The 576716-nt window shown below is 46.2% G+C and overlaps 1 protein-coding gene across 5 annotated transcripts; it reads right to left on the bottom strand.

The window, feature by feature from the left end:
* Nucleotides 1-23425: 23425 nt before the first annotated feature.
* STAT3 (signal transducer and activator of transcription 3) lies at nucleotides 23426-431664 on the bottom strand. 5 transcript variants are annotated; one of them, XM_069237699.1, is made up of 24 exons: nucleotides 431533-431664; nucleotides 248909-249058; nucleotides 247950-248094; nucleotides 240731-240829; nucleotides 239861-239953; nucleotides 223923-224004; nucleotides 213595-213686; nucleotides 205023-205174; nucleotides 198436-198594; nucleotides 185771-185863; nucleotides 185294-185353; nucleotides 185121-185150; nucleotides 147234-147327; nucleotides 146404-146451; nucleotides 119337-119420; nucleotides 117585-117683; nucleotides 117152-117287; nucleotides 100713-100765; nucleotides 100509-100603; nucleotides 69722-69861; nucleotides 68880-69095; nucleotides 55137-55179; nucleotides 36431-36546; nucleotides 23426-29661 (listed from the first exon to the last, which is right to left on the bottom strand). In XM_069237699.1, exons 2-24 carry the CDS (start codon nucleotides 249034-249036, stop codon nucleotides 29606-29608), a joined length of 2313 nt encoding a protein of 770 aa, XP_069093800.1. In that variant the 5' UTR covers nucleotides 249037-249058; nucleotides 431533-431664; the 3' UTR covers nucleotides 23426-29605. The 5 variants fall into 5 exon arrangements, with proteins under 5 accessions (XP_069093800.1, XP_069093799.1, XP_069093801.1 ...); XM_069237698.1 differs by lacking the exon at nucleotides 431533-431664 and adding an exon at nucleotides 369830-370305; XM_069237700.1 differs by lacking the exon at nucleotides 431533-431664 and adding an exon at nucleotides 370101-370287.
* Between the last annotated feature and the right edge of the window lie 145052 nt (nucleotides 431665-576716).

Below are 576716 nucleotides of genomic sequence, written 5' to 3' on the forward strand. Positions count from 1 at the left end.
GCTGCGCTCCCTCCTTTGTAGATGGGGTAAATTATTGAGCCTCTCCCGGTTGCCGGGACAATTCCTGTTAGGAGCACACAGTTGAACTTCTCAGCCAGGAAATTGGCCCACCTTTCTGTTCTCTGTTTAAACAGTGCCTGTGGTAAAGCATTAGGCCCTGGGGCGCAATCAGTTCGCAACTTCCCAATGATATTTATTAATTCCGATGTGGAGATCTTTAGGCTTCCTGCAACCTCAGATTCTTGGCTCTCCAAGAACCCCTGAGTTTGCGGAACGACTTCAGTGTCCAATTTAGATGCGACTTTAGGTGATGTACCCATGCTTCCTCTGAAATATTTGCGTTATTAGCTGCCACTGGTCCCTTGTCCATTGTGTTGATGATTTTCCAGAATCTTTTAGGGTCTGATGATTTAGATGCAAAGTGTAGTTTGGCCCAGAGCGTCTCCTGCTGCAGTTTTTTAAAAGACCATCATTTGCTTTTTAAAAGTTTCCTCTGCTCTCGCAGAGCAGCCAGTAAAGGTCTGTTGTCTGGGAGTTTTCGCATTTGCCTTATAATTTTGGCTATAATTGCTTTCCTTCTGCGTATAGGTTGTGGAAGATATAAACGCTTTTGGTGGCTCAGTTGCGCTCCCTTTATTGTGTTTCCTACGTCGACTGCGTTAATAAGGTTGGTGGCGAAGTTCTCCCAGACCATTGTCAAATTTGCCCCACCCGTGGCCATTGATTCTAGCCTTAGTAGAGCCCCTTCTGCTTGGGTTACAATGGTATCGGATGACCATTGAAGTCGTTTTAGGTTTTCGGTGCCAAAAGCCCCTTTCAGGGCTACCGCATTTTCCGGTTTGAGTGGTGATGAGCAGATCCCTATCACCTGGGGCTTGTGATCACTTTCCACTCAGTCCACAATGCCGAAGTTACTCACTAATGTGTACAGGGCGGGGGTTACCAGTGTATAGTCTAGGTGGGAGACTAATTTCCCAGAGGATCTTGTCCATGCTGGAGGGATGTCGGGCAGCTTTCGACCATTTAGAGCGAAGAGGCCTATACCTTCACAGGTGCGTATGAAACTCTCACCTAATTTGTATTTCCTGATTTTAGATGGGAGAGATTGAGCGGGCACTATTGCCACTGTTTGGATGTGATTTTCGCCAGACGTGTGGAATAGATTGAGGTTAAAATCGCCTGATGGTACGAGAAGAGCTGATGGTACCCATTCCCTTCCAAGGTGGGGTCTCTGAAATTGGACCAGTCTTTTCCTGCCTTCTTGCTTCCAAAACTGGACTTACAACGGGGATTTGGGGAGCCTTTTCTCGATAATGGTTTCTGCAGGGCCTCTGACGACTGGGGTGGCTGCACGTGTACCATGCAAGACGGACCGCATGCCTTTTGGCGTTTCCAGAAGTCACAACATTGGACCAGCATAGCTCAACTTCCATGCTTTTGGAAGCATACTGCGGCAAGAGCCCGCCCCATGCACCATAAACAAAGGAGGTAACATAGCACTGCACCTGTAATTTTACTGTGTGAAGAGAACTCATGACCCTCATGAGAAAGCAAACTCTAGATAGAAAAAGGGAACTGACATTGTTGCACTGGGACAGGTGCTATATGGCTTTAGTAAAGTCACCTGATGCAACTTCTGATGTTATGAAGCCAGCGCTCCTACCGGTGACAGGAGAGCTTTGGAGTTTCTGGATCCAGTTTGACTCCTGGGGTTGTTCTACAGGTGAATCTGCAGGTAGAAGTATCCAACAGAAAAGGAGACTGTACGTTTGCCAGGCTTCTGTGGTGCAGAAGGTTAATTTCAACACCTCTATTGCTTTTCATGCCCCTGAAGTGAATGAAGAGACTTCCTCCGAAACAGGCACACAGAGGTATGGTATATCTATGCATCCAGACCACTTGTGTTTTTCTAAGATCAGGAACAGACCAGCAACTGTGTTGTAAGAAGGTAGGAGTTATCAGCCTAAATGTCATCATCCTGCTGTGTAAGGCCATAATCTTCATAAGGCATGACAAAAGAGTTAGTGTCTGATCCAAAAGGGTGCTGCATATCGGAAAATCTCTGTGACCTAGGGAATGCTGTGCTAAAAGTTTCTCCACAAACCAGCCCACACGTTTTCTTATGCTACTCTGATGTCAGCCATCTTGGAAGGTTTTGGAGCTGGTGCTGAAATCTGCTCCAAGACAGATGCCAGTATTGTAGGTTGGCAGAGCGCATGGGTGTGAGAGTCTTCGAGAGCTTCATCTTTTTCAACAACGAGGACGAATCAGACGTCAAGACTCTGAATGGTACCAGGAGCTGGTCATTTCCCCAAGGTCGATTTCACCCTCATAAAGGGGAACCTGAAAAGAAAATGGATTGTGTTGTTGTATTCCAAAAATAGCTTGACTTCGCGCATATGATGGCCTACAGGTGCATAAATGACACGAGTCTCTGGCTGAAGGGTTATGTCCTGTTCATAAACACCACAGCTATGTGGATCTGACAAGGAAATCTTATAGCATCTTCAACAGAGTTTACACCACAAAATCATAGGAGGAGAGTCACAGTTGGTGAAGCAAGGACAAAAGTTCTGGATCTGGATCGACAAGGCACGGAAAAATAGTAACCAACACCAGTACAACTTATGTATAATCAAACAAGTTATTTACCTTCGGTAACAATTTATCTGGTAGAGACATATTCTAGTTGCAGATTCCTTACCTTAGAATTTCCCCCAGGTATTAGACTGGATCCAGAGATTTTTCTTTAACCAGTACCCTTGTGTGCCGTCAGGTGGCATCGGTTGACTCTGCATCCGTCGTTGGTGTCGTCACCATGATGACGTTGGGTCGTTTATAGGCGCCACCTCGGTGTAGTGACGCCAATTTCTTTTCACGACCTTCCACACCAAAGCACGGAGTCACGAAGAACACTGAGAATGGTACAGCAAAACTAAGGCCCTGAAAGGTTAATGCCTGTCTGTAGAAGTCAGTGTGCACGTGGGGAGGATGGGTGGCGGTCAGTAAGGAATGTGAAACTAGAATATGTCTCTACCAGATAAATCGTTACAGAAGCTAAGTAACATATTCATCTCATAGAGACTTCTAGTTGCAGATTCCTTACTTTAGAATAGATACCCAAGCAATACCATCCTCGGTGGTGGGCTGCGAACCAAGATCATACTAGAAAGTCCTGCAGGACCGAATGACCAAAGTAGCCGTCTCTGTGGACCTGACTGTCCAGGCAATAATGCTTTGTAAACGTGTGCAGAGAAGCTCACGTTGCTGCCTGACAGATATCCAGGACAGCAACTCCGAGTGCTAACGCTCTGGAAGCAGCAATTGCCCTGGTGGAGTGAGCATGCAAGCCCTAAGGAGGTTGCTTCTTAGCCAAAGCGTAGCACATTTTGAGGCAAAAGAAGCACCCATTGTGAGATGGTATGCTTCTGCACCGCCTTCCCTTTTTTCGCATCCACATATCCAACAAAGAGTTGATCGTCCACCTGGAAATCATTGGTACGATTGAGGTAGAACGCCAACGTTCTTTTAGGATCCATACGTGGAGTCCCTCCTCTTCATGAGAAGGATGTGGAAGTGCGTAAAAAGTAGGCAAAATGATGGATTGCCTGGATGAAAGAGTGTGACCACTTTGGGAAGGAAGGAGGCCCTCATATGGTGCACCACCTTGTCAGGGAAAACAGACAAGAATGGGGGTTTAGAAGAAAGAGTCTGAAGCTCACTCACCCTGCAAGCAGAGGTGATGGCAACAAGAAATGCAGTTTTAGGAGTAAGGAGCTGCAAGGGACAGTTGTGTAACGGCTCAAAGGGAGCACACATCCAATAAGTAAGAAAAAGATTAAGGTCCCACTGAGGCATGATAAATGGAGTGTGAGGAAACAAATGGGTAAGACCCTTAATGAATCTACCCACAAAAGGAGACTTAAAAAGAGAAGGTTGGTCCGGCAATTTTAGGAAGCTGAGATAGCCAACAAGTAACCTTTAAGAGTGCCCAATGGGGAGTCTTGCTGGGCTAAAGATAGGATGAACAGAAGAACCTCAGAGAGAGGAGCAGAGAGGGGATCAAGAGATTCTTTTGTACACTATGCCACAAATTTATGCCAACAACATGCGTATAACGTTTTGGTGGAGGGACGCCTGGCTGCCAAGATAACCTCACAGGCTTTGGGCGTCGGTTGACTCTGCGTCCATCGATGGCGTCGTGCTCGCTGTGATGACGTGTTGTATATAGGCACCCCCTCAGCGTAGTGACGTCAGTTCTTTTCTTACCGCGCCACGTGCTGATCTGGAAAAGTGCTACCCTGGTCCTTTTTGGACCAAAATCACAATTTTGTTGCATTTTTGTGGTGACCCTTGGTGCGTCTAGGATTTCCCCGAAGACCAGGTTCAAGCCTTGCGAGGCCTGTCACCGTATAATGTCGGTGACAGATCCGCATCGGGTCTGTTTGTGGTGTCTGGAGCGTGACCACGACCCAAAGTTGTGTGCTGAGTGCCGGGCCATGCACTCAAAGGCTTTGAGGGAGTGGTCCCTAAATATCATGGTGGCCCGGCGCTCGACTCCGAATCATTCATTGTCTCTCTCGAGAGGAAGGTCTCGAGACCATTCACGGAGTCACCACCACTCGTCATGAAAATTTTTGGGTCATTCGGGTAAGAAAAAAAGAAGAAGACTAAGGAGGCCAGGCATTCTTCGACTTCACTGTGCTGCTTGGACGATGCGTGCTCCGACCCACGCAGACAGTCAGCCAGCCCTCTAATGGGCACAGCCAGCCTCTGGCAAGGCCCTGTACCCAACTCCCCACAAGTGGGAACCCCCTGAAACAAACAGCCTTCAGCCATGCCCAGCGGGGGTTTGGTCTCAAAGGACATCATTGATGGCATCACAAATCACCTCACTGATGACATCATTCAACTGATATGTCAGTTTGCTATGAGCTTTTCATATTTGAAGCTATACAGCAAGGTACAAGTAGACCTAATATTCCATAACTTATCTTTTAGTAACGCCCTTTCTGGTAGAGATTCTATGTAGCCGCAGATACCTCACCTTTAGAATATTCCCCAGACCTCAGACTGGATCTGGAAACTTTTCAGCTGTTAGGGGCGCCAGACGCTCAGCACTGACATCATTCTGCTCCAGAAATGACGTGTGGAGCCTATATAGATGCTACTTCCATATGCTTAAGTCAGTTGCTTTCAAGAATGTTGGGGTGATGATATTACAGACATGGAATGGCATTACAACTTTCTGTAGGAAGGATGCCAAAGTCCCCAGAACCAGTTTGTCTAGGAGGGAGAAAGTGTATGGTGGATTGAAACAAAGAGCCTGAAGCACACTATGCTGAGGTGATGGCAGTGAGGAACACCATCTAGACAGTAAGGAGCCATATAGAACAGCTGTGAAGCAAAGGGCAAATCAGATATGTCAGGACCAGACTGAGGTCCAACTGGGGCATGACGAAGGAAGAAGGGGGAAACGTGTTGTAGCCCTCTCAAAAATCGTATTACAACATATGACTTTAACAAAAAGGGCTGATCTGTCAACCGTAAGAAGGCTGAAAGGGCCATAAGATAGCCCTTAACTTTGACTAAAGGAAAGCCTTGTTAGTTAAGAGACAGAACAAATGCCATCAGATAACCTGGTCGTGAGGGGGTCAATCTGGGGTGTGCTGCTCCAAGCCACACATCTATCCTAACAACAGGTGTATATAATTTCCATTAAAGGACGCCAGGCTGCCAAGATGACATCAACCAGTTCTGGAGGGAAGTCAAGGGTGCCACCGCTCAAACTACAACCATGAAGAAGGAGACTGAGAAGGCCCGGGTGCAGAACCTTGTCCTATTGTTGCGACAGGAGGTTCTACCAGAGAGGCAGCCTGATCAGAGGAGTTCTGTATACCATGCACTCCATGCCCAATCCAGAGCTACTAGTATGACTTAGGCCCAGTCCGCCCTGATCTTGAGAACTCTGGGTAGGAATGGTATTGATGGAAAGGCATACAGGAGTCCCAAGTTCCACTCGAGACAGATCGTGTCTCAGAGCGAGGGAAACTAACACACACAACCGCTGACACAGTGTTCTTGTGGTGGTGAACCGATCAAGCCAAAGTTCTCCCTTTTAGCGGAAGGGCCCTCGCATGACATCTGGGCATAACGGCCACTCATGATCCTCCAGGAGTTGACAGCTGAGCTTGTCCTCCCTGGCATTCAAAGATTCTGCCAACTGGCTCACCACCAGGAATATTCCACGGAGATCAAGCTACTATCTGAGGATCAAGGCCTCCTGGCACAGGGTCAATGACACCACCCTGCCCAGTTTGTTGTAGTACCACATGTTGGTAGTGTAGTCTGTGAGCTTCTGGACCAGCCTCTCCTCAGACGGAAGGAAGGCTTTTAGTGCCAAGAGGCAGGGCCTGGGCTCCAGGAGGTTGATGTGAAGCAGGGACTCTGCCGGAGACCATAGGCCTCAGATACCCGCCTCTGTAAGATGCTGCCTCAATCCAGCAGCTATGCATCGATCACCACTGTCAGCTGTGAGTGAAAATGGAGAAGGGTCTGCCACCGACACAGTTGTGATCCAGCAACCACCAACTGCAGATCTGTTACAGACTGTCAAAATCTGAATGTGGTCGGAGAGGCACCCACGATGCTGGGCTAACTGGGACTTCAGATCCCACTGCAGAGCCTGCATATGCCTCCTGGTGTGCCTGGTCTGCAGGATGGAGGAGGCCATCAGTCACAGCAGCCTCCAGGTTGACCTCACTGAAATCCAGGACCAAGGCTGAAAGGTCTGGATCATAACTTGAATGTCCTGGACTCTTTACCGGGGGACCGCACAAACCTAACTGTGTCCAGAATGGTTCAGATGAAGTGGAGAGTCTGAGGAGTTGTCAGGTGTGACTTTAGTATGACGATGGTGAACCCCAAAGATGAGAGGAGGTTCACTGTAGTCTGGAGGTGTTGGAGGACTGCCTGGGGCGAGCCTGCTTTCAACAGCCATTCGTTTAGATAAATGAAGACAAGCACTGCTGACCTCCCAAGGAGTGCTCCCCCAACCGCTATCGCTTTTGTGAGGGGCACTGGTGAGACCAAAGGTAATCACAGCAAACTAAAACTGCTACTGTCCTACCACGAACACAGGTAGTGCCAATGGGCCAGTAGGCAGAGAATATGAATATAGTAGTCCTGCAAGTCCAACACCACCATCTAGTCCCAGAGTCAAGGGCAGCCAAGACCTGGGAAAGGGTGAGCTTTCTGAATTATTCCTTCTGGAGGAAGGCATTTAGAAGGCAAAGGCCAAGAAAAGGCCAAAGACCTCCGCCCTTCTTGGTCACCACAAAGTAGCGGGAATAACAACCACGTCCTACTTCTGGCATCAGCAATCTCTTCAGAACTCCTTTGGCCAAAAGGACTTGCACTTCCTGGCGCAAAACATAAAGATAGTCCTCCGTTAGCTGTGTGTGTGGGGGGAGAGGAAGGAGGAGAGGGTGGTGGGGGAATGGTGGAAGGTACGGCGGAGAAGTTAGAAAGGGTAAAGCATAGACCTGCAAACTATTTATAGTGCCCACGTGACTGCTTGCTAACTCCATAAGAATCAGTGGATTCTGCCTCCCACTAGGTGGCTGTGTCCTTGCAAGGGCACGATAAAGAGATTTAGAAGGTGGGGCGGTAGGCTGGGCTGAACGCTGACCTTGGCCCCCAGGGCAGGTGGGCACCACGGTCTCTGCCACAAAACTGCTGGGTTACCTTGAGGGCTGGACAGGTTTGCAGTAAGGAACGCCTCAGCCAAAGATTTGAAAGAAGTGATGGAACTGTTGTGGTTGGCGAAGTGAGGCAGAAAAGCCCAGAGAGTGAGCAGGAGACCTGCTCTCCTTAAAGCGATCAGGAGCAGAATCAGCTTTTTCATTGAACAGGGGTGTCCCATCAAGAGCATGTCTATTAGGGAGGGCTGGAAATAACCAGAGAACAGAATTGATCGTAGCCATGCATGGCGGTGAATGGCTACGCTGATGACCGTTACCCAGTGGAATCAGTGGTGTCCAAGCCACAATGAATTGTGAACTTGGCCTCATCACATCCTTCTTGAATTGCTTGGGAGAGCCTGGGGCAAATGTCTTTGGGCACAACAGGGAGGACTTGTGATACAAAATCTCAAAGGGCATGTGAGTAGCATCCCAACAAGTAGCTGGTGTTAATGCATCTGAGGGCCATGCTGGTAAAAGAAAAGCCATGTGTTCTGATTGTTCCCACTGGCTTAGATTCCCTTTTGGGGGGCTGGAAGCAAATGTGTTGGGATAAGAAACGCTGGTAGATGCCTGCACCACTAGCCTTTCTGATGAGGGGTGCTGCAAAAGAAAAGACAGGTCACCAAGAGCAGGGCAATGGCGCCTGGCAATTTGTCAACTGACTTCACGCCCAGAACAAGGGTTGGCCCAAGCCCCCAACAAGGTATCCAGCAGCGCCTCATTTAGTGGAAGAAGGGGCTCAGAGGATGTTTGTCCTGGTTGGATGACTTCTGTCAAGACGTTGGTCTTAACCTCCAAAGTGGGGAGCTGGAGGTCAAGTACTTCAGCTGCCCTAGGCATAACCATTTTGTTTTCTCTAAACAGATTTTATTAGAAAAGTTTTATAAAATCATGGTGCAGTTGCAATTTGGTACAGGCATCTTTGTAGCTTCATTTTGCATCATGTTGTACAGTAGAAATTAGCATATTATGCACACATACCTGTCATATCATATCTCCCCTCGTCCCTCCCAATCCCTTTAAGTCGCATCTACCATATCTGTGAAGGATTCATGTTTCTGGTTGGCTAACCTGTGTACCTTGCAAAAAATAAGGAGTAGTGATGTGTGTGCAGGGTAGGCAATGCTGGCTTGAGGAGGGGGGGTTGTTGTGCCTCAGTTGCCCTGTTTCGGGGTCTCCTATGTCCCGCATTCCCTCGGTTTGCTACAGTTAGGGGGTCAAAGCTGGAGAAGGATCCATTGATGACCCTCAGGACTGCACTTATGGTTCTTTCAAGCTCTCCACCAATGCATCCCAAGCATGCGCTATTTCTAATGGTTGCAGCCCTTTTCGTGCACTTCTCCTTCGTATGTGGCCTATCTCTCGAGTTCTTTCTGCCATACAATTATGTGAGGGCCCCCCGGCACCTTCCAGTGATGTGCGAGTTCTCTCTTTGACAGAACATATGCAAAGTCCTGGAATCTACTGGTTACTTTTTCTTGGAGGGGTGGGGGAACCATCCCAGGGCACAATGCCCCAACTTACATGGGACCTCTCTGTCAATAACTGCTGCCACTGCTCTCGTGACGTCTGCTCAGTATGTCTCAAACTGTGGCCATTCCCAAAACAGGAGCTTAATCTCAGCCCTACGCATCATCATGGCGTAGGATGCGGATCCCCGAGTAGTTGGTCCAAAAAAAAAAAAAAAAAAAAAGACGTCTCCGAGGAGCCGTTGATACCACTAGCCTCCTGTAAGTCCTGGTAGGGCTGTGCAAACTTATCACCCGGGTCACAGTCATTATCCAAATCAGTGCAAAAAAGGGAATGCAGAGTTTGTTGTCAACCTTGTAGGAATTCAAGTGGGGTAAGCAGCACCTGGGATGGATTTGGCAAAACGCTGATTGAGGTTGAACCGGTGTCAACTTGGCGCTTGACAGAAAAATCAGGGCTACTTCCTCAAGTGGTGAAGTCGGTACTGGCATTAATGTGCTCAGGCCGGCATAGGTCTGGGAGTCACAAGCAGTCTTGTAACAAGAGCTGAATGCAAGTTAGGCTCAGAGGAACCCGCCAGCAGTATTCCAGGTGAAAGGCCTCTCAGCTCTTTGGGGCCCAAGGGCACGGTAAAAGGAGTTGTCAAGAATCCAAAGAGCCAGAGCACAGCTATGCAAAACTCTTGGATCTGATGTGCTGTTGCGGAATGCCCCGAAAACAGGTTGTGCCGGAACCAGCTGCTGGATTGGCTACAACATTGGCCGACTCCAGGAGAAAGACTGGATAGGGTGGCGCTGCCCCCATTGCATCCAGAAGAATAGACTAGTGGCATGAGGGAGCGGAATCCTGCTATCATTTCTTGTGCTTCTTATGCTTACAGGATGACTCCAAACTTGACCAAGATCCACCACTAGAGTAGCTACATCATTTCTATCAACAGGAATAGGACGAGATTGAATTTAGGATGGAGATTGTGATTTGGAACGACCCTGGGGTGGAGTCTTGGCAGCGTAAAGTTTCACCACGTATTCTTGTCAAAGCCTTCAGGATCATCAACTTGTAGTTGCTGCAGGTCGCAGAGTTGAGGCTCAGTCTGAGGCACCACAGGCACACCTGATCGGGATCAGTCACAGAAATCTGTTTGCAACAGTCCCTACAGGGCTTGACACCTGCTATTTTAGTGGATGACATCCCTTGCACGCTGATGAATGTTTGCTGAAAAATCTCATAAGTGTCTGAGAGAAGAGAGTGAGTTTAAGATTCCCCATCTGGAGGTGCGAAAGAAAATAATTGACACTAGGAAACAAGAGTGGCCCCTATATGGGTTCCACACGTCATTTCCAGAGTTGAACGGTGTCAGTGTGGAGCCACATAGCGCCACATACCCGCGTGCAGAGGTACTGCTGAAAAGTTTTCAGAGCCAGTCCTTTGCCTGGGAAATATTTAAAAAGTGAGGTATCTGTGGCTTGAAGCCTCTATCAGAAATCTGTAGAGCTAGTGGGCGTATATGTTCTAAAAAAGCAGTGCAAGCAGACTATAAAGCATATTATGAAATCACCCACATTCCGTATATGTTATACTATTATTTTTACTGGTACTGAGATGCATAATAAATATAATGGCTCTGTGGATATTAATAACATCACCAACTTAATAAACCTTTAATACGATTGTATGATGGAACCCCGCATGCACAAATTCTGTTGTAAAAGCATGCCTAGTAAAGGCATGTATGGAAACAGCATGCAAAATGGCAAGCGTGGCTCTATCATAAAACCTCCCCACCTGCCCTAAGGCCCAAAACAACCCCCACCCCTAACACCTAAACTACCCTACCCTCCCACCCGGAGCCTTAAAAAAAAAAAAAAAAAAAAAAAAAGAAGAAGAAAATACTATCCTAACCCTCCACCCCGTCCTTAGAAACTAAAGTACCCTGGCCCACCACCCACCCTCAACCCTAATAAAAAAAAACTACCCTGAACCCTACCCCTGACCCATAAAACAAAACTACCCTGACAACACCCACCCACCCAGAGTCCTAAAATCTTCCCCACCTAAGTAAATTACCCGACCTCCCACCTGCCCTGAGCCCTAAAATCATCACCCCCAAGTAAACTACCCCGAGCCACCACCCACCCTAAATTCACCCCACCCCTAAACACTAACCCCCACCCCAACCCACTTACCTCAAGGCATCTTCTCCTATCTTTCCTCCTATTCTCTCCTTCCTCCTTTCACCCTTCCTTAAACTTTCCGCCACCCCTGCTCCTAAAAAATAAAATAGCCGACCCCCCATTCTAAGCCCTAAAAAACAAAATACCCAAACCCCCACCCCGCCCCTTAAAAAAAAAAGCCCGACCCCTCACCCACCTCAAGCCCTTAATCCACTCCCATACCTAATAACAACCCCCACCCCTGCCCCAGCCCCACTTACCTCACTGCGTCCTTTCCCAATCCACTCTGCCTTTTTCTGTGTCTTAACTGCGCAAATGCGTAGTTCAGCACATGCGTGGTTAAGGCACAGAAAAAAGCAGACTTCCGGCAAGCGTGGTTACGCTTGCATGGGAAACGTGTTTACAACTCATTGTTCAGGACTTTTCCCCTTAAATACCATTTAAAATCAGAGTTTAGTTTTTACCGTAATGAGATGTGTCTGTTAAATAAGTAATCTGACTTTGAATTTTAAATCAACAGCCTCACCTCTATATACTAGCCCATTATAAGACATGTAATATCCAGACCTATGGACAAACCAGGCCCTGCAGGCAACCGTCCACGAGTTCCCCCAGCTTCATGTGTAGAACACAGCAAAAAAAAATTCACCAGCTGGAAGATTGTTTGTTGGTCTGCAGTTTTATCCATGATAGGTTTTGATTGAATTTACTGCAACCTGTCTCTGATAAACACCAATCCAATAATGGTGGTTAGCAAAATTATTTGAGGTTGTTTCTAAAGGGTGTGTATTTTTTTTTTTTTTTTTGTTAAGTAGTGTCCCACGACTGGTCAATCCGATGGCTGCTTTTTTTTTAATTTTGTGTTACAAAGTACACCAGTGGGAGCCATAGAACCAATGAGAGGGTCCCACTGGAATACTGCGTGGAAGTACTTCCATTTATGGTCCTTCAGGAGTACAGCGAGACCCAGAACTTCAGAATAAAAAGGAGATGCATTTACTATGAAGGGGAACTTGTACTTAAAGTCTGAGTCTAGACGTTTCCTCACAGGCCCAAATAAGAAAGGAGTCCTAAAGGTATTAGTGCAATTTCAGCATTTTAGGTATTGCAGAACCATGGTAACTAAAATAGTACAACAGTACGTATAACAGAGAAAACACCACCTCTTTGACTAATTTCATAAGTATGACATATAGACAGGATGTTTCCACCCACTGACAACAGTGGCAGTTCACACTACACTCACCTATGCAGTGTTTTCTGCCCTTTATATGATTTTTGGAAAATGTGGATTTTGACAAGCCATTTGGAAGACCCAGAGCACCATTCGGGTGATGTTGGGGAGCAACAGGAGCAACCAGAGAACACCTCACAATCAACTGTGGGAATTTTTTACCATAACAGTAGCAACAAAGGGATCTGCTAAAATAGTAACATGCACCCTCTGTGACAAGCAGATTTCCCGAGGTACTAGGAAGACATTTTCTTTTGGTACCTCCTGAATTCAAAAGCACCTGAGAACATGGAACACCACACAGCTGAATGCTGCTAAGAAGAGGGAAGGAAACGCCAGACCCTCAACCGCTCCACACCACCCTGTCCAGCCTGCCAATAGTTCTTGTCCTAAAGCTGTCGCCACCATTCAGCAGAACAGAAACTGCCTGTACAACCACATCGCTCTGTTCTGTATGGACTATTGTGATTTTTCTTATGTTATGAGTTTTATTTGTTTCTTTTATGAGATTTTAGACCGGATGTTTACGTAATGTTTTAGATATGGTACTATTTTATTCTTCTATCTATTTACTGTAACGTAATTATTGTGTGGTATTTGTGTTTTTGTCTGTACTTTTATGGCATTTGCCGAATAAAGTTTCGTGACTGACTGACTGTATGGACTGTGCTAAACTTATCAGTAGGAGAATTAAGTAGCCAGGGACCAAATCTTCACTGTACACAAGCAAAAGTAAAAAGGAACATTTTTAGACCGCCACAGGGTAACATACAAAAATACACATCTATTTATCTATAAATAATACTCACAAACTTACATGAGAAATAAAGGCGCGTCAGGTAAAAAAAAAAAAAAACTTTTACCTTCAGTTATGCTCTTTATGGTGGATACTTCTAACTACAGATTCCCCACACTGTGAATATCCCCTAAAGCCAGACTGGATATGGAAGAGTTTTCAGCATAGCCAGTTTAGCCAGTAGGTGGTGGTGTGTGGCTCCACATCAACTCCGTTCTGCCCCCGATGTGAACGTCGGAGCTGCATACAAGTGTCTTCCCTACTCACTGGTCTCAGTTTCTTGACACTGTCCACACCCTCGGATGCAGAGCCCAACAATCAATCAGATGTGTCAGTGTGCGGATCTCTAATTTGGGGCCTGTTTAATGGAAACAATTATATTCAACAGAGTGGGGAAGTCGTTTAAATGGATAGAAAACATTATTCCACAGACGAGGAGGCCAAAGGGCAGTGAGGAACCTATGGTAAAAGAGAGTTGGTTAAATAGAATAGAATATCCACCCGAACAAACATTACCAAAGGCAAATAACTTGCTCATCTGATGGATACTTCCATCTATAGATTCCCCACCATATGAATAGATTATCAAAGAAGTACTTTCCAGGGTGGTGGGCTTGTGGACTGGTTCAGATCAAAAAGTTCAGCAACTTTTGCACTTTGGCAGTGTCCTTTCCGTTGAACCTGGCTATTGAGGTAGTAGTGGTTTGTGAACATATGCACTTATGCCCATGTTGCAGCCTGAAACATATCCAGAACAAGTACTCGAAATGACAAAGCAGTAGTAGCAGCCTCGACTCCACTGGAATGAGTCCTCTGTCCTTCTCCCAATGTATAGTCGATCTTAATACAATGGAAGATCCCCCCATCCAGATCAGACTGCCACTTCAGGTCTTTCCGAAGCAGCAACCTGATCAGAGGGCAGATGCTTTTATCCAGACATTCTGGGTACCAAATTCTCCTGGCCCATACCGGAGTCACTAACATTAGTTGGACCTGGCCATTCCTGATCACCTTCATAACTTGAGGCAGGAGAGGCAGAGGCTGGAACAGGCACAGGAGTTGTATGAACCACTTTAGACATGAAGTATCTTCTTGGGAACTCCAGCTCACAAAAGTGCTGAGACTGCATGTTCTCAGCGATGATGAAAAGATTGAGCCAGTGTACTCCCCATTGCTGGAAGACACCGTGCACCAGCTACAGGTACATGTGATCCACTAGGTGTCACCCAGCAAGTGTTTTTGTCCGCTTTGGCATTTAAAGATCCTGCCTGGTGTACAGAACCAGGGAAATGCCCTAAAGATTCAGCTATTTCCAGAGGCACACAGCCTCCTTACACAGGACCCAAGATCCCGCATTGATTGTTGTAATGCCACATAGTGGTGGTCTTTGGTGGTGTTGCCTGTGAGAACCTGAACCAGACTCTTTTTGGTGGATGGAAGGAAGGCTTTCAAAGCCAAGGGAATGACCTGCAGCACCAACAGGCTGATGTGGAGTCAGGTTTTTGCCATACACCAGAATCCTCTAATCTCCACCTCTCCTAGATAATCTCCCCAACCCAAGCGATGCATTTGTCACCACCATCAATCGGCTCTGGGCAGGGTAGGAAGAGCGATCTGCTGCGGATTCAATTACAGTCGAGCAGCAGCACTGCAGATCTTTTGCATTTTCCTCCTAAACCTGGATAGAATAGATCCCACTAAAAAGTCCACACATGCCATCAGGCATGGTCAACACCTAAAATACAGGAAACCAATGGGCCAAGAAGCCTCAGAGCTTCTCTCACGGAGACCCAGGTCTGAGTATGATACTTCAGGATCAAAGTCTGAATGTCCTGGACTCCATCTTGAAGGATGGCTCGAAACAGCATTCTATCGAGAATGGCTCAGATGAACTGAAGCCTTTCTGAAGGAGTCACCTGGAGCAGGCCTGTAATGTTGGGGTACCTCCCTAGTCACTGTTGCGCAAGAGCAAGACTTAGCCCAGGTACCCATTAGGGTGGCAGTCGGGGGTTTGTTGAATGGAAACAAGATCTTGTAGGAAGCCTGCTCAGGTTGCAAAACATCAGTGAGGACACTGATTTTACTTCAGTGTAGGTAACTCATGTCAAAGATGTTAGACGTTTGGCTGTAATCTGGAGGTTGTCCATGACTGACTGTGGTGAGCATTTCACTTCCATGAACACTTAAAAGGTGCTGTCCAAAGGGGAGCAAGGAGAACCAAAAATGCTCCGGGTCCATTTTGAACAGCAGGTAATTCCTATGGGGCTGCAAGATGGGAATGTGAAAATAGGCATCCTGAAGGTCCAGCGCTACCATGCAGTCTTCTGGATCCAGGGCAGCTGGCATTTGGGCCAATGTGAGTATCTTGAATTTGTCCTTTCTTGGGAAGAAATTGAGAGGGTGAAGATCTAAATCACGGTGATGGCCTCCATACTTCATCAGTACCACAAAATAATGTGAGTAACATCCAACGCCTATTTTCAATGCCAGGACATTTGTTCAAAAGAGCCTGGAGCTGCTGTCAAAAAACGGATAAATGTAGGTGTAATATGCAGCAGATCTGAGAGGTTTTATACTTGTAGGACTATCTGGAGCACCATTTGACGGATGTAATGCTGTGCTACCGATGAAAGTAACACCTTATCCTGCCTCCAACTGAATGGTAATACCTTATCCTGCCGGTAAGGTCATGTGCCATCATGGACAAACTAAAGTGGTTTGATTGTGGGAGGGGGATTGAGAAGTGCATGGCCCCGGGGACCTGGACATTGTCAGCCGGATCCCTGACCCTAGCCTCCAAAGAACTGGGAGTAGGGAAGAGTTTGCTGTGGAGGTGGGCCTTGGTGTCATCTTTCAGCCAAGCCCCTTCCGAAACCTCAAAGGGGGTGAAACTGTTGGGGATACTGCTGCACAAGCACATACAGGTGGAATCTGCCTTCTTTCTGAAGTGCTAGGTGCCATCAAGTGGCATGTCCATTATGGACTCCTGGATGTCATCCGAGAAGGCCATGGTTCTCACCCATGCATGGTACAGAAGCAACACACAGCACCAACTACCCTGCATTGTGGTGTATATCCCAGCAAATGATGTAATTTGCTGCTTCTTGAATCGTCTGAGCCAAAATGGTCCTGAACTCTTCTGGGACAGTGGGAAAAATCGGAGGTACAAAATCCTGCAAAAGCATGGGAGAAGCATCCCAGTAAGCAGCTGGCATTGACAGACTCAAAGATAAGGCTGTTAAAGAAAACATCCTCTTCTGAAATGCCTCCATCCTTTTAGACTCCCTATGTGGCAGAGCCATAGAAAAGGAATTGGAATTGACTCTCCAGGCAGAGGCCTAGCCTCCCTGAAGTAGGATGCTGCGTAAAGAATGCAAAGTCACGAGGAACTGGCCTATTGTAACATGACTCAGCAGGCAGAGGCCTAGGCTCCCTGGAGTATGATGCTGTGTAAAGAATGCAAAGTCACGAGGAGCCGGCCTGTTGTAACATGCCAATTGTCTAATTACTGTCAGGCATATAAAACATTTTGCCCAAGTGTTCATGAGGGTGTCAATAAGTGCCTCGATAAATGGTAACAAAGGCTTCAAGGACAATTGTCCAGGTTGTAGGACCTCTGTGAGCACATTAGTCATCCAGCTGAAGTTAGTTGCAGATCGAGGACTTTAGTTCCCTTTTGAACTTCTGATTACCATGGCGGACTCTTCTGTAGGACTTGGGGGTGGGAGCACAAACCCTGTGCCAGGCGACATGTCTATCCCACTAGCCTCTTGTAGGTCCACATATTGTATTGTGGGGAAAAATTAACCCCATCATCACCAAACACAAGTTGGCTCTGATTACAGCCCGACCCCCAGTTGTTGCAGTACTAGAGAGCAACCTCTGGGTAAGGGATGTGTGGCAGGCGCATGGGAACTTATCTTGTGCAAAACGTCCTTTGAGGTTGGGATGGATTTGGTTCAGAGGCAGACAGAACTATAGACGTGACATCATCCTCCAGCACTGAGGATGTGGCAGGAACCCGCGTAAATGGGCTTTGGAGTCAGAGCTGAATCTGAATAGGGTTCACGAGACACAGCTGGTGCAGAGGGAGGTTTCGCTGACAGTAACCTGAGTGGAGGCCTCTGCAGATCCATGGGGTCCGAAAGCGTGACAGAAGGGACTAGTAAGGTACTAAAGATGCAAAGCATGGTATCCTTTAACATCTCAATTAGCTGCAGCACCAATTACCTGGAAACTCGGTAGGCATCGGAATCAGCCGCAGAATCAGCTCCATGTCAGGGACCTAAAAGAGAGACAGCAGGGCACTTGGATATCTTTATGGCTTTGCAGAATGAGAGTGGCAAGGCTGAGCTTGAACTTTTTTTATTTTCAATTTGGATCTACCATAAGAATTATTGCGACAAAGATGTTGTTGGACTGGCCCGAGAATGGGAACAGGTCTAAGTCCTTGACTTAGAGAGGGAAGCAGACTTTATGCAATTTCTGATGGTGCTCGGCCAGGTACAGCTTGGTTTTGTAGTCCTAAATTACCTTCAGATTCATCAGGGCTCACTCCTCACATGGCTTTAGAGTTGTGGCCTGACCCTAAATATCAGAGGAACACTATCATAGACATTTGTTTGTGACAATCCCTACACACTTTTAAGCATGAGGTGTTAGGAGATGACATTTCCCTTGCACATAGAAAAACTTCTGAAGGAAAAAAAAAAAATCAGCAACTGACAAGGAAAAGAAGGAGCTAGCTTTGAATCATGTTCGAAGGTGCAGAAAGAAAGGAAGTGACTTCAGTTTACAGGGGGGGGGGAATAATATGTGGCCACAATCGAGTAGGGCGTGACAGACACAGAGCTGCATGATGCTTGCTGGTGCACAGAAACAAAATTATCTATCTGTTGTTAGAAGCATCCATCAGACTGCCTTGTGGGCATAGAGAGGCCCCCGGGGCGTTCTGTGGCTCTGATTTCTTTAAAGCACTCCAATGCGGAATTAGCCTTTTCGGGCAACAGACAAGACCCATCAAAAGACATGCCCATAATTGAAACCTAAATGTCACCAGAGAAACGTGGATATCATAAATGTGTGGCGCCTGAGTATCACGCTAGTCCTGTTTGCTCTGCCTATGAATCGGAGGTGTCCAGACCGAATCTCATGACATTTTGTTGCATCCTGGTCATCCTGAATAGTTTGCGCCAGGCTGGCACAGAATTCCTTGGTAACTGCCAGCAAGAACTCAGCTATTATGCCCCATAAAGCATGGAAATATCTACCAGCTGGCATCCACTAACCCACGGGGTAGGCTGCCAAATGAGAACATTTGTTTCTCGAATGCCTCAGTTCCTTTCGACCCTGTCTGTGCGTGTAGTAAAAAGGAGTTGGGATTCGGTCTGTTGATAAGACACTTGAACTATGAGGCTCTTAGGTTTAGGGTGCTGGGTTAGGAAAGCAGGATCACAAAGAGCAGGCCAGTGCCTAGTCAATGCTGAGTAAGGCTCTGTCCAGTTATCCATTAGGGTATCAGGGCTTTGGTGAATGCCAACAAGGATTTGGAAGAAGCTTGCCCAGGTTGCAAAACTTCAGTGAAGACATTGATTTTACTTTAATAGTAGGTAACTTTAAGTCTAAGACTTTGTCGCGTAGGCTCTCATTATTCTAATGAGACTACTGGATTTTGAGCAGCAAGATCGTCCACGGTGTGGGAGACCGAGTCTGACCCACTGTGGGTGACACCTGTCGCTCTAAATCCGGGTTTTGCTCCAGCTAACTAGCAGTGCCTCATCTCCACCAGAAGATAAGGATGATTGGGCAGCCAAGCGCATGACATATTAGGCTTCTCAGGGAAGTCGTGGTCACTCAGGTAGCATCCGGTTCTCTCATTCACAATTCGGTCTCATATATAAATGACAATAAGAAGCAGTATAAGTTTTAATGACTGGTTTAATAAAACAACTGCATTTTAGATAGCAAAGCGTGAGCTGCAATAACCAGGACGACACAACATGACAATATTAAAATGGTGACGAAAAGAGTGAAGTATAAGAATAACGCTATCATACTGTCACTATGATTTATGGACTATTTCCTATCTGAGTCATAATCTGAGCACAGCAAGTTAAGCTCTAATTCTGCCTTTCAGGTTCCCCCGGGAGGACATCAACCCTCATACCTGAGCAAAGGCCTGTAGTCTGCGCTAGCATCTGCAGCGAAGCATTCAGCAATCAGCCTACAGTCGTGGTTCCCTGGCTGGAATCTCCCTCTTAATGTGTAATGGGACTAGGAAGTATTTTGATAATAACACAGCTGATGTTCTAAAAAAATGTCTCTACGTAAGGATGTGTATTTTCTACGAATGTTGGAGACTAAACTTATACCACGTTCACCTGCAATGTACCAAACTGTAGCCTTGACTGAAGCACAAAGTGATCAAGAATGTCTTGTATGAGAACACAGTGCTGGGCTAAGCAAAAACAGTTAGATAGATGAAAATAAAACAAGACCGTAAAACTGGTTATTGTAAAAATAATAATGCGAAGCCGAATAAAATATATGTAGGCCAGAGTGCACAGCGGCCTAGTGTGTTAAACTAACGTGCATGGAGCTATAACTAAAATGGCTACCCAACAACTTAACCTGTGTGTTTGATGACCACAGTAAATAATGTTTTCTCTTCTGTTGACGGGCCCCTCTTGTAGGGTCAACTAGAAGCTATTATCTCCATCGCTACTGAAAAGTGGTTGACTTTGGTCAAGAGTCTGATCCAAAAAGCTGTAGCGCTTTATGCAGGTCTTAGGTAAATGTAATGTTTTGTCTTAGTCAGAATAATCTTGGACCAGGAGCATCAGAACTGATCTGCGACACAACCTCAGCTGAGGGCGAGACAAATTCATTTCGGAATCGTAAAGAACAATAGGAACAATGTCCTCCTCTGGTGTCAGCGGAACCGACATCAATGTTGTAGGAAACAGTGTGCATCCTGGTGCTGGATTTGAAGTCAGCTCCAGAGCTGCAACTAAACCTGCAAGTGACTCAGGATGGTGAGGACAATCCGTTGATAGCAATCAGAATGGAGGAGTTTGTGGGGCCCCAAGGTGCACTTCCAGGAGTCACAGGTTCCAAGGATTGGCAACATGGCGCCTCTGAAAGCCTTAATATGTTGAACGTCGCTTATGGCCCCAGGGTGCATCAGGATCAACTGCGGAATCTGCTTCTCTGCAGGGGAACCAGGAGCAAGACCGTGAGGCAGCTCAAAGCCATTGCAACTTCTCAGGCTGAAAGTGGTCAGACCTGCTCAGCCTTCTTGTGCTTCCTCTTTAACTTTGACGTACCTGAAGACCTGGCGCTGTTGTGGGAATGGCCCAGAGAGCACAAACAGATTCATGCCCTCAACTTTGAGCCAGAGCAGGACTTTTAAGACTTCAGTGTACAACTTAGCTTCACCTTCCCAGCCTGACTTTGGATTAATACAGGCACGCTAGTGCACATGACGGAGTCACAGCCCGAACCCAAACACCAGAGACATCTAGTGGAGAGCTGTCACAGACATCTGATTGTGACAGCCTGTACAAGGTAAAAATCCTGCAGTTTTACAGTTTTAGGAGGACAAGTTCTGTTTCATGCTGGAACATAATTTTTTTTTATTTTAGAAAAAAAAAGAATCTACTCATGAGAAAAAATTTGGGAGCGTGCTCTGGATCCAAGTGTGAAAAGAAAAGAAATGACTCCAGAGCCCAAGGGTTGCACTTACAAGAAGCTCCAACTGTCACTTCGATGGCTGAATGATGCAGACTTGGACCCTGCACAATGCCACAATGCCACATACAGGCACCCAGGGGCAATGCTGCAAAAATCTTCTGTATCAAGGTTGGTGCCAGGGGATATGCACATAGTGAACAATATGCAGTTAGAGGTTTCCATCAGAAATACTATGCAAAGGTACCCCTGATGTACTTGCCTTAATGCAATATCTCCTGAGGTAAAGGTTGATGAAGTAACAACTGACAGGACCGTGGGCATTAATGTAGAGAGGGATAAGCAAACGAACTTCAAGAAAGCCTCTACATGCACATCTGCCCAGCCCCTAAATCATAACGTTAGGGATTAGAACGAAAAAACACCGTTCTGTCAAGGAGAAAGTTAAAGTTGAAAATGGAGAGCGAAGGGTGAGATCACTACAGCAATGCATTCCACCTGACTGCCCTCCTCCTCTCCGTCTGTTGCAGGGCCGGCTCCTCCCCTCTGGATTGCCCAAAAAGGAAAAATAAAATGATAATAATGTACACTACGTTATTAATCATTTTATTTTTCATACTAGTGCGGGGCTGTGCTATCCTGGATGGAGGGGCCCGGAGGAGGACTATGTGCACACAAAGCGCGCATGTCTGTTTGGCCGGCCATGTTGGGCTGGCTAAAAAGAAATGGGCACTTTGCATGTTCAGGATCCCATTTCCAGTCTGAGCAGCAAAGCAGGCCAGAGCCGGTGCAGCCGGGAAGAGACGGAGGGGAGACTAACGCATCTTCCCTCGAATGTGTTTTTTTTTTTTTTTTTTAAATGTATTATATAGAGACCAAGTGCCAGGACAACTGCTATAAATATCAGGTGTTACTGTTACCCATTTTAATGGTGCTCTATTTATCCACAACGGAAGGATGGAAGGCTGAGCAGGCCTTATCCGAATTTTGCTTTGTGTCCTGCAGATGATAGACTTTACAGCAAAGGTCCGCATACTTTAAGGTACAGCTGCTGCCTACGTGCCCAGGTTACTTTCATTTATGTTATGTTTTTCTTGAGAAGAAAGGGAAACATAACTTGTAATAGGCGCACATAGGTAGATATACATTCTAAAAAATACATTCTGAAGAACCAAGATACCAAACAAGGGTGCGACTATTCAGCGTTTATGATTCAATTAAAGATTCTGAAAAAGGTGATACTCAACCAGTTGGGATACTGCATGGAAAAGAACAGGAGCTGTTGTGGAAAATAAATCGCAGTGAGGATCCTTAGGTGTATTGTATACAAACAACATACAGACTTGACCAACCTTTCACGGAGCTACGCCTGGAAAGATAATTTGGCTTGGACGTTCCCATCAAGAGGCTCTAATTTTGATGACCTTTTAATAACAGTTGTGCAGGGGTGTTGGGGGGGGGGGGGGGGTTGGAAGGTGTTTCCACTTAACTTGGTCTTAAGAGTCCTTCAGTGTTACCTCATGCAGTAATACTATACAGGTTTTCGAGGAACCAAGCCTCCAGGGCAAATCTCGTTTTGTCCCCGAAAAAAAAGGCTGGGATTGTAGGAAACCAGTGCAGTAGCATGGACTTTACACAGGGGCCGTTCCTCTGTTAGGGACGAGGAGCGTCCTCCCAACCCCCAGAGAAGAAGCATGCAAAACTTTCACTACGAGGATAAACTATGTTTATTATCCCTTGTTGTGAAAGGGGCGGAGCATCTGGGGTGAGGAGCTGTGAGGGGGACTGCTCATCACACCTCCTCACTGCGCATGCATGTTTGGCCAGCCGGCTCGGGTCGGCCAAACACACATGCGCGATAGGCTCTCTCCAGCCCGGCGGGAGCCTGCACATCCTCCCAGTCTGCCTGGGAGGGCCTAGCCAGGGCACTCCCAGCCAATCCTGATGCTGCTTTGAGAAGCGTCAGGATTGGCCGCAGGGCAGGCTGGGAGCCTGTGCCTGCTTGCAGCCAGCAGGGAAGAAGAGCGCGGCACGGGGTCCGTGCCGAAAAGGTGTTTTTTATTCAAATTTAATTTTAGGTGACCCCCCTCCTTTCGCGCAAAGCAGGCTGCAACTGACTTTACATGAAATTTACCATTCCATATTTCCCTATCTAGTATTAATACGTAATTCTCAGTACTACCACAAATTGGAATTACCAATACTACCCTCTCGATAACAGTGGCTGTCCTACTAGTTATACCACATTGCAAATACAGGATGTCTTGTAATAGAGGCCGGACTAAATGAAAACCGCCAACATTAAGACAGATTCACATTTTGTTTTAGAATTCTTTATTTAAAGAAATCACAGAAATAAAATGTACAAAAACACATCTTTACAATGTAACTTATTCCAAAGCATGCTGAATTACAAACACAAGGCAAATAAGCATGGCTACTCTTGCAGGTTTTAAAGCAACAGTTAAGTTTGTAAATGACAACATGGAAACCATAGCAAATACATGGCAGTATGGCCTAACTCTCGCTCCTTCATCGAAAACTGACAACATACATAGCGCCTCGACACCAACTACCCAAGATTAATGTCAGAAACTAGAGACAGAACATACATCTAGGTGTACTACAGCTACCTCGGAGAGAGGCAAACATCTGTGCCAGCTGGTGATAGGATAACAAAAGGTACACTGAAAAACGTACAATGGAACAAAGAAACTTTAAATCAAACACCCACCCACCTGTTTCTGTGTACTTAAAATATTGCAAAACGGTTTCACATTGCATCTGCAAATAACTGTGTAATTGGTTATAGTTTCCATTTTTCTGTTCATGCAACAACAGCATGAAGATACTTTCACAATCAGGCCTTCTACCTTTAAATCATTCACTGCAATGGAACTGCATTGAAAACGCAACAAAGTGCTCCACTATATGCACTACAAAGTGTAGAAAATGTTATTCTCTATGGATGAAAACATTGGAAGGAGCAAATGCTTACAGTAAAAAAACTGGCAAAAAAACAAAATCAGTAATAACTTTGTCCCTCCTCTGATCACAAATCTACATTCCGAAAGATCTGAGCTTTAAGAGGCATGAGATTTTAGAAATTAACCATGTATTTAAGATAAAGATAGGGTGTGATATTTATATGCAGCTTTGTAATACAATATGCAATGGACAATCTGCTACAATTTCCCAGGCAGAGACCGAAGTCATGTTACTCCAGTTAGTTACAACGAACGAATAGGAATTAAAAAATTTGGAGGAATTATTTACAGTAACATTACTGCCAATTCGGATCCACGTATCTATTAGCAAATTTAGAGACAGATAAGTTAGTTCTTTATTCTATAATGTTTTTTTTTCTGGCAATCTAATCGTGCACCTGTACAGACAATTTTGAACCTGTGGTGTCTTAAGACAAAAACTATCCACTTGTTCTAAAGCTTTTTAAAAGCGAAACCATTCATTCGACCTCATTTCAAGCGGTATTAGCTTTGTTAAAACTCCGACCTCACTACTTTTATATACCCCAGGCATGTATTACAATGAAATCACAAAAGCTTGAACATCACGTGGGCTGCAAATGCTGAGGTGCATACCATAAAAGGCTGTTGCCTATGGAACATATTTTGTACCCACGTGGGCTGCACATAACTTTTTTGCCAAAACCATGCATTTTAATGGGTTATTCAAAGTGCTCAGCATTTACTTTATTAAGTAAAGTCATATGGTCTCCATCTTTTTATCTACAAATATATAGGTATATTTAGTTACACTATGAGGGAAATAACATTTCCATCTTTCTTTCTGAAAAATGGGCCACTGCATTTTTCCTAAGTCTTAAAGCCCAAGACTATCATTAGCTGTTGTACATCGACCAACTAACTGGAGGGCACAAAAATAAAAAAATAAAAAAAATCTACAACCCTTACCTGCGACGCATTTTGACAACGTGTGTGTGGGTTGCTGAATCTACATAATTGCTTGGAACAAAAGCCATCACCACAAATTGGCTGATCTGCTGCATCTGGTACTACAGATAGCAGACACAGTAACTACTAGGTGCAGGACTACCACCCGATTCAGAGCTAAAAGGTCAGAATTAGTATAACCACAACAATCTGGGTTTTATACATTATTTCAGCACATTCCTCCGCAGAGCATTTTCTTCCTCCGGATAAATTCAGGGTTAACTATGCCTGAGGACAATCTTGACTGCATAGGTTTTCTCCCAAACTAATAATCACAATTCAACTGCAAGCTCCCACTTGTGAGTGAAAGAGAATTGTCAGGAAACTTGTAATGAGGCCCTATGTGAATGAAAGCGCCCTAAACTGTGGCCAATTTAAATATGAATCATGGCAGAGAGATAGAGGGGCGTGTGGGGAGGTTTTTACACAGCACATATTAGTCTAGAGGAATCAGCATGGGTTCATGCAATGTTTTTATACATATATACAGTATACATTTATTCTAAACTGTCTCTGAAATGAGTCTGCTAATAAACCCTCAATCATACAGAAATAATATATACAAAAGCAATTGTCAGAATAATACTATGTAATTTTAATTAGCAAACTGTAACTGCTTATAACAGAATTTAGATAAGGCACAGAAATGTTGTATTTGAAAAAAAATATTGTGTTGAGTTGTGGGCCAAAAGAATCTTACTATATTGTTATTTCACTGGCAGTCATGGCAAGGTAGTCAAGCTAATAAAGAGACCATATGACATTATAACTGGTGTTCTGAGAAACCATCTGTGTGTCAGCTGCTATAAAACAATCCATAGAAGGGATTTATGGAATTATAAATCCTAAAGTACGCACAATAGAGAATTTTTGATTTAATGAATTGCTATAAACACGTCATTTGCAACTTTGCATTTTGTTTGGGCCTCATCATCCAAGGTTTTTTATCACTTATAAAAGGCATACTTCATTTCTCCACGTTATCCATCCTTTGGCCTTTTCTTGGGGAAATCAAGTACACACCATTTACATCTGAATGCTCTACTCTTAGCACTACTGTTTGGGAAATTATAATTTCTCCTAGAAACAGAAATCTGCATTTTTTAGGTTTATCTCTAAAATCAACTTGCTTTATTTAGCTGTGTGGTTAACAAAAGAGGTATCTGGTAGCATTCAGCAAAAACTATTACATTTGTTTGAACGTTGTCAAAAAAAATAATCCTTAGATTATTCCCTAAGGTCACGTGCACTGAGGAAGTCTCAAGAGAAGTAACAACTTTTCATAATATGGGGGTACCGGTATGTCCCTGGTGCATGTTAGTGATGATGGTGAAATCAAAAGCTTTTATTTTTTTAAGCAGTTGGGGCCAGATGTATGTAGCCTTTTTTGCTGCAAACCTCCCGATTCGCAGAATCGGGCCTCGACAAGAAAAAAGCACTTTGGTATGTACAATCCCTATTTTGCGATTCGGTAATCTATTGACTGAATCGCAAAATAGGTTTGCGAGTCGCAGTTAGGAAGGGGTGTTCCCCTTCATTATTGCGAGTCGCAGTGCGATGTATGATTGTTTTGTGCCCGTGAATGCGGTCACAAAACAATTGCAGTTAGCACTAATTTCAAATTGGTACTAACCCATTCGCAAACGTGAAGGGGTCCCCATGGGACCCCGTCCCCATTGTATATGGTAGCAAAAATACTTTTTCAAGGCAGGCAGTGGTTCCATGGACCACTGCCTGCTCTGATAAAATGAAAAGAAAACTTTTCATTTTTTTTTATTTATTTTTTTAAACGCATCCAGTTTTCTTTTAAGGAAAACGTGCTGCATTTCAAAATTAAAAAAAATGCTTTATTTAACATGGTGGTCTGCTGCCCCCAGTAGGCCACCATCCCTGTGAGTGCAGCCAATCACAATGGGGTCGCAAATTGTGACCTCCTTCATGAATATTAATGAGGTAGGTAATTTGTGACCACATTGGGAATCGCAAACTGTGAAGTACATATGGTTTTGCGACTTGCAAATGAGTCGGAAATTGCGACTTGCAAAACTCTGGGTCGTACATCTGGCCCTTGGTCTTATACGCCTATTTTTTTAGTCTGCATTTTGTAGATCGATTTTGTATAGTGGCACGTTCAGAGATCAAGTGTTTCAAAATGAAAAACATGGGGGATAGAAGGTTACCAGGCATGTATTTGCATGGGCATGATTTATTACCAGTTCTACAATATTACCGGGCCTCCTCCTCCACACTGATCTTTAGTTTTGCCTTATCCCGCTATCCTCGCCAATCTATGCTAAAGGACCTGGGGGATACTGATGAAAAATATCTCATGACAGCAAGCTAGCATCATACCAACTTTAAAGATATAAAATTCAGCGAGGACCAGACTTTTACATATCACGGAGGATATTATTCGGGCTTCTTTACTGCCTTTACTTTCCCAATCAAATATTTTTTATTCCGTACATTAATTCCGTAGGGTCAACAATCACATTGCTGAGAGAGAGCAAGAGTTTTAATGTCTTTTCTAGCTTGAAAGTTCCACTCACTGGAAAAGAAAAATTGGCAACATACTTCACATAAGAAACAAAACACATGAGAATATATTCATGCAAAACATTTTTTGCATAGCATTTTGAAGATCAAAAACACATTTGCTTTGCATCCTTGACTAAAAGGCCAAATAAAAACGTGAACCACTTTTTCAAACTCGCCCCATGTCAGTGTTCCTCTTTGAAGGGTGTCCAAGTGGACTTTTGCTTTTATTCACTGCGCTATTCATAAAACACTGCTCCAAACACAACTGTACTAGTAACTGCATTACTGGGAAATACTTAATACCAAATCTGATTTAAAAGGCACTATGTGTTTGCATCTTACACTCAGATAATAAGTGCTTAGCCATCTAAGAAATCAGTTTACAGCAGCCAATTTTACTCTTGGCTATTTTGAAACATGATGCCTTTTGTGGTCCTTCTTAGCCCTCATTTGGCTAGACTAAAACACCTTTAAGAGAACATCAACGCTTATACCGGAGTAGTGGGCATACAAACTGGTATTTTGGTTTTGTAGAGGTTTATTAAAAAAGGGTTATAAATATGAATTTATAAGTAGTAATACATTTGCAAAAAGTTTGAAGGATTTTTCTTTGATATCAATGTAACTGCAAGGAGCTTGAATAAAGCCCTACCACAAAGGTTAGAACAACTATGATGCATCTGTTTGAGAGAGGTACAGCTACTGAAAGACGCTACCAGGAATACAGACAACTCAAGAACTTGATGGTCAACACCAAGTGAAAACAGTTGGTCTTTCTCGAAGATGCAGTGTTCAAAATCTTGCTTCAGTTGCAAGTCAAGGTATAGCAAACCAAAAATCAGTTTGGAAAGATTTAGAAGTTTACATGAGCACTGACTGGTTTGCAAAGTAACTAGTCCAAAATCATAATCTTTATAAAGCAAGGGAAAGTGATTGATGGGGTACCTGAAAATAAGGATTTTTTTGCCATACTCTTAAAATAGAAACCATTTGCTCAGTGTAAAACCACTAAACTGTCCCTGTATAAGATGATGAACGAGATATTTTCACAATATTAAAGTTGAACCCAATGAGAAGGATAGGCCCTTTTTGTTATACCACTTCCTGATTGTGCGTACAATCACCACAAAACTGTGATATCAAATGTATACTTCTGTAGTTCCACTGTCAAGAGTTTAACTTCATTCTACTGATTCCCTCTCAGCTAAACAAGAGAACCTGTATGCACGTTGTGGAGGATGATTTTCTGCATGGCCCAACTGAACACAAAAAATTACATTAACATCAGAACGTACGTGAGGATGCTAAAACATTAATATACTTCCATACAATATCTGCTCTCCAAAGTGGTACGTCACTTTTGCAATGGCTTAATGAGGTAAGTGGCAATTATTTTCATATTTTCGCTGCCAGTGAGGGCATGGTGTGTTATGGCAAATCTGCCAAGGCATTCCAAAACATTTGGTCCGGATATCATGTCAAACTCTGAAGTGTTAAAAGCTATGAAATGGGCAATTATTTCATATTCATCTTATGAAGAGGAATTGTGAGGCCCCCAACACTGTTTCTATTAAACATTCAGAGCTCAAAGGTGAACTGATGATGTTCAGAAAAAAAGGGGTAAAGTGAGCCTTTCAGAGACTGCATCTACACAGAAGGCTAATGGCAAACTTAACAACTTCAAACACATTAAAAGGCACTTGTAACACAAAACAGGAGAAAAACATTTACAAGGGCCTTCCCGCAGGATCCTAACACCTGCTTAATAAATGAGCGGTCACTGTCACTGTAGACAGCAATACGTGACTGTGCCGAACGTTGGTTTCACTCCAGGTATGTAATTCAGAACATCCTGGAAACATGAAATAAACATGAACATGACGGGGCAGGGATGTGAAAGAACAGGAACAGAAAACTGCTTGCTGAGACATTTTTTCTTTGGGTACACAAACAAATGTGAGCGAAGCTCCAGTAAACACTGTATCTCACATTGGAGATGATGCACACTCAGCAGTCAGCTCCATGTCGAAGGTAAGTGTCTCTGGAAAAAAAAACACAGGAAAAACAAACATGTGACATGTAGATATAGCTTCCAAGAGCATAAGGCATAAGAAAAAGCTGCATGGATTGAAAATAAATGGCATTGCTATTTATGAAGCAGATAAATGTTAGTTGTGGCTGATACAATCTGCCTACAAATAACTTAGGTTTGAATAACTGGCCCTATTTATGGCTATGGTATTTCACTTTTATTTACGAGATTAGTATAATCTTATTGAAAAAAGACTTCGTAATAGGCTGAGTCACAATGTTGGTTGTGTTAAGATATGCTTGTTGTTAGGATGCAATTTCATCTCGGTATGATCATTTCGGAGGAGAATCGGACTAAATAATGTTGCTATTTGCTAAGTAACATATTACACGGACAAAGTACAATTAGATGGAGATATCGGATTTTAATTTACATTCATTAATAATGCATACTTCTAGTACACTAGTTATTACCTTATTTAGGTTACAAAATGGAGCGTAAATATCTGTTATGCTTTAGGAGAATCATTATTTTGTTTCTTCCATTTTTATATTTGGAGTTGCAAGGATGTTAGATTTGTTAACATCTGCCCTAATGATGGTCGCATGTATGTTAGGAGAGACCTAAACAATGACTTCAGTCTGCTGATTTCTAAGAATAAGCAGATTTGTTGTACATCAACCTTTGATGCTCTAATGGGACAATTGACTATGAAAGAGCAGCACGATAGTTACAGATGCATCCCTTTTATTATATCTTGGTGTTTTATTTAGATATTTTGGTGCACACTGTCTTTTGTAGAATTTATTAACTGAAATGAGTACTGAATAAATGAACAAGTAACTTACCTTCAGTTATGCTCTTTCTGCTCGATACTCTATCCAACTGTAGATTTAACTACCTTTTTGAATTCCCCTACCTGCATGAATGGATCTGGAAATTTTAAAGCCATTGCGTCTCGCGTGCTGACAGATGATACCAGCAGACTCCTCTGTGAACTCACGTCGCCTCCAAAAGATATGGCCCTCAGATTCGTCCCCATTCTGAGACATGGATCAGAGTGACAGTGTGCAAAATGTAACTAGAAATCTTCTTAGAATTCTAATGGGGGTGGTGAGGAATCTGCATTTATAAAGAGGATCTACCAAAAAGGACGCTAGCGAGGGTAAATAACCGGTTCAGATAGATCCTTCTAACTGCAGATTCTTCACATTCTGACCGAATACAAAAGCAGTACTTCCCAAAAGGTGGAGGGTTCGAGGAATATTCGTACACAGGAAGTCCTGCAGGCCCGAATGATTGAAAGGCCTCACTCTGTGGACTGGAGTGTGGAGACAGTAGTGCAGATGAAGGTGCGTACTGATGCCCATGTAGCAGCCTGGCCAATGCTGTGTGGCATTCTTGGCTCTGGTCGAACGATCCCTAATGCAGCTCCTTTTCTGGCCAAGGCATACCATGTTTTTATGCACAGGATGATCTACTTAGACATGGTTCACTTCTGAACTGCTGTTCCATTCTTCACAGCGACAAACCAACAAAAAGCTGGTTATTTAGCCAGTGATCCTTTGTGCGTTTAATGTAAACGATAAAAGCTATTTTTGGGTCCAATCGCTGAAGCCTCTCCTTCTCCTTACAGGAGAATGGTGGAGCAAAAAAAGAAGGGATAATGATTGACCGTCCACTGTGGAAGGGTGATACGACTTTTGGAAGGAAGGAAGCACAAATCAATGGCATCCTTTTGTCAAGTAAGAAGGGGGTAAACGGACCTGTATCTCAGTAGGAAGTAATTGTGATGAGAAATCCTGTTTTAGTGGTCAGCAGTCTCAATGAACAACTGGGCAAAGCGCTAAAAAGAGTGTACATTAAGAATGAGGACCAAGTTAAGGTCTCACTGGGACATCATGCAGGATGGAACATACATGCAAAACCTTTTAAGACACAATTCACAATTGTGATTTGATTAACGACCACTGGTTAAGAAAATGATGAAAGGCCGAAAGGGTTCACAAATAAGCTTTGTTGGTGCCCACAGCAAAACCTTCCCGGGCCTTCAGAATATTAGACAGCTTGACACGAAGAGGCTCTTTGCACTAGACCACAAATTTCACCCAATTAACAAAATAAACTTGCAGGCAGATCAGTTCCACTCAGTGCAGCTTAATGTTTGCTGGAGGTGGTCTTTGTGTAGATATGGGTGCAGGACTCTGTTCTTTTGCTGAAACAGGTGGGACTCCAGAAGACATAGGTGGACCAGAAGTCGAATGCTTCACTTCAGCAAATCCGAGTATCACACGCTCCCATTCTATGCCAGTTGCAATGAGAGGAGTCCGGCCCCTACTGATTTTCCTCAGAAACCGCAACTGACTGTGTTGAGTCCACCTTCAATAGCCTGTCGTCGAAGTACACGAATAAGTGTGTCCCCGTCCAACGAAGATGGGCTACAACAATTGTCATACTCTTTGTAAACACTCAGGGGGATGGAGTGAAGCTGAAGGGCAGAATGTTATATGTTCCAAACCAACTGCAAACAGGCATGGGTCGGATCTAGAGTAGGGGCGACTGGAACACAGGCTGATACATAGTAGAGCCAAGGGTGGGCACTAGAAGGGGGCCTAGTAGAAGCTCAGAGTGGTCAGTCAGTGCGGGGGAGGGTCCCACAGGTGGAAGTCGGTCCGGGGACACATGTAGTTCCATGGAGCAAAAAGGCCCCACAGAGGAAGCCAGCATTATCTGGAAAAGTTGCAACATCGGACCAGGGAACTCTGACGCACTAGGACTAGCCTCAGATCGGAGTAGGACCAGTCAGACAAGGGAGGGGCTGGTTCAGGTTCGTGGAGAGCCATATGCACAACTTCTCCTTGGAGCAAGAGAGATAGGACGGAGTGGAGTCCAGTTTGGACTTCATGTGTTTATGGTTAGACATAATCTTTGACTTCACTTTCTACTTACCAGAGGATAGTGTATTAGAGCAGGATTGGGGTGGGTCTGAGAACACAGCAGGATTGAGACTTCGCTAGGAAGTGTTTGTGGGACTGCAGGGCGGGCACATGAAAGTACACATCCTGCAAAAACACCACCTAGTCTCCAGGATGGAAGGAATCTGTGCCACAGTCAACACCTTGAACTTATCCTTCTGAAAGAAGGTGTTCACAAATAGAAGGTCTAGTATCTGCTTGAGTCCTTCATATTTTATTTTTAACCAAATATGTACCAGGAATAACACCCATTGTCATTCTCTGCCTCACGGACTCTTCTCCATGCCCCTTTGTCCAGCAGTGACTGATATTAATGAGAAGAAATGGAAGCATGATCTGTCAAAGTTTGGGAAAAAAAGGCAGACGGAACAGGAAGGAGCGCGGATGTTAAAGAGCATAACCAAGCTGGAGGACCTGTAGCACAAACTGGTAAAAGGTAACACAGTGGTGACCCAGGCACGTAAAAACAAATTCTCCTCCTACCAGCTGTCCAAAACGTTGGGAGGGTAAATCAAAGTGACTTGGTTGCAGCTGCGTCAGGCGACGAGGAGTAGGGAAACTGATGTTCACAGCCTCTGCTGCCATGAAGCGCTCTAAAGCCACAAAGCGGTACTGGCAGTTGCACAGCTGGTGGAAGCTGCCTTTTGGATAGGCGAGACTCAAAAAGCACTCTCCAGATTTTCAGTATTGCTGGTGTAACTGATGGACTAGGGTTTGCAGGCCCAACGAATAGCTGATACCAAAGCGGCCTTTGGGACGCTCCAATATAGTTAGCTTTTTTCTTTTGTGTCCCCTGAAGACTGTGTTGTGCACATAAAAGCATAGGGCACACTGGTACCCACTGCGTAACCTACGCAGTCTCTTGCATCCAGACCAGCTCTCAACACATGCTTAGCTGTGCCTGTCCAGCTTGAATCGTTTGAGCATCGAGTGGTTGTGTATAGCATCCCAGCAGGCCATCGATATTCAGGGAACACAAAGTCAAACTGGCTGACAAGACTCTTTCCGAATACATCAATGTGCTTGGATTCCCCATCTGCCAGAGCACTGGAAAATGTGCTGGGGTTAACTTTGCTGGTGGAAGCCTCCGCCATTAAGCTCTCAGGAATTGCATGCCTGGTCAGATTTGCATGCCCCCAGAGGCAGGCTTATGACAGCCAGCCACAGGACAACTTATTGGGGGAGCCAATCATGTCTTAGATCAATGTATCTGTCAAACCTTTGTTAAAGGGTATCAAAGGCTCTAAAGTAGCAGGCCCAACCTGAAAGATTTGTCAACATATTTGCTTTCGTCTCTTGTAACTGAAGATTCAGCACTTGTGCTGCCTTTCAGTCTACTACCACAAAACACTCTTGTGTGCGTGTGTGTGGAACTCAATTCGTTTTCACAGGTAGGATTTAGGCTGCCGTCATTTAGTAAACCCAAACAGAGCTAGCATAGATAAAATTAAGGGGGAAGCAGTGCTTAATTTGTGCTTGTTGTTTCTGGTGCTGGCACCAGCGCTTATTGTTCTGCCTCACGCACTTACTGCGAGCAAAAGACACATATGGAAAAGACAGTGGGAGAGAAAAACGAGAAACCGTCAAAAAAGAAGAAAGCAGAAAGCTGGAAGAATGAGCTGAAGGGGCAGGGAGTGGATTTAAATGGATTGAAGAGGCCCGAGATGGCTTCAGGATTACGCTGCCTTACTATGCTGTGTTCCCACATTTAATTGCAGCAGCCGTGTGTTTAAGAGGAGGGCTTTGGGCACCGGCACATTTTTATTTACAAATTAAGCACTGGTGGGAAGCAATTATATGCCTCCTTGTCATCCTTTTCATTCATTACTTTTTGAAGGCCCTGAATCATCCAAGTCTAACCCAAACAAGGCTGCCAGACTATCGTAGTACTGGCATCGAGGGAGAGGCTGGGAATCTTCCAAACAGAAGGTTATCTCAAATCAGGACAGAAGCAACATCCGCTTCATCCTGGAAACAGGCATGGGTCGGATCTGGAGTAGGGGCAACTGGAGCAGAGGCTGATACACAGTAGAGCCAAGGGTGGGCACTAGAAGGGGGCCTTATAGAAGCTCAGGTTGGTCAGTCAGTGCTGAGGAGGATCCCACAGGTGGAAGTGGTATTGGGGACACATGTAGTTCCATGGGGCAAAAAGGCCACACAGAGGAAGCCAGCATTATCTGGAGAAGTTGCAACATTGCCTCCCTGAAGGTACCTCTGCTGAGATATCGACAACGGCCCGGGGAACTCTGATGCACTGGGACTAGCCTCGGATCGGAGTAGGACCGGTCAGGCAAGGGAGGGGCTGGTCCAGCTTCTTGGAGAGCCATATGCACAACTTCTCCCTGAAGCAGGAGTGATAGGACGGAGTGGAGTCCAGTTTGGACTTCGTGTGTTTATGGTTAGACATAATCCATGACTTCACTTTCCACTTACCAGAGAATAGTGTTTTAGAGCAGGATGTGGGTGGGTCTAAGACCAAAGCAAGACTGAGACTTTGCTGGGACTGAGACCTGCATGCTTCTTGTGTTCAGCACCATGCACCTTTGCTTCCCGCTCCCTGATGGCCTCCAGGTGCTTTAGGGAGCATTTGTCCCAGGACTTTAAGTTGGGCTAAGACATTAAACACCACAGACGGATGTCATGCGGATCTGTTTCCTGCAGTTGCGGCTCGTCTGCCTTGTGGAATCCATATTGCTAGCACACTCTCTAGTAAAACGATATTGGTATTGGTGAAACACTGCAAATGTTTGGGATCAGAACGCAGGATCTGCATCAGCGGGCGTGTAAAGAAAGGATCTGACGTTAGTGAGCAAGTGTGGCGCCTATATACGGTTCTGTGCTGTTACTTCCAGAAGCGATGTGAGGGCAGCATGGAGTCCAATGGCGTACCTATCAGAGTGCAGGAGCACTTGCTAGAGGAAGTTCTGAATCCAGAAATAATAAATGTTTTTAGAGATAGTTATAAAAACCGACTCATTTGCAAATTAAGAGAAATGATAGTTAATCCACCTCCAGGAAGTACAGTGTATAAAGCAGACCCATATTCCAAGGGGAGGAATGGGTAGCTCTGCTTGAAAGAAAATTATTACATGCAGCAATGCTTCCAAGTACATTCAAACCACCAAACTGCACTTTTCGCTCCATATTTTGCCTCGATGTCAACCAGAGCTTTATTAATCTATGTGAAACCCTACACTACATCTTACTGTATAAGGCATAAAAAAAATGAAAAGGTGTTTCCCTGGGTTTCTGCCCCCTAGGTTGGAAGACATGCTGCTCTAGTAATTCTTCGAAACGTACAGTATTATTTACTCACACTTCATATCTGCCAATCAGTTTTAGTAAGCGGACACACACGAACAGGCCATCAACAACGATTTGTGGCAGTGGGACGAGCATCAATTAAATAGTTTGTCAGAATCTGGAAGCAACTGGTTGATCTTTTAAATAAAAGCTATTTCTGTCACAGCAGAAATATAAATTAATGTTTCATGAATTGTGAATTTATACACAATTCGGAACACAAAATAAAATGTAATATTATACATGCTCGAGTATTCAAGACCTACAGTCTGGTTCAATAGTTTTGATTGGTTTTCCCTGATGGTTTGCTGCACCTTCCTTCGTAAGGCCATCAGAGGCTCCCCACCAGTTCCAGCCACTTCACGCACAACCACCACCCCAAAATCAACCACACTGAAAGTTAAGATAATGAAATGAAAATGCCAGTTCTTTTTGTAAAATAACAGCGCGTATATAAAGGTGCAAGATACACCCAAGGAATGTACCGCTTCCAAACTTACCAAACTGACCTGCTGGGCTGGCTTCAGCTCCTTCCCCGTTACTGCCAAACTGAATCAGGGACTCAAAAGTTCGAGGAGACATGGGCATATCAAGGGAACCAGCAGCGCAGGTGGTTCTAGAAGAAACCAGAAGAGACAGAACACGCCAATAACCCACAGATACCAGAGAGAGGTTGGAAATAATAAGAGGACATGCCATTACATTCAATTCCCCATTTAGTAAGACAATAAAATACTAATTTCAGTACTTTGTACTCGGGCATTGTTTATTTGCTAGATGGCCATATATTTATGTAATCCTATGCTAACGCAACTCTAGGGCAGACCTATTAAAAACACAAAAACTGCAGACAACATGGACCTCCTATGGAAAGCAGCACCGTAGGTAGGGACAGAACGGCTACAGATCTTAAACGGAACCTCTTGCTGCTTCATTCATAGTACTTATGAAAAGTGTTCCCTGATTTGTGAGACAAGCATCGAAAATCTCTACAGGCTAAATTTACAGTTTGACTATTGCTATAGGTAAACTCGTTTTTAAACATCCCAATGCAAATAAGCTAGTATTCTCTCAGTACGTAGTGATATTCTAAATACAATTCACAAGTACAACTAAATAAAGGCTGAGGGGATTTTTCTGTGAAAAATACCACCTCAAATTAAAGAAATAGCGACCACAAAGATAAGCAGAAAAAGGCCACTATGGAACTCTCTGCTTCCAGCCCAGATGAATGACAAAAAAACATACGGAAGGCCAAAAAAAAAAAAAAAAACACGGGGACAGTAATTCATGAAAAACAACACTGCAGTAACTAGGAAACCTTGACGTTCAGAACAAAACAAGTTACTTACCTTCAGTAAAGCTCTTTCTGGTAAAGACTATCTAGCCCCAGATTCCTCACCTTTTGAGTATTCCCGAGGCATCAGACTGGACACAGGAACTTTTTCAGCAGTACCCCTGTGCTCCGGAAGGTGGCGCCTTGCAGCTCTGCACTGATGCCGTTCTGCTGTGGAAATGATGTGCGGGGCATTTATAGGCACCACTCCTACCCCCTAACGACTGTTCCTTTATTTGCACTCCACTAGACTTGAATCCTGAGCTCCTGTACTCGTCTCTTTAAGACTTGTATCTCAAAAGTTTTCCAATGTGCAAGGGATGTCATCCCGCCCCCCCCTTCCATCCCTCAAACTACAGGTCACAAACAGATAACTGTGATAGACAGCCACCACGTATGCTTGCAGTGCCTGGGATTGAGCCACAACTCCAAGGCCTGCATCAACAGTTCCTGGTTGAACTTGAAGGCCTTCAGGCAATGTGAGGCGAAACTGTACCTCGCCAAGCATAAGACTCCGCATCAGTCGCTCCAAGTCACAGTCCATGTCCAAAGTTCATGCAAAACATCCAACAAATTTTCTTCCAAGAGGTCTGTATGGTAGGAACTACACCTAGCTACAACCCTATTAACGTCCAGTGTAATAAGATTTTGTAGATGGATGCCGGCAGAATGACATCCATAACTTCGGAAGGGAGGTCAAAAGAAGCCTACCATCACACTCAATCCCCACGCCTGGAGGTGTGGATTGCACAAGCCCAGGTTTAGGATTCTGCACTGCTGCTGCGACAGAAGGCCCTTCTGAAGTGGCAGCCTGATCAAAGGACAGATGCTCATGACAAAAAGTTCCAGGTACCACACTCTCTGTAGGAGGACGATCTTCCTCAAAGCTCAGGGCAGGACAGGCAGACGTGGAAAGGCATACAAAAGTCACAAGCTCCACTCTAGACACAATGCATCTCCGAGAAAGAGCCTTCTTGGAAACTCCAAAGCATAAAAGTGTTGACATGGTGTATACTCAGCAGTGGCAAAGAGATCAAGGCAGAGATCTCCTCACTGCTGGAAGACCACCTGCGCCACCTCCCAGTGAATATGCCTTTCGTGATTTGCTAGGTGTCGCCCGCCCTTGTGTTTAAAGATGCCACCATGTGGCTCGAGACCAGGGTACACCCTGACGGCTCAGCCAGACTGGCAGCACATAGCCTCTTGGCACATGACCCAAGATTCCACCCTGCTCCGCTTGTTGCAATACCCCATGGTCAGAGGGTGGCGTTTCATGGCAGTCGAATGTACCACAACTCCAACATTTTGATGTGGAGCTCGGTATCTGCTAGAGACCAAAGACCTTTGAGCTTCAGACAGAATAAGAACTATAAAGGAGCACAAGGGTAGTAGGGGTGACTCGTGTCGCACTTCTAGGTAATACAACAAAAGTAATTACACAGGTAAGTAAACTAGAGCAAATTCTGGTGCAGCATGGACCCGTGCCTTACTACCCAAACGGCACACAGATGGGTATCAGAGTACCCAAGGATAAAATTAGAACAAATAGGCCACAGCACACAGACTATATTGTCCAATCATATGGTGGGGATGATAGATCCCTGGTAGTGCGTTTGAAGGTTTAGAAGAAGTAAACGGTAAAGAGAAATCTTGAGTCTTGTAAGTAGACGGTGTCCTTTATTTGTAGACGTTAGAAATCAAAGTGTCATCATGAAAAAACAGCCAACACGTGTTTCGTCACACAAGTGACTTCATCAAGGCTGGGCCGTGCGGCCAGAGTAGTAGAGAATAATCAGCTAAGTAGGCTGAAATAAAGAAAAGAATATCTTGTTAGGAAAATGTAACTAAGGGTAATGACACTGCCCGAGCAGCAACGGGTAGGTTGAGTGTTGATAACGTAGGTTGATCTCGTAGATTGATAAAAGTATGAGAAGCCCTGATAAGCCTTAATGAGAGGGTAGTGTTCTGTCAGTCATGTAGGAGTGGTTGTATCAAAGCTTGTGGGAGAAGCAACATCGGTTGAGGCCTTGTCACATTTGGCTCGTGTTTGGACAAAACAATTGGGTCTTCCTCTGGTATCATTGGCAAGCATCCACATGGCAGGGACTGATGTGTTTTGCGTCGCAAGGTAGAGTGCCCCAGATTCGGCTGAACTCTCAGGGTGGTTAGGAAGCACAAACTGCAAAGATGGATCCGCCGACTGTAATCCAACTGAAGGGCCTCAGATCCTTTGGGTCAAAGATGCACCAGAGGGAACAAAGGATTTACAACATAGTTTCTTTCAAAGTCTCTACTTGTTGCACCATCATTGATGGACCGGAAAACTTGGAAGGAGCTCCTTAACTGCTTCCCGTACAGACGCTTACCAGGCATTACTTTTGGCTTATCAGGGCCTCACATACCTGTATCTACCTACGTGATCAACACCCAATCTACCCGTTACTGCTCTTGCAGCCCCCCATTTTTTTCCCTTAGTTTTATGATCTCATTAAGGCTTATCAGGGCTTCTCATACTTTTATCAATCTACGAGATCAACCTACGTTATCAACACTCAACCTACCCGTTGCTGCTCGGGCAGTGTCATTACCCTTAGTTACATTTTCCTAACAAGATATTCTTTTCTTTATTTCAGCCTACTTAGCTGATTATTCTCTACTACTCTGGCCGCACGGCCCAGCCTTAATGAAGTCACTTGTGTGACGAAACACGTGTTGGCTGTTTTTTCATGATGACACTTTGATTTCTAACGTCTACAAATAAAGGACACCGTCTACTTACAAGACTCAAGATTTCTCTTTACCGTTTACTTCTTCTAAACCTTCAAACGCACTACCAGGGATCTATCATCCCCACCATATGATTGGACAATATAGTCTGTGTGCTGTGGCCTATTTGTTCTACCTTTGAGCTTCAGCAGTCTCTGGCAAACTCCCCACCCCTGCAGTTATGCCTCCTGTCCCTGCCATCTGGTTGGGGAATAGAGAGAGGCCTGTCCGCTGGATTGAGGTCCATCATCCACTACTACAGTACTTTTGCAGCCTCCTCTGAAATCTGAATGGAATTCAACAGACTCCCTAGGTGCTGAGCCCACTCAGACTTCAGATATCACTACAGAGCCCACATGTGCCATGTGGTGTAGGCCACCAGCAGGAGGCAGAGGCCCCAGAAGTTGCAGAGCTAGTTTCACTGATGCCCAAGACCAAGGCTGACCTATCAAAATCATAGCCCAAATGTCCTAAACTCGAACTGGAGAGAAGGCTCAAAACTGGCTGTAAAGAACGGGAGCCTCAGCGAAGGAGTTAGGTGTGTCTTCTGCAAGTCGACTGCAAAAGATGTTAGGTCTGTCATCGTCAGGGGGTACTCTACAACTGACTTTGGTAAGTCCATCATTAACAGCCAGTCATCAAGGTAGGGAAACACCGATATACCGGACCTCCAAAGACTTGCTGCAACCACCGTCAACACTTTTGTGCACACCAGAGGGGCACTGGTGATGCCAAAGTAGACCAGGGAAAACTGAAAATGCTATTTGTCCACCATGAACAGCAGATAACACCTGTTGGACTTTAAGACAAAGATATGAAAGCAGGTGTCTTTCAGGTCCAGTGCTGCCATTCACCCTTCTGGGTTCAGAGCCAATAGGACCTAGGCCAATGTGAACATCTCAAACTTTACTTTTTCCAGGAAGTTGAGAGCGCTATGATCTAAAATGCAACAAAGACCTCTGTCCATCTTTAGCACCAGGAAACAACGGGAGTAACATTCAGCCCGATGCCAGAACACTCTAGGGTTTCCTTGTCCAAAACAGCCTGGACTTCCTGATGCAAAATGTGCATGTGGTCCTCCAAAAGCCTGATAAATATGAGATATGGAGCTGGGCCAGACAGAAATGGCAGGGCTAGGTGGACTATCTGGAGCACCAATTTGTTGGATGTGATGATGTGCCACCCGTAGAGGAAATAACCCTTATCTTTCCTCTGACCGAAAGGCCATGTGCTGACGGGGCCCAACCCTAAGCAGCTTAGAGGTATAAGTGGGAGGGGTGTTGGCGGAAGTAGGAGGGCTGTAAACTGCTGCTGAGGGCCAGGATATTGATGCCGGATCCCTGACTCGAAAATATTTTTTTCAGGGGTATGGGGGTGGTCTATTGTTGGGGTGTTAGGCCTTTATGTTATTTTTGAGCCAGACTCCGTCCAAACCCTCAAATGGGGTGAAATTTCAGGGGATACAGTCTTACAGATGCAGTAAGGCCAAGTCAGCGTGTTGCGGCCCTCCTCTTTTTGAAGAGCTCCAGTGCAGAGTCTGCTTTATCTCCAAAGAGAAGGGAGCCGTTGAATGTCATATCCATCAGAGACAATTGGATGTCACCCGAAAAACCAGTGGGTCTCATTGATGTGTGAATCTGAAGTCCCACACAGGTACCAAGTGCCTTGCCTAAGCAGTAAGCAGTGCCCAGCCAGAGCAGATGACCTACTTTGTTGCGTATGGACCACCTTGAATAATCTGCGCTAAATTTCTGCAATATGCATCAGGGACTGTCAGCAAGATCTTGCCAACCATGTCCCATAACACATGCAAGTATCTTCCTAAAGAGCTGCTGGCACTGGCTGAGGGACAAGACTATCAGAAAAACACATATGCTTTCCAAATGCCTCCTTACATTTTGATTTCCTATCAGGAACTGTAGTAGAAAATTAGTTAGAAAGGCAGGATCCTCTGGGGGCAGGTCTGTGTCATCTAGCCACCTGACCATTTAATGGTATGCAAGAACGAGGTTTGGCCCAAGTGCCCATTAGTGTATCTGTCAGGGGCTCGTTAAAGGAGAAAACCAGTTCTATCCACTGGCCTCGTGAAGGGCCATGTATAACTTGTCATCATTGTAACTATGGAGTGCATCATCCCCATCATCTCCTTTACCGTCTTCTAGACTATGCTGACTGTGTTCAGAGTGTCAGCCAAAGAGGTTTTGGAGTGTCTGTAGGTGAGTCCTAGATAAGGGTAGTGTTCTGTCAGTCATGTAGGAGTGGTTGTATCAAAGCTTGTGGGAGAAGCAACATCGGTTGAGGCCTTGTCACATTTGGCTCGTGTTTGGACAAAACAATTGGGTCTTCCTCTGGTATCATTGGCAAGCATCCACATGGCAGGGACTGATGTGTTTTGCGTCGCAAGGTAGAGTGCCCCAGATTCGGCTGAACTCTCAGGGTGGTTAGGAAGCACAAACTGCAAAGATGGATCCGCCGACTGTAATCCAACTGAAGGGCCTCAGATCCTTTGGGTCAAAGATGCACCAGAGGGAACAAAGGATTTACAACATAGTTTCTTTCAAAGTCTCTACTTGTTGCACCATCATTGATGGACCGGAAAACTTGAGTGCACTGACATAACTTGTGGCATCAGTTTCTTTGTAGAAGACCGAGAGGCACCTTGACATTCTTCCAGTGTTTTCCCTTTGATTTAGACTAACCTGAACACTTAAGAGTGTGATGAAGATCTTTCCCCTGAACAACCTCGAAAGCAGCGTGCCATCTACTTCGTCTGGGATCAGGTCTTACACACCTTTCCACGGTGTTTGATAATGAAGAGTTTGGCTTTGCGGTGCCAGTTCATCATCCAGGTGCAATCCTCGCTTGACCTGGAGTCGTGCACGGATCCTAGACACCAGAGACATACACCTGCTTTGTAACACCCCCTACAAGATTTAAATAGTTTTCCGGGAGCATGTTTCCTTGCACACTGTGATACAATGATTGTGAAAAAATACATCAAAAGACCAGAAGAAAGTGTGGGAGCAAGCTCCGAATCTGCATTTTAAGGTGCAGAAAGAAAGGAACGGATGTCAGCATGCAGGGGTGGCATATATGTGTGGCTACTTCCCGGGCTGACCGCAATTGATGCAGTCGCATAACTCCTCCTGCTGGTGCGCAGGAACAATGCTGAGAAAAATCTCTGGATCCAGTCTGCTGTCTGGGGGTGTTTACAAAGTGAGGCATCTTTGTTTAGTATTCATTAGAAAAATTGTTTCATAGTACAACGGCCAGTAAAACGTAACAAGGATCATAGCTCAAAGAAAATAATAATAAAAAAGGCACAATCTGAATAAGAGTGATAGAAAAACTTTGACAAAGGCAGAATGTGAAGGTGTTATTTAGGCCGGGAGGTATATCCTAGTAGACAAAAAAGGTAAATAATGACTAATGAGGTGTTACTTCTACAAGGATAAGAATGGAAACAAACTAGGTACATATAATGATTTTAAGTACAAAAACTGCTGTTTTGGAATACCAAAACATGCTTCAGGAAACAAAGAATATTTTATGTCAATTTATTAAATTAGGAATGGTGCTGAGAAAAGGGCAAAATGATAAGTAACACGGGAAAAAGAACTTTATTCATGCTGTATTGTCCTTGATGCAACTATGGTTTACATTCCAAAGAGAGCTAGACTGTCAACAGGATTTCCCTAATAAAGGGATTATTGAAATGAGCAATCAGCTTTAAGGCTCTTTAGGCAGGCTATCTACTGAATGCTTACTGAAAGACGAATAAGCCACATTTTGAAATCTACTAGAAAGCATAAAAATGTATATTGTAATGTAGGCTGTGAAAGTAACACCGAAACTTAACATCAAGGGATATCTTAATCTTTCTAGAAATTAATTTAACTATACCGTTCCTACCTGGGGGAGCTGTTTGAAAGAGCTTACTATCTTGAGACTGGTGCCAGCTGTGAGTCATCTCCAACCAAAGGTAACCTGCAGGCAGAGCATAATTCTCTTTGAGGGATCTATTCTGGACTACAGATTGATGATTCTATTGGGCATCATATGGGAAGATCACTGGGGTTGGAGTCTCAGATCAGCATACATTTGTTAATAAATCCTAACCCGGTGTTTTTTTTCCCCCAGTTACAAAATCAATGACCACTCTTCCACTAGCCAATTCACATCCAATATTTTGATTAAAAAACGTAAGGAATTAGGCTCTGGCGGGTTTTTGCAGCATGTAAATCTTGGAAGTTGAGACTGTGGGAAGTTTAAATAGGAAAAATATTACCATCACGGTACACACAGACCAAAGGATATCTTTAGTCACAAATAATGGTCCCCCTGTCACCTATTGATGAGACAATAAAACAACCTGTTTCTCCGATTTATACATTAGACAGTAAAGCAAATGAAAAGTTACTTACTTGTAATCCTAGTTCTCAATTTTGTGTAGGATTCCAGAAGACCAAAGGGAAATTAATGGTTAGAGTGGCGGCTAAGATGTAAAGTTGGGGAAAGTGGGGACACTGTTCTACAGGGAGGCAGGTGGCTCATTCATTAATACAGTGAAGATGGGGAACAAACATTTCAAGTAGCTTTTGATTCTACAAAATGGTGCCTTCACCATCATCCATAGGCACAGAATAGAGAAAAACATCTGCATCTACTATAGCAGGAGACTTACATCTAAAGAATGGAAAAAAGATGGATACCTATCAGATACATGCTATCTACCTAGGCTACTATTCTGCCCTCAACAGTCCAGTTAGTAGGGCCTCTAAAATATGCAACTTAACCTTCAGCCAGCCACTCTACAAATCCTAGCTGCTGATTAACTTTAGAGATGTTTCTACAAAAGGCTGTGATACTTTGAAGGAATAAGGTATATGCTTTCCTGACATAAATAGTTAAACTCTTGATAGCAAATTATTATATATGACAAATGTGTGATTCAGATTGCTTGTCTTCATTCCTGTATATATGGGCACATGCTTGACAAATAATTGCTGACCTGTAACACCAGACACCCACCACCTACATAGAATTTGAACTACTAATGGAACCGGATGTAAATCAAAAAAGATTGCTGATGATGTACTCCTGTGACCTATGGAGTGACTTGAGGCAATTCCTGCTTTTTTGTGGCTCTCCAAAGCTGAAAGACATTCTCAAGGATCAGGTAAGCTAACTTTAGAAGTCCACCAGCAAAAGAGGACTTGAGGCATCCTGGAAGAACCACCAGCAGGTCCGGCTAGAACTGGATGAGACACATGACTGAAAGATGAGGTTGCATAGAATTTTTTTAGACTGCAACCAGTAGTTTGGCACTTGAAAATTTTTTCTTGAAAGTTTAGGAATCTTTGTAGTTGCCAAGATGAATATATTTAACTTCATATGAAGCTGGGATTTCCTTTTTCAATTACAACAGGACACAGGAATGGTGCTGAGGCTACCTCACTAAAGCAAACCGCCTGTCATGCAATATTTCGTAGTCTGTTCCACTCTGACTACTGGCCTCCCCAGCTGCTCTGGCTGCTGCTGCCTCTGCTTTTTGCCTGGGATGAACAGAGAGCCTCCTGACTCTCAGTTCGATGCCCTCCTCCACCCGTAGGCTCGTCCCTGCGCCTCATCCCTGGTGGTCTAGTGGCCATCACAGGTATTTTGTCTCTGTCAACTCTTGATTTTCCTGCCTTTTTTCACTCGTTTTCTTTTTCTTTTCCATTGTTTTCCTTTTCCATCTTTCCTCCTTTTCTCTGCCCTCTTTCACTCTTGCTTTTTCTGCCTTTTTTCACTAATTGTCCTTTTCCATTGCTTTCCTTTTCCATCTCTCCTTTCCTCTGCCTTCTTTCATTCTTGCTTTTTCTGCCTTTTTTCACTCCATTTTCCTTTGCTTTTCCATCTCCCCTCCATTCCTCTGCACCCCTCCGGTGCCGCTGTGGTCCCTCCCCCCGTAAAGCACCTTTCCCGCCCTCCCGCCTCCCTGCTGACCACTCCCCCACCATCTCCCAATTGCAGCCGAGCGCGGGCACGCCGCTGGTACGCACCAAAGGCAAGCCCGTCTGCGCCCGGACCGGGCCCAGCGCCAGGAACCCTGGATCTCCGTTAAACCACCACCTGGCCTGCCTTCCTTACGACGCTGAGACCCTCCTCCGCCTCAGCACCAGACGTCTCAGCAACTGCTGCATCATCGCCCCCAAGAACACCCACGGATCTTTCACCTACAGGAACTGCAACTTCAGCGCCAGCCTCAACAAGCTGAAGGTACTCTTCACACACAGAGATAGCAACAACCTCCGCAACCCCATCAACTGCCTGCTCCTGAACATCTGCTCCCGCCACAAACTCGCTACAGGACTCTGGGATTTGATCGACACCGCCCGACCAGACATCGCCTTCCTTACCGAGACCTGGACCAACCCCACCTCGGGACCAGACATCACCATCGCCATTCTCAACGGGAATCCTAAGGAGGGACCGGCCCTCCTGCCCAGGCAGAGGACTCGCCTCACTACGTGTCAAGGTCGTCCCAGAAGAACAATGCACCACCATGGAACACCTTCACTTCCTAGTCCACTCAAACCACAACTCCTCCATCTGCGGCACCCTGGTGTAAAGACCACCCGGCCCTGCACAGCTTTCATAGATAATGTCGCAGACATCGCTACACCCCCACTGCCCCCCCAAGGCCCTGGTGTCAGACAGCTACCTCCTACTCGGCGACCTGAATTTCCACCTCGAGGACTGCGCCGATTCAAACACCACTGCTCTACTCGACAACCTTGCCACCCTCGGCCTCAGACAGCTGGTCTCCGCACCCACACACATTGCAGGACACACACAGGACCATATCTGCACCTCAAGCAACCGGATCACCATCAAGACCATCTCCACCCCAGACTGGACCGACCACCGCTGCAGTCTCTTCACAATCACCGCACCCCACAGGTAATGGAACGAAATCACCAACGAGCACCTCACCTTATCTCATCTCATGCAAAATCCCTACCCCCGATAAAGCCAACAGAGCAGCGTGCAATCTCAACGCATGGATCACCAAATGCGCCAACACTCTAGCCCCCCTCTGGCTGACATTGGCGAACAGTGTACCTGACAAAGCCAGCTGGTTCACCACGGAACTCCAAGAATCAAAGCATACCGCAGACGTTTAGAGAAAAAATGGATGAACAGCCGAACTAGCGAAGATTTCGCCTCCTGCAGAGCCACAACCGCCGAAAAATCAAGAACACAAGTAAGGACGCACTCCGGGAGCGCATCAACTCCTGGCACCGGAACCTGTGACTGACCCACCCAGACCATCCACCGCTGGTCCACGCTCACCAGGGAGGAAAGAGTCAGCATCATGAACAGCACTCACTCCGGAGCCCTGACGGACCCCTGCCCGCACCACATATACATCAGAGCCAGCGCTTCCATCGCCCCGAGCTCCGAAACACAATGAACTGCTCCATCAACACTGGCACCTTACCAGAGGACTGGAAACACGCTGAAATACACCCTCTCCTGAAGAAATCCTTCGGCCGACCCATCAGAACTAAAGAATTTCCAGCCCATCTCACTGCTACCCCACTGTAGAAAGCAATCAACGCACAACTACTGAATTTCATCAAGGCCAACAACTCCCTGGACAGCTCCCAGTCCAGCTTCTGCAGCAGCCACAGCATGGAGACAGCCCTCCTGGCAGCCACCGACGATCAGATTACCCCTAGACAGCGGCCACACCGCCACGGTCATACTCCTCGACCTCTCAGCAGCCTTCAACACGGTCTCCCAAAGCACCAGACTCCACGACATAGGAATCCACGGAAGAGCCCTGGAATGGATCCACTCCTTCCTCTCCAGGAGGACGCAGAGGGTCATACTCTCGCCCTACACATCCAGACCCACAAGAGTCAACTGTGGAGTCCCCTAAGGATCCTCACTGAGTCCCACACTGTTCAACGTATACATGGCCCCTCTCGCACCCATCGTCAGAAGCCACGGTATGAATATTGTGTCATATGACAATGACACGCCACATCATTTCCCTCATCGAAGACCCAGACATGGCCAAAAGGAACTTCTTCCTGGATGAGAGAAAGTTTCCTGAAGCTCAACTCCAACAAGACTGAGCTCATCATCTTCAGAAACGCCACCTCAGCTTGGGACGACTCCTGGTGGCCCACATCCCTCAGCACCCCTCCTGTACTGACTGAGCACGCCCGCAACCTAAGCATCATCCTCGACTCATCCATACTCATGACCGTCCAGGCATACTCAGTCGCCTCCTCCTGCTGGCACAACTCTGGAAGATCTTCAGATGGATCCCAGCAGACCATCGGAGGACATTCACCCACGCCTTAGTCACAAGCAAGCTCGACTATGGCAACACCCTCTACGCCGGCACCTCGACTAGAAACATCAAAAACTACAGCTCATCCAGAATGCAGCTGCCAGACTCATCCTGGACCTCCGATGCCAAGAACACATCTCTCAACACCTAAGGACCCTCCACTGGCTCCCGGTCGACAAACAAATCCCCTTAAAGCTACTCACCCACACGTACAGGGCCATACACAACACAGGACCAGCCCACCTGAACCACTGCGTCTCCTTCGACACCCCCGCCAGATCCCTCTGCTCCGCCCAGATGGCCCTGGCCACCATACCTCGTATTTGTAAAACCACCGCCAGAGGACGATCTTTCACCTACATGACAGCAAAGAGAACAACCTCCCCCTACACCTCAGACAAAGACCATCATTCAGGAAGAACCTCAAATCTTCGGATGAGCCCCCCCCACCCCCAAGCACCTTGAGACGGGTGAGTAGCTGCGCTTTACAAAAATTAACTGATTGACCTCTACACCAGGAAGCAATAGGCTTCTTCAAGGCAACAGAAACCAGGTATCAGACCTTGGGCAGTCCTGCCAGTCATAGCGACCAGTCTTTCCCAACTGCTAAATTTTGAGCTCCAAAAAGTGCTAAGTCTCACATAACAGAGCAGATAAAAGTGGAAGCAAATTGACCATAGAGGCACAGCAAACTCAGCTGCCAAAGGATTCAACTTCTTCCCACTCTGAGCTTTTGGTGCCACTGTTTAAGGGATCTTGAATCGCCATGCTAACCTTATAGAACTCATGTCATTAACAGCTTCCAGCCTTTCCCTGATGTAGGTTTTTGCCTTTCACAATGAAGATAGTCACACTCAATATGAGTGACCTATAATAAATAACAGGTGATCCTGAATAACGTGGATCTGGTTCTTTTGGACTTGGAAACTTCGGGCTTCATAAGGGATGGCAATTTGAATTACATGATCATTGGCCATAATTTGAATGTACCTTATGTTGATTTTACACAAAATGAGATTCCAAGGAACAACAAGCATTGCCAAAGCAATATGTCTGGCTTTGGATTCTATTTTGGCTTTGTAAATGCTTGTTAGGGAAGCTACAGGGGCATCATCAATCTAAAACTAAAAGGCTAAAAATATTTTTGGTTTATAAAAAAATATCTTTGGCTGCAAAAAAACACACATTGCCATAGCAGACCTACCCACTGATGGGAACTTACTTTGTGGGTGGGTGTGTGCTTTGTGAAAGAGCAGAACAACAAGATGCTTTCCACCGGTAACAATTTGTCTGGTGGACACTACACCTACCTGCATAATAACCCCTAAGCATCAGACTGAAAACTTCAAAGCTTTCACATCACCAGTGGTGGGGTAACTGGCTTCTAATCAATGCCGGAAGTGACCCCCGATGATTCCACCAAAGCTACATAGCAACCACCCCAACATAAGAAAGCCAGTTTCCATCCATTTGCTCTATGCCATTGAGGCAAGCAGATGGACTGACTTTGACAGAGCAGTGCAGTACAAGAACATAATCTTAGATTTTATTAACTTTGCCTATAACCATTTATTAAATGGGAAGGTGGGTATGTTGATGAGAAATCTGCAGATAGATAAAAAGAAACTGCTAGGTGATTGGTGGTGGGCCAGATCCCTCTGGAATGTGTGCCCAAAACCACATCCTCAATGTTTCCACGCAAAGAAGGTGAGACCATACCGCCTCTTTCTTGCTGATGTACCACATTGCAGTAGTGTTGTCTGTCAAAATCTGGACCAACTGACCTTGACTGGAGGTTAGAAGCCCTTGAGCGCCAGCCGAAATGACCGCAGTCCCAATAGGTTGAGAAGAAGAACCTCTCAGATAAAGACCTGAGGTCTCTTTTCTCCAGATCCTTCAGTCCTCCAGGAGAGCTCCACACCCTAACGTGGAGGCATCTGTCACTTGTTTAACCGCGGTTGGGGGCAAGAGGGGAGTAAAGGCCATTCCGCAATTCAGGGTCACCTCGTTCCTCCACAAGACCACTTCCACAGCAACACTGGTGGATATCACAATGGAGTCCGACAGGTGGTCACTGTCTGCGGAGGCACCACTGCAGGGCTCTCATGTACCAGAGTGGAAGAATGACTAGGCAAATGTAGGAACCCAGCAGGCTTACAAATATTAGTACCTTCAGGACTGTAACTTGACCCCTCCCTTGCTGAAAGGATGTAACAATTTCCTGCATGTATGCAATCCTCTGAAGTGAAGGAAAGGTTCGGAGAACAGTGGTGTCTGGTACCAACCCTATAAACTGTTGTCATAAGGAGGGCCACAGGTGAGATTTGGGCTCATGGACTGAAATGTCCACATCAAACAGTAGGGATGCTGTTGACTATGGATCGTGCATCACCAACTCTGGCGATCCGGCTTTGATAAGCCAGTTGTCCACGCACAGGTTGGAATACCTGACATCCTGAGATAGTCCACTACCATCACCATCACCTTTGTGAAAACTGGAGGGGCTGTTGTAAGGTCAAAGGGTAGAACCACAAAGTGGTAAGGCGTATAACCCATCACAAATCGCAGATACCTCCAGTGTGGCTGCAGCATAGGGATGTGGAAGTATGCATCCTGCAGGTCGAGTGACACCATCCAGTCTTCAAACACCAATGCCAACAACACTAGAGCTAGGGGAGACATCTTGAACTTTACCTGGAACAGTGCAGACTGCAGTCCTTCTTGAGAAGGAGGAATAAGGAAGTAACATCCATTACATATCTTCCCCTTCTCCTGCTCTAGCACGGACTGTGGCCTTGCTGGTCTTAAACTGCTCTAATGCAGAATCCACTTTTACCCCAAAGAGGTGGTAACCGTTGACTGGCACGACCATGTGGTTAGCCTGAACGTCTGATCAAAAGTTAGACGTACAAAGCGAAGCAGGCCGCCAAATGGAGACAGAGGTGCCAGTCGCCCAGGCCACAGAGTGTGACGTGTCTAGGCCAGATGTGATGATGCATTGGCAGGCATTTGGTCCATCTTGAATAATTTCCTGGAAGTGCGCTCTCATGTCTTCCAGAACGTGAAGGACAATCATCTGAGTCACGTCCCAAAGGGTCTGGGTGTAGCAATCTAGGAGACATTTGGCATTCAGTGACTTTAGTGCCATACTTCACAGCAGAAATCATCTTCTTACCACAGCCTCCAGGCACTTCGACTCCCTGTTTGAAGGAACCATAGGGAAAGTGCCTGCTGATTGCCCTGATTAACATGATTAACGATCCTTGGCTGGATAGGACTTCCAGATGCTTCTCCTCTTAAGTCCTTCAATATATATATGTTCAATAAAGAAAGACGTTTGGAGAACGATTCATCTAAATACGGGACCAATAATCTAGGATTGACTCTCAATAATACAACAACATTTTAGACGAATATACAATGGCTTCAGTCATATTTGAAAATTACCTTTGTGAAGCAAATTTTACAATCTATGTTAATGTTTTTCCTATCAGGGGAGGGGCATTGGAAGTAATAACCATAAGGCCATCTATATTTTTACAGCTTTTTTACGTGGTGAGAATGAGGAGAGTATGTAGGTATACATGTTTTTGATGGGAATTATTAATATAAGTCCGTCTTTTTGGGATATAGATATATAATGATAGTTAACAATGATTTGCATGTATCAAAATAAATATAATCATGTTGAGTAATTTCCTTGTATGTGTAAGTTCTTGCTTGACGCTTAAAGAATCATTATAGGGATTCCAGTGTTGGAACCTTAATAGGAGATGGGTTGTTTTTTCCTTTTCTGCGTGACTTTATTGCCACAGGCGCTTCGACTCCCTGTCTGAAGGAACCGTAGGGAAAGTACCTGCTGATTGCCCTTATTAACATAATGCCTGACATACCAAGCTTTCAGGAGAAGGATAAGTGGAAAGCAACAGTGGATCACCTGGAGGGGGTGGAAACGTTGAGCCACCAGTCGGCTAACTGTAGACCTCAATGTGTGCTCAACTACAGAGCTGCTAGAACTGGGTCCAAAAGGGCGCCATTGATTGGTGGCAATGGATCATTTGTTTAAGCTGATGGCAGAAGAGCCTCAGTGAACACATTGTTCTAAAACTCTACTGTGGAGAGCTGAAGGTCCAACAACTCCGCTGGCTTTTTGACCAATGAATGGAAGGACATCACTTCCGTAGTAGAGGGCCTATTTCAGATAAGTTGTTCAGTCCAATGGCTGAAGAGAGGACCTGGAACTCATTTCTGTCGTATGGGTGTAGATCTAGGGCACTTGAATCCATTCCAAAAAAGTTGTGGATACTTCTATTGCAGTCCTATTCAAGGAGCCTCTGTACTTCTCTCGTCTTGATCTGCTCTGCTCTGTGACTTCAGTGATCCGGGGTGGTACTGAAGGTAGGGGTAGTACCAGTGGAGGTGGTGACGTCCAAGGAACCGGCGGTTGGAGTGTGGTGTTTTGAAAAGCTGGTTTGAAGGCAGGAGGAGCTGGCATTGGTCCAGGAGGTATAGCGCCAAACAGCATCAAAGCCAGAGGCATAAACACAAGAAGGCCATACGGGTCCATGGAGACCACCAGCATGCCAGATGGTGCTGACGAGTTGGCAAAAATGCTGTACTTGAAGTTGAGGAACATCGCTGGGTCAGTGCCTGGAGTTAGAAATTCTGGAAGAGTCAGAGCCAGCGCTGGGTTCTCTGGGATGAAAGGTATTGGCACCAAAGGGCCACAAAAGGACAGGGGTGAAGCCAGTGGAGATCAAGGCCGCTCTAGGGCCAGGTCCAGAGGAGTCACTGCCACCAGGCTGCTCGAAGGAGGGTTAATGAGCTCTGTAACAACCATTCTGGTTCAGAGGATGTAGATCCTATGGGAGTTAGAGGCTGTAGGGGGCACTTGCTTTTCTCATGTTTCTTATACTTCTCTGATGCGAGCCATAAACAGCTTGGCCTCCCTTCCCTTGATTACTTTAGGGTGCAAGCTCAGACAAGATGAGCAGGAGGGCAAGCCATTTTCTGACATAAGGCACCAGGCACATGGAGTGGGGGTTATTAATAGAAGTATGGCCTTTACAGTCCCTGCTGAGATTAAACCCCTAACACTTGGATGGCGACACCGTGCTGCACAAGGTAAAGTTATTCTGCGAGGAAAACAAGTCAGAACAGTGAGCTCCAGATTCACATAGAAGGTGCAAAAAAAAAAAAGGGAACTGGCAACATTATGCTAAGGTGAGCACTACATAGCTTTGGTGACATTACCCGAGGTCTCTTCCAGTGTCGATTCGAAGCCTGCACCCTACACTGGCGACATTTGAGCTTTGAAGTTTCTGCATCCAGTCTGATGCCTGGGGATTATTCTACAGGTGCGGAATCTACAGGTAGAAGTATCAATCATAAAGCTGCCACTCACAGTGAAGCTGGTCAGTGGTAGATGTTGGGTGACACACTGCCCCAAGCTGTAGCAGGTGAACGAAAAATGTGACTAACCGACTAATGGATGAATAGGGCTGGCTGAAAGTCCTGGTTAATTGAGTATATTATACATATAACTTTAGTAAAACTGAAAGGTCTGGGCTGGCGCTAGAACTAAAATGGTTACTAGAATCATAAATCTTCCACTGACAGGACTGGAAACAGACACACACTTTGAAAATGAGAGTATTTTCAGACTATTGATACTGGTTGGTTATGTGCCTAAACAAGGCTGGGTAGCCATCAGAATAGTCATTGACACCAACGAAGACTCCCCGTCTTTGCTGTAACATGACAATCTTTGGGGCAATTACTGTTGCGGATCATTAACTGCCCTAACCAACTGTCCACCAATCAAATGTGAACATTACCAAGATTGCCAGATGACTGATGCACACAGAACGGGCACTATGAATTATCTCCTGCCAGAACAAGAGGAGGTCCTTTGTACAAATAAATACAAATGTTTAGATCCTGTTGGAAAAGGATCCAAAGCTACTTCCACTTAGGAGGTCTCTACTTCCTTCTCCCTATAACCAAACAGTGTCCCCACTGGTGATTTAGTGTGGTAACCGAGAGCTCAACCAGCCTTTGCAAAGTCCTTTGAACTCACACAAAGACATACTTGCAAATATTTTTGTCACTGGAAATGAGGGCCTACATCTGAATGCTGCTAGAAGCTGCAATGGAGCTAAAAAAAAAAGTACCGTGAAGGTTTTAAAAGAATTCAGAATTACACCTAGAAGTCAAGGGCACTTTACTCAGTCAAACCATATCAAGTCTGCTCCTGTACAAAATGAATCCACGAATGCCCTGATGAACAAAAGACACATTTACAAGGAGCACTTCAACAACTTTGATAATGGCACTCCATACATCCTCTGGCCAAAAAGAACTACCCATCGTCCACCTCTTAATACTTTTTAGAATATTCAGTGTTTGTTTCAACTCCTGGGCCTTAATTCCAAGGCACGTCCTATTGTCATGTACATTCTTTGCACATCCTACTGCTATGATTATTCTTTGATTGTCCTAATCAACAACATGAAATACATACATAATGGGCAAGGGGCTTTGGTGAGCTTGTATATTATTTTTGTTTGAAACACTAGCATTTCCGCCTACCAGGGTCAAAGCTTTAAAAAGTGACAGCTTTCAAAAAGGGTTCGGGAGCGATCTTATTAGCACCAGTGGATACGCAAAGAGAACATAACACCCTAAAAGCATATGTCGAACAGTGTCACAAATGAAAAAAAATTGGACAGCAAAACAAACTGAAAATACTTACGGTGTAACACAGATAAACTTTGTTTTCAAGTAGGGAACAGCACCTGTGATAAAAGAAATGATAAAAGATATTTACAGATGCCACACTTATCCAGTTGTTGAAATGTCAAGTAGTGTCTTAGACCACTTTTTAGATAGTTAACTGCAACGTAATGCAAAACTTTGAAAAGAATGTTTAGGGGGGAAAAAGCAATGGATCACATTATGGGGCTTGGAAACCTCCCCATTAAGTCTGCTCCCCACAGCCACAGATAGCAGGGATACTGGTAACTGTAAGTGGGTTTGGAGGTGAGTTAACAGCAATTCCAAATTCCCCCCTGATGATCTTCATTGGTTTTAGCAGCTCAAATAAGTGAAAATTAGACCTACAAGGCAACATGAAGATTAACGCCTTGCAGTACGATCATGCCTAATTTAGACAAGATTTATCAACCATGATTTGTCTCTCAAGTAAATGAAATGCCAAGCTCTACTAATTGCCAATACATTTGAACGCCCGTAGTGAGATGACATCTTACCTGTGCTCCACTTGCTCCAGTCGCTAGACAGAAGTGACACTACAATCTAAGTGACCATGCACTGACAACAACATAAGACTATCTATGCCTGAGACACCATATTGGTGCTAAAAGCTAACAGACTAGACACTCTTACGAGGCTGACCAGTACAAGGAGCGGGCTCATTCTTGAATGCAAGTAAAGTTGGCATCACAAAGAAGCTAACAAGTGATGTATTTTTTTTGTAAAGGAGGGAGCTGTGTTGGGATCTATTTCTTCTAGACACTTCACAACCTTTTTCTGCCCAGCCTAGAATGTTAGTTCTATATGGAATGTTAGGGAGCTCATCCAGAGTATGTGTTAATGTGAAGATTGGCTGGAAGAAGTTTGCAGGACGCTGATAATAGCTAGGGCGGCTCCTCCGTACTAGCGTTGCGCCCCTGCTCAGTCAGGCTGTGACAATTATTTTTCACTGCCTGACTGAGCCATGGGAGTCTAGGGCGGGGCAGGGCCATGGGAGGGAAGAGGAGTGCTGGGCACTTATTGTGCACATATCAGTTTGTCCGACCGTCTTTGGCTAGCCAAACTGACATGCCCACTTACATCTCTCCAACACAGACGGGTTGGAGAAATGGCACAGGATCCCTGTGCCTTAAAGAGCTTCAAACCAGCCCGCTCGGGCCTATCCCAGTGCTGCTCCCATGCTTGCTTTGGCATGAGAGCAGCGGCTGGATTGGGAGCCTGTGCTTCCTATCCCAGTATCAGGAACAGAGGAGCATCACGGAGGCAGCCGGCAAGTGTCGGAAAGGTACGTTTGTAAAAAATATTTTTAACACCCACCACACACACCCACACAAGACCGTCCTTACCCCCGCTTCACCACCCTTGATTGGTGACAGCTGCCACTAGATAATGGAGCCACCTACATGAACACTAAAGTCCAACATCTTTGTAAAATCTTTACAAAAACTACACTTACTTTCAGAAAAGAATGAAAACCAGTAAGAATGGTGCATATGGGCTTTTAAACCTTATAAATAAAATACGGGACCTGGTGCTTCAATGGTTCTAGAAGATCCACTGTGCCATAATGTACATCAGAACCTGAAAGTTAATTATTTCCACTCTGTGGCTAAAAGAACCCTGAACAAAGATCAGAATTTGCCAAGGTAACTTTCACTCAGGATATCATTTGCAGTGCATGTTTAGCTTTCTCACCATCTTAGGACTTAATCACATTTACACTTGTTTCCATCATAAGTGGTTTATTTTCACTTCTTTCTTTCAAGGTGATTCTCTCCTCAGCTGCCTTTTCACCGGACTCTTTTCAACAAATGTCCTTCCTAGGGTGACCAGACAGCTTGTGAGAAATAGGGTGTGTGTGGTTCATCTTCCAGATTCCCACACAACTGAGGGTTGCGACACGTCAAGTACAGGAACTGACCAAGTATGGGGACTAAGATGGGCGAAGAAAAAGAGAAACCCCTTTTCTTCACATTCAGACTTCAAACGAAGGGTCAAGGGTGGGGATTCCACCCACCTAAAAAATACCAGTATTGCTAAAGCTACCCAGTAGACATCTGTTTGTGGCATGTAGTGCTGTAGATTCACATGCTTTGCATAAATCCAACATCTAGTGCTGGGATCGGAGTGTTACAAGTTGCTTTAATTCCAAGAATCTTTCCGAGTCACAAGAATGAGATACTCCTCCTCTCAGTGACAGTGGGCATAGGCATTGAGTCTTTTGTTAGATTGTTTTCCTGTAGGCAGGTGAGGTAAAGAGTGTGGGTATTGAAAATGTCACTTACCCAGTGTACATCTGTTCGTGGCATCAGTCGCTGAGATTCACATGGTATGCATGAGCTCGCCATCTGGTGTTGGGTCGGAGTGTTACAAGTTGTTTTTCTTCGAAGAAGTGTTTTCGAGTCACGGGACCGAGTGACTCCTCCTTCTGTGCTCATTGCGCATGGGCGTCGACTCCATCTTCGATTGTTTTCCCCGCAGAGGGTGAGGTAGGAGTTGTACTATAGTAATAGTGCCCGCGCAATGAAAAATGTAAGTATGTACCTATTAAAGGATTAAGTAATATATATACAAATGTAAAAAATTGAAGGTAACTTCTGAACTGCTACAGGCTTCCGGGGAGGTGGGTGGGTCCATGTGAATCTCAGCGACTGATGCCACGAACAGACGTACACTGGGTAAGTGACATTTTCAGTTCGATGGCATCTGTCGCTGTAGATACACATGGTATGCATAGACTAGTAAGCAGTTAGTTCCCCATAAGCGGTGGTTTAGCCTGTAGGAGTAGAAGTTGTCTGAAATAGAGTTCTTAATACAGCTTGACCTACTGTAGCTTGTTGTGCGGATAGCACATCTATACAGTAGTGTTTGGTGAATGTGTGAGGCGTAGACCAAGTGGCTGCCTTACATATTTCCTGCATTGGGATGTTTCCTAAAAAGGCCATTGAAGCACCTTTTTTTCTTGTTGAATGTGCCCTGGGAGTAATGGGCAGTTGTCTTTTTGCTTTAAGGTAGCAGATTTGGATGCATTTAACTATCCATCTGGCTATACCTTGTTTTGATATTGGGTTACCTGCATGAGGTTTTTGGAATGCAATAAATAGCTGTTTAGTTTTTCTGATGTTCTTTGTTCTGTCAATGTAGTACATTAATGCTCTTTTGACATCTAATGTATGTAGTGCTCTTTCAGCCACAGAATCTGGCTGTGGGAAAAAAACTGGTAGTTCTACCGTTTGATTTAGATGGAATGGTGAAATAACTTTTGGTAAAAATTTTGGATTAGGTCGTAGGACGACCTTATTTTTATGTATTTGTATAAAAGGCTCTTGTGTTGTGAACGCTTGAATTTCACTTACTCTTCTTAGAGATGTAATGGCGATGAGAAAGGCAACTTTCCAGGTTAGGAATTGTATTCCGCAAGAGTGCATGGGTTCGAAAGGTGGGCCCATGAGTCTTGTTAGAACCACGTTTAGGTTCCATGAAGGAACAGGTGGTGTTCTTGGTGGTATAATTCTTTTAAGCCCTTCTATGAATGCTTTGATAACTGGTATCCTATACAAGGAAGTTGAATAGGTAGTTTGCAGGTATGCAGATATTGCTGCAAGGTGTATTTTAATAGAAGAGAAGGCTAGCTTTGCTTTTTGTAAATGGAGCAAGTAATTTACTATATGTTTTGGAGTTGCGTCTAGTGGTTGTATCTGATTATGATGGCAGTACCAAACAAATCTTTTCCACTTACTTGCGTAGCAGTGTCTAGTGGATGGCCTTCTGGCCTGCTTTATGACTTCCATACACTCTTGGCTAAGTTGTAAGTGTCCGAATTCTAGGATTTCAGGAGCCAGATTGCTAGATTCAGCGATGCTGGGTCCGGGTGTCTGATCTGTTGGTTGTGTTGCGTTAACAGATCTGGTTTGTTGGGCAGTTTGATGTGTGGTACTACAGACAGATCTAGCAGTGTTGTGTACCAGGGTTGTCTTGCCCACGTTGGTGCTATTAAAATGAGTTTGAGTTTGTTTTGACTCAATTTGTTTACTAGGTAAGGAAGGAGAGGGAGAGGAGGAAAGGCGTAAGCAAATATTCCTGACCAGTTCATCCATAGGGCATTGCCTTGGGATTGCTTGTGTGGGTATCTGGACGCGAAGTTTTGGCATTTTGCGTTCTCTTTTGTTGCAAATAAGTCTATTTGTGGTGTTCCCCAGAGTGTGAAGTAGGTGTTCAGAATCTGTGGGTGGATTTCCCATTCGTGGACTTGCTGGTGATCTCGAGAGAGATTGTCTGCCAGCTGATTCTGGATCCCCGGAATAAACTGTGCTATTAGACCAATTTGATGGTGGATTGCCCACTTCCATATTTTTTGAGCTAACAAGCTTAACTGCGTTGAATGTGTTCCTCCTTGTTTGTTTAGATAATACATCGTTGTCATGTTGTCTGTTTTGACAAGGATGTATTTGTGGGTTATGATTGGTTGGAAAGCTTTTAGTGCTTGAAAAACTGCTAATAATTCTAGATGATTTATATGCAGTTTTGTTTGATGTATGTTCCATTGTCCTCTTATGTTGTGTTGATTGAGATGTGCTCCCCACCCTGTCATGGAAGCATCTGTTGTTATTACGTACTGTGGCACTGGGTCTTGGAAAGGCCGCCCTATGTTTAAATTTAAACTGTTCCACCATAGAAGCGAGAGGTAAGTTTGGCGGTCTAGCAACACCAGATCTAGAAGGTGACCCTGTGCTTGAGACCACTGTGAGGCTAGGCACTGTTGTAAGGGCCTCATGTGCAGTCTTGCGTTTGGGACAATGGCTATGCATGAGGACATCATGCCTAGGAGCTGTAGTATTGTTCTTGCTTGTATTGTTTGGTTTGGAGACATGTGTTGAATGACTCTGTTGAAATTGTGGATCCTTTGTGGAGTTGGCGTTGCTACTCCTTTTGTCGTGTCTATTATGGCTCCTAGATATTGCTGTACTTTGCTTGGCAGAATGTTTGATTTTGCAAAGTTGACGGTGAACCCTAGTTTGTAGAGGGTTTGTATGACTTGATTTGTGTGGTTTGAGCATTGTGTGAGCGAACTGGTTTTGATTAGCCAGTCGTCTAGATACGGGAACACATGTATTTGCTGCCTTCTGATGTGTGCAGCGACTACTGCTAGGCATTTTGTGAATACTCTTGGAGCGGTTGTTAAACCAAAAGGCAATACTTTGAATTGGTAATGTATTCCTTTGAATACAAACCTTAGATATTTCCTGTGTGATTGATGTATTGGTATATGGAAATATGCGTCCTTGAGGTCTAGGGTTGTCATGTAGTTGTGTTTTTTGAGCAATGGTAACACTTCTTGTAGTGTGACCATGTGAAAGTGGTCTGATTTGATGAATGTGTTTACTACTCTGAGGTCTAGAATTGGTCTCAGTGTTTCGTCCTTTTTTGGTATCAAGAAGTACAGTGAATAAACTCCTGTGTTTATTTGTGTGCTTGGTACTAATTCTATTGCATTTTTTTGCAGTAGTGCTTGAACTTCTATCTCTAGAAGCTGTGAATGGTATTTTAATAAATTTTGTGATTTTGGTGGTATGTCTGGGGGGAATTGCAGGAATTCTATGCAATAACCATGTTGGATAATTGCTAGGACCCATGTGTCTGTAGTTATTTTGTCCCATGCTTCGTAATATTGACGTATCCTCCCCCCCACTGGTGTTGTGTGGGAGGGGTGAGTGACGTGTGAGTCACTGCTTGTTGGTAGTGGTTTTGGGGCTTTGAAATCTTCCTCTATTCCTAGGGAATTGCCCCCCTCTATACTGGCCCCGAAAACCTCCCCTGTACTGTCCCTGGTAGGTGGGCGGTGCGGACTGTGAGGTGCTAGCTTGTGTGGCCTGACCCCGAAACCCTCCTCTAAAAGGTGTTTTGCGGAAGGTGTTATAAGATCCTCTGCTCTGCGGGGAGTAGAGTGCGCCCATGGCCTTGGCAGTGTCAGTGTCCTTCTTGAGCTTTTCTATGGCTGTGTCGACCTCCGGACCGAACAGAAGTTTTTCGTTGACTGGCATGTTAAGCACTGCCTGCTGAATTTCTGGCTTGAATCCAGACGTTCTGAGCCATGCGTGCCTACGGATGGTAACCGACGTATTAATGGTCCTTGCGGCTGTGTCTGCTGCATCCATGGAGGAGCGTATTTGATTGTTGGAAATGTTTTGACCCTCCTCAACAACCTGTTTTGCTCTTTTTTGCAGATCTTTTGGGAGATGTTCAATGAGATGCTGCATCTCATCCCAGTGGGCTCTGTCGTATCGCGCTAGCAGCGCTTGTGAATTTGCGATGCGCCACTGGTTTGCTGCTTGGACAGCAACCCTCTTCCCGGCTGCATCGAACTTCCTGCTTTCTTTATCTGGGGGAGGTGCATCCCCAGAAGTGTGTGAATTTGCCCGTTTTCTGGCAGCTCCTACCACCACAGAATCTGGTGGCAGCTGAGAGGTGATGAATACAGGGTCCGTAGGAGGCGCCTTATACTTTTTGTCCACCCTAGGCGTCACTGCCCTACTTTTAACTGGCTCCTTGAAAATGTCCTTTGCATGGCGTAGCATGCCTGGGAGCATCGGCAGGCTTTGGTAGGAGCTGTGGGTTGAAGAGAGGGTGTTAAATAAAAAATCATCCTCTACTTGTTCCGAGTGTAGTTCCACATTATGGAATAGTGCTGCTCTAGCCACCACTTGTGAGTAGGCTGTGCTGTCTTCCGGTGGTGATGGCCTAGTTGGGTATGTGTCTGGGCTGTTATCAGACACTGGTGCGTCGTACAAGTCCCACGCATCCTGATCTTGGTCATCGTGGCTCATGGCGGTGTGAGCTGGCGAATGGGACGGGGTGTAAGTTGGCGAAGCCGGAGTTACAGGTGGAGGCGAGGGAGGAGGTGTTACCTTTTGTGCTGTTTGTTGCTGAGGAGTAAACTGAAGCGTTCTCTTTCGTTTGACAGGTGGAAGGGTACTGATCTTCCCAGTCCCCTGCTGAATAAAGATACGCTTTTGCGTGTGATCCACGTCAGTGGATTGCAGTTCTTGTTCAAATCTATGTTTCTTCATTTGTGAAGACATAGAATGCTCTTCAGTATAGGAGCCTGAAACAGGGTCTGATGTCGCTTTTTTCGGCTCCGAAAACCCTGTTGATTGTTTTTTCGGCTCCGAGGTAACCTTCCTCTTTTTCTGTGCCGAAAATTCTTGGCCTCTATGGTCTTCGGCGCCACTGTCTCGGCGTCGATCCGTGTCGACACCGAACTCTCGGTGTCGATGCTTCTGTTTAGCACTCTCTCGGTCCCGAGGAGGCTGCGTGCCGGTGTCTCGACCGAAGTCGGACGATCTCGACACTGAATGGGCCTTTTTCGGTGCCGATTGTTGGTCACCGAGAATTTGGGTGGAGCCATGGCCGGTTGGCAGTGGCGTCCCCTGGGCCTTCTTTCTTTTTTTAAGTTCTGATCTCGACGTCTTACTCACAGTTTTTGTAGAGTCTAGCTCGTCGGAGTCTGAATCCTGGATGGAAAAGGATTCCTCCTGTTCCTCTTCTGTCTCGAACTGTCGACGCTCCTTTGGCGTGGACGCCATCTGCAGTCTTCTCGCTCGACGGTCGCGCAGAGTTTTTCGGGACCGGAACGCCCGACAGGCCTCACAGGATTCTTCGCTGTGCTCGGGTGACAGGCACAGGTTACAGACCGAGTGTAGGTCCGTATAAGGATATTTGTTGTGGCATTCGGGCAGAATCGAAACGGGGTCCGTTCCATCGGCGTTGTTCTCCACGCGGTCGGGCCGACTAGGCCCCGACGGGGTGCCGAAATCTACCCCGAAGGGCACCGAAGCACTTCGATGTTCAACGCGTCGTCGTATGTGTCTATCTCGAACCGGATCGCAACGATACCGTCGAAAATCTTCCGTTTTCAGCTATCTTTCCGTTCCGAAACTCGGAGCGACAGGAACACGTCCGAACCCGATGGCGGAAAGAAAACAATCGAAGATGGAGTCGACGCCCATGCGCAATGAGCACAGAAGGAGGAGTCACTCGGTCCCGTGACTCGAAAACACTTCTTCGAAGAAAAACAACTTGTAACACTCCGACCCAACACCAGATGGCGAGCTCATGCATACCATGTGTATCTACAGCGACAGATGCCATCGAACATATATATACCCATGCAATGCATCAATGTATATAAATATTTACAATATTTTGTACTACAACGCCTACAGGCTTCCGGGGAGGAGGGATGGTGGGCGCTTGATGCCGTTTGATGGCATGTGTGGCTGTAGACACACATTCTTTGTGTAGACTGTAAACAGTCCCCTCCAACTAAGCGGTGGCTAGCCTGTAGGAGTGGGAGTAGCTTGAAAAAGTGTCCTGAAGACTGCTTGACTGACATTTGCCTGTTGACATGCTAAAACATCTATACAATAGTGTTTATTAAATGTGTGAAGTGTAGACCAAGTAGCAGCTTTACAGATATCTGCTATTGGAATGTTTCCTAAAAAGGCCATAGTAGTACCTTTTTTCGCGGTAGTGTGTGCTTTAGGAGCTATTGGTAATTGTCTTTCAGCTCTGAGATAACAAGTTTAAATACACTTGACTATCCCCATATAGCTAAACCATTCTCTGAAATCAGAGCTACAAAAAATTGTTTTGATTTTCTAAGACTTTTTGTCCTGTCAATGTAATACACAAGAGCTCATTTGACATCTAATGTATGCAGAGCTCTTTCAGCGACTGAGTCTGGTTGTGAGGAAATAAAACAGGTAACTCGATTGATTAATGTGAAATGGTGAAATACTTTAGGTACAAATTTTGGGTATGTCCTAAGAACTACTTTATCTTTGTGTACTTGGAAAAAAAGTTCCTCTAAAGTGAAAGCTTGTATTTCACCAACACCTCTTAATGAAGTTATAGCTACCAAGAAGGCAACTCTCCATGAAACAAATTGCAAAGAACAGGAATGCAAGGGTTCAAATGGTGGACCCATAAGTCTAGTAAGTACAATGTAAGATTCCATCCTGGAGAGGGAGGAACCCTGGGTGGAATAACTATCTTAAGGCCTTCCATAAATGCCTTAATAACAGGAACTCTGAACAAAGAAATATGTAGTGTGTCTTGGAGGTAAACAGCTATGGCTGCTAAATGAAGTCTAATATAGGAGTATGCTAAATTTGTCTTTTGTAAATGTAGCAAATAACTAACAATGTCTTGTACTGATGCTTTGAGTGGATCAACGTGTTTAGGTTGACAGTAATGTACAAAACGTTTCCATTTTGCAGCATAACAATGTCTAGTTGTAGGTCTGCATGCCTCTTTAAGAATGTCCATACATTCGGAAGGAAGTTGTAAATATCCAAACTCTATGACTTGAGAATTTGCAATTCTCCAATGGTTAGCAGCTTGAGCAGCCACTCTTTTGCCCGCTGCGTCCAGTTTTTTGCTCCCCTTACCTGGAGCAGAAGCATCCCCTGTGGAGGGACTGTTAGCACACTTTCGTGCCGCACTTACCACTATAGAGTCAGGTGGTAGTTGTGCTTTTGTAAAAGTTGCAGTGCAGCTTTATATTTATTGTCTATCCTTGGTGTAATGATTCTTGCCCTAACAGGTTCATTAAATATGTCAGTGGTATGTCTGAGCATGCCTGGTAGCATGGGTAGAAACAGAGACTCTGTGTGTGTGTGTGTGTGTGTTAGAGTGTCGAAGAGGAAATCCTCTTGGGTCCATATGCACCTGCGCATTATGATATGCTGCAGTCCTTGCAATGACTTGATTATATGCAGTTGTATCCTCAGGAGGAGAAGGCCTTGCTGGAAAAAGGTCAGGGTCATTAGGGAGAATGGGATCTGGATCGTATAGATCCCATGGATCCACATCTTGCGGCACATCACCTCTATGAGGTGGTGATTTGATACTTGTGGAGAGAACTGTGGGTGAGTAAAGGATGTAGGTGATTGTAGTGCTGGTGGAGTAGAGGGAATTACAGATGAGTGAAGTGGCAGAGGTTGTTCTGGAGCCCTGTCTTTCTTTAGAGACTTTTTTTAGGGGGGAGGCACAGTGTCCAATGTTTCTTGGAACGTTAGTCTCCTTTTGACTGGAATAGGAGGAGAAGCCATTATATATATGGAATGTTTCACTCTCAAGTGTCCATCACTTCTAAAATAGGCTCTACAGAAGAAATCTCCTCAGGGGAAACCGTAGATTGTTTGCCAGCTATACTTTTCGGTTCCGAAATCTTCAGTACTAAATGCTTTTTTCGAGCCAAAAGTGCCAGCTCCGAAGTAGATGGTAATGTCTGTTCTTTCGGCTCCAAAGTGGTTGATTCGAATGGTCGACTCGATCCCGAAACAGAATGGGATGTGGTTGCCTCTTTGGTCAGTGCCGAAGGCATTTTGGTCTTCAGTGGCGGCTGGTGTTCAAGGGCTAAGGGGCTGCGCCCCTAGCCTTTTCTGGCCTCACTAGGGAAGCATAAATTTAATTACAAGATGAAAGTAAAACATTTTCTGCACAACATTTTCGGAGTGAAAGTTGTGCACTTTGAAAAGCCCCACTGCGCCTGCGTCAGTATGTGGCTGAAAGCTGCACAGTAGGGCTGACAGGGCTCAAAGCCCTTACGTTTTCTCAGAACACAGTGACGTCCCTGGCTGATCTCCTCCTCCACCAGAAGCCCTGATTGTAAACAGCCTGGAGCGTTTTTTTTTCAGCCCGGGTTTCTGAAAACTTCATGTCACTCCGATATTATTCTCCACCCTTTCCTATTTACTCAAATGGTGGGGTGTGATCAGAAGGGTCTGCGTACCAGAGGTCACATTTTATTAAAAGAATGTGGCATTGCGCAAAGAAATGTCTGTGGCAGAGAAATGGAATAAATACAATAAATAACTCCATCCAGGGCTCTCTGGGAGACAGGAGTGTGACCTGAAGACCTTAAGTCATAAATATGCCAAAGACAACCCTGCACACAAGTATGTTGGAGCTCTATCTTTTTTACAGACAATAAGAAAAGAATCTGTTCTCTCAGCTCTCCTCTCACTGCCTCTGTAGGTGATTTCGTCTCTCAAAGGCAGTAATGGTTCCTGTAATTTATCATGGCTAGTTATTGTTTTATTTCTTCTGCAGACTAATGATGTGATATGTCATATTAAACATGTAATCTGCAGCTCAAATAAACGTGTACCTTTCATCACTGAAACTACTGGATACTGGATGGGTGAGGCAATATGTGTTTGTTTGAATGTGTTTGCAGGGTTTGACAGAGTGGCTGAGAAAATGTGGGTGTCTGTGTATAAGAGTTGTGTGAATGGCAGTGGATGACAATGTGGATGAGTAAATGGGTAGGTGACCAAAGGAAGTGGATGAGTAGGTGAATGGAAATACGTGGGTAGTGAGGCTCTCTCACAAGGTGCAATTCCGTCTTGTATTTGTGCCCCACCACTGCTTTCAGTCACCAGCCACCACTGTTGGTCTTCATGAATTTTGGTGCCGAACCGGAGAGTGGGGCATCCAAATATATTTTTTGGATCCTACCAGGGCCGGCAAGCAGTGGAGGACCGATTACCAAATTTGAAGTCCTTTTAAGTGTCTTTTCGTGGTGAGATGGTGCTGGTGTACTCACATACTACATGGAATGGACTGACTCTCGATATCTGAATCTTGGTCTGACTTGGAGTCTCGGATTGAAAGGTCTGCTTGATGTCCGACTTCTTCCTGTGTGTGCTCTTCTCAGAAGATGTCGGGGTGTCGTCTGTTGTCTGGGACACCATTTCTAACTGACGTGCTCTTCAGTCCCGGAGGATCTTGTTGGATCGAAAAGACCTACAGGTGTTGCAGGCCTCCACCTTATGTTCCACTCACAGGCTCAAATTACACACCTGGTGTTGATCTGTGTATGGAAACTTGGAGTGACAGAGGACAGAATCTAAACAGGGTACGTTCCTTTACCCTATCATTCTTTGACCATCACTGTCGAAGCAGGCCCAAGAAGGATGTGGATGCCCCGAAGGGTGTTAAACCGACCCTGATGATGAAGATCGGATAGATTTGTAAAAGTTGGGAATACACGATCGACAACTATACTGCCATCAGTAGAAAGATGGAAATTAAAGTTCAAAGGATACCGAGATCCACCGTAGCGAGAGGAAACACGCCCGAACCCGACGGCGGTGAGAAAACAATCTAACAAAGGACTTAATGCCCAAGTGCACTATTACTGACAGGAGGAGTCACTATCTCGTGACTCGAAAATATTCTTCAAAGAAAAACAACTTGTAGCACTCCAAGCCCAACACTAGATGGCGGACTTATGCAAAGCATGTGTATCTACAGCCACACATGCCATTGAACATTGGTTTTATATAACTGTAGAGGCAGCGGTAAGATTCAGAGTACCTTACCCTGTCGGTCATGTAAAATGACAAATGGAACTTTGTCCCAAATGGTTCGGTACTGCTGAAGTGTTTCATAATACCACTCTGAAGGATTCCAAGGAATAGGTCTCCTTGTCTGGACAGTGCAGTCACCATCTTTACTAGCAGAATTAGTGGTGATGCTGATGAATTGCCTTTATTTATTTGTTTTTAAAAAGATTATCTTGAGCTTTAAATGCAGCACCAAAAAGAAATTTGAAAAATGGAAGAGCTATTCAGTACACAAGGTAGACGACTCAACTACAGAACTTTGTTATTCAAATATGGAAAAGTCCTATTGTTACTTAATATCTAAAAATATTTGTATGCTGGGAATTAAGACACCTTTTACAAACTGTAATTGCATTTTAATAGAATGGAAGCCATGCTATTTTATGCAAGGTTTGTGTTATCTAAGATATTTTATGAAAATCGATTTGCCCGTTCTGGGCTCCTATGTTAAGCTACTGTTGAATTCTGTTCACATGCCTATGTGGTTTTTGTTACTGCTCCACGCTGTTTGCTGTATTAGCCTTTATTATATGCTATTTTATTTTTCACATCAGCTTTCTTTGTAGTGAAACAATTGAAAAAAATGACCTTCAGAAAGCCTAAAAAGTTGCCCGCACTGTACATCTGAAGTTTAACAATGAGTTTTAGATTACAGCTAGTGCCTGGTAGTCACATGGGAAACCACACTAAACACGTAACACAACACTCTTGTACAGGGCACAAATATTCTATCTGTTCTGCCAGTAGTAGTGGTCAGTGATCAACAACACAGAGATTTCAGTACCACTGGTTTTACTAATTCAAACCTAGGGATCGGTTAAGGTCTGCTGAGTAATCAACCAGTACACTGGAATCCGTAGCTAGGAGGTTTATTTGAAAAAAAGATCTTGCAACCCATTCAGTTTCCTCCATGTCACTGAAAACCTATGTCAGTAATATAAGTCAACATGTCCTAGGCAGCCAGGAACACTATGCGAAAGTCCTGTACTGCTCTCTTAATATGTTCCACAAAAGAAGGTATCTATTTGCAAAATAACAATGTGCTGATCCTTTTTCGCACAAGTGATCAACTAGCAAGGTTATTACTAACCTAACATCACATACTTGAATTTCATGTTATAGGATTAATGAAAATGCAAGAGTTCCATAACCATTCAGCTGTTTTTCTTTTTCGTGTCATTACTACACAATCATCCACTCATGTGCAGCTGAAACTGTATTATTTAGCCTTTAACTGAGGTTTTCTCTTCAGAAGGTTGTGTCTGCAGGTCTTCCTTTGAAAATATGCAAAAACACAGAAAATCAACGACTACCTGAGTCTGGAGGTTCAGGATGCTCTTGGCTCTCAGGCCGACAGTACTTCCCAAAGGCCTCCTCCTTAGGAATGTCCGGGTACAGATACACTAGAGGCGACACAAGAATGCTGGTGGCATCCATAATTTTGTAGCCCATAATAATTTCTGCAAATGACATGCTGTTGAGTTGCTGTTTGGTGTAAGGTTCCACTGACTGGATTTGAGTTTTTCCTAGGACCAAAAAAAGAAATAAAGTTGGGTGCATGAACAAAATGGAGTGTAATATTAATAAAGCCCCTAGAGGTAATAATCCTCACAACTGGGAAATAACATGCTGGAACCTATTAATGCATATTAAAGTGCAGGGAGTTAGAGACAGGATTACAACCATATAAATCACAACTTTTTCTGATGTACATTTTAGAATTCAGAACAAAAACAATTGATTTTTCATTCAAATCAGTTCGAAAAGCAGTGCTACAGTGATTTCTAGCTATGTCTTCTCTAAAATCCTCTCACATCCATGCAACCTATAAAAACACCGATTCTCATTCAGTCAGAATGGGTGTGGTCGTACAGACTGAGAGAAGGTCGGACACTTAAAACCGAGCACAATATGTGGATAGTAAATGTCTATACGAACAGTGCAATAGACTACACAAAATATTCAAGAACAAATAGTTTAAATTTCCTTTTTAGTCAACAGGGAAACGAAATAATGAGTGAGTACCCAGAGAGAAGATCAAAATGTGATTCGGTCTGCAAAGTCCCAAAAAGACATGAGAATCTACGAAAGAGAGAATTTAGTAATTGTAGATTAAAATATAAATGGCACCAAAAATGAATGAAGGGCTTACCACTAATATCCTTTTCCACCCAGGTAAATGTGATTCCTCCCTCCTTGCTGCTTTCGCTGAAGCGCAATAGGAAAGTCCCAGGAGGCTTGGGACTGAGGATTGCTCTCTCGCGCTCTTTGCTTATGAAACCCAGGATATACCTGACAGGAAGGAAGCGATTGTAAAGAGAAGATTAAAAAGATGATTTAAGCACATACGAGAGTTAAGCTATGCTTTTGGTTTACATTTCAAGACTAGTTTACCTATATACAAACTGCTGTGTGACTACAAATTTACTGTGTGCTGATGTGTTCAATATCAACATTTAACATTCATGGCAGAACTAAAGAAAGAATGAAGAGTTCCTTTTCTATTCAAACATAAAGCATCATATTCTATTTCCTACCAACAGTCTTCCCATATTCTCAAGCATTTTTTTTGTCCTGTTGGATTAAACAAGATTTAGGCCTAGCAGCTCCGCAACATAAATCGTTAATGCTGAAAAAACTAGAGGCGACATCCTCAGTACTGTACCTCTTCAAGGAAAGTAGAACTATTTTCTTACTGTATTTGTACCTCTATTTACTAAAGTTTGCCACAGAGCTTGGCGGTAATGAAAGGCGAGAACATGAGCTACTATCTGACATAAATATGGTGGCAGCTGTGAGGTACTGACACTTCTAACACAAGCTGTAGACATGATAAAAAAAGACTTCAAGACAAATGATTTTTGCATGGTGTAGCTCTCAGCGCTGAGATTACTCAATTTGTCAGCAGTCTTTGACATGGCATGTCACGTCATGTCACCTTGTTGGAAAGATTCCTTGTGAGAATTAAAATGAAATCCCTGGATTGCATTTGTTCCTTGCTGACCAATCATACTCATTTGGTGTTTTGTCTCCCATCAGGTCCATTCTTAAAACACTTTTTGTAGTGTCCTCCAAGGGTCTTAACTCAGCCCTTAACTGTTTAACCTAGGTCTGGCTCTCCTAACGTAATCAAGGAAACATACGGTATTGGAGTAATTTTGTACTTGAAGCTATTAATTAACAAGAAAAATAATTTTTTGATATGCTTATTATGATGGCTGAGCACCATGACATCACACAAAAAGGTGTTTAATAATGCAGTGATGAAAACATTTTCCTTAAGTGATTTTATGTTTATTTAGGAAGAATTAAGAATCCATGACATTTGGATAGTTCCCGATAAAAGAAAAGAGAGAAATTTAATCCCAGAAAAGGATTTGTTCATGACATTTTCATGTTGAATACAAGTCAGACTCTTTGAAGTTTGGAAGCACAAGTAACTTACTTTTGGTAACGCTCTTTCTGTTGCATACTCCATATAATAGATTCCTCACCTAAGAATATCCCCCAGGCACCAAACTGGATCCTGAGATTTTTTTCATAGAAGTGCTCCCATGAGTTGCTAGGTGGCAGCATGTAGCTGCACTTTGTCTCCATACAGTCCAGGTTGTGGCAGAGCAGGGCTGCATATAAGTGCCAACCGTGCACGCAGATATCAGTTTCTTGTCTTTTCCTTTCCTTCACCCTCAGACGCGGAGTGTGAACAATAGTTGGTGACAGTGCTCCCTACTTACCTGGGATCTTTTCCATGTTAATAAGGGGCCACTCCACAGAACATACAGGATAGGCGCCAGTGTGGAATCTGCGGTCAGCAAGAGTATCCACCAGAAGGAGCTTTATAGAAGGTAAGCCACTTGTTCTCCTGATGGCTACTTCTAATCGCAGATTCCTCACCTTAGAGTAGATACCAAAGCAGTACCTTCCCAAACCAGAGGATCTGTAGAGTGGCTGAGACCTAAAACGTTTGCAGAACTGAATGGGCAAAGTGGCTCTCCTAATGAACCTAGCTGTCAAGAAACTAGTGCTCCACGAACTGACGCACACATCATAGCCTTGCAGATGTAAACAACAGACACCCCTTACGGCAAAGCAGTTGTAGTGGCTCTGATGGACTGCACTTGCAGACCTTCAAGGGGCTATTTCTTACCAGTGCGTAGCAGACCTTAATGCAGAGGACGATCTGCCTAAAGAGGGTCATATTAGTGTAGCTTTCCCTTTCTTCACTCCAGAGAATCCAACAAAACGTTGATCAACAACACAATGATCTTTGGTCTGATTTATTTAAAAGCTTCAGGTCCTGAGGTGTAAATTCAGGTAGAATGATGCGCTGTTGCTGTGACAGGAGGTCTGGATCTCACTTCCAGGGCCGGTCGACCAAAGGCCACAGTGCTCGGGGCTAGGTGATCGCAATGGGCCATTGAACCTTGTGGTTAAGCATACTTAGTGGTCATTCAATCTTGAACAACGGCTTCAGAGGCTACTTGCCCACAGAGAATAAGTAAGTAATGTGGGAAAGTACACTGATCTCAAAGAAGGCAGTGGGTGTGTCGCCACAAAAACTGCCCTTGGGATGCAGGGGCGCAGAGCTCAGAGAAGGACATCACAATCAGAACAAGCACTTGCAATGGGTCTTGCGTAATTCCTAACTGCACTTGTCTTACCACAAAAACTGCAAATGAAAAGTAAAACAGTTGACATAAGCAAACCGATTCAAAGCGCCACGGCTGCCATGAGCACGAGAGCGAAGGAGAGATACAAAAGGAAAAATAACTTTGTTTGCAGTCAAACATATCAGCAAACGTACAATTATCCCTGTAGAAGGGTTGCTGGCCAAGGTGGTAACAAAACTGCCTGAGGAGGGACAAACGGACAAGTTACTTACCTTCGGTAACACCTTATCTGATAGAGACACAGACTAGCCGCAGATTCCTTATCTTAGAATTTGCCCCCAGGCATCAGACTGGATCTGGAATTTTTTTCCCCAGCAGTACCTCTGTGCATCGGTAGAGGGCGTCGAGTGATTCTGCAGCGGCGGCATCCCAGGACATGACATCGGCAGAGTTCATGCATTCCTTTCTCCAACGCGCTTATGTCAGTATCTTCAGTGACTTGAAGCCGCAGAACAACGTGGAGCCACAGAGAAACTGGCAATGGAATAGAAAAACAGTGTAGTAGTGTATTTGCCAACCAGAAATTAAAAAATATGTCTTGAGACATAGCAGAACTACAGAACACCCAAAACCACCCTAAGCAAGACTGAAAAGTACACAGTTCGCAAGTGGGGCGGATGGGTGGGTCGAAAAGGAATCTGCGGCTAGTTTGTGTCTCTACCAGATAAGGCGTTACCAAAGGTAAGTAACTTGTCCATCTGATAGAGACAACTAGCCGCAGATTCCTTATCTTGGAATTAGATACCCAAGCAATCCTAACCCCTGGAGGAGGGACGCAAACGGATTACACTAGTCTTGCAAAGAACAACCCAGTAACACGGAGGAATAACCAGCCTCAAGAGAGAGCGGGCGAGAGAATAACAAGTGACTCATACAAAAAAAATGAACTGCATATCCACAAAGAAAAAGCAATGTCAGGGCTGGTAAGGGGAAAAAAAAAATATCAATCATTGGCCATGCCGAGGAAGAAAGATAGGAAACATGTAATGTGGTCATAACATCAGCAGTAAAGAAAAAACACAAAACTATCCCGGAGGTAGAAGGATAGAATGGTCAGGAGGGAACCAACAGAATCAATGCAAATCAGCAACGACCAGGCAGATAAACACTAGTGAAGGAACCCACGAGGCATGCACAGAAGGGGACCAAATTATTTATCGACAGCAAAACACCCAACCAATGGAAGGAATACCGAAAAACAGGAAACAAAAGAAATTACACCTCTCAGGCCTTCACAATGAACAAGTAAGGTGAGGGACAAATGGGGCACCAAGCAAGTTGTAAAATATTGCAGAAGCCAGAACTGGAAGTAGCACCATACCCCTCCTATTGAAGTGGCGGAGAAGGGGGGTGGAGGGGAAAAAGTAGAAAGTGGTGACAGGAATAGAATTCAATAACAAAGGATACCTCTGTAAAGGTCAAAAAGAGGAACTGCACTGTCTCAAGAAGAGGGAATATGATAAAAGAACCACAACATCCTGTGGAAAAGAAAGCAAGAACCGTGAGCAACAGACGGGGAGGACCCAGCTCAGGAATGAGCAGAAAGGATCTGGCAAGAAAACAATTTGAAATAGAGGAAAGTACCCCCTTAGTGAAGTGTACAGTATAATTACCGTACTATGTCATAAAAATGCTATTTGTTTTATATAGGTAAGCACGAAAACCATGGGACCCGGAAACCAGGGCCTCTAAATGCAGAAGGCACAATCATTGAGCTAGGGCAAAATGGTCCTGAAAGAAATGTGACCAACAGTGATTACGATAGAATCAAGAACACCCTAAGATGCAGGGAGTGGAACTTGCAACAAGCACAAATATGAGCCCATAGCAGAGGAAAAGCATTAAAATGTATAACCCACTGGAAAAATTTGAAAAATAACCTGCCTAGAGGACAGAATACTAGGAAAGGACAACAGAGGTGAAGGACCCTACCAAAAGTAGGCAATAATTGGCTCCCGGAGGAGTACAACAATATATGTCCACATGATGACTAAAAGAAGAGAAATGTGTAAATAGCATCGACTACCAAAAGCTCAAAATGCAAATGTCCAACCCAATCTCTTAGCAACAGAGATGAAAGGCGAAATGCCAAGGGTAAACCAAAGGAGAGGCAATGCTGTCAGAATGTACAACAGAAAGAAAACCACGAACTGTAGTATGAAAAGAACAAATGGAAGCGGAAGAACTGCCAGGAAGCTAGCCCAATGATAAGAAGGCACTCAGCCCTCCTCAGAGTTAGTGACACTACGAATCACGGCGAGGATCCACTAAATGTTATCGAAAGGGAGACGTGAAACTCTCAAAGAAAACATAGCAATAAATATGGTGGAACCATACTGTTACGGCTGTGGAATCAATCCCCTGCACAGAGGAGGCTGCTCCAGCCGAGGCACTAGGTATGCCCCATAACCACTGCTCTGCTGATAGGAGCAACAGCAGAGAAATAGCGCTGTGCGAACCAAAGGAAGCGCCGAAAAGATCCAACGTGGATAACAAAATCGCTACCAAGAATACAAGCCTGAAGCGACCCAACTATCGTAACAAATGCAATAACAAGTAATAGAGAAGGGGTGAATATGGAACAGGACCCACACCTGAGAGGAACTTGACAGTTCACCAATCGTCACCATAGATGAGCACTTGTGCTAGAAGAGGAAGGAAACTAGTCCCCCACCATGCGTATCACAGAAATGACGCAAGACAGAATCTGCGTGCACCCCAAAAAGCGACTTGCCATCAAATGGCATAACAAGTAGAGCATCTTGCACCAGAGATGAGAAGTTGGAAGCCGCCAAACAAGCCCTGCGACGTATGGCAACAGATGCTGCCATGATCCGTCCAATGGAGTCAGTAGAATCCATACCAGATCGAACTGTAAGTCGAGCAGCCTGTTTACTATCATTGATCAAAGACGTCAGAGCAGGACGAACATCGTCAGAAAGCGATGGTAGTACATGTTCCAGCATGGGAAAAGCAGGAAGTGTTGGTGGAACAAAGAGTGCCTCTAGGCGAGGCGAAAATACGCCTGCCGGCAGCATCCAGCTGCCTAGAATCCCTGTGTGGCGGAGTTGGTGGAAGCTGCTCCAAAGCAGGAACACCTAAAACAGTTTGAGGAGGAGTAGTGTGGGGAGAAGAGACAAGGGGTCCTCCTGTGCCGGCCGATGCCTGTTCGAAATAGAACGATCCACCGAAGGACCAGAAACAGGCAGATTTCAGACACCTAGAAGTATGTCGTAGAGAGCCTAGCAAAAAGGCAGAACGGGTTCGGAGTCTGAGTGATTCGGATTAAAAGATAACAAAGGATTAGTAGACAATTGCACCAAAGGAAGATGCAAAGTCAAAACATCAGCCACCCGCCTCAAAACATCTGCAAATGCAGTGCTGGCCTCCGTCGCCAATCCAAGGGACGAGAGCAGGTTAGACGCTGTGAAGGAGTCTAGACCACTAGCAGTTCCCAAATCAAGTACCCAATCCAAGGATGAACCTGGAATGGGCCCCCATAAGGGGAGCATGAGGATGTGCAAGAGTTTCAGAAAGTGAACCCAGCACAGAAGCCTCATGTAAAATCCCCAGCGCCGCTCCCAGTGTCGACGTCGACCAACATCGAGTGGGAAAGCTTCCTCGGAAGCGGCGTCATCAGACTCCGGAGATATTAATATAGGCCCATCAAGCGGAGTCGACAGGTACAACTGCGTCGCGAGGGGCGTCGGGAAAAGAGGATCAGGTGAAGGAGGGCGTGCAGCGACGCCGATCCAACTCCAGAGTCGGATTCGTGAGTGTGAGCAGACACCGAGGTGGAAACCGCCAGCGAAGTTTCCGCCAAAACACTCATCACCTCCATAGGGCCTGAAGGCGCTCCAGAGTGAGGGGAAAGATTAAAGATAAAATGGAGGGACGCATAATAATGTCACATTTGGTCCATAGTTGCCCTGTCATCGGGATACGGCAGATGGGAGGGGGTCGACACGGGCGTGGACTCCACTGGAGGAGAATGTGGAGGCAGAGACGCCAAAGGGCGTGCAGGTGCCTGGGAAGACTCACTTGGAGATGCTAAGGGTCCAACCGAGGTCGATGGAACCGTATGAGAACGACTCCTGGAGTGCTCCTGGGACTGTGAAGAGGAAGATGGACTGCGACGCCAGCGTGAAGACTTGTCTGCTCGCGCTGCCAGGAGCTTCTTACGACGCTCCCTCAAAGACTTTGGCTTCAAACAATGGCAGGCGTCACAGTCAGCGGCATCATGATGAGACCCCAGACACCACAAACAGACGGAATGAGGATCCGTGGCCGACATCTGCTGCAAACAGGATCCACAGGGCTTAAACCCAGAAGGCATATACACTATTTTATAAGAAAGTGATACAAAATACCCGACGTCGGATAGAAAAGGCCAAAAAGGGCCAGAGGTACTCGATACACCAGATCCGCGTTGCTACGCACAAAAGAAGAAACTGACGGCAGCGCGTCGGAGGAGGGACTATATGGACTCCGCTGATGTCAAGTCCGGGGACGATGTCGCGTGAAGTCGCTAAACGCCCTCTACCGACGCGCAGAGGTACTTGCTCGCTCAACCTAAAAAGGAAACTTGACTATATGTCCCATGATTCCTGCAGGGCAGCCATTTTGGACTGGATCCAGATAATAATAAAACGGCACATCCAAATTCAATTGTTTTTTATTCAGATGAACTGGCTGTTGGGAACAGGATGGCAGCTCAATCTAAAACATTTAGCAAGACACTTGCGTCTCAGTGGTATTTGTTCTATTTTGTTGGCCCTCTAGCAAAACGAGCACCAAGGAATCAAGCAGGACGAGAATTCCTGAATGATGATTTAAGTCTCAAGGTTTGTTTGAATCAAAGAAAAGGCGCACCTCGTGCTAGGTTCCAAAAACAAGTGCAGAAGTTACTGAACTCAGAATATTCCAAGAAAGACATTCAAGCCTGAGAAAACAAATAACTAACAAATAGGGAACAGTGGAAATAAATCACATTCCAACCATTTCCAAGGAAAACAGAGGAGGTTTGAGAAAAACTGTTTATAGCCTCTTTAATTCTCAGTCACACAAGTTAAAAAGTTGGATTTTATTGTGCATTGTAATTGTGTGACTTTATAATAAAACAGTGCACATTCTGAGGCTTCCTCAGGACAAATCCTGGTTGGCGTATGTTCTTAATTATTGAGAGAAGTAGTGCTAGCTGCTCAGCCTCCAAAAAGGGTTATATTTAACCATTGTGTGTAGTGACCTTGAAAAGGTCAATATAAAACTAAAACTAGCATCCTATAGAAAGAATCTGAAAATAAATCAAGGAATTGAAAAGGAAGATAAATGTTGGCCTGGGAATATTCCGGGAGGAAGTGTGCAATTGAAACGCTAGTAATATTGCACCAATTCTCTCTTTAAGATCTCCGTACTTGCAGTTCCTTTCCCCCAAGCTTTTCAATTGCCTGGTCACTCCCATTGACTGTACTTTCACAGCAGTCTGAATTGGGGGTGCCAGAAGGTGGACCCCAATGAGCATTGTGCTGATCTGTAAGGATCAATGGAATTGCAGTCTGAACGTAGAACAGATACTTATGCTCAAGAGTTCAGAGTACCACATTCTACTGGCCTATTATGGGATGACTAGAATAACTCAGTCCCAGTCACTTGTGATCTTCTTTGGAACTCAAGGCAGTGGCAGCAAAACATACAGGAGTCCCTTTTTCCATTCCAGCCAGAATGCATCAACCAGCAAATGTTTTTTGGAAACTCCTATGCACATAAAGCTGGCACTACTAGTTCTCGGTGGTGGAGAACAGACCCAGCCAAGGTTCGCGCCACACTGAATGAAGACAGCCTGTGCCATTATAAGATGCAGACGATAACAGGCGGCACCTGCTCAGTTTTTCCAGCCTGACATTCAGAGACCCCGCTAGATGGTGGTCAAGCAGAAATTAGCACTAGTGTTCCAGTCACCTCAAGAGATGCAACCGCTCCTGACACAGGACAAACGACTGGACTTTTCCTGCTTTTTGCAGTACTATGTAGAGGTGGTGGTGCCTCTGAAAAACCTGCACCAGCCTTTCATTGATGGACAGCAGGAAGGCCTTCAGGACCAAACGAATGGTCAGCAGCTACAGCAGACTGATGTGGAGCCAGTGCTCCACTGGGACCACCGTTCTCTGATCTCCACCTTGCAAAATTAGTAACTCACCCCAGCAGTGAACAGTTAGTCACCACTGTTCGCTCTGGGTGTGGAAGTACAAGAAGCCTGTGCTGCTGGACAAACTGGTTTGTCTGCAGTCACTGCATATCTCGAGCAGTCTCCTTCACAAATGAGATGGTGTCTGAAAAGCTGCCTTGATGCTGGGCAAACTGGTAGTTTATGTTGCATTGCACAGCATGCATGTGCCAACTGCCATACTTGACGAGAAGGTTGCATGAACCTGAGAGGCCAAAAAGTCTCAGAGCCACCTTCAGCGTGATCCAGGACAAGGCCATCAGGATCATAACCTCAATGCCCTGCACTCGCTGCTGTGGAGGAAAAGCTCAGAAATTCACAGTGGCCAGATCACCCCAATGAATGGAAGCCTTCAGGAAGAAATCAGATGGGAATTTGGCTAGTTTATGTGAAAGCCAGTGATGTCTAAAGTTTAGCGGTTATCTGGAGGTGGTCTACAACTGACTGTGGTGAACACAAGTTCAGCAGCAAGTTGCTGAGGTACAAGAAAACAGGAATTCGAGACCTCCAGAGATAGGGCATGACCACCACTATCAATTTGTTGAAAACCAAAGTGAGGCTGAAGGAAACAGAGCAAACTGAAACTGCTCCTGCTGGAGCATGAACTGCAGAGAACATTGCAGAGCTGCCAGAGCATTAACTGCAGATAACATAAGCGCACTGAAAATCTAGGAACCCCATCCAGTCAGATCTGGACCATTGTAAAAAATTTTTATTTTTCCTTCTGCAGAAAGGCATTCATGGGTCGAAGGTTCAAAAAAAGGCCTGAGATCCCCCTCGTCTTTTGGGATGAGAAAAAAGCGAGGGTAAGAACCCCTGCCTATCTTGGAGACAGGCATTCTCTCCAATGCACCTGTGAAGAGCCTTAGGTGCACCTCCGGCAGCAGAATCGACCGATATTCTGCTGATGTTCATTCTGGTGTGGGAACGACACAGGGCGGGGAGAAGAGAAAAAGCAGAGTATAGCTCTTATCCTCCAAGGTTTGTCCGCAGCCTTTGATACGGTCTGCCACGATCTTTTGGTAGACCAATTAGGCTCACTAGGAATCAAAGGGACAGCACTATCTCTGCTCCGCTCCGTTCTGATGGGACATGTGCAAAGGGCGTCACTTACCTTTCTCTGTGGGGTCCCACAGGGCTCCTCGCTGAGCCCAACCTTGTTCAACCTGTACATGACACCACTTGCTTCATTGATCAAATCGTTTGGGTTCTCATTGGTATCTTACGCAGATGACTCTCAAATTGTGGTCTCGCTCACTAACACAATGTGAAGTTTACAGGGGAGAGATTCCGAAATTGTATGTCTGCGGTCAGTGACTGGATGGGATGTTCATCAAAGACTGAAGTGCTTCTACTTGGAAATAATCCCTCATTTTGTTCCCCAGATTGGTGGCCACCGGATTTGTCCCCCTTCCCCAACCGGATAATAAGGTGAAGAACCTGGGTGTCATAATTGATGACAAGCTTACTAATAAAAGTCAAGTAAATGGCATGATCTCCTCTTCTTTCTGGATCCTAAAAATCTTAAAGAAAATCTTGCAGTACATCGCTTTTGACCTTCAGAAAACTGTTTCAGCATTAGTGTTAGGTAGGTTGGACTACTGTAATGGGCTCTACCAGAATCTGCAAACCGGGCGGTTAAACAAGTTGTAAACTGTGCAGAATGCGGCACCCAGGCTCATATTTTGGATTCCTAAGTTCCAGTCTGCAAGATTATCCTTTAAGGCACTGCACTGGCTTCCGGTCAAACATCGTATCTCCTTCAAAGCCCTTTGTTTTAAATTTAAGGCATTGCATGGATCAGGACCAGTCTACCTACAATAAAGTTTTTCCTTCCAGGTTTTAACCTTCCACAACTCTTTGGTCCAGCTTTCTTAATGTTTCAGCGCCATCCTTTAAGCGCACCTCATGGGGCGGCAGAGGATTTGTAAGATGCACAGCTTACAATGGAACAGTCTTTCTCCTAAGCTCAAATCGGCCACTTCTCTTCTAAGTTTTAGAAGGATACTGAAAACTTGTCTTCTTTCATCTGGCTAGCATATTGAGTCACCTTCTTTGTCAATCATCTTCTCTTCTGACCTCATCTCAGCGCCAAGATGCCCAGTCGGAATTTGTGCGCTTTATAAAATGTATCATCATCATAATCAAACAATTTGCAAAACATATTGGTCGGAAGTGATGGATCTCCAATCCCGGGGGAAAGTGCTAGATCCTGTCTCCCACTGGTAGGGCATGTCCCACTAATGGACAACTAATGCAGTTTGTTGGTCTTTGTAGCAGTGAAGTAGAAGTTGCAAGATTGCGGTATCTGCTGGTTCGCAGGTTGCTTATCAGATCCACAGCTGCATTATCAAAAGGACTTGGCTCTCTGCAGCATCACTGGTTGCTAAGATTTTTTCTGCCTATATCCGAGTACTCTGGAATAGCCCCTAAATTTCTGGAACTGATGGGGAAATTGTTTGGTAGGGACACTGTAGCTCTGCAGTCCTTAAGGAGTTTCAAAGTGGAGTCTGCATTCTCTCCAAAGAGGTGAGACCCACCAAAAGGTATCTCCATTAGCAAAGCCTGTACACTGCCAAAGAACATATTGGACCTCATCCAGGCATCTCTACCAAGGACAGCCCTGATATTAACCACACTGCCAAGACAATCCGAGGTATCCAGATCTACTTAGATAACATACTTGGCTGTGTCCTGCCCACCATGTATAGTCTAAGCCAGTGGTTCCCAACCTTTTGACTTCTGCGGACCTCCACTTTATCATTACTGAAACCCGGGGACCCCCACTGAATCATTATTAGAATCCGAGGAGCCCTAGCTGAGTCATTAATGTTAGCTGGGGACCTAGTCTGTTAATATTTTTTAATTTTCTAAGCAGTCGTGGACCCCCTGGGAAGGCTTTGTGGACCCCCAGGGGTCCCTTGACAACAGGTTGGGAACCACTGGTCTAAGCCAATGAGGCCTGAAGCCGTCCGGGACTGCCTTCAAGCTCTTGCCTGCCTTGTTTTAAAGGGCATGTCTGTACTGGCCCAAAAAACTTGAGTTTACCGAACGCAGAATCAGACTGGAGGAAGAGAACATATGCTTGCTCAAGTCATCAATCTCTTTGTATTCTCTATCCAGAGGAGTGGATGGGAATTAGATAGGATTCACCTTACTTGCCAAAGCCTGTACAGTAAGGCACTCTGGAGGGAAGTACTTGGTGAGAAAATTCAGGTCAACAAATGCAGCCTATAATGTGTGGCCACCTGCCTTTTCACATGGTTTTGACTAGGTAGCCACCAGAGTATCAATGAGGTGTCATTAAACAGAAGTAGGGGCTGAGATGTTGCTGGCTTTGGCAGCAGAATTTCTATCAAAACATTTGTTTTAGTCTCAATGGAATGCAGCGGTCATTCTAGCACTTCAGCTGCCCTCTGAACAAACACTGCAGATAAGGCGTTTTCTTCTATTGATGGCCAGTGCAGTGCGTTAAGCTCTGCCTCAGTGGAGATATCTGCTTCAGTGGAGGTATCCAGCCCACTGGTATCTGGCAAGTCAAGGTATAAGGCAACATCAGTGTAATAAGGAGGTGCAGGCCCGTTTACGCAGCATTAACATTAATATCCTGAGATGCACCATGCTCTGGCACACGATCAGAGTCCAAGCCAAATAGATAATGGAGCCTCTAGTGATAGCTGTTACAGGGCATCGGTACAGGATTAATGTGCACAACAACGATTTGTGCCTTTGAAATCCCACAGTGCAATATTGGTTGAGCTCTGGGGTTTGGGAAGCAGGAACCGGCATGGATCCCAGGGGGGCCAGAGAGGAATTTTCTACTGAAGCTGGTATGGGCTAGTTAACCAGTCCCAATAGGACATATGTTGCCAGGGAGGGACCCGCTGGCAGTAACCTGACTGGAGGCACCTCCCGTTCCACTGGTCCCTAAGGAGCACCAGAGGGAGCTGGAAGAGCACTGACAATTTCAGCATGGCATCGGATTCAACTGAGGGATGTCTGTGGTCGGTTATTTTGACTGAGTGAGACTGAAATGTCAACATATTCATATCTTCTCCTTGTAGTCAGAGTGGCAAGATGGGGATCAAATCATGCTTTGCTTTTTTATGCTTGTATTTGAACTTGGACATCGACTTATGGAGGACTCTGAGTAGAAGTGGAGTGGTCACAGGAGTAGTTGCAGATGTAGCCCTGATGCTGGGACTAGGACTAGCACTATGAATTAGAATGGGAGAGGAATCTGTGTGAGACCCATTACTTTTATATATTCAGTGACCTACAATTTCGCCTCCCAGTTTTCAATTAAATTAAGGTGCATTATGGCACACGTGTCACACAACCGACACTAAAGGTACACTTGTGAGGATCCGTTACAGACATCTGCTTCAATAAGTCGCAGTTCAGATTCAATCTCACTGCAGACAAGTTTGGAAACAGACAAAGTAGGAAGCAGAGCTACGGATCCACATGCGAAGATGCGAAAGGAAAGAAACAAACATCAGTGCGCAAGGATGTGGATTATTTGGGACACATGCAAGCACTGCTATGAAAACATCTTCGGATACAGTCTGGCACTTCAGGGACATTCTAAGGTGATAAATCTGCGGTTAGAAGTATCCATCAAATATATCCTTGATTTGAACCCCTTTCTACACACCATTGCAGAAATCCAATATGGAAGGCACCTCCATGAGAACCAGAGTGAGGCTGGTCCAGTAGACTGAGGATCACACAAAGTTTACATAAGAGACAGGATACATTCTTAGATGACAACATTGCCATGGGGCACAAAGAGATCACTGTCAAACATGTTTAGCTTTCTTAGAAACTGTGCAAGGGAATGGCAAATTTACCCACTCTTCTAGAAGAGAGTATGGCAACAAACAGGCTTTCTTTCACAACACTTGCTCAATTTTGACGTTTGTCCATTACAGATTTTGGAACTGTGATACAATTATGCAGTCTCATTGAGAAGATTTTTTTTAAACAGACAGGAACAAACAAAGGTTTTCAAAATGTCCTCAAACTGCTTTGGTACTTCTACTCATATTTCTAGGGACAATGTGTGTAGCTCACGATAGTGGTGGTTATGCTTATGGCACACCATGTGACACCTATTGAGATGACGATGATTCCAACAGTCCAGTACACTCTGATTAGTGAGAGATCCCGGAATTCCAGCCCATTCCCATAGCCTATTCAGCTACGTGCTGTGTTGAACACTGCCACAGACTGTGCTCCTTGGAGGTCTAGGGAATCAGAGAAGTTTTTCTATTCATTAAATGAGAATTGGAGTTCTTATCAGATATTTACTAGGGCTTCTTCAGAGCTCTCTACAGTCCTGAAGGCAAACTGGTGCTCATGTAAGATTTAGTTAGTTCTACCTAACTTACTCTTTAAGCTGTGTTGAGGACAGATTTAGAATACTTTTGCTGATGTAATGTAAACAGGAGAATGTCTGGTAGTTAAGCAATATCTTTGGCTCAGCCAGTGGTTTCTTAAGAGGTGGAAGGATGGCATTTTTTAGAAAGCCTGGAGCTACTTGGTGTAGCAAGGAGGCATTTACCATGGAGTGAGGTCCACTTATAGTGAGGGTTGGATCATTGCCTTCAGGGACCCAGAGCGAAGGTCACTTGGAATGCCCTTTTGATGAACTGGTCAGGAAGTTTGTGGTTGGCCTTTTCCCTAGTACCACTTATACTACTGCTTTATTTATTTTAAATAACATAGCTCGTTTATACAAATGGATGTTACAATAAAATGCAGTAGATGATTCAAAATGACCATCAGTAAAAACTTTGTTTAACAACTATACTGGGGTGCAATTACAGAGGGAAAGTCAAGTTTGCAGGCCAACCCATCAGGCATGTTTTAAACAGTCCGAGTTGGAGAGGGCATCAATGAAACAGGTAGGCCATTTCAGAGTTTTGTTTGCAACAACATGAAAGACCTAAAGGGAGAACTAGCAAAAGGAGGTAGACCGGGAGAAATAGCACAAGGAGGCAGACTGGGAAAACACAGATGTCTGAAATTAAGTACAACTATGCAGAATGTGGCCCTGCTAATACAGCCCGGAGACCGAATGATTCTATGGTAGGACCTGAAGGCAAGGATAACGATTATCTTTCTTGACTCTCATTCATCAGCAACCACCTTGACCAGCTAATAAAACCAAACATAATCATAGCCAACAGTGAAAAAAAAAATTCAACTACATAGGTAGCCTCACTATACAGCCAGGTGTTGAGGGCCCACCACAAAACCCTCAAGAGAAGCAGCACCTACTCCTTCTTCGCTGTTCAGCACCCAGGTAAGTGCTCCTTCTCTAGGATCTAGGCAGCTGTGTAGCATTAACATCACTAGACAATGCCAAAATACTCAGTTGAAAGGTCTTTGGCTCTAAGGGTCGGTCGAGGTAGGAGCCACTCAACCCACAGTCTGACCAAACAAGGCTCCCTGCAAGGGTAAGGCAGCAGAAAAAATGGCTATGCCCTAAACGACTGAGTCTTCGTCTAATCCAAAAGTGTTATTCTTTTTTCACCTTCTATAACTGGGAAAGCGTCTGACCTTGTTCCCCTACAAATCATGACATTTGATGGGAAATCTGTGGGTGCAGCAAACTGAAGAAGGCTTCCACACAGAGTTTGGTTGCTCACTAAGACAGAAAAGCCATCTCTGTTCTTCTCAATAGAGGAAGAACTCTTCACAGCACACAGAAGAGGAGGACTTAGTATGGAAGGGTGTCCTGAAGAAAATATCGCAGCACCCGAGTGGGTTCCTGAACAACATATTTTTATTATAGAAAACAGACAAAAGGCACTGACCGCTGATAACCCAAGAGACTTCAATGAGTTGGCACTCTACTGACATTTCAAAATGGAGGGCACCCGCCTCCTAAGGGTCATCCATACAAACAGCACTTGTAATAAACTGAAAAATGTAATCTAATCACCTATATCAAAAAAAGGAAAAGCAACATGTGCTCAATAAATGTTGCTGACGTCTCACTTCGTTAATACAGGGAGTGCAGAATTATTAGGCAAGTTGTATTTTTGAGGATTAATTTTATTATTGAACAACAACCATGTTCTCAATGAACCCAAAAAACTCATTAATATCAAAGCTGAATATTTTTGGAAGTAGTTTTTAGTTTGTTTTTAGTTTTAGCTATGTTAGGGGGATATCTGTGTGTGCAGGTGACTATTACTGTGCAAAATTATTAGGCAACTTAACAAAAAACAAATATATACCCATTTCAATTATTTATTATTACCAGTGAAACCAATATAACATCTCAACATTCACAAATATACATTTCTGACATTCAAAAACAAAACAAAAACAAATCAGTGACCAATATAGCCACCTTTCTTTGCAAGGACACTCAAAAGCCTGCCATCCATGGATTCTGTCAGTGTTTTGATCTGTTCACCATCAACATTGCGTGCAGCAGCAACCACAGCTTCCCAGACACTGTTCAGAGAGGTGTACTGTTTTCCCTCCTTGTAAATCTCACATTTGATGATGGACCACAGGTTCTCAATGGGGTTCAGATCAGGTGAACAAGGAGGCCATGTCATTAGATTTCCTTCTTTTATACCCTTTCTTGCCAGCCACGCTGTGGAGTACTTGGACGCGTGTGATGAAGCATTGTCCTGCATGAAAATCATGTTTTTCTTGAAGGATGCAGACTTCTTCCTGTACCACTGCTTGAAGAAGGTGTCTTCCAGGAACTGGCAGTAGGACTGGGAGTTGAGCTTGACTCCATCCTCAACCCGAAAAGGCCCCACAAGCTCATCTTTGATGATACCAGCCCAAACCAGTACTCCACCTCCACCTTGCTGGCGTCTGAGTCGGACTGGAGCTGTCTGCCCTTTACCAATCCAGCCACGGGCCCATCCATTTGGCCCATCAAGACTCACTCTCATTTCATCAGTCCATAAAACCTTAGAAAAATCAGTCTTGAGATATTTCTTGTCCCAGTCTTGACGTTTCAGCTTGTGTGTCTTGTTCAGTGGTGGTCGTCTTTCAGCCTTTCTTACCTTGGCCATGTCTCTGAGTATTGCACACCTTGTGCTTTTGGGCACTCCAGTGATGTTGCAGCTCTGAAATATGGCCAAACTGGTGGCAAGTGGCATCGTGGCAGCTGCACGCTTGACTTTTCTCAGTTCATGGGCAGTTATTTTGCGCCTTGGTTTTTCCACACGCTTCTTGCGACCCTGTTGACTATTTTGAATGAAACGCTTGATTGTTCGATGATCACGCTTCAGAAGCTTTGCAATTTTAAGAGTGCTGCATCCCTCTGCAAGATATCTCACTATTTTTGACTTTTCTGAGCCTGTCAAGTCCTTCTTTTGACCCATTTTGCCAAAGGAAAGGAAGTTGCCTAATAATTATGCACACCTGATATAGGGTGTTGATGTCATTAGACCACACCCCTTCTCATTACAGAGATGCACATCACCTAATATGCTTAATTGGTAGTAGGCTTTCGAGCCTATACAGCTTGGAGTAAGACAACATGCATAAAGAGGATGATGTGGTCAAAATACTCATTTGCCTAATAATTCTGCACTCCCTGTAGTAATTAACAGAGATCCATGCTTGGCGTGTTATTTGTTTTTTGGTCATACCAGAACATGTGTTTAATCAAATGATAATGTTACTGAACATCCATCACTGCAGAAAAGACAGATCACCAAGTAGGTAATGTCTAGCTGCGCTATCTGTCTGATGAATTTATACAACACATTTGTACTGGTGTTGGTAGGCAACTAAGGTTTCCTGCATCGTAACAAGCAGGTATGCTACATCTTCCCACTGAACTTTTGCACTTTTTCTCAAGCCATCAGTAGAATACTTAATATTCATTCACTACCTCAGGCTTTACAGGACAGAAGCAGAGCAAAAATGAGTGCTTGATGCACACATTATTTAGATTTAAACTTGATGTGCCTTAAGTGACATGTTGGTGCTTGGCTTTGGGTTGTCCAAGTACTGGGTTAAAGCTCAATGCAACAAAGGCAAGGAAATGTTCAGGAATGTTTTCTCTAAAAACATCATGCATGAAACAACATGCTAAACATCAATTGTGTCATCATCACGTATAGAAAAATTATAGGCAGCTGTTTGATTAGACTAAGGAAAGGTAATTATACTGAAGGGGAAAATATTTATCACTAGCAGATTGAAGGAAGTGTAATTATTCATCAACAGCGGGAATGCGAAAAACTACCCATCTAAAGTTCTTACTGTTTGCGCCAATATTTTGAATGCATTAGTTTTGCAAAGTGCTAGCAAAATGTATGCACTGGCATGTTAACATCATTGCACTCCAAGTGTGCCCACGTACTCAGGTGAATGCCTACTTATCTTTGATTTGATACTACCAACAAAACAGTACAGTATGCTGACGCCTCAAATAGCCTAGTCTGGGCTCAAAAAGAACTACAATGTGGTAAGAAATATTTGCCAGGGTAGCAATCACAGTGAGTTGATTTGATAATCTGGAAGTCTTCTGTACATTTTCAAATACTATGTATTTGATGATTTTTAAAACATATTTTTTTGCCTTTTTATAATGCACAACTGCAACAATGAGCAGCAAAGTAATATTCAATAGTAACGCCTCTCAAACCAGCCATACATCTGCTTAAGGAAACGTATGTTTCACAGATTCTGGCTGCAATTCACAAAACACTTGAAAACAATAGCAATCAAGAAAGTTACTTGCCTTCAGTAACGAGTTGTCTGATGGATACTCTAACTAATGAAAGATTCCTCACCTTATGAATATCACCAGACTGGATGCATTAAAAAACGCGAGTGCTGCTGCGTGCAGGTAGGTGGAGCTGTGTGACTGTGTCGACTCTGCTTCACTCCAGGAGTGACGCATGGAGCCATTAAACACAACAAACATGGCAATTTATTTAGAAAAAAAAAATCACAGCCGGTGATTTGAAAAGGGACGGCTGGTGTCGTAAGCGAAAAAAAGCCCAAAAGGGCTGACAAGTAACATTTAACAGTGCCCACAGCCAGATTTTGCTAGGCCAAAGGCAAAACAAACAAAAATAGATCTGAAATCTTGGACTGCAATGTGTCCTTTCTAGCAGTTAGTGCACCAAGCCACATATTTATCCCAGAACCCGGCATACACAGATTTCATAAAAGGACGCCTGGTTGCTAGGATGACATCAAAAGCTTAGGGACGGTGATCAGAGGAAGCTGCTCAATCCCCATGCATACAAGAGCAGGTTGCAAAGGCTCGGGTGCAGGACTCTGACCTTTTGCAGAAGATCCTCCACAAGGAGCGTCTGTCCTCCCGAATGGAGGACAGATGGGAGGGCAGATGCTCAAGCCCAGAAGTTACAGATACTACACTTTCCTGTCACAATCCAGAACCACTAGGATGACTTGAGCCCGGTATCTTCTGATTTCTGAACTTGGGACAGGAGAGGCAGTGGTGGAAAGGGGAACAGAAATCCTGTGCTCCAATCCATGCAAGAGAGACACCCTTCTTGGAAACTCTTGCACACAAAGTGTGGACACTGCACATCCACATCAGTCAGGAAAAGATGGAGCGAAGGTTCTCCACACAGCTGGAAGATACCCTGCACCACCTCTGGATAAAAATGTAATTTGTGATCTGCTAGGCCTCATCAGCTTAGCCTATCCGCACTGACATTTAAAGATTCTTCAATGTGGTGTACAATAGGGAAATACCTTGAATATCCAGCCAGTTTGCATAGCCTCCTAGCACAGGCCCATGATGCCCCCCACCTTACAGTACCAAATGGAGGTGCTGTTGTCCTTGAGAACCCGCACCAGCCTCCACTTGATAGCTGGCATGAATGGCCCACAATCCCATCAAGGTCATGTGGGGGAGGGTCCTCACCGGACACCAGAGTCCTGTGATCTCCACCTCTCCCAGATGACCTCAGCAATCCAGCAGTGAACGCACCAATCACCATCATCAACTCTGGGTGGGGCAGGAAGAGAGGTCTGCCACTGGTCCAACTGCAGGCGAGCAGCCCCCACTGCAGAATTGTTTGCAGTCTCCTCCGACACCTAGATGGAATCAGACAGGTTGCTAGGGTGCTGGGCCCACTGAAAAGCTTGTATGTGCCATCTGGCATGGTCCGCAAGCAGGAGGCTAGAAGGCCGAGAAGCAGCTATGCTCAAATAAGACCCAGGGCCGGAACTTATTAGCCTTGAGGAAAAGCTGAACAGCACACCGTATTCAACACACCGTATCCAGCATGGCTCAAATGAGGGGGAAACCTCTATGAAGGAGTCAGGTGTGACTTCACTTCAGCATACTGATTTAAAACCCCAATGATGTCTAGAGGTTTGCCATCATCTGGAGGTGGCCTGCGACTGACTGTGGGGAACCAGCAAGTTGTTGAGCTAGGGATAGACTAGTACCCATGCCCTCTGCAGAGAAGCAGTGACTACCGCCATCACTTAGGTAAACATCAGAGAGGCACTGGTGAGGCCGACACATAGCACGGGAAAGTGCTCATGACCCACCTTGACCTGCAGGTGGTCCCTGTGACCCTGCTGAAGGGGATGTAAAAATAAGTATCCTTCAGGTCCAATGCTACCATACAGTGTCCAATGCTACCACCCAGACAGAACCTGTGCCAGGTGGACAATTCAGAATTTTTCTTTGTGTAGGCAGGCATTGAGTGGTGGGAGATCTAGGATAGGGCAGAAGCCTCTATCCTTCTTTTGCACAAAGTAGTAACTGAAATAACATACAGTCATCACTTCCAATGTTGGTACCCTCTCTAGGGTTTTCCAAAAAAGGCTGCACTTCTTTTCTCAAGACAGAGAGATGAGTCTTCCGAAAGGTGTTCTAGTAAGGGTGGTACGTAAAATAGGATGAAGAGGAAAAGCAGGCCGTAACCTCATTGGAAAATCTGCAGGACCCATTTGCCAGATATATGCTGCCATCCCTGTAGGAAGAAGTTGATCGTGCATCCTGCTAGATGGCTGAGTGCCACAAAAGGTGTGGAGATTGTTGCCACTAAGGGGTTTGAAGGTTGTTGCTGGAGGGGCAAACGACTGGCACGTATGTTACCCCTGATTACCAGGACACTGTCTGTTGAGCTCATGGCCCGACTCATGGCCCGACCTCAAAAATGCAAGCTTGAAAGCTCTGTGAAATTATTTAAACCACTATCTGAGCTATTCAAAGAACAGTATAGTTGTACACAAAATTATAGCATGTTGGACAATCTTACAAGGCAGCAGCATTAAAATTAATTAGAAAACTCCAAAATCGGAGCTAGAGGATGCAGCTACTACAGTAAATTAGAGCCATACGGATACAATCTGCATTATTGCCTTTTTATAATGCGCAACTGCAACAATGAGCAGCAATTGTGCGGGTGGTATGGCAGTTCCTAGACAATATGTGGTTAGGGCTGAGCAGATGACAAATTTGGCCTGTATCCTGACCAACTTGAATGCTTTGTGCTAAGGAAGACCATAGGTCGTCTCGGACCACAGGTAAGATATCACCATCAATGTTCCAAATTGCTTGAGAGTAATATTCAAGTAAACAGCTTGCACTGACAGACCTCAAAACAAGGCTGGTAGAGTAGAACATTAATTTACTGAACATACCCACACATTTTAAGTCCATGTCAGAAGGAATGTTTGGGAAGGAGTTAGGTGTCACCCTACCGCTGAAAGTTGGACACAGACCATCTCATTAGACTTTTTCAAGTAACATACTATGGGCCTGATTACAACTTTGGAGGAGGGTGTTAATCCGTCCCAAATGTGACGGATATACCACCCGCCTGAAACGAGTCCATTATATCCTATGGAACTCGTAATACGGTGGGCAGGAAATCCATCACATTTGGGACGGATTAACACCCTCCTCCAAAGTTGTAATCAGGCCCATAGTCTTTTAACAAGGGGGTCCCTCAGGGATCATCTTTGAGCCCCACATTACTCAACATCTACGTAGTCTCCCCTTGCTCAGATTGTTAAAATGTGTGGTTTCGACAATTTATCATACACAGAGGACACGCAGTTAGTCATCTTGTTTGGACAGGACTTTGATGGGGTAAAACACCCATTCATAGACTGTATGAGAAGGATAGCTGCCTGGATGATGAATAACTGTCTGCAACTGAATGGTGATAAAACCAATATACTGCTGTTTGGTAAACCTCAGAAGCTCTGGTCAGCTGACTGGTGGTCCTCTGAACTCAGTGTAGCCCCATCTCCTAGGTAAACAGTGAAAAATGTCAGCATCAGGCTTGATCAGGCCCTGTTTATGAAAGGTCACTTTCCCCTATGTTTCTGGCTCTTGTTTTGCTAATAAGCATGTACTGAGAGAAGTGTTCCCTTGGCTTCCATTTTTTGCCAAGAAAACACTGGTCCAAGCCTCGATCATGAGTAGGCTAGATTATGGTAACATCCTCCTAGTAGCCGCCAATGAGACTGTTGTCTAAACTAAAAGTGGAGCAGGACACCGCTGAATGTATGGTCTGCAACCTTCCTTCAGGCTCTTCTTCAGCCCTCAAGTTGAGAGCCTTACACTTGCTGCAGGTCAGGAAGCCTTCTGTTTTTAAGTTATGCTGTCTCACCCACAAGTCTCTGATTGGTAAGGGCTCCATTTACTTACAGAGGAAGTTGAGCTACTATTGTCCCGCTGGGAATCTTAGACCCAAGGACAAAGTTTGCTTAATGTGCCTCCTATCTATACCTCTAGATTTGGTGGTGGATCCTTTTCCTAAATTAACCCTTCTGCCTGGAACGAGCTTCTGTATTATATTTGCTCTTTTCCATACTTTGCAGCGTTTACAAACTTCTGAAGACATGGCTGTTTTATTCAGCTGACTGGCTCTATGTTAGAGAAGCGCTGAGATACACCAACCTGTGTGAGTCGCTGCGCTATATACAGTGATAAAGCCTGCACCACCAAGATTCGGGGGTTAGGTATTGGAACAAGAAATCCAGGTCACATGACAAGCTTTATGATGATGGCCTACTTATCAGCTGACGGGTTAACGTGGGTTACCACAGGTGTTAAATGGCGTCAAAATACGTAAAAGAGGTTCTTCTGGTGCTCTGCTACAGGAGTTCAGTCAGGACCTTAGCAGCGTTCCGGATCACAGTGGCGATATAACATACTTTTTGCACCTCCTGGTCGAGCAAGGCAAACCAACCCCCGTATCGGGTAAGGTGTCTACCCACTGGCAACCTGTAGGTCCATGTATCAACTTTCTTCACCATAGTGTGAGATAAAATCTTCCCCATTCCCACCACTGTCATATCCATATGGTTGGATCTGGTCTGAGACTGGGTTAAAAACCTTATGCAATGTCTGTGTGCGGTTGCGCGATAGTAGAATTGTTGGAGTCTGATGGATTTAGTATTGGATGCACCAAATCAGGATGTGGACGTGGCCTCTTCTGAGACAAAGCCGGCTCAGAGTCGGAGACCACAATGGAGTGATATTGCTTTTTGCCAAAGTTGCTTGCGTCGACATTCGAGGGGCCGGCGCAGATTCTGTAGCCGAGCCCAATGCTGGCATTAATGCTAGTCCGGAACTCAGAGCAGATTCAAGAGACACAGATGATGCAGAGGACAAACCTGTCAGGGGTACCCGACTGGAGATCCCTGCAGATTCTTGGAGCCTTCTGGCACGAAAAGGGAGCTGAAGTGTACTAAAAATGTACAACATGGCCACATGAAAAGCTTCAACCTGCTTTAATGTTGCCAATGGACCTAGGAACTCGGGTGCAAAAAAGGAATTAGCTTCTCAGTGGAAGGGGGGGCCAATCTTAAGAGGCATAGGTGCCTAATTACGACTTCGGCGGTCTTGAAAAAAGACCGCCGAAGCCGCGGGCGCCACAATACCGCCAGTGCTGGCAGTATGCGTGGCAACCTATTTTGACATTTCCGCTGTTCCAGCTGAAAAGTCACATCAACATTGAAGCCGGCTCATGATAGAGCCGGCAGCAATGTTGATGTGCAGCGGAAGCAGCAGCACCCGTCGCGCATTTCACTGCCCAAAATTCAGGCAGTGAAATGTGCGATGGGGCTGTGCCTGGGGGCCCCTGCACTGCCCATGCCAAGCCTCCGTTACCGCTAGCCTTTCCAAGGCAGTGTTTACCGCCACGGGCAGGCTGGCAGTTGGGGACTCATAATCCCTAGCACTGCCCTGGGGATTATGACCGCCTGGCGGAAGCCTGGCGGTATAATGGAGGAGCCGGCGGTATGGCTGTGGCTAATGTGCCACGGTCATAATACACTGGCGGAACACCGCCAGCCTGTTGGCGGTGTTAACGCCAGTGTTCAGCCGGCCGCCAGGGTCGTAATGACCCCCATAGTGATGACCTTGTGCCCTACCTGGAGAATCAGAGTGCCAGGAACAGGCCGAGTCCAGCATAAACTTCTGGTGTTTCTTCTTTGACTTACCCTAATAACTTCAACCACAAAGATTGGCCACAGGAACAACTTTTGGGGAGAGATCTGGAGCGGGCCGGCATTGCGCTTTCGGTGATTCACCAAATATAGCTTTCCTTTGCATTATTGGATGGCCTTTAGATTCAAACTGGCACAGTTCTTGCACGTCTTGGAGTTGTAACTCGAACCCAAGCACCAGAGGACACTTCATAAAAATCTGTCACAAACATGTTTGTGACAGTCCTTACAGGATTTAAAACCTAGCATCTTTGGAGTTTACATGACCCTTGCACACTAGAAAATGTGCAGAAAAATTTCTTCAGAAAGTGAAAAAAGGGGCGCCACTCTGGATCTGCATTGAAAGAAACTAACAATGCCAGTACACATGGGTGGCACTTAACATGCAGCTATGAACGTCACTGAGTCGACGCAGAGTCGCACAACCCCATCTACCGGCATGCAGGTGCAGTGCTTTTTGAGTTTTCCGGAACCAGTCTTGCACCTGGGGATATTCATAAGATGACGAGTCTGCGGTTAGAAGTATCTATCAGAAACGGTCCCATCTTTCTATTCTCTTTGCAAAAATAATTCATGTGCTAGAATGAAAATGTCACTTACCCAGTGTACATCTGTTCGTGGCATCAGTCGCAGTAGATTCGCATGTTCTGCAATAGCTCGCCATCTGGTGTTGGGCCGGAGTGTTACAAGTTGTTTTTCTTCGAAGAAGTCTTTCGAGTCACGGGACCGAGTGACTCCTCCTTTTGTCTCCATTGCGCATGGGCGTCGACTCCATCTTCGATTGTTTTTCCCCGCAGAGGGTGAGGTAGGAGTTGAATTGTAGTAATAGTGCCCATGCAATGGAGTGACTAAGTATGCACCTATTTAAGGTTGAGATGATACATATATAAATAATTGAAGGTAACTTCCAAACTGCTACAGGCTCCCGGGGAGGCGGGTGGGCACATGCGAATCTACTGCGACTGATGCCACGAACAGATGTACACTGGGTAAGTGACATTTTCAGTTCGATGGCATCTGTCGCTGTAGATACGCATGTTCTGCATAGACTAGTAAGCAGTTATTTCCCCAAAAGCGGTGGATCAGCCTGTAGGAGTGGAAGTAGTCTGAAATAATGTTCTTAATACAGCTTGACCTACTGTGGCTTGTTGTGCGGATAACACGTCTACACAGTAGTGCTTGGTGAATGTGTGAGGCGTAGACCATGTGGCTGCCTTACATATTTCTTGCATTGGGATGTTTCCTAGAAAGGCCATGGTAGCACCTTTCTTTCTGGTTGAGTGTGCCCTTGGTGTAATGGGCAGCTGTCGTTTAGCTTTAAGGTAGCAGATTTGGATGCATTTAACTATCCATCTGGCTATACCTTGTTTTGAAATTGGGTTTCCTGCCTGAGGTTTTTGAAATGCAACAAAGAGTTGTTTAGTCTTTCTGATGTTTTTTGTTCTGTCAATGTAATACATCAATGCTCTTTTGACATCTAATGTATGTAGCGCCCTTTCAGCTACGGTATCTGGCTGTGGAAAGAACACTGGAAGTTCCACTGTTTGATTTAGATGGAACGGTGAAATAACCTTTGGCAAAAATTTAGGATTGGTCCTTAAGACGACTTTATTTTTGTGTAGTTGTATAAAAGGTTCCTGTATTGTAAACGCCTGAATTTCGCTTACTCTTCTTAGGGAAGTAATGGCGATGAGAAATGCCACCTTCCAGGTTAGGAACTGTATGTCGCAGGAGTGCATGGGTTCAAAAGGTGGACCCATAAGTCTAGTTAGGACAACATTTAGGTTCCATGAAGGAACAGGTAGTGTTCTTGGTGGTATAATTCTCCTAAGGCCCTCCATGAATGCTTTAATGACTGGTATCTTATATAGGGAAGTTGAATAGGTAGTCTGCAGGTATGCAGATATTGCTGCAAGGTGTATTTTAATGGAAGAGAAAGCTAGGTTAGATTTTTGTAAGTGAAGCAAGTAACCCACTACATGTTCTGGAGTTGAGTGTAATGGTTGTATTTGATTAATATGGCAGTAGCAAACAAACCTCTTCCATTTACTTGCATAACAGTGCCTGGTGGATGGCCTTCTGGCCTGTTTTATGACTTCCATACATTCTTGGGTAAGTTGTAAGTGCCCGAATTCTAGGATTTCAGGAGCCAGATTGCTAGATTCAGCGATGCTGGATCTGGGTGTCTGATCTTTTGGTTGTGCTGTGTCAACAGATCTGGCCTGTTGGGCAATTTGATGCAGGGTACCACTGATAGGTCTAGCAGCGTTGTGTACCAGGGTTGCCTTGCCCAAGTTGGTGCTATCAATATGAGTTTGAGTTTGCTTTGACTGAGTTTGTTTACCAGGTAAGGAAGGAGAGGGAGAGGAGGAAAAGCGTAAGCAAATATCCCTGACCAGTTCATCCATAGGGCATTGCCTTGGGATTGTTTGTGTGGGTATCTGGATGCGAAGTTTTGGCATTTTGCGTTCTCCCTTGTCGCAAACAAGTCTATCTGAGGTGTTCCCCAGAGTTTGAAATAAGTGTTCAGAATTTGGGGGTGAATTTCCCATTCGTGGACCTGTTGATGATCTCGAGAGAGATTGTCTGCGAGTTGATTTTGGATCCCTGGTATAAACTGTGCTATTAGGCGAATGTGGTTGTGAATTGCCCAATGCCAAATTTTTTGTGCTAGCAGGCTTAACTGCGTGGAGTGCGTCCCCCCCTGCTTGTTTAGATAATACATTGTTGTCATGTTGTCTGTTTTGACGAGAATGTATTTGTGAACTATTATTGGTTGGAAGGCTTTTAGTGCTTGAAAAACTGCTAGAAGTTCTAGGTGATTGATATGCAGTTTTGTTTGATGTACGTTCCATTGTCCTTGTATGCTGTGTTGATCGAGGTGTGCTCCCCACCCTGTCATGGAAGCATCTGTTGTTATTACGTATTGTGGCACTGGGTCTTGGAAAGGCCGCCCCTTGTTTAAATTTATGTTGTTCCACCACAGAAGCGAGAGGTAAGTTTGGCGGTCTATTAACACCAGATCTAGAAGGTGACCCTGTGCTTGAGACCACTGTGATGCTAGGCATTGTTGTAAGGGCCTCATGTGCAGTCTTGCGTTTGGGACAATGGCTATGCATGAAGACATCATGCCTAGGAGTTGTAATACCATCTTTGCCTGTATCTTTTGTGTTGGATACATGCGTTGTATGATGGTGTTGAAATTTAGAATTCTTTGTGGACTTGGAGTGGCTACTCCCTTTGATGTGTCTATTATGGCTCCTAGGTATTGTTGTACCTTGCGCGGCAGAATGTTGGATTTTGTAAAGTTGACGGTGAACCCGAGTTTGAAGAGGGTTTGTATGATCTGATTTGTGTGATTTGAGCACTGTATGAACGAATGGGCCTTGATTAGCCAGTCGTCCAAATATGGGAACACATGTATTTGCTGCCTTCTTATGTGTGCAGCGACTACCGCTAGACATTTGGTAAAGACTCTTGGTGCGGTTGTTAATCCGAAAGGCAGTACCTTGAATTGGTAATGTATTCCTTTGAATACAAACCTTAGGTATTTCCTGTGCGATGGGTGTATTGGTATATGGAAATAAGCATCCTTGAGGTCTAAAGTTGCCATGTAGTCGTGTAGTTTTAGCAATGGCAATACTTCTTGTAGTGTGACCATGTGGAAGTGGTCTGATTTGATGAAAGTGTTCACTACTCTGAGGTCTAGGATTGGTCTCAGTGTTTTGTCCTTCTTTGGTATCAGAAAGTACAGTGAGTAAACTCCTGTGTTTATTTGTGTGTTTGGCACTAATTCGATTGCATTCTTTTGCAATAGTGCCTGCACTTCTATCTCCAGGAGATTGGAATGGTGTGTTGTTAGATTTTGTGCTTTTGGTGGTATGTTTGGAGGGAATTGAAGAAATTCTATGCAATAACCATGTTGGATAATTGCTAGAACCCAAGTGTCTGTAGTGATTTTCTCCCATGCTTTGTAATAATGACCTATTCTTCCCCCCACTGGTGTTGTGTGGAGGGGGTGAGTGACATGTGAGTCACTGTTTAGTAGTAGGGGTTTTGGGGCTTTGAAATCTCCCTCTATTTCTAGGGAATTGCCCTCCTCTATATTGTCCCCGAAAACCTCCTCTATACTGTCCCTGGTAACTGGACGGTGTGGCTTGTGAGGTGCTGGCTTGTGTGCTTTGACCCCGAAACCCCCCTCAAAAGGGCGTTTTACGGAATGTGCTGTAATTCCCTCTGCTCTGCGGGGAGTAGAGTGCGCCCATGGCTTTGGCAGTGTCTGTATCTTTTTTGAGTTTCTCAATCGCTGTGTCCACTTCTGGACCGAACAGTTCTTTTTCATTAAAAGGCATATTGAGAACTGCTTGTTGAATCTCTGGTTTAAATCCAGACGTTCGGAGCCATGCATGCCTTCTGATAGTTACAGATGTATTAATTGTCCGTGCAGCTGTATCTGCAGCGTCCATGGAGGAGCGTATCTGGTTGTTGGAGATGGCCTGTCCCTCTTCAACCACTTGTTTTGCCCTATTTTGTAAGTCCTTGGGCAGATGTTCAATGAGATGTTGCATCTCGTCCCAGTGGGCTCTGTCATAGCGCGCAAGTAGTGCCTGGGAGTTCGCGATGCGCCACTGGTTTGCAGCTTGTGCTGCGACTCTTTTACCAGCTGCATCGAACTTGCGGCTTTCTTTATCTGGGGGTGGTGCATCTCCAGATGTGTGAGAGTTGGCCCTTTTCCTAGCTGCTCCTACAACGACAGAGTCTGGTGGCAGCTGTGTAGTGATGAAAACCGGGTCCGTAGGAGGCGGCTTATACTTTTTTTCCACCCTTGGTGTGATTGCCCTACTTTTGACCGGCTCCTTAAAGATGTCTTTTGCGTGCCGGAGCATACCAGGGAGCATAGGCAGGCTTTGGTATGAGCTGTGGGTGGAGGAGAGTGTGTTGAATAAGAAATCATCCTCGACCTGTTCTGAGTGGAGGCTTACGTGGTGAAATTGTGCTGCTCTAGCCACCACTTGAGAGTACGCGGTGCTGTCTTCTGGTGGAGATGGCTTTGTAGGGTATGCCTCCGGACTGTTATCTGACACTGGGGCGTCATATAGGTCCCATGCGTCCTGATCTTGGTCACCCTGGCTCATGGTGGTGTGAGCTGGGGAGTGTGATGGAGTTTGTGCTGGTGAAACGTTAATCACGGGCGGAGGAGAGGGTGGTGGTGTAACTCTTTTCACCACTTTCGGTTGTGGTGTTTGTTCCGTCTGGAACTCCAACCTTCTCTTTCTCCTAATGGGGGGAAGGGTGCTTATTTTTCCTGTCCCCTGCTGAATGAAGATACGCTTTTGCGTATGGTCTACATCAGTTGCTTGTAGCTCTTCCTCAAACCTATGCTTCTGCATTTGGGAGGTTAGCGAGTGCTCTTCTGTATAAGAGCCTGAAGCTGGGTCGCTTGCAGTCTGTTTCGGCATTGAAACTTTGTCTGCGTGTTTTTTCGGCTCCGAGGTGACTTTTTTCCTTTTCGGGGCCGAAACCTCTCGGCGTCGATCTGTTTCGGTGCCGCTGTCTCGGCGTCGAGCCGTGTCCACACCGGCATCTCGGTGTCGAGGCTTGTCTCCAGCACTTTCTCGGTCCCGAGAAGGCTGCGTGCCGGTGTCTCGACCGGAGTCGGACGATCTCGGCACTGTTTGGGCCTTTTTCGGTGCCGACGGTCGGTCACCGATTTTATGGGTCGAGCCATGGCCTGGTGGCAGTGGCGTCCCCTGGGCCTTGTAAATGTTCCTTTGAGTGGATTTCGACGTCTTACTCACGGTTTGTGTATCGTCGAATCCTTCGGAGTCTGAGTCTTGGATCGAGAAGGTACCTTCCTCTTCTTGTTCCTCGAACTCCCGTTGGGCTGTCGGAGCGGACGCCATCTGAAGTCTTCTGGCTCGACGGTCTCGGAGTGTTTTTCGGGACCGGAACGCACGACAGGCCTCGCAGGTGTCTTCGCTGTGCTCAGGTGACAGGCACAGGTTGCAGACCAAGTGTTGGTCTGTGTAGGGGTATTTATTGTGGCATTTGGGGCAGAAACGGAACGGGGTCCGTTCCATCGGCGTTCTTCAGCACGCGGTCGGGCCGACCAGGCCCCGACGGAGGATCGAAAAAACTACCCCGAAGGGCACCGGAGCTCTCCGATCTTCGATGCGTTGTGGAATCTAAGTACGCCGATCCCGAACGCAACAATACCGACGAAAATCTTCCGAAATTAGCTAATTTTCCGTTCCGAAACTCGGAGCGACAGGAACACGTCCGAACCCGATGGCGGAAAAAAAACAATCGAAGATGGAGTCGACGCCCATGCGCAATGGAGACAAAAGGAGGAGTCACTCGGTCCCGTGACTCGAAAGACTTCTTCGAAGAAAAACAACTTGTAACACTCCGGCCCAACACCAGATGGCGAGCTATTGCAGAACATGCGTATCTACAGCGACAGATGCCATCGAACACATGTTTTACATTTCTTGTCTACAACTATGCTGTTTACCATTAGTTATAGTGTATTTATTACAAGCTATCTACAGCAGTCTTTTATCAGTCAGTGTACTAATAAATGTAACAAATCTTACCCTTCATTCCACAATGCCAGGATATACTTCTTCACAAGGTCAATAATATTATCTAGCCACACCCAGAAGGAAAAACCTTTGCCTGCCATATTCTCCTGCAAAAAATACACATTTATTAATGCAACAATCATCATTGCAAAATAACTTTGGTATTTTTCTGTTATGACCTGTTATATCATGTTGCACACAGATCAACCATCTTACTTTGCAAAACTTGGCCCACGTTATTTGACATCCTGAGTAGTTGACACCAGGCCCTATGGAGAACAAGAAATATAATTTTAATAATCTATATGTATCATTTACATAATTATAATAAAGATGTATAAGAGGTCCCAAGACTGGCTATATTGTTTTATCTTTCCTCATTATCTGGGAGGATGGGGTTTCAGAGAGGAGTTACTTCCCTTTAAACATAGTGCTCCAGTGAACAGTATCTTTCATAGGCTTCCATTACTGGTCATATTTTTACAGAATGAAACAGAAGCAATTAGAGCATTATTTTCTGGGAAGAGGGCAAGTCACACTAATAGAATACTGTGGTACAGGTAACTTTTTTCGATCACATATAATGTATTCCCATGTTTCAATGAAGATTACCAAGCTGTATAAGAATAAAATATCAGAATACAGTTCACCTTCAAGAAACAAGGCCGAAGCTTGTTTATGTTCACAAAAGGCCTGGTTTGCAAAATTGGCCAGTTTGTAAACGCAAAAAGGCATTTTGAAATGTAAAAAGGCTGAATTGTGGTTCAGTAATCGGTTACCGAATCGCAATTTGGTATTGGAAATTGGTATTAGGAAAACGCATGTTTAGGACATCCATTCCTAATACTGATTTGCATTGGTATGTACAAAAGTTTGGAGACCGAAATGCGGTAGCAAAACATTTATATTTTACCACCAACTCAAAGTAGGTGTTAAGCCATTTTCAAAAGCAAAGGGGTCCCAGCAGGACCCCTTACCGTTTAAGAATGGCAAAGGAAAATGTTACTTAACCAGTAAGCATCTGTTTGTGGCATGAAGTGCTGTAGATTCACAAGCTCTGCATACTTCCGCCATCTAATGTTAGATCCAGAAGGGTGCAAATTGTTGTTGTTTGAAAGGTCTTTAGAGTCACAAAGTAGAATAACTCCTCCTCTTGTTGGCAATGCGCATGGTTCTCAACTCCATTTTCAGATTGTTTTCCCGCAAATGGTTGTGAATCGAATGTAGTGTAAAAATGAGTAAGTGAAATTAACATGCGTGTGAATGTATGTTAAGAAACTGTAACGGTCACAGGTGTCCGAGGAGGTAGGTGGGTGTATGTGAATCTACAGCACTACATGCCACAAACAGTAACATTTTCTGTTTGATGGCATGTGTGGATGTAGATACACATGCTCTGCAAAGATTGTAAAGTAGTGCCTCCCAAGAACAAGTGGCTAACCTGGTGGGTGTTACAGTACATTGAAAAAGGGTGCACAGCACTGTCGGACCTACACTGGCTTGCTGTTGTGCTAAAACATCTACACAATAGAGCTTAGCTAAAGTATGCAGTGTTGACTATATAGCTGCCTTACAAATGTCAGCTATAGGTATATCACCTAGAAATGCCCTAGATGCACCTCCTTTCTTGTGGGTTGAATGGGCTCTAGTGGTAATAGGCAGTGGCCATTTAGCTTTGATTTAACAAGTTTGGATACATTTAACTATCCATTTTGCTATACTGGTTTTAGTGATAGGGTTCCTTTTATGTGGTGGAGAAAAGGCAAGGAAAAGTTGTTTTCCAATAGGTTTTAGTTCTATCAGTATAGAACATAACTGCTCTTTTTGCATCTAACACGTGGAGGGCTCTTTCAGCAACCAAATCAAGTTATGGGAAAAAGACTGGCAACTTAATAGTTTGGTTGAGATGGAATTGAGATACTACTTTTGGTATAAAGTTTGGGTTGGCGTGAAGAACCACTATCTTTTTGTATCTGGAAAAAAGGTTCTTGTAACGTTAATGCTTGGACCTCACTTACACGTCTCCGGGAAGTTATACGAGTAAAAAAGCTACCTTCCTTGAAAGAAATTGCAAAGTGCATGAATGTAGTGGTTTAAAAGGTCGCCCCTTAAGTCTAGTGAGTACCACATTAAGGTTCCAAAAAGGCACTGAAGGTAATCATTGTGGTACTCCTCATTTTAAGTCCTTACATAAAAGCCTTCATGACAGGGATTTTAAAAAGAAAAGAATGTTGTCTGTTCTTAAGATAAGCAGCTATGGCTGCTAAATGTAGCCTAACAGAAGTATATGTCAGGTTTGTGTTTTGCAAATGAGAAGATACAAAATAATATTTTGTAGCAAAACTTGGCCAGAGTCCCAGTTTTTTAAAATGGAATAGTGAACAAAGCGTTTCCACTTTGCTCTAGTGGTTGGCCTACGTGCTTTTTAAATAATGTCCATACATTCTTGAGGAAGACAAATACCCAGATTCTATGACTACAGGAGACAAACTGAGATTCAATGCCTTGGGATTTGGATGCCTGATCTGACCTTGGTTCTGAGTGAGAAGGTCCAGGTCAGGGGGGAAGGTTCTCGTGTGGCAGTACTGATAGTTGCAAAAGAGTGGTGAACCATGGTTGTCTAACCTATGTGGGTGCCACTAGAACTAGTGCAAGTGAAGTTTGTCTGAGTTTCCGGACCACATATGGAATGAGAGGGAGAGGTGGAAAAGCGTAAGCAAATATTCCTGAACAGTTCATCCACAGGGCATTGCCCTTGGAATGGGGGTGTGGGAACGAACCTGGTGGTGAAGTTTGGTCATTTTGTGTTTTCCTTTGTTGCAAACAGGTCTATGTCTGGAAATTCCCACTTCAGGAACTTGGGTAAAATGACTCTGGGGCGGAGTGCCCACTCGCTGAGGAGGTCAAAGTTTTTATGTGTTTCTGGGAGGTGTTCTGCTGAATGGCCCAATGCCAAATTGTCTGTGCAAGACGAGACAACTGTAGTGAGTGTGTGTCCCCCGTTTCTGCAGATAAAACATGGTTGTCATGTTGTCTGTCAATTAGGACGACTGTTGATGATATGCATCACAAAGGCTTTGAGTGCTAGGCGAAGAGCTAGCAGCTCTAGATAGTTGATGGGTGAAATCTTGTGTGTGTGTGTGGTCACAAAGACCTTGGACTGTGTGGTTTTGGAGATAAGTCCCCCCCCATCCCAACTGGGAAGCATCTGTTATCAGAATGACTTGCGGAACAGGGTCCAGAAATGACCACCCTTTCACAAGATTGGTTTTGTTCAACTACTGCAGAGAGCGAAAGGTGCGGCTGTCTACCAACACTAAATCCTCTAAGTGACCCAATGCTTGAGACCATTGGCATGATAGACATTCCTGCAACGGCCGCATGTGAAGACGTGAATGTGGCACGATTGCAATGCAAGTAGTCATAATTTCTACAAGTTTCATGATTGACTTCACTGTGAACTGTTAATTGGGGCGAAAGTGAGAGAGCTGTGTCTGAAAAGTCTTGATTGTTGCTGAATTTGGGTAGGCTTTTCCTACCTGTGTGTTGAGTATGGCCCCAAGATATTGATGTATCTGAAGTGGGTTCAGATGTGACTTTTGGAAATAGATTGTGAAACCTAATGGTGAAGCAAGTCTATTGTGGCTTGAATGTGATTGCGGCATTGTTTGAGAGAGCTGGCTTTGATAAGCCAGTCATCTAGGTATGGGTACACAAGAATAATCTGTCTGCGCAGGTGAGCTGCTACCACTGCTAGGCATTTTGTGAACACTCTTGGTTCTGTGGTGACCCCGAATGGGAGCACCTTGAACTGCTAATGTTGCCCTTTTATGACAAATCTGAGATAGTTGCGATGTGCTGGGTTTATAGGATATATGTACTTCTTTTATATCTAGTGCTGATAAAAAATTCGCCCTGTTGTAGCAAGGGTAGCACATCTTGTAGTGCGACCATATGAAAGTGTTCTCATATAACATAATGGTTTAACGGTCTGAGATCAAGGATGGATCTTAATGAACCGTCGTTCTTGGGTATAAGAAAGTACAGGAAATACACACCTCTTCCTTGAAGTTTAATAGGAACTGGTTATATTGCTCCTTTTGTTAGTAAAGACTGTACTTCTTGTTTTAGGAGAATGATGTGATCCTGTGACCGCGAGGTGGGATCTTTGAAGGTGTGAAACTGAGCTCCAGATAATAAGCATGTTGGACAACATTCAACACCCAATGATATGTTGTAATTTGTTGCCACTTTTGAAGGAAGAACTGAAGGCGTCCTCTTACAGGTGTCTAGTAATTGAAGGGAAGCTGGAGTGAGTCACTGTTTAGAGGCTGTAGTTGTTCCCCCTATAGGAGCCCTTGTAAAATCATCTGTGTGAGGATGTCTCTGTAGAGGATTTAGAGGTTGTTTTATATTGGGACCTATGAAAAGCACCATGAGAGGCATGAAGTTTAAGTGCCCCTATGGATTTTGCCATCTTGTTGTCTTTCTTCATCTTTTCTAGCGCCTGATCTACTTGAGGGCTGAAAAGATGCTCCTTGCCGAATGGTACATTCAAGACTGACTGTTGTACCTTCTGTTTGAAACCGGAAATGCGTAGCCATGCATGCCGGTGTAAGAGAACACTAATTTTAACGCCTCTCGCTGCTGAGTCTAAAGCACAGCTTATGGAACTGTTGGAAATTAGTTGACCATCATTAACAATTTCCTGTCCTCTTTTCCTGTGCTCCTCTGGGAGCTACTGGAGCAGCTGCTCCATTTCATCCCAGTGGTCATGATCATCTTTAGCAAGGAGTCCCTGTGTACTGGAAATACGCCAGTGATTTGCTGCTTGGGCAGCAACATGTTTGCCTGAAGCATCAATGAGCTTACTTTCCTTATCAAGAGGTGGAGCATCATGAGCAACCTGAGAACTGGCTCTTTTTCTAGTATTCGATACAACTAAAGAGTCTGCTGGTATCTGACCCTCGATGTAAATTGGAGCTGATGGCTTTATATTTTTTCTCCACTCTTGGAGTAATAATACAAGCTCTAGCCAGGTCCTGGGAAATATCGTCTGCATGCCTAGACACTCATTTAAGCATGGGTAGGTATTGAGTGGATTTATGTGGGGAGGTAAGCGTCTCAAAAAGAAAATCGTCCTCATTGGGATCATTATGGAGGGGTACCTGATGGTCTGTGGTTGCCTTACCCACAAGTTCTTAATAAGCGGTATCATCAGATGGGGAAGGTCTAGCTGGGTAGACCTTCGTGTCAGTGTGTGTCTCCACGTCATATTGAGACCAAAGGTCTGTGTAAGGCTGAATCGGTGCCCTATCATCCCCTGTGTCCTGAGTGACATGAAAGGATTGAGGCGAGCTCTGCGAAGAGATGTCAAGAGGGTCACCATGAGAATGTGGAGGAGAAAGAGCTTGTGGTGGGGAAGGAGTGATTGGTAGTGGAGATGTAGGTGGGGGTGCCTGTACCTCGTTCAAGTCCTCATCTATTCTCCTGTGCTTGCTGGGAGACGTAGATGTTTCTAAGGCCTCCTCAAAAGTCAGCTGTTGTTTGGTAGGAGTGTTAACAAAAGCCTTAACCAAAACTCTCCCCGTTTGAGGATGAATGTGGAGCTGTGACTGCTTGGGGTTGTTGCTTCATACTTTGAAGATTCGGCTCAGGTGGTGTTTTCAACTTTGAAACTCCTTTCAGTTTGTGTTTTTTCTGTGCCGAAGCACTCTTAAGTTTAGGTGCCTAAGTTGTCGGAGCCGAGGCAAGCAGTCCTTTCGGTGCTGAGTGGGAAGCGGAAGCTTTCAATGCTAAAGTTGATGGCATTAGGCTTGTTGTGGAAGAGGCTGTCTTTGTTTTGGGGCGAAGTCCAAGGGCGGGCGTCCAAAATAGTTTTTCGATGCCTGCCATGGCCCGAGGGCAGTGGCAGCTTGATAGCCTTTGCTTCCAAACTTGTGAGTTTTTTGGTCAGAGAGATTTTTTTACTCACTGTTGACCTGGAAGAATTTCCTGCATTCTGGCTTCGGATTCTGAGTCTTGAATGGAAAACGCCTCCTCTTTAGCAGCTGAAGTATCCTGAAGTTCCTGCTCTCAATCAGTGTTCGACATGGTGGCTTGAACACTGAAGAGGTCTAGTGCCTCCTCACCACCTTCTTGCCTCTGCATTGCGCGGTAACGGGCTCTTCTTTCTCTCCTTTTTTGACCGGAAAGACTGGCAGACCTTGCAGTTTCTTTATGTTCCTGCAACAGGCGGGGGTTGCAGACCTGATGCTGATCAGTCCAGGGAAATATGGAGTGACACTTCAGGAAAAAACAGAAAGACGTCCGCTCTATCAGGATTTCACTCTCCGAGGTGTGGGATGGAGAAAATGGGCACCCAAATGGCACAGGCCCTAAGGGTTTAGATAAAAAAAAATTGTAATGATAAAGATTTCTTCTGTCCAGGGACGCAATGGGATAGAGAAGCATGTTCAAAAACAAATCAGATGGGTTTGGAGAGGTTTTCTTGAATGGAAGAGGCCTAATACGGTCTCGAACCAGAGCTCTGAAAGAACACGACTAGACCAGACAGCAGAAGAAAACAATCTGAAAATGGAGTTGAGGACCATGCGCATTGCAGCAAGAGGAAGAGCCACTGTACCTTGTGGCTCAAAAGACTTTCTGAACAAAAACAACTTGCAACTTTCTGCACCCAACACTAGATTACGAAAGTATACAGAGCATGTGTATCTAGAGACATACATGCCATCAAACATATATATTTTTAGGAGCAGGCAGTGGTCCAAGGACCACTGCCTGCTCTTAAAAAAAAAAAAGATACAGAAAACTTTTCATTTTTAGGTGCATGAATTATACACACATACAATTCTCCTGGTCCCTTTTTTAAGTACAAAATGAAGAATTGGGGCATTGTAGCCTATTCCTATAGGCTGCATAATCGTTGTCTTTCTTAAGAGACTATGCAGGCTTTCCCAAAGAACGGCAAACATCTACACTTAAGAAGATATATTGTTAAAAAAAAAAGTGCTTTGGGGTCCCCACTTGTGGGTGGGACTATTCTGTGCTGATGACTTTCATTTGCTGGCATTATTTGCTTTAGAATCTCCAGGTTCACTTTATCCCTCTCGTTGACTAAACTGTGTTTACTGTATTCAACCACAAACTCCCTTTCTGTAAACAGGCCTTTAAATCTTGTTATCTTGTCACATTTGCTGTGCTTCGAAGACTAAGGTCAAATGCCAGATGCTGTCTTGTGAGGGCACTTGTCTACTTTTCTTTCTCCAACTTCAAAGTGAAAGGATTTACGTGACAATCTTGCTGGATAACTGGGGTAAGAAAGAGGTTTTTTTCTGGCACACAACATTTAAATATACTATGTAAATATTACTGACTATATCAGAATTAGGAACACAAATAAAGCATATTTTTTGTTATTTCTGAAGTGTGTTGGAAACATATAATTTAATACGATCAAAACAAATCACTACAACAGGTGATGCAATTTCCACACAGTTTAGTTTGTGCACTGTATAGTTTTATTAGTAAAACTGTATGTCTGTGCAAATGTAATGGCAATTTCAACTGAAAATGTGTTGTCTGTAATGGCAGTGTGCTACCATACCATACCATACCATGCATACTCTGCGCTACTTTGTAGCGCTCCACTTTACACCACTCCATCCAACTGCACTCAGCACCACGTCAGACCAGGCCACACCAATCTACTCTATAGACCCCCAAATCTACGCCACTGTATTCTACTCCACTCTGCAACACTGTACTCTATGCCACTGCACTATACGCCAATACACTCTACGCCAATACACTTTAATCTGTGACACTCAACTCTATGCCCTTGTAACGCACGGCACTCTAATCTCCTCTGCACCACTGCGCTCTATGCCACTGCTCTTGCCACCACTTTACTCTATTCCATTACACACTATGTCACTCTACTCAAACAATCTACTCTATGCTACTTTACTCTTAACCACTGCACTCTACACCAATGCATTCTACTCTGCATCACTCTACACCACTGTACATCACTGCACTCTGACACTATACTTTGCAACATGGCACAACTCTCCACCACTGAACTCTACTCTGCACTACTCCATTCTATGGCACTATACTCTGCAATGCACCACTTTAGCCACTGCACTCTATGCCACTCGACTCTGCCCCACCACCCTCTACATTACTCACTTTATGCCACTCCACCTTGCGCCACTCCAGTCTACTATGCAGCACTCTAATCTATTCTGCTGCATTGTATGCTGCTGAATTCAATGCCACTGCACTCTACACCACTATACTCTGCAACACTCTGCCAATGCACTCTACACTAGTCCACTCTACTCTATGCCACTCCAGTGTATGTCGACCTACCACACCAATACACAACACTCTCTGCCACTACATTCTACAATACTCGACTCCACTGTTGACCATTCCATTTTGTGCGACACCGACGTATGCTGAACAAAAGCCACGCTGGTGTATGACATGTAAATCACATTAGCAAAGCCATCACAGACATGGTGGTCTGCTGAACCCGGTAGGCAACCACCTCTGTGTTTTTACAATTCCCAATGTGTCGCAAACTGAGACCTACCTCATTAATATTCATGAAGTAGGTCTACTTGCGACTCAATGGGAGACACAAAAAGTGTAAAACACACTTTCGTACATTAGTGTTTGCGAGTACCAAACAGCAACTCACAAAAATTTGCAGTTTTGGTAGTCGCAAACACTAAGTTTCATATATCCGGCCCCAGATTTCTGAAATTCACTTGTCCCACTCTGGTCTACCATATGGACTTATTGTCCTGGCAGAAGTCTAATTTAAAGGTGCGACCGGAATCCAAATCACTATTTTGTATTGCATGCTAATAGTTTGTCAGACCAGAGTTACCATGACCCGATTTTGCTGGAGCAAGGTCTTCCTGTTTTGCTGCCTCAAAGCGATAGGCATGTCATTATCCAGTGAGCTGTGACTTGTTTTCGACCCTCTTCACATGACCAATGGAAATAAACAGCTTATTTCAATTTCAGAATGACATGGATAGACAAAAGTCAAACACCATCTTCAACCGGAGGGAAAGTTCAGGTTGAGCAGCTTTATTTAAAACTCAGATGCAAATCCATAGGAAGGCTGCAAATCAAGTGTGGATTTTTGATCAGTAACAATTTGTCTGGTGGCTCAGTGGACTATAATACACCCATTCCAGAGATCTGGAAGGTTACAATCACAGCATTCCCCTCAGCTTTTCATCCTTATGAGGTCCATAAAATGAGTGTCTTTTTTGCTGGGTAACAATAAACATCCTTTTTGTGTCAACAACACCAAAAGTTAAGACTCTCACTGTTCAGGGCCAGGGCCAAGATATTCACAACAGAAACCCCCATATGGAGAAGATCACCTCCTTCGCCTCTGGTGTAGCTCCCACTTATGGCCCTACAGAGAGAGGCAGCTAAGTGCATCAGTACTCACATTAAAGAAGTCTCTTAGGTGTTACAACACTGGAAAGATTCTTAGTTGTTGTGCCAATTTCCATATGCTAATCACCTCCCAATACAGAGTCCAAAGCCCCATCACACACATTTTTGACTGTGTTGTCCGATAGGCTCTGAACTCTGCCCCCTGTTTTGGAAGGGAGCAAGGCCTTTAGGGCAAGATGGGTCACCTTCAACTCAAGCACATTTATGTTCAGGCGTTGCACTGACAAAGAGCAGAGGACTTTGCTGTTCTGTCACCCAGGTGAGCATCCCCAACCCAGCAAGGAAGCATCCAAGGCTCAGTAGCTTGTAGGGGGCTGAAATAGTGACCCTTTTGGAGTGTGGAGGGACTGGTCCCCCAGGGGAGATCTGCAGGTCCAGGTACACAAGATTTGTACCTGAGCTGAGAGGGTACCTTGATCTTACACCCACAACATACTAGCACATTACTGGACGGCTTTCATCCGCCATCTGGCATAGAAACACCAACATTAAGCAAAAGGCCAATAAGCGCAGCGCAATGCCTGTAGGACCAGGATCAGAGCTTCAGAATCATCACCAAAAATATCAGCATACCTAATCAAATCAAATCATTAACATTTATAAAGCGCGCTACTCACCCGTGCGGGTCTCAAGGCGCTAGGGGAAAGAGGGGGTTACTGCTGCTCGAAAAGCCAGGTCTTTAGGAGTCTCCGGAAAGCGGAGTGGTCCTGGGTGGTCCTGAGGCTGGTGGGGAGGGAGTTCCAGGTCCTGGCTGCCAGGAAGGAGAAGGATCTCCCACCCACCGTGGAGCGGCAGATGCGAGGGACGGAAGCGAGTGCGAGGCCAGAGGAATGGAGGAGGCGGGTGGGGACGTAGAAGCTGAGGCGTCGGTTGAGGTATTCCGGTCCCTTGTCGTGGAGGGCTTTGTGTGCATGGGTGAGAAGTCGAAAGGTGATCCTTTTGCTGACTGGGAGCCAATGCAGGTGTCTCAGGTGTGCGGAGATGTGGCTGTTGCGGGGTACGTCGAGGATGAGGCGGGCCGAGGCGTTTTGAATGCGTTGCAGGCGATTTTGGAGTTTGGCTGTGGTCCCAGCATAGAGGGTGTTGCCGTAGTCCAGGCGGCTCGTGACGAGGGCGTGGGTCACGGTTTTTCTAGTGTCGGCGGGGATCCAGCGGAAGATCTTGCGGAGCATGCGGAGGGTGAGGAAGCAGGCGGAGGACACGGCGTTGACTTGCTTGGTCATGGTGAGAAGAGGGTCCAAGATGAAGCCGAGGTTGCGGGCGTGGTCTGCGGGGGCCGGTGCGGTGCCGAGGGCCGTGGGCCACCAGGAGTCGTCCCAGGCGGACGGGGTGTTGCCGAGGATGAGGACTTCCGTTTTTTTTTTTTTTTTAAAGAGTTCAGCTTTAGGCGGCTGAGCCTCATCCAATCTGCGACGTCCTTCATACCCTCTTGTAGGTTGGTCTTGGCGCTGGCGGGGTCCTTAGTGAGGGAGAGTATAAGTTGGGTGTCATCGGAGTAGGAGGTGATGATGATGTCGTGCTTGCGTACGATGTTGGCGAGGGGGCTCATGTAGACATTGAAGAGTGTCGGGCTGAGTGATGAGCCTTGGGGTACGCCGCAGATGATCTCAGTGGGTACTGAGCGAAACGGAGGGAGGTAAACTCTTTGGGAACGGTTTGAGAGGAAGGAGGCGATCCAGTCCAGGGCCTGGCCTTGGATCCCGGTGGAGCGGAGGCGGGTGATTAGGGTGCGGTGACAGACGGTGTCGAAGGCAGCCGAAAGGTCGAGGAGAATGAGGGCGACTGTTTCACCGTTGTCCATCAGGGTTCTGATGTCGTCTGTGACTGAGATGAGGGCGGTTTCCGTGCTGTGGTTGGTTCGGAATCCGGTTTGTGAAGGGTCGAGCAGGTTGTTGTTTTCCAGGAAGGTGGTCAGCTGTTTGTTGACGGTCTTCTCTATTACCTTGGCTGGGAAAGGCAGGAGAGAGATGGGGCGGAAGTTTTTCAGGTCGCTTGGGTCAGCCGTAGGTTTCTTTAGTAGGGCGTTGACTTCGGCGTGTTTCCAGCATTCGGGGAAGGTAGCAGAAGAAAAAGAAGAGTGGATGACGGCCTGGAGGTGCGGGGCGATGATGTCGTCGGCTTTGTTAAAGATGAAGTGAGGGCAGGGGTCCGAAGGGGCGCCAGAGTGGATAGAGTTCATGGTGGATTTGGTTTCTTCAGTGTTGATGTGGGTCTAGTTGTTGAGGGTGATGGTCGGGGGTGCGGGTTCGGTGGTGTTTGGTGGGGTCTGGTGTCCGAAGCTGTCGTGGAGGTCGCTGATCTTGCGGTGGAAGAAGGTGGCGAGGGATTCGCACAAATCCTGTGAGGGCGTGACGGCGTTGGCGAACTCCTTGACGATGCTGAAGAGTTCTCTGCTGTTGTGGCTGTTTTTGTCCAGTCTGTCGGTGAAAAAGTTCCTTTTAGCAGCGCGGATCAGGTGGTGGTGTTTGCGGGTAGCGTTCTTGAGGGCGGTCATGTTGTCAGCGGTGTGGTCCTTGCGCCAGGCCTTCTCGAGAGCGCGACAAGTTTTCTTTGATTCTTTGAGGGTGTCAGAGAACCAGAGAGGTTTTTTGGTGTTGGTCTGTAGATGTGTGCGTTTGAGGGGAGCAAGGTTGTCTGCGCAGTTGGAGATCCAGTTTGTGAGGCTGAGGGCTGAGTCGTTGGGGTCGGTGGTGAGGGTGGGTTGGTTGGCGGCGAGTGCGGAGAAGAGTTGCACTTCGGGGATCTTGTTCCACTGTCGACGAGGGATGGGTTGAGTGCGGAGGTGGCGGGTCTCGCGTCGGAATGTGAAGTGGACACAGCTGTGGTCGGTCCAGTGTAGAGCGGAGGTGTGGCTGAAGAAGATGTGTTTGCTGGCGGAGAAGATAGGGTCGAGCGTGTGTCCGGCGATGTGGGTGGCGGTGTTCACCAGTTGTTTGAGGCCGAGATTGTCGAGCAGGGTGGTGGTGTTGGGGTCGTTGTTTTGTTCCAGATGAAAGTTGAGGTCGCCTAGGAGGATGTAGTCCGGTGAGGCGAGGGCGTGCGGGGAGATGAAGTCGGCGATGGCGTCGCTGAATGGGGCGCGCGGTCCAGGAGGACGGTAGACGAGGGATCCTCTGAGGGTGGTCCTCGGGTCGGTGCGAATCTGAAAATGCAGGTGTTCAGCGGCGAGAGGGGTGTCTTCAGTGGAGGTGGTGACGCTGATGGAGTCTTTGAAGACGATGGCGATACCTCCTCCTACTTGGTTGGTGCGGTCTTTTCTGGAGATCTTGTAGCCTTCGGGGATGGCGGTGGCGATGTCTGGAGCAGAGGAGGCGTTCATCCAGGTCTCCGTGATGAAGGCGACGTCCGGGGCTGTGGAGTCCAGGAGGTCCCAGAGTTCAACGGCGTGCTTGTGGACGGAACGAGCGTTGACCAGGATGCACTTGAGGTGGTTGATGGCGCGTGGGCTTGTGGTCGTGGTAGTTGCGTGGTGGAAGATGCGTTTGCAGGAGTTGCAGGCTCTTAGATACGGGACAGTCAGCACCCAATAACAGCCAGCCTTTGTGTGGGAGTTAAGTGGGACTTTTAAAGGGTAATGGGCAAAGCCAGGTCATAGACAAGAGTCTACTATAGATGTTCCTAGACTAGTGTCGGTGCTTCCTCTCCACCAACTGTCCAATTAAGGAAGCAGATTAACTCCAGACCTCCACAGCGAACCCGTCAGCACCTTTGTAAAAGGCTTAAGAGCCACTGTCAGTCCCAAAGAGAGGACAACGAAACGAAAATGTTGGAAACATCACTGTGAACCTCAAGAAGCACCTGAGGTGGGGAGAATTAGAACTAATGTCCCTAATTCAAAGCCAAAAACAAACGTGTCAGGGACAGGATTTTGTACTTGTCTTGCCAGATGAACAGGTTCAAAAAGTGGAGATCAGGAACAGGCCTCACAGCATTCATCCTTTTTGGGGACCAGGAAGTGAAGGTACTAAAACTTCTGCTCATCTCTTCCTGAGGCACCTAAGACCTTTGCCTCCAAGCTGGCAGCATTAGTGGGCTACCATGCTGTAAAGGTATGATCTAGCAGGGAGGACTGGAAAGGAATGATATAGCCCCACAGGGCAGGCCCATAGTTTGTCCCAGTGTCATGCTGCTTTTGAGGGAGTACAAGGAGGAAATGATTTTCTCTCCAAGTAGTCATTTTTCCTTCAAAAGTAAAGTCTATAAGTGAAGCCTGGACATTCTCTGAAAATCCAGTGAAATGCAACCTAGTATATTGCGGTTTAAACACATCCAGTCCATCATTCATTAGTTGTGAAAACTGCTTCTTCAGGTGCTCTGGCAGGTTAACATTCTATAATTCCTATAAAACATGGGCACAGCAGCCCAAAAGGCAGGTAGCTTTAGCTGTTAATAAAACTATGCTGCTGGAGGCAAAACGTTTGTGACGCAAAGAATCAAGTTTTTTTAATCACTGTCCAGAGCAGCCATAGAAAATGCATTTTTGTTCTGCTTTGAAGATGACATCTGAACCACAAGGTTCTCCTGTAATGGGTGTGAGGACAAAAAGTGTTGGTCACTCAGAGCTGGCCTATGGACCAAGTGATCCATGACCTATGAACTGCAAGGCCTAAAAAGGGTCTCTCACTTATAGCCAACATAGGGTGCTGGAGAGCTTAGTAAAAGAAAGCAAGGGCTCTGCAGATCTTGTGAAGGGTTACAACAGTTCCTTCAGAATGTCTACTTTATTAGGACAAAGATAAAATCCGTTCCAAGGTCTTCTGGATAACTTTCGTCAAAGACAAGACTTCCTCCAAAATTAGTCCTCAGGAGCAGTGTCTTGGTCAAGGTATTTTGTAAATTAAAACAAAAGGTCAGCCTCAGTATTATAAGAAGGCAGGAGGTGATCAGCTTCTGTGTCATCATCCTCCATGCATCTGTAGTACGCATCCCCCAAGACACTTGTATTTGGTTCAAAAACCTCCCCTAAACAGGTGAATCCTTGTGACCTGGGTATAGGTTTACAAGGTGGCTCACTGCTGAAGTTAGCTTTGACTTTTTGCCTTGCTGATGGACTACATTTTCTCCTATTAACTCCGTAATCAGTGCTGGAGCCAGCTCGGAGGGTGGCGTCACCACCAACTTTGGAGCAAGCAGTGAGTGAGGACCCAAAAAAACATGGGACAGGGCTTGGCCAGTTTCAACTTAGATGCTGACAGTTTTGCCTCTGAAGGCGCTGCGTCGGGCGGGGTCAGAGTCTCAATGCACGCCTTAGCCAAAAATAAATTGTCCTAGGTCTGTGATCGCCTTGGGGTTCAAGAAAATGCAAGAGCCCGAGGTAACAGCTTTGTTTCATGACTCCTGCACCAAATGCAGTTTTGTGGGACTCTGAAAGGGACATACTCTGAAAGGGACATCCTCCTACGGCATCAGCTGCAAAGCAAAAAGCCAAAAGCAGTTTAAGTAGACATTTGATCTAGTCGCCCTCGAAAGCTGAGAATTCTGTCAGTAAGATACCAAGAGAGAGCACTCAGTGAGATACGGAAAATAAGATTTGATGTTAGCGTACCGCCTGGCACAGAATATACCCCAGGGATGTCACGTACGAAGTCGCAGCTGAAGCTAAGTGGTGCCGCTTGAAGGTGCTGGAGAGTCATTGCTGGGGGAAAAAGTACTCCGGACCAGTTTGGTGCCTGGAACAAGTATTCCGAAGGGGAGAGAGCTGCTGGAAGAACTATCCATCAGAAAGATCAGGCTCTGAAGGTTCCAGTCTTCAATAGAAATCCCAGAGATATTTGAAAACAATGGACTACCCCGAAGCAATACTATATCACGTTAATGGCAGATTGTTTTTGGCATTTGTCTAAAGCAAAATGACTGCCTACCCAGTGTCCAACCTTTACTTTACCCTTTCATTAAGTCTGCTGTAACTTTTGTCAGCACCTTTGTTTTATGCATTTATTGAGCTACAAGGTCAACTGGTCTAAAGGTTTGGGAAAAATAATGTAATGGCAAGTATAATTCATCAGCAAACTTAACTGTAAAGCAATTATGTTAACTTGCTTTTGTTTAATTTAGTGTGTCTACTACTGTAATGAATTGAAAAGGATTAGAGTTGCATACGGTTACATATTACCTTGTTTGGTATTTTAATATAGCACAGTTCAGTAAAATATATAATTTATAGTCATGGTAGGGATTAATAATAAAATATTGGATGAAGGATAGGTGTGTATTAAGAATAAATATACTTAATTTAAGTGTAAAGGTAGTGTTAGGGCCAGAATAATGTTTGCAATTATTTGAATAAAGAGTTAAAAATAATGTATTTAAATGCAAGTTTCATTAATTTGATTTATATTGCATACATTTAATGGATTAGTATAAGGATTCAGATAGGGTTGATTATTTTTTAAATTAACTTAATAGATTTTAAAAATCAGAGTTGGTATTCATCTTTACTGTGAAAATGATGAAATTCACTTAACTTATTGTGCGACTATCTCATGTCATAAATTAACATATTTTAATTAATTGCATGGCTCATATTTAAATTTAGAGTTAGGCTAAGCATTGGCCTTAATGAATAATAAACTACAAGATTAAGAAATCGGTGAGCATTATGATAATGGTAGAGTGAAGCAAAGGGACAAAGTAAAAGGTATTTCAATAATATAAGTTAGTGGGTAAAGTTAAGAGTGAGTGGCGTAGGAATAGTGTTAATAAAATAAAGTAAGTAAAAATAACCACCTAATCACGACCATATTTCCAAAGAGAGGAGATTCTTGCACTCAACATATATGAGTCTTTATTGCGGTGAAAATATGAAATAAGCGTCTTTATCAGCTTTGACACTAACCCTATTAGAAACACTCACAAACAGTTTATAATGCAGGCCTTTAAAGTCAGGCTGTCAGGAAGAAAGCAGACTGATCTCCATTCAAAGAATGAAAGAGCGGAACTAAATGCACCAAAGGTATACCCAATCAACAGCCTTTCTTACCGTTGGCGGCTTCCAAACTCCTGATTGCGGCTAATGGCAAACTTGCTTTCAGCATTGTTGCTTCTTTCTGAAACACTTAAAATACACTAATGTTCCAAAGAGGCAGAACAACTTCCCCTCATGATGGAAAGGGAAAAACTAGGTAAAGTCCTCTCAGCAATCGCTGAAAGAAAGGTTGAACACTCACCCAGAAGTTTTTCAGCCAATGTAGTTAACTGCTCAATGCTAAGACCGCGCTTGGTGGTTGAAGAAAACTGCCAGCTTAACACTTCAGCCACTTGATCCCACGTTCCAATAGGTGGCTTCGTAAAAAAGTTAACATTCTGCATGAAAAAAAATGGGAAAGAAAATATCTACAGTTATGAAATTCAAGCTGGTTACACGAACTTTACACTGGAGACCATTGCTTTGCTGCTAATCAACAATTGGTTAACAAGTTCCGATCAGTTTTAAATATTAGAAAACTACTAATATGTAGTGGGTATTTGGGAAAACATAAAATTAAAACCAGACTCATAAAACGTTCTCCACAGCACAAACACAAGAAACATAAAGAACGCCATCTTCAAGGTGCAATGTTTCTTGTCTACAATTAGACCAAGGTGTGAAAGAGACTATACCTTTGGGTTGTTTGTTAACATATTGTACCATAGAATTGAGGCCCAGGCATTCGGCATCTGACAGATGTTGGAAATCACCACAACTGGTAGAGAATGGGTCTGCAAGAAAATGACAAAATATTACTGTGATTTCTCAATCGATTGCTGCTGTAATTGCAGTCAGAAACCAAAGAAAAGTTTGATACCTCAAAGGCTGCTAGTCAATCGCCGGGGGTCGCTAAGAGCTACCTGTCTAATGATTAATATTCATTAAGCAGGTCTTTCTGCAACTCCCAGTACCAGATCATTCTGCAACTGGACCTATTAATACATAGGATGCAATGCAAAACGACAAGCAGGTTGCAAAAAGACGATATGCAATTTGCATTCACTAACTGTGACCTACCGTAACATACACCACGCCTTACATCACGTCATAGACGGCCTGACACCCGAAAGAGTGATCAGTCATCTATACAGTAATTACATTACTCTTCAAAAAGGACTGTAAATATCATGACTTATTTATATGTGTTTAGTACAGAGCCACACCACATTATTAGCTGAAAGCATCTGTGCTGGAGGTCCACGACTTCCTAGCCAGTGGCACAAATAAAAAAATGACATTGTATTAAGCCGGATGACCCATATTCAAGCACTTTCAAACGAAAAAGGCTTCCAAGAGGAGGAATTGCTCTGGGAGATGGACAGTACTTTTCAAGGTTTCCATGATGGAGGAGTACTGCTTTGAGAACCTGAAGTTGTGCTTAATACAATCAGGAAGAAAGAACATTCCTCACTCTGAGGGGCAAAGGTGAGATATGTACTTCTAAGGTATCGTCAAAGGAGCATCTTTGGGTAGAGCGATAAGTTGCACTGAGTTACAAATAGCAAAGTCTGAGGTTATACTGAAGCAGTACGTATTTTACACTAACAAACATTACACTAATAACAGAAGCAACTAATATACTCAGTGTTAGGGCAAACAAACCAAGAGGTGAACGACAAGAAGGCAGCACTTTTTCTGCTGTGCTTGAGAAACAGCCTATGAACTGGAGAGATGCAGCAACATTTGCACTAAACGAGTAGTGCAGTAAAAGGCAACCCTAAGGTAGCACATTCACACTTATAAAAGAAATATGTATAGTAATAACTGCCCCATAACTTTAAAATATGTGTAGCAACTAATACTAATGATATGCATCAGAAACATTCAATAAGAAGCACTGGCAAATCCAATAGGTTTTACTTGCATTTTGAGGTCTGCTTAAAGTAACTAAATAAAGCCAACTGCAGTGAAGAAAAAACACATAATCAAAAACAACTTGCTTTCTACATACAGTGCCTTGCGGAGATACATATTTCAATATATGTGATAAAATTATTGACACATAAAATAGTCACTCAGGCACTCCAATGTAAGCACCCTATAGGAGCTGCTACTATACTGTAAAAAGCCAATATCATGAGGTAAGAGAGAAATAATGTTCTGGGCGGAGCCAAAGCCCATTATACACTCTCAAACCAGACCAAAAAAGAAAAAATACACAAAAGGGGAATGATCTCCAAGGCAGTGTCTTCACTTTTTACATCCTTCTTATACATTTTCACAAGTTTGCACTCGTACTTTTATTTTTGCAACATGAACATTACGCTGTGACAAATACCTTAAAAACATTTTTACACAAATTTTAAAAAAAGTGAAACTCAAAAGCAAGAAAATAATTATTTTCTATGTCTTGTGGAACACAAATGAACCCTCTCTGTACTAACCTCTAGATCGATTTTCAGGCCCTGGTGGTACACCTCGGTCTCGAACGTGATCAGATGAAGCTCTTCAGTAACAATGAGAGATGCCTGCAAGAGAAGTTGCCAAAATATATTTGGATTTTGAACAATGAAGGTTGCAGTATAAGTTGTGTGAAGCACAAACGTAGCCAGGTCATTTCATTTTTAAAGTGACTCTTTCAATGATGGAATAATACAGAGATATTATTAGCAGATAATAACCACAGTCCCATTCATACAAATACTGTTGAAGAAGCCATAACTGAGAATGATCCATTTGCTGTCAATGATTTAAAAGCCTGCTTTAGCCTTTACATTACAGAACAAGCACTGCCATAGCCATAGGACTTGCTTTTGGGACCTTATGAGCAGTGCTTAATTTGAGCCGGTGGTTTCCGGTGCAGGGCACCAGCACTTGTTTTTCTGCCTCAAGCATTTACTACGAGCAAAAGACACATATGGTAAAGGCGGAGAAAGAGAAAACGAAAAAGCGTCACAAAGGAAGAAAGCAGAAAGCTGCAAGAGTGAGCTGGAGAGTCAGGGAGTGGCTGTACATGGATTAAAGTGGCCCAAACTGGCTTCAGGATTAGGCTGCCTCAGAATTCCGTGCTTGCACATTTAATTGCAGCAGCCGCGTGTTTCAGAGGAGAGCTTTAGGTACCGGCACATTTTTATTTACAAATTAAGCATTAGCCATGCAGCACATTATCCTGGGTGCTACAACATCTACTGTTACTTCATGTGCCACTGGTTGACGGCACAACACACCCAACAACCCAAGCATTGGCAGAGGCAATTGGTTTGGGCAATCCGAGAGCTACTGGCATTGTCAATGCTAATTTTTAGCCATGTGTTATGGAGTGGAGTGGATGTATGTGGTGTGGAATGGAATTCTGTGGGCTGGATTGGAAATGTTTGGGGTAGAATTATGTGGTGTTGAGGGGAGTTAGCTGTAGTAGAATTATGTGGCATGGGGTGCACTGGAATTGTTTATAATTATGTGGTATTGAGTGTACTGGAATTATGTTGAGTGGGAGTGAGTGACATGGAGTGCAATTATGTGTAGTGGTATTGTGTGTCTTGGAGTGGCATTAAGTGGAGTGGAATTATGGGGTGTGGTTTTGAATTTTGTGGTATGATGTGGAATTCTGTGTTGCATATACGTGTTGTAGAGTGGAATTGTGGAGTGGAATTGTGGTGTGGAATTATGCTGTTTGGTGTGGAAATATATGGTGTGGAAAAGAATTATGTGGAGTTGAATTATGTGGTGTGGAACTTTGTAGCGTACAGTAAAATTATGCTGAGTGGAATTATGTGGCATGGTGTGAAGTGTATTTATGTGGACTGGTGTTATGTGGCATTTAGTGGATTTAAATGGGATGTATTTATGCAACAGAAAAATCACTCAATGTTTGCAAAGAACCTTCCACTGTGCGGCAACATATGGCATCACATTTTCAGAAGGTTTTGGTAAGTGTGACTTCGAAACAATTTTTGGGTTAAATCTGCAGATTATACAGTAGGAGAATAATTATATGGCATGCGTGGCAAGTATATAATAATGCTGCACATCACATAATTCCAGCGGCTGTAGTCACAGCGAACCACAATTCAAGGCATAGGCTATCACGGTCAGCGAAATTAAGTTGCATACACGTTCGGAGAAAATAAAACCTTGGTAACTTAGCCCGATTGCCAGGTAAACTTGGATACTTCCTGAACCAAACTTGCGAGCTTCCTCGCCACCGGTTTCAATGTCTAAAGATAAAATAAGCTGCATATGTCTGCCCTGCCGTTTAAGGGGACACAACTCTTTTTTCAGTTTTATATAGTGCTAACTTGGCACAATGACATGAGATCGCTTTATATGAGCACCAGATTACATTCATCCGCCCTACAATTGTGGCGTGTAAGACCCATACACCAATTTCTTCAGACAGTTACATTTGCGGGGTGGTCGCATACAAAGGCCATAAATTCTTAGAATTTTAGCAGGACACATTGTTTTCTCTCAGTTTATCATACATTACTCTAGCGCTTACGACTGCACATAATATTTACAAATATTCTGTTTACGGTAGTTTTGCTGTTCATATACAGTAGGGTTACCGGAGGACACCATGTCACTAAGAAAGCAATGCTCCATTTCGGGGTTTCTTCTTTCTAGATAATCATTTTCAGGAGGGTAACTTCCATTGAAGTGAACCAGGACTACAAATCCCAGAAAGCATTTGCTGGTAAAAGAAATTCCACAAATAGAGCACTGAGCTTTTAGCGATAGCTTTAATAATGTAGCCCTGCAGACATTGTGCTTTAAGAGTGCTCCCACCAGCATGTTGAGGGTGCGCCATTGTGGACACTGTGCCTCACCCCACTTACTGGGTTCACCTTACACACCAACAAGTGCAACGCAAGTTCTTAAGGAACATCGCAGCAGCTACGAAGACGCTCGTGCATGTGGCATGTAAATGTATTAAAGGGCGTTTAATCTGTACTCAGGGTTGTTGTATTGCTTTTGATGGTTACCTGCTCAGAGCACCAGTGCTGGCTGCCAGGACAGCGGGTGCAAATATGAACAAGCATTTGCAATGCACTAAGTCCCAACCGGATTTTTCTTGCATTAAAAGAAAAAAACAGCGCGATCTCGCTGCTACAGTTCACATGTAATAATACCTATCAGCAAAAATGCAATTATGGACGTAACAGGCAAAAGTGCAATTAAGTGTTTAACAAGGTCGATAATATGCGAAGCGCTCGACTTTTGCCCAGCAAGATCGCGCTGCGAAAATAGAGAAAAAGTAGTCCACAAACCCAGCGAGCCTCACATGGTTTCTGTACTTGGTTGCTGCGCTCGAGGAGGGCTAACCACTGGAAAAGGCATGACATATGCGTGCCTTCCACTAATCAAAAGATGCGGATTCTAACAGACAAGCCAACTTGCCAATGAAAGACACTGACGTGACATCGATGGGGCTCCGAGCCCTTTTCTAATACCTAAAGCGTCTCGCTAGCGATAGGCATGCGCGAGCACACGCGACGCAGGCTCGACCCTAAAAATGCAACTTACGTTTAGCTCGAACATCTTGAGGGCCATCCTAATCGCCCATGGGACGGGGGTCTGAGCAGCAGGATCTCCTCAATGACGCAGCCTGCGTACTTAAGCTGCTCCAGGGGCTCCAGTGTGAAGGGTCTCTTATCCAGGCCACCACAGCACAGTAAACCCTGCGAAAACACCTGAGAGGACAGACGAGGAACCTGCGATTGTGTTGGCTGCATTTCTATGGACACCGGTGTCTCAGTGGACGCTTTGACGTCACAGCAGAGAGTTAGTGACAAAACATTAAGATGGCTACTAGATCAGCCTCATCAATGTGGATGTGGTATAGCGGCTAGAGCGGCCGACTTTTAAACTGGGGAACCAGGTTTGAGTCTCTGCAGTTTGATATGTTGGGGGCGCAAGCAGCGATGAGGGCGTTCGGTGCACACACCTGGCATTTGATCTCAGTCTTTGAATGCTTAGCAATTGTGACCGAGTTAACAACCTGATTTACAGCCCTATGCACAGAAACAGTGTTGGAGCAAAGCTAAGCTCAGAGCAAGAATACTCTGCAAATGAAAAGAGAAGGTACGCCAAACCAGAGCAGGAAACCAAGAAAAAAAAAGCCCCCCCCCCCCCCCCCCCCCAAAGAACAGATAAACACAACATAGCATAATGATACTATAGTTAGTCCCTGCTCTATGGGAAGGAACGAAAGAGAAAAGGAGGGACAAAGAGGCAGGACTGACCATTAGAAAGCAAGGATTTTTAAAGAACACTGAAACAGATGAATGAGAATCAGGAGGACTGGCTTTAAGCCCATAGAGATGTATACTCAAGGTCGTACGCGCAAACTAAAAACAGAGGTTAATGAGCTTTTTGTACCTCTGTAAAACAATGGTATAGTGTGCCATTCCTGGCTCCCAACAGTCTAGACGTACATGTGCAGATCTGGAGGACATTACTTGGAAATGCGGCTATGAACCCCAAAGTTAATTTACAAGTTCTAAAGTACCATTTACAGCATCAGATGTAAACAAACAAACATTTTAAAGCAAAGCTAATAATACAAAGCAAAAGCAACAGCAAAAAGCCCCCCTAAACTTCACTGCTCTCTTTCTTTCATACTCCCACATGACAACAGAATAACTACACATAGTGGATCTGGAATTACCACCAGACAGGTCGAGGAGTCTGTTTGAAAGAATCTGAAGACCCATCTCTACAAGTATTATCTCATCATGATGATGATGATGATGATGATACTACTTCCCCAGTCATGGGATAACTATATGAGAGATTAAATCCCCACATCATTTTTCACTCTTATACACTTAAATATATTCCGACACCTCTGGCCAACCTCTGTCGCACAGCTCAATTAAATACATTTTGATGTGGGAATCTGTTGTCTCACTTTTCTTACCAGGTGATGTGCTCATCGTGAGCCAAATTGTGAGTTGGAGTGCCACAGTTACTGACAGACCACTCCTGTAGAAAGCTATGCAATATTCTGGATCTCTTGACTTCTTATTCCTATATGGATATTGGACATTTTGATGCCCAAGTTGCTTCATGAGCAATTTGACTACCTAGACCTCACAACGCCGAAGGCCTTTGTTTTTTTTTTTTAACCCCCATTGGAAAGATTTCAAGCAATACTTTAAATACAAAGTTTTGCTTTGTTGCACAGTTGGCAAATACTTTAAGGCTTATTTTTATTTCGAATCATCAGAAAAAGCAAGTATCCAGAAGATTTACAAAGCAAATAATCCAGTATGGACTTCTGTAATACTCAAATATCGGGTAGGAGATCCATCCAAAACACTTCATAATGGTAGGGAGTCTAAATTCAGGTGCTATTTACTGCAGGTATTGGATTATTTGGATTTTAAACCTTGTGATATGCTTTCTTGAGTCACCTAAAGGCACAGTTTTGAAATTGTGCTATGTCTGGGTGTTGTGGAATGTCCTGATGAACATGTTACTTATCATTGGTAACGCTATTTCTGGTAAAGTCTCTATCTGGCCGCTGATTCCTCATCGTTCGAATATTATCAAGGTGTCAGACTATCCAGAAACGTTTCAGTAGTACCACTGCGTACTGCACTGTCATGCCGTATGGCTCTGCACTGATGGAGTTCTGTTACAGAAGTGATGTGTGGGGCCTACGTAGGTGCTACCCCTGCATGCTGACGTCAGCTGCCTTCAAAACTGTCCACATCTTGATGCAGAGCCACAAAACCAAATTGGAAGATTCCTAGACTTAAGATTGTATTAATGGTGAGGAATCTGCAACTAGATGGAGTCTCTAGCAGAAAGAGCATTAGAAAAGATGAGTAACATGTTCTTGTGACACAGACTTCTACGAATGGATTCAAACCATAAGGTCCTGCAGAATCCAATGGGCAAAGTGCCCTTCTCGTCGGTCTTGGCAATTAAGACAACAGTGCTTCAGCCACAAATGGAGGGACACTCACGTAGCTGCCTGGCAGAAGTCTAAGACAGGTACATTGTGTGGTAATGCAGTGGTAGCTACCTTGTCCCTAATGGAGTGGGCTTGCCAGCCTTCTAGAGGTTGCTTCTTCACCAATGCGAAGCAGATCTTAATGCAGAGCACGATCCAACTCAAGATGGCAGACTTTTTTCCAGCCTCTCCCTTATTTGCTTCTACGAACCCCACAAAGAGCCGATCATCCACTCGGTTTTCTTTGATATTAGCTAAGTAAAAGCTCAGCACTCTCTTGAAGTTCAAGAGATGAAGTTTCTTCTCCTCATTAAAGGAGTCAGGGGGTGCATGTAACACCTTAAGTGATGGTTTGGCTGACGTGGAACGGTGTTACAACTTTCAGAAGAAAGCTCTGATATGTAGAACCAGCTTAACTGGGAAGAAGGTAGTATACAGAGGATAGACATCTAACGCCTGAAGTTCACTAACCCTCCGAACTGAGGTGATGGCAACAAGGAACACAGTTTTTAGAGTGAGGAACCTCAAGGGATAACTGTGCATATGCACAAACGGAGCACACACCAGAAATGTCACTATCAAATTCAGATACTACTGGTGCATCAAAGGGTGAAGGAGAATACAGATGCTATAGCAGTTTAAAACATGTATTACAACTGGTGCTTTAAAAAGGGAGGGCTGATCAAGTAACTCAAGTAAAGGTGACAGGGCGGAACAATAATCTTTGACAGTGCCCAGAGCAAAACCTTGTTCGGCTAGAGAAAGAACAAAGAGCAGGACATCAGACAATTTCGCTTGAAGGGGTCAGAGGGTGCTGCATCAAGCTACAAACTTGTCCCAAAAATAGGAGTGTACAGTCTTTGTCGATGGACACTTGGCTGCCACAACAACATCTACAACGTCCGGGAGCAGGTCAAAGGCATTCAGCTGTCACCGTTCAATCTCCATGTATGAAGGTGGAGAGTGTGCAAAACGGAATGGAGAAGCTGACCCTGCTGCTGCAACAGTAGTTTCTCCCAACAATGCAGTCTGATCAGAGAGAAGATGAACAAGCCCAGGAGTACACTCTCCACGCCCAGGACACAGCCACTAAGATGACTTAGGCCCAGTTGGTTTCAATCTTCTTGAGAACTCTGAGCAGGAGTGATATCGGTGAAAAGACATACAGAAGTCCAGGGTGGAAAGCATCTCAGAGGGAGAGACACCTTGGAAATTCCAACATGCAAAAGTGCTAACATTGCGCATTCACAGTGGAAGTGGTCAGATCAAGCCAAGGTTCTCCCCATTGGCACAAGAGACCTTGCGCCATCTATCTCTGCGTGTAACTGGCAGTCGTGATTCGTGAGGATCCTGTGGCTGAGTTCGTCTGCTCTGGCATTCAGTAAGCCAGCCAGGTGTTTGACCACCAGGAAGATTCCTTGGTGGGCTAGCTATGTCCAGAGGTGCAATGTCTCTTGGTACAGGGTCTGTGACACCACCCCACCCTGTTTGCTGAAGTACCAAACGGTAATGGTGTTGTCCATGAGCACCTGTACTAGCCTCTCTTTGATGAATGGAGAATAGAGCCCTAATATCTCCACCTCTCTCAAATGCCCACTCCAACCCGGAAGTGATGCATTGTTTGCCAGCTCTGGGTGGGGAAGGAAGAGGGGTCTGTCACCGACAACCCAACAGTGGTCCAGTAGCCCCCACTGGAGACCCTTTGCAGTTGTCGCCACAATCTGGACATGGCACCTGGTGTGCTCAGCCAGCAGAATGCAAGAAGCCATCAGTCCCAGTAGCCTCAGGGTCACCTTCACTAAAATCCAGGACTGAGGCTCAAAGATCGGGATCATAGCCTGAATGTCCTGGACTCTCTTCCCCAGAGAAAAGGCATTTACGCTATCCGTGTCCAGAATGTTTCAGATGAAGGGGAATTTCTGGGAAGTAATCAGGTGGGACTTCAGCAAAGGGCTGGATTGGCTGATGGTAGGAGATGCCTCGGTCAAAGCCTCAAAAGGAGTGATGGAACTGCTGGGCCGGATTTGGCTAGATAGAAAGTGCCACAGAGCGAGTGGTAGCACTACTCTCTTAAACCGTTCTAGGGCTGAGTCAACCTTGTCTCCAAATAGACGGATATCATCAAAGGGCATGTCCATCTGGAAGGACTCGATGTCATCCAAGAACCCTGTGGCCACAGCCACTTATGGCATTACAAATGGAGTCAGTGGTGTCAAAGACACAACAAATCATGAACGTGGCCGCATCACAACCATCTTGGATCGCCCACAAGAGGAGAAAGAGCAGAGATGCTCTGGAACACCAAGGAGGACTTGTTCCCTCAACTCCTGAAGGGCATGGGTATAACAGCCCAATAAGCAGGAGGCATTAATGGAATATAGGACCAAACTGGCAGAGGGAAAGAGACGCTACCCAAAGGTCTCAACAAGTGTATATTTCCTATTGAGAGAAGTGGTTGGAAAGTTATTTGGGCAGGACCGGCTAGTAGAGGCCTGAGCCACAAGGATTTTCAGAGAGTGGGGCGGAGACAAATCCTGGGTCATAAGGAGCAGGGCGGTGGCGATGAACGATCTGCCGACTGACTGGTGGGCCACTGTAAAGCTTGGCCCAGGCTCCCAGAAGGGTATCTGTGAGGGCCTCATTAAAAGGCAAAAAGGTCTCATAGGTGTTCTGACCTGGTTGGAGGACATGTGTAAGAACATTTGTTGTCACCTCTGTAGTGGGGAGCCCGAAGTTCGAGGACTTTGCCCATCCTACCCATGACCATAGCATATAAAGCATGCTCTTCTGTGGCGGGCCCCAGGGAGGGGGTGGGGAGGACCACCTCTGTGAGAGGAGGCTGGCTTATCCAGGCCACACTTCAACAACCTCAGGATTGAAATGTTCATAACAGTTCACAGTCATTAGATCAAACTATAAAAAAAACAATTGTTGAACTCAAGACCCACAAAGGTTTGTTTATTTAGGGTATTATTCTAACTTGGTATGCAAAGGTATGAATTTCATATCATGGCTAAACACGCCTTTTGGTTTTGGCTGCACTGAAACAGCCAAGGCCTGAAGTTTAATAAAACAGAAAGCCTTTTTGCCATGATCTTTATAAAGAAATGCCTTATTTCAAACTACATGGCCAAAACATTTTTCCGTACCTCCAAGGAGGCTCACCAAGGAAGGTATTCTTAAAATGTTGGAAATTAAATTTAAAAACAAATGAGAAACTTACTTGTAAAAGCCTGGTTGTCCATCACAAGGAATCTGTGCTGGAAACATGAGCACTAAATACCTTCATATCTCTGAAGGATCACACTAAGCTTTCCATTCCTTAGATCTCTTGACATATTCGAATAACAGTAAATATGCCTATCATAACAAATGAGTCATTTTCTTTTATCACTGTAATCAGTACTTTACAAAAAAGGAAAGCCTGAAAAACCTTTAAAAAACATTAACTGTTCAATTGGTTTTAAGACTTTCGCATTTACAGGAAAAATAAAAGACAAATGACCAGACAGAGATTGATATCCCCCAACATAAAGAAACAGACGGAAATTGCACACTGGTTTTAAGGCTGCTGGATGACCCAGCTATCTTACAACGCTCAATTTGAGCAGTAGCTTATTTCCTAATCTTTCTCCCTATATGATTTTTCAAGCCATGGAAAAGAGAGCTGGATGTTCATAAACATCCTGCAAATATCCATATAATGAAGAACCAGAATTACAAGTAATGAAATGTTACTTCTCCAGCGTAGGTTGAATACTAAATCAAATAGCAGTAGAATGCTCACACCTTGAAAGCAATCAGAGTAAGATCAGATAGAAGAAAAAATATACAGTTGGATATTGTCATCTTAGCCAAGAGAATTTTGTAAAGATGCTTGTCGTACTTTGCGTCCATGCTAGTCTAGAGCGTAATGCTTTTCAAATTTGTGGATTTATCTCCAGATCGCTGGACATATTTCTGTAACAGACATGCAAAACAGCTGAAGCAGCTGCCTTTCTTCTTGCTGAAGGAGGTTTTGGACTTATTCAAGTAGCATAACAGAATACATGACACTTCCCATCTGGACTGGACGACAAAGAGTCAGTGCTTGCCAATCGCAAGTTTAAAGTCCTTTGCTTAACATTCCATCCTGATATTTCAATGCCTTACTCCTTTCACATTTTACATTTATTTCATTACTATTTTCTAACAGCACATCCGTATATAACATTGTTAAAATATCAAGTATGACAGTAATGCCTGTAGACAGATTTGGACATCTGTATGCAGACAGATTAATCTTTGCACGGTGTATCACTAGATAACTTAGAACACTTTGCAACCAAGCGAACTGTTATGTCTTGTACCTGTGATAGCATAAGAGCAAGCACAGTTGATTCTCTCTGCACTTTGTGAGCATTTTTAGAAAAAAATATATCGCTGGGGGGTAGACCAGATCTCCCTTGGCCTATATTTGTATGGCAGAAGGGTATTTTATATATCTATATTGCCAATGCAATATATTAAGGCCTGAATCAAAACCTTTATTTTAGGCATTTTAGGCAGTAGACTTCTCTCCCCACACATTGTCACCCTATTTATGGCAATTAAAAATGCAAAGCCACATATTTCCTATTAGCAACCTGAATGTCTTTGCCAAATCCTAGCAAAGCAATCCCAAAGGATGGCTCAATACTGTGTTGAGTCATTTCACAAACTCATGGATTATTATTCAAGAATGCCTCAAAACGAAGACATTCCCAGTGCATACCGTCTGCAACCGCATATTTACATCTTAAACATCTTGCATTATCTACTAAACCACATCCTTACATCTAGCCAGTGTGTAATAAAACATCAGAAACTACTTAAAATGGATTAGTCTGCATTTACTATTTAATGATAGTTCTTTAATCAGGTTAGAGCAGTATTTCTACTCCTCGCCTGTTTATGGTTGTTCCAGATCAGCATACCACTTTGTACAGGCCTAGCTCTGTGAATTAGCTTGTAAATTAACTATACAATTATTGATTTGGGAAGTAAGATGCAGTGGGTTGTTCATCTTTGTAACAAGTGTTAGTGATGGTAAACAAGCAATTGCAATCCAATGAGTCTTGTATTACGTCGAGTTAGAGCTATTAGCGTTGTGAACTCCTAACCGGACTTTTCAAGCCACATTAAATGGAAACAAAAAAACAAGCGCGATCGCACTGTGTAAAACACAGTTCAATTGCGCTGCGAAATAAAGAGAAAAAGTAGTCCAGAAACCATACGGAAAACATGGAGCCTTGTATGTTTCCAGTAGTTTACCAGCGCTCTCGAGGAGGGCTGTGCATACCTATCACAAATGAAAACAAATGGATTTTAAAAGGCAAGCCCACAAACCAATGAAAGTGACTGACTTAACATGGGTGTAGTTAAAATCCCACTAAAGAGAGATTAGAAGAGGGACAGAGCGCTTTGCGCTCGCCCCCTAAAAATGGGGGATTGGGTTAACCAGGAGTTGCAGACCTCATCTCACTCCTAATTCTGAAATATAGAAACATCTACTGGCAAAAAAGGAGTCCTTTCTCCCATATACTTGAAATATTTAACATTAAAATAAGGTAGACAGTGATGTAGCTACTATTTATCACCAAAAGCTGAGGATGTCCCTTGTTCCTTTAAATGAACCCCTTTCAGCCCAATGTCATGCTTTTAAATTTCCCCAATTCCTACTTTCTTTTTGGCAGTGCTCTTGCAAAATGTATTTGTACTTAAGCTCTCTCAGCCTGCAATCTACTTCTACTGATTTCATTATTTGAACAGGGGAATCATGTTAAGTACAAATTACAAAATAAAAACTAGTCAGACAGATCTGGTGTTTCTTCTATGCAGCTCTTATCACCACTGCTGATAATCAAATCATATAATTTTGTTAAAATAGCAAACAAATTAACCAAACTCACTTCCTGTGCTACTGTTATTCGAATGTCAGTTGACTCACTGAAATCTCTGTAATCATTTTTAGCTGTAAGCTATAAATCATCCAACCTTTCTTCTACGCCATACAAGTCCTATCCATTACATGACATCTGTGAAAGCTAGGTCTACTTCATTTTTCTTCTGGAAATCTTCTCCTCTGGGCATCAACAACACTAATATGCATATTCTTACTACTAAATCTGGGTCCACGTTGGAGCATTGAACGGCTTGTATCCTTCATTCAGCTTTTGCAATACTGGTTCAATTTTTTGCTTCACTCAAAGTCTCTGAATACTACTACTAATACTACTATTCCTGCAAGATGGATGGAGACACTGGTAAGATCTCTTCTAAAGAAGAAGTCAATAATCAACTCTTTCCTTTCATCAATCCGCACTCCATCCTTTTATGGCACTGAATTTATTCTACTCACAGAGATGGATCAGCTGTGGATAATTTATAACTGTCGCCTTCATATTGCTGGACCTCTCTGTAGCCTTTGACATTATTTCTCATGCAGTCAGACTTTAGTGCCTTGAAGCTCTCCTTCCTGGTATATGCTGTGCTCTATAAGCTTCTCTGGAGTTAATTGGGCTGCCCTAGTGTGTGTTGAACTATAAAATAATGAACTAACCAACTGGCATGAATCAAGTGTCAAAGAAAAGCTTTGGCAGACTTTGCTCCTCCTTGGAGCTCTGGGTCTTAGCAATTATCATTCCACCCTGAAAATCAGGGTTCAAGAAATAAATTGTTGGGTATCACATAACTATACGATTACCGTAGTTACACGGATAATAAACACTTTCAACTAACACAATGGACTAACAACCTCTGTGTTTGTTTCTCTTTTGTTTCCACAAAAGGTGACCTACCTCCTAAGATAAATGTCCCACTCTGTTGTCCATACAGTCTAGTTTGTCAATTTCAATGACAAACCATGCTGTTCTCCCTAGATCTCCAAGGTTACTTCATATTTTCACCATATAAGGACCTTTAAACAGATTCTCCATCTTATTCCACCCTGCTCTTATTTCAGTTACATGGGTTGTGATTGCCAACTGCCTCAACTACAGCCAATTTCTTTATGTTGGTCTCCCTTATTACCAATGCAGGAAACTGTAGTTGATAGACAATGTCATCTAGGCTTCTTCTCAGCCTTCCCAACTGAGCTTTCGTTACAAACCATCTTCAACAGATTTACTAGATTCTAAAAGCCAAGCAAACTAGATCAAGAGCTTGTCACAAAGCTATTTATGGATAGAGCTTAGCTTTCATAAAAAATAGGTTCAGCTTAAATGGGCTCTGTTTTACTTTGGTCCTTCTGAAGAATCGGAGGCTATGTACGGATTACTTGTAGCCAAGGCTAATCTAATACCATCTACCCAGTAGAAAAGCTATCAAAACTTTGTTGTCTGTGCAGGAGTTTTAGCAACTGGAGTCCCTTTTAGATAACTGTGTAATCTTCAAAACTTACAAAATAAAAAAAAACAGTTTCTCTTTAACATTTAAAGCCTGGAGACACCCCTTTGCAGGAGAAGTGAGACTTGGGAACAATGCACTCTACACTATTTAATATGATCATTAAAAAAGGGTGGATTCTGGGGAACACCTTAGTGTTCTGCAAGACTGTATGAAGCTCTTTACTGGTTAGAACTCTAATTACAATCACACTGAATACTGACAGTAACTATGAGAAAAACAGCTTTCCACAGCAAGTGTTGCAGATCAAATGTATACATAGGTTTCTAAAAGGGATCGGTCAGCAAAGCTAACACTATCTTCAATTCTCATGGAGGGGCAAGATGTCTTCAAGAAATATATATGATTGATACTGAGAAGCAATATGCTTTAATAGCTGCTGTGTGACTTTTTATGGATATTGTATTCTATTGACAAAGTTGGATCAGCTGGACTCCATATACATCAAAGGCAGAACATTTTTCACTTCACGGCTCATGATAACCTTGTAAATGGTCTTTTAGTGCCTTGCATGATGTTCACGCATTTCGGAGACAGATTCAGATGGCTGCCCTAGGCGAATTCAGGAGCCACGCTGTTAAGCTCAAAGATACCCTGCTGCAATGTAAAATTTTGCCTTGGGTTCTGACTCCGTATAAATGGCAATCTCATGTGTGGCTTCTCCTGTCATAGACAAGGTCCTGGAAAAGTGTGTTAACATCCCACTCTCTTCTTCATTAAGGCTAATAACATCAGATTGTGTCCCAGGGGGTTTTCATCATCTTCACGGCACAAACACTGCCTTACTTGTGGTTCTAGGCAACATCTGAAAGCTGCTCGACAAGGGTGTAAGCACTGCTCTAGTCTTACTCAATCTCGCCGCAGCCTTCGACACTACTGGACACACGTCCTTTGTAAGAGACTTGTTATTTCCATGAAAGCATTAAAAAGGCAATAAGAGGGTACAACTGTGATCTTATCAACCTTCTGCTCTAAATGAAGGCCGCTGCCTTGCAGTGTTCCATAAGGGTCTTCGCTCAGGTCAACATCTACTTGTGGCACTTGGCGAAACCAATCCAGAACTTTAAATTCCCTTTAATGTCATACACCAACACCCACATGTTAGTCTGAGCGGCAGACATATTGGCAATAACTTCCAATTTATATGCACGTCTACAGTCAGCAGCTCCTTGGAGAAGTAGGAATTCCCTGCAATTAAACAAAGACTAAACCACGCTTTTTGGCCCTCATTAGTGTCAATCAGAGCTGGGAGAACCTCCTACCCTTTTGGAGTCGGTTAAAAATCTTGGAGTATTTATAAATATGGCTCTAGCTTTAGAGAAACAAACTGAAGTCATTACAGCTTCTTGTTTTTACATGCTCTGTAAAGTTTTCTCCTTCCTGCCTAATGAGGCCCAGCATGCAGTGGTTCAAGCAATAATTTTGTCACCTAACATTATTGTAATGCTTTGCATTTGGGCCTCCTAATAAAATTCCATAGCGATTACAACTCATCCAGAATTTTGCTATCAGAATACTTCTGGCTCTCCCTCATGTCGGCTCAGTAACAGGGGGCTGGAGGGCTCTACACTGGCTACCAATTCTACTTGTTTTTGTGTACAACCTGGAGAGATTATTTTTTTTTTGTATACAAGCCAGGCCCTTTGATGCTGGAAGAACAAGTTACTTGCCTTTGGTAATGCCTTATCTAGTTGCAGATTCCTTACCTTTGAATTTCCCTCAGGCGTCAGACTAGAGGTGGAGAATTTTGTGAGCATTACTCCTCCGCGCCATCAGGTGGCGTCAATCGGCCATGCGTCTGTCATTGGGCATGATGTTGCGGTTCCTATAAAGGCACCACCCCAGCGCGCTGACTTCAGTTTCTTTTCACACCGCTGCACACCAGAAGAGCAGAATCATAAAGAAACTGACTACGGGTGCCTCAAAACTAAGGCCCTGAAAGGAGAGTCCATCCCCCTAGAAATCAGTTCGCAGAGCGGGGAGAATGTGTGGGTCGGTAACAAATCTGCAACTACATATTGTCCCTACCAGATAAGGCATTACCGAAGGTAAGTAAATTGTTCCTCTGAGAGAGACTCCTAGTTGCAGATTCCATACCTTTGGATATACACCAAAAACAATACCATTCCCGGTGCATGAACTAAGTTCATACTAGAAAGCCCTGCAGGACTGAATGGGCAAAGTTCCTGTCCCCACAGACCTGACCGTCCAGGCAGCAGTGTTTGGTAAACGTGTGCAGAGATGCCCACGTTGCCGCCTGACAGATGTCAAGGACTAGAATTCCACATGTTAAAGGAGTTGTCACAGCATTAGCTCGGGTAGAATGAGCACGCAAACCCTCAGGGAGTTGCTTCTTGGCCAGTGAGTAGCAGATCATAATACAGTGAACGACCCATCTGGAGGTTGTCTGCTTTTGCACTGGCCAAACTTTCTTCGCACCCACAGAACCGATAAAGAGTTGATCATCCACCCAGGACTCTTTTGTACGCTCAAGGTAGAATGCCAATGCTCTTTTTTGGGTCCAGGCTGTGAAGTTTCTCCTCTTCCTTAGAAGGATGTGAGGGTGCATAAAAAGTAGACAGGGTGACAAATTGGCCTACATGAAAGATCGTAACCACGTTTGGCAGAAAGGAGGCCCTAGTGCAAAGCACCACTTGGTCAGGATAGATGGAAAGGTAGGGCGGCTTAGATGACAATTCCTGTAGCTCACTCACCCTTGGGGAAGATGTAATAGCCACAAGGAAGTCTGTTTTTAAAGTGAGAAGCATAAGAGGACAATTGCAGAGAGGCTCAAAAGGAGAACACATCAGAAATGCCAAAAACAAATTCAGATCCCAATGGGGCATAATAAATGGGGGTTGAGGAAAAAGATGTGTAAGACCTTTGAGGAACCAATGCACAATAGGGGACTTAAACAAAGAAGGATGATAAGGGAAACTCAAAAATAGCAAAGAAATAACCTGTAAGAGTGTCCATACCAGAGCCCTGCTGGGCCAGCAAAAGCATGAACAGGGCTTCAGAGAGAGGGGCAGGAAAGGGGTCAACAGACTTGTCTGTGCACCTTGCTACAAATGTCTTCCGACAGGCGTATACCGTTTTGGTGGAGGGACACCTGGCTGTCAAGATTACGTTACGGACTTCAGGAGGAAGGTCAAAACCTGTCAACTGTTGCCGCTCAATCTCCAAGCAAGAAGACGGAGAGTGGAGAGGTTCGGGTGTAGAACACTCCCCTTCTGTTGCAACAGAATATCCCCCCGAAGAGGCAGTCTAATCGGCGAATCGATGGACATGCTCAGCAGCTTGGGATACCAGACTTTCCAAGCCCAATCCGGAGCCACAAGGATTACTTAAGCCTGGTTGTTCTTGATCTTCTTGAGAACTCTGGACAGAAGTGCTATGGGCAGAAAGGGGTACAGAAGGCCTGAGTTCCACTCATTACAAAAAGGGTCTCCAAGCGATTGCCGCCTTGGAAACTCCAAAGCACAAAACTGCTGACAATGTGTGTTCTCTGCAGAGGCAAACAGATCTAACCAAGGGTTTATTTTCTCCAAAACCACCTCTGGATGAAGACACCATTTGTAAACCGCTAGACATTATTCGCTGAGTTTGTCTCCTCTGGCATTTAGAAGTTCTGCCAGATGCCGAAGCACCAGGCATATGCCCTGCTGTTCCATGCACATCCAGAGGAACAGAGCCTCTTGGAAAAGGGTGCACAATCCCACCCCACCCTGCTTGTTGCAGTACCACATGGCGGTAATGTTGTCCGTGAACACCTTCACCATATTTCCCTTGAGAGAAGAAATGCTTTTAATTCTAGTTGGCTCGCACGCAGCTCCAACAGGGTGATGAGGACTCCGGATTCTGCTGGAGACCAGATGCCTCTGATCTCTCCCTCTCCCAGATAGCTGCCCCATCCCAGGAGTGATGCATCTGTCAGATCTGATCGGGAGGATAGGCTCAAACTGCACTGTGTCCATAACAGCCCCGATTAAAGGGAGCATCTGAGAGGGAGTCGGGTGTGGCTTTGGCACAATCATAGTGAACCCCAGCGAATGAAGGAGGTGTTGCCGTAGTCTGGAGTTGGAAGATGACAGCCTGGGTCGAGCCCGCATTTGTCGGGATAGAAGACTGAAACCACAAATCTGCACAGATGAGCTACAACCTTGGTGAACACCCGAGGGCACTGGTAAGGCCAAAGGGGAACATGGTGAACTGAAAGTGGTTGTGGCCTACCATCCAGTCTCCTGGGGCCAGGACAGATGGAACCTGAGCCAGAGTGAGCACCCTGAAATTCTCCTTTTAGAGGAGGAGATCGAGGGACCAAAGACTAGGATAGGGCAGAGGCCCTTGACCTTTTTGGGTAGAAAGTAGCGGGAATCGCAACCACAACCTACTTCTGGCACGGGAACACTTTATATGGCTCCCATAGCAAAGAGAACCGTAACTTCCACGCAAAGGGACAAATGGCCTTCAGTCATGCGATCGTAGGATGGTGTCATGAATGGAGAGGTAGTCTCAAAAGGGAGGGAGCAGCCCCTTCGGACTATCTACACAAACCACCTGCCTGAAATGATGGATTGCCAGTAGAGCAGGTGATGGCAAATCATGCCTCCAACAGGCCTAAGGTGGGAGAGAATCAGACTAGGAAGGCTTAGAGGCTGCTGGGGAAGGGGGGGTTAGGGAATGGGGTGGCAGACTCTTCAGGCCAATGGCCACTTGATTCACGAGGACAGTGGATCTTGCACCCAGGGCCATGCAGAGGCTGGGCAGCATGTGCAGCACAGCTGCTGACTGGGAATGGACGCTGACCTCCTCTTTGGTAGCCACGAAAGGGGTGCAAGGCAGACTGGGGAGTGGGGGTGTGGGGCCACTCTAAGGACCTGGCCATAGCCCGACAATCCTTGAAGTGCTCAAGTGCAAAGTCTGCCTTGTCTCCTAAGAGATGGATGCCATCAAAGAGCATGTCCATCAAGGTAGCTTGGATATCCCCCGAAAAGCCAGACGTCCTCAGCCAGGTGTGAAGCCTAGTGAGTTGTTCGTATCCTGTCCGCAACAGACTGTGCACTTTGCTGCGTCTCTCCCATCGGCAACAGCCTGAGAGAGTACTACCCAGGCCTCCTCCTGGACCTAGGGCAGCAGTTGCTCAACCGTGTCCCACAGTGTGTGGGAATAACAGCCCAAAAAGCATGTGGTGTTCATGGACCGCAGTGCAAGGTTGGCAGAAGAAAACATCTTTTTCTCAAGTATGCCCAACCTTTTGGAGTCCCTATCGAGGGGAGTGGACGGGAAAGTGCCCTCAGAGGTAGAGGTTTGGATAACCAAGCTCTTAGGGGTGGGGTGTTACATCAGAAAACTTGGGTCCCCTGGAGCGGGGTGATGACAGCAGGCAATTATCCTTTTCACAGAAGCACCCGTGCTGGGTTTGGACCAGGTACCCAGTAGGACATTCAAGGTCCAGGACCTCAGCTGTCTTCTTAACCACCATAGAGTAGGAAGCTCCCTTGTCTGTAGCCACGGGAGGGGAAGAAAGCATGCCAGTATCTGGCAAAGTATCCAGTCCGCTGGCTTCAACCAGGTCTGTACGCCAGTCCATAGGTTGTTCTTAATAGAGTAGGTATTCTAAAGGGTCCGGTGACCCCTCCCATTCATCCCCGTAACCTAACCCAGGCCTCGAAAAATCTACTTGCCCACTCGCTATGACGAGTCATATTTTATGAGGTCACGCTAGTTTTAGGACCTACTTGCCCCTTCTGCGAGTTGACAAAGAACAGGTGTTCTGTTCAGCCACAAAGTGAAAGAGCAATAAAGAGGCCTCTAAATCTTAATCCTGTCACATTTGCTCTGTGTTCAGAGACAGAGGTCAAAAGTCAGTTTGTCTTACAATTCATGTTCCTTCTGACTGCAGAGTTCCAGGATTTTGTCAGGTTTTCCCCAAAACACAACATTTAAATATCTAAGACAATTGTACAAACCATTTCAAAATATATTTCCGTAGTGGTGAAAGCCCATTTTTTGTACTTTTGTGTGATGAAAAAAAATATTTTAATCAAAACACTATTTGGTGATGTACAAAGAACAAATATGTTTTCTGAAATTTCACAGATTGTTAATACAGTATATAGTTTTATCAGTTAAGCTGCAATTTAGTGGGAAGGTTTTTGGACATTTCTTGGAAATTTTCTGTCTTTAAATGACAATGTGCGACCACATCATGCTTTAGTAATATATTTATTAAAAGTGAGTGTTTAAACAAAAACCTGGAAGCACTTCTGCCCTAGGTAGCACTGCTATTAGTAAACTAAGAGTCAAGTAATGGATCATGTAACCCCTATATGTGGGCTAAATTCTTTTTACACAAGGAGCAAACGTTTAGTCTATTTAATCAAACAAAGAAGTTTTTAATACAGCAGTAATGCTGAGCTCACATATTTGAAGGTATATTCATATGTGACAAAGAAGAAAACGGCAACTCTGTAAACAAAAAAATTTGCCTCGGATCACACAATTTGAGACCCATTTATGGGTCAAGTACAGTACAGTTGTCATCAAGTAGTTTGTCGAGTTACTTTGCCTGGAGGTCTAGTAATAATTTTATGATTTTTTGAGGCCTGCTAACCCATAAGAAAGGGGCTCAGAATCCGACCTAGGAGGCAAGGCTCCTGCCAGCATTGGAATCAACGCTCATCTAGTTCTGTGTCGGGGATTACACTGGGAATGGCGCTACCCATGTTGGTCCGGATCAAGAACTGGATCCTTGGGTGTCAATCGGCTGATGACAAGATCCACAGGGCTTGAAGCTGGTCTTTCTGGTTTATAGCCTCGATGCACCAGGAGTAGAACACTTGAAGAAAAACATTGACAAAAAGATGAAAAAAGCCAGTCAAAAAATGCCTGAGGGGTAGCTATCTTCAGATCAGCGCCTGCTGACAGAGAAAAGAAAAGAAGTGACGTCAGCACTCCGTGGTGGTGTCTATATAGGTAACGTAGCTTCATAGCCGGCCCGGCAATCAACGCCACCTGATAGCTCGCAGTGTTACTACTCACAAAATTCTCCAAATCCAGTTTGAGGCCTGGGGGAAATTCAAAGGTAAGGAATCCGCATCTAGAAGTCTCTGTCGAGCCTTAAGGTCTACTGGTGATTAACTACTAGACATCCCTCACATCTCTGACACCCATACAGGCAAGACCGCATTTTTTTTATTTCACTCCAAAACTCTGGAACATCCTACCTATCCGTCTTTGCTCTGAAGCTAACCACCTAAAATCTTGTTAAGGTTTAAAGATCTGGATGTTTTAATAAGTTGTGGCAGCGCTAGGAAACTCTTTTTGGGCATTGTTGCACTTTATAATGAAAATGTCACTTACCCAGTGTACATCTGTTCGTGGCATCAGTCGCTGAAGATTCACATGTTGTGCATAGCCCGCCATCTGGTGTTGGGTCGGAGTGTTACAAGTTGTTTTTCTTCGAAGAAGTCTTTCGAGTCACGGGACCGAGGGACTCCTCCTCTTTGTCTCCATTGCGCATGGGCGTCGACTCCATCTTCGATTGTTTTCCCCGCAGAGGGTGAGGTAGGAGTTGTTTGTTAGTAATAGTGCCCATGCAATGGAGTGAATAAGTATGTACCTATCTAAGATTTAATATATTTACAAATGTACAAAGTTGAAGCTAACTTCCAAACGGCTACAGGCTCCCGGGGAGGTGGGTGGGCACATGTGAATCTTCAGCGACTGATGCCACGAACAGATGTACACTGGGTAAGTGACATTTTCAGTTTGATGGCATCTGTCGCTGTAGATACACATGTTGTGCATAGACTAGTAAGCAGTTATCTCCCCAAAAGCGGTGGCTCAGCCTGTAGGAGTGGAAGTAGTCTGAAATAAGGTTCTTAGTACGGCTTGACCTACTGTGGCTTGTTGTGCTGATAGCACGTCTACACAGTAGTGCTTGGTAAATGTGTGAGGCGTAGACCATGTGGCTGCCTTACATATTTCGTGCATTGGAATATTCCCTAGGAAGGCCATGGTAGCGCCTTTCTTTCTAGTTGAGTGTGCCCTTGGTGTAATGGGCAGTTGTCTTTTTGCTTTAAGGTAGCAGATTTGGATGCACTTAACTATCCATCTGGCTATACCCTGTTTCGATATTGGGTTTCCTGCGTGAGGTTTTTGAAATGCAATAAACAGTTGTTTAGTTTTTCTGATGTGTTTAGTCCTGTCGATGTAGTACATTAGTGCTCTTTTGACGTCTAATGTATGTAGTGCCCTTTCAGCTATGGAATCTGGCTGTGGGAAGAACACTGGTAGCTCTACCGTTTGATTTAGGTGGAACAGTGAAATAACCTTTGGCAAAAATTTAGGATTGGTCCTTAGGACTACTTTATTTTTGTGTAGTTGGATAAAAGGTTCTTGTATTGTAAACGCCTGAATTTCACTTACTCTTCTTAGAGATGTGATGGCGATGAGAAATGCAACTTTCCAGGTTAGGAATTGTATTTCGCAAGAGTGCATAGGTTCAAAGGGTGGACCCATGAGTCTTGTTAAGACGATGTTGAGGTTCCATGAAGGAACGGGTGGTGTCCTTGGTGGTATAATTCTTTTGAGGCCTTCCATAAACGCTTTAATGACAGGTATCCTAAATAGTGAAGTTGAATGGGTAATCTGCAGGTATGCAGATTTTGCTGCTAGGTGTATTTTAATGGAAGAGAAGGCCAGGTTTGATTTTTGTAAGTGTAGTAAGTAACCCACTACATCTTTTGGAGATGCGTGTAATGGTTGAATTTGATTCTGATGGCAGTAGCAAACAAACCTTTTCTATTTGCTTGCATAGCAGTGTCTAGTGGATGGTCTTCTGGCTTGCTTTATGACTTCCATACATTCTTGTGTGAGGTTTAAGTGTCCGAATTCTAGGATTTCAGGAGCCAGATTGCTAGATTCAGCGATGCTGGGTTTGGATGCCTGATCTGTTGTTTGTGTTGCGTTAACAGATCTGGCCTGTTGGGCAACTTGACGTGGGGTACTACTGATAGGTCTAGCAGTGTTGTGTACCATGGTTGCCTTGCCCACGTTGGTGCTATCAGTATGAGTTTGAGTCTGTTTTGACTCAATTTGTTTACTAGATATGGAAGGAGAGGGAGAGGGGGAAAAGCGTACGCAAATATCCCTGACCAGTTCATCCATAGGGCATTGCCTTGAGACTGCCTGTGTGGGTATCTGGATGCGAAGTTTTGGAATTTTGCGTTCTCCTTTGTTGCAAATAAGTCTATTTGAGGTGTTCCCCAACGTTTGAAGTAAGTGTTTAGAATTTGGGGGTGAATTTCCCACTCGTGGACCTGTTGGTGATCTCGAGAGAGATTGTCTGCAAGTTGATTCTGGATCCCTGGAATAAACTGTGCTATTAGGCGAATGTGGTTGTGAATTGCCCATTGCCATATTTTTTGTGCCAGCAGGCACAGCTGTGTCGAGTGTGTCCCCCCCTGTTTGTTTAGATAATACATTGTTGTCATGTTGTCCGTTTTGACAAGAATGTATTTGTGAGTTATGATTGGTTGAAATGCTTGGAAAACTGCTAGTAGTTCGAGGTGATTTATATGCAGCTCTCTTTGATGTACGTCCCATTGTCCTTGTATGCTGTGGTGATTGAGGTGTGCTCCCCACCCTGTCATGGAAGCATCTGTTGTTATCACGTATTGTGGCACTGGGTCTTGGAAAGGCCGCCCTTTGTTTAAGTTTATGCTGTTCCACCATAGAAGCGAGAGGTATGTTAGGCGGTCTATCAACACCAGATCTAGAAGCTGACCCTGTGCTTGAGACCATTGTGATGCTAGGCACTGTTGTAAGGGCCGCATGTGCAACCTTGCGTGTGGGACAATGGCTATGCATGAGGACATCATGCCTAGTAGTTGTAATATCATCTTCGCCTGTATTTTTTGTGTTGGGTACATGCGTTGTATAATCTTTTGGAAATTTTGAACCCTTTGTGGACTTGGAGTGGCTATTCCCTTTGTTGTATCTATTGTGGCTCCTAGGTATTGTTGTACCTTGCACGGCAGAATGTGTGATTTTGCTTAGTTGATGGTGAAACCGAGTTTGTAGAGGGTTTGTATGACCTGATCTGTGTGGTGTGAGCACCTTGTCAGTGAGTCGGTCTTGATTAGCCAGTCGTCTAGATACGGGAATACGTGTATTTGCTGCCTTCTGATGTGTGCAGCCACTACTGCTAGGCACTTTGTGAAGACTCTTGGTGCAGTTGTTAAACCGAAGGGCAATACTTTGAATTGGTAATGTATTCCTTTGAATACGAACCTTAGGTATTTCCTGTGCGACGGATGTATTGGTATGTGGAAATACGCGTCTTTGAGATCTAAGGCTGTCATGTAATCTTGTTGCTTTAGCAATGGAAACACTTCCTGTAGCGTGACCATGTGAAAGTGTTCTGATTTGATGTATGTGTTTAGTGTTCTGAGGTCTAGGATTGTCTCAGTGTTTTGTCCTTCTTTGGTATTAGAAAGTACAGTGAGTAAACCCCTGTATTTGTTTGTGTATCTGGTACCAGTTCTATTGCGTTCTTTTGCAGTAATGCTTGAACTTCTATTTCTAGGAGGTCCGAATGTTGTTTTGATATATTTTGTGCCTTTGGTGGTATGTTTGGAGGGATTTGTAGAAATTCTATGCAATAACCATGTTGGATAATTGCCAAGACCCAAGTGTCTGTTGTTATGTTTTCCCTCTCTTGGTAATACTGACTTATTCTTCCCCCCACTGGTGTTGTGTGGAGGGGATGAGTGACGTGTGAGTCACTGTTTGTTTGTAGGTGTTTTGGGGCCTTGAAATTTTCCCCTGCTTCTAGGGAATTGTCCCCCTCTGTATTGGCCCCGAAAACCTCCCCTTTGGTACTGTCCCTGGTAGGTGGACGGTGTTGACTGTGAGGTACTGGGTTGTGTGGATTGACCCCGAAACCCCCCCTCTAAAGGTTGTCTTGCGGAAGGTGTTGAAAGTGCCTCTGCTCTGCGGGGAGTAGAGTGCACCCATGGCTTTTGCAGTGTCAGTGTCCTTTTTTAGCTTCTCAATTGCCGTGTCCACTTCAGGTCCGAACAATTGTTGCTCATTGAATGGCATATTGAGCACCGCCTGCTGTATCTCTGGTTTAAAACCAGATGTTCGTAGTCACGCGTGCCTTCGGATGGTTACTGCCGTGTTAACCGTTCTTGCTGCTGTGTCCGCTGCGTCCATAGAGGAGCGTATCTGGTTATTGGAGATGTTTTGGCCCTCCTCAACCACTTGTTTCGCCCTCTTTTGTAGTTCTGTGGGTAGATGCTCAATGAGGTGTTGCATCTCATCCCAGTGGGCTCTGTCATATCGCGCTAGGAGCGCTTGAGAGTTTGCGATGCGCCACTGGTTTACAGCCTGTACTGCGACCCTTTTACCGGCTGCATCAAACTTTCGGCTCTCCTTATCTGGGGAGGTGCATCGCCCGATGTGTGGGAGTTTGCTCTCTTGCGAGCCGCCCCTACCACAACCGAATCTGGTGGCAGTTGTGAGGTGATGAAAGCTGGGTCTGAGGGAGGTGCTTTATATTTTTTTTCTACCCTCGGTGTTATTGCCCTACTTTTGACAGGCTCTTTGAATATGTCCTTTGCGTGCCTTAGCATTCCTGGGAGCATAGGCAGGCTTTGGTAGGTGCTATGTGTGGAAGAGAGGGTGTTGAAGAGGAAGTCATCTTCGACAGGCTCCGAGTGTAGAGACACGTTGTGGAACTCTGCTGCTCTAGCCACCACTTGTGAATATGCTGTGCTGTCTTCTGGTGGTGAGGGCTTTGTAGGATACGCCTCAGGACTGTTGTCCGACACTGGGGCGTCGTATAAGTCCAAAGCATCTTGGTCCTGGTCACCTTGGCTTAAGGTGGTGTGAGCCGGTGAATGTGACGGAGTCTGTGCTGGTGAAATGGTAGCCACAGGTGGAGGAGAGGGTGGCGGAGTTACCTTCTTCACCAGTTTTGTTTGTGGTGTTTGTTCTTGTTGGAACTCCAGTCTCCTTTGGCACCAAAACCATGTCCACGCTCTTTTTCGGCTCCGAGGCGACTTTCCTCTTTTTCGGAGCCGGCCCCTCTCGGCGTCGATCCTCCTCGGTGCCGCTGTCTCTGCGTCGAGCAGCTTCGGCTCCGCTATCTCGGCGTCGATCTTTGCCGGCAGCACTATCTCGGTCCCGAGATGGCTGGGTGCCTGTGTCTCGACCCGAGTCGGACGATCTCGGCACTATTTCGGCCTTCTTTGGTGCCGATGGTCGGTCACCGAGTTTATGGGTTGAGCCATGGCCTGACGGCAGTGGCGTCCCCTGGGCCTTGTTAGTTTTCTTATGTGCTATCTTCGACGTCTTACTCACTGTTTCATGGTCGTCGAATTCGTCAGAGTCCGATTCATGGATCGAGAAGGCTTCTACTTCTTCTTGTTCCTCGAAACCTTGGTGTCCTGTCGGCGTGGACGCCATTTGCAGTCTTCTGGCTCGGCGGTCACGGAGCGTTTTTCGGGACCGGAACGCACGACAGGCCTCACAAGTTTCTTCCCTGTGCTCGGGCGACAGGCACAGGTTACAGACCGAATGTTGGTCTGTATATGGGTATTTGTTGTGGCATTTAGGACAGAAACGGAACGGGGTCCGTTCCATCAGCGTCGATGTCACACGCGGTCGGGCCGACCAGGCCCCGACAGGGGATCGAAAACTACCCCGAAGGGCAACGGAGATGTTATCGTATCGATGCGATGTCGATGCTATCTAACCCGATCCCGAACGCAACAATACCGACGTAATTTTCCGATTTTGAGCTAACTTTCCGTTCCGAAACCCAGAGCGAAAGGAACACGTCCGAACCCGATGGCGGAAAGAAAACAATCGAAGATGGAGTCGACGCCCATGCGCAATGGAGACAAAGAGGAGGAGTCCCTCGGTCCCGTGACTCGAAAGACTTCTTCGAAGAAAAACAACTTGTAACACTGCGACCCAACACCAGATGGCGGGCTATGCACAACATGTGTATCTACAGCGACAGATGCCATCGAACATATGCTTCTTCATCATTAATCTTTGATAGATGAAGTAGATTGGTGAATCACCACTATCTTCCCATCTGGGACAAATTGCATCTCTCTTTGTTCTGCTCCATTTTGCTTTAATTTGATTATCAACTTCAGTAGACGTAGTGGAAAGGAGGCGTACAGGAATGCTTTCAACCAACTGACGAGATTAAAAAGGAATTCTCCAGCATTACTATTTCCTCAAATCGAGATGCAAAGTCTTAGCACATTGCATTTTCAGCCACTGCAAAGATTATTATTTGCAGATGTCCCCAGATATAGCTCAAAACATTGTTGTTGAGAACCCATTCATGCTCCCAGTGTTTAATTGGTGAAGGTGGCTGTCTGCGATGTGCACTCATTTATTTTTGGTACTGGGGCTTACTTTTTTTCCATCAGACTTTAAGCAACAGAGAAAAGGTAGTGGAGAAAGTATGAGTATCATCCAGAGCCATGAGGACTGCGCTTTCTTGGAAAGTGTTCTTACCCTTGTTTCCACCTGGGAGTTACCATCAGCTATGTATCCAAGGAAATTATCTTTTGCGGTCTTTGCAAAGAATCGCTCTTCGGTGCTTGTTCAGTTCAATCCCCTGGTTGTTCGTAGGAGTGGGAGAACCCTTCCCAGCACTCAAATAGTACACACACACACACTACACACACACTACACACACACTACACACTACACACTACACACCACACACTACACACACACACACACACACACACACACACACACACACACACACACACACACACACACAACCACCCCCCATTCTCTTCTCAGAACCAGTCTTAGCTCTGACACACTTCCTTCCCTTCTAGGTTTTCACTTCCTGAGCAGGGGAAATAGTAATAGTTCAAGAAGAATGAGCGGTCTCTCCATCTCATAACTCAGATTTTTGTCCTGCACCCTTTGAGGGACATGATTGTGACAATAACATAAACGGTTTGAGATTTTCTAAATGCGGCTATCTTGGCAATTACAATTACATTTAAGTTAATGACAAAATAAATCTGTGTTTTCCAGTGTAAATCAACTCTAAACCCACACTGACTTACATCACAGTTGGCTCTGCCTCCATTGCCACATCTCTGCTCTCGCAAGGTCTATAAAAACAAAGAAGAAAAATTCTGTCTTGAGACTTAAAAGTGGACATAAAACAGAAGGTCATTTGTAACCGAAAAGGAAATAAACTGCACCTTAGAGAAAGGCTCGGACACGAAAAGGGAAAATACAATAAAATGTAACAAGGACTAGAGGTCTAGGTACGAACATACATCAGTAGCCAAAAATGAAGAGCAATGAACATGTGATCCATGAATTAACTATTGGTCGGTAAAGGCATGTAAAATAGCAAACATGGACAACTAATACAGAAGCATACAATTGATTTAATAGGCAAGCATGATTTATAAAAATGTATGCACACCCAAAATCAGATGATTTAGCTGGTCATAACATAAGAGCTACAACGCACACACCCCAAGAAAAAACAGTCAGACAGATGGGAGACATAACCGCAAACCTCGCCTAGTTGCATGTGATGCGCACCGTGTGGGGCAGAATACAGTAAAAATACGCTGGGAGCAAACTACCACTTAGGAAAAAATAAGCATGCAGTGAAAACAAGCAACATGGAGTAAAGTCACTCACACAGTACCGTTAGTTACATTCCATTAAACTCAAATTACATAAAACTTGTTAATATAAACTGAAAACTAGGCTTCCAAGAAATCCTGGAATCGTTTACGGTAGACTGGTGTCCTTACAAGAAGAAAGCAATGTGGCGAGCTAACAAGAATGTAATGCAGCAAGCGCACAATATAGAGCTGCCTGCTCATTACAGGAGCTTAACAGACCTCTGGCGTGGCCTGCTCTAGATACCCACCAGATGTTTGAATTCTGCAGACAGACTGCCATTGTTGGACTCTTCCATGTTCATGACCTTCGTGTTGGTTCCCAGAATATTAAACTTTCTAGACCTGTATATTTAAAAGGAGATAAGGAAATATATTGGGGGACTGCCTGCAAAAGAGTACATTTCTGCAAAACAGACCTGTTCCATAGTTTGTAAATCGGTTCCTATTTAGAAACCAAGCAAGTTCCTTCAACAGAGGCATTTTGTTTTTTCAACAAACGCTATTAGATGTTTAATTCTTACATCTGCTGAAACAGTGTGAAAACAGCCTGCACTCTATGCAATCATCACAGTAAGATGACAGTTATGGAACAGCTCTACTCCATAATGACAAAAGGGATGAAACATTAATGTGTGAAACCAAGTTAAAAAAGACAGCAGACAAGATGTTGCAATCAAGAGACTGTCACCAACAGTTCCGACCACAAATTCCCACCTCTTTCTTATCTATTACCACTCTGTAAAAATCACATCTAAAGGGGACACGTCATAAGCCCAACATTAGAAACTTGTGATATTTAAAAAAAATGTAAAATCTGACTGACTGCGCTGCTTAAGGTAAACCAGCACTGTGTAATCCTATGAAAAATTTGACCACACAGTTACTCAGATTGGGACACTAAATGTATTATTTCCCATCTAAAAAAAGCTCATTACCACATCCATCTAATGGGGGGGTCACTAAAGCAATCACTATTCACAAGAGCAGAGGATCTGCATCAGATATGGACACTAAGAAATGTACTGAAGATGAGGAGTTAAGCATTTTCTTTTATATTTCTGCTCATCGTTTCTCCTCTAAGGGCAAGACTGTTTGTAATAAATTGTAAACAAAGGGAGATTGCTGCATATATATATATATATATATATATATATATATATATATATATATATATATATATATATATATATATATAAATATATATATATATATAAATAAATATAAATATATAAATATATATAATTATATATATCCCCCCCGTGGGTAGTTATAGTTAGCTCAGCATTTCCATAAGAAATGTTTTTTTGTTTTATTGTTTTGTTAATAACTTTAGCACCGTTTGATAAAACCTTCAAGAAACGCTCTTTGTTTTTTTTTGTTTTTTAAAGTTTGTGAATGCAAGGTGATCCGTCCAGCGGGGACAGACAAAAAAAGGTGGGTCCCAAAACGTGAAATCCCCATAACTTTCTATAGACATTCGTATTTTTTTTTATTATGACAACACTGCAGCAAAACCTGCTGAACAGCATTATTCCGAATTTGGCAGGAAGCAAGATCGTGGTCCAGAAAGTTTGCTTTTTGTGATTTGCTGTAAATCCATTCAATAGTTTGAGTAATTAGCATTAAAAAATATTTGTATATCTGGACGGTTGGGTTGAAGTGGGTCGCGCGAGTCCCTCAAAGGACAAGTTACTTACCTTCGGTAACACCTTATCTGGTAGAGCCAATATCTAGTTGTAGATTCCTTACCTTAGAATTCACTCCAGGCGTCAGTCTGGATCCAGAGAATTTTCTAGAGCAGTACTCCTGCTCACCTCTAGGTGGCGTTCATCAGCTCAAAGTCAGTCTGCAACGTCATCCGCGACGCCGTGGGTCCTTTATAGGCGCCAACCCCATTGCGCTGATGTCAATTTCTTTTCACAACTTTTCAAGCCAGAAGAGCAGAGCCATAAAGAACACTGACCACTGGTGCATCAAAACTAAAGCCCTGAGAGCGGATTCCCTGCCCCTAGAAATCAGTTCTCAAAACAGGGATGAAAGGTGGGTGGGTAAGGAATCTGCAACTAGATATTGTATCTACCAGATGAGGCGTTACCGAAGGTAAGTAACTTGTCCATCTGATAGAGACGTCTAATTGCAGATTCCTTACCTTAGAATAGATACCCAAGCAACACCATCCCCGGAGGTGGGTCTGCGAACTAAGTTCATAATAGAAAGTCCCGCAGGACCAAATGGGCAAAGTGCCCATCCCCACAGACCTGACTGTCCAGGCTGTAGTGTTTAGTAAATGTGTGCAGAGATGCCCATGCTTCCGCAGGACAGATGTCAAGGACTAGAAGTCCAAATACTAATGCAGTGGTTGCAGCTTTAAATCGGGTAGAATGATCACACAAACCCTCAAGGGGTTGCTTCTTGGACAGCGTGTAGCAGATTTTAATGCAGAGATCGACCCATCTGGAGATCGTCTGCTTTTGCACTGCCCAACCTTTCTTGGCACCCACATAACTGACAAAGAGTTGATCATCCACCTGGAACTGTTTTGTATGATCAAGGTAGAATGCCAATGCTCTTTTTTGGGTCCAGAAGGTAGAGTTACTCCCCTTCCTTAGAAGGATGTGGGGGGGTGTAGAAAGTAGGCAAGGTGATGGATTTCTAATACGATCTCAGTCCATTGATGGGCATGCTCAGTAGCTTGGGATACCAGACTCTTCGTGCCCCATCCGGAGCCACAAGAATGACTTGGGCCCGGTCATTCTAGATCTTCTTGAGAACTCTGGGCAGAAGTGGTATGGGTGGAAAGGTGTACAGGAGGCCTGAGTTCCACTCGAGATGAATAGCGTTGCAGAGAGATTGCTGCCTTGGAAACTCCAACGTGCAATACTGCGGACATTGCTCGTTCTCTGCGGAGGCGAACAGATCTAACCAAGGCTCTCCCCCACTGCTCAAAGAGACGGTGCGCCACTTCTAGATGGAGATGGCATTCATGATCAACTAAGCACTGTAGGCAGAGTTTGTCCGCTCTGGCGTACAGAGACCCTGCCAGATGTTGAACCACCAGGGAAACACCCTATAGTTCCAGCCACGTCTAAAGGCACAGAGCCTCTTGACAAAGGGTCCATGACCCCACTCCGCCATGCTTGTTGCAGTACTACATGCTGATAGTGTTTGTCAGTGAATGCCTGCACAACCTTCCCTCCCTTTGAGGGAGGAAGGAAATGCTTTCAATGCTAGTCTGATCACCCAGAGCTCCAACAGGATGAAGTGGAGTCTGCACTCCACCAGCGACCAGATGCCTCTGATTTCCGTCTCTCCCAGGTGGCTGCCCTATCCCAGGAGTGGCATATCTGTCACTACTGTCAGATCTGGTTGGGGAAGGGGGAGGGAACTGCCTCTGGCCCAATCGCAATTCATTAGCCACCACTGCAGATCTTGCACAGTTCCATCTGAGATCCATATTGGAGAGATCACACTGATACTGTGCCCACTGGAACTTCAGGTCCCACAGCAGAGTCCGTATATGCCATCTGGCAGGTGTCACTAACAGGAGGCAAGGGGCAATGAGGCCCAGCAGACTCAGAGTCCTTCCCACCGAATCCAGGATGGAAGCGGAAACATTGGTATCAGTCTGAATATCCTGGACTCGACGCTTAGTGCAGTTTCAGTTTCAAGCTTATCCTGCTGTGTCCAGAACAGCTCCAATGAAAGGGAGCGTATGAGAGTGAGTCAGGTGTGACTTCGACACATTTATAGAGAACCCCCTAGAGGTGGGAGACGACAGCCTGGGGCTGGCGAAGAAAACATCTTCTTGTCAAGTGAGTCCAGCCTCTTGGATTGCCTATGTGGGGGTGTGGAAGAGAACACGCCATAGGAGGTGGAGGCTTGGATAACCAATCTCTTAGGGGGTGGGGTATTGCATTAGGAAACCTGGGTCAGGAGGTGCAGAGCGATGGTGGTAGGCAATTGGCCTGTTTACAGGAGCCTGTGGTGGGGTTGGACCTGGTACCCAGTAGGACATCCGTATGGGCTTCATTAAAGCGGAAGCAGGGGTTCAGAGAATAAAGCCCAGGCTGAAGCACCTCTATCAGGGGATTAGTCCTGACTGTCACCGAAGGTAGCTCGCGGTCCAGGACCTCGGCTGCTCTCCGCACCACGACTGAATAGGAAGCTCCCCCCATCCGTAGCCATGGTAGGTGGAGAAAGCATGCCAGTATCTGGAGAGGTATCCAATCCGCTGGCTTCACCCAGGTCCATATGCCAGACTATGGGGTCTTGGAGCTGGTATTCTAAAGGGTCTAGTGACCCCTCCCATTCCTCAATGTAACCTAGCCCACAAGAATAAGGCTGAAGATCCGACATAAGGGAGCAAGGCCCCTGCCGGCACCAGAGTCGGCATCGTATGACATCCAGCTCCATGTAGGAGTCGGCAATGAGGATGGGGCGGAGGCGACCATGCCCCTGGGTGGCAGCGGGTGCATCGATGTTTGAACCGGCGCCAGGGAAGGTCAAGTTGGTACGACCGGCGCTGGTTCGGATTCAGGAATGGATCCATGAGTGCCTCTTGGAGCATAGGCCAAAGCCGCCGGCACTGAACATGAAGGAGCCCCTTCCGACTCTGCTGGGCCCAAAGGTGCGCTAGCAGAGTCGGACTGCCTAAAAATGAGGCGCATGGCCTCATAAAACTTTAATTCGGACAGGGGTCGCTGTGGCTCCCGGAAACTTGGGGAAGCTCAGAGTCGGCCCAGACGCAGGCTCTGTAGATGGAGGCCTAGATCGACGACATTCCCATTCCCATGTTGACCAGCAGGTGAGGAAGTTCAGGAACATTTCGCTTTCTCTGACTTCTTCTTATGCCTTAACTTATGCAAACGTCCCGAGGACTTGGAGTGGGCCAGCAACATGAGAAAAAGTTTGCTGACAGCCATTACAGGACTCGTGAACATAGTAGACAGTCCTTAGGTTATCAAAAAATAACATAAGGGGGTAGGGTATAGATACCCTGCTCCCTAGGCTTTGAGGGCTGGGTTCAGAGGGACGTCCTCCCTCTCCCCCACCCATGTGCAAAATAAAAAATAATTTTTCAATTTTTGCTGCCATATTCCGTTTATTGCACCAGGGCCCAATATTTTAATTAAGTGAAGGAGGGTGTACGTACGGCCACCTCCTTGAGGCTAAAGAGGTCCCGGGGACCCCATCCCCCAGGCTGTGTGTGTGTGTCTGTGTGTGTGTATATAAATATATGGAAAATGTCACTTACCCAGTGTACATCTGTTCGTGGCATTAGTCGCTGCAGATTCACATGCTGTGCACATCCCGCCATCTGGTGTTGGGCTCGGAGTGTTACAAGTTGTTTTTCTTCGAAGAAGTCTTTTTTCGAGTCACGAGACCGAGGGACTCCTCCCATTTCGACTCCATTGCGCATGGGCGTCGACTCCATCTTAGATTGTTTTCCCTGCAGAGGGTGAGGTAGGAGTTGTGTATGCTAGTAATAGTGCCCATGCAATGGAGTGAATACGTATGTACATAATGAAGTTTAAAGTAATATATTTACAAATTTACAAATGTTCAAGATCAACTTCTAAACGGCTACAGGCTCCCGGGGAGGCGGGTGGGCGCATGTGAATCTGCAGCGACTAATGCCACGAACAGATGTACACTGGGTAAGTGGCATTTTCCGTTCGATGGCATGTGTAGCTGCAGATACACATGCTGTGCATAGACTAGTAAGCAGTTATCTCCCCCATAAGCGGTGGTTCAGCCTGTAGGAGTTGAAGTTGTTTGAAATAATGTTCGTAGTACAGCTTGACCTACTGTGGCTTGTTGTGCCGTTAACACATCTACACAGTAGTGTTTGGTAAATGTCTGAGGCATAGACCATGTTGCTGCCTTACATATTTCGTTCATTGGAATATTTCCTAGAAAGGCCATGGTAGCACCTTTTTTTCTGGTTGAGTGTGCCTTTGGTGTAATAGGCAGCTCTCTCTTTGCTTTAAGATAGCAGGTTTGAATACACTTAACTATCCATCTAGCAATGCCTTGTTTAGAAATTGGATTCCCTGTATGAGGTTTTTGGAAAGCAATAAATAGTTGTTTTGTTTTTCGAATTAGTTTTGTTTTGTCAATGTAGTACATTAGTGCTCTTTTGATGTCTAATGTATGCAGTGCTCTTTCAGCTACAGAATCTGGCTGTGGGAAGAACACTGGTAATTCTACCGTTTGATTCAAGTGGAACGGTGAGATCACTTTTGGTAAAAATTTTGGATTTGTCCGTAGAACTACTTTATGCTTGTGTATTTGAATAAATGGTTCTTGTATGGTAAATGCTTGAATTTCACTCACTCTTCTTAGAGATGTGATGGCAATCAAAAATGCAACTTTCCATGTTAAGTATTGCATTTCACAAGAGAGCATGGGCTCAAAAGGTGGGCCCATGAGTCGTGTTAAGACAATGTTGAGGTTCCATGAAGGAACTGGTGGTGTTCGTGGTGGTATAATTCTCTTTAGGCCTTCCATAAATGCTTTTATGACTGGTATCCTAAATAATGAAGTTGAGTGCGTAATTTGCAGGTAGGCTGAAATTGCGGTCAGATGTATCTTTATTGAAGAGAAAGCTAGCTTTGACTTTTGCAATTGTAGTAAGTATCCTACTATATCTTTGGCAGATGCGTGTAAGGGTTGAATTTGATTATTATGGCAGTAATAAACAAATCTTTTCCACTTATTTGCATAGCAGTGTCTAGTGGTAGGTTTCCTAGCTTGTCTTATGACCTCCATACATTCTTGTGTGAGGTCTAAGTGTCCGAATTCTAGGATTTCAGGAGCCAAATTGCTAGATTCAGCGATGCTGGATTTGGATGTCTGATCTGTTGTTTGTGTTGTGTTAACAGATCTGGTCTGTTTGGTAGTTTGACTTTAGGTACTACTGAGAGGTCTAGTAGTGTTGTGTACCAAGGTTGTCTTGCCCATGTTGGTGCTATTAGTATGAGTTTGAGTTTGTTTTGACTCAATTTGTTTACTAGATATGGAAGGAGTGGGAGAGGGGGAAAAGCGTAAGCAGATATCCCTGACCATCTCATCCATAACGCATTACCCTGAGACTGATCTTGTGGGTACCTGGATGCGAAGTTTTGGCATTTTGAGTTTTCCCTTGTTGCAAATAGATCTATTTGTGGTGTTCCCCAAATTTGGAAGTAAGTGTTTAGTATTTGGGGGTGAATCTCCCATTCGTGGATCTGTTGGTGATCCAGAGAGAGATTGTCTTCTAACTGGTTCTGAATTCCTGGAATAAATTGTGCTATTAGGCGAATGTGGTTGTGAATCGGACCAATGCCATATTTTCTGTGTTAGGAGACACAACTGTGTCGAGTGTGTGCCTCCCTGTTTGTTTAGGTAATACATTGTTGTCATGTTGTCTGTTTTGACAAGAATGTGTTTGTGGCTTATTATGGGTTGAAATGCTTTGAGCGCTAGAAATACCACTAACAGTTCTAAGTGATTTATGTGAAACTGTTTTTGCTGTATGTCCCATTGTCCTTGGATGCTGTGTTGATTGAGGTGTGCTCCCCACCCTATCATGGAAGCATCTGTTGTTATTACGTATTGTGGCACTGGGTCTTGGAAAGGCCGCCCTTGGTTTATACTGTTCCACCATTGAAGCGAGATGTATGTTTGGCGGTCTATCAACACCAGATCTAGAAGCTGACCCTGTGCTTGTGACCATTGTGATGCTAGGCACTGTTGTAAGGGCCGCATGTGCAACCTTGCGTTTGGGACAATGGCTATGCATGAAGACATCATGCCTAGTAGTTTCATCACCAGTTTGACTTGTATCTTTTGACTTGGATACATAATCTGTATCACATTGTGAAATGTGTTAACTCTTTGTGGACTTGGAGTGGCAATCCCTTTTGCTGTGTTGATTGTTGCTCCTAAGTATTGCTGTGTTTGACACGGCAGAAGGTGTGACTTTGTGTAGTTGATTGAGAAACCTAGTTTGTGGAGGATTTCTATGACATATTATGTGTGTTGTGAACACCGTCTTAGCGTGTTGGTTTTGATTAACCAATCGTCTAGGTACGGGAACATGTATTTGCTGCCTTCTGATATGTGCAGCTGCTACTGCTAGGCATTTTGTAAAAACTCTTGGTGCAGTTGTTATTCCGAATGGCAACACTTTGAATTGGTAATGTATTCCTTGGAATACAAACCTTAGGTACTTTCTGTGTGAAGGATGTATTGGTATATGGAAATATGCATCCCTTAGGTCTAGTGTTGTCATGTAGTCTTGTTGTTTGAGCAGTGGGATTACGTCTTGCAATGTAACCATGTGAAAGTGATCTGATTTGATGTAGGAATTTAATGTTCTAAGATCTAGTATAGGTCTCAGACTCTTGTCTTTTTTGGGTATCAGAAAGTACAGGGAGTAAACTCCTGTGTTTATTTGTTGTTTTGGTACTAACTCTATTGCTTCTTTCTGTAGCAATGCCTGAACTTCTAGTCCTAGAAGATCTATATGTTGTTTTGACATATTGTGTGTTTCCGGTGGGATGTTTGGAGGGAATTTGCGAAATTCTATGCAATAACCATGCTGGATAATTGCTAAGACCCAAGTGTCTGTTGTTATTTCCTCCCAATGTTTGTAAAACTTGGTTAGTCTCCCCCCCACAGGTGTTATGTGTTGGGGATTTGTGACCTTGAAGTCACTGCTTGTTTGGAGGAGTTTTGGGACTTTGGAACTTTCCTCTATTCCTTTGAAATTGTCCCCCTCTATATTGTCCCTGAAAACCTCCCCGCTGATACTGGCTCTGGTAAGTGGGCTTTGTTTGTGAGGTTGTGGCTTCTGTGGTTTGCCCTCGAAACCCCCCTCGAAACTGTGTCTTTGGAAATGTGCTTCTGCTCTGTGGGGAGTAGAGTGCGCCCATGGCTTTGGCCGTGTCAGTGTCTTTCTTACGTTTTTCGATCGCAGTGTCCACCTCCGGCCCAAACAACTGCTGTCCGTTGAATGGCATTTTAGGCACAGCTTGCTGAATCTCTGGTTTAAATCCTGATGTACGCAGCCATGCATGTCTCCTTATTGTTACTGCTGTGTTGACAGTTCTAGCAGCTGTGTCTGCAGCATCCATTGCTGACCGTATCTGATTATTGGAGATACCCTGTCCTTCTTCTACTACTTGCTGTGCTCTTTTTTGGAACTCCTTGGGTAAATGTTCAATAAGGTGTTGCATCTCATCCCAATGGGCCTATCATATCTGGCTAGCAAAGCTTGCGAATTTGCAATACGCCACTGGTTTGCTGCCTGTGCCGCCACCCTTTGCCTGCAGCATCGAATTTTCGACTTCTTTATCTGGAGGTGGTGCATCTCCTGAAGTATGAGAGTTGGCTCTTTTGCGCGCTGCTCCCACTACAACAGAGTCTGGTGTTAGCTGTTGTGTAATGTACACTGGGTCTGTTGGTGGCGGTTTATATTTTTTATGTACTCTTGGAGCAATGGCTCTCCCTTTAGCAGGCTCCTCAAACACTTGTTTGGAGTGTTTTAGCATTCCGGGTAGCATAGGAAGACTCCGATATTGGCTGTGTGTGGATGACTGTATTAAAAAGAAAGTCGTCTTCAATGGGCTCTGAATGAAGGCTGACAATATGAAATGCTGCTGCTCTTGACACCACCTGTGCGTAGCCTGTACTATCCTCTGTGGCGATGGTTTAGCTGGATAACATTCTGGACTATTATCTGACAGTGGTGCGTCATAAAGGTCCCATGCATCAGGGTCATCTTGACTCATTCCTGTATGAGTTGGGGATTGCATCATTGGTGGAGTGGCTACTGGTGATGGTTGCGGAGAGTGATGTGGGGATGGTGGTGGTGTTACTTGTTTGGCCACCTTTGCGTGTGGCTGTTTGTCTTTGTCTTGGAAGGCAAGCTTGCGTTTCATTTTGACTGGAGGAAGAGTGCTGATCTTCCCTGTATCTTTTTGAATAAAGAGCCGTCTTTGTGTGTGATCTGGCTCTATTGCCTGTAATTCCTGTCCAAATCTATGTGTCTTCATTTGTGTGGACAGTCCTTGTTCCTCAGTGTAGGAACTTGTTTTCGGTTCCGAGGCCGGATATTTCGGTACCGAAACCTTTTCGGCTGCTTTTTTCGGCTCCGACGAAACCTTTTTTTACTTTCGGCGTCGTGCTCTCTCGGTGCCGACCCGTTTCGGTGCCGCTGTCTCAGTGCCGAATCTTCTCTGAGCCACTATCTCGGGCCCGAGATTGCTGTGTGCCGGTATCTCGACTGGAGTCCGATGACTTCGACACCAGCTCGCCCGTTTTCGGTGCCGATGAACGGTCACCTACTTTTCGGGTTAAGCCATGGCCTGTTGGCGGTGGCGTCCCCTGGGCTTTAGCGCTTTTCTCGTGAGTTCTTGGTTTCGACGTCTTACTCACGGTTTTAGGCGTTTCCTCTGGATCGATCTCCTCAGAGTCCGACTCCTGGGTGGAGAATGTTTCTTCCTCCTCCTCGAAACGCTCTTGTCCTGTCGGTGCTGACGCCATTTGCAGTCTTCTTGCTCTTCGGTCCCTGAGTGTCTTCCTGGACCGAAACGCTCGACAGGCCTCACAAGTATCCTCCTTGTGTTCTGGTGACAAACACAAGTTACAGACCAGATGTGGATCTGTATATGGATACTTGTTAAGGCATTTTGGACAGAAGCGGAATGGGGTCCGTTCCATCAGCCTTGAAGAGACACGTGATCGGGCCGACCAGGCCCCGACGGGGGTGGAAAAAAAACCCAAAGGGCCACCGGAGCTCTTCTTAATTCGTTGTCGATCTGTTGTAACTAACCCGATACCGAACGCAAACAATACCGACGATTTTTCCGAGATTCTAACTAACTTTCCGACCCGAAACACGGAGCGAAAAGGAACACGTCTGAACCCGATGGCGGAAAAAAAAACAATCTAAAATGGAGTCGACGCCCATGCGCAATGGAGTAGAAATGGGAGGAGTCCCTCGGTCTCGTGACTCGAAAAAAGACTTCTTCGAAGAAAAACAACTTGTAACACTCCGAGCCCAACCCAGATGGCGGGATGTGCACAGCATGTGAATCTGCAGCTACACATGCCATCAAACATATATATATATATATATATATATATATATATATATAAAATGTCACTTACCCAGTGAACATCTGTTCGTGGCATGTAGTGCTGCAGATTCACATGCTATGCATTGCTCTTCCGACATCTAGTGATGGGCTCGGAGTGTTACAAGTTGTTTTTCTTCTAAGAAGTCTTTTCTGAGTCACAGGATCTAGTGACTCCTCCTCTCGGTTACAGTGCGCATGGGCATCGACTCCATTGTTAGATTGTTTTCCAGCAGAGGGTGAAGGAATGAGTGATAGAGTATAGAAATACAAAGAGATGTCCATGTAAATATAAATGTATATTTACATATGTACAAATGTAAAAACAAACGACTAAAGGCTTCCAGGGAGAATGCATGTGAATCTGCAGCCCTACATGCCACGAACAGATGTACACTGGGTAAGTGACATTTTCCGTTCGATGGCATGTGTAGCTGCAGATACACATGCTATGCAAAGACTAAAAAGCAGTTAGTCCTCCCAAAAAGCAGTGGCTAGCCTTTAGGAGTTGAAGTTGTTTGAAATAATGTCCTTAAGACAGCCTGGCCTACAATGGCTTGTTGCTGTGAGAAAACATCAACACAGTAGTGTTTTGTAAATGTATGGGGAGTTGACCATGTAGCTGCTTTACATATATCAACCACTGGTATGTTTCCTAAAAATGCCATTGACGCACCTTTCTTTCTTGTAGAATGTGCTCTAGGAGTGGTCAAAAGTTGCTTTTTGCTTTGATATAGCATGTCTGTATGCATCTAACAATCCATCTTGCTAAACCTTGTTTTGATATAGGATTGCCTGTATGTGGTTGTTGGACAGCAACGAAAAGTTACTTTGTTTTCCTAAAATCTTTAGTTCTGTCTATGTAGTACATAAGAGCTCTTTTGAAATCTAGGGTATGAAGAGCTCTTTCTGCCACAGAGTCTGGCTGTGGAAAGAAGACTGTCAATTCCACTGTTTGGTTGATGTGAAATGGAGATACTACTTTTGGTAGAAATTTTGGATTTGTTCTAAGTACAACTTTAAGTTTGTGCACTTGGAAAAAAAGGTTCTTCAAGAGTGAATGCTTGTATTTCACTAACTCATCTTAAAGAAGTAATAGCTACAAGGAAGGTGACCTTCCTTGTTAAAAATTGAATTTGACAAGAGTGCATGGGTTCAAAAGGTGGTCCCATGAGTCTGGTAAGTACGACATTTAAATTCCATGATGGAACAGGTGGTGTTCTGGGTGGAATAATGCGTTTTAATCCTTCCATGAAGGCTTTAATAACAGGAACTCTGAATATAAAAATATGTTGAATAGTCTAAGTATGCAGATATTGCAGTAAGGTGTATCTTGATGGATGAGAAAGCTAATCTGATTTTTGCAAATGAAGTAAATAGCATACAATGTCTTGTATAGCTGCTGTAAGTGGATCAGTGTTTTTAGATTGACAGTAGTAGACAAATCTTTTCCACTTGTTTGCGTAGCATTGTCTAGTAGTAGGTTTACATGCTTGTTTAATTACTTCCATACATTCTGGTGGAAGATTTAGGTAACCAAATTCTAAGTCTTCAGGAGCCAAATAGCTAGATTGTGAGCATTGGGGTTTGGATGCCTGATTTGACCTTTGTTTTGTGTTAACAAATCTGGTCTGTTTGGGAGTTTGGAATGAGGTACGACAGACAGATCTAGGAGTGTTGTATACCAATGCTGGTGTGCCCATGTTGGTGCTGTAAGTATCGTGGTGAGTGACTTTTGATGTAGTTTGCCGACTAGAAAGGGAAGGAGTGGGAGTGGGGCAAAAGCGTAAGCAAATATCCCTGACCAATTTATCTATAGAGCATTGCCCTTGGATACGGGATGTGGGTGTCTGGATGCGAAGTTTTGGCATTTTGCGTTTTCGCTTGTTCCGAATAAATCTATGTCTGGTTTGCCCATCTTTGAAAGTACTTTTGAAGTACTTGGGAGCGAATCTCCCATTTGTGTGTTTGTTGGTGATTTTTGCATAGGAGATCTGCCAGCTGATCGTCTATCCCTGGAATATATTGTGCTAGTAAATTAATTTGAATGTGAATTGCCCATTTTCAAATTGTTTGGGCTAGAAGGGACAGCTGAGATTAATGTGACCTGTTTGTTGAGGTAATACATGGTTGTCATGTTGTCTGTTTTTATGACAACATTCTTCTGTTTGAGAAGAGGTTGAAACGCTTTTAGGGCAAGAAACACAGTTAATAATTCTAAGTGGTTTATGTGTAGCTGTTGCTGATTGGCATCCCATTGCCCTTGAATGGTCTGATTGTTTAGGTGAGCTCCCCAACCGATCATTGATGCATCTGTTGTGATTATGGTCTGAGGCACAGGGTCTTGAAATGACCGCCGCTTCATTAGATTGCTGCGATTCTACCATTGAAGGGACATTTGTGTTTGGCGGTCCATCAACACTAGATCTTGAAGTTTACCGTGTGCTTGTGACCATTGTTGTGAAAGGCACTGTTCTAAGGGCATCGTGTTTAGTCTTGCATGTGGGACTATCGGTATGCAAGATGCCATCATTCCTAGAATCTTCATGATAAATCTCACAGTGTGTTGTTGATTTGGCTGTATGAGATTTTGGAAAGCTTGTATCCTTTGTATATTTGGCTAAGCTAGGGCTAGTTGAGTATTTAGGATAGCACCTAGGTAAGGTAATACCTGTGCTGGTTGAAGGTCTGACTTTTGGTAGTTTAGAGTGAACCCTAGGGTGTGCAAGGTTTCTATCACGTAACGAGTGTGTTGTTGGCATTGTGTAAGATTGCTTGATTTTATTAGCCAATCGTCTAGATATGGAAAGACATGGATGTGTTGTCTTCTTAAGTAGGCTGCTACTACTGCTAGACACTTTGTGAACACTCTTGGAGCTGTTGTTATGCCAAATGGCAACACCTTGACATGGTAGTATTTTTCTGCAATGACAAACCTGAGGTATTTTCTGTGAGCTGGATGGATGGGTATGTGGAAATACGCATCCCTGAGATCTAAAGTAGTCATGTAATCTTGTTTTTGTAGTAGTGGAATAACATCTTGCAGAGTTACCATGTGAAAATGCTCTGACAGGATGTATAGATTGAGGGACCTGAGGTCCAAGATGGGCCTGAGGGTGCCGTCATTTTGGGGAATCAGGAAGTATAGTGAGTATACCCCTGTTCCTTGTTGAGAATGTGGTACTAATTCTATTGCTTATTTTAATAGTAGAGATTGTACCTATTGTTGTAACAGAACAGTATGTTCTGGGGACAATTTGTGATATTGTGGTGGAGGGGTGAAGATTCATTCTAGGCAATAGCCATTGCAGATAATTGATCATACCCAATTGTCTATGGTGATATTTTGCCAATGAGGGTGGAATTGCTGTAGTCTTCACCCACAGGAGATGTGTGGAGTGGAAGGGAGGGAAGGAAGTCACTGTTTAGGTTCTGTTGTTGTCTGTTTAGAGGTTTGGAATTAACCTCTATTCCTGAAAAATTCCTTGACCCGTGTGCCGCTTCCGCCGTCCTGTAAGTTGTTTTTTGGCTTTTTGGCTTTTTCAGCGCCTCGCCGCCGGCGCTTCTGCCCCCTTTGTGCCCCCCTGAATTGCTGTCTCCCCGATCGTGTATTGTGCCATTATTGTATTTCTGATTGTGTGCTTTTCTTATTGTAACTGCCTGTATTTTTGCTCGTTTTCAGTGTTTTTGCCCCTTGTGCGCTCCCCGTTCCCTGCCGCTGCCTCCCTGCGGCCCCACCCCCCTCGCGCCCCCATTTGCCGCTCCCTCCCGCCTCCCGCCTCCCGCCTCCCAGCTGCTCCTCCCTCCCATCTCCCTTCTTAATGGCTGGCGCTGCGCGTCGCGAGTGAGCGAACTCTGACCTGTTTCAGGTCCTGAGCTCGCCCCCCACGACCGCAGCACCAACCTGCTGCCCTCTGCCTCTGTCCCACGAGCACGCTGCCGTTTGCGTGTTCGAGGCCCTCCTCCACCCGCAGGCATCCTCCTGCGCCTCATCCCTGGTGGCTAGTGGGCTCTCTTGACCCGTGTGCCGCTTCCGCCGTCCTGTAAGTTGTTTTTTGGCTTTTTCGCTTTTTCAGCGCCTCGCCGCCGGCGCTTCTGCCCCCTTTGTGCCCCCCTGAATTGCTGTCTCCCCGATCGTGTATTGTGCCATTATTGTATTTCTGATTGTGTGCTTTTCTTATTGTAACTGCCTGTATTTTTGCTCGTTTTCAGTGTTTTTGCCCCTTGTGCGCTCCCCGTTCCCTGCCGCTGCCTCCCTGCGGCCCCGCCCCCCTCGCGCCCCCATTTGCCGCTCCCTCCCGCCTCCCAGCTGCTCCTCCCTCCCCCCTCCCTTCTTAATGGCTGGCGCTGCGCGTCTGCGCAGCGGGCGCGCCGCTGGCAAGCCCGTCTGCGCCCGTCCGCGCCTGGACCGCGCCCAGCGCCACCCCCCCTGGCCCCCGCGCCCCCCGCATCCGCTACTCAACCAACGAACTCCGCGGTTTCAACCCCGGCCCCTCCACTGAATGCTTCCGGGCGTCCCCGAAGCACACTAAAGGGCCTTTTTCCTGCCGCACCTGCAACTTCTCCTGCATCAGAACGACTAATCCAACTACTAAAATATTCAACCCCAACCACCTGAACTGCATCGTCATCAACACCCGCTCCGCACGAAAACACGCCATCGAGCTCTGGGATTTGCTCGACACCTCCGCACCTGATGTGGCTTTCCTGACCGAAACCTGGTGGAACGACTCCTCGGCTCCGGACATCGCCATCGCCATACCGGACGGCTACAAAATCATCAGAAGAGATCGAACCAACGGAATCGGAGGCGGAATAGCCATCGCTCACAAAGCTACCCTCAAAATCCACACCCACTCGGACGACACCCTCAAGACAGCCGAACACCTCCACTTCCAGATCCTCACGGACCCCAACACGACCCTCAGAGGAACCCTCATATACCGCCCTCCAGGACCAAGAGCCCCCTTCAGCGACACCATCGCCGACCTCGCAAGCACCCACGCCCTCGCCTCCACTGATTACATCCTCCTGGGAGATCTAAACTACCATCTGGAAAACGCCAACGACGCCAACACCGCATCACTGACCTCCAACCTCCAACTCCACCAGCTAGTCAACACTCCCACCCACATCGCCGGACACACCCTTGACCCCCTCTTCACCTCAAGCAACCACATCTCTTTCAGCCACACCTCCGAACTCCACTGGTCCGACCATCACTGCGTCCATTTCACCTATAAGAAAATCACAGAGCAACACCGCATCCAGCTACCTCCTCACCGCCGCTGGGGCAAAGTCACCCAAGACCAACTGACCAGCACCCTCATCAACAACCCTCCACCCGACGCAACCGACCCGAGCACAGCCGCCATCAATCTCCATCAATGGATCCTCGACTGCGCCAACACCCTTGCCCCGCTCAAGAAACCCACCGCAATCCAAGGAAAGAAAAAACCAGCCTGGTTCACAGACGATCTAACCACCTCCAAAAGCATCTGCCAGAAGCTCAAAAAGAAATGGATCCAAGAACGCACACCCGACAACCTCGCCACCCTCAAAAACGCCAACCGTGAACACCACCAACGGATCCGCCTCGCCAAGCGCGCCCACTTCACCGAACGCATCAACAACAACGCCCACGACTGCAAAGAACTCTTTGGCATCGTGAAGGAACTCTCCAACCCAAAAGCCAACTCCAACGGGACATCCCGCCCTCCCAGAAACTCTGCGACGACCTCTCCACCTTCTTCCACCAGAAAATCGCCACCATCCACGACAGCTTCAACACCGGTCCACCGCCAGACCCCACCCCGACGTCTCCTCCCACGACTGCCGCCTCACCGCCTGGACCCACGTGGACGATGCAGAAACCATAACAACCATGAACACCATCCACTCAGGTTCCCCTACGGACCCTTGCCCTCATCACGTATTCAACTCAGCCAACGCCACCATCGCCCCCGAACTCCGCAAGATCATCAACCTCTCCTTCACTTCCGCCACTTTCCCGGACAGCTGGAAACACGCAGAAATCCAACCCCTCCTCAAGAAACCCAAAGCCGACCCCAACGATCTCAAAAACTTCCGTCCGATCTCTCTCCTCCCTTTTCCAGCTAAAGTCATTGAGAAGATCGTCAACACTCAACTCACCCACTTCCTCGAAGACAATTCCATCCTGGACCCCTCACAATCCGGATTCAGACGAAACCACAGCACTGAGACTGCTCTCCTCGCCGCCACAGATGACATCAAATGGACAACGGCGAAACCTCAGCCCTCATCCTCCTCGACCTATCAGCCGCCTTTGACACAGTCTGCCACCGCACCCTACTGACCCGCCTCCAGGAAGCCGGCATCCAAGATAAAGCCCTCCACTGGATCTCATCCTTCCTCTCCGACAGAACTCAGAGAGTCCGTCTCTCCCCTTTCCGCTCCAAAGCCACCAACCTCATCTGCGGCGTCCCCCAAGGATCCTCCCTCAGCCCTACGTTGTTCAACGTCTACATGGCCCCCCTCGCTAAACTGGCCCGCCAACATCATCTCAGCATCATCTCCTACGCCGACGACACCCAGCTCGTCCTCTCCCTGACCAAAGACCCGCTCACCGCCAAAACAAACCTCCACGAGGGACTAAAAGCCATCGCCGATTGGATGAACAACAGTCGCCTGAAACTCAACTCCGACAAGACGGAAGTCCTCATCCTCGGGCGCACGCCCTCAGCCTGGAACGACTCATGGTGGCCCTCCGACCTCGGACCCCCGCCCACCCCTGCCAACCACGCAAGAAACCTCGGCTTCATCCTGGACTCCGCCCTCACCATGTCCAAACAGGTCAGCGCCGTCTCCTCCTCCTGTTTCAACACCCTTCGAATGCTCCGCAGAATCTTCAAGTGGATTCCAACAGAAACCAGAAAGACGGTGACCCAGGCCCTCGTCAGCAGCAGACTTGACTACGGCAACGCACTCTACACAGGCATCCCAACCAAAGACATCAAACGACTCCAACGTATCCAAAATGCCTCCGGCCGACTGATTCTCGACATACCCCGTCGATGTCACATCTCCCCTCACCTGAAGGAACTCCACTGGCTCCCGGTAGACAAGAGGATCACCTTCAAACTCCTCACCCACGCTCACAAGGCGCTTCACAACACCGGACCCTCCTACCTCAACACCAGACTTAACTTCTACACTCCAACACGTCAACTCCGATCCGCCAACCTCGCCCTCGCCATCGTACCCCGAATCCAGCGCAAGACCTCCGGAGGCAGATCCTTCTCCTTCCTCGCCGCCAAGACCTGGAACTCTCTCCCCACACCTCTACGCCAGACCCAGGACCTCCTCACATTCAGAAGGCTCCTCAAGACCTGGCTCTTCGACCGCTAAACAGCAGCGCTCCACGCCCCCCCCCCCCCTCCCCTCAGCGCCTCGAAACCCTGACGGGTACATAGCGCGCTTTATAAATATTGTGATTGATTGATTGATTGATTGAAATATTGACCTCTATAGGATCTTCTAAAACCACCTCGTTGATATTGAGTTTGTTGTCCCTGCTTTGTTTGGGAGGTGGAAGCATCTGAAGATTGTGGCTTGAAGCTTCCTCTAAACTGTGGTCTGCGAAAGGAGCCTCTATATGGGGTGGTGCATAAAGCACCCATTGCTTTCGCAGTGTCTGAGTCCTTCCTCAGTTTCTCAATAGTGGTAACTACTTCTGGGCCAAAGAGGTGCTTTTTGTCGAAAGGCATATTAAGTACTGCCTGTTGAATTTCTGGTTTAAAACCAGAGGAGTGCAGCCATGCATATCTTCTAATTGTGATGGCAGTATTTACACTCTTTGCAGCTGTATCAGCAGCATCAAGGGCAAATCTTATTTGATTACTGCTGATAGTTTGTCCCTCTTCCACCACTTGTAGTGCTCTTTTTTGATGCTCCTTTGGGAGATGCTGTATAATATCTTGCATTTCGTCCCAATGGGCCCTGTCATACCTGGCTAGAAGTGCCTGAGAATTTGCAATTCTCCACTGATCTGCTGCTTGTGAAGCAACCCTTTTCCCAGCTGCATCAAATTTTCTACTCTCCTTATCAGGAGGCGGTGCGTCTCCTGATGACTGGCTGTTTGCCCTCTTTCTTGCCGCACTGACTACTACTGAGTATGGAGGGACCTGATGAGTGATGTAATCTGGGTCAGTAGGGGCAGGCTTATACTTTATCAATTCTAGGGGTGATAATCCTAGTTTTTACAGGTACATTAAAAATTTGGTCTGCATGTTTAACCATTCCTGGTAACATTGGGAGACACTGGTACCTGGAATAAGTAGAAGACAGTGTATTAAATAAAAATGCTTCTTCTAATGGCTCAGAATGCATGGTTACTCCATGATAAGCTGTTGCCCTAGATATTACTTGGGCGTATGCAGTGGTGTCTTCTGGATGAGGTTTTGACGGATAAATGTCTGGATCACTGTCCGGGATGGGATCAGGGTCATAGAGATCCCATCGGTCTGCTGCATCTCCATGTGAGTATAAAGAATGTGTTGAAGAAGGCAGTGGTGGTGGGCTATTCTGGGGTGAGAAAGAGAGCTGTGGAGAATGAGGAGGAGAAGTATGGAGAGGTAGTGGCTTGTTTTGTTTCTGCACCTTCGCTGGTGGTTGCACAGTCTAGTTCCTCTTGGAAAGCCAGCTATCTTTTGGTTTTTAAAGGAGGTGAAGTGATGATTCTTCCTGTCTCCTTATGAATATGGATTCTGGACTGTTTCTCATCCATAACCTAGCATATTGGTTCAATCTCAGGCTCTTCCTCAGAAGTCTTATGAGATTACATGATTGGCCTTGTAATCTGTTTTATTTTTTTGGAAAATCCTTGTTCCTCTGTATGTGAAGATTTTTTCGGCTCTGAGGCGTGTAGTTTTTTCGGTCCCGAAAAAGTAGTCGGAGGTCTCGGCTCCGAAGCCGATAGCCTAATTGTCGACTCCGAGGAATGGGGTCTTTTACTGGAGTCTGAAACATTGCTTTTAACAGATTGGCTCAACTCCGAAGAGGACGGAGGGGTGGCCTTTTTTGGCGTCGACCCCGAACTTACGGTCGCCTTGCAGTCTTTTTTTAGGCTGAACCATGGCCTTCCGGCAGTGGTGTACCCAAGGTCTTTGGATGTTTTTTGTGCAGGGGTGTAGGGGCAGACGTCTCACAAGCTGGCCAGCTGTGATGGGTCGGTCGTCTTCCAATTCGTGTTCGGAGTCTGTCTCGGATGGAGACTGCTGTCTGCGCCTGCTCTTCCTCCATTACGTTGAGATGTTCACTGCTTTACAACGCCATTTTGAGTCTTCAGGCTCTGCGATCTCGGAAGGTCTTCTTTGATTGAAATGATCAGCAGGCCTCATAATCTTCCTGCCAATGGTCTGGAGAAAGGCACAATTTACAAACCAAGTTATGGTCTGTATAGGGGTACTTTCTGTGGCACAGAGGGCAGAATCGGAATGGAGTCCGATCCATCAGGCTTCCCACGCGGTAGGCCCCGAAGAGCAGAAATGAAGGTTCCAACGGTACTACCAGTTTGATGCTAGATGGGAAAAGCGATTGGAAAATACCAACGAATAAGAAGGTTTTCTGAGGTTTTCCGAATCGAAATCTTGGAGCGAGAGGAAACACGTCCGAACCCGACCACAGAGTGTTACAAGTTGTTTTTCTTCGAAGAAGTCTTTTCGAGTCATGGGACCGAGTGACTCCTCGCTTTCGGCTCCATTGCGCATGGGCGTCAACTCCATCTTAGATTGTTTTCCCCGCATAGGGTGAGGTAGGAGTTGGTAAAGTAAGGATACTAGAGGTGCCCATGCAATGGAGTAGATATATATGTACATAGTGTATAGTAAAGGAATATTTATTTACATATTTCCAATTTACATGCAACTAAAACGGCTACAGGCTCCCGGAGAGGTGGGAGGGCGCATGTGAATCTGCAGCGCAACATGCCACAAACAGATGTACACTGGGTAAGTGACATTTTCCGTTGGATGGCATGTGTAGCTGCAGATACACATGCTGTGCATAGACTACAAAGCAATAATCCTTCCAAAAGCGGTTGTCAGCCTGTAGGAGTTGAAGTTCTTTGAAATAATGTTCTTAATACAGCCTGTCCTACTGTGGCTTGTTGTGTTGCTAACACATCTACACAGTAGTGTTTGGTAAAAGTATGAGGTGTAGACCAAGTGGCTGCCTTACAAATTTCTGTCATTGGTATGTTACCTAGAAAGTCCATTGTTGCTCCTTTCTTGCTAGTGGAGTGTGCCTTTGGTGTAATGAGTAGCTCTCTTTTAGCTTTAAGGTAACAAGTTTGTATGCATTTACCTATCCATCTGGCTATGCCCTGTTTGGATATAGGGTTACCAGCATGGGGTTTCTGGAATGCGACGAACAATTGTTTAGTTTTACGAAATGGTTTTGTTCTGTCCATATAGTACATTAGTGCTCTTTTTATGTCTAATATATGCAGTGCTCTTTCTGCTACTGAGTCTGGCTGTGGGAAGAAGACTGGGAGTTCCACTGTTTGGTTTAAATAAAAAGGTGAAATGACTTTTGGTAGAAATTTTGGATTTGTGCGGAGAACAATTTTATGTTTGTGCACTTGTATAAAGGGTTCCTCAATAGTGAAAGCTTGTATTTCACTAACTCTTCGTAGTGAGGTGATCGCTACTAAAAATGCCACTTTCCAAGTTAAAAATTGGATTTGACAAAAATGCATGGGTTCAAAAGGTGGATCCATGAGTCGTGTAAGTACAAGATTAAGATTCCACGAGGGTACTGGTGGGGTTCTTGGAGGTATGATCCTCTTTAGTCCTTCCATGAAGGCTTTAATGACTGGTATTCTAAACAGTGATTTTGTGTGTTTAATTTGCAAGTAAGCCTAGATTGCAGTGAGGTGTATTTTGATGGAAGAAAAAGCAAGATTTGCTTTTTGTAGGTGTAGTAAATAGCCTACGATGTCTTGTATGGACACATCTACCGGTGTGATGTGTTTCACTTGGCAGTAGAAAACAAATCTTTTCCATTTGTTAGCATAGCAATGCCTGGTGGTAGGTTTTCTTGCCTGTTTAATGACTTCGATACACTCTTTTGGAAGATTTAGCTAGCCAAACTAAGACTTCAGGAGCCAGATTGCTAGATTGAGCATTGCTGGATTGGGGTGCCTGATCTGTTGTTTGTGTTGTGTTAACAGGTCTGGTCTGTTTGGAAGTTTGATGTGAGGTACTACTGAGAGGTCCAACAGTGTGGTGTACCACGGTTGGGGTGCCCACGCTGGTGCTATGAGTATTAGTTTGAGTTTGTTTTGACTCAGTTTGTTGCCTAGAAAAGGAATGAGTGGGAGAGGGGGAAAAGCGTAGGCAAATATCCCTGACCAGTTCATCCATAGAGCATTGCCCTTGGACTGAGGGTGTGGGTACCTGGACGCGAAGTTTTGGCATTTTGTGTTTTGTTTTGAAGCGAACAGATCTATGTCTGGTGTCCCCCACTGGCGAAAGTATGTTTGTAGTATCTGGGGATGTATTTCCCACTCGTGAGTTTGCTGGTGATCTCGACTGAGATTGTCCGCTAATTGATTGTGGATGCCTGGGATATATTGCGCTATTAGGCGAATATTGTTGTGAATTGCCCAATGCCAAATGTTTTGTGCTAGGAGGCATAGTTGTGATGAGTGTGTTCCCCCTTGTTTGCTTAAGTAGTACTTTGTTGTCATATTGTCTGTTTTGACAAGAATGTGTTTGTGAGCTAGAAGAGGTTGAAAAGCCTTTAGTGCTAGAAAGACTGCTAGCAGCTCTAATTGATTTATGTGTAGTTGTTTCTGTTGGTTGTGCCACTGTCCTTGTATATTGTGATGGTTGAGGTGTGCTCCCGATCCAATCATTGATGCATCTGTTGTGAGAATGGTGTGAGGCACAGGGTCTTGAAAAGGCCGCCCTTTGTTTAAATTTACGGGGTTCCGCCATTGAAGAGAATAGTGTGTTTGGTGGTCTATTAACACTAGATCTTGGAGTTGACCCTGTGCCTGCGTCCATTGTTTTGCAAGGCACTGTTGTAAGGGCTGCATGTGTATCCGTGCGTTTGGGACAATTGCGATGCATGAAGCCATCATGCCTAGGAGTTTCATCACAAATCTGACTGTTGTCCTGCCATTTGATAAAGTTTTGTTTTGACCAATGACTTTGTGTTTCACCACTGCGCATATTAGTTGCTCAATGTTCACCAGTAGCACATGGTATGTTTTGTTCAGTTTAGCCGCCTATGGGCTTTGACATTGCATTAGTCATTACATTCTGTATTGTGCCTATTGGCTTTGACATGCTGTATCCAGTCTAGCCGCCTATTGGCTTTGACATTGCATGCCTATTGACTTTGACATGATGTATTCAATTTAGCTGCCTATTGACTTTGACATGCTATTAGATATTCTGCCTATTGGCTTTGACATGATATCATATATTACATTTTGTATTCAGCTCCGCTGCCTATTGGCTTTGACATGATATCATATATTACACTTTGTATTCAGCTTAACTGCCTATTGGCTTTGACATGATATTCAGCTTAACTGCCTATTGGCTTTGACATGATATTATACATTGCATTTTATATTCAGCTCAGCTGCCTATTGGCTTTGACATGATATAAGACATTGCATTTTGTATTCAGCTTAGATGCCTATTGGCTTTGACATGACACTAGACATTGCATTTGATATTTAGGTTAGCTGCCTATTGCCTTTAACATGACATTGCATTTGATATTTAGGTTAGCTGCCCATTGCCTTTAACGTGGAGTTCTGTATTTTTCCAAGCTGTGTTTTTGCACCAGAGAACCAAGATGTTTTGCTCTCACAGTAGACTAGACCTGATAAGAGAGAGTACATGGGCGTCGTTTCTCTTCCCTTGAGCTTGGGAACAGGAGTAGTCTTGGAGACCTGGCCAGTCTCCAAAAGGCTTGCTCAGTTTCCCAGGTCTGAGAGGAGGGGGCACACCTTTGTAACGAATGTAACAGGCTGCAGAGAGTCAGATTCGAATCTGCCGGACCTCGTGCTGGAGCTTGGCGCCAGCTGGCAGCATCCCGTGTGGGTAGATGACACTCTTTCTCGCGGCTGACAGGGGTCATCAGCTTGCAGACCTTAGAAAGATGTAGCTGTAAATAGTTCCTACACGGTGAAGTATTTGTTTTGCTTTGCATTCAATATCTTATAAATATAACCTGCTGTGTATATTGCAAACTGATATATTTTGTTTGATTAACGCGGACTGGAAAGCTACTAATTCGTCATTCATATAACAACAATAAAAGTCTTCTTTGACCTCAGAAGTGCATTTCTGTTGTGTTATGTTAGTGCTTAGAAACTAAATAAGAGAAAAGCACTACAATTGGTACCTGGAGTCGTGGGGTCGGTCATTAAGAGGTGATTAAAGGGTTTGACGAGTTAGTAGATTTCTAAGTGCACACTTTAAAAGTGTAATTGTTTTTTTGTTGTTTGGAGAATTACAGAAATTGTTTTCTGTTTGGAGAATCACAGTAGCACGGCAGACCATGTCTGAGAATACATGTGTTGATGAACTGCCTGATGGTGCTAAGAAAAACTGTGAATTGTTTTCTGTTTGGGGAATTACAGAAGAAAATGCATGTGTAGCTAAAATGCCTGATGTTGTTTTGAGAAATAATTCCCGTTGTATATATGTAGAAAAAGTGTGTTTTGGAAGTAATGATGACAGAAAGGTCTGGATACCTTTATCTGCTTACAGAGAAATGCAGGAGAAATGTAGGCAGTTGGAACATGAAAATAGGAATTTACGTGAGCAAATTAGCCCGACTGAAAGTTATAAAACTGCTGTTTTTGAAGAATCTTTCTTGTCCCATTCCAGTAATGAGGGGGTTAAGACAGCTCCGAGCTGCACTGAGTTTCCATGTGAGCCAGGGTTTTTGGCAAACAATATGCATTCCTTAACTGATAACACGGACGAGAGAGCTCAGAATGTGATTTACGAGTTACCGTTGCAAAATGCACAAGTAAAAGGAAAGATTTTAGAGCAAGACACCCCGAGTTTCATTAGCTTGTTTGATTTTTGGAAAAAGAATAGCCCTCATTTGAGAGAAATCCTAACACTTTTGTACATGGTCACTGTGAAAAATAATATGCAGCTGCGCGCTTGTGATTTGGCAAATGAAATAATGCAGACTTTAGGTTTCTGCGCAGTGCAAGAAGGAAATACTGATGTACATGTAAATCATGAACAAGGGAAGAAAATAGTGCCCCTAGCTAGAATCATACAATGGATCTGGTACTTGCAAGACAGGGCTAGAGTACCACAGATAAAAGAATTACCGATGAAATTGTGTGCACCATTTGAATTCGTGTCCACTGAAGATAAAAAGCATGTTTGTTTTACTAATGATTCATTGACTGAAATGTTGCTTTCTGGCACAGTAGAAGGAACAGCGTTGTATAATGTGTGTCAGATTTTAAAGCAAGAGCTACGTGAGATGTGTCATTTTTATGCTGATTTTTGGTTCTTTGATAATGTTTTAGCCACATGGCTTGTACCTAACTGGTTCAATTACCTTGCAGATGTTAATGAGAAAAATGCAGAGAGAGAAGTGTTCACCCAGAATTCTGCCTTAGTGGGGATGGCTATGTGGGTGCCCCAGAAATGTGAAAAGGCCACTTACAGGTGGGCAGAGATGAGAGAGATGCCCATTCCCCTAGATTTGATAAAAACTGTGCAGCACGCATAAAAGCAATCTGTCATGCAAGCAGTCACAGAGCAGTTGGGGAGAGGAAAGTTACCAGAACAGAAATGGCAAATTGATCAGGTTTTAGGGAGAGTGATTGCTGCAAATTACCAAGGAAAAATCGAAATTATGCTGATACCTAGAAAAGAATCTGATTCATTCATACAAATTGGAGACAGAATGGCCCAAATTGACAAAAATGCAGTGAATGGAGGTTTGGTAAAGAAGGAGTCTGCCCCAGCCCTTCTGACAGTGCAAGAAAAGGGAAGCTGTGGTGCAGCAGATAAAAATCTCAGTGCTGATGTGTGGGCTGAAGCCCCAAGTGACCCTCCAGAACCTGCAGAGAATATAACAAAGGGCCCCAAAAACGTCCTGCTGATTATAAAACAGGGAAAGAAAGAGGAAGGGTGCAGTTTAAATGAAAAATGTTATTTGCAAGAAAAGTCATACTTGTTTCTTTTGCAGATCCGACCACGTTTCGCCACTGTCCCTGAGTGTGCTGTGTGGTCCCCCTTCCGGTGTGTGCGTGTGGGGTCGGGGAAGGGACCGAATCCCCAACCTGAACCTGGCTGAGTAAAGTGCCAGCACCATGGATCCATTTTGCGCAAACTGCGCCTTCAGTTCAAGTTCAACTTGTTTGCTGTGTTTTTTTTTTTCCCCCTCTCGTATGGAACTCTGACTTTTGCTTACCTTCCAGAAAACCTTTCAGGTGGACCGTGCACCTTTACATGAGCAGAACTCATGCCACATCAAATTGCTAACACTGTTGAATTAGAGACTCATTCAGAAAAAAAAAAGAAAAAAAAAATTGCCCAGTCTTTTCTATGTAGATGTATCTGATGTGAAAGGTTATGAGATCAATGTGTTAATTCACTTCTATTGCTTTACAGGGATTGCTTTGATCATAATGTTTTTTTGTGCTGATGTTTTTTTTATGTTTGTTTGAAATATGAGATATGTGAAACAAAAATTCATTGGTCAAAGGGCGGAATGTCCTGCCATTTGATAAAGTTTTGTTTTGACCAATGACTTTGTGTTTCACCACTGCGCATATTAGTTGCTCAATGTTCACCAGTAGCACATGGTATGTTTTGTTCAGTTTAGCCGCCTATGGGCTTTGACATTGCATTAGTCATTACATTCTGTATTGTGCCTATTGGCTTTGACATGCTGTATCCAGTCTAGCCGCCTATTGGCTTTGACATTGCATGCCTATTGACTTTGACATGATGTATTCAATTTAGCTGCCTATTGACTTTGACATGCTATTAGATATTCTGCCTATTGGCTTTGACATGATATCATATATTACATTTTGTATTCAGCTCCGCTGCCTATTGGCTTTGACATGATATCATATATTACACTTTGTATTCAGCTTAACTGCCTATTGGCTTTGACATGATATTCAGCTTAACTGCCTATTGGCTTTGACATGATATTATACATTGCATTTTATATTCAGCTCAGCTGCCTATTGGCTTTGACATGATATAAGACATTGCATTTTGTATTCAGCTTAGATGCCTATTGGCTTTGACATGACACTAGACATTGCATTTGATATTTAGGTTAGCTGCCTATTGCCTTTAACATGACATTGCATTTGATATTTAGGTTAGCTGCCCATTGCCTTTAACGTGGAGTTCTGTATTTTTCCAAGCTGTGTTTTTGCACCAGAGAACCAAGATGTTTTGCTCTCACAGTAGACTAGACCTGATAAGAGAGAGTACATGGGCGTCGTTTCTCTTCCCTTGAGCTTGGGAACAGGAGTAGTCTTGGAGACCTGGCCAGTCTCCAAAAGGCTTGCTCAGTTTCCCAGGTCTGAGAGGAGGGGGCACACCTTTGTAACGAATGTAACAGGCTGCAGAGAGTCAGATTCGAATCTGCCGGACCTCGTGCTGGAGCTTGGCGCCAGCTGCCAGCATCCCGTGTGGGTAGATGACACTCTTTCTCGCGGCTGACAGGGGTCATCAGCTTGCAGACCTTAGAAAGATGTAGCTGTAAATAGTTCCTACACGGTGAAGTATTTGTTTTGCTTTGCATTCAATATCTTATAAATATAACCTGCTGTGTATATTGCAAACTGATATATTTTGTTTGATTAACGCGGACTGGAAAGCTACTAATTCGTCATTCATATAACAACAATAAAAGTCTTCTTTGACCTCAGAAGTGCATTTCTGTTGTGTTATGTTAGTGCTTAGAAACTAAATAAGAGAAAAGCACTACAACTGTGTAATGCTGATTTGGTTGTATTTTTGGTACCATGGTGTGGAATGACTGTACCCTTTGTGGGCTTGGACTTGCAATCGCTTTTTGAGTGTTGCTCCCAAGTATTGTTGAATTTGGGATGGTTGCAAGTGTGATTTTTGGTAATTTATAGAAAACCCTAGTGTGCGCAGGTTATCTATTACGTAACGTGTGTGATTTTGACACTGCTGTTGAGTGTTGGCCTTTATTAGCCAATCGTCTAGATAAGGGAATACATGCATGTGTTGTCTCCTTATGTATGCCGCTACCACAGCAAGGCATTTTGTGAATACTCTGGGGGCTGTTATCCCGAAGGGTAATATCTTGAATTGGTAATGTGTTCCTTGTATAACAAACCTGAGGTATTTTCTGTGAGATGGATGGATGGGTATATGAAAATACGCATATTTTAAATCCAATGTTGACATGTATTCTCCCTGTTTTAGTAATGGGACTACGTCTTGTAGTGTCACCATGTGAAAGTGTTCTGATTTGATTAATAGGTTGAGAGTCCTGAGATCTAAAATTGGTCTTAGTGTTTTGTCCTTTTTGGGAATAAACCCCTGTTCCTTTTTGTTGATGAGGTACTAAGTTCTAAGGACCTGCAGGCCTCGCAAGTATCTTCCCGGTGGTCCGGTGACAAACACAGATTACAGACCCAATGTTGGTCTGTGTAGGGATACTTGGCGTGGAACTGTGGGCAGAAACGAACGGGGTCCGGTCCATTAGGCTTCGACGTTTTCTTCGGTCGGGCCGGACCAGGCCCTGGCTGGGCGCGGAAGCCCCGAAGGGCAACCGAAGCTGTGTTTCGCCGGTGTCAAGGTGTTGATGCAAGATGTTTCGCGATCGAAAACAATACCGACGATTTTCGGTGAAGTTAGTCTTTTTCCAAATCGAATACACGGAGCTAAGAGCAACACGTCCGAACCCGATGGCGGAAAGAAAACAATCTAAGATGGAGTCGATGCCCATGCGCAATGGATCCGAAAGGGAGGAGTCACTCGGTCCCGTGACTCGAAAAGACTTCTTCGAAGAAAAACAACTTGTACTACTCCGAGCCCAACACTAGATGGCAGGAACAGTGCACAGCATGTGTATCTGCAGCTACACATGCCATTGAACATATATATGTGGGGAGGGGGGGGGGGGGGGGGGGAAGAGAGAGAGAGAGAGAGAGAGAGAGAGAGAGAGAGAGAGAGAGAGAGAGAGAGAGAGAGAGAGAGAGAGAGAGAGAGAGAGAGAGAGAGAGAGAAAAAAAACACAGATATATATTCGGGTAGCAATAAAAATGTCAAGGGAACTAGTGATTATGTTCCTGCTAGAAAGAGATCTCCCTGTCTAATGGCAGTTTTGCCATAAAATTGACCAGAGGAATTTTATGGCTGCAGAAGTGTATTTATGCGGATAGTCGAGTGGGTTAGTAAAGACAGCTGTTACTAGTTCTTTAGATCACATGAAAAGTATGTGAGAGAGAGGCTATGGCGAGATAAGGGGCACTTGCTGGGTCATGGGGAAGGGGGTAACGCCAAAATGTTTGCGCACAAATGATTGCCGCACTGTGAACCACCAGCACTAAAGGCTGTGATGATGGGTATGTGGCAAGGTGAAGTAATACTGTGTCTTTTGTTTCGTCTTTTTTTAGAGCATTTTGAGGACCTGCTGATTTAGGGAAGACAATGTAAGGTGACCGGCGTTATTTACTGTTGTACGTGTCACTCACGTACACACTCAGCCACCCACCCACCAACTGCTTCAGAACAACATTTCTGCCTACTATGTAGGATAGTGTTTTAGAAGGATGGTTTTAGCCAGTAGCAGAGATGGCGCCCCAGTGGATGACTGCTGCTCAAGCCCTAACTCAGGTTAGGGAGGACAGCTCTGTGGCAGGATCAGAGACTGAGACAGCAGATACAAGACAGCATCTGAGGGAGAGGACAACTCATCTTCCACCAATTCTGAGAGATACGATGACAACAGTTGTGCTGTCCATTCACAAAAACAGTCTGTGCAGTCCTTAACCAAGGACTACTGTTGAACCTTGAGTGATCCATTCCTGTCGTGTGCACTAGGCCCAGGCACACCACTGGGGTAGTGCTTTTAATAGGGACAAGTGGAGGAACGCTGGGCTGTAGGAAGTTTCTGAATCCCTGCTTATGCAAGGAAAAATAGTGTTTTCATTCAACGTTTCACCTTTGTTAGGTATTCTGGTTAAGACAACTTTGGGAGATCCACACAAACAACACTTCCATGGACTCCCCTTGATGTCTACTTTTTAGAAATGTCTGGGTTTGATAAGTTTCCCTACATGGTTGCAGACACCAGGACTAATAAGTACGCCTACCATTGTTATCGTTATTGCCACATTACGCTTTGGGCCCTTCCATGTCCCGAGCACTTGGACCACCCACACAAGTGAGGCAGCATTTTTATCGGGAGACCAGGGTGAACTCTGAGTGGCAGGGAAATTTGTACTGGCTCAGTAATCCCACAATTTTCCCACACAGACATGTGTTGAAAAATTTGACTTTTTAGCTGAATTTGAGGTTTGCTGGGTATTTTGGGTAAAGACACGTTGGGGGATCCTACGCAAGCAACACCTCCCTGGACTCCCCCAGGAGTCAAGTGTTCAGAATTGTCTGGGTTTGGTAGGTTTCTCTAGATGGTCGCCGCGCCCGGGGCCAAAAACGTAGGTGCCTCCCTTGCAAAATCAGGTTGTTTTATGATAAGTTTGATGTCTGCAAAATATGTTTTGGGACATTTCCTGTTGCTGGCACTAGGTCTCCACACACAAGTGAGCTACCATTTTTATCAGGAGACATGGGGAATGCCGGGTAGAAGAAAGTTTGTGGCTCTCCAAAGGTTCCAGAACTTTACGTCATAGTAATGTGAGGGAAAGTGTGATTTTTTTTTTTGTGTATTTTTGAGGTTTGTCAGGAATTCTGGGTAAAATGACGTGGCGAGAGCCACGCAAGCCAGCCCACCCTGGACCCCGTTGGTGTCTAGTTTTAAGAAATGTATGGGTCGGCTAGGTGTTCGCAGGTGGCAGCTGAGCTGGGGTCCAAAATCCACCACATTAAAAAAAAAAAAAAAAAAGGTCAGTTTTTGTTGAATAAAATGTGCTATGTCTCTGTTGCGTTTTGGGCTGTTTCCTGTCTTGGGCACTAGGCCTACCCACACAAGTAAGGTACCATTTTTATAGGGAGACATGTGGGAACATAGTAGAACATATGTTATTTCCAAATGGATTTCCCTGCATTTGTGCCTTTCTAATGTAAGACAGTGTATAAGAAAGATTACTTTTTCAAAAATACCCTCCAAATCACACTCTAGTACAGTAACCACAAATTCAGAGATGTAAAAATAACCACTTCTTCAGAACTCATTTCAGAAATACATAGGTTTCCTTGATACACATTTTCCACTCTGCCTATTTCCCTATTAAGATTTAGTCTACACTTGGTACTCAATGACAAACCATTGTACAGTGCTGCTCAGTTGTTGGCTCTGGATACCTTGGGTTCTTTCAGACCCTACAAACCCTATATTATCTTCGCAACCTGAAGGGTCTAGCGGACTTAATGCTATATTAACCATTGTGACAAAAAAAATTATAGATGAAAATGTCACAAATTACATTTTTTTCCTACTCATTTTCAATATTTCTTTATTTCAATAGTTATTTTCCTTGGCAAAACCTCGAGAGATTTACACATATGACAACTTGCAGAGTTTGGAATTTTGTTTACTTTTCAGAAATCAAGATCTTTTCTGGATCTCCCATGGGTTTCACACTGCTTTTCACCATAAACTCTAAGTAGGTTGAGAGCACATAAAACAGGGATAATAGGCTACCTCTTATAAAAAATGCCAAAACTGTGGTACAAAGTTACGTTTTTGGATTCAGCCCTGAATGTTCCTGAAAGCTAAGAAGATGGTGACTTTAGTACAGCAAACTGTGGGTGCCATTTTTAGGGGAAAAAACAGACACTTATCTGGAGCACGTTTCCCATATTTTTAAAAATAAATAAATAAATAAAACCCTTGAAATTCTGCTAGATTTTGCTTATTTTCTCGGTCCCCTGCAGGGGAATCTACAAACCCTGGGCACCTTTACAATCTCCAGAACTTTGGTGTGGATCACTTATAAGGAAAAAACGTTATGAGGTCCTAAGCGCTAACCTCCCCAAATAGCCAAAAAAAGGGCTCAGCACTGGTGGGAAAAAGGCCCAGCAGCTAAGGGGTTAAGAGACTTTTTGACAGAAGAGTAATTATGTGGGAGTAGGAAGGCAGGGATATTCTCTGATTTACATAAAAAGTTAATATCATCTCTAGGGAGAAAGGTTCCATTGGTTCTTAATGTTACTCTAAGATAGAGATATGGCCTGTCTTCATTAACCCTGCATGCAGATGCAACGGCAACAAAGAAGGAAAATGTTCCTCACCCAGTAAGCATCTGTTCGTGGCATGTAGAGTTATAGATTCACATGCTTAGCATAACCTTGCCATCTAGAGTTGGTCTTGGATGTGCTAAAGTAGTTTTTCTTCTGAGAAAGTCTTTCGAATCACGAGGTGTAGTGACTCCTCCTCTTGCTAATAATGCACATGGTCATCGATTCCATAATTAGATTGTTTTCCTGCAATGCAGGTGAAGACATAGTAGTAAAGTGAGATGTCCAAGGTAAATTAATTTGTGATAACTCATAAAAGTAACTGTAACAAACATGTGTCCAAGAGGAGGGTGGGTGCATGGTTCTGCGTGAGAAGGTCCTTCCTGTTCCATAGAACTTCGTGGAGAACTACAGACATTCTAGGAGTGTGGTGAACCATAGTTATCATGTCCATGTGGGAGCCACCAGTATGAGGGATGTCTGCCGAAGTCTGCAAACCAGAAACAGAAGCAGTGGGAGAGGTGGAAAAACATAAGCAAATATCCTGGACCAAATCATCCATAGCGCGTTGCCTCTAGGCTGCAAGACCCTGTAGGCAAAATTTGGGCATTTGATGTTTTCTGTTGAGACTATAAGGTCTACTTCAGGGTGACACCCAATGTCGGAAGAATGGGAGGAGGTCTTGTGGGTGGTGTTCCGACGCTTGGACTTGTTGGTACCTCCTGACGAGGGGATCTGCAAAGTCGTTTTCCGCTCCTGGGAGGCACTCCGCTAGCAGATGAATTTAATATTGGAGAGCCCACCTCCAAATAGTCTGGCCAAGATAAGACAGACAGCTGAGGGGACCTGGTGTCCCCCTGCTTTTGGAGGCAAGCAGTCATGTTGTCTGTTTTTATTAGGACTACCTTGCCAATCAGGTGTGGAAGGAATGCTTTGAGCGCTAGGTGAACAGCCAGCAACTCCAGGTGATTGATATGGACATGTCTCCTACGAGTATGCAGTGTCCCTGGACAGTAAGGTGTTGTGAATGTGCTCCCCAACCTTTGAGGGAGGTGTCTATGGATACGATTCTTTGCATAACTGGGTCAGTGAAAGGCCATCCTTTTGGGAGCTTGTTGGTGTTCCACGACTGCAGAGAGTGGCAAGCTTTACAGCCTTCCAAAACAAAATCTTCCTATTCACCCTCAACTTGAGACCACTTATGCACTCTTGTAATGGCCACATGTTAAGTCTGGCATGAGGTACTATGGCTATGCATGAAGCCATCATACCGAGGAGCAGCATGCCTATTCTCGCTGTTACCGGAGATGAGGTTGGAACTGGGGAATCAGTGCTGAAAGGGTTGCAACCGGGCCACATTGGGGTAAGCTATCCCCTGTTGTGAGTCGAGGACTGATCTCAGGTATGGTTCTACTTGAAGGGGTTGCAGGTGGGATCTGGCAGCCTTGATGGTAAAACCAAACTGATGAAGTAGGTTTATTGTGGCCCAAGTGTGTTGGAAACACTTGACGAGTTGCGCTTTTGATGAGCCAACTATCTAAATATGGAAAGGCGTGTATGTTTTGTCTTAGCAGTTGAGCAGCTACTACTGTGAGGCATTTGATAAATTCTCTGGGGCAGTGTGACCCTACAGTAGAGCACTTTGAATTAGAAGTGCTGCCCATTTATTACCAATCTGAGGTATCTGTAATGCACCGGATGAATATGAATGTGGAACTAGGTGTCCTTCAGGTCAAGTGCCTTGTTGTAGTAATAGAATTATATCTTGAAGAATAACCATGTGAAATGCTCTGAAAGAATGTATTAGTTTAGACGTCTGAGGTCCAAGATGGGCTTCAGGGACCAGTCCTTCTTGGAAGTAGTGTGCCTCGCTGGCATACTAGCATTGGTTCCATGGCCCCGTTTCTTGAGGAGTGCCTGAACTTCTTCCTTGAGCAACTGCTGATGTTGTGATCAGAGTTTATGTTTGCAAGGTGGAAATGTTTGGATGTGTGGAAGTGAGCTCCAGACAATAACTGCTGGGTAATATCCTTCTCCCACTGCTCAGAGGTGGGAAAGAACCTTTGTATTCAACCCCCAATAGCTGTTCTGCAGTTTGGGGTGGGGTGGATGGCAAGTCTGGGTTTGATGGTGCTGGCAGAAGGCTTAGTGAGACAACCCTTGCCTCAACCCTTGGAATTACTGAGGCAAGTATATGCTCCTCTGTAGTATCCCCTGGGTGAGAGGGTCTGTCCCCGAGGTCGCTGGGAGGAGGTGGTGGTGGTGGTGGTGGTGGTGGTGGTGGTGGTGGTCTCAGCTGAGGTGGTCTTAGGGCCTCCACGATAAAAGGAGCTGCATGGCTTTGGCTGTCTCATCTTTCTTTATTTTTACCAGAAGGGTGTCCACCTGGTCACCAAAAAGGTGTTCCCCATCAAAGGGAAGAGACAAGAGATTTTTCTGGACTTCAGGTTTAAAACCTGATACTCGAAGCCAGTTCTTTTAATGTGTGTGGGGTCATTGGGTGATGCTTTTGTCAACCCTTGGTGTGAGGACCTGTGACTTAACAGGATCGCTGAATATGTCAGAATTGTGGTACAGCATGCCTTAGAGCATTAGCAGGTATTGTGCCGAGCGTTGGCTTGGGGGAGAGTGACTCAAATAAGAAACCGCCCTCTAAAGGCTATGTGTCAGCTGGACTTTGTGGAAGGCTACAGCTCCGCCTAGCAAGTCGTGGTAGTGTCGTCTGGGGGAAAGGGTTTAGTGGGATACAAAGCAGCGTCTGTATCAACAGGTGGATCTGCATCTTAGAAATCCAATGGGGTGTCGTGTTATGGGACTAAAAATGTGTCCGTCTTTTTTTTTTTTTTTGGGTGCTGGTATTTTCCGGTTTGAGGCTGGAATTTTCAGCACCGAGGTGAAGTGGTGATTCGACACCTAGGGTCTTGGCTCTAAAGATCAGCTCGACTCCAACAGAAGCACGGGAGCATGCAGTTTGTGCTATCTTTTTAGCAGTGAGTCAAGGCAAGACATGTCCAATGCAGCCGGTCAGTGCCAATCATGGCCCGAAGGCAGTTGTGGCCTACCTATAGATTGTGGTTGGTCTGAGTTAGGTAGGCGACCTGTTGTGGTGGTCAGCTGGGGTCGGGGTGGAGGTGGAAAGAGCTCAGTACTCGCGTCTTGACCTGCTGGGAGATGTTGCATTTTCAGTTCAGAGTCAGAAGTGTCCTCGGGGGAGAAGGTGCCTTCATCAGCAGCAGGCACCTGGGCTTGTGTCTCCAACTGAGGGTCCTCAGGTACAAAGAGGTCTGGAGTATCCTCAACGCTGCAGCTGCACATCTCAAAGCGTCGTGACGGCCAGTAATGCAGCATCGTTTTCCACCGAAAGGACTTGTAGGACTCACGCGTGGCTTCCTCGTATTCAGGGGACAGGCACAAAATACACACCTGGTGGAGATCAGTGTGTGGATACTTAGCGTGGCCAGAATCTGAGGGGCATCTGTTCCATCACAGAGCAGACACGTTGCGGAGGGATCATCGAACAAATTAGTTTTGCCCCAAAAGGCAAAGGCCCACGTGGGCTGCAATAACTAAAATCCCCCCAGCGAAGTCAACATCAATCAACATACGAGGAAGACTAAGGTAACCATGATCGAAAACAACAGATGGCAAAGTCTGGAAAGGACTGAGCGACAATGGTATTGAAACAGAGCAGAGGAGCACACAACCGAACCAGACGGGGTAAAGAAACAATCCAACAATGGAGTCAATGACCATTCACATTACCAGCAAGAGGAGTCACTCTACCTCATGACTCCAAAGACTTTCTTCAAAGAAAAACAACTTGCACACATCCAAGTGCAACACTAGATAGCGGGATTATGCTAAGCATGAGCATCTACAGCCACACATGCCTCAAACAGAAGCATTCTGTACACTGGCTTTACATAGGCTCCAAAAGGTTGATCAACAAACTTTGACATGACAACATTAAACCATAAAGGAAGAGGAAGCTTTCTGACTTTCCCAAAAAAATCTTTGATCACTGGGAATGATAACATCTGGGAAGGATGCAGCCTATTAGGTGAGAACGCCACCAAATGGAATTTAACAAAGAGAATTGCAAACCATATTACACCAAAAAATGTAGATATTGCAGTACAGTTCCTCACTGGAACAGCATGAGGGTAACTGGTCTTCTCCAAATACTAAATGCAAAACCTCTACCAAGTATGATGATCTGGTAAAATGTTTAGCATATTTTAAAATATTCACAGAGTCTTATGGCAGGTTAAAATATCTACACCTAAGGAAGTCTCACAACAGTACGCTGAAATAAGTGTCTAATTTGTGTGGTTGGATGCTGCCTTCTGCTCTGGATGGATCTAATCTGATCTGCATATCAATCTTTTGACCAATTGCTTTTTTTTACTCATTCAGATTTACTGTGGCATCATGGAGGACTGCTGGAAATGCATTAAGCTATCTCCGTGATCAGGTCATAAAATTTATGCTTCTGCCCCATAGATCTTGCTTTCTTGCACCCAAGCTGGTCAACAATATTGTCCCATATGGCTCGTTTTTCAAATCATCTCTATTCACATGATGCGCATGTCACAAAAAATAAAGGAATGCCATTTTTCTACAGAACGAGTAGAAAACAAAGCTCACATACAAACCATGGCAACCAGCAGCCTACTAAATTGTGTTGGGGAAAACATCCCTGGCAATTAAACTAGATCCTAAAGGTAAAGAAGGATAATTGAAAAAGGAACTTCTGGTCAAATAAAGAAATAAGGTATTTTGGGACTGGGTGGTCAGTTCACATTACTAAATGTGTTGTAACATCCTACATGCAGGCAAAGTTAATCAGAGTAAATCAATATCAGAGAAGATACTAAGGTGGAGAACTTGCATTCCTATTAAAATATTTTGTGTTGAACAGAAACAACAAATTAAGGTTGCACATAGAACTTTTAAAACTCTTTTGGTCACCTGTAGAAAATGCCTTTCCACAACAATTCCCACTGTTACTCCGCTTAAAGGTTTTCTTATTTTCCCATACAAACTGCTTATCTAGCCTGCACATGTCCCTTTCAGTGCAAAAGGTCAAATTGCGTGCAGTACGGGGGAATAACCACAAAAGAAAACCAGGTCATTTAATGATCACCGGTTACCGACACAATCAGTGAATAATCCTCCCTCTGAAAACAGAAAGAAATCCATAACATAGGGCTCTGTTCTGTAAAAAGAAGCAGCAGAAAGCCCATATGTAAAAGCTGCCAAAGAGGAGCAAACACTTTCGAGACAACTGGAGGCTTCTGAGAATTGGGAAGACGTGGAAAACAGACTAGCATCACTTACTGAGCTACAAAAATGTCAAAATATACTGGAGTAGTCAGATATTACAGAAAGGTCTTCTAATTAATTTGTATAAAACACAGCTAGCCTAGCAATATTAATATATATACACTTTGGCAGCACTGCTTTGGATGCTTTTTAGAGCTACTGTTTTTGCCGGCTGATTGTATTGTTTTTAATGTTTATGACAAATGTGTAGCATTCTGGTGTTTCAGTCTAAATGTCACTTAAAACATTTCAAATAAAATAGATGCCTGAAAACAGGCCTTACCCTCTGAGTGCAGCCACATCACCGGAATCCCTATTTGGAAAAAAGAAGATTGATAAAAAGTGAAAGAGAGAAATTGTCGAAGCTTGATATATGTGCCTTGTGTTGGTTACATATTGCATGTTACACCTCTGAAGGTACTAGGCTACACATAATAATGTATCTTGTGTACTTACTTATCAATGCAAACTTTAATTTTAAGTTGATAATTCAACTCTGGAAATTTGACCAGCAATCTGTCAACATAAAAAATAAACGTTACTGTTCACTATATAATCATGGCGAGTATGTTAAGTTTCCACTCTATTATGCATTCTACAAAATCAGGCTGCCTTCAAAACAATTTCTCAGTAAATGCCAGATGGGCTGTGCTTCAATTCTAAAACCGTATACTTTATGTGTTTATTGGAGCCTAACATCCCCATGTCGTGGGTCATCTTCAACCAATGCAGTATTTGAATCCAAACATGTTTCTTTTAGGAATTGTACAGTTCATTTTCCCTATCTAATAATGGGTGTCAAATCAGTTTGCAAAATGTTTGTGGCTGAAAGCATGTAACACTGTTGCAGCTCAAGGGATTACTCACTCACATTAGGGAGCCTCTATTTTGTATTTACTTCCTCAACCTCACAGGGAAAAAGCCATCACCTACCTGACTTTTGTAGTGAATTGTACTCCAGTTTTGATGACCAGAGGGCGATCAGGATGCATCGGCATGCAGGGTTGCCTCTCCACTACAAATGCACTGTGGAAGGAAAATAAGTATTTGTGATGTGAAACAAAGTAAAGGAGTGATGTAAGTAAATCTGAGTAGGATATTGCGCAAACTGCACTACAAATATATGTGGTAGGCACCGAAAAATATGTTCTTTAGCCCGATTCGAAGGGAAATGCATTATTACAGAACCAGAAATGTGATAAATCAATAGCATCCCCCTTGGTTTTCATGTCTATCCCCCCCTGTGGGGGTGCATCAGCCACTGTATTAAGAATGTACTACAACATGACGAATCTTCATGTGCATCCCTAGAAGGGAGTAAGGGAGTAACTACTCAAAGATACGCTATAACCCCACCTGCCTCTAATTCGATCGTGACACTTCTCTCGCTGACACCACTGACATACCAATGTACATGGATGCCATGCTTAAGTGCAGCATCCCCCACCAGATTAAAGCGCATGTACCCCAGAAATCATGTGCAATGCAATCAATATTCTGTGGTGCAAAAGTAAAGGTTACTAATCTTTGGTAACTATCTTTCCTGTGCTTACTCTAATTACCAGCAAATTCTACGTCAGGATCAGAGGTTTTGGATTATGCATTTCTTTCTTCAATTTAATACTCAGCAGCCTAAAGAAAACATTTCAATAAAGGACTACCAATCCCATGAGTCTTTGAACAAAACATCAATGGCCACAACATCAAGCTCATCCATATAAAACTGACCCTCAAGAAAGGTACTTCCATTTTCTTTGCTGGTCAGCATCCAGATGAGTGTCTTTCTTGAGATTTATATGCGGCTTTAATGTACAGCTTTAATGGTTAATCGCAGAATTATTGTGCAAGTTGAAACCAGTTGTTTTCTATGAATTGGCGGTAGGCCATGCCCTGACAATCGGTGCTGGGGGCGCCATGTACTTTGCTCAGCAAGTGTCCAGATACTACCACGCTGTCACCGCTGCTAGAATAGGCCACACCCAGTTCTGGCTTGATTGAGACAGCATAAGGAGGGATACTGCTTCCACTGTCCGCCTGTTACTGGAACATCCTGCTGGGGTGCTGATGCATTCACGGTGACAAGGGTGTGCTCCTCCCACTGCTAGAGGGTGCTATGCTCTCATTAACCTCAGCCTCCATAGTAAGCATAAACAAGTTGACAAGAGCAGGTGCAAGTCTCCCGTCTGCAGTGTGTCAGTTCTGCACTAATTACCTTTTTACAGGAGACCTAGATCTCACAAGTGCAAATCCCACTACACCTAAGAGCATTATTCACAAGAGATCACACACCTCATTGTGCAACAGTATCTAACTCCTTAAGATCAGCAATAGCCTTTGAGAATTTTGAGTGCCAATCACGGCCTGAGCTTCCATAGCAGGCAGAAGGGAAAACCTTTTTCCAGGAGGTAGATGAGAGAAAAATCCCTTTACTCCTGAATGAGGCGTCTGTCAATGAAAATGAATCATCCCTGCGTAGGGCGTTTCCTTGGCCCTTAAATTCCTGGGCAGGGAAATTCTTAGTCTGGCATCAGGGTGGCATGTAAGCCCCTATAGGGGAAGGCGGTAACCCCAAGGTACATGGGGGGAAGCCAGAAGTCTATCCACTAAGTCGTGATGACTCCACCCCACATGGATGCCTTTCACAGACTTTGAAGGCACTTCCTCAAAAGGCACGTCAGTGCCCCGAAAGAAGAAGGCCCGAGTCACCATGAGGGTAGCCCCATAGAATCCGAGAATCCCACCTACATCGAGAAGGAAGAGGGCGGGAAGAACCAGAGATCTGGATCCTGACAACAAATCTGGTGACGAACCATGCCCCAGCCAACCATGTAGACTGCCGGGGGGCAAGAAACACAGGGTGGAACCCAACCCCTCCAATGTAAGACAGGGGACTAAGGAACCTCCCCAGGATTTTGGATCCGTATACTGTTTATCAACCCAGTTCTTCTAAATGGTCACCATCGCTAAAGTGGTGCAGTATGCCAGCAATAGAAAGTACAAAGCCACTAAGTCCACAGATCGGATTTGTGCCAAATGTCAGAGGCCCTCTCTCTAGGGAAAGGATTCTCTCACACCAAAAATAGATAGCAAGATGGCCACATTTAAAACCAAGTTCATTAAACACCACAACAAGGGAATTGGTCGGTCCTGCGGGCGCATCATGATAATTTACTGCACGTGCTCAGCCCCTTGTAAAAAAATACTCAACATGGCAGAGGAGGCAAATGAACGTCAGGATCATCATTCCCCCTGAGTTCCTATCAAGATGATAGTGAGCTAGCTATGATGGGAGCTGGTCTGGTAGCTCAACTGGCAGTTTTTGGATGACCCTCTTGTAAAGGAGTTGAGTAGATTCGTCACCACCTTTTTGTCCCTAGAGAAAGCTCAACGGGTTATGAAGAAGGTCGCCGGCAAAAGGTTTTTCTGGCAGAGTCTACAGCGGTAGAGGCCACTCTACTGGCTGGAAGTACCCCCCAGCCTCTCCGAACTACCAGGGCAGAAGGAACTCCAAGTGACAGAGCAACAAGTGCTTTGGAGGCTTCTTCCAGACAAGAGGCGACAGTGGCCGCCGTGCCAAAGGTGATTTCTGCATAGGTGACAACTCCCCTTGAGGGGCTTCGGTTAGGAGTTCCCTCTTCTTTCCTTGCAAAGGTCGGAGGCAGGGTACGCCAGTTTCTCCACAAGGCAGAGGGAAATAACGGAGGATGCTTGGGACCTCAGATGTTGCAGGGTTTCCTCACAGTTTTAAGGAACTCCAGTTAAGGAATGAAGACCCAGAAGGGCGCTACTGTTCCCTATTTGCTTCTTCCAAGGGGATTTTTAAGCAACATCTTTGTCTTCTAGAGGTATGGCGTGCATAGTTCAGTAATCAATCTAAAAGACTTCAGTGGATGGTTAGTTTATCGAAAAAGAGAGCATACAGCTTCTCAGGGACATCCTACGACCCAACAGTTGTCTAGCTCGGATGGATCTGAAAGATGTGTACATCACAATCCAGATATTCATGCCTCACAGGTGCTTCCTCCAGTTCATGTAGAGAGATCATGCTTAAATTCTCAGCATTTCTGCTCAGACTCTCTTCTAAACCCTAGTGCTTCAGGAACGTGATCAAGTTGGTGGTGGAATACTTGAAGTTCAGAGGTGTCGGGCTTATTGACTATCTGGACAATATTCAGTTTTATGAATCAGCAACCAGAGCAGCTTCTGGAAGAGCAGGCGCTAGCAGCATCTCCACTGCAATGGTTGGGCTTCATTATCAATGAGTGAAGCTCACCTTGTCCAGACTCCTTGGACTGTCTTACTGGGGTCTGCCTTAGATTTAACACAACAAACCCTGTGCTTGCCTGTGCCAAAGATAGCACTCATTCTGAAAGAACTGAGGAAAATTCTAGAGAGCAGTCGGGTCTTAGTGAGAACGCCAGCTAGGGAAATGGGCCTTCAGGCGGCCTCAATACAATACCCTCCAAGCACTTAAAGCCTCCCATTTGAGGAAGGGTTCAGCATTTTCAGAGGAAACCTCAATGACGAAGAAAGTTAGATCGGTAACTCAATGTTGGCTCTACCACATGGAGATGTGGAACGGCCGAGCCATATTTGGTTCTACTCCGGATGTAGTTATTGAGGAAGCAAGCAGTTCAGGGTTGGCGAGTGAGATGTTGAGATATTACCACAGACGGCTCCTGGTCAACAGACGGGCAGACTCTTCATATCAACTGCCCCAAACTGTTGGCGGGCTTATTTGCTGTGCAATGCCTATCCAAGGAGATGGTATCACGCTCAGTCTTATGGAAAATGTACAATGTATCGGCAGTATGATATATCAGCTGCCTAGGGCTAAGGGGTGCAGAATATCGGTCACAGCAAACTATCTTCTCAGAAAACAGAACCAGATAGTGTATTGCCACACATAATATCCGAAGGACTTCATTGCATGGAAGATGGATCCGGCATGCTGGATCCAGATGGGATCCATGCCACACAGTCCTGATGGCATCTCAATCGGACTTCCAACTTTGATGATTTTTAAGTTGGAGGCCGGACCACCGGCATAAGTGATGGACGACTTCTTTCAAGATGGGATCTTGATTCAGGGTTATGATTTTCCTCTGTTTGCGATGATCACACAATTGACGGCCCAAGTCAGATGCCAGAGGGAGAACCCAATCGTTGTGATGCTTGTTTGGAAGTTGTCAGTATGGTTCCCACTTCTTTTAGAACTTTCTTCAGAATTTCCATTCCTTCTTCCCCAGCATCTGAATAGGCTGAGGGATGTGCGGGCAGACTGTACCCATTCATTCTGGAAGGTTCTCTACAGTTGGCAACCACGACTATTTCTTGAGTAGATGGAGCCTCCTATGGCTATCAGAAAATGTTTCTTTCATTAGGAGAGCCTGGTCCAAGTCTGCCATCAAACGCTATGGTTTGGCCTCACAAAGAGGAACATGCTGGTGTATGGCATAGGTCAGAATACAGTGGGCGTGAATGTAGCCAACATTCTTAACTTTCTGTCTGAAATGGCAGATAGAGGGTTGGCATGCCAGATGATGAATGACTGTAGGTCAGCGGTTTCTGCGGGACATGTTCCCCTGGGAGGAGGTCTGGTAGTGGAACATCCCTTGCTTTGCAGAGAACTTGCACGAATCAGACTGCTGCTCCCACCAGAGCCAAAATAGTCATACCTAAGGAGTGTCAATGTAGTTTTGAATTTGTTGACATTTTGGCAAGACAATGGGTATTTGTTGAGGAAAGATAACCGATACGTTAGCTATGCTTCAATGTCCGATATCATGTAAAAGCGTGTCCGGCGTGAGAGCTTTAGATAGATGTGCCAGGATTTTCACTCCAGAGTTGGAATCACCTTTACAGTTCTGAGATGAATGAAATGTAGTGCACTAGCCTATCTGGCATTAGCAGACAACATAAAATTGTGTGTGGTGCGGTGTTTGAAGGCATGTGAACAAATGACTGAGGATATCAGTCCCCTAGACAAAAAAGGCTACTTTATTCCCCAATGATAGCATACTGTGTGTGTTGGGTCATGAGGGATGCAGGCAATAATATGGTTTGAAGCATACTTTGCAAGGGGTACTATGGCATCAAAAGCCTTCACTATCGGGGCCAGGTTAGAGAACATTCTGAGTGCAGCAGATTCGCCCTTGGACTCTTTTAAAAAGATTTATTTAAAGCGAGTGACAAGCATTGCAACTATGATGATCAGTAAGCTTTAAACTTGCATAATCCAAAGCCTTCAATCCAACATGGAAATATAAAATTCCTAGCAATTGTGAAGGAAAGTTTCAATTCCATAAAGGACAAGGAGGCGAGAATTATTCCACCCAATACACTTATAATGCTTTCATTTACTTCAGGGTACCTCGGACATTCTTCATTCCTCACTTGTTGAATAATTCCGGGTGTCAGACTGGATCTGAAAGCTTCAAAGCTTTCATAACTGGTAAGCTAGCTCCAAAAGTGACATCCATCAACATCATTGAGTCCATACTGCGCTGACACCGCCGTATCCATGTCAGGTTCTATGTCTTTTTTGTGCCTTTGAGAAAACATTTAGAGAGATAGCAGCTCAATAAAGTTCAGTGCAATCACTATTTGGCACCTTATTAACATTCCCTGGGTAACCATCCAACAAAGGGGAGGCAGGATAGATTTTTTCTTTTGATGAATACTTCACGCTAAAGATTCTGTACCAAATGAATAGGTTCCCAAGCAACGCTCAGAGGAGACGAGCTGATGGAATGTTAGATGAGGTAATCTTGCTGCACATATCTCACAAAGAGGCTGTCCCTAAGCACCTTGGAGTCCAAGTAATAGTATCTGGCAAAGAAATAGACGCCCATGTCACCGTCTTGCAGAACACTACTCTGGAGAGCAGAAGACGAAGACAAGGCCCTGGTCGAAAGGGCCATGATTCCCTCACACAGTTCCTTATTTGCAAAGGCTTAGCACATTTTGAAGCAAATGATGAACCAGTAAGACAGTCAGATTCTGGACCGATTTGACCTTCCTAGTACCACAATAACCAATAAAGAGCTGATCATCCACTCTTAAGTCTTATGGTGTCAAAAAAACAACAACACTCCTGGGATCCAGGCAATGAAGTCACACCTCCTCGCCCATGGGATGGGATATAAAAATGATGGAGGGAAGATGAACCAACTAAGGTGAAAGGGAGTGACCACATTGGAAAATAGCTCTAGTTCACAATACCAGCATGTCTAAAAGGACCAACAGGGCAGACCGGCAATCATTACCTGTAGCTCACTGACTCGTCTTGCTCAATTACCTCCAACCAAAGAGATCATTTTTATGTTCAACAATTACAACTGGCAACAATGAAAGTGCTAAAATTAAGACCCCGTCATAAAGGTAAGAACAATGATAGTCATTGTAGTCCTGGTCCCTTGATTTACCTCTGTAAAAAAAAATTTGCCCAGAGATTTTGACTTCTGATTTGTGTTTTTGTATCATTAGAGAAGTAATTTAGCTTGGGTAGCCATTGCTAATCCTGGCCGATTTTTTCTGGACGCTATTTTTAAAAATGGTGGCTGTGTTGCAGCGATGATGTAATATTTCAGGAACCATAAAACCTGTATACTTCATTATGGTGTCAAAACATAGGTTTTGGGGGGGTCAAATAGTCCTATAGAGAAAGAAAATAACTCCTCAGAGCAACCATTCTGCCATTTTCCAAAATAGTGGCTCTATAAAGATGCGTTTTAGCCTTCTTTGTGTAATTCATTTTAATATTGTTTTTGTTTCAGGTTTTTAGTTGATTCAAATTTGTAAACACGAGCTAGGCAGGTAGTAGCAGAGGATCTTTTTCTCCTGACAGAGTGTTGCTAAATACAAAATCTGAGGACTCCTTCACAAAGAAAAATGTGCCATATGTCAAACTAATCTGAAAGAAAAGCTAACATCAACTGTGGCTGGGCAGAATAGAGTTTGAGGTGCTTCAGAAATACGCTGAGAGGAAGTTCACAAAAGATTGAAACTGATAGGTGAAGAGAAGTAATTCTCTGATGTTCCAAAAACACAAATCAAAAATGAAAATCTCTCAACAACAATTTTTTCCACAAAGGTATGTCAGGGGCCCGGGATTATTAGGGCATGACAAAAGATGGCAAGGGATACAGGTTACTCAGTCCCTTATGGTGTCCCATTGAAAGTGGGGTTTTAAACAATGAAGCCTGATATGGAAATCTGGGAAACAGAGGCTTGCTAACAATACCTCCAAACAACACTTGACAGTATCCAGCACACACCCTCTCTGGCTAGAAAGGGTGCAAACTTAGGGACCTGTGCGAACTGGCCCCAAAAGGGATCAACACTTGGTGGCACTCCCCAAAACAAAAGTACACCATCTCACAGAGTATACAGATTTAGTGAAAAGACAGGAAGCAGACAAGATAACATTCACCTTCTCAGAAAGCAGTTGAAAGGAACTTAAATGTCTAAGCTCAATTTCTAGGCATGATGGTGAAGAATTTGAAAATGGGGTGCAAAACCACCTGACTGAGAGAAAAAAAATCCATCTTGAGAGGCAGTCAAAGTGGGAGTAACAGCGAGATGGGCAGTAAGTCTGCGTAACACACTCTCCTTGGCCAATCTGTGGTTTTAAAAATGCCATGGGCCCAATCTTGGAAGGTTTTCCTCAGAACTCCAGGACTTAAGTGCATGGGGGCAGAAACGCATAGTGAAGGGAAAATGTCCACCACAATTGAAAAGCATCCCCCCCCCCTCCCAAAGTCTCCCCTCAACGTATACAGGGAGTGCAGAATTATTAGGCAAATGAGTATTTTGACCACATCATCCTCTTTATGCATGTTGTCTTACTCCAAGCTGTATAGGCTCGAAAGCCTACTACCAATTAAGCATATTAGGTGATGTGCATCTCTGTAATGAGAAGGGGTGTGGTCTAATGACATCAACACCCTATATCAGGTGTGCATAATTATTAGGCAACTTCCTTTCCTTTGGCAAAATGGGTCAAAAGAAGGACTTGACAGGCTCAGAAAAGTCAAAAATAGTGAGATATCTTGCAGAGGGATGCAGCACTCTTAAAATTGCAAAGCTTCTGAAGCGTGATCATTGAACAATCAAGCGTTTCATTCAAAATAGTCAACAGGGTCGCAAGAAGCGTGTAGAAAAACCAAGGCGCAAAATAACTGCCCATGTACTGAGAAAAGTCAAGCGTGCAGCTGCCACGATGCCACTTGCCACCAGTTTGGCCATATTTCAGAGCTGCAACATCACTGGAGTGCCCAAAAGCACAAGGTGTGCAATACTCAGAGACATGGCCAAGGTAAGAAAGGCTGAAAGACGACCACCACTGAACAAGACACACAAGCTGAAACGTCAAGACTGGGCCAAGAAATATCTCAAGACTGAATTTTCTAAGGTTTTATGGACTGCTGAAATGAGAGTGAGTCTTGATGAGCCAGATGGATGGGCCCGTGGCTGGATTGGTAAAGGGCAGAGAGCTCCAGTCCGACTCAGACGCCAGCAAGGTGGAGGTGGAGTACTGGTTTGGGCTAATATCATCAAAGATGAGCTTGTGGGGCCTTTTCGGGTTGAGGATGGAGTCAAGCTCAACTCCCAGTCCTACTGCCAGTTCCTGGAAGACACCTTCTTCAAGCAGTGGTACAGGAAGAAGTCTGCATCCTTCAAGAAAAACATGATTTTCATGCAGGACAATGCTCCATCACACGCGTCCAAGTACTCCACAGCGTGGCTGGCAAGAAAGGGTATAAAAGAAGGAAATCTAATGACATGGCCTCCTTGTTCACCTGATCTGAACCCCATTGAGAACCTGTGGTCCATCATCAAATGTGAGATTTACAAGGAGGGAAAACAGTACACCTCTCTGAACAGTATCTGGGAGGCTGTGGTTGCTGCTGCACGCAATGTTGATGGTGAACAGATCAAAACACTGACAGAATCCATGGATGACAGGCTTTTGAGTGTCCTTGCAAAGAAAGGTGGCTATATTGGTCACTGATTTGTTTTTGTTTTGTTTTTGAATGTCAGAAATGTATATTTGTGAATGTTGAGATGTTATATTGGTTTCACTGGTAATAATAAATAATTGAAATGGGTATATATTTGTTTTTTGTTAAGTTGCCTAATAATTATGCACAGTAATAGTCACCTGCACACACAGATATCCCCCTAACATAGCTAAAACTAAAAACAAACTAAAAACTACTTCCAAAAATATTCAGCTTTGATATTAATGAGTTTTTTGGGTTCATTGAGAACATGGTTGTTGTTCAATAATAAAATTAATCCTCAAAAATACAACTTGCCTAATAATTCTGCACTCCCTGTATAGTGGGCTCAGATATCCAGGACTCACTCTAGTGGAAGACGCCATTCGAAACTGGCAACATAACGAAGGTGCAGGCTATCAGGTCTGACATTCAGAGACTGTCAGTTGATTGGTGATCGACTAGATCCCTTGCCGGTGTGCCCAAAACTGCATTTCTTTAACAAAGGAGTTAACACCATAGCATCTCCAGGAAGGAGTTCGATGAATTGGGAGATGTCCGACCACATTTGATGGTCGTATCTTCCTAAGATTGCCAAGGAGTTAGCTGCTCTGACTGTGATGGCCGCCATTGTTGAGAGCTTTTTTCCAATCAAATCCAAGCGCCTTCCTTCTCTATCTGGGGGCGCAGTAAGCGGGGAGGACGGATTCATGGATCTACTCTGGGCTGCCTGAGATATCACTGAGTCCGGCTTAGGCTGACCAATTAAACAGGCTGGTGAATTCTCTGGTGCTTTGTATTTTGTGTCCAGCCCAGGAAGCACCGCTGGAACAGAAGATGAGGTCTGCATGACCTTTAGGCCCTCCTCCCAGATAAAGTCCACAATCGGTATAGCACAAACCGATTTCCTGGTGTCCTCAAAGTCGTAGAGGAAACAACCCAATTGTTTAGACATGATGGGCAGGTGGAACCTCTTTGCTCCTCTTTCCATCTGACGATGGAATTGGTATAGGTCCTTGAGAGTCTGAGGGTTGGTTGGGAGGACTCAACGGCATTGGCAGATGCTGCAAAGGAGTAGTTGATCCCAGTGGCGGGAATCTAGAATAATAATCCTGCATCATATGTTGTAGATTGGAAATTAATGATATTGGCATCTGGACTGTTGGCTCTTGCTGTAGCTCTTGAGTGCCTGGGTGCCGCTGCTCTCGCATTGAGTGTTGCACATATACCTGTTCACTCTCTACCTCTTCTTCTTAGTCTACCACTTGGCATTTTGGGGGTCATTCTGACCCTGGCGGCCGGTGGCCGCCAGGGCCACCGACCACGGGAGCACCGCCAACAGGCTGGCGGTGCTCCCACGAGCATTCTGACCGCGGCGGTTCAGCCGCGGTCAGAAGCGGAAAGTCGGCGGTCTCCCGCCGACTTTCCGCTACTCGGGGGAATCCTCCATGGCGGCGGAGCGCGCTCCGCCGCCATGGGGATTCTGACACCCCCTACCGCCATCCTGTTCCTGGCGGGTCTCCCGCCAGGAACAGGATGGCGGTAGGGGGTGCCGCGGGGCCCCTGGGGGCCCCTGCAGTGCCCATGCCAATGGCATGGGCACTGCAGGGGCCCCCGTAAGAGGGCCCCACTGTGTATTTCAGTGTCTGCAATGCAGACACTGAAATACGCGACGGGTGCAAACTGCACCCGTCGCACATACCCATTCCGCCGGCTCCATTCGGAGCCGGCTTCCTCGTGCGTTGGGGTTTCCCGCTGGGCTGGCGGGCGGCCTCCTGGCGGTCGCCCGCCAGCCCAGCGGGAAAGCCTGAATGGCCTCCGCGGTCTTTTCCAAGGGACCACTCCCTGCCCTGAAAAAATACCGAAACTAAAGGTTTCGTTTTTTTTTTTTAAGTGCAGCTCGTTTTCCTTTAAGGAAAACGGCTACACTTAAAAAAAAAAAAATAATGCTTTATTTAAAGCAGTCACGAACACGGAGGTCTGCTGACTACAGCAGGCCTCCATGTTTGCGAGTGCCTACACTCGCAATGGGGCCGCAATTTGCGACCCACCTCATGAATATTGATGAGGTGGGTCATTGCGACCCCATTGCAAGTCGCAGTCGGTGTCTGAGACACCGTACTGCATAGCAAATTGCGACTTGCAATTTGCGAGTCGGATGGACTCGCAAATTGCAAGTCGCAATTTTGCATTTTGCTACATCTGGCCCTAGGCGAGGTATGGGAAGGCAATATTGTCTGTTGCCTGGACTTACGTCGTATTGCCAAAATCCTCAAAGGCAAAAAGGAAGATCCTCCAGAATCCATAGCCGTGTATGAAGAAAACTGAGCCGTCGACAGATAGTCCGTTGACGGTGTGGTCGTCGATGGTGTGGGCGTCGACGTTGCGGTCGTCAATGGCGAAGCAGGTTTTCATGTCGTCGGAGGGGACGTCAATGGAACCGTCATCGACGGGGTTCTATGTGGCTTACCCATCGACGCTGATGCAGTCTGTGTGCGCGTCAACGATACAGATTTTAATTTTTTGCTCCGTCGCAGACGCTGATTTCTTTGTAATCTTTATTGCTTGGGTAGATGAAGAGCTATATTTCAAGCTCACCAAAGTTATTGTTGTTGATGACAACGGTGACGAAGTTATGATCATGGGCGACGATGGAGCTGTGAATGTCGCTGTCGTCGTAGATGATGCGAAACCTGCCGTTGGCGACGCGCTCGTCGGCGATATCGAGATTTTTGATGTCGACAGTGGCAAAGAGCTATATGGCCTCTTAATTTTTTTCAAAGTGGCAGCTGGAGAGGACGGCTCACAGAGAACTGTGCCACTATGTTCCCCTGAAGTTGAGGGAAGTTCATCAGTTTTTTCCCTGGGAGAGTGCAGTTTTTTTGGCTGCTTTACTTCCTTTAGAAGATCTCTTCCTTTTTCCTGAGGACACTGAGGTGTCACTGTCCTCCTCATCAGAGAGAGATTCTCTGGACTTACGTTTCTGAAGCCAAAGAAGGAGCCTGGCTTCTCTGTCTCTCAGGGTCTTGCTGGGAAAGGTTCTACAAATCTTACAGTCCTTCACCTTATGCTCTAGGTGAAGACAGTAAATGCAGTCCTTGTGAGGGTCCTCACAGTGAAGCATTAGCTTACCACAGGTGCTGCAAGGTCGAAATAAACCATTCTTTGATGTAGACATGTTGAAGAAGTACAGCTGACGATGTAGAAACACAATATCTAGAAAATTTCCTGTAGGAAAAAGGTAAACTGAGCAGAGCTCAGTGAGACTCCCTTACACTCAACGTGCCGTAGAAAATCTGAGAGTGGAAGCCTCTGTGCTGTAACTTCATACAATGCAAGTCTGCTACTTAAGCACCCTGGCTGTCTGCACATAAGCACACCCAGGGTAATAGAATTTCAGAACAACCACAGAGTGGATAGTAGATTAATCAAAGGTTTGGCTCACTCACTTCATCGTACAGCAATACTGTGAATAACAAAATCTGAACAGTAAAGTTTACAACTCCTCTTTCTTACACCTGCGCTCACTTGAGTCTGTAACATATTAATCATAAAAGCAGATGCTCCATTTATTTCTTCAGAGGGGACACATACCTCTTCATTAAGTTCCTAAACAGTTCAACAATACGTTCCTCTAGGATGGGTCGGTGCTGGATAATGGGATCTCCCTTATAGGAAACTTTCTGCTGTAGTTCTTCCAATTTCTTGATCTGCTGGCGGGTTTGAAGCTGAGACTCAGCCAAAGAGGTTATCCTATAAACAATTAAAGTTATTTAAAAAAAAGTCAATGCAAAATACAAACTGCAAAAACCTGTACTCACAATCATTCAGGATGTATTACATACAGGCTTTTCTAGATGGATTGGAACAAAAGAAGTGATGCAGTCCATAGCTTGCAAAAATTGTTGCTTTTGAGATATGCTACATTATGCACACTATGGGCCAAACTGTGAATAAGCCTTGAAAGATATCCTAGAGTCTAACCTTTTATGTTTTATGCACACACACAAGTTTTGCCAAGAAATACATTCAAAATCCTATTTTGCTCACTACTGCATACAATGAGAAATGTGGCTATTGTGAAAATTGTGCAGTAGCCTTGATGAACGAGTTACTTACCTTCGGTAATGACTTTTCTGGTGGATACATTAGCTACCTGTGGATTCCTCACCTGATGAATACTCCCATGGCGCCAGCATTCGACGGAAATCTTCTTACTAGTCTCTGCACGTCGACGAGGACGTCACTCTAGCCCACGCGACGCCGTCTGACGTCATACAGGCAATAAGAGGTCCTCGCCGACGTGCCGATGACAGTACCAACATTTTTTACGTGCATGAGAATAATAATAACCCAATGTAATGAAAGAGCAAAGCAACATCTCTTAATATTGTAAATCACACAACATTGCAATAAAATAGCTGTAGATTTAATATAACCTTTTTTTTTTTTTTTTTTTTAAACAAATATATTTATACATACGAATCATGTATATACACAATATATATAGATTTATATATAAATATACACATATATACAAATATCATATATGCAAAATGTATTGCAACTTTGAAGACCAAAAGGAGCACACTCAAGGATTGCTTGGAGAGACCAAAAAGGCAACGGGGAGGCGGGTGGGACCGTGAGGAATCCACAGGTAGCTAATGTATCCACCAGAAAAGTCGTTACCGAAGGTAAGTAACTCGTTCTTCTGATGGATACAACTACCTGTGGATTCCTCACCTGATGAATAGAGTCCCAAAGCAGTACCACGCCCGGCGGTGGGTGCCTAAATGGTCAAACCAAGAAATCCTGCAGCACTGACCGTGCAAAATGACCGTCCCTTCTGACCTCAGAGTCCAAACAGTAATGTTTCACAAAAGTGTGAAGGGACGACCAAGTTGCGGCCTTGCAGATGTCGACCACAGGAACACCCCTGGCCAAGGCCGAAGAGGCCGACTTAGCTCTGGTGGAGTGAGCTCTAATGCCCTCAGGCGGATCCTTCTTTGCCAAAGAGTAACAGATTTTAATGCAAAGAACAACCCACCTGGAGAGTGTTCTCTTGTGGACTGCCTTTCCTCTCCTCTTGCCCACGTATCCGACAAACAGCTGATCCTCCAGCCTGATATCCTTCATTCTGTCGATATAGAAGCTCAACGCCCTTTTTGGGTCCAGGCGATGTAGTCTTTCTTCCTCCTTTGAAGGATGAGGCGGAGGATAAAACGTGGACAAAGTGATTGTCTGAGCCAAATGGAAGGGTGAAACAACCTTCGGAAGGAAAGCAGCCTTGGTCCTCAACACCACCCTATCCCCATAAAACGTTATATAAGGGGGTTTAACCGATAAGGCCTGCAACTCACTCACTCTCCTTGCAGATGTTATAGCTACCAGGAATACTGTTTTAATAACCAAATACCTTAAGGGGCAAGAATGCATAGGCTCAAAAGGGGACCCCATAAGGAAAGTCAGGACCAAGGACAAATCCCATTGAGGCATAACGAATGGTTTTGGAGGATATTGATTCAGAAGACCTTTCAAGAATCTGAGAACAATAGGGGATTTAAATAACGATGGTTGGTCTGGAAGACAAATGAAGGCTGACAAGGCCGACAAATAACCCTTAATGGTAGCCACTGCACAACCTTTCTGCGCTAGAGACAGTGCAAAAGACAACACATGTGACAGATGAGCATGTAAGGGATCAATCTGTCTCTCTCCACACCACATAACAAATTTAGACCACCTATTAGCGTAGATAGATTTAGTGGAGTGTCGCCTGGCCGCTAAGATAACATCCACTACATCAGGCGGGAGAGAGAAGGAACTCAGGTTGCCCCGTTCAATCTCCAAGCATGTAGGTGCAGACTCTGGAGGTTGGGGTGTAAAACCTGCCCCTGCGACTGCGAGAGGAGGTCTGCCCTGAGAGGGAGACGGAGCGGAGGGCACAGTGAGAGTTGGAGAAGGTCGGAGTACCATACCCTCCTTGGCCAATCCGGAGCTATTAAGATGACTTGGGCCCGGTCCTGGCGAATTTTCCTCAACACTCGAGGAATCAAGGGTATGGGGGGAAACGCGTAAAGCAACTGGTCGCACCAGGTTATCTGAAACGCGTCCCCCAACGCTCCCTGCATCGGATACTGGAGGCTGCAGAATAACGGGCAATGCGCGTTCTCCCGAGTGGCAAACAGATCTATCCGAGGAAACCCCCACATCTGGAAGATTAAACAGACTTGATCTGGATGGAGACGCCACTCGTGGTCTGCCGAGAATTGGCGACTGAGACTGTCCGCACGTACATTCAAGACCCCGGCCAGATGATTTGCCACCAAGCAAATCTGATGGTCCTTTGCCCAGGACCATAGCCGAAGAGCTTCTCTGCAGAGAAGGTACGACCCTACTCCTCCCTGTTTGTTTATGTACCACATCGTGGTAGTATTGTCCGTCAGGACCTGTACCGACTGACCACGAAGGGATGGGAGGAAGGCCTTGAGAGCCAGACGTACAGCCCGTAACTCCAACAGATTGATATGAAACACCTGTTCCTCTGGAGACCAAAGCCCTTTGATCTCCAGATCCCCCAGATGAGCTCCCCATCCTAGGGTGGAAGCATCCGTTATGACCGTGGCCACTGGTGGCGACTGCGCGAACGGCTTTCCCTGTGAAAGATTGTTGCCCGCAATCCACCACTTCAATTCCACAGCAGCATCTCTGGAGATCTTGACAGTACCTTCTAAATCTCCCTTGTGTTGAGACCACTGCCTTCGGAGGCACCACTGAAGAGCCCTCATGTGCCAGCGAGCATGCGTGACCAACAGAATGCAGGAGGCGAACAGACCGAGCAGACGAAGGACCTTGAGGACTGGAACTACCGCTCCATTTCGAAACATTGGAACCAATTCCTGAATATCTTGAATCCGCTGAGGCGGAGGAAAGGCTCGACTCAATGTTGTATCCAGTACTGCCCCTATGAACAGGAGGCGCTGAGAGGGCTCCAGGTGAGATTTGGGCAAGTTCACCGAAAAGCCCAGGTCGAACAACAACTGGGTTGTCGACTGCAGATGATGCGACACAAGCTCCGGGGACTTGGCTTTGATCAACCAGTCGTCCAAGTAAGGGAATACTGCTATCCCCTTCCTTCTGAGCTCCGCCGCAACCACTGACATCACCTTTGTGAAGACTCGAGGTGCTGAAGTAAGACCAAACGGGAGGACCGCAAACTGATAGTGCTGCGACCCTACCACAAAAAGAGATACTTCCTGTGCGACTTGAGTATCGGGATATGAAAGTAAGCATCCTGCAAGTCGACAGACACCATCCAATCTTCCTTGTTCAACGCCAAAAGCACCTGTGCTAGGGTCAGCATCTTGAACTTTTCCTGTTTGAGGAACCAATTCAAGATCCTCAGATCCAGGATTGGTCTCAACTGACCATCCTTTTTGGGAATCAGGAAGTATCTTGAGTAACAACCTCGACCCTTTTCCTGCTCTGGGACCAACTCTACCGCGCCCTTTGAAAGGAGGACTTGAACCTCCTGTTCTAGCAACAGGAGGTGTTCTTCTGAACAATAAGATGGGCGGGGCGGGATGAGGGGCGGGAACTCCCGAAAGGGAAGGGCGTAGCCTTTCCCCACAATGCCGAGAACCCAAGTGTCCGTGGTGATAGACTTCCACTTGTGGAGAAAATGCTGTAATCTTCCCCCTACAGGAGAGGAGTGAGTGGGAAACGGTGGAAGCCTAAGGCTGCTTCCCCTGCTGCACCCCTCCAGAGGACGAGGAAGAGGCAGAGTGCTGTTGAGAGGCTCCTCTGGTACGGGCCCCACCCCTCCCCCTCCCTCTAAATGACCTATAGGGGAGGGAAGAGGCGGGTTGCTGGAACCTCCCCCGAAAGGAAGAGGAAGAAGAGCCACGCCCAAATCCCCGAAACCTCCTGAAAAATCTAGAAGAGGCAGAGGAAGAAGGAGCTTGCAGTCCTAACGATTTGGCTGTGGCTCTGCTCTCCTTAAATCGTTCCAAGGCCGAATCTGCCTTGGCTCCAAACAGTCTGTCCCCATCAAACGGGAGGTCCAGCAGGGTCGACTGCACATCCGCAGAAAACCCTGAGCTTCGGAGCCAGGCCTGTCTTCTTGCCACCACAGCCGTGCCCATCGCCCTGGCCACCGAGTCGGTCGTGTCCAGCCCAGACTGGATAATCTGGGTCGCGGCAGCCTGGGCGTCCGAGACCACATCCAAGAGACCCTGGGGGAGCTCCGTAAATGAAGACGAAATATCATCCATCAGAGCATGGATGTACCTCCCCAGAATGCACGTTGCGTTGGTGGCCTTCAACGCCAAACTGCATGACGAAAATATTTTCTTGGACTGCGCATCCAGTTTCTTGGAGTCTCTGTCTCCAGGCACCGTCGGGAAGGAACCAGGCGCTGACTGAGGAACAGGAGGCTTGCACCACCAAGCTCTCCGGCGTAGGGTGTCTAGAGAGAAAGCCAGGGTCAGATGGTGCAGCTCGATACCTCCTGGCCACAGCCCTATGAACGGCCGAGGAAGACACCGGCTTCTTCCACACCTCCAACACCGGATCCAGCAAAGCCTCATTAAATGGCAAGAGAGGCTCAGCTGCAGCAGAGGCCGGATGCAATACCTCCGTCAGCAAATTCTGCTTCGCCTCTGCCACCGGCAAAGGCAGGTCCAAAAAGCTCGCTGCCTTCCTCACCACAGCATGAAAGGAAGCAGCCTCCTCCGTATATTCCCCTGGAGATGAAAGGTCCCACTCAGGGGAAGTGTCCAGCCCACTGGCTGTATCCAGACCATGTAGTCCGTCTCCAGAGTCCTCAATCTCTCCCTCCTCTAAGACTCGCTGGTACTCCTGCTCTTCTAAAAGAAGGAGAGCACGCCTCCTCGAATGAAGTCTCTCCTCGATACGCGGAGTCGACATTGCCTCCGCCGACGTCGAAGAACGGCGCCGATCTCCAGAAGCATCTGACGCCGCGTCCGGCGCCACAGGCAGCTTCGGCGCCGAGGTAGGAGCCGGAGGACGAGGTCTTGGAGCCGATGGACCAACCGGAGTCACAGGGCAAAATCCTGACTTCGACGGAAGGGCAACCTCCGGGGCCGAAACATCCGAAGCCACCGGAGCGGCCACAGACGCCGGCACCGGCGCCGAGCCCACATTCCCAAAAGGGAGAAAGGGCATAAAGGGTGCCGGCCGAAGAGGCGCAGGATCACCCAACGAAAAGGCCAAGGGCCCCGAAGGACCAGCCGGAGCAGCTCCTGGAGCCATCTGCTGAAAGATGGTATACATCGCATTAAGAAATGCGGTACTATCGGCTCCAGGAGTGGGAAAAGCCGGATACTGGGGTGCCTGGATCGAGGGCGACCCCGACGCCGGCCTCGACGGAGAAAACACAAGAGGCTGCACCACCTCAATCACTGACGCCTGACCAGGCGAAGTCGGTGACGCCGGAGAGGGCAACGGCGTCGATGGATGCGGCGTGACCGTGGGGCTGACCTCCCAAGTCCTCCGACGCAGAGCCGAAGGTGACCTCGAACGAGACTCCTTGCTGGAATGACGTCGTGAGTCTCTACGGCGCCGGGAGTCTCGATGACGCCGGTGAGACCTTGGCGAAGAAGACTTCTTATGATGTTTCTCCTTCTTCTTTGACTTTGCCATGAATAACTTGGCCTCACGCTCTTTGAGGGCCTTCGGATTCATGTGTTGACATGAATCGCAAGTCGAGACGTCGTGGTCGGAGCTCAAACACCATAGACAGTCGGAGTGAGGATCTGTAACTGACATCTTGCCCCCACACTCTCGACAGGGCTTGAAACCCGACTTCCTCTGAGACATTATTACCGCAGAGAAGACTACGCAGCAGACAATACACTGTAATCACGAAGGTAACAGTAGCTCCCTCGAAGATAACCGTTTCGAATGCACGGAAAAAAGGGAACTGTCATCGGCACGTCGGCGAGGACCTCTTATTGCCTGTATGACGTCAGATGGCGTCGCGTGGGCTAGAGTGACGTCCTCGTCGACGTGCAGAGACTAGTAAGAAGATTTCCGTCGAATGCTGGCGCCATGGGAGTATTCATCAGGTGAGGAATCCACAGGTAGTTGTATCCATCAGAAAAAAGCTTATTTAATTTATTCTCCTCCCCTATAATACAACATGAACAAGACAAATTTACCAGTTTTCCAGCCGATCCAGACAGATGTTCGGTGGCCCTCCTATGCATGTAATCTGCTGCCTTCTCTTCCAGTCAGCCAGCTCGTCATCGGTTAGCATCTTCTGCACATACTCCATTGCAGAAAGAAGTGTAGACAGCTCATTCACAATATTCTGGTGGGTTATAAAACAAATGCTGTCAAAGGAGCCACTTGGGTAAATTCACAAATGAGGACCAGACTGTATTTGAACTCAACCTCTTTCCTTTCAGGACCATGTTATGCAAGTTCTTGCAGTAGTGGATAATCATACTGCACAAGTGCCAGCTTGTGCAGCAGACAGATAAATTGCTCATGGAACAATGTTTATAACATTTATTATTTTGACAGATTTTTCTTTCAGATGCAATGATTCCAATGAACTAGTTACTTACCTTCTGTAACGCCTTTTCTGGTGGATACACTAGTGTAATAACTCGCAACCAGTAGAAGTAGTTGACAAGTTTATTGAACAGACTCCTTGCATAACACCTCCACTGCACACATCCTTAATTTTCCCTACTGAACTCTCTTCATCAACATTCTAAGGTGACTCCCGGATGTACCATTGACCAACATTCCAGAGGAGAGACTAGGAGTGCACCACCTTGCTAATAAGGGTAATACATATATAATTGTAAAGAAATACTCTTGTGATATTTTGGTTATATCACTTCTATGAATAGTGTTTTGTATAACTTGGACAACATACTATATTACATAGGTTTATAACAATATTACAACACTTCCCCCCCTCCCCACCAATACATAATGAGAATGGATCTCGCACGTCTTTTAATTCTGTAATACGTAGTCCTTGTGCCATGTCGGAGGAGTCTTCCTCCTGGGACAATCAGTTGGGTCTCTCCTGATAAAGGTATCCCTCAGTTCTTCACCGTTCTCCTGTTCTTCAACTGACCTGTTGCCCTGGCTGCAAGTTATGCGGTCCATACTCCATACGCGTCCATCCTCCAGGGTTACCACATTCTTATGTATTTTTGTTATTCGTAAGGGTTTCGAGAACCTACTTCCTTCCTTCCGGGTGGGTTCTGGAAGTTTTACTCTGACCCATTGTCCAATGTTCCATTGTTTACTCCTAGTACCATACTTGTTATTATACCAGTCCTGGTACCTTTTCTGGTTCTTCCGTACTTTCGTCACTACCTCTTCGCGTTGTAACCAGAAGGGTTCTCCCCCTGTTAACCAATTGGGGTTCAACTTAGTTCCTGGTTGCCTACCCTTAAGATACAAAGGGGGATATTCCTGTGACCAAATTAGGCGTGGTGTGATATGACCATAACATTTGCTCAATCGCACTTTCCCCAGGCTCTCGAGATATGCTAGCTAACTGCAAACACTCCTTGATCATCCTGTTAACCCTTTCTACAAGACAGTTAGCCTTGGGGTTATACAATGCCGTCCGGAAGTGTTGGACCCCACTGTTCCTCAAGAACTCCACCATGGCTCCTGAGGTGAATTGCACCCCATTGTCTGTCACAATGGTGCTTGGAATAACTTCTCTGGTAAAAGCTTCTTTAAGGAATCCTGTGACATCTTGTGTTGTTACATTGTGCTCAGCTTTTGTCATCACCCAGTGTGTGTGGAAATCAACTAAAACAATTATGAACCTTGCTCTCGATCCCAAACACGTAAGGGGTCCTAGGATGTCCAACTCTAGCTTGTCCCATGGTTTGGTGGGAACCTCGACGGGAGATAAAGGAGACTTGTGCGTAATTTTAGTTTTGTCACTCAATGCGCAATGGACACATTCGCGCACGGTATTTTCTACTAACTTGTCCATGGTGGGAAACCAGTATGAAGCTCGAAGTTTATTTTTAGTTAAAGTCCTTCCTAGGTGTCCTTTGTGTGCCAAACCTATAAGTTTTTCCCACAACTCTTGGGGGGTGATAATTCTCTCCCCTCTCATTACCAGGTCTTTGGCTATATGTAACTCAGAACGCACCTCCCAATACCCCTTTAAGTCTTCTTCAATCTGTTGCAGTCTTTCAGGCCAACCATTCCTTATCTTATCTTTCAAAGTTTGTATAGTCCGATCCTCATTTGTAGCTGTAACCCACTCTTCCTTGGTGATGCCCGACAACTCAACATGGAGCACAGGTTCGAGGGTCTCATCGGCCTCGTCTTGCCCCCCCCTTCCTGGGTAGTCTCGAAAGACAATCTGCTAATATGTTTCTTTTACCCGGAACATATTGCATATCAAAATTTAAGCCTTACAGCCCCATGATCCATTTGGCGATACGTGGGGTGGCGTGGTCTTTACCTTTAACGGTGAACAAGGATATAAGGGGTTTGTAGTCCGTTCTGACAAGGAAGGGCAAACCCCATAGGAAGAATTTGAAGTGATTGATGGCCCAGGAGCATGCTAAAGCCTCTCTCTCTATAGTGGAATAATTGAGTTCTGCCTCCCTTAATGACTTGGACGCAAACGCCACAATCCTCTCCTGCCCATCTACACACTGAGACAAGGTGGCACCTAGACCTCTTCCACTAGCGTCCGTAGTTAGCCATGTTTTCCTGGTGGGGTCAAAATTTCCTAAAGTGGGGCAATGAACTATGGCATCTTTGACTTCCTCAAATGCAATTTGACATTCATCATTCCACTCGAAAGGTACGTTCTTCTTCAATAATGTTCTCATGGGGACAGTGACCACAGCGAAGTTGTGAACAAATTTGGACATGAACTCAGCTAAACCCAAAAACGATCTCAATTCCTCTTTATTAGTGGGGGCTGGAGCTTCTTTCACAGCCACTACCAGATCGCACTTGGGTTCTACTCCATTCTTACTTATTTTATGCCCCAGGTATTCCACTGACAACTCCCAGTTGGCATTTTTCCTTCCTAATGGTCATGCCAGCCTGATCAAGGGCTTTGAACACCTCTCTTAAGATGGAATTGTGCTCACATTCCGTACTTCCATACACTAATATATCATCCTGGAAGCACAAAATCTGCCTAATTCCCTGCAATATTCTTTGCATAATTCTTTGGAATACCGCAGCCGCCGACGCAAGACCAAAGGGCATCCTGCAATATCTAAATGCTCCAAAGGGAGTGATAAAGGATGTGAGTGAGCACGACGTTGGGTGCAATTCCACTTGGTGGTAAGCAGATGATAGATCGATTATGCTAAAATATTTAGCTGAACCTAGCATGCTCACCATTTCGTTTATCTTGGGTAAGGGGAACCTGTCTACCCATATGTTAGCATTCAAGTCCCTTAAATCCACACAGACGAATGCCTCGGCCGTTAGGTTTCCTAGTGACCACTATAGGTGCTAGCCACAAGGAACTCTCAATTGGTTCTATGACTCCAGATTTAACTAGTTTATCTAACTCTTCCTTCAGGGGTTCCCTCATCAGGTATGGTACAGTTCTGACTTTGTGTACGACTAGTGTTGCACCCTCCTTGGGTTTAATTTTGTGTTGAAAGTTTTTCAACAACCCCAGTCTATCCTCAAACAGTCTGGGGAATTCCTCACATATGCTTTCACAAAATTACACTAACAATACTTGTTCCTTGCTATTAGGATCCAGTTTAATTCCAAGATCCCTTTGGTGTCTCCATCACAATAAGTTGGATCCTTTCTCTGTGATGTATACCATTCCCTTGGTGTGCCTGTCTTTGAACGTAATGCCTAGTTCTAACATTCCCTTAAGAGGTATAGGATCATTGTTGTACCCTCCAGGTTTTATATTGGCAGGGTTCAATTTGTACCCCTGAGTTTGGAATTTGTCAACAAAGGTTCGGTAATTCATGAAAGTATATGGTGAGCAAGAATCAGCGTATGCCTTCACACAAATACCGTCTAGTTTGTTGTCACACAAAGGATAAGTGTTACTGGGGGGTTCCGTCCCATGACTTCCCTTGACTTGCAGAATAAACTTACTACCTAAATCAGTGATTTCTTCCACTTTATTTACCCTCTTCTTAGTGTTTCTATAATTTTTACATACACGCGCATAATGCCCTTTAGCTCCACATTTCCTGCACAGGCAGTTGCGCGCAGGACAAAAGGGACTATTAGCAAGGTGACTGGGGTTTCCGCATCAGAAACATTTCCCCTTTGATATTTCTTCAGTTGGATTTTTCCTTATGGCTGTGGCTACCAATACTGAATCCTGAACCTTGTTAACCACCCCCTCATCCTGTTTATTCCAACTTTTTATCTCCCTCACTCCTTCTGCCTCTGGCGTGTTTTTGATCTCTCTCATACATTCAACTGTATGCTCAATACTCCTTGCTATGTCCACAGCTTCTTTAAGAGAGGGGTTATGTGTGAGGAGCTTCTCCTGCACACGTGGACTATTTGTACACCTCACCAACTGGTCACGAATTAATGAATCCTCCAAATCCTCCAATCCACATGTATGAGCCAGCCCTCGCAAAGAAGCAATATAAGTGGCTACCTTTTCGTCCTTGCCCTGTACCCTACAAAAAAATCTATGTCTTTCTAGGACAATATTAACCTTGTGACCAAAATGACTTTCCAACTTGAGTGTTTGCTGGAAAACATCTAAATTTTCTCCACCATCCTCTCCATCTTCTGCATCAGTCAGGCTCTCATACACCTTCCTTCCCTGTATTCCAAGATTATGTAATAGTATATGTTGTTTCCTTAACGCTGTGAACTTTTCCCCTCCAATAGCAATTAAATACGATTCAAACAGTTTAGACCACTCTTTCCAGGGTAACAACGGTTCACCTATTTCATTCAGGAACGGGGGAGGTTGGGCCATTCCTGCCGCTGCCATTCCCTTTGTAGATAGTCTCACTATATAATATAGTAACTTGCTCGAACGTGTTCTGCACCCCCCCTTAATTGTACCACTTTTGTTAATATTTCTACCTATGCATGTACGGTTTTAACATTAATAATGCAATCTCAGATGGAAATTTACTAATTATGCCCGTACTAAATTACAATGAACATGCTCAAGTTTACGTCATTCATATGATATTATGGAGTCATTAGCAAATTTTCATACAGGATACAATACCTACATGTGGAACACCCCAAACTCCCTTTTAATACTGTCATTAAAAACATTAGATCTCAAGGGAAAAACTTTTTAAAACTCTTATTTTGAAGGCGATCCTGGTTTCAACAGTCAGGGCTCTTATTTTGAAACAATATCCGGTTGCCCCCTTCCGTATACTTTGGCTGTAGGAAATATTAAGAAAACCTCCTTAACTGTTGTGTTCCATTGCTGTGAGCTCTCACTGCTCCTCCATGCCGCTGGATCCAGGACTCCTTACCAGGTAGGCTCTTGGCACTGCTAAAATTGGCCATGCAGATTCCTCCTAGGGATTGCGTATCCAGAGACGCTATGAGAGAAAGTTTCCCACAGCGCCCCACACGCTTTGCCCGACACTCTCAGGGAACTCAGCGCATTACAGAATCATGCGGCTCACTTGCCGCGCTGACCGACTTGCTTCGGCAGAGTTCTACCGACGAACTCCTCACCAGGTAGGCTCTGGGCACTGCGGAGATTGGCCGCGCAGATCCCTCCCGGGGATTGCGTAGCCAAGGGCGCTCTGAGGGAGAGCTTCCCTCAGCGCTTCATGCGCCTTGCTAGAAACGATCAGGAACTCAGCAACAACTAGCTACCTGTGGATTCCTCACCTAAAGAATTTTCCCCCATGCGCCAGCATCCGACACATCCCACATCATCCAATCCTGCATCACCAGCTTCTCTTCTACCAACCCTCCATACCTAACCTCGGGACCTGACCCAACACAACTGAACTTTATTTCTATAAATTAAAACACTACACAATTATAATGTGTTTCATACTATATATCACAGCATTGCTGCACAACCCTATTTCCACTCTCCTTTAAAGCGAAAAAAGAAAGGATGCGGGTTCAATAACATACAGGGCGCACGGTTGCTTTATGACAATCAAGAGGTGCCAAAGTCCTAGAATGCAGTTTACCACTTTTGAATGTTTTTTTCTTTTTGATTACTTTTACTGAACACAGAGCCCTAAACTTCATCATTAGTTCCATCGAAATAGCTTTTTAAAGCATTCCTTGCCAACTCACACAATATTTTTGACTTTTAACTTTTTATGAACACATCTTTCTGAAACGGTGGGTGGCAGAACTCACTGTTTTCTTTTCATAGATTCTCAACTAGCAAAGACTGAATAGTGTGACAGCAATCTGGCCACAGTGGAGTAAGTTGGTAATATCCCTGGGTAGCTTAACATGGTTTGTCTGACTTTGCTTTCTGTGTGACAAAAGCAATGTCTATCCAAAGGCATAAAGACTAAAGGACAAAAACAACCTATACTGGGCTGGGGTCTAAAAATCCTTTTGACTGAGGAATGGTCCATATGCCAGATTTGAGTACCAGGACAGCCAAAGGGCCCAAAGGGAAGCAATGCTTTCACCATAGTCCTTATTTCGCCTCTCACATCTCATATAAAGTTCCTCGTAGGCTACCAATTCTGCACAACTCCACGTCTAAAAGACCATGGAGTTAGCTCCTCAGCGCCTATAAAAATGTTGGACGCAGCAAGGGCTCTCAATATGGTGAATGTCTCTATGTAGACAGGGTCATGATTTTGGGTGGCGGAGGGCTGAAGTCCTTGAGAAGTTGGACACACAGCTTAATATCAATCGAGATGGACCTAATGAATAGGAGGCTAAGTTGCCAGCTGTCTACAACATAACACAATGACATTAATGAGCCTGTGAGCCACTAAATTTGTTATTTCTGTAGGGCAAATGGGATTATTCAACTTCAGCTTTGTGACCATCTTTGGCAGGGCATATGTAGAGAAAACTAAATGAAGGGGATTCCCTTCACATACCTATATGCAAATTATTGCTACTCATCATTTATGGCAGTTACTAAAACATCTATTGAGCTAATGGAGAAGCTTAACAATGTATTCCACTGTAGGCGACCCATTTGTGACTGATAAGTCTTTTAAATGTGTTATCTTGTCTGTCATGTTCTGCGGGCAAAGGCTTTGAGCAGTAAGCCATTAGCAGAAAGCATAACAACCTTTGCTCTGGTCCTTGATCATGCAGCTCTCTATTTGTACAAGCTAAGCACATTTTTAAATATTACATAATAAACTCAGATTTGTCCTTGGTTACTCAGAGTGAAGATTTCAAAGTGGTTAACTGCTCGCAGTTCAACATGTTTCTATGATACAAGGACTCCCCCTACTGGACCATGCTCCAAGTTTCTGAAGTTCATCAAAGTCAGCTCTCCAATAATTGAGCATCAATTCTTAAAGTATTTCCTACAATGGAACTCACCAAGCAGTGTTTTGTTCATCATAATGAGAAAAAACTGCTGTTCCTCCATCAAGAGGTAAATTTGAGTGTTTTAGTGGCCCAGAGCACCTAGCTCAAAACCCAGATTCACTTGTTCTGGGCCATTATTCTGCCGTTATTGTTTCCAGCCCATTGTGCAGACTTTGGAGTGCTGAGTATTGTGCCCAGAGGTGGCGCATGACTGTCGTACTCTGAATACAGGAAAGGCACAAGCCCTGCTGTTAAGAACTTAATGGTGGCTGTGGGGAACAGAAGAGGAGTTGGAACTTTTACTCTATCTTATGCTTTGAGCTTGCTGAAAGAGGCTGTGATGCAGAAGGCAAGACTCTGGTTGGTGGTAAAGTCTTAAATATCGGGAAAGACCACAACATGTACTGATAATTGAACACTGAATGATGCAAAATTAAGTACCTAAATCGAGAATTACAGAAACAGAGGATCAGAGATCATCTCCTGATAGCAGCATGAATGGGACTCCAACAGACAAATGAAAGCTCCAGAGGTGGAAAACACGTGCTTACCAACCTCCCTGGGCAATCCTCTGAGGCCTACATTCTTTTAGACCTTTAGTTTTCTGTGGGATCTGCTAAAAAAAAGGCCATCTCCATTAACAACATAAAAAGCAGGAAGGCAAACTAGACACATCTTGGTTTTCTTTTTTTGACATTTTTCAACCACTGGACTAATACATATTGAATAAAGTCAACGAGATGAATGAAGAGCTTAACTTCAGTTTAAGTTGACTTCAGCTCACAAAACATCTCCAAAAGGCAGCAGTGTTCTTCTGCTTATTGAGCAGCCCAAAATAAATAAATAATTGCATCAAAGACCCGGAGACAGTTGCAAAGCTTCAACTTGACAAATATTATGCTCTATGTTTTCTCTATTAAGAGCTTCTTTTTGCAACTACCATGTCCTGCTTGATTTTGTCACGGTCACAAGTAGGCGATTTCAGTCTAATGTGTTATACGTCCTATAGGTTTTAGGCTCTACATTATTACTAAAATGCACACAGATGTTGTACTGTTTTCAAGTATCAGAGATAATCCCACGATTGAGAATGTATATTTAGCTATGCAATTATATATATATATATCCAGAGCGCTTTGTTATAGGTGAAAATATGAATATTAGTGGAGGTCCCAAGAGGGAGAACTAAGTAATCTTTAAAAAATGCTCCAAGGTGGCCCATATCCATTGGTAGCATGAGCTAACATAGAAATAAGATGTAACACATACTCTTCTCATCTGGTCCAGCGCAGTTAACATTTGCTCAAGCTGGGCCATTTTTTGCCGTGTCACTGACTGATTTCCATTTACATCAGCCGCGTCTGTAAAACAAGAAATATACATATGGAACACCTCGCAAATAAACAAAAATCATTCAAATATATTACAGTAAATGTTTTAAAATGTGCATGACCAGATCTGTGAAATCATCAATAAATGTGTTGACAAATATATGTTGACAATCTTAAAAAACATTTAAAATATTCACAGCTTAAAGGATTATGCCTTTCAAATCAATGTGTTTCAACATTTAAAAACGCATCTACTTTCAAGCACAAATACAGTGATTCAGGTTTCATCACTCTTGCAGAATAATCACTGAGTAAATGCATTTACTTTGTACTTCACTGTCACTTAGTCTAACTAATTGTTCCTCCTTTTGAAACAAGTATTTTCAATACAATATGTCTTGCATTTGCTTGAGTTCGAGCTATTGGCATTGCAAATTAATTACTGGACTTTTGTAGCGACATACATTGGTCAATCCTGCCTCACAATTTTGCCTTTTTCTGCCATATATTTCTAGTGGCCATGCATATAACTAAAGCACTTCCATGTACCTTCTTCCTCTATCTGCAGCAAAAAAATGAAAATGTTTCCATTTAGCATCCTAATTTAAATCTGCCATGCTAATTCCAATAGAATACAACTTTCACCAATCCACTGTCAGCGAGCTGCTGGCTGGCTAACACAATTTCCCAAAGAAAGTCACAAGACAGTCACAGAGGAGAAATACATTAGAAGGGTCACCCAAAACATATCAAGAGTGTTCAAAGCAGTCATAGTGTAATAAGGATGTTAAGTTGGCATGAATCATGGTCATAACTGTAATAAGGAGAAATTATTAAAACATAAGCAATTATCATATAACCCTTTATCAGAAATAAACTTTTGGCATTAGACTGTAATGCTCAAAACAGCCGCTAAAGGCACCATAACAAAAAGATCATTTATAAGGAACATGGTCATGTAACCATATTGTTAGACCCTAGAGTGCATATCCCCATGAAAAAAACTGGAGAAAGTAATGCAGTGTAAACATACTCTTAGCCCTGAGAGGGTGTTTTTAGGGCTAGTAGGCCTACTGCAATGATATTACAAACAAGGTCTTTAAAAGAAAACTTCCCCCAGCTGTCAAAACAAACGTTCTAGCCATGAGAAATCTTAAAAGACACTGAGTGGTGAAAGGGGTTATTATTTTGGGGTCGCCACTAACCTAGTGTGGGACCTAGAGACGATGTAGACACAAAGAGCGTTTTGAAGGTGTTCCAATTGTCCTAGGACCACTACAGGCTGACCTATAAGCAAAAATGTTTTGTAAAAGTAATGCCCTGCAAAGCATTATGGGCCACGTTTTCATGCTGCGAATATTATAGTATGTTGACTGCAATGCTCTGAACAGACCCTATAGGACACTACCATAAAAATAGCACATGGCCATGTAACCATACAGTCAGCCCTTAGACAGCATAACCATTGAAAAAAGAAGAGGAGAACGTAATAAAGTGTAACCATATTTGTAGCCCCTAGAAGGCGTAGTATATTGCACATTTTCATGGCTGGCAGGCTTATTACAATGATATCACGAACAAGGCCCATAAAGCGTTACTTCTCTCATCTGTAAAATAAAGGTTCCAGCCATGAGAGAGTTTAAAAAGATAATGAATGGTGGTAGGGGTATTATTTTGGAGTTACCACTAACAGACAGAACGAGCGCGGCATGGTGAATGTTTTGAGGATGGCCCATTGTCCTAGGACCACCACAGGCTGAGTGATGAGCAAAAATGTTTTGTAAAAGTAATGCCCTGCAAAGCATTATGGGGCACGTTTCTGTGCCACAAATATTTCAGTATGTTTATATGCCTGTAATGCTTAGAACAGCCCCTAGAGGACACCACAATGAAAATAGCATTTGTAAGGAACATGGTCATGTAACTATATAGTTAGCCACTAGAGGGTATAACCACATGAAAAGAAAATGGCAATAAATAATGCAGTTTAACCATATATTTAGCCCAGAGAGGCCATAATGCATTACACATTTTCAGGGGTAGAGGCCTATAGCAAGTATATTACAAACAAGGCCCTTAAAACACAAGCTATTTTCAGCTGTAAAACAATATTTCCAGACATGAGTGATTAAAAAGACACTGAATGGTGGGAGGGGTTATTATTTTGGGGTCCATCTAACCTACTGTGGGGACCCAGAGATAGCCTGGACAGAAAGTGTGCTGTGCTGAATGTTTTGGTGGTGGTCCCATTGTCCTAGGAAAACCACACGCTGAGTTATGAGTAAAAATGTTTTGTAAAAGTAATGACCTGCAAATCATTATGTGGCGAGTTTCCAGAGTGCAGTGAATATTGTAGTATTGGCTCTCCCACTGTGCCAAGTGAGCCGCTTTCGCTTTGAGGATTTTTGTTTTACATAAATCATTTACAATTTAAAAGTGTTTTAAGGGGAGAGCCACAAGAAATGACTAATTAGGTACGCTGTTGCGTCTTTCCGCACTGTGAGCGCCATGGCCGCCATGCAGCATGAAGGGGAGAGACAAAAGAAAAAAATAGTTTGCCCAGGCTGAATTGTATCAGCAATCGTGCAATAATCCAGGTAACAGGGGCAGTCTGCAAGGCGTGATAAAAACAGCCTCAAGGCGGGACAAACAAAGCATTTACCAATGACATCAAGTGATTTTTGAAAGGCAAGCCCAGGAATGAATGAAAGTGACTGGCGTGAGATAGGCATGGTTAAAAGCCCACAATACTTACAAGAGGTCAAAGCGCTCTTGACCTAAAAATGGAAATGTGACACAAAGCTATAACTCTTATGTTGTTCAGAGCCAAATCCTCCTGAACTCATGGGAGCATTTCACATTTAGGAACCCTAATCATGTACATTACGGCCTGAATCTGGGAAATTACTTCTCTCCCTAAACTGGAAGGTCATATGTTTTTCAGGGCTCAATTCAAGATTTATTTTGAAGTACCCCAAGTTATGCTATTGCATTTAGCCTATACCTTTCTTTCTTGTTCTCCTGTAACTCAGTGTGTTCCAGCATTTCTCTGAAAATTGATTTTCTCTTACTGGCTTTTCTTATTTGCTGAGTTGCAACTTACCTTTGGAATTTGCCATACACCGTACTATGGAGCTCCCTACCTGTACTCTTAATGATGATCATCATGCATTCTACACTTCTTACAGGGGTTATCTTTGCACACAATCCTGCTTTCTGCTCCTACTACATGGATTTGTGTGTTTAAATGTTGCCACACTACATTCATAGATTTTGGTGGCTCTTGTCTGGCAACCACAGTGACTTCTTACGACAAATACGTAGAGAGATCTGAGAGTAAAAGGATAAAGCATGCTGTGTTCATTTACATTCAACCTGAACTATCACATAGGAAAGACTTCAAACTCAAAGGAAGATCTTTCTACTGATAGAGGTTGATATCGACAACAAAATACAGGAGCCTGCATATTTTCCTTTCAATCATAACATGAAAGTTCTGGAGTTTTACTTCAAGCAGTCTTCCTGTTGCAGTTGAGAGTTTAATAATATGCCAGTATGCTGATTGGATGACACTTAGTCCATTTGCTTCCAGTCTTCAATTTGAGGATCAAAGCCCTACTTCTTATCTTTCTTGTATACCAGAAAGCATAAATAATAAATCCCTTTGCAGACCTGGGATGACAGTACTAGCCCCATCTTCTGTTTCTGCCGAAAGAGGACTACATTTGCAGTCTAGCCTCAAGCAAGTGAAAGGACATTACTCATCCGCCTGTGTTTTGATATGTGCCACTCTATGCAAAGAGACACTTGACACTGAAGCAGAAGCTGGATACAAGCCCCTGAATCAAGAGACATGTTTCTGGCCGAGTTGCTATCCCTGGTAGGCGTCCAGACACAACAAGGAGCATGCAGTCTCCTTGGGATGAGTTTACTTCTAGGAGATTGGCATGGTCTCTGACTGCCTTGCTGTATAGGGCATCCTTTAATGTGATGATGTCTGGGGCGAGAGGAAACTACAATCTCTCCCAATGTTTTTTGGGATTTTTCATTCCGGAGTGTATGTATGATCAGTGGGCGTGCTTTGGCACAGATGGAGTAGCAGACGATATGCGCCGCTAACAGCTGAACGCCAGCATCCGCCCTAATGCTGTATCCCATTCTCACCCCGGAACAACCAAAAGCTTACACCAAGCTCTTCTAGGGTTGGGCCTCTAAGCTGCCCCAGATTGCAGGACGGGGCCTGCGGTGATGTTCCGATCTCCCAGGACAAAAGATGGCAGCACCCAACACAGTGTGACCTCGCTCCCCGTGAGGTGTGCAGGTTCAGAGAGGGACACAGGGGTTGTGCTTAAGGTGAACGCCATGAACAACGACCCTCCATGCTAGCAACTGCCTGGAGGTGCAGGGAAGTTGTAGAGGCTGCTACAATCGGCGGCCCATTGCCGGCGGTTCGTGTGGCCTGCAGCCATCGCTGTGATTTGCAGCGCCTCAAAGTGATTGGGGAAGTGGCATGAAGATGCTCTCTGGGGGGGGGAGGTGGGGAGACGTCCCGCGCAGCTGGGAGGCTGCTGATCAGATAAAAAGGCTCCCACGACGCTGGCGTGGACCCGGGCCGCATGTGCTATGTAATCAGTAGACCTGAATGGCTGTTATGTTCTAGCATCTGGTTGTCTCACAGGCCAGGATCTGGCCATCATTGGGATATATACCCCCAACTCTGACCAGGGTGGGTTCCTCTCTGAATTGTCCAAAGTACTGGTCCCTTTTATGACAGCATATATTTTTAGGAGGGAACTATAATTGAGTTTCGGACCCGCCTCTCAACTGCTTGCACCATCCGCTTAGAGGCACACCGGTGGTGCGTACTGCAAGAATTTACCAAGAATGGCAACATCAATGGGGCCTTGTTGACTCCCGGAGACACCTGCACTTGGTTGATAGGGACTATTCTTTCTATTCTGGAATGCACAAACTAAAAGTCCATCTGTAAGTGTTCCTGGTGTCACCCGGTATGTATATGACTATTTGCAATGCAGAATATCTTTGTTGCATGGTCTAAGACCATATTCCTCTAATTATATAATTGGACAAGCATAGTGAGAACCCCGCACATCCTGAACTGGTGCTTGCATGTAGAATCACTGGAGGACCCACCCATCAGTGAGGCCATCCAGAACTACTTTCTTGAGAATGCTGCTTCCAGCGTCTTGTTCCGGATAGAGTGGGAGACCTTTAAGATAGTGATTAGGGAGAGTGCATAGCCGAAACAGTGGGGGTCAGACACACCCTGGTGACGGAGTTAGAGGGGCAGGAAAAAGCCCTACAAGCATTAGAGCTTGAGAGACCAGGTAATCTGGGACTAAAACAACACCTCTTAGAGACCAAGGAACAGATACAGAGAAGCTGAGATTTTGATCACTGTAACTTTAGGATACGGGCGCACGCAGAGTGTGATGAATCAGGGACACTCCTGGCATAGCTGGTGAATCCCGCATCCCGTAATTCAGTGATCCTAGAGGTGGAATCCGTAGCTCAGGAGCGACTCTCCAGCCAAACAACTATCAGCACCATGTTTGAGGAATATTACAGCTCCCTGTGTGCACCCCCCCCAGCATCCCCTCCACATTCAAACAGAATCCACTGGCGAAACAGACCTACCAAGCCTGGGGTGAGAGGAGGCAATGAAGTTGGGTGGCCCCATCACCCTACAGAAGGTGCAGGCAGCCAGTTAAACCAATGGCATGGGGTATGTTGCCAGGAGCTGATGGTCCACTGGTGGAGTTCTACGTGACATATGTAATTGTAATTGTAATTGTAATCGTATTTATATAGCGCTTACTACCCCTGACGAGGCGTCAAAGCGCTTTTCGATGAGTAGCACGCTACTCCGGTACCCAACAAGAATTAGTGATGGATTAGTATAATTTAATAAGGAGTACAGTTTTAGTATTATTATGAGTTAATTTGAGTTGCGGATATGAGAGTTTGTTAGTTAGATTGACTGGAGTAATGGAGGGGTGGAGGAGGAAAGAAATCCAGAAGTGTTAATTGGGAGTTTATCCTTCATTTACTCAATCCAAAGGCTTGAGATGAATAAAAGGGGGGCGGAGGGGAAAGAGGATGTGGAAGGGTTAGGGAGAGCATAGTAGCAAAAACTAGTTGATCTCTATGAGGTGCCCTGGAGGCACTCTACTGAAGCCAGGATGTTCTACTGATCATGTCCATGCATACCGTTCCTTATCAATCCTCAATATGGACTACAAGATTATTAGCAGAATACTTGCTCCCAGTCTCCTATCTTCCTTGACCAAACTGAACCACCCAGATCAAACTGGTTTCATTCCAGGACGCAACACTGCCATTAACATCAGAAAACTCCTCTCTCTCCTAGGATCCCCCCCATCCGGACAAGGAAGAAGCAACCATAGTACAAATTGACATCAAAAAGGCCTTCGATATCCTACGATGGGATTATCTTTACCAAGTTATGTAAAAAATAGGACTTGGTCTCGGATTCATCCGTTGAACAAAGCTCCTCTACGCATCACCTATGACAATTCAGGGTGATCTCAAACTCCTATGTGGTGGGAAGGGGAACCAAACATGGTTGTTCCCTCTCCTCATTACTGTTCGCCATGGCAGTGCAACCCTTGGCCAGCGGGGCATGATCTGGTACATATTACCATGGGTTGGAGCATCAGGCGTCTCACAGGATCACCTTGTATGCAGATGATATGCTCCTATTCCTATGTGACAAGAGAGGCTCTACAGGGGGCCATATCCCTCCTGGAGCACTTTAGTGTTGCGTTAGGCCTCTGTATCAATTGGCAGAAACACCACTTCAACCCAGAGACCTGCATTGTCTTTCCTTGGAGACCGATACATTAAAGTATCTTGGAGTTCAAAACTATCATGACCTGCGCAACCTCCTTGAGGGAAATGTTAGAGCAGCAATTAGAGTTATTCACACCAAAGTTATTTTTTGGAAATCTCTCCCACTGTCAGTGGTGGGTCACATTGCAGTTGCCAAAATGGTGGCTCTGCCACACCTGCTATGATTTTTTTTGCACTTTGCCAGTTTACATCCCCAGTTTAATATTCTGAGAACTGGACTCTTTACTATTAGAGCTTACCTGGGGATCAGGAAGACGCAGAGTGGAATTGAGCACGCTACAGGGCCCAACTCTGGAGAAGGGGCCTTGCAGCACCTAACCTAGGGATCTATTATTTGGACACATAACTTCAGTGGTTTACCCAATGGATCAATATGCAGGTCCTCCCTGAGGAAGAAGTTCCTAATGGGTCCCTGACTTGTAGAACCCGGTTTCAAATATTTCTGATGCACAAGAGACCGCTTCCGGATGGGCCCATGGACCTGCAGGTAATATGGCGCTGCTGGCAGCACAGCCTCCAGTGAACCCAGACCCACTTGCCTTATTCCCCAGATCTTCCACTGAGGTGGTCATCATTGATACTTGGAGGGAAGGCCCTGCTAGGTCTGACGGAATGGGCAACATATGACATTACCGAGGTGAGAGATCTGTACAGGTGCAGGGATTGCTGTCATTTGAGGAACTCATTGAGGAATTCGGATAACCAAAAGGGACAATTTCTATTGCACAGAGCGACAATGGCTAAAATTCAAGAACACTGGAAGCAAGGCACGGCAGAACCCACTGCTCACCAATGGTGCTGGGTGCTTTGTACCACAAACGGCAGAACTATAGCTGTCACAATACTGTATCAGGCACTGCGTGCAGACATTTTACCCCCTCTAGAGAACTTGCGCCTTAAGTGGCGGGAGGACACAGGCCTCCCTATCACTGAGGCACAGTGGATCCCTGTTCTGTCCTAAGTTTACATAGCCTCGAGAAATGCTAGATTTAAACTGTAAGGAAATGCCTCCTTGGCATGGTTACCCCCTGACTTTTTGCCTTTGCTGATGCTAAGTTTTGATTTGAAAGTATGCTGAGGCCTGCTAACCAGGCCCCAGCACCAGTGTTCTTTCCCTAACCTGTACTTTTGTTTCCACAATTGGCACATCCTGGCATCCAGGTAAGCCCCTTGTAACTGGTACCCCTGGTACCAAGGGCCCGGATGCCAGGGAAGGTCTCTAAGGGCTGCAGCATGTCTTATGCCACCCTGGGGACCCCTCACTCAGCACAGACACACTGCTTGCCAGCTTGTGCGTGCTAGTGGGGATAAAACGACTAAGTCGACATGGCACTCCGCTCAGGGTGCCATGCCAACCTCACACTGCCTATGGCATAGATAAGTTACCCCTCTAGCAGGCCTTACAGCCCTAAGGCAGGGTGCACTATACCATAGGTGAGGGCACCAGTGCATGAGCACTGTGCCCCTACAGTGTCTAAGCAGAACCTTAGACATTGTAAGTGCAGGGTAGCCATAAGAGTATATGGTCTGAGAGTCTGTCATGCACGAACTCCACAGCACCATATTGGCTACACTGAAAACTGTGAAGTTTGGGATCTTCCCTCCTGGTCTTCCAGTGTCAGGAATAAGGCCATGCGCGGTCCAGGTCCGCCCGAAACTCCGTTGCGCTGCTCTGCGGTGCTTTATGCGCACCACTTGTCATACCCTCTTGTTCCAAAGGTGGCCATCAGCATCGTCTGCCCTGTGGCAAAGCTCATAGAGCTGCAGGTGGACAAGATGCACTTATCAGTGCTATTCCATGAAGGGACTACAATTTCCATGTTTTTAGCGGCAGCAGCCATCTTGGGGTGTGGCAGGCCTATAAAGCCCAGCCACACCCCAAGCACGTTGCTCACTATTTTGAAGACTTCGATTCAGTCAGACCTCGTGGGGGTTCCTCTGAAGAGCAGATTTCCTGCATGGCAGATAGACGGCAAATCGGAGTACCCTTGTTTCCATGGTGAATTCAGATACGAGTAGGTCGTACTCGTAGCAGTAAGGTCTTGATAAGCCAAATCTTGAAGGGAGTTGTTACTTCCAAAAGGTAAAGCGCCCCTTAGCACAATGAGCAAAACGTTTTCAGACTAAAGCCGCCTTGGCGCGACAATTAAAGCGCTTCAGAGCACAGAAGTAAAGCGCCCCTTAGTACAACGACCAAAGCACTTCAGTACACACATGTAAAGCGCCCTTGGCACGGTAATTAAATCGCTTCAGTCCACATGAGGAAAGCGGCCTTGGCACAGTAATTAAATCGCTTCAGTCCACATGAGTAAAGCGCCCTTGGCACAACAATCAAAGCGCTTCAGTCTACATGAGTTAAGCGCCCTTGGCACAACAATCAAAGCACTTCAATCCACATGCATAAAAAGTCCTTGGCACAACAATCAAAGTGATTCAGGCCACATGAGTAAGGCGCCCCTTAGCATAACGAGAGTAGCGCTTCAGATGAAACAAATGAAAGCGCTATCTGGCATAAGGAACAAAGCGCTTCCAGTTCAATGAGTAAAAACGTTCCGGCCTTATAGTTGTAAATGTGAAAGCATTTTTTGAGATAAGCAAATTATAGTTGTCATTGTTTTTTGGAAAGGCTAATACGTAAAAAAGCACATTTAATTCTTTGAGATTTTCTAGGCCATGATCAAAGGTTTATGTTATGAATGCACAGATGTTACAGGATTAATATTCAGAGTATGATCATAGCTCTTGTCATCTCGTGGTTCTGAGGTTGTAGTTTGTTCTTGTTCCATGATTCAAAGAAGGGGAGGTGGGCCTTTTGCTCAGCGACGTGCAGATCCTGAGGAAAGGACACTGTGACATCTAGCCTGGCTTCCATTATTTTGCCCTTTTTGGTGAGTGACCGGACCTGCTCCTCCAGCCATACACGCTTTCTGGTACCAATTCTGCTTGCCACTAGTGTTACACAACATAAAGAAGCCCTAGCTTTCTTGCAACAGCTAAATAGTCTGAATACAGCTAACTTTATCCGCTATGCAATGGTGATTAAGAAAAGATATGCCATCTTGTAAGGAGCCTTTTCATCTTTTTGTGATCTAAATTAAATGTTTTTATTCTGCGAATAGTTTATAAGATCTGTTTTAATTGTGATTATATTGCTTACTGTGACCTTTCCTAAGTATATTTAACATACTGTTTTCAATGATGTACACTTTTATGGCTTTTTGGAAAGAAAAAAAGGAACTAAGAAAGAGATGACCAAACAGTTAAAGACTATCTAAAGACTTATCAATGCAAATTATAAAACATGTCAAATAAAGATTTTTAAAAAATGCTCATGTTACTTTATTATTAAAAGAAGTCTCGCTCTTCAATTACCTCCTTGGCTCTTCAAAGTTTTGTAGTTAAAATCAAAGTCATCCTGTAGGTTTTCGACAACTTTCATCTTTTGCTCCAGATCCTGCAATATCAATATTATTAATAAACATTTTTTAAGGGTAGTTACTGTTTTACAGTATATGTAGCACACTCAGCCTAGTCCTCAATTAATCACAGAAGGAAGCAAGGTACAGTCTGCCCTATCGGGATCCACATACGATGGTCCCTTATGTGCCTCACTAATCAAACCATCTCAATGACTGCAGAATCTAACATCGGCAACCTAAATAGTCAAGAAAGTCAGTTATGATCACAGCACTTGCTTTCAAAGTGGCCCATCTCAAATCTAGGATTGTGAGGTCACCCTCAGGTGAGAACACAGGGTTAGAAATATGTAAATACATACATTTAAATAATCCCACATATACACACACATCTAGCAAGATCATCTTCTGGTGTGGCTACCACTGCATGCAATGATGAGGCAATGGATCATCAGCCTTCTATTCTGGCCTTTGAAAAAGGAGCACAAATCTGCTTCCAAAATGCATATCAAGTATAATAATGTAGCTAATGCTTAAATTCTAACTCTAACATCTGGTGTATTTTTTAATATTGTTAAACAGGGTGCCAACTGGGGCAGATGTCCATGCTTTAGGAAAATCCCATTCACTCCCCAAATCCAGATGAATAGCGGAGTTGTGTCATATTCTCAGCATATCTAAGAGTAACTTCTAAATTTGCAAGAGAAGGCACCTTTGGATAAAAACTTCATTATGTAGCTACAATGTTTGATATTTTACATAAGTAAGCTAAACAAAGCTCCTTCCCGCTATAAAAATTACAAATTTGCCTCATCTCTCTCAATTTTGAAAAAGTTTGAGGACTCCTACTAACATAATGTACAGCATAAGATCTGAAGTGGCAGCACATAATCAAGCATGTATAATGCTGCTACGTATATTAATGTCATTTTTGTCCACTGCAATAGTATTACAAATACAAGCCAATCTAGTCAGGTAATCAAATAAACACTGCTAGATGGATAAATTAAACAGTGAAGCATTCCAGTCCTTCCAGTTTCATTTTGTTTAGAGTCCTACATTAGTGTTTTTATCCAGGGGGATTAGTTGTTTCTTTTTTTTCTTTCTTTTTTTTAAAATAAAAAGTGTTTGTGAATCCAGGAAAGTTTTCAACTTTTTTTCTGATCAAACTTGAGTTTTTCCCATTCGCCAGGCTGAAAAACCTCATCTGAAATGTTAAATCAATAATGAAAGAATGCACTTGCACATGACTATGTAGAGAATGTATACCTCGTATGAGATTATATGAATCCCATGAATTGACAGACTTCAGGCAAAAGGGAAATAAAGGAACTAGCTAATAAACAAAAAACAAAAAAAAACACTGGATCCAATACCATACCACAGGGAAGTTTCTGAAGGCCAATGGAGTGATTCCCCGCACCCAAATATTTTGCTAAAGCTGTTTCCCCAAGAGTCAAGAATTCCACACGTCCTCAGGGGTAAGGAACACAGGAAAGGAAACTGTGAAAACTAATGAAGGTCAATGGCATCTGAGTCCTAAATGGAATAATGACCACACACTCTGTGACTTGAGTAGTGACATAATGGAAAAGTTTTCCTTCTTCAAAGAAAGCTGGAAGAAGAGATTTGTTTTTTTCTATACAAACAGCTGCACACAGTATATACCTTTAAATAAAACCAAAGGGAAAAGCAGGACCAAAATGATAAAAAGCTAATAAAAAGACTGAAGTCTCCTACATAACCTTGATTCTAAACAAAAACAGATTGAAAGATTGATATCAGAGGGCTACATGCCAATAGAACTCAGATACTCCAGAGATCATCGGAATTCCATTCTTGGTAGTTTTTACCACTTTTAAACTGTGCCATTAGACTTCATTCATTCCTTCCTTTGCCTCCTTCTTCCGAGTCTTAATGCTGTCTGTAGGTTTCAATCATTTCAATAAAGGCCTCACTTGCGTAAAGGGTCATACCTTCTATGAATTATTGGGCAAATAGAGGTGTCATAGTGCAGTCTAATATTCCGATCATAAGGTCTCATCTGAATTTGATTTTTTTGTATTTATTTACGTCATCCTGCCACCAACCCATAATCCCAAAATTACACAGATGAAAAAGATGCTATGCATAGTACAAGGGCACTATTCAGATCCATACAGCGGACATGCTCAAGCACGTTCTTGCAACATCCTGTACACATATTTTTTTGGATTCAAGACCTATTTGCATGAAGCCACTACTTCTTCCTCCAAGTTCATGGTACAAGCCCACAGTGCCCTCTAAAACAGCATTCACCTGAAATATATGAAGAAGGCCAAGTAAATGGGATGTTTTTTCTGCAACCCTGGAGATACCAGTAACTCAGGGGGTTGGAAAAATGCAGTCCATTACAAGCTGGAGCCCGAGGTTCCACTACAAAATGAGCAATTCCCTGGGGAACATCAGTAATTTAAGATGTGAATCCCTCACAATTTTTAAGCCGGAATTACAGATTCCCCTAGCTAATTCAGCATTCCTTAGTGAACTCCAAGGGTCTAGCTGATACTGGGTCAATCTGGGTACGAGATCTGTGCCGTTTCCACAGATTTCGAATTCAAAAGCCACTCATAATGAGGGAGTAAGTGGTGTAAACATCACTGCCTCATGGATAACGTAACCTACCTCATAAATATTAAAGAATACAAAAACATATAACATTTCTTATACTAAAAACCAGTTAAGCTGGATTTAGGCATTGATTACTGCCACTGCATAACAAACGGATTGGGCGGAAACCTATTAGTGAGACCCTTAATGAACTTCAATACCAAAGGTGACCTAAACAGAGAGGGTTGGTCTGGGAGACACAGAAAAGCCGACAGTGCTGATAAATAGCCCTTAACTATGGCAACTGCACAATCTTTCTGTGCCAAGGTTAAAGCAAATAATAACACATCAGACAAATGAGCCTTCAAGGGATCAATTTGGTTCTCTCCACACCAACTGACAAATCTGGCCCACCTGCTTGCATAGATTGATTTGGTGGAGTGTCGCCTGGCCGATAAAATAACATCCACCACCTCCGGCGGGAGAGAAAAGGAACTCAGATTGCCCCATTCAATCTCCAGGCATGAAGGTGCAGGCTCTGGAGGTGGGGGTGTAGAACCTGCCCCTGCAACTGCGAAAGGAGGTCTGCCCTGTAAGGGAGACGGAGCGGAGGGCACAGAGAGAGTTGGAGAAGGTCTGAATACCACACCCTTCTCGGCCAATCCGGGGCTATTAAGATGACTTGGGCCCGGTCTTGGCGAATCTTCCTCAGAACCCGAGGAATCAAGAGTATGGGGGGAAAACGCGTAAAGCGACTGACCCTTCCAGGACATCTGAAACGTGTCCCCCAAAGCTCCTTGCACCGGATACTGGAGGCTGCAGAACGACGGGCAGTGCGCGTTCTTCCGAGTGGCAAACAGGTCTATCTGAGGAAACCCCCACATCTGGAAGATGTGAAGAATCAGATCCGGATGAAGATGCCACTCGTGATCGGAGGAGATGAGCCGACTGAAAACGTCCGCACGCACGTTCAGAACTCCGGCCAAATGATTTGCTACCAAGCAAATCCTTTGGTCCTGAAGCCAGGACCAGAGTCGAAGAGCTTCTCTGCAGAGAAGATACGACCCCACTCCTCCCTGCTTGTTTATATACCACATTGCGGTAGTGTTGTCTGTCAGGACCTGGACTGACTGACAGCAAAGGGAAGGGAGGAAGGCCTTGAGAGCCAGACGTATCGCCCACAATTCCAACAGATTGATGTGAAACCTCTGTTCCACTGGAGACCAAAGACCTTTGATCCCCAGGTCCCCCAGATGAGCTCCCACCCTAGAGTGGAAGCATCCGTTACAACTGTGGTCACTGGCGGAGGCAGCGAGAATGGCCTTCCTTGCGACAGGTTGCCGACCGCAGCCCACCATTGAAGATCCGCTGCAGTGTCTCTGGAGATCCTGATCGAATCCTCGAGATCTCCCTTGTGTTGAAACCACTGCCTGTGGACGCACCACTGAAGAGCCCTCATGTGCCAGCGTGCATGAGTGACCAGCAGAATGCAAGAAGCGAACAAACCGAGCAAATGAAGGACCTTGAGGAGTGGAATCAACGCCTGAATGCCCTGAATCCGCTGCGGCGGAGGAAAGGCCTGATTCAATGTTGTGTCCAGTACTGCCCCTATAAACAGGAGGCGTTGAGGGCTCCAGGTGAGATTTGGGCACATTCACTGAGAATCCCAGGTCGAACAACAACTGAGTTGTCGACTGCAGGTGACACCGCAAGAGCTCCGGAGACTTGGCTTTGATCAACCAATCGTCCAGATAAGAAAATACTTCTATTCCCTTTCTTCTGAGCTCCTCTGCTACCACCGCCATCACCTTCGTAAAGACTCGAGGTGCTGAAGTAAGACCAAACGGAAGGACCGCAAACTGATAGTGCTGTGACCCCACCACAAACCAGAGATACTTCCTGTGCGGCTTGAGCATCGGAATATGGAAGTACGCATCCTGCAAATCAACAGACACCATCCAATCTCCTTCATTCAATGCCAAAAGAACCAGTGACAGGGTCAGCATCTTGAACTTTTCCTGCTTGAGGAACCAATTCAAAATCCTCAGGTCCAGGATTGGTCTCAACCGACCATCCTTTTTGGGGATCAGGAAGTACCTTGAATAGCAGCCCTGACCCCTCTCCTGCTCTGGAACCAACTCCACTGCGCCTTTCGACAAAAAGGACATCACCTCCTGTTGCAATAATAGAAGATGGTCGTCCGAACAGAAGGAGGGACAGGGACGGAAGGGAGGAGGAAATTCCCAAAAGGGAAGAACATACCCTTTCTCCACAATGCCGGTGACCCAGGAGTCTGATGTTATGGAATCCCACCTGCGAAGAAAGTGAGTAAGTCTCCCCCCTACCGGAGACATGTGAGCAGGGAGTGGTGGAGGACTAAGGCTGCTTTCCCTGCTGCACCCCTCCTCAGGAAGAGGCAGAGTGCTGCTGGGTGGCACCTCTAGTGCGTACTCTACCCCTGCCCCTGAAGGATCTGTAAGGAAGAGTTCCTGCAGATTGCTGTCCTGTCGCATGGATCCTGCCACAAAAGGAAGCGCCACAACCAAAACCTCTAAACTTCCTAAAAGATCTAAAAGTAGAGGAAGTGGCTGCCTGGAGACCCAATGACCTCGCCGTGGCTCTAATCTCTTTAAAACGTTCTAGAGCAGAGTCGCCTTTTGCCCCAAAAAGTCGGTCTCCATCAAATGGCAGGTCCAGGAGAGTAGTCTGTACATCCGGGGAGAACCCTGACAAACGCAGCCAGGACTGTCGTCTCATCGCTATGGATGTGACCATAGCTCTTGCCATTGAATCCGAGGTATCCAGCCCAGATTGAATTGCCTGGGTCGCTGCGACCTGAGCGTCCGACAACAGGTTCAACACCTCCTGTGGCAAACCAGGGTGGCCCTTAACCTCATCCATAAGGGCATGAATATAACACCCCAAAATGCAAGTCGCATTGGTAGACTTTAATGCCATGCTACAAGAAGAAAAGGTATTTTTCGCTGCCTGGTCCATCTTCTTAGACTCCCTGTCCGCAGGGGCCCCGGGGAACAAACCAGGAGCAGAACGGGAGGAGCACGACGCTTGGACAACCAAACTCTCCAGAGTTGGATGCTTGGTGAGAAAGTCTGGATCACCTGGTGCCAAATGATAGCGTCTCGCTACCGCCTTGTTGACGTCCGCCGAAGTCACAGGCTTTTTCCAGATGTCCTTAATAGGGTCCAAAAGAGCCTCATTGAAAGGCAAAAGAGGCTCCGCCACCGCCGACGCTGGATGCAGCACTTTGGTCAGGAGGTTTGTCTTCACCTCCGCAGCAGGAAGTGGAAAGTCCAAAAAGTCTGCTGCCTTCCTCACCACAGCATGAAATGAAGCAGCCTCCTGCGTACACTCCCCCGGGGAGGCCAGGTCCCATTCCGGGGAAGTGTCCAGGCCACTTGCTGTATCTAAGCCAATCAGGTCCCCGAAGGCTCCTCGATCTCACCTTCCTCTAAATGCTGCCTGCCATACTCCTCTTCTTCCAGCAGCCGTAAGCCAATCTCCTGGATCGGAGCCTGGACTCGAGCCCCGGCGTCGATAAGGTGTCGGCCGACGCCAAAGATCTTCGACGGCGCCGCTCCTCGGAGCCATCCGACGCAGGACCCTCCGTCGGCACCGGAACAGAGGACGTCGGCGGCGTCACCGGCCTTCTGGGCGACGCCAAGGGCATCAGCGCAACAGCAGTTCCAGAAGGAAGAAAGTGCATAAAGGGTGTCGGAGCACCCAAGTTAAAGGCCAAAGGACCGGTCGGACCCGCATGCCCTCCCACCAGGCGTCATGGTGGCAAAAATATTAAACATTGCATTAAAAAAAATGCAGCGGGGTCTGTGCCCAGCGCCGGGAAAGCCGGATAAGTTTGAGGAACTGGCGCCGGAGGGGAAGCCGATTATGGTCCAGGCATCTCCTGCTCCGGAGAAGCCCTCGGCTCCTGATGTGGTTCGACCTCAAATACCGACAGTGGAGACGTCGGAGAAGCCGGAGTCGTTGGAGGTGGAGGCGTGACTCGGGCTGATCTCCCACGTCGGCCGGCGCCGATCTGATGGTGATCTTGAACGGGAACGTTCCCTGCTCGAGCGGCGCTGTGTTTCATGACGACGCCGAGAGTCCCCATGGCACCAATGAGTCTTCGAAGATCGCAAAGAAGACTCTCTCCGATGATGCCTCTCCTGCCTCTTCTCAGAACGGGCAAGAAACAATTTTGCCTCTCGTTCCTTAAGGGCCTTAGGATTCATGCGTTGGCATGAGCCGCATGACTCGACCTCATGGTCGGAACTAAGGCACCATAAGCAATTTTCATGGGGGTCCGTGACCGACATTCGACCCTGACACTGTTTACAGGGTTTAAAACTCAACTTCCTCGGTTGTGACATAGTTACACCGGAGTGAAACTGTAGCTCCATGGCAGCCTCGAAGAAAACACATTACTTGAAGGCATGGAAAAAAGGGAACTGACGTCTGCACGTCGACGAGGGCTTCTTATTGTCTGGATGACGTCACATGGTGTCGTGTGGAGTCGGGAAATTGTGACGTCATCGTTGACGTGCAGAGCTAGAAGAAAATTTCTGTCAAGCTGGCGCGTGGGGGAAAATTCTTGAGGTGAGGAATCCACAGGTAGTTGTATCCATCAGAAACTACATTTTCTGTAGGTTTCCAGACACCACTCTGGGAGAGATGCTGCACTCTGCACAGTGACCACTTACTAGAGAAAGCCTTACATTTAAGGATAAACACCACCGTTGCGTGAGAAACTAGCCTCTGTAAGGGCAAACACGCTTTTTCCCCTGCACCTGAGAGTTTTCTTCAAACAAAGCAACATATGTCAATCTCATGACACATGGTCGGAATGTACACGATAATGCATTGCATATTAGATTGGTATTAGAAAACATCTCCAGCCCAACAGAAGGCTAAAAGGGGCTTGAAAAAGAAGTCATATGTCATGGCAGATGTGAGGAACAGGATAAATAAATTATTAATTCTCTGGAGCCTATTACCCTAGACGACTACTGATGGGTTCAACAGGAGTCCTGAAAATAGAAGTAGTGCGAAATAAATGGGCCCAGCTAGAAAGCACATTTATCTGTCCTGATCTGTTTCTTGTGCAGCAAATAAATACTGGAGCCAGCAGCAGACGTTCTTTCACACCAGCTTATGTAAAAATGTACCTCTAAGAGAGCACAGCTCTGTCAGGATTGCCCTTTCAATTGGCGCGCCGTTCAAATTCTGAGCTATGGAACCTTCTTGGAACACACATCTTCAATGCCCTTCTACTCCATTGGTTACCTCTAATAAATTAGTGCATTCTGTCACTAATAAGTAAACCTCCAATTGACTCGCAGCTTGCCTATGCAGAATATCTCAAGTATGTTAATCTATAAAAAATCTCAATGATGGAGAAGAGATTTTGTGAATGGAAAAAATACAGCCCCTACTGGCTTACCTTACTCCTTTCAGCTCCGCCTCTAACGCGAGACATTTAGCTTCTGAAGGCTTTGTTATTTTCTTAGATTGGAAGACTAGGTTTTAAAGAAGCAAACGTGCATACCAGTGTGAGGTGTGTGCATCGAAGCTCACTCGCGCAAACAGAAAATGAAAGCAAACATACTCTTTACCAGAACAAAAGCTATGCTTAGCCTGGCAAACATCACCGTTCAACGACAATGGCTGCAACACAAGTGCACAAGGTCACGGTGCCGCAGGGTGGCCGGGAGAGGAACAAGAAGCAGGTTGTCCGTGTCGCAGTGCATTTCCTGCTTTCTTCTTGGAAGTCTGTTGGCATGTCACAGAAGAGCACCAGCTGTAATAAGGCAATGTTTTAGGTTCCTGCACCTCAGGCAAGGTCTCGAAAGAGCTGCACCACTGGGGACTAGCTATATTTCCCCTGTGAAAGATCCACTGCGGGGTTGCCATTTCTGACAAGTGTAGGCTGACATCTGTTCAGAGCAAAGACACCGATTTTTTATGTCCAACAAAAATGTGTGCAGCAGTGCTAAATATGTGAGTTTCCTGCTGCTCAGGGTCACTGTACACAAAAATAAAACAATCATTGGTAAAGCCAATAGGTATCGCCTTATATAAGAGCTATTGGTTTAGCAATGTGCTTTTGCCATCTTGTACACCAGTGAGGCTGCTGTTAAGCATGGCTAAAAGGCCAAAGGTTAGGAGCGTGGAGTGTCATAGTGGCGAGGCAGAGCAGTGTTATAGAGTGGATCTGTTGAAGTACAGTGTCGAAGAATAGAGTTTACGGAGTAGAGTGTTGTACAGTTGACAAGAGGGGAGCAGAGTTCAGTAGCTCAGTGGCAGAGAGTGTTGTAGAGTGGAGTGGAGCAGAGTAGAGTGAAGTGGGGTGGAAAAAGATGGAGTGGGTTGGAGTGGATTGAGGTAGTGGGCTGCGCTGGATTGGAGTAGCGTGGGGTGGATTGGACTGGGGTCGAGTGGAGTGGATTGAAATTGTGTGAGGTGGATTGAACTGGGGTGGACTGGAGTGAGGTGGATTAGATTAGACTGGAGTGGGTGCATTGAACTGAAGTGATGGGACTGAGGTACGGTAAAAGGATTGGGGGTAGACTGGATTAGAGTGGGGTGGTTTGCAGTGGGATGGATTAGAATGACGGAGTGGGTGGATTGAAATGCATGGGGTTGATTGGATTTATTGGATTGGAGTAGGGTAGACTGGACTGGAGTGAGGTGGATTGTTTAGAGTGGTGTGGAATGGACTGGAGTGGAGTGGGATGGATTGGACTGAAGAGGCACAGACAAATGGAGTGGGTGGACTGGGGTGGGGTGGGGTGGGGTGGGTGGACTGGATGGGGTTGATTAAATTGGAGTGGAGTGGGGTGGATTGAAATGGAGTGGGATGTACTTAATTGGATTGGGGTGGACTGGATTGGAGTAAATTGGAGTGGGGTGCATTGGAATGGGGTGGATTGACTGGAGCTGGGTGAACGGAATTGAGTGGGGTGGGTTGGACTGGAGTGGGGTGTACTGGAGTGGGTACGGTGCACTGGAGTGTGGCGGGATGGAATGGAGCGGGCGGACTGGATTTGAGTGGGGTGAATTATAATGGATTGGAGTGTAGTGGCTGGGGTGGGTTGAATTGGACTAGTGTGAGGGTTGGATTTGAGTGGGGTGGATTAGATTGGAGAGGACTTTGAGCGGTGTGGACTGGAGTGGGATGAGTTGGATTGGTGTGGGTGGATTGGACTTGAGTGGGTTGGAGTAAATTAGTTTGGCATGGGTTGGATTGGACTGTATTGAAGTGGGGTGAAATAAAGTGAACTGGATTGGAGTGGGATGCATGGATTGGAGTGAGTGTACTTAGTTGTGACAGATTGGAGTGCAGTGGGTTGATTGGAATGGGGTAGAATGGTTTTGAGTGGGTGGGTTGGACTAGAGTTGGTGGGCTGGAGTGGGTGGGCTGGACTGGAGTGGGGAGGACTGGATTGGTGTGGGGTGGACTGAACTGCAGTGGGGGATGGGGTAGATTGGACAAGAGTGGAGAGGATTGGACTGGTGTGGGGTGGACTGGAGTGGGCTGGATTGGGGTGGAGTTGGGTGAGTGGACTGGACTAGTGAGAGGTGGATTGGACTGGAGTGGGCTGGATTGGGGTGGAGTTGGGTGAGTGGACTGGACTAGTGAGAGGTGGATTGGACTGGAGTGGGCTGGATTGGGGTGGAGTTGGGTGAGTGGACTGGACTAGTGAGAGGTGGATTGGACTGGAGTGGGCTGGATTGGGGTGGAGTTGGGTGAGTGTACTGGACTAGTGAGAGGTGGATTGGACTGGAGTGGGCTGGATTGGGCTGGATTGGGGTAGACTGGGTTGGTCTGGGGGGCACTGGTGTGGGTGGATTGACGTGGGGTGAATTAGGATGTAGTGGGGTGGATTGGATTGGGGTAAAGTGGACCAGACTGGAGTGGGGCGGATTGGAATGGAGTGGGGCGGATTGGAATGGAGTGGGGCGGATTGGAGTGGAGTGGGGCGGATTGGAGTGGAGTGGGGCGGATTGGAGTGGAGTGGGGCGGATTGGAGTGGAGTGGGGCGGATTGGAGTGGAGTGGGGCGGATTGGAGTGGGGCGGATTGGAGTGGGGCGGATTGGAGTGGGGCGGATTGGAGTGGGGCGGATTGGAGTGGGGCGGATTGGAGTGGGGCGGATTGGAGTGGGGCGGATTGGAGTGGGGCGGATTGGAGTGGGGCGGATTGGAGTGGGGCGGATTGGAGTGGGGCGGATTGGAGTGGGGCGGATTGGAGTGGGGCGGATTGGAGTGGGGCGGATTGGAGTGGGGCAGACTGTTTTGGATTGGAGTGGGGCAGACTGTTTTGGATTGGAGTGGGGCAGACTGTTTTGGATTGGAGTGGGGCAGACTGTTTTGGATTGGAGTGGGGCAGACTGTTTTGGATTGGAGTGGGGCAGACTGTTTTGGATTGGAGTGGGGCAGACTGTTTTGGATTGGAGTGGGGCAGACTGTTTTGGATTGGAGTGGGGCAGACTGTTTTGGATTGGAGTGGGGCAGACTGTTTTGGATTGGAGTGGGGCAGACTGTTTTGGATTGGAGTGGGGCAGACTGTTTTGGATTGGAGTGGGGCAGACTGTTTTGGATTGGAGTGGGGCAGACTGTTTTGGATTGGAGTGGGGCAGACTGTTTTGGATTGGAGTGGGGCAGACTGTTTTGGATTGGAGTGGGGCAGACTGTTTTGGATTGGAGTGGGGCAGACTGTTTTGGATTGGAGTGGGGCAGACTGTTTTGGATTGGAGTGGGGCAGACTGTTTTGGATTGGAGTGGGGCAGACTGTTTTGGATTGGAGTGGGGCAGACTGTTTTGGATTGGAGTGGGGCAGACTGTTTTGGATTGGAGTGGGGCAGACTGTTTTGGATTGGAGTGGGGCAGACTGTTTTGGATTGGAGTGGGGCAGACTGTTTTGGATTGGAGTGGGGCAGACTGTTTTGGATTGGAGTGGGGCAGACTGTTTTGGATTGGAGTGGGGCAGACTGTTTTGGATTGGAGTGGGGCAGACTGTTTTGGATTGGAGTGGGGCAGACTGTTTTGGATTGGAGTGGGGCAGACTGTTTTGGATTGGAGTGGGGCAGACTGTTTTGGATTGGAGTGGGGCAGACTGTTTTGGATTGGAGTGGGGCAGACTGTTTTGGATTGGAGTGGGGCAGACTGTTTTGGATTGGAGTGGGGCAGACTGTTTTGGATTGGAGTGGGGCAGACTGTTTTGGATTGGAGTGGGGCAGACTGTTTTGGATTGGAGTGGGGCAGACTGTTTTGGATTGGAGTGGGGCAGACTGTTTTGGATTGGAGTGGGGCAGACTGTTTTGGATTGGAGTGGGGCAGACTGTTTTGGATTGGAGTGGGGCAGACTGTTTTGGATTGGAGTGGGGCAGACTGTTTTGGATTGGAGTGGGGCAGACTGTTTTGGATTGGAGTGGGGCAGACTGTTTTGGATTGGAGTGGGGCAGACTGTTTTGGATTGGAGTGGGGCAGACTGTTTTGGATTGGAGTGGGGCAGACTGTTTTGGATTGGAGTGGGGCAGACTGTTTTGGATTGGAGTGGGGCAGACTGTTTTGGATTGGAGTGGGGCAGACTGTTTTGGATTGGAGTGGGGCAGACTGTTTTGGATTGGAGTGGGGCAGACTGTTTTGGATTGGAGTGGGGCAGACTGTTTTGGATTGGAGTGGGGCAGACTGTTTTGGATTGGAGTGGGGCAGACTGTTTTGGATTGGAGTGGGGCAGACTGTTTTGGATTGGAGTGGGGCAGACTGTTTTGGATTGGAGTGGGGCAGACTGTTTTGGATTGGAGTGGGGCAGACTGTTTTGGATTGGAGTGGGGCAGACTGTTTTGGATTGGAGTGGGGCAGACTGTTTTGGATTGGAGTGGGGCAGACTGTTTTGGATTGGAGTGGGGCAGACTGTTTTGGATTGGAGTGGGGCAGACTGTTTTGGATTGGAGTGGGGCAGACTGTTTTGGATTGGAGTGGGGCAGACTGTTTTGGATTGGAGTGGGGCAGACTGTTTTGGATTGGAGTGGGGCAGACTGTTTTGGATTGGAGTGGGGCAGACTGTTTTGGATTGGAGTGGGGCAGACTGTTTTGGATTGGAGTGGGGCAGACTGTTTTGGATTGGAGTGGGGCAGACTGTTTTGGATTGGAGTGGGGCAGACTGTTTTGGATTGGAGTGGGGCAGACTGTTTTGGATTGGAGTGGGGCAGACTGTTTTGGATTGGAGTGGGGCAGACTGTTTTGGATTGGAGTGGGGCAGACTGTTTTGGATTGGAGTGGGGCAGACTGTTTTGGATTGGAGTGGGGCAGACTGTTTAGACTGAAGAGGGGTGGATTGTTTTGGAGTAGGACCAATTGTTTTGGTGTGGGGAGATTTTATTTGGAGTGGGACAGATGGTTTTGGATTGGAGTGAGGAAGATTGCTGGCGAAGTGGATTGGGATGGAGTGGGGCAGACTGGATTGGGGTGAATTGGACTGGATTAGAGTGGGGTGGATTAGCCTGCGCGCAGCGAAGTGGGGTAGAGTGGGGAAGAGGGGAGAGGGGCAGATTGTTTTTGATTTGGGTGCCAACTGGAGTGGAGCAGATTCGAGTTGAGGATAGCTGTTTTGGATTTGGGGCAGATTGGAGTTGGGCAGACTGGAGTGAGGCAGAGACTGGAGTGAGGCAGAGACTGGAGTGAGGCAGAGACTGGAGTGAGGCAGATTCTTTTGAATTGGAGTGGGACAGAGTTTTGGATTGGAGTGGAGCATACTGGAGTGGGGCAGATTGTTTTTGGATTGAAGTGTGACAGATTGGAGTGGGGCAGATTGTTTTAGATTGGTGTGGTGCAGATTGTTTTGAATTGGAGTGGGACAGACTGGCCCAGGGCAGACTGTTTTGGACTGAAGTGGGGCACATTCTTTTGGATTGGAGTGGAGCAGACTGGAGTGGGGTAGATTGTTTTAGATTGGAGCGGTCAGAATGTTTCAGATTGGAGTAGAACAGATTGCTTTAGATTGGAGTGGGGTGGATGGAGTGGGGCAGATTCTTTTAGATTGGAATGGGGCAGATTGTTTTAGACTGGTGTGGGGCAGATTGGGCTAGAGAAGATTGTTTTGGATTGGAGGTGGGCAGATTGTTTTGGATTGGAGTGGGGCAAATGTGACTGGGGTGGGATAAGAGGATTGGTGTGTGGTGGATTGGAGTGAAATGGTGTGAGTGGTATGAATTGGAGTGGATTGATGAGGTAGGGTGCACTGTCGTGGGGCGGACTCGATTGGAGTGGAGTGGATTGGGGTGTACTGCATAATTATGTTAAAGCATTATTTTGGAAATTACACACAAGAAAGAAACAAAGTTACTTTGCAACATTTAGAACAAGGTAACAGAACAAGTGCAAAGTGAGACACAATGGCTTGGCAAAATAAAAGAAACAAACTAACTATGGGAATTAAAACTTTGCAATTTTGTTTGTGCTGCAGGGCATGTCACACACCTTTGGTTTGCAGGGCCCTAGAAGTTAAATAAAAAGAAATACCTCAATCACGTCAGGAGCAGCGGATGGGTACAGATTAAGTTGAATCAATCAGTGCTAGGTCCCTGCTCCACAGACAAGAATGGAAATGATACTAGGCCTGCAGTGACCAATTACGAGGCTGTAGAGTCCAGTGCCTGCAAACTACAAATGGTAACCAAAGGGTGGGCTCTAAGTCTACTGTAAGATTACAATAGTCTCCAAGAGACAGACAGCGCATAAGACCTAAAAGTCAAGCCAAGTTAAAAATGAAAACGAACAAACATCAAGCAGAAGGTACTTCAGGTATGGAAGCAAGGTTGAGGCTAAAAGGAACACACTAAATATGCTCACAAGCGTTACAGATTCACACTGAATCAGCTGAAAAAGAAATAAGTAGAAAAAGCCCAGCAGGCCCATCTAATCAGGCCATTTCCCAGAGTGCTGTAGAATACTCTGCCACTGCTGTGATGACTTGTAATGCTATCTCCACGCTCTTTCCTAAGAGGAAGCAATCCAAGTAGTTTCTGGCATTAAAACTCAAGATCTTCCAAATACAAACAACCTCCTACAGGGCAGGATCCATGCCCAACTTAGGCAACAGGTGTTCATGAAGGTCACAATCAGTTCATGTGGCTCACAAGGTGTTCACGCCCATGACAGAGGTTAGGAAATAGTGCTTAGCAATTTGAAGAGAAATGATAGAAACCAGGAAGACTGGGCCAACAAAAAGTGTTAGGTGGCCTCTATGGCATCTGCTTCTAATTAAGGTCGATGGGAGATGCTTATTATGATCTGGAAAAGATAACACTGCCTGTAACCTGATTACTGGACACTTATTTTCTTTTCAGAGGCATCAGCAGGAATATGAGAATGGCACCTTATTTTTTTGCATTTGAGTTGTGCACATAAAAAATCAACGTTAAATTAAAAGCAATGCACCCTGGCAAAGTTAAAATCAAAAGATTAATAGTTTTACTTTTTCCTGTTCTTGCTAAGCCCAATTGCGTCATTTCTATTTTTTCCAAATCAGATTTTACTGCAAGATACATTGCTATTCTGTTTAGGTAAGAATTTAAGATCAGTTACTGTGGGAGTGGCTGCAGCATCAAGATCATTTATCGCAGGCATGGCTAAGACCTAGACCAGGCTTCTTAGAAACAGATATTGCCCTCTAGATTAGCTTCAATGCCTGTGGGTAAAGCATTCAGATAGGGGAGGGTGGTTGTGACACATACATTTGTTATAGTTTGAAGGACTTCAATTAAGGAAGCTTTTAGAAAATAAGGGGCCATTTGTTTCATGGAATTACAATAGAATATTGCATTTATAGAACACTAGTAATATCTGGCACATTCTCAGTGCTAATGAGATACTGGATATAGGCAGTGCTACTACTTCATTCGCAAAAGGTTCCTCCAAAAAACAAACACAAAACCATTGAAATGGCTACCAGATTTGTGATGCAGACTGAAAAGTCAAGTCCATCTAAGCACGACGAATGATTATTTTGTACTCAAATAATGGTAACTATAATTAGCATATTCTAAAACAACATGGAAATGTTCTGTCCCCGTAGCTGCACCATTTATCGTAAGCCTGTGATTGGTGCTGCTTACTAATCTTAATAACAAACAGAAGGGCCTGCACGAAAATACATCCCTCCTCAAAATTATGCCTCTTTTTAGTGTGGGTGCACATAGAATTTAGCAGCACTCCTTGCAGTCTAATATAATGATTTGTTTGCTATTTCCAGAGTTTCTTGGTGGTCTGGATGAGAAAGACGTACCTGCACTCTCTTCCTCATGTCCTGCAGATGCTGTTCCAGCATTTGCTGTTTTTCGGTCACCACAGCAGCTGTGGGGTGAGTTGCTTGTCCACTCTGCAAACAATAAGGTTAATGAGATTGTAATTTAATTATGTGGATTTCAGACAGAAAACAAAGGAATCTGGAGAAGTGCTGGGACCAGTGTGCCAGCTACGATGTTCTGTAATCCTTGAATCATGTTTTATCTCATACCATTTTAGGAGTGTACATGGTAAGGGGACGCCTACAATGTTCGACTGCACTTTCTGTATAATAGTTCTTTGAAGTGTTATTTCTTGGTACGGACTTTTTTGTAATTTTATTTTTTACATTCAATAGAAATACATATACGTCTAAAAATTATCACAAAATGATAAACAGTCAGTGTTTAATACTTTAAAATTCTGGTCGATCATAAAAAACGCCATTCAATTTTTAGGGACTAAAGCTGCAATTCTCTAGTCTACATAGTTCTGTCGACTGTAAAACACCTGTTTAAGTATCAGTGGTGTGCAATGTTGATGAGCAAGACTTGCATACCACACTGTGCGGTTGTTTTATATGCATTTTTTATATGAGAACTGCATAAATAAAGATGCGGGGCAAAAATGTACGGGGGGAGGGGGGACGGGGGAGACAAGCGAGTAGTTCCGGGTTCAGGGCCCCGACTGCTTGTGACATTTTTTGTTTATTTTAATGGTGTCAATACCTGGACTGGAATTCACGGTCGTCTTTCTACACAATTGTAAAAATAAATGTACCTATTTTAGAACAGTAATCTGGAGGATTTTGTTTTTGGTTGACCCCAGTTTGAGATGCGAAGAGGCCCTCACAAGGCCCGAGCTCACTAACCTGGGCGGCGGTGGCTGCCGTCTGCAGCAGGCGCGACTCTTCCCATAAGCACCGTGCCACGATCCGAGCTATTTCCATGGGCTTTTCAAGGTATCGGCTCTAGAAATAATTTACAAGCGAGAGAAGATACGTAAAGGGTAATACGAGCTCAGGTCCACTTACATCTCATCGCAATTAATTGGCTAGTGTATGACAGCTTGAAGACTTGTTATGAGTGTCACGTGGCGAGCTGCACTCCTGCAGTACCAGTTACCTCTTCAAGAACAGTGATGAGCTCAGCATGTTCTCAGTCCCCCACCGCGCCCCATATGAAAGCCCACTCCTTTAACATCACTTATTTATGGTCACATGCTAAAGATGAGCTATGAGCGCAGCATATCCTTTGTTCCTTCCCCAAATTCCTCAAGAAGCGTGTCCTGTAGCCAGCTCCGCTTCTGTTAACACCAGTTATTCTTAGTGATAAGTGGACGCCCAGCTATGAGCACAGCATGTTCTCCTCTCCACCTCTAGCTTCCCACAGTAATGCACCTCACACCAGCTGCACTCCTGCAACACCCGGTCTTTTCCATCATCGTAACCACAGAAAATAGAGGCACTTCCTGACAATCACACAATCAAGGGCAGTGTGCTTGCAAGAGATCTTAGGATGAAGTTGTGTGGTCGTAAAGCGTCCTCGGGACAAACCCGAATGTTGGGTTTCCACAGTGTGTAATGTTTGTACCTTTCATACATCGGGGCATAACAGTGTCACATTCATTGAACTATGCAAATAATTCTCTACCTTCTGACCTACAAAGATAGCAAGATCTTCAACTAATTCAACTTTCTTATGTTACCTGATGGTGACCAACCAGTCACCATTTCAAATCTTAAAGTGATTTCAGAAGGCAAAACTGCAGTTTTACACACTATATGTAATAAACAAGCATTGGCAAATCGAATGGGTCTCACCACGAGAGACCTATTGACTCTGGCAGTGCATTTTAGTCATCTTGTACACCAGTGTGGATGCTGTTTAGCATGGCTAAAAGTTAGTGGTGTGGAGTGTGGTAGAGTGTCGCAGTATATCAGAGAATGTTGTGGAGTGTCAACGTGGAGTAAGGTGTCAAAGTGGAGTGGCAAAGAGTAGCACAGAGTGTTGTAGAGTGGAGTATCAGATTAGAGTGGTGTAGAGTGGAGTGAAGTAGAGTGGTGTAGTATCACAGAGGAGACTGTTATAGAATGGAGTATCACGGTGGAGTGGAGTACAGTAGGGTGACGTGGAGTACAGTAGAGTGGGGTACAGTGTAGTGGTGCAGAGGAGCGTAGCATAGAATAGAGTAGCACAGAGCGGCATACAGTTGAATGGCATGCTGTGGCATTCAGTACAGTGACATGGAGTGGACTAGAGGGACGAGATTAAACTTGATTGGATTAAGGTGGAGTGGAACGGATTAGACTAGATTTAAGTGGAATGCATTGGGGTGGATTGGATTAGAGTAGATAGGACTGGGTTAGAGTGGAATGGATTAGAATAGAGTACATTTGAGTGGAGTGGAGTGGAGTGAATTAAAGTGGAAGGAATTAGAGTAGAGTGAATAACAGTGAAGTGGATTTGAGTGGAAGGAATTAAGAGTGGAGTGGATTAAAGTAAATTAGAGTGGATCGAATTAGAGTGGAAGGAATTAAAGTAGAAGGAATTAGAGTGGAGAGGATTAGAGTGGGGCGGATTAGGGTGCAGTGGAGTGAATTACAGTTGAGTGAATTAGAGTTAAGTAAATTAGAGTGAAAGGGAGTACAGTGGAGTGGATTAGACTGGACTGGATTAGTGTGGGGTGGATTACAGTGGAGTGGATGTGAGCAGAGTAGATTAGAGTGAAGTGGATTGGAGTGGATCAGAGTAAACTGTAGTGGGGTAGACTGGATTAGGCCGAACTGGATAACAATGGAGTGGATTGTAGTGGATCTGAGTGCATTAGATTACAGTGGAGTGGATTGAATTATAGTAGAGTGGATTACAGTGGAGCAGGTTAGAGTGGTGCGGATTAGAGTAGAGTGGATTGGGTTAGATTAAATTACAGTGGTGTGGAGTAGAGTAGACCTGAGTGGAGTGGACTAGGCTAGAGTTGAGTGGACTGGATTTGGAGTGGATTAGATAGGAGTGGATTAGAATGGAGTTGACTGGAGTACAGTGGAGTGGAAAAGAGTGGAGTGGATTACAGTGGATTAAAGTGGACTGGGTGAGAGTGGAATATGGTGGAGTGAATTAGAGTGGACTTGGTTGTAATGGAGTGGATTAGAGTGGAGTAGATTAAGAGTGAATTTAGAGTGGAGTGAATTAGATTGGACTAGAGTGGAGTGGAGTGGACTGGAGCGAATTTCATTAGAGTGGAGTTGTACAGAGTGAAATGAAGTGGAATGGATTAGAGTGGAGAAGATTAGAGTGGAGTTGATTAATGTGGAGTGGAGTGGAGTGGCATCAACTGCCCATTCTTGTTTCTTAAGCTATTCAACACTGCTGCATCATTCAGGCCTCCCCTGTAGCAAAATTCCAGTGGTATTGCCTAAACAGAATGTTCAACATACAAAACATTAACCCAACAGGCTACGACCTCTCTTCAAATGGCCTTGTCATTATCACTCTGGTATAATTTGTGAATGCACAGGGGCAGCGACCATAACGTGACTGACTGTCAGCAAAAGTGACTCATGGCACTGAGTCCTGCAGCAAAAAAGAAATAGACAAGAAAAAAAATCACTTTGCAGCAGGCAGTGGGAGTTTGTGGAGGTGGAGGGGGGGAGTAGCACCTCAATCCCTTTGGAAGCAGCAGACCGTCGCTGATTAAGTTGAATCAATCTGTGCTTGGTCCATGTACCTCAGTAAGCTTAAGAAGTGATGTTTCGCCTAGACTAGTCAATTAAGCAGGCTGCAAATAAGAGTGACACTAAACTGCACAAATTTAAGCAATGGGCATGCTCCAAGCTCTTTTTGTAAAAAATAGTGTATCGCAAGCAAACACATGCTTTTGCAGGCTCAAGCCAAAAAATGAAGTGTTTATGCAGAGATTATGTACTACAACCTAAACAAAAGATGAAGACTCCTCCAACTCTCCAGGCCTCATAAATGTGGGCAGAACACTCATGCTAGTAAGCAGATTTTTAGCTACTACTCTCGCCATCACCACCTTTTGCTTTTCAGAAAGCAATCCTAAGGCAGGGGGTACTATTTATACTGCCTACTATTTAAAACGAGGTGGAGTATTAAATAGAGAAGCTGATAATTGATGCATTAAGCAATGATCACCTGGATATTCTGGTCTTAGTCATGGTCATCCAGACTTAGCGGAGCCCGGCTTTAGGGCAACAAATTTTACTGCATTTACCATGATGCACTGGGCCTAGCTTTTTGTTGGAATGTGAGGCAGTATGCTCCCTTTTTTGTTCCAGAGTCCCATGACGGCTCCCTTGAACTAACGAGCTGACGAGCTTTGGTTTGAGGCACCTGTGCGCCAGTGAGTGGTACATAAACCTGAGAAGAATTTTGGCGCATTTCAAGCAACCCCATTTACTACGCTGCTCTCTTCTGATGACGGGCTAAACCCAGAAACATGTGTCCAGAGATAAAGAGCACTTGCTGCACCTACTAAGGTGAAAGACTTTAGATCACTTTTATCAATATAAAACGAATTTGACGGCATTTACCATGATGCATTGGGGCTAACCTTTTGCTGGAGTGTGAGTCAGTCTGCTCCATTTTTTGTTCCAGTGTTTAAAAGCTATACTGGCAGTCGGAATTTTCCGGTGAACAAACTGGTGGGTGTGAATCCCTTCTTGGCAAATCTTACCCATCCTCTATGTATGCTAGGGTTCCCTTATTGGTGTATAGCCAACCTTTTAATGCAGCTAAAGCTTGAAGCTTTCTGTGACTGAGGTAAAACTAGCAGTGTAGCATAACCATCTTTTCATGTTACCAAAACAGAGTTTGGCTGCATTCAGTAACAATCTGATTAAAATCCTTGATGCAATCCAGAAACGCATTTGGAAGCTATCTCTGCCAGTGCCAGAGGCCATACCTATTGATCTCATTTTCGACTGAGGCCAGAATTTACTGTGTGGGTGCATCATTTCCGTTGAGTGGACTGGGTAATAAGCAGTTCCCTCCAGATTCACATGCCACTAAAAACACACTCCACCCCGCTGCACTTTCCAAATATATTTCAGGTCACTACAGTCAAGGCAAACATGAGAAAATGCTAGTTTTCTGTGCAAGGACCTCCAGAGAGCTGGCTTTCCTCTCCTCTACCGTTGACTACTCTGAAGAAAGAGGAGGCAACTAGGGATTAGCATCGGTACCTCAAATATCCCTCCTGCAAGATCTATTTTACTGCTTACATCACTTTTTAAAGTCAATGTCAAACCCATCTCGATTACATTGCTTTCAGCATGTCACACCACAACTTTCACAGTCAAATTCAAAGTCATTCTCAAGTTTGTGTTCGGTGTTATACTGTATTGTAAGTGCATTCTATCTGGATCCTGTTCCGCACTGTCAACTACACTAAGGTTTCCAGACCTCTCAGAAAGGAGACATTATTCATGAATTAAGTGAGCATTCTTATTAAGGGGAGCTAGTATTACACTTACCTTTTCCTTCTCTATTAAGTGATCTTCACAAATATTTATGCACACTAAACTGAAAAGCAAGCTCTTCATGTACAAAACAAAAAAGGATCGAAAACAGACTTCCATCTACTCCAAGATTGAACCAAAAAGATTACACAGTCACTTGCCCGATTTTGGCATCTGTTTTGGGTTAGGGTTTAAAGAGTGTCTTGGGAAGGTGAGAACAGCTCGCCAAGAAAATAATAGCCCTATTTCTTAAGAGGGCTGTAGAAGCAGCGTTCTCCCAAATGGAAAGGTGCATAGGTTTCCTATAAATGGTTTAATTTGTTTTTTTGGTAGTGCCGTATTACACAGTATTAACCGGTAGCAGCAGGGGGTTCAATCTTTTTCAATAAAAAGAGCTACTTCTGATCAGCGAAAATCTCTGTGAGTTACTAAAAATAACACATTAAGCAACATTACAAAAGTGATCAACCTATGCCTCATCCATAAGTACACCGGGGAATAAGGCAGGTTAACGATAATAACACCATAAATTGTTTTATAAATATGGAATGCCAATTAGGTAACAATCATCCCAACAAATGCCTTCATGCACAGAACATCAGCAGCAAGTCTCTGTAGCTCAACAGGATATATCATTTAGGTTATCAGCTTTTCATTTTCTTAGAAATGTAAATATGTTTGTCTCAGAGTACCAGCTTATCTGTTTCTAAGAATAAACACATTTGCTGTCAAAAGCAAACTTTTGAAATCGGGTAAATAGCCCCCAGAGCCTCCAAGCACAAGCTTGATATTTTCTGAAACAAATAAACAATATTCCACCATGCAATGCCAGTTTTTATTCAGCTTTTCGTTTTCATCAAGTACTTGCCTGGAACAACTGCCTCAAACAGATTCTGCCTCTAATGGCTAATTTTTTCCATCACATGCGAGAAATGGCGACCGCAATAGTGCCCACAACATTTGAAGGAGTGGACATGTAATGACTTGGATGCCCCAAATAGGCCACCAAGAACATTGTTTTGCCCAGGATGGATAGCATAATCTCACTGATGGCCACAATCAAACTGAGGAAAGCCAAAATATATACAAAATTACCATCGTTATGCCAGAGGTGGACAGCATTATAAGCTAGGGGTGCCCTAAATTAAGCCAGAGACAGCAATATGAAACAGAACATGGCTAAGATGAAAATTGAATCCAGCAGAAAAGACTTAAATTTGCAGAGCAGAGTCAGCGGATGATAGGATGGCTTTATTCTGAATATAATCTGAGACTTTGAAGCACAGTTTTGTGCCTGTGTTGTATATCTCTGAAAATCATTCTTGAACGAGTTGTTCCCAGGTACTGGTATGAAAAACAGATTATTTCAAGATGGACTTCAGTTTCAGGGGGTCTTGGACATACATGCATGGATGGTGGTGAGACAGACCTTCAAAAAGGTCAAAATGAAATCTAGGAGGCCTGTAGGTACTGACAGATGTCATCCACTAGTGAATACGAATGTCATTCTCCAAGAATAAAATCCCAAGGGACTTCATAAATAGATTGAAGATCAGTGGTGAGAGGATTGAAGTATTAAGAATGCCATGGTAAATGAGGTGGTTTCGGCTCTGGAAGATCCCATCTAGACCAACTGAGTTCATCATGGTCCCGGTGGCCAAAAAGCATTTTTCTGGCAGAAAGTTCTTCTGTTCTCCCCTAGGACATCAATTTTACTAAATCATCAGAAGACAACTAAATAGATGGCAATTTCTAAAATTAATGTAAGCTCCTTGCAGCTATCAATTCCTAGCAGGTAGCACAAAACATGCATGTGTTCCACAAATAGATACTGTATAGCACATACACTCAATCTTCATTAGGATCTAATGTTCCTTTAGTAGTCTAGATTCAAAGTAGTTATAATCAACATGGCAAACTTTATTATCAACATTCCCAAGATGGTGATAACCTATGACGAAGTAATCTAACCTCTAACTTTCCACCCCATAAAGCCTGTTATCATGGATGCCACCCAATACTAATAGGCATTAATCTACTGTACTGTAAGACAAATAGCACTCGTCTCTTTTACTCTTTTCTGACATTTTGTTGACTATAAAGAAGGTTACAGATTTCCTTAGGTCTTGCACTACTGAAACCCCAATATACCAATTCAGGAGTTAGTAGCAGCATTAGTTTAAAAGTGCCCTGGAACTGTATAAATATTCACCTGACTCAGATTTGGTCTCAATCTTTTGCAACAGTTTGCATTCTTAAAAAAAAAGTATTTGGAACAGGTCACCCAGCAATGGACTGCCATTATCGTCCTGTTATACATGCCCATTTCTTCTAGGGTACATATGCATCCATGGAGATACAACTCACCAAACCATGATACAAGAATACTTAATAATAATGATGCTGATCAAAAAGCAGAAAAATACAACACTGTATGGCTCGAGAACATAACATTGAAATTTGCAAAATATTCTAGTCAGGACATCAGCTAAAATAGACTAGTTAAACTGTGTGAGCAAAAATGATGGATTAATCTCACCTATGCATCTTGGAATCAACATCATTCTAAATATAAAACCGTAATCCGTTTCAAATTGAGGATTTCTCTTACCTGCAGGAATTGCTTGATCTTCCTGAGATTGTGCTGATAGAGGACATTGGATTCCTGTAAGAAGCGGCTGTACTGCTGGTCAATCTCGCCCAGGAGGTTATGAAACACCAAGGTGGCATGGGACTCCTTGCTAGCAGCATACGCCCTGTTACAGGAACACATTATTAAAACACTTAGAGTACGTTTCGACAGGAAAAAGGAAATTGAATTCTACTTTGGAACATTTTCATCCACAGAAAACTAGAATAACCAACCTGAATGACCACCAAGTCGTTTTGTTTGGTTTTATATTCAAGAAATATTCTATAAGTAAGCCAGGAAGAGAATGTGAATAAAAAGGGTTGTTCCAATTGTGGTCTTTCAAAAAGAAAGGCATGCTATTTTAAAGAACGTGTTCCCTTCTTTAACCCCTGCAAATAATTACCATGAAATAATGACAGACTGATGTTTACCCACTACCCCCATTTAATGCACACATTACACACAAGAGTCCTGGCAAAACCTCCATCAACACTGATGCCTACCAATTAATAATAACATCTGTTATTTAACAGCAAGACAACCGCGGTGAATGATATGTTGCAAATCACAATTCTTAAACAGGGCAGACTGAACTGTGACGTAATCTTCAAAACCAGAGTGAGAGGGTACCAGATCCCATTGGTGCTGCAAAGTCTTACTAATGGCCAAATGGACGCTGGGTAACTATGTGTAAAATACCATGAAATGCTGGTGTTGGGTTAAGGACCATCAGCTTCATCATGGCTAGTGCACCTAAATATTGGATGATCTCACTGCCGTTTATATGCTGGAAGCCTATATATGAGAATATGTAGATTTGTGGACTTTTTTAGCATTTTAATTGACTATATATTCGTACAGTTTGAAGTTGTAGAGCATCAAACCAAAAAATAACCTATGAGAGTATTCTATATTGTAATGTTATTGCTGTCACCTACCAATCCTGACTCTCGATCCACGGTGCCAAGAACTGGCGCAGTTCCATTGGAAAACTATCGCTGTACAGCTGGTGCAGCTGCTCCAGATAGCGGGTATCAAGCTGTTGCAACTGATTCCACTGCGCCATGGTAACAACCTCCGCTGTACCCCTAGAAACAAGAAAAACAAATTCCTCTTTACAATTTGAGCACAAATCCCCAGCTCAAAACCATGGCATTTAAAATGTGATGGACAAATAACGTCTAAACTAATAGGGCGAGAAGAGAAGGGACATTTATGGTGAAGGTCTAAACAGCATTTACATCACATTTGAGAGCAGGGCAAACCGACCAGGCAGTGTTTTTCATCAGTGTTGCATTTGTCAAAATTATGTTATAAGGAAAAATAGCAAAAGACAGTGACAAAGCAAAGTATCAGATGGACTGTGGTATGTTGTTTTTCTGTAGCAACCAAACTATTATTGATGGTTTGAAATTCGGTTAGCTTGCACAATGAATATGAACAGTGCACATGCTTGTAGGTATCATCATGTCACATTGCCAGCCTAGGGTAATTCCTAGAGTGCTGGCAACATAGGTCAAGCAGACAAGAGTGCTGGGGTCCACCCCTTAGCACTTATGGCAGGAATTCTTCCTCAAAAGCAGTTGTCTGGGACATTCCGTATACTCAGAGCACTTAAGGGGCATCCTGCTGCCAAGTCTTACATTGTCAACTAAGAGCTTTTCGGGAAATTCATTGATGAAGCAGGAAGGACAGTCACTTTGAATTGGAAAGGATGTAGCAAAGGTGGGATAAATAACATATCAAAAGCTTCACAGGATCTCTCTTGGACATGGCAGGCCAAATGACTTACATTTTGGATGATCATATCTCCAGGATGGCCCTGCTCTGGACCATCCCCTCATCCAAAAAAAGCCAACAGGGGGAGATCATTTGTGTCTGCCCAGACAGTTAAGGTCTAAGCTCTGGCACTTCCTAGCCAAAGAAAGGATAACCAGTAACCCCCCTAAATCTCTGAAAAAACGTAAAGCTGCATACCTTAAAACATGGTATGTCAGAAGCAGATTATTATATGTACCAGAACGCATAAGCAAAATGTGATCCTATCTTCCATTTTCTTTAGAACCCACACTTTAACTCAATACTGTGCTTCACCTACCACCATTTTCATTTACGTTCAGCTCACAGGTAAGAATGCTACTTTTAGTATCAGAACCAGTACCAGTGGTAGCATGAGAAGCAGCCCTAGCAGTAGAACCAACTTTAGTTGCAGTAACAGCAGAAGTACTTGCAAGAGTAAAAACGTGTATATGCTGTGATAGGGCTATCACTACAGAATTATTTATAGAATGATGAGCAGTAAGGGTACAAATCGTATTAGTAGGGAGCACTGGGAGTAGTAATCATAGTACTGGTGGCAGCACCAGGAGGTGTAGTATAAGTGGAATTAAAGGTAAGCTTGTAGGACTGACGGTAGCATAGGATCAGTAAGGTATCAATATAAGTCCCAACATCAATCATGACTATAGTATTGGAAGTAGCAGTAGGACCAGTAGTAATGCTTGTAGGAGGTCAGGAGTAATCCTAGTCAAACTACCAAAGAGTAGTACATCCATATTTACTAATGTGGGTGGAAATACATGTCAACTGCTGCAGGAACAGGATTTCCAATTACTTGTCTAGGGGCAGGAGGTAGAGGATCAAAGTACAAAACCTGCTGAAAGGGTGCGAGGAGGCAGGACTGACAGGAGATGACAGTGGGAGACATTTGCTTTTGACAAGGAAAATGCATCCTTTTACTTTACCCCCCTCTAATGCTTTAAATGTAACTTGCAGATCATACTTACAGTTCTCCTCAGATGTCATTTCTGCCTTCAAGATTGAATGCAGATAACAGTTAGCATTGGCAAAGCAAATAGGTCGTTTAAGTGAGAGCTAGTGGCTTTGCCAATGTCTTTTAGCCATCTCGTACAGCAGAGTAGAATGGTGTAGAGTAGAGAGGCATAAAGTGGGGTGGAGAAGTGTGTGGAACAGGGTAGAGTGCCATAGAGTGGCACTGTGTGGAGTGGAGTACAGTGGCAAACAGTAGAGTTACATGAACTGGAGTGGTTTAGAGTGGAGTGGCAGAGAGCAGGGTGGTACAGGGTGACGAAGAGTGAATTGGCATAGAGCGGAGTAGAGTGGCGTAGTATAGAGTGGGGTGGAGTAGAGTAGCATGGAGTAGAGTGGAGCATTTGAGTGGTGTGGAGTGGCGTAGAGCTGAATGGCATAGAGTGAAGTGCCATGGACAGGTGTAGAGTACAGTGGCGTAGAGTGCACAGAGTAGGGTGGAATGAAGTATGGTGGCGTAAAGTAGAGTGGTATAGATTAGAGTGGTGTTAAATGCCGTAGAATGAAGTCAAATAGAGCAGAGTGGCATCGAGCAGAGTGGAGTACTGTGGAATGGCATGGAGTGGATAGTGTGGAGTAGCATAAAGTAGAGTGGAGCCGGCTACTACAGCTGTGGGTGTAAGTAACTAAAGCATCACTAGAGATGGCAGATAGTGATACACGGCTTCTTATTTATGTTGTTTTCACCCGGTGTTAAAAGTAGGAAAGCACATTGCACGTCCAGTGTTTTGCAAGAAGACAAAGAAGAACAAAGACAAGGAAGAACACATTTACTTGGTCCATGCTCTGGGGAGGAGCTAACACAAGACAGGAAAGGAAGCCAGCAGGAACTAAGCAGGCTAAATATTGGAAATAAGAAGGACAACGAAAACTACTAACTTTATGCTGTGGGCAGGTTGCAAGTCTACTTAAGTGTAAACAAAACATCGTGCAACACATGCACTGTCTAGGCAAGATCTAATAAAGGACAGTCATGTGCTTACAAAAAGAAAAAATAATATTAAAATGGAGATTTTTTAAAAAGAAGCTCCAACAGCAACAGAAAACATTTCATGTCCGAAAAAACTGGATGTTCATTTTCAGCTATAGGTGACTCTCTAGCCACATACGGAAGAAGATCCTCTGAACACAGCCTTAGCTTTGAGAATTACAAATCAAGCATACCCCCACTTTACCCTATGTTTCATTAAGAAATTCAGTTTATGGTAAAATAGAAACCTCCTCCCGCACTGTCGGCAATACTCACTCACTCACCCTTCTCTCATGACATTAAAATACAGATCCTCAATGCCATTGCAATATATGCAATAGCAACAGGAATGCAGCTGGGGATCATTCTATGGACAGTAAGTTGGAAAAAGTGTACTTTAACTAGTTGTCAAACATACAGGTTTGGGAATGAAACAAGATCCACAACTTCAATAAGGTGTCAACTTATTGCATAGATTGGTATTCTGCAAATGTAATAGAAAGGCAGGCACAAGCTAGGTGACAGTAAATTACTGTGGTTCCTGTTCCAGAGCTCATTTGACTGATCATATTCAGTCACAGATATACAGGTGCATGTTAAACTCAAGTGAGGTTTTCACTTTTTTAGACTACATTCTGCAGTTCAAGTACCAACTAGTCTAAGAGCGATCAGACGTAGCAAAGATTCAAACGTTCAGGTCGCACAGGAATTACCAGCTGCAACGGATGGCTCTTCGGTCCGTCCGCCTCCCTTCACATCAGTTCATTTTTTAGGGTTGAGCCTGCGCTACGCTGTAGTAGTGGGAAAAGGGCTCAGAGCCCTGCCCAGGTCACGTCAGTGTCTCATTGGTTCGTGGGCTTGCCTTTTAAAATCTGCTTGCTTTCATTAGTGGAAGGTATGCATACGGCATGCCTTTTCCGGTGGTTAGCCCTCCTGGAGCGCAGCGACCAAGTACTGAAAGCATACGAGGCTCGCTGTTTTCCATCCCGTTTCTGGACTACTTTTTATCTATTTTCGCAGCACAATCTCACTTGGCAGAAGTCGAGCGCTTTGCATGACATCGACCATGTTACATAGTTAATTGCACTTTTGCCAGTTACATAGATAATTGCACTTTTTCTGATAGGTTTCACTACGAGTGAACTGTTGCAGAGCGAGAGCGCAGTTTTTTCCATTTAATGAGGCAAGAAAAGTCCGGTTGGAAGTTTACAGCTGCTAATAACTAACTCGAAGAAATGCGAGACCCGTTGCATTCCAAATGCTTGTTGTTCAATTGTGTTAAAGACACTGACAATATCTTTAGACTCTTTTAGTATGCCTGTGTAAAGTAGAAACTAAACTGGATTAACAACCTATACTGTTACTAGCCATGTTTGTCAATACTGATTAGTCTTTACATTTTAGGCCTCCCTGAATTAAGTTTAAATTGGACGCCCGAGATGTGCATGGCTGACTGGAGGGAAGGTCACCTTTCAAAAGCAGACACTCTGGGCCCTGGAAAACGTGTGTAGCAAATGCAGTTGTCATTGCTTAACTTTAAGAAACCTAGAGTTGTGCACCCGACTTTGCAGTACCATGATGATGGCAATAGTATAAAAGGGCAATCACCACATGCTGCACTGAACTGCACCCTTTCCTACCTCCTCTGCTTTTCTGTTCTTAGCAGAACGTTACGTGTCCTTATGCACTATAAGATGAATACTGTATATGTAAATTTGTTAGGACTGGCCCTTCTCTGTTGAAATACACACAGCGTAGTTCATTTGATTCTATGGACTTTCCCTGCAGCCACGACACTAAATATTGTAACTGGGTGGATGTTCATTAGATACATAATGCAAGAATTAAATCCAAAGGCCGTGACAGAAACATCGATAATGTTGTTTAAAATATAAAATGAACAGTCGGCGACAGCAAAAATCCAAAGGAAGGGGAATTAAAATTAAATGCAAGAGCAGGGTCGGGGCAGGCTGCCAGGGAGAAGACAGGAAATGGCGGACTGATGCTAAACCGGGGAAGCTCAAGTGCGTGGGAGGACACACGATCCCAGGGGTCTTCACGCCGCAGGACAGCATAGTTCAGAAAAGAGCAGTCTCTGGTCTGCCATGCCGGTGAAGCAGGAACCCAAACCAGCTGGGAGGGAAGGGGCGCATGCACGGGTTTAATTGCAGGTTTGCTCCACGCAGTCGTAACATGGTGTGCAAATAAAAAATAAAAAAAACTATTCAGTGCTGGGGCTTTTTAAATCATCCAAAAAAGTCATCTCAGACTGCCAATCCTTGATCCAACACAGACTCCGCCCCCAAGAAGTCGTTAGGCGGAAAGAAAGTAACTTTTAATAGGCAGTATTACCTGTTGATATCGATCAAGGCACTTTATTTAATTACGCGCTTGATTCTGCTGCACAAGCAGATAGGCTATTACAGTGGTTCCCAACCTATGGTCCGGGGACTCCTGGGGGTCCGCGAAGCCTCCTCAGGGGGGCTGCGAAGCCTCCTCAGGGGGTCCACGACTGCTTAGAAAATTAAATAACATTAATAGATTAGGTCCCCAGCTTTCAGTAATAACTTAATGGGTGGGGGGGTCCCCGGATTCCAATAATGATTCAGTGGGGTCCCCGGGTTCAAGTAATGATAAAGTGGGGGTCACACAAGTCAAAAGGTTGGTAACCACTGGGCTATTACATTTACACATCACTGAAAATTACGGCTTATAATCATCAGCTTTGTGTTAGAAATATAGCAGGCCTGGTGAATAACTGCAAAGAATGAATACATCATAAATTAAAATGCCCACGCCAAGAACCAAAGATGGGTGAAATCAATTCAATAACAACACATTTCCAAGGGGCTAAATTAAAATAACGTAAGCGATAACCTGAGGGTCAAGTTGTTTCTGATGTGAAAACCTGCACAGAAACCGAAATATCTTCTACAGCAGTGATGAGGGGTTGTAAAAGCTTCTGCCTGTCGTGCAAAGAATGCTGAGTATTTATGCTATTGGCTCAAGGGCAAGTAATTGTGAGGACACATATTTTGCTTGAAAAAAACTACCAGTGTAAATAAAAAATGTCACTTTCCTGTCTAGTTTACGTCAAAGTCCCAGTTGGATGCATAGTGTAGGATGCATTTATTCAAAAACTTTAGTTCAGATTTCAACATAATGTAAAAGCTTTTCACAAATGGCGCGAGTACAACAAAATCTGAGATCACCGAAAACAGACACGTTACATGCTCTTCTTGCGAGCAAGTCAATGTGTTTCACCTATTGGGTATTCAGTGTTTATATGTCCCTTAATTGTGTCCTACATACGGTGCTACTCTGTACAGACTACAGCAGCACAGAGTACTCTAAAAGAGCTGCTCTAGTGCTTCGAAGGACATGCGTACCTTCTGATAAGTAACCTACGTCAACAAGGAGTGCGGCACACATGGGCATACAACCTATGTCCCTGCTCTACGCTGCGCTCGCTAACTAACAAAAACTAGATACAACAACTTCAGTACTTACAAAAACTCTAATACCAATGTAAGGCAGGGCAAATATAGATAAGAAGCAATGTTTAAAGTCAAACTTGTACAAAGTAATGGGGGCTGGAACAGACTAATTGGACACAGTGGCTTAATGCAATATTCTGGTTGGTGGCGCTAGCTGGCAAGAAATGTTCCACCCGTTAAAGTTCAGAATAACTTTTCATGTCATGAGTGACATAATATGTGAGGTCATAAGCAGGGCATGGTGAAAGCACACCTGTCAATTAGGTCAGTAAATTATAACTTGTGAATTTAAGAGGTTTTTGGTTATTAACCCTTAGTTTTTACATTAAAAGACTTGACTCTAACTTTAGTTTTTGTTTTTTTTCCAGTGAATTTGAGGTTTTTTTTAAAAATCGTAAAATAAAACCTTACTACCATACCTAACTCCAACATCACTTTAACCATTGTTTTTTTTTCATTATATTTCTAGTTTAAAAAAAAAAAATCAGACTGACCAAGCTCCCTAACTGAGCATAGCTTTAGGCAATGTGCAGTTTAAGTTTGGCCGTTGGACCTAACTTGCAGACAAGCCCTGCATGAAACCACCCACAGGGTGCCAAATCCCCTGCTACGCGCAGTGTACGCCATGCCTTATATGCAACTTTCCGTAGGCGGCCAACCTACAGCCATGCATGGCCTCTAGCCGTGCGCAGCAGGGGTTTTGCCTATGGCCAGACCCTGCTGCACCCAACCACCCGCAAGCAGCCAACCAAAGCACTTGAGGCAACTGTCCACAGATACTCACTCAACGTTTTTTTGGTACTGCAGTACTCCCATGGTATTACAGATGACCTGCAGTGGCACACAAGCTTCACTTGTTCATGCTAACTCAGTCTTGCAGCACAGCACCATGGCTCCCGTGAGAGTACCACAGTACCACAAAGAAAGTCTACCTCAGTCCCACAAAACCTGTGGGCAAACATTTTTTATTTATTTATTTTCCCTTAAGACTCCCTCTTCCCTACAAGTGCCTTGGGTTAGGATACCCCTAACCTGACCCATATATATTTTTATTTTAATTAACTAAGGACACAGAGACAGAGTCCTGAAAAAGAGGCCTAAATATTTCTGTTCTGCCAGCCAATCAGCCTGCTCGTCCCTCTCAGAAAATCAGCATTTTTAAATGTTTAAATTAATTTTATTAAACCTGAGGTACAGCAGGAATGCTGCAGGTCTTCGGTGGGACCAACTATCTAAATATCACTATATTTTGAACCCTAATTTCTCGAAAAAGGCTCAACAGATTTACACCAAATCACAAAAAGCACAATCTCCTTGGCCCCTGCTTGATGGATCATCCAAATGTTTCCAGTAAGAAGCAGAGGTGGATGAACTTTTCTTGGAATGTTTCTTGAAGATCCATCGTCAATCAGCACCAAAGTTATTAGCAAAACAAAAAATGCTCTTCCAATGGAAACTGTGAAATAATGCATAACTACAGGTGTTATGTTTGGTTATTCAGATACTTACACACCTCAATTTTGCACTGTTCTGGCATCACATAATGCTTTGCTTTCCATGCAGTTGTGATGCTCCCATCACAGAGTCATCTTTACGATTTTAAGGGTTTTTGGAGCCCTGGTAAGATTTATTTTATGGCCCCGGGTAGGAACAACTTTAAATTTAATGCTCATTTTTAGTTAATTCAAACCCACATGATGCCAAACAATATTTTAATCTGTTTGATATCTCCTCTTTTCACAATCTTTGCTTACTAACGTTGCTCCTCCATTTTAAATTTTATGTTTTGGACTCATAGGTCCTCCGGTGACTGAATGCAACAAATAAAATACTGAATTTTTATTAATCTTACAGAAGTGGAGCACCCAGAAACAGCTGAAAGGTGAAGCTGTCCAGCATCCATCAGGCAATAAGTACTAAAACAGCTTGAACTGGCAGTGCCCAGGGCCATTTCTTTCTGCGTTTTTATCTAGATAGGTTTTGTCCTGCAACTTTTTACATGGAATTCAATATCTAACTAGCCTGTTACTCGTGCTGTAAGGAAGACACAATTAGGACACTTGGTGGTGGATTAGTTAATAATCTTAAAATAAGATTTAGGCACATACTGCTTGAAACTTAGCTTTGAAGCCCAAGTACCAGTAGTAGTAAATATTTTTCCCCATGACAACTTGCATTCTTGCTGCAAAATGTAAACTCAAAGCATTCCACTCCAGATTTTATCCATTCTCTGAGGTGAAATTTGATAATTTTCTCCTTTATTCTCTCCCCCTGCTTTGTCCTTCCTCTTCTCATTCTGTGTGCACACTTCTTAGCTAGGGTAGGTACCTAAACCAGGCATAACCCACCTACTCTAGCCAGGGCAGGGGAGTTACACACCCAAGATAACCCCTGCTCGCCCCCTTGGTGGCTTGGCACGAGAAGCCAGGCATATCCCAGAGGTCACGTGTAAAGGGTTTGCCCAACACACACACACACACACACGCCCCCCCCACTAGTGACACAATAAACACACCACAAAAAGAAAAACAACAAGTTATATCCCAGAGGTCATGTGTAAAGCGTTTGCACAACACACACACACTAGTGACCCAAATACACCACAAAAGGAAGAACAACAAGTTATATCAAAATAAAATGTATTACAAAAAACATCCTTAGGCCAAACACAACCTGTATCAGTAATCAGCAATAACCTACTACAGAAGCAGTTGTCAGAACATTACACAAGTTACTAGTACTCTGCGAGAAATAAGCAGTAGTCAGGTGGGCTTACAGATGACTGATGACTGGTATCCTGCAACACAAGCAGTGGTCAGTTTGTCATTATTACCAAAAGTGTACGTGTGATAATAAACCCATTATCATAGATGCCCCGATACAGTCATGTATGTACATAGAAGTGAAACATTCCCATCTCATACATCTCATAGTAGATACGTTGTTGTGGATGCCAAGAGATCATGAATGGCAAGAGAGATAGCCTCATCCCTTGCATATGTCACAAACAAAACGTTAGTGTGCATATCTTACTGTCCCTGAAATAGTAGCTGTGCTCTTGTCAGAAGAGACATGCCTTACATCAATCCTGGGGTACAACAAGATGCAGCACGTAACCACATCTGTCACCAGAAGAGTACAGGGCTCATCACTCCTGGGCTTCTAATAGGGTAAATTGTCCTCAGCAGGACGGGTCCTCCATTGAGGACTCCGTCCCGTCCTGCGAGGGAAACGAAAAATCAAGGCTCCCCAACAGAGGGCACTCCCTTGCACCGAGGGTAGTCCACAAAGAAATAAAGCGCTCAGGGCAAAAGAATAACTCAGATTCAGTGCTCTTCACACGCTGTTGTCACGTTAGGTGCAGCGCTCCTCACGTGCTGCACCATACAATAAAGACGATGTGCTGTCCTAATACCACGCTCCACAGTCAGGTTGAGGAGAAGTGCTTTTTCATGTGCTGCTATCCATTCAGCACTTGCCACTCACTGGAGCAGTCCTGTCAGATGCAATGCACTCGTGCCCTGCTCTGCCCCTGAGGGGGAAACAGCACTAGTGAATCTCCTGGCCAGTGGAGGTTGGGGGAGGGGAACACAGCTGCAGGGCCAGCAAGCAGGTTAGCACAAGGGTCCTGAAGAAAAGCAGTGGCATTCCCTCTTGTTACCCAGCAAGTAACAGGTCAGTCTATCAACAAAGCAGTGCCAAGGTGGTCCCCGACAAGTCCCTCCAGCAGCATCTGGTGTCTAGTCGATCAGAGTCTTCAAAATATGGGGAAAATCCCCTATAATTATACTCATTTTGCGCAGTCTCTACAAAACGGGGACTAACTGGTTCTAGGAGTGTCCCCTCTCTCCTCCAGCACAGGCACCAGAAATCAGTGGGGGGGGGGTTGAACAAGCCCTTTGTGTGAGGTCAGGGCACAGCCTTTAGAAATGCAGATGTACCCAGTCTTTCCCTCTCTCAGCACAGAAAGACCATTCCATATGCAGATGCACCTCTGACACCTCCACCCTCCCTGTGTCCGAAGGCTGTCCGAAACACATTCACAAAGCCCAGCTGTCAATCTGCCCCAGACGTGGTTTGGAGTCAAGCTGCAAAACACCAGAGTCATAAGTACAGAGAAATGCTCACTTTCTAAATGTGGCATTTCTATAATGGTAATAAAAAATCCACCTACACCAGTAAGCAGCCTTTCTCACTATATTACAACCATACCAAACATGCCTCCACTACCCCACATAGATTTGATAATACTACTTAGACGTATGTTAGGGCATTTCCAATGCAATCCTATGAGAGAGGCAGCTCTCACAGTAGTGAGTAATTAGATAGGCTGTTTGTCACTACCAGGACAGGTAGTAAATAAACACAATATGTCCTACCTTTTACATACACAGCACCCTGCCCACAGAGCTAGCTAGGGCCTACCTTAGGGTGACTTATATGTAGTAAAAAGGGAAGTTCCAGGCCTGGCAAGTAAATTTAGATGCCAGGTCCCTGTCGCAGTAAACTGCCCATGCAGGCCCTGTGACAGCAGGCCCGAGACAGGTTTGAGAGGCTACTTCTGTAGGTGGCACAAGCTGCGCTGCAAGCCCACTAGTACTATTTCATTTATAGGCCCTGGGTATAGGGATACCCCTGTACAAGGGGCTTACAGGAAACTTAAATGTGCCAATCAGGTGTAAGTCAATCATACCAAATTTAGAAGGGAAAGCACATGCACTTTAGCACTGATCAACAGTGGTAAAGTGCCCAGAGTCCCAACGTCAACAAACAGGGTCAGAAAAAATGGGAGGACGAAGGCAAAAAGCTTGGGGATGACCCTGTAAAAAGGGCCAGGTCCCACAGGGCCATACGTACATAATGCCACCTTAAAATAATCCACCTTAAAATAATGCAGACACTGCAGTACAAAAGCATTAGCATAACGACTACAGACAGTGAACGCCACGTCAAGGACATGTAATTTGGCAACACCCCACGTCTTCAATCAGTGAAAAAGATACAGTTAGTCTGCCTGCTATATAACAACACTTGGTAGGTCGAGTCCTGGAACCAAGTTGAGCATTTGATAGGAAATCTCATTTTATCAAAGTCCAACCTTCCTGAGGGCTGAAAATGCAACTGCCAACTAGACTAAATATGGACAAGAGCATGCAATCAGTCGGTGGACTAGAATGCTACAAGCCACATCTGTTTCCCTCCAAAAGCTAACAAGCATTTGCAATGCAAGAGGCCTCGCATTTGTGAGAGTTAGAGCTACTGGCCTTGTAAATGACAACGTCTTTTACCCATGTGTTCTGGTTTGGAGTGGATTGGATGTATGTGGGGTGGAGTGGAACTATGTGTGCTGGACTGGAATTGTTAGTTGTGGAATTGTGTGTGGTGGATTTGTGTGCAGTGTAGGGTATTTGTGTAGTGGAATTTTGTACACGTGAATAGACAGGGATGAGAGCTGCAGTGAATAGTTAGAGAGGAAGACAGGGAGAGAAAGATAAGTAATTTGTGCATGAAGTGGTGAATGAACTCCAGATAGAGGAGCAGAAAGAGTGCGTAAAGAAGGGGAAAGCAGGGGGTGGGCACCTTGAGGGGGAAAGGAAGGGGTGGACCAGTGCACTGTGTGAGGTACAGGAAGGTAGCATATCTGAGGAGGCAGTACAGAGAAACAATAGTGAGACTGAGGGATAGATGAGGGGGGTAGTGCAAGATGAGAGTGGGAGTCTGAAGGAGAGATGAGAGTAGCAGTGGGTATGTTGGGAGAGATGGGTTGTATTGGAATTGTTTGTTGTGGAATTGTGTGGCGTGGAATGATGTGGAGTTGCGTAGTAGAAATATGTGGCATAGTGTGCTGTACAAATATATGTCTAGTAACTGAGCGGTATTACGTGTACTGTAATTATGTGGAGTGAGAATGTGTGTTATGTAGTTAATTATGTGGAATAGTGTTGTGGACTGGCATGTTGTGGAGTTGAATTCTGCAGTGTGCTATTAAATTTTGCAGCATGATGTGGAATTGTGTGATGTGTATTAGATGTATGTTGTGGATTTATGGTGTGTAGTTGAAATATGTGGTTTGATGTGGAATTATGTTCTGTGTTTTGGAAATGTGCGGAGTTGAATTATGTGGAGTGAACTGTGTGGCATTGTGCGAAATTATGGGTATTGGAATAATGTGTTATGGTGTGGAGTGTATTTATGTGGACTGCTTGTATGTGGCACAGAGTGCAATTAACTAGAGTTTGTGTGAAAAGACTGCCTGGTGTGTTGTGCTTACCTATGGTACTTACACCTTATACCTGGTCCAGGGTTCCCCTATTAATGAAGTATAGGCCTATAAAAGAATATTAGTGAAGCCAGGCTCTCTAGAAGTAGGTGTGGATGAGCAGCCAAGGCTCATTTAGGAGACATGCAAAACTCATGCAATACCACTATAGTCACACAGCACCTACAAACAGAAAAGAACCACCCAGTGTTACAAAAATAAAGGTACTTTATTTTAGTGACACAATCACCAAAAAGTACTAGGTAGGTAACCCTCTAATAGGAGGTAAGTAAACACACTAAATATGTACACTAGTAATCAGAAACAGGCATAAAAAGTAATAGAAAACAGCACAATAGCTATAGACAACAGTGACCCTAGGGGAAGCCCAAACCATATACTAAAAAAAAAATGGAATGCAAACGCAGGACCCCCACCCAGTTAAGTGGAATCTGTGGAGTTGAGCTGGAGGAACTTGCAACCCCAAAAGGAAAGTACCACAGTGCACCCCAGCAACCAGAAAGAAAGGAGCAAGTTACTGATGTTTCCCCAAACAACCAAAAGGACTGAGAAGAACAATAATGCACCATCCAGACAAGACTGCAAAAAAACAGCAGTAGATCCTGAAGAAGGAAGACCTGAAAGAGAAGGCGACCCAGTGCAGAACTCATGGAAGTGTCAGATGGCAGCAGGAGCCACTACCCACCAGTCTGTGGGTTGAGGATTTGGTCAATGGTAGGACAAAGACCGTCAGCAATGCAGCCCTGGAGCCGGTGAAGAGTTCCTAGAGGATGTAGTTGACGTCCCACACTGGATGGAAGAATGCAGTCTGTCTGTGGCGTGGAAAAGATACCAACAAGCCTTGGCAAACGCAAGAGTCGCAGTAGAAAAAAAGTGGAGCTGCCGGGTACCAGCAAGCTCCAAGGGGACTCAACCCATGGAGGGAAGTCCCAAGGGACCCTCGGCAATGCAGAGAGTCCACAGAAGATGAGGCAGCACCAACAGAAGACCCACTGGAAGAGGACCAAGGAGTCGCAGAGGAGCCCACGCAGCACAACTGGGGAAGGGTCACACGCTGCAGAAGAAGCACACACAGGCTATACGTCGCAGGGAAGAGTGCTGGAGGTTGGGGCTGCATGGAGCCAGACGATCCCTTGGAGGAGATGCCAACAGGCCTTGGTAGCTGGAAGAGACCCAGTGCACAGGGGTACTGTCCTACGTGGGAAGGCAAGGGCTTACCTTCACCAAAGTTGGACAGCTGGCAGAGAGGACCAAGGTGACCACTCCAGACCACCACCCGTGATGCAGGATTCACGCAGCAAAGGATGAGAGGAGAGCCACATGGCCGGCCAACATTGCTGTTGGTGTCTGCGGATGCAGGGGAGTGACTTTCACTCCAAGGGAGATTCCTTCTTGTGCAGGCTGAAGACTTGCTGCTCTCAGAGGATCCAAAGCCAGGGAAATGTTGCAGTTGCTGGAAGGAGCTGGAGAAACAATGTTGCAGGGCAAAGTCGTCTTCGTTGCTGCAGATTGTAGGTTCCTGTGGTGTTCAGTTGCGGTACCAGTGGCCCAGAAGTAAACAGTGCAGAGGACTCCTGCCCATCGAATGTGAGGATCTACCCAAGAGGGAGACCCGGAAGGAGGATTGGTCACCTAGCCAGGTGACCACCTATCAGGAGGGGTCTCTGACGTCATCTTCCTGACCTTGCCACTCAGATGCTGCCAGAGGCCTCTGTCCACCTTGGATTCAAGATGGCAGAATCAATTATCCCTCTGGAGGAGCTCTGGGCACCATCCCTGGGTTGGTGATGGACAGGGAAGCGTCACTCCCCTTTCCATTGTCCAGTTTCGCACCAGAGTAGGGGTTGGATGTCCCTGAACTGATGCAGATTGGTTTGTGCAAGGAGGGCATCAAATGTGCCTTCTGAAACATATCAGTGGCTTGGGGAGACTACCCCTCTCAAGCAATGAAACACCCATTTCCAAAGGGAGAGAGCACAATCACTGGGGTCCTGGTTATCAGGGTCACAGTGAACACAGTCAAAAACATATTGACAACAGGCAAAAGGTGGAGGTAACCATGCCAGGAAGAGAGTACTTTCCTACAAGGTGTATTTATGTTGTATTGAGTACAGTATAATTATGTGGTGTGTAAATATGTGGCGCTGGGTGGTATTATGTGGAGTGTAATTATGCTGTGTGGTCCAGAATTGTGTTTAAAATGTGTAGAGTTATGTGGCATGGTGTGGAGTAATATATGGGATTTAATTATGTGGCAGTTTGAGAAGTTGAATTTCTTTTGTGGAGTGTAATTATGTGTCTTGGATTTGAGTGGATCTATGTGGAGTTTAAATATGTGGCGTAAAGTGTAGGTTGAAGTTTAATTATGTGTAGTGTAATTATCTTGAGTTGAATTGTGTTGTGTGGAGTGTAGTTATATGATTTGGAGTGGAGTGGAATTGTCTGGAGTTTATTTTATTGGTTTGTAATTATGTGGCATGGAGTGGAATGATGTGGTGCGGAAGTGTGTGTAGTTGAATTGCGTGGCACGCTATTATGAGATGTGAAAATGTGCTGTGTGTAGTAGATGTATGTGGCACGGATTTTTGCGTTGTGGAGAGAGATAGAGGAAGCAGGAGGGACTATGAGCAAAAGGGCGAAGAGATAGAAAAATCACAGGAGATATGACAGGTGCTCAGCTATTAGGTAATGCATCTCTCTTAGTGGTGGGCCACATTGGGAGTTGCAGAAAGTCCTGAGATGCGCAAAGTCCAGAGATGGACACACCCAGCTGCTTCTGCAACTCATCCTCTCTTCCCCAGGTTATCTTGTGTCGAGAGTACGAAGGTAGTTTGAATTACATTTTGCAAACAGTAGAAACATTGAGGGAGCAATGTTACTGCCTCACTTTGGTACTGGCCTCCTTTACTGCCTCAAAAAGATAAATAAAATATCTGGGATTTGTTTAGCAATCCATCATTAAAGTGCAGTTTTTTTTTTTAAAAGTCCAAGAATGACTTTGCCTAAAAGTGTTCTTTAACTCCCCACGGATAACTGGAGCCTAATTAAATATGGGCATATGCTGATGCATTGCAGAAACTAACAAATTGCATTACTTACATTTATAGATCACTACGTTTCCCTTAAAAGGTCATTACAGATGACAACTAGCACGCTATTGTTTACAATTTGAACCATGCTGGGCAAGAGCTCACTGGAAAAAATGGTTTTCAGTTTTGTAGGGGAATGGGTTAGCCCTAGAAAAAGGCCGAGTTCCAAAATGTACGACAAACCTAGTGCCCTAAACTGCAATCTACAGGAGTGCATCCCGTCTAAGTCGCAGGAAGCAGTACATCATATGCTGTAGCATATCAGATCTTCCAATGTAAAGACGTACTTAAACTCACAGGGATTCTACCACCGGACAGTTAAATACCTTTATCAGGCTGCAGCAAATAATACACTAGTCGTGTTTCAAAACATACTTCCGCAAAAGCAACAAAAATGACATTAGCAACGAAATCACCATGATGAAACAGGCACATACAGTAAGGCACAACAACTCTTATGACGGACTGCTAAGGAATTATACAAAAGAAAAAGGTTGTGTGCTGGTCTGTCAACATGACAACCTCATTAAACAATCCCTTGCCATTTTTAACCGACATTCAGACATGGCAAACCCGAGTTATGATAGACATGTCCCAACTTGAACTGGTATAAAAGCCACTGGCTTGACGGTCAGTTCAACTCGTCAAACAGTCCCTCTATGGGTGGTGCCTACGTGAGATACAGTACTAGATGCTTTGCTTCGTAACGCAGGCTTGTGGGAGAGAAAGCATTAAACAGACTGATACGGCGGCGAACACATTAGTCGTTCAGCGCACCACCTTCCAGTTCCCTAACACCCCCACGGCTCACCCTTCATCGGCCATTGTTGGGCGGCTGTCAGGAGGGGGTTCCCGATCGAATCTCTAAAATATTCGGTGCAAGCATAAACAACTTCCCTGGCAAATACCTATAGGATGCAGCCATGGATTATGGATCGTGACATAATATCAAAGGCCACAGTCAATATGGGTGTTGACTCACCATTGGTGGTGAGGAAAGAGGAGGAAAATAATGTAGTTGAACAGAAATATCCGCAGGAATCTGCCGTAAAAAGCAAAAACAAGTATTGCCTTTGCTGTTGCATGGAGCATGCGCAGTAGAGCGAAGTCTGGCTCGCTAAAGAAAATAAAAAATAGGAATGCAGATTTAGTAATTATACTCACAGTATGGGCCTTTACATTATGCCTAAAAGCGGTTCACGTCCGCATTATATTACTTTTTTTGTGAGTGGTTGTGTCAAATGAATGGGACTCTAATGATCGGCTCACATAGGACTGCTCCGGCGAGACAAGACAGGATTCACAGCGCCGGCTTCAGACAGACAACATCCAAAAGATGCAAATAAAAGTCTGAGAACTGCGAGCAGTGACGGGCGCTAAATCAAAAATCGTAAAACTCGCATAAAAAAAATACATTTAAAAAAGCACTGAAACCAATATACAAAGCCAGAAGTTAAAGGACATAAGTGTCAGTAGCCATCAGCATGAGCAACACCCCAAGCGTAGGAACAAGTATATGCGATTAACCAATGAAAGGCAAGGATTTTCTAAGGTCACACGAAGCAATAAATGGAAAGCGATGGTTGTGGTCTAACCCCACAGAGGAAATACGGCATGTCAAGAGTGCATGCGCGCTCCCCAGCCTAGACCTAAAAAGAACGCAATATAGATGTGGATTTACACAGGCAAGTGAGAATCTTTTGTGGGGCCAAAACTTTAGGGCCCTCTTAGATGTCCAATCCAAGGAGCGGTCTGTAATTCAGATAGCATGAAACTGGTGAGGCGGGGGAGGGGAAGACGCGCTTGGTGCCACAAATCGGTATAGGCAGGCTATGTAGCAGGTCACACTGGCTTTTTATTACGTAAATATGAGTTTTAATACGAGTGCCCCCCACGAAAGGTGCAGGGTTCAGCGCAAGAAGCCCCTGCTGTCTTCCCCTTAGTTCAAATGCTAAATCCACACAGGGGCCACCCTACACACATTTTAAAAGGATGTCAGTAAGGAATCCACAAGTTGACTGCAACTAACATTATCTGCTGCGGACTGTCAGTGCATTCCCTGATGGCAGTCCTCTGGGTGCAAAAAGGGGGTCCAAAGACATCCCCTTGCAAGCGAATGCAGTCACTCACTGCTCCCGTCTGCAAGGGGGTCTCTTATGCATATTTAAAAGTGCAGGTCGGTTGCGGGCTGCAAAGTGAGACATGGAGCAGTTGCTTCAAAGCCGCTCCGTTTTTCACTTCAATGCGCTGTACCCAGGGTAAAGCTAGCTCACGGCTGCCCTGGGGGCTGCGCATTCAATGTAATAGGGCGCACCTGTTTAAAGGCAGGCTGTGGCGCAAACACAGAAAATGTGCCCTGTGTGTAATAGGGACCCTGAAGTTTTGGGAGAAAGTGTTTAACTGATGCCGGTGTCTGACTGCATGGATATGCGTGTTCATGAATAGATAAACAGGGCACATGGAGGACTATAGATGGGTAAGGAGTAACTGGGAGAGGCAGACCATGTATTTGGAAGCTGGACATACAAATTCATTTATGGGTGAGTGGGAGTTCTCTATACATGCTATTGCACCATACATATTGTCTCAACCTGTTATAACCTCAACTTTGATCTAGTACCTCAACATGGTGTGACTGCATTTAAACATTAAATCTGCCAGTCACAATAATGTGCATGGCAGACGTTCCTAATGGAGTCAATGCAGTGGTCACTCTCTTCACAGGCAAGAGGGTTAATGAATGAGAGTCAACCAGTGAGCGACTAAGTGGGTGGATGACTGAGCAGGTGGGAGGATGGGTGAGTAAGTGAAATGCTAAGTGATGAAAGAGAAAAAACAAACAATTAGAAACATAGCCAAAAGGTGGGCGCAAAGTTACAGAGAGACTAGAGACTAAGAGAACGTAAGAGAGAAACAGAGGTAGCAAAAGAGAGAGACACTTTTGCCTCCTTACTGCGAAGTAATGTTTTATTCATTTTTGCAAATTAGCCTAAAAGTTACAGCATCATGAAAACCAAGCACTATTTTTTTTAAACAGATCTTTATATACAATCAAGATTTATGTGGACAATAAATATGAACATAACTAGGTAACTAATGACTGAGAGGGGGGGCTACAATGTGTGGGGTGGGGTGTTGGAGGCTGCAACAGACCAACCTGGATGCCCAAACAGACCCGAGGATCCACAGGAAACCTACTATAATGTGGCACATCTACGTAGGGTCATAGCTGTGAGCCATCCGTGATGGGGCTCGGAGTACACAAGCCTAGATCGCCAAGACCAGTGAAGGTAGCAGACACTACCTGCACACAATGGCGATTACTGACGGAAAGTCTACAACGGGAGATTTGCAAATGTAAACCAAATATTACTTCCACTCAAAACTCCAGACAGTACAGCAGTGCTATCTGTTTCTGAATATGGACCATAGCTTAACTTTACCACCAGGCCTTTAAAACAACATTTTTCAATCTTCCTGTCCAGCCCGTGGTCCGTGGTCTTTTATATATATATTTAAGCTCTAAATATTGAGAATAAATTAGAATGCTGTAGTGAAATTTGGGGGCATTATTAACTATACTTCAATGTGTGTGTTTTTTGCTTAACTTCTCATAAATACATGTGATACAAACTATTGCAAGCTCTGATTTTGTTGTTGTAGATGAGCAGGTGATCATAAGAAAGGTACACTTTTAATGGTGTAGTAGTTTGCACCCAGAGTTAGATCAACTCCTTGTTCTGGACATACTGTGCCTCCTTATATGAGGGTGGGGAGGGCTTTTCAGATGAACAACTCAGTCGGTTCCTGAACAAAACAGCTAATGCCCAAAGTACCTGGAAACTATAAAGACTCTTCAGTCCCCAATGTCAGAGCAAAGGGTTCTGAAACTGCATCCGCTCCCTCCCCAAGGGTAGCACCTGCAGAGTAGAATGCCTGCCAATGGAATTGTACATGACATAGGAGTACAGTTTACTCCTTAAATTGAAATAACTATGACGCTGCAAACAACCTAGGCACCCTTCCCGAGTCTACCAGGGAAGCACTAGTTATTTCCATACTGAAACCTACACGTGCCTCCTCTGAGTACAAAATCCCAAGTTGAATAATAGAAAATTGCCAATGAGCCCTTATGTGGGACTTAATAAAATCGGACCAAAATGGGTTTATTCTCAGGCGTAATAAGTCACTGAAAAACAGACGTTTTTACTCTAAACTAAGGGACACTCCCCAGGCCTGGCCTCGGCCGGCATGTATTTCCCTGAATCTCGAACATGCTTTTGACACATTTAGCTGGGAATACATGCTCCAGGTTTGCCAACACTTCGGCTTTGGACTGCAACTAATGGGGTGTGTCCGAATATGTTACACCAACCAGGGTAAAGACTAGACAGCATATGCCCAAAATATACCAAGCGACTAGAGGAACGAAACCGGGCTGCCATTCTCCCCCTCCCCCCCCCCCCCTCATCCCTACCCGGTGTTCACTGTACATGACGTCGGTGTCCTTTAGGAACTTACAGTCAATCACTCCAAGTTCTTAGTGTTTCTCTATCACAAAGAGCCGCTGGAACGAGCAATATATCTGGGTAAGGGATCCCTACAATGGGCACCTACTACCTTTAAATATCTAGGCATACAATTATACCACAAAACGCCCGACCTCTTGGAGGGTCACTCACTTCAAAAGCCCCTTCCCTTGTGAAAACTCGAAGCATCCATTTATCCTTTGCGTTCTAAACAATGACTGCCCCACCCCATCCCCATACAGTGCAGGAAATGATAAACACTCAGGAACTCTTCATTTATGGAGTATGAATGAGCATCGTGATTAGAAGCTGGGCAGTCATGACAAGCGAAGTCATGATGGGCAGCACCAGAGTCAATAACAATTGACCTTTGCAGTATTTATTATTTATTTATTTATTTATACACACACTACGCCTAAAGAAATTACAAGGACAATCAATTTCATATTAAAGCTGTTCAGTTTTACTCAGTTGATCAAAAGCAGACTACTTTTAAGCTAACGTATGGGATACAGGCATCTGCTGTACAGATCTGTGTTTACAGCAGCATCCCAGGTAGCAGAATCATGAGATAATTTTGGTGGTTAATGCACCTGCTTAAGTCTATGCACAATCTTTGGCAACATGTTTCATCACAAAATATCGTAATGGTTTAATGTGCCTATTACAGTGCATAGCTTATAGGTCATATTTTTAGGCTGCAAACTACTAGCAAGCACAGTGCTCTCTGTTGCAAAACATAAAGTGGCCCATCAAGAATATAAAGGGGCTTAGAGCCAGCCCACTGCTTACTACTGTCAGCTTTCCTTGCCAATCTTATTTGCCTGCTTCTTATTCGCGTCTCAGCTGGTCAGTCTTTTGTTTGTCCCGCCCATGGAGCACTGCCTCTTTACATGTTTTTGATTAGTTGCCTTTATGGCTTCCACTGCTTGCTTTTCAAGAATTTCTTTTAGCTTTGTGTTAGGTACTCCAAGCATGTGTTGTCAAAGCTCTCTCCTGTATGTATCTCTCTCTCCCTCCACTCCAAGTTACTCTGTCGTACGCCTGCTTCTACCGGCTTCCTCTGTGTTGCGCTCACCTGTGTGGTTCTCCCAATTGCTTCCCACACCCACGCCCTCTGTGTTGCTTCTCCCAGCTTCATTACCCTCCCGTCCTCAGTGTTGCTTCTACACCATCCCCCGTGTTCCTTCCTTGACCAGTGTTGCTTCCAACCCTCTGCTTTTGCTCCCTACTCAAGCTTTAAAAAAAGGCATTTCACTTTGTTTGTTATTGATCCAACATAGATCAATAATTAAAAAGCGCCTGCGTCAATTGGGAATGTTGTGCAGCATGGATACAAGCAATTGGCCAAGCCAAGAAGTCTCAAAGGCGAGACCATTGGCTATGCCAGTGCTGGTTACTTAAGGCACTACAATGACAATGGGTTAATACTTTTCTTGTACGGATCCTTGAGTTACCTGCAGGATGCAAGTTACTACATTCTTAGTAAAATAGGTCAGTTCAAGTCAAGATTGTATTCTTGCAGGTTTGGTTATTCTAAGGTTTATTATAAAGGTTCCAACAGGTGGAAATAAACAGATATTAAGCAGTACAAATTGAGTTTGCTCTGTGCACTATATACATCATTATTATTACCAAACTCGGATACAAACACAAAACAGACAAGCATGGCATTCCACAATAACATACTTAGACCAATCACTTCTAACAAAGACATAGAGCCTGAGAAAATCAAAAACCCATACAAGTCACCATTTATTTCCAGCCAATTTCTAAAGGTGCATAGTTGTTCTAGGTGGGATGCTATTTGTGCACCCTAGTTTGAAGTTACAGGTATGTTCCATTTGACCACCAACTGCACCTAGGTAATACCACAAACAAAGGATTTATCTTACTTGTGAAGTAAGATATATGAAGCAGAGTTGTACTGGAAAGGATATTAAGAGAAGTAGTCCTAGGCATTGGTTGTGTGAATTTTCCATGACTTAGGAAGATATGCTTATGGTTCTTTCCTCTTTATCTCCATATGTGAATGAAGGCTATTAAAAGGCCTCCTGCTCTCCTCATGGGGAAACATATTGAATTTGCACTGACCTCGACCCGGTGCCCCTGGATACGGATTGGTGCTGGCCTACAAGGCACAGTACACCAAGAGACAGACTGGATAAATAGTTGGAGCAGGTCTGGAATCCAATTCTTGATTTACAATAGCTGTAGAAACCATAATTTGGCTTATTCCCATTCTATGCCCTGAGTGCCGTCATATGATTGTGCCTTTTGGAAGTAGTACTATTTCTATGCTATTCCTGGTAATGATCCCCGGCTCCTCTTATACTTTGGCAACATCAGAGTTCTCACCTCCCTCAAAAACATTTGCAAACTAGACACCCCATTGAAAGACCTTATTTGAGAAAAAAACAGATGCAGAGGTGTACTCTCCACACAATGATTTATAAAGACCAGAGATGGCATGGGGCGCATTACTTCTCTAAGTATCATTGTGCAGCGTAACTCCGCTGGGTAGCCTATTGGCTGGCTAGACATGGTCAGGGAGAGACAGGTTTCACACATGTGCAGCTCCATGATGGAACTATGCAAGGAGCCCTTTTTTCAAGTGTCCCAAAACTGAACACACTTTACACCACTGCTTATGACAGTTGACAGTTTCGCCCACAGTACACAAGTGAATCCTTACTCCCGGATACCACCACTCAGAGGGATCCTGACAGGAGGAGGCACTTTTCAATATAAATCAAATAAATGCATGGGAAGAGTTTGATATTAACACAATTGAAGATTTCTTCTCTGAATGAGCCCTCTGAACTTTGAGAACCTATGCAACCAAACCTGCCTGCAGAGAGGCAACTTCTGAGTACACACAACTTTCAAGGGTAGGAATAGTCGCACACTGTGATACTTGCGACCTGGAACCCAAAATAAATGAGTTTCTACATACCTTACACAAAATTGGACATGGCAGCCATCTAATTACAAGAATTTACAAATCCTGTTAACTTGACCCTACCAGGGTCCTGCTACACCTAAAAACCACATGGAAGAGGATACTGGGGCAAGAATGTAGGACAACTGAATGGCAGTTAGTTCGAGAATATCACCACAAGGTCTCCACGAATGCTCGATTAAAAAATATCCAAATCTACATACTCACAGAGCATAACACCACATAGACTTCACCTAACACACCCGGGCTTAATAGATGCCGGACAAAGATGCTGAGCCTCCCCAACAGACCTGCTACACGTTTTGGACGTGTCCCATATTGAGTCCATTCCAGAGGGTGGTATTCATTGATAGACAGCAGGCTCCTGAGAGAACTGATGTTTCCACTGTAGTGTGCTGCCTTTTAGGTCCGTTTCCCAGACCCAAAAACAAGGTCAAAATTAAATTACTCTGTTTACCACTTTTTATTAGCCAAAAAGGTGAGCATGATGCGCTGGAAGTCCCCATCTTTGTCCATGATTAAACAATGGAGAAGCAAGGTCGTTAAATGTGCCCAAGCACAGGCTAAGGCCCTCCGAGCGTCAGGGGGGGGGGGGGGGGGGGAGGAGAAGTGTACGGAAGTCGCCTCTTGCGATACAATAATACACAATTTTACTGCACATTCCAAAGAAGATGACACACCACCCTAGCCCAAAGGACTCAAACACCTCTATGCTACAAGTTAACCCGGGAGCCAATTTGTATACACAATTAATCACAATAATAGCTATCCCATGCCCTTGACCTTCCCCCCCAGAGAATGCCGACTTGCTTACCTTCTAGTGACCCCGAATAGGATTAACTGGATAGAACCTGAAAGAACTATCATCCAATAGAGCACATCCCCAGCTAAACCTTACAGCAAATGGCGACATCTTTGGGTGGAGGGGTAGAGTTTTACCCAGTTTAGAGAATTACTTGAGAATCTGATGATTATAAAAGGTATCATCAAGTTAAGTTTTTATGATGGTTGGTGTATTGTAATGCATAACAATGTGTGTACTAAGTGTGATGCAACATGAAAGTTATTTTTTGTTATACTGAAAAATAATAAAAATTGTCAAAAAAAAAAGAGGTAAACAAGCATTGGCAAAGCTAGTAGGCCTCACTCATGCAAGATCTATTGGCTTTTTCAATGTTTTTAAGACCATGCGCATATGGCTTAAAGTCAAGCAGGGAAAAAGGTGCTATGATGCGTCCAGCGCTCACAGTATCACAGCACTTTTTTTTTTTTTTTAAAGCCATGTTGCACAGTAGCCTGCGCTGCTGTGAAATAGGTTAAAAAAAGCGGGAGACAGTAAACAACAAGAGGGAGTAAGAGGATGGAGCAGCAATAATGGGCAGAGGGAGGAAAGTGAGTATAGGGAAAACAAACAAGGGAGGTGCAGGGGTGGAGGGAGTACCAGATGGCGGAGGGGGAACAAGAATCAAATTGGGAGCAGTGGACAGGCATTGATTAAGCTGAATCAATCCACACTTGTGCAAGCTCCACAGAAGTGACACTTGGCCTGCGCGGGCCAATTAGGAGGCTGCAAAGAAGAATGACACTGCAGCCAACAAATGGTAAGCAATAGGCGGGCTCCATGCCATTTTTGTAAACAATAGTATCTCACAATCCAATATGTAAAACTGAAAGGCGGGAACAGAAAACGTCTAATGGGCTTGAGAGTGGATTGGAGACAATGAAGGGTGAGTGTTAGGGAAGCTTTTGAAGGTACATCTTGATACATATTTTTCACAATGGCATATTTAGCATTTCAAACTCTGCAGTCATTTTCAGTTTTCGCCAGTTAAAACGCATTATTCAAGTGCATTGTCAAATCAGTGGTACTTTACAGAGACAGCTCAGTCACCCCTCAATCCAAAATCTCACTCTCCCCTTTAAACAGTCCTTCATATCCTCCACACAGTCTGTGTTTCAATTATTTAATAATTTTATAAACAGGTATAAACATTGACTGTATAAAATATATAATCAAAAAAGACCAATTGTACCAATAAAGACTTTCCATAATCATTCCGTATCAAATAAGAGAAAGAAAATAAACATACTATTAAGAAACATTTAAAGAATATTCTGTATCAATATACTTTCCCAGAACATACCAAAAGAGAAAAAGAAAATTACAACCATTGAAATTACAAGAAACTTATACAATAGTTTGATCAATCAGATCTGAAAAGGAAATATTTCTCATCGAATCATCATAAAGATAAAGCGAACACAATTATTTTAAGAAAGAGCCCCAAATACTATCAAATTGTTTTAAGTTATCGTTCAGTTTATATATCACTTCTCCATACAGTCTGAAGACCAATTGTTAAAATTCCACGACCATTAAGTACCAAACACAAAATATATATTATATTAATATAAACAAGCATCACAAAAAAAAATTACGAGGAAAAAAAAAGAAAACCGACATTAATAATTGATCATATAAAAGAAGAGTGTCCATTACAAGTCGGATGAAAGGGCAGGAGGTTAACGGCGAGCACTAACTAAAAATAAGGTAGCACGCGCAGAGGTTAGACTCCTATTACGACCCTTCTGCCTGGACGGTGTTACTGGCTCCATGGGAAATACAACATTCATTTATTTTTCATGGCCCCCGTCTAGAATCAGCCTCACCTTGGGTTGTGAAACTACAAAATCAATACATGGTAGTAAAGGCTATGATGAGGCATGCCCTTCGATACTGACCCGGAGCTGGAGGAATGGCTGCCGGGTGGGGCACGTACCATCTAATTTATTATGTGGGGGGCTAAACTGGCAGCCATAAAGCATGGCCCGAGTTCTCGTGGTCCCGCTACTTGAGAACAGGGCCACGTAATAGCTCATGATGCTGGTTTACAAGGCAGTCAAAGGCATGGCACCAAACTGCGTGGCTAGCACCACTTTCCAAAACACTCCAACCAGAAAATGTAATATCAGCTAGTCATAATCCCTTAGCAGCCAGGTTGCCCGGGGCTGCCTCCAGCTTCCGGGCCCCCTACCTTCTAGGTGCTCTGCACTGAACGCACTAGCAGTTTGTGATAGCACAAGGCCGAGAGCGGGCATGCACCACCTGTGTCTCTCACTCGAGACATGCGCGAGATGCGCGTTTAGATTGTCCCGCCTGTGCCTCACTAGATACAGATATGTTTAGACTGTTCATTTGTCTCCAGTGATATCCAAACATGGGCATGCCCCACCTGTATGTCTAACCAGGAAGAGATGCGGGTTTAGACTGTCCCTTTTCTCCAGTGATATCCAAACACGAGCATGCACCTCCTGCATGCCTCACTAGTTACATACGTGTTTACACTGTCCCTTTTCTCCAATGATATCCAAACACGAGCATGCACCTCCTGCATGTCTCACTAGGTAGACGTGTGTTTAGACTGTCCATTTTCTCCAGTGATAGCCAAACTAGAGCATGCACCTCCTGCATGTCTCACTAGATACATACGTGTTTACACTGTCCCTTTTCTCCAGTGATATCCAAACACGAGCATGCACCTCCTGAATGTCTCACTAGATACATACGTGTTTAGACTGTCCCTTTTCTCCAGTGATATCCAAACACGAGCATGCACCTCCTGCATGTCTCACTAGTTAGACGTGTGTTTAGACTGTCCCTTTTCTCCAGTGATAGCCAAACTAGAGCATGCACCTCCTGTATGTCTCACTAGATACATACGTGTTTAGACTGTCCCTTTTCTCCAGTGATATCCAAACAGAAGCATGCACCACTTGTGCCTCACTAGATACAGATGTGTGTTTAGACTATTTTTCTCCAGTGATATCCAAACACGAGCATGCACCTCCTGAATGTCTCACAAGGTAGACGTGTGTTTAGATTGTCCCTTTCGTCAATGACACCCAAACAGTAGGTGCACATAAATGCACAGTGCAACTTATTGTGGTTCATTGCTAACCATCAAGCCGTTCTGCTATATATCACTAGCTTTTCTTACGAACGTTTCTGTTCCAAAGGTTACTGCTCTCTTTGGGGGGGGGGGGTTAACTGGCAGCCAAGTTTCTGCTTGTCGGTTTGTTTACATACCCGTTTTGAGGAAGCATGAGCTAAAATAACCTGGCTTCACAATGTGAATCCTGGATCGTTCAGAGGAATCTCCAAGCATCCATTTGTCGGTGGTATTTTAACCAATGACTCTCCTCTAGGCTGGGTCAAAAATGTAAAGAAATACTCAGGAACCCTTAATTTATGGGAATGGATAGCCAATGTGGCTGAAAAATGTGCCGTCCTGACAGGCGGCATCACGAGGGCCAAAGTCAGACAATGGGTTTTGCAGTATCGTTTTTTTATGTGTTTATTTACACTCGGAGAAATTATCAACGAGAACCAATTTCATAGTAATGCTAGTCTGTCTCAGCTGGTCATAAGCAGATTTCGTTTAAGCTAAGGTATGGGGTAAGGGCAGAGATCTGTGTTTACAGCAGGATTCCGGGTATAAGAATGATACGATCATTCTTGTGATTAACGCACCTGCTAAAGCGTTCTGTGTGCAATCTTTGGTAACAGGTTTCAGTCATCATAAAATATCTCCTAAAATCAATGTGCCCGCTACAGAGAATAGCATATAGGCCACATGATTAGGTTGAAGTGTACAACATAGCGAACACGGTCTATTGCGAGACACTGTGGCCCACCAAGAACCTAGGGGTTCAGACGCCGCCCACTGCTTACCACGGATTGGCTTTCCTAGTCACTCATTTGCCTGCTTCGTATTCGAATCCTAGCTTGTTCATATTGTCTCTTTCTCCGCCATGAAGCATTGCCTCTTCACATCTCTCTTGATTCACTGCCTTTGTAGCTTTCACCCCTTGCTTCTCAAGAACTTTTTTCTTTTGTGTTACACACTCCATGAGAGTTTGAGCTGTCTTCTTCGTGTACTTCTCTCTCGCAGCACACGGAGTTACTCTTTTACGCGTCTGCCTCTCCCACCACCCTTCTCCTTATTGCTTCTTCTATTCTTTCCCTCCATCTTGCTTCTTCCCAAACATGCTTCATTTCTCATCCCCTGCTGCTTCTCCCCTCATGTGCCACGCCCTATGTATTGTCCCCCCCCCCCCCCCCCCAACAACCCCTAGAATCTTCCCACGCTACACATTTTGCTTTTGTGGATCCTCCATTCCCCGTATCAATTGGCCATACTGTTTTCACCCCCGTTGCTGCTGCCACCCTCAACTGGCTTTTTCAAACTGACTTTTAAAAAGGAAAACATTATTTTTCACATTTTATTTTTAGTTAATGTTGATATACATAAAAACAATGTCAATGTACGCCATGATATGTGCCAGCATAACAAACTCACTTTGCTATTGTCGATTCCATCCGACATGACCTCCCGTCAACCTCGAGCCAGAAGTACGTGGTCAAGCAAACCCTGCAACCCTGGTCTAAAGCAACTTATTGATAGCTCACATGTGGGGTAGCACGTAGCATATAGACAAACGCATTAACAGGAAAGACCAAGATCGATTCCCCAGATAGGCAACACCACCACAAAGGTCCCAGGAGATTGGCTCCCAATAAAACACATTTGGTCGGAGTGGTACGTGTTCACAAAACACCATAACGTTAGGTGACATATGAGGTTAGGAACACACAGCCAATCAGAACACAGCGATCAACCGCTCCCCATGCCAGACATCTGGACATGTTACCTATTGGCCCACACTATGTCCATGCAAGGTCAAGACCCACCTGCACACTTTATCAGACGGTCAGATTTATGGACTTGTGACTAGGCCCGGTTTCCTTTTTTCAAAGAATGTATTCAATCGATTGATTGTACCTTAAGACAATGTATAAAAAGACATTCAAAACTCTGTGAGAGACAGTCATCAGACCCCGACTTTGTACTGCGCTCTCCCAGCCATTGTGTTTCATTAAACAGTTTGTACTTTGCCAGATGTCTTCTCTTTCATTTGTTTGAAGGTAAATCCGCATTCGAGAAACATTACCAATCCAACTTGGATCAGTAACTAAAAAGAAAAGTGCCTTTGCCATTTTGTAGGTGCGTGATCCTACAAAATGGCACAGGTGCCCACATCAAAGGTCTTTTTTTTATTCTTTAGCCATGCTGCACAGAATCCGTGATACTGTGTAGCATAGTAACAAGCAACTGTCAAAGCTAACAGATTTCAAAGAGACCTCTTGGCTTTGCCAATGCCTGTAGTTTAAGGCACCGCAATAAGTTATTGCTTTTATTGTAGAGGTCCTCGTGTTACCTGCACGTTGCAAGTTACTGCAATCTTAGTAAAATAGGCCAGGTCAAGACATGTTTAAATCCTTGCAGGTTTTGTTTCTCTAAAGTTGATTATAAAGGTTCTGATGGGTAGGAATGAACAGATACTTAGTGCTATAAATTGAATTTGTACTGTGTCGTATGTACATTATTACTGTACTTAGACACATACACACAAAAACAAAACAAACCTGGCATGCCACAAGAATATACATAGACTTCTAACTTCTTACAAAGACACATAACCTGAGAAAAATAAAAAATGACTTAAAAATAATAATTTCCTCTCGACATTTTTTGAAGGTTCAGATTTGTTTCTACACTTCTCTTCGTGGGCTGCTATTTGTGCAGCAGCAAGGCTTGAAGGTATAGCTTTCTTCCATCTGACCAACAACTGCACCAAGGTAAGACCACTTTGAGACAGAAGGAATTTCCGTGTTCGTGGAGTAAGATATATGAAGCTGGGTTGTGTTGGTAAGGATACTAAGAGCCCTACTGCTCCTCCTCTTGGGAAAACATACTGAATGTGCACTTGCGCCTCTGCATATGGTCCCGGTGTCTGCATATTACACCGGGAAACATACTGGTTGAATAGTTGGAGGAGGCCTGGAATCCAATGCCTGTTTAAGGACAACTGCGGGAACTATAATCTGTCTGATTCCCATTTTATTCTACCACTGCTCTAAATGCTGCCATATAATCGTGCATTTTAAGAGTAGTGATATTTCTATGCTTGCCCTAAATATAGGAGAACAACTATAGAAATACGCTGAAATAAACTAGGAAAATCTGGTTCAACGTATGTGAATCAAAGAGTAAAGAAACGCGAATAACACGTTTCAAATCATTAAATTGCCCATTTTTTCTTAAATTTATTTAACTTTTTATTTATTGAACATATGCAACAGCCTAAGCAGAAAGAAAAATGTCACTTTTTGACAAGCAGACAGTCACGGGAGAGTACAAGTTAATTTGGACTTTGAGAGAGAGAGGGCCATTTAAAGGTACTCTGAACTAGGGCAAAACGAAATAATTGGATTGGAATTTTTTCAGCTCCCGGTCGGCAGTTTATAGAGCTTTTACAATAGTGAAATTATTTTCATCACAGGATCTCAGACTGCAGATACTTATGACTAATTCAAGCCACAGCCAGTGAAAGATTGGAGACCAACACCATTAAACTGTGTTGTCCTTCAATCCTTTAAATGGACGGCATGGAGGCTGAAGAAAGAGGGGTTATATAAAAGGGCTCCGAGGTTGATAAGTAGGAAAGGGGTGAGTAATTTTCTATTATAATGGAGACCACAGCATGATTTGAAAAATAATTCAAACTAAATGGCATTTCGAAGTCGAGTGACGGATTTTTTCAGGACGGGCATGGAAAATACATGCTTGATAGATTTCGGAAGAAGCTTTCCAAAGCATGTGTACATAACGATGAACAGTTGCCTTGTGACAAGATGACTTTCAGAATATTGGACTCTATGACAGTGCATGGATCCAGCAAGGGGAGGGAGAGCCGAACAGCCCAATTTTTCAATTACATTGTTTTGACTTGTTTTGCATAGCACTCATACCCCACGAGAGGCACCAAAGCATTTCTCAATGGAGGAGTATGAGGCTACTTCATACACTGAGTTGGTTGAATGCAAGTTTATAACGTGGCTCATGTGGGAGTGATTTTGGTGTTGTGCATACGGACTGGATGGTGCCCCTATAATATTGAGGCAAACATTCAGCTTTGCAAAAGAATGGCATTAAGCATAGAGGAGTAATATACACAGTGGCTTATTTTGCTAATACATGTCATTGTGGTGTGGCTGACTAATCAATTTGCTGTAGCACTGTGTCCAGGGTTTAGAAGTGGTTCCTGCGATGCTAATCTGCATGGAAACAGCCGGGTCTAACTAAATTACAGTTGAAGTTCTAGACTGTGGTTGACTGAAAAGAGACAAAGACCTCATAAAAATGCGTTTTCTTTAAAGCTGGTGTGGACCATAGGAGAGCCACTGTAGAGGAGAGAATTCCTGTTTAGATGTGTATCGCCCAAAGTATCACTTGGATGAACGAAGTTCCAGTTCCAAGGCTAGACTAGACCTGTGGGTGAAGCAGAGACTCTTGAAAGAGAAGTGTCTGCACATGGGTGACCAGGAGAAATATTGCACGGCCGGGAAGATGGAGCGCAGCAATAACAGAATTGTCTAGCTTTAGCATTCCTTATCCTCTGCAGTCTTCAGGTGCCATGAGGGAAACGTCCAATGGCATACGCACGCATGCTAGCACCATAACAACACCAGGGAGTCTGCGGTCTGAACAATCCAAGGATACAGAAAATGCAATGGAGGATTCACATGGTAAAGAATGATAACCTGATGTACCAAGGTTAAAATGGAGTCCAAAGTCATTCTAAATGTCCTTCTTTCATTAAGGGTAGCAGCAAGTTTCACAGGTGACAATCACAGTTTTAATGAGGTGGTTGGTTAGTATCCACTGGTCCATGCTTCACAACTTTCAACCTGTCAAAATCAATGTATACGCCAAAAGACCAGCTCTATTATTTTGGTAGAAGATTAGGGGCAGACTCAACAAAGATGTGGCAGATATTTTGTTTCAGTCAGCAATCAAGAGAAGAAGAGAAAACATGTCACAAGCACATTTGAGATAAAGAGTCTATGTTTCCATCAGCACCTATTAAAGTTTGGAAGTAGATGTCTTTTAGAAAAATTTCTCTCTTGAACGGACTTTAAAAAAAGTGAAATGCTAAGTAGTTTAATGAGGTCAGATTTTTTTTTTTTACATCAGTATTCTACTCTACAGACACTACCAAGTTTGACAGGTCCTTAGTGAATTCATTTATTTTTCAAGTGAGACTGGGTTGGTTATCTTAGCCATGGGGGAGATGAAAGCAAGGGTTGATGGGCGTAAAAATGTCTTGAAAATTGACAAATTTTAGCCCATGGTCTGTAAAGAATAAGTCTTTTTTTTGGTCAGAGAGAGATGAAGCAAGGATATGGTAGTATGCTGTGTGTCATTCATGTTAATTCTAGGATAGAGCCTTTATGGATGACTAGTGCAGAGTACAGTTTGACATCATGCTAAGGATTTTTGTAAGTCCTCTTCTCAAATATTGAGAGTTCCCATGATTCATAGAACGCAAAAATAAGGTGACATGCTAGTATTAAATGAGTAGATATTAGGAGATGATGGAGTTAACATAGTAGTATTCTGCGCAGACAGCATGTGTGTGTCCTTGAATATGTAATGTGATCGTTTTTTGTTTTTTTAAACAGAAGGAATGGGTGGAGATACGTGTTGGGTTGGTGATTATAATATATGAAATCAGAAAAGGAATACCCTTTTTTATTAGAGGATTGTGTTTTAATGTTTTATGCACACTGAGTTTAGTAAAAGCTTTATCTGTTTATACTGTTACTTTACAGCGCTCCACAAGCCCCGCATGTGCCAAGGTCGACACTTAAACAAACCTCCAGAGTGAAATACGTGGGGTTACCATCACCCATCCTTTCCTGGCACCTTCAGGAGCTTGAAGAAAGGTTAAGGCTGCAGGCTTGTTTAATATGTAACAGATGTTGCCTCTGTAGCTTTAGGGCCATGGCAGACACAGAGCAAGAGGGAATGCTTTAGTTTCATATTTAAATACAAATTAGAAAGCTGATAGAAAAGATGTGGGCAAGTAAATGACAACACAACAGGATTTGCAGAAGACACTACTTGCCCGACGTGGCCTCGTCACTGTACAATAATGAACACTTACACATCCAAACAAACAGCCTTTTAGACACTCTCCAATGAGGTTTCTTCCAAGGTCACAGCCCTTCGACTCCGGCAACTCCTGCCTCCTGGATTTAGCTGCCGCATTCAACACCGTCAACCATCATGGCCTGCTTCATATTCTTGAACTACGTATTGGATGTGGAAGAACAGTCCTCAACTGGCTTTCCTTTCACCTATCCATCGGTTCCCAAATTGTGCAAATGGGAATTTCATTCTCAACACCAGTCAGCTTTCACCAATATGTCCCCCAATGTTCGATCCTCTCCTCAAACCTCTACCTAGAAACACTATGTGTGATTCTAAGAAACTCTGGGGTTCTCTCCCACCTCTATGTCGATACCCAAAAATACTTGAAAATATCATCCCCAAAGGACGTTGCCCTGCTTTCAAATACTCTTAAAGATTCAAAACAAGATGTCCAACCACCCTTTAAAACTCAACCCAACTAAAACTGAAGTTCTTGTGATCTTACATCCCAAAGCAAAAATGCCTGTACAAGAATGGCCACATAGCCAAAAGCGCACAACACCAACTTAGGGGCATCAGATAAATGATTCTGGAACAAGACTTCAACACAGTGGTGCAGTCTCTCATTCTCTCTAGAGTAGACTGTGGTATTGCCCTTCTCTCCGGCATTCTCAAAATTCACCTAGGCCCACTGAGAGCAACACTACACGCCGCAGCAGGTTTTGTCTTAGGACTCAAGAAATTTGACCACATTTCCCCCGCTGTGCTAACCCTCCAATGGCTTCCCAATGAAGCACAGGCACAATTCAAAATCACTTGCATCACCCATAGACCGTTGCACTCCTCATCACCCTCCTATCTAAACGAGAAACTGAAAAACTCTGAAGCAAATGGGCATTCCAAAAATGGCCAATCCCTGCTCCTAACACCCCCCTCACACACCTCCACCCCTCACCGTCAGACAAGAATGATACACAAGTCAGCCCTTCTCTGGCATCACCCACCTGAATCTGGAAATCTCTGCCTCACTACCTGCCTAGCAACCTTCAAAATTGACTTCAAGCTCCTCCTATCCGACAGGCAACTTGGTTAATTCACCATCGACCAGACTTATTTACTTTCGCCACCACACCTGATCTGCCTTCGTTTAACTGTTCATGTTCTCTGCCCTATTGTTATAACTATCTCTTGTGGTAGCTCCTGTATACATACACTGATGTAAAAATCCAAGTTCAACTACTTTTAATGTAACCCGCTGTAACCCTGTATTCTGTGTGTTGTAAAGCGCTCTGATGCCTTCAGGCCATGGTCCGCTATATAACATTGCCAATAAATAAAATAAATTAACACTCACAATGTCCATTTTGTATGCTAGCAGGCACAAAGCCAATGATCTCCCTCAGAAGTGTATTCTGCATCTGTCCAATTAAAGTTCAGGCTAAACCTGAAATGGAGACTCTGGTCAGTTGCCTTTCTTATCCTGGTTGGAATGTGTGATTTGTTTGTTAAACCAACTGGTGTATAATGAGGGACAGAATGCTCCTTTGTCAGTTTCAAGATTCTTTATAAAGAATAAAAAGTAACAAAAACGTTCCTATGTGTGCAGAAAGATGGGAAGGAGTAACAGAAGGGTTGGATGGAAAATGGAAACAAATTAAACGCCTGAATTTGAAAGAATCTGGGTGAATAATCAGCATTTTTGGTATGGGGATGGTTTAGCCCAATAAAAAAAGATGTTAGAATTTACTCAACTGGATATTTTATTGTATGATCAATCTACTATTTAAAGGTTTCTACTGAAAAATGTTGTGGTTTAAGCAATACTGGTTTACAATAAAACAAAGACAAAATGAAGACACCATAGATCTGTTAATCCATGTGTTCTCATGCAGTCTCAAAAACGAGTGGCTGGGGTAAAAAAAAAAAAAAAAAAATCCAATTAGCATGACACGTAAGAGGTACATGGGTAACCAAAGTCACCGGAATACTTGCCAGGAAGCATGATAAAATGTATATATTTTTTTTTAATCCAAAATCAACACCACCAAAGTTCTGGGATGTGGAATTCCTATAGCCCAACACCCGGGACATACTGTTTGGGATCAAGGACAAGTTTTCATGTTTATTTTTTCCTTAGGACAAGTAGGGCCAACCCCCTGCAGCACAAACCCTTTCACTGCCAGTTTACAGAGAAGGGAACTGTCTGAAGTTGTGGTAGTATGAGTGAACATATCTTAATGCTGTTCGAACTTGTATTTATGGTTACTTAACAAAAAGCCTTCATTATTAAGGTGAGCGCTGAAATAAATGTTTTAAAGGTAACACTGCACTACTGACAATGGTTCCAGTACAAAAAGGAAAAAAGTGTACACACATTTTGAAACGTTTGACAATATAAAGCTAAGTATAATGCTCCCAGAATGCTGTCTGATTAGATGCACATGTTTGCAGAAGCTTGTAAGCAAAAGAGATGATTCTTTGCTTTCAAAATAAAATGTTTTTAAAAAAATTCAAGTAGGAAAAAGAAGGTTTTACTACTATGAAAGTTTATGTGCTATTTCTTTGAAGCATCATTTAGTAAACTGTATTGATGCATGCTAGTATTTCCCAAAAACATTCCTAAAGGAAAATCAGTGCAGCCATTTTCATCAAGATTATGGGAAGCATGAAAATAAACAAGCATTGGCAAAGCCAACCGATCTGTCATTTTTTGTGAGTCTTTTGGTTTCGCCAATAAGTGTCTTGTTTTGACATGGTTTTTGTACCACTTCATTGTTGTGGGAGCTGCCAGGCCTGTGCCATTGTAACAAACCCTGGCAAAAAAAATAAAAAAAGATTTTGGTCTCAAAAAGCACACATAGAAACCAGTGGCGTACGAAAAGGCCCTGCAGTCCCTCTCCAGTGGGCCCTATCAGCACAGTACCTGCCCTGAGTGAGTCTGGAGAGGGGACCCCCATGTTCTTTGCAGGGGAGCCCCCTTCAGTTTTGTTACGCCACTGATTGCCACAGTAGTTCCTGGTACTGAACAAAACTACTTTGTGTGCCATTATGCTCCTTGTGGAAGAGCAGAATGCGATCACTCACAGTAAAGCCAGGCAATAGATAAATATAAGTTTAAAAAAAAAAAAAGAATGTCTGTTACCGCCAGACCTAATTAGGGACCCAATTCTTAAAACAAGTCACAAAAGTGCACCCATGGTATATGTCTTTGAATTAGTAGCTTTCGTGAATTCACAAGAACTTACAGAAGTAGACAAGGAAATTGTACTCCCAAGAAATATTTGTGAACTGTATTTTAGCACGAGCAAATATGCATGTGTAGATTTGCTCATGTGAAAATATATTGAGCGTTTACAAGTTCACTTTCCCTCAAACCACTTTTTTACCAACCCTGGAAGAACTTTTACTTCTGACAACGTCAGAAGTAAATTGCCAACCTTTCTACCTTTTCTCATTATGGGAAAAGATTAGAGAAGAGATGGTGAAAATCCTTAAAACACGCAAGTTAGTAGATTTGCAGACTCAAAGGCAATCTAGCAAACTACTGCTTACTGCTTCCCCCAGCCCCAGTATGTAGACCTGTGGAAATGTGGCAAAATAAGGAAACTGCTATAGTAGGTATTGAAATTGCAAGTATTCAGGCCCTATTATAGTAGTAGCCATGGCATAATGAGAGGTTATTATCAGAGGTCTTACATAATGAGATTGCTGCCATAATGTGTCGTCACACTACAAAGCACCAAAGGGACAAGTAGATGTTTTTTACAGGACAAGTAGATTTTAGAAGCAGCCTGTCCCATGGACAAGTAGATATTTTAATAAATTCCACAACCCTGAAAGTTGCATGATATTATTACCTAATATTCAACAATAGTAAACTTCAGAGCAACATCTTTTCTACCACAGCTATTTCTGACAAAACAGAATGTTTTGCAACTTTGTAAAACATCTCATTTATCACTATCACTGCCACACTAACTGCAAGTGACAACACATAACAAAAAATAAGTTTCACTATAGTTGACTGCACTATATCGGTGCTCCTTAACATTTCGACTTCAGTGGGCCACCCACCCTAAACAGTTTCTATGATTTGAACCTCACACAATACGCAAAAATATAGAGACAAGTGTACATTAAAAACACAAATTATGAAATATTTTATATAACTCTCAGATAAAAACATTTGCAAAGATCAAAATTCTAATCGGAGGGTTGGGGCTTTTCCAAATTTAGGTATATTTGTAAAATATGAAGTGATATGCTAGAATCCAGCATATCATGCCGTATTTTTTGCTCCAAATACATGCTCTGTTTTTAAAGACCAGAGCTTCAACCAGGGCCACCAATCACCTATAATCCATACCATATTACTTTGCTGTACCTGTACTGCTCCCAGAAAACAAGATTAGGATACCAACTGTTTTACCCTCCAATTTCAAATGCTTTCACAAAGAGCATTTTCAAATTTAGCTTTTTTCATTATATACTTCCTTTCCTTCTTCTGCTAACATTAGCTAATTTTCTAAACTCTTATGGACCCCCTTGAGTAAGTGTCTGCGAACCACAAGAATCACTGCACTACTGCCCAAGGCAATACAATAAAATTTTTAATTGTAATAGGGTCACTGTTACTATTTGTGCGGGGCAGAGAAATGCAGGAAAAACAAAACAATGGTTATGTTATGTGTGCACGTTATGAAAACAACAATATTTACAAAGTGCAACATGGAAAGTTAAATTTAACATGGGGGGGGTAAGACGGCCATCACTGCCCACGCAGCTTAGCAAAGCGGTCTCGATCGGGTGCCTATAGAATGGAGTAATGCCCGCTCTCTAAAGTCCTGTCGTTGGCCCATGGGGACAGGGTTGGGCTGTGGCAGGATGTGGGTAAGGAAGAACTTCGTGTTGGGCCCAGGGGTCATACTTTGAGCCTTGGTGGACCGGACAGGGGGTAGGGGCCCCGAGGATAGTGCCGGTATGAGACAGGCCTAGCTGCAACTACTTTCTCTCATCCCATCTCCACCTTGGAGTGAAAGCGTAAAGCTTGATTGCCGCACTGGGTGAGCCGAGGGCCCACGGAATCAGTGCTCTTTTCCTGCACCTTGGTGTGCCGTGATATATACTGCCAGGGACTCGCGCACTGAGAGTTTCCCCATTCAGGAGATAGATGAAGACCTTGTGAGGCTGGTCGGGGTGCTGCTTCCTCCTCCTTCTATCCCGATCAGAGGAGTCGCCCAAGGGAGACCTGGGTGGGGGGCAGGCATGAGGGTGGGGTGACATCAGGACCACGCCGTGGTTTGATGGAAGAAACCACCACATAGCCTTAAGCGGTGAGAACCTGGGCTGCTCATGTCACCTCCTTGTGTGGGAAAGGCAGGCCCAGCAAACCTGAGGACCTAGCCATGGCAAAAGATAATGCGGCCCCAAGCAAAGCAAACTTGGTAAATTCACCAATCCATTCCCACGGGGTGGAGACCCAGGTACGCCCCAGGTTGAAGGAGCTGCCTCATAAGAGATGCCCTCAACGGACGTTGCTTTTCTGCAGGCCATTCAAGAATCCAGATTTGCTTGAGGTAAAAATTAGTGCGGTCGGGTCGATATTTCCCTCCTCTGCCAGGATGTACACAACCCAATGGGTAGAGTGAAGGAAGCAGAGGGCTGCATCTCCACCCTTGGAAAACACAGTAATCAAAACTGTACCAAACAGCCCGTAAACTACAGTCAGCAGGGACTGAGATGGTGGCAACTGTTAGAGATGCAGAGGGACGCTCCCGATACAACAACTTGCACCTTGTGGGATTCCCGGAGGAGGTAGAGGGTTCCTACCCAGAGACCTTCCTTGAGACCCAGCGTCACACCTTCCTGTCCAGAAAGCAACTGTCTACATGATTTCTTATTGAGCATATCCAGAGGACACACGCCTGCTAACAAAACCCCCGGGCACTATCAGACCACGCTGTGGTAGAGAACCCACTGGCTGTGACCAAACCTAGGGCACCAGGGATATGGCAGCTCAATGCCTGGAGGTTGAGGGAGGATCCCGCAGTAGACCTCCCTTGGGTGGTTACAACAGACTACTTCTAGCAGACGATCTGCTAGTTTACCCTCTCATACATGCACAGTGGACAGTTCTAGATTCCCCACTGACCCTCGAGGAGCTACAAGCCACCATTACAGCATCTCCTTCAGACAAAAATCAGGCCCTAATGGCACGCCCGTTGAATTCTTTAAGAGATTCTCATCTCTTATATCCCTGCATCTCCTGAATCTTTGTGGGTACAGGATGCACAGGCACTCTTCCGGCAGAACTCAGGTGTGCCACCATCACTACTATACTCAAGCCTGCAAATCAATGGAACTCCGTTCTTCTTATAGATCCATCACTCTCTTGTAAAATGTAAAATCCTTGCTAATAATACTGGGCACTAGTCTGATGGGGATCATTACATCAATCATCCCAGAGGACTTATGCCTGGCAGATGCACGGGCCACTGCTTACATGAACTCAAGGTCGCCCTATCACACCTAGACAGGTTGCAGGATCAGCAGCCCTACTCCTGGTTGACTACAAAAAGGTGTTTGATACAGTCCTCTGGCCATTTCCCCTCAATCTATTACACTGTATGAACTTTGAACCGACATTTGTGACAATAAATGAGGCTCTCTATGATTCCCCATGTGCCCAGGTCAGAGTTAACGGGGTGCACTCATCCCTGTTCCTAATTCAGTGAGGTATGAGGCAAGGCTGCCCTCTCTCACCCCTCTTCTTCCCCTTGACGACAACTACAAGGCTTCCATTGGGCGACTGATCACGAAGATAGTGTGGGGTTATATGCACATTCTGTTATATATACAGTCTCCATAGACAACCCTACCCTGGTTGATCCAAATGTTAGATGTTTATGGAGACGCAGTGGGACTTTGTATTAATTGGGACAAATCGCGCTAAATTATGCTGATAAATCATAGCATTTGTAAAGCTTAGCACTATCACCACTAAGGGTATCTGGCAGCTGAGGATGCCATGTGTCCTTTGAAAAGCCACGTCTGGAGTCCCCTTCTGAAGTCCGCCAGGGAGGGGCTGTTCGGAGGTGGAGGGGGCAGGCTGTTCCAGGACTTGACTGCTGTGTAGGTGAATGAGTGGCCTCTGGTGCGACTGCGATGGATGCGGGTTGTGTGCGAGGTTTAGGTAAGCAGAGCATAGTTGTTTTGCTTGGATGTAGAAACTAAATCGATGGATGATGTAGGACGGCCCTAGGTTGTGGAGAGCCTTGTATGCGAGTGTGAAGATTTTGAATTGGCATATCTCCTGGACAGGGAGCCAGTGGAGGTTCCTCAGGTCTGGGGTGATGCTTGGGGAGATTGAAGAAGAGTCTGGCTGCTGTGTTTTGTGGAGTGTGGAGTCTTAAGTAGCTGGGAGGACACTCCAGCGTAGAAAGCGTTGCGATATTCGAGGCGGCTGGTGACCAGGGCATCCACGACTATCTTTTTGGTGTCAGTAGGGATACATTTGAAGATTCGGCTGAGCATATGGAGCATGTAGAAGCAGGAGGAGGCGACTGAATTTACTTGTCGATTAATAGATAGTTGGCAGTCAAGGATGATGCAAAGGTTTTGCACGTGGTCTGAGGGAGAGGGCGTTGGTCAGAGTTCTGCTGGCCACCAGCTGTGATCCATACAGAGGTGCTCTTCCCAAAGATCAGGACTTCCATTTTATTGGTGTTTAGTTTGAGGCAGCTGTTTTTCATCCATGTTGCTACATTGGTCATGGTGTTGCGGAAGTTGGCTTTGGTGTTGTGGGGGTCTTCGGTGAATGAAAGGATTGGCTAAATGTCATCTGCGTAGGGGACTATATTGAGTCCATAGGATCTGACTATGTCTGCGACTGGGGTCATGTAGATGTTTAACAGGACTGGGCTGAGGGAGGATCCTTGGGGTACACGCCTCAGTTGATGTTCTCGAGTGTAGAAGTGAAGGGAAAAGGGCAGATACTCTGCGTGCCGCCTAAGAGGAAAGAGGCGACCAACTTAAGGGCGTTTTCTCGAATGCCTATGTTGTGGAGTCTGTTGGGAAAAGTGTGGTAGGAGACTGCATCGAACGCTGCTGAGAGGTCCAGAAGGATCAGAGCTGCTGACTCCCTTCGGTCGAGGAGTGTCCTGATGTCGTCTGTGACGGCACTCAGTGCAGTCTCTGCTATGGTTGGCCCAGAATCCTAATTGTGAGCTGTTGAGTAGGTAGTTTCATTTAAGGTAGTCAGTGAGGCCAGACTCCTTGCCTATGCATAACAAAGATCCTATCATGGGACAGGTCTGAGGAGACTTAGACCTCTGGGTATGCCTTCCACTCAATTTAACGGGGTGGGTAGTTCTATACAAGATGATGGTGCTCCCCGGCTATATATATGTATTACAAAACTACCCATTTATATTTCACCCGTCCTTCGCTGAGATACGATTGGCGGCAACAAAGTTTTACTAGGCGAGCAAGACTCCCAGAGTGGCGTTTGCGAAGTGCACAGCACCAGAGGGTGACCTCGGAGGCCCAGATCTCTGCTTATACTACTGGGTGGCCTATATGGTTCTTTGGGAGACTGGCTCTTTGGTGAACGCCACAATACTCTTTGGAGCTCACATTTCTTGTGTACTGTGTGTGTACACAGACTGTCCTATTGCAGTTGCCTCTGGGCCGCTCTATCCCAGGTCTGCAAGATCCTTCTTTTGTGCTGGAAAGACGCTCCAGCCTCTAACAAATCTATCAAGTGGCTGGGAGCACCAACCACCCTCCACTAGGATGTAAGGGCATTTCACGTTTATACAGCTCTTTTCTGCTCCATGCACCAGACCACCTGACTGTGCTCCGTGGGAGGTGGATGGAAGACTGCATTAATTAGATGACAAGGACTGTCAAGAGGCAAAAATGGCCTCTAGGCAACTGACCATCCTGGCCACTCTTAGACAGATACAGTTTAATTATTTTCATTGTACATACTACAGCCTGTTGTGGGAGAGACGATTCATCACACTGCTGTGCTGCAGAGACCCAGACATATCCTTCTTTCACCTCATATGGTCCGGTCCAAGTTAAACTGAGTACTGGAACACAATCCATACTACAATATCACACCTCTTTCAGGTCATTGAGAGCCTGACCTTAAAGTAGCTCCTCTGTGGATAATGGAGGGCTGGAAGCACACTAAGCACCAGCTCCTACTAGCAGGAATGGAGTACTTCATAACCAAGAGAGACTTTGCCAGATGCTGGAGGTCCCCAGAACCCACCACCTGCACCCCCACTCCCATCTCTCCCCCCACCTCTAGAATGGGGGCCTGGGTGAGAGGGGATGAACTATAGTTGCAGGGCGGAGCAAGACATCTACAAATGGAGAGGTGCACTTCCAAACACCAAAGAAAACTGGGGCCTGTGGATTTCAGGACTGGTACTTGACGAAACTTAAGTCTCTGCTATGTTATTTTGTCATGCACTATGTAATGGGTACAGGTTACATTGTAGAGTACGATCATTCTCTGCCGACATTTGTTCTGCCTTTTTGTTCTGTTGCGTTGTCATATTTCGAAAACTTTAATAACAGATGTATGAAAAAAGTGAATACATTGTGGATATGAAAGTTCTGCAATCGCCTCTGGTTACATCACGTCCATTTTTTGTACAAAACAAATTCAACTACAGTCATTCTTTGTTCACTGTCATACGCAACAGACTATTGCACAAGACGACAAAGCAAAATAGTACTATAAATGGAAGACAGACAAAAAGATCTTCCTTTTTTCTGGTGACTTACTCAGGTGGTACTGCGAGGTTTACTAGAACACATAGCTGCCTTCATCCTAACGTGTAGTCTCAGAACTTGGTAGGCAGTGGTCACAACAGCTGCAAGGATGGCTAGTGTGCAGATGCTGTGGGGTTCTCGTAGCTCAGGGATGAGTAATACTGCAAATCTACCAACTGGCAAGACGATAAACTGGCTAAATCATGCACGCCATGACAGCCACATTTATCAAAGACTTGCTGATCAATGTGGGCAGGCAGAAATGTGACTTACTATCACCTCAACTAGCGGATTGGGGTGAGGGAGTGCGGGGCTTTGTCCCATTTTATCTGTGCAGGAGACATTACATTTGCCATAAGTCATCTTGGGTGGTTGGTGTTCCCATACTAAAAGTAACATAAGCCACAATAACAATAAAAGTCACGATAAAAACAGACAGCATCCAGTACACAAGCACTTAATGCACCCTCTAATTAGGTCTAAACAAATATTAGTCAGTTGTAAGTTTGTAATAAAAATCAATGGTTGTGTATTTATGTAGAGTGTTAGCACAAAGAACAATGATTTCTGTTGAGTAACACCTGACAAATACTGTAGTGCATATACATAAGTATTTAAATCATATTTCAAATGAGCATTTGTTTATAACATGAATTATACTGCTTATAGTTTGAGAAGCCTTCTTTCGAAGAGGACTTGAATATTCCGTATAAAATGGCTGCCATGTGTTCATGAAAACAATGCACCTCATACACTGTAATGGAATCACTCCCTTACAGGTGGAAATACACTTATCAGACAACAATGTGATGGTGGGACAGGCATACTCCTCTATCCCGTTTCAATGTATGAATAACATCATACAAAGCAGTAGCTGGAGGGCGCTGACCCAAATCAACCAATGCTTTAAGGAGGCTGATCCGAATGTCTATTGGTTTCGCCTGTACATATGGGCAGTGACACCTACCTGAAGAGGTCTCTAGCCAGACATGGTTTCGTGTTCTAAAGTACCAGACTTACTTCACTTTACCAATTTATTCCAAAATCAAGCAACTTGCTCTGTCCCAAGACAAAGAGCAGGTAAGCCGTTTAGTTAACATTAGTGGGGACCCTTTATTTACAACTAGGCAGACCACTAGACTGACTTGCTTCCCTGTGTTAGAGGCAATCTAGATATTCTTCATTAGAAAATAAGCAAGTATTCACCTTTTCTACCTTTCGGTCGTTTGTGCATTTTTAACAGTTTATTAACACGATGTAAGCTCTATTCTTTATTAAACCGAGGTTTTCAAAAGCTCAAAATATATTGGACAGTTATCACGGTCAAAGATTACGTGATGTTAGCTTGCTGGGATGTCACCCATAGGAAGGGCATGTGATCTCACAATAACTACCCACGTGATCCTGATGAAAATGTGTGGCGAACATTCATGCAGCTGACATCCAGTGCACTCTGCGCTCATACCTGAAGCGAATGACTCGTGCTATGTTTCTGTTCCAAGGGGGAGGTGGCTGCTTGAATTTGCCTCAGTGCGTGGGAGCTTCGTTTTCAAGTACGTACCAACTTCCACGTCAAAGTGGCGAACTGACGTCAGGTTGTCAGCAGCGTGCACGTTTCTGTACATGGCAGGTTGTTAAAGCTTAAATGATCTGCCATGTTACATGCCTCTTTACTTTCTGTACTGTCCATGCGCTGCAACGGCCTCTGTGTAGGTAGGGAACAATATTAACAGGCGACGGCTCGGAAAAAAGCAAAACGCACATATTTTGCTAGCATCTTACGGGAAACATGAAGGGAGCGACTTATTTTTGTTTTGTAAACAGTTGCTTATGCAATTAATTTCCAATACAAAAACGCAAAAGCCCATTGTCCAAATTGTAATTCGTTACCTCAAAACCAAAGTATAGGAATTAAGCGCCCTTTCAACCATGTTAGGTCAAGCCTATTAGGCAGCACCTGCCTCAAGAAATACTGTGGCTTACCAAGAACATAAAGGGGCTCAGAGCTCGTCCATTTCTTCCTGTTTGTCTTTCACCTCACTTATTTGACAGCCTGCTTCTTATTCGCATTCCAGTTTATCAATCTTTTGTTTGCCCTTCCCCTGGAGTACTGCCTCTTTATCATCTCTCCAACTGGTGGGCATCTGTGCTTCTACCGATGCTTTTCGAGCACTGCTTCCTTCTTTTGTGTTAGGCACTCCAAGGGAGAGCATATGTTTCGGTTTCAATCTCAATCTCTCTCTCTGGTGTTGCTCTCGGTCACCCACTTACTTTCCGCTCCACCCCCATAGCGCTTGTCCGTGTGCTTCTTTCCATTGCTGCCCTGTGCCCGCAGGGTTGCAACTACACACCCAGCGCACAAGCCGGGGGTATACGCGGTCGGACGGTGTCCACTCACTATTTTTTAGAGCGTGGACGCTGTCCACCCTGCCAAGAGGTTGGGCCCCGCTTTAAAATATGCTGAAGTCGTCCCGTTGTCATTTTCAAACACCAGGACACATTCAGCAGTGCCTGCACGTTGTCTGCTATGGATCCGATCCAAGCAACACCATGCAGTCAAGGAAGGGGCAGTCACGGTTCGCGACAAGGGAGAGAGGGGGAGAGAGAGGCTGTTTGTAAATCAATGTACAGGATATATTACATATGGCAGTGAAGGTTACAAGGTGTAGGCGTAGGCGATTATTATTCATAGCTCACTATGCTATATTAGAACAATTACAATGCAACTGCAAGTAACAAAAAGATCTGTGTTAAAAGAAGTAACCCACTTACCTATGTACAGAAAATAAAAATCTATTGTCTACATTTTACATGATGTGCTTTGCAGGAGACACATTAAACCTCTATGATACTGAGTCAAAACTGGGACTAAACAAAACACAGATCTTTCCCACAAATGCATTAACCACTAGAGTTATCTTACCATTATCATTTCCTCAGATTTACCGGGAACACTAAGATCTCTGCAGCACGTGCCTTAACCTGATGAGATATTTTAAAATTCAGACTTTGCAACCAACTATGCAGGACAGACTTACTGTCAGAGTTCTCCTTTTTGCCTATTTTTTATTTGTGGCAGAGTTTAAAAAAAATAAATGTATGAGTTGAGGCCCAGATTTCGCGTCTGGGTTGTCTCACTTTTCTGGCACAACTCTGATGCAAAATCCATTTTGCGATTTACAGTACCACACACAAATCCTGTTTTCTTGGCTTTGTTAAGAAAAATAAACTAATACAGGCAGCACACTGCCCTGTCATGCGTTACCTTGCACTAGGTAGGCATTACATGCGTTGTGCCAGGGCGTTCCCGTGCATCCACCCATGTATTTTGACACAAACACATACTTGCAAAGACTTGTAAGAATAGGTTTGCATCAAACTGGTGAGTCTGCCTGAGATTGACGAAACAAAGAGAAATATCTATTTCTTTTTGTTATTTCATTTTTCCATGTATGCTGCATTCAACACCACACAAACAATGAGGAAATAGCCTCAAACAATAGTTTTTGCGTGGCTTTGTAAAAACAACCTAACGCAGGGTAGCACATTACGCTGGCTTACGGTACCGTGCATCAGGGAGGCATTACATGGGTGGTGCATGGGAGTTCCCATACATCCATCCATGTATTTTGTGAATAAAAAATATATATACATTGTCTTTTAAAGGTAGGCACACTAGTTTTCCCTGGGCTAGTTCTCAAGTCCCACTTCCCTGTCAATCGATCATGGTTATTCTCCATTTATGTGAGGCGACATTCCACCTAGGTCCAGCTGGAGAGTTAAAGTCTTAGATGTTCCATGATGGCTTTCGGAATGTCAAACTGCCTCCTCGCCGTAGCATGTCAGTCACAGCACGTTGCCCCAAGCCCTGGCAGGCCAGTATTCAGTCGTACCCTCTCTCGCTGGAGGGGAGGTTCGGTGTGCCCTGGCCCTAAATGCTACAGCAGAGGTGCTCCACCGCCTACGTGGTGAGCCTCCCTGAATTCGGTACCCGGTCTTGGATCCTCCTGAATTTTCAGTAGTTGGAATCGTTGCTCTTCTTCTGCGGGTAATGGCTTACTTCTCCTTCAAAGCTGCACAATGCTCCAGGATGACAGCCCTTTCACTTCATTACTGCCCCCTTCTAGCATTTGGGGTTCGTAACAGCACACACAGGGATATGGCCCCCTTCAGATCACTGTGTTGCACAGGGCGACAACCCTTCTCTCTTTAGAGCAATGGCGCCAGAACGACAGCTCTCAATCATTGCAGCCTGTGCCTGGCATACGGAGTTCATGGACAGCACACAGGTTTTCTTGCATTTACTTTGTGCAATTCAGCCACTAAATGAACATATTTGTATTTCTCCTCTTTCACTTCAAAGGTTAATGATCCTAGATTCTTATTATAGATGGTGCAACATTACATCCAATTAAATAAAACACAAGAGAGATTTGCCTAGGATCATATAATTTGGACAAGCTGAGAAGGTAGGATTGATCCCAGGTTTTCTGCTCTTACACTGTTTTTTTTTTCTATTACAGATGTACTTATAATTAGGGCCAAACCCATGTGTTATTATGTGTCTAAAGATACTTTGATTATTTGTGAACTGGTACACTGTATATGTGCTATGTTTTTAGCAATGTATATTTTTAAAAAATGTTTCTGTTATGTGTTTTTACGATTGACGTGAATGGGATTTTAATTTATGTTTATTGTGTTTCATATGTTTTTCATCAGCCCTGTGTTTGTCACTCACATTGTGGCTATGATTGCCATCTATGTTCCAAGAAAGAAATAAAGAATATCACATGGACTATGAATGAGTGCCTGTCTATTTAAAGTATTGATTAATTGCTTTGGACTTAACGTAAAACATTTAGCTTCTTCTTGGAAAATTTAAGAGTTGTGCTACAGTTTAAGGACAGCCTCTTCATTATTTTTGTATATCATTCCTAGTATATTTTGGTTTTTCTGAAATGTTAACCCATGCAGTAGAGCACCTGTGATGTCACTTCCTGTGGTGCCACATGCGATGTCACGCGCCATGTCACTTGCATACTGACTAACTTGGCTAGTGCCCCCACTTCTTAGGACTTGTGGCCTGTCCACACAGCCCTTTGCTCCTCCTCTCTCCCCATCGTTGCTTTCTCCCACCTGTGTCCTCCACATGGCTTTTCCCCAGCCCGTGTTGCTTCGGGTCCACCCTCTCCCATATTGCTTCCACATCCCTGTCAGCACTCCTCTATGTTTCTTCCACGCCCCCTTTAGACCTCCTGTGTTGCTTCTACCTCCCGATGATTTTTCTATAAAAATAAAAAAATACAAGAAATGCTTTTGAAGATTTTCTTTTCAGATACTGATCCGACTCTGATCAATAACTAAAAATAAAATGAACCTGCCTGCTTCATATTGTAGGTGCACACATGCACAGTGTGTGTGCCTACAAAAAGATGTTGTCAGTCTCGTCACAGACTTTTTAACTTTAGCCATGGAACAAAGCATCAGAGATGCTGTGCAGCATGCTGAAAAACCATTGGCAAAGTCAATACTTCCCAAAGGCAAAACCTACTGGCTTTGCCAAACCTTTACCCAAGCAGTGGCAAGAAAGTGTTACTGCCCGCCGTTGTTCACACTGTGTGCCATATTCTGGCAGGGACTGAAAACCCACTGTTCTAGAGGTAGCATCACTAGTGGATCAGGAGATGAAATCCAGATGGATGCGAAAATTATTGCTGACGTAAGAATCAGCAAGTTTAAAACTGGCTCAGATTCTCAGTCTGTATACCCTCATTTCATTGTCAATGCACTAGAGCAAAATGTCTAAATACACTTTATATTGGGGTATACAACTCTGCAAATTGTCTTTTGATTAAAAGTTCACAGAAGACACATATGAATCTAAGTTTCAAATGCGATTGCTAATAAAACCAATGAAAAACAAGCATTTGCAATGCAATAGGTCTCCCATTTGCTCGAGTTACAGCTATTGCCACTGTGAATTCATAGGCAGAGTTTTCTTGCTACGAAAATTGGTCAACCCTGCCTCAGAATTTCATCTTTTCCTGCCATATAATTCCAGTGGCCCTGCGTAAAACTAAAGCACTTCCATTTACCTTCTTCCTCTATCTGCAGCAAGAAATGAAAATGTTGCCATTTAGAATCCTAATTTAAATCTGCCATGCTAATTCCAATAGAATAGCACTTTCACCACCCCTCCATCAGAGTTGCTTGGCTGGCTAACACAATTCCCCAAAAAAGACACAAGACAGCCACAAAGAAGAAATAAACTAGAAGGGTCACCCAAACATATCAAGAGTATTCAAACAGTCATAGTATAATAAGGATGGTAAATTGGCCTGAATCATGATTATAACTGAAATAAAGAGAGATTATTGAAATATATAAAATTATCATATAAATCTTTTCTTAGAAATAAATGTTTGGCAATAGACTGTAATGCTCAAAACAGCTCCTAGATGTAACCATAACAAAAATATAATTTGTAATAAACATGGCCATTTAACCATATTGTTAGCCACTAGAGGGCATCACCCTGTGAAAAAACAGGAGAAAGTAATGCAGTGAAACCATATACTTGGCCCCTAGAGGGTGTTTTAGGGCTAGGAGGCCACCTGCAATGATATTACAAACAAGGCCTTTAAAGCAAAACTTCTCCCAGCTGTGTAACAAAAGTTCTAGCTATAAAAAAGCTTAAGACACACTGAATGGTGGGAAGGGGTTATTATTTTGGGGTTGCCACTAACGTAGTGTGGGGACCCAGAGATAATGATGACAGAAACAGCATTTTGAAGGTAGTCCCATTGTCGTAGGACCACCACAAGCTGAGTTATGAGCAAAAATGTTTTGTAAAATACCACTCTGCAAAGCATTATGCGGCAAGTTTTCGTGTCGCAAATATTATAATATGTTGACTGCAATGCTCAGAACAGCCCCTAGAGGACACCACAATAAAAATAGCATTTGGAAGAAACATAGTCATGTAACCATACAGTCAGCCCTTCAAGAGCATAACCACATGAAAAAAGAATGGGAGAAAGCAATGCAGTGTAACCACATATGTAGCCCCAAGAGGGCATAGTGCATTACACATTTTCAAGGCTAGCAGGCCTACTGAAATGATATTACAAACAAGGCCCATGAAACATAACTTCTCCCAGCTGTAAAACAAAAGTGCCAGCAATGAGAGAGCTTAAATAGATAATGAATGGTAGTAGTAGGAGTTATTACTTTGGAGTCCCCACTAAAATAGTGTAAGGACCTGGTTGCCGAACCTTATACACCTTCAGAATGGTTTCAATTTCCTCAATTACTTCTTCAATTCCTTTTGTTTTTCTCAAGGCAACCTCAATTCTTATTGGATTGTGTCTACCACGACTCCCAGAAACTGAGTATCTCAACTCAGAACTAAGGATGATTTTTTTTTGTTTATGACGAAACCCAGATGTTCCAGTAGGTCTACTGTCAGTCGAGTATGATGTACGACAACATCCTTGTCTTGGGCCATAAACAAAAAGAAATCGTCCTTAGTTCAGGTCAAGATACTCAGTTTCTGGGTTTCGTGGTAGACACAATCCAAACAGAATTGTAGGCAGAAAGAGCACATTGTGGTAAATGGTTTGAAGGTAGTGCCACTGTCCTAGGACCACCACAAGCTGAGTTATAAGCAACAAATGTTTTGTAAAAGTAATGCCCAGCAAAGCATTATGGGGTAAGTTTCCGTGTTATGAATAATTTAGTATGTTGATATGACTGTAATACTTTGAACAGCCCCTAGAAGACACCACAATGAAAACAGTGCTTGTAAGAAATATGGTCATGTAACTATATAGTTAGCACCTGGAGGGTATAACCATATGAAAAGAAAATGGCAGAAAGTAACACAATGTCACCTTATATTTAGCCCCTAGAGAGCATACTGCTGCATTACACATTTTCAGGGGTAGCAGGCCTATAGTAATGATATTACAAACAAGGCCCTTAAAATATAAGCTATTCCCAGCAGTAAAACAAAGGTTCCAGCCAAGAGAGCCCTTAAAAAGACACTGAATGGTAGGAGGGGTTATTATTTTGGGATCCTCACAAACCTAGTGTGGAAACCCAGAGATGACCTAGCCAGAACGAGTGTTGTGCTGAAAGTTTTGGTGGTGGTCCCATTGTCCTAGGACCACCACAGGCCAAGTTATGAACAAAAATGTTTTGGAAAAGTAATGTCCTGCAAAGCATTATGGGGTGAGTTTCCCCGAGTGCACTGAATATTGTAGTATCGGCTCTCCAGCTGTGCTTGAGGATTTCTGTTTTACGTAAAGCATTTACCAATTTCAAGTGTTTTTTAGGGGGGAGCCACAAGAAAGGACTATGATTAGGTACCTGTGAACAATGTGACCAGCGATCCAATACCACCAATTGAGTTCACGCTGTTGTGCGTGTTCGCCCTGTGAGCGCCATGGCCACGAGAAATAAATAGTTGAGTTTGCTGAAGAATATTGACAATCGTGCAATAATCCATGTAACAGGGGCAGTCTGCAAGGTGTGACAAAAACAGCCTCAAGGCGGGACAAACATAAAGCATTTATTAATGACAAAAGTGATTTTTGAAAGGCAAGCCCAGGAACGAATGAAAGTGATGGGCTTGACTTGCACCTGAACAATTGTGGGTCGGAGGTCACACTTTGCATCTACTTTTTGAGCAGCCTCCTACGACCCTTCTGTAAATCTAAAGCTTCGATGTGGGTATAGCTGGCGATAAATTAAGTTCCATACATAAATAATGGAAAGTTCCTGCGAAGCTTAAAATATAACGGGGCGTAGGAACTGTGGGGGACGCTGGGATTTATGACCCCCCACCACCACAGATTTTGGAAGAGGGGGGACGCAGGGGTTAAGAGTGGGGGAGGAGGGGGAGGCAAATTAACAAATGATCCTGAAGTTCAAAAAGAGACAGTGACGCAGTCCCTGTTTAAACTTCATTCGTTTTTCAGTGCATTAAAAACAATAGAACGTAAAACAAATGAAGTTTAAACCGGGCTGCTGACTCTTTTCCGAATACAAGCTCGCAAAGCCCATTGCCCGGGCTGCTGCAGCTTCCATGACACAGAGGATTATCTGATCTGTGTGCTCTACTCTAGTACTTCTACATTTGAAAGGCATTTGAATGACCTGTGAAGAGGCTTTGTTTTGTTTTTTAATTGATTCTTGTGCCCCCTGCAGTATTATACTCTCTTCAGTCAACTTGCAAGGTGTCATTTAAAAACTTGGTGGGGCATATAAACAGGGATAAATGGCTTCATTGCCATATATCTCCCCATTGACAAGTATATTGCAGAAGTACCTTGTCACACATTAATCTTCTACAAAGGAGAGGGTATCAAGTTTCCTTTAAAATACAAATGAGCAAGACAGTTACAATGTATTATTATACTGGCATTTCTATAGCGCTTTCTAATTCCTTGTGAGTCCCAAGGAGAAAAGAGCTGTAACAAATATTTGACAGAATATAAAAGGTAATGTCTTTTTTTTATTTTTTTAGCACCTTGAAACCAGAAAATAGGACACTGTTTAATCAGAATTGTTAATGAAAAAAAGTTATATTCTGTCATCAGGTTCTATAACGGATTTTATGTAATGGCCCAGCCCTCGATATTCATCCACTCTTCTTCCAGGCAACTGTTGCGTTTAGCGAAGCATATTAGGAGTGCAATAGGCCCTGTTGCACTGTAAAGCGCAGGTCACATTTTCCTTCTACGGAAGAGGCTTTGAGGAGGATTGGTTGAACTTATGGGCATTTTAACTGCATGAAATACTGGGTATGTTCCTCTGAAGGTTGGTACCATTCATCCCGTACCAAAATAAGGCACTCACACTCTTCCATCCATACCTTAGAATCAGTTGAGAGCAACCTATCTCTCATCCCTTTTCACATCAAATTCACGCATAAAAGCAGTGGTAGGAGCACAACTCTGATCACACCATACAATATATATGCAAAATTTGGGCATAAACCTGTACAAATGAGGTGAAACGTTTGCCCGTACAGTATTAGGATCGTAAAAAGGGTAATATAATGAAGTAATACCATCACAAAAAGTGTCACATTATGCAGCACAATTTGCTTTTTACTGCAGCATAATTTAATCAATACTGACACATAAGTTGGTCCTCCCTGATCTGTGGGCAATCCATTGTTCTGAGAATAAACCTCAGTTGGTTAATTTGGAGGTGGGTGAGCCAACAAATTAACAGGGAGAGCCGAGCCAAGGATCTGGCTCGCATCATAGAGCTTGTGCATGAGCCAAGCCCTGAAAATATATGCTATGTACATTATACAACACACATCACAAAAATATGATTAAGTTTCTTTGGAATTGTGTATTTCTTTAAGATGTGAAAGCTTTAACAATAACAGGAAGCATTATAACACTCCACCGGTAATTATTGCCTAAGATCACACAATTTAAGCAAAGAAGCAGTGATATGATTCAATTTTTAGATGGATATCTATTTGTTCAGGCTTACACTAAGGCATTATTTTGACCTCTCAGTGCATTTTTCTGCAGTTTTTGAAGTATAGTGCAAACCCATCCTAAAGGTATTGAAGCACTGTATGTGAGCGCCAGTTACATTATAGAAGATCAAATACATTTTTTACTGGCATGGGGAGATTAAATGATTGGCCCACAATCACAGGATGTTGAGCCGATGCGAGACTTGAACCTAGTTTCCCAGTTCCACACTCGGTGGTAGGTCTGACTGTAATGCCACATCCTGGTAAAGGGAGGGTGGCAGACAGAAGCCAGTATTCAGCTCTTTATGGGCTTGAGGTCCTAACAGGATCTCGAGCAGAGCCAGGCTTCCGGCTCGAGCCTGGCTTAAGCTTTCAGTGGCTCGCCCATCTTTAATTTCCAAACAACCATTCATGTTTTTTGATGCAAAACCTTATTTAATTAAAAAAAAAAAAAAAAGGGAGGTAGATAGGGCCGTGTGCCAAAAATGTGCACCTCCTCAAGGCAGGCATAAGGAATTGAGTAAAGTTTTATTTTCTCTAAACTTTTGAAACTTTATACGTGTACAGCACTTTATAGCATATACACAGTGGTCAAAATGGTAAAATGTTAAAGCATAGTTTTTGTACAGAAGGGTACCCTTCCACAACAAAAACCTAAACTTGACATCAAACACACACTCCCATGCACCAAAGTGCATTGCTGTGTGCACTGGCGCAAGGAAGACAAATGTGCACCAGCACAGGGAGAGACAAAACTGGTGTTATATCTTAGTAGGTATGGTGCAGTTCTACTCTCTCCTACTGATGCAGGAAAGCAACTTTGGTTACAGTGCTATGTTGTAACAAAAATTAGAAATTTGCCAGTCAATGTTTAATTCCTCAGTGTTTTAAAAAATATTTTTTTAGCACATCATATTCAGATTGTACCTAGTGCATACCTTTCCAGGACTGACATTCATCTTAGAGAACCCTTAAAAAAAAAAGTGGAACTCTTTGACACCATGAAGCTTCAAATGATTATATGAATTAAAGCCTGTACTGACTCCGAAGAAGACCTTAGATTTGCTTATGAACCAAGCATCATCCACAATGATCTCATTTGGCATATTTTACTATACTGAATTTCTGTGAGGATCTCACAAGCCAGTGCCACATTTCTCATGGTTTTAAAGCACCTCACAACAAACTGTGTCTCACAAAGCAAGTGTTATGTGTTTGTATGACCAATCTCACACACACTGCATCTCGTTTTTGCGAACATATTACACATTTACGCACACAAATACACACGCAGCATCTTGTTTTGAAGGCATCTCACATACTAGATTTTATATATCTCTTTCTTTCACATCAGGCTTTTCACATGTGTAAAGTATCTATCACACACACACAATCTCATTTTCTGAGCATCTCATACAGAAGGCATATTTCATGTCACGTTTATCTGAATCTTCAGCTTTTTAGTTTGTGATCACTCTACACTCATGGCATCCAACTGCTCTAATGTTTCGAACAGATTGGACAGAAAAGTTAAAAGTAATTTTTATAGCGTTTTATATTTTGTGCTGCACTGAGTGAATACAGTGTCTCGATCTCCACCTTGCGGCCACAGGAAAGCAAGCAATACACTTCCACTGTCTTTGGGAGTATCCTCACTACACTTCCTGTGCAATGGTAAAGCAATAAGCTGTAGAATTATATGTTGGAAATATTATTGACCATGAGCACACAATTTTTCAGTGGGGAGGCTGGGAATAATTATTTTTCTTGGTTCCACATTCCCTACTGCACTGTAGTTATAGTGTCATAGGTTCTGATGAAAATGCCCAGCGATTGCCTTTCTGGACAAATGCCACTGTTGAGAGAATTGTGCAGATTTTAAAGCAGTGCTTATTACATCATACTTTTATTAAAAAAGGAGAAGCTGGGATTGGGAATCTTTTAGTTCTTTGGCTAAAACATACACACAGGACCATGTTTAAATGGAGTGGTGATATCTGCTAATGCTAGTGAATTGCCAACTGGCAGTCTAGTCAAGGATTCTTTTAATAGCAGTGTTTGTGAGTGCTTTTATTCTTTGACAAGCCTCTTCTAGAGGCCGGGGGTAGTAGGTGATTATTGAATGATGGATACTGTAAGAAATTGGAGTTTTGATTGAGTGAGGTGAAAATCCTTTCTCAAGCAACAAACACAATCTTGGTCAGTGTGAACCACAGAAGTCACTAAATTAACTTGTGCTTAATCCTCTCGTATCATGGTGCAAAAGCAGTCAGGTTTAACTCACAGGCACTGTGTTAAAGTATTTATGTGGCACTCAAACTGCAGTAAAGTGAAAACACAACACAAGAAAAACCCTACACCAGTTTAGAAAACAGAGTAAATTGTAATAAATAAAACGTGACCAAAATGACAAAAATACATTCAGTAGCACTGAATTATTTGCAATTTTAAAGGTTTAAGTAAAAACAGCACCAAGAAGCAGAAAGCTCTTACTGTGGCTATCTAGTCGGTACACCGGGACAAAGTCATACATTCAGACTCATCACAATGGAGTGTGGGCCGGATACACGGTCAAGGTTAGTCCCACTAAAAAAAGGTTATGTCCTCAAAGTCATGCGCGCAGAGTTCAAAGAATCAGGATTTCACAGGAACTCAACTAATGCCAGCCAGGGGTCCAGGACTTGGGGTTAGGGTGGACACCTCTTGGGGATCAGAAACTCATTCCAGCCGAGATCAGCAGGCCTCAGGCAGGTCCTATTGCAGGTCCAGGAAGGGCCCGTTGCAGCAGGTCAGCTGGGCAGGTGCAATGAGGTAATCTGGAGCTTGTTGTGTCCCTGCTGCCCATAAAAGGAGGGCCACCACCTGACCATTAGAATCACTCTGGTAGTCCTCGATTCAAAGAGATGGCCCTCTCTCTTTCAAGAAACAAGGCAGGCCTCAAGAAGCAAGGTCTGGTGTCAAGTTCTTTGTTGGTCTGCTGAGGCAACCCATTCTAAATGTAATTGGGTCAGAGAACAGCACCAGCTCTCCCATCCTGCCAACACATAATACCCCCTTGTCTTACTGTCCGGGAGGAATACTTAAAGGCCAACTGCCAACTACATCCAGTTGTATGACCCAGGGCACAAGCTAAAGGCACCAAATGGTTAGAACAAGAAAATGTCAACTTTCTAGAAGTTATATTTTCAGAATGTCAGCTTAAAAATCCAACTTTAACATAAACAGGGGTTCAATTACAATTCTTTAGACACCAAACTCGATCTTCCCATCTGTTCCCAATTGAAGTTATCCCTTATTAAATATAATAAGGTAACCCAATGTTAACCTATGGGAGAGGCAGGCCGGGCAGTAGTGAAAAAATTAATTTAAGAGGTTTTCACTACCAGGATGTGTAAGACTTAAAACCACATGGTCATCATTATAAAATATGCTCCGCTATGGGCTGTTTACACCCTACCCTACGGGTGACATATTAATTAAAAATGAAGGTTTAGGCCTGGCAAAAGGTTTCATTTGCCTGGTTGAAATGTCAGTCTAAAACTACACTAGCGGCATTTAATTTACAGGCCCTGGGGACATGTAGTACTAAGGACTTATAAGTAAATAAAATGTGCCAATTCGATGTAAGCCAATTTGACCATGCACGAATAAGAGAGCACAATCACTTTACCATTGGTAAGCAGTGCACAGAGTTCTAAAAGCCAAAAAACAACAGGTTTAGAAAACAGGGGGGGTTGAAAGCAACATGTTTGGAAGTGACCCTGCATAAAAGGCCAAATACAATAGATACTTATTGGTGTCCCATGGCCTACAATACTCAAATTCCAGTGTACTAAGCTTTTAGACAACTCACTCTTAAAGAGTAGCAACTGTGGGCAGTCAAAGTTTAGTCAAGGTAATAGAGGGATGGTACCTTCCTTACAGCATGATACATTAATCAGACACATAAAAATTCAATGAGTGATTACAGCTTTGTCTTTTAAAAGACTGAGGGCTTGTTGTAAAGAATGACAGTATGGACTAAAACCGCAAAAATGGGCACAGAGACACATAAGACATTATTGCTCAATACCAAGAAACTGACCATTTGCTACCCTCACCTCAGTTAACTGTATTATCAAGTTGTATTATCAAATATGTTTAAGCACTCTTCAAGGCCAGAACTTGCAGTCATACTTTGGAAAAATGCATCCAAAAGAGAGAGCTTTTTTAACACAGGTTGAAAACCCCCAACAGGTTATCTTAGTTATTCCAGTATCTTCTTGGAGGCTGAGATAAACTTAATTGGGCTTCACCGACTGAAAACTTGATTAAGGTCACTTCTGTCCCAGAAAAGACTGAATCATGCCATATGCAACATGAATAAAGAGATGATGGAATCATTTGACATACAGACAACAGCAAAATAATTTGCCCTAGAAAGTATTTGGTTGTTCATATCTAAGTTCAAGATCTTATTACATTATGCAGCAGAAAGAATGGTTCCTGATTAATCCAGTTGCATTTTCAGGTTTATGAATGTCGCTAAGAAAATGTGGTTTATTCTTCCTTTTTTTCCTCGCCCACCCTTGTTGCTCAGTCCATAAAGCAGCAAGGATCATGTTTTGTCCCCCACATATTTTCTAATTGCTTTCCACAATGTAATTAACAATAAAGCTTACTTACAAACTGTGATAATCTGTTGTCCTCTCTTGCTATTGCACTTCATAGCTACACAACAGTATACATTTATCGAAGCCTGCAGCACTTAGACAATGGGCTCCTTCTATAGGGTCAATGAAAATTCCAAAAGGCTATCCCTGCCCCCCCCCAACCCCTCCTCCTTGAATTACTATTTGAGTCTCGTGGTACTTAGACTTTTTGGTCACCTGTGAAGCTGTTTGGCGACAGAGGAGCAGGGAAGGAGGGCAGCGAGCCTTCTGCAGCGTGCTACACCAGAGAAGAGTCTTGGCTTCCCGCAAGGAAAGGGTTGCTTGTTGTCACCTACCCAGAGAACGTGCCTTGTTGTCACCTCTCCAGAGAACGCGCCTCGCTGATCTTTTGGTCTGTCACACTTCAAGGCGTAGTGCAGCATGCCCAACGCCCAACAGCAGCATAAATAAAGCTGCAAGCTCATTGACTGACTCGTGCGTGAGATCTGCGGTTTTCTCGCAAACTTGAATGTCTTCCTTAAATTATAGGAAAACCGAGGCAGACTGGACTATAGGGCAATCAGGCAGTGGCCAACCGGCTGGTCTGACAGATAAGTGTGTGGGCTGTGTTTTTTTTTTTTTTTAGCAGTTTGTGGGCCTGTTTTAAGGCCAGGTGGGCCGCTTTTTACTCTTGATTTTCCGGATATTACCGCAAACATTGTCAGCAGTAAATATAAAATATATAAATGCTCTCATACCTTGCAAATTCAAAACGGACCTGATTTGCAAATGTGGGAACTTATTTTAGCTATTTGGTTCACCAATGGGTGACACTTATTTTGGTGCCCGGGCCTATTTTTCGTTCCAGTCCGCCCCTGTAGGCAAAATGGGATTTCTTTAAGAACAGCAAAGGGCTCTCCTCGAGGGAGTGCCGGCTTGAAAAAAATAAGGCCTAAGTGCATGGACGTCTACTAGGGATAGGCAGGGGAAGCAGCAGCTGATATGCCTGGCAGGCTACTTGAAATCCCTGGCATTGTCACTGGTCTGAGCAGTCACTGAGGGAGCCAGGTTAAGAGCAGAAGTACAGGGCCACTCCTTCTCTTACGCAGAGTCAGACTGGCCTATCGGGCAATCTGGCAGTGACCAAAGTGCATGTCTCACAGATCAGTGAATGGGCTTTGTTTCTGACCATTTTTAGGGTGGAGCGAACAAGCGCTCTAGCCTGCTGTATTCTCTCTGGCCTTCTAACCATGCCCTACGCACACCCATCAGTTTAGTTGGTTTGTGGGCTTGCCTTTTAAAAATTGCTTGATTTTATTTGTGAAAGGCACGCATACGTCATGCCTCTTCCAGTGCTTAGCCCTCCTCAAGCGCACTGGCCAACTACTGAAAACATACGAGGCTCTATGTTTTCAACATGGTTTCTGGACTACTTTTTATTTCCTAAGCAGCGTGATCTCACTGCATATTTGCCGATACGTTTGACTGTTAGTGAACTTCAAGTTTCATTTTGTGTGCTCCTTCACTCTCATGGCGTGGCGCTTTAAATTGGCTCGCTTATTTAAAACTGTATTACTTTTCAATTTCATTTTATGTGACAATAAAAGTCCAGTTAGGATTTTACAACGCTAATCTCTCTAAATCGAGCAAATGCAAGACCCATTGCATTGCAAATGCTTGTTTCCTGTTGATCTCTCTGATAATACCACAAATATTGGCCTGCAGAAAGCGCAAATCCATGCAGTCTTCCATAACTTGCAAGACACCTGCACAGATAGTCTTTTCAGGTTTTAAAATGCCCTGTTTTACAAACCTGGGCCATTATTTTAGCTGTCTGGTTCGCTAATGGGCCACTTTTCAATTGGTGCCTGGGGCTATTTTCTGTCCCAGACCCACCCTGCCCTTTTGGAATTCCCCCTCCCAACAGCCGCAAATAAGGCTGTTGAGGGCTATAGGCAGCAGTCGAAGTGCATTAGAAAAGTATGGTAACTGTGGTACTGCATGCAATGGGGGCACAGACAGTGATTGTGGGGGCGGGGTCAAAGGTGTGGTTATAAAAAATAAAATATTCTGTAAGTATTTTTAGTCTTTCACCGTCAGGTAGGTACATATAACATAACATGCAGCTAAATGAAAAATGCACTCAACAAGTTGTTACTTATTGGGAAACGCACTATATTACATTATGAAACATCTATTAGTTAATGCACTGCAGAGGTCTGTGTGTAACCAGAGAGTCACAGAATTAAGACTTGGTTGGGGAAGTGGGGAAAAGTGATTTGTGTATTTTTACTGCTACGAGGTCACAGCCTGTGGCAGAATGTGCTGTCAATATGTAATTCATTATTTTATACTTGCATTACTCACAGTATAAGATAGACTGTTACAAAATGTTTAAGATAAAATGGTGCTTCCAAAATATAGGTTTAGTAATACCCAGACTATACATAATGCCTTTTTTACATTACTATCCCTTCGACACCTCCAGGCGTAGTAAGGGCGATAAAAATGCAATTACAAGGAAAAACACGCACTTCACAGCCCTGTTGTTCACTCTTTGCACTACCACTCAAAAATAATAAATCTTTGTCATCACAAAGATTCGCATGATCAGGTCAATTAAAGCCAGTACCAGCTACAAAGCATCCTTTACATTTGCAGATTAACTTGTAGCACACATTTGCATTTCTTTCAGGGAAGCAGGCACTCTGGCAGGAAGGCTTGTTCAGCTCTCTGCTGGCTCCGGTTTAACCGCACGGGAGACTCCATGAATGACACTTCAGCTGAGGCATTTAATCTGCCACAATTAACCAAACCGGAACGGTTGTCTTTGTAAAAAGTAGGAAAACGGTATTTCATAAACCATAAGAGTATGGGCATGTCGTGTCACTTCGATCACTGGCTATAGAGTCAACTCTCGGATAGCACTGGATGTCAAAGGGTGCGTGATGTCATTTCTGATAACCCTGGCATTTTGGTGTCTCAAAGGCCATACCCAAGCTGCAGGTCGTGATTGCAATTTTGTTTACTGCTGTGTGTTTAAAGTACAAGGTTGAAATCATTACAGGAGACAAGTGAGACAAGAGATCACCACCATTATTACCGCCACTACATCCTTTGTGCATGCTTGTGTTTGCATGCCTTTCAACATGAAAGACAGATGTTTGGCTCTGTTAATGCTTGTTTATTAGGCTTACATTAGGTGTGATATTTGCCAGAGTTGCATGTAGTTTGTGATTTTGAATCTATAATAGTTTATTACCAGATCTTCTGTACTGCATGCGTCACGAAAAGGCTTGTATGTGAATTGCACACTGTGACAAAATCTGTCACAGCACAGTAGGAACAGTGACTAATGATCAAACATCTGTCACACATGTCCATTTGATGGACCGTATTTTGATGAAAGGTAGTGTCATAATTTGTTTTTAGGTCTTGCTTTCCAAGCTGACTGCTTGCGAAAAGACATACTGTTAGCTTAGGCCCTATCAACTGCTTACCATTGGTTGGGCTTTATGGTCACTCTTATTTGCTTTCTTCTTGTTTACCAGTTTCCATAGGCTTTGCTTCCTCTTTTTAGGTTTGTTCCTGTCCTGGAACATAGCCCTCGTGTCCTTCCACTGTTTACTTTTCAAGCACTCCTTTGTTCTAGTTAGTTAGAGCTCCATAACAATGCTTGTGTTTTCCAGCTGTCTCCCCTGTGTACATCTTTTTCCCATTCTGCCACATTCAGTGTTGAGCTCTCTCTCACCCGTTCTTCTCCCCAACCCTCTGAGTTACACATGCTTTCGTGTGCTTCTCGCTATCCCCTGTGTTGCTGTTTTGCTCATGTGCTTCTCCCTCGAGAGCGGTTATCTCCTTCCACCATAGATCTCAGATCATTTTTGTCATTTTATAGGTAAGCATGAGTAATAGAACATGGGTGCACCTACAATTATAATACAGGATCTTGTTGATGCTGTATAGCATGGCTCAAAGCCACTGGCAAAGCCAAAGGGTCCTAAAGGTGAAACCTACTGGCTTCGCCAATGCTTGTTTATATTGGGGCATGGAAAAATAAGCCAACACAAGTTCAAAAGGTGGTTCTCGATTATTCAGCTAATAAATCAGCCTTTTTGGCCTTGGTGTTCAGGAGCTGGCATCTATATTCAAGTGAAAGTAGGGGTGGCTGAGACCTCCACATTCCTAATGAGAGCTTGCTTGTTGTTATGGATTTGCATAGTCATGTACTTGTGTGAAAGTCCAGTTCACATAGCTGAGTGTAATGCTGTTGGTTTCTAGGCAGTTTAAGTGTCATGGGCACCGCATATCTATGAGAGACTCATCCTAGTAATATCTATTGTAGGGACATGCAGGCAGATTAAATGTTCTCTCGACTCTCCAGCAACTCTAACAGTACCACTGGGGTTCTCTGTCTTGGGCTATAAAAATGAAGGCTACTTTTTTATTTTATTTTTTACAATTACATCTGTCAGCTTTTCTTCTCTTTTCAACACATCCTCATTTATTTTTCTCTTCTCATCAATATCCATCCATATTTATTTTTCTACTTTTTATCAATATTAATCCAAAAATAGGTTTCTGGCTCGTGGAAAAATAAACTTGCAACAAGTATTTTTCAAATATGTAAGTCTAAACAAATTACTTGAGCTTGTTTACTTAAAGGATTTTATTTTATACTAAAGAGTCCTGTATATTAGATAATATATTTTGTTATAATATTACTAACCACACATTGTTTTGTTTGCTGCCTTTCTATAACTCTTAAAAGTGAAAGTGCAACTGTTCGTGCACAAGTGGCGCTGGCCAGACTAAGGGCACAATTCCTACAGTCACAGCCAGTAAGTAGGCTTAGCGACAGCAAGCCGTTCTAATAAACTTACGTTTTCCATTGTCCTCATTTCTACACCTGCATGCTTGTTAATTCCATTCGTATTTCGCAATCAAACAGACACACAAAGGGCCTGACTTAAATTTGGGCAGATGGGTTACTCCATCAAAACGGTGACCGATATCCAGTCTGTCGAAATATGAATCCCATTATCTCCTATTAGATTTAGATGGACAGGATATTCGTCACCCTTGTGACAGAGTAACCCGTCTGCTCAAATCTAAATCAGGCCTTAAGTGTTTAAAAACTGAGGTTACGCCAAACGACAAAAAAAGTCTACTTTAGCTGTCGTACATTCTGCTGCTTTTCTCCACTTCTGGGCCTCCCTTTCCACCCATCTATCTGATGTGGGGTGGGCCTTTGGCAACTGACTGAAATGCTTGACAAAGCAGTTGTATTTGAAATGAGGAAGCCATGCACCTCCCACTCGCCCACATCAACATGTACAATCAGTGGATTAGTAATCCTCCCAGAATGGAGAGAGATATATTAACCTTGAAATAATCTAAAGCCATATCTGCAGGAAAGGGAGGGAGCATCTTCCTAAAATAGAACTAAGTTGAGGAATGACTCATTTTCAGGTTTCTGAACCCGTCTGCACACCAACAGCTGTAATTTAGGTGGAGGACAGCTGCATCTGAACACGTCCCATCTAGCTAACAGCTCAAGCTATCATGGCTGTATGACGATTTCAGGATCGTCACAGGTGCTGGCCTGGGTAGAACAACAAACTGCAAGAGGCCTTTTTCTCTAAATACCCTGCTGACCAGTGGTAACTATACATGGACTAAACCCTGCTATTGGCCTTAGCCTGACACCCTGTGAGTTTCTAAGTGCCTCCTCTGAGGTCCTGCGGGGGGGGGGGGGGGGGGGGGGCTTCAAAAGTGTAGTCCTGCGGTTGAATGGGCATCAGAAAAAAGTTTGGAAACTTTTGAAAACGTTTCCTCCAGACCACTGGGACTTTTGTAAACTTTCTGGCATCCAGACTGTCACAGGGACCAGTCCACTAAGTGTATCTGACCTGTGCTCTATCTTAATCAGATTGAAATTGCACCTGTTTTGGTACTGCATAAATACATTGCCCTAAATTAAGCCTGACTACTCTGTGCCACAGAAAGCAGGGGCTTGAGCTCCGATTAATTTAGTGACTTTGAGGGTTCACCCTGACAAGGCTTGTTACTACTCCTTCAAGTGGGAGTCGTTCAACCAAAATATTAATCTAATTCCTTACAAAGATGTTAACTATGATGCTTCTAGGGGGCCCTGTGTACCATCAGTGCTTATCTGAAATTATAGTTTTTATTGTATACTGCAGTCCACAACACCATTCAACTTTACAAAGACCACTCAATCGCATCACTAGACACTTCGGCAAGGCAGGGCCAGGGGTGTTTTAGCATTTCAGTTTGCTGTCTTCCTATCCCCCACATACTATCCCTGAAACACTACACTTCCTCTATACAAATCAAGCCCCAGAAACATGGAATAAATTGATGCAATAATGCACTCTACTGAGATTGCAGAAGCTACTTTGTGTGGTGTGATGTGCTTTGAATGGTGCATCCCAATGCTCCCCACTTACTTTAAATACTACAGAAAAAATGAAGCTAAAGCAAGGTCAATAAATAAAAAATAAAAAAATAAAAAACATTACAGATCCAATAGATTAGGATTTTTTATTTTGTGCATGGACACATAGCCACTAATCAAAATGGTACAGACATACACAGTTAAAGGCTTCCAAATACACAAAGAAACACACACAGGCACTGGTGTAGTAGACTGGCTCTCTATATAGTGTACAAAATGATGTGCACTGTGCATAGAGTCCAAGAAACCCCACCTTGGTTTCCACAGGTAGAAACTAGGCCACCGAATGCTCTAACTTTTATGGTAGCTTGGTCAAGCAGTTAAGCCAATCTTGGAGAAGTGCTACTCATTTGTTGAACTCACAGTATCAATGTGGGCACACAATCAAGAATAACTTGATGCCAATTTACAAAAATACTTCATATTTTTTATAACATTTTAAAGACCAAGATCATCAAAATCGGGTAAGTACTTTTTAAGTTATGAATTTTCAAAGTTTAGCAAAAATAGTCTTTTTTGTGCGTAATCGTGCAACATAGGAATCAATAGGAGAAAAGAAAACAAATTTTTTTTTTTTAAATGCATATAAAATCAGGCAATGCGTTTACCGATGTCTCCTTTAGTTTTTAGGTTGAGGTCATCGAGGTGTCCTGTGGACCAGCCAGGGAAGTTCCGGTGGCTCCCGGTTTCGGAGGGAGCATCTGCTGAAAAGTCCTTGGAGCTGGTGCAAGACCACTCCGGGGGCCCACTTGGAAATGCAATGCACCAGCGGACTTCAAGGTGAGTACAGTGGGTCCCCTTGGAGTGTGGAGGAGTAAAGCGGTGGGGGAACCCTTAGAGTACAGCCGGTTCTCTGGTGCAGGACCAAGAGAGGTAGGGTGCAGAGCAGATAGGTGAGCCAAGAGCTGTGCATCAAGGTGCCCTTGGAACCAGGAGGCAGGTCACTTTGAAGGTAGATTGGAGGTCAGCAGGGACACTCTGGGGTGGGTGGTTCTTACATGTCCTGAAGTCCCAGGACTGGAGCTTGCTTCTGGTCCTCGGAGAGTCAGGAGTGGACTTTCCTTCTGGGCATCTGACATTGGGGGTCCAGTACCCCGGGCTATTGCCAAGTTGAGGCACTGAAGGTTGCAGTGCCACCAAACTTGACACTCTGGGTCCATGAGGTAGAAAGTGGTCAGGCTGCTATGTCCGGTTCCTTGGTCAGCAGCCGGTCAGTGAACTGGACTTCATTGGTCCTTTGCTTCTTTGTTGCAGGGAGTGATGCCTTCACTCTGGAGGCAGATCTTTGGTGATTTTCAGAAGGGTGGCGATCCTCTAGGGATTTGTAGAGTATGTCCGATGATTATGCAACCCCTCATGTGATGATTGTCGAATCATGGGTGCAGCAGGCAGGGTTTGGTGCCTTTTTCTTTGCGCAGCAGGATTGCAGTTCTCGAGCCTTGGGTCTTCTTTGTTGCTGGCCTTCTTGTGTCCTTGGAGTCTGATCTGCAGGTCTAGGGGGTGCCCACTAAATACTGCATTTAGAGGCCATTGAGGGGAGTGCCGAATAGTGACCAACGGGTCATCTACCTTAGGGTGGCTGCACCCATTAAGTGACCACTTCCTGTGGGTAGAAGTCACTTCCCAATCACTGTCTGGCTATTTTCCTACCATGCAAGATGGAGGAAAATTAAATGGAGGGATCACCTCGCATGCCACACCTGCATTTTCCCACCTTTGCTCCCCTCAAAAGTGGTGGTTTGCGATGGGGGCAGCAAGCCCTTTAAAGCTCGCAGGCGGGTCTGTGCACATTCCTGGGGGAGGAGGTGTAACACCTCTGCCCAGGAGGGGCTTTGTTTACTGAACCCAGAGAGCAAAGGCTCTCATCCCAGGGTTCCACAATCTTATCTGGGGGTGGCAGGCTGGTGGTGACAGCCCAGCAACCATGCCAGGGTTAATTATCTTTTGCAGGGGTCACCTCTAAAGTGGCCCCTGGGTATATTGTGCAATAAATCCAATACTGGTACCAGTTTGGATTTATTGTTCGGAGTTGTTTGATACCAAACAACCCAGGGTTCACAGTGGGCATTGTGTAGCTGTGAAACTCATACTGACCAGTATCCAGCACATGCATTTAAATGTGTGCTTTGTTCACCTACTATGTCCCAGGTTTAGCAAGCACACAGTGGAGCATACATGCATCTATGCCCACACATGCATTATAGTGCACCCTGCCTTAGGACTGGAAGGGCTGACATAAGGGTGGTTTAACTACACTGCATGCAGTGTATAGTGGAGAGGTCACACAGGATGTGTGCCATGTTAGTTTTGCATTTTAAGATTGTGCCAAGACCGTCAACTTGCAGTGGCAGTGCAGGGTGCACTTGAATGCATGGTTCCGGAGGGTGGCACAATCTGTGCTGCTGCCCTCTTCTACCCCATGCCCTGGGTACCTACGTACCATTTACTAGTGTTTTATAGTGGCAGCTAAAGGTTTTGTCAATTGTGCCAATGCATCACAAAAGTTTTGGGAAAGAGATCTGGCCCAAGGAACCTGGTTAGCAGGGACAGCAACAACTTTTAAACCACAGCAAATACCAGGCAAACACTGGAGGGCTGACCATGTAAAAAAAAGGCACTTTCTCGCAACTGGCACTACAAAAAGAGGCAGCCATGTACATTGAAACAACAATGGAACAAGTGCACAGGATAATAGCTGTCAAGTGACTTGCAATCAGGTGTAACAGCTCGAGCCAGTCCTTTTATCCAAAAGCATTTTGCATGTTTGGATTTTAAAAACATACATTTATAATTGTAAAAGGAGCCAAAAATGTAAGAATAGAATGTTCTGTTGGCTAAAGCGCCAGACCAGGTTAACAATTTCACATAAGTTACGTAGCTATGCTCATCCACAAATGGACGAATGGATGAATGGATGAAAACGGATTAAAATCACACATTTGGTGTTCATACTGTTGACAATGTTACCTATATTTGTAGCAAAGTTATTATATGTGTTATAACACAACAAGGAGATAAAACAACCAACTTGATGTATGCATGCTTTAAAATTGTTACCATGACAGGGTCTTCACATTTACCATCAGACAGAGGACCCCCCTTGTAATTGATCTTGTCAGGTACAGATACAGTGCCAATCTGCAATTCACAACTTATTACAAAATGCCACTGCTGTGGATCAACTCTGGCAAGCTTTGGCAAAGCCAATAAGTCTCACCTATACAAAAGCTATTGGCTTTGGCAATGTTTTAGACATGTTGTACACCAGTTTGACTGTTGTTCAGCACAGCTGAAAGTTAGTGGTGTGGAGTGGAGGAGTAGAGTGTTGCACAGTGGATTTGCTGGAGCGTCGTAGATTGGGGTAGGCAGAGTCGAGTACAGGGAAGTACAGTTCAGTGGTTGAGTGTCATAGAGTGCAGTGTTAAGGAGTGGATTGAGTCAGCAGAGTGGGGTGAATTACAGTGGGTGGACTCGATTGGGTGGGCTGGATTGAAGGGGGAGGGATTGAACTGGGGTGGGGTGGATTAGATTGATTGGGGTGGGTGGATTGGAGTGGGTGGACTGGAGTTACAGGAATGGGGTGGCATGACGTGGGTGGGTTAGACTGGATTGGAGCGGGTTGGATTGGACTGGAGTTAAATCGGGTGGATAGGATGGAAGTGAACTGGAGTGAGATGTATTGGATTAAGTGGATTGGGGTGGAGCAGGGTAGATTTCATTGGAGTGGGGTGAGGTGGGGTGGTTTGAGTGGGGTAGACTGAAGTAGGGTAGTGTGGATTAGAGTGGAGTTGAGTGGACTAGATTTGAGTGTGGTGGACTGGAGAGGGGTGGATTGATCTGCGGTGGGGTGAACTGGACTGGGTGAGGTGGATTGGATTGGGGTAACGGGGGTAGATTGTGTGGAGTGGTGTGGATTGGACTGAAGTGAATTGGAGTGGGGTGGATTGGATTAAGTGGATTGGAGTGGGGTGGGGATGGATTGGATTGAAGTGTGGTGAGGTGAGGTGGACTGATGTGGGGTGAAGAAGACTGGGTTGGGGTGGGGTGGATTCGACTGAAGTGCAGGGGATTGGATTGCAGTGGGATGGACTAGATTAGATTGGGGTGGACTAGACTGGAATGTGGTGGACTAGACTGGAGAGGGGTGGACTAGACTGGAGAGATTTGCCGGGGAGTGATCTGGATTGGGCAAGGTGAATTGGATTGGGGTACAGGGGGTGGATTGTGTGCAGTGGGGTGGATTGAACTGGAGTGGGTAAATTGGACTGGGGTGGGATGGACTGAACAGAGGGTGGCTGGGAGGGTGGGGTGGATTGTACTGAGTGGGGTGGATTGGATTGGAGTAGGTTAGATTGGAGTGGGTTGGATTGGGATTGGAGTAGGGTAAATTGTTGGATGGATTGGATTAGGGTCGGATTGAGTGGGGTGGATTAGATTGGTGAGGCTGGGTGGATTGGAGTGGGGTGATTTGGATTGGAGTTGGGTGGATTTGGGCGTACTGCACCATTACGTGATAAAGCATAATTTCGGAAATTACACATTAATCAAAACAATGTCGCTCTGGAATATTTAGAAGAAGATAATGGCCATCTTTTGAAAGCAGCATCCACGAGCAAAAACAAAAAAAAGCATGAGTGTAAAGTGAGAAAAGAAGACTTGGCAAACTAAAATAAAGTTAACTATAGAAAATAAAACTTTGCAATTTTGTTTGCCCCGTTGGGCACGTTTTTGCCAGTCACAGCCTTCTGTTTGCAGGGCTCTAGAAGTTAACAATCTCTGCCAAAGTCAACAGCGCTCACATATACACGAGCTATCAGCTTTTCCAATGTATTTTAGCCATACAGTACACCAGCGTGACAGCTGTTCACACAACTAACATTTAGCCATGCTGGAGTGTCACAGATTCGAATGGCAGAGCGGAGTAGAATGTTGTAGAGTGCAGTGGCAGAGGGTGCCATGTACTGGAGTGGTATAATGTGGAGTTGCGTAGAGTGGCATACATTTGAGTGGCATAGAATGGAGTGGACTTGTGTAGAGTGCAGTGGCATCGAATCCAGCGGCGTACAATGAAGCATCGTACAATGCAGTGGTGTAGGTTAGAGTGGTGCATAGTAATGTACAATGGAGTAGAGTGATACAGAGGGTAGTGGCGCAGAGTAGAGTTGAGTGGCACAGAATGCAGTGCCGTAGAGTGCACGGTAGAGTTGTGGCTTAGAATGTAGTGGCGTAGAGTGGTGGAGAGTAGTGTACACAGCCATAAAGTGCAATGGTCTAGAGTGAAGTAGTGCAAAGTAGAGTTGCACAGACTTCAGCAGCCGAGAATGCAGTGTTGCAGAGTAGAGTGCCAGGCTGTAGAGTGGAGTAGAGAAGCATAAACAGCACAGAGTTTAGTGATGCAGAGTAGAGTGAATTGGCATAGAGTGCAGTGGATAAGAGTAGAGTGGTGCAGAGTGAAGTTGCACAGAGTGGAGTAGAGTGGCGTAGAGTGCAGTGGCTTACAGTAGATTGTTTCAGAGCAGAGTGAAGTGGCATAAAGTGGAGTTGTGCAGGGTAGACTGCAGTTGCACAGAGTGGCATGGAGTGTAATGGTGTAGAGAAAAGTGGTGTAGAGTGCAGTGGCGGACTACAGTGGTGCAGAGTAGATTAGAGTGGTGTACAGTGGAGTTGTGGAGTGTAGGGGCATAGAGTTGAGTGTTACAGAGTAAAGCGCATTAACGTTAAGTGTATTGGCATTTAGGGCAGTGGCTTACAGTGCAGTGTTGCAGAGTGGCATAGAGTGGAGCTGTGTAGAGTAATTTGGTGTGGCCTAAATTGGAGTGGTGTAGAGTGCAGAGACCAAGAGTGCAGTGGGGTAGAGTGCACTGGGATAGAGTAGAGTGGCACAGGGTAGAGTAGAGAGGCATAGGATGAAGTAGCATAGAGTGCAGTGGAGTAGAGTGGAGTGGTACAAAGTGTGGTAGTGTTGAGTGGTGCACAGTCGAGTGCAGTGGTGTAGAGTGGCACAGAGTGGAGTGGAGTGGAGTGGCGTAGAGCGGAGTATTCATGGTATGGTAGCACACTGCCATTACAGAAAACAGATTTTCAACTGACATGCAAGTTATACTAAAAACATTATACAAGGCACAGACAAACATGTGAGGAAGCTGCATCACCTACTGCAATGATTTATTTTGATCATATTGAAGTATTATTGCCAACACACTTCAGAAATAACAAAAATTGTTCTTCATTTGTGTTCATAATTCTGATATATATTCTGAAATACTTGCACAGTTCATTTAAATGTTGTGTGCTAGAAAAATCCTCTTTCCGACCCCTAGTATCCAGAAAAATTGTCACATAAATCCTCTCACTGTAAAGTCACAAAAAGAAAAGTAAAAAAAAAAAAAAAAAAAGCACCCTCGGAAGACAGCACCTGGCATTTGACCTCAGTCTTTGAATGCACAGCAAATTTGACGAGATAAGAACAGGATCTACATGTCAATTTACAAAAGGGGAACACTTGGACTGATACTGTAAATTAGGTTTGCACAAGGGAAGGTACAAACTCAAGGTGGACAGCCCAAAACAAAAAGCCAGCAAACGGAAAGCCAGAAAATGTAAGTTACAAACAACAATGCCAATGGCAAGCAACGGGCAGAAAACATTCCTGAATCAGGTTTCTGATTGTCCCCAAGATGTCTTTAGCAAACCAGACAGCTGTGTTGTCTGGTAGGCTGTGACCTAAAAAGAGGTTCCTCAATCACGTCATCAGGGGAGCAGGGGATAGGCACTGATTAAATCGAATCAGTGGTCGACCCTCAGACTTTGGAAGAAAATGTACACTTTTTCTTTTAGTCTAACACCTAAACACCATTCCTGAAGCACAACATTTTGATACCGCTCATGTACAACTAATTGCAAATCATGCAGTATCACTTGAAACCGCCTATGCCCTTTCCTTTCATCTTTAAAAGGATGAACACATTCTGTAAGTGATATTCAATAAGCCAAATATAAAAATTAGTGAATACTTGAATCTTGATTTGCCAATGCTGTTAGCTGGTAGTACTAGCTTTGCCAATGCAGCACAAGCATTTGCAAAACTAATAACAGCGGCTGACGATGGCGGAAAGTTTTTTGCATACTCACTTGATGGTCGTCACCTTGTATATCTAGGCACGTTATAGCTATCTTGTTTGGCTAATTTGAAACGTGGTGTCTAGAGACCTGCTACGGTGAAAACATTGCCAAGCTCAATGCAGCTGAAGAGGCACGAAATATCTAGCTTGATGAAAGTTTAACTAAATTCCAATCACCACCAAAAAAATAAACACTGACTCCCTACAAGTAAGCTAGCTACCATGATAGGCTGTTGGTCAGAGAGCTTAGGGAAGGAAAAAAAGAAAAAAAAAAAAAAAGATGCCAATCCACTCTGAACAAGCATTTGCAATACAATAATTCTTGCATCTGCTTGAGTTGGACCTATTGGCAATGTAAATGCATAACTGGACTGGTTTTTTGCAACATTAATTGGTCAACCCTGCTGCATATTTTGGTCCTGTCTCCCACATAATTCCAGTGGCCCTGCAAATAACAAAAGGGCTAGTAGGCCTACTGGAATATTTTTTAAAGCACAAACTACTCCCAGGTGCAAAACATATCTACTTGGCACTTGTACAGGAGGCGTTGCCTGTGGGGCAACTAAATAATGGTATTCCAAGAATGCGTGCTTACTAGATCGCTGTCCCTTAACTGCAGTCTGTCGAACAAAACACTTATGATTTTTCACATGCTTTCACATGATATTAATGATCCTCAGTCAGTCTTGAACTAAAATACTGACAATTGTTTCACATAATCAACTGTAAGCTCTCCTCAACATTAGTTTTATAAATACACACACAGCTCAAGTTTCACAGACTAAAACGTGATTAGTTTTGTATTCGAAGCTGGTACCACGTTATAACAATAAAACGACAAGTCTCAGAATGCAAAGCTGAAACAAACTAAATGAGCGAATCACGCATCGAACTATTGAGCTGGACAACTCAATTAATATTACTCCAAGGGCTGCTTTCCAGCTTGTATTACATTATAAAAATAAAAAATAAAAGTACAAGTCACAAAATGAATATGTGTGCTGCAAAGTACATGTACTAAGCAGATCAGAGTGCATTTAATGTAAAAATGTCAAAATAAATCTGGCAATTAATGTTCCTTTTGGATAGAGAACGTACTTTTGTCTTGTGGAAGTCTGGGCTCATTATAAGGTAGCGCAGAGGGTTAATGTTCGTTATGGAGAGAGAACGTACTATTGCCTAATGGAAGCTTGGAGTCATCACAAGGAAGCGCACAGGGTTAATGTGCCTGCTGCAAAGAAGGTGTACTAGGCAAATCAAAAAGTGCACGTAATTTAAACATGTCAAAATAAATGGTGACTTATGTTCTTTCTGGAGAGAGAACATACTTTTGTCACTTGGAAGCGTGGAGTCATCATAAGGAAGCACACAGGGTTAATATGCCTGTTGCAAAGAACATGTACTAAGCTGATCAGGGTGCATAAGATGTAAAAACGATACAACAATAGAGTTCACGCTCTGAGCGCTGTGAACTCCATGATAGCCAAGAGAACGTACTTTTGTCTAGTGGAATCTTGGAGTTATCATACATTAGAGCACAGGGTTAATGTGCTTGCTACAAAGCATTTGTACTAGGCAAATTACAAAGTGCATGTAATGTAAAAATGTCAAAGTAACTCTGGCGATTTATGTTCTTTCTGGAGAGAGAACTTACTTTTGTCTAGTGGAAGCTTATAATCATCATAAGGTAATACTCTGGGTTAATATGCCTGCTGCAAAGAACATGTACTAGGCAAATCAGAGTGCATATAATGTAAAAACAATACCGCTGATCGAGTTCCCGCTCTCACTGACTGAGCACCATGGCAGCCACGAATCAAAGAAAAATTTAGTTTGCCCACGCTGAATTATATCAGAAATCGTGCCCTGTAACAGGGTCGGTGTGCAAGGCGGAAACCAAACGGCCCCACGGCAGGCGAAACGTGAAGCATTTACCAATTACATCAAATGATTTTTGAAAGGCAATCCCACGAACGAATGAAAGAGATGAGCGTGAGGTGGGCGTGTGTTAAAATCCCACAATACTTACAACATGTCAAAGGGCTTGGGCGCTCGACCTAAAAAGGGTCGCCTTAAATTCAGGGACTATTTAAAATGGTGTTGTTCCAACTCGTTTTATAAACGTGCATGACCGAATGGTGCAAAATACACGCAATTGTGCGGTTACCTTCTTGGAGACCTCATGAACGTATCCTGTACTAATTACACAACACTCAACACAAGTGTACTTCAGCATTCTAGAATACAGATTTAGTGCAGCACATACTACTATTAAGACAAAGAAAAGTCAAGAACTCCTTCTACATCCAAGACTTTGAGGATTTCACCCCTCAGTACTTATTTTCACTAAAAACAGGCTTACACATTCATCATCTAAAATTATTCAAAAACATCTAGGCTGGATGAAACTTCCTGCTGAAATAAAACACCTTGGGCAGTGGGATTGTTATACTCCTCTCAAACACAATAGCTCCTGTGAAGGGATTAAGCAATGCTTATTACAAATCCTCTGAGCAGGTCTATATCACATGGGCACAATAATCTACCTTACCAAAGAATGCTGTCACTTCAAGTCTCTTATTCATCGTATGTATTTCCAAATTTGGGTGGATGATTCCTGAAACATGCATCCACAAGGAGTAGTCAAAGCCGAACAAGCACTGAAAATGCCAGTGGGTTTTATCTTTTTGATCTATGGGCTTTGCCGATGTTGTGCAGCACTAGTAAAAAGTAAAATAGAAAGAAAAGGTGTGATGATGTGAATGTTAGCACGTAAAACTCATGACGATGTTTACAGTAGGAATGCACGTGTGATAACATGTGCAAGCATGCATTTTCAGGTACGAGCATGCCACAGAATGCACGAGTGCCATTCTTATTGTTTTATTTTTTTATTTACTGTTCTGAGATGGATCATACTACTTGGAGCGGTAAATAAAAAAAATGTTTAACTTGCACAAAAGCAGAGCACCCGGCATCCGCCAGGCCCTGCAAAAAAAAAAGTGGTTTTGTTTTTCTTTTTTTAAGGACCGTGAGTGGCAGGGGAGCAACTGAGAAATGGGTGCTTCAGCCAGCAGGAGAGAAACAATTGGGAGTAGGTGGTGAGAGGAATGGAGGAGCTTGAGACTCGGGAGATGGGGACACACCAAATAGAAAAAAAATGTAAACGCCAGGAAAGTCACTCAATGGGCAGGGTGGCAGGGGCAACACTTAAAATGTTGTGTGGGTGGTGTGTATGGAATGAGAAAAGCAGCACTCAATGGAAAGAACAGCTTATGGAGGAGGGTGTAACACACAGCTCACAGATGGCAGGTATTTCAGGAAGGAGAAGCACACAGGAGAGTAAGAAAATACATGTACTGCCATGGAATGCTTAAAGAAAAAGAAAAACAAGCATTTGCAATGCAATGGGCCTCGCGTTTGCTAGAGTTAGAGCCATTAGCTTTTTAAACTCCTAACCGGACTTTTCCTGCCACATAAACTGAAAAGTAAAACCGTTTTACATAAGCAAGCTGACGGCTGCCATGAGCGCGAAGCATACACATAAAAGGAAACAGAAGTTCACTAGCAGTGAAACGTATCGGCAAAAGTGCAATTATCCATGCAACAGGGTCGATGTAATGCAAAGCGCTCGATTACTGCCCAGTGAGATTGCGCTTCCTATGAAATAAAAAGAAAAAGTAGTCCAGAAACCAAAAGGAAAACATCGAGCTTCGTATGTTTTCAGTAGTTGGCCGGTGTGCTTGAGGAGGGCTAAATACCAGAAAAGACATGACGTGGGCATGCCTTTCACTAATGAAATCAAGCGAATTTTAAAAGACAAGCCCACGAAACAACCAAACTGATGGGCACGACATGGGTGTGGATAAAAGCCCATAGAGATTACACCAGGGACAGAGCACTTTGCGCGCTCAACCCTAAAAAGCAATTCTCCAACTTGTGGAAGGATACTAGTCAGCCAGTCAAACGGATAGTAAAGAAGTTATGCTCTGGGGGAGAAGGGAGGACACAAAGCAAAGGCAGCAATCCACTGAGTAAAAAGAAACAAGACCATAAAGCCTATTATTGTAAGGAGTGGGTGGGATTTAAGCTGAATCTAGCATTTTGGTATGGGCAACAAGAATTCTTTCGCAAACAGACTGCTAAGAAAAACCAAGCATTTTCAATGCAACAGGTCTCGCATTTGCTTGAGATGGAGCTATTGGGATTGTAAATTCATAACTGGACTTTTCTTGCCACATAAATTGGTCAGTCCTGCCTCATAATTTCATCTTTTCCTGCCATATAATTCCAGTGGCCTTGAATATAACTAAAGCACTTCCATTTACCTTCTTCCTCTATCTGCAACAAAAAATGAAAATGTTGAAATTTAACATCCTAATTTAAATCGGCCATGCTAATTCCAATAGAACACCACTTTCGCCACCCCACCATCAGAGTTGCTGGCTGGCTAACACAATTCCCATGAAAAAGACACAAGAAGCCATGGAGGAGTAAGGAGAGAAATTACACAGTATACGTACACATTCTCTTCAGGTTTCCTTATGAAGAGCGTCCTTCAATCTCCAAAATGTTTACATGCAGTGCAGGTCCTCATTTAGTATGCATATGCATTACACTGTTTAATTCTTACTCAAATGCAGTGCAGTTCCATTGTACACATATATCGATTGCACTGTCTCAGTAAAAAATATGCACACACTACCCCCTTATACCATGGCACATAGGCAAACACATGGTGCAGTAGAATAAACCCTTACACAACACTACCACCTCCTATATAGATGTGCAGCAAATAGTTTTATGCACACACACACACAATACGCAAGCTGCTTCCACGCACACAAGAAGCATACTCCACCTCCATACACACATAGAACACTATTTTTTTTTTTTTTTTTTTTACATATTTCCGTGTCAGTCTCCCATGCAGCAAACCACCCCTTCTACACACGTTCATCCAGCAGTTTCCTTCCATCTGTACACGTGTAAAGCAGCCTGTAGTGTAACATATGGAGCTCGGTTCTCCTTTTCATATGAACCAGTAGCACACGTTCCTGTTGTAATCACAACTACAGCAAGCTATTTTTCATTTACATATGACAGTCCTTCTCCATCACACATATAAGCACAGTATCATATTTTATATACACTTGCAAACAGCTAGCTCCTATTTACAAATGCAGTGCGTGGTCTCATATACAGATAAGGAACACTGCCCTACCCAATGCTAAAACATAGCACAGTACCCCAAACCGTTGTACTGCTGCATAACACAATGCTCTTCAACACAGAGGCACAGGGGCCCATCTTAGAACAGTCTATGTCATACTATAACAAAAACCATTTGAAAGTGGTCACTTCTGCGCGTATGCCATCTTGCAAGTGTGGTTTTACGAAAACTACTCCAGAATCATCACTTGCAAGTCTGCAAAAATGCACATGGAAGAATGTCCATTGTTTGAATGCATTGGCCATACAGTAAGTCAAAAGCAAACAAGCGCTAGCAAAGCCAGTAAGTGTGTGCCTGCATATTTTGCTTTGAAAAATCTTGTTTTCAACTCAACGGGTTACGATGTTGGGCCTCTAGTGCTGGAGGAGCCTTGCCAGTACCAGGGAAACATTACTATCTCAGGTTCTTTCGAGATATGCTGCCAGGCAAAGCAAAGCCGAGAAAGGGTAATGGTCTGTTATTTCCAGCACCCCTATACAACGTGTATTTGAAACCACATGAAAAATGTTCAGTGTGCACCTACCTCGTCAACATCTGCAATATTAAAACATCAATTCTGGATTCAATGGGCCGCTGCCTCTGTTTATTGGTGTAGAGTCGCCGTGGGTGCCGGCTGACACGGGCCGGCCTTTCATCGTGCATGGCAGAAAACGGGTCCGTAACACCCCCAGCAAATGGGTGACTGGTGGTTAAACCACAAGGGGTTCTTCGTCCAGCGCGCGCCAGGATATAGTGCAATCCATCGCAGGGATTGCTCAGTGCGTTACCACGGGTGCACTAGAAGAAATCGCTTTTCGCCCCCTGCTACTTGGAATGTTCCTGTATGGAAAAGGAGCCCAGCAAGCATACTTCCTGGTCCGCGTGCTCTAACGCCACGTGGTAAGGTAATAAATACAAGGGTAGCAAAAGGAGTTAAACACTCACTTTTGAACACTTGTTGTGTCCTGTCACTCACAAGTACGAATCCCGAAATAGCCGACATAAACCATCATCCTTGTGAAGTCAACCAACCATCTTTTAACTCGCCAATACAACCCCGGCCTTGTACAGTGCTGCGAAACAGCAGACTCTCTGGGAGCAAGCGCTATAATTAAAGGTGATATCGTGAACGATTGCGGACACAGCTGAGGCATGTCACAGAGCTCTTCATCTGAGTAATACGTTAAATACATAGGGTTTCAATCAGCAGAAATAATGGGGAAAGTTATATACTTCACTCAAAGATATCATGAGGCTGGTCCGTGTGGGCCATCAATCTGGTCCCGACAATGGTTTATCTTATAACGCTCTTCAACATGCCTCATTATATTTTTGGCTTATCAGCGTGTGCAGTTTTGGCCTGTGTTGAACTCAAATGCGCCTCACAAGGGCTTCTTATTTAAACTCGCGAAAGGCTGAAAGCATAATGTAAATGTATTCATAGTTATGTATTATGGATCGTGACCTCGATTCAGAATAAATGGACATGCCTGGGATCTGAAGCAGGACGCAGAACACAAGTGCGCTAAGTAAACAAGGGCGTGCAAGTTCTCAGCCCTAACAAAAACAACTAGGAAAGAACAGCCTCTCACTTTCTGCACCTCTAGTTAAGCAATCTCCCATATATCCCGATAACTGGCTTGCCCCTAGTTTCAGACTATTTTGTTATTTTATCCCCTCCAAACTGTCAATATCTCCTTACGAATTCCAAGTGAAGCTGGAAATGTATGTGCCATGATATCACGAGTTAACTTTAACAATGGAGTGGATTGTAATTTAGCAGTGAAGGGTGTGTTCCTTAGGATGATAGTGAAGCAAACAAGCAGCCTGAGAAGATTTATGGCCCCGAAGAGGGTGATAAGTGGCATGTGGATGTTGTGAGGGCTGGCAGGGAGGGGCACCTGGTGAGAAACATTCTACATGCGAGGCTCTGCAAGTTTTAAGTGAATGCGCTTGTCCTGTGCTGGCCCCTTGTATGAAAAGTTTTATGATGTGCATTCAGGTTATGAGGGAGGTGAGACCAGTAATATGCTGGCTGGAAGGAAAAAAAAAGGCTGAAAAAAATAAAAATAATAGTAACATCATCCTGGAAAAAGCAAAAACTCAGAGAAGGTTAGCTGAGAGCACGAATGTTCTGCAAATGAAAAGGGAAGCTTTACCAAACACAAGCGGGAAACAAAGAAATCAAAAGTCCGCTAAAGAACAGATAAACAGGACAAAGCAAAATTATACAGTAGTTGGTCCCTGCGCCCAAAGAGAAAAAGGAGGGACTAACAGGCATGACTGACCACTAGCAAGTAAGGATTTTTAAATGACACTTAAACAAGCAAAAGAAATGTATTTAAGCCCACAGTACGTATACTTAAAAAGTACACAAGAGGCCATATGCTTACGCTCGACCTAACCATTGACTGTATACAATGAGAATAACAGAAGAGGGAGCATAACTGTAAATGAATTATAGCGATTTTGTTAAGAATGGCACCTATATAAAAAAAATACATATATTCCCAGACTGCCCCAACACACACCAGACAAAGAACCCTAGGTGACAGGATGTGGCCTAAGGGCCAGAGCTGCCCACTTTGGAGCTGGGGAACATGGTTCGAGTCTATAAGCCGGCTCAACATCCTGTGATTCTGGGCAAATCACTTAATCTTCCCCTTACTACAAAAAAATGAATGTGGTCTTGTGTAATCAACCGGTGCTCATGTAAAGCGCTGTGATACCTTTGTATTGAGATCACGCTAACGTAAATCTATTTGAAGAGGCACAATTTACATCCAAAGGCTAGATGTTTTTTACTATCAAGCTTGAGGCCGTGAAATGCTTGGGTATGGAGTCACGACTCCTTTTCCACCGTTTTGGAGACAACACCATATTCTTGCCTAGAACTAACCTATGTGCTTGGTTGGAGACCCTCCGGAGGTTATCAAGAGAACGTGCTATCGTCTAGTGTTAAGCTCTACTCAAGTCAGCTGGATAATGCACACACTGCAGCGGTCTTGACAGAACGAGAATGTCACAGATCACAATCCTGACATCGCTTTTTCACTTCTTCATCTCTGAAAGGTCGATGCACATGAAATACAGTGATTTTGTCAAGAATGGCACCTGCCTTCCAGCGCTATGAAGTGGCGGAACCTGTATTACGAAGCGCTATATATAAAAAAATAAAATAAAAAAAAGTTATTCCCAGACTGCCCAAACACGCACCAAAGAACCCTAGGGGAAAGGATGTGGTGTAAGGGCCAGAGCTGCAGACTGTGGAGCTAGGGGAACACGGTTTGAGTCTTGGTGCCAGCTCAACATCCTGTGATTCTGGGGAAATCACTTACTCTCCCCTGGCCACCAAAAATAAATGTGTTCCTGTGTAATGTAAATGGTGCTCATACAAAGCGCTTGTTGGAAATGGGGTTTCTGGTTGGCTAGGGTACGCACCTCAGCCAGAAAGAACCCACCACTCTAGTCAGGGTCGAGGGAGTTACACACCCAAGATAACCCTCTGCTCACACCCTTGGTAGCTTGCACAAGTAGTCAGGCTTTTCCCAGAGGCAATGTGTAAAGCATTTAAGCAACACACGTGACACAATAAATACACCACAAATGAAACAAGTTATATAAAAATAAACTGTATTGCATAAAACATCATTAGACCAAACACAACATGCATCAGTAATACCCTACTACACAAGCAGTTGTCAGAACATCACACGTTACTAGTACTCTGCGAAAATAAGTAGTAGTTAGGTAAACATATAGGGTACTGGTTATTCTGCAACACAAGTAGTAGTCCGGTTGTCATTCTCACCAAAAACACATGTCAGAATGAACATACTATTATGAATGCTAAGACATTATCATGAATGCACCCAAAGTGAAGAAACATCTCTAGGATGCCAATGTCAGGTAGAGCAGTATCACCAAGGTAAATGCACATGTCACAGAAACACTGAGGGTCACACAACACTGTGGTGTCCTGCAATTCACACACCAATGACACCTTCTACATGAAGGTTGCAGCGCCTCAGCGCCCCTCTTATAAGATTTATGGCAATTATGTACCCAGCCCAGAAAATGGCACTCCTGTGCTCCCATTATGCACTCTGCGATTGGTCCACCACGTAAAGGGGTAGAAGTAGCTGCCTGCTCACTTTGGGACCTATGGTAATTTCCTAAATCACAGAGCAGAGGGGGGAGATGGAGTGGGACTCCATCAAGGTCCCAACCCCCTCACCCCAACAACTGCAGTGGAGAACAAGATGACAACCCCAAGGTGTGGCTTAGAATGGAGGGGGTGGGGGATATCCGCTGGCCAGAACGGGGACCTCCGCTGAGGCTCTCTTCCTGATCTGCCAAAGTGAGGAAACAATAAAAAGGGGGCCTCTTGGGCCAAGGCTGGCTCCAGCGGGAAGACCGTCTTCGGTCCTCCCCCCTGTCCGGGCAACACCTCTCTGCAGGCCCTCTCTAAACAGACCGGACTTGATCTTCTGGGGCTGCAGCGGTGACACAGCACAAAAGGCTTTAGCAACACAGAAGGATGATGGACGGAGTGCTGAACAATGCAAACACTCACCCCCAGTCACAGATCTGTGTTTAATCCATCGTTCTTATGCTCACTATGCCACCCCAGTTTGGACCCAGCCATATGCAAATCAGTCTTGACCCTGTTCCTCATGGGAAGAGTCCAGCCTGAACTGCTAAGCCAGGACCTCCCTGGACCGGAAACAAGCATCCTGGGACCGGTTTCAGGGTATCACCCTTCATCAGCCAGGCTAGCTTGAATCCAGTGGCACAGTGAGCACAGCACAAAATGCTTACACAGTATTGCGGTCGATCCTTATCTTTCCGCCAACATTTGGAGACTCAATCGGAATACGCTTGTCCGGGTTGCTCTTCCATGTCCGGTGGCCAGCTGAATCAAGGGGAGGGGAGCCACATTGAGGGATTCATCTACGTCATATGCGGCATCCAGCACACCAGTCCAAACGATTGGGCCCCCATGGCGGGGGTTCTTGCGGTGCGGCAGGCGTTTGAAAACTTCAAGTGCTGCACTGGAGAAGTGAGAGAGCAGCACTCTCCCGGCACCTCTCTGCTCCAGGGGCAAAGTTCTCCACACGCTCTCCTTGTGGCACCCGATAGGAGAGAGAATCCAAGAGTGACGAAAGGCGCGTCTGCCCTCTGCACTTCGGTGCCCAGCACTCATCAAGCGCTACAAAATCTCTGTATCACCACTGTGCGCTCCTCAGATGCCAGAGGGCCAAAGGGCAGGCAAACAGAACTCTCTCTACGCTGGGCTCCTGTTGAGGCACTAATGGAGGCACAAGGGGAACAGGTAGGCAGGCACAACCCAGTAGGTGGCAGTTCCTCCTGGCCATGCAGCAGTGCCTTAACTGGGACAGAGTTACAGGACAGGCTGACAGCAGCAGAAAAACAATTGAGATGAGTCCTTTTGGCCACCCAGCAAATGCCAGGCAGCAGGGCAAGAAGAGCAGTCCAGAGGAGTCCTTTGTGCCGTCAGGCAGCCCCTCTGCCAGAGGTTCGGTCCAAAGTACAAAAAGTGCCATAACCATGTGGGGGACAACCCCCAGTACTTAAACTAATTTTGCACAGCCTCCATAAAGGGGGGGGGGGGGGGGGGAGAGTAGGTTCCAACCAGCAGTAACCGGTTCCAGGGAATGTCCCCCTTTCTCCTCCAGAATGGCTCCAGACGTAAGCGGGGGTAAACGAGCCCTTTGTGTGAGGCGAGGGTACAGCCTTTACAAATGTAGGAGTGCCCCGCCTCTCCCAGCCCAGGTAGACCATTCAATATGCAGATGCGCTCTTGTGACACCTGCACCCTACCTGTGTACAGGCTGTCTGAGGAGTATGCACAAAGCCCAGCTGTCACTTTGCCCCAGGCATGGATTGGAGCTAAGGTGCAAAACACCAGTCATAAGGACAGAGAAATGCTCACGTTCTAAAAGTGGCATTTCTATAATGGTAATTTAAAAAAATCCACCCATCCCAATAAGCACTATTTCTCACTAGCATTAAAACCATACCAAACATGCCTACGCCACCCCTCATAGATCAGACAATACCACTCAGGCATATGTTAGGGCATTTCCAATGCAATTCTATGAGAGGAGGAGTACTCACAGTAGTGAAAAACTACATGGGTTGTTTGTCACTACTAGGACATGTAGTACATAAAGACATATGTTGTACCTTATGCATACAAAGCATCCTGCTCATATGGCTAGCTAGGGCATACCTTAGGGGTGACATATGCAGTAAAGGGGAGGCCTGGCAAGTACATTTAGGTGCCAGGTCTCTGTGGCAGTCAACTGGGCACACAGGCTCTACGGTAGCAGGGCTCAGACAGTTTTGAAAGGCTACTTCGGTGGAAGAAGGCAAAACGTTTGGGCATGACCCGGTAAAAATAGCACTATAGTACCTTTGTGTCGTGTTTGTGCTACATAAAACAGCAAAAAAAAAAAAAACAGTAGACATTTCAAAGTAACAGCAAGATGTACGAAACCAAGAGAGGAAGAAACAACATATAGCCATGAGCACAAAGGAGCAAGACAAAAAAAAAAAGTGCGCCACAATAAAGTATCTTGCTGATCGTGCAATAATCCATGTAACAGGGTCAGTCTCCAAAGCAGTAAACAAAACAGCCTCAAGGTGGGACAAACAAAAGCATTCACCAACATCATCAAGGGATTTTTGAAAGGCGGGCCCAGGAATGAATGAAAGTGATGAGCATAGTTAAAGCCCACAGAATAGATTACAACATGTTGAGAAGAGCAGCGCTTGCGCGCTGCTATGCTCAACCTACAAACATACACAATTCATTTAAATGTTGTTGTGTGCTAGAAAAAAAAACTCTTTCCTACCCCCAGTATCCAGCAAGGTTGTCATACAGGCAAGGGAAGCTGTAATGTGGAATTGTTGCTAAAAACCTAACTGCAAGAAATCCTACAGACCTACATTCTGCATCTGGTCTTTTTAAGAGAGACGGCACACACACATGTGGAAATGCTCTCTGGGGCAGATTCTTGCACTTCACCAAATTCAAAAGCTTTTGTTACTAGGACAGGGTATTACAAGAACTGACAAAAAACGGGACTGATCACATAAATAGTACAGAAAGGAACAGGTCATTTGAAGAAATTGAGTTAAGTCTGACTAATGAACAACTCAATCGCAGGCCCCAGCCTCTAAATTTCTTGAGAAAACAGGATTATCTGAGAGGCTGGGGACGTATGGTACTGGCTGCAAAGATGGGTTACGAAATCAGCATGGGGTAAAGGCAGAAGGAAGCCAAAACTCAAGAGCACTCAGTGGAAAAACAGAAATGTAGTACTGACCAGGAACCACAAGCAATGAAGTAGAATGGAGACATTTGGGGTGAAATTGCCATGAAGATTTGGAGAATGAACAGTCTGAACTTCAATGATGGATGAAAACGAAGAAGCCAACTTGGCTAAATAACTGCAATCTGACCACTGGGACTACTCATGCAAACTGGATGGAACCGATATATGCACATCACTGCAAAAGCGGGAAAACTTCAGTAGGGAACCAAAAGTCTGCAGCTTGAAATTGATGGGACATGGTTAATGTCAAGATAGGTATGCAGAGTACAAGACTGATTTAGAGACACTTCATAACAACTGCAGAAGATGTGAGACTCTTGACCTTGAAATGGATGATGGGAATTACACACTTGACGCAACAAAAGCTAGGGTAGTACAAGAGCTAGAGTGGAGAGCCATGCCCTGAGGTTTGTTGGGAAGAGCATTTCAGCATCCAGATAAGTTAACATATTTTACTACAAGAAGTTTGAAGAATGCCTAAAATGAATGAATCAGGCTCAAACCTAATTGCAGTAAGGGATGAAAGATCGAAACTCAAGTTCTCATCCCAATTTTGGCTAGCAATTGGTGTGTACAAATAATGTGTATTTTAGAGTTACAAATGGATGTCTGAGGAGATGAACTGAGGAGTCAGACTGCTGTAAAAACACAGAATTCATCCTCACCTGTGATGTATATTTTAACATGTCTTAGGGTGTCTTAGGGTGGTAAAGAATTAAAATAGCATTCGAATTATGGGGACGGTTTCCATAAAAGCTATTGAATTAGGTATATTTACAACAGACTTTTTGCCACAACGTCCACAGGAAAAAGGTTAGCTGTGTATTTTTGCTTTATACCATCTATGTCAGTAATATGTAAAGCACCACAAGCCAGAATACATGGATAGCTCAAGTTTCACTATAGTATCCTTATGTTACAGGTCGTGGTGTAGCCCACTCCAACCAAAATACAGGTTTTCAAACTGGAACTTGTGTCTAGGGGAGACTGAACAGGTAACAGGAGCTGAGAGATTACAGGCCCCCACTGAAAGGTTTATTTCGTCCCAATCAATGTAAAGTTTATCTTCAATTACAGAATATCAGTTTTCAAATGCAAAAGAATTAAAGAGGTTAATGTTTTTCATCCCATATGTTTCCAGTACTTGCACCATTTGCATCTTATACTATAGATAATGTAAATGCTCCTACAATATTTTGTACATATAAAACCTTAGACAGCGCAACCACACAAGTGAATACAATGAATTCTAGCCAATGCACATAAAGTATCCCCGAGGCATTCTTTCCTCAATTTATGGGATTGAGGAAACTTTATATTTCAGGGCATGCCACATTTGGAAAAGAAAGGGGGAAAAGCAATTTGCTGTTGGATGCTTAGAAGAGCTTGGTACAATGAATAGGAACAGAAAAGTGCCTAACTATCTATCAGGAACACCAGCATTTAAAAAGCCAGTGGATGGACCGATTTTGAAGGTTGCCATGAGTGGAAGCTTTGGGCTTTAGACAAACTTATTTTGCCAGAAAAATGCACCTCCCACTGCATCGAACATCTTGAGGGAGGGCAAGAGTCCATGCAGGAATAATAAACCCCACCTGCAATGTGCACGTTTCCTCCCAAACTTAAGTAAAATGTTTGTGTCCGGAAAACAATGAAGTACCATGGTGAAGACTGTGTGGTGCCCTTTCAGTTTCAAAGTGAACTAAAACATTTTCCAAACGAGGAACATTTTTTTTTTGCATCTGACTGTTGGAAGGTGGGGCCTAAGCTGGTGAAGTTAAGGACTAGCAACCCTTGGAAGCTTGAATTAATATGGGGGTAACAACCTACGTCAGGGTGCCCTAGCTACCACAAATAAACCGCTCAAAAAAGGGGGCTAGGAATGTCTAATTATGAGCAATATTATGCAGCGACGCAGTTACAATGGCCGCTTATCTGGCTTCGTGCAACTCCTACAGCAGAGAAGATAATGGTACAAGACAGAATAGGTGGGACGGACTTGTTGACATGGCTGACAGACCATACATGCCCTTCCCTGCACGGCAGCATGCTTGGGCTGTGCCCATGTTGTTGGCGTAGATTCACACAGAATAAGAACCCAACACCACCTTATTCACCCAAGATCCCGCTGCTGGGCCTGCAGGGCACTAGGAATATGAATGCACATCACACACTGGGGCCATGGTTTGCAGCCTGCCTAAACACAGTTGGGGACTTTAAAAAAAAAAAAAAAAAAGAGATGGCTCCCTTATGACATATGCCGACATAGAGAACACCTATAATATAGGCCCAGGACAGTTCCTAACATATTGCGCCATGAGACAGTTCATACATAACACATGGCGGAACAGTGACAAAGAGCCCCCAATATCACCTCTACTTCACTTATTATTGTCAAATCCGGGACACACAAAAGTGGTATCCCTGCTGTACAGTACACTCCTGGGGAGTAGCGGCATGGGCCAGGTGGGAGGAGGCTATATCCCATTCACTGTCTCAACCCAATTGGACCAAAGCGCTACAACAAGCCAAGTGAGGTTTCCACAACCCCAGATTCCGCTTCACTCAATTTTATTACTTGCATGAATCAGATCTGCCCCCCCCCCCCCAAAAAAAAAAACCGGCTTTGCCGCATGTTCCCACATTCGTCCCATGAATGCCCATGTTGTGGAGATCAGGAAGCCACCTTCTACCACAGGGTGTGGACATGCCCGCCCATACAAAGAGCCTGGCACAAAATTGTTACACTAACAGAGGAACTGACGAACCACCGGCTACATCCCACCCCAGAATTCGGCCTACTAGGCATTCGCACCAAAACTAAGAGTGACAAACAGCTACATAGGTTCATAGAGCTGGCCTTTGTCCATTCGAACCCCTCATAGCAATGCAATGGAAGGCACTACTACTCCAGACGTCAATAAATGGCTGAGAGGAGTATTGCAGTGGGCTGGGGCCGAGGCACAGGTACTTCGCTCACTCAGAGACAGGGGTGTTATTGTGGCGGGACGTGGGGATTGGGACACCTACATAGTTGGGCCTAAAGCCAAAAATGACTTACACCCCCCCCCCACCCCCACCCCATCACGATACAAGGAAAACCCAGCGCTTCAGCAATACACTACAGGAGCATGCCCTGCCACAAGGGGCAAACACACTTGTTGCGCATACCCCCACTGCCCCAGCACGGAGTACCTCTATGCATATTAATAGAATTAGGTTTGACTGCTTCCCTCTCAAAACCAAAAACTAAAAGGTCTTCTCAGAAACAGAAGAGCAAGACATTAAACAGGGTTTCTAGGTGATGCACGAGAGAGGCACATGGAAGGCAATGTGGGTATTAAGGAGTAATCTGGCAGTCACTTTCAATTTACATCCCGATGGTTTTATTAAATGCAAACTAGGCCAAGAGTTCATACAAACATAACAACTATAAAATAAAAGCATCTTATACAAAGAAATACGAAACACTGTAAGCAATTGCAGGTGTAGCTAAGGTGGTTTTGCAAGTAGTACACATATATGCAAGAACATCAAAGGATAATCGATCAATGGGTAGACCGTGTTTGGTTCCGCAGGCTAGCACACACCAAATAGAAGAGTTTTTCCTCTTAATTAATGTTAGGGAGAAGGTTATTCTGAAATGAGTTCTGGAGCTTTAGTGTTAAGTAAATTCGCTGCGCCGCTCAGATGGCGCTGTGCCACAGCCGAATAAATTTATGGTAACGGAGCAGCACGTGTTTAACTGGAACAGGTATGTGTCACTCGTCTGTTTACATTTCATTGCCATAAAAATGAGATGTGGAAACAGCTCCCTGCACGGAAGGCCCAGCTGGCCATAACAGCCAACAAAATCTCTGGCACAGACTGCCGTGCGTCCTTCGTAAAACCCGACGAGCTGCAGAAGTGAAACAGAGGCGAGGAAGCGGCCCTGCTGTGCGGCGCAGGATCTCTCTCTGCAGCTGGCACCAGCGGGTCACGCCTGCCAAGGCGACGTCCACGCACAGCACGGGGGAAGCGTTAGGGCCAGGCCGGACTAGTGCTGGCACGGTACCACGAGCGCTGCGAAACTGCATTACATAAGTAATGAGGGCCAGTCTGGGCTGAGGTTTGCTTGGATGTCAACCGAAAGGGGGTGGGGCCATGTAAATTACACATTATGCCCTTGGTGAATCATCATCGTGAATGGGCTGATTACTGGGACTAAATGTTGGCCAACAGATATCTAAGGACCAGTGCTGGCGCGTGTGGTCACAATGCTGCTCTCGCGACAACCACTTTCTTCCCAACCTCCATCTTCTCTTCTGTCTGGGCCCTTTCACCTCACCCAGCAGAAACGTAGTCTTGCACGGTTCATGACAAGTGATAAATATTTAAACAGATTTTCTCCAGACAGCAGCTGACCTCATCTTTTAAATCCATGCACACGGTCTCCTGGGAAACCGGGCACGCCACGTGCTACAATTCAATCTGCGGCGGGAATGGATAATTGGGCTCGATAACCATACTTTAACATCTGGTTTCCAAAATAATGCGCGCTACTACTTCACACATAATACCACTATAGGAGAAAACGATCCACGTCACTATACGTTCATAATGTAGCCCAGAAGGGAAGGCTGGCATTTCACTGTTTCACTTACTTTGGTTTAACTCAGAAGCGTGTGCGCGGTCAGTCAGTGTAGATAATATTTTTTTGCATTTATATAGCGGTGCCTACTACTGACACGGACGTGGAACAGGCCGCAGGCTTTACTTAACACCAAGCAAAGAATTTCCAAATTATTTACATTCACCGGTTAACCCCGATTAAAGCTCCATTATTATTAAAACAAAGGGTGTGCGATTGTAAAGGCATGAAGGTTTTTCTTTATTAATAAATATTTTCATTTAAAATGTAAAACGCATTCATGATCTTGATATGTTTTTAACAGGGTGGGTGCTGCTCATGCATAGTTACAATGTGCGATACATACTTAAGTACTATAGAACCTCTACGTGCAGTGGTATCTTTCCATTTTTTGTTGACATTATCCTTGATCTACACCAGGAAGCAACGCCGAAGCCTCGGTGAACGTTCCGAAGAACACTTGGCAACAATTCCGGTCCCTGCAACAACCAAAGTTATCAGGCTCTTAAAGCTCACACAGGGGGTATTCATCATCGCGCAGCAGTCGCACAACATCGAGCTGTGCCTGGGCCGAGGCAGCAGAGACAGACTTCGAGGGTGTCTGTCGCCGACATCCGGCGGTTGCAGCCCCTCCAGGGTTTTAAACCGGTTGTTTTTGGTGGGCACATGTCCCTTGCACCACTCGGTACATAGGAGAGAAATAACTTTCTGTAAAGGGTAACTGGATTTGAAAAACTCCGGGGCAGTGTTGGGAAGTGCAGAAAGAAAAGAAATGACATTAGTACTCTCTGGCGGCACCAGTGCTTTACATGGGCAGGTACTGCCCGGTACTGAGTACTTGCACTTCTTCAATTTGAAGGGAAAAGTACCTGCATTTCATAGCACTGCTGCAACAGATTTAATGATTGAGTACCGGCACTTCTCAGAAGCAAGCAAGTACTCTAAAGGGGGAGTACATTCACTTTAATATTTCCATTTAAAGCACACACATGGCAGAAATATTGCTTAGTTTTATTTTGTTAATGCTTTAAACTCATTTATAACATTAGGCACTATTGGAACAGAAGCAGTAACAAACAGTGATATATTGTCATCAGGCTTTAGCAATGATTCAAATTAATGTCTCCGCCCACCAAAGCCGGTCTGCATTTCTGACCCCAGGTAACTGATACCTTAAGCAAAGTGTACCACAGGTGCTCTAGACCCTGTAGTACTGTGAAGGTCATATGGGATTTTCTTTCCACAGAGGCTATTTGAGGGAAGATTGGATGCCCTTATGGGACTCATAACTGTCTGAATCCCTAAGTTTGTAACTCCCAAGGGCAACTCCCTTCATCTCCGTGCACTTTTAGACCCGAATCCTATGTGGTTCGAAATGTAAATACACAGATCACTCCAAGGATGGCAAGTATTGGCTCGTGCAATGGTGTCTGTCCTCACATGTCTCCCCTACACCGATGAGTAGGCCAAGCTAATGCTGGTTTATGACACCGCTTTAGCAATTTCTGCCATTTTCACACACCAAAAACTTCAAACGTGGCCAGGCTGTGCACATACACTGCTCTTAATCAGTTCAATTTGAATGCTGAAGCAACTTATCCCTCAATCATTATTCTTTCAAATACATGCGGAGGTATATCGACAAAACCTATTAAGAGCATAACTCTGGCCCTATGCATGACATCAAACACTTCCCGTACAGGGTGAATAACAAACACGCGCTGTTCCATCTATGGCACACTACAGAGTGGCATCACTACAGAGTGGCATCACTACAGAGAACCATTAATGTGCTCTGGTACGTTGTTAGGAATATGACACACTGCAAATACAATTGCAATGCAGTACAAAATACTCAAACCCTACACAACTGTGAGGCCGTAATAAAGGCAACAAAGAGCTAGGAAAACTCTGCCTGCCTTCTACAAAACTAATTTTACTTAGATCCAGATTCAAAGTTGTGTTTAAAATTCCTACTCATGCGCAAATAGATGTTTACACACAGATCAGAATTCGGAACTGTGCATCAATTACCACATTCTGCAATTTTCTCCAGACAGATTAAATCAGAGAAAGCCTGAGGCAGTCTATCCAATTAAAATACTAAGACAAATACATAACATTCAGCAGTCAGCGCGGTAAAAAACAATTCCTCATGTTGGCTTCCTTCTAAGATGGGGAACTCGGGAGAAGTTAATTATGTCACCCATTAAGTTCTCAGTGCCAGGTTAGCAGCAATTACTGTGTGCACTAATTATCACCTGAATTCTACACAACTTGGAAGAGTGGCCTTAGTCTCCAAATATGTATTTTCACTTCTATCATGAATAATATCTACATGGTACATACAAATTACAATATATTTGTTTTAGTTTGAGTCAATAAGCCCACCTTGTTTGCCCATGTCTACCTATTGTAACTTCATAGCCTCTAATAAATCTCCACTTCTGTCTTTGCCCAGCCAATACAATTATGTATTATTATAAATAGAAGAGGGGAGAGTGGGGTCTAGGGTGTGGATGTATGTTTGCAGGTTTTTTTTTGGGGGGGGGGGGGCGTGATGTGATGGGGGTAAGAGTACCGGGACCCACCTATCCTCTCCATTTTCCTATAGTTCACAAGTTGTCTTTGCCCTTGCACTACGATATCCTAGAGGACAGCTAAACAGATAATCAGGCTCATACATAGATGCTGAGGATACACAAAGGCTACCAGACTCACTTGAAAGGTAAATTGCTCAGCCTACTAAAGACAAGTAGCACATGCTGGGGGGGGGTTAATACCAGGTGGAGAGTCAGCAGATCTGGCAAGGGGGATAAGCCCACGGACTGCATCACTCAAATACAGGAACGCCCCCACTAATAAAAATAGAGGAACGTCCCCTCCTATTAAAAATAGAGGAACGCCCCCCCTTTTACAAAATCCCAACCTATCTGGCCTGAATCTCTGTGCTGTGAGGACAGCCGCCTCCACGGTACCTCCTTCAGAGAACTGCAAGTTTGCTGAGTTGGCAGGGTTTTAAAAGCACCCACTCTGCAAACTGCTTTTTATTGGGAAAATAAATTCAAAGTACACGTTTGCTTTCTCAATACAAAACACTGATGACCTGACACACTGGAAACGTTCTCCCTGCATATGGGGGGGGGGGGGGGGGGGGAGAAGGGGTCAAATCTATAGTTGGTTTCCCTGCCTGAATCCATCATACCTCGGGGGATGAAAAATGAGTGATGGCAGCCTCACCATGTAAAGGTTTGGATGGCTATTATTGTGACTTGCCAGCACCTTGGCAGGTGGGTCACTAGGTCATAGGTTTGAGCCTGCAGAGGCTCTACCAGTGATAACATTGTCCTTTTGCCATTTTTAAAAAGAGCTGGGGAAGCAGAGAGTTTGGCAGAAGCACTGTAGTTATGGCAGTGCTTCCACTCTGCAAACTCTAAAGGAGGCCCTTATTTTTCACCTCTGTCTTTGCTCCTGGTGGCATGAAGCTACCAGCATGCTGTATAAGAAAACCCCCCAAATGGTCTGATAAACAGCAGAGCATTGGCCCTCATTACAACCCTGGCGGTCGGTGGAGAAGTGGCGGTAATACAGCAAACAGTCGGGCGGTAAAAAAAAATGAAACGACAAACATGGCGGTGACTGCCATGCAAAACCGCCATTTCTCCACTCCGACCTCCAGGGTGGTAACGACCGCTGAGCTGGAGACTTCGGTCTCCAGCCCGGCGGCTGTCACTACACCGCCGGTGGTATCACGACCCCGCATACCGCCATGGATTTTGTGGGATTCTGTACCGCCACAAAATCCATGGCGGTAGGCACTATCAGTGCCAGGGAATACGTTCCCTGGCTCCGATAGGGGTCTCCCTCCCCACATCCCCCTAGTCCTCCCCCCAAACCTACAACCCCCCTACCACCCCCCAAAGGTGGTAGGACACCCCTCCCCACACCCCCCCCAACATTGACACACACACACACCCCCCCTACACGCACACTCCCAACTACACATACATGCACACAGACATTCAGACATTCACAGACATACACGCCCACATTTTCCATACACACAACACCCCCGCATGCATACACGCACTCACACACCCCCTCTACACACTCACACGCACACCCCCATGCACGCACACAACACACACCCCCCTCCCCTAACGGAAGATCACCTTACCTGGTCCGGTGATCCACCGGGGGGACCAGTCACCAGAACACCGCCACACCGAATCCTGGGACGTGATTCGGTGGGCGGTGTTCTGATGACGTGGCGGTGGAGCAGCCTCCACTTCACCGCCGACCGCCAGTATGGCTGATGGCGGCTCTCCGTCTGGAAAAGGGCAGAGGGCTGCCAGCAGTCATAATACGCTGTCCAGAAAACCGCCTGCACTGGCGGTCTTCAGCACAGCGGTACCTCAACGGTCTTGCGAAAAGACAGCCAAGGTCCAAATGAGGCCCATTGTTCTTTAGAAAGTAACGCAAGCTGAAAGCAGTTTAGGCATATCTGGTTGAGGTCAGTATAAGAGAAAAAGGCCTGCAACTCTTCAAACATTTATGTAAAAACATACAGAATTTAACACAGCAACTCACAAACATGTACACACACACACACACACACACACACACACACACACGACTTTGAAAGCACCACATAAATGACAACAACTCAAGCATTACAAATTGTTTCTTACTGCTAGTAACATTTTATTTAAAATTCTGTTTCTCAGGCCTCCAGCTCCTACTGGGCTCTTTTCAAGGCAGTCTTCAATCTCGCCTTTGTCAAAATGACCATTCCCCCTTTTAAGTTGTTTCTAACAGTTTGGCCTCTTTCTTGTCTGAGAAGATTAACGCCATTCATAATTGTATTACCCAGTTTCTGATCATGTACAAGGGCTCGCCCTGTTCAATTCCTCTCACAGCTCTCCCAAAGAGTCAGAAGAGAGAGCTTTCCTACGTTACCTGTGACTTTACACCTGCTTTTACCTTCATCCTTCTGTTTTTATCTGTACTGTCCCTTAGTGGATGGAAGGAAAATGTCATCAATTCACTTTTAAAGAAGTCAAGTACCCCTAGAAATTAACTAACGTAAGGCTCATCTTTTCCTGGCAGCAGTAACATAATTAGTGAGATGTACTTGCTCACCAGCTTTGGAACCACCTTGAAAAGCACCAGTTACTAGATGCTAGTCGGATGAGTTTAAGGCCTGAATTAGACACCAAGACTGCCCCTGCATTGAAAGACATCAGACAAGATTACAATGGTGGCATTTACACATGGCTCATCCAGTTGTCATTGTGTTACCGCCAAATGAGGATGGTGAAGAAAAAACATAGTCTAGGATATGCTAAGCAGATTTCTAAAGTGCGAGGCTACCCAAAGGACTCCCAGCGCTGGCTGACACACAGCGTTGCTCCGAAGCAAGGGCTGGATAGTGGAAGGGCTTTAGTAGAGGTAGAGCCATGCCTTAAGCATTTTCCTGAACTGAGGCTCGTTGTCTAGGCATCTTAATTCTAAGGGCAGAGTTTTCCAGAATTTGGGGATGAGATATGAAAACGACCTGCCACCCCATCTGACCTGGTGAATTCTGGGCACCTTCAGGAGTCGACCTGTAGCAGAACTTAGTGCCCTTAGTGTACTATTCCATATTACCTGAAAGCTATTGTTACTATTGCTGCTATAATTTCTAGATTGAACTATGCCAATGCTTGCTACTTTGGCCTTCCCGACTCAGCTATTTACAAGTTTCCAGGCAATCTGAATTTGACACCGTGACTTGTCATGAAGTTCAAGACATTTGATAGATTCTCCAAGGCTCGCCTTAAGCTGCACCAGTTGCCAGTGTCTAGAAGGAGCCATTGTAAGGCGCTCTGCTTAGCCCACACAGACTACTATGAAAAAGGCCCCATGCTGCTTATGTATTTGCTGCGAATGTCTAAGCAATCCCTTAATTATGGCTCTTCCCTCCAGCGATCAGTCCCCCGTTTTAAAAAGGCCTGGTGAGACACCAACAGTTTCTAATAGTGCTTCTGCCCTCTTTGGGAGCACCACAGAACACCTTGAGGAAATTTAATTTGCAGACACAGAGGATTTTGGGACACTCCCTGGCTGAGACCATGCATTTATTCCCCCTGGCATGCTTCATCATTGAGAATCTCCTCACACCGTGACAGATGATCACAGTGTGCGCTACAACTCCTTCATCAAGAAGGAGCTCTTCAGATGTTTTAAGAGAGATCGTGGGTACCATATAGTGAGCTCAGGGATGGTGAGGTGCAGAACATGCAAAAGGTGAAATAGTGATTAAAACTGACTCTGGGTGCACAGTAACTTTATTTGTGCACACTTGGGTCAGGGTTAAAACAAAGGAGTCTGCAGGAGTCGGTTTGCCTTGCTTAAATGTGTCACAAAAAGAAGTCAACATGCTTTTGCCATTTTACCCTCAGAAGAGGTGTACTGGCATTCGTCAGGACATGTGGAAAAAAGTGCTTCTGCTCAAAAAAGTGCTCATATCAGGAATACAAAACCAAACAGTGGTCCACTGTCAAACTCAGAGAGGGTCCACTGTAAATCAACTATTAGGGAAATTAAAACAGCTAGGTTGTCGTTCATAGGTAGATGGCAACTATCGCGTAGTGCCACCAATTACCCAACTAAAGTGGTTATTTAAACAAGCTTCATGCTCACCATAATTCATCAAGAAATCAGGAGAATTACAAACACCCTCGTGCATCAAGTACATCATCATTCAGAACCAGGCGTTCATGCAAACCCTAAAAGGCCTACCCACAAATACTGGGTGCGGCACCTCATCTCAGGGACCCTGGCGTGTGGCTCAGGGTGCACTCGGACTTATAATAGGAACATAGTAAAGAGTAGGGGATAAAAGATTTGGCTTTACTGTACTGATATATGAAGGGGCTGTTGTGTAAGAAATAGCCTAAATACAGTGTTGTAAGGTAACCATCTTATAGACCGAGATGTGGTGGTGGCCGGAATCAAATAGCTGACCGACAAACGTGAACAGCTAGAAAAAGGCATGTAAATGTATTTGTAAAACAGCTGGACAATACTGTCAAACAATCACCTCACAAGTGTTAACTCAGGGGTCTAACACGTCCTTGACTGTTACAGAGACAAAGAAAACATCACTCCTCACACATAGTAAAGGGGTTAAAAATGCACAGGAACCGATGCGTGGTGTGTTTTTTCATTTATGTTTTTAAAAAGGCTCAGAATTTGTTAGCCAGAAAAATCATCGAGGGTCATGCGCAATCCGGAAACATGGTAGCTGCAATATGTCCAGGACCCTGTGCCATTACCTTGATACTACAGCAGCACGAGTACAATTCATACCTCTACGAGGCAATGCATAATTATATAATGAAAAACTCTGCAGATGAAAGTAAACTACGCTCAGTGCATCAAGTAGATGGATGACGCTACAAATCAGCAAAGTCACCCTCTCACCCTTAAACAACTTAAACATAACTATATGTAAACACCCCCAATTAGTGTGTAAGTGACGCAGAGAGTGTCGGCGGTATGCCGCTAACAGAGACTAACTGCGCTCGACAGAAAAAGGGCAACAAGTGCAGCCGGCCCTCAGGTCAGTCGCTTACCTTAACCCCTTAGCTGCTGGGCCTTTCCCCCCCCCAGTGCTGAGCCCTTTTTTGGCTATTTGGGGTAGTTCGCGCTTAGGGCTTCATAACTTTTTGTCCACATAAGCTAACCACGCCAAATTTGCGTCCTTTTTTTCCCAACATCCTAGGGATTCTAATGGTACCCAGAGTTGGTGGTTTCCCCTGGAGGAGACCAAGAAAATAGCCAAAATACAGTGAAAATTTAGTTTTTTCCAAAAAAATTGGAAAAAAGGGCTGCCGAAGAAGGCTTGTGGTTTTTTCCCTGAAAATGCCATCAACAAAGGGTTTCTGGTGCTGAAATCACTATCTTCCCACCTTTCAGGAACGGGCAGACTTGAATCAGAAAACCAAATTTTTCAACACAAATTTGGCATTTTACTGGGACATACCCCATTTCTACTATATTTGGTGCTTTCAGCCTCCTTCCAGTTAGTGACAGGAATGGGTGTGAAACCAATGCTGGATCCCGGAATGCTAAACATTTCTGAAAACTAGACAAAATTCTGAATTCAGCAAGGGGTCATTTGTGTAGATCCTACAAGGTTTTCCTACAGAAAATAACAGCTGAAATAAAAAAATATTGAAATTGAGCTGAAAACAACAGCCATTTTTCTTTATGTTTTACTCTGTAACTTTTTCCTGCGATGTCAGATTTCTGAAAGCAATATACCGTTTTGTCTGCTGGACTCTTCTGGTTGCGGGGATATAAAGGGCTTGTAGGTTCATCAAGAACCCTAGGTACCCAGAGCCAATAAATGAGCTGCACCCTGCAGTTGGTTTTCATTCTATACTGGGTATACAGCAATTCATTTGCTGAAATATGAAGAGTGAAAAAGAGGTATCAAGAAAACCTTTGCATTTCCAAAATGGGATCAAGATAAGGTTTTGAGGAGCAGTGGTTATTTGCACATCGCTGAATTCCGAGGTGCCCATACTAGCATGTGAATTGCAGGGCATTTCTCAAATAGACGTCTTTTTTACACACTCTCTTATATTTGGAAGGAAAAAATGTAGAGAAAGATAAGGGGCAATAACACTTGTTTTGCTATTCTGTGTTCCCCCAAGTCTCCCGATAAAAATGATACCTCACTTGTGTGGGTAGGCCTATTGCCCGCGACAGGAAATGCCCCAAAACACAACATGGACACATCCTATTTTTTTTATAGAAAACACAGCTGTTTTTTCCAAAGTGCCTACCTGTAGATTTTGGCCTCTAGCTCAGCCGGCACATAGGGAAACCTACCAACCCTGTGCATTTCTGAAAACTAGAGACCTAGGGGAATCCAAGGAGGGGTGACTTGCGGGGCTCGGACCAGGTTCTGTTACCCAGAATCCTTTGCAAACCTCAAAAAGTGGCTAAAAAAACAAGTTTTCCTCACATTTCGGTGACAGAAAGTTCTGGAATCTGAGAGGAGCCACAAATTTCCTTCCACCCGGCGTTCCCCCAAGTCTCCCGATAAAAATGATACCTCACTTGTGTGGGTAGGCCTAGCGCCCGCGACAGGAAACGCCCCAAAGCGCAACGTGGACACATCAAAATTTTTGGAAGAAAACAGAGGTGTTTTTTGAGAAGTGCCTACCTGTAGATTTTGGCCTCTAGCTCAGCCGGCACCTAGGGAAACCTACCAAACCTGTGCATTTCTGAAAACTAGAAACCTAGGGCAATCCAAGGAGGGGTGACTTGCGGGGCTCGGACCAGGTTCTGTTACCCAGAATCCTTTGCAAACCTCAAAAAGTGGCTAAAAAAACAAGTTTTCCTCACATTTCGGTGACAGAAAGTTCTGGAATCTGAGAGGAGCCACAAATTTCCTTCCACCCGGCGTTCCCCCAAGTCTCCCGATAAAAATGATACCTCACTTGTGTGGGTAGGCCTAGCGCCCGCGACAGGAAACGCCCCAAAGCGCAACGTGGACACATCAAAATTTTTGGAAGAAAACAGAGGTGTTTTTTGAGAAGTGCCTACCTGTAGATTTTGGCCTCTAGCTCAGCCGGCACCTAGGGAAACCTACCAAACCTGTGCATTTCTGAAAACTAGAGACCTAGGGCAATCCAAGGAGGGGTGACTCGCGGGGCTCGGACCAGGTTCTGTTACCCAGAATCCTTTGCAAACCTCAAAAAGTGGCCAAAAAAACAAGTTTTCCTCACATTTCGGTGACAGAAAGTTCTGGAATCTGAGAGGAGCCACAAATTTCCTTCCACCCGGCGTTCCCCTAAGTCTCCCGATAAAAATGATACCTCACTTGTGTGGGTAGGCCTAGCGCCCGCGACAGGAAATGCCCCAAAACAGAACGTGGACACATCAAATTTTTTCAGAGAAAACAGTGCCTACCTGTGGATTTTGGCCTCTAGCTCAGCCGGCACCTGGGGAAACCTAGCAAACCAGCACATTTTTGAAAACTAGAAACCCAGGGGAATCCAAGATGAGGTGACTTGTGGGGCTCGGACCAGGTTCTGTTACCCAGAATCCTTTGCAAACCTCAAAATGTGGCTAAAATACCACGTTTTCCACACATTTCGGTGACAGAAAGTTCTGGAATCTGAGGGGAGCCACAAATTTCCTTCCACCCAGCGTTCCCCCAAGTCTCCCGATAAATATGATACCTCACTTGTGTGGTTAGGCCTGGTGCCTGCGACAGGAATAGATCACACAACGGTCAATGTTGGTCCTTACGTGAGGCAGCTGTTGACCCTGGGGTGATCCATTCCTGACACAGGCACTAGGTGTAGGCACTCAAGTGGGGTAGTGTTTTTATCAGGACAGGTGAGGAGTCCCTGGGTGGTAGGAATGTTGTGGATCCCAGCATATTCCTGTAGTTTGTGTGACAGAAATGCGAGAAAAATAGAGTTTTTTTTCAACATTTCAGCTTTGCAGGGTATTCTGGGTAAGAAAACTTTGGGGAATCCACACAAGTCACACCTCTGTGGACTCCCCCGAATGTCTAGTTTCCAGAAATGTTTGGGTTTAGTGTGTTTCTCTATATGGCCGCCGAATCCAGGACCAAAAACACAGGTGCCTGCCTTACAAAACCAGTTTGTTTTGCCATAGACAATTTAGATGTCTCCACAATATGATTTGGGTGGTGGAATTTGGGGCTGAACTAAATTGGTGAGCTCCCAAGAGAGCACTCTCTCTCTGCTTGCCGCCGCATTCACCTGCTCTCTGGGTTGGCCTAACCCACTATTACCCAGTTGCACGAACAGCTTGCGAAGGGACAGCAGGACTGTCCTCATCACCTCCCTCATAATGTACTGGAAGAGGAGTTTTCGAATGGGACTCCTCTGACTGAAAAATCACTCCCAGAGTCTGCGCCATTGTCCTATCCCTCAGATGCTGTCTCAGTATCTGATGTCTCAGTCTCTGATCCTATGTCAGAGCGGTCCTCTATAACCCAAGTGCAGGCAGCAGTCATCCATCAAGATGCCATCTCTGCTATTGGCTAAACTGTTGCTCTAAAACACTAGCCTACGTAGACAGTCACAAAATCGATGGTGTGTGTGAGATACGTGCAACAGTAGAGGCCACCTTACCTGCGCTTCTTCCCTCAATCAGCACGTACTTTCAAGACACTCAAAAAACACCTTGTCACATACCATTCGTCACAGTCTTTAGCACCTCCTGCGCCCAGTCCAACAATCATTATTGGTGCTCCCACTCCCTCCTCCTCGGATTCCCTCATTACCACCCAGCAAAAGTGCCCTTCATCTCTCCATAGACTTTACTAATGTACTCAGCTATTTACATAAAATACAGATGTGCTCTTTGCAGTAGGCATATAAACCTTCTGCGCTTCTTTATGGCACTAAAACTGCCACTAGACAAGTCGGACCCTTTTCCCCCCAGGGAAACCACACACATATTGACAAAAGTGATGTATATATGACAGCCAACCACCTGAAACTCAACTCAAGCAAAACTGAAATAATCCTCTTTGGCCCTCACCAAAAAAACCTGGGACCCCCCATGGTGGCCCACCACGCTAGGCCCTGCACCCACCCCCGCCAACTACGCACGCAACCTCAGCATCATCCTAGACTCCTCCCTCTCTATGACCCAACAAATCAACGCTCTTACCTCCTCATGCTTCAACAAACTCCGTATACTGAAAAACATTCAAATGGATCCCCACAGAGACCAGAAAAACTGTCACTCACGCACTCATCAGCAGCAGGCTTGATTACAGAAACGCCCTCTACGCCGGCACCACTCTAAAACTCAAGTGCAAACTACACGCATCCAGAACTCAGCAGCACGACTCATCCTCGACCTCCACCGACACGAACACATCTCTCCCCACCTCAAATCCCTCCACTGGCTCCCCATTGACAAAAGGATCACCTTCAAGATCCTCATCCTCACACACAAATCACTCCACAACACAGGCCCTGCCTACCTCAACGAGAGTCACCTTCCACACCCCCACACGAAACGTCCGTTCAGCTGACCTCTCTCTTGCCTCTGACCCCCGCATCAAACACACCACCACTGGGGGCAGATCCTTCTCCTACATTGCACCCAAAACATGGAACGCACTCACAACCCACATTCGCAAGACCCAAAACCTACTTCTTTTCAGGAAGGGCCTCAAAACCTGGCTTTTTGAACAGTGAATCTCCTAGCCCCTTTCCCTCCCCCCCCCCCCCCCCCCCCAGCGCCTTGAGACCCTCACAGGTGAGTAGCGCGCTTTATAAATCTCTTTGATACAGATCTACCTATATATATATATATAAATATATATCTACATAGATATATCTATAGATATATCCATGTACCTAGATATATCTATCTACATAGATATATATATATATATATATATAGATATATACATATATTTTTTTTTTTTTGTTGTATGGTTTCCTTGGGGGCCAAAATGGCCCCCATGGGAAACCCTACAACATCTAAAAAAAAAATTGCCCCCACAGGGGGTCACCCTGCCCACGGGCGACCCCCTGTCATTTCATTTTTTTTTTTTTTTTTTTTTTTTTTAAATCCCCTGGGGGGGGGGGGGCGCGATCGCGCCCCCCCCCCCCCAGGGGGCATCTACCTTTTTTTTTTTTTAAGAAAATTATGGCGGGGTGGCCCGTTTTCCAAAAGTGAAATCCCTGGTGTCTAGTGGGGTTTCCTGGCCCCCGATCGCAGCTGTGCTGCGATCGGGGGCCAGGAAACCGTTTCAGAAGGCCTCATAAGAAAGGGGAGACTCTCCCCTTTCTTACGAGGCCTTCTGAAACTGTTTCTGGCCCCCGATCGCAGCTGTGCTGCGATCGGGGGCCAGAAACAGTTTCAGAAGGCCTCGTAAGAAAGGGGAGAGTCTCCCCTTTCTTACGAGGCCTTTTCAAAATGTTTCCTGACCCCCCCGATCGCAGCTGTGCTGCGATCGGGGGAGCCAGGAAACCTGAAAGTGTTTCCTGGCCCCCGATCGCAGCACAGCTGCGACCGGGGGCCAGGAAACACTTTCAGGAAGGCCTCGTAAGAAAGGGGAGAGTCTCCCCTTTCTTACGAGGCCTTCCTGAAAGTGTTTCCTGGCCCCCGGTCGCAGCTGCTGCGATCGGGGGCCAGGAAACACTTTCAGGAAGGCCTCGTAAGAAAGGGGAGACTCTCCCCTTTCTTACGAGGCCTTCCCGAACGTGAAAAAGGCCGTTTTCCCCATGAAAGCAGGAAGCGGCCGCAAGGCTGCTTCCTGCTTTCATGGGGAAAACACCTTTGCAACGTCAGCGCGCCGCGACGTCACAAAGGGGCGGGTGGGGGGCGGGGGGAGACACGGTAGCTTCCGTGTCTCCCGGGGGGAAAAAAAAATATATAATAAATCCTCGGGTGCGACGCACCCGAGGATTTATTAATGCCCTTCCTGGTGTCGGCCACTGGTCGTGACCCGCACCAGGGAGGGTGTGTGGGCGTCGGCCAGTGGCCGACGCCCGCACTTAAGAGGTTAACATAGCCCCTCTGGTATCCTTCGCCAGCCGCCAGGTTTGAGGGCACTGGCTGCGTCTCATCTTTTAACTTTGAAGAAGCGTGTCACATGAAGCCTAAAGCGGGTACCCACCTGGAGGATCATGGGTACTGTACAACAGAAAGTGACATGGCGCATGGTAAAAATGAAGAAACTGTGCCGGTATGAAATGTATGCAGGGCCATGGCTGTAAGGGAAGGGCAGTGTCAGGGCCTGGTTATCAGCAGCTGCATTCCGTATTAGAAAATAGCAGGGGGTCAGGAGAGGGAACATTATTCATCACATCTATAACAAGCATTTGCAATGCAATAGGTCTTGCGTTTGCTTCAGTTCGTGCTATGGGCATTGTAAATTCATAACTGGACTTTTCTTGCAACAAATTAAAACAAGGCTCAACTGTTAAAAAAAAAAAAATACATACATTTGAACCAAACGGGAGGAGGGTCCATCACACGCTATAACGGGAGGAAGAGTGACATAGTGTGATGGCCAACAAAAATGTTCTCTTAGTGAAATCCCCTGGGTGGAAACTTAGCGCAGAAAAGCAGGGACATTTAGCAAAATGTACCAATGAAAAGGAAGCATTTAAGACAAGCACAACGAAGAACAAATAGCAAGAGTGGGCATAGTTAAAGCCCATATTGAATATAACATGTCTTCCAGACAGTTTAATACTCGGATGTGCAGGTAAACACTATCCAAGTACTTGTTTGATACTCAGAAGTGCAGGTAAACACCAACAGAGTACCAGTTTGCCCATAAGTGCAGGCACTTACTAGCAGAGTACCAGTTTGACCACAAGTCCCGGTGCTCACAATCAGAGTACCTGGTCGATACTCAGAAGTGACGGCAGGCACTATACTCAGAAGTGCAGGTACTCACTTTTACAGTAGCCGTTTGATACTCAGAAGTGCAGGTAAACACTGACGGAGTACCTGTTTGACCAGAAGCTCAGGTACTTCCCTTATCAAAAGTATTCCACCCTTGCTGAGGAGAGCAGATACAGCTCCTTGAGAGGACCAAAAGAATCCCAGTAACCAACAGAAACCAATAACCTCTAGGTCACTGATATTCCAAGTACAGCCTGGGGGCCGCATGTAGCCCTCCCAACCTTGACATGTGGCCCCCTGGTGCACAAAAGCACTCTGCTGCTGTTTGCACAGATAGATAGATAGATAAAAAAAAAAAAAAAAAAAGAAGGTGGCATAGCTTACGGGGTTTGTGTGCCTTCTGCAGAAGCCTAAGCGTAATCTGATGTCCACAGAGTCGATTGTGGCCGGCTCAATCTTTCTACCTTCCATGTGCGAAGCCTGTTGTAGCCACGAGGAGAAAAGGGGCTGGGATTAATGGCAAAATAGAAACCAGACAGGAGGAGGGGCCATCACATGCAGTAACAGGCGGAAGCGTGATGTAATGTGATGGCCAACAAAAATGTTCTCTTAGTGAAATCCCCTGGGCAGGACCTTAGCGCGCAAGAGCAGGGACATTTAGCAAAGTGCACCAATTAAAATGAAGCATTTAAGACAAGCACAACAAAGAACAAATTGCAAGAGTGGGTCTGGTTAAAAGCCAATATTGAATACAACGCATCTTGCAGACAGCGCTGCACAGCTTGACCTAAAAATCGCCTAAAGTGATGCAAATTGCATCAGGGAATAAAAAATGAAAATATGAATGTATATGTAGAGACAAAGTGCATGAAAATATATATATGTGAATAGTCATAGGCGACTAGGTAACAAGGTTGTTTATCAGTTCGTAAAATGGACACAAGGATTTACTCATAATGAACAAAGATGAACAGTGAAAATAGTAGTAATACTTATGATCACAGTCATTCAAGGGATAATTATTCAAGGTATTTCATCGCTGAGCCCATTAATGTGAGTGCGTAGTCTAAAGATCCATTTTTGTTTTTGACAAATAAGTATTGTTAAATGTCAGAGACATACGCCGACAGAGTAGGTTTGTCTAACACGTCCAGTATAGTTAGTTGGCTGTATGTCCTTTGTCAATGAAAGGCCTGGTTAATTTGGTCGCTATTTCTTGCACCTTATGGTGCTTTTATGTTTAGTGATGCTAGTTTTGGCTTTTCCTCTTGTCATGCCAACATAACGCAAGCCACAGGGGCAGGTGGTGAGGTAGATTAGTTTTTCGCTGTTGCAGTTAGTGTCAATTTCTATATGGGTAGTATGCGTCATTGAGGCACATACTGCACACGAGCCGCAAGGGAAATTACCCTGCATTAGTGAAAGGCCCCATAACATATCCTATCTGTTGGTAATAGGCATGAGTCTAGCATGAACAAGCTTATCTTTCATGTTGTAGCTACTTTTGAACGCAAAAAAACAGACAAGGGATGGACTGGCTACCATTGTTCAAAATATGCCAACTGCTGCATATGAACTTCTGATTGAACTGGAAAGGCTACAAAAGGTGTTGACCCAGGTTAGTCCATCTAGAGGTGGTTTGGGAGGCCTGGTGACCAAATGTGCGGCATGATTCTTATTCCTAGCTCTCTTGGCTGCTGCATGTATTATCGGAGCAGGACATTGTTTGCCTGAAAGTTGAGAAGACAGAGTTTTAGCATGTTCTTTAAATTTCTGAACTTAAGAACAATTGTGCCTGATGTGCAAAAAATGGCCAAGTGGAAGATTGGCTTTCAAGGATCTGGAATGAAAACTATGGAAAGAAAGTAAGGCTTTCTGTGCCATAGGTTTTTAGGGTCGAGCCTGTGTCGCATGCGTTTTGCTTGTGAGACGCTTTAGTAGTTAGAAAAGGGCTCGGAGCCCAGTCCATGTCTCGTCAGTGTCTCATTGGTTCGTGGGCTTGCCTGTTAAAATCTGCTTGCTTTCATTAGTGGAAGGCATGCATACGTCATGCCTTTTTTGGTGGTTAGCCCTCCTTGAGCGCAGCAACCAAGTACTGAAAACATGCGAGGCTCGCTGGTTTCCGTCCGGTTTGTAGACTACTTTTGCACTTTTGTCGGTTACGTACATAATTGCACTTTTGCCGATAGTTTTCACTATGAGTAAACTGTAGCAGCGCAATCCCACTCTTTTTTTCCATTTAATGTGGCAAGAAAAGTCTGGTTGAGGGTTTACAACTGCTAATAGCTCTAACTCGGATAAATGTGAGACCAGTTGCATTGCAAATGCTTTTTTCTTTAATACAATTCAGTTTCCAACGGGCTAGCTGCGTGATAGATCAAAAGGTCAAGGAAGGGAAGCTTCTCCTTAGTATACTTGCTTGTGAATCTCACAAACACATTGAGAGGTCAGCCATTGATGAAACAATGTGATGGAAATTGCGTCTGCATGCCAGATGACAAAGATATCATCAATGTACTGCTCCCAAACCTTGATGTTGGAGTGGTATGGATTGCCAGGAGAGGGAATATGTTCTGTTTCAAAGGCAAGCATGCATAGATTCACCAGACTGGGGGCGAAGATGCTCTTCTTGGAAGTCCCAGAAGTTTGTAAATACAAGCAGGCTTCAAACAAGAAAAAAGTTTTCTTTCATGACCAAATGAGCACATTTCATGATGAAACAAACAGGTGTAAGGTAATCAGGACAAGTTGCCCGCATCAAGGACTCTACAGTAACAAGAGTCTGATCTTGGGGCAGGCATGTGTAGAGCTGTTTGACATCAAAAGAGACCAAAAAGTCAATCTATGTGTCAAAGGCTAGGCCATCAAGAACTTTGAGGATATCTTTATTGTCTTGCAGGTAGGCGGACATCTCACAGACAAGGGGTCTTAAAAAGAAATCAATAAACTGGGACAGTGGTTCGAGTAAGGAACCAATGCCCGAGATGATAGATCTGCCAGGAGGAGGCTGTTGTGGTTTATGAATCTTAGGCAGTACATAAAAAGTAGGGGATAATAGGTACAGTTGCAAAAAGTAAGGCAGCTTCCATTGCTGTTATCTAACTGTATCCTTGGCCTCCTCAAACACCATCTTATTGGTAGATTGCAACTGATTGTTTGGGAACTTCTCACACTCAGTTGTCTGAGGCATTCGGCCCTAGAAGTGGTGGTGTCAAGGATAACAATTGCAATGCCTTTGTCAGTTGGTTTAATGGTGATTGAAATGTCCGTGCTCAGAGTATTCATTTTCCCCTTCGGTAACTGAAATACTTTTTAGCGTTTTTACAGGCGAGCGCAAAGCACTCCGTTGCGTGTTGTTACCTCTCTTTGGGCTTCAAACCATGCCCATGTCACGTCAGTGTCTTTCATTGGTTCATTGGTTTGCCTTTTAAAATCTGCTTGCTTTCATTAGTTGAAGGCATGCATACGTCATGCCTTTTCCGGTGGTTAGCCCTCCTTGAGCGCAGCGACCAGGTACTGAAAACATACAAGGCTCACTGTTTTCTGTCCAGTTTGTGGACTAGTTTTTCTCTTTTTTCACAGCGCAATCTCACTGGGCAGAAGTCGAGCGCTTTGCATGACATCAACCCTGTTACATAATTAATTGCACTTTTGCCGAAAGGTTTCACTATGAGTGAACTGTTATTTCCGTTTGTGTGTCTGCTTTGCACTGATGGCGGCCGTCAGCTCGCTTACATGAAATTTTTACTTTTCAGTTTATAGAGCAAGAAAAGTCCAGTTAGTTATGTGAAACTGTTTTATTTTCATTTTCAATTTATGTGGCAAGAAAAGTCCGGTTAGGAGTTTACAATGCTAATTGCTCGAGCTCAAGCAAACGCGAAACCGTTTGCATTGCAAATGCTTGTTATTTTTTTAACTTGCAGGTGCCCAGCCTCAAACACACCAGAGTCCTGCACAGCCTGATGCCATCTGGGTGGGGGGCCTCAAGGGCAGGGGTGAGAGATGCCACGGCCACTGCTGGCTTCCTTAACGCCACAGGGCCGGCGCAGGAGTCAGCAGTTCTCTCTTTTTACGCAGGTCGGAACAGTTGACTAGGAGTGCCTGCTGCCATTCCGATATGGCACAGAGGGGTGGGGAAGGACTAGTTTCTCCTCCCTCTGCAAACCCCCACGGTCTCAAGGGCTGTTTCTTCACCTCCTACCAGCCCTCCTCCCACACCCCTGAGCAAAAATGGATTCCAAGAGCAAAGCAGCACTCTGTTTTTGTTTGCATCCTTGCGTTAATCTCTGAGAACTGTGGATTCCAGGGGTCAAACTGACCATGGGGAGGGTGTCCTGGTGTTTTCTCGGATTGATTTGAACTGAGGAAGTTGGGTTTCATTCGTTGTGTTGAACTCTAGCCACCAAGATTGTTGATTTTTGGACTCCTGGCCTCTATCATTTTTTAAACTTTGGGGAACTTGTTTTTTCCTGCTCTTCTTTCTCATTCAACCTGTCAGATGTCTGGGCGCCTGGCACATCACCCCAGGCCCATGGTCTCCCTCTGCAGCAATCCTAAGGTAGAGTGGACCTTCCTGGTCCCAGAGCCTACTTTACGTAGCTGGACAGCATCACAGTCGGCGGAAGTAATGGCCACCATCCTTCTGGGAGGTCACACTTCCGTAGAACCAGCCCACAGAAGATCAAGGGGAGTCAACCATCCACTACCCCTTAGAGCACCGTTTCCCACCAGTGGATTGCAAATTCTGAGCAATAAAGATGCCTTAAAATTCTCCCGAGCAATAAATAAAGATGTCTTTAAAATCTGTGTTTATCTTATCACATTTGCAGCTTCTTCAAAGACAAAAGGTCAAATGTCAGGCTATATCTTCTGACAAATTGATGTTTATTCTTTTAAGATGGGGATTGGCGTTAGTTTTCTTTCTCTGACTGCTAAGTGAGAGGAGCTTTTAAAGTGAATTATGTGTCAATCTTCCTGGAGTACAGGAAGTGTGAAAGGAAATATTGTAAGAGGCTTTTTTTAAGAGCAACACAAAATGTACATGTACTGTATGCGTTCAGCAGTTAGGAAAGCAAAAGCCTCTTCGCTTCCCTCAAAAACTTCAAAAGGCAGCTCCTCCTGTGACCGGCTTCAGAGGTCTGATAAACTCCTTTGTTTCAGTGGCACTGAGCCTCCCAAGCCCACAAGCAGTATGCAATTTAATTAGCAAGTTTACTCTGAGGGGACAATATACTGTTGCCTGTGCTCCCCAATACACTGTCCTAGTATCTGTGGTTGATCTTTTTCTATAATGTTAAGAATAGTCCTTAGTCTGAGTGGACACTGTACTGTTTCCTGTTCTCCTCAATACACTCTCTCAGCTGTTGATCTTTAATGATGGCACTTGCAGGCTGAAGTGATGGTGTACTGTTACCTTTGCTACTCAGTATACTGTCCAAGTATCTGTAGTTGATCGTCTTTATGATGGAATACATAGTCCGAGGGGCCAGTACAGGGTCTCCTCGGTAGCCAATATATGCTGTTCGCCCGTTTGTATGAGAGCATGTGAAGTCTAGTTGATCATTGGTACACTCTATGCCATTCTATTATTACTACTATAAAATTAGCAAGAGAATACTACGTGACTTTTCATTTAGTCAAAGTAGAAATAAAATATCAGATCTTATACATGAGAATACCAAATTCAGAATGTTAATACATACTTTAATGAACTAAACATGTTGAATGTTGTAAATCACACTGACTTTCATAGTCGGATGATTTTCATTTCTCAGCCACAGAAAATCGCAAAACTGAGCATGTCATCTTATACTTTTGTAAATTACATCAGACTACTGTCATTTTGACAAATTCATAACTGGCTTAAAATTTAAGTCTATTTTGGACAGGTACTTCATCGAATATCTACTTGGCAAGAACAGACAGAAAACTAACAGCGGTTTTATATATTAAGTAACCCAGGGCCTCAAATCTATTCTTGGCCAAGCTGCAAACAAAGAAAAAATAAAAATGACCCTCAGAACCCTAAAACCCTCTACTTAAATTAACCAGGCTACTTTTTTTAAGGCTTAAGAAATCACTGGTTTGTTGCCATGTATTTACAAATAATTTTTAAAAATCACCCAATAAAAATCACAAATGCCAGTATGAAGCAGATCACCAAACAGACAAGGATGGACACCCAGAAATACCTACCCCTCAGTGGGCCGAAACCTCACTGGGATGTCATCCCAGTGAATGTATTTCGTACAGAGATGCCCCATCTGGGTTCAAAAATACAACAGAGTACACCTCCCCCTCTTGTGTTTAAAGCGCTATTGCCGCTATGCAACAGATAATTTATCTTACCGATATCTCACTATAGATTTGACACAAGTAACCACTGAGCACACGCAGACTATCACTCAAACTGCAAACATGTAGACAATCACCTGTGCCCCACCATCACCCTAGACCAGTAATTCTTAAAGCTTTTGACCAATGAATCATTACTGGAATCTGGGGCCCCCAATGAATTGTTATTGGAATATCGGCATCCCCTGGGAGACATTTTTTGAAGCAGGGAACTCCAGCTTAAGCAATTTTGTTGATTTTAATCTCAAAACAATACCCAAAAATACATAAAGAAGCATTCATACAAAGACACAATGACAAAAATGTTTTATTTAATTCAATAATATTAAAAACATATTTTGTGGAAATGGTGAGGATTTTCTAAATTCAACTGAGGTTGCCCACATTATATTCTGTTTGATGCATTTGCGTTGCTCCCACAAACCAATCTGAGGACACCAAACTTAATTTTTAGATTTCAATTTGAAATTACTTCACATTTACAGAACAGTTTAACATTTTCAGTATTACATTTTGCTTCTTTATTTACTTATGTTACATAATCTGGTAATATTATTTAGTTTTCTAAGCAGTTGTGGACCCCTATGTAAGAGTTATGGACCCCAGGACCACAGGTTATGAACCACTGCCCTAGACCTTTTTTCTCCTTTAGGGTAGAAACTCATCGTCAAAGACATAGCATACTGTTCGAAAATCCCCCAAGGACCTCATGAAGAAACTCTTTTCTACAGTCTGCTATTCTCAGAGGCGTGGCAAGGGGAGGCAGAAATGGTCAGCAGCCGACTGTCACACAGGCCGAGGCTGCACACTCCCAACGGACAACACTTAACGGGTTTTGTGCTTATCTTAAAGATCTGCAGATTTTTAAGTGACGAGCGAAATTCATTGGTCCAATCCTCCTAATAATCATTAACAAACGACCAGCATTCTTAATGAACTGTTCACGACATTCAATTAAGCTCATCTCAGTTAACATTTCAGGACAGACTACCATTTATATATAAGAAGGAAGCCATTTAACTGATTGGTCGCGCTCAGAGTGAACAGGTAGACCTACGGGCTGCAGCTGTCACACAGCAAGGCTATGTACCTTGAGATATATTTAATCACCAGCAACAGCCTTGGGAGGGAGGATTTATCCTTGCGCAGTAGGTTATTAAGCGCAGTGAAGTAGGGCTGCATTCAGTGGTGTGAACCGGACTACCACTGATGGAGATTTGACGGAGGTGCTATTACCTGCACGAATGAATGGTTGGCCACAGACACCGACTGGCGCTCTAGCTTATTACAGGTGTTACTACAGCCAATCCAACAGTACTTCATGAACATTGAAAGGCCTCATCAGACTGCAGAGCTGAACTTGTGTTCTGTTGCCTACATACACCGTACCTGCAAAGGCAGAAGGTACACGTATGTCCAAGGGTTATCTTGTGGCAGGCCCACATCCACTGTCTTACAGGAGGGACTACTCAAACTTGCTCTAAACAGGCTTTAATCACAGACTCCCTGGGTCGATCTCTACTTCCTCTGCATGCCTGTCAAATAATGACTGCTAGCAATCATGTGGGACATTAGATGCCACTGCCCCGTTCCTGAGTGGTCCCCCACCACCACTTAGCCTGAACACTCTTCCACCTGTGCAGTGCCAACGTGAACAGAGAAATCGTTATCAATACACAGAAGAAAACATTATTGGCTTTGTCTGTGCATGTAAAGTGTTGCAGAGGTTTAGACTACTGAGTGCTTCCATGAGGAGAAAGGAAGCAAGCCGATTCCCCCTATAGTAATAATTAATTTGCAGTGAACCTCTGGTCTGGGGTCTTTTAACAACCACCCTTTCATTCCCTCCGAGATATCCGGAGTACTGCGCCTCGCACATCTGGAACCAGTAAAACGTACCATCTGAAACAAATCAAGTTGTGCTAAAACACCTACTTCCAGTAGAGTCAGATATCACGAGCAGCACATCAAACATTCACTTAACGCCAAAACGCTAACACCTAATAAGCCACAAAGCAGATTTTTAACAATACATTTGGTACCACTGACTTCTGCACAATCAACAGGTGACCATCGCAAACTAAGCAATTCTCACCTTAACATTATGTTGGAACCTGCTTATGGAGAAACTACATGGCCAATATAGAGAGACTGCATAATACATCATAAAAAAACAGTGTAGAGGGCAGTACGGGCTCTGCCTTTCATCAATGAAAAGCATAGCATGTGAGAACCAATGCTCATTGTTAAAATACATACATAGCCGTAGGAAATAGTCAAGCCTGAGTAATGCAATGCCCCCAGTACCTACGCAGTCTATTGATATGGGACAAACAGCGATCTGCTGGAGTATTTACGCAGCACTCACTTATCCATCCGGGTAGGAGCAAAGGTCAAAGACAATAAGGAGTAGAATAATAACCAAATCACACTAGAACACAAGGGTTAGGGGTATAAGGAGTCACACATTGGAAACAAAGGACGGACGGTACATTTTATCTAAAGCACCCGACCACTCCCTTGCCTACATTCTTTCCCTTTTAGATAATCTTATATTTTTAAGATATCATTCCTGACGATTTTGTTTCTTTCCATTTGAGACCCGTTGACAAATATAACTCCGTTATCTCGCACTGCCCTCAAATCGGCTGATGTAAAAAGGTACATTACCATGAAGACCGAAGAACAGATGGACAGTTATATTTCAATCTGCTGGGTAAGTAGACAATACAACGTAATCAGAAAAACGAAAAATTCAACATTTTTCAAATGACAAAGCAATAACACTGTAGACGTGTGGAGTTAAAAGCTTTACCTTCTTGCCACTTGAAAAAGTTAATTAGATTTCACACCTGGTAACACAGACATACAAACGCAAATTAACTGTGCTGTCAATCTGCGTTTTATTTTATGCGGTGCCCAATGACGTTGAAGCCTTATCTGCCCAGGAATATATTTCAATTTTCCTGAGATTTACAAAGGGTGACAACACCCAGAAAGAAAACTATTTCAGGAAGCCATTAAATAAAGCCGCCATACATGTAAGGGAAGTGCTGCAATGTTCTTAAACATATGCTTCACATTACAACTACCGCCCTGTTGAAAGCCATATTGAACATAAATGGCCATTATGAATACCTTAAGGATGCTGGACAAAGAGCCAAAAAGAAGTGATAGGACTTGGTCTTCGAGTCCTTTAACCACACCCTACAACAATAGGGACTTCATTCTGAAGAAAAATAAAAATCGCACTAAAAACTGTAAAGATTTACGCAAAGTGTTTCTCGAAGATGTGTAACCAGCGCAGAGGACATTCTGTACAGGAAAAAACACTGGGCATGCACTCCCTGCCTCCTAGGCAAAAACTCATCTCAGACGTCAGCCGGTACCGATCTGTAGTTTCCTGCATACAAGTGCTTTAACACGACATCGTGCTTTGAGAAACATACTAACGGCAGTCATGTTGACAAAAGCACTGATTCCTAGGACCATCGAAAAGTGCCTTTTGTGATAGCTGGCCTATAACGTGTCCTATGTCTCTCTGTTCGTAGGTAAACACCCGCCTGTGGGTTACAGTATAAAGGCAAAGAATATTAGCCATAGGGAAAAGCAGTGGAAACGTTAAAATGTAAAGAAATACCTTTACATGTCTGTGGGGAAAAGGAATGTAAAACTTTAAAAAAAACAGGCAGTAAGGACGATGATGGAAAAAATAATAATAAATAAAAAATTAAACCATAAACATTGCACCAATATTTCTGAGAGAAATGCAAAAATGAAAAAATCATGCCAAACTGCACCCATTCAATTGGTTTTCAATATTCACGAGTGTCTAGAAAGAAAGGTAATTGAAATATGAGGGGATTCTACCTCGCTCGCACACTTATCTTCTCAATTACTCTTTGTGAGTCCTAAAGTTGGGCCTCATCTTTCTGACGCACCGCAGCATCCTTCTGGGTCCTAATGCCAGGTACCTGCAACTTAACATACCTTTGCTCAGATGCCCCTTAGATACACAAACAAGCCATCAGTGCACGTGTGTTTGCTGCACACAGTTATAAGAGTTGGGGTCAGTGGGTGACTGAGCGACAGGATCACTGGTTAGAAGCTTCTCCTTATAGACGAACAATGCAGAGCTGCTATGAAAGAAATGAGTTTATCAATCGGTGCCTGCAGTATTGCTCGTTTACCAACCTCTGCCACGGCTGCTGTGCATCCTATAAGCCAGACCTTTCCTCTGTGTGGAAAAGCAGGCACAGATAGAAAACCTTCAAGCAATTCAAAGATTTCCAAAACCTAGAGAAACTTATAAAAAACGTCCAAAATCACTAAGAAACTAAGAAGTATGCTGAAAACTAATATGTCGCAGTTTCCACAGAAATTCCAGAGCTGTTTTTGCAGATTTGGACTGACCCTAACTCTAGGTTACTAGCCTAAGACATGTTAAAGTGAACCATTGGCTCCAGAGTTACAACGGATGCAATATAAAGTGTGATTTATTAACTGGGCATTAAGTTTTGGTTGCTTGAAGGCACTTATGAATAAAACAGAGGTAGTCCAGCACAACCATAGCACAACCAGCAGGCACATGATAAGAGCTCATTCTTAAGTATTGTTCCAAAAATGTTAAATGGTCAGGACCACGCAGTGCACGTATGGTCCTGATCATCAAAGTCTCAATCTCAAAGTGCTCCCTGTACATCTAAAATTCAGTTTATAAATCACAGTCCACAACTGGGATATGGGTGGAGAATGAAATAAAGGCCTAAAATCACACTATGGTTATTAAAGTGAGCCATTGCCACACCTGCAGACGTTGATAGCACCCTGAAGGTGATCCCATTCTGTACGTGTAGCCAATGTAATTTGGTCGGCAATGGTTTGATGTCATAGGGTACTTTCGATCTGATATCTGAACTTTACGCACATCACACATAAAATTCAGCTAGGATACCCAGGTAAACTGAGTTTATATAATCAAGTACGGTCCACAATGTGTCTCTCACGAGCGTCTCCCTTTAACAAAAAAAAGAGAAAAAAAAAGAAATGGATGAATAGTACATCCATCAGCTGGGGTCAATGGGTTACTGTACTGCCTTGTACACAGGTGAATATCATTTCACAGGTTGCAGTCCCGATTATATATTTTTTTTAAATGCTTGTCTATAGGCTGCCCATAGTCACCAATATTTAACACCTCCATTGAAAGGATACCTTTAGATGTCCACGTGAGCATCTGTGGTGCAATTGTAATGTTGAAAAGCTGACAGTTATATCCTTAAGTAAAAACTTGAATCAGCACATACATGAAGGCATGCATGGTGCTAATCATGCAAATAAATTGCTCACGTGGTAATGTGCAGGTGGAAGCCAAGACCAATCAAGTCAAAATACAAACTATTGTCTACGTGCAGCAATTAGCAGTCTGTGTGTTCCCTTAAGGGATGGCCATTGCCTACTCTTTACCCTCATAAAAGTTGGAATCCCCAGTTTACTGCCTTCGAAGATCACCATGCCTGTCCCACCATGTAACAGCCATGCTTTCCAACACAATGACATTCATACTATTCAGGCTATCGGTGTTCACTGTCCATCCACTTTGCCCACACAACAATGGATTTTCTTGCTGAATGCCCAGGAATCTCACTTGAAACCCCATCGCAGCCACCCTCGGTTTCCTGTTCATCGTTCACAAAATATACCCTGTGCATTTGATGACTTATCCCAAGGGTCACTGCAGCTCTTTATTGCGAGACCCGAAACTCTCCATAGTATGTTTGGGGGCAACACGAAGTATCTGCGAAACGTCAAATTAAGACCCAGTTCAGTCAAGCAGAAATCAGTAAACTGACCACTTAATACACCAAATAACTCTGAGCAGAGAAACCAAAAGTAACAAATCAAAAAATATTATTAATTTTCATTGGGTATAAAACACAGTCTTACAGCATCTATCGTTCAAAATCAGCATTCATTACCATGTGCAAATAAGGTTTATATGAATGCGTTGTTACTTTTATGGCACTACACACATTCACTGCCCATAATGTGACACAAACTTGACCTCTGAAGGATTTAAAACCCCTGGGATGGTTGCAAGACGTTGTGCACAACAGCTGGCTAAATTACTTTGTCAAATCCTATACAGAAATGCTACATATTAGTATTTCAGTTGACAAAGTCATGCTTCACCATGTTAAAAGATTCTGGCGAAAAATCATAATTCTATAAAGCAGCGATGCATGTGTCATAGATCTATTACCAGATGTATGTTGTCTTCAGTCAAACCATTGTCATTAAATCCCTGAAAACAACAAAATCAGTGACAAAAATGTCAGGTATAAAATCCTTGCAGGATGAAGGACACGTATAAATCTTTGTGTCTGCAGTAACAATCAACATACAACCTGCTGGTTCCAGGTAGAACCAAACTATCTTTTTCGTCCTTACTACATTAATTGAGTGAGTTCCAATGAACTGTCTAATAGAAACTACGGATGTTTGCAGTATAACCTAACACAAAACTCAGGCAAGAGGTACTAGTGAGTTGGTTACAATTAGGGTTTCTACTTTTCAGTAAAAACTATTATAACTGATAAAACACCACAGAAGTAGAAACTGCAAAACATTGGTTTTTGCTGCACTTTTACTGCTTTGGCACCCTCTGGGCCCATATTACAAATAGGGCCCACTTTCCCTGTTTGTGGCATTGCGCACCTTTAAATAAATGCACTGGTCTCTAAAATGGAAGGTGCAACCTATTAAACTGATTGTGCTTCCCTGTCGGAAGTGCATTCAGTGAAATATGGAGCAGCTGCTTTAAAGCCACTCCATGTTTCTCTGTGCAGGTGGCAACCCATCTGAAGAGAGACAGTGAGATCCCAACTTTAGGTGGTTGCAGTGAGCGACAGCACTCGCCTGCAGGGGATGTCTGGGTGATCCACAGGACTCTTTTTATCCCCTCCAGAGGGCTGTCTTCAAGAGGCACACTGATAGTGCGCCACCATTTTGTTGTGCATTGTGAGTGAGCCTCCTAATGGCATGTTTGCCCCTGCACCCGCATCTTTAACAATGGGTGAGCACAAAGACAAGGAGGTTTCCTCATTAGCATGGAGCCACACCCCATGTACATGAGGGAACGCCCTTTCATGACAGCACTGATGCTACATGTACACCTAGGCTATCAGTATTACCGAAAGGGAGTACAAGTGTCTTCGGCCCCTCTGTAATACAACTGTGAGCCAGGGGCGCACAAAGCAGGAACACACGCCCTTTGAGCCCACAGGGACACTTTATAATGCAAATCCTGTTGACAAACAGTATAAATGTAGCTTTTTTTTTCTAAGCACTTTTCTATGATGGCTGCTCCTATTAGGATCGTCTCGAGGCTTGCTTAACTTCTTAACCCTTATGGCAATCATCAAGATTTCCCATCCCCTAGGGCATACTTTAACTCCCATTTTGGAAATGTGGCTCACATTACATGGCTCCAGCTCACTGTTAACTGGGTATTGCTGTGTTGTAACCAGCAGGTTCACACATTAACTGAGCAGTGACTTGGTCCTGAGCAAGCAGCAAGTCCACGATTTCATCCTCCTTCACCGAGAGCGAGACAGAGCTTTGGAACTGCGGCAACAAAGCTCAGTGTGTGTGTATCCTCCTGTATGTCTACCCATAACAACACTGCACCCAACACTCCTGTTCTTAGGTCTATATTGTGGTGGCCTTAAAAGAGTATCAATAGAAGATGCATCTATTCATATTCAAGGATGTGAGGCCATAGCATAAACATGGTCAGTGCCCATGCAAAGAGGTCCATGAACTGGTTTTGGTTAAAATGCACTGTTTTTAATGCATACATTAACTCAGAAAATACAAGAATTAATGTATAAGCTGTACACAGTACAGCTCGGAAATATGAAGAGGCAAGTGTTTTCTGATGTACACTACATATTGATCAGTTTCACACAAAAAATCAGGTTAATGGATCCGTGTTGAACCTACACACCGAGTTAGATACAGAAACAGGATCAGCACGTTCAAGTTTCATTTTTATTACCACTGTGTCACAACAAAGCTTGAACTTCTGGCACCGAAACAGGCCTGGACACGTGGCAAAATCACCTCTAGAAAATACCACGACAGGATTTAATGGAAATATAATGAGCTGCACTCATTATTCGCCCCAAGATGGAAAATATGTTATAAAAGCACTGATGTAGTGCATACTGCACAGAATACAGAGATAAATTGTCTTGTGCAATGGTACCCAATGCTTGGCAAGAACTCAATCCCTGCTCTGCTTTTAAAAAACAAAGACATTTTCATATGTTCGCTAAAAATGAATGCTTAGAGGTTCTTGTGCTGGCAGTCAAATAAACGCAGACTCACTTAAACATTGCCCTACAATGTAAAATATCCTAAATTCCCATAGTGAACTGCGCATGCAAATGACCCATGACAACCTGCAAGTGATGAAGTTTCTTTACTACTTTAACTGCTTCTTTATACAGCAGCACAATTCGCTGTTACCAAAGTTCCTATTAAAAACTGTGTGCATATTCATTTCTTAGAAATTGTCTTCCTTATAAGCAAGAGTAAATCAGACAGTGAAAACATTCACCAAGCTTTTTTTATTGATATTCAAGAAAAGAGCAGGTCAGAGTGCCTCTTGCTTGCAATAACTATGCACCAAGCACCCCACTACATACATCGCATGTCCCTAGTAAAAAAAAAAAAAAAAAAAAAAAACAACCCTTCGTTCAACAAATCTTTCCTATTTGTCTGATGAACAGAGCAACAGGAATCTCTGAATATATCTACATTCAAGCACATCCTTGACATGAGTTTAGGAGAGTGAACCACTGGAAAGAGGGATTTGAGTTCAAAGAAACAAAGAAAAGTTACTTTAAAGAGCAAACTACATGAAAGGATACTAAGAAGAACGTCAAGTGCAAGAATGAAGGTTGGTAACATTTAAAACAGGAATGAATGAGGAAAAAAGGCAAATTTATTTAGAGGCACTGCAAAAACCCTATCCTCGTGACACGAATAAACAATAACCACCGATTATTATTATTATTATTTTTTAAATATTTGAAAATACTTTAAAAAAAAAAAACACCACTAAAATGCATAACGAATAAGAACTGAAAACAGGAAAGCCTCGCTATAATATAACATCTGTGAGCAACGTCTATGCAACAGAAAAACGAATTCAAGATTTCAAAGCAGTGCACAACAGTGTGCATCCATATTATTTAGAGACTACAATATTCAGTTATCGTCACTGGGTAGGAGACAACAGTACAACGAACTAAAGAGCGGCACGGATGCCAAAAAATTAAACTCGCTTTAAAGCGCTGTAGAAAGAAACCAATGAGGTAGGAGAGACTAAACAATTTTAAAGACACGCACAATAACAAGGTGATAAAAGAAATGATTTGTGGAGCAGTGATCTTGCGGTGGCGGAGTGGTTCCACCGGTAGGCAAATCTGAGATGCGGAGTGGCTACAAGACTGATGCGAGTGTTTGTAACGTTACTGATTTTACTATGGAGGTATGTAGCTTTGAGGTTAGATGAGATGAAAGGCCGGTCTTTGGATGCCACGCAAAAGAAAGCAGCACTTTCGCACCTATGTACTCAGTAAACGTTCAACTTAACTAGGCTGCTTACTGATCTTGCTTTTAAAAATGTGTTCGTGTGGACTCCACAGGTTTCAATGCCCCATGCACCTGTGGCATTCAGTGTAGTTCTCATTTCCAGACTCGGGCAGGGAAGAGGAAGCACTCATTTAAAGATCTCCACGGCTTCAACTGATATGGGTTGCTCAGCAAAACAAACCTAAAACAGTATCTGTGAGTTCGAATTAAATGCAGCACCAGTCAGCCGAAAGCTCGGATTCAAGTTTTGTAGATACTGTTGTGTGCGAAGGAGTCTGCACCTTTGAAACATTATTTGTGCAAACTAAAACTTTGGGTCACTCCCACCAATTTCAGGTCGAGAATAACTCTGGGTCACCGTTTGCACACTCTGTACATAATCATGGCTGTCAGTGTTCACAGGCCACCTTGTGGATTACCCCATTTAGTCTAACAGATGTTACTGGCTGCAGCCATTTATGTGGATAATTAATTATCCGAGCTGCAAGAGCAAGTTTGTAAATAAATACTGTACAGTACCAACAGTATACAATACATAATATCAACCACAATCTGAGTGATACCATTTAGGATTGTCTCGTCCAAAGTCAACAGAGTGCATCACTGAGGCACAATAAACGGAAAATAAATGAAAAAAAAAAAATATACACACAACATGAATGCATATTCACAATAAAGGGGGGGGGGGTTGGAGAAACGAAGTGCAGGGAGTACGAGAGAGTAGTCAATCAGATGTGGTTGCTTTTGGCGTTTAGGTGTGTCGCCACAGGAGTACTGAAGGTCAAGAGGAAGTTGCTGGGACACGGAGATCGGAAAGGAATGGATCCCAGCGGCAGGGCACCCTATAGTCGTGATGTACCGCAAGGGCGTTTTAAGTGTAACAACGGGGTATAGAACAGCGAAGCAAAGGCCACTTAGAAACACATACTGGAAAAGCAGATTGCTGATAAGAGAATGGCAGCAGAGCGGAGGTCACGCAGCGACACATCACGCATTGACACACGATATAGCTAGGGAAGGGATTGTTTAGGTTTACAATGGCCACCTTACATTGCGCCAGCCTTACGGGCCTCACCCGCTTGCTCACAGACAGAGCAATTCTGTCAGCCCGTACTTACTGCCACAAGACACCGTGGCTGCCCCATTTACAGTGCACAATAAACACCCAGGTGCTCTAGAATATCGCTTCCATTAATTTACTGTATAGATTACAAGTACATTGACAGTAGTCGCTGTCCAAAGATGTTCCCCTGTCGTCATACTCCACCCACACTTCACTCTGGCTGGCCACATAAGCAGTGTGTTTACTGCCCTGGAGTCAGGCTGGTGGGCCTACATGAGTCACCCTCTGGGTCTGTTTACTGCCGCCCTGGACGGCCCTGGCGATCGCATGTGCGGTATCCTGGTCGTCAGGTGGACCCCGACCATTAAGCTGATGTGCGTGGGGAGAATGTGGGGCAGTTGAGGCGCACACTCACCGGTCTCGCGCGGTGCCGGGACGGTCTCGGAGGCCTCGGGCAGGGGCTGGCGGAAGCGGAGGGCTGGGAGCCGCGGAGATGGGACGCAGCACTCCGCGGTGACGAGCGACGGGACCCGGGGCAGCGGAGATTCTAGCACCGGACGGGGACACTCGCGGAACGAGATGATGAGCTGGTGACGACGGTACAAGTCGGGTGGCTCTCGGCCGGAGGATGCCAGCGGGCTGCTGCGTGGGCCGGAATCCAGTCACTCAGAATCCTGCCCACTTACCAGCACTACTTGGTTCTCGCGGCGCTCTGTAGGGTCTTGAGGCTGGCTTCAAGCAGGGCTCACTCGGGTGGGCAGGAAGCCTGCGCTCCGGGCCGCAGGTATCTAACACAACCGCCGCATTCACCTAGGAAAGAGTCAACATCTCACCACTGACGTCTGGAGCCCACCCACAGGCAAGAGGCGGGTCGTGCAGCAGCTAACTGCCGAGCGCCGAGGCCAAACTGCAGCTCTACCGACGCTCCTTTCGCCCCCCCTTCCCGTGGCAGGCCACGGGCGGTCTCAGGAGCCTCAGAGCCAATAAAAGATTGACAGAAGTCCCAACAGCCAATGGCAGGTCAAGGTAACCAATCCCACGTTAAAGGGATTATTTAGAGGTCGACACTCGTTTTTCAGTCTCTAAAAGAATACGTTTCAATTTATAGTTACAGGTATAGTTATAGTTACCAGTCTCAGTCTCGCGCTGGCCGAGTTACTTCTGGCCTGATGTTTCCACGGAGCTCTACACTGTCACACCACCGAACGTGAACTTGAAAAGTGGGATTTTACTTTACTACCAGATGTTGCACTCTTTACCTGTTTTATAACTGAAGAGCTTCGGATGAACTGGTAGTGGTGTTAAACCCTTTGGGGGTTTCTGGCTCGTCACTGAATCTAGTCATTCAAACAGTTTAATATCAAATAGCATTTTAAAATTACATTGTAAAGCAGAGGTCTTCAAACTGGGGGGCGGGCCCCCCTAGGGGGGCCTTAAGTGATCCCAGGGGGGGCGCCAAACTCTGGCCAGAAGAAATATTATACAGATAACATGCCTTTGTTTTAAGCAGAAGCATGTTATTGCAGTTTTAAAAAGGTAACAATACCTAACTGCAATGTTTAAATAGGTTTAGACTTATTTAAACATTGCCATCTTTCTAAAATAAATTGTGAAAAATTCTGAGGGGGGGCCAAAGATTCTTATTTTACAACTGGGGGGGGGGGGGGCGCGGCATTAAAAAGTTTGAAGACCACTGTTGTAAAGCATATTAGGCTTCTCAATAAAAACTGGCAAATATTAAAGCCAAAACCATGAAGGTTTATTAAAGGCTTAAACTATTACAGAAGTAGTTTAATTCAGTAAAAAGGGCATAGTGCTTAGAATGCAGACAATAAATAAACAGAATGCAGCATAATTGAGTTACAAGGAGAACAATCAGTTATAAATCAGAGGTCATATCGATAGAGTGTTGCCTTCTAAAGATCAGACGAAAAGTAGCCCAACACCCTCTGGCTAAGGCTCATTTTAACCCCTTCGGTGCCAGGCCTTTTCCCCTCCTCTGCCCAGCCTTTTTTTGGCTATTTGGGGCAGTTCGCAGTTAGGCCCTCATAACTTTTTTGCACATAAGCTATCCACGCCAAATTTGTGTCTTTTTTTCCAACATCCTAGGGATTCTAGGGGTACCCAGAGTTTGTGTGTTCCACTGGAGGAGACCAAGAAATTAGCCAACATACAGCAAAAATTTCGTTTTTTTCAAAACAATGGGAAAAAGATCCTGCAGAAGAACGCTTGTGTTTTTTCCCCTGAAAATGGCATCAGCAAAGAGTTTGCGGTGCTAAAATCACCACCTTCCCAGCTTTCAGGAACAGGCAGACTTGAATCAGAAAACCACATTTTTCAACACAATTTTGGCATTTTACTGGGACATACCCCATTTTCACTATTTTTTGTGCTTTCAGCCTTGTTCCAGTTAGTGACAGAAATGGGTGTAAAACCATTGCTGTATCTCAGAAAGCTGAACATTTCTGCAAAGTAGACAAAATTCGGAATTCAGCAAGGGGTAATTTGTGTAGATCCTACAAGGTTTTCCTATAGAAAATAACAGGTGAAATAAAAAAAATATTGAAATTGAGATTAAAAAAAACTGCAATTTTTCTCAATGTTTTACTCTGTAATTTTTTCCTGTGATGTCAGATTTTTTAAAGCAATATACCTTTAAGTCTGCTGGATTCTTCTGGTTACAGGGATATATAGGGCTTGTAGGTTCATTAAGAACCCTAGGTACCCAGAGCCAATAAAGGAGCTGCACCTTACAATGGGTTTTTCATTCTATACCGGGTATACAGCAATTCATTTGCTGAAATATGAAGAGTGAAAACTAGGTATCAAGAAAACCTTTTTTATTTCCAAAATGGGCACAAGATAAGGTATTGAGAAGCAGTGATTATTTGCACATCACGGAATTCAGGGGTGCCCATACTAGCATGTGAATTACAGGGCATTTCTCAAATAGACATCTTTTTTACACACTGTCTTACATTTGGAAGGAAAAAATGTAGAGAAAGACAAGGGGCAATAACACTTGTTTTGCTATTCTGTGTTCCCCCAAGTCTCCCGATAAAAATGGTAACTCACTTGCATGGGTTGGCATAATGGTCGCAACAGGAAACGCAACATGGACACATCACATTTGTACATTGAAATCTGACATGTTTTTTGCAGAGTGCCTAGCTGTAGATTTTAGCCTCTAGCACAGCCGGCACCTAGGGAAACCTACCAAACCTGTGCATTTTTGAAAACTATACACCTAGGGAAATCCAAGATGGGGTGACTTGTGGGGCTCTCACCAGGTTCTGTTACCCAGAATCCTTTGCAAACCACAAAATGTGGCCAAAAAACCCTTTCCCAAGGGGCTGCCCCCCCAAACAAAAAACACACATACACACACACTAATCGCTGGTGCCTAAGAGCTTCCTACCCCCCGGGGCCTAATAGAAAAAGGCTGATCTGCCCCAAAGGGGAGCAGAAATGGCCTAAAATAAATTTACCCCCCAGGGGAGCAACCCTTGCCTAAGGGGGTGCTCCCCTTGCGTGAAATTGGCCCCCCAAAAAGAATCCCTGGTGCCTAGTGGTTTCTGGCCACCTTGGGGGCAGATCGGCCTAATAAAAATAGGCCAATGTGCCCCCAAGGGGGGCAGAAATGGCCTAAAATAAATTTGCCCCCCAGGGGAACGACCCTTGCCTAAGGGGTCGCTCCCCTTACTTGAAATTGATGCAAAAAAATAAAAATCCCTGGTGTCTAGTGGTTTCTGTCTCCCTTGGGGGCAGATTGGCCTAACAAAAATAGGTCGATCTGCCCCCGAAGGGGGCAGAAATGGCCTAAATACAATTTGCCCACCAGGGGAGCGACCCTTGCCTAAGGGGTCGCTCCCCATACATAAAAACATAAAGTAAACAAAAAAAAAATATCCCTGGTGTCTAGGGGTTTCTGCCCCCCCAGATATTGTCCCGCCTGCCATTTCAAAAGCATCTAAAGACTTGGCTGTTCGCATTATAGGTGGCTGCTTTGCTTCAGCCTTCTCACCTGCTTAGTGCTTTGATACCTCTGGTCTGAATGCGCTTTTAAAAATAACCAAAATACAAAAATACAAATTGTTAAATCTCAAACATTGGGTGTAATCATCATACAAACCACACCACTGGTTTATGGACCTTTTGTTAGTCGAAGTGAAGAGAAATGTATGAGCAATCATTTACATACATTTCCATAAACAGTGAAGATCAGTGGGGTTCCACAGGGAATGACAAAGAGAACTGTACTAAAGTTTAAAACAATGTTAACAAAATTAAGTTATTTTAAGGTCATTAATTCAAGTATTCAGAGTAAGCATCAATTAACCAGTTTAAATGGTCCATGAGCTGATATTTCAAGATCAGGAAAAATAGAATATTCACAAGAACTATGCAAAGAACACAAATTATGCAAAAAGAGTGTTCCATAAAGGAAACACCTAATCTGAATTAAGGAAGGATAAGTTAGGAGAGGGATTTTGGTTACGTAAATAAGGTAAGGTGTTGGCTTCAGAAACCAAATGAAGATCTCGGACGAGAGAATGTGAATACTTGGGCATAAAGCCTTTTCACTCTGGAAGTGGAGAGCAACACAGGTGAGAAGGGTCTTCTCAGTTCATAGAGAACATCTCCTCTTTAGTCTAAGGCAGTGGTTCCCAACCTTTTGACTTCTGTGGACCCCCACTTTACATTACTGGAACCCGGGGACCCCCACTGAATCCTTATTGGAATCCAGGGACCCCTCTACTGAGTCATTACTGAAATCTAGGGATCTAATCTATTAATATCATTTAATTTTCTAAGCAGTCGCGGACCCCCTGAGGAGGCTTAGCGGATGCCCAGGGGTCCCCAGACCACAGGTTGGGAATCACTGGTCTAAGGAACACTTGCTGTTATTATTATTATTATTCATAAGACACTAGTTGTAACATTAAAACTTGTTCTCACTGTCAGGAGCTAATCATATTACGTCAGACTATGGTAGCAGGTAAACTCCCCTCTTTCTCAGGGCAACACAGTGGTCCATGCATGACTATGTCCTTGAACTGTTACACTTTACACTGGATAGACTGGTAAAATCAGGTCTTCCCACAAGTCGTTCTCCCATTCTAGCATCTTCTTCTTCCGATGAGAACTTTTCAATCAGTTGTCTAATACATAACAATAAACTATTCACTAGCTAGCAAAAGGCATCTAGAAAACACAGCATCTGCAGTGGAAAAACATAACGTGCAAAACAACAGAAATGTGCAGGCCTTTTAGTCTTTAACATATGAAGTACGACATTCAGTATGGCAACAGAAATGTGGCCTTGCTTAATTTACAAGCGATGTTAACTCAGGTGCTGCTCATAATGGCTAAATGCAGTCACTTACTACAAATTATATGCACACGGTATTGAGCAATGTAAATCACACTTTGCTAAATGCATTTAATTATGCAAATGTCAAATTACGCTCCTTCACAACCAACCAGTCACAGCACAAATCACTACACGATCAACTAATCGCGGCACGTTCAGTTCAAAGTCAACCAAGCAGAGCGTGTTTCTGTGCATCGCCCCACAACAAGCAACCAACCACAGAGTGGCTTGCAGCAAAGCACTATCTACCTCCGAAATGCTTAAAGCAGTTAAATAATCAACAATCCTTGTCTGCTTTACCTAAGATAAGGAAAGAAAAATCAATATCTTCTAAAGAAGTTCTGCTAACAGGGTAGGTTCTCGACCAGTGGTAACCTACTCTAGATCAGCGAGTTTACTCCTGCGCACCAAGGAACACACTTCACCTTTACAGACAAGTTCAAATAACAAGTTTATATTTCAAGATCTTCGATTTTCTACAAAATCCAATAAACAAATCTTAAATTGTAACAATTAACACATAAATCACAATATGTGCAACCAGTAGACATGAATGAACCTTCAAAATTTCGGGACTGATGTAAATCCCACTTGGACACAGCTTGGGTACCTTGCAACTCAAAAATAAGACAAAAAGCATCAAATTCACAATTTTAAGCAATTAACTAATTAATCACAATATGCATATTCAGTAAACATAGATGAACACCTAAAATTCATCACGCACACGTAGCCCTATAAAGCACAATTTGGACACCACAAAAACACAATTGAGAAAATCATCAAAATCACAATAACCAAAGTCCCTACAATTCCATAAATCAACGCAGCATAGTCAAAGTGCTCACAGCTTTCACACATTTCGCATTGACCCTAAACCCAAACTACAAATCCCACAACATGCTGGCACAAACAATCACGAAATATCACCCAGTTATGCTCACATCTCCTCAATTCACAGATCAGCTACAACAAGCCCAGTGTACTGCTGTTAATACACACAAAACCATTGGAATTGAAGAGTATAGACAGAATCAGGAATAATTTAGTTTAGGGATCATAAAAGCCCTTCCAAATCAACTTAATCCAGATCCAGTTCAAACCATCCTCTGCTACCAGTAAAATTATGTATTACTGTTTCTCTTTTTTCAAACTAAAGTTCTATTGATGAACTGGGAACACTTTTAGGTTTTTGTTGTTCCTCTTTGAATCTGGCCATTGAAACTGTTTCATATTAAGTAGCATTTCAAAATTTAAATGTAAAGCAAATTAGGCTTCACAATAGAAATGGACAAGTATTAAGGCCCAAACCATCAAGGTTTATCAAAGGCTTAAACCATTATAGAAGGCACAAATCCGCAGCTGGAATCAATCAGGAGTCATTTAATTCAATATTTAATTAAATAAAATGACATAAAGCTCACAATAAAAGCAGAAAATGAATAAACAGAATCTAGCACAATTCAGTTCCAAGGAAATTAATCACAGTTATACATCAGAGGTCTTAACAACCGAGTGTAACCATCTCTAGGGAGAGTTAGCCCAGCCCCCTCTAGGTGAGGCTCATTTTATTGGGTAAAAACAATAAAATTCGTACATTTGGTGTGGATTTGCAAAGGTCTGCAAATCCCATTAGAATATTGGACTGTTGAAAGCTCCATTGAAGGCAATGGAGCAGCGCCAGCCCATATAAACTGGAATAGGGCTGCTGCTCTCAATATTACGATGTCCTAATGCAGCCTGTGGTAACCATTATTTTAATCTGTAGAATCTCGGATGTGTAGAATATAGGTGTTGATATTCCAGATTTGTAATTATTTGACTGGGAGTTCTACTCTAAGTCAGTTGAGCCTGGTCCAAGAGTACATGGTTGTGTGGATGGGGTGCTCTTAAAAAATAATTTGTGAACTTTCATGAGCATTCGTGGCAACAACAGGGCAGGAGCATCTCAACACTGTGTCTACAACTTACAGAGAGATCATCTCCACCATTGGAAAGTAGATTGATGCTGGTACAGCTAAGACTTCCAAGGTACTGGAACCTGGTAGATTAACTACTTGTTGAACTGATGGCCTCCGCACAAGAACCTCCCAACGTGTGCGCCAGCAGATCTCATGAGCAGGTTTCATTGCATAGGATCTGCCTACACATGGACTTTCAGACCTCAATGGAAAAAGCTACCAGATAAATGCACTAGCAGGCCTGTAGTGTGGGTCGCACAACATTGAGAAAATAACCACAGAAGATTTTCCAACCTTCTGCTTCAACATTCAGTCAGCATTTCAAGGATCTTGCTGGTTCTTGTAGGAAAGTACCATCTTGCCTGGCATGTTACCCCCATTTTTCACTGTATATATGTTGTTTTAGTTGTATGTGTCACTGGGACCCTGTCAGCCAGGGCCCCAGTGCTCATAAGTGTGCCTGAATGTGTTACCTGTGTTATGACTAACTGTCTCACTGAGGCTCTTCTATCCAGAACCTCAGTGGTTATGCTCTCTCATTTCTTTCCAAATTGTCACTAACAGGCTAGTGACCAATTTCACCAATTTACATTGGCATACTGGAACACCCTTATAATTCCCTAGTATATGGTACTGAGGTACCCAGGGTATTGGGGTTCCAGGAGATCCCTATGGGCTGCAGCATTTCTTTTGCCACCCATAGGGAGCTCTGACAATTCTTACACAGGCCTGCCACTGCAGCCTGAGTGAAATAACGTCCACGTTATTTCACAGCCATTTACCACTGCACTTAAGTAACTTATAAGTCACCTATATGTCTAACCTTTACCTGGTAAAGGTTAGGTGCAAAGTTACTTAGTGTGTGGGCACCCTGGCACTAGCCAAGGTGCCCCCACATTGTTCAGGGCAAATTCCCCGGACTTTGTGAGTGCGGGGACACCATTACACACGTGCACTACACATAGGTCACTACCTATGTGTAGCTTCACAATGGTAACTCCGAATATGGCGATGTAACATGTCTATGATCATGGAATTGCCCCCTCTATGCCATCCTGGCATAGTTGGCACAATCCCATGATCCCACGGGTCTGTAGCACAGACCCTGGTACTGCCAAACTGCCTTTTCAGGGGTTTCACTGCAGCTGCTGCTGCCAACCCCTCAGACAGGTTTCTGCCCTCCTGGGGTCCAGCCAGGCTTGGCCCAGGATGGCAGAACAAAGGACTTCCTCAGAGAGAGGGTGTTACACCCTCTCCCTTTGGAAAAAGGTGTTAAGGCAGGGGAGGAGTAGCCTCCCCCAGCCTCTGGAAATGCTTTCATGGGCACAGATGGTGCCCATTTCTGCATAAGCCAGTCTACACCGGTTCAGGGACCCCTCAGCCCTGCTCTGGTGCGAAACTGGACAAAGGAAAGGGGAGTGACCACTCCCCTGACCTGCACCTCCCCTGGGAGGTGCCCAGAGCTCCTCCAGTGTGCTCCAGACCTCTGCCATCTTGGAAACAGAGGTGCTGCTGGCACACTGGACTGCTCTGAGTGGCCAGGGCCAGCAGGTGACGTCAGAGACTCCTTCTGATAGGCTCCTTTAGGTGTTGCTAGCCTATCCTCTCTCCTAAGTAGCCAAACCCTCTTTTCTGGCTATTTAGGGTCTCTGCTTTGGGGAATTCCTTAGATAACGAATGTAAGAGCTCATCAGAGTTCCTCTGCATCTCTCTCTTCACCTTCTGCCAAGGAATCGACTGCTGACTGCGCTGGAAGCCTGCAAAACTGCAACAAAGTAGCGAAGACGACTACTGCAACTCTGTAACGCTGATCCTGCCGCCTTCTCGACTGTTTTCCTGGTGGTGCATGCTGTGGGGGTAGTCTGCCTCCTCTCTGCACTAGAAGCTCCGAAGAAATCTCCTGTGGGTCGACGGAATCTTCCCCCTGCTACCGCAGGCACCAAAGAACTGCATCACCGGTCCCCTGGGTCTCCTCTCAGCACGACGAGCGAGGTCCCTTGAATCCAGCAACTCTGTCCAAGTGACTCCCACAGTCCAGTGACTCTTCAGTCCAAGTTTGGTGGAGGTAAGTCCTTGCCTCCCCGCGCCAGACTGCATTGCTGGGAACCGCGTCTTTTGCAGCTACTCCGGCCTCTGTGCACTTCCGGCGGAAATCCTTTGTGCACAGCCAAGCCTGGGTCCACGGCACTCTAACCTGCATTGCACGACTTTCTAAGTTGTCCTCCGGCGGCGTGGGACTCCTTTGTGCAACTTCGGGTGAGCACTGTTTCACTCCTCTTTGTAGTGCCTGTTCCGGCACTTCTGTGGGTGCTGCCTGCTTCTGAGAGGGCTCCTTGTCTTGCTGGGCGCCCCCTCTGTCCCCTGACGCAATTGGCGACATCCTGGTCCCTCCTGGGCCACAGCAGCATCCAAAAACCCTAACCGCACGATTTGCAGCTAGCAAGGCTTGTTGGCGGTCTTTCGGCAGGAAAACACTTCTGCACGACTCTTCATGACGCGGGACATCCATCCTCCAAAGGGGAAGTTTCTAGCCCTTGTCGTTCCTGCAGAATCCTCAGCTTCTACTGCCTAGTAGCAGCTTCTTTGCACCCACAGCTGGCATTTCCTGGGCATCTGCCCATCTCCGACTTGCTTGTGACTTTTGGACTTGCTCCTCTTGTTCCACAGGTACCCTCGTTTGGAAATCCATCGTTGTTGCATTGCTGGTTTGTGTCTTTCCTGCAGAATTCCCCTATCACGACTTCTATGTCCTTTGGGGAACTTTAGTGCACTTTGCACTCACTTTTCAGGGTGTTGGGGTGGGCTATTTTTCTAACCCTCACTGTTTTCTTACAGTCCCAGCGACCCTCTACAAGGTCAAATAGGTTTGGGGTCCATTCGTGGTTCGCATTCCCCTTTTGGAGTATATGGTTTGTGTTGCCCCTATCCCTATGTGTCCCCATTGCATCCTATTGTACCTATACATTGTTTGCACTGTTTTCTAAGACTATACTGCATATTTTTGGTATTGTGTACTTATATCTTGTGTATATTTGCTATCCTCATACTGAGGGTACTCACTGAGATACTTTGGCATATTGTCATAAAAATAAAGTACCTTTATTTTTAGTATATCAGTGTATTATGTTTTCTTATGATATTGTGCAAGTGACACTAGTGGTACTGTAGGAGCTTCACTCGTCTCCTAGTTCAGCCTAAGCTGCTCTGCTAAGCTACCATTATCTATCAGCCTAAGCTGCTAGACACCCTATACACTAATAAGGGATACCTGGGCCTGGTGCAAGGTGTAAGTACCCCTTGGTACTCACTACAAGCCAGTCCAGCCTCCTACATTGGTTGTGCAGCGCTGGGATAAGTACTTTGCAACTACTTACCACTTTTGTCATTGTACTTTTCATAAGAGAAAAATATACAAAACAAGTTCAGTGTATGTACACCTAACCAAAACGTTTTGCATTTCCTCTTTTCACTTCTTTTCTAAGTGCTGAAAAGTACCTCTAAACTTTCTAAAAGTTCTGAAAAACTTTTTCCCACTTTTTCTATCACTTAAACACTTTCTAAAATGTCTGGCACAGGCCAAACTGTTGATCTGTCCAAACTTGCTTATGATCACCTTAGCTGGAAAGGAGCAAGGAGTCTCTGCATAGAAAGAGGTTTAAGTGTAGGGAAGAATCCCTCCAGAGAACTGTTAGTGAACATGCTTGTTGAACAGGATAAGGCCAGAGGTGCCACTTCTGTTGAAAAAGTAGCTAATAGTTCCCAATCTGACCCTGGGACACCCCTAGAAAAAGATTCAGAAAAGAAACTTCCTAGCCTGCCCATTATCAGACAACTTAGCATAGTTGGTACCGATGTAGAGTCACACCATACTGATAGTGTTGTCTCACATCATAGCAAAAGTATTCCTTCTCATCATAGTAGAAGTGATGTTTCTGTTAGCCAAGCTGTTAGGATGCCTTCTGTTAGGGACAGGTCTCCTTCTGTTCATTCTCACCATACTTCTGTTTCAAGGCATGTCCCACCCACCCACCCTGATGACAGAGTGTTAGAAAGGGAGCTCAATAGACTGAGAGTGGAACAAACCAGACTGAAGCTCAAGAAGCAACAGCTGGATTTGGATAGACAGTCCTTAGAAGTGGAGAGAGAAAGACAGAAATTAGGTTTAGAAACCCATGGTGGCAGCAGCAGTATTCCCCATAGTCATCCTGCAAAAGAGCATGATTCCAGGAATCTGCACAAGATAGTTCCCCCTTATAAGGATGGGGATGACATTAACAAGTGGTTTGCTGCACTTGAGAGGGCCTGTGTTGTACAGGATGTCCCTCAAATGCAGTGGGCTGCTATCCTATGGCTATCATTTAGTGGAAAGGGTAGGGATAGGCTCCTTACTGTGAAAGAAAGTGATGCCAATAATTTTGCAGTTCTTAAGAATGCACTCCTTGATGGTTATGGCTTAACCACTGAACAGTACAGGATGAAGTTCAGAGAAACCAAAAAGGAGTCTTCACAAGACTGGGTAGACTTTGTTGACCATTCAGTGAAGGCCTTGGAGGGGTGGTTACATGGCAGTAAAGTTACTGATTATGAAAGCCTGTATAACTTGATCTTGAGAGAGCAGATTCTTAATAATTGTGTGTCTGATTTGTTGCACCAGTACCTGGTGGACTCTGATCTGACCTCTCCCCAAGAATTGGGAAAGAAGGCAGACAAATGGGTCAGAACAAGGGTGAACAGAAAAGTTCATACAGGGGGTGACAAAGATGGCAAGAAGAAGAAGGATGGTAAGTCTTCTGACAAGGGTGGGGACAAATCCAAAAATGAGTCTTCATCAGGCCCACAAAAACACTCTGGTGGGGGTGGTGGGCCCAAATCCTCTTCTAATCAAAACAAAGAAAAGAAACCATGGTGCTATTTATGTAAAATAAAAGGCCATTGGACAACAGATCCCAGTTGTCCAAAGAAAAGCACCAAGCCTCCTACCACTACAACCCTACTGCTACACCTAGTGTCCCTACTAATAGCAGTGGTGGTGGGAGCAAACCTACTAATAGCCAATCCAAGGGAGTAGCTGGGCTCACTATTGGTAACTTAGTTGGGGTTGGTCTGATTAGGGAGACCACAGAGGCTGTGTTAGTCTCTGAGGGGGCTATTGATTTAGCCACCTTGGTTGCTTGTCCCCTTAACATGGATAAGTACAAGCAACTACCCCTAATAAATGGTGTTGAGGTTCAGGCCTACAGGGACACTGGTGACAGTGTTACAATGGTAATAGAGAAACTAGTCCACCCTGAACAACACCTACTTGGTCACCAGTACCAAGTAACCAATGCTCATAACAACGCCCTTAGCCACCCCATGGCTGTTGTGAATCTCAATTGGGGGGGGGGGGAGGGGGGGGGTTTACTGGCCCAAAGAAAGTTGTGGTTGCCTCAGATTTACCTGTAGACTGTCTATTAGGGAATGATTTAGAGACATCAGCTTGGGCAGAAGTGGAGTTGGAGGCTCATGCAGCAATGCTGGGCATTCCAGGGCATATGTTTGCTTTGACCAGGGCTCAGGCCAAAAAGCAAAAAGGACAGGGTGACTTGGATCCTGGAAGAATGGACCAAGTGCTCCCTAAAGCTAGGGCTAGTAGAAGTAAATCACTACCTACTATCCCTCCCTCTACAGTAGATTCAACTTCTGAGGAAGAAGAATTTCCACCCTGTGCAGAACCTACACCAGAGGAGCTGGAAGCAGACACTGCTGAGCTTTTGGGTGAAGGGGGGCCTGCCAGGGAGGAGCTGAGTGTGGCACAGCATACCTGTCCCACACTAGAGGGTCTAAGACAGCAAGCTGTCAAACAAGCGAATGGGGATGTCAGTGACTCTCACAGAGTTTACTGGGAGGTCAATCTTCTGTACACTGAAGCAAGGGATCCAAAACCTGGAGCTGCCAGGAGATTGGTGATTCCTCAGGAGTACAGAAAGTTCCTCCAAACTCTTGCTCACGACATTCCCTTAGCTGGACATTTGGGGCAAATGAAAACTTGGGACAGGCTTGTTCCCTTGTTTAATTGGCCTAGAGTGTCAGAGGACACAAAAGGTTTTTGTAAGTCCTGTGAAACCTGTCAAGCCAGTGGCAAGACAGGTGGCACCCCAAAGGCACCCCTTATTCCACTGCCTGTGGTTGGGGTTCCCTTTGAAAGGGTAGGGGTTGACATAGTGGGCCCCCTTGACTCTCCTACTGCTTCAGGCAATAGGTTTATCTTGGTGGTAGTGGACCATGCCACCAGATATCCTGAAGCAATTCCTCTAAGGACCACTACAGCTCCTGCAGAGGCAAAGGCCCTCCTGGGAATCTTTTCCAGAGTGGTCTTCCCAAAAGAGGTGGTATCAGACAGGGGAAGCAATTTCATGTCTGCTTACTTAAAGGCCATGTGGAAGGAGTGTGGTGTGACATACAAGTTCACCACACCCTATCATCCACAAACAAATGGACTGGTGGAGAGATTTAACAAAACTCTCAAAGGCATGATTATGGGACTCCCTGAAAAACTCCGCAGGAGATGGGATATCCTTTTACCATGCCTCCTTTTTGCTTACAGGGAGGTACCCCAGAAAGGAGTGGGCTTCAGCCCCTTTGAACCCCTATTTGGTCACCCTGTGAGAGGTCCTCTAACACTTGTTAAGGAGGGTTGGGAACAACCTTTAAAAGCTCCAAAGCAAGATAGTGGACTATGTACTTGGCCTCAGATCAAGGATGGCTGAGTATATGAAAAAGGCCAGTAAAAACCTTCAGGCCAGCCAAGAGCTCCAAAAGCAGTGGCATGACCAGAAGGCTGTTTTGGTTCAGTACCAACCAGGGCAGAAAGTGTGGGTCTTGGAGCCTGTGGCCCCAAGAGCACTCCAAGATAAATGGAGTGGACCCCACACAATAGTTGAAAAGAAGGGTGAAGTCACCTACTTAGTTGACTTAGGCACTGCCAGGAGTCCCCTTAGGGTGCTCCATGTCAATCGCCTGAAACCCTACTATGACAGGGCTGATCTCACCCTGCTCATGGCAACTGATGAGGGACAGGAAGAAGAGAGTGACCCTCTCCCTGATCTCTTCTCTTCCACAGAACAAGATGCTCTAGTGGAAGGTGTTGTACTGGCAGATTGTCTTACTGCTGAACAGAAAGACCACTGCATAAACCTCCTGGGTCAGTTTTCTGAACTCTTCTCTACTGTGCCAGGTACCACTTCTTGGTGTGAGCACACTATAGATACTGGAGACAGCTTGCCTGTCAAAAGTAAGATCTATAGGCAGCCTGGCCATGTCAGAGACAGCATAAAGCAAGAGGTGCAGAAAATGTTTGAACTAGGAGTGGTTGAGCACTCTGAAAGTCCATGGGCTTCTCCTGTGGTACTTGTACCAAAACCTCATTACAAGGATGGAAAGAAGGAAATGCGGTTTTGTGTTGACTACAGAGGTCTCAACCAGGTAACCAAAACTGATGCTCACCCTATACCCCGGGCAGATGTGCTCATAGATACACTGGCATCTGCCAAGTATCTAAGCACTTTTGATTTGACTGCAGGGTATTGGCAGATCAAATTGTCAGAAGATGCAAAAGCAAAAACTGCATTTTCAACCATTGGAGGGCATTACCAGTTCACAATAATGCCTTTTGGATTGAAAAATGCACCTGCCACTTTTCATAGGTTGGTGAACACAGTCCTGCAAGGGCTGGAAGCTTTTAGTGCAGCATATCTGGACGATATAGCTGTCTTTAGCTCCAGCTGGGATGATCACCTGGTCCACCTATGGAAAGTTTTAGAGGCCCTGCAAAAGGCAGGCCTCACTATCAAGGCTTCAAAGTGCCAGATAGGGCAGGGGAAGGTGGTTTATCTGGGACACCTGGTTGGTGGAGAACAGATTGCACCACTTCAGGGGAAAATCCAAACTATTATAGATTGGGTTCCCCCTACTACTCAGACTCAGGTGAGAGCCTTTTTAGGCCTCGCGGGGTACTATAGGAGGTTCATAAAGAACTATGGCTCCATAGCAGCCCCTCTTAATGACCTCACTTCAAAGAAAATGCCTAAGAAGGTATTATGGATAGCAAACTGTCAGAAAGCTTTTGAGGAGCTGAAGCAGGCCATGTGCTCTGCACCTGTCCTGAAAAGCCCCTGTTACTCTAAAAAATTCTATGCCCAAACTGATGCATCTGAATTAGGGGTCTTATCACAACTTAATTCTGAGGGCCAGGATCAACCTGTTGCTTTTATCAGCAGGAGGTTGACCCCTAGAGAAAAGCATTGGTCTGCCATAGAGAGGGAGGCCTTTGCTGTGGTCTGGGCACTGAAGAAGTTGAGGCCATACCTGTTTGGCACTCACTTAATTGTTCAGACAGACCACAAACTTCTACTTTGGCTAAAACAAATGAAAGGTGAAAATCCTAAATTGTTGAGGTGGTCCATATCCCTACAGGGAATGGACTATACAGTGGAACATAGACCTGGGAGTACCCACTCGAATGCAGATGGACTCTCCAGATATTTCCACTTAGACAATGAAGACCCATCAGGTAATGACTAGTCTTATTGTCCTTCGTTTGGGGGTGGGTGGGGTGGGGGGGGGGGTGTGTAGGAAAGTACCATCTTGCCTGGCATGTTACCCCCATTTTTCACTGTATATATGTTGTTTTAGTTGTATGTGTCACTGGGACCCTGCCAGCCAGGGCCCCAGTGCTCAGAAGTGTGCCTGAATGTGTTACCTGTGTTATGACCAACTGTCTCACCGAGGCTCTGCTATCCAGAACCTCAGTGGTTATGCTCTCTCATTTCTTTCCAAATTGTCACTAACAGGCTAGTGACCAATTTCACCAATTTACATTGGCATACTGGAACACCCTTATAATTCCCTAGTATATGGTACTGAGGTACCCAGGGTATTGGGGTTCCAGGAGATCCCTATGGGCTGCAGCATTTCTTTTGCCACCCATAGGGAGCTCTGACAATTCTTACACAGGCCTGCCACTGCAGCCTGAGTGAAATAACGTCCACGTTATTTCACAGCCATTTACCACTGCACTTAAGTAACTTATAAGTCACCTATATGTCTAACCTTTACCTGGTAAAGGTTAGGTGCAAAGTTACTTAGTGTGTGGGCACCCTGGCACTAGCCAAGGTGCCCCCACATTGTTCAGGGCAAATTCCCCGGACTTTGTGAGTGCGGGGACACCATTACACACGTGCACTACACATAGGTCACTACCTATGTGTAGCTTCACAATGGTAACTCCGAATATGGCCATGTAACATGTCTATGATCATGGAATTGCCCCCTCTATGCCATCCTGGCATAGTTGGCACAATCCCATGATCCCAAGGGTCTGTAGCACAGACCCTGGTACTGCCAAACTGCCTTTTCAGGGGTTTCACTGCAGCTGCTGCTGCTGCCAACCCCTCAGACAGGTTTCTGCCCTCCTGGGGTCCAGCCAGGCTTGGCCCAGGATGGCAGAACAAAGGACTTCCTCAGAGAGAGGGTGTTACACCCTCTCCCTTTGGAAAAAGGTGTTAAGGCAGGGGAGGAGTAGCCTCCCCCAGCCTCTGGAAATGCTTTCATGGGCACAGATGGTGCCCATTTCTGCATAAGTCAGTGTACACCGGTTCAGGGACCCCTCAGCCCTGCTCTGGCGCGAAACTGGACAAAGGAAAGGGGAGTGACCACTCCCCTGACCTGCACCTCCCCTGGGAGGTGCCCAGAGCTCCTCCAGTGTGCTCCAGACCTCTGCCATCTTGGAAACAGAGGTGCTGCTGGCACACTGGACTGCTCTGAGTGGCCAGGGCCAGCAGGTGACGTCAGAGACTCCTTCTGATAGGCTCCTTCAGGTGTTGCTAGCCTATCCTCTCTCCTAAGTAGCCAAACCCTCTTTTCTGGCTATTTAGGGTCTCTGCTTTGGGGAATTCCTTAGATAACGAATGTAAGAGCTCATCAGAGTTCCTCTGCATCTCTCTCTTCACCTTCTGCCAAGGAATCGACTGCTGACCGCGCTGGAAGCCTGCAAAACTGCAACAAAGTAGCGAAGACGACTACTGCAACTCTGTAACGCTGATCCTGCCGCCTTCTCGACTGTTTTCCTGGTGGTGCATGCTGTAGGGCAATTCTGCCTCCTCTCTGCACTAGAAGCTCAGAAGAAATCTCCAGTGGGTCGACGGAATCTTCCCCCTGCTACCGCAGGCATCACCGGTCCCCTGGGTCTCCTCTCAGCACGACGAGCGAGGTCCCTTGAATCCAGCAACTCTGTCCAAGTGACTCCCACAGTCCAGTGACTCTTCAGTCCAAGTTTGGTGGAGGTAAGTCCTTGCCTCCCCACGCCAGACTGCATTGCTGGGAACCGCGTCTTTTGCAGCTACTCCGGCCTCTGTGCACTTCCGGCAGAAATCCTTTGTGCACGGCCAAGCCTGGGTCCACGGCACTCCAACCTGCATTGCACGACTTTCTAAGTTGTCCTCCGGCGGCGTGGGACTCCTTTGTGCAACTTCGGGTGAGCACCGTTTCACTCCTCTTCATAGTGCCTGTTCCGGCACTTCTGCGGGTGCTGCCTGCTTCTGAGAGGGCTCCTTGTCTTGCTGGGCGCCCCCTCTGTCCCCTGACGCAATTGGCGACATCCTGGTCCCTCCTGGGCCACAGCAGCATCCAAAAACCCTAACTGCACGATTTGCAGCTAGCAAGGCTTGTTGGCTGTCTTTTGGCGGGAAAACACGTCTGCACGACTCTTCACGGCGCGGGACATCCATCCTCCAAAGGGGAAGTTTCTAGCCCTTGTCGTTCCTGCAGAAACCTCAGCTTCTACTGCCTAGTAGCAGCTTCTTTGCACCCACAGCTGGCATTTCCTGGGCATCTGCCCATCTCCGACTTGCTTGTGACTTTTGGACTTGGTCCCCTTGTTCCACAGGTACCCTCGTTTGGAAATCCATCGTTGTTGCATTGCTGGTTTGTGTCTTTCCTGCAGAATTCCCCTATCACCACTTCTATGTCCTTTGGGGAACTTTAGTGCACTTTGCACTCACTTTTCAGGGTCTTGGGGTGGGCTATTGTTCTAACCCTCACTTTTCTTACAGTGCCAGCGACCCTCTAAAAGGTCACATAGGTTTGGGGTCCATTCGTGGTTCGCATTCCACTTTTGGAGTATATGGTTTGCGTTTCCCCTATCCCTATGTGTCCCCATTGCATCCTATTGTACCTATACATTGTTTGCACTGTTTTCTAAGACTATACTGCAGTGGTTCCCAACCTGTGGTCCGGGGACCCCTGGGGGTCCGCGAAGACCTCTCAGGGGGTCCGCAAATGCTTAGAAATTTAAATAACATTAACAGATTAGGTCCCCAGCTCTCAGTAATGTCTCAGTTCGGTGGGGGGGAAGGGGTCCGTGGATTCGAATTATAATTCATTAGGGGTCCCCAAGTACCAGTAATGATAAAGTGGTGGTCCACAGAAGTCAAAAGGTTGGGAACCACTGCTATACTGCATATTTTTGGTATTGTGTACATATATCTTGTGTATATTTGCTATCCTAATACTGAGGGTACTCACTGAGATACTTTGGCATATTGTCATAAAAATAAAATACCTTTATTTTTAGTATATCTGTGTATTGTGTTTTCTTATGATATTGTGCAAGTGACACTAGTGGTACTGTAGGAGCTTCACTCGTCTCCTAGTTCAGCCTAAGCTGCTCTGCTAAGCTACCATTATCTATCAGCCTAAGCTGCTAGACACCCTATACACTAATAAGGGATACCTGGGCCTGGTGCAAGGTGTAAGTACCCCTTGGTATTCACTACAAGCCAGTCCAGCCTCCTACAGTTCTCATTTGTGTGGCTTCTCTTCTGCTGTTACATTGTGAACTGCAGTTCCCAGATGCTCATCATGTGGGCATGACAAGTTAGCTGGAATGTGTACCGCTTCCCTTCTGTCATCTCTGGGTCATTTCCTAGTTTTCATCACACAGTCTTCAGCAACTGGGATGTGGGCCATCTACTTCAGTACACTCTGGGGGTCATTACAACCCTGGCGGACGGTGTTAAAGGAGCGGTAATACCGCAAACAAGCCGGCGGACCAAAAAAGGGAATTATGACTGTGGCGGAAACCGCCAACAAAGACAACCACTTTAACACACCGCCCGCCACGGCGGTACAGACAAGCAGCACGGCGGTCACAGACAACAGACAGGCGGGAGACAATGTACCGCCCATAGTATCACAACCTGCCAATCCGCCACCTTTTCCGGGGAGGATTCACCGTGGATAAAAACACGGGGGAAACAGTTTCTGCAATGGCAAAACGCTCACCTGAACACATCCCACAAGGAAGGAGGACTCCATGGAGCCGGAACTCCAAATACTCCCTGCGCTTGTATTTCTGCTCCTCTACGATCGCCATCTACGTAGGCGCCGAAGACAACGGTGAGTACTGCACCTATGACATAGGGGAGGGGGGAGGCAAAAGTCAGGGGGACACACACGCAACACCCCCACCCCCACCCTCGCATATTACAACACACACACCAATGCATTCACAAAAATCACAGTAACAACCCACACTCCCCCCCCCCAGAAGAATGCAAAGACAAAACTAAATCAGTCCAAACATTGTAATGTATCAATATACATGTCTCAAAAATATACACATATATTAGAAAATCATACAAAAGTATATACATTATGAGAAGTAGTGCAGATATGCACATATCAATGTACGTGCACCACTAGTCCAAAAATGCATGGGCGAGGCACACAAAAGATACCTGTCCACACACGGAGAGAACACTGCCGGGGCATCAGATAGAAATACTACAGGCACCTCAGGGGGAAGGGAAGGGGGGGCACCTCAGCTGTAGGAGTGCAAAGCCAGATCTACGACGGGGCTCCATGCCCATTGATCAATCCTGGGGAGTGCAAAGCCACAGTCTCTCAAGTCTCTACAGTGGGTGGGTTGCCCGCTGTTCCATCCTGGGGAGTGCAAAGCCACAGTCTCTCAAGTCTATACAGTGGGTGGTTTGCCCACTGTACCATCCTGGGGAGTGCAAAGCCACAGTCTCTCAAGTCTCTACAGTGGGTGGGTTGCCCACTGTTCCATCCTGGGGAGTGCAAAGCCACAGTCTCTCAAGTCTATACAGTGGGTGGTTTGCCCACTGTACCATCCTGGGGAGTGCAAAGCCACAGTCTCTCAAGTCTCTACAGTGAGTGGTTTGCCCACTGTACCATCCTGGGGAGTGCAAAGCCACAGTCTCTCAATTCTCTACAGTGGGTGGGTTGCCTACTGTTCCATCCTGGGGACTGCAAAGCCACAGTCTCTCAAGTCTCTACAGTGGGTGGCTTGCCCACTGTTCCATCCTGGGGAGTGCAAAGCCACAGTCTCTCAAGTCTCAACAGTGGGTGTCTTTCCCACTGTACCATCCTGGGGAGTGCAAAGCCACAGTCTCTCAAGTCTATACAGTGGGTGGGTTGCCCACTGTACCATTCTGGGGCGTGCAAAGCCACAGTTTCGCAACTAGATAACAGCCTCCACTGGTTCTGGAGGGGGACTGGTGCCCAGACTGGATTGGTCTCCCCCTGGAAGTTCCTGTCCCGTCACTATCCCACCTGCACATGGGATAACGATGCTTGGAGTGGCGGCCTTTTCATTCTTCCCCGGTGCATGCCCTGTTCAGCGGTGCTTTGCCATGGCGGTTCTGGACTGTTCAGCGGTGCTTTACCATGGCGGTTCTGGACTGTTCAGCGGTGCTTTACCATGGCGGTTCTGGACTGTTCAGCGGTGCTTTGCCATGGCGGTTCTGGACTGTTCAGCGGTGCTTTGCCATGGCGGTTCTGGACTGTTCTGGCGGTGGCGTCCCGACCGCCGGGAAGGATGCCGCCCTTCTCCGCCGTGCTGCTCACACTAGGCTGTGCAGACTTCCTCTGGCCCTTCCCCACCTTTGGAGGAGTCACAGCTGACTCTGCAATCCCCCTGGAATCCCTGTGAGTTGTTTTGCCTCCAGGAGTCTTCACAGGGTCCCGTCGCCCACTTTCCAATTTCAGAGCCTTTACAGGGGGTGGGCTGCCAGTGCCTTGGCTCCGGGTCACACTGCCTGCCCTGCTGGCCGGTGCACTCCATACACCTTGAACAGGCACCACTGGTTTTGGAGGCTTTTTGGCTGAGGCGCTACGACGGGACTGATGAATTGGAGGGGGGGGGGGCAAAAAGGTCAACTTTACACAGGGAAAGTTTCTAACGAACACTGGGGTGGGTAGTTGGAGGGGGTCTGGAAGAGGAGGTGTTACTTTAGGTGTTTTGGGTGCAGGTACTGGAGGCTGTTGTGAGGTGGATGGATGTTGGGTGTGTGGGTGCCCGCGCTTGTGTACTTTGGGAGGGGGCGTCACAGACACACTGGGAGAGGACACAGGGGACGTGTAAATGGGAGTGGAGTTGGTGAGTGCAGGTGAGCAGGGTGTGGCGCTGGGTGTACTGCTGCGAGTCCTAATGCCTGTAGATGTAGTGCATGCAGGTGAGAGTGTAGACGACACTGGGAGGGAGAAGGGAGACAACGAGGAGGGGGACACAGTGGAGGCAGTGGATGTTGCTGTGTCTGCACGTGGGTGATGTTTGTGTGTGTGCCTGTGGGTTGTGTGGTGCCTATGTTTGCCTGAGCTACTTTTGGGTGTTGAGGTGTGTGCATGATGGTCTGATGGTGTGCTTGGGATAGGCTGGGGTACAGGGGATTGGGTCTGGGTGGAGGAGGTTGGAGGGGGGAGGCTAGACACAGGGACAATGGCTGCCATCACTGCTGAGGCCAGAGATTGCAGGGTTCGCTGAAGTACAGCCTCACCAGAATGAATGCCCTCCAGGAATGCATTACCATGTTGCAACTCCCTTTCTACACCCTGGATGGCATTCACAATGGTAGACTGCCCAACAGTGAGTGACCTGAGGAGGTCAATGGCCTCCTCACTGAGGGCAGCAGGGGTGACTGGGGCAGAGCCTGAGGTGCCTGGGGCGAAGGTGATGCCCACCCTCCTGGGTGAGCGGGCACGGGGTGAACGCTGAGGGGCTGCTGGGAGGGCGGTGCTGGTAGGGGAGGTGGCGGCTGAACCTGTAGAAGTGGGGCGCACAGATGGTGCCGCCACCACAAGGGAGCTCCCATCGGCAGACGAGTCCGTGTTGCTGCTTGGTGACCCGGTGGCCGATGTGAAGCTCCACTCGCCCTCCGTCCCACTGGTGCATTCTGAGTCCGTGGTGTGGCCCTCCATGGCCATGTGGGATGCAGCTCCCTCGTGCCCCGGTGCCACTGTACCTCCGCCTGATGATGCTAATGCACAAAAGAACAGGGAGAGCACAAAAAGAGGGGGGGGAAGACAGAAGAAAGACTGGTTGAGTGCATGGCATACCGCAACCGTTGGCGGACAATACAGACACAGCAGCCCCCTGCACTACGCCGTGCTCCTGGCCTCTACAGATGCAATTGCTGGGATATGGCCTACATGGCTATGGTGGACATCTGCACACATGGATGCCACAGGGGCATCTATACTTGTACATGGCACTCTACTGCGGTGGGGTAGGGTGCCACATGACCTGCATTACGAAGGGGCCTAGTCTACATATTTCTGCCTGGCCTAGGTACACCCACAGGCCTCCTCCCCCACCCAGACCCCTCCACTGCGCGTAAAGTCCGCTGAATGATGTTGTACTCACCCCTTTGTGTCTGCTGTGATGCCCTCAAGCGCCCATCCAACTCAGGGTAGGCCACCGCCAGGATCCCGAACATTAGGGGGGTCATGGGTCGACAGGCACCCCTCCCACGTTGGGAGGCCATCCCCAGCTGAGCCTCCGCCGTCTTCTTGCTCCAGCGGCGAATGTCCTCCCATCTTTTCCGGCAGTGGGTGCCCCGTCTCTGGTGGACCCCCAGGGTCCGGACGTCCTTAGCGATGGCATGCCAAATGTCCTCCTTCTGGTGGGCGCTGACCTACATGACATGCACATGGGAAGAAGAGAAGTCATTAACAACCGCACCGTCAATGTGCGTGGCCCCCCTCCCTACCCTAGCCATGTGGCACATTCATTCACATGCATTCATGTTCCCTGAACTCTGCCCCCTTCCCTCTTCCAACCAGCCCTCTCCACCCAGGCCTAGCCCATACAATGTGCTACCTGTGTACTAACCTGTTGGTCTGGAGGACCGTAGAGTAGCGTGTACTGGGGGAGGACCCCGTCTACCAGTCTCTCCAACTCCTGAGCAGTGAAGGCAGGGGCCCTTTCCCCAGACGCAGCAGCCATTGTCTCTTCCAGACCGAGGTCACAGCAGCACTTGCAGTGTAGGTCCTCTCCTTTCGAAGATCAGGTATCTAGTGATTGAACAGATAGAAAATGGCGGTCACGTCCACGGCGGTGCGTATCATCACCGCCGGCGCACTTCCTCATTGGCTCGTGGGACCCATAGGGTCCAATGTTAACCAATGCAGCATTGCGCCGCGGTCTACGACCGCCTACCGCGACGGTGTGCAACGGCAACGCAGTTACCCCACAATCCCATTGTCCCAGTTTAGAGGTCAGGCAGCCGCCATTTCAGGGGCCCACATGGCTTCATTTACTTCTGCGTCACACATAGCTAGGCCTACACTCAACACACATACAGGAAGGGTTTTGTGTTTGGTGTCGTGTTCTGTGTAACTGTGGGTACTTACCTGGAAAAAAGTTGACTCGATCATCGCTGTTGTCCTTCCTAGGCGCCGTCAGCTGGGACATTTGAGAAGATGGCGGAATCCTCCGGTGTACCGACCGCTGGTGGACCTGTTGACAATGGAGGAGCGACATTTAATCGTTACCTACAGGTTTGACCGTGCCACAATCCATGAACTATGTACCCAGTTGGAGCCAGACCTGATGTCACCAATCCGCCATCCCACTGGAATCCCCCCTGACGTGCAGGTGCTGTCAGTGCTACATTTGCTTGCAAGTGGGTCTTTTCAGACAACAGTGGCCATGGCATCAGGGATGTCCCAGCCTATGTTTTCCAACGTGCTGTCCAGAGTGTTGTCTGCCCTGCTGAAACACGTAAGGAGATACATCATTTTCCCTGAGGTGGAAGATTTGGCTACAGTGAAAGGTGACTTCTATGCCCTTGGACATATCCCCAACGTCACAGGTGCTATTAATGGGACCCATGTAGCTCTGGTCCCCCCCCCACAGGAGTGAACAGGTGTACAGGAACCGGAAGAGTTATCATTCGATGAATGTACAGATGGTCTGTTTGGCAGACCAGTACATCTCGCAGGTAAATGCTATGTTTCTTGGCTCAGTGCATGACGCCTACATCCTGCGGAATAGCAGCATCCCTGATATGATGGGTCAACTCCAAAGGCACCGTGTGTGGCTATTAGGGGACTCTGGTTACCCCAATCTTTCCTGGCTATTGACCCCAGTGAGGAATCCCAGGACCAGGGCAGAGGAACGCTACAATGAGGCCCATGGGCGGACTAGGAGGGTGATCGAACGCACCTTCGGCCTCCTGAAGGCCAGGTTCAGGTGCCTCCATATGACAGGTGGTTCCCTATTCTACTCACGAAGAAGGTGTGCCAGATCATCATCGCCTGCTTGATGCTTCACAATCTTGCTTTGCGACGCCAGGTGCCTTTTCTGCAGGAGGATGGTCCAGATGATGGTGTTGTGGCAGCTGTGGAGCCTGTGGACAGTGATGAGGAGGAAGCTGAGGAAGAAGACAACGACAACAGGGAGTCAGTCATACACAATATTTCCAGTGACACAGAGGTGAGAACATTTTCATTTTTTACATTACATTCACTGTCACACGTCTTACTCTATCCTGTGTTTAAATTACTGGGATTATTTGGTAACTGAGTTTTTCCTTTCCATTACGGTTTCACAGGTGTGGTTACCAACATGTGTCATCTGCATGCATCCTTCAAGGACTTGTGATGTGTGACATTGGTATGTTGCCTTAACAACTAAAAAAGCATTTTGACAATGTCATTGGTAATACATTTTACAATATCATAGTTTGACTCCAGAATGTTTTGTGGTTCAAGGGTGTTTATTTAAGTGCTCAAAAATGGAGGGGGGTTGTAAAATGGTGATGGGTGATGGTGGAGGAATGTCCATGGCAGAGTCCAGTCTATTAGTCTCACAGGTGCACTGCCCATCTGGGCATAGGAAGTGGAGCTGGGGCAGTTTAAGTATGGACAGGGTAACAAAGTGAGACAGTGGGGGGACAATCAGGGTGGTCTCATTTCCTGGCGGGGGTCTTGCCATCTTGCTCTGTCCTGTTCCTGGATCTCAGGGACCGCTTGCGTGGTGGTTGTCCGTCTGCAGGGGGTGGGGTGCTGGTCCTGTGGCGGGGTGTCCTGTCCACCAGCGCCGGCGGAGGTGGTGGGCAGTTCTTCGTCCTGGCTAGTGTCAGGGGCCCCTTGGAGTGCCACGGTGTCCCTCAAGGTCTGCTGTATGTCCTTCAGCACCCCTACGATAGTGCCCAAGGCGGAGCTGATGGTCCTGAGCTCCTCCCTGAACCCCAAATACAGTTCGTCCTGCATGCCCTGGGTCTCCTGAAACTTGTCCAGGACCGTCGCCATCGTCTCCTGGGAGTGGTGGTATGCTCCCATGATGGAGGATAGGGCCTCGTGGAGAGTGGGTTCCCTTGGCCTGACCGCCCCCTGTCGCACAGCAGCCCTCCCAGTTCCCCTGTGTTCCTGTGCCTCCGTCCCCTGGACCGTGTGCCCACTACCACTGACCCCAGGTCCCTGTTGTTGTTGGGGTGGTGGGTTCTCCTGGGTTCCCTGTAGTGGTGGACACACAGCTGATTGACCTGTCCTGGGTACGGAGGTATGGGCCCGCTGGGTGGGTGCTGTGCTGGTGCTACCAGAGGGTGGAAGGTCAGTGTTGGGCTGTGCCTGTGCGAGGGGAACCGACTGTCCCGAGGCCCATGATGGTCCAGGCTGGTCATCAGGCTCCAGTAGGGCAGAGCTGCTATCGTCACTGTGGGCCTCTTCTGTGGGTGGAGTGGAGATGTCTGGACCCTCCGGTGTGGTGACGGTCCTTCGTGATCCTGCAGGGGCATAAGAGCATGATTATTGCATGTGTGTGTGTCATGGTGTGCAATGGGTGGGTGTGTGTGTGTACCCCAGTGCTAGCATTCCTGTGTGGGGGCTTGTGTGATGATGGTTAGGGGGTTGTTATAGGTATGTGCAGTGAGCATGCTTTGGTGAGGGCTGACCATGCTTAGTTGTGTCATGCAGGGCTTGGTGTTGGGATGAGTGGTTTGTGTTATTACTACATTATTGAGGATTTGGGGTGATCGGGGAGGGTGTGTGATAGTTAAGATTTGACTTACCAGTGTCCATTCCTCCACCGACACCTCTGAGGCCCTCTGGATGCATAATGGTCAAGACTTGCTCCTCCCATGTTGTTAGTTGTGGGGGAGGAGGTGGGGGTCCGCCGCCAGTCCGCTGTACTGCGATGTTGTGCCTGGAGACCACTGAACGTACCTTCCCCCGTAGGTCATTCCACCTCTTCCTGATGTCCTCCTGATTTCTTGGATGCTGTCCCACAGCGTTGACCCTGTGGACTATTCTGCGCCATAGCGCCATCTTCCTGGCTATGGATGTGTGCTGCACCTGTGAGCCAAATAGCAGTGGCTCTACCCGGACGATTTCTTCCACCATGACCCTGAGCTCCTCCTCGGAAAAGCGGGGGTGTCTTTGGCGTGCCATGGGGCGGTGTGTGTGATGTGTGAGGTGGTGTATGTGGTGATGAGTGTTGTGATGTGTAGTGTTGTGTGGTGTTTTGTGCGTGAATGTTGTGTGGGTGATGGTGTTGTGTGCCTCTGTGTGGTGGGGTTGTCTATTGCTGTGCTCTCTCTGTCGCCTTCGTCTCTAATTTTTTGTCGTAGGGGTTTGTGGGTGATGTGGGTGTGTGTTTTATATTGAATTGGGTGTGGGGGTGGTGTTGTATGTGTATCAGGTTTGTGTATTTGTAATTGTCCAATGTGGCGGTGTTTTGAAGATGTGTGTGTATTTTGCGCGCGTGGATTCGTGTGTCGTAATAGCATGGGCGTGTTTCTGCTGGCGTGGAGGTGGAGGTGGAGGTTTTGTTTTTGCCAGTTTAACACTGACCTTTGGTGTGGCGGAGTTGTGTGGGTGTCTGAATTTCGGCGGTTTCCAAGATGTGTGTCATAATAGCTGTGGCGGAATTCTGCGGCCGCGGCAGTGTATTGGCGGTCTTCTGCTCGGCGGTAAGCGCCTTTTACCGCCAATGTTGTAATGATCCCCTGTGTCTTTGAAGTTTGAAATCACAAGCAGTCACGAACAAAATACTAACAGTTAATTTATACTATATATATATATATTTCTCACTTTTTTCTTTCCCATTCTTTTCCTTTTATATTTTTTTAATTGGTTGTGTCATTATATTAACCTCCTTTTTTTGCAGGCACCAAATATGCAGAATATAGTACCGCTGTCATTATTTCCTACCTCAACAGAAGATCCTCCTATTAAATGGTCTACATGGGAAAAAAACATTTGCACACTATAACAAGTGTGTGGTAAAATTTTCCTTCTTCTGCACTGTTGGGTTGTGAAGGTCAGGAGATATTCAAAAGTTTGGAGAAGGACAAATAGGAAGAAGATCTGAGTGAATATGACAATTGTATAAACAAATGGATTTCCTAAAGTCATTACTGTGCTAGAGAGATACCATTTTGGCATGACAGAACAAAAATGCAGAGAAAGTGTACAGGAATATGTGATTAGTCTTAGGGAGTTGGCTTATTCTTGCAAATTCAGCGCTACTTTGGAGGAACGTATAAGGGATCAGTTTATGCTACAAGGTTGATTAGATAAAGTAAGACAAGAGCTCTGGTTGAAAGATGATCACTACGCTGAATTAAGTTATTCCCATTGCCGAGCAGGTTGAGCATTATTTAGCTTGTATTAAACAATTAGATAAAAACAACAATCCTGTAGTTAGTAAAATTGATCTTAAGGATGAGGAAAGTAAAAGCAAAATAGCCCAAACCTCTTGTACTAAGCTTAAAGGTGTATCTTATTGATTAACATGTTGCCTCCTTTAAAAATTGTCCTGCTCTGAATGTAATGTGCAAACTCTGCAACAAAAAGGGTTATTTTGTTAAATACTGTTGTTCACTTAAAGCAATGAGAAGATCAGTGAAGTATCTTCTGAGTCTGTCAGAGTTACAGAAGATTATATTTTGTCCGTCTCTCCTGAGATGGGAAAAAATCCTAAATGTAAATGGGTGGCATATGGAAGTGTTAATAGATTCAGAAGCCTGGCTCATCTTGATATCGAATGAATTGTTTGAAATGGAGAATTGTGTTAAAAAAGAATTGAAAGATCCAGATATTGTTCATGGTGTGTATGGTGGTTAAAACATAAATCTAAAGGGTAGGGCTGTCTTTGAAGAAGTAATTGACTTTCAAAGTACTAAAATTCATGGTAAGGTTTATGTTCCCATCAAGAGAGATAATGTGCTGAGCTGGCCACGCCAGAGGGGTCTTGGAATTCTATTGGATCCTCATGCTTCTCCAGCTGTCAGACTAAGAAAAGATTATATTAAGGAAATACAAATGAGCAAGGTACAAAGTTTAGAAACTATAGAGTGTCATGCTAAAAGATAAGTTTGTAGATGAATTTCCCGAAGTGTTTCACAAAGAAATGGGATGTTTCAAAGGCTACGTACATCAAATAAGGCTGAAGGAGAGACCCACATCTATAGCTTACAAAATCAGACCCATACATATTTCTATGAGAGAAGCTGTAGAAATGGAGTTGAAACAGTTATGTAATAAATGTATCATAGGCCCACTGAAGAGCAATGAATGGGTTACTCCTATATTGGTGGCTCATAACCAATCTGGAGAGATTAGATTATGTGTAGATTTAAGAGCTTTAAATACATGTGTGTTGGGTGATCATTTTCCTCTGCCGAATATTATAGAAATGGTTGTGATGTCTCATGTAGTAAAATTCTTCTCTACACTTGATTTACCAACAGTGTACCACCAAATAAGGATGCATCCATATTCAAAAGGTCTTACTACCATTATAACTTCTTTTGGCACATACAAGTTTGTGGGCATGTCTTTTGGTCTGGTGTCAGCTACGACTGTATTACAGAGAATGACCTATAAGTTGTTTGGAAGCATAGAAGGAGTAAAGTGTTTCCAAGACAACATTTTAATCTTTGGAGAAGCAAAGGAAATACACAATTTGAGAGTGTGACAAGTATTGGATGTACTTGGTAAGAATGGTTTAACTTCCAAACTTAGTAAGTACAGGTTTGGAAGAAAAGAAATTGAGTATTTGGGACACAGCATTAACTGTACTGATATCTGTCCCAGGAAGGAGTTGGTCTCTAATATTTTGTTTACTTTATCCATTGGAAAAGGAGGAGTCTAGGTCTTTTTAGGAATGGTAGAATTTAATGCTAAATTCTTTGCAAACTTGACTTCAAAGACTAATAATTTGAAAGTTACTCAAGAATATGAGAGGAATTCTTGTGGGATGAAGAATGTAAGAAAGAATTTGTTGATGTGAAAAAAGATCTGGAGTGTGTAAATAATGTTGCAATGTTTTGATCCTTCTAAGCATTGTTGTATTGTAATTGTAATAGTATTTATATAGCACTTCCTAACCCTGACGAGGCGTCAAAGCACTTTCCAGCAAGTAGCACACTTCTCCGGAACCCAAGAGGAATTAGTGGTGGATTAGTATAGGGAAATATGAGTTCAGTTTTAGTACTTTTTGATGAGTTAATTTGAGCAGGGGATATGTGAGTTAATTAGTTGGATTGACTAGAGTAATGAAGGGATAGAGGAGGGAAGAATCCAGAAGTGTTAATTGGGAGTTTGTAGTAATAAGATGAGGCTTGGGATGTGTAAAGGAGAGATGGAGGAAGGAAGCATCTGTGGAAAGGGTTAGGGAGATCATCGTAGCAGGAGGGGTTTTGGATGAGTCAAGGTGAGATAAATGAGGGAGAATGTATTTATTAGGGTTGTTTGGGAGATCATGGTAATAAAGTGAGGTTTGGGTGAGCTAGATGTGGAAGAGGAGGGAAGAGATTAGGCAGGGTTATTTTGGAGATGAAAGTAGTAAAATGGGTTTGGGATGAGTCAGAGTGGGGATGGAGGATAGATTGATAGAGACATGACATATGGTGATGGGTAGACACAGTAAAGCTTACAAGAGAGTACATTTATATTATGTTTATTTATTTATAATGTTATATATATATATACACACATACATACATACTTTTTTAAATCATTATTTTATTTTTCTTTAATGTATTTATTCACTATTATTATTTATTTATTATTTTTTACTTTAACCCCTTCTGTGCCGCAGACGTAATGGTTACATCCCGCGGCACAGTGCTCCTGTGCCTAGGACGTAACCATTATGTCCTCGGCCTGGAGCTCGGAGGGAGCGCTAGCGCTCCCGCCGTGGGCTTCCCTCCCACCACCCCAAGGCAGGGATGGAAGGGTAAGCCCTTCCCCTTTCACCCCCGATCCCCCCACCCCCGTGACGTCTGCGTGCGATCGCGCGCTGACCTCACAGAGGCCGCCTCCCATCGCGCTGGGAGCTCAGCTTCCAGCGTGATCGAAAGAGAAATGCAAAAGCATTTCTCTTCCGATCATGTGATGGCGCCCTGAGAGGCTTCAAAGGGAAGGAAAGGGATTTCCTTCCCTTTGAAGTCTCTCAAAGCATTTTAGCAGCCGGATTGTTAAGCGATCCGGCTGCTAAAATACCCACTAGACACCAGGGATATTATTTACTTAGGAAATTGGCATAAGGGGGCGCAACCCCTTGGGCAAAGGTCGCTCCCCAGGGGGGCATTTTTTTCCAAGGCCTTTTCTGCCCCCCAGGGGGGGCAGAAACCTCTACGCACCAGGAATCACATTTTTTTTAATTTTTTTATTTATTTTGTTATTTAGAGGTGGGGAGCGACCCTTTAGGCAAGGGTCACTCCCCTAGGGGGCAAATTATATTTAGGTCATTTCTGCCCCACCTTGGGGGCAGATTGGCCTATTTTTATAAGGCCAATCGGCCCCCAAGGGGGGCAGAAACCACTAGACACCAAGGAGTTTTTTTTTTTAACGCGAATTTCATGCAAGGGGAGCGACCCCTTAGGCAAGGGTCACTCCCCTGGGGGGCAAATTTATTTTGGGCCATATCTGCCCCCCTGGGGGACAGAAACCACTAGGCACCAGGAATTTTTTTGTTTTTGTTTTTACAGATGGGGAGCGACCCCTTAGGCAAGGGTCGCTCCCCTGGGGTGGCAAATTGTATTTAGGCCATTTCTGGCCAATTTTTGCAATGCCAATCTGCCCCAAAGGGGGGCGGAAACCACTAGACACCAGGGATCTTTATTTTTTTGCGTCAATTTCACGTAAGGGGAGTGACCCCTTAGGCAAGGGTCGTGCCCCTGGGGGGGGCAAATTTATTTTAGGCCATTTCTGCCCCCAAGGGGGGGCAGAAACCACTAGGCATCGGGCATTTTTTTGTTGAGCCAATATCACGCAAGGGGAGCGACCCCTTATGGAAGGGTTGCTCCCCTGGGGGGGGGGGATTTATTTTAGGCTATTTCTCCTCCTCTTGGGGGCAGATCGGCCTATTTCTGTTAGGTCGAGGGGCGGAAACCACTTAGGCACCAGGGATTGGTGTGTGTGTATTTTGTTTGGGGAGGCAGCCCCTAGGGCATGGGTCGCTCCCCATGGGGGCACATTACTGTTGGCCATATCTACCCCCCTTGGGGGCAGATTGGCTTATTTTTAGAAGCCCACCAGGGAAGATTTTATTTTTTTTAAATAAGAGGGTGAGGGTATGGCCATACTCCCATCCCAAATAAATGGGGGCAAAGTTGTTCTGCCCACCAGTGGGCAGATGGGGCAATTACCTCCGATCCACACCCTGGTGGGGCAGAAAGTCTACTAGATGCCAGAGAATTAAAAAAAAAAAAAATAGTGGGGTGGTGGCTATCAACCAGTATGGGCCTGGTTATGCCCCCACCCCAACTGAAGGGGGTAACAGTCTTTCAGCTCTCCCCCACACACTAAAACATCTTATCCCACGGCAAGCAAGAGGACATTTGATTATTTGGGGTTTTCGTTTTACATTTGGGCCATGAGAGCTTGGCTAACTCTCAAAATCGTCCCACTTGGAATGTTGAGGGCTGCACTTTATGGACTTTGGGACGCTGCCATGTAGAAAAATCCACAAGACCTAGACACATCTGAAAACTAAACATCTGGGTGATTCCAGGGTGGTGTGCTTCACAGGCACCTCGCACCATTTTCTTACCCACAATGCCCTGCAAACCTCCAACTTTGCTGGCAATCACACATTTTTCCCACATCTTTGTGATGGAACCTTCCGGAATCTGCAGGAATCCACAAAATTCCTACCACCCAGCATTGTCTCATCTATACTGATAAAAATTCTGCTGCACTTGTCAGCCTAAAAATGTTTTTTTTTCTCAAACTGCCCTTTTGGACCCGCTTTGGTTCCCCCTCAATTTTGACATGTTTTTGGCTCTTCCCTGTCACAAGCACTTGGCCCACCTACACAATTGAGGTACCATTTTTATTGGGAGACTTGGGGGAACGCTGGGTGGAAGGAAATGTGTGGCTCCTCTCAGATTCCAGAACTTTCTGTCGCCGAAATGGGAGGAAAAAGTGCTTTTTTGGCCAAATTTTGAGGTTTGCAAAGGATTCTGGGTAACAGAACCTCGTGGGAGCCCCACAAGTCACCCCATCTTGGATTCCCCTAGGAGTCTAGTTTTCATAAATGCACAGGTTTGGTAGGTTTCCCTAGGTGCTGGCTGAGCTAGAGGTCAAAATCCACAGCTAGGCACTTTGCAAAAAACAGGTCTGTTTTCTTTGGGAAAATGTGATGTGTCCACGTTGTGTTTTGGGGCATATCCTGTCGCGAGTGCTAGGCCTACCCACACAGGTGAGGTACCATTTTTAATCGGGAGACTTGGGGGAATGCTGGGTGGAAGGAAATGTGTGGCTCCTCTCAGATTCCAGAACTTTCTGTCGTCGAAATGTGAGGAAAAAGTGCTTTTTTGGCCAAATTTTGAGGTTTGCAAAGGATTCTGGGTAACAGAACCTGGTGATAGCCCCACGTCACCCCATCTTGGATTCCCGTAGGTGTCTAGTTTTCAAAAATGCGTATGTTTGGTACTTTTCCCTAGGTGCCGGCTGAGCTAGGGGCCAAAATCTACAGCTAGGCACTTTGCAAGAAACACATCAGATTTCAATGTAAAAATGAGATGTGTCCATGTTGCATTTCCTGTCGTGAGTGAGGTACCATTTTTATCGGGAGACTTGGGGGAACACAGAATAGCAAAACAAGTGTTATTGCCCCTTGTCTTGCTCTACATTTTTTCCTTCCAAATGTAAGACAGTGTGTAAAAAAGACGTCTATTTGAGAAATGCCCTGTAATTCACATGCTAGTATGGGCACCCTGGAATTCAGAGATGTGCAAATAACAATTGCTTCTCAACACCTTATCTTGTGCTCATTTTGGAAATACAAAGGTTTTCTTGATACCTATTTCTCACTTTTTATATTTCAATATACAATGAAAACCCGTTGCAAGGTGCAGCTCCTTCATTGGCTCTGGGTACCTAGAGTTCTTGATGAACCTACAAGCCCTATATATCCCTGCAACCAGAAGAGTCCAGCAGACATAATGGTATATTGCTTTTGAAAATATGACATTGCAGGAAAAAGTTAGAGTAAAACGTGGAGAAAAATGGCTGTTTTTTTCACCTCGATTTCAATGTTGTTTTTATTTCAGCTGTTATTTTCTGTAGGAAACCCTTGTAGGATCTACACAAATGACCCCTTGCTAAATTCAGAATTATGTCTACTTTTCAGAAATGTTTAACTTTCTGGGATCCAGCATTGGTTTCACACCCATTTCTGTCACTAACTGGAAGGCGGCTGAAAGCACAACAAATGGTAAAAATGGGGTATGTCCCAGTAAAATGCCAAAATTGTGTTGAAAAATGGGGCTTTGCGATTCAAATCTGCCTGTCCCTGAAAGCTGGGAAGATGGTGATTTTAGCACCACAAACCCTTTGGTGATGCCATTTTCAGGGAAAAAACCACAAGCATTCTGCAGCCCCTTTTTCCCATTTATTTGAAAAAAACAAAATGTTCGCTGTATTTTGGCTAATTTCTTGGTCTCCTTCAGCGGAACCCACAAAGTCTGGATACCTCTAGAATCCCTAGGATGTTGGAAAAAAAGGACGCAAATTTGGCATGGGTAGCTTAAGTGGAGAAAAAGTTATGAGGGCCTAATCGCGAACTTTCCCAAATAGCCAAAAAAAGGCTCGGCACAGGAGGGGAAAAGGCCTGGCAGCGAAGGGGTTAATTTACTTATTTATAATTTGAGTTTTATTTATAGATTTTATTTTATTTATACACACACATATACATATATATATATATATATATATATATATATATATATTCACATACATATACATATTTAATCATGAGTAAATATACATTTGTTAAACAGGTTTAAAGAGCATGTGTGTATTATTGTTATGACATAGTAGCAATACATATTTCCTAAAGAACTATACATACCTAGAATATACACATATTCAGATTAAAAATATTTATCAACACAGGCATACTCAGTCCATTGCTGTTTGAATATGGTGGTTATGAAGGAAAGAGCCAACTCTTGAGTAGTCTTCTGAAGACAAGATAGTTAGCTGTGGATCTTATATTTGGGGATAATGAATTCCATAGTTTGGCTGCTTGAACGGAGTAGGATATACCAGTTTTTTTCTTGTGTGGTGGTGTTCTAAGGCGGGGTGCCAATCTTGAGCAGAGGTTTCTTTGTTGAATGTATTTGGTTATTTTGTTTCTGATAAAAAGTGGTCCTGTTCCATTTATAGCTTTGTGGGTGATACAAAGCAGTTTGAAGGTGGATCATCTGGCAACAGGTAACCAGTGTAGTGCTCTAAAGGCAGGAGAGATGTGGGCTTGTGACTTTAGATGTAATAGTAGCCTGGTAGCGGAGTTTTGAATACGTTGTAATTTTTTCATAATAGATAGAGATGATCCATGGTAGAGGCCATTGGCATAATCCAGTTTGGATAGTACAAGAGAGATAGTATCCTGCACCTTGTGTGGAAATCCGAGGTGGGGGAAGATGCGTCGCAGAGTCTTCAAGGTGATGAAGCCTGTTTGTGCTAATTTGTCCACTTGGGCATTCATAGTTAACTTGGAGTCCATGGTAATTCCGAAGTTTTTAACTTCCTTGGATAATTGAGGAGGTGGTCTGAGATCATCAGGCCAGGCGCACATTGGGTCATAATGTTTCCAGTCACCACATATGAGCATTTCTGTTTTGGAGACATTTAGGGGGTTATTCTAACTTTGGAGGAGGTGTTAATCCGTCCCAAAAGTGATGGAAAAGTGACGGAGTTTCCACCAGCCGTATTACGAGTCCATTATATCCTATGGAACTCGTAATACGGCTGGTGGTATATCCGTCACTTTACCGTCACTTTTGGGACGGATTAACACTCCTCCAAAGTTAGACTAACCCCCTTAGTTTGAGATGGCTCCAAGTCATCCACTGATCAACAGCTCTGAGGCAACTGAAGATTTGTGAGTTTTCAATGTCTTTGGGGCATTCCAATTTAAGTAGTATTTGTGTGTCATCTGCATAGTTGTAGCATGCCAGTTAAAAATCATTGATCAGTTCTGGTAATGATATCATGTAGATGTTGAAAAGCAAAGGTGAGATGATTGATCCTTGGGGGACCCCTGCTTTTGTGAGATAGGGTTTGGATGAGAAGAGGGGAGGATAGATAATATTAGTTTTGTTTTGAAGGTAGAATGTAATCCAGTCGAGAGCAGTCCCTTCTATGCCGGCTCTGTGGAGTCTTTGAATTAGGGTGTCATGGTCAACCGTATCAAAGGCAGCCGAGAAGTCCAAGAGAAGTAGTGCAGCAACTCCATTGTGGTTGACTGTGTTTTTAAGATCACCCCAGATTGCTATGCGTGCCGATTCAGTGCCTCTTCCTGGGCGGAATCCAGTTTGGTAGTCTGAAAGTATGGAATTGTCTTTAATGAATTGTGACATCTGGGTGAATGCTGCTCTTTCTATCAGTTTGCCCAGGAAAGGTCCATTTGTGATTGGTCTGTACTTATTGGGGTCCTGCGGGTCTAGGTTTGTTTTCTTTAATAACGGACATATGTATGCCTTTTTCAGGTCTTCAGGAAAAATTCCTGTAGTTAAAGAGCTGTTAATGATTCTTCTTACAGGTGTGGTCGCAGAAGTAGATAAAATAATGTTCTTGAAGATGTGTGGTGGAAAAAGTTCAGAAGGGCAACCGGAAGGCCTGCTTGCTTTGACCAAATCCATAAATTCACCTTGTGATATTTGTTTGAAGGACTGTAGAGGCTGCGTTAGAGGGGATTTTAGGAAAGGGATTGGCATTGATGGTTTTCTTCTGCTTTAAATAGGAGTCCAATGTGTCTGCCTTGGTTGTGTAAGGAGTTGCCAGTTTATTTGTGAAATCTTGAGTAGTGGGATGACTTGCTTCCATAGGTTTTTGAAATTCATTGAGAAATTTATAAAATTCTTTGGTTGCAGATTTAGCCTTTTGTAGTCTGTCTGAGTAGTAGCTTCTTTTAGCTTTTTTGATTGATTTGTATATTCTGTAAAGTTTGTGTAGCTGCAGTTTGTTTTGAATGTTGTTTGTTTTGAGCCAGATTCACTGCAACCTTCTGATTTGTTGCTTTATCTTCTTAAGTTCTGTGTTTCTTCACGGTGTTGGTGTTCTTTTGTCCTGTTTAGTTTTTCTGAGTGGTATTAGGATATCAAAAGCTTCCTGTAGCCACTCAAAGTTTTGGAACACACTTAATTGTATCTAGATTTGTGTTGGCTGTTAGTTGTGTTTGTAACTCATCAAAATTTAGTTTGCTCCATGGTCGACAGGTGCATGTATGTAAGTAGTTGTGGGGTGTGTTGATTTGTGGTGTTCTATGTCGGAAAGTTATCAAATGGTAATATATATGTTAAAACATAATGTCAGAGGCAGGTGCAGTGGAACTAGGAACTGAGTTGCTACAGAAAGAGAATGGTGAAGGTGAATTTAAGACTATAACACATAATTCTAGATCTTTGCATGGGGCAGAAACTAATTATTCAACCACAGAAAGAGAAGCTAGGAGTGTCTTTTGGGCCAAAAAAATAAATTGAGAACTTTGTGTGGGGAAAAGCACTTACTATAATGACAGATAGCAAACCTTTAGTGGAGGCTTTGAGTAAAATGGGTCTTGAGGCAATATCCATGGTTATCAGCAGATGGATAGCAGGTCTGCAGGAATAGTGTTTTGAGATTTGCCATGCTCCTGGCTCTAGTAGCAAGGTATCAGATTGTCTTTCGAGACCTGGTCTGGTTGGTGAGGAGGAAGTGAATGATAATGATGAACAAGTTAAAGTGTGTATTGTTACAGAAGGAGCTATTTCACAGCAAGAGCGGTCTGATGCAGTTTGTAGTGATTCAGTGTTAAAGGTATGTGAAGTAATACAGAAAGGATGTGTATTGGAAGGTAAGACATGAGTTGTCTTGTGATAGTGGAATTGTTTTGCACAGAACAAGATTAGTTGTGCACCTTGCACTTAGGAAGAGAATTATAAAACTTGAGCATGAAGGACACCAAGGTATGAGCAGCACAACCATGGTGAGAATTAGAGTGAAGTGTTGGTGGCCTTAAATAGATATTCAGGTTGAGAGACTGAAAAGAAAGTGTCTAGATTATATGAGAACTGATAATGTTTATTAAGCGAGGAGTCCTCCCCTGGTTTGTATGGAGACGCCCATTTAGTCTTATGGAGATTATCGCTTTGGACATTGTAGGACCTTTACATTGAAGATGATCGAGTAATTGTCTTTTGGTTCTTGTTGATCAGATTTCCAGTTGGGCTGAGATACAAATTGTAGGGGGGATAGAAAAAAAGAGAATAACAGGCTTTTTGAGAGAGATATTTAGTAGGGAAGGTTAACCGAATTCTATTGCCACTGATAATGGACTGCAATTTGTTTAAAAAGTAATGGAAAACTGCCTTATTCAAAAAGGGTATAAAACATAGAAGGTACTCCTTGCACCATCCTGAAGGCATTGGAAACGTGAAGAGGTTCAATAGTGTAATAAAGACGTGTGTGCAAATGGAAGTGTGTGCAGGTAGAAGTTGGAAAAACGGTTTGAAGAAATTCTTGTATGCCTACAACTTTTCTCCATATTTTGTAACGGGTAAAGTACTGTTTGAGTTATTCAGAAATAGGAAAGCATACACGGAAATGGATGGAATATTTGGGGTAAAGAAAGTATTGTTCAACAGAAGTATGAAAATGGATTTTCCACAGAAATGAGATGTGTAGCAAATTTAGCATTGAAATGTGATTTGCGGAAGGCCATTACACATCATAATTTCAATGTGGGAGACATTGTCATGATAAAGAGTACTGTAAGGTCGAGAGGTACATCCAGGTTTTCTGGTACAAATGAGGTTTTGAAAGTGTTTCATAATGCAATCGTGGATACTGGGTAAAATATGGAGTCTCAACAGAGTTGTATCCTACAAAGGTAATGTGTCATAAATACATGATCTTATTTTTTTTTTTGCACCACTTTGAATGTGTTCTTGTATCTTTATGGTTTTATGGTAGTTGTAATTTTATCAAGCTGGTCTTACTGTATTGCAATTTTATTGTTCATTTTCATTTTGTTGTTTTTATTAAGCTGTTTGTTAAGGATCCAGTGGGAAATAAGTGAGTAAGGTCATGCCAGAATCCAAGCTCATCCTCAGGTGGGAGCCCACAAGCAACGTGATATTACATCATATAGGCAACGAGCGACCAGGCTTAACTTAAGAGACAGGTGTGTAAAGCATTTAAAAATCACAAAACAGTAAATTAGTAAAACACAAAACACAATAAAAATTCAACACCAATTTATAAACATGGATTATATTTTTATATTTAAAATGACGCTAAAATGATTAAAATTGATAAGGGGAACCTGAGATAGAAAACATTAATTCTTTAAATATTACTAACGCATAGAAGCAACTAGCCCTCAAAGGGTTAAAAAAAAAAAAAGGTCACACTGGAGAGGGACGAAGTCCAGAGTTCAGGCCACCCACGAGGTAACACTGTTACACTTGCTTTCAGAAGTGTTTTTTGTTTCAGGAAAGTGGTCCACAGCACCGGCCAAGGGTTCAGAGGTTCTGGTTTGCCTCTTGGGGTCTGGGACTACAACTCTCAGAATGCACTTCTTCAACTTATGGAGTTGCTCCAAACGTCTGGGTCTTTTTCCAGAGGTCCTTTTTGGGTCTAGAATTGTCCACAACTTGATCCAAGGTTCCAGAAGCTCTGAGTTGCGCCTTGGGAGTTTGGCCTACAATTCCCAGAATGCACCTTGTCAGAATCCTCAAATGGCCACTGGACGCTGATCAGCTGGGCTCTGCTTGCAGGACTTGATGAAATGGACTCTGGGCAGCTCCTCTATACCTGTAACAAACAGGGAGTCCCTTCTTGAAGCAGGAGAACACAGGCAAAGTCCTCTTAGTGGTGAAGCCCAAGTATGCAGCTGGTGCAGTCCTTCCGAGTGCAGTGTCCAGGTGCAGGTGAGAGGTCCAGCAGGGCAGTCTTTCTTCTTTTTCTTGTTCCTTGTAGGGATCTGAGGTGTGGGTGCAGCTCTGCCAGATTTATCCTTCGTCCTGGGTGGAAAGCAGGGGGGCCCTGGCTATCCAATCACAGACAGGCTCCTTCCCCCTTTGATGACCACTTCCTGGGAAGTCTGGCAAAAATCAATCCCGGGGAGCAACATTCTTATCAACATTCAAATCTAACATGGATGAAAGTGATTTTTCGATGTTAGATTTGGCTGAGCTTACGCACTGGTGTGGCTAAAAATCCTAAACACACATCTCTCCTGCCCTCTCCTAATCTAATCAAGAGGGCACCTAATTGTCTGGGGTTGCAGGATGTGAGGGGGGACATGAGCTGCCTCTGAAGACTAGTTTGGCTGCTCTTCTCCATCCTGCTTCACCATCTGCTGGGGAAGATCTCCTCCTCCAGGCACATCCTTTGGGTTCAGCCCAGGCCACTTCACACCTCATCAAGGCAGCCTGGCCAGGCTGCCAGAGGCTGGCCAATGAGAGAAGGGCACTACAGAGCTGAAGTTTGCAACTTTCAGGTAGAGTTTTAAAACTCTTTACCTGAAATAGTTACATTAAATCCAACAATTGCAAGTTGTGGGATTTATTATAACAATTAATTTGATACCAAACTCAAGGTATCTGGCACTTAAGGGGGCTTTGTTAATTAAAATAAAGTCCCTCCATTATAGCCTGTGCAGGTCATTCAGTACAGAAAAACACATTTGGCTATTTTACTTCACCAGGGCTTATAAAACAATTTTTATCAGGTCCCTGCTTATAGTTACATGGCACCCAACCCTAGGGATACATAGGGCACACCTCTGGGGTGACTTACATGTAAAAATAAGGTAGTTTAAGACTTTGGAAGTACTTTTAATTCCAAAGTCGAATTTGCATATAACTTTAGTTTAAAAGCAGCGAGCAAGGCAGGCCTTCCTTTAAAATGACACTGGGCACCTCAGCAGTGCACCTATGGGTGCACTACCTATGATGGGGTACCATAATATATGGTAGGGCACCTATGTGCCCTATCATACACTAGGGACTTCCGGGTTTCCAACGGCAGAGACAGCACCAGCAGAACGTGAGATGAGAGACGCTGCTCGTTGCGGCTCGGCCCCGGCCCAGTGTCCATGTCTCATGGGTTTGACAGCCGCCAAGGAGGCTTTGGGGCTCCCATGGCTCACGCCGCCTCACCGCAGTTGGGCCGGGGGGGCGGCAGGGTACCGTTTCTGGTTTGTCACAGCTGTTCTGCGGCCCCTGCCTCCGGGCTCCAGTGTCTGTCTCGTGGTCCATGGATTCCAGATGGACTCGTGGCCCTAGAGGACCTTATTGGGTGGAGGGCTATTACCCTGGGCCTGTCTTGGCCTGCCGTTGGGAGGCACTTCGCGGCTGTCAGCTGCCTTTCACTGACCCCACAGCCGCCTACAGACACCCTAAAGCTACGGCTCCCTGTTATTGGGCCTGTTTCTTGTCCATTGCTTCCTGCCCAGCTGTAGCTATCCTGTGGTCCCGGCCTCCAGTGGACCCCAGCAGCTTTCAGCTGCCTTTAGTGACCTTTTGTTGCCTTCTGCTGCCTCCTGCGCTCCCAGGGTTTCAGGGGTGCGCCCTCAGGGAGACCAGGATGTGAGAAGTTTTTTATGTTTTTTTTTTTTCACAATCGGTAGGTGGCAGCAAGGAATTTAGCTGTACACTACACCACGCCTGCACACTAAGGCATAACAGGGCACACCGGGCCCTCGCTGGGAACAAAAAGGACAGCAGTCAGGACGAGTAGCAGACCAGAGGGGAGGACGAAGATCCTCCCAGGACTGTGACTGTAGTGGTGAGTGGAGTGAGTGCCATCACCCATAGTACTAGCCAAAGTCAGAGGTGTTCACATGTACACGTACCTGCTAGAAGCTGTGAATAGTGTCTTATGGTGGGAGTGACTACACGACCGGTGCACTGTTGAGTGGAAAAAAGTATATATTGGATTTTTTAGATAACGGAAACCATGCTTATGCCCACCGCCTGTGTGTGTTTTCCCCGTGCAATAATGCTAGTAGTTTAGCCCATTAAACCCTATTTGAGGTCTTTAGAAGTCTGTGGAAGTCCATTGAAGACTGCTAAGACCATGGAGGGATAAGCTGCACGGGGTGTGGAGGCGGCCGTAGTGGCATTAGAAGAGGGAACCCGGGGAAAATTCCCTAATATATATAGGTGGTCATTACAACCCTGGCGGACGGTGTTAAAGCTGCGGTAATACCGCAAACAGGCCGGCGGACAAAAAAAGGGAATTACGACCCTGGCAGAAACCGCCAACAAAGACAGCCACTTTAACACACCGCCCGCCACGGCGGTACAGACAAACAGCGCGGCGGTCAGCGCCAACAGACAGGCGGAAGACAATGTACCGCCCACACTATCACAACACACCAATCCGCCACCTTTTCCGGGGTGGATTCACCGTGGATAAAAACACAGTGGAAACAGCTGCTGCTATGGGAAAACGCTCACCTAAACACATCCCACGAGGAACGAGGACACCATGGAGCCGGAACTACAAATCTTACCTGCCCTTGTATTCCTGCTCATCTACGACCAACAGTGACGTCGGCGCAGAAGATACCGGTGAGTACTGCATCTATGACACGGGGGAGGGGGAGGCAAAAGTTAGGGGGACACCCACCAAACACCCCCACCCTCGCATTAGACAACATACACACCAATGCAGTCACAAAAATCACAGTAACAACCCACAATCCCCCCGGAAGAATGCAAAGACAAAGCGAATTGCGGTCAAACTTTGTATTGTGCCAATATACTACTCATAAAAAAATATACTGATATATATCACGAATTCTGTCATAATTAAATATACAATACACAAAGTAGTGCAGATATGTACCCAACAATGTCCGTGCACCAACAGTCCAAAAATGCATGGGCGATGCCCACAATAGATACCTGACCAAAATCCGAGAGAACACTGCCGGGGCATCAGATAGAAACAGTACAGGCACCTCAGGGAGAAGGGAAGGGGGGGCACCTCAGCCAGATTAATGAGAAGCCAGATCCACAACGGGGCTCCATGCCCATGTATGCCATCCTGGGGAGTGCAAAGCCACAGTCTCTCAAGTCTCTACAGTGGGTGGGTTGCCCACTGTACCATCCTGGGGAGTGCAAAGCCACAGTCTCTCAAGTGGGTGGGTTGCCCACTGCCATATCCTGGGGAGTGCAAAGCCACAGTCTCTCAAGTCTCTACAGTGGGTGGGTTTCCCACTGTACCATCCTGGGGAGTGCAAAGCCACAATTTCTCAAGTCTCACAAGTGGGTGGGTTGCCCACTGCCATATCCTGGGGAGTGCAAAGCCACAGTCTCTCAAGTCTCTACAGTGGGTGGGTTGCCCACTGTACCATCCTGGGGAGTGCAAAGCCACAGTCTCTCAAGTCTTTACAGTGGGTGGCTTGCCCACTGTTACATCCTGGGGAGTGCAAAGCCACAGTCTCTCAAGTCTCTACAGTGGGTGGCTTACCATCCTGGGGAGTGCAAAGACACATTTTCGCAAGTAGATGCAGTTCTCTACTGGTACTGGGTGGGACTGGTGCCCAGACTGGATGAGTCTCCCCGTGAAAGTACATGCCCTGTCACGGTCCCAGCTGCACATGGGAGAACGCTGCCTGATGTGGGGGCCTATTCATACCCACACGGTGTCTGCCCTGTTCAGCGGTCTTCACTATGGCAGTCTTTGCTCTGTTCAGCGGTCTTCACCATGGCAGTCTTTGCTCTGTTCAGCGGTCTTCACCCTGGCAGTCATTGCCCTGTTCAGCGGTCTTCACCCTGGCAGTCATTGCCCTGTTCAGCGGTCTTCACCCTGGCAGTCATTGCCCTGTTCAGCGGTCTTCACCCTGGCAGTCTTTGCTCTGTTCAGCGGTGCTTCACCATGGCAGTCTTTGGCCTGTTCAGCGGTGCTTCACCATGGCAGTCTTTGGCCTGTTCAGCGGTGCTTCACCATGGCAGTCTTTGGCCTGTTCAGCAGTGCTTTGCCATGGCGGTTCTGGTACGGACATTGGTGTGTGGCATGACGAACTCCACACTGGACATTGGTGTGTGGAATGACGAACTCCACACTGGACATTGGTGTGTGGCATGACGAACTCCACACTGGACATTGGGGTGTGGCATGACAAACTCCACACTGGACATTGGGGTGTGGCATGACAAACTCCACACTGGACATTGGGGTGTGGCATGACAAACTCCACACTGGACATTGGGGTGTGGCATGACAAACTCCACACTGGACATTGGGGTGTGGCATGACAAACTCCACACTGGACATTGGGGTGTGGCATGACAAACTCCACACTGGACATTGGGGTGTGGCATGACAAACTCCACACTGGACATTGGGGTGTGGCATGACAAACTCCACACTGGACATTGGGGTGTGGCATGACAAACTCCACACTGGACATTGGGGTGTGGCATGACAAACTCCACACTGGACATTGGGGTGTGGCATGACAAACTCCACACTGGACATTGGGGTGTGGCATGACAAACTCCACACTGGACATTGGGGTGTGGCTTGACGTTCCATCATCGCCCAGCGGGGCTGTGGGATCCTGGTTTCTCCTGGCCCCTGACTCCGGTGGTGGTCTCCTGACCAGCGACGATACTTGGGCCCTCCTGGGCTGTGACTCCGGCGGTGGTCTCCTGACCAGTGACGATACTTGGGCCTTCCTGGGCACTGACTCCGGCAGTGGTCTCCTGACCAGTAACGATACTTGGGCCCTCCTGGGCACTGACTCCGGCGGTGGTCTCCTGACCAGTAACGATACTTGGGCCCTCCAGGGCACTGACTCCGGCGGTAGTCTCCTGACCAGTGACGATACTTGGGCCCTCCTGGGCTGTGACTCTGGCGGTGGACTCCTGACCAGTAACGATACTTGAGCCCTCCTGGGCTGTGACTCCGGCAGTGGTCTCTGGACCAGTAACGACGGTGCTGGCAGTTGTGTCAGGACTGCCAGAAATGATGGCGCACTTCTCCGCCGTGACACTCACAACAGGTTGGGGAGACTTCCTCGGGACCTTCCCCACCTTCTTTGGAGTTACAGCTGACTCACCAATCGCCGTGGATCCCATGTCACTTTTTGTCCCACCAGGAGTCTTGACAGAGTCCTGTCGTCCACTCTCCAATTTCAGAGCCTTTACAGGGGGTGGGCTGACAGTGCCTTGGCTCCGGGTCCTACTGCCTGCCCTGATGGACGGGGCACTCCAAAAACCTGGAACACGCACCACTGGTACTGGAGGCTTATTGGCTGAGGCGCTACGACAGGACTGATGAATTGGAGGGGGGGAGGGGGCAAAAAGGTCAATTTGACATAGGGACAGTTTCTGACGGACACTGGAATGGGTAGCTGGAGGGGGTCTGGGAGTGGAGGAAGAGGAGGTGGTTGTAGGAGGTGTCACTTTAGCTGTTTTGGGTGCAGGTGCAGGTACTGGAGGCTGTCGTGAGGTGGATGGATGTTGAGTGAGTGATTGCCGGCGTTTGTTTACTTTGGGAGGGGGCGTCACAGACACACTGGGAGAGGACACAGGGGACGTGTAAATGGCAGTGGAGGTAGTGAGTGCAGGTGAGCGGCTTGTGGTGCTGGGTGTCCTGGTGCGAGTCCTAGTGTCTGTAGATGTGGTGCATGCAGGTGTGTGTGTAGACACTGGGAGGGAGGAGGGAGAAGAGGAGGAGGGGGACACAGTGGAGGCAGTGGATGTTGCTGTGTCTGTATGGGTCTGATGTTTGTGTGAGTGCCTGTGGTGTGTGTGGTGCCTATGTTTGCCTGAGCTACTTTTGGGTGTTGACTTGTGTGCATGCTGGTCTGTAGGTGTGCTTGGGATGGGCTGGGGTACAGGGGAATGGATCTGGGTGGAGGAAGTTGGAGGGGGGAGGCTGGACACAGGGACAATGGCTGCCATCAGTGCTGAGGCCAGAGATTGCAGGGTTCGCTGAAGGACAGCCTGACCAGAATGAATGCCCTCCAGGAATGCATTACCGTGTTTCAACTCTCGTTCCACACCCTGGATGGCATTCACAATGGTAGACTGCCCAACAGTGAGGGACCTGAGGAGGTCAATGGCCTCCTCACTGAGGGCAGCAGGGGTGACTGGGGCAGGGCCTGAGGTGCCTGGGGCGAAGGTGATGCCCACCCTCCTGGGTGAGCGGGCACAGGGCGAACGCTGAGGGGCTGCTGGGAGGGCGGTGCCGGTAGGGGAGTTGGCGGCTGTACCTGTAGAAGTGGTGCGCACAGATGGTGCCGCCACCACAGGGGAGCTCCCATCGGTGGACGAGTCCGTGTCGCTGGTTGGTGATCCGGTGGCCGACGTGAAGCTCCCCTCGCCCTCCGTCCCACTGGTGCATTCAGAGTCTGTGGTGTGGCCCTCCATGGCCATGTGGGATGCAGCTCCCTCCTGCTCCGGTGCCACTGTACCTCTGCCTGATGATGCTGATGTACAAAAGGACAGGGAGAGCAGGAAAAGGGGGGGTGACAGAAGAAAGAGTTTTAGTGCATGGCATACCGCTACCGATGGCGGACAAGGCAGACGCAGCAGCCCCATGCATTATGCCGTGCTCCTGGCCTCTGCACATGCAATTTCCTGGGATATGGCCTACATGGCAATGGTAGATATCTGCGCACATGGATGGCAAAGGGGCAACTATACCTCTATTTGCCACTCTTCTGAGCTGGGGTAGAGTGCCACATGGCCTACATTACGGAGGGGCCTTGCCTACTTAACTCGCCCTGGCCTAGGGACACCCACAGCCCACCTCCCCCACCCAGACACCTCCACTGCACGCAAAGTCCACAGAATGAGGTTGTACTCACCCCCTTGTGTCTGCTGTGATGTCCTTAAGCGCCCATCCAACTCCGGGTAGGTCACCACCAGGATCGGAACATCAGGGGGGTCATGGTGCGACGGGCACCCCTCCCACGTTAGGAGGCCATCCCCAGCTGAGCCTCCGCTGTCTTCTTGCTGCAGCGGCGAATGTCCTCCCATCTCTTACGGCAGTGGGTGCCCCGTCTCTGGTGGGCCCCCAGGGTCCGGACTTCCTTGGCGATGGCACCCCAAATGTCCCTCTTCTGGTGGGCGCTGACCTACATGACGTGCACAAGGAAAGAGGAACAGTCATTACCTACTGCATCGTCAATGTGAGTGGCCTCCTCCCAACTCTGGCCATGTGGCGCATTCATCCCCATGCATTTCAGTTCTTAGAACTCTGCCCCCTTCCCTCTCCCACCCAGCCCTGTCCACCCAGGCCTAGCCCATCCAACGTGCTCCCTGTGTACTGACCTGTTGGTCTGGAGGACCGTAGAGTAGCATGTACTGGGGGAGGACCCCATCCACAAGTTTCTGCAACTCCTGTGCAGTGAAGGCAGGGGCCCTTTCCCCAGAAGCAGCAGCCATTGTCGCTTCCAGGCCGAGGTCACAGCAGCACTGGCAGTGTAGGTCCTCTCCTGTCGAATATCAGGTATCTAGTGATTTAAGAGTTGGAAAATGGCGGTGACATCCGCGGCGGTGCGCATCATCACCGGCGGCGCACCTGTTCATTGGCTCCTGGGACCCATAGGGTCCACTGTTAACCAATGCAGCATTGTGCTGCGGTCTACGACCGCCTACCGCGATGGTGTCCAACGCCAGCGCAGTTACCCCACAATCCCATTGTCCCAGTTTGGAGATCAGGCAGCCGCCATTTCAGGGGCACACATGGCTTCATTTACTACTGCGTCACACATACCGAGGCCTATACTCAAAACATATCCCGGAAGGCTTAATTGTCTGTTGTAGTCTTGTGTGTGACTGTGGGTACATACCTGGAGGAATGGTGACTGTTTCTTCGCTGTTGTCCTTCTTAGGCACTGTCAGTTGGGACATATGGGAAGATGGCGGAATCCGCCGGTGTACCGACCGCTGGTGGACCTGTTGACAATGGAAGAGAGACATTTGATCGTGACCTACCGGTTTGACCGAGCCACAATCCAGCAACTATGTACCCAGTTGGAGCCCGACCTGATGTCACCAATCCGCCATCCGACTGGAATCCCCCCTGACGTGCAGGTGCTGTCAGTGCTCCATTTCCTTGCAAGTGGGTCATTTCAGACAACAGTGGCCATGGCATCAGGGATGTCCCAGCCTATGTTTTCCAACGTGTTGTCCAGAGTGTTGTCTGCCCTGCTGAAACACGTAAGGAGATACATCATTTTCCCTGAGGTGGAGGATTTGCCTACAGTGAAAGGTGACTTCTATGCCCTTGGACATATCCCCAACGTCATAGGTGCCATTGATGGAACCCATGTAGCTCTGGTCCCCTCCCGCAGGAGTGAACAGGTGTACAGGAACAGGAAGAGTTATCATTCGATGAATGTCGATGAATGGTGGTTGTCCGTCTGCAGGGGGTGGGGTGCTGGTGTGGTGGTCCTGTAGCGGGGCGTCCTGTCCACTAGCGCCGGCGGAGGTGGTGGGCATTTCGTTGTCCTGGCTAGTGTCAGGGGCCCCTTGGAGTGCCACGGTGTCCCTCAAGGTCTTTTGAATGTCCGTCAGCACCCCTACGATGGTGCCCAGGGCGGAGCCGATGGTCCTGAGCTCCTCCCTGAACCCCAAATACTGTTCCTCCTGCAGACGCAGGGTCTTCTGCAACTTGTCCAGGACCGTTGCCATCGTCTCCTGGGAGTGGTGGTAGGCTCCCATGATGGAGGAGAGGGCCTCGTTGAGAGTAGGTTCCCTTGGCCTGTCCTCCCTCTGTCGCACAGCAGCCCTCCCAGTTCCCCTGCGTTCCTGTGCCTCCGTCCCCTGGACCGTGTGTCCACTACCACTGCCCCCAGGTCTGGGTGCCCTGTAGTGGTGGACACACCGCTGATTGACCTGTCCGGGGTAGGGAGGTATGGGCCCGCTGGGTGGGTGCTGTGCTGGTGTTACCAGAGTGTGGCAGCTCGGTGTTGGGCTGTGGCTGGGCAAGGGGAACCGACTGTCCTGAGGCCCACGATGGTCCGGGCTGGTCATCAAGATCCAGTAGAGCAGAGCTGCTGTCGTCACTGTGGGCCTCTTCTGGGGGTGGAGTGGTGTTGTCTGGACCCTATGGTGTGGTGACGTTCCTTCGGGTTCCTGCGGGGGTATAAGTACATGATTATTGCATGTGTGTGTTTCATGGTGTGCAATGTTTGGGTGTGCGTGTACCCCAGTGCTAGCATTCCTGTGTGGGAGCTTGTGTGGTGATGGTTGGGGGGTGTTCTGGGTCTGTGCAGTAGGCATGCTTTAGTGATGGGTATCCATGCTTAGTTGTGTCATGCAGGTCTTGGGGTTGGGATGGGTGGTTGGTGTTATGGGTACATTAGTGATTAGTTAGGGTGTTAGTGGAGGGTGTGAGGGTGGGGGTGTGTGATAGCATGCAGGTAGGTTGAGGGATATGATAGTACAAATTTGACTTACCAGTGTCCGTTCCTCCAACGACTCCTCCGAGGCCCTCAGGATGCAAGATGGACAAGACTTGCTCCTCCCATGTTGTTAGTTGTGGGGGGGAGAAGTGGGGGTCCGCCGCCAGTCCGCTGTAACGCGATGTGGTGTCTGGATACCGTGGAACGCACCTTCCCCCGTAGGTCGTTCCACCTCTTCCTGATGTCCTCCCTATTTCTTGGGTGCTGTCCCACAGCGTTGACCCTGTCCACTATTCTTTGCCATAGCTCCATCTTCCTGGCTATGGATGTGTACTGTACCTGTGAGCCAAATGGCTGTGGCTCTACCCTGATGATTTCCTCCACCATGACCCTGAGCTCCTCCTCAGAGAAGCTCAGGTCATGGTGTGTGTGAGGTGTGGGGTGGTGTATGTGTTGATGAGTGTGGTGAGTGTAGTGGTATGTGGTGTTTTGTGCGTGGATGTTGTGTGGGTGATGGTGTAGTGTGCCTCTGTGTGATGGAGTTCTCTATTCTGTGCTGTCTCTCTCTGGCCTTCGTCTCTAATTTTTAGTCGTAGGGGTTTGTGGGTGATGTGGGTGTGTGTTTTATATTGTGTTGGGTGTGTGGGAGTGGTGTTTGTATGTGTATCAGGGGTGTGTATTTGGATTTGTCCAACGTGGCGGTGTTTTGGAGCTGTGTGTGTATTTTGAGCACGGCGGAATACCGCGGTTGAAAGACCGCCGCGTGGATTCGTGGGCCGTAATAGCATGGGCGTATTTCTGTTGGCGTGGAGGATTTGTTTCCGCATATTTATCGCTGACCTTTGGTGTGGCGGTATTGTGTGGGTGTCTTAATTTCGGCGGATTCCGTAATGTGGGTCATAATAGCTGTGGCGGTCTCCCGCCGCCGCCGCGGTGTATTGGCGGTCTTCTGCACGGCGGTAAGCGGCTTTTACCGCCAATGTTGTAATGACCCCCATAGATTATCCATCCCAGGAGGAACCTCAGCATGCCAGCGAGTAAAATTCGGTCGTTGCGGAGCATGTGGCATGAAGAAGGGACAGAAGACTGTTTCTAGAATAAAGGAGAGTCAGATTCCGGGGGAGCAGCTATTAGCCAAGAAGGAAAGAATATACTCCAAACATTGCAACAAGAGGACGCCCCGAGAGACAACTGAGAAAGATCTGCTGGAACACCACTGAGTGCATCAATTAAATAATTTGTGTGGACATATTTTAAAAAGATACCTAATGTGTCACAAGGGAAAAATACACTGGATTCTAATCAGAGTGAAATTGAACGGTGCATAATGAATGACCTTCAGACCTCAGACTCGCTGCAGATTGAGGATATATTCCGGGGTGGGTGGGGGCAGATGAGGCTTTTGGGGGGAGGCCCCCATTGAAACCTAGGCAATCCTCATCACCATGTCTTTCACCCCAAGTAAGGGGTAGCGTTATTCAAGAGGAAGGAATTCTGTTTTCTTCTGCATTAGAGAAAAAAGAAGAGAAGGAGGTTTTGGGGGGGGGTATCAGAGGAGCAAATAAAATGAGTATATCTTCGCCTTCTTCTCCTTTGGGTAGGCAGTCTGCTCTTGCTTTGGATACCACTGCTGTACCTGCTGAATCCTTAATAGTTGTAATGTTCCTAATGCAGAAACCTTACAGGCTATTCTAGAGGTACTGGAGGCAAAGAATGGCTTGGGTAAAGTACATAAAAATCAATTACACGAGGTAACGGAGGAATAGAAACAAATTAACAGCTGTATGCCGGTACTGGTTCGACCTGCACCTGAAAAGAGGGATCAAGAGGCAGGTACCCCAGATGAAAGCAGAGAAGGAGAGTTAAGAGATACAATAAAGTTAACAGAGCCCCCGTCAGTATATGTTTCCAAACAGCCAGTGCTGGTGATAAGGAGTCGAGGATGGGGATTGAGAGACTACAGACCCCAAAACCCCTACTACAATTCCCTAAGAAGTCAGCAAAGGAATACAAGGAGACAAAGGCCCACGGAGAGAGGGGGGAAAGCAGCCCGGGTATACGAAACCAAGAATAATCCAAGTGCAAGGACGGGAAGCGGCTGCCCCAAATAGGAGTGTGTCGCAAAAGGCAAATAGTGCATCATATATAGAAGACATCCAGCTAGTAAGAGGGAATAAGCATCCCCAAAGGACTCCATTGATGCTAGAAGGCCGATAACAAGGAGGAAGAGTGGAGAAGTAGATAATTTAGATTGCCAGGAGAAGGGTAGGCCCTTACCACCACCAAAGGGTCCTGGAAACAAGAGAAAGAGGGATAGTGCTAACTGGTGCAAGAGTAGGTGGATATATTTGGAACCTTGGGGAAGGGAGATTGGGAGAAAACGGCGGAGAAAGCTTAAGCCCTTGAACCGCTCGCACCTTCTAGAAGTTATGGCCCGGTGTCCAAGCTTATGCAAGATTGGGTCAGAGGATATAAAGCAAACAGGGTTTACCTTAAACTTGGAAGGGGCGGAGGTGACAAAGGCTCTTTTTTACTCCGAATGTGTAAGACAATTGGTATTGCGAGCATAGATGGAATTAGTGAAGGAAGGCATAATATTGGTCATAATAAACGAACCAGACCTCAAGGAAAGAAATAGTAGAGCCCTTCAGTGCCATACAGGCCTGCTCCCCAAATAAGTGCAGTACTACTTAGCAGGTTCTAAAGATCAAAGAACATGTGTGGATGGAAGTAAGGGCAGATTAAGGGCCTCATTATGACCCTGGCGGCCAGCGGTAAGCTGGCGGTAACACCGCCAACAGGCTGGTTATGTTCCGCCAGTAGTTATGACTGTGGCGCAATAGCCACGGCCATACCGATTTTGAGTCCCGACGGCCAGCCTGGCCACGGCGGTAAACACCACCATGGAAAGGCTGGTGGTAAGGGGAACTTGGGGTGCCCCTGCACTGCCCATGCTTTTGGCATGGGCAGTGCAGGGGCCCGCAGGCATAGCCCCATCGCGCATTTCACTGCCTGAATTTCGGGCAGTGAAATGTGCGACGGGTGCTACGGCAGCAATGATGATGTGACTTTTCCGCTGCGCCAGCGGATGGTAACACTGTTACCGTCCGCTGCCCCAGCGGAAAAGTCGAAATAGGGAGCCAGAAATACTGCCAGCACTGGCGGTATTCTGACTCCCGCTGCCTCAACGGTCTTCTCTGTAACAATAGCTACAGAGTATAAAGATCCAAATCTGAGGAACCGTTTTGAGCCCCTTGTAAACACCCTTAATAACTACAGTGGGGGGGCTGAGTGACGTGGACTAGGAATTAAGCTCTTCGCACAGACATCTGATTGTTTCCTGGAACTTAAGAGGCTATAAAAAAACACTTTAAAAAAGATCTATTTAAAGGAAGGCTGGAAAATTGTGATATAATGTGTTTCCAGGAAACTTGGCTGTGTGAAGAACCAGAACCAGTAGATGGCTTTATGAGGCTCTTCAGGGGTGCAACTCAGCATGGGTCAGGCTGCCCTTCGGGGGGTCTAATTACACTGACCTCATCTAGAATAGCGAACAGACTCACAGAGGTAAAAACTAAGTGTTGCTGGATACTTGCAGGGTAAGTAGACCTTTATAATAATGTTGGAGCGTCTAGACAGCTCATGATAATTAATGTATATGTACAACCAGGGATGACACATAATTATGATACTCAGCTGGGTTTATTTGAGGAAGATCTGGAAGCGATATGTATAGGTAAAGCGGAATACTTGATCTTAATGTTAGGAGATTTTAACCATAAACTTGACCCCATTAGTAATAATAAATTATATAAGGAGCTGTTAACAGCTGCACGGATACCACATAGCATTTTCCCAAATACAGAATGTACCGCCTGGTACTTGTCCCTAGTAAGAACCCTAGGATCCCTGGGTCTGTTCTGCATTAATGGACGTATGAATACAGATAGCCCAGCAAAGAAAACCTTTCAAATAGGCAATCGGGCAGGTCTTATTGATTACACCTTCATAAACACTTGACATTTTGGAGAAGTATTAGACTTAGGAATCGAGCACCTAGAGGGTAGCGATCACTGGCCCCTACAGCTAACAATAGGGTCAGTAAATAAGGACCAAAGAGAAAGAGAAAAAGTGCTGACACAACAGGTAGAGTACCCACGTAGGATAACCACCCGAATCAAGAAAGCAGTCTAGAAGCGCTTAAGGAATTGATAGTAAACTATAGAGATATCAGAATGGAGGAAGACCCAAATGACGTTTTTAGGGGATACAACAGGGTAATTGAGTAAAGTTAAAAACAATGCAGGAGAAAAAGACGAAGGGAGAGGTATGCAGGGCCAATAAAAATACCTGGTATAACCAGGATTGTACGAGCCAGAAGCGGAAGGTGCGGAAACTAGAAAGGGAACTTAGGAAGAGACGCACTACTGAAGTTCGCTTAGCGAAGCAAGGTTACAAGAAGGCAGAGGAAAAGGGTATATGTAAAACAGGAATTGGGAGTTAATGGTAGATGTGATAAGAACACAAAACATTAGGGGGTTTTGGCAGTTGGTGCGGGAGGGAAAAGCCACAGGAACCATGCGGTGCTTGGTTGGAGAAGGTGACTGGAATAAACACATGAGTAATGTATATAGACTTTCCAGCAACCATAATAAAAAATAATATTGATTGGTGGGCCAAACTCTTCTATGTCACTTTCCATAAAATTCTTCATTTCTTTTGTTTCCCTCAGAATTGGAAGGGTGCCATAATTAGGCCAATCTATAAAAAGGATGACCCATCTCATCCAAAAAATGATCGCCTAATTAGTGTATTGGATGTAGACGAAAAAGTCAGAGACAAATGATTTGATTCCAGTAGAGCAAGGCGGATTCAAAGAAGGTCACACGACAATAGACCACTGCTTCAGTCTTTGGTCACTAGCAAATAAAGTCAATTGAAATGCGAGGATGTCTATTTTGCTGCTTTGTTGACTTTCGTGCCACATTTGATTTGGTGTATTGAAATGTATTATGGGATATGTTAAAATGGCTGGAGGTTGATCCAGACCTACTTTTTCTCCTTCATGGTCTGCATTCACAAAATTGGGCCCAAGTAATATTACATACGAATGGCTCGCTTTTAAAGAAGATCCCTATAAGGAATGGATTGCGCCAAGGATGTGTTCTGGCCCCATTATTATTTGCTATATTTCTGTCAGGCTTTCCAGGTCTGCTAAAAGAGGCTAAAGGCCTATGCCCAAAAATGGATGGGGTTCATATTTCTTGCTTATTGTATGCGGACTGGCTTTTAATTTTTATTGTCAAAGGAAAAAACGTGTACAAAATATGGATAAAACAAAAGTAATGATAATAGGAAAAAAGAAAAGTGTGTTTTCCTGGTTTTCGGGAGGAGAAAAAGTAGAAAAGGTTCAAAAATATAAATATATTCAGGCACGTGGTTTGACTCTTATTTAAGATGTAAAGAACATATAGAAGCTTTAAAGATCAGAGCTTTAACATCAGTATGGGTTAAAACAATTTAGCAGGAAATATGGGGAACCATCCCTTTGTACTGTTGTTTCTGCTTTTAATGCTATGGTACGTCCTCAATTTCAATATGGGGTAGAAGTCCTAACACTTGCTGGGAAGTTAAGCTGGGAGGCAGAAGAAAGTAAATGTGTAAAACACATGCTATTGCTGCCTCCATCAAGTATGATACAAGCCATAAGGACAGAGTGTCAAATGATGGTATGGAGTTATCAGGGATTGCAAGCCGCGTTGAAATTTTGGTTAAGCCCGACAGATGAGGGGATTTCTGAGATTACAAGATTATGTAAAACAGAAATAAAGACAAGTGAGTTACACAGGGCATCACAAGTGAGAGGATGGTTAGGAAAGATTTGTGTCCTCTTAGGCTTAACTGTACACCAGTTGCGCAGAGAACAAATTACAAAGCAGGAGTTGCAAACCATGGCAAATAAAAGTGCAAGAGAAGCAGATTTAGAGTATCTGGAAAGGAAATTTCCACCCAGTTTATGGTAGGTGGGTGGAAGAACGCTGAAAATTTCTCTTATATAGAGGCTCTACCCAACCCAAAATTAAGAGCCGCAGTGTTAAATTTTAGAGCCGGGTTAAACCCCGGCTACTCGAACCCCAATGCAAAAGCCATTTTTAAGGATGATCGGGGCCTATGTACATGTGGCCTACAACTAAAATGTAGCGCCCAACATATTTTATTGGATTGTTTTTGGTTTTTAGAAGTGTGTAAGAAGTTTTTGAAAACAATTTTTAAGGAATATAATATCATAAATCAGGATCAAGCGCTTAAGTTACTAATAGATAAGAGATTTTTTAATGTAACTTGTGCGCTAGGCCGATTTTTAATTGAAATATGAAGTGTCTTGGCGGGGCTTACAGGGCCCCCGCAAAATGTAAGAATGTAGTATGTGAAGTTTTGAACTAGAGATGGCACTTTTTTAGATAAATGAAGAGATTACAAATTGATTGCTTTCATAGTTATACCAAATGATTGTAAAATGTTTACTTTTTTTTTTTGTAAAACTAAAAGCACAGCCACTTTACCTATACTACAGCCATATGTAAATTATAAGAACTCTTGTTTATTAGAAATATAATCGAGTTAAGCTGGTATGCACAACGCACTTTGTAAAATAGCAGGCAAATTAATTTTGAATATGGGGTTAGTAAAATATTATCGATCCACATTAGGAAGGCATTGTAAATATGAAAAGTTAAGAATTAACCTCTTTAGCGCGGGTGGCGGCCACTGGCTGACGCCCAAACTACCTCCCTTGTGCGGGTCACAACCAGTGGCCGACACCAGGGAGGGGGTTAAAAAAAAAAATCGCACCTGAGGATTTTTTAAATCTAAAAATACCCCTAAAAATACCCCAGGAGACACGGAAGATCTTCTGTGTCTCCTCCCGCCCCTCCCACCCACCCCTTTGTGGCGCTGACGTCACTGTTTTGTTTTCACCATCAGAGCAGGAAGCGGCCTTGCGGCCTGCTTCCTGCTTCAATGGGGAAAATAGCCCTAAACGACCTTTCCGATCAAGGGCCAGGAAATCTCACTAGACACCAGGGATTTCACTTGGAAAGATCGGCCTCCTCGGCAAACGCCCCCCCCACCTCCCATGCATTGTTTTTTTTTAAAACAAAAAAGGTAGGTGTCCCCTGGGGGGGTGGGCACAATCGTACCCGATTGCGCCCCCCAGGGGCTACATTTTTTAAAAAAAGAAATTGACAAGGGGTCATCTGTGAGCAGGGTGACTCCCTGTGGGGGCAATAATTTATTTTAGTAGTTGTATGGTTTCCCTGGGGGACACTATGGCCCCCAAGGAAACCATACAGCTACTAAAAAAATATATAGATTTATATATATATACATATATATATAGAGAGAGAGAGAGAGAGCAAGAGAGAGAGAGATCACTTTTGTCAATGCATGTGTGGTTTCCCTGGGGGCTGAGAGCAAGTAAGTCTTGTGATTATGTTTCTGCTACAAAAGGATCATACTTTTGTCCAGTGGCAGTTTTGATACCATAAAGTAGCGCAGAAGGTTTATATGCCTACTGCAAAGATCAAATCTGTATTTTATATAAATAGCTGAGTACATTAGTAAAGTCAGCCATTACCTGCGCTATAATACAAATGAAATGTATAGGCGGGTGGCTATGGAGAGATGAAGGGCACTTTTGCTGGGTGGTAATGAGGTAATCCGAGGAGGAGGTCATGGGAGTGGGAGCACCAATAATGATTGTTGGACTGGGCGCTAGAGGTGCTAAAGACTGTGACGATTGGTATGTGACAAGGTGAAGTAATAGTGTGTCTTTTTTGAGTGTCTTGAAAGAACATGCTGATTGAGGGAAGAAGCGAAGGTAAGGTGACTTCTACTGTTACACGGATCACACACCCCCACCAGAAATTTTGTGACTGTCTACGCAGGCTAGTGTTTTAGAGCAACAGTTTAGCCAGTAGCAGAGATGGCATCTCGTAGGATGACTGCTGCTCAAGCCCTCACTCGGGTTATAAAGGACAGCTCTGACATAGGATCAGAGACTGAGACAGCAGATACTGAAACAACATCTGAGGGATAGGACAATGGCACAGACTCTGGGAGGGATTTTTCAGTCAGAGGAGTCCCATTCGATAACTCCTCTTCCAGTGATTATGAGGGAGGTGATGAGGACAGTCCTGCTGTCCCTTCGCAAGCACAGTGAGAGTGCTCTCTTGGGAGCTCCCCAGTTTAGTTCAGCCCCAATTTCCACTGTCCAAATCGTATTGTGGAGACATCAAAATTATCTATCACAAAACAAATTGGTTTTGTAAGGCAGGCACCTGTGTTTTTGGTCCTGGGCGCGGCGGCCATATAGGGAAACATACGAAACCCAGACATTTCAGGAAACTAGACATCTGGGGAGTCCACAGAGGTGTGACTTATTTGAATTCCCCAAAGTTTTCTTACCCAGAATACCCTGCAAAGCTGAAATGTTGAATACAAACTCTATTTTTTCTTGCATTTCTGTCACACAAACTACAGGAATATGCTGGGATCCACAAAATTCCTACCACCCAGTGTTTCCCCACCTATCCTGATAAAAACACTACCCCCACTTGAGTGCCTGTACCTAGTGCCAGCGTCAGGAATGGATCACCCCAGGGTCAACAGCTGTCCTCATGTAAGGACCAACATTGACCGTTGTGTGATCTATTCCTGTAGCGGGCCCTAGGCCTACCCACCACACAAGTGAGGTATCATTTTTATCGGGAGACTTGGGGGAATGCTGGAAATTTGTGGCTCCTCTCAGATTTCAGAACTTTCTATCACCGAAATGTGAGAAAAAAGTGTTTTTTTGGCCAAATATTGAGGTTTACAAAGGATTCTGGGTAACAGAACCTGGTGCGAGGCCCACAAGTCACCCCATCTTGGATTCCCCTAGGTGTCTAGTTTTAAACAATGCACAGGTTTGGTAGGTTTCCTTAGGTGCCAGCTGAGCTAGAGGCCAAAATCCACAGCTAGGCACTTTGCAAAAAACAGCTCTGTTTTCTTTGGGAAAATGTGATGTGTCCATGTTGTACTTTTGGGGCATTTCCTGTCACGGGCACCAGGCCTACCCACACAAGTGAGGCACTATTTTTATTGGGAGACTTGGGGGAACGTTGGGTGGAAGGAAATGTGTGGCTCCTCTCAGATTCCAGAACTTTCTGTCACCAAAATGTGAGTAAAAAGTGTTGTTTGTTTTGCCAAATATTGAGGTTTGCAAAGGATTCTGGGTAACAGAACGTGGTGAGAGCCCCACATGTCACCCCATCTTGGATTCCCCTATGTGTCTAGTTTTCAAAAATGCACAGGTTTGGTAGGTTTCCTTAGGTGCTGGCTGAGCTAGAGGCCAAAATCCACAGCTAGGCACTTTCCAAAAAACACGTCAGTTTTCAATGTAAAAATGTGATGTGTCCATGTTGCGTTTCCTGTCGCAGGCATTAGGCCTACCCGCGCAAGTGAGGTACCATTTTTATCGGGAGACTTGGGAGACCACAGAATAGCAGAACAAGTGTTATTGCCCCTTGTCTTTCTCTACATTTTTTCCTTCCAAATGTAAGCCAGTGTGTAAAAAAAGATGTCTATTTGAGAAATTCCCTGTAATTCACATGCTAGTATGGGCACGCCGGAATTCAGAGATCTGCAAATAACCACTGCTTCTCAACACCTTATCTTGTGTCCATTTTGCAAATACAAAGGTTTTCTTGATACCTATTTTTCACTCCTTATATTTCAGCAAATGAATTGCTGTATACCCGGTATAGAATAAAAACCCATTGCAAAGTGCAGCTCATTTATTGGCTCTGGGTACCTAGGGATCTTGATGAACCTACAAGCCCTATATATCCCCGCAACCAGAAGAGTCCAGCAGACGTAACGCTATATTGCTTTAAAAAATCTGGCATTGCATGAAAAAGTTACAGAGTAAAACATGGAGAAAAATGGTTGTTTTTTCTGCTCAATTTCAATATTTGTTTTTATTTCAGCTGTTATTTTCTGTAGGAAAACCTTGTAGGCTCTACACAAATGACCCCTTGATGAATTCAGAATGTTGTCTACTTTTCAGAAATGTTTAGCTTTCTGGGATCTAGCATTGGTTTCACACCTATTCCTGTCACTAACTGGAAGGAGGCTGAAAGCACAAAAAATAGTAAAAATGGGGTATGTCCCAGTAAAATGCCAAAATTGTGTTGAAAAATTTAGTTTTCTGATTCAAGTCTGCCTGTTCCTGAAAGATGGGAAGATGGTGAGATTTTAGCACCGCAAACCCTTTGTTGATGCCATTTTCAGGGAAACAAACACAAACCTTCTTCGGCAGCCCTTTTTTCCCCATTTAAAAAAACAAAACAAAAAATGTTGCTGTATTTTAGCTAACTTCTTGGTCTCCACCAGGAGAACCCACAAACTCTGGGTACCTTTAGAATTCCTAGGATGTTGGAAAAAAGGGACTCAAAGTTGGCGTGGATAGCTTATGTGGACAAAAAGTAATGAAGGCGTAAGTGCGAACTACCCCAAATAGCCAAAGAAGGGCTCTGCACTGGGGTGGGGGTGAGGGGGAGGCCCAGCAGTTAAGGGGTTAAGAAGATTATGCTGGTATACACCATGTAACAGTTTAATTCTATGAGTCATTGTATAGTTCATTCATGTTTTATGCTTTTACGGTTTTAAGCCAAATAAAGAATTTATACAACATATACTAGGGGCTTATAAGTAGGTTGACATAGCCAATTATAATTAGCCTAACTTGCAAAGTCATTTTACACAGAGCACAGGCCCTGGGACTGGTTAGCAGTACTCAGGGCACCATTAGAGTCAGGAAAGCACCAGCAAAAAGTGAAAAATGGGGGCAAAAAGTTAGGGGGCCTCTGCATTCAACCCTGTTTTCTCACACTTGCATAGTCAGCGCCCACACACCATCCTAGAATGTCACTCTTTGGAGACAAGTGTTTGACAAAGAGCTTGACAAACTGTCACCATTATGCACTAACTATTCACTATTACTTAATGCCAATAGAGCAGTGTGCTACCCATCCACAAAATGGATTCTGTACATAGACAGGGGTAGTAAGGAATGTATAAATAACCATACCAAATCAGAACAGTCTTTCTGAGACGATATGTTTCATTATTGGCATTTGTATAGTGCAGTCCTGCAGTCACCATTGATTCCATGTTTCCAAAGTTTCCTTCAAATACAGGAGTCTGATTTGGTAACAGTAATAGGCAACAAATCCTAAGAGATGACACTCTGGTCCAGGCCAGCCAACCCTCTGCCAAGGAGCTGCAACAATCCTAAATGGCACACTATGCTGACAGACAGCCCATCTCCTGAGACAACACCTTAGCTGCCAGGTAGGCTCAGTGTAATGCCTGCCATTTTTACACAATCCTGTCAATATAGCTAACAGCATATTGCACTTTAGGACTAGCAGTGAGTGTCACTTGTTACTATTATCAATAAGAGTTGAAATATCTGAGCATGGATAGTGTTGTTGCTTAAAAGCTTTCGCTGGCAGAAGCTGTCATATTACATGAGGCCACTTGTGAACTTTGCAACTTTCCTCCTTAAGGTTCCTTTCTGAGAGACACACTACCAACCTCAAGAGACAGATCACCCCTTAACCTTTTACTATGAGACACAAATAATTCTTCCTAAAGCAGTGATCGTGCTTGTAAGAGGTGGTCTCTCACATCCTGTAACTCCTCATAACGTTGTCTCATGAGACCACACACTTTCTTCACAGCCCAACACAAAGACAAGAACGTCCGTCCTGAATCAAAGCCCTCCTGAGAGGTAGCTCTCCCCAGTAAAGAGAACACCTTCCCAGTTAGAAAAATGCCCTCTGATAAACAAGGCCTCTCTCGATAAATGGCATCTATAGGGGCTGCTGTGACTTCCTGCATCAGACCCACACATCCTACAACACAGCCCTGTCTCTGACACGGCGCACGTTTTCGGAGAGTGCTCTCTGCTGAAGAAGATTCCTTCTTGAGAGCGCCCTTCACTAAGGAGACAGCTATTATCTTGTGCGATTTGCTTTTTCAGAACCAGACCCGTCCATTAGAGTGTGTCCTCCTGAGGTTAAAAAAAATATCACTCCAGTACCCGCCCGGCTTTGGACACAGTGAGGGACGCGAATTGAGGCCAGGAAGTAACGAATGAGGGCTGCACGACCCTCATTCGTCAGAAGAATTTTCAGCTGTCATAGACGGCAGTGCTTAATTTGCGCTTGTTGTTTCCGGTGCTGAGCACCGGCACTTATTTTTTAGGGCCGGGGCTCATTCTTCTGCCTCAAGCATTTGCTGCGAGCAAAAGGCACATATGGAAAAGACGGAGGAAGAGAAAAACGAAAACGCGTCACAAAGGGAGAAAGTAGAAAGCTGCAAGAGTGAGCTGAGGGACAGGGAGTGGCTTTATGTGGATTGAAGAGGCCCGAGATGGCTTCAGGATTACGCCTGTTCTCTGTGTTCGCACATTTAATTGCAGCAGCCGAGTGTTTAAGAGGAGGGCTTTGGGCACAGGCACCTTTTTATTTACACAGTAAGCACTGATAGACGGTCACTGCAATGAAAAGGAGGCTCACCTATTACTACGCAGCCCTCGGATAGTCCAGTATGTGTTTTCCCGCTGCTTCAAAGTGCTGGATCCGGAGAGGTCCCATGTGGGGAGCGGCGCGGGAGGCTGGGGGCAGGCTTGCGCTGGTTACTTCACAAACAGTTGTGTTTCCACCTGTGCTCGGCTCCTCCAACTTTGGTGCAGATTAACAGACTCCTCAGGAAGATCACATCTGTGGTGTCTGCAGAGGAATTCTCTTTAAACCTTAAATGTCCAGGCACAAGCCGTGAAGGTGGGACCTATGATTCATTTCTTCTCGTTGTGTGGATGAAATGAAAGTTACCGATGGCGTGACTCATGGCTGAATGCCGGAGGCTTAACATTAGTAACCGCAGCCCCCGCGGAGGGAGGGGGCGGGACAAGTTCAAATGGGCCTCCTCAATACAGCTGGCACTGCACCGGCGCCGGGCCCCGGCCTGAGAGCTCCTGATTGGTGGGGAATCCATGTGCTTTGCAGGTCCACCACCCACCCCAGTCCCCTTACCCCTTTGTTTTGTTACGCAACTGCTTACTAGTCCCAGACCCTCACCCGCCTTTGAAACACAAGCATTTGCAATGCAGTGGGTCTCTTATTTGCTGGAGTTAGAGCTAAAGCCCTTGTAAATTAGTAACTGGACAGTTCTTGCCACATAAAGTGAAAATGAAAAGTTAAGCAGTTGACATAAGCCAGACGATTCAAAGCGCCATGGCCGCCATGAGCATGAGTGCGAAGGAGAGACACAAACGGAAAAACAAGTTCGCTAACAGTCAAACATATTGGCAATCATGCAATTATACATGTAACAGGGGCTGTCTGCAATATGTAACAGGGGCAGTCTGCAAGGTGGTAATAAAACCTCCCAAAGGCAGCAGAAATGTAAAGTATTTACCAATGATAACAAATGATTTTTTAAAGGCAAGCTCACTAACAAGTGAAAGTGATGGGCGTGAGGTGGGCGTTCTTAAAATCCCATAATTTTTACAACAGGTCAAAGCGATTGCACGCTCAACCTAATAAAGAAAAAGACAAACACACAGGCTACCAATATGGGCTGGCATTCATCCTGCGTCATCACTGGGTAGAATATACCAGCCCTCACTGCCTGTAGCCTCATGAGGAAAAACAGTGTGTTTTGGCAAGCAGTTCAATCCTGCCAGTTTTGGAAAAAAATCTTTAGTAGTCCAGTACCATGCAGTATGGAGATCCCACATGGCAGAAACAGTACACAAGTGGATTGGGCAACACAGGTATTTTTTTATTGCACTGGGTTGGACAGAAGGCATATGCTTGCTAGGAGCTATAATCTTAGCATGCCTGCTTTGCTGGTCCAAGGGTTAGCCATCTTTCTCAGACAAAAAATACCAGCCGTTTAGTTAAGGTTTACTATTAGGAAGGAGTAAGAATTAGCAGGTGAAGAATGTCAGAACCCTTTTCAGAGGGCCACGGGGCAAGCAGGACCGATTAGCCCCAACTATGGAGAGAGGTTGAATGGATGGGGTTAAAACCTTTTACTTCTGATGAACCGGGACCCAACCTACTATGGGTCCTGAGTAACTGGACTAGGTACCTTTCTGCACTTGACTGTCAGTGGTAGTGCAGGTCGAGCAGTCCAAAGCTTTTCAGGGGGAGGTATGCAGGGTGGTGAACACAGGCACACAACTAAAATATGTTAAATACCAGGAATAAATGATTATCTAATCAAATACTTGCTTTTATGAAAAAAGGAGTATTTATGTATACGAACACAAAGTGAAATACAGCATACACTAGCAATACACACAGTCCCCTAAGGTTAGGGCTCTAGTGTTCGATAGGTAAATTCCTGTGTACTGCCTCCATTTTATTAGCATTAGGGGTTATTCCCCATTCACTACAGGCGACATTCAGGTTAGGCTACACCAGTAGTCCGAGTCTCAGGAGTCCCTCGCCGACTAATTATAAAACTCAAAGTTCTGTGGAGAAGTGTGGCTCAATGGTTAGAGTGGCAGATCCTGATGCAGAAATCTGGCCCGGGACCAGGGTTCAATTCCCGCCTTGGCGGGTCTTGGGCTCAATTTCCTCGGACCTGATAATTCTCGCATCGGTGCCTAATCTAATTCATGGTTCCCACTCTGAACTCTGGGCAATAGCTTGCTTAATCTCCACAACGGCCCCAAAAGTGCTGGGATGCCTGGCTTCACCTTGGAGGTTGCCCAGGAGTGGGCACCTCACAGGGAAAAGCCAGGAGGGGTTCCACAGCGGTATGCGTACAGCGCCTTGAGACCCTAACGAGTGAGTAGTGCGCTATACAAGTACGAAGTTTAGAGTTTATATGGGCAGAACAGGTTCTCCCAGGGCCTTCCGTTCCTATGATCAGTCTTACCCACTCCTGCAATGATTGTGCATCCAGAGGCTCCTGGAGCTCTTAGCTTGTGGGCAGAGCAGAGAGCTGCAGCGGCCTCTGTTGGTGAGTATCACTCGCGGCTCTGCAGGGGCAGCAGCTAAGCATCCACAGCCCTTCTTCTAGTGAGTTTGTAAGTTTGTCTGATCCTTCCCATTGATGGAGTGGGGGTCGTCTAATTCAGTTCCGATCCTCAGTCGGGGCTTGGGCCCTAATGGGTCACCATGGCGGTCTCTCCTCTCAATAACAGCTTCAACCAGGCAACAGTATTTTTCTTTTCCAGTGGCCCCCTCTGGCATACGAAGTCACAGAACTTGCTCAGTACACAAACGGCCCCCGATCAACACAATAGCAACTTCCCCTTCACAGCAGCCTCTTTTGGCATACATCTTTGCCAACTTCACTCTGCACACGAGCTATGACCCGGCCCAGCAGTAATTTTCATGACGCTCCCCTCTGGCATACGGTCTTGCCGCTTCTCTCAGCACAGAGGCTGTGGCCTGATCAGCACAACCGTAGTCTTCACAGCACCTCCCTTTGACATACAGGGTGGCTGACTTCACACCACACACAAAGCTAAGGCCCAATCGGCATAGCAATGATGCCAACCACAGCTCCTTCAAGGCAGCACCCTCTGGCATACTGTATTGCTGACTTGAACCTGCACACATACAATGACCTGATTGGTGCAACAGCTGTCTCCGACCACCTCGGAACAACGATCTACTCATCAAGATCCTGAACTGGACCTTAATCCCTGCAGGCACTGGTGCCCCGGTCAGTTGGTCTTGGATTTCCATGGGTGAAGTCCACTCACCCAGCTGGGAGACTGGCAGGTCTTAGCCCTGAGTACTGGTCACAGGCAGAAGCCTTGCAGAGATTCTCCTCCTTGCACAGCCCAACTTCCCACTTGGCATGTGCCCATTTGTAGTCCTCGAGCTACCCTTCTTGTAATCCAGACACAAAATTTGATTTAGTGTTTGAGTCTTTGAAGTTTGGGGATCTGCTGCCTTTCAAAGTGCCCCCACTTCTGCCCTTCCTTCAGAAAGCAGTTGGTCACAGCAGGAGAGATTCCAAATCGGATAGTGCCACAAAACAAGCCATGAGAGTGACTAGAGTTTCACACCTGGATGTCAACCACAGTGATATGTGCACAAAAAGGTTACCCCAGGCCTCCAGCCCTATTTTTTGTGATTCATCAGCCCCATCTCCTTCCTAAGATCTGCCTGTGCCCCTTACCAGTGACCCCCCACTGAATCAAATAGCACCCTTTGAAGTGTACTGAAGAGCCTGGCTCTTTTTCTGCAGTGTGTGTGTCCCGCCCTTCTCACAGGAATGCAGCAATCCACAAATCTGTGCAGATTCCTCTACCTCCATGTGCTCTTCTTGTTGGCCCTGGGTCTCCCAGAATGGAACCCAGAGTCTTCCATGTGTTGTTCCATTCACAGGCACACATGCACTCAGCACATGCATGCAACCACACACTTGCTGCATACATGCTAACTTGATGTAGGCCGAGGGTGAGTTTTGCGCACACTAGCGGAATATTACATGAGTGAGTCTGTAGGCTTTACTCCAGTGACACAGGTTAAACGGCCTGTTCACTTCTACTGATCCCTACACAGTATGTTGCCATCTCTGCACTCGTGCTACAGGCAGGAACCTTACACCATCATGAGCATAGCTCTTTTGGCGGCCCTTCGGGTCCATAAGGCCACTATCCATAAGCCAGGCCTATGTCATGGTGCACAGGCATGATCCGGGTTCAACCATGATATCAAATTCAAATCAGCACCAGGGATCCAGATATAGTTGCAGCTGGGGCACTCAGGGCAGCAGTGCAAGTCCATCACCATGTGAGGGCCTGTTACGCCCCAACCCAGCCAATAATATGGGTAAAATTCTCAGTATTCTTTTCTAACACTGCAATTATCTTTCTCTTTGCGTTTTTACTCTTTTAGAAGTCATTTAGATAGCTTTCTCTGGTAGGCTGGTACGAGCGGATCAAGTAGAGTCAGAGAAGGGGTATCTGCGTTTTATGTTTAAAGTTTTATTCTCTGTTTTATTAACAGGATATTTCTCTTAGTCACTAATTTAAATTCTTGGTAAGCCTTGGGTCTTCTGCTCCTCTCAATTTCTCTCTTTCTTTCTTAGGTTTCCTCTCCCTCTGGTCTGTTCTGGTTGTGAAGGATGTGGGCGTCTCCCTCGAACTCCGGGCATGAAGGGAAAAGAAAGGAATAGGTAAGTCCTTTTGTAGGATTGGGCGGTTTATTGGGCTCGTGAGGGAAAAAGGCAGCAAGCAGGGTAAGTCCGTGAGGGGGTGGTCAGTGGTGGGGTTTAGGGTTCCTGGTGTACACACAGTGCCTGGTTCCCTTCCTTCCCCTTTCCTTGTGTCTCACTCTCCCTCCCCGACCTTCCTCCCGCGTGCCTTTCCCAGTGCCCGTGATTCCCCGTAATCCTCCTGTCCCCAGGAGGGATCGTACCTTGTTAAGCCACGACCCTCTGGGGTCGTGGCGGCGTTCGCGTGTCTCCGGCGTCTCTCCTTTCGCCGTTTCCCGTGTTTCTGTACTCCTTCTGCGGTCAAACACCTGTTTCCTTGATGGGGTTGCCAGCAGCTCCGTCCGTCCTGTCGGCGTCCTCTCCTTCTCGTTCTGTTCTTCCGTCGCGTTCCTCCTCCTTCCTGGATCGTTGTCCTTTTTCTCTCTTGCCGCCGGAACCCGGAAGTCGTTGTAACTATTACGGCGTGGCGTCCCGCGTTGCCAGGGGAACGCAACGTCGTCTCCGGGGAGCCCGCCGAGCAATGTCGGATCTGTGGTAAGTAAGACGCGGTCTCCGAGACCCGTCTACACTTTCAGAAAAATTTAAGTGTTTTTCATGTGTTTTCTGTTTGAAGTCTGCATTACAAACAGGGCAAATACAGCACTTCATGTTTTCTTCTAGTTTTTATTACTGGCAGAGGCATAAAAGGCCGGGCGGTAAAATCCCAGCCAGGTGTCAACTCTATCTGGGCCTCCTCTAAGCATTTGCCACTTCCATTCACAGCTCCTCCCTTTTTCTTTCTCAGCACCCTGTGACACATTTACATACAATCAGTGTAGCCTTTCAAACTGTGGTCTAATTCTAAGTGCTATATGTAGCTGTGTTGGAAACTAGCTTGGCTGCTCTGTGGCAGTTGTCTGCAGATTGAAGTGTTCAGGTTTTCTATTCATATAGTGTATTAACCTAAATTTCCAATAATTTCCCGATTAAAGAAGAGTAAAACATGCAATTTGACCTTTCACCCAAATTTGTATAGAACAAAGAGGAGCCTCTTGTCCCATGGACGCGATGGAAGGAAGAATTTTTAACATACATGAAAGCCACCGAGGGGAACAAAATGGTTACAAAAGGTAAAAAACACATGTTTCTGGACTGTTTGGGATCAAAAGGCCAAGTAGTATTTTGAAGTATTCCACAAGCTATACCATCTGAGGGTCAGGGTGATATTGATGAATTTGAGTAAGCAATATTGAAGATGGAGTATAGTTTTAATCCTACATCAAGCTAAGCATTGATCACATTCAGGTTTTATACTCGAGCTCAAATGGAAGGAGAATCCTTTGATGATTTTCCAATATCATTGTGGGTTTTATCTTTGACATGGTATTTTGAACATTAAATGGACGAAATGGTCAGAGACCAAATTATTGTTCATGTTAAAAGTAAAAAAAAAAAAAATCAGGAACAATTATGGGTCATGGGAGATCCAAAATTATTACAAGATGCCATTTTAACGGCCAACAAGTGTCCTACCCGCTATAATTCTAAAAAGAAAAATAATCAACTACGCATATAGTAATGATTACTACCTAAAGCAAATCATTTATCCAAACAATGGAGACCCACATTCTTTGCAGGTGTGTATGTATTTAAATATGAAGAATAGACAAAATATATACAATAGTCAGATATATACAAATGGTCTACAGTACAATTACATAGTGCTCTGTAAAATGAGTAATCACACTGTTCAAGTGAAAAGAACACAAACACACAACAAAGCCTGAAAATGTGATCCAAGCTAAGATGGCGGTAGACTGAGCTAGGCTGTAATTAAATCAATTATAAAGTATTTTTTAAGAGAAGAGGAATGACTTCATTAGTGAATGTTGTCCACCCAGAGTGAGAGGTTTTGTTGAATTTGTTTTGTTTTTGGTTGCTACTGTTTAGTTGTGTACATGTTTTGTGTGTTCCATTCCTTGTCTTATGTGGTGTGAGGAGTCTCTCTTTTGTCTAAGGGAGAAATATGTTGTATTCTGCTGGGTATTTTCTCCTTATGCGTTAGGCCAGTGTTGCATTTTAAATTGTGTTCTAAGCCTAAGTTCCAGTTGTAGTTGTGTTGGAACATAGCTTGGTTGGTCTATGGCAGTTACCTGCAGACCTGAAGCGATGCAGTTATATGGTACTGTGCTGTTCCAATTAACTACTTTTACCTTTCAACGCATCAAGATTTTCATTGTACAAGCGTATAGCCCACCTAGCACTATGTCACTGTCAATATGACAATGAAGACAGCAGAAAGTGGGTGGGGAAGTTGAGATGGTGGGTGGGGGAAGTTTACACATGGTGGATGGGGTTGTCAAATAAAACCCAGAGCTGAAAAATGAACAAATTGCCACAGAACCCACAGGGCGAGTAACTTAGGCCCTCATTCTGACCCTGGCGGTCGGTGATAAAGCGGCGGCCAACCCGCCAACAGGCCGGCGGTCCAAAATATGCAATTCTGACCCTGGCGGGAACCGCCAACACAGCCCGCCGCATTAACACTCCGCCCGCCACGGCGGAACAAACAAACAGCGCGGCGGTCCCCGCCAACAGCCAGGCGGCAGACAATGTACCGCCCACCCTATCACGACCCACCAATCCGCCACCTTTTCCGGGGCGGGAGCACCGCCGATAAAAACACGGCGGAAACAGACTACGAACAGGAAAACGCTCACCTCCACATACTCCACGCGAGATTCCGGCAGTATGGAACCCGAGTTACAGGTCATCCCCGCACTCCTATACCTGCTCCTGTACCAGGAGCACGCCCGGCGGCGTGGAAGACATCGGTGAGTACTGCACCTACGACACAGGGGAGGGAAAAGATTACCGGCACACACCCACCCACCCACACCCACTACAACACACACATCAATGCATTCCCACAGATCACTGTCACAACCCACAAACCCCCCCCTCCGAAATAATGCAAAGACCAAAAGAAGAGATCTTAAACGGGCAGATATATTGAAAAATGGACAGCAGTAATCCAAATAAATAAATAAACTATGTACAAAATATATACATCTACTATATGTAGTCCAACCACTGTCCGTGGACCACAGGGGTCCTGAGCAAAGGGGCAAGGCCCAGTCCCACGACAAGAACTCCACGGAGAGAACACTGCAGGGGCATCAGAAAGAAAAAAGGACAGGCACCTCAGGGGGAAGGGAAGGGGGGGCACCTCAGCCACTTGAGTACACGACGCCAGATCCACGAGGGGACTCCATGACCACTGGCCCATCCTGGGGAGAGCAAAGCCACAGCCCATACAGTCCATACAGTGGGTGGCCTGCCCACTGGGCCATCCTGGGGAGAGCAAAGCCACAGTCCATACAGTCCATACAGTGGGTGGCCTGCCCACTGGGCCATCCTGGGGAGAGCAAAGCCACAGTCCATACAGTCCATACAGTGGGTGGCCTGCCCACTGGGCCATCCTGGGGAGAGCAAAGCCACAGTCCATACAGTCCATACAGTGGGTGGCCTGCCCACTGGGCCATCCTGGGGAGTGCAAAGCCACAGTCCATACAGTCCATACAGTGGTTGGCCTGCCCACTGGGCCATCCTGGGGAGAGCAAAGCCACAGTCCATACAGTGGGTGGCCTGCCCACTGGGCCATCCTGGGGAGAGCAAAGCCACAGTCCATACAGTCCATACAGTGGGTGGCCTGCCCACTGGGCCATCCTGGGGAGAGCAAAGCCACAGTCCATACAGTCCATACAGTGGGTGGCCTGCCCACTGGGCCATCCTGGGGAGTGCAAAGCCACAGTCCATACAGTCCATACAGTGGTTGGCCTGCCCACTGGGCCATCCTGGGGAGAGCAAAGCCACAGTCCATACAGTCCATACAGTGGGTGGCCTGCCCACTGGGCCATCCTGGGGAGAGCAAAGCCACAGTCCATACAGTGGGTGGCCTGCCCACTGGGCCATCCTGGGGAGTGCAAAGCCACAGTCCATACAGTCCATACAGTGGTTGGCCTGCCCACTGGGCCATCCTGGGGAGTGCAAAGCCACAGTCCAAACAGTCCATAACAGACTCCACTGCCACTGGAGGAGGCATGTTGGCCAGAGGACATCCTGCAGCCCTGCCCGAGACAGATCCTGCCCTGCCACGTCTGCCAAAGGGCCATCGGTTCTTGCCTGGAAGGGCCCAGTTCAGCGGTTCTTGCCTTGAAGGGCCCAGTTCAGCGGTTCTTGAGACGGCGGTCCCCAGCGGAGCGGTGCTGGAGACGGCGGGGCCCAGTTCAGCGGTTCTTGCCTTGAAGGGCCCAGTTCAGCGGTTCTTGCCTTGAAGGGCCCAGTTCAGCGGTTCTTGAGACGGCGGTCCCCAGCAGAGCGGTGCTGGAGACGGCGGGGCCCAGTTCAGCGGTTCTTGCCTGGAAGGGCCCAGTTCAGCGGTTCCTGCCTTGAAGGGCCCAGTTCAGCGGTTCTTGCCTTGAAGGGCCCAGTTCAGCGGTTCCTGAGACGGCGGTCCCCAGCGGAGCGGTGCTGGAGACGGCGGGGCCCAGTTCAGCGGTTCTTGAGACGGCGGTCCCCAGCGGAGCGGTGCTGGAGACGGCGGGGCCCAGTTCAGCGGTTCTTGCCTTGAAGGGCCCAGTTCAGCGGTTCTTGCCTTGAAGGGCCCAGTTCAGCGGTTCTTGCCTGGAAGGGCCCAGTTCAGCGGTTCTTGCCTTGAAGGGCCCAGTTCAGCGGTTCTTGCCTTGAAGGGCCCAGTTCAGCGGTTCCTGAGACGGCGGTCCCCAGCGGAGCGGTGCTGGAGACGGCGGGGCCCAGTTCAGCTGTTCTTGAGACGGCGGTCCCCAGCGGAGCGGTGCTGGAGACGGCGGCCATTCTATGGCCAACTGCTCATTGCCTGGTGGTGCCCTCCTGGGCAGCGGGGATGGTGCTCCTTCAATGCCCACCTGGGCTGTGGGTGGTGGGGCCCTCCTGGCCAGCTGGGCTGGGTCCTCCCTGGGCAGCGGCTATGGGGGTGGTGGGCTCTCCCGGGGCAGCTGTGCCGGTTCCTCCCTGGGCAGCGGCTATGGGGGTTGCGGGCTCCTCCTGGGCAGCTGTGACGGGTCCTCCATGGGCAGCAGGCCTGCTGCTTGACTTCTCCGCCTTGCTGCCCTTGCCCTCCTTAGTCGGGAGTCTGTGGCCCTTTCCTCCCTTTGGAGCTGTGGCTGTTGACGGTGGCTGGCTAGTGTCCTGGGGGGATATAGAACCCGGGCTCCTGCGGCGCCCCTTCCGCCTTCTGCTCCTCTTCCCAGGGGGTGGGCTGGCTGTCCCCTTGCTGCTGGGCGAAGATCCAGACCTGCGGGCTGGTGGGCTCCAATACCCCTGCACCCTTGTCAAGGGGGCTGCAGGGCTGGTGGTGGCTGAGGTGCTCTTCTTACCCCGACGAGAAGGAGGGGGGGGCTCAGGGTCAGGAAAGAAGGTAGCAGTAGAGAGATAGATTTTCCTGGGACAATGGATAGTGGTAGGTACAGTGGGTATGGTAGTGGAGGGAGAGGATGTGGTTGTAGGCGAGACAAGTTTGCTGTCTTTGGGTGCAGGTGCAGGAGCGGGAGGCTGTCGTGAGGTGGATGGCTGTTGGGTGGGTGGGTGGCTGCGTTTGTGTGGTGTGGAAGAGGGGGTGACAGACACAGTGGGAGAGGACACAGGGGACGTGTAAATGGCAGTGGGGTGGTGACTGCACGTGTGCGGACTGTACTGGAGGGTGTGCTGGTGATGGTAACACTGGCTGATGGTGAGGTGAATGAAGGTGTGAGTGTAGACGTCACAGGGAGGGAGGAGGGAGACGAGGAGGTGGGGGTCACAGAGGTGGTAGTGACTGTTGGCATGTCTGCATCGGAATGTTGCTTGTGTGAATGTCTGCGTGATCTGTGGTGCTTATGTTTGGATGAGCTGCTCTTGGGTGTTGAGGTGTGTGCAGGCTGGTCTGATGGTGTGGGTGGGACAGGCAGAGGAACAGGAGACTGGGAGGAGGGAGTTAGTAGAGGGAGGCAGGAGACAGGGACAATGGCTGCCGTCAGTGCTGAGGCCAGAGCCTGGAACGATCGCTGATGGGCAGCCTGACCCGAATGAATGCCCTCCAGGTACGCATTGCTGCGATGAACCTCCCTCTCCACCCCCTGGATGGCATTCAAAAGGGTAGTCTGCCCAACAATGAGCGTTCGGAGGAGGTCAATGACCTCCTCACTGAGGGCAGCGGGGGTAACAGGGGCAGGGCCTGAGGTGCCTGGGGCGAAGGAGATGCCCGGCTTCCTGGCAGAGCGGGCACGGGGCGAACGCTGAGGGGCTGCTGGGAGGGCGGAGATGGTGCGCTGGGTGGCGGCTGTACCTGTAATGGCGGGGGGCACGGATGGTGCCACCCCCGCAAGGGAGCTCCCTTCCGAGGACGTGTCCGTGTCGCTGCAGGGTCCAGTCGTCCCCGTTGTGGAGCTCCCCTCGCCCTCCGTCTCAGTGGTCCAGTCAGACTCTGTGGCATGGCCCTCCTGGGCCATGTGAGATGCAGCTCCCTCCTGCCCCGATGCCACTTCTCCTCCGCCTGATGATGCTGATGCACACAAGCACAGAAAGACAAACAAAAAGGGGGGGGGGGAGAGAGAAATAAAGAGATTTTGAGTACATGGATCACCGGTACAGTTAGCGGACATGACAGACACAGATGCCCCCTGCACTAAGTTGCGCACTTGGGGTCCCCTACGCATTCCGTGGAACATGCCCTACACGCCTAGAGTTGACAACTGCACCCATGGATGACACGGCCCAGGGATGGCTGTACTGGCACACTACTGAGGGTGGTGGCTGGGGACACAGGGGCTTACGGGGGTGCCCAGCCTACAGATATCGCCCTGGCCTAGGGGGACCCACAGCCCTCCTCCCCCACCCAGACACCTCCACTGCGCGACAACAGAGTAGATTATGCTTGTACTCACCCCCTTGTGTCTGCTGTGCTGCCCTCACGCGCCCATCCAAATCAGGGTAGGCCACCGCCAGGATCCGGAACATCAGGGGGGTCAGTTGACGGCAGGCACCCCGCCTACGTTGGGAGGCCATCCCCAGCAGAGACTCGGCGGTCTTCTTGGTCCCGCGGCGGATGTCCTCCCACCTCTTGCGGCAGTGGGTGCCCCGTCGATGGTGGACCCCCAGGGTCCGGACTTCCTTGGCGATGGCACGCCAAATCCCGATCTTCTCATGGGCGCGGACCTATGTGACACGTACAGGGAGGGAGAAATACCACGTTCAAGTTTGTCTGCATTATCGTTGCCAGTGGCCCAACGCCCCCCATCCCCGCCAGGCCCCCTGCCAGGCCCCCCGCCAGGCCCAACATGCCCCCCCATCCCCGCCTGGCCCCCCGCCAGGCCCCCCGCCAGGCCCAACATGCCCCCCATCCCCGCCAGGCCCCCCGCCATGCCCCCCGCCAGGCCCAACATGCCCCCCATCCCCGCCAGGCCCCCCGCCATGCCCCCCGCCAGGCCCAACATGCCCCCCATCCCCGCCAGGCCCCCCGCCAGGCCCCCCGCCAGGTCCAACATGCCCCCCATCCCCGCCAGGCCCCCCACCAGGCCCCCAAGCCAGCCAGCGGCCCCAAATCCATATTGAATTAAACTCACTTGTTGGTCTGGAGGACCGTAGAGTAGCGCATACTGGGGGAGGACCCCATCCACAAGTTTCTCCAACTCTTCTCCAGTGAAGGCAGGGGCCCTTTCCCCAGGCGCAGCAGCCATTGTCCCTTCCAGACCGAGGTCACTGCAACACTTGCAGTATAGGTCCTTTCCTGTGAAAGTTCAAGTCGCAAGTGAATAAGTAGATAGAAAATGGCGGTCATGTCCGCGGCGGTGCGTACCGCGGCGGTGCGTACCGCCACCGCCGGCGCCCTTCGCCATTGGCTCCTGAAACCCATAGGCTTCAATGTTAACCAATGCGGCTTCGCGCCGCGGTCTTCGACCGCCTACCGCCACGGTGTGCCACGCCAGCGCATTGACCTCACATCCCATTGTCACACTTCACAGGTCAGGCAGCCGCCATTTCGAGGGTCCACATGGCTCAATTTCAACTGCGTCACACAGGCCTAGGCCTTGCATAGCCACTCAGACACGCCATTCACTGCATAGAGAATCGTTTACTGTGCAAGCTGTGAGTACGTACCTGTGGGTTGCTTGACTGTGTGCTCCATGTTGTCCTTCCTAGGCACCGTCCGCTGGGTTTGGCGAGGAGACGGATGAATCCTCCCGTGTACAGGCCGCTGGTGGACCTGTCGACAATGGAAGCACGCCACATTATCCTGACCTACCGGCTTGACCGTGCCACTATACATGAACTGTGTGCCCAGCTGGAGCCCGACCTGATGTCCCCCATCCGCCAACCCACAGGGATTCCCCCTCTGGTGCAGGTCCTGTCAGTACTCCACTTCTTGGCAAGTGGGTCATTTCAGACAACAGTGGGAATTGCTTCTGGGATGTCTCAGCCCATGTTTTCGAAGGTGTTATCCAGAGTGTTGTCGGCCCTGATGAAATACATGAGGAGCTACATCCTTTTCCCTGAGGTGGGCGAATTGGCTGCAGTGAAGGGTGATTTCTATGCCCTTGGACATATTCCCAACGTCATTGGTGCCATTGATGGGACCCATGTGGCTTTGGTTCCCCCAAGAGACAGGGAGCAGGTGTACAGGAACAGAAAAAGTTACCATTCCATGAACATCCAGGTGGTGTGTTTGGCTGACCAGTACATCTCGCATGTAAATGCCAAATTCCCTGGGTCAGTGCATGACGCCTACATCCTAAGGAATAGCAGCATCCCTTACGTGATGGAACAGCTAGAGAGACACCGTGTATGGCTATTGGGGGACTCTGGGTACCCCAACCTGTCGTGGCTACTGACCCCAGTAAGGAATCCCCGGACCAGGGCAGAGGAACGGTACAATGAGGCCCATGGGCGTACTAGGAGGGTGATCGAACGCACCTTCGGCCTCCTAAAGGCCAGGTTTCGGTGCCTGCATATGACAGGTGGATCCCTAATGTACTCACCTAAGAAGGTGTGTCACATCATCGTGGCTTGCTGCATGCTTCACAACCTGGCTTTGCGCCGCCAGGTGCCTTTCCTGCAGGAGGATGGTCCAGATGGTGGTGTTGTGGCAGCTGTGGAACCTGTGGAGAGTGAAGAGGAGGAAGACGACGGGGATGAAACAGACAACAGGGACAGAATCATTGCACAGTACTTCCAATAGGACACAGGTAACAATTCAAACATAATTTTGTTAATGTAAACTACTCTCCTGCATCTCTGCTGCCTGTCTATTTGCCCCAGTGTATGATGACTGAGTTGTGGCTTTTCCCTCCCTATTTCAGATCTGGGGTCCCCACTACGAGTCCTGTGCTTCGTTTCCCCATGGACTACAGCTTTGTGGCAGCTGTTTGTTGACTTCACTATGTACAAGGACATATTTGCACTGTCATGTCAATTACAATATTTTGAATTCACAGCCAGACTCCAGATAGTTTTGTGCAAAATAGGTGTTTATTTCAGTGCTCAAAATGGGATGGGTGGTTTCAAGTGGGTGGGGGCTATGGTGAAGGAATGTCCATGGCAGAGTCCAGAGTAACAGTCACACAGGTGCATTGTCCATAGGCCTGTGGAGAGATGGAGCATGGGCAGTTCAAGGATGGACAGGGTGACAATGTGGGACAGTGGGATGACATCAGGTGGTATCCTTTGCTGGCAGGGGTCTTGACATCCTACTCTGTCTTCTTGCGAGATCTCAGGGCCCTCTTGCGGGGTGGTTCATCTCCTGCAGGAGGTGGGGGTCTGGTGGGCTGCTGTTGTGCGGGGGCCTCCTGTCCACTAGCGCCGGCGGAGGTGGTTGGCTGTTCTTGGTCCAGGCTAGTGGCAGGGGCCCTTTGTTGTTGTTGAGTGTCCGTCCTGGTGTTGATGAGTTCCTGCAGCAGCCCTACCATGGTAACCAGGGTGGAGGTGAGGGCTCTGATGTCCTCCCTGTACCCCCGATAGTGTTCCTCCTGCAGTACCTGGATCTCCTGGAACCGGGCCAGTACCGTCGCCATCGTCTCCTGGGAGCGGTTGTATGCTCCCATGATGGTGGTGAGGGCCTCGTGGAGAGTGGGTTCCCTGGGCCAGTCCCCCCCCTGTCGCACAGCTGCCCTCCGAGTTGCCCTGTTTCCCTGGGCCTCTGCCCCCTGGCCGGTGTGCCCACTACCACTGCCCCCAGGTCCCTGTTGTTGTTGGGGTGGTGGGTTATCCTGGGTGCCCTGTAGTGGTAGACACACCGCAGATTGACGCGCCCTGGAGACAGAGGCATGGGCCCGCTGGGTGGGAGCTGTGCTGGTGTTCCCAGAGGGGTTTGGGTCTGTAGTGGCCTGTGCCTGTGTGAGGGGAACCGACTGTCCAGAGGTCCCCGATGGTCCGGGCTGGTCATCAGTGTCCAGGTCGACAGAGCTGCTGTCATCGCTGACGGCCTCTTGGGTGGGGGGTGTGGAGAATTCTGGGCCCTCCGTGGCGGTGTGTTGGCGGTCGGGTCCTGCAGGGGTATAGAGGTATGGTTATAGTTTCAATGTGTGCCATATGGGTGTATCTGTGGGTTCCCGTGTCCCCAAGTGCTGGCATTCGTGTGTGGGGGCTTTGGTGAGGGTGGCTTGTGGGGGGGATGTGTATATGCATTGGGCATGCTTTGGTGATGGGTGTCCATGCTTAGTGGACGCATGCAGGCCTAGGTTTTGGGATGTGTGGGTTGTGATGGTGAGACATTGGCAGGGAATAGGTGTGCTGGGGGTGGGGGTGAGGATGGTGGTGGGGGTGAGGATGGTGGTGGGGGTGAGGGTGGGGGTGAGGATGGGGGTGGGGGTGAGGGTGGGGTTCGAGGATGGGGGTGAGGGTTGGGGTATGATTTGGCATGCAGGTGGGGGGGAAGCAGTAGTGAAGCTTCAACTTACCAGAATCCATTCCTCCGCCGACTCCTGCGAGGCCGTCAGGATGCAGGATGTTCAAGACTTCCTCCTCCCATGTTGTAAATTGTGGGGGTTGAGGTGGGGGTCCTCCGCCAGTCTTCTGCACGGCGATGTTGTGCCTGGATACCATGGAACGCACCTTCCCCCGTAGGTCGTTCCATCGCTTCCTGATGTCTTCCCGATTTCTGGGGTGCTGTCCCACAGCGTTGACCCTGTCGACAATCCTCTGCCATAGCTCCGTCCTCCGGGCAATGCTGGTGTATTGGATCTGTGTGCCGAAGAGCTGGGGCTCTACCCGAACGATTTCCTCCACCATGACCCTGAGTTCTTCGTCTGAGAAGCGGGGGTGTCTTTGGGGTGCCATGGAGTGGTGTGTATGATGTGTGGGGTGGAGTATGTGTAGTTAAGTGTGTTGAGTGTGGTGGTGTGTGTTGTTTTGTGTGTGGATATTGTGTGGGTGATGGTGTAGTGTGCCTCTGTGTGATGGTGTGCTGTGATCGCTGCTGTGTCTCTCAGTGCTTCTTTTTGGATTTTGGTCGAAGGGGTTTGTGGGTGATGTGGGTGTGTGTTTTATATTGTATTGTGTGTGTGGGAGTGGTCTGTGTATGTGTATCAGGTGTGTGGAATTCAAATCGGCCAATGTGGCTGAGTTTTGTTCGTTTGTGTGTATTCTGACCGCGGCGGTGTGTACCGCCAATGGAAAACCGCGTTTGAAAGACCGCCGCGTGGATTCGTGGGTCGTAATGGCATGGGCGTATTTCTGTTGGCGTGACGGTGGAGGTTTTGTCACCTCCACTTTTCCGCCGACCGCTGGTCTGGCGGTCTGTTGTGGCTGTCGGATTTTCGGAGGTTTGGCTGCTGCGGGTCAGAATGACCGTGGCGGGTTACCGCAACCGTGGCGGAATTATGGAGGATTTCTGACCGGCGGTAGGCGCCTTTTACCGCCGAGGTCAGAATGACCACCTTAGTAATGCTACTTGATCTACCTCGATGTGTTTACTTAGAATAAGAGTACTTTATATATTGCTTACTAAAATGTTGTCTTGTGATGCTGTATATGGGCAGAGTCACATGCATAAGGGTGCCTTTGTCATCACTAACTCTGTCGCCCTTTCAGATGTAAATAATTTTATTGCCAATTAGTAACGTGGGACAAGCAGTACACTGCAGTCACCAGACATAGGCCATATCAGGTGGTACAAGAAAAAGTGGTACAGCTGTCAGCTTCTAAGTTTCATGAAGAACATCTCTGTTTTAAAACCGGTCTCCGCGCCTCTCCTGGGATTTTAACAAAGGCAATAAAAGGAGGAATTTGAGAAGATGAAAAGGAAGGAAGAAACACAGGAAGCAAAGATAGGAACTGCTCAAGAAAATTCCCAACTACAATATCTGTTTCAAGCGTCCTCTTCATTCCGCCAAGACCTTGAAAGAGTTTTAGAAAGAGCTTTGTGACTTGAATATTTTCAGATGTTTGTATTCACAACAGAGCGCCTGAAACTGGCCAAGTTTCACTGCTGATCAGACAGTAACACATCCTGAGTCATCAATAGACTCCGCCACCTACTCATCAAAGTTGCCCTGACAGTTTTCATGAGAAAGTGATGTGCAGAAGTAGCCCTTGCACGGTAGCGGTGTGCAGGAACCGTATGCAAAGATCTTGAGGTTAGCAGACGAAAGCAAGATATCACCTGGCAGCTTCGCAAACTCAGTGTCGTCATCACATTCTTTTATCACCCAACGTCAACCAGAAATTGACATTTTGCAGCACAAACGTAAATGTTTAGCGCAATTTGAGTGATACCAAGGGGCATATTTATGAAAAGTGGCGTGCACCTAGTGCAGCGCCACTTTTCTTGCACCCCTTAGTGCCCCCCTAATGCCACCATGGTAGCACTGAATTTACAATACGGCACACCATGGCGGTAGTTTGAGTGACTAGCATCATTTTTTGTGCTAGTGATGATGACGCTAATCCTGCAAAGCACCCACATGCCTATTGTAATCAGTGGGACCCTCTTATTAACGCCTGCACTTAGCAGCCATTAAAAATGCCAATTAAAATGGCATAAAGGAATCTCATAGATTTCTATGTGCCATTTTTACACCCCCCCAGTGCCAGAATCCCCCCTTGCATACATTATGCCTGGCGCAGGCATAATGTGGTGCAAGGGGTTACAAGGTGGCACAATGCAAGCATTGTGCCGCTTTGTAAATATGGTGCTTCGTTTTTCCCCTTCCAACGCCACATTGCCGTAAAAAGAATGACGCTAATGTGGCGTTGGAACGGCGCAAGGGCACCAAAATCTGGCCCCAAATTCACTCCTCTTTCCATTGTCATTTATAGGTTATGTGGGAAGGATATGGCGAGGACCTTCAGCAATGTTATTCCCAGTGGAAGGATGGGTAGCTGGCATCAGTGTGACAGATGGTAGTTGGAGGGGAGCAAGATAGTTGCGGTGAAGAGGCAATGACCACATCCAGAGTAATAGGCTGGACAGGAGCAGCTGCATGCAGTAACTGAGGAAAATATGGTGACCAGACGTCCCGGACTTTCCCGGAAAGTCCAGGCTTTTTAAGGACTGACCCAGCATCCCAACACTTTTTGCTGACTGGATGAGCACCAGGGCTTAGCTTGGTCAGTAAGATTGGAGAGGGTGGGGGGGGAGGTTAGATTTCCCAACAATCATGCTGGCACATAATGTTAAAACAGATTATGGTGGTCATTCTGACCCTGGCGGTCTTTGACCGCCAGGGCGGAGGACCGCGGGAGCACCGCCGACAGGCCGGCGGTGCTCCAATGGGGATTCCGACCGCGGCGGTAAAGCCGCGGTCGGACCGGCACCACTGGCGGGGTCCCGCCAGTGTACCGCGGCCCCATTGAATCCTCCGCGGCGGCGCAGCTTGCTGCACCGCCGCGGGGATTCCGACCCCCCCTACCGCCATCCAGATCCCGGCGGTCGGACCGCCGAGATCCGGATGGCGGTAGGGGGGGTCGCGGGGCCCCTGGGGGCCCCTGCAGTGCCCATGCCACTGGCATGGGCATTGCAGGGGCCCCCGTAAGAGGGCCCCTACATGTATTTCACTGTCTGCTGCGCAGACAGTGAAATACGCGACGGGTGCAACTGCACCCGTCGCACAGCTTCCACTCCGCCGGCTCGATTCCGAGCCGGCTTCATCGTGGAAGCCTCTTTCCCGCTGGGCTGGCTGGCGGTCTGAAGGCGACCGCCCGCCAGCCCAGCGGGAAAGTCAGAATTACCGCCGCGGTCTTTCGACCGCGGAACGGTAACCTGACGGCGGGACTTTGGCGGGCGGCCTCCGCCGCCCGCCAAGGTCAGAATGAGGGCCTATATGATTAGCAGGGTGCACAGAGTGGCTTAAGGGGCAGCGGAAGGGGAGAGGAATGCGAATTGATGGGGTACCAAGTGAGAGAAAGCTCATTGCTTTGTGAAATAGCCAAAAAATTTTAAGTCTTTCCAAACAGAGGGAGGAATGTGTGTGCCTTTTTGTCTGTGTGTATGTCACCACTTCTGGTGAAACCCGAGGGGCACTACACCATACCCGCCTGAAAGTACCTGTATCTAACTACTTATCACAAATGATTACCTTTATAAGGTGGGTGTAGCACCACACCCCTACCCACGCCCCCTTGGGTGCGCACATTAATCACATGTGGTGCTGGCTCACGTTTCCTCTGACCCTCTGTTAACACCAGGCGCAGAAGTTGAGCCTTTTTAAAGAGCTCTCTCTTTACATGACTAAAAGACGTTCAGTTGTACTGAAAGCTGCTGTTGTGCTGCCTCGTCTCACTCATGCAGCACAGCAGGATTTATTGAGGGGTAAAGAGGTGTCCGATCACCCCAAGCCAGGGACACGAGCAGCCTGCTCCTGGGCCTCATCCAAGAGGAAGGGGGTGTGTGTGTGTGTGTGTATACGTTTCCATGACAGTGCCCCGGTTTTTCATTCTGAAAATCTGGTCACCCTAACGGAAATCCAAAGAGAAAAAGAAAAGGTTTTTAGATAATATCTTTAATTAAAAGTGAAAATAATCTTTCCATTAAAAAATCAAATATCCTAAAAACACATTATGCTAAAAATATAGAAATAAGTCCCTTAAATCAAAGTGGTAGCTTATATTATGAGGTGGAACATGAGATTAATGGATAATAATCAAGCACCATATCATTGCAAGAGAAGCCAAAATACCAACATGAATGGATTCAGTAAGTAAGCAACATATACAAATTAATTTTAATGCTTGCCTTTTGGGTAATATCTTCTAAATGCAGCACGTTGTCCTGTAAAAGTTTTTACTTTGCATGCCAAGTCCTTAAATAATTATATTACAATAACAGCCAACAAGTGCCGTAGGTACACACCCCTCCCCCCCCACACACACACACACAAACTCTCACCAAACCCCCCCCCCCACGTGTCCACATAAAATGCGCAAAAGGGAATTTGAGTGGTTTGTCTTTGCTACCAAAAAGCAAAAAAAACAGAGCAGATCTAGAGCATCAGTGATGCTGTAGAGTGTTCCTTATAATTGGAACATATGGTAGCACTGCCTCCCCTATTGCTCAGAATTTAAAAGCTTGGGTCAGGGAGTTTTTCAGGGGCTCAGCGCTCAGTCCTGTATTATTCAATGTTTACATGAGTCCACTAATCTCTTGATAAAGGCGTATGGTGTCACTCTGGTCAGCTATGGTGATGACACCCAGTTGATCCTGTCTATCAAGGGTGGTCAACATGCTGAAGTAATGGTTTTTCAGAAGTGTACAGGGAGTGCAGAATTATTAGGCAAGTTGTATTTTTGAGGATTAATTTTATTATTGAACAACAACCATGTTCTCAATGAACCCAAAAAACTAATTAATATCAAAGCTGAATATTTTTGGAAGTAGTTTTTAGTTTGTGTTTAGTTTTAGCTATGTTAGGGGGATATCTGTGTGTGCAGGTGACTATCACTGTGCATAATTATTAGGCAACTTAACAAAAAAAAATATATACCCATTTCAATTATTTATTATTACCAGTGAAACCAATATAACATCTCAAAATTCACAAATATACATTTCTGACATTCAAAAACAAAACAAAAACAAATCAGTGACCAATATAGCCACCTTTCTTTGCAAGGACACTCAAAAGCCTGCCATCTATGGATTCTGTCAGTGTTTTGATCTGTTCACCATCAACATTGCGTGCAGCAGCAACCACAGCCTCCCAGACACTGTTCAGAGAGGTGTACTGTTTTCCCTCCTTGTAAATCTCACATTTGATGATGGACCACAGGTTCTCAATGGGGTTCAGATCAGGTGAACAAGGAGGCCATGTCATTAGATTTCCTTCTTTTATACCCTTTCTTGCCAGCCACGCTGTGGAGTACTTGGACGCGTGTGATGGAGCATTGTCCTGCATGAAAATCATGTTTTTCTTGAAGGATGCAGACTTCTTCCTGTACCACTGCTTGAAGAAGGTGTCTTCCAGGAACTGGCAGTAGGACTGGGAGTTGAGCTTGACTCCATCCTCAACCCGAAAAGGCCCCACAAGCTCATCTTTGATGATACCAGCCCAAATCAGTACTCCACCTCCACCTTGCTGGCGTCTGAGTCGGACTGGAGCTCTCTGCCCTTTACCAATCCAGCCACGGGCCCATCCATCTGGCCCATCAAGACTCACTCTCATTTCATCAGTCCATAAAACCTTCAGTGGTGGTCGTCTTTCAGCCTTTCTTACCTTGGCCATGTCTCTGAGTATTGCACACCTTGTGCTTTTGGGCACTCCAGTGATGTTGCAGCTCTGAAATATGGCCAAACTGGTGGCAAGTGGCATCGTGGCAGCTGCACGCTTGACTTTTCTCAGTTCATGGGCAGTTATTTTGCGCCTTGGTTTTTCCACACGCTTCTTGCGACCCTGTTGACTATTTTGAATGAAACGCTTGATTGTTCGATGATCACGCTTCAGAAGCTTTGCGATTTTAAGAGTGCTGCATCCCTCTGCAAGATATCTCACTATTTTTGACTTTTCTGAGCCTGTCAAGTCCTTCTTTTGACCCATTTTGCCAAAGGAAAGGAAGTTGCCTAATAATTATGCACACCTGATATGGGGTGTTGATGTCATTAGACCACACCCCTTCTCATTACAGAGATGCACATCACCTAATATGCTTAATTGGTAGTAGGCTTTCGAGCCTATACAGCTTGGAGTAAGACAACATGCATAAAGAGGATGATGTGGTCAAAATACTCATTTGCCTAATAATTCTGCACTCCCTGTATGGTAGACAGTGTTAACTGGATGAACCTGAATTCCTTAAAGCTAAATGGTGACAAAACTGAATTCTTGTGCTTTTTGGCTACACAAATTCATATGGAACTTTCCCAAACATTTGGCCTCTCCCTATAGAAGAGGAGATTAGTCCGGCTGGTGATTTCCATAATCTTGAGGTCATTTTTCATGACAAGCTATGCCTGGAGAACCATGTAACAAAAGTGGCTGGCACTGACTTTGCATTGCTACGGGGTCTCATGAAAGTGCCCCCTTATTACCTGCCCATGCCAAATTGCTCATCATACTTAGGGGGTCATTCCAAGCTTGGCGGGCGGCGGAACCGGCAGAAGACCGTACCGCGGTCAAAAGACCGCAGCGGTCATTCTGGGTTTCCCGCTGGGCTGGCGGGCGACCGCCAAAAGGCCGCCCGCCAGCCCAGCGGGAAACACCCTTCCACGAGGAAGCCGGCTCCAAATGGAGCCGGCGGAGTGGAAGGGGTGCGACGGGTGCAGTAGCACCCATCGCAAATTTCAGTGTCTGCTAAGGAGACACTGAAATTCTAAGTGGGGCCCTCTTACAGGGGCCCCTGCAGTGCCCATGCCATTGGCATGGGCACTGCAGGGGCCCCCAGGGGCCCCACGACACCCCATACCGCCATCCTGTTCCTGGCGGCCGAAACCGCCAGGAACAGGATGGCGGTATGGGGGTCGGAATCCCCATGGCGGCGCAGCAAGCTGCGCCGCCATGGAGGATTCCCCTGGGCAGCGGAAAGCCGGCGGTACACCGCCGACTTTCCGTTTCTGACCGCGGCTGTACCGCCGCGGTCAGAATGCCCAAAGGAGCACCGCCGGCCTGTTGGCGGTGCTCCCGCGGACCCCGGCCCTGGCGGTTTTTACCGCCAGGGTCGGAATCACCCCCTTAGTCTTGTACTTAGTAAATTGGACTACTGTAACACTCTATCATTGGGAGCTCCGTAGTATTTGATTAACAGATTGTACAGAGTTCAAGTGGCGGCTGCCAAGCTTGCTCTAAAAAGACCTCACAAATCCACGGCATCAAGTGCTTTGAGAGAATTGCACTGGCTGCCAATCAGGCAGAGGATTACATTCAAAGCCATGTTCACTGTGGATAAGGCTGTACATGGTAAAGGTCTGGTGGTGTTGCAACAAACAATCGAAGCCTATACCCCGGGGAGACTCTTCCGCTTGAGTATAGCAAATCAGGTTTGCATGAATACATTTCACAAGAAACGACAAGGGGGTCATGCTTTCACAGTTAAAGCTGCCCACCTGTGGAACAAGCTACCTTCCTCTCTTAGATCAGTTACAGATCTGCTGAAATTTAGAAAGGCCTTAAAGACCTGGCTCTTTCCTAAGTAATTGTTCATGATAGCGTTTGTTTGAAGGTCTAGCAGCAGGTGTGTTTATCTCTTATGCTATCAGCGCCGGTGGGCGTGGCCAAGATGGCGGCCGGACCGGGCGCTTAGTTAGAGCACTGCTCGCGGCCCACCAATAATTTGAGAAATTCTCTGTTCCCGAGGTCTCCGGGCATCAGCCTCGGCATCGCGAAGCTTTTCGGCGTCCTTCTAGGCTGCCAGAAGATCACCCAAGACGGGCGAACAGCCTCAGTGGCGGTGACTGGGGCCGCGAGCGGAGAGTGGGCGGTGCGGCCTTCTATCCGTGGCCGCAGTATCCCGCTGCTATAACAACTGCGGCACCCGGGCACACCGGCGCAGGAGTAGACAAAGAAAAGAAAAAAAAAAGGAAACAGAGGAAAAGAAGGCGACGATAGATAGCCTCCAGTGTGCGACTCGAGCCGGAAGGGGCATGACAGCGGCAGAGGCGGCTATCGCGCATTGGCACGGCGGAGCCCTCGTGGAGTCTCGAGGCTGGGCCGCCTGACCTAGCGGGGGAGCAGCCTTGCGGGTGAGTCGTGCCGCGGGCGCCCCGTGATAGTTGTCTGCCGGAAGAGGCTGCCGGGGACGCGGGGCCTCGGGCCCGTCCCAGGGGGGGCCCAGTGTGGCCGGCTGGACTCTTTGCTGGGGGCGGAAAGCACCGTGATGCTATATAATAATGGAACCCTCCCTGGTTGCGCGGGGGTTTGTGATCTCCCCCCTTCTGATCCGGTGGCGCGGCAGCCCCACCTGGGGGGTACCTACCCCTGCGCCCCATCTACCTCCTCCTCTCTTCTGTGGCCTTGGCAGGGAGACCGACAGCGCTGGTTCTGGACTGGGCGGCTTGCCTTGGGTCCTGAGGTGATCGTAGAGAATAGCAGGCCCGCGAATCGGCCCAGGTGACACTACTCCTACATTACGGCTTGACTTTCAGCCTTTCCAGGTCCTGCCGCCTGCCAATTCTAGAAAAGCTGCCCCTGAGATTTTCCCTGTGGCTGCTGCACACAGAGGCCTACATGTGAAGTGACCAGGTGAGGTGGAGGTGGTGGGACAGCCAGGCTCCTCCGTGACGGACCGGGTTGAGAGTGTCTGACGTTGGCACTGAGCCCTGCTGTGGACTTTCAGAGGACTGCGTTACACAACGGGGGCTGGTGACCCAGTGCAAAAACTAGTGGACAACAAGGCTGCACCGCAAGCAATTATGGTTAAATCAAAGCCCTCAAAGGGGCACCCCAGCGCAGAGGCTGGGACCTTACCCTCAGAGGGGGACATGAGTACTCAAGCCGATACCCTACACAGGATATCCAAAACCCTGGCCACTCATTCTGCACAGTTTGATAAGGTACTGCAAGCGGTGCTGGACACTAAGACCTCCTTGCAGGGGAAAATAGATTCGGTAGTGCTGGAAGTCAACATCCTCTGTGCGAAACACCGCAAATTGGCGGACAGAGTCACCACCACTGAATCAGCACTCAAAACGGCCCAAGCTGTTGGGCCGAAAAGCTCAAACAGACGCATGGACGCTGAAATAACACTACTGCAACGACGGGCCGAGGACGCAGAGGGCCGCTCACGCCAAAACAATGTCAGGTTCTTGGGTATTACGGAATGTACGGAGCTCCCCAACGCGGAACTCTTCTTGGAGCGCTGGCTGAAGGACACTGTGTTGCTACAAAATGTGCTGCCTCTGCTAGCGGTTGAGCGAGCCCATTGGATTCCAGGTGGGCCGCCTCGCCCCGGTGCTCCTCCCCGACCGTTGATTGCGAGATTCCTAAACTATCGTGATAGGGATCAGGTCCTACAAGGCTTTCGGACTCTGGGCCCTGTCCCCATGGAGAACACAATGGTCACAGCCTATCCAGATTATACAGTGGAAGTCCAGTGCAGACGCACCACTTTCACCAAAGTGAAGCAAGTGCTACGAGATAAACACATTACTTACTCCCTCATGTTTCCGGCCCGATTGCGAGTGGTGGATGGCGACAGAACCCTCATTTTCCCGACATCGGAGGATGCATGGACGTGGCTACATGCTAAAGGCCTGGTGGACCCATTAGGGGAGAGTGATGGACATGGGGAATGGCTCACCCAGCGCCCTCGGAGGAAGAAAAAAACGGGCACTGGGGTCAAGGCACGCCCGTCCAAGTCACAGGCGACGGACGAACAGGCACAAGCCTTAAAGGAGGCCAACATGTTTGCGACCGCGCAGACGCTGCTCAGAAGCGAAACTAGAAACACAGGTTCGGGCTCACCACAGAGCCAACCTAGTCCCCCTTCATCATCTCTTATATGTGGTCCTGATCTTACACCACGCACGGCTGATGATATCTGAGACAATGCACGTAAGCAGGGGCGAATTGGGGATCTGAGCTCTTCGTAACATAAAGGTGCATCATAAGACACTCATGGCCTGTTCGGAGTCCCTCCTGTCCGGGCCCCCAGGGCTCGCGAACCAAGCATGCATATTCCCCCCGGTCGGGATAAGGTCAGAACTGACTACCGCATCAGCTCTTACTTTACTGGGAGGAAGGCGGCTGAAAGGTGGAACGTCCGAGACCGCAAGGGAAGCAAGATCATCCTTTTGGGCCTAGGGCACGAGCCGCTCCGTACCCTATCCCAGCCCGCACCCATATGGGTTACCGAATGGAACTCGTTTGGACTTGTGCCTCCGTTGGCACCGGTTGTGCCGCACAGTTTAATGTTGCTTTAATTACTGTAAGTTTTGTAACATCTCTCTATCTCTTCTTTATATGCCATTCCCTTCATGCTCCCGGGGTTGGGGGGGGTGGGGTGGGGGAGATGGGAGTATGGTTCCCGAAGTGCAGCTGACTCCTGCCTGGGTGGAGGGCGCTGCGACACACTACAATCACAAAACCATGGCAACATATAATATTTTAACTTGGAATGTGAGGGGTATGGCTAGTATCCCTAAAAGCTGCAGAGTATACGCCTACCTTAAACGCCATAAAATACATATAGCTATACTTCAAGAGACCCACCTCACGGCTCACGAACTGGGCAATATTGGCAGGAGGTGGTCGGGATCGATATATGGCAGTAAAACATCTGCATAGGCGAGGGGGGTGATGGTATGGATCGCCCCCGGAGTCCCCTACACGGTTAAACACACAAATAGATGCAGACTGCAGATATGTCCACTTAACAGGGGAACTAGATGGTAAACAGCTGGCTATAACGGGTATATATGCACCCAACACTAAGCAGGGAGATTTTCTGCTGTCCACTTCTGCGCTACTGTCACAGGACCCATCAATGCCCAGTAATTGGGGAGGGGATTTCAATAGTGTACCAGACGTAACCATGGATAGATCCCACCCCCCGCTCGAAGGCGCTCATAGCAGGAGACTCTCTCAGGCGCTGCGTACCTGGATACCTGGATGCTAGAGAGGAGACTTCATGACGTTTGGAGGGGCTTAGATCCCATGGACAGAGAATACTCCTTTTACTCCCCGGTACACCACCTTCACACTCAGATAGACTTATTGCTCTGCTCAGGCGAGCTTACTCATCTCCTGTATAGCGCATCTTATCTGGCTAAGACTTTATCTGATCATTGCCCCCTGGTTACCGCTGTAAGATGGGTCAAGTCGATCACACGCATTCCCACCTGGCGCTTGCAACTTACCCTAATGCATGATCCCCCCTTCCGTGCGGAGTTGGCAGACAGCATAGACTCATACTTTAAAATAAATACCCAGTCGGCATCATCGCGGGCGGTTGAGTGGGACAGACACAAGGTGGTGGTAAGGGGCATGAGCATGGCGGTGGCTGGGGGGGTTCGTCGCACATTAACTCTAGAACTACATGATATTGAGGAGAAGCTGCGCGGGTGGAGTGTAGGGCGGCGTCGGGCGAGGGAGACCAGGGCAATGCGGCTTAACTAAAAAAATCAATGGGCCGAAACTGATGCGCATTTAAGAAAATTTGACTATCGTGATCACACAGCTCGGTTGCATGCTGAGGGGGACCACTCTAGCAGACTATTGGCCTGGCTGGTAAAAGGCGAACAACAACATACCCCCATAAGCGCCATCCGCCTATACACAGGAGCCATAGTTAACACACAGTTATAGATAAACAAGGCTTTTAGACAATACTATGGCACTTTGTACAAGGCTGGACCCCCTCTGCCCTTGGAGCAGATGAGGGAATTCTTCCAGGCATCTCAGCTAACTCGCCTGGCGGAGTCACAGTTACTCGAATTGGAGAAACCTATAGAAATGGACGAGATCCAGCAAGCCGTGCAACAATTAGCCCATAATAAAGCCCCTGGGGGGGACTTGGAAATGCGAAAGGAGGCGTTTGAACTGGGTCGCCTCCCAGAGTCACAGCGAGAGGCAATAATAGTGGTCCTTCACAACAAAGGCCGTGATCCCCTGGACGTTCGGTCCTACCGCCCCCTGTCACTGCTGAACTCAGACTGCAAATTGCTGTGGAAGGTGCTGGCGAATCGCCTTCTCCCACTGATGCCTATACTGGTTTACCCGGATCAGTCCGGTTTCATACCTGGCTGCAGCACCTTCATTAACATTAGAGGCCTTTTAAGGCTTATAGCTGAGACCCCAGAATCAGACCATGCACGTGTAGCGGTCTCTCCGGTTGTAGAAAAGGCATTCAACACTCTAGGTTGGCCATTCCTGATGGAGGCACTGAAACACATGGGATTCTGCAACACATTCATACGCTGGATATCAATTCTATATGCAGACCTGAAAGCAAGTGTTAAGACTGGTGGGATCATATCTGAGGAGTTTGCAATAGGTAGAGGCACCAGACAGGGTTGCCCCCTGTCGCCACTCCTGTTTGCACTGGCAATTGAGCCACTTGCATCAAGGCTGCGTAACGCGGCTCCACACTGGGGCATCCCAGACGGAGGCGAACATCAAATCATCTCCCTTTATGCAGACGATATACTAATATATCTTCGTAACTGTTCCGAATCCCTGCTGAACTTATTACAATTGCTGGACTCTTTTGGCGACCTATCCGGCCTGTGAGTAAATTGGTCAAAATCATGCTTGTTCCCGATGCGGCCGATTCCGGGTCCACAGAGAGACGCGATCTCCACGCATGACCTGCGTGGTGTTACACCACTTTTAAATACTTAGGGGTACACATATATCACGACGACTTGGATCTCAGGTAAGGGAATCTGGACCAGACGATTAGGTCAATAAGAGGCTTGTTGCCCTTCTGGTGCTCACTTCCACTCTCACCCTTGGGGAGAGTAGCAATCGCTAAAATGATTGTCCTCCCCGTGTACTGTATTATTTCTGGGCTCTGCGCTAACGATTCCCAAGAATTTCTTCGAACCCCTGACTAGCCTGTTGACCGAATTGATATGGGGTGGGGAACGCTGTTGAGTGGCCCTAGCCAAGACTTATTTGCCGTTGGAGGTGGGGGGGATGGGTGCACCGCAGTTTGAACTATACTATGCTGCTGCACATATACACTGGATGATGGGCTGGCTATGCGACCCCCTCAGCCCGGAGGGCCGCGTGGTGGGCGCACCATTTGGACACTCGGACGTGTTGAGATGGCTCATTGCTTGAGAGGGTCCGCTGCATCACAGCAATACTCTGATGAGAGTGGCTGACCGGGTCTGGCGCCAGTACGTGAAGGTGGGAGGGCGGCCCCCGCCGTACTCACCTAAGATCCCCCTACTAGCCATCCCCAGGATAGACAAAATAAGTGGACAACATGGACTGGTTGCCTGGACTGCAAAGGGTATATATACTATCGGAGATATTTTCGGGGAGGGACGCCTTTTACCATACGAGGCATTAGTGAGAGCACATAATCTAGGACGGGGTGGGTTCATCGCGCACGGGGCGTTGCAGTGGCTAATGCGCAACACATGGGGGAACGGCAACAACGAACCACAAACATCACAGGTTCTACATGAGCTGTTGTTAGGTTCGGGCACACAATCCGATATATCCTGGATATACAAAACATTACAGGCTTGTCCTGAGGAGGCGCAGACACAGGCTAAGATTAGGTGGGAGGCAGCCTTGCTCTCACCCTTAAATACACGAGCATGGACCACAGCACTCTCAACTACACAAGAGGTATCGTGAAATGCTTGTTTCCGGTATATTCAATTTAACTACTTACACCAGACATATCTAACCCCAGCCAGGATAAAGCACATGTTCAAAACAATCTAACCCCGATTGCCCGAGATGTGGGTAAACAGAAGCTGACCTTCTCCACATGACGTGGAGCTGCCCATCGGTACTCCGCACATGGCATGACGTCACGGCACAGACTGCCGTCTGGTCGGGATTACCCTTATCCCCTGCTCCTGAATCCTGTCTGCTAGGGGTGCGCCGGCGGTGTGAGAGGGAGAAGCAGAAGCAGCGATGCGCGGACCTCGCGTTTGTCCTCTTTAAACGCCTCATAGCGATACAGTGGAAGTCACCCAGCGCTCCAGACATACACCGCTGGTCATCTGAACTGCTGCACTGGTCCAGAGCAGAGGCGCAGGTACTACACACACTTTGTGACAGCGGGGTGGTGGTCAAGGGGGAGGACATATTGGATTCCTTCATAGATCAGCTGGAAAAAAAAGATGACACCCTTCCTCCATGATTCGAGATTGCTGCACCTGTGCGGGCTGGCGTGGGTGAGGGTTGGCCGGGGGGCCCGAGCATTGGGCTAGAATGCTTGCTCACCCGATTAAATGCAGCACAAACTTGTCCTGATGTGTGATGCCGGTGTCACTGGGGGCAGTCGTGGATGTGTGCCCTAGGTGCCGGGACAGTCCTGTGGGGGGGCCCCGCTGTCGGACCCCGCACTTGCAGTCCGGACGGATGCGGCTGCTGGTTCCCCATACGCACTAGGGGGCACGGCTAGGTGCCCCCATCGGAGTGGTCCCCATCACCCGCTGTTCAAGCTCTCCTTTTCGCGCCGTGGTGCCTCCCCCCCTCCCTCTTCCTTCCTTCCTGTTCCCTCCATGGCCTGTCCTCTCCTCTCCCCCCCTCTCTTCCCACAATTGACCAGGCATGTGCTTGGGCCTTTGGCGAGCAATCCTCTCTCTCTGTCATATGGCGTTTCAATGTTTCCTTTTTCCTCACAAGTATTGATCAAGAGATCTGTTGTTGAACTGAGATATATGACGGGATGTTCTAAATGTAAGGTAATTTGGTATAATAATTTGTCCATATATCCAGATTACTGTGAGGTATTTGATAAATTTCATAAACAGATTTAAAAAAAAAATGCTATCAGCGCCAGGATACCAGCATGGTGACAGTTTGCACTTTATAAATTTAATTTGTATTAATTGACAAATTTACAAATGAGCTGCTCTCCACATAAACTTAGGAAATAGCAGTAACTATCCTATGCAAAAAAAATTGTTGTAAAATGTCAAAAGATTTTGTCACTTTTCTTGCTCAGTGGGAATGGCGCTATGCTAATCCTATGCTTCAAACAAGGTATTTGAGGTGAACAGATTTAGAGTGTCAGTGCTGCAGTAGAGTGTTGAATATAAATGAAGTGTTCTTTGCCTAAACTTGGGAACTGCCTAGGGATCCCTATTTGTTCTTTTTTTGAATAATTTATGCAGCACTTTAAGCTTGAAAGGGTATTGTTAGGATTTATACTCGGTAATCCCTTGTGTCTGGACAAAGATATGCTTCTCTGACAACTCAAATACGAGTGTCAAGAGATGCTTTTATTCATTCCAGGTTAGCTTAAATGGTCCTTTACCAATCCAAAGCTGTAATAGTGTGTCTTGAACAGCATTTGCAATGTTTCAGTTCAGCGTGGATAGCACTAGCTAATTTTATGCTTACAGATCTTGCGGTAAAAACAGCAAAAGGTTTTATCACTTTTCTAGCTTACCATAGATGGCACAGTTCTCATCCTATAGTGTGCCGTATAAAGGAGCTGATCTCTGTCTAAAACCTGCAAACTACTCAGGTTTCCCTATTTCTTCTTTGTTTTGCATATATTGTAGAACACAGAGAAAACAATGCCCGGAATTCACTGGAAAAAACAACGCTTTACATAAAAACGTGGAGCTTAAAGAGAGTATGTGTATTATTCACCAATAGACTAGGCCAGATTAACTGATTGTGAAGGAAGCCGCATTTTGACAATATTACTGAAGTGTATTCTAGGACAAGTACAAGGTCGGGCTTTACTTCATTAGTGTCATCCTGCATCTAACGAACTGAATCTGTGAAGAGGCCACTGTTGCGTTTTCAGCCACATGGAAGATGCTGGTGTTTGAATTTAGTGTGAGCTCTTTGGTGAATGTAATTTCATATGTAAGGCTTCAAACTACATCTTAGTTGTTAGAGAATGTGGTGTGTAAACAGGGTTATAGTACAGTTTGTATGACCAGCAAAGAAAGGGGCTAGATTTCAATAATAGGAAGAGAAAGCAAAAAGATATGTATGATGTATTTTCTGAACACTATAAATGAAATGTTTTAGCAGATGCGGAACAGACTGAAGAGGTATTAGCCAAATGTAATTTGAAGGGGGGAATATAGCTATATGGTGGTAGAAGCAGGCAGAGGTTGTGATTCAGCATGTCAAAACTCTGGAGGAAAAGTACATGGTACTGACATCATAGTAAGCTGAGGTCTTGTAGAAGTATATAAATATACTTTGACTAATATTTTTCACTCTGTGTATGGAGGTATCAAGAACTAGGGGTCAGACGTAGTAACATTAGGAATACAGTTTTTAGGTCAAGCGCGCAAGCACTTTGACCTGTGGTAAGCATTGTGGGCTTTTAACCATGCCTGCCGTAGGCCCACCACTTTCACTCATTCATTATTATTATTATTATTATATATATATATATATAACTCATGCCCTATGGTAACTAGAACTCATTTTGTACACAGGGCCTGGCATTGTGCAGCCCCCACCCGAGCTTGCTGCTCCTGCCCCCTCTCCTCCTTCCCAACCATTGTCCAAGTCCAGGCCCCAGCTCTCTCATTACAGCCCTGCGTGGATGTTGTTCTGCCACTGCCCTTCCCACCTGCCCTACACAGTTACCTTGCTGCCACACCCACCTCCTCTCTACCCTCTGTATTCCGAATTCATGCACCAGGCCCCTCCCTCCTGCCCTACATGGTCCGATGTGCTGCCACTGCCACCTCCCTCCTGCCCTTTATAGACCATTATGCTGCAACCTTCCCTTCTGGCTGTCCAGTTTGGTCAGCTTGCTGCCCTTGCCTCTTCCCCTCTTGTCCATGTGCATTGCCTTGTCCTCTTCCTATTTCTTTCCATGGTCCATTGTGCTGCACTGCCATTCCGCTTGCCATGTGTGGTGTATTGTGCTGCTGCAACCCCGAATGCTTGCCCTGTAAGGTCAGTTTGATGCCCCTGCCCATCTCCCTCTTGCCCTGTGATATCTGACTCCATGTCCCTACCCCATTCCTCCTGCCCTCTGTGATCAATGTACCATACTTGCCAACACTTTGAACTTGGTAAGAGGGAGATTTTGAAAACAAACCTTGTGAATTGATTATCCCCCATTGACTTATATTGAAAAAGAGGATGTTTCTGATGGATACAACTACCTGTGGATTCTCACCTTATGATTCCTCACCTTATGAATTCGTCCTTGCTCCAGCATCCGACGGAAAGTCTTCTTCCTAGCTGTCCACGTCGACGAGGACATCATAATGGCACGGCTCCACGTGACTCCGTCTGACGTCAACGTGCCAATAAGAGCTCCTAGTCGGCGTACTGACGTCAGTTTTCCTTTTTTCCGTGCCGTCGTCGCCAACGGTTTTTCTTCCTGACTCGTTGATTACTGTTGCATTTTGTGGTGGTTAAAATGTCGCCTCCAAAGAAGTCCGGTTTCAAGCCATGTAGAGAATGTGGAGGTCGGATGTCAGTGACCGATCCACATTCGGATTGTATTTGGTGCCTTAGTTCTGAGCATGATGTTGAGGGATGCTCATCGTGCCAGAGTATGAACCCTAAGGCTCTAAAAGAGCGTGAGGCGAAGCTTTTTCTGGCGAAAGCGAAGAAGGGCCATAAAAGGGATTCCTCCCATGCTTCACCAAAGAAGCATAAGAAGCGGCGTCATCATGATTGAAGGCGCCGTCATGACTCTCGGCGCCGGTCGGAGCGGAGCCGATCGAGGTCGAGGTTGTCTCGATGCCAGAAGACATGGGAGATGAGCCCTACTGTAATGCCTCAGCCCAGGAGTCTGTCTTTGAGGTTGCTCATCATTACCCTCAATTTTCGCCGGCGTCGAGGGAGCCTGATGTACAGCAGTCATCTACTCGGCAATATCCTGCTTTCCCGGCTCCAGGGGTGGATCCGGCTGCATTTTTTTATGCAATGTATGCCGTTTTTCAGTCCATGGTCCCTGCTGGTGCACCGGCAGGTCCCACGGGGCCATTGGCATTTGATTTGGGCTCTCCAGCGCCGTATAAGGCGGCTCCATTCATGCCCTTTTGTCCGGCGGAGAGTGTCAGATCGGCGCCGAGGGTATCTCCTTGTGGTAGTTCACCACCTGTGACGGTGGCTCCACCATTGTGTCAGCCGACGCCATCGCCGGGCCATTCGGCGTCGATGATGTCTCCTTCCAGACCGGCTCCATCGCCTTCCTGCCAACCGACTCCGCGGAGGTCATCGTTGGACTCCGTGTCGGCGCCGGGTGAGGCTAGGAGTCACCCATCTCTTCCTGGGCCTTTCCGAGGTTCGAAGTCTTTGGCGTCGATGGATTTATTATCGACGCCGGCTTTGGAGACACAGCTTCGGTCTCGTAGGAAGGCTTTAAGACTTTTGGAGGAGGAAGAGTACAGACAGCTGGAGGAAGGTGAGATTGAGCCCTCAGATGAATTCCAAGGTCTGGCCACTGCAAGTGGGCTGGATACTTCCCCGGAGTGGGACATTGCGTCTCTGGGGGAGTTTACAGAAGAGGCCGCATCCTTCCATACGGTGGTAAGGAAGGCAGCAGAGTTTCTGGACTTGCCCTTGTCTGTGGCGGAGGTGAAAACTAACCTGCTCACAGAGGTGTTGCATCCTTCTGCGTCCAGTGCTGATCCTTTGCTGCCTTTCAATGAGGCTTTAACTGAGCCTAAAATGGACATGTGGAGGAAGCCAGTTACGACTCCTGCAGTGAACATGGCAGTGGCGAGGAGACATAGGGGCGCACCAGGAGATCCGGTTTTCCTGTCACGTCATCTGACTCCTGAAAGTTTAGTAGTCCAGGCGTCTTGCTCCGCGAAGTCTGCTCCTGGAACATTCCCTGGAGTCCCAACTGATAGGGAGTCCAAGAGGATGGAGCAGTCTTCGAAGAAGATCATTTCATCCTGTAGTATGGCGCTCAAGGCTACTAATTCTACCTGTGTGCTGGGCAGGTATGTCCACGCCCTTATGGACTCCGCTAAAGAGATGGCCAAGGATCTGCCACAGGAGGTGCAAAGGTCCTTTGGGTCTCTTTTTACGGATGCGCAGGCAGCTGCACAACAAATTATACAGTCTGGCCTGGACACGTCTGATTCGGTAGCCAGGGCCATGGGAACATCTGTGGCTACTAGGAGGCATGCTTGGTTAAGGTCCTCTGGATTTTCATCGGACGTTCAATCCACCTTATTAGATCTACCATTCGATGGGGAAAAGCTGTTTGGAGAGAAGGCGGATTCTGCCCTTGAACGGTTTAAGGACAGTCGGGCAACAGCTAAGTCTTTGGGCTTACAGACTGCTACTGCTGCATCTTATAGACCTTTTCGCAGGTTTAGGGGGTTTGCACGTGGCTCTGCCTTTCGGAGGTCCCAATATTTGGCCCAACAACCTGCCAATCCACCCTATCGTGCCTTTAGAGGGCGGGGTAGGGGTACAGCTAGAGGGCCAGTCCAGCAGCCTTCATCTTCCTCCTCCGGTGGACAACAGCAGAAGCAGCCCTAGTTTTCCCCACTTTATCGTCCATACTTCTCCTGTAGGGGTAAGATTGAGTCTTTTTCTCCAAAAGTGGGAATCCATTGCAACGGACTCGTGGGTGTTAAGAATTGTGGAAAAAGGTTATGCTCTCCCCTTTCAGGAGTCCCCTCCTCCCTTTCCCCTGTCCCTCATTTTGTTCAGAAGACCATCTTCTGTTGTTGCAACAGGAGGTTATGACCATGTTGTCAAAGGGCGCAATAGAGTTGGTGCCGATGCAGGAAAGGGGTCAGGGGTGTTATTCAAGATATTTCCTGATTCCCAAAGCGGACGGTCGTCCAAGGCCGATCCTAGACTTGAGGATTTTGAATTTGTACCTCAAACAGGAGAAATTCAAAATGCTGACCCTAGCGCAGGCACTATTGGCATTGAACGAAGGAGACTGGATGGTGTCTGTCGACTTGCAGGATGCGTACTTGCATATTCCAATAAACAAGTCGCACAGGAAGTATCTCCGGTTTGTGGTCGGGACGCAACACTACCAGTTTGCGGTCCTTCCGTTTGGACTTACTTCAGCACCTCTGGTTTTTACGAAGGTGATGGCGGTTGTTGCAGCACATCTCAGAAGGAGGGAAGTAGCGTTTTTTCCCTACCTGGACGATTGGTTGATCAAAGCCAAGACTCCAGAGCTTGTGTTGTCTCATCTGCGAATGACAACCCAGTTGTTGTTCGATCTGGGTTTTTCAGTAAATGTACCCAAATCTCACCTGGAGCCCTCTCAACGCCTCCTGTTCATAGGGACAGTACTGGACACAACATTGTTTCGGGCCTACCCCCGCCTCAACTGGTTCGGGACATTCAGGCACTGATTCCAATGTTTCAAATTGGAGCGGCAGTTCCAGTCCTCAAGGTCTTGCGCCTGCTAGGTCTGTTTGCTTCTTGCATTCTGTTGGTCACTCACGCTCGCTGGCATATGAGGGCTCTTCAGTGGTGCCTCCGCAGGCAGTGGTTCCAGCACAAAGGAGATCTCGGGGATTCAATAAAGATCTCCAGGGACGCTGTAGCGGATCTTCATTGGTGGACAATGGACAGCAACCTTTCTTAAGGAAAACCGTTTTCACTACCACCTCCTGTGGCCACAGTAATATCGGATGCTTCCACTCTATGGTGGGGAGCTCATCTGGGGGACCTGGAGATCAAGGGTCATTGGTCTCCAGCGGAACAGATGTTGCATATCAATCTGTTGGAGTTGCGGGCGGTACGTTTGGCGCTCAAGGCCTTCCTCCCTTCCCTTCGTGGTCAGTCAGTTCAGGTCCTGACAGACAACACTACCGCGATGTGGTATATAAACAAGCAGGGAGGAGTAGGGTCGTACCTTCTCTGCAGAGAGGCACTGCGACTCTGGTCCTGAGTTCAGGACCATCAGATTTGCTTAATAGCGAATCATTTGGCCGGAGTACTGAATGTACGTGTGAACGGTCTCAGTCGTCTCTTCTCAGTAGATCACGAGTGGCGTCTCCATCCGGACCTGGTCCTCTACATCTTCGGGATGTGGGGTACGCCTCAGGTGGATCTATTCGCCACTCAGGAGAACGCACACTGTCCGTTGTTCTGCAGCCTCCAGTATCCATTGCAAGAAGCGTTGGGGGATGCGTTTCAGATGTCCTGGAGCAGGCAGTTGCTTTACGCATTTCCCCCCATACCCTTGATTCCTCGGGTTCTGAGGAAGGTTCGTCAAGACCGGGCCCAAGTCATCTTGGTGGCACCGGACTGGCCGAGAAGGGTATGGTATACAGACCTGCTTCAACTCTTTCAGTGCCCTCCGCTCCGTCTCCCGCTCAGGGCAGACCTCCTCTCACAGTCTGTAGGAAGTTGGCTCTGTATGCACTATTTCAAAGTGAGAAATAGCATGCACAGAGTCCAAGGGTTCCCCTTATAGGTAAGATAGTGGCAAAAAGAGATAATTCTAATGCTCTATTTTGTGGTAGTGTGGTCGAGCAGTAGGCTTATCAGAGGGTAGTGTTAAGCATTTGTTGTACACACACAGGCAATAAATGAGGAATACACACTCAAAGACAATTCCAGGCCAATAGGTTTTTGTATAGAAAAATATATTTTCCTAGTTTATTTTAAGAACCACAGGTTCAAGATTTACAATCAATACTTTAAATGAAAGGTACTTCACTCAGGTATCATAGGAACTTTGAATCAGCAAAATAGCATATACAGTTTTGGCAAAAATGGCAATAAGCTATTTTAAAACTAGACAGTGCAATTTTCAACAGTTCCTGGGGGAGGTAAGTGTTTGTTAGTTTTGCAGGTAAGTAAACCACCTACAGGGTTCAAAGTTGGGTCCAAGGTAGCCCACCGTTGGGGGTTCAGGGCAACCCCAAAGTTACCACACCAGCATTTCAGGGTCGGTCAGGTGCAGAGGTCAAAGTGGTGCCCAAAACGCATAGGCTTCAATGGAGAAGGGGGTGCCCCGGTTCCAGTCTGCCAGCAGGTAAGGACTCCCGTCTTCGGAGGGCAGACCAGGGGCGTTTTGTAGGGCACCGGGGGGGGGACAAGTCAGCACAAAAAGTACACCCTCAGCGGCACGGGGGCGGCCGGGTGCAGTGTGCAAACAGGTGTCGGGTTTGCATTGTAATCCAATAGGAGACCTAGGGGTCTCTTCAGCGATGCAGGCAGGCAAGGCGGGGGCTCCTCGGGGTAGCCACCACCTGGGCAAGGGAGAGGGCCACCTGGGGGTCGCTCCTGCACTGGACGTCGGATCCTTCAGGTCCTGGGGGCTGCGGGTGCAGTGTCCTTACCAGGCGTCGGGTTCTTAGAAGCAGGCAGTCGCGGTCAGGGGGAGCCTCTGGATTTCCTCTGCAGGCATCGCTGTGGGGGCTTAGTGGGGTCAACTCCGGCTACTCATGGGCTCGCAGTCGCCGGGGAGTCCTCCCTGTAGTGTTTGTTCTCCACAAGTCGAGCCGGGGGCGTCGGGTGTAGAGTGCAAAGTCTCACGCTTCCGGCGGGAAACGTGTGTTCTTTCAAAGTTGCTTCTTTGTTGCAAAGATTGTAATTGTAATTGTAATCGTATTTATATAGCGCTTACTACCCCTGATGAGGCGTCGAAGCCCTTTTCGATGAGTAGCACGCTACTCCGGAACCCAACAAGAATTAGTGATGGATTAGTATCGTTAAATAATGAGTACAGTTTTAGTATTATTATGAGTTAATTTGAGCCGCGGATATGAGAGTTTGTTAGTTAGACTGGAGTAATGGAGGGGTGGAGGAGGAAATAAATCCAGAGGTGTTAATTGGGAGTATATCCTTCATTTACTCAACCCAAAGGTTTGGGATGAGTAAAGGGGGGTGGAGGGGGAAGAGTATGTGGAAGGGTTAGGGAGAGCATAGTAGCAGGGTGAGATGAATGCAGGAGAATTTAGTAGGGTTGTGTGGGAGGTCACAGAGGTAGAGTGAGGTTTGGTGAGTTAGATGTGGAGGGAAGAGTTTAGGCAGAGATATTTAGGAGATGAAAGTGGTAGAAGGGATTTGGGATGAGTCAGAGTGAGAATGGAGGATAGTTTGATAGAGACATGACATAAGAGTGATGAGTAGATAAGTGTGATAAGATGAGAGCAGGAATTCATAGATATCTAGTATAACAACCCCAAAAAAAAACAGGAGCCATGCAATGATCCACGAACATGCCAAGCACAGAAACAACATATACACATACACATACATATATATATACATATATATATATATATATATATATATATATATATATACACACACACACACACATATGCACATACAATACATAATTAGAATCTTGGGTAAAAAATACTTAGTCAGACAGGTTTAAAGAGTGTGTGTGTATTTTATTGTTATGACATAGTAGCAATACATATTTTCCAAAGAAACTATAAATAAATAGAAATATACATATAATCTGAAAAAAATATTTATCCACATAGGCATATGCAGTTCATAGTTGTTTGAAAAAGGTGGTTATGAAGGAAAGAGCCAACTCTTGAGTAGTTTTCTGAAGACAAGAAAGTTATTTGTGGCTCTTATAGTTGGGGGTAATGAATTCCATAGTTTGGCTGCTTGGACGGAGAAGGATGTACCACCTATAGCCTTTTTCTTGTATGGTGGTGTTCTAAGGCGGGGTGCCAGTCTTGAGTGGAGGGTTCTTTGTTGGATGTATTTGGTCATTTTCTTTCTGATAAAAAAGCGGTCCTGTTCCATGTATAGCTTTGTGGGTGATACAAAGCAGCTTGAAAGTGCATCTTCTGGCAATGGGTAACCAGTGTAGTGCTCTCAAGGCAGGGGAGATGTGGGCTTGCGGCTTTATATGCAGTAGTAGCCTGGCTGTGGAATTCTGGATACGTTATAGTTTTTTCATAACAGATAGAGATGATCAATGGTAAAGGCTATTGGCATAATCCAGTTTGGATAGTACAAGTGAGATGGTAGCTTGCACCTTGTGTGGAAATCCGAGGTGGGGGAAGATGCGTTGTAAAGTCTTTAAGGTGATGAAGCTTGTGCGTGCTAATTTGTCTACTTGGGCATTCATAGTTAACTTGGAATCCATGGTGATTCCTAGGTTTTTAACTTCCTTGGATAATTGAGGAAGTGGTCCGAGATCGTCAGGCCAGACACACAGAGGGTCATAACGTTTCCAGTCACCACATATGAGTATTTCTGTTTTGGAGGTATTTTAGTTTGAGATGGCTCCAGGTCATCCACTGATCAACGGCTCTGGGGCAACTGAAGATTTGTGAGTTTTCAATGTTTTTGGGGTCTTCTAATTTAAGTAGTATTTGTGTGTCATCTGCATAGTTGTAGCATGTGAGATGGAAATCATTGATCAGTTCTGGTAAAGATATCATGTAGATGTTGAAAAGCAAAGGTGAGATGATTGACCCTTGGGGGACCCCTGCTTTTGTGAGGTAGGGTTCGGATGAGAAGGGGGGCAAGTGGATGATATTTGCTCTTTTTTAAAGATAGGAAGTAATCCAGTCGAGAGCAATCCCGTGTATGCCGGCTTCATGGAGTCTTTGAGTTAGGGCGTCAAATGCTTCTTTCTTGGAGCAGAGCCGCTGTCCTCTGGAGTTCTTGGTCCTTTTAGATGCAGGGTAGTCCTCTGAGGCTTCAGAGGGTGCTGGACACTGGGTAACACATCGCTGGAGCAGTTCTTTTGAAGTGGGGAGACAGGCCGGTAGAGCTGGGGCCAAAGCAGTTGGTGTGTCCGTCTTCTCTGCAGGTTTTTCAGCTCAGCAGTCCATCTTTGTCTTAGGTTGCAGGAATCTAATTTCCTAGGTTCTGGGTAGCCCCTAAATACTGAATTTAGGGGTGTGTTTAGGTCTGGGAGGGCAGTAGCCAATGTCTACTGTCCTTGAGGGTGGCTACACCCTCTTTGTGCCTCCTCCGTGAGGGGAGGGGGGCACATCCCTATCCCTATTGCGGGAATCCTCAAAAATCAAGATGGAGGATTTCTAAAGGCAGGGGTCACCTCAGCTCAGGACACCTTAGGGGCTGTCCTGACTGGTGGGTGACTCCTCCTGGTTTTTCTCGTTATCTCCCCTGGACTTGCCGCCGAAAGTGGGGGCTGTGTATAGGGGCGGGCATCTCCACTAGCTGGAGTGCCCTGGGGCATTGTAACACGAAGCCTGAGCCTTTGAGGCGCACTGCTAGGTGTTACAGTTCCTGCAGGGCGGAGGTGTGAAGCACCTCCACACAGAGCAGGCTTTTGTTTCTGTCCTCAGAGAGCACAAAGGCCCTCACCACATGGGGTCAGAAACTCGTCTCTCAGCAGCAGGCTGGCACAGACCACTCAGTCCTGCACTGAACAATTGGGTAAAATACAGGGGGCATCTCTAAGATGCCCTCTGTGTGCATTTTTTAATAAATACAACACTGGCATCAATGTGGGTTTATTATTCTGAGAAGCTTGATACCAAACTTCCCAGTATTCAGTGTGGCCATTATGGAGCTGTGGAGTTCGTTTTTGACAAACTCCCAGACCATATACTTAATATGGCCACAACTGTACTTACAATGTCTAAGAATAGACTTAGACACTGTAGGGGCGTACTGCTCATGCAGATATGCCCTCACCTGTGGTATAGTGCACCCTGCCTTAGGGCTGTAAGGCCTGCTAGAGGGGTGACTTACCTATGCCACAGGCAGTATTTTGTGTGCATGACATCCTGAGGGGGATGCCATGTCGACTTTGCCTTTTTCTCTCCACCAACACACACAATCTGCAATGGCAGTGTGCATGTGTTAGGTGAGGGGTCCCTTAGGGTGGCACAACATATGCTGCAGCCCTTAGGGACCTTCCCTGGTCACAGGGCCCTTGGTACCACTGGTACCTTTTACAAGGGACTTATCTGTGTGCCAGGGGTGTGCCAATTGTGGAAACAATGGTACATTTTAGGTGAAAGAACACTGGTGCTGGGGCCTGGTTAGCAGGGTTCCAGCTCACTTCTCAGTCAAGTCAGCATCAGTATCAGGCAAAAAGTGGGGGGTAACGGCAACAGGGAGCCATTTCCTAACACAGTTGCAGGGGCAGGTTCTACACCCCCACCTCCAGAGCCTGCACCTTCATGCCTGGAGATTGAACGGGGCAACCTGAGTTCCTTTTCTCTCCCACCGGATGTAGTGGATGTTATTCTATCGTCCAGGCAACACTCCACTAAATCCATTTATGCCGGTAGGTGGGCAAAATTTGTGGTTTGGTGTGGAGAGAATCAAAAAGATCGCTTAAAGGCCCACTGTAAGGAAATGCCTCCTTGGCATGGTTACCCCCTGACTTTTTGCCTTTGCTGATGCCATGTAATGATTTGAAAGTGTGCTGAGGCCTGCTAATCAGGCCCCAGCACCAGTGTTCTTTCCCTAACCTGTACTTTTGTTTCCACAATTGGCACACCCTGGCATTCAGGTAAGTCCATTGTAACTGGTACCCCTAGTACCAAGGGCCCTGATGCCAGGGAAGGTCTCTAAGGGCTGCAGCATGTCTTATGCCACCCTGGGGACCCCTCACTCAGCAGACACACTGCTTGCCAGCTTGTGTGTGCTAGTGGGGACAAAACGACTAAGTCGACATGGCACTCCCCTGAGGGTGCCATGCCAACCTCACACTGCCTACAGGTATAGATAAGTCACCCCTCTAGCAGGCCTTACAGCCCTAAGGCAGGGTGCACTATACCATAGGTGAGGGCATAAGTGCATGAGCACTATGCCCCTACAGTGTCGAAGCAAAACCTTAGACATTGTAAGTGCAGGGTAGCCATAAGAGTATATGGTCTGGGAGTCTGTCATGCACAACCTCCACAGCACCATAATGGCTACGCTGAAAACTGTGAAGTTTGGCATCAAACTTCTCAGCACAATAAATGCACACTGATGCCAGTGTACATTTTATTGTAACATACACCCCAGAGGGCACCTTAGAGGTGCCCCCTGAAACCTTAACCGACTACCCGTGTAGGCTGACTGGTTTTAGCAGCCTGTCACACACCAGACATGTTGCTGGCCACATGGGGAGAGTTGTTTTGTCACTCTGTGGCTAGTAACAAAGCCTGTACTGGGTGGAGATGCTTATCACCTCCCCCTGCAGGAACTGTAACACCTGGCGGTGAGCCTCAAAGGCTCACCCCCTTTGTTACAGCACCCCAGGGCACTCCAAGCTAGTGGAGTTGCCTGCCCCCTCCGGCCACGGCCCCACTTTTGGCGGCAAGGCCGGAGGAGATAATGAGAAAAACAAGGAGGAGTCACTGGCCAGTCAGGACGGCCCCTAAGGTGCCCTGAGCTGAAGTGACTCTGACTTTTAGAAATCCTCCATCTTGCAGATGGAGGAATCCCCCAATAGGGATAGGAATGTGCCACCCCTCCCCTCAGGGAGGAGGCACAAGGAGGGTGTAGCCACCCTCAAGGACAGTAGCCATTGGCTACTGCCCTCCCAGACCTAAACACACCCCAAAATTCAGTATTTAGGGGCTCCCAGAACGCAGCAAGATAGATTCCTGCAACCTAAGAAGAAGAGGACTGCTGAACTGAAAAACCTGCAGAGAAGACGGAGACACCAACTGCTTTGGCCCCAGCTCTACTGGCCTGTCTCCCCACTTCTAAAGACACTGCTCCAGCGACGCGTTCCCAGGGTCCAGCAACCTCTGAAGCCTCAGAGGACTACCCTGCATCTAGAAGGACCAAGAACTCCTGAGGACAGCGGCTCAGTTCACCAAAGACTGCAACTTTGCAACAAAGAAGCAACTTTGAAAGAACACACGTTTCCCGACAGAAGCGTGAGACTTTGCACTCTGCACCCGACGCCCCGGCTGAACTTGTGGAGAACAAACACCACAGGGAGGACTCCCCGGCGACTACGAGACCGTGAGTAGCCAGAGTTGACCCCCCTGAGCCCCCACAGCGACGCCTGCAGAGGGAATCCCGAGGCTCCCCCTGACCGCGACTGCCTCCTTCAAAGACCCGACGCCTGATAAAGACTCTGCATCCGCAGCCCCCAGGACCTGAAGGATCCTACCTCCAGTGCAGGAGCGACCCCCAGGTGGCCCTCTCCCTTGCCCAGGTGGTGGCTACCCTGAGGAGCCCCCCCCCTTGCCTGCCTGCATCGCTGAATAGACCCCTTGGTCTCCGATTGATTTCTATTGTGAACCTGACGCTTGTTTGCACACTGCACCCGGCCGCCCCCGTGCCGCTGAGGGTGTACTTTCTGTGCGGACTTGTGTCCCCCCCGGTGCCCTACAAAACCTCCCTGGTCTGCCCTCCGAAGACGCGGGTACTTACCTGCTGGCAGACTGGAACCGGGGCACCCCCTTCTCCATTGAAGCCTATGCGTTTTGGGCACCACTTTGACCTCTGCACCTGACCGGCCCTGAGTTGCTGGTGTGGTAACTTTGGGGTTGCCCTGAACCCCCAACGGTGTGCTACATTGGACCCAATTTTGAACCCTGTAGGTGGTTTACTTACCTGCAAAAACTAACAAACACTTACCTCCCCCAGGAACTGTTTAAAATTGCACTGTGTCTAGTTTTAAAATAGCTATATGTCATTTATGTAAAAACTGTATATGCTATTTTGCTAATTCAAAGTTCCTAAAGTTCCTAAGTGAAGTACCTTTCATTTAAAGCATTACTTGTAAATCTTGAACCTGTGGTTCTTAAAATAAACTAAGAAAATATATTTTTCTATTCAAAAACCTATTGGCCCGGAATTGTCTCTGAGTGTGTGTTCCTCATTTATTGCCTGTGTGTGTACAACAAATGCTTAACACTACTCCTCTGATAAGCCTACTGCTCGACCACACTACCACAAAATAGAGCATTAGAATTATCTCTTTTTGCCACTATCTTACCTCTAAGGGGAACCCTTGGACTCTGTGCATACTATTCCTTACTTTGAAATAGTGCATACAGAGCCAACTTCCTACATTGGTGGATCAGCGGTGGGGTACAAGACTTTGCGTTTGCTGGACTACTCAGCCAATACCTGATCACACAACTAAATTCCAAAAATTGTCATTAGAAACTGATTTTTGAAATTGGTGATATTTGTCTAAATTTTTAAAAGTCCTGCTAGGGCCTTGTGTTAGTCCCTGTTAGCATTTCTTTTAGAGTTTAAAAGTTTTGTAAAAGTTTGAATTAAGTTCTAGAGATAGTTTTAGATTCTTAAAAAGTATTCCAACTTTTAGAAACAATGTCTAATGCAGATGAGAATGTGAGGGAACTCGACATCACCCCTTACCTGAATCTTAGCATGAAAGAGTTAAGGTCTCTCTGCAAAATAAAAAAGATTAGAACTGGTTCAAACCCTACCAAATTACAGCTCCAGGAGCTTTTGGCAGAGTTTGCCAAGAACAACCCCTCTGAGGATTACCTCACAGAGGAGGAAACTAGTGATGTGGAGGAAGTCCCACCTCCAGTCCTAGTTAGGGAAATCAGGGCTCCTCAAGCCCTGGTTCCAAATGTGATAGTCAGAGATACTGGTTCTCTCACAGGAGAGTCCAGCAACTCTGGAGTCATTGAGGACAGCCTCAATGAAGAGGACCTCCTGCTAGCCAGGATGGCCAAAAGATTGGCTTTAGAGAGACAGCTCCTAGCCATAGAAAGGGAAAGACAAGAGATGGGGTTTGGTCCCATCAATGGTGGCAGCAATATAAATAGGATCAGAGATTCTCCTGACATGTTGAAAATCCCTAAAGGGATTGTAACTAAATATGAAGATGGTGATGGCATCACCAAATGGTTCACAGCTTTTGAGAGGGCTTGTGCAACCAGAAAAGTAAACAGATCTCACTGGGGTGCTCTCCTTTGGGAAATGTTCACTGGAAAGTGTAGGGATAGACTCCTCACACTCTCTGGAAAAGATGCAGAATCCTATGACCTCATGAAGGCTACCCTGATTGAGGGCTTTGGATTCTCCACTGAGGAGTATAGAATTAGGTTCAGGGGGGCTCAATAATCCTCGAGCCAGACCTGGGTTGATTTTTTTGACTACTCAGTGAAAACACTGGATGGTTGGATTCAAGGCAGTGGTGTAAATGATTATGATGGGCTGTGCAATTTATTTGTGAAAGAACACCTGTTAAGTAATTGTTTCAATGATAAAGTGCATCAGCATCTGGTAGACCTGGGACCACTTTCTCCCCAAGAATTGGGAAAGAAGGCGGACCATTGGGTCAAGACTAGGGTGACCAAGACTTCCACAGGGGGTGACCAAAAGAAAGGGGTCACAAAGACTCCCCAGGGGAAGAGTGTTGAGACATCCAAAGGGAAAAATAGTAAAGTCTTCTACAGGGCCCCAAAAACCTGCTCAGGAGGGTGGGCCCAGAGCCTCTTCACAATCCAATTTTGGGTACAAGGGTAAAAACTTTGATCCCAAAAAGGCCTGATGTCGTAGCTGTAATCAGCCTGGACACCAAACTGGAGACCAGGCCTGTCCTAAGAAAGGTTCCACTTCTAACTCTACTCCAGCTAACACTGGAATGGGCAGTCTTCAAGTGGGATCAACAGTGTGCCCAGAGCAAATCAGGGTTCACACTGAAGCTACACTAGTCTCTGAGGGTGGGGTGGATTTAGCCACACTGGCTGCCTGGCCCCCTAATATGCAAAAATACAGGCAGCAACTCTTAATTAATGGGCAAAGTGTAGAAGGCCTGAGGGATACAGGTGCCAGTGTCACCATGGTGACAGAGAAACTGGTTTCCCCTGGTCAATACCTGGCTGGAGAAACTTATCCAGTCATCAACGCTGACAATCAGACTAAAGTACATCCCATGGCTATGGTAACTTTAGAGTGGGGAGGGGTCAATGGCCTGAAACAGGTGGTGGTATCCTCAAATATCCCTGTAGACTGTTTGCTTGGAAATGACCTGGAGTCCTCAGCATGGGCTGAGGTAGAACTCAAAATCCATGCAGCCATGCTGGGTATCCCTGAACTGGTGTGTGTCAAGACAAGGGCACAGTGCAAGGCTCAGGGTGAAAAAGTGGTATTGGAGCTTGGAAAAAGGGCCCAACCCACCAAGAGAAAAGGAAAGAAAACTGGGGAACCAGCTTCCACACAAGAAGAAAAAGAGAACCTCTCTTCCCAGGAAGAAGTTCTGCCCTCTGAGGGAACTGAGCCTCTGGAGTTAGAACCTTATCAGGTTGAGCTCCTTGGCCCAGGGGGACCCTCAAGGGAGCAGTTGTGTAAGGGGCAAGAAACCTGTCCCTCTCTTGAAGGCCTTAGGCAGCAAGCTGCTGAAGAGTCCAATGGAAAAATAACAGGAACACATAGAGTCTATTGGGAAGATGTACTCCTTTACACTGAGGCAAGAGATCCCAAACCTGGTGCCACTAGGAGAGTGGTAGTGCCTCAGGGGTTTAGGGAGTTCATTCTGACCTTAGCTCATGATATTCCTCTTGCTGGGCATTTGGGACAAGACGTGGGAAAGATTAGTCAACCACCTCTATTGGCCCAACATGTCCCAGAAGGTCAAGGAGTTTTGTGTCTCCTGTGCCACCTGTCAAGCCAGTGGTAAGACAGGTGGGCACCCAAAGGCCCCCCTCATTCCACTTCCAGTGGTGGGGGTCCCCTTTGAAAGAGTGGGTGTGGACATAGTGGGCCCACTTGAACCTCCCACAGCCTCAGGGAACCAATACATACTAGTAGTAGTGGATCATGCTACTAGATACCCTGAAGCAATACCCCTTAGGTCGACTACTGCCCCTGCAGTAGCCAAAGCACTCATTGGTATTTTTACCAGAGTGGGTTTCCCTAAGGAGGTGGTGTCTGACAGAGGTACCAACTTTATGTCAGCATACCTGAAGCACATGTGGAATGAGTGTGGGGTGACTTACAAATTCATCACACCATACCATCCATAAACCAATGGTCTTGTTGAAAGGTTTAACAAGACATTGAAGGGCATGATCATGGGGCTCCCTGAAAAACTCAAAAGGAGATGGGATGTCCTCTTGCCATGTCTGCTTTTCGCCTACAGAGAGGTGCCTCAGAAGGGAGTAGGGTTTTCCCCCTTTGAACTTCTGTTTGGCCATCCTGTAAGGGGACCACTAGCTCTTGTGAAAGAAGGCTGGGAGAGACCACTTCAGGAGCCTAAGCAAGATATAGTGGACTATGTACTAGGCCTACGTTCCAGGATGGCAGAGTATATGGAAAGGCAAGCAAAAACCTTGAGGCCAGCCAACAGCTCCAGAAGTTTTGGTATGACCGAAAGGCTGCTATGGTTGAGTTTCAGCCAGGGCAGAAAGTCTGGGTTCTGGAGCCTGTGGCTCCCAGGGCACTTCAGGACAGATGGAGTGGCCCTTACCCAGTGCTAGAAAAGAAGAGTCAGGTCACCTACCTGGTGGACCTAGGCACTAGCAGGGCCCCCAAAAGGGTGATCCATGTGAACCTCCTCAAGCTCTTCCATGACAGGGCAGATGTGAATCTGTTGATGGTAACAGATGAGGACCAGGAAGCTGAGAGTGAACCTCTCCCTGATCTCCTCTCCACAGACCCTAAAGATGGCTCAGTTGATGGAGTGATCTATTCAGACACCCTCTCTGGCCAACAGCAATCTGACTGTAGGAAAGTCCTGCAACAGTTTGCTGAGCTCTTTTCCCTAACCCCTGGTCAGACACACCTGTGTACCCATGATGTGGACACAGGGGACAGCATGCCTGTCAAAAACAAAATATTCAGACAGTCTGACCAAGTTAAGGAAAACATCAAGGTGGAAGTCCACAAGATGCTGGAATTGGGAGTCATTGAGCACTCTGACAGCCCCTGGGCTAGCCCAGTGGTCTTAGTCCCCAAACCTCACACCAAAGATGGAAAGAGAGAGATGAGGTTTTGTGTGGACTACAGAGGACTTAATTCTGTCACCAAGACCGATGCCCATCCCATTCCAAGAGCAGATGAACTGATTGACAAACTAGGTGCTGCCAAATTCTTAAGTACCTTTGACTTAACAGCAGGGTACTGGCAAATCAAAATGGCACCAGGAGCAAAAGAAAAGACAGCATTCTCCACACCTGATGGGCATTATCAGTTTACTGTTATGCCCTTTTGTAGGAAGTTGGATCTGTATGCACTATTTCAAAGTAAGGAATAGTATGCACAGAGTCCAAGAGTTCCCCTTAGAGGTAAGATAGTGGCAAAAAGAGATAATTCTAATGCTCTATTTTGTGGTAGTGTGGTCGAGCAGTAGGCTTATCAGAGGAGTATTGTTAAGCATTTGTTGTACACACACAGGCAATAAATGAGGAACACACACTCCGAGACAATTCCAGGCCAATAGGTTTTTGTATAGAAAAATATCTTTTCTTAGTTTATTTTAAGAACCACAGGTTCAAGATTTACAAGTAATACTTTAAATGAAAGTTACTTCACTTAGGAACTTTAAAAACTTTGAATTAGCAAAATAGCATATACAGTTTTCACATAAATGACATATAGCTATTTTAAAAGTAGACAGTGCAATTTTCAACAGTTCCTGGGGGAGGTAAGTGTTTGTTAGTGTTCGCAGGTAAGTAATCCACCTACAAGGTTCAAGTTTGGGTCCAAGGTAGCCCACCGTTGGGGGTTCAGGGCAACCCCAAAGTTACCACACCAGCAGCTCAGGGCCGGTCAGGTGCAGAGGTCAAAGTGGTGCCCAAAACGCATAGGCTTCAATGGAGAAGGGGGTGCCCCAGTTCCAGTCTGCCAGCAGGTAAGTACCCGCGTCTTCGGAGGGCAGACCAGGGGGGTTTTGTAGGGCACCGGGGGGGACACAATCAATGGGAGACCAAGGGGTCTCTTCAGCGATGCAGGCAGGCAAGGGCGGGGGCTCCTCGGGGTAGCCACCACCTGGGCAAGGGAGAGGGCCACCTGGGGGTCGCTCCTGCACTGGAGGTCGGATCCTTCAGGTCCTGGGGGCTGCGGATGCAGTGCCTTTACCAGGTGTCGGGTCTTTGAAGCAGGCAGTCGCGGTCAGGGGGAGCCTCGGGATTCCCTCTGCAGGCGTCGCTGTGGGGGCTCAGGGGGGCCAACTCTGGCTACTCACACTCTCGTAGTCGCCGGGGAGTCCTCCATGTGGTGTTTGTTCTCCACAAGTCGAGGCGGGGGCGTCGGGTGCAGAGTGCAAAGTCTCACGCTTCCGGCAGGAAACGTGTGTTGTTTCAAAGTTGCTTCTTTGTTGCAAAGTTGCAGTCTTTGGTGAACAGAGCCGCTGTCCTCGGGAGTTCTTGGTCCTTCTAGATGCAGGGTAGTCCTCCGAGGCTTCAGAGGTTGCTGGACAATGGGAACGCGTCGCTGGAGCAGTGTCTTTAGAAGTGGGGAGACAGGCCGGTAGAGCTAGGGCCAAAGCAGTTGGTGTCTCCGTCTTTTCTGCAGGTTTTCAGTTCAGCAGTCCTCTTCTTCTTAGGTTGCAGGAATCTATCTTTCTGTGTTCTGGGAGCCCCTAAATACCCGATTTAGGGGTGTGTTTAGGTTTGGGGGGTTAGTAGCCAATGGCTACTAGCCCTGAGGGTGGCTACACCCTCTTTGTGCCTCCTCCCTGAGGGGAGGGAGGCACATTCCTATCCCTATTGGGGGAATCCTCCATCTGCAAGATGGAGGATTTCTAAAAGTCAGAGTCACCTCAGCTCAGGATGCCTTAGCGGATGTCCTGACTGGCCAGTGACTCCTCCTTGTTTTTCTCATTATCTCCTCCGGCCTTGCCGCCAAAAGTGGGTCCGTTGCCGGAGGGGGCAGGCAACTCCACTAGCTGGAGTGCCCTGGGGTGCTGTAACAAAGGGGGTGAGCCTTTGAGGCTCACCGCCAGGTGTTACAGTTCCTGCAGGGGGAGGTGATATGAATCTCCACCCAGTACAGGCTTTGTTACTAGCCACAGGGTGACAAAGGCACTCACCCCATGTGGCCAGCAACATGTCTGGTGTGTGGCAGGCTGGTAAAACCAGTCAGCCTACACGGGTAGTCAGTTAAGGTTTCAGGGGGCACCTCTAAGGTGCCCTCTTGGGTGTATGTTACAATAAAATGTACACTGGCATCAGTGTGCATTTATTGTGCTGAGAAGTTTGATACCAAACTTCCCAGTTTTCAGTTTAGCCATTATGGTGCTGTGGAGTTCGTGCATGACAGACTCCCAGACCATATACTCTTATGGCTACCCTGCACTTACAATGTCTAAGGTTTTGCTTAGACACTGTAGGGGCATAGTGCTCATGCACTTCTGCCCTCACCTATGGTATAGTGCACCCTGCCTTAGGGCTGTAAGGCCTGCTAGAGGGGTGACTTATCTATACCTGTAGGCAGTGTGAGGTTGGCATGGCCCCCTGAGGGGAGTGCCATGTTGACTTAGTCGTTTTATCCCCACTAGCACACACAAGCTGGCAAGCAGTGTGTCTGTGCTGAGTGAGGGGTCCCCAGGGTGGCATAAGATATGCTGCAGCCCTTAGAGACCTTCCCTGGCATCAGGGCCCTTGGTACCAGGGGTACCAGTTACAAGGGACTTACCTGGATGCCAGGGTGTGCCAATTGTGGAAACAAAAGTACAGGTTAGGGAAAGAACACTGGTGCTGGGGCCTGATTAGTAGGCCTCAGCACAGTTTCAAATCATAACTTAGCATCAGCAAAGGCAAAAAGTCAGGGGGTAACCATGCCAAGGAGGCATTTCCTTACACAACCCCCGCCCAAACGAAAGAGGATGAGACTAACCTTTCCGAAGAGAGTCTTCATTTTCTAAGTGGAAGAACCTGGAAAGGCCATCTGCATTGGCATGGGCAGTCCCAGGTCTGTGTTCCACTATAAAGTCCATTCCCTGTAGGGAGATGGACCACCTCAACAGTTTTGGATTTTCACCTTTCATTTGCATCAGCCATCTGAGAGGTCTGTGGTCAGTCTGAACTACAAAGTGAGTACCAAAGAGGTATGGTCTCAGCTTCTTCAGGGTCCAAACCACAGCAAAGGCCTCCCTCTCAATGGCACTTCAACGCTGCTCCCTGGGGAGTAACCTCCTGCTAATGAAAGCAACAGGCTGGTCAAGGCCATCATCATTTGTTTGGGACAAAACTGCCCCTATCCCATGTTCAGAGGCATCTGTCTGCACAATGAACTGCTTGGAGTAATCTGGAGCTTTGAGAACTGGTGCTGTGCACATTGCTTGTTTCAGGGTGTCAAAGGCCTGTTGGCATTCTACAGTCGAGTTTACCTTCTTGGGCATTTTCTTGGAGGTAAGTTCTGTGAGGGCTGTCACTATGGATCCCTATCCCTTCACAAACCTCCTGGAATGCCCTGACTTGAGTCTGGGTTTTTGGAGCTGCCCAGTCCAGAATAGTCTGGATCTTAGGCTGGAGTGGCTGAACTTCGCCTCCACCTACAAGGTGTCCCAAGTAAACCACAGTTCCCTGCCCTATCTGGCATTTGGATGCCTTGATAGAGAGGCCTGCTGCTTGCAGAGCCTTCAAAACCTTCTTCAGGTGGACCAGGTGATCCTGCCAGCTGGAGCTAAAGACAGCAATATCGTCAAGATAAGCTGCACTAAAGGACTCCAAGCCAGCAAGGACTTGATTCACAAACCTTTGGAAGGTGGCAGGGGCATTCTTTAAACCAAAGGGCATGACAGTAAACTGATAATGCCCATCAGGTGTGGAGAATGCTGTCTTTTCTTTTGCTCCTGGTGCCATTTTGATTTGCCAGTACCCTGCTGTTAAGTCAAAGGTACTTAAGAATTTGGCAGCACCTAGTTTGTCTATCAGTTTATCTGCTCTTGGAATGGGATGGGCATCTGTCTTGTCTCCTGTGTCCACATCATGGGTACACAGGTGTGTCTGACCAGGGGCTAGGGAAATAAGCTCAGCAAACTGTTGCAGGACCTTCCTACAGTCAGATTTCTGTTGGCCAGAGAGGGTGTCTGAATAGATCACTCCATCAACTGAGCCATCTTTAGGGTCTGTGGAGAGGAGATCAGGGAGAAGTTCACTCTCAGCTTCCTGGTCCTCATCTGTTACCATCAACAGATTCACATCTGCCCTGTCATGGAAGAGCTTGAGGCAGTTCACATGGATCACCCTCTTGGGGGTCCTGCTAGTGCCTAGGTCTACCAGGTAGGTGACCTGACTCTTCTTTTCTAGCACTGGGTAAGGGCCACTCCATCTGTCCTGAAGTGCCCTGGGAGCCACAGGCTCCATAACCTAGACTTTCTGCCCTGGCTGAAACTCAACCATAGCAGCCTTTTGGTCATACCAAAACTTCTGGAGCTGTTGGCTGGCCTCAAGGTTTTTGCTTGCCTTTTCCATATACTCTGCCATCCTTGAATGTAGGCCTAGTACATAGTCCACTATATCTTGCTTAGGCTCATGAAGAGGTCTCTCCCAGCCTTTTTTCACAAGAGCTAGTGGTCCCCTTACAGGATGGCCAAACAGAAGTTCAAAGGGGGAAAACCCTACTCCCTTCTGAGGCACCTCTCTGTAGGCGAAAAGCAGACATGGCAAGAGGACATCCCATCTCCTTTTGAATTTTTCAGGGAGCCCCATGATCATGCCTTTCAATGTCTTGTTAAATCTTTCAACAAGACCATTGGTTTGTGGATGGTAAGGTGTGGTGAATTTGTAAGTCACCCCACACTCATTCAACATGTGTTTTAGGTATGCTGACATAAAGTTGGTACCTCTGTCAGACACCACCTCCTTGGGAAAACCCACTCTGGTAAAAATACCAATGACTGCTTTGGCTACTGCAGGGGCAGTAGTCGACCTAAGGGGAATTGCTTCAGGGTATTTAGTAGCACGATCCACTACTTCTAGTATGTATTGGTTCCCTGAGGCTGTGGGAGGTTCAAGTGGACCCACTATGTCCACACCCACTCTTTCAAAGGGGACCCCCACCACTGGAAGTGGAATGAGGGGGGCGTTTGGGTGTCCACCTGTCTTACCACTGGCTTGACAGGTGGCACAGGAGACACAAAACTCCTTGACCTTCTGGGACATGTTGGGCCAATAGAAGTGGTTGACTAATCTCTCCCACGTCTTGGTCTGTCCCAAATGCCCAGCAAGAGGAATATCATGAGCTAAGGTCAGAATGAACTCCCTAAACTCCTGAGGCACTACCACTCTCCTAGTGGCACCAGGTTTGGGATCTCTTGCCTCAGTGTAAAGGAGTCCATCTTCTCAATAGACTCCATATGTTCCTGTTATTTTTCCATTGGACTCTTCAGCAGCTTGCTGCCTAAGGCCTTCAAGAGAGGGACAGGTTTCTTGCCCCTTACACAACTGTTCCCTTGAGGGTCCCCCTGGGCCTAGGAGCTCAACCTGCTAAGGTTCTAACTCCAGAGGCTCAGTTCCCTCAGAGGGCAGAACTTCTTCCTGAGAAGAGAGGTTCTCTTTTTCTGGTTGTGATGAAGCTGGTTCCCCAGTCTTCTTTCCTTTTCTCTTGGAGGGATGGGCCCTTTTTCCAGGCTCCAACACCACTTTTTCACCCTGAGCCTTGCACTGTGCCCTTGTCTTGACACACACCAGTTCAGGGATACCCAGCATGGCTGCATGGGTTTTGAGTTCTAACCCAGCCCATGCTGAGGACTCCAGGTCATTTCCAAGCAAACAGTCTACAGGGATATTTGAGAAGACCACTACCTGTTTCAGGCCATTGACCCCTCCCCACTCTAAAGTTACCATAGCCATGGGATGTACTTTAGTCTGATTGTCAGCGTTGGTGTCTGGATAAGTTTGTCCAGCCAGGTATTGACCAGGGGAAACCAGTTTCTCTGTCACCATGGTGACACTGGCACCTGTATCTCTCAGGCCTTCTATACTTTGCCCATTAATTAAGAGTTGCTGCCTGTATTTTTGCATATTAGGGGGCCAGGCAGCCAGTGTGGCTAAATCCACCCCACCCTCAGAGACTAGTGTAGCTTCAGTGTGAACCCTGATTTGCTCTGGGCACACTCTTGATCCCACTTGAAGACTGGCCATTCCAGTGTTAGCTGGAGTAGAGTTAGAAGTGAAACCTTTCTTGGGACTGGCCTTGTCTCCAGTTTGGTGTCCAGGCTGATTACAGCTACGACACCAGGCCTTTTTGGGATCAAAGTTTTTACCCTTGTACCCAAAATTGGATTGTGAAGAGGCTCTGGGCCCACCCTCCTGAGCAGGTTTTTGGGGCCCTGTAAAAGACTCTTTACTATTTTTCCCTTTGGATGTCTCAACACTCTTCCCCTGGGGAGGCTTTGTGACCCCTTTCTTTTGGTCACCCCCTGTGGAAGTCTTGGTCACCCTAGTCTTGACCCAATGGTCCGCCTTCTTTCCTAATTCTTGGGGAGAAATTGGTCCTAGGTCTACCAGATGCTGATGCAGCTTATCATTGAAACAATTACTTAACAGGTGTTCTTTCACAAATAAATTGTACAGCCCATCATAATCATTTACACCACTGCCTTGAATCCAGCCATCCAGTGTTTTTACTGAGTAGTCAACAAAATCAACCCAGGTCTGGCTCGAGGATTTTTGAGCCCCCCTGAACCTAATTCTATACTCCTCAGTGGAGAATCCAAAGCCCCCAATCAGGGTAGCCTTCATGAGGTCATAGGATTCTTCATCTTTTCCAGAGAGTGTCGAAGGTCAGGTATGTAGTGATTGAACAGACAGAAAATGGCGGTGATGTCCGCGGCGGTGACATCCGCGGCGGTGCGCATCATCACCGCCGGCGCACCTGTTCATTGGCTCCTGGGACCCATAGGGTCCAATGTTAACCAATGCAGCATTGCGCCGCGGTCTACGACCGCCTACCGCGACGGTGTGTAACGCCAGCGCAGTTACCCCACAATCCCATTGTCCCAGTTTAGAGGTCAGACAGCTGCCATTTCAGGGGCCCACATGGCTTAATTTCATACTGTGTCACACATAGCTAGGCCTACACTCAACACACATACAGGAAGGGTTATGTGAGTGGTGTAGTCTTGTGTGTGACTGTGGGTACATACCTGGAGGACTAATGACTGGTTCTTCGCTGTTGTCCTTCGTAGGCACCGTCTGCTGGGACATATGAGAAGATGGCGGAATCCTCCGGTGTACCGACCGCTGGTGGACTTGTTGACAATGGAAGAGCGACATATCATCGTCACCTACTGGTTTGACCGTGCCACAATCCAGGAACTATGTACCCAGTTGGAGCCAGATCTGATGTCACCAATCCACCATCCGACTGGAATCCCCCCTGACGTGCAGGTGCTGTCAGTGCTCCATTTCCTTGCAAGTGGGTCTTTTCAGACAACAGTGGCCATGGCATCAGGGATGTCCCAGCCTATGTTTTCCAACGTGCTGTCCAGAGTGTTGTCTGCCCTGCTGAAACACGTAAGGAGATACATCATTTTCCCTGAGGTGGAGGATTTGCCTACAGTGAAAGGTGACTTCTATGCCCTTGGACATATCCCTAACGTCATAGGTGCTATTGATGGGACCCATGTAGCTCTGGTCCCCCCCCACAGGAGTGAACAGGTGTACAGGAACAGGAAGAGTTATCATTCCATGAATGTACAGATGCTATGTTTGGCAGACCAGTACATCTCTCAGGTAAATGCTATGTTCCCTGGCTCAGTGCATGATTCCTACATCCTGCGGAATAGCAGCATCCCTGATATGATGGGTCAACTCCAGAGGCACCGTGTATGGCTTTTGAGGGACTCTGGTTACCCCAACCTTTTGTGGCTATTGACCCCAGTGAGGAATCCCAGGACCAGGGCAGAGGAACGCTACAATGAGGCCCATGGGCGGACTAGGAGGGTGATCGAACGCACCTTCGGCCTCCTGAAGGCCAGGTTCAGGTGCCTCCATATGACAGGTGGATCCCTATTCTACTCACCGAAGAAGGTGTGCGACATCATCATCGCCTGCTCCATGCTCCATAATTTGGCATTGCGACGCCAGGTGCCTTTTCTGCAGGAGGATGATCCAGATGACGGTGTTGTAGCAGCTGTGGAGCCTGTGGACAGTGATGAGGATGAATCTGATGAAGAAGACAACGACAACAGGGAGTCAGTCATACAGCAATATTTCCAGTGACACACAGGTGAGAACATTTTAATTTTTAGCATTACATTAACTTTCACACGTCTACCTCTATCCTGTTTATTGATTTAAGTCAACATTTGGTAACTGAGTTGTTGTCACGGTTTTCAATGGTCTTACCGTCGCAGCTGAGAGGCGTAGGGGAACGGCCCTTGTTCCGGCGGGTTCTGCTCTGGCCGAGGTAGGGGCGACCCCTTCCGGTAGCCACGGTGCTGTTTGGTATGAGCGAACCACTACAGTCCGTGCCCTCCAGAAGGAGTCCCAGAGGAAAAACCCCAGTAGGGTAAAAAACCTCCACAGAAACTCCCTGAAACGAAAGGAGAACACCAGGGCGTTAGGACCGAAGATCAGGAAGGCTGGAAAACAGGACAGGTCAGGAACACACAAGATTCGCAGAAGGAAATCAATCAGAGCGTGACTACCACCAAGGAGTGTTGCAACGCAATGGACAAGCAGTTGGAATCCCCTTATATACCCCTGGACAGGAAACAGGAAGTAGAACACCACCATCTTGGATTGGGGAAAAGAAAACAATAGTGAATTAGGTATGTGCGTTAAACAATGCATGCTGGGCAGAGAGGAAGCAGTCAGCATGCTGGGAAGAGAAAAAGGCAAGTATAAAGTATCCCAAGTGCAAGGGTTCGGTTTGTTTCTAGGAACATCGGTAAGTGGTGGGCAGGTAATGGACATGCAAGAAAAATAAATGTTAAGCGCATAATGCGCTGTATGCAGCCATGCCTGAAACCCCCTCGGGGTCTCAGGCTCTGCCGCGTCTGCCTTTATGGCACTACGTGAAATAAGGGAAGCGGCGAGTGCCGCGACCCCTAGACCGGCTCCTTGGAGCCTCCATGGCTCTCGCTCGAGCCGCGGCAACCCCCGCGACCTGAGCGTCGGCCGTGGCGCTTACCGCGACCCGAGTGCCGGCCGCGGCGCTCTCCGCGACCCGGGCGCCGGCTGCGGCAGAATTAACTGGCCCGTGGCCGCGGCATAACAGTTGTACCCTTCCATTACGGTTTCACAGGTGTGGTTACCTACGTGTCAACTGCTTGCATCCTTCAAGGGCTTGTGATGTGTGACATAGGTATGTTAGCTTTAGAATGGTACACCCATTATGACACTGTCATTGATAATACATTTTTACTAAATCACAGACTGACTCCAGATTGTTTTGTGTTTCAAGGGTGTTTATTGAAGTGCTCAGAAATGGGAGGGGGTTGTAAAATGAGGATGGGTGATGGTGGAGGAATGTCCATGGCAGAGTCCAGTCTATTAGTCTCACAGGTGCACTGCCCATCTGGGCATAGGAAGAGGAGCTGGGGGAGTTAAAGTGTGGAAAAACAACAAGTGATGGACGGAATGCTGAACATTGTCAAACATTCACCCCCAGTACAGTGATCTGGGCCTAAATCCATCGTTTTTTTGCTGCCCATGCCATTCCAGTTTGGACCCAGCCTTATGCAAATCAGTCTTGACCCTGTTCCCATGGGAACAGTCCAGACCGAACTGCTAGGCCAGGTCTTCCCTGGACTGGAAACAAGCATCCTGGACCGGTTTCGGGGTTTCACCCCTCATCAGCCAGGCTAGCTTGAATCCAGTGGCATGGGAAGCATGGGACCCACGTCTGGGCATACCCTTCCCACTTAGTGTGACAAAGCAAAAACAACAAGTGATGGACGGAATGCTGAACATTGTCAAACATTCACCCCCAGTACAGTGATCTGGGCCTAAATCCATCGTTTTTTTGCTGCCCATGCCATTCAAGTATGTTAAAGTATGGACAGGGTAACAAAGTGGGACAGTGGGAGGACAATCAGGGTGGTCTCATTTCCTGGCGGGGGTCTTGCCATCTTGCTCTGTCCTGTTCCTGGATCTCAGGGACCGCTTGCGTGGTGGTTGTCCGTCTGTAGGGGGTGGGGTGCTGGTGTGTTGGTCCTGTGGCGGGGTGTCCTGTCCACTAGCGCCGGCGGAGGTGGTGGGCATTTCATCGTCCTGGCTAGTGTCAGGGGCCCCTTGGAGTGCCACGGTGTCCCTCAAGGTCTGCTGTATGTCCTTCAGCACCCCTACAATGGTGCCCAGGGCAGAGCTGATGGTCCTGAGCTCCTCCCTGAACCCCAAATACAGTTCGTCCTGCAACTTGTCCAGAACCGTCGCCATCGTCTCCTGGGAGTGGTGGTATGCTCCCATGATGGAGGAGAGGGCCTCGTGGAGGGTGGGTTCCCTTGGCCTGTCCGCCCCCTGTCGCACAGCAGCCCTTCCAGTTCCCCTGTGTTCCTGTGCCTCCGTCCCCTGGACCGTGTGCCCACTACCACTGCCCCCAGGTCCCTGTTGTTGTTGGGGTGGTGGGTTAGCCTGGGTTCCCTGTAGTGGTGGACACACCGCTGATTGACCTGTCCTGGGTAGGGAGGTTTGGGCCTGCTGGGTGGGTGCTGTGCTGGTGTTACCAGAGGGTGGAAGGTCAGTGTTGGGCTGTGCCTGTGCAAGGGGAACTGACTGTCCCGAGGCCCACGATGGTCCGGGCTGGTCATCAGGATCCAGTAGGGCAGAGCTGCTCTCGTCACTGTGGGCCTCTTCTGGGGGTGGAGTGGTGTTGTCTGGACCCTCTGGTGTGGTGATGGTCCTTCGGGCTCCTGCAGGGGCATATGAGCATGATTATTGCATGTGTGTGTGTAATGGTGTGCAATGGGTGGGTGTTTGTGTACCCCAGTGCATGCATTCCTGTGTGTGAGTTTGTGTGGTGATGGTTGGGGGGGTGTACTGGGTATGTGCAGTGGGCATGCTTTAGTGAGGGGTGTCCATGCTTAGTAGTGTCTTGCAGGGCTTGGTGTTGGGATGGGTGGTTTGTGTCATGGGTACATTAGTGCGAAGTTGTAGTGATAGGGGAGGGGGTGTGTGATAGCATGCAGGTAGGGTGGGGGATATGATAGTTAAGATTTGACTTACCAGTGTCCCATCCTCCACCGACTCCTGCGAGGCCGTCAGGATGCAAGATGGTCAAGACTTGCTCCTCCCATGTTGTTAGTTGTGGGGGAGGAGGTGGGGGTCCGCGGCCAGTCCGCTGTACCGCGATGTTGTGCCTGGAGACCGTTGAACGCACCTTCCCCCGTAGGTCGTTCCACCTCTTCCTGATGTCCTCCCTATTTCTTGGGTGCTGTCCCACGGCGTTCACCCTGTCCACTATTCTGCGCCATAACTCCATCTTCCTGGCTATTGATGTGTGCTGTACCTGTGAGCCAAATAGCTGTGGCTCTACCCGGACGATTTCCTCCACCATGACCCTGAGCTCCTCCTCAGAGAAGCGGGGGTGTCTTTGGCGTGCCATGGGGTGGTGTGGTTGATGTGTGGGGTGGTGTATGTGGTGATGAGTGTGGTGAGTGTAGTGGTGTGTGGTGTTTTGTGCGTGGATGTTGTGTGGGTGATGGTGTTGTGTGCCTCTGTGTAGTGGGGTTGTCTATTCTGTGCTCTCTCTCTGTCGCCTTCGTGTCTAATTTTTGGTCGTAGGGGTTTGTGGGTGATGTAGGTGTGTGTTTTATATTGTGTTGGGTGTGTGGGAGTGGTGTGTGTATGTGTATCAGGTGTGTGTATTTTGAATTGTCCAATGTGGCGGTGTTTTGGAGATGTGTGTGTATTTTGAGCGCGGCAGTGTGTACCGTGAGTGTGTATCAATGAAAGACGTGGATTTGTGGGTCGTAATAGCATGGGCGTGTTTCTGTTGGCGTGGAGGTGGAGGATTTGTTTCCGCCAGTTTATCACTGACCTTTGGTGTGGCGGTGTTGTGTGGGTGTCTGAATTTCGGCGGATTCCAAGATGTGTATCATAATAGCTGTGGCGGAATGCCGCCGCCGCCGCAGTGTATTGGCGGTCTTCTGCACGGCGGTAAGCGCCTTTTACCGCCAATGTTGTAATGACCCCCTTAGTCCTGAAGACTGTTTTCTTGATTGCGATTACTTCTGCTAGAAGGGTTGGGGAGCTTCAAGCCCTTTCTGTTAAACCTCCATTTACCATGTTTTTCCCTGATAAAGTGGTATTGAAAACCAGGGCAGCTTTTCTGCCAAAAGTTGTCACTCCTTTTCATATGGGTCAGGCTATTATCCTTACCTCGTTCTACCCTCCTCGCCACCCCTCTAAGGATGAAGAGAGGCTCCATCAGTTGGACCCAAGAGGGCTCTGAGTTTCTACCTGGAGAGAACAAAAGACTTTCGTCTGGATGATCAGCTGTTCGTAGGGTATGTTGGACAGCGGAAGGGCAGAGCGGTCCAGAAACGAACAATCTCCAGGTGGGTCCTCCTGTGTATAAAAGTTTGTTACTCTCTGGCGAAGAAAGTTCCCCCTGAAGGTATGGGGGCCCATTCTACTAGGGCTAAGTCCGCCTCTTCGGCCCTGGCGAGAGGAGTTCCATTAGTGGACATTTGTAAAGCGGCAACTTGGGCGTCCCTCCATACCTTCGTAAAACATTATTGTTTGGACTCTGAAGTGAGGAGGGACGGTCATTTTGCTCGCTCGGTATTAAAAGATTTCTTGGTGTAATCAGGCCGGCACCCACCACCGAGTGCGGTACGGCTTTGGGACTCTATTCATAAGGTGAGGAATCCACAGGTAGTTGTATCCATCAGAAGAACAAGTTACTTACTTTCGGTAACGCTTTTTCTGGTGGATACACTAGCTACCTGTGGATTCCTCACAGTCCTTCCTGCCTCCCCGTTGCCTGCCTGATTTCACAGTTATATTGTAAATGGTTGATTTTTGTTTATCTAGATATATATATATGTATATATGTATTTATATATTTATGTAATTATATGCGTCTAAGGGAAATGTTCTTGTGTATATGTATTTTTCTTTACGGTTTTTGATGGGTCGGTTCTCACCTGTTCGCCTCAAAGGCACGTAAAAAATGAGGTGAAACTGACGTCAGTACGCCGACGAGGACCTCTTATTGGCATGTTGACGTCAGATGGAGTCACGTGGAGCCGTGCCATTATGACGTCCTCGTCGACGTGGACAGCTAGGAAGACTTTCCGTCGGATGCTGGCGCAAGGACGAATTCATAAGGTGAGGAATCATAAGGTGAGGAATCCACAGGTAGCTAGTGTATCCATCAGAAAAAGCGTTACCGAAGGTAAGTAACTTGTTCTTTAGGCAGATAAAATAACGCCTTTTTGGGCTTAAAAACATCAGGGATCTCCTGTATGAATTAGGTCTATTGGCATATATGGTTGTACTGCCACTGCCTCTTCCTTCTGCTCTCAATGGTCTGTTATATTGTCACAGCTTCTCCTGCCTCTCCTGCATTGTTGGATTGTTGCCCTTGCCCCCTTCTCCCCTGCCTTCCACGGTCCATTGTGCTGCCACTGCCTCTCCCGCCTGCCCAGCGTGGTCAACTTGTTGCCTCTGCACCCTCCTTCTCCCTACCCTCAAATATCCAAGTCTATGCCCCTGACTTCTGCCTCCCCACATTAATCAGATGAACAACTAGATTGCTAACATTCTATATTTATTACAAAAGTGTGGAACACCTGACGTTATCTTGATGTAACCAAAACTGTAATACCTAAAGCATTTCCTTTAGAAATTATATAAAAGAGAGGGTCTTATTCCCATAGAAATTATGGATAGTGCTGTACAAAACTAAAATGAGGACATATTTTCTGAGTTCTCAAATCGCAACAAAGCACTTTTAAATTATTTGCTATCTTTCAGTTTTTTTTTTCTGGTTTATTACTTGATTATTTGTTACACTTAGGGGAGAGGATGTGGCGTTACGGCCAGAGCTGCATACTTTGCAACTGGGGAACCAGGTTTGAGTTTTGGCAATAGTTTGACATCCTGTGATTTTGGCCAAATCACTTAGGCCCTCATTACAACCCTGGCGGTCGGTGTTAAAGCGGCTGTAAGACAGCCAACAGGCCGGCGGTAAAAAAAAAGGAATCACGACCATGGCGGAAACCGCCAACATAGACAGACACTTTAACACTCCGACCGCCACGGCGGTACAAACAAACAGCATGGTGGTCACCGCCAACAGACAGGCGGAAGACAATGTACCGCCCACACTATTATGAGAGGCCAATCTGCCACCTTTTCCGGGGTGGAACCAACGCAAATAAAAACACGGCGGAAACAGGACTTGGAAGGGAAAACACTCACCTCTACACAACCCACGATAAACCAGGACGCCATGGAGCCAGAACTCCAAATCCTCCCTGCGATAGTATTCCTGCTCCTCTACCAGGAGCACGAACGACGGCAGCGACGACCATGTGATTACTGCACCTACAACACAGGGGAGGGAGGAGGGAAAAGAGAGTGACACACACACGCAACACGCATCACTCCCACCCCCACCCTCACCGACAACAACATACACACTAATACATGCTGCAACATTACATTTACACACCCCAAACCCCCCTGGAAGAACGCAATGACAAAAGGAAATGAGTTGAATGATTGTAATCAATAAAAATCCATTAGTCAAAACTTGAAATACAGTATAAACAGTTATGTACACCAACTATGCAAGTCCGGACAGTGCACCATTCATAGTCCGTGGACCACTGGGCCCAAAATGCATGGGCGAGGCCCACACTCGATACCAGACTCCAAATGGAGGGAACACTGCTGGGGTGAAATGAAACAGGCACCTCAGGGGGAAGGGAAGGGGGGGCACCTCAGCCGGATGAGTGCACAACGCCAGCTCCACGAGGGGGCTCCATGCCCATTGATGTATCCTGGGGAGTGCAAAGCCACAGTCTCTCAAGTCTCTCCAGTGGGTGGTTTGCCCACTGCTGCGTCCTGGGGAGTGCAAAGCTACAGTCTGTCAAGTCTCTCCAGTGGGTGGTTTGCCCACTGCTGCATCCTGGGGAGTGCAAAGCCACAGTCTCTCAAGACTCTCCAGTGGGTGGGTTGCCCACTGCTTTATCCTGGGGAGTGCAAAGCCACAGTCTATCAAGTCTCTCCAGTGGGTGGTTTGCCCACTGCTTTATCCTGGGGAGTGCAAAGCCACAGTCTCTCAAGTCCCTCCAGTGGGTGGTTTGCCCACTGCTTTATCCCGGGGAGTGCAAAGCCACAGTCTCTTAAGTGGATAACAGTCTCCACTGGTTCGGGAGGGGGCTTTGTGCCCAGAGTGCTTCATCCTGCCAAGGACTAAGGTAGTGGATGCCTTTCTCCACTGGTTCTGGAGGGGGCTTTGTGCCCCCTTCAGAACCTTTTGTTTCCAGGCTCCTGGAACTGACCACTAGCCTCGGATGACTGACCACTGGGGATGGCAACCATGTCTGCAGTGGTGCCACTGGCTCAGGATGTCGCGGGGCCGCTGGCAGTGCTGGCGGCGGTGTCAGTCGCGGCGGTGCTTGCGGCTGCCTCAGTGGCATCCGTGCTGGCGGCAGTGTCAGTAGCGGCGGTGCTTGCAGTGGAGTCTGTGGCATCGGTGCTGGCGGTGGGCTCTGTGGCATCAGTGCTGGCGGCGGCCTCTGTGGAATCTGTGCTGGCGGTGGCCTCTGTGGAATCGGTGCTGGCGGCGGTCTTTGTGGCGGCGGTGCTGGTGGCGGTCTTTGTGGCAGCGGTGCTGGTGGCGGGCTCAGTGACCGCGGTGCTGGTGGCAGGCTCAGTGACTGCGGTGCTGGTGGCGACCTCAGTGTCTGCGGTGCTGGCGGCGGTCTCTGTGGCGGCGGTGCAGGTGGCGGTGCTGGTGCCGGTCTTGTCCGCCGTGCAGGTTGGCGTCGACGTGGACCTGCCCTTGATTTTCTGGCCCTTCCCCACCTTGCATGGTGGCGCAGCTGTCTTGCCACTTTCCACTTTTGGTTTGCCTGAGCCGTTAGTGGCAGGTGTTTTCGCCTTCTCCCTCTGGGATGTGGGCAACTTTTTGACTTTTGGAGGTGGCTGAATGTCCTTGCCCTTGGTCCGTGGGACACTGGCAGCCCTGTTGCTTGGCGCACTCCAAAGTCCCGCTATTGCTGGCACCACTGTGCCCGGTGATGTGGTGGCTGAGGTGCTGGGTTGGGACCTGGAAAGGCGGGCCCTAGGGGACGGCCGGGGGGGGAGGTGTAGGGAAGAGGTCAACATTTGATAGGAAAAGCTTTTTAGAAACACTGGGACGGGTAGATGGAGGGGGTTTGGGAGTGGAGGAAGAGGTAGTGGATGAAGGAGGTGTACGTTTGCTGACTTTGGGGGAAGGTGCATGGGCTGGAGGTGGATGGCTATTGGGTGGGTGTGTGGCTGCGTTTGTGTACTTTGGGAGGAGGGCTCACAGACACACTGGTAGAGGACACTGGGGATGTGTGAATGGTAGTGGGGGTGGTGAGTGCACGTGAGCGGTGTGTGGTGATGGGCATGCTGGTGATGGAGGTAGTGGCTGAAGATGTACTGCATGCAGGTGTGAGTGGAGATGAGACAGGGAGGGAGGAGGGAGACGTGGAGGAGGGGGACACAGTGGAGGCAGTGGATGTTGGGATGTGTGCATGGGTTTGATGCTTGTGTGATTGCCTGTGGGATGTATGGTGCTTATGTTTGCCTGAGCCACCCTTGTGTGTTGATGTGTGTGCATGCTGGTCTGATGGTGTGCTCGGGATAGGCTGAGGTACAGGGGATTGGATCTGGGTGGAGTACGCTGGAGGGGGGAGGCTGGACACAGGGAAAATGGCTGCCATCAGTGCAGAGGCCAGAGCCTGAAATGCTCGCTGTTGGGCTGCCTGGCCAGAATGAATGCCCTCCAGGTATGCATTTGTTTGTTGCAACTGCCTTTCTACACCCTGGATGGCATTCAGAATGGTAGGCTGCCCAACAGTGAGGGATCTCAGGAGGTCAATAGCCTCCTCACTGAGGGCAGCAGGGCTGACTGGGGCAGGGCCTGAAGTGCCTGGGGCGAAGGAGATGCCCGCCCTCCTGGGTGAGCGGCCACGGGACACATGCTGAGGGGCTGCTGGGAGGGTGGTGCTGGTAGGGGGGGTGGCGTCTGTACCTGTTGATGCGGGGGCACAGAGAGGCCCGCCACTGCAAGGGAGCTCCCCTCAGAGTAGGAGTCTCTGTCGCTGATGTCACCTCCTGTCCCCGCCGTGGAGCTCCCCTCGCCCTCCGTCCCACTGGTGGCTTCAGACTCCGTTGTCTCGCCCTCCAGGGCCATGTGGGATGCAGCTCCCTCCTGCTCCGGTGGCACTGCTCCACCGCCTGATGATGCTAATGCACACAAGAACAGGGAGACCACAAAAAGTGGGGGGAAGACAGAAGAAAGACATGTTCAGTGCATGCAATACCGCTTCCGTTGACGGACATTACAGACACAGCATCCCTCTCTGCACTACGCCATGCACTTAGAGTTCCCTAATTAATCACAGGGACATGGGGTACAAGGCCTATGCCCGATTGCTGCACACGTGGAAGTCACAGGAGCCTGACTAGGTGTAGATGGCTCTTACCACTGTTGGGGTGCCACATAGCCTGCCTCACGAAGGGACCTTGCCTACAAAATTCGCCCTGGCCTAGGGGAACCAGGCGGGCAGCCACCACCGAGTGCGGGACGGCTTTGGGAGTCTATTCATAAGGTGAGGAATCCACAGGTAGTTGTATCCATCAGAAGAACAAGTTACTTACCTTCGGTAACGCTTTTTCTGGTCGATACACTAGCTACCTGTGGATTCCTCACAGTCCCTCCCGCCTCCCCGTTGCCTGCCTGATTTCACAGTTATATTGTAAATGGTTGATTTTTGTTTATCTAGATATATATATATATATGTATATATGTATTTATATATTTATGTAATTATATGCGTTTAAGGGAAATGTTCTTGTGTATATGTATTTTTCTTTACGGTTTTTGATGGGTCGGTTCTCACCTGTTCGCCTCAAAGGCACGTAAAAAATGAGGTGAAACTGACGTCAGTACGCCGACGAGGACCTCTTATTGGCACGTTGACGTCAGATGGAGTCACGTGGAGCTGTGCCATTATGACGTCCTCGTCGACGTGGACAGCTAGGAAGAAGACTTTCCGTCGGATGCTGGCGCAAGGACGAATTCATAAGGTGAGGAATCATAAGGTGAGGAATCCACAGGTAGCTAGTGTATCCACCAGAAAAAGCGTTACCGAAGGTAAGTAACTTGTTCTTTAGGCAGATAAAATAACGCCTTTTTGGGCTTAAAAACATCAGGGATCTCCTGCATGAATTAGGTCTATTGGCATGTATGGTTGTACTGCCACTGCCTCTTCCTTCTGCTCTCAATGGTCTGTTATATTGTCACAGCTTCTCCTGCCTCTCCTGCATTGTTGGATTGTTGCCCTTGCCCCCTTCTCCCCTGCCTTCCACGGTCCATTGTGCTGCCACTGCCTCTCCCGCCTGCCCAGCGTGGTCAACTTGTTGCCTCTGCACCCTCCTTCTCCCTACCCTCAAATATCCAAGTCTATGCCCCTGACTTCTGCCTCCCCACATTAATCAGATGAACAACTAGATTGCTAACATTCTATATTTATTACAAAAGTGTGGAACACCTGACGTTATCTTGATGTAACCAAAACTGTAATACCTAAAGCATTTCCTTTAGAAATTATATAAAAGAGAGGGTCTTATTCCCATAGATATTATGGATAGTGCTGTACAAAACTAAAATGAGGACATATTTTCTGAGTTCTCAAATCGCAACAAAGCACTTTTAAATTATTTGCTATCTTTCAGTTTTTTTTTTTCTGGTTTATTACTTGATTATTTGTTACACTTAGGGGAGAGGATGTGGCGTTACGGCCAGAGCTGCATACTTTGCAACTGGGGAACCAGGTTTGAGTTTTGGCAATAGTTTGACATCCTGTGATTTTGGCCAAATCACTTAGGCCCTCATTACAACCCTGGCGGTCGGTGTTAAAGCGGCTGTAAGACAGCCAACAGGCCTGCGGTAAAAAAAAAGGAATCACGACCATGGCGGAAACCGCCAACATAGACAGACACTTTAACACTCCGACCGCCATGGCGGTACAAACAAACAGCATGGTGGTCACCGCCAACAGACAGGCGGAAGACAATGTACCGCCCACGCTATTATGAGAGGCCAATCTGCCACCTTTTCCGGGGTGGAACCAACGCGAATAAAAACACGGCGGAAACAGGACTTGGAAGGGAAAACACTCACCTCTACACAACCCACGAGGAACCAGGACGCCATGGAGCCAGAACTCCAAATCCTCCCTGCAATAGTATTCCTGCTCCTCTACCAGGAGCACGAACGACGGCAGCGACGACCATGTGATTACTGCACCTACAACACAGGGGAGGGGGGAGGGAAAAGAGAGTGACACACACACGCAACACGCATCACTCCCACCCCCACCCTCACCCACAGCAAAATACACACTAATACATGCTGCAACATTACATTTACACACCCCAAACCCCCCTGGAAGAACACAATGACAAAAGGAAATGAGTTGAATGATTGTAATCAATAAAAATCCATTAGTCAAAACTTGAAATACAGTATAAACAGTTATGTACACCAACTATGCAAGTCCGGATAGTGCACCATTCATAGTCCGTGGACCACTGGGCCCAAAACGCATGGGCGAAGCCCACACTCGATACCAGACTCCAAATGGAGGGAACACTGCTGGGGTGAAATGAAACAGGCACCTCAGGGGGAAGGGAAGGGGGGGCACCTCAGCCGGATGAGTGCACGACGCCAGCTCCACGAGGGGGCTCCATGCCCATTGATGTATCCTGGGGTGTGAAAAGCCACAGTCTCTCAAGTCTTCCCAGTGGGTGGGTTACCCACTGCTTTATCCTGGGGAGTGCAAAGCCACAGTCTCTCAAGTCTCTCCAGTGGGTGGTTTGCCCACTGCTGCATCCTGGGGAGTGCAAAGCCACAGTCTGTCAAGTCTCTCCAGTGGGTGGTTTGCCCACTGCTGCATCCTGGGGAGTGCAAAGCCACAGTCTCTCAAGTCTCTCCAGTGGGTGGGTTGCCCACTGCTTTATCCTGGGGAGTGCAAAGCCACAGTCTCTCAAGTCTCTCCAGTGGGTGGTTTGCCCACTGCTTTATCCTGGGGAGTGCAAAGCCACAGTCTCTCAAGTCCCTCCAGTGGGTGGTTTGCCCACTGCTTTATCCCGGGGAGTGCAAAGCCACAGTCTCTAAGTGGATAACAGTCTCCACTGGTTCGGGAGGGGGCTTTGTGCCCAGAGTGCTTCATCCTGCCAAGGACTAAGGTAGTGGATGCCTTTCTCCACTGGTTCTGGAGGGGGCTTTGTGCCCCCTCCAGAACCTTTTGTTTCCAGGCTCCTGGAACTGACCACTAGCCTCGGATGACTGACCACTGGGGATGGCAGCCATGTCTGCAGTGGTGCCACTGGCTCAGGATGTCGCGGGGCCGCTGGCAGTGCTGGCGGCAGTGTCAGTCGCGGCGGTGCTTGCGGCTGCCTCAGTGGCATCCGTGCTGGCGGCAGTGTCAGTAGCGGCGGTGCTTGCAGTGGAGTCTGTGGCATCGGTGCTGGCGGTGGGCTCTGTGGCATCAGTGCTGGTGGCGGCCTCTGTGGAATCTGTGCTGGCGGTGGCCTCTGTGGAATCGGTGCTGGCGGCGGTCTTTGTGGCGGCGGTCTTTGTGGCAGCGGTACTGGTGGCGGGCTCAGTGACTGCGGTGCTGGTGGCAGGCTCAGTGACTGCGGTGCTGGTGGCGACCTCAGTGTCTGCGGTGCTGGCGGCGGTCTCTGTGGCGGCGGTGCAGGTGGCGGTGCTGGTGGCGGTCTTGTCCGCCGTGCAGGTTGGCGTCGACGTGGACCTGCCCTTGATTTGCTGGCCCTTCCCCACCTTGGATGGTGGCGCAGCTGTCTTGCCACTTTCCACTTTTGGTTTGCCTGAGCCGTTAGTGGCAGGTGTTTTCGCCTTCTCCCTCTGGGATGTGGGCAACTTTTTGACTTTTGGAGGTGGCGGAATGTCCTTGCCCTTGGTCCGTGGAACACTGGCAGCCCTGTTGCTTGGCGCACTCCAAAATCCCGCTATTGCTGGCACCACTGTGCCCGGTGATGTGGTGGCTGAGGTGCTGGGTTGGGACCTGGAAAGGCGGGCCCTAGGGGACGGCCGGGGGGGGAGGTGTAGGGAAGAGGTCAACATTTGATAGGAAAAGCTTTTTAGAAACACTGGGACGGGTAGATGGAGGGGGTTTGGGAGTGGAGGAAGAGGTAGTGGATGTTGAAGGTGTACGTTTGCTGACTTTGGGGGAAGGTGCATGGACTGGAGGTGGATGGCTATTGGGTGGGTGTGTGGCTGCGTTTGTGTACTTTGGGAGGAGGGCTCACAGACACTGGTAGAGGACACTGGGGATGTGGTGGTGAGTGCACGTGAGCGGTGTGTGGTGATGGACATGCTGGTGATGGAGGTAATGGCTGAAGATGTAGTGCATGCAGGTGTGAGTGGAGATGAGACAGGGAGGGAGGAGGGGGACGTGGAGGAGGGGGACACAGTGGAGGCAGTGGATGTTGATATGTGTGCATGGGTTTGATGCTTGTGTGATTGCCTGTGGGGTGTATGGTGCTTATGTTTGCCTGAGCCACCCTTGTGTGTTGATGTGTGTGCATGCTGGTCTGATGGTGTGCTTGGGATAGGCTGAGGTACAGGGGATTGATTCTGGGTGGAGTACGCTGGAGGGGGGAGGCTGGACACAGGGACAATGGCTGCCATCAGTGCAGAGGCCAGAGCCTGAAATGCTCGCTGTTGGGCTACCTGGCCAGAATGAATGCCCTCCAGGTATGCATTTGTTTGTTGCAACTGCCTTTCTACACCCTGGATGGCATTCAGAATGGTAGGCTGCCCAACAGTGAGGGATCTCAGGAGGTCAATAGCAGGGCTGACTGGGGCAGGGCCTGAAGTGCCTGGGGCGAAGGAGATGCCCACCCTCCTGGGTGAGCGGCCACGGGACACACTGGGAGGGCGGTGCTGGTAGGGGGGGTGGCGGCTGTACCTGTTGATGTGGGGGGCACAGAGGGGCCCGCCACCGCAAGGGAGCTCCCCTCAGAGTAGGAGTCTCTGTCGCTGATGTCACCTCCTGTCCCCGCCGTGGAGCTCCCCTCGCCCTCCGTCCCACTGGTGGCTTCAGACTCCATTGTCTTGCCCTCCAGGGCCATGTGGGATGCAGCTCCCTCCTGCTCCGGTGGCACTGCTCCACCACCTGATGATGCTAATGCACACAAGAACAGGGAGATCACAAAAAGTGGGGGGAAGACAGAAGAAAGACATGTTCAGTGCATGCAATACCGCTTCCGTTGGCGGACACTACAGACACAGCATCCCTCTCTGCACTACGCCATGCACTTAGAGTTCCCTAATTAATCACAGGGACATGGGGTACAAGGCCTATGCCCGATTGCTGCACACGTGGAAGTCACAGGAGCCTGACTAGGTGTAGATGGCTCTTACCACTGTTGGGGTTGGGGTGCCACATAGCCTGCCTCACGAAGGGACCTTGCCTACAAAACTCGCCCTGGCCTGGGGGAACCCACAGCCCACCTCCCCCACCCAGACACCTCGTAATGCGCGCAGAGTCAGATGGATGTGAATGTACTCACCCCCTTGTGGCTGCTGTGATGCCCTCAAGCGCCCATCCAACTCTGGATACGCCACCACCAGGATCCAGAACATCAGGGGGGTCATGGTGCAACGGGCACCCCTCCCACGTTGGGAGGCCATCCCCAGCTGTGCCTCCGCCTTCTTCTTGCTCCAGCGGCGAATGTCCTCCCATCTTTTCCGGCAGTGGGTGGTCTGTCTGTGGTGTACCCCCAGGGTCCGGACGCCCTTGGCGATGGCACGCCAAATATCCTTCTTCTGGAGGGCGCTGACCTAGAGGAATAGTACAGGGGAAAAGGATAATCTTTAACCGTCCGGACCGTCACAGTCATTGACCCACGTTCCCACCCTTGCCCTGACGCACATACACTCACCGTCCGCTCATGCAGGCCTCAGTCCCCTCTCCCCCCTGTATCGTCCATCCACACCACTCCAAACAGGCATTGCTCATGCAGCATGCTCACAGTGTTCTCATCTGTTTGTCTGGAGGACCGTAGAGTAGCGTGTACTGGGGGAGGACCCCATCCACTAACTTTTCCAACTCCTCCGAAGTGAAGGCAGGGGTCCTTTCCCCAGACACATGAGCCATCGTCGCTTCCAGACTGAGGTCACAGCAGCACTTGCAGTGTAGGTCCTCTCCTGTCGAAGGTCAGGTATCAAGTGAGTGAACAGAGAGAAAATGGTGGTCACGTCCGCGTCGGTCCATACCGTCACCGCCAGCGTACATCGTCATTGGCTCCTGGGACCCATAGGGTCCAATGTTAACCAATGCAGGATTGCGCCGCGGTCTTTGACCGCCTACCGCAACGGTGTACAACGCCAGCGCAGTTACCCCATATCCCCTTGTCCCACATTACAGGTCAGGCAGCCGCCATTTAGGCCTTGCATACACACAGTGACAGGCACATTGCGGATTGACAAATGTGTGCAATAAATTCTTTTTTTAATACCTCAGTGTTTGCTGACTCTGTGCTCGCTGTTCTCGTCCATAGGGCACGTCCACTGGGGCAGGTGAGGAGATGGCGGCCTCCTCCGGTGTACAGACCGCTGGTGGACCTGTCGACAATGAAAGACAGACACATCATTTTCATTTCCAGACCTGATTGTGTCACAATCCAGGAACTGTGTGCCCAGTTGGAGCCAGGCCTGATTTCAGCTATCCGCCATCCCACAGGAATCCCCCCTCTAGTGCAGGTCCTGTCAGTACTCCATTTCCTGGCAGGTGGGTCTTTTCAAACAACAGTGGCCATTGCATCAGGGATGTCCCAGCCCATTCTCTCAAACGTGTTGTCCAGAGTGTTGTCCTGCTGAAACACATGCGCAGCTACATCGTTTTCCCTCAGGTGGAGGATTTGCCCACAGTGAAAGGTGACTTCTATGCCCTGGACATATCCCCAACATCATAGGTGCCATTTATGGGACACATGTGGCATTGGTACCCCTCCGCAGGAGTGAATAGGTGTACAGAAACAGGAAGAGCTACCATTCGATGAATGTGCAGATGGTGTGTTTGGCTGACCAGTACATCTCCCATGTGAATGCCAAGTTTCCAGGCTCAGTTAATGAGGCTTACATTTGAGGAATAGCAGTATCCCTTATGTGATGGGGCAACTCCAGAGGCACCGTGTGTGGCTAATAGGTGAGGACAAGGACCCTATACTGTGTGAATGATTGTCTGGGTCTGGGGTTGTCCCTAAGGGTTAGTGTGTGTCTAACAGTTGTCCCTCGACATTTGCAGATGACTCTGGTTACCCCAACCTGTCATGGCTACTGACCCCAGTGAGAAATCCCAGGACAAGGACAGAGGAACTCTACAATGAGGCACATGGGCGAACTAGGAGAGTGATCGAAAGGACCTACGGCCTCCTGAAGGCCAGATTCCAGTGCCTCCATATGACAGGTGGTTCTCTCTACTACTTACCAAAGAAGGTGTGCCAGATCATTGTGGCCTGCTGTATGCTGCACAACCTGGCTTTGCGATGACAGGTGCCTTTTCTGCAGGAGGATGGTCCAGAAGGAGGTCTTGTGGCAGCTGTGGAGCCTGTGGACAGTGAAGAAGAGGAGGCAGAAGAGGATATCGACAGAAACAACGTTATCCAGCAATATTTCCAGTGAGACACAGGTAAGAAGACATCACTGCCCCCAACATCTCATACAATTGTTAGACCTATCATATGTCTGTCACTTTCACCCAGTGTATGGACCCTGACTTATCACTTTGCATTTCCATTTCACAGATGTGGGTCCCACTGTGTGACCTCTGCTATATTACCTCATGGACTAGAGCTGTGTGACATAGGTATGTTGACAATACAATGGACATTTCTATTTTCCTTAGTTATAGCAAATACACATTTGTGAAAGCACAGACTGACTCCAGCTTGTTTTTTGATTCAAGGGTGTTTATTTAAGTGCAAAATAGTGGAGGGGGTTGTAAAATGGTCAGGGGTGATGGTGGAGGAATGTCCATGGCAGAGTCCAGTTATTTGTCTCAGAGGTGCATTGTCCAAAGGGGCATAGGAAGTGGTGCTAGGGCAGTTTAAGGATGGACAGGGTGACGAAGTGGGACAGAAGGATGACATTCAGGGTGGTATCATTTCTTGGCGCGGGTTCTTGGCATTGTTCTCTGTCTTTGTCCTGGATCTCATGGGACCGTTTGCGGGGTGGTTCTCCATCTACAAGGGGTGGGGTACTTGTGTTGTGGTCCTGTGGCGGTGCCTCCTGTCCACTAGCGCTGGCGGAGGTAGTGGGCTGTTCGTCATCGAGGCTAGTGTCAGGGGCCCCTTGTTGTGCCACAGTGCCCTCCTGGTGTTCACAAGGTCCTTCAGCACCCCTACAATGGTGACCAGGGTGGTGTTGATGAACCTGAGTTCCTCCCTGATCCCCAAATACTGTTCCTCCTGCAGCCGCTGGGTCTCCTGAAACTTGGCCAGTACCGTTGCCATCGTCTCCTGGGAATGATGGTACGCTCCCATGATGTTGGAGAGGGCCTCGTGGAGAGTGGGTTCCCTGGGCCTGTCCTCCCCCTGTCGCACAGCAGTCCTCCCAGTTCCCCGGTTTTCCTGTTCCTCTGTCCCCTGAACCGTGTGCCCACTGCCACTGCCCCCAGGTCCCGGATGTTCTTGGGTTGGTGGGTTTGCCTGGGTTCCCTGTAGTGGTAGACACACTGCTGCTTGACGTGTCCTGGGAACAGAGGTATGGGACCGCTGGGTGGGTGCTGTGCTGGTGTTTCCTGAGGGGGAGGCTCTGTGGTGGCATGTGCCAGTGTGTGGGGAACCGACTGTCCCGAGGTCCCAGATGGGCCGAGCTGGTCATCTAGATCCAGTTGGACAGAGCTGCTGTCATCACTGTGGGCCTCTTCTGTGGGGGTGTGGACATGTCTGGAACCTCCTGTCCGGTGACGGTGGGTAGGGGTCGTGCAGGGGTGTAAAGGCATGATTATTGCATCTGTGTGTGCCATTGTGTGCAATGGGTGGGTGACCCTGTACCCTAGTGCTTACATTCTTGTCTAGGACCTTGTGTGATATTTGGTTTGGGGATCTGTGTGGGTATCTGTAGTGGACATGCTTTGGTGATGGGTGTCCATGCTTTGGTGTTGCATGCAGGGCTTGGTATTCGGAAGTGTGGGTTGTGATAGTGGGACATATGTGAGGTGTTGGAGTGATGGGGGTGAGGGTGGGGTATGTGATAGCATGCAGGTAGGGTGGGGGATGTAATAGTTAAGATTTGCCTTACCAGAGTCCATTCCTCCTGCTACTCCTGCGAGGCCCTCAGGATGCAGTATAGCCAAGACCTGCTCCTCCCATGTTGTTAGTTGTGGGGGAGGAGGTGGGGTCCGCCGCCAGTCCTCTGAACTGCAATCTGGTGTCTTGAGACCAGGGAACGCACCTTCCCCGTAGGTCGTTCCACCTCTTCCTGATGTCATCCCTAGTTCTTGGATGCTGTCCCACTGCGTTGACCCTGTCTACGATTCTGCGCCATAGCTCCATCTTCCTAGCTATGGAGGTGTGCTGCACTTGTGATCCGAATAGCTGTGGCTCTACCCGGACGATTTCCTCCACCATGACCCTGAGCTCCTCCTCAGAGAACCTGGGGTGTCTTTGCGGTGCCATTGTGTGGTGTGGGTGATGTGTGAGGTGGTGTGCGTTGTGATGTGTGAGGGGATGTGTTTGTATGTGTTGTGTGAGGTGCATGGATGTTGTGTGAGTGATGGTGTTGTGTGCCTGTGGATGCTAGTTTGTTGATGGTGGTGTCTCTCTCTGTGCTTCATTCTCAATTTTTGTCATAGGGGTTTGTGGGTGATGTGGGTGTGTGTTTTATATTGTATTGGGTGTGTGGGAGTGGTGTGTGTATGTGTATCAGGTATGTGTATTTCGAATTGTCCAATGTGGTTGTGTTTTGTAAATGTGTATGTATTTTGAGCGTGGCAGTGTGTACCGCCAATGGAATACCACGGTTGAAGGATCACCTGTTTATCACTGACCTTTGGTGTGGTGGACTTGTGTGGGTGTCTGGATTTTGGCGGATTCTGGCCTGTGGGTCGTAATAGCTGTAGCGGATTTCTGCCGCCGCAGCAGTGTGTTGGCGGTCTTCTGCACGGCGGTAAGCGGGATTTACCACCAGTGTTGTAATGAGGGCCTTAATCTCCCCTTGCCTAAAATCAAAATTAATGTATTCTTGTGCTATGTAACTGATGCTCATGTAAAGCACTCCAATACCTTCGGGTCAAGTCTGAACTATTCAAAACCATCAAAAAACAAAAAAAGTAAGTATTTTGCGCACTTCTGTCATTGGGCTATACTTGGGCTACATTTGGGTGATATTTGTGCTATATTTGGGCTCATCTTGGGAGACTTATTTGTTATGAAGCTCCCTAATTTCATCATTAACTACAGTATCTTCAGTAGAGAATTCTTTCAGTTTTCCACTTTGTTTCTATCATGGGGTTCAGAATTGCCACACCTTTGGCATAATTTCAGTATGTTAGCACTCTAGTTGCACATTAGAACTCTGTAGAGAAGATTTTGATCACTACGGAGCTAACTGGCAGTCTGCTGCTGGTGTTGAAAGTGCATATTTCAGTCTGCATGTTAGAATGTTTTAATGAAATAGAATAGAAAGATATTTAAGAACTCACTTAAAACAATTCCTAATTTTTCTTTCTGCTGCACTAACCATAATTTCTATGACAAAATGAACCCCTTCATTTTGTTCCTTTCTAAATTTAATGCTTTCTGTTTTACTAGTTAGATTCAGTCAAGCTGGCTTCAGGTGTAACACATTTTTGTCATAAGTACGCCTTAGGGCTCTAGTTGTTCTTTAGAACACGCTGGGAGACTGCAGAAAAACACAAGGGAATCAACTGACAGGCTGCTGCTGTTGCAAGTACATGTTTACTGAGAATGTCAGAATTCATTCTCATATGGCTGAGAAAGAATTTATAGAACATATGCTCTCATTTTAGCTTCTGGACCACATTCATTAACCTCTATGGGAAAATCATGAGAAAACAGTTTTCTCTCAAAAATGATTCATGAATTCCGAGCTGAAGGCTTTTTTCATAGGGTAAAATCACCTTAGAACGCACCACAATTCCCAACAGTAGTATGGTATGCCCCCAGACTCCATCGGAAAAGTGTCTTTTGTTTTGCTAATAACTTTGGCGCTGTTTGACAAATCTTTCCAAAATTTTCTAAACTACTGATGTAGCAGAAATGTTATTATTGTCCCTCATGTCACTGTGATCATCTATGTGTGATATTGTATGACTTATGTTAATCAAAGTACTAATAGGTTGTAAAGTGATGCACTGAGAAACCATATTAGTGTGCATACACTACACAAACTGATGAAACCCGTGTGGTATAGCTATAAAATGTAATCTTTGAAGAATTAATTTGTCATTATGTAATATTTCAGAGTGTAAACTAATAGTTTGCATTAAAACAATATTAGATTAGATTTCTAATGAGAAATGTTTTGAATTCATATGCGAAAGTAAAGAAATGCAGTTCTGCGCCACATTGATTGAAATCTATTAGAGTTATTTTAACTTAAAAGTTACTGTAACATGGATGCAAACACAATGTGTTTTATTAGTATGTATTAAAGTGATTTTTCTGATTAATTTGGTTTAGCTTAAGTGAGGCCTGTTAGGCCCTGTGTTCGGGACTATTCAGAAAATGTCTAGTCATCTTGCTAACATGAGCCTTTCTTCTGGATTTCATTCTCCTGATAATGCAAGGTTGGTAATAAAAGTCTATTGTATTACACATTTAGCCTGGGAAGTAGTCCTTGAGGATGGAACATTTAGGACTGTGAACTGTCATAATATACAAATGTTACCATCTTGCATGGAAGAGTACAGATGGACACCATTCTAATGACCGACCTGAGAATCTTCACTAATGTTTCAGTTTGAGTCACATGATCGATTTCTATTGGATGTTACATCTTCAGCGTCAGATGGAATGATGGACTGATGAATCATCATGCCCTATGAACTTTAATATGCCGTTCCCCAGCTGGACTGAGAACAGAATAATTTTTACCATTCTGAGCTGCATGCCGAACCCCTTGGACTTTGAGAGGTATAATCATCTTTGTCCTTTCCTCTTTGAAATGTCTTGCTGCGACTTTAGAGATTTTTCCGATGACCCAGAGAAGAAGACTCCTGACTGGGCTTCTGAAGTGCTGACGCCATTCCCTTTTCACTTACCTTTTATCTGTTTTAGCTAGTGGCCTGTTGCCCAAGATTTCCTTTTTTCCAAATGTTTGCCCTTTTTGTTCTTTTTGTCATTTGCCCTTATGTGTTCAGCCCAGCACATGTTAATCCCTGATTATCTAATCTGTAGGGTTTCCCTTGGCCAAACTAGCTGCCCTCGAATGATTTAAAATGCCTTACTCCTTAATAAAAACTGAGCAACACTTGTTTTCTGTACATCAGGTAATTCTGCGGATGTTCTGTATTTCATTTGTGGAGTGCTTAGTTGTATTAATGTTAGTTTGTTTGAATTTACTTTGTTGCCTTGATCAACCTTTGGTGATTTTGTATCTTTATAACTTTGTCTTGTGAGTTGTCTCCATGATGTGAGTCCAAGTTTATAATAAAATCCCTTAACTTTACTTCTGACAGTAGTTGGTCATACTGAGTAATTATACTGGCTTGTATTGATATTTATTGACTGGTTCACTACACCCTTATGCTGAGTCCAAAGATTCATTGACCTTTCAGGTGTTGATTCCTGCAAAGGAAGAAATGCACCAGCACCAGGGTACCACTCAATTCAGATACTGTCTGGAAAGTTTTGGCGTAATTCGTCAAGCGGGGGCCTAGAAAAAGGGGGAGTCCCAAAAAATGTTTACCCAATGTAATTTCCCATAGGGATTTTAAACATGAATACAGCACAGACTGCTGGACAGAATTACTCCAAGTGTGGCAGAAAGCTTGATCTTGGTCCAGAAAGATCTCTTATTTTAACTTGGTGTTAATCTGTTCAGTAGTTTTTGAATTATTAAAGAAAAGAAAAAGATTTATGTATATCTAGAGATACAGCTCCACTGCAGATTCATGCACCAACAGCAATGCCATGATTGACTTTGTGACCATAACAGCTGAATGTCTGTGGTTTTTCTGTGTGTAAAATCTGAACATGACTATAGAGTCCCAGTATACCTACTGGTTGTCACCAGTAGGTAGTTTTAGTTAGGATCTAGTTTCCATAGGAAGTATTTTTTGTTTTACCAATAACTTTGGCATCAGTTGACGAATCTTCACAACATGTTCAAAACGTACACTTCAGTCGGTTCAGCTGCTGTCTTGAAAGTTTTGCCAAGTGGGGACAGAGAAAAATGGGGAGGGTTCTAAAACACATTTTCCCATAAAAAATGCACAAGCTGTAGCAAGTGTAGCAAATGGCATCAACAAAGGGTTTGCAGTGCTAAAATCAATATCTTCCCAGCTTTCAGGAACAGGCACACTTGAATCAGAAAACTAAGATATTCAACACAGTTTTTGCATTTTGCTGGGACATACCACATTTTTACTATTTTTTTGTGCTTCCAGTTAGTGACAGAAATGCGTATGAAACCAATGGTGGATCCCGGACAGCTAAACATTTCTGAAAGGTAGACAAAATTCTGAATTAAACAAGGGGTCATTTATGTAGATCCTTCAATATTTTCCTACAGAAAGTAACAGTTGAAATTAAAAAATACTAAAATTGAACTAATAAAACAGTCATTTCTGTCTACGTTTTCTTCCATAATGTTTTCCACCTATGGTAGGTTTTTAAAAGCAATATGCCATTACGTCTGCTCCACCCTTCTGGTGCGGGGATGTAAATAGTATAGGTTCATCAAGAACCCAAGGTATCCAGAGCCAATAAATAAGTTGCACCTTGTATACCGGGTATACAATAATCCATTTAGTAAAATATAAAGTGTGAGAAATAGGTATCAAGGAAACCTATGTATTTATGAAATGGGCTCAATGCAATGAGGTTAGAAGCCGTGATATTTGCACATCTCTGAATTTGGGGGTCCCCATACTAGCTTGTGAATTGCAGGGCATTTCTCAAAATGATTTCTTTCTTAAACACTGATTTACATTTGGAAGGCAAAGATTTAGAAAAAGACAATTCGCAATAACACTTGTTATTCTATTCTGTGTTCACCCAAGTCTCCCGATACAAATGGTACCTCACTTGTGTGGGTCAGTCGAGTGCCCCCAACAAGAAACGCCCCAAAACGCAACATGGACACATCACATTTTTCCATTGAAAACGTATGTGTTTTTTGCAAAGTGCCTAGCTGTGGATTTTGGCCTTTAGCTCAGCCGGCACTAAGGGAAAACTACCAAGCCTGGCCATTTTTTTTAAATTAGACATCTTGGGAAATCCAGAATGGGGTGGATTGTGGGGCTCTCACAGGGTTCTGTCTCCCAGACTCCTTTGCAAACCTGAAACATTGGCTAAAAAACACATTTTCCTCATATTTGGTTGGTGCAAAGTTCGGGGATCTGAGGGGAGCCACAAACTTCCTTCCACCCAGCATTCCTCCAAGTCTCTCAATAAAAATGGTACCTCACTTGTGTGGGTAGGCCTAGTGTCCGTGACAGGAAATGCCCCAAAACACAATGTGGACACATCACATGTTTCCAATAAAAACTGATGTGTTCTTTGCAAGGTGCCTAGCTGGGGATTTTGGCCCCTAACTCAGCTGGCACCTGGAGAAAACTACCAAGCCTGTATATTTTTGAAAATTAGAAATCTAGGGGAATCCAGGGTGAGGTGCCCTGTGGGGCTCTCCCTGGGTTCTGTCACCCAGAATCCTTTGTGAACTTGAAAATGTGTCTAAAAATACTTTTTCCTCACATTTCAGTGCTGCAAAGTTCTGGAATCTGAGGGGAGCCACAAACTTCCTTCCACCGAGCATTCCCCCAAGTCTCCCGATAAAAAAATGGTACATCATTTGTGTGGGTAGGCCTAGTGGCAACAACAGGAAATGCCCAAAATATACTGTGGCGATAATGATAACTGAGGTGAGTGTACTAATTAGTCCTGGGATCTGGAACCATTTAGGAAAACCTGCCAAGCCCAGATATTTCTAAAACATAGACACCCAGGGGAGTCCACTGAGGTGTGGCTTGTGTGAATTCCCCAAAGTTTTTTTATCCAGAATATCCTGCAAAGGTGAAACGTTGAATAAAAACAGTATTTTTCCTTGCATTTACGTGAAGTAAACTACAGGAATATGTATGGTTCCACAAACATCGTACCACCTAGCATTTCCCAACTGGTCCTGATAAAAAGGCTACCCCACTGGTGTGTCTGGGCCTAGCACCCATGACAGGAATGGATCACCCAAGGGTCAATGGTAGTCCTTGCTTGAGGGCTACTATTGACCCTGGAGTGATCCATTCCTGACACGGGTTCTAGACACAGGCACACAAATGGGGTTGTGTTTTTATCAGGACAAATGGGGAAACATTGGGTGGTAGGAATTTTGTGGATCTCTGCACATCTCTGTAGTTTACGTGATGAAAAAGCAAGGAAAAATAGTGTTTTCAATCAACGTTTCACCTTTGTAGGATATTCTGGGTAAAAAAACTTTGTGGAATCCACACATGCCAAACTTCCGTGGTCTGCCAGGTGTCTAGTTTTCAGAAATGCCTGGGTTTGGTAGTTTTTCCTCCATGGCTGCCACGCCCAGGACCAAATACACAGGTGACTGTCTTACAAAACCAGGCTGTGTGGTGGTAGGTATTTTGGGTATCTCCACAATCTGTTTTGGGCACTTTCCCGTTGCGGTCACTTGCTCACCCAGACAAGTGAAGTAACATTTTTCTCTGGAGATTTAGTGGAATGCTGGGTGGTAGAAAATTTGTGGCTGCCTGCAGAGTCCAGGACTTTCCCTCACTAAAATGCAAGGCAGATGTGTTTTTAAGCAGTTTGTGACTTTAATGGGATTTTTGGTGAAGGTAAACTGGTGAGAGTCACTCAACTCCTGCACCCTTGGACTCCCCTGGTACTAGTAGGTTAAAGTTATTCCACAACTCTCACTGGTTGGCTTTAACACCTCCAGAAATTATGGTTTCAAAGCATGAATACAAAGTATCCGAATATTAAAACCAAGCCTTCTGAAGGTGAGCCATAAAGCCACTTCAAGGCACCAACCGCTTTATGGTCCATTCACACACCATTCACACACAACACTTTGATACCGCTGGCCATGGGCCGAATCCAACCAGTCATTGCACTCACATGAACTTACCGCTGCTAGACAAGGGCCCGTCACATTCATACCCCACAGGACGGAATAAGTTTGACTACATTTTACCACCTGTCAAGTAACCGCCTCCTTCTTCTTGAACATTACTGAAGGCATGCATAAGGAACCTTTGCTAATGACTCCCAAGACAGCCACTTGGGGCCCAGGAAGACATGTTTTTCATTTGTCTTTAGCGTACTCACTGTGCTAATTCCAACTCGTTCCAGTTTGTGGATGCAAGTTGGCGGTGTCCGAGTATGCCTTGGGAGGACTATTCCTCAAACTGAGCAAGCATATCTACTGGGTAAACTAAGACGGACATGATGATGGATACATCCTCAGGTCTCTAAAGTAAAAAGTCAAACAAATATCCTGTGGGACTCATTCACCAACACTTCTACTTTTACTTTGAAAGTGAAGCTACAAATTGAGTTTGCAAGTAGAAATGTTGGTGAATATGTCCCACAGGACTTATTACACTTAATCTGGTTCTCGTTGGCAATCATGGTAGACCTTGTGTAGCATACATAAGTTTCCTAACAAGCACTTCAAAATTCAGTCATGCCTTTAACATTTTGCCACACAGGGTACTCTATGACAATGTGGCATATGTTCTGTCCACTAGTATGTGCAGTGTGGGGACTACAATGCACGATAATAGAACAGAACACCTACCACTTTGTAATGGTGGATAAAGGTGTCGAGCAGGCCATAAGGAAGTCCATGATTTCCTGAAGTAGATGAAGTAAAATTCTGTGGCTGCTTGCCTAACGAAGCAGTGGCCCATGGACGTTCGGTATCCATGCACAGCCACTGCAAGGTTTACCCAACAGTAGCTCCACCTCAGTCGATTTCCCAAAACTTTACTTTAGTATGATACAACGTCAGCTTTTCTTTGCCTTCCAGACCAGCATTCTTTATTCAAATCTCCGATTGTAAATAGGTTCATAAAGGGTTTAGTTAATAGGTTTCCTCCCACGCCCTTTCACATGCCTCAGTGGGACCTGAATCTGGTACTGACATTTCTGATGGGTTCGCCTTTCGAGCCTATGCATTCATGCCCGTTAAGATACTTAGGGGGTCATTACAACCTCAAAGACCGCTGAGGGACCGCCGTGCTGAAGACCGCCAGTGGTGGCGGTTTTCCGCTCGGCGTATTATGACTGTTGGCAGCTCTACGTCGTTTTTCCGACAGAGAGATGCCAACAGCCATAGTGACGGGCGGCGGGGAAGTGGAGGTTGCTCCACCGCCACGCCAACAGAACACAGCCCAGCGAATCACGTCCTGTGATTCGGCGCGGCGGTGTTCTGTTGGCGGTGTGGTGTCGGTGGAGCTGGCCCCATGGCTCCCGTCCCCTCCCGGAGGATCGATGGAACAGGTAAGTCGATCGTCCGTTAGGGGAGGGGAGTGGGGGGTGTTGTGTGTTGTGTGGGTGCATGGGGGTGTGCGTCGGTGTATGTATAGGGGGTGTGTGAGTGCGTGTATGCTTGCGAGGGTGTTGCGTGTTTTGGGAATGAGTGCGTGTATGTCTGTATGGATGTGCGCGTGTATGTTTGAATGTGGGTGTGCGTGTCTGACTGTGTGTGTGGATGTTGGCATGTATGTCGGTGTGTGTGCGTGTCTGTGTGTTGGTGGTGCCTGCGTGCATGTCGGGTGTGTATGTGTAAGGTAATGTCGGGGGTCGGGGTGGGGAGAGGGGTCCTGCCACCTTTGGGGGGTGGCAGGAGTGGTGGGGGGTGTAGGGGAGGGAGTCAGGGTGGGGGGTGGGAGAGACCCCTATCAGTGCCAGGGAAGGAATTCCCTGGCACTGATAGTGCTTACCGCCATGGATTTCATGGCTGTTCCTACTGCTGGAAATCCACGGCAGTAAGCCGGGTCAAAATACCGACGGTGGTATTGTCACGGCCGCCGGGCTGGAGACCCAGGTCTCCAGCCCAGCGGTCGTCTCCGCCCTGGCGGGCGGAATGGAGAAGCGACAGATGACCATGGCGGTAACCGCCATGGTCATAATCCTCAAAAAAAGACCGCCAGCCTGTTGGCGGTCTTACCGCCGCTTTAACACCGTCCGCCAGGGTTGTAATGACCCCCTCTGTCCTAAATACTGTTTTCTTGATTGCAATTACTTCTGCTAGAAGGGTTGGGGAACTTCAAGCCCTTTCTGTTAAACCTCCATTTACCATGTTCTTCCCTGATAAAGTGGTGTTGAAAACCAGGGCAGCTTTTCTGCCAAAAGTTGTCACTCCTTTTCATATGGGTCAGACTATTACCCTTCCCTCATTCTACCCTCCTCCCCACCCCTCTAAGGATGAAGAGAGACTCCATCGATTGGACCCTAAGAGGGCTCTTAGTTTCTACTTGGAGAGAACAAAAGATTTTCGTCTGGATGATCAGCTGTTCGTAGGGTATGTTGGACAGCGGAAGGGCAGAGCGGTCCAGAAACGAACAATCTCCAGGTGGGTCATCCTGTGTATAAACGTTTGTTACTAACTGGCGAGGAAAGTTACCCCTGAGGGTATCAGGGCCCATTCCACTAGGGCTAAGTCGGCCACTTCGGCCCTGGCAAGAGGAGTTCCATTAGTGGACATTTGTAAGGCGGCAACTTGGGGGTTCCTCCATACCTTCGCAAAACATTACTGTTTGGACTCTGCGGTGAGGAGGGACGGCCACTTTGAGCGCTCGGTATTGCAGGATTTCTTGGTGTAATCAGGTGGGCACCCACCACCGAGTGCGGTACTGCTTTGGGACTCTATTCATAAGGTGAGGAATCCACAGGTAGTTGTATCCATCAGAAGAACAAGTAACTTACCTTCGGTAATGCTTTTTCTGGTGGATACACTAGCTACCTGTGGATTCCTCACGGTCCCTCCCGCCTCCCCGTTGCCTGCCTGATTGCACAGATATCTTGCAAAACGTTATATTTGTTTATGTATATATATGTATTTATGAGTGTAATCTGATACTTATATTTCATGTGAATATATGCAATTATGGGAAGTATTCTTGTGTATATGTATTTTTCTTTACGTTTTTAATGGGTCGGTTCTCACCTGTTCGCCTCAAAGGCACGAAAAAAATGAGGTGAAACTGACGTCAGCACGCCGACAAGGACCTCTTATTGGCACAGTGACGTCAGACTGAGTCACGTGGAGCCGTGCCATTATGACGTCCTCGTCGATGTGGACAGCTAGGAAGAAGACTTTCCGTTGGATGCTTGCGCAAGGATGAATTCATAAGGTGAGGAATCCACAGGTAGCTAGTGTATCCACCAGAAAAAGTGTTACCGAAGGTAAGTAACTTGTTCTTCTTCTCTAAATATGGTACTATTGGCTTATCCCCAATTGTCATATTTAATTTACTTATAAGTCCCTAGTAAAGTAGTACTACTTGTACCCAGAGCATGTACGTTAAATGCTACTAGTAGGCTTGTAGCACTGATTGTGCCACCCACTTAAGTAGCCATAACCATTGGCACCTAACCAAGTCTCAGGCCTGCTATGGCAGAGCTTGTGTGTGCAGTTTTAAAGTGACATGTCGACCTGACAAAATAAAACTTTTGCCACGCCCAAACTTCCCTTTTTTATGCATATATCACCCCTAAGGTAGGCCCGGGGAGCCAGAGGACAGGAGGCTATGTAGGTAAAAGGCAGGACGAGATACACCTTGCAAGTCTTTTGTCTTTAGGATCACAATTTAAAATCCGAAATGATGGTGAAGTCAGATTTTAAATTGCAGTTCTGAAAATGCTGCTTTTAGAAAGTTGGCATTTTCTTGCCGTAGCTATTTGGTGCTTGCAGCATGTTTCTGGTCATATAACTGGGTGTAGTTAGCAGGGGGCTTTTTGTTTTCCTCCTAGACAGCCGCACAATGGGAGCTTAGGTGTGTCTCAATGGGCCATCATAGTCTGGATCCAGGGCAGGTAAGGCGGGACATCTGTGAACTTTAAAATCATGTCTTTAGAAGTCTCTCCCATTTTAAAGGCACCACTGGGTATAATTACTGGACCTCATACACAACCATTTCAGTTCATATCTGGACATGTGGATAATCTGCTGGAAAGAAGGGCTGCTGTGCTGTTAAGAACTGCCACTCTGCTGTACTGCACTCCGCTGGACTCCAGCTTTGCTGTGATGATCTGCTGCCTGCTGACCTCTTGCCTGGGTGAGTGGGACTGGACCTTCATCTTCCTTGAACTTAGAACTCAGGGTGTCTCCAAGGGCTAGCTGGCTGGTCTGCTGCTCTAAAGTTCTCAGGGACATAACAGACTTCCAACAACTCGCCTTCTGCATCTAGCCTCTGCCATATGTGAATCTGCCCTGTCAGGTGGTGCCACCCCATTCCTGGACCCTTGGAAGCGGGCCTAAGGTGCTCTGCCTTCTGAGGACTCAACGGAACCGATGCATCCTTTTGGCTGCGTGGCGCAACCACAAGCGGAACCAACACATTGACACGACTGTGTGGATTTGACCTGTCATAAAGACCTACATCGCCGCCGCAACTTGCATCTTGGGACGGACACATCACCATTGGAACCGCTGCTGTGCAACACTTCCCTTGAGCAGATTTTTGCATCTCTTATCTACGCCGTCAAACTCTGCATCACAGCTTCACAGCTCTTTGGAAATTGACACATTGCCTCAACTGCACATAGCATCCCCAACACTGGACTCCACATTGCAAACCCCGTCACAGGACCCTTGATGTCGACACAACAGGACCCCGAACCACAGCCGCGCTGCCTCTCAGAACAGATGCATTGCCTCAGTTCCTCAATGCGAATTCGCACAATGCTCCACAAACCAGGATTAACTGGGTCTGTGCAGCCGCCCACGCTCTATTGCTTGTAGCTTTGTCCCTGTCTGACGCGATCAGATATGCGCAGCTGGCGCTTCCTGCTTTTTGGCGCTATTTTACATAAAAACTTTGAAATTCAATATCTCTGGTTGTACTAATTGGATTTTTGTCATTTTGGTCTTGTTTTATGTTTTAAAGTCAAATCTATTTTACTAACCCAGCATGTGGTCTTTTTGCGTGGTATTTTCTCTGTTTTACTGTGTAAAGTGTTGCACAAATACTTTACACAGTGCCTCTAAGTTAAGCATCACTGCTTTGTGCCAAGCTACCAGAGGGTGAGCACAGGTTAATTTGGGGTTTCCTGGGGCACGTCCAGATATCCTTTCACTTAGTTTATTTCTGACAAGTTATGGTTCATTACAAGGCATTACAGTCTCCTATGTATTATATCTTTATTACACTTATTACTACACTTCTCAAGTCGGTATTGTCATTTGTTAGTTGAGTTGTTTGCTTAGTATTGTGCCCTTCCCTGCTGCTCTGATTAACTAAAGATCAGTAATCCACCATAATTCCACTTAAGAGCAATTTCGTGTTGTTCTTGCAGTGCATCTTAATCGTGTTATAAATCCCAGCATTTAACGCTGTTTCACCTGGATTTATGGTGTGTGCTTTAAAATGTTCTTATCCAAATCTTGCAAAATATGTCTGAAGAAAGGAGATTCCTTTTATCGTGCCCAAACCCATTAGTAATATGAACTCTTCATTTGACCATAAATATCACAGACACTTCTGGATTAGATTTCTACAAAAGTCATAGTGGTTGTGAGTCCTCTCATCAGAACTGTGGTAGTATGCTTTTTCAATATCATCTAAGGGATCAACACTTTGCCCCTCCCCCGCCTCCTTCGCTTACCACTATGCTGGAGAGCATTTTGTATCATTTTCATGCTATACTCTTACATATGAGGCTGGTGAGCACTAATCAGAAGGCGTATATCTCTAATAGTACATGTTTAGCATTACATGCTTTAAAAGGCAAACTGGAATTGATTAATCTGAGTTTTCTATTTTACTTTATATCCCAGTCTATTGAAACCTTACATTTCACTCATTGGTGTGGTGTTACTCCCCGCAGCACATCTTTCTGCTGGCCAGTCTCAATTGCACATTCACTACAGTAGTTGTTTTAAAACCTACAAGCCTTATTTCTGGGGACTCTTCAAGCTTGTGTTCTAAGACACTGATTCCCAACCTTTTGACTTTTGTGGACCCCCACTTTACCATTACTGGAACCCGGAGACCCCCACTGACCCATTAGTGGAATCCGGGGACCCCCCACTGAGTCATTACTGAAAGCTGGCAACCTAATCTGTTAATATTATTCAATTTTCTAAGCAGTCGCAGACCCCTTGAGGAGGATTCGGGGACCCCCAGGGGTCCCCGGACCACAGGTTGGGAACCACTGTTCCAAGAGGTTTGCACCAGTGGCCCCTCTCCTCTTAAATACAGTTTACTGATACCATTTGCCATCTGTCGATTAATCATAAACTCATTTGGACGTTTTGAAACCGAGAGATGTGATGAAGCACACAGTGTTCCGTATCACACTTATCGCGAATTCCGGGTTCCGGGTGCATTGAGTTGTCTTCAACACATTCAGTGCTGAAAATCCAATACTATAATCTTTACATAGCACAGTATGCCCATATTTTGTAATAGGAAGTGGCATGTTTTGAATGTTATGTGAGCTGAATTGCTCATGCAAGAGGTCCATAAGAACTGGATGAGGTCTGAGACACTGACTGAATGCTGTGTTTGGATACTGACACATGTGCTTGTGTGAGGCAACTGAAAGCAAAGTGGAAACAGAGATTCTACGAGAGAAGGTAGTTGAAGATTTATTTCTGACAGGATCAGGTCTAGAGCGCTGCCCCTAATTCTCTGAGGTGTATTACAGGATAGAAGCCTTAAAAGTTGATTCGAGAACTCAGAGTCAACATGGGAGTCGCATAGCTCCACACCTGGGGTCCTAAGACCTACGATGACTCGGAGGCACATTTTGAAGTACCTGGAACTATAGTGGGTCACAGTTCTATGAAGTTTAAGGTACCATGCAGGCGCCTCAATTTAGTGTGAACTGGTTCTTCACCCATGAAGGTCAGTGTCGGAATGGGAGCATGAGTTATGTGTGTTTAGACTGGGAGTAAGAATGGGTCTGGTAACACTGTCTCATATGAAGACTGTGCGGTAGCAATTGCAGTTCTGGCTGAAATAAAGATGCACAACTACATTAAAAACCTTACATGTAAGGCCTTGAACCCTTTGACAGTATTTTTCCAAACCTACAAACAAAACACTACATTAAGCCAAGTCAAAAATATAAAATGCCCATGGTGACCACTATAGGGTAGATGCTAGGATCAGGAGCCTCAGGCTGAGGAAAGAATATCACTACATGCAGATGACATTTTACTTTTATCTGACCCGTGTTGAGCACTCCTTGATAAGAATCAAGGAAGTGTTACAAATATTTGGGGAGTTTTCTGGGTTTGTCATTAACTGGGAAAAGTCTCTCCTGTTCCCAATGGGGAAATGGGGATAAGAGACAACGCTGTTCCTGCCACTGCACATAAAGCCACACAAATTTAAATGTCTAGGCATCTAGATTACCAGGGATGCTGTTCTCATTTGCTCAGGCCAACCTTGCCCCGCTGCTACATAGTCTGGAAAAGGATGTGCGGCACTGGAGTATATAACCACTTTCACTGCTGGGCAAAGCAGCAATATTTAAACTGATTACCCTCCCCCGACTGTTAAATGTTCTGCAAAATTACCCTTATGAGCTCCCAAAGGTATTTTTTAAACAACTGGACACCCTTATAAGGACGCTGCTCTGGGTGGGGAGGTCAGCCCCGTATAGTAATGCAGACACTCCAATGTTCCAATTTTGAGGGTGGGATAGCGCTCCGCAACATAAAGAAGTATTATGAGGTGGCGCAGATCGGCGTGGTAAAAGCTTGTATAGATGCTGACAGGGTCGATCCAGCCTACTGAGCATAAATGGGGAATGAGAAAACATAGCTGCATGCACCCCCTATACGGGGGTCATCCTAACAAAGAGGCCTGTCCAGCAATTGTGGCGGTATGTAGGGTCTGGAACAGTCTACTCAGGGAAATGCAATGGGACACAAAACCTGAACGCCACTTTGGGAGGGCACACAGCTGCAACAAGTGGCCACTCTGGGTGGTTCCAGGTCTGGGATGCAACTGGCATATCCACGCTGGCAGAAGTGTGGGATGCGAATAAGGTAGTCCCCTTTTCCCATTTGCAAGGGGACTATCAGATGCCCACTACCCAATAGCTTAAATACAGACAACTAAGGCATGCACTTTTAAAAGCTGGCACCTATGACATACCCCTTAATACTTAAAATAGTCGCCTCATCAGTTGCAGAAGGCACAACCCCCAACCCTATTAAATCTGAACAGGTCACACCTCTATAGAAAAAAATAAAATTTAGATCTGAATGATTTCCAGAACCTGAAATCAGCTTGCTTCTAAATTACCCTGTATGGGAAAAATCATAGAAAAATATTTTTCTCTTCAACTCATTTGTCGCATATTGAACAGCAGTTTGCTATTTTATTCTAATATGGATCCAGACCTAAGTGCAGTACAGAGACTGCTACCCTCCAAATACTTGATAATACTTACACATATTGAATAAAGGAGAAGACTGCATTTTAGTGCTTTTAGGTCTATTAGCAGCATTTAGCACTATGGACCATAGAAATCTGCGGCCTTGGTCCTGTTAGATCTCTCTGCAGCATGTGACACTGTCTATCACTCTTGGCTGGTTCCTACGTAATTCAGTCTAGACATATGTCAATCAGTTCTTATGGATCGTCTCTTTTCTAACCAACAGAGCTCATGATGTTTTCTTGACTCCTTTCTTCACTTCCTTTCAGGGAGAAGACTGTAGTGTCCCACAAGGATCCTCCTTAAACCCCACCTTATTGATTTGCTGCATGTCTCTTTTAGCAGCCCCTGTAAGATTTCACAGCTTCTACATAGTGTTGTATGTGGATGACACAAAAATTGTCTCAGTATCGGATAAGCTGGTCTTACCCTACAAAACATTTAACATTGATATATAAGATGTTGCTTTCTGGATGAAACATAGCTCCCTTAAACTAAATATAGATAACACTGAAATCATTATACATAGAAACAAAACCTCTAAATAGTCACCAGTTAGACAGCTATCAGAACTTACACCCCTTCTCCAATCTCTGACAACTTGGGGTTTTTCATCAATCACAAACTTTTCAGTAGACTGTACAAATTTAACCACATAGCTATTGATTATCGTCCATATAGGAAAGTGCCACTGTTGGCATGGTTACCCCCCCACACTTTTTGCCTAATGTTGATGCCAACTTTGATTGAAAGTGTGTTGGGATCCTGCTAGCCAGTCCCCAGTGCCAGTATTCTTTCTTAAAATCTGTACCTTTGTTTCTGCAATTTGCACACCCATGGCACACAGTTAAGTCCCGATACCCATGGTACCAAGAGCCCTGTGGCCAGGGAAGGTCCCCAAGGACTGCAGCATTTAGTATGTCACCCTAAGGGACCCCCTCACCAACGACATGCACACTACCTTTGCAGCTAGTGTATGCTGGCGGGGAGAACAAGGCAAAGTTTACATGGCACGCCTCTCAAGGTACCATGCCCACAAACCACTGCCTACGGCATAGGTAAGACTCTCCTCTAGCAGGCTTTGCAGCCCTGAGGCAGGGTGCACTATACCACAGATGAGGGCATATCTGCATGAGCAATATGCCCCTACAGTGTCTAAGTCCATTCTTAGAGATTGTAAGTGCAGTGTAGCTATATTGAGTATATGGTCTGGGAGTCTGTCATTTATAAACTCAACAGCTTCACAATGGTTTCACTGAATACTGGGAAGTTTGATATCAAACTACACAGCACAATAAACCCCCACTGATGCCATTGTGGGATTTATTGGAAAATGCATCCAGATGGCCTCTTAGAGATGCCCCTTGTATGTTAGCCAAACTGCTAGTGGAGGACTAACCGTCTGTGCCAGCCTGCCACTTTCTGACAAGTTCCTGACCATATGGGGTGAGAGCCTTTATGCACTCTGTGGTCAGAAACAAAGCCTGTCCTGGGTGAAGGTGCTTCACACCTCCCCCCTGCAGGAACTGTAACACCTGGTGGTGAGCCTCAAAGGCTCAAGCCTCATGTTACAGTGCCCCAGGGCACCCCAGGTAGTGAGAGATACCTGCCCCCACACCCGGACAAAGCCCCACTTTTGGGGGCAAGTCCAGCAGGAAAGTTAGCGAAAACAGGGAGGAGTGACCATCCTAGCCAGGACCACCCCTAATGTGTCCAAAGCTGAGGTGACCCCCTCCCTGCAGAATCCTCCATCTTGGTTTGGAAGACAGGGTCCAATAGGATTAGGGTTGTGCCCCTCTCTCCAAAGGGAGTGGGCACAAGGAGGGCGTAGCCACCCTCAGGGACAGTAACCATTTGCTACTGCCCTCTGACCTATGTAACGCCCCTAAATCTATGTTTTAAGGGCCTCCCTGAACCCAGATCACCAGATTCCTGGCGACAAGAAGAAGGACTGCAGAGCTCAAACCCCTAGCAGAGAAGAAGGAAGACAACAACTGATTTGGTCCCAGCCCTACCGACCTGTCTCCTGCTTCAAAGAACCTGCACAAGCACAGCGACGCATCCAGCAGGACCAGCGACCTCTGCCAAGCTACAGAGGACTGCCCTGCACCTGAAAGGACCAAGAACTTCCATGGACAGCGGCCCTTTCCAAGAAGAAACAACAACTAAAGACTCCGACCCCCCTCCGAATGCATGAGTCCTTACCACTCTGCACCCGACACCCACAGCCCGTGTCCAGGTGGCCCAACCAGCTAGAGAGGCGCCCCAGTCAGTTTTGAGCAGGTGCCCACTCTGGGTTGACATCTCCACCCCTCCACGACAATGCCTGCAGAGGGAATCCCGAGGACCCCCCTGACCACGAAAGCTCCTGACAAAGCTATTTGATGCCTAAAGACACTGCACCCGCAGCCCCCAGGCCTTGGAGAACCCGTCCTTCGGTGCAGCAACATTCATCAGGCGGCCCTCCTCCCTGTCCAGGCTGTGGTTTGCCTGAGACGACCCCCTGGACCTCGCCTGCAGCATCTGAATCACCCCGGGGTCCCCTCATAGAGAATCATTGGAGACCTGATGCTTTGTTTGCACCCTGCACCTGGCTGCCCCAGTGCCGCTGAGGGTGCCTACTTGTGGCCCCCTTTATGCTCCTCTAAACCCCCCAGGTCTGCCCTCCGAAGACACGGGTACTTACCTGCAGATCTGAAACCGAGTGCCCCCAGTCTCCATAGGAGCCTACGTTAAATTTGCCTACACTTGGACCTCTGCACCGGGTCCGCCCGTGTTGCTGGTGGTGGGTGTTTGGGGTTAACTTGAACCCTGACTTGTGGACTTCCTAACTCCTGGAGACTGGAACTGTAAATGTTGTACTTACCTGCAAATCGATCTAACTTTTCTCCCCCCCCCAGGAATTGTTTCTGAATATTGCAGTGTCAAGTAACAGATTATTGCTAATATTTCAAAAACTGTGTAATACACACACAATTACAAAACTACACCACATTGGACAATTCAAAGTACACACACCTGACACACGTACACACACCACACCCACACCACTATAAAACATATACTCACATTACCCACAACCCCTTACAGCGAAAAATAAGATAGCAAGCAGAGAGAGAGACAAGCAAGGAGCACCCACTCAATCAGAGGCACAGAACACCATCACTCATATGCCGTCCGTGCACATCACAGCATACACCCCAACACATCATCCCACACATCACCCCACACATCCTCACACATATCACTCGCACCACATCTATGGCACCCCAAAGACACCCCAGGTTTTCTGAGGAGAAGCTAAGGGTCATGGTGGAGGAAATCATTCGGGTAGAGCCACAGCTATTCGGATCACAGGTGCAGCAGACGTCCATTGCAAGGAAGATGGGGCTATGGTGGAGAATCGTGGACAGGGCCAATGCCGTGGGACAGCACCCAAGAACCAGGGATGACATCAGGAAGAGGTGGAACGACCTACGGGGGAAGGTGCATTCTGTGGTAGCAAGACACCAGGTAGCAGTACAGAGGACTGGCGGTGGACCCCACCTCCTCCCCCACAACTAACGACATGGAAGGAGCAAGTCTTGGCGATCATGCATCCTGAGGGCCTCGCAGGAGTAGCAGGTGGACTGGACTCTGGTAAGTCAAATCTTAACTACTTTACCCCCCACCCTACCTGCATGCTATCACAAACTCCTACCCCTACCCTCACCCCATCACTCCACCACCTCACATATACCCCACTAACACAACCCACCCATCCCAATACCAAGCCCTGCATGCTACACCAATGCATGGACACCCATCACAGTCCTGCATGGACACCCATCACCACAGCATGCCCAGTAGAGAGACTCACCCAGCCCACAAAATCACCACTCACACAAGGCCAAGCTGACAGGGAAATCACAATCATACAGATAAACATACCCATGCACAAGATGGCACATTCAGATACATTAACAATGCATTTGCATCCCCACAGGACCCATACTCAATGTCACCGGAGAGGAGGTGCCAGCTACATCTAGTCCCCCCAAGAAGAGGCCCACAGTGACGACAGCAGCTCTGCACGGCTGGATCAGGATAACCAACCTGGCCCATCAGGGACCTCTGGACAGTCGGTTCCCCTGCCACAGTCCCAACCCACCACAGAGGCTCCCCCCTCAGGAAACACCAGCACAGCACCCACCCAGCGGGCCCATGCCACTGTCCCAGGACACGTCAATCAGCAGTGTGTCCACCACTACAGGGACTCCAGGCAACCCCACAAACACAGGACGATCAGGGACCTGGGGTCAGTGGCAGTGGGCACGCGGTTCAGGGGACAGAGGCACAGGACAACAGGGAAGCTGGGAGGAGTGCTGTGCGACAGGGGAGGACAGGTCCAGGGAACCCACTCTCCACGAGGCACTCTCCAACATCCTGGGAGCATACCACCATCCCCAGGAGACGATGGGCCAGATACTGGCCAAGTTGCAGGAGACCCAGCGGCTGCAGGAGGGACAGTACCTGCGGATCAGGGATGAGCTAACAAAAATCTACACCATCCTGGTCACCAGTGCAGGGGTGCTGGCTGACATGGGCAAGACCATGAGGGAGGCAGTGGTACAACAATGGGCGTCTGACACTAGCAAACTGAGGAAAGCCTTCCACCTCCACCAGCGATAGTGGACAGGAGGCCCGCCACAGGACCAACAGGCCACCAGCACCCCACCCCCTGCAGAAGGAGAACCACCCGGCAAATGGTCACTGCGATCCAGGCAGAAGCCAGAGAACATTGCCAAGACCCCCACCAGTAAATAAGACTCTCCTGATTGTCACCCTTTGCCCCATACTATCACCCTGTCCACCTTGAACTGCCATTACTCCCCTTCCTGTGCCCCTTTGGACAATGCACCTGTGATACCAAGAGACTGGACTACCCTGAACTTTCCTCCACCATCAGCCCAGCCCCTTGCACATCCCCCTCTACCTATGAGCACCTAAATAAACACCCTTGGAACAAATACCAATCTGGAGGCTGTCAGATGATTCACAAATGTATTAGTACAACATTATCAAAGCATTGCAACTGAAATGTACAGTGAAATATACTTTAGGATGACCTTTGGTGGGCAGCATTACACATAGTAGGAGCCAGAGTGGGGCACAGAGATCTGAAAATAGAGATGCCAAAGGGAACAGTCAGTGGCCATAGACATGGGGAAAGAGGCTGCCTTGTACAATGTCCAACAGATAACTGAAATGTAAAGTGAAGTTAGTGTCTTACCTGTGTGTCACTGGAAGCACTACTGAATTATATTTGTTCTGTTGTCAACATTTTCTTCCTCTGCCTCCTCTTCCTCACTGTCCACAGGCTCCACTGCTGCCACAAGACCATCTCCAGGCACATCCTCCTGCAGAAAAGGCACCTGGCGTCTCAAGGCCAGGTTGTGCAACATGCAACGATGATCTGGAACACCTTCTTATGGGAGTAGTACAGGGATCCACCTGTCAGATGGAGGCACTGGAACCCTGGCCTTCAGGAGGCCGAAGGTCCTTTCTATAATCCTCCTTTTAGACCCATGAGCCTCATTGTAATGTTCCTCTGCCCTTGTCCTGGCATTCCTCACTGGGGTCAGTAGCCATGAGAGGTTGGGGTAACCAGAGTCACCTGCAAATATCGAGGGACAACTGTTAGACACACAATAACCCTTAGGGGCAACCCCATTCTCATACACCTACTCATAGTGTGTGGGGACCTTTGGCTCACCTATTAGCCACACCCGGTGCCTCTGGAGTTGGCCCATCACATCTGAGATGCTGCTATTCCTCAAGATAAAGACGTCATGAACAGAGGCAGGATATTTTTCATTCACATGGGAGATGTACTGGCCCACCAAACACACCATCTGCACATTCAGAGAGTGATAGCTTTTTCTATTCCTGTAAACCTGTTCATTTCTCCCGGTGGGGGGAGACAAATGCCACATGTCCTGGGGCATAAAAGTCAGCCTTCACTGTGGCCAAATCCTCCACCTGGGGGAACATGATGTAGCTGCGCATGTATTACAGCAGGGCAGACAACGCTCTGGTCAACATGTTAGAGAACATTGGCTGAGACATCCCTGATGCCATGGCCACTGTTGTTTGGAAGGAACCACTTGCCAGGAAATGGAGCACTGACAGGACCTGCACTAGAGGGGGGATACCTGTGGGCTGGCAGATAGCTGACATCAAGTCTGGCTCCAATTGGACACACAGTTCTTGGATTGTGGCACGATCAAGTCTATAGGTAATGATAATGTGTCTGTCTTCCATTGTCGCAATATCCACCAGGGGTCTGTACACCGGAGGATGCCACCATCTCATATTCTGCCTCAGCGGTTGAAGCCTATAGAAGAAAACGGTAAGCAGAGGGTCATATTCACACATCTATTGCACTAATGACAATTTGTTTACTTTACAGAATCAAAATGTGAATCCAACAATCAGTTGTCGTGCCAATGGCTGCTGTGACGCATGTAGGTGCCATGGCCTGTACCCCCCTGAAATGGCGGCTGCCTGACCAGTGAGGAGGGACAAGTGGAAATGAGGTAATTGCGCTGGCGTTGTGCGCCATGCAAAATCGCATTGGTTATCATTGGGCCCTATGGGTTCCAGGAGCCAATGGCGATGTACGCCGGCGGTGATGGTACGCATCCCCTGCGGACGTCACCGCCATTTTCTATCTATTCACTCACTTGCTACCTGACCTTCAACGGGAGAGGACCTACACTGCAAGTGCTGCTGTGACCTGTGTCTGTAAGTGACAATGGCTCATTTGTCTGGGGAAAGGGCCCCTGCCTTCACTGCGGAGGAGTTGAAGAAACTGGTGGATGGGGTCCTACCCCAGTACACGTTACACTACGGTCCTCCAGATAAACAGGTGAGTACACTGTGAGTATGATGCGTGGGGCATGAATGTAGGGAGTGCTGTGTGTGTAAGCCACATGTAGGGGGGGGCAGAGACGCCCTGGCCAGAGTGCAGCATGTAAGGTGGTCAATGTATGTGCGTCAGGGGATGGGTGGGATCTGGTGGGCAATGAGTCTGACAGTCCGGACGGGTGACTAATTCCCTTTTCTGCTGTCTTTTCACTGCAGGTCAGCACCCACCAGAAAAAGGGTATTTGGTGTGCCATCTCCAAGGAGGTGCGGACCCTGGGGGTCTTTGACAGGCAGAGCACCCACTGCCGCAAGAGGTGGGAGGACTTGCGCCGCTGGGCAAAGAAGACAGAGGAGGCTCAGCTGGGACTGGCCTCCCAATGAGGAAGGGGTGCCCGTTGCACAATGACCTCCCTGATGTTCCGCATCCTGGCGGTGGCCTATCCGGAGTTGGATGGGCGCTTGAAGGTATCACAGCAGCCACAAGGGGGTGAGTACTGAATCTGAAACCTGACTTTGCGCGCGTTAGGAGGTACCTGGGTGGGGGATCTGGGCTGTGGGTTCCCCTAGGCAAGGGCCAACGTGGCAGGGGAGGTCCCACGTTGGGCAGGCTCTGGAGCACTCCTGCCCCAATAGTATTAGTGGTCATCTACTACTGGGCAGGGTCCTGTGGGTTTCTGGTGTGCAAATGATGGTGTTAGGCATTGTACCCCATGGGCTGGTGACTGTCTTAGTAAATGGTTGGGCATGGCCTAGTGCATGGGGCTGCTCCCTGCGTGTTGTGTACGCTAACAGTAGTGGTGTTGCTGGCATTGACCAAGTGTATCCTCTGTCTCTTCCCCCCCTTTTTGTTTTGTCACCTTGTCCTTATGTGCATTAGCATCATCTGGCGGAGGAGCAGAGGTACTGGCAACGGTGGGAGCTGCATCCCACATGGGCCTGGAGGCCGAATCCACAGACGGTGAGGGCATCATTGGGATGAAGGGCGAGGGGAGCACCACGACAGGGACAGGAGGGGACACCACAGACAGCGACTCCTCCTCCGATGGAGGCTCCCTGGCGGTGGCCGACACCTCTGTGCCCACCTCAACAACAGGTACAGCCGCCACCCCCCCTACCAGCACGCCCCACTCAGCAGCCCCTCAGCGAGTTTCCCGTGTCCGCTCACCCAGGAGGATGTGCATCTCCTTCACCCCAGGCACATCAGTCCCTGCCCCAGTCAGCCCTGCCGCCCTCAGTGAGGAGGCTATTGACCTCCTGAGATCCCTCACTGTTGGGCAGTCAACCATACTTAATGCCATCCAGGGTTTCGAGAGGCATTTTCAAAAAACAAATCCATACCTGGTGGGCATTCACTCTGGCGTGGCGGCCCAACAAAGAGCATTTCAGGCTCTGGCCTCCGCACTGATGGTAGCCCTTGTCCCTTTATCTAGCCTCTCCCCTCCAACTTTCTCTACTCAAACCCAATCCCCTCAACCCCACCCTATCACAAGCACACCTTCAGACCAGCATTCACCCAAATCACCACACAAAAGTGGCTCAGGCAAACATAAGCACCACACTTCGGGCCATATGTACAAACACATTTTCCCATTGACACAGAATGGGAAAAACCCTTTGCTACACTGGCCCTTCATCTCACAGGCACTCACACAAGCACCATACCCATGCAGACACACCAACATCCACTGCCTCCACTGTGTCCCCCTCCTCCTCTTCATCCACCTCCCTCCCAATAGCGTCTCCACTCACACCTGCATGTACTACATCTTCATCCACTACCTCCATCACCAGCACGCCCATCACAACACACCCCTCACGAGCAGTCACCACCCCCACAACCATGCACATGTCCCCTGTGTCCTCTCCCAGTGTCTGTGACCCCTCCTCCCAAAGTACACAAACGCAAGCACCCACCCACCCAACAGCCATCCACCTCACAACAGCATCCAGCCCGTGCACCTTCACACAAACTCAGCGGACAGACACCTCCTACAACCACTCCCTCTTCCTCCACTCCCAAACCCTCTCCATTTTCCTGCCCTGGTGTGTCTAAAAAACTTTTCCTGGAAAACATTGACCCGTTCCCTACCCTTCCCCTCCCCCCGTCCTTCCCCTCGGGCCAGGGTGTCCAGAACCCAGGCCAGCACCTCAGCCACCAAGTCGGTGTCCACTGTGGTACCTGCAACTCCCAGAGGCTCAAAGGGGGCACCCGTCAGGCCAGCCAGTGTGCCACCGATCCCTGCAAAGGACTAAACCATTCCGCCACCTGCCAAGGTGAAGAAGGGGACAGCATGCAGCAAGGGCAAGGGCAAGTAGCACGACCCACCCAGCAAGGCCTCCTCCAAAACTCCAGCTGCCAGAGCCAAGGTCACAACAGCATCTGCCAAGGTGAGGAAGTGGCAGAAAACCCAAGGCAAGACACTTCAGGCATCGGAGGCTGCAGGTGAGGGCCTGGTGGCAACCATCAGAAACGCCAGCCCCGCCTCCTGCACTGTGGGCAGCACCGCCAGCCTCCCCACCGCAAGCACCGCCACATGCACCACCGCTGCCACCGCTACTGTCAGCACCAGCATCCCCAGTGGCCAGCCGTCCGAGGCTGCAGGAGAAGGGCTGGTGCCTCCCTCCACCACTGGCAGCGCCGGCACCTGCACCACGGCCAGCCCCGCCAGCATCCCCGCCACAAGCACCACAACTGTATCTCCAACCATCTCCACCTCTGGAAAAATATGAAAAGCTGGTCATTTCGCTAATTTGGTTACTTGTTTCTTCAGTAGCAGGATGCCCTCTTTTTGGTATCAGTTGTTTTTTTTAAAATAAGATTCATTTATTCATTCATTTTTTCGAACAAAGTGAGCTGTGTTGATCACAATGCAGATCTTGGAGTGCTGATTGTCTAGATGTCTAGAGAAGGGTCTGGCTGGTATAAAATATTGGCTCAATCAAGTAACTGATTGGATGGGGCTGTATGGTCATACCTAATGAACAGGAGTTGAAGCACTGGAAATGACAGTCCTATACACAACTTTAATGGCAGAAATCACAAGCAGTTACTAAGGGTTGAAATCACCTTAAGTCACCAAAGGCGAGAGGTCAGATTCCTATTAGCTAACCTAAGGGAAACGTAGTGATAATGAAGGTTTCCATGTCTGCATTTCATACTTTCCTTAAACAGTTGTAAGAGTGATCTATTGCCAGTCAAGTGCTTTACTTTGGACTGTAACAAACACCTCAGCTTAATAGGTTTAGCGGGTTAATAATTTCCTTGATTTCTCTTTAATCTTGTCCCGCTTATCTTTATCACTCTCCACAGTGAAAGGAACATGAGCATTTCCAATAAACTGATAAATTAGTACTTCACCCTTCTTGCTTCTTCCATATCTATGTTCTACCTCCAGAATTGAATGTCTGACCTGACGCTTGACGGGATCTCCCCACTGCTCATTTTGAGTGCCAAATTGCTTGACTACCACAGCAAATACATCTAGGTCTTAATCTAAAAGGCATTGTGAACGGGACCCACTTTCAGCTGTACCTGATAATAAGCACAAAAAAGAATACTCCCCAAAGCTGGCGTCTGCAGTTTAATGCTAGCACTGGTACTATAAGGAACAGATTGCTGCTACCCTTTTCTGAATTGTTACATAAAAGCAGACTGGTCCTTCTAAAGCTTGTACAATAAATAACACCCTATCTAATCTCAAGTACCTGGTACTTTCATCCTATCAGCCCACCCTTTGGTCCTATCACCCACTCACATTTCATTACATCTGCCCCTAGTGGCAGCTTGATGCCTCTGTTAGCATCTGGCTGCAGACAGCTTTGGAAGTCTGTGCCCAGCGCTAAAGCGATCGATACTTACAGAGTTATAACATTTAAGGATTGAAACAACATTATGTAATGGGTGAAGCGGCCGCAGTCATTTTCTGCTTTACAAGTCCATCTGCATAGATCAGTGGCCCCACTCTGTGTCTACTGTTGATTATTCAGGCTAGCCAGACTTATTGGCCTTTCCAACATTGGTTTTCTTTGTTTCATTGTTCAGTTTTAAATAAATAATATATACAATAGCTCTAAGCACTCCAGTCTGACATATATAACCCAGATAAAGGTATTCCACTCCGATATGCAGGTGTTAGTCATTAGCATCTTTTAACATCAAACACAGCATTGTGGCATACTTTTCTATTTGTGGGGTGGGTCAGCAATCCAGTGCTAGTTCTCTGGAATGATGGTTTCAGACACTTAATTGGTCATTTTGAACCTGGTGGTAAAGATCGCACCGCTGGCCGTCGCGGTAACTACCACCAACAGACTGGTGGTCCAGACCTCCACATAATGAAGCACATGAGAAACAGTGCAGCCTATCCATTCACTGCCATTTTGAGGGCACCGCCGACGATGGCGGAGGCCATCTTCAGGCCGGCAGAAAGTCCCTACATGGCCACCATGACACTGACATCAGTTCCAGGGCAGGAACTACCGCCACGTAAAGCCTGGCAGAAATGACCCCTATAAATGAAACACTCACCGGAGGCCCACAGAACACACAACATGGAGCGAGAGTTGGAAATAATGCCAGTGCTTCTCCTTGCCATATTTCTCCAGGACCGTGACCACTGACGAAGATGATCACAGTAAGTACTGCAGCCAAGCACACATGGGAGGAAAGGGCACAATTACACACCCTCCCACCCCACCCACATCACAACGCACTCCCACCCCCTCTCACCCCCTCCCACCGCCCCAAGCCATACATACCCTACCAAAATGTACTTACCAGACACATGCAAACATATATCAGAACCAGTTCACAAACCTGTGTACCCCACTCCCCCACAGCGAAATGCTGCACAACAGGACAATATTACACCAACAGGTCTGCTGGGCAATAAATGTATTGTATAGAAACAAAAATATCTGTCAAAACAAGGCCATAGGCCAGTCCAAATACAAGTCCCAGAAGGGCAAATATAGGCCACACTTGACTCCTACGATGGAAAAATCCTCCACTAAGGAAGGGGCATCAATGGGGAAGCTAGGCACCACAGGTATAATGGGCCAGGGGTTGGTAGGGGTGGGACTCAGGTTTGGAAGGGGGGGCTCTTGGGTGTACGTTCTGGAGGTGGAGAGTGTTTCGGCTTGCCCTTGGAAGGAGGAGGAGTGGGCTTGGACAGGGGGATGGCAGAGGGATCAGGGTCAACACGGGGCTTCTTCCTCCCTGAGGAAGGGGCACGGGAATGGGAAGGGGGAGGACTGGGGAGAACTTTGAAGAGGAAGGAGTAGACTTGGTGAGGCCAAGGGAACATTTAGGGATAAGATGGGGTGGGCCTGTGGGTTCATACTGGTCAACACAGGAGAGGGAAAGCTTTCTAGGTGCAGCAGGAGGGGTTTTGGAGACAGGTGTGGGAGTGGAGAAAGAGGGAGTGGTGGTATGAGGTGTAGGTGTTCTGGACGTGGATGCAGGTGCCTGTTTAGTATGCTTATGTGTGGTGGATGTATGTGGAGTGGATGAGTGTGAGCTTTTTGGAAGGAGGGTGGGTGGACACAGTGGGGGAGGTGGATGTTGGTGTGTCTGCTTTGGTATGTTGGGTGTGTGCCTGCATGTGGTGGGATGTGTGGTGCTTGTGTTCCACTGTGTGCTTCATGTGTGCTGATTTGGGTTCATGGCTGTCTGTATGTGTACTTGGGATGGGTGAAGGGAGGGGGGACAGAAAGACCAGGGCCACTAGCTGCCATCAAAGAGGCGGCCAGAGCCTGAAAAGATCTCTGTAGGCCAGACATGCCACAGTGAATGCTTTCCAGGAATGCATTGCATTGCTTCATCTGGGATGCCAGTTTCCGGTTGGCATTCACAATGGTCTTCTGCCCTACAGAGATGGTTCTCAGGAGGTCAGTAGCCTCCTCAGTGAGGGCAGCAGGGCTGACTGGGGCAGAAGAGGTGCCCGGGGCGAAGGAAACGCCCACCCTCCTGGGTGAGTGGGCAAGGACAACTCAGTGGGGGTCTCCTGGGTGAGTGGGCAAGGACAACTCAGTGGGGGCTACTGGGAAGGGGGTGATGGTATGGCGGAAGATGGCAAAGAATGGATGGGCCCAGTAGGGTCCGCCACCACCAGGGAGCTGCCATCGGAGGAGGTGTCAGAGTCACTACTTTCAGTGGTACTCGCCTCCCCCGTGGTACTCCCCTCACCCTCCAACACACTGGTCCCCTTGGCATCAGTGGATTCTGCCTCCTGGGTCCCATGGGCTGCAGCATCCCCACTTGCTGGTGCCTCAGCTCCCTCGCCAGATGATGCTAAAGCACATAAGGAAACAAGAGCACGGGGGGACAAACGAAGAAAGAAGTATGTCAATTCCAGGAAAAATATTTATTGTGGAGCACATACAGTCCCACCCATAAAAGGCACCAACCCTAAGCAGACACAATATATGATATGAATGTGCCCCTGACTGGTAGGTGTGTTTCCACAGTACACTACATTACCATCCTGGCCCTCTATTGTGCTACACTTTGCAATGGAAAATAATGAGAGACGATGCCAAGACAACAAATTTGCAAATCCATGAGGCCACATTAAACCAATAACCCATACAGGGGACCCCTCACAGGCCTACATTCCCATACATATCTGCCTAAGGACACTATCCCACGAACATAGAGGGGGGCATGAATGCAGGGACACACCTGTCTATGGGTCTGGCACTAAAATGCATGCACCCCATAGCACCTAACTACACTCATCATAGTAGCATCACAACAGTGTTGGTACTCACCCCCTTGTGGCTGCTGTGCTGCCTTCACGCTCCCATATAAAAATCAGGAGAGGCCACCACCAGTATGCAGGCGATTAGGGGGGGTCAGCGTCCGACGGGCACCACTCCCACATTGGGAGGCCGTCTCCAGCTGGGCCACTCTGGTCTTCCGGGACCAGCACTGCAGGTCCTCCTACCGTTTCCTGCAGTGGGTGCTCCACCGGTTTTAGACCCCCAGGGTCTGCACTTCCTTGGTGACGGCTTGCCACAATCCTTTCTTCTGATGGGCGCTGACCTGCATGGAACACACAGAGTAAGGAAACAGATGTCAGTGTGGGTGCCCCATACACAAATGCCATGCTAGTCCATCTTGACATAGCCCATGGAGACATTCATAGAGACAATAGCCAAGCCCAAAACTGCCAGACACAAAAAAAATGCCTACAAGTATCTGCCACATTCACACACATTCAAGGAGGACAAATAGTAACTCACCTGTTCCTCTGGTTGCCTATATAGCTTTGCATACATGGGTTGGATCCCATCCACCAGCATCTCCAGCTCCTCCATGATGAAGGCCGGGGCCCGTTCCCCTGTAGCACGTGCCATCTCAAGGACCAGAGTCAGGACACAGCAGCACATGCAGTGGAGTTCTTCTCTACTCGAGGTGCAGGAGTCAAGTGGCAAGGGCATGGCAAAATGGCTGTATATACTGCGGTAGTGTGCACCGTCACCATCGGCGGTGATCATGATTGGCCCTGCTTCCCCATTGACAACAATGTTATCCAATGATCAGATGCACGGCGGTGAACACCACCTACCACTATGACAACCAACGCCAACGGAATGAGGTCACTTACTACACTACACTACCTGTAGGGCAGGGGGCTGCCATTTTGCATCAATCACGCCTTCATAGTCTAGCTGGGGTCCTAGGCCATGGCTCCATTCCATCTCCCCTTCATCAATTACTGTTATGATGACTGGTCCTCCTCATGGAATCATGTTGGGAATTGTGCCTTCACTGTGATGCAATAAAAACATACACACCCACCACACATTGCCCTGACAGGATTAAAACGTTCTTTGTGTCTGTGTGTGGGACAATTGTGTTGCATGTACAACATGAATAGTGGGACCTTGTTATGGAAGTGTATGTCCCAACTCAATATGTCTCTCTTCCTCCCCCATAGGTGCAGACCCATATGGTGAAGGAGGGCCCCATCTGTTTACAGACCCCTGGTAGATCTGGCCACCATGGAGGAATGTCATATCATCATCACATACCGCCTGAATCGAGCCACAATCCTGGAACTCTGTTCTCAAATGGAGCCTGTTCTGATGCCAGCGAATAGGAATCCCCATGCCATACCTACAACTGTGCAGGTACTATCTGTGCTGCATTTTTTAGCCACAGGCTCATTCCAAGGGACAGTGGGCATGGCAGCCGGTGTTTCCCAGCCAATGTTCAGCCACATCCTGTCCAAATTTTTGAATGCATTTGTGCAACACCTGCAAAGTTATGTCCAGTTCCTCCAAAGGGCTGATCTCACCACCATCAAATCGGGATTCTATGTTTTTGCAAATATGCCCCATGTGATAGGTGCCATTGATTCTGCCCACATAGCCCTCATACCCCCAAGAGTAAATGATCAGGTGTTCAGAAATCATAAAAACTTTCACTCAATGAATGTCCAATTGGTGTTTTCTGCTGATCAGTACATTTCTCATGTAAATGCAAGGTTCCCAGGATCAGTCTATGATTTCTATTTCCTGAGAAACAGCAGTGTGCCACACATGATGGGACAACTACAGGGGGACAGGGGGACTCATAGGTGAGTGTGTATGACACTGTACTAGTGACAGGCCTGATAAGCAGGCTGCATGCAAGTAGTAAGTGTGTGTATTAACCCCCTTTCACCCACTTTTTGTGGGGATTCTGACTACCAAAACATGCAATGGCTCCTGACACCTGTGAGAAATCCCAGGACAGATGCTGAACTGTCAAAGCCCAGCTCACCTGAGTTCTTGTTCAGTTCTGATGGAGGTTGAAGACAATCCAACCCAACCCTGAAACTGCTTGTTCCAGCACACTAGTTTTTAACACAGTGCACTAAGAACAGAAGCTCATGGGTAGGGGGGAAGTGGATAAAATAAAAAAGAGAGACAACACCGTTCTTGCGTTTCCACTGTTGAAGTGCTGCACAAATCTGCGGCCCTTTCTGACTTCTGTAGAAACTGGTGCCTAATGAAACATAAACAAAGAACAGATAAGTGCAACCTATTCCTAAATGGGTTCCTGACTATCCCTTTATTTATTAGAAATTCTCTTCTAAAAGTACCTCTTGGATCCTGGTCTCGAGTTTCCAGGTTTGGAATGTGTTACTGCTCTGGGATGTGCTTTCTATTACTGTAAAGCTTCTAAAACATTAAAAAAATACCGTTATCAGAATTACCAATATCAAACATTCATCTTAATATAACTAAAGCCTAAATTCCCAATAGCAGACTCACTTTTCCCATATCTCCAGAATCTTTTGGAAAATAAATACTGTACTTTTACATCAAAATACAGCATGTAATTTGTGCAAGTCCTTGATTTACTGTTTGCCTTGCTGTTAATGGTTTCCACTGTTCGATTCTTAAAAGTTCCATTAAAAAAAAACAATGTTTGTTTCACAAAGCTCCGCAAGGTATTCTTGCAACAAAGAGCCTGAATCACAATGTTCGTGGAAGGTATCTTGCTTCAAACCGTCCACACACGAATCCAGAAATTGTTGTCAAAGTTCCTTCAGGTAATAAAAAGTTTTGCACTTACTTGTTGCTGGCAAGAGATACTGATCAGTCTAACCTTGTCTTCTTTCTCTTTTGCAGGTTGTTTGTAGGAGAGAGGCTGAGGCAAGGAGGAACCGGAAACCAGAAGAAGGAAGAGCCAGCAGCTGCGCCCATTGAAGCCAATGAAAGTCTGTAGAGAGCAGGAGTGCCAGCGCCGAGGGATCTGTTCTCAGGTAAGCGGGAGGTAGACGAGCACAAGCACTGGGTGAGGCTCGGGGGCTGCCTTTTATAGACAGGGCTGGGTGTGGTTCGAAGAGCTGGGTGTGGTTTGAAGGGCTGGGTGTGGTCCTCACATGCTGCACATGTTCTTGAAAGGTGAGCAGAGCTGGGTGTGGTTTGAAGGGCTGGGTGTGGTCCTCACATGCTGCACATGTTCTTGAAAGGTGTGCAGAGTTTCAGTTATTATGCAAATGAGTTGAATTAACACATGGCCTAGGGAGGAGTGTTTTAAAGAAGCCTTGGTAAAAGCAAGGCCCAATGTGTAAACAAAACAGCACATTAAACAACATACACAGAAGCCTAAGGGGGGGGAAGGTGAGATAACAAGAAAGGGTTTGAATAGTAAGTTTAAAAGGGAGCTATTACAGAACCCACTAGTGCAGTGAGAGGGGACATGCTCTTTGCTGTGCACAAACCCTAACATGAACTCCACTAAGAGGGTAATAGAGCAGACCATAGGACTCCTGAAGGCAATATTTCATTGCCTGCATCTCTCTGGAGGATCCCTGTGCTATGGCCCTGACAAGGTGTTTCAGACAGTGGTGGCCTGCAGCATGCTACACAACTTGGCTGTGAGGAACACTATCCCACTTCTGGAAGAGGAGGATGCTGTCCAACCACCCCTGCCACCTCAGAGGATGGATGAGAGTGATGAAGAAGAAGGGGGATAGACATCAACTCTAGAACCCAGCTGATCCGGCTATATTTCAAGTGACTCTGAAGTACATTTCCTATTCTGCAAATGGGTTTCCTGCATTGTTTCTAGGAGACTTATGTACTAAGTGCTGTGGTGTCCCTTACCAGTGATGTTGCAAGATTAAGTATGAAGAAACAGATCTATGTTACAGCAATGGAATGTACAGTGTGACATAGCTGAAATACAACAGTCTGTCAGAGCCCCTCCTGCAATTAAAGCTGCAATATGATGGAAACTGGCTGATAATGCACATTAGCATTTGCTTGCTGACATTAAATGAGGCCAGATTTTTTGTGTATACAAGTGTATATATTTGGAGATAAAACATGAGTGAGGGACAGTGGAAGGGAGTGGGCACATGGTGAACAATATGCTCAGGTACATTTCCACAGCTGTTGGTAGCACAGTGGAAAAGTCCATGGGGTCATTGGAAGATGGTGAAATGGCAGTGGTATGTCAACAAGGTATCTCAGTGGCACACAAGGGAGACAGCTCAGGGCAGAGTCAATTCCTGGTGGTGGGCTTGGTCTTGGCTGGTGTTTGACTGGGATATCTGGGTCTGATGCCACGTTTGCGAGGGGGTACCTGGGCTGCAGGGGAATGGGTGCTGGTGCCCTGTGAGTCCTCTGGCAGTGCCACCACTCCAATAGCTGCTGCAGATGTTGATGGCAGGGCCGTGTCCTGGCTAGTGGAAGGGACCTGCAGGTGGGTGGAGGACTCAGGCTGGATGTTGGTCTGGTGCTGCAGCACCACTGCAATGGAGGCCATGGTGGCATTGAGCTGTTTCCATTGCTCCATGGCCCCCTGGTGGTGTGCTACCTGCAGTTTCTGATTCTTCTCCAACGTGGCCAGGATCTGGCCCATCCTGTCCTGGGAATGGTGGTATGCACCCAGGACCTCAGCAATAACATCCTGGGCAGCAGCATCCCTCCTTGGGCCAGCCCGGGCCACTGATACCCTCCCACTGGCCCTAGCCCCCTGTGCCTGTGTCCCCTGCACAGTTCTGGCAGTCCCACTTGCACTGGGCCCTTCGTCATCCTGCCTGGTGGTGGGTGGAAACTCGGGCCTCTGTACATGTGGGCAGCCAGTCCGTGGCCTCGAAACACTGGTGTGGGGGCGTTGGACCAGAGCTGATGGTGGTGGTTGAGTGGTAGGGGTGTCAGTGGTATCCTGGGTGGGGCTTCTGGAAGGTGACTGTCCAGGACTGTGGGATGGGCCAGGGATTTCCTCTGTGTCCAGATATCCCTCTGCACTCTCCTGAGTGGGGCATTCGTTTCAGGTGGAGGACTGGTACTCCTTGACCTCTCCATCCGGGGGGCATAGGTGGTGTTACCTGTGTGTGAGAGAATAGAGTTGTTGGTGTCCTGCACTTTCTTGTTCCTTGCAGCACTGATCAGCAGTAATTGGTGGTTACATTCCCATGTAGTAGCATGCAGGGTCCCTTCATGTTCTTTTTTATGTATTTAGTGAGGGGTTGGTGGTGCATTGTGGGTGTTGTAGTGCTCCTGACATTACATGCATGGGTTGGTGACTGTGCACAGGGTGCTGGATAGTGATTTGTATGGGGGGTTGTGGGCATGCTGGAAACATGGATAGGAATGTCTGGGTGTTGTGGGCTGGGTAGGGAATAGGGGCATGCTGGTAGTGAGAGGGATTACAGGTGTGGTGACGGTCAGGGCATTGTCATTGACTTACCCGAGTGCAGTCCTCCAGGAAGTTCAGTGAGGCCCTCCGGGTGCAGGATAGCCAAGACCTTCTCCTCCCAGTTGGTGTATTCCGGGGGAGGAGGTAAGGGCCCACCTTGCAGTCTTCTGTACCGCGATGTTGTGTTGTGATGCCATGGAGCACACCTTCCCCCGCAGGTCGTTCCATCTCTTCTTGATGTCCTCCCTTGTGCGTGGATGGGTGCCCATTGCATTGACCTCCTTGACAATCCTCTGCCATAGGTCCATCTTCCTGGCCAAGGGTGTCTGCTTCACCTGTGCCCCAAATAGCTGTGGCTCAACCCTGAGTATCTTGTCCACCATGGTCCTTAGCTTCCTGTCGGTGAAGCGGGGGTGCTTAGGCAGTGCCATGGTGTGTGTTGTGGGTGGTGTGTTGTTGGTGAGTTGGTGACAGTGCTGTTGTGTGGTGTGGAGTGTGGTTTGTGATGGTGGGTGTGCATTGTTTGTGTTTTAGTGGTGATTTTGTGTGTGTGACTTGTGTGATGGTTTCTTCAGTGTATGCTTGTTGGGGTGTCAATATGTGTTGTGCTATTGGCGTTGAAGAGGATTATGGGGTGTGTATGTGTGTGATTTATAGTGGTGTGGATGTGTGTCAGGTGTGTGCTTTTCAAATCAGCCAATGTATGCATTTGTTGTTGGCGGTTCCCATTGCTAGCCGCAACGGTCGATACCGTCATTGTCCACCGAGCTGATTTGTGCATCATTATTTGGTGGGCGGGGTTTGTATGCATGGCGGGGTGGGGTGTCCTGCGTTTCCGCCGTCGTTGGCCCTGGCAGTGGGTGGAGGTTGAAAGTTTTTGGATGATTTTTATTTTTGGTATCTTTATACGGAAGTATGTCATCCACCGTCACTGGCGGTCTTTTGTTAGCTGTCAGCATGGCGGTCGGCGGTGTTGACCGCCAAGTACATAATGAGGGCCTTAGTTACTGGACTGGTCCTCCTTCATTAAGATATGATTTCCCTTCAATAATAATAAACAATACATCAAATCACTACATGCTGTGTGGTTATAAACACATCATATTTTACAATGTTCCTTAGTCAACAAATATGCCACCTCTGGGACTGAAATCAACTTCCCCACATACTCTTGTCTGATGTCAGTGCCTGCTCGTCCTTCCGTTGCCCTGGACCTCTTGTTTCACAGTTGACTCACAGTTTTGAAGAAGTGCACCACCCTCAACCATAACATAAAGATCCAGTGTTTTGCTAGTAATATTACCGTTGGAAGCTCAATATGTGTTATTTTTATGAGATGAGAGCCATAATATGCATTAAATCGCAAAGGCATTTAAAATTCCACGACATTAAATCCCCTTCACCCTATTACATAATTGTCAATCATCATCTTGTCAGCCATCACCATTGGAGTGTGGTATAATGTAAGTATATGAATTGTTTTAATGTATATGTAACATTACACAACACCTTTTTAATCACCTTGAAGTATCGACGTTTTCCTTGCGCCATGTCCCAGATCCTAGTTCCAGTGATGCCTAACATCAACAGTGATCTTAGAAGTAATCTTGCCAGTTGCACAATGGAGATTTAATATCAGGGTTTCACACTCCAGGTTAAGCCTCGTGTACCCAATATACACAGATGGACCACTACATTTTGTGTTGGGGTACAACCCTTTTTCAACTGCTAGGTCAAGGTTTAACTGACTCCCCTGCAGTCCCCACAGTGACTGCAGTGCGGGTGGGAGGCCCCAGCCTTCTATACATAAAGGGGGCCCAGCCTTAGCTTGTCAGCTCAAGACTATGGGTAGAGCGAGGGGCCCTCTCACCATTCCTTGCAGGGGGGGCTAGGGTTTCCTTACCCCCACTGTGCTAGGTCATGATAACAGTGAGGGGAGCGCTGCTGTTCCCTTTCTCCTACCAACAGATTGTGTGCAGGGTATCATACATCCTTCATTCACTCCCTTGGCAGTGGGTGTGTAATTCAGATGTTAATTCTTGGTACCAACTACTAAAATGCATCCCAACACTAGTCCACCTCCCAACTGTCAGGTAACATTGTTTTCCCAAGTCTGTGTCCTAATGCTCAAATTTCAGTGGGGAATCCTTGTTCACGAAGGAGACTGAAGCTAGCTCCAGTGTAAGTTTATTTCCTGACGTTACTGATTTAGCCAGAAAAAATGCCCTGTTCCCATCTATTGCTGGCTTTAACTCTACATTTCCAGCAGTCGCCCTCCACGGTGTGAAGAGTAGCTAGGGAGGCAAAGTATCAGGCACCTGTGCTTGAGATGTCACCAGAGACCTAACAAATATACCATGGCAGTGTGTGCAGCAACACAAGGGGAATTTGATTATGCAAATGGTTTGGTGTTGTTGGAGAAACTCATGAGTAATGGAAGGATAATTACATGCCCAGTATGGACCTCAGGCACTTCATATCCAAAGGGAATAGTGTCAGCCCATGCCCTGGAGCCTAGAGACTTTGCTTGCCACTTAGGCAGCATCCCCCACAAATCTCTAAAATTCCTCTATCTAAAGGATTTTTGGGACTCTGCGCAGGACATATTTTGGGGGCCTCTGCTTACAACAACTCTTAATGTATTCCCCAAATTCAGTTAAATCATACCGACACAATGCCAAATAACATTGAATTATAAATTACATTTCCAGATACAAACAGTTGAAAGTCAAAGCTTCCCAGAATTTGACAGCCAAAGAGTACCCAGTGAGATAGTATCGATGGTGCAGCAGGTGCAGTGGAACCCGAGCCCAGTGGCTTGGGCTGTCACTAATCCCTGATTATTGATGTATTTTACTGTCTAACCAGTGTTTAAGTGTCCTTCATTTGCGTAGTTTCAGTAATTTACTACTACACTTGTTATGTAAAATTCCCTGAATTACTTCATTATGCCACTTCATGTAATTATATACCATTCACCGTAAAAATATACAGTTAAGGAATGCACAGGAACAACAGAAAGCTCTTGTGTCCTGTGTTTTTAAAAAAAACATCTTTTTAGCACGCAATGCGTCCTTGCATCAAGGACGTATTTCAAACTAAAAAATTGCTCCAAATAACAGAATTTTATGCAATTATGTTAAATTTCACATAATTTTGTTAACATTTTGCGTAATTATGCCAAAGCAAACTACATGAATTAAGCACACCCTTACTTTTTAGGTCGAGCTTTTGAGACCTCTTGTATACTAAAGTATACTGCTTTTTGGGTTTAAAATCTGCCCACTGCTTTTTATTTGTTTACTTCAGTGTCCTTTAAACATCCTTGCTTGCTAGTGGTCAGTCCTTCCTCTTTGTCCCTCCTTTTTAGCTTTCTTTTACTCCCACTGAGCAGGGACCAAGTTCTGTATCTGTATGCTTTGGTTCTTTATCTTATAACAATAATAGTCCTTTGAGGGACTATGTTATCATTTCGTCCCTGCTTGTGTTACACTGTGGTTTCATGCTCCAGAGCAGCCATGCTCTGCCGGGGACTGGTCGAGCAATTCCTCCAGCAGGTCTCCCTTACTGCAGACATGAAACAAACATCGGGAGGGGTGGGCGTTTCCAGGGCAAACTCACTCTCGCTCTCTTGGTCTTGTTTAAGTGGCTTCTACAGGGAGTGTCTTGTTTGGGTGTATTGTATAATGTTGAGGAGCACACAGTGAGTAAAGATCGTGCTGCAGCTTGTTAATTTTAACTGGTTATTCTCTATTGTCCCAGAAGTATCATGTGGAAGGTCTGCACACGAAGTGCGTTAAAATATGAGTTTAAAAACGGGTGTGGTTTCCGACAGTGATGATTCAGTGCAGAGGGCCTTTTGTGACGCCATTGAAAGGGAGCACTGCATTAACTTCTGCCTCTGTAACACATTGGACGGTGATGGCTTAAAGCCCCAGCTGTGTCTTCATTTCGATTCCTGTTATTTGAAAAATATTTTGCCACACACGTACTCTGTCCTGGCTCTTTGTGTTTGCTTAATAGTCCAGAATGTGGTGTGGTGTGGTGGGAGGGCTGGCAGTGTCAGATTGAGCCCCTCGCCCCTGTAACTGTTTCCTGTGTGCTGCTCCCTCGGTTCCTTTAACCCTCTCCCTCCACATGTTCCACTCCAGGACTGGCAGCGCCAAGCCTGTGGGAGCATGAACCAGCAGCACGTCCTCCAGCAGCTTTCCCTTTCCCCACCACTTCCTCTTCAAACATATAAGAAACAGCCGGAGGTGATTCAGGGCCAGCTGGCCCTTGCTCTCTTTGTCTTGTTGTTGCTATTTTTACATAGTGTAAACTGGACCCAAAGGTATTGGAGTGCTTTACACGAACACCTGTTACATTAGACAAAGAAGCGTTCATTTTTGTTGGCACGGGAAGATTAAGGGGGTCATTACAACCTAGGCGGTCGGTGTTAAAGTGGCGGTAAAACCGCCAACAGGCCGGCGGTAAATAAAAGTTGGAATCACGACCGTGGCGGAAACCGCCAACAGAGACAGCCACTTTAACACTCCGACCGCCGCGGCGGTAACTGCCAACAGACAGGCGGAACACAATGTACCGCCCACACTATTACAACCCACCAATCCGCCACCTTTTCCAGGGCGGATTCACCGCGAACAAAAACACGGCAGAAACAGGAATTTTGCCAGCCTTTATCTTCCTGCTCCTCTACCAGGAGCACGAACGCCGGTGGCGAAGACAACGGTGAGTACTGCACCTACGACACAGGGGAGGTAAAAAACAGTGACACACACACGCAACACACAACACCCCCACCCCCACCCTCACCCACGACAACACACACACCAATACATATTGATACATAACAGTTACACCCCCAAACCTCCCTTGAAGAATGCAAGGACAAAAGGAAATGAGTTGAATAATTGTGATATATTCAATTACATACGTCAAAAATATTTAGAAATATATACATTTATACTATATACAATTAAATACACCAAGAACACAAGTCCAAGGGATTCCACCATCATGTCTGTGGATCAATGGGACCAAAAGGCATGGGCGAGGCCCACACCCAATACCCGAACAAGACGGAGAGAACACTGCAGGGGCATCAGTTAGAAATAAAACAGGCACCTCAGGGGGAAGGGAAGAGGAGGGGGCACCTCAGCCGGTTGAGTGCATGACTCCAGATCCACGAGGGGGCTCCATGCCCACTGTTCCATCCTGGGGAGTGCAAAGCCACAGTCTCTCAAGTCACTACAGTGGGTGGTTTGTCCACTGTTCAATCCTGGGGAGTGCACAGCCACAGTCTCTCAAGTGGAAAACATTCTCCACTGGTTTCTGGAGGGGGCCTTGTGCCCAGAGTGCTTCATCCTGCCAAGGACTGAGGTGGTGGATGTATCTCTCCACTGGTTCTGGAGGGGGCCTTGTGCCCAGAGTGCTTCATCCTGCCAAGGACTGAGGTAGTGGATGTAACTCTCCACTGGTTCTGGAGGGGGCCTTGTGCCCAGAGTGATTCATCCTGCCAAGGACTGAGGTAGTGGATGTATCTCTCCACTGGTTCTGGAGGGGGCCTTGTGCCAGGGTGCTTCATCCTGCCAAGGACTGAGGTAGTGGATGTAACTCTCCACTGGTTCTGGAGGGGGCCTTGTGCCCAGAGTGCTTCATCCTGCCCGTGGCGGACTCAGTAGCGTCAGAATCATTGGCGCTCACTGGCCTGCGGTGCTGTTTGCGGCAGTGTCCTGGGTAGCAGTTCAGCTGGTGGCGGTCTTGTCCTGGGCAGCGGTTCAGCTGCTGGCGGTGTCCTGGGCAGCGGTTCAGCTGCTGGCGGTCCTGTCTTTGGCAGCGGGGCTGCTGGCGGTCATCTCCTGGGCAGCGGGGCTGCTGCTGGCGGTCATCTCCTGGGCAGCGGGGCTGCTGCTGGCGGTCTTCCCCTGGGCAGTGGGGCTGCTGGCGGTCCTGTCTTTGGCAGCGGGGCTGCTGGCGGTCGTCTCCTGGGCAGCGGGGCTGCTGCTGGCGGTCTTCCCCTGGGCAGTGGGGCAGCTGGCGGTCTTGTCCGCCGTGCTGATCTTCCCAGACTTGCCGGTTTTACTGTACCCCTTCCCCACCTTGGATGGTGTTGCAGCTGTCTCCACACTCCCAACTGGACCCCTGGGAGCGGCTTTGGCGGCTGATTTCTTTCCTCTCTCCCACCGGGCACTGGCCAGCTTTTGATGCTTGACAGGTGGGGGACTGTCCGTGCTGTGGCTCCTTGCCACACTGGCTGCCCTGCTGCCTGGTGCACTCCACAATCTGGTGACTACTGGCACCACTGGTCCCGCCGATGTTGTGGCTGAGGTGCTAGGTTGGGACCTGGAGAGTCGGGCCCTAGGAGACTGAAGGGGTGGGGGAGGTGAGGGAAAGAGGTCAAGTTTGGACAGGAAAAGTTTCTTAGGAACACGGGGTTGGGTAGCTGGAGGGGGTTTGGGAGTGGTTGTAGGAGGTGTACGTTTGCTGACATTGGGTGAAGGTGCCTGGGCTGGAGGCTGTCGTGAGGTGGATGGCTGTTGGGTGGGTGTGTGGCTGCATTTGTGTACCTTGGGAGGTGGCCTCACAGACACACTGGGAGAGGACACAGGGGATGTGTGAATGGTAGTGGGGGTGGTGACTGCACCTGAGCGGGGTGTGGTGGTGTGTGTGCTGGTGATGGACGTAGTGGCTGAAGATGTAGTGCATGCAGGTGTGAGTGGAGACGAGACAGGGAGGGAGGAGGGAGACGAGGAGGAGGGGGACACAGTGGAGGCTGTGGATGTTGGTGTGTCTGCATGTGTGTGATGCTTGCGTGAGTGCCTGTGGGATGTGTGGTGCTTATGTTTGCCAGAGCTTCCCTTGTGTGTTGAGTTGTGTGCATGCTGGTCTGATGGTGTGCTTGGGATAGGCTGAGGTACAGGGGTGTGGGTCTGGGTGGAGGAAGTCGGAGGGAGGAGGCTAGAGACAGGGACAATGGCTGCCATCAGTGCTGAGGCCAGAGTCTGAAAAGCTCGCTGAAGGGCTGCCTGACCAGAGTGAATGCCCTCCAGGTATGCATTGGTTTGTTGCAACTGCCTCTCTACACCCTGGATGGCATTCAAAATGGTAGACTGCCCAACAGTGAGGGACCTGAGGAGGTCAATGGCCTCCTCACTGAGGGCAGCAGGGGTGACTGGAGCAGGGCCTGAAGTGCCTGGGGCAAAGGTGATGGCCACCCTCCTGGGTGAGCGGACACAGGGAAAAAGCTAAGGGGCTGCTGGGAGGGCGGTGCTGGTAGAGGGGGTGGCGGCTGTACCTGTAGATGCAGGGGGGCATATATGGGGCTGCCACCGCAAGGGAGCTCCCATCAGTGGTGTCAGCTCCTGTCCCTGCCGTGGAGCTCCCCTCGCCCTCCGTCCCACTGGTGAATTCGGAGTCGGTAGTCCCGCCCTCCAGGGCCATGTGGGATGCAGCTCCCTCCTGCTCCGGTGCCGCTGCTCCTCCGCCTGATGATGCTAATGCACACAAGAACAGGGAGACCACAAAAAGGGGGGGGAGACAGAAGAAAGACATGTTCAGAGCATGCAATACCGCTACCGTTGGTGGACACGACAGACACAGAAGCCCCCTGCACTACGCCGCGCACTTGGGGTCCACTATTCAATCCCTGGGACATGGCTTACAAGGCTATGGCTGCTTTCTGCACACATGGATGTCACAGGAGCCTGACTAGGTGTAGTTGGCACTGTACACAGGTGGGGTGGGGTGCCACAGGGCCTGCCTGAAGAAGGGAACTTAACTACCAAACTCGCCCTGCCCTAAGGGAACCCACAGCCCACCTCCCCCACCCAGACACCTACAATGCGCACTGAATCAGCAGAATGAGAGTGTACTCACCCCCTTGTTGCTGCTGTGATGCCCTCAAGCACCCATCCAACTCCGGGTACGCCACCTCCAGGATCCTGAACATCAGGGGGGTCATGGTGTGACGGCCACCCCTCCCACGTTGGGAGGCCATCCCCAGCGGTTATATGACGGAACACCGAATTTTAAACTACTACTAACCTTAACAACGAGGTCGGAACACCGACCTCGTCTTTACTACTAATGATTTTACCACGAATGCCTTTACAACGATATTTCATTGTAAAGGCATTCCTGATAAAATCATTAGCAATAGGCACCATTCACCCTACATCCCTCACCCCACCCCCCCAACCCCACCCCAAAACCTAAAACCCCCTTACCCCCCACCCACTCCCCAAAACCAAAAACGCCCCACCCCCCCAATCCCACCCTAAAACCTAAAACCTCCTGACCCCCCACCCACTCCCCAAAACCAAAAACGCCCAACCCCACCCCAAAACCTAAAACTCCCTGACCCCCCCACCCACTCCCCAAAACCAAAAACGCCCCACCCCCCCAACCCCACCCTAAAACTTAAAACCCCCTGACCCCCCACCCACTCCCCAAAACCAAAAACGCCCCACCCCCCCAACCCAACCCCACCCTAAAACCCCCGACCCCCACCCCCTCCCCAAAACCAAAAACGCCCCACCCCCCCAACCCCACCCCAAAACCTAAAACCCCCCACTTACCTGAGTCGTCACCTTGTCATCTGCGTCGTCCTCCTCAGCCGACACCCTTGTTTGTACCTTAACCATGCATGTTCGTTGTTCAGGACATGCGTGGTTAAGGCACAAAATAACGAAGTCGTGGTTAAAGTTGTTCCGCTTTCGTTAACCAGGACTTCGTTATAAAAAATTCGGCATAAAGGATGTTTCCCATCCCCAGCTGGGCCTCCGCCGTCTTCTTGCTCCAGCTGCGAATGTCCTCTCATCTTTTCCGGCAGTGGGTGCTCCGTCTGTGGTAGACCCCCAGGGTCCGGACTTCCTTGGCGATGGCACGCCAGATGTCCTTCTTCTGGTGGGCGCTGACCTACAGGAATTGTACAGGGGAAACAGAGTAGTAATTACCAACTGCACCGTCACAGTCATTGGCCTGTATCCCTACCCTTGCCATGACGCACATGCACTCACCGTCGTTTCATGCACGCCTCATTCTCACCCCCCCATCTTTCATCCACCCCACTCCACACAGGCATTGCCCATACAGCATGCTCACAGTGTACTTACCTGTTTGTCTGGAGGACCGTAGAGTAGCATGTACTGGGGTAGGACCCAATCCACGAGTTTCTCCAACTCCTCCGTGCTGAAGGCAGGGGCCCTTTTCTCAGACACACAAGCCATTGTCTCTTCCAGACTGAGGTCACAGCAGCACTTGCAGTGTAGGTCCTCTCCTGTCGAAGATCAGGTATCGAGTGATTGAACAAAGAGAAAATGGCGGTCACGTCTGCAGCGGTGCGTACCGTCACCGCCGGCGGACATCGTCATTGGCTCCTGGGACCCATAGGGTCCAATGTTAACCAATGCAAAAGTGAACCGCGGTCTTCGACCGCCTACCGCGACGGTGTACAAAGCCAGCGCAGTGACCTCATATCCCCTTGTCCCACCTTACAGGTCAGGCAGCTGCCATTTCAGGGGCCCACATGGCTTTAGTTTTGACTGCGTCACACATACCTAGGCCTTGCCTAAACACTATTACAGGCAAAATTCGATTTATGAATATTTTCAGAGTAAGCTGTGTTTACGTACCTCAGAGTTGGTTGACTCTCTGCTCGTTGTTCTCCTCCATAGGCACCTTCCACTGGGGCATGTGAGGAGATGGCGGCATCCTCCAGTGTACAGACCGCTGGTGGACCTGTCGACAATGGAGGAAAGACATGTGATCATCACCTACAGGCTTGATCGTGCCACAATCCAGGAACTGTGTGCCCAGTTGGAGCCAGACCTGATGTCAGCTATCCGCCATCCCACAGGAATCCCCCCCTCAAGTGCAGGTGCTGTCAGTACTCCATTTCCTAGCAAGTGGGTCTTTTCAAACAACAGTGGCCATAGCATCAGGAAAGTCCCAGCCTATGTTTTCCAACGTGTTATCCAGAGTGTTGTCTGCCCTGCTGAAACACATGCAGAGCTACATCGTTTTCCCTCAGGTGGAGGATTTGCCTACAGTGAAAGGTGATTTCTATGCTGCCGCTTTCTCTGTGCGGATGGGCTATCGGCTTGCCAATGATTCAAAGGACTCATTACGAGATAATCTGTATGGGGTTTATGAGGATCCCTGGGAGATGAGCCATTTTGTGTAGAACTTTGTGTACCGGTATTTACATCAAGACCAACTTCTATAAACATATACTTTTGGGCACAGGATACGAACATAAATTTATGGAGAGATTTGTTGCTCAAGAGCCTTGATAAAGTCCATTTTCTGCACGAAACACGTGTCGGCTGAAGGTTCGGTTGAAGGTTCAAACTAGACGGAATTTTATGAATATAAGTTTGCTGAAGGCTGAAGTTTCAAATTAGGTTTAATTCCATGATTACAAGTAGGCTGAAGGTTTCAACTAGGCTGAATTCCTTGATTACAAGCAGCATTTTCCCTCGGTGCAAATACATTATGGGAGGGATCTCCCTATTTACAAGTAGGAGTATGATATTCACCTAATGGACTTACCATGGACTTTGGCTTTTATGATTTTGGACTCATAGGTTTTTTCATAGGTCCTTATATGTATGATGTATTTTGTATTAGAAATGTCAAATAATATGTTTGTTGTGTTGTTTGTATATATAGATGATTTATTTGTATATTTGTTTGATTAAATATTTAGTATGTATTTTTGCCACATATGATTCATTGCACACACTTTTCTCGAAACTATGATGCTTTAAATTTATCTGGGTATATGTGTGAATCCATTATATTTTGAAACATATCATTTACAGTTCTTGAGTGATCCACAGGATGTTTCTTTTATAAAGGTGATTTCTATGCCCTGGGACATATCCCCAACATCATAGGTGCCATTAATGGGACACATGTGGCCTTGGTCCCCCCACGTAGGGGTGAACAGGTGTACAGAAACCGGAAGAGTTACCATTCGATGAATGTGCAGATGGTGTGTTTGGCAGACCAGTACATCTCCCATGTTAATGCAAAATTTCCTGGCTCAGTGCATGACGCTTATATCCTGCGGAATAGCAGCATCCCTTATGTGATGGGGCAACTCCAGAGGCACCGGGTGTGGATATTAGGTGAGCACATGGACCCAAATCAGTGGGAATAGTTGTCTGGGTCTGTGGATGTCCCTATGAGTTAGTGTGTGTCTAACAGTTGTCCCTTGCCATTTTCAGGTGACTCTGGTTACCCCAACCTATCATGGCTACTGACCCCAGTGAGGAATCCCAGGACAAGGGCAGAGGAACGTTCCAATGAGGCCCATGGGTGAACTAGGAGGATTATAGAGCGGACCTTCGGCCTCCTGAAGGCCAGGTTACGGTGCCTGCATATGACTGGGTGGTTCCCTATTCTACTCACCAAAGAAGGTATGCCAGATCATTGTGGCCTGCTGTATGCTACACAACTTGGCTTTGCGGCGACAGGTGTCTTTTCTGCAGGAGGATGGTCCAGATGGAGGTCTTGTGGCAGCTGTGGAGCCTGTGGATAGTGAAGACGAGGAAGCAGAAGAAGAGGACATCGACAACAGGAACACAGTGATCCTGCAATACTTCCAGTGAGACACAGGTAAGAAGACAAACCTGCCTGCTACATCTAATTTAAATCTACTACCTCTCTACTGTCTGTCATTTTCACCCAGTGTATGGTCACTGAGTTGTCACTTTCCCTTACGATTTCACAGATGTGGGTCCCACTGTGTGACATCTGCTTTGTTTCCTCATGGACTAGAGCTGTGTGACATAGGTATGTTGACATTACATTTGAAAGAGCATTTTGGCACTGTAATTGCTAATACACTATTTTGAAATCACAGACAGACCCCAGATTGTTTTGGCTGTAAGGGTGTTCATTTACGTGCTCAATATTGTAGGGGGTTGTAAAATGGTGAGGGGTGATGGTGAAGGAATGTCCATGGCAGAGTCCAGTCTATTAGTCTCACAGGTGCATTGTCCAAAGGGGCATAGGAAGTGGAGCTGGGGCAGTTTAAGGATGGACAGGGTGACAAGGTGGGACAAATGGATGACAATCAGGGTGGTCTCATTTCTTGGCGGGGGTCTTGGCATCGTTATCTGTCTTTGTCCTGGATCTCAGGGACCGCTTGCGGGGTGGTTCTCCCGCTGCAGGGGGTGGGGTGCTGGTGTGGTGGTCCTGTGGCGGTGCCTTCTATCCACTAGCGCCGGCAGAGGTTGTGGGCAGTTCATCGTCCAGGCTAGTGTCAGGGGCCCCTTGTTGTGCCACAGTGTCCCTCCTGGTGTTGACGAGTTCCTTCAGCACCCCTACAATGGTGCCCAGCGTAGAATTGATGGATTTGAGTTCCTCCCTGAAGCCCAAATACTGTTCCTCCTGCAGCCGCTGGGTCTCCTGAAACTTGGCCAGTACCATTGCAATCGTCTCCTGGGAATGGTGGTAGGCTCCCATGATGTTGGAGAGGGCCTCGTGGAGAGTGGGTTTCCTGGGCCTGTCCTCCCCCTGTCGCACAGCAGCCCTCCCAGTTCCCCCGTGTTCCTGGGCCTCTGTTCCCTGAACCGTGTGCCCACTGCCACTGCCCCCAGTTGCTCCCACTGCTCCCTGTTGTTGTTGGGGTGGTGGGTTAGCTCAGGTTCCCTGAAGTGATGGACACACGGCTGATTGACGTGTCCTGGGGACAGAGGTATGGGCCCGCTGGGTGGGTGCTGTGCTGGTGTTTCCAGAGGGGGGAAGCCCTGAAGTGGCTTGTGCCAGTGTGAGGGGAACCGACTGTCCCGAGGTCCCAGATGGGCCGGGCTGGTCGTCTAGATCCAGTTGGACAGAGCTGCTGTCATCACTGTGGGTCTCTTCTGTGGGTGGAGTGGGCATGTCTGGACCCTCCTGTACGGTGACATCGGGTAGGTGTCCTGCAGGGGTGTAAAAGCATGATTATTGCATCTGTGTGTGCCATGGTGTGCAATGGGTGGGTGACCGTGTACCCCAGTGCTTGCATTCGTGTGTAGGACCTTGTGTGATGATGGTTTAGGGGGGTGTAGGAGTATGTGTAGTGCCCATGCTTTGGTGATGGGTGTCCATGCTTTGGTGTTGCATGCAGCGCTTGGGTTTGGGATGGGTGGGTTGTGATATTGGGACATGTGTGAGGAGTAGGAGTGATGGGGTGAGGGCAAGGGTGGGGGTATGTGATGGCATGCAGGTAGGGTGGGGGGTATAGTAGTAACGATTAGACTTACCAGAGTCCATTCCTCCAGCTACTCCTGCGAGGCCCTCAGGATGCAGAATAGCCAAGACCTGCTCCTCCCATGTTGTTAGTTGTGGGAGAGGAGGTGGGGGTCCGCCGCCAGTCCTCTGTACTGCGATGTGGTGTCTTGAGACCACGGAACGCACCTTCCCCCGTAGGTCGTTCCACCTCATCCTGATGTCATCCCTAGTTCTTGGGTGCTGTCCCACTGCGTTGACCCTGTCCATGATTCTTCGCCATAGCTGCATCTTCCTAGCTATGGAGGTGTGCTGCACCTGTGATCCGAATAGCTGTGGCTCTACCCGGATGATTTCCTCCACCATGACCCTGAGCTCCTCCTCAGAGAACCTGGGGTGTCTTTGCGGTGCCATGGGGTGGTGTGAGTGATGTGTGAGGTGGTGTGTGTTGTGATGTGTGTGGTGATATTTAGTGGTGTGTTGTATGAGGTGCGTGGATGTTATGTGGGTGATGGTGTTGAGTGCCTGTTGATGCTCGTTTGTAGATGGTGGTGTCTCTCTCTGGCCTTCAGTCGCAATTGTTGTCGTAGGGGTTTGTGGGTGATGTGGGTGTGTGTTTTATATTGTATTGGGTGTGTGGGAGTGGTGTGTGCATGTGTATCAGGTGTGTGTATTTCGAATTGTCCAATGTGGATTTGTTTTGTAAAAGTGTGTGTATTTTGAGCGCGGCAGTGTGTACCGCCAATGGAATACCGCTGTTGAAAGACCGCCGCGTGGATTAGTGGGTCGTGATAGTGTGGGCGTATTCCTGTTGGCGTGACGGTGGAGGATTTCTTATCGCCAGCTTATCACTGGCCTTTGGTGTGGCGGACTTGTGTGGGTGTCTAGATTTTGGCGGATTCTGGCCTTTGGGTGATAATGGCCGTGGCAGAATTCCGCGGCCGTGGCGGTGTGTTGGCAGTCTTCTGCACGGCGGTAAGTGGCTTTTACTGCCAATGTTGTAATGACCACCTAAGTGCCTTATTTAGATCTCGGCGGATAGAATACTCTGTCACAAATGTGACAGATATCCAGTCTGCCATATTACGATCTCCATTGGATACAATGGGATTGTAATATGGCGGACGGGATATCATTCACATTTGTGACAGAGTATTCCCCCCGCCAAGATCTAAATCAGGCTCTAAGAGATTTGGCCAGAGTCACACGGTGTTGAGCCTATCGTTGAAACTCAAACCTGGTTCTTGTGTCTGAAGGCTCGCATGAGGCTTCACAGTTGTGGCATGCAATCATTGTACTGTCTTAAGCTCACAGGGACTTGATGCATGGCCTATGTCTATTTGTTCCTCGTGGCACATGTGTTCTGTTTAGTTTTCCATTTGAATATTCTAAATTGCAGTAATGGGTATTGTTGTAAGGTGTTGTAATTTACTGCATATGTAATGGTACTGTATAGTTGGGCTTTTACATTCTCCTCTGTATGCTTTTGTTCCCTGAACATGCATGAAAAAAGTCTGCATCTTGTGACTTCTGCAGCACCATTACTGAGGCAACAGATGTTTCTGGCCGTCTCACAAAGTATACATGCTTTAATGAAACAGGTATGTTAAATGTAATTCTTTCATAGTTTATACAAGACCCCCTGGCATTTATTATTGAGTCAGGGGCATGTGGGTGCCACTATGAAACATCAAAGCAGGATAGCTATGAAAAGCGCATAATAAAAAGCCCCCACCTCTCCGTTCTGTGGTATTTCATTGTGCAAAACTATACAATTGTTTTTATCCTATTCGAGATTATCAGGTCTGGCACTGATTCTTTTCATTTCTTGTTTTCGTCTCTATTGTGCTGTATTGTGCTGCCAGTGTTACGTTTTTTGTCTTTTTTTTTTTTTAACTTTATAGTCCCTGTCCCACCAAGCTCCTGGGTTGTTCCCCTAACCCTCGACTCCCACCTCTGGGATTTGCCTTCCTAATGAATTTTTACAGCTCCTACCCACCTCCTCCTTTGCGCCCCACCCTTCCCCTCTGACCCCACTGAGCAGCATTTACTTTCCAAGCCAGGGTGCTCCAAGGCAGACAGGGAACGTCTGCCTGCTCTCTCCAACCCCGCAACGCAGTGTAGGGTTGGAGAGAGCCTAATGCACATGTATGTTTGGCCGGCCGAGACAGCCGGCCAAACATACATGCGCACTGAGTGGGAGTGCTGTGCACTCCTCCTCAGTGCTCTTCACAGCCCGTGGCCCACCCCTTTTACAATACAATATTATCGTTGTATTGTAAAAGTTTGGCGGCTGCTGCTGCCGGTGTAGGGGGGGTGACGTGCTTCTGCCTTAGCTGAGGAGCCGCACCTGAAACTGAGTGCAAGTCAACATTGCAGCCCTTATTTTCTATTGCTTGTGTCCCTTCCATTCTACATCCGTACCTGTGTGACAGCATCTGTGTGTACTTCTCAGAAGGGCAGACTGCTGGATCAGCTCACTTTGCTGTGAAGATAAGAGTTTTCGTGTCAAGAGAACTGAAGGTTTCTTGCTTATCCTTACTTATACCAGTAACCTTGTAACTCACAGAAAAATAAATTATGACATGAGTGAGGGGACTATGAAAGTTGTGTCTATGAATCTGCGCACATGTTAACTTACAGAGTCTTGGCATTAGCCCTGTACAATCCAGGTAACCATTAATCCTTTCGCAGCAGATGCGTTAAAACATGTGCCAGGCCCACTGACGTCTGGGGGTGGGGGAGACAAGCACTGTTAATTTGAAATAGGCCTGGATGAGGGGTCTTGGTAGCAGTTTTCTGAAAAGTGGAGCCATGTGATAAGCATGCTGTTTTTGTGTAACTGAGACACATGAGAAAATGATTGAATTCAATTGCAGCTGGATAATGTGCTGCATGGCTAAACACTTACAAGGTCCCAAAAGAGAGATCCATTGGCTATTCCAATGCTTGTTTCCATATTGCACGCAAGCCTGTAACACCCTTGCTATGTCACTACGAGTACCTAAAGAAAGCTTGAACAAGCATTGTCCAGTGCTATTTCTATATGTATTTTGTATCTCCATTGTTTTTTTTGTCTAACATTTTAAGTGGAATCTGAAAACTAACCAGCCTGTACCACGTGATGTAGGAAAGGTATGGCATAGTGTTTGTTTTGTGCAATAGTACAAAATTTTAAAATAAGAAAAATGTTCATAGTGCTTGAAATTGTAGCTTTAGTTGCCATACATTTGTGTTCATGAATAAATAACCCTTCACAACTGCTATTCTTGCTACAACAATGATTAAAAACACTGGGCCTTAGATTTTATCCATTCCTGCAGGTGAAATCTAAAACTCTTTCTCCTTAATTCTCTTCCCCTGCTATGCATTTTTTCTCCTCTTTCCGTGTGTACACTTCCCTGGCTAGACAGCGACCGCTGGCTCTGCTGAGTAAGAGAAATGGGAGCTGGCCGATAACCGTTCGAGAGAGTGGCTAGACAGTGAGGGAAATCAAATTTTATTAATATATTAGTGCCATAGAAGTTAACACATGGTGACTTATTAACCTACATATAAAAAGCCTACCCGAGATAATAACACGAAATGTAAAATGTGCACATTTGAATTATGGTGGACCATGTGGCCGTCATTCGTATTAAACATCACGTATTAACATGAAAGATATTTTGCACTTACATTAAATGAAGTACTAATATGCATTAACATTGTGTGTTATCATTAAGATGAATATTAGAAAGGAAGTGTAGGAAGTTGGCTCTGTATGTACTATTTCAAAGTAAGAAATAGCATGCACAGAGTCCAAGGGTTCCCTTTAGAGGTAAGATAGTGGCAAAAAGAGATAATTCTAATACTCTATTTTGTGGTAGTGTGGTCGAGCAGTAGGCTTATTAGAGGGTAGTGGTAAGCATTTGTTGTACACACACAATCAATAAATGAGGAACACACACTCAAAGACAATTCCAGGCCAATAGGTTTTTATATAGAAAAATATATTTTCTTAGTTTATTTTAAGAACCACAGGTTCAAGATTTACAAACAATACTGTAAATGAAAGGTATTTCACTCAGGTATCTTAGGAACTTTGAATCATCCCAATAGCATGTACAGTGTAGGCAAAAATGGCAATAAGCTATTTTGAAAATGGACACAGTGCAAAAATCAACAGTTCCTAGGGGAGGTAAGTATTTGTTAGGTTCACAGGTAAGTAAAGCACTTACAGGGTTCACAGTTGGGTCCAAGGTAGCCCACTGTTGGGGGTTCAAGGCAACCCCAAAGTTACCACACCAGAAGCTCAGGGCCGGTCAGGTGCAGAGGTCAAAGTGGTGCCCAAAACACATAGGCTTCAATGGAAATAGGGGTGCCCCGGTTCCAGTCTGCCAGCAGGTAAGTACCCGTGACTTCGGAGGGCAGACCAGGGGGGTTTTGTAGGGCACTGGGGGGGACACAAGTAGGCACAGAGAGTACACCCTCAGAGGCACAGGGGCGGCCGGGTGCAGAGTGCAAAGAGGCGTCAGGTTTGCAGTAGGTTTTAATGGGGAGACCCAGGGGTCTCTTCAGCGATGCAGGCAGGCAAAGGGGGGGCTCCTCGGGGTAGCCACCACCTGGGCTAGGAAGAGGGCCGCCTGGGGTTCGCTACTGCACTGAAGTTTGGATCCTTCAGGTCCTGGGGGCTGTGGGTGCAGTGTGTTTTCCAGGCGTCGGGTTCCTTGAAGCAGGCAGTCGCGGTCAGTGGGAGCCTCTGGATTCCCTCTGCAGGCGTCGCTGTGGGGGATCAGGGGGGTCAACTCTGGCTACTCACGGGCTCGCAGTCGCCGGGGAGTCCTCCCTGTAGAGTTAGTTTTCCGCAGGTCGAGCCGGGGGCGTCGGGTGCAGAGTGGAAAGTCTCACGCTTCCGGTGGGAAACGTGTGGTCTTTAAAAGTTGCTTCTTTGTTGCAAAGTTGCAGTTTTGTGGAACAGGGCCGCTGTCCTCTGGAGTTTCTTGGTCCTTTTAGATGCGGCTTCAGAGGCTTCAGAGGTCGGTGGACCCTGGGGGACTCGTCGCTGTTGTAGTTTTTCTTGAAGTGGGGAGACAGGCTGGTAGGGCTGGGGCCAAAGCAGTTGGTGTCTCCGTCTTCTCTGCAGGGCTTCAGGTCAGCAGTCCTTCTTCATCTTCAGTTTGCAGGAATCTATCTTCCTAGGTTCTGGGGGCCCCTAAATACTCAATTTAGGGGTGTGTTTAGGTCTGGGAGCTAAGTAGCCAATGGCAACTAGCCCTGAGGGTGGCTACACCCTCTTGATGCCTCCTCCCGGTGGGGAGGGGGCACATCCCTAATCCTATTGGGGGAATCCTCCATCTGCAAGATGGAGGATTTCTAAAAGTCAGAGTCACCTCAGCTCAGGACACCTTAGGGGTTGTCCTGACTGGCCAGTGACTCCTCCTTGTTTTTCTCATTATCTCCTCCAGCCTTGCCGCCAAAAGTGGGGGCAGTGGCGGGAGGGGCGGGCACCTCCACTAGCTGGAATGCCCTGCGGCATTGTAACAAAGGGGGTGAGCCTTTGAGGTGCACCACCAGGTGTTACAGTTCCTTCAGGGGGAAGTGAGAAGCACTTCCACCCAGTACAGGCTTTGTTACTGGCCACAGAGTGACAAAGGCACTCTTCCCATGTGGCAAGCAACATGTCTGGTGTGTGACAGGCTGGCAAAAACTAGTCAGCCCACACTGGAAGTCGGGTATGTTTTCAGGGGGCATCTCTAAGATGCCCTCTGGGTGTATTTCACAATAAAATGTACACTGGCATCAGTGTGCATTTATTGTGTTGAGAAGTTTGATACCAAACTTCCCAGTTTTCAGTGTAGCCATTAGGGTGCTGTGGAGTTCGTGTATGACAGACTCCCAGACCATATTCTCTTATGGCTACCCTGCACTTACAATGTCTAAGGTTTTGCTTAGACACTGTAGGAGCATAGTGTTCATGCATCTATGCCCTCACTTGTGGTATAGTGCACCCTGCCTTAGGGCTGTAAGGCCTGCTGGAGGGGTGACTTATCTATGCCATAGGCAGTGTGAGGTTGGCATGGCACTCTGAGGGGAGTGCCATGTCGACTTAGTCATTTTCTCCCCACCAGCACACACAAGCTGGCAAGCAGTGTGCATGTGCTGAGTGAGGGGTCCCCAGGGTGGCATAAGACATGCTGCAGCCCTTAGAGACCTTCCCTGGCATCAGGGCCCTTGGTACCAGGGGTACCAGTTACAAGGGGCTTACCTGGATGCCAGGGTGTGCCAATTGTGGAGACAAAGGTACAGTTTAGGGAAAGAACCCTGGTGCTGGGTCCTGGTTAGCGGGCCTCATCACACTTTCAAATCATAACTTGTCATCAGCAAAGGCAAATAGTCAGGGGGCAACCATGCCAAGGAGGCATTTCCTTACACAACCCCCCGCCCCCCAAACGAAAGAGGATGAGACTAACCTTTCCCAAGAGAGTCTTCATTTTTCAAGTGGAAGAACCTGGAAAGGCCACCTGTATTGGCATGGGCAGTCCCAGGTCTGTGTTCCACTATAAAGTCCATTCCCTGTAGGGAGATGGACCACCTCAACAGTTTTGGATTTTCACCTTTCATTTGCATCAGCCATCTGAGAGGTCTGTGGTCAGTTTGAACTACAAAGTGAGTACCAAAGAGGTGTGGTCTCAGCTTCTTCAGGGACCAAACCAAAGCAAAGGCCTCTCTCTCAATGGCACTCCAACGCTGCTCCCTGGGGAGTAACCTCCTGCTAATGAAAGCAACAGGCTGGTCAAGGCCATCATCATTTGTTTGGGACAAAACTGCCCCTATCCCATGTTCAGAGGCATCAGTCTGCACCATGAACTGCTTGGAGTAATCTGGAGCTTTTAGAACTGGTGCTGTGCACATAGCTTGTTTCAGGGTGTCAAAGGCCTGGTGGCATTCTATAGTCCAGTTTACCTTCTTAGGCATTTTCTTGGAGGTAAGTTCTGTGAGGGGTGTCACTATTGATCCATATCCCTTCACAAACCTCCTGTAGTAGGAATGCTCTGACTTGAGTCTGGGTTTTTGGAGCTACCCAGTCCAGAATAGTCTGGATCTTGGGTTGGAGTGGCTGAACTTGGCCTCCACCTACAGGGTGTCCCAAGTAAACCACAGTTCCCTTCCCTATCTGACATTTGGATGCCTTGATAGAGAGGCCTGCAGCTTGCAGGGCCTGCAAAACTTTCTTCAGGTGGACCAGGTGATCTTGCCAGCTGGAGCTAAAGACAGCAATATCGTCAAGATAAGCTGCACTAAAGGACTCCAAGCCAGCAAGGACTTGATTCACCAACCTTTGGAAGGTGGCAGGGGCATTCTTTAAGCGAAAGGGCATCACAGTGAACTGATAATGCCCATCAGGTGTGGAGAATGCTGTCTTTTCTTTTGCTCCTGGTGCCATTTTTATTTGCCAGTACCCTGCTGTCAAGTCAAAGGTACTTAAATATTTGGCAGCACCTAGTTTGTCAATTAACTAATCTGCCCTTGGAATGGGATGGGCATCTGTCTTGGTGACAGAATTAAGTCCTCTTTAGTCCACACAACACCTCATCTCTCTCTTGCCATCTTTTGTGTGAGGTTTAGGGACTAAGACCACTGGGCTAGCCCAGGGGCTGTCAGAGTGCTCAATGACTCCCAATTCAAGCATCTTGTGGACCTCCACTTTGATGCTTTCCTTAAATTGGTCAGACTGTCTGAAAATTTGGTTTTTGACAGGCATTCTGTCTCCTGTGTCCACATCATGGGTACACAGGTGTGTCTGACCAGGGGTTAGGGAAAAGAGCTCAGCAAAGTGTTGTAAGACTTTCCTACAGTCAGCTTGCTGTTGGCCAGAGAGGGTGTCTGAATAGATCACTCCATCTACTGAGTCATCTTTAGGGTCAGTGGAGAGGAGATCAGGGAGAGGTTCACTCTCAGCTTCCTGGTCCTCATCTGTAACCATTAACATGTTTACATCTGCCCTGTCATGAAAGAGTTTGAGGCGGTTCACATGGATCACCCTTTTGGGGGTCCTGCTAGTGCCGAGGTCTACCAGGTAGGTGACCTGACTCTTTCTCTCTAGCACTGGGTAAGGGCCACTCCATCTGTCCTGAAGTGCCCTGGGAGCCACAGGTTCCAGAACCCAGACTTTCTGTCCTGGCTGAAACTCAACCATAGCAGCCTTTTGGTCATACCACATCTTATGGAGTTGTTGGCTGGCCTCAAGGTTTTTGCGTGCCTTTTCCATATACTCTGCCATCCTGGAACGTAGGGCTAGTACATAGTCCATTATATCTTGCTTAGGCTCATGAAGAGGTCTCTCCGAGCCTTCTTTAACAAGAGCTAGTGGTCCCCTTACAGGATGGCCAAACAGAAGTTCAAAGGGGGAAAACTCTACTCCCTTTTGAGGCACCTCTCTGTAGGCGAAAAGCAGACATGGCAAGAGGACATCCCATCTCCTTTTGAGCTTTTCAGGGAGCTCCATGATCATGCCTTTCAACGTCTTGTTGAATCTTTCCACAAGACCATTGGTTTGTGGATGGTATGGTGTGGTGAATTTGTAAGTCACCCCATACTCATTCCACATGTGCTTCAGGTATGCTGACATGAAGTTGGTACCCCTGTCAGACACCACCTCCTTAGGAAATCCCACTCTGGTAAAGATACCAATGAGTGCTTTGGCTACTGCAGGGGCAGTAGTGGACCTAAGGGGAATTGCTTCAGGGTATCTAGTAGCATGATCCACTACTACTAGTATGTACTGGTTCCCTGAGGCTGTGGAAGGTTCAAGTGAACCCACTATGTCCACACCCGCTCTTTCAAAGGGGACCCCCACCACTGGAAGTGGAATGAGGGGGGCCTTTGGATGGCCACCTGTCTTACCAATGGCACAGGATACACAAAACTCCTTTACTTTCTGGGACATGTTTGGCCAATAGAAATGGTTGACTAACCTCTCCCAAGTCTTGGTCTGTCCCAAATGCCCAGCAAGTGGAATATCATGGGCTAAGGTCAGAATGAACTCCCTAAACTCCTGAGGCACTACCACTCTCCTAGTGGCACTAGGTTTGGGATCTCTTACCTCAGTGTAGAGGAGTCCATCTTCCCAATAGACCCTATGTGTTCCAGTGATTTTTCCTTTGGTTTCCTCAGCAGCTTGCTGCCTGAGGCCTTCAGGAGAGGGAGAGGTTTCTTGCCCCTTACACAACTGTTCCCTTGTGGGTCCCCCTGGGCCTAAGAGTTCAACCTGACAAGGTTCCAAGTCCATGGGTTCAGTTCCCTCAGAGGGCAGAACTTCTTCCTGGGAAGAGAGGTTCTTTTTCTTTTGTTGTGTTGAAGCTGGTTCCCCAGTCTTCTTTCCTTTTCTCTCATTATTCCAGGCTCCAACACCTCTTTTTCTCCCTGAGCTCTGCACTCTGCCCTTGTCTTGACACACACCAGTTCAGGGATACCCAGCATGGCTGCATGGATTTTGAATTCTACCTCAGCCCATGCCGAGGACTCCAGGTCATTTCCAAGCAAATAGTCTACTGGGATATTTGAGGAGACTACCACCTGTTTCAGGCCAGTGACCCCTCCCCATTCTAAAGATACCATAGCCATGGGATGTACTTTAGTCTGATTGTCAGCGTTGGTGGCTGGATAAGTTTGTCCAGTCAGATATTGTTCTTGGGAACCCAGTTTGTCTGTCACCATTGTGATACTGACACCTGTATCCCTCAGGCCTTCTACACTAGTCCCATTAATCAAGAGTTGCTGCCTGTATTTTTGCATATTAGAGGGCCAGGCAGCCAGTGTGGCTAAGTCCACCCCACCCTCAGAAACTAATGTAGCTTCAGTGTGAACCCTGATTTGCTCTGGACACACTGTTGATCCCACCAGGAGACTGGCTATTCCAGTGCTAACTGGAGTAGAGTTTGAAGTGGAACCTTTCTTGGGACAGGCCTTGTCTCCAGGTTGGTGTGCCTGCTGATTACAGCTACGACACCAGGCTTTTTGGGATCAAAGTTTTCACCCTTGTACCCAAAATTGGTTTGTGAAGAGGCTTTCGACCCTCCCTCCTGAGCAGGTTTTTGGGGCCCTGTAGAAGACTCTTTACTTTTACCCTTGGATGTCTCAACACTCTTCCCCTGAGGAGTCTTTGTGACCCCTTTCTTTTGGTCATCCCCTGTGGAAGTCTTGGTCACCCTAGTCTTGACCCAATGGTCCGCCCTCTTTCCCAATTCTTGGGGAGAAATTGGACCTAGGTCTACCAGATGCTGATGCAGTTTATCATTGAAACAATTACTTAAAAGGTGTTCTTTCATAAACAGATTGTACAGCCCATCATAATCATTTACACCACTGCCATTAATCCAACCATCCAGTGTTTTGACTGAGAAGTCAACAAAATCAACCCAGGTCTGGCTCGAGGATTTTTGAGCCCCCTTGAACCTAATCCTGTACTCCTCAGTTGAGAATCCAAAGCCCTCAATCAGGGTAGCCTTCATGAGGTCATAGGATTCTGCATCTTTTCCAGAGAGTGTGAGGAGTCTATCCCTACACTTTCCAGTGAACATTTCCCAAAGGAGAGCACCCCAGTGAGATTTGTTTACTTTTCGGGTTGCACAAGCCCTCTCAAAAGTTGTGAACCATTTGGTGATGTCATCACCATCTTCATATTTAGTTCCAATCCCTTTGGGATTTTTAGCATGTCAGGAGTATCTCTGACCCTATTTAAATTGCTGCCACCATTGATGGGAGCTAAGCCCATCTCTTCTCTTTCCCTTTTTATGGCTAGGAGTTGTCTCTCCTAAGCCAATCTTTTGGCCATCCTGGCTAACAGGAGGTCATCTGCATTGAGGCTGACCTCAATGCTTTCAGAGTTTTTGGACTATCCTGTGAGAGAAGCAACATCTCCGACTATTATTTGTGGAGTCAGGGTTGGAGAAACCCTGGTCTCCCTAACTAGGACTGGAGGTGGGAAATTTTCCTACCCATCACTGGTTTCCCCCTCTGTGAGGACATCATCAGAGGGGTTGTTTCTAGCAAACTCTGCCAAGAGCTCCTGGAGCTGTACTTTGGTATGGTTTGAACCAGTTTTTATCTTTTTGATTTTGCAGAGTCCTTAACTCTGACATCCTAAGATGCAGGTAAGGGGTGAGGTTGAGCTCCACCACCATCTATTTTGCAACAGACATTATTTCTCTAAAAGTTGGAATACTTTTTAAGAATCTAAAACTATCTCTAGAACTTATTCCAAACTTTTACAAAACTTTTAAACTCTAAAAGAAATGCTAACAGGGACTAACACAAGGCCCTAGCAGGATTTTTAAAAATTTAGAAAAATAGCTCAAATTTCAAAAATCCATTTCTAATGACAATTTTTGGAATTTTGTCGTGTGATCAGGTATTGGCTGAGTAGTCCAGCAAATGCAAAGTCTTGTACCGCACTGCTGATCCACCAATGTAGGAAGTTGGCTCTGTATGTACTATTTCAAAGTAAGAAATAGCATGCACAGAGTCCAAGGGTTCCCCTTAGACGTAAGATAGTGGCAAAAAGAGATAATTCTAATGCACTATTTTGTGGTAGTGTGGTCGAGCAGTAGGCTTATCAGAGGGTAGTGTTAAGCATTAGTTGTACACACATAAGCAATAAATGAGGAACACACACTCAAAGACAATTCCAGGCCAATAGGTTTTTAAATAGAAAAATATATTTTCTTAGTTTATTTTAAGAACCACATGTTCAAGATTTACAAACAATACTTTAAATGAAAGGTATTTCACTGAGGTATCTTAGGAACTCTGAATCATCACAATAGCATGTAGGGTTCAGGCAAAAATGGCAATAAGCTATTTTAAAAATGGACACTGCAAAAATCAAAAGTCTCTGGGGTAGGTAAGTATTTGTTAAGTTCACAGGTAAGTAAAGCACTTCCAGGGTTCAAAGTTGGGTCCAAGGTAGCCCACCGTTGGAGGTTCAAGGCAACCCCAAAGTTACCACACCAGCAGCTCAGGGCCGGTCAGGTGCACAGGTCAAAGTCGTGCCCAAAACACATAGGCTTCAATGGAAATAGGGGTGCCCCGGTTCCAGTCTGCCAGCAGGTAAGTACCCGCGACTTCGGATGGCAGACCAGGGGGGTTTTGTAGGGCACCGGGGGGGACACAAGTAGGCACAGGAAGTACACCCTCAGCGGCACAGGGGCGGCCGGTTGCAGAGTGCAAACAGGCATCGGGTTTGCAATAGGTTTCAATGGGGAGACCCAGGGGTCTCTTCAGCGATGCAGGCAGGCAAAGGGGGGGCTCCTCGGGGTAGCCACCACCTGGGCTTGGAAGAGGGCCGCCTGGGGGTCGCTCCTGCACTGAAGTTTGGTTCTTTCAGGTCCTGGGGGCTGCGGGTGCAGTGTGTTTTCCAGGCATCGGGTTCCTTGAAGCAGGCAGTTGTGGTCAGGGGGAGCCTCTGGATTCCCTCTGCAGGTGTTGCTGTGGGGGTTCAGGGGGGCCAACTCTGGCTACTCACGGGCTCGCAGTCGCCGGGGAGTCCTCCTTGTAGAGTTAGTTTTCTGCAGGTCGAGCGGGGGCGTCGGGTGCAGAGTGGAAAGTCTCACGCTTCCGGCGGGAAACGTGTGGTCTTTAAAAGTTGCTTCTTTGTTGCAAAGTTGCAGTTTTGTGGAACAGGGCCACTGTCTTCGGGAGTTTCTTGGTCCTTTTAGATGCAGGGTAGTCCTCTGAGGCTTCAGAGGTCGCTAGACCCTAGGGGATGCGTCGCTGTTGCAGTTTTTCTTGAAGTGGGGAGACAGGCCGGTAGGGCTGGAGCCAAAGCAGTTGGTGTCTCCGTCTTCTCTGCAGGGCTTCAGGTCAGCAGTCCTTCTTCATCTTCAGGTTGCAGGAATCTATCTTCCTAGGTTCTGGGAGCCCCTAAATACTCAATTTAGGGGTGTGTTTAGGTCTGGGAGGTTAGTAGCCAATGGCTACTAGCCCTGAGGGTGGCTACACCCTCTTGGTGCCTCCTCCCGGTGGGGAGGGGGGCACATCCCTAATCCTATTGGGGGAATCCTCCATCTGCAATAATGGAGGATTTCTAAAAGTCAGAGTCACCTCAGCTCAGGACACCTTAGGGGTTGTCCTGACTGGCCAGTGACTCCTCCTTGTTTTTCTCATTATCTCCTCCAGCCTTGCTGCCAAAAGTGTGGGCAGTGGCGGGAGGGGCGGGCATCTCCACTAGCTGGGATGCCCTGTGGCGTTGTAACAAAGGGGGTGAGCCTTTGAGGCTCACCGCCAGGTGTTACAGTTCCTGCAGGGGGAGGTGTGAAGCACCTCCACCCAGTACAGGCTTTGTTACTGGCCACAGAGTGACAAAGGCACTCTCCCCATGTGGCAAGCAACATGTTTGGTGTGTGGCAGGCTGGCAAAAACTAGTCAGCCCACACTGGACGTCAGGTATGTTTTCAGGGGGCATCTCTAAGATGCCCTCTGGGTGTATTTCACAATAAAATGTACACTGGCATCAGTGTGCATTTATTGTGTTGAGAAGTTTTATACCAAACTTCCCAGTTTTCAGTGTAGCCATTATGGTGCTGTGGAGTTCGTGTATGACAGACTCCTAGACCATATACTCTTATGGCTACCCTGCACTTACAATGTCTAAGGTTTTGCTTAGACACTGTAGGGGCATAGTGCTCATGCATCTATGCCCTCACCTGTGGTATAATGCACCCTGCCTTAGGGCTGAAAGGCATGCTAGTGGGGTGACTTATCTATGCCATAGGCAGTGTGAGGTTGGCATGGCACTCTGAGGGGAGTGCCATGTCGGCTTAGTCTTTTTCTCCCCACCAGCAAACACAAGCTGGCAAGCAGTGTGCATGTGCTGAGTGAGGGGTCCTCAGGGTGGCATAAGACATGCTGCAGCCCTTAGAGACCTTCCCTGGCATCAGGGCCCTTGGTACCAGGGGTACCAGTTACAAGGGACTTACCTGGATGCCAGGGTGTGCCAATTGTGGAGACAAAGGTACAATCTAGGGAAAGAACACTGGTGCTGGGTCCTGGTTAGCGGGCCTCATCACACTTTCAAATCATAACTTGGCATCAGCAAAGGCAAAAAGTCAGGGGGTAACCATGCCAAGGAGGCATTTCCTTACACAACCCCCCGCCCCATACGAAAGAGGATGAGACTAACCTTTCCCAAGAGAGTATTCATTTTCCAAGTGGAAGAACCTGGAAAGGCCATCTGCATTGGCATGGGCAGTCCCAGGTCTGTGTTCCACCATAAAGTCCATTCCCTGTAGGGAGATGGACCACCTCAACAGTTTTGGATTTTCACCTTTCATTTGCATTAGCCATCTGAGAGGTCTGTGGTCAGTTTGAACTACAAAGTGAGTACCAAAGAGGTATGGTCTCAGCTTCTTCAGGGACCAAACCACAGCAAAGGCCTCTCTCTCAATGGCACTCCAACGCTGCTCCCTGGGGAGTAACCTCCTGCTAATGAAAGCAACAGGCTGGTCAAGACCATCATCATTTGTTTGGGACAAAACTGCCCCTATCCCATGTTCAGAGGCATCAGTCTGCACAATGAACTGCTTGGAGTAATCTGGAGCTTTTAGAACTGGTGCTGTGCACATAGCTTGTTTCGGGGTGTCAAAGGCCTGTTGGCATTCTGTAGTCCAGTCTACCTTCTTAGGCATTTTCTTGGAGGTAAGTTCTGTGAGGGGTGTCACTATTGATCCATATCCCTTCACAAACCTCCTGTAGTAGGAATGCCCTGACTTGAGTCTGGGTTTTTGGAGCTACCCAGTCCAGAATAGTCTGGATCTTGGGTTGGAGTGGCTGAACTTGGCCTCCACCTACAGGGTGTCCCAAGTAAACCACAGTTCCCTTCCCTATCTGACATTTGGATACCTTGATAGAGAGACCTGCAGCTTGCAGGGCCTGCAAAACTTTCTTCAGGTGGACCAGGTGATCTTGCCAGCTGGAGCTAAAGACAGCAATATCGTCAAGATAAGCTGCACTAAAGGACTCCAAGCCAGCAAGGACTTGATTCACCAACCTTTGGAAGGTGGCAGGGGCATTCTTTAAGCGAAAGGGCATCACAGTGAACTGATAATGCCCATCAGGTGTGGAGAATGCTGTCTTTTCTTTTGCTCCTGGTGGCATTTTTATTTGCCAGTACCCTGCTGTCAAGTCAAAGGTACTTAAATATTTGGCAGCACCTAGTTTGTCAATTAACTCATCTGCCCTTGGAATGGGATGGGCATCTGTCTTGGTGACAGAATTAAGTCCTCTGTAGTCCACACAACACCTCATCTCTCTCTTGCCATCTTTGGTGTGAGGTTTAGGGACTAAGACCACTGGGCTAGCCCAGGGGCTGTCAGAGTGCTCAATGACTCCCAATTCAAGCATCTTGTGGACCTCCACTTTGATGCTTTCCTTAACTTGGTCAGACTGTCTGAAAATTTTGTTTTTGACAGGCATGCTGTCTCCTGTGTCCACATCATGGGTACACAGGTGTGTCTGACCAGGGGTTAGGGAAAAGAGCTCAGCAAAGTGTTGTAAGACTTTCCTACAGTCAGCTTGCTGTTGGCCAGAGAGGGTGTCTGAATAGATCACTCCATCTACTGAGTCATCTTTAGGGTCAGTGGAGAGGAGATCAGGGAGAGGTTCACTCTCAGCTTCCTGGTCCTCATCTGTAACCATTAACATGTTTACATCTGCCCTGTCATGAAAGAGTTTGAGGCGGTTCACATGGATCACCCTTTTGGGGGTCCTGCTAGTGCCTAGGTCTTCCAGGTAGGTGACCTGACTCTTTCTCTCTAGCACTGGGTAAGGGCCACTCCATCTGTCCTGAAGTGACCTGGGAGCCACAGGTTCCAGAACCCAGACTTTCTGTCCTGGCTGAAACTCAACTATAGCAGCCTTTTGGTCATACCACATCTTATGGAGTTGTTGGCTGGCCTCAAGGTTTTTGCGTGCCTTTTCCATATAGTCTGCCATCCTGGAACATAGGGCTAATACATAGTCCATTATATCTTGCTTAGGCTCATGAAGAGGTCTCTCCGAGCCTTCTTTAACAAGAGCTAGTGGTCCCCTTACAGGATGGCCAAACAGAAGTTCAAAGGGGGAAAACTCTACTCCCTTTTGAGGCACCTCTCTGTAGGTGAAAAGCAGACATGGCAAGAGGACATCCCATCTCCTTTTGAGCTTTTCAGGGAGCTCCATGATCATGCCTTTCAATGTCTTATTGAATCTTTCCACAAGACCATTGGTTTGTGGATGGTATGGTGTGGTGAATTTGTAAGCCACCCCATACTCATTCCACATGTGCTTCAGGTATGCTGACATGAAGTTGGTACCCTTGTCAGACACCACCTCCTTAGGAAATCCCACTCTGGTAAAGATACCAATGAGTTCTTTGGCTACTGCAGGGGGGGCAGTAGTGGACCTAAGGGGAATTGCTTCAGGGTATCTAGTAGCATGATCCACTACTACTAGTATGTACTGGTTCCCTGAGGCTGTGGAAGGTTCAAGTGAACCCACTATGTCCACACCCGCTCTTTCAAAGGGGACCCCCACCACTGGAAGTGGAATGAGGGGGGCCTTTGGATGGCCACCTGTCTTACCAATGGCACAGGATACACAAAACTCCTTTACTTTCTGGGACATGTTTGGCCAATAGAAATGGTTGACTAACCTCTCCCAAGTCTTGGTCTGTCCCAAATGCCCAGCAAGTGGAATATCATGGGCTAAGGTCAGAATGAACTCCCTAAACTCCTGAGGCACTACCACTCTCCTAGTGGCACCAGGTTTGGGATCTCTTACCTCAGTGTAGAGGAGTCCATCTTCCCAATAGACCCTATATGTTCCAGTGATTTTTCCTTTGGTTTCCTCAGCAGCTTGCTGCCTGAGGCCTTCAGGAGAGGGAGAGGTTTCTTGCCCCTTACACAACTGTTCCCTTGTGGGTCCCCCTGGGCCTAAGAGTTCAACCTGACAAGGTTCCAACTCCATGGGTTCAGTTCCCTCAGAGGGCAGAACTTCTTCCTGGGAAGAGAGGTTCTTTTTCTTTTGTTGTGTTGAAGCTGGTTCCCCAGTCTTCTTTCCTTTTCTCTCATTATTCCAGGCTCCAACACCTCTTTTTCTCCCTGAGCTCTGCACTCTGCCCTTGTCTTGACACACACCAGTTCAGGGATGCCCAGCATGGCTGCATGGATTTTGAATTCTACCTCAGCCCATGCCGAGGACTCCAGGTCATTTCCAAGCAAATAGTCTACTGGGATATTTGAGGAGACTACCACCTGTTTCAGGCCAGTGACCCCTCCCCATTCTAAAGATACCATAGCCATGGGATGTACTTTAGTCTGATTGTCAGCGTTGGTGGCTGGATAAGTTTGTCCAGTCAGATATTGTTATTGGGAACCCAGTTTGTCTGTCACCATTGTGATACTGACACCTGTATCCCTCAGGCCTTCTACACTAGTCCCATTAATCAAGAGTTGCTGCCTGTATTTTTGCATATTAGAGGGCCAGGCAGCCAGTGTGGCTAAGTCCACCCCACCCTCAGAAACTAATGTAGCTTCAGTGTGAACCCTGATTTGCTCTGGACACACTGTTGATCCCACCAGGAGACTGGCTATTCCAGTGCTAACTGGAGTAGAGTTTGAAGTGGAACCTTTCTTGGGACAGGCCTTGTCTCCAGGTTGGTGTGCCTGCTGATTACAGCTACGACACCAGGCTTTTTGGGATCAAAGTTTTCACCCTTGTACCCAAAATTGGTTTGTGAAGAGGCTTTCGACCCTCCCTCCTGAGCAGGTTTTTGGGGCCTTGTAGAAGACTCTTTACTTTTACCCTTGGATGTCTCAACACTCTTCCCCTGAGGAGTCTTTGTGACCCCTTTCTTTTGGTCATCCCCTGTGGAAGTCTTGGTCACCCTAGTCTTGACCCAATGGTCCGCCCTCTTTCCCAATTCTTGGGGAGAAATTGGACCTAGGTCTACCAGATGCTGATGCAGTTTATCATTGAAACAATTACTTAAAAGGTGTTCTTTCATAAACAGATTGTACAGCCCATCATAATCATTTACACCACTGCCATTAATCCAACCATCCAGTGTTTTGACTGAGAAGTCAACAAAATCAACCCAGGTCTGGCTCGAGGATTTTTGAGCCCCCTTGAACCTAATCCTGTACTCCTCAGTTGAGAATCCAAAGCCCTCAATCAGGGTAGCCTTCATGAGGTCATAGGATTCTGCATCTTTTCCAGAGAGTGTGAGGAGTCTATCCCTACACTTTCCAGTGAACATTTCCCAAAGGAGAGCACCCCAGTGAGATTTGTTTACTTTTCGGGTTGCACAAGCCCTCTCAAAAGTTGTGAACCATTTGGTGATGTCATCACCATCTTCATATTTAGTTCCAATCCCTTTGGGATTTTTAGCATGTCAGGAGTATCTCTGACCCTATTTAAATTGCTGCCACCATTGATGGGAGCTAAGCCCATCTCTTCTCTTTCCCTTTTTATGGCTAGGAGTTGTCTCTCCTAAGCCAATCTTTTGGCCATCCTGGCTAACAGGAGGTCATCTGCATTGAGGCTGACCTCAATGCTTTCAGAGTTTTTGGACTATCCTGTGAGAGAAGCAACATCTCCGACTATTATTTGTGGAGTCAGGGTTGGAGAAACCCTGGTCTCCCTAACTAGGACTGGAGGTGGGAAATTTTCCTACCCATCACTGGTTTCCCCCTCTGTGAGGACATCATCAGAGGGGTTGTTTCTAGCAAACTCTGCCAAGAGCTCCTGGAGCTGTACTTTGGTATGGTTTGAACCAGTTTTTATCTTTTTGATTTTGCAGAGAGTCCTTAACTCTGACATCCTAAGATGCAGGTAAGGGGTGAGGTTGAGCTCCACCACCATCTATTTTGCAACAGACATTATTTCTCTAAAAGTTGGAATACTTTTTAAGAATCTAAAACTATCTCTAGAACTTATTCCAAACTTTTACAAAACTTTTAAACTCTAAAAGAAATGCTAACAGGGACTAACACAAGGCCCTAGCAGGATTTTTAAAAATTTAGAAAAATAGCTCAAATTTCAAAAATCCATTTCTAATGACAATTTTTGGAATTTTGTCGTGTGATCAGGTATTGGCTGAGTAGTCCAGCAAATGCAAAGTCTTGTACCGCACTGCTGATCCACCAATGTAGGAAGTTGGCTCTGTATGTACTATTTCAAAGTAAGAAATAGCATGCACAGAGTCCAAGGGTTCCCCTTAGAGGTAAGATAGTGGCAAAAATAGATAATTCTAATGCACTATTTTGTGGTAGTGTGGTCGAGCAGTAGGCTTATCAGAGGGTAGTGTTAAGCATTAGTTGTACACACATAAGCAATAAATGAGGAACACACACTCAAAGACAATTCCAGGCCAATAGGTTTTTAAATAGAAAAATATATTTTCTTAGTTTATTTTAAGAACCACATGTTCAAGATTTACAAACAATACTTTAAATGAAAGGTATTTCACTGAGGTATCTTAGGAACTCTGAATCATCACAATAGCATGTAAGGTTCAGGCAAAAATGGCAATAAGCTATTTTAAAAATGGACACTGCAAAAATCAACAGTCTCTGGGGTAGGTAAGTATTTGTTAAGTTCACAGGTAAGTAAAGCACTTACAGGGTTCAAAGTTGGGTCCAAGGTAGCCCACCGTTGGAGGTTCAAGGCAACCCCAAAGTTACCACACCAGCAGCTCAGGGCCGGTCAGGTGCACAGGTCAAAGTCGTGCCCAAAACACATAGGCTTCAATGGAAATAGGGGTGCCCCGGTTCCAGTCTGCCAGCAGGTAAGTACCCGCGACTTCGGATGGCAGACCAGGGGGGTTTTGTAGGGCACCGGGGGGTACACAAGTAGGCACAGGAAGTACACCCTCAGCGGCACAGGGGCGGCCGGTTGCAGAGTGCAAACAGGCATCGGGTTTGCAATAGGTTTCAATGGGGAGACCCAGGGGTCTCTTCAGCGATGCAGGCAGGCAAAGGGGGGGCTCCTCGGGGTAGCCACCACCTGGGCTTGGAAGAGGGCCGCCTGGGGGTCGCTCCTGCACTGAAGTTTGGTTCTTTCAGGTCCTGGGGGCTGCGGGTGCAGTGTGTTTTCCAGGCATCAGGTTTCTTGAAGCAGGCAGTTGTGGTCAGGGGGAGCCTCTGGATTCCCTCTGCAGGTGTTGCTGTGGGGGTTCAGGGGGGTCAACTCTGGCTACTCACGGGCTCGCAGTCGCCGGGGAGTCCTCCTTGTGGAGTTAGTTTTCTGCAGGTCGAGCGGGGGCGTCGGGTGCAGAGTGGAAAGTCTCACGCTTCCGGCGGGAAACGTGTGGTCTTTAAAAGTTGCTTCTTTGTTGCAAAGTTGCAGTTTTGTGGAACAGGGCCACTGTCTTCGGGAGTTTCTTGGTCCTTTTAGATGCAGGGTAGTCCTCTGAGGCTTCAGAGGTCGCTAGACCCTAGGGGATGCGGCGCTGTTGCAGTTTTTCTTGAAGTGGGGAGACAGGCCGGTAGGGCTGGAGCCAAAGCAGTTGGTGTCTCCGTCTTCTCTGCAGGGCTTCAGGTCAGCAGTCCTTCTTCATCTTCAGGTTGCAGGAATCTATCTTCCTAGGTTCTGGGAGCCCCTAAATACTCAATTTAGGGGTGTGTTTAGGTCTGGGAGGTTAGTAGCCAATGGCTACTAGCCCTGAGGGTGGCTACACCCTCTTGGTGCCTCCTCCCGGTGGGGAGGGGGGCACATCCCTAATCCTATTGGGGGAATCCTCCATCTGCAATAATGGAGGATTTCTAAAAGTCAGAGTCACCTCAGCTCAGGACACCTTAGGGGTTGTCCTGACTGGCCAGTGACTCCTCCTTGTTTTTCTCATTATCTCCTCCAGCCTTGCTGCCAAAAGTGTGGGCAGTGGCGGGAGGGGCGGGCATCTCCACTAGCTGGGATGCCCTGTGGCTTTGTAACAAAGGGGGTGAGCCTTTGAGGCTCACCGCCAGGTGTTACAGTTCCTGCAGGGGGAGGTGTGAAGCACCTCCACCCAGTACAGGCTTTGTTACTGGCCACAGAGTGACAAAGGCACTCTCCCCATGTGGCAAGCAACATGTTTGGTGTGTGGCAGGCTGGCAAAAACTAGTCAGCCCACACTGGACGTCGGGTATGTTTTCAGGGGGCATCTCTAAGATGCCCTCTGGGTGTATTTCACAATAAAATGTACACTGGCATCAGTGTGCATTTATTGTGTTGAGAAGTTTGATACCAAACTTCCCAGTTTTCAGTGTAGCCATTATGGTGCTGTGGAGTTCGTGTATGACAGACTCCTAGACCATATACTCTTATGGCTACCCTGCACTTACAATGTCTAAGGTTTTGCTTAGACACTGTAGGGGCATAGTGCTCATGCATCTATGCCCTCACCTGTGGTATAATGCACCCTGCCTTAGGGCTGTAAGGCCTGCTAGTGGGGTGACTTATCTATGCCATAGGCAGTGTGAGGTTGGCATGGCACTCTGAGGGGAGTGCCATGTCGACTTAGTCATTTTCTCCCCACCAGCAAACACAAGCTGGCAAGCAGTGTGCATGTGCTGAGTGAGGGGTCCCCAGGGTGGCATAAGACATGCTGCAGCCCTTAGAGACCTTCCCTGGCATCAGGGCCCTTGGTACCAGGGGTACCAGTTACAAGGGACTTACCTGGATGCCAGGGTGTGCCAATTGTGGAGACAAAGGTACAGTTTAGGGAAAGAACACTGGTGCTGGGGCCTGGTTAGCGGGCCTCAGCACACTTTCAAATCATAACTTGGCATCAGCAAAGGCAAAAAGTCAGGGGGTAACCATGCCAAGGAGGCATTTCCTTACAGGAAGTATTAAATGAACAAGAATTAATCGTACTTGTATTGATTTAAATGGATTTTATTAACGTGAGTTACATGTGTGCAGAAAAATAAATGCATGTATAAGCTGTTCTAACATGTTGCAAATAATGTTTGCAATTAAATAATTTGCTTTGCATATTTGATTTTAATTATAAGGCACGAAATAGGTTTTGTTAATGTCTTGATAGTTTTAATGTGTATTAGAGCTTTCTTGGCTTGACTAGTCCTAAAAGATTAATTTTGCAGCAGTAGAGGAAAATTACTTGCTTATTCTGCTCCCTCTGACCGGAATTCTTTCCTTAGGTTGCTGACATGATATTGAATGCCCTATTTTATTGAAGGCGAAAAACATGTTTCAGCATAACTATGTATCAGTATTTGTTCTAGCTCTCGAACAAGACAGGAATCTTTTAGTTCCCATGTGAGAAATTCCTTACTTTATTTTGTGTATCTTGAGAAAGGATTTTGAAGTAACAAACAACTAGAAAGTGTAACATTTTGTCAGAACTGTGTGAAATCATTGAACTGACAATGCATTTTTGCTGAAAA

The sequence above is a fragment of the Pleurodeles waltl genome, chromosome 6 (genome assembly GCF_031143425.1).
Source record: "Pleurodeles waltl isolate 20211129_DDA chromosome 6, aPleWal1.hap1.20221129, whole genome shotgun sequence".
Lineage (NCBI taxonomy): Eukaryota > Metazoa > Chordata > Amphibia > Caudata > Salamandridae > Pleurodeles > Pleurodeles waltl.

Excerpts from the sequence above, each read along its gene's own strand:
- STAT3 (XM_069237699.1), bottom strand. The coding sequence starts at position 249,036 with ATGGCGCAGTGGAATCAGTTGCAACAGCTTGATACCCGCTATCTGGAG. Across the intron at positions 205,175-213,594 it reads CGCTGGACCAGATGAGAAGA|AATATTGTGAATGAGCTGTC; the intron begins GTATGTGTTACA and ends ATAACCCACCAG. Across the intron at positions 198,595-205,022 it reads CTGGATCGGCTGGAAAACTG|GATAACCTCTTTGGCTGAGT; the intron begins GTAAATTTGTCT and ends AATTGTTTATAG.